Here is a 495,217-nt window from a genome sequence, read left to right as displayed (position 1 = left end):
TCTACAAGCGAGGAACTCAAACTATATTCTTGTTCTTCCTTTGTGTGGCAGTTATTCTGTCCGTGGTGTTTCTTTCTGTCCTTGTAAGATGTTATGTCTTTCTTTCCCCCGGTTGTCGCTGCTATCCGTCATTCCTTGGGCGGAGCTGATATCCCATCGTTGAGCATATTAGCCAATTAGTATAAGATGATACATTAATCTCTCGCAACTAAACACCTTTCCTTTTCACCAATCAGAAAACAGCACGTGAAATGGAATCCTGTTGTAGACTGTGAACAGCAAAGGCCGTTAAGCCTTTCAATAGCGTACAGAACTCAACATCACCGAAGTGCAAGCATTGATTACTGCCTAAGAAATCACCATTCTTGGCAGCTTTAACAATTGATCTTCGAGTGTGTTAATTTAATTCAATTAAAAAATACCGTCTTAATATTGACAGGACTGAGTGACTGTTTACATTGAAAGGGCGTGTGTGCTGTATACTTGACAGTGAGAAGAGATTAATTCAGTGTTGGTATTTCAAAGCATTGCTGATTTACATGTCTGTTTAGAAGTAGGTGCCATTGAGGTCAGTGGAGCACACTCCTGGGCGAATTGCTATAGGATTGTGGTCTTGTTGGTGCAGTTACATGAGAAGATTTACAGTTAGATATTTAGACTACCTTATTCACCTTGCCAACAAAGGTCCGTATAGTTAAAGCTATGGTTTTCCCAGTAGTGATCTATGGAAGTAAGAGCTGGACCATAAAGAAGGCTGATCGCCGAAGAATTGATGCTTTTGAATTATGGTGCTGGAGGAGACTCTTGAGAGTCCCATGGACTGCAAGAAGATCAAACCTATCCATTCTGAAGGAAATCAGCCCTGAGTGCTCACTGGAAGGACAGATCCTGAAGCTGAGGCTCCAATACTTTGGCCACCTCATGAGAAGAGAAGACTCCCTGGAAAAGACCCTGATGTTGGGAAAGATGGAGGGCACAAGGAGAAGGGGACGACAGAGGACGAGATGGTTGGGCAGGGTTCTCGAAGCTACCAGCATGAGTTTGACCAAACTGCGGGGGGCAGTGGAAGACAGGAGTGCCTGGCATGCAATGGTCCATGGGGTCACGAAGAGTCGGACACGACTAAATGACTAAACAACAACAATTCCAAAGTTTCAAGTGTGGCTGCTTGTACTGCACACACATCCTGCCCCCCCCCCGCCCCCAGAACATAGTTTTCCAGTTGCTCAGCATATGCAGAATGGAATGCAAGTGGAAATCCCCCTCCATTGTTGGCACTTAATTACACTGATAGTTTCGGCCTGGGACAGAGGTGAGGAACCTGTGAGCCTCCATATGCTGTTGTACTCAGTGTCATGTCAACCAGCATGGCCAACGGCCAAGGGTGATGGGATCAACATCTGAAGGGGTTCCCCACCCTTGGTATTTTACCACGAACTTGTAAGAAGCAATGAAGCATATTCTGTTATGTGAATAACAGAATTTCCTGCACTGTAAAAACAGATACAGGTGGTTATTCCTCAGCACCTAATCACAAAATGGCATCTGACTTGGCACATGTACATATGTGTTGTTATTCCAGCAAAGAAAAGGATGTAGCAAGGTGTGTTCAGACACTTTATATCCACGAGGCAATGCAATTTGAACAAAACTAACTTTGGGCATCCAGTTCTGGATTTTTCTGTAATTCTAAAAGTACCTCTACTAATAACACACTCCTTCCTTTTACTAATTTTTGAAATGCTTTTCCATTAAAAATGTAGCTGGAAACAGGTGGTTGCAGTGCGCTGATATGCACATGCAAATCCAAACGTACGTGTCCTTCAGCCAGTGAACACATTCCTTTTTTTTAACACATGTTCAGACTACTTCCTGATAGTATTTTCAGTATAGGGTATAATGTGCTTTTAAAATTATCTTCCCCATCAAAGGGTTGGGCTGCGAAGTTGCGATTTGCCACGTACCCTGTGTTTCATGTTCAAACAGGCATCTGAAACTGGGTGTTCCACAGGCAAACCAAACACTCCTTGCAGTGTGAAAGGTGATGACACCTACATACTGCTTAGGCAGCCCATGCCTATAGGTCAGCTTGCTCCCCATATAAGTAGCAAGGTAGCGTAGCTGGGAAAGAAGCCAGGGGAGAGAAGAGCTACATATAAATAAAAATTAGAAGGCTGTTGCATTCTCTCTTTCATGGTCCCCAATCACTGTCTTGCGAAATGGGATCCCCAGAGGGCACTTGCTTTTACAAGGTTATCTGCTCTGTCTTTACCAACAGGGAATTATCCATTTAGCAAAATGGTTGATACCTCTGATGCCGCTGTAGGTATTAAGAGGAGGAATGTGGAATTAAAGAATATTTCAGGACCATACGTCACTCAACGGTTTGATCTGCAGGTACAGATAATGTGAGGTTTTAATTTTTAAAAAAATCAAATTGGGTGTGAATGTTGCTTAAACTGCAGCTTTTCTTAGTGAAGTGTCAGCAGCAACTAATGTGAAAGGAGCATGGACTCCTCTAAAATTTACACCTTATAGGCATACAATATTCTGAAGATACATGCTAAGCAAGACATAGATAAAAGGTAAAGGTACCCCTGCCCGTACGGGCCAGTCTTGACAGACTCTGGGGTTGTGCGCCCATCTCACTTAAGAGGCCAGGGGCCAGCGCTGTCCGGAGACACTTCCGGGTCACGTGGCCAGCGTGACAAAGCTGCATCTGGTGAGCCAGCGCAGCACACGGAAACGCCGTTTACCTTCCCGCCAGTAAGCGGTCCCTATTTATCTACTTGCACCTGGGGGTGCTTTCGAACTGCTAGGTTGGCAGGCGCGGGGACCGAGCAACGGGAGCGCACCCCGCCGCGGGGATTCGAACCGCCGACCTTTCGATCGGCAAGCCCTAGGCGCTGAGGCTTTTACCCACAGCGCCACCCGCGTCCCTAGTAAGACATAGATACCCATGTACAAATTAAATGTTACTTGTGTAAGTTGTGAAAGGGATAGACAGGTTTAAAAGGTCACTTTTCTGGATAGAAGAAACAGAAACAGGGGCGCCACCATATCCCAATTGAACTTGTGTCTATTTTACCCAGGAAAGAAGGCAATAAATACATCTTTGTGCCAACGTACAATATGTCAGATGGCTTTAGAATAAAGGGAAAGGGTGGGAGAGGTGAGAAAATTAGGAACTCAAAAGCTTTTATAAACATAATTCTAGGAAACGGATGCTATAACAGATCTGAAAAGTAGGATTAGAATAGCAAAGCTATAGCACTTTTGCCAAAGGAAAGAAACCTCACTATTGTACAATTCAACCAGCAATATGTCTATTTTAAATGACTCCACTACAGTATCCTTTAATTACAGCCACACCATTAGTTTATCAACACTGGTGTTTCATAGCACAAGGTCACCTATAATAACCCTGGCAACCACCAGAAAGCTATTTTCCCCTTCCCTCAGTGAATAAGTGTTGCGGTGGTGCTATCATTGCTTCAAAAGAAATCGCGTTTCCGCCCAGTAACTCCAGTGGCATTTGATCTGCAATTGGATTGAAGTTAAAAATTAATTACTCTTCCAACATATTGATTACATGGCTATAAACATAAAAGACGGAGCCTAGAACAATGTACACTGACCCTCTGTTGAAACAGCATGTTTGTTTTCAAAAGGAAACTAATTAAAAGCTTCAAAAACTGATTTCCTTCAGGGATGAGGCAGAGGTGAAAATAAAACCAACACTGCCATCTAGAGTATCTGATGCCCTCTACTGAATGTACAGCATCTATCACAAATTGGCTCCCAACTCCAGCCTCTGCTTCCAAATATATATTTGATATTTAATTTGCAACCACATAAAATAGGAAGAGGGGTTGGGATATGGTGACTACAACCAATTTGTGTTAGATTTTTAAAATCTCTTCCATTAACAGCACATCAGCAGGTGTTTCTGTGAAGTCTACATAGCATGTGTATAGGATTATAAAAAGATCAGACAATGGGTCTGCACAGCTGGTGTGCCCCCAAAGGAAATGTGCAGTTTTATTTCCTTTTTTGCCACACTAGCCCCTATCCCGGTCTTCCTACATGCTGGACTCAAAGCAATTTTTTTTCTAAACTGAGACAAGCTATAGATGAACCATGCTAGGAAGGGAATGGCAAACGGCCACTCTGCTGAGAAAGGAAGGAAAAATGAAGCAAAATTCATTGTATTGGCCCATGGATCTGGTTTCCACATAGGTACATAAAGCAGGTGGCACTGTGGGTTAAACCACAGAGCCTAGGACTTGCCGATCAGAAGGTCGGCGGTTTGAATCCCCGCGACGGGGTGAGCTCCTGTTGCTCGGTCCCTGCTCCTGCCAACCTAGCAGTTCGAAAGCACGTCAAAGTGCAAGTAGATAAATAGGTACCGCTCCAGGGGGAAGGTAAACGGCGTTTCCGTGTGCTGCTCTGGTTCGCCAGAAGCGGCTTAGTCATGCTGGCCACATGACCTGGAAGCTGTACACCGGCTCCCTCAGCCAATAAAGCGAGATGAGTGCCGCAACCCAGAGTCGGCCACAACTGGACCTAATGGTCAGGGGTCCCTTTGTTGTTGTTTAGTCGTTTAGTCGTGTCCGACTCTTCGTGACCCCATGGACCAGAGCACGCCAGGCACCTCTGTCTTTCACTGCCTCCCGCAGTTTGGACAGACTACTGTTTGTAGCTTCGAGGACACTGTCCAACCATCTCGTCCTCTGTCGCCCCCTTCTCCTTGTGCCCTCCATCTTTCCCAGCATCAGTGTCTTCTCCAGGGAGTCTTCTCTTCTCATGAGGTGGCCAAAGTACTGGAGCCTCAGCTTCACGATCTGTCCTTCCAGTGAGCACTCAGGGCTGATTTCCTTAAGAATGGATGCGTTTGATCTTCTTGCAGTCCATGGGACTCTCAAGAGTCTTCTCCAGCACCATAATTCAAAAGCATCAATTCTTCGGCGATCAGCCTTCTTTATGGTCCAGCTCTCACTTCCATACATCACTACTGGGAAAACCATGGCTTTAACTATACGGACCTTTGTTGGCAAGGTGACGTCTCTACTTCTCAAGATGCTGTCTAGGCCTGTCATTGCCCTTCTCCCAAGAAGCAGGCGTCTTTTAATTTCGTGGCTGCTGTCACCATCTGCAGTGATCATGGAGCCCAAGAAAGTAAAATCTCTCACTGCCTCCATTTCTTCACCTTCTATTTGCCAGGAGGTGATGGGACCAGTGGCCATGATCTTCGTTTTTTTGATGTTGAGCCTCAGACCATATTTTACGCTCTCCTCTTTCACCCTCATTAAAAGGTTCTTTAATTCCTCCTCACTTTCTGCCATCAAGGTTGTGTCATCTGCATATCTGAGGTTGTTGATATTTCTTCCGGCAATCTTAATTCCAGCTTGGGATTCATCCAGCCCAGCCTTTCGCATGATGTATTCTGCATATAAATTAAATAAGCAGGGAGATAAAATACAGCCTTGTCGTACTCCTTTCCCAATTTTGAACCAATCAGTTGTTCCATATCCAGTTCTAACTGTAGCTTCTTGTCCCACATAGAGATTTCTCAGGAGACAGATGAGGTGATCAGGCACTCCCATTTCTTTAAGAACTTGCCATAGTTTGCTGTGGTCGACACAGTCAAAGGCTTTTGCATAGTCAATGAAGCAGAAGTAGATGTCTTTCTGGAACTCTCTAGCTTTCTCCATAATCCAGCGCATATTTGCAATTTGGTCTCTGGTTCCTCTGCCTCTTCTAAATCCAGCTTGCACTTCTGGGAGTTCTCGATCCACATACTGTTTGAGCCTTCCTTGTAGAATTTTAAGCATAACCTTGCTAGCGTGTGAAATGAGTGCAATTGTGCGGTAGTTGGAGCATTCTTTGGCACTGCCCTTCTTTGGGATTGGGATGTAGACTGATCTTCTCCAATCTTCTGGCCACTGCTGAGTTTTCCAAATTTGCTGGCATATTGAGTGTAGCACCTTAACAGCATCATCTTTTAAAATTTTAAATAGTTCAGCTGGAATACCGTCACTTCCACTGGCCTTGTTGTTTGCAATGCTTTCTAAGGCCCATTTGACTTCACTTTCCAGGATGTCTGGCTCAAGGTCAGCAACCACACTACCTGGGATGTACGAGACATCCATATCTTTCTGGTATAATTCCTCTGTGTATTCTTGCCACCTCTTCTTGATGTCTTCTGCTTCTGTTAGGTCATTACCACTTTTGTCCTTTATTATGGTAATCTTTGTACGGAATGTTCCTTTCATATCTCCAATTTTCTTGAACAGATCTCTGGTTCTTCCCATTCTGTTGTTTTCCTCTATTTGTTTGCATTGCTCGTTTAAGAAGGCCTTCTTGTCTCTCCTTGCTATTCTTTGGAAATCTGCATTCAATTTCCTGTATCTTTCACTATCTCCCTCACATTTTGCTTGCCTTCTCTCCTCCGTTATTTGTAAGGCCTCGTTGGACAGCCACTTTGCTTTCTTGCATTTCCTTTTCATTGGGATGGTTTTCGTTGCTGCCTCCTGTACGATGTTACGAGCCTCCATCCATAGTTCTTCAGGCACTCTGTCCACCAAATCTAAATCCTTAAACCTGTTCGTCACTTCCCTTTACCTTTTACCTTTACCTTTACATAAAGCTGAAAAAGGCACAGCTAAACCCCCATACTCTAATGTGTCTCTGCAGCTGCGGTTTTCCTGTGCCAGCTGCAATCTGATCCTGTTTTCCTTAAGACAGTTCAGTGGGGCAGCCAAGAACACTGCATAGGTTTGCAACCTTAGTGGCAGGCAAGGAGTGCTATTCCCTTTGAGATTAGAAATCTGCTTCTGCTCACCTTATTTGTATAGTCTCTCCTCCTTGGGACAATTGGTTGGTTGGCGTTTCATCTGGGGATATCCTCTGGTGTTTTGACAGTTCTGCAGTGATTTAAAGTGTTGCAGACAAATCTGTAGAAGATGCAGTCTTAGATATTGTGGGCGAGGTCCCAACTAACTTATGACAATTTAGCTTGTACGGTACAAGTCCTGATGCAAGTCCCATAGATTTCAACAGGAACTAAGCTAAACTAAGAGGCTGCAATCCTCTACATACTTAGCTGGGTAGAAGCACCATTGCATTCAACAGATCTTAGTTCTGAGTACAACAGCCAGGGATTATGGGAGTTGTCGTCCAAAACATCTGAAGAGTCCCACGTTGAAAGTCACTGCCCATGAAAAGCTAGCATGTAAGAAAAGCAGGTTCTAGCCTAGCCTCTCCATTGTGTGGCTGCATTCAGAAGACATGTTTACCATTTGAAGATCACAGCCCAAAGTCCCAGAGATGGCGACAACCAAATGTGGAAATCATCAGGAATCTATTTGTAGCAGCTGAATGAGTTTATATGTATTATAAAATCTTTGTTGAGGAAAACAAAACCTGTTGGTCTTTCAATTGGTTGTTGGACATGCTGCTGTTTCCATCTAATTATACTGAAAAGATAGGCAGCTTTTGCTCGTAACTAGATCAGACACAGAACCTTAACACAGCTAAAACATGGAGCATGGCTGTGGTGACTTCTTTTAGTATTCATTTGATTCCTTTGTCTGGCTGCTAAAGCTGGCAGAAGCAAAGTAAGCATCATTTGACCTTTCCACTTGGCACTGGCTTTTGTCCTAAGCTGCTCTTGTGAGCAAATGTCTCCATTCTTGCCATTGCTATAATTGGTTTATGGCAGTCCTCTTTCAATTCACTCGCATTCCGTTGAGGACTCTTGAGTTAGGGAAGACCACAATCACACAACAAAAGTTTTTGTGTGTTTTTTTTAACCAACTATTTTGCCAAGAAAACAAGACAGAAACATCATTGCGTTCTCCTTTTTCTTTATTATTGGGCATAATCCACCCAAAATTAAGCATCTCTTGGCTCACAGATTGTACTGCAAGAACTAAGCACTTGGAATTTAATGCTCACTACATTTTGGCTACCTTAACTCAAAGTGATTTATTTTTGTTTGTTTTTATTTATTTTAGAACTTTCTATGTCACCCTTCACCTGAGGATCACAGGGAGGTTTACTATATATATATAAATACATAACACAGTAACAAACGAAACCAATAAAAACCCCTCAATTTAAAAAGCCATATATTATTCCAATTAGCCAAAGGCCTGGGAGAAATGTCTTTGCCTGGTGCCTAAATATACATAATGAAGGAGACAGGCAGGCCTCCCTGGGGACAGCATTCTGCAGATAGGGAACCACCGCAGAAAAGGCCCATTCTTGTGCTGCCATTCTCCAAACTGTTAGTGGAGGAGGCACATGAAGAAGGGCCTCCAATCATAATCACAGGGTTTGGGTCAGTTCATATGGAAAGAGGTCCTTTAGGTACTGTGGTCCTAAGCCATTTAAGGCTTTTAAGGACAAAACCAGCACTTTGAATTGGGCCTAGAAACTAACTGGCAGCCAATGCAGTCGGGACAGAATTTGCATTATATGCTCAAAATACACATATTTATTGTCAGTGGTTTTGTAGATGCTCCCTCAGCCATGTAAAGTCACTTAGGTGAGCAGCTGTCTTGCCCACATATGGCCCAATCACATGGACAATGGTTCTTTCCAAAAGAGTTTTCACCAAAAATGTCTGGGTCAGCACCTATAAATGATAATAAATATATCTGGAAACACCATTTCCAAGGTATCTGCAGCAGGTTGATGAGCTATGGTGAGAATACGCATCTTTTCTTCATAATCTCCACACTAAAATGTAACTCATGAGTAGAAGGATTCAAAAAGGGTTTTGGTGGGCAGCTGGGCCACATTCTATGGTATGCAATTTTCCTTTTTATATTTTTAGCAAAATTATATTTTCTGTAGGATGCAAAATGCCACTTGGATAAAGTGTATGATCTGAAATACAATGGCAATACTTGCATTAGCACTGAACTAATCCACTAATGAAAACAAAAAGGAACTCTCATCAGAAACTTGCAGTTTCACAATCACCCTCCTCCATTGCCCTCTTTAAAGGAGGATAATCAATAGTGCACACCAGTAAATGATCAGGGCATCCAACATGAAATAGCTGTCAGTAGAGCATGAGGCGCTTAATCTATAATTCACAGCCTGAATCTCTAGAACTACCACATAGTTCTCCAACAGTTTCTGATGCTGATTCACAAGCCAGTGATCTGCTGAGATGAAGATACCAATGCTGTGTGACTCCTTGTTGAGCTACCTGGTAGACAGACCTTATTTTGTTTGCACAATCTAAAAAACACAGTGGAACACAGAAAGTCCATGTGGCTGTCTCCAAAATTTCAGACAGGGTCTCTCCCAAAGATCGTGGGTGTTGAACTTCAGATCTTCTGCATACAAGGCAGAAGCTATGACACCAAAATTCAAACCTAATTCATATCAGCTGTAGCATCCAAACATTGAGTTCTAACTGATAACCGTGGTTACCTGCAGTTTTAAACTCAACATTAGGCATTGCTATGTAGTATTTTGTGGTGTGTGTCATGATGAATTCAGAAGAACAGACCATCTGGATCAGATCAGAGGCCTATACATTTCTACAGATGCCTATAAAAAGCATCTTCCTCAAAATGCCAGAAATTTATTTCCCCGAGACAAGTTGTAGTCTTTCTCTTCTTGGGACTGATTTCTATCAAATACATACACCATGCTGCAGTGAAACAGTCTTGCAGGCTGAATAGTGCTACTTTGCATCTGTGTCATAAGAAAAGCTGTATCAGCAGTGGACAGCCAACCCCTTCATGAAGTCTTGGAACCAAGGAAAGAAGGCAAGAGTCCACTCCCTTTATTTGTCCTGCCAGGAACTGGCGTTACACAGGCAATAACTCTGAACCTAGGTTTTCCTTAGTTACCAACAGCCAATAGCTGTTGATAGACCTTTCCCCTTTCGAATTTCTCTGATCATTTAGCAGGCTTCTGCAACCTTTACAGTTGTCTACCCCTTTTGAGATGGGATAAACAAAACTCTGCTATATTCAGATTTATTGATTTAGGGCATGAGCCAAAGTAGCTCGTAAAACAAAAATGACACACACACAAAAGCTTAGTTGTGTGTTGCCTTAAGTACATTAAGAATAAAGCCAAAGACCCATCTACTTCTGCATCCTGTTCTCACAGTGGGCAGATGCCTGTGAGAAGTTCGCAACCAGGACATGAACACAACAACACACACACCCCTCGCCAGGGCTCCCCTGCTGCTGCTGCTGCTGCTGCTTCTTCTTTGGCGATCACTCGTAGCCAAGTAAGATTGTCTTCCATGAACACAGTTTTAACAGTGAGTCCGTAAGTGACTGTGGAGGCCAATTCTGGATCCACACGTCCTTCCACAGTCTTGAGTTAGCTCCAATTGTAGTGCTCGCAGGCCAGTGTTTCCCAGTTGTCGGCATAATGCTGGTGGTCACACAAAAGAGGTTTAAAGACTCTCTCAAGGCAAATCCAAAAAAAAAAGTAGTATAAACACCGACAACTGGGAAACACTGGCCTGTGAATGCTCCACTTGGTTCCCCAGCAACTGGTAGTCAGAGACATAATGACTCTGAATATAGTCATTATATATAGTCATCACACAGTTAATAGAAAAATTGTACAATGAGTTACATATCAGAAGTGTTCTTGTTTTGCTGACCACTGTAGCTTCCTTGTGGTGCACATAATGTTCCTATATAGAAATTAAGAAAAAAATTATGTGTGAAGCAACCTTCAACTTATTGCAAGTTTTCCAACTGACCCAAAGTTAATCGATATAGCAACTCAGTCTAGAGAGTAAGATGCACTTTGTAATCAAGTAGGGTTGGCAACCTTTTATTTTAAAAAAGAGTGAGATCCTACCTGGTTGGTGGGCTGCCAAAGCTAGCAGGTCAACACAAAGTTTACGTCTGGAATTCAACGGCTTTTCATACCCAGATACTGATTATTTGGCAAACATAGTCTTACTGACCAGACAAGTGAAATACTGGCTGCTTTACAACCCTATATTTAACTCCACACGAGTGAACACATCTCTCATGTTTCCCTCTTTAGTGGCCATAAATTATGCTGCTAATATAACAGAAACTAGTATTGTAACAAAACTATGTTTACTCAGAAATAAGCCCCATTCAGTTCAATGGGACTTGCTCGCTGATTATTGGGGTTAGGATTGCGGGTTTAGAGATTTAAGTGTATGGAAAACTGAAAATGCCCATGGATTGGCACTGAAGGTTTAAGGGAGGGTGTTGGTTAACTTTTTAAAAACAGAAACGAAAAGAATTGCCAGTTTAAAATCTGTGTCCATCTTATCAGCTAAACCCAGATATCACAGAAAATGTAGCATGTGTGTATGAAGAGGCAGATTTCGTTTTCCTGCCAAAAAGGTGTGGTGTAAGAACAAATGACTCCTGAGGGAGACTCTCCTCATCCCTTGAGGACAGTGTTCAAAATTAGCCATGCACCAGGTGCATTTTACACCTGGCTACCAGCCACTTGCAACAAAGCAAAGATGCCTGGGTTCCAGAATGGTGCCTGACATCTCCACCAACTGAAGGCGCATGCCTGCAGATCATTGGATCTGGACTGTTTTCACACACTAATACCACATCCTGTAGAATTCTATCAGTTATATTTTATCTACACAATCAGAACGTGTCCAGAGGAGGGCAACCAAAATGGTCAAAGGCCTGGAAACGATGCCTTATGAGGAATGGCTAAGAGAGCTGGGCATGTTTAGCCTGGAGAAGAGGAGGCTAAGGGGTGATATGATAGCCATGTTCAAATATATAAAAGGATGTCACATAGAGGAGGGAGAAAGGTTGTTTTCTGCTGCTCCAGAGAAGCGGACACGGAGCAATGGATCCAAACTACAAGAAAGAAGATTCCACCTAAACATTAGGAAGAACTTCCTGACAGTAAGAGCTGTTCGACAGTGGAATTTGCTGCCAAGGAGTGTGGTGGAGTCTCCTTCTTTGGAGGTCTTTAAGCAGAGGCTTGACAACCATATGTCAGGAGTGCTCTGATGGTGTTTCCTGCTTGGCAGGGGGTTGGACTTGATGGCCCTTGTGGTCTCTTCCAACTCTATGATTCTATGATTCTATGAAGTTCAGGAACCAAAATGCTTTTTCTGCACAGCCTGAGCAGGCAGGAGTGGTGAACAGCATTATAGTTAATTGTTGTAGCTTGTCTTCACTTAACCCATCCCCCTGCCCTGCTCACAATTGTGAAGAATATTGTTATGTTATGAACGGTCCATGTCACCATTAAGAAGGTAGGAATAGGCTAATATATATGTAGACTGTCCCTGGATAAAGTGGCTTTCCTTTTTTAAGTTCTCAAAGCTAGCTCAAGGTTGCCATCTGAACTAGCCAGATGTTTAACTAATAATCAATCACAGTCAGTTCATCATATGAAAAATAAGACTTTAGATCCATCTTGCCTCAAAATGGCAACTAGACATTCTGTTTTGGCAGCTGCAACCTTGGTTTAAAGAGCCAGTTGGGGCCCAGCTTATATATCTGACTTTCTAACACTGCTGGAGGAGAGGAAAAGCACCCTGCTGGAACAGACTACAAAGGCCCCAGAGCTCCAGCATCCTCTTCTCCTAGTGAGCCAGGGCCAGCCCACCCATGAGGCAAGGTGCAACGACTGCCTTAGGCCGCCAATTCAGTAGGGCAGCAGGTCCCGATGTTGATATTTATTCCCGCCTTGTTCCCAATGTCAAACTTTCTTCACCCATTCTTTCCTCGTGAAGAGGAACAATTTTGAGGTCCCAACAGCAACAGAACTCTCCAAGTGTCCCTATTTTCAGTCGCACATTTACAGAAGCTCTCCAGTCTCTGATTTGTCCCACTTTTCCTTAGCATGTCCCTATTTTTCAATGGAGAAATGTTGGAGGATATGGAATTACGCAATCCCCAAGTCAAGGAGCTAAGTAACTATACAACCTTTATAAGACATCTGAAGGCAGCCCTGTATAGGGAAGGTTTTTTTAAAAAATGTATTATTATGTTTTTATGCTATGTTGGAAGCTGCTCAGTGTGGCTGCGGCAATTCAGTCAGATTGCCAGGGGTATAAATAAAATACCACTACTACTAATAATAATTGCATACCCCCCAACATTTCTCCAATGAAAATAGGGACGTCCTAAGGAAAAGTGGGACATTCTGGGATCAAATCGGAAACGGTCCTTTAATGAGTAATGTTTTACAGTGGTACCTTAGTTCCCGAATGGCTTAGCTGTTGAACAAATCGGTTCACAAACGCCACAAATCTGTAAGTGTTCCGCTTTGTGAACATTTTTCAGAAGCCGAACGTCCGACGCAGTGTAGGAAGCTGCTACAACCAATCGGAAGCCATGCCTTGGTTTTCGAACGGTTTCATGAGTCAAGTGGACTCCCGGAATGGATTAAGTTTGAGAACCAAAGTACCACTGTACAGTGGTACTTCGGGTTAAGAACTTAATTCGTTCTGGAGGTCCGTTCTTAACCTGAAGCACCACTTTAGCTAATGGGGCCTCCCGCTGCACGATTTCTGTTCTCATCCTGAAGCAAAGTTCTTAACCTGAGATACTATTTCTGGGTTAGTGGAATCTGTAACCTGAAGCGTCTGTAACCCGAGGTACCACTGTATTATGTTTTTATATATGTTGGGAGCTGCCCAGAGAATAATTATAATAACAATAATAATAATAGAATTGTGTGTCTCTATTTTCATCTGAGAAATGTTGGAGGGTATGCAGCAACTCCTCCCTGTTTGGGGTTCCCAACCACCGAGAAAGAAGCGCCGAAAGAGCAAAAAATCAAAGGAATAATGAAAAACCCTGAAACTGCAAAAGGCTGATAACTTGGGGAGTTGTGTAGGAGGGGGAGTGAGGAATAGAAGCTACAGAGCCAGGAGGCTGGAGCGTTATCGAAGCCCTTTTACACCGTCCAACATTTCTCCAATGCAAATAGAGATGTCCAATTCATTCACGTATCATTATTATCATTATTATTACTACTACCCGCCCACCTAACTGGGCTTCCCCAGCGCCAGCTTCCAACATAGATAAAAACATAATTAAACGTGTTGTACGGATTGTGACTATCCCCTTGGTGGGGCGGGGTAGGGGCGGCAGCCCCGTTCTTTCTCCAGAGCAGAAGCGGCCGTACCCCTCCCGGCGAGGCCGCTCTGCGCATGCCTCCCTCTGCGCCCGCGCCTCCCCTCCCTCCCCCGCTTCTCTCGGGGACGCGCCCGGAGCCCCGCCCTTCCTGCTGAGCGAAGGGCGGAGGCGGGTAGAGCTGGGCCTTTGCTGCTGCCGCCGCCGCTCTTCCTCCTCTTGCCGCTGCTGCTGCGGATTCGGGTGCCGCCGCCGCCTTTCCCTCTCCCTCTCCTTCCTCCTCCTCCTTCTCGTGGCCGGACACGGGAGAAAACGAAGATGGCGGACCTGGAAGACCAGCTCTCTGAGGAGGAGAAGGTGAGGACGGTGTCGTCGCCCTGTTGGAGGGGGGGGAGCGGGGCTGCGTCGCGAGGGGCGGCGGTTGCTGCGCCTCAGCCTGAGGGGGGCTTCCTTCCTTCCTTTCCCCCGGCCCCGTGAAGAGGAAGGAAATGGGGCCCTTGTCAGCCGGTGGCCGGGCAGCGAGAGGAGGAAGGCGGCTCTCTTCTTTCTCCTCCTGCTGTCCGAGGGCCCTTCCCGCCGCTCCTTGTACGGTGCGAGCGCTGAAAATAGGCTCCCGGCGCCGGGCTGGGGCTGCGGCAGCAGAAGCGAGGCAGGCGGGGCAGATCCGGTGTCTGCTGGGCGAGACTCCCCTCCCCTCGGCTGCTTTCTGCTTTCTTCCTCCTCCTCCTCCTCCTCCTCCCGGCTTCCCCCCTCCCCCTTCTCTGAAGGCCCGAGCTGATGGGTGGAGGGGGCGGGAGGGCTAAGGGGTTTGCCTCCTCTTCCTCCGCGGCCGGCCTTTCCCCCGCCGCCCGGCTCTTCCGGGTGCGAGTTGGGCAGGGCAAATCCCGCCACCACGTCGAGGGCTTTTGGAGTGGGGAGGAAAAGAAATAATCATAGGGTGTTTCTCCTCCTCCGCCTCCTCCTCCTCCTCCTCCTCCTCTTCTTCTTCTTCTTCTTCTTCTTCTTCTTCTTCTTCTTCTTCTTCTTCTTCATGGAATTGAAGAGTTGGAAGGGAACCTGAGGATCATCTAGTCCAGTGGTTCCCAACCCCCCCTTTTTTTTTGGCCATGCCCCCACCTTGTTGTTTAGTCGTTTGGTCAAACTCATGCTGGTAGCTTCAAGAACACTGTCCAACCATCTCGTTCTCTGTCGTCCCCTTCTCCTTGTGCCCTCCATCTTTCCCAGCATCAGTGTCTTTTCCAGGGAGTCTTCTCTTCTCATGAGGTGGCCAAAGTATTGGAGCCTCAGCTTCACGATCTGTCCTTCCTGTGAGCACTCAGGGCTGATTTCTTTAAGAATGGATAGGTTTGATCTTCTTGCAGTCCATGGGACTCTCAAGAGTCTCCTCCAGCACCATAATTCAAAAGCATCAATTCTTCGGCGATCAGCCTTCTTTATGGTCCAGCTCTCACTTCCATGCATCACTACTGGGAAAACCATAGCTTTAACAATACGGACCCCACCTAAGCATCTCTAAAATCCTGATGCCCCTCCCCCCATGACATATAATTCTTATTATTCAAAAGGTGAACTATTCACGTGGAGGAAGCCTAAAAGGCCATTAACTTGGTCTAGACAAGCTTCCAAATTGTGCCCCACATTGGGAACCACGGATCTAGTCGCAGCACTTGGGGTAGGGGGTAGGGAGGAAGAAAAATAGTTATAGGGTGTTCCCCGCCCCCCTCCCCCCGCCCCGGAATTGTAGATTTGGAAGGGATCCTGAGGATCATCTAGTTGCAGCACTTGGGGTGGGAGGAAGAGAAATAATAGCAGCATCAGAGCAGATTGCACATGCAGGTTGCACGCTGTATTCAGTTGGAGCAGTATTTTTTATTATAAACGTGGGTCTTCTGCCTGTTCTCTTCCATGTTTAGTTCATGGGTAAATTCTGATGCATTTTATCTATAATCCCTGAGAAGGATGGGTTATTTCTGATTCATTAATGTGTGATCAATTAATTTATTTTCAAGTGTGTGGCATAAGAGCTCTGCTTGAAGAAAGGGCGCCGTCTGTCTCCCCTGTCTCACATTCTAGGGCCTGGTCCTGTTAAATCGGGTTTTGAGGAAGGGTTGGTTGGAGTGGTTTGTGCTTCTTTATCCCAAGCACTGAGTAGCTGAAGGATTTGAAGCATCTGATTCTTTCGTTGTTCATGGGTTTCATTCTTTCAGCCTTGCCCTACTTAAAGATGCTCTGTAGACTCTTAGATATGAGGGCTCAGTGAGACTTTGGGGAGGCGGAGTTCACATGTTACATAATACTAAACTAATGTTTGCCGCCAAGCATACTTGTGGATCAATCTTTCTGGCAAGTGTACTTGTAGCATGTGCACATGTTTACAACAGGTGTCTGTCACTTGCTTCTACTGTACTTTTAGATTTCCGTTTGAAGTTGCACCTTAAAATGGAAGTTCCTCCACAGTACAGTGGGCGCTCGGGTTGCGAACATGATCCGCGCGGGATGCATGTTTGCAACCCGCAGGGTTCGCAACCGGCGCGTGCGCGGGTTGCGATTCGGCACTTCTGCGCATGCGCAAAGTGCGATCTAGTGCTTCTGCGCATGCGCGACTACCAAAACCTGGAAGTAACCAGTTCCGGTACTTCCAGGTTTCAGCAGTCCACAACCCGAAAAAATGCAACCTGAAGCGGGCGCAACATGAGGTATGACTGTATCTGGAAAGGGTAATTGTGAGTGTACTTTGCAATTGTCATCTGTAAGAGGGGACTCCTTCATTTCTTTTAAAGGCATGATAATTACTATAAATGTCAATTCCTTATTATTGAATTCCACTGCCCTATAGTAGGGGTGTCCACCCAGTCAATCGCGATCTACCGGTCGATCGTGGGGTGTCCCTTGTTGATCCTGGTTGATCGTATGATCCTGATCAATCTTCAAAAACACACACACACAACTTTGGCTCATCCTCCCCTCAACAACTTTGGTCCAACCAATGGATAGATCACTGCCAGTTTGTTTATAGTGGGAGTAGATCGCAGTCTCTTGGAAGTTGGATGTCCCTGCCCTATAGTTTAAAAATGTGTACCTTTATTTTCAAGAGAAAGTGCCAGGCTGAGGAACAGCAACATATAAGTGGCTTGCTCACTTTCATCTCTCCATTTGAGCTCATATTAACTGCAGTTGAAAATGCAAGAGATTTTAGAGCTATTGGATAGTGGTCTAAATAACAAGACAATGATGCACTGTTTACATTGTCTTTAGGTATTACACTATCACTTTCCTATCATCAAGTTTTCAAGACAGAGCTAGCTACAGAAAAATGTGTAGGTGTTCATGAAAAGCTTTTTACAGCTTTGCATCTTAATACAAGAAAATTCTGGTGTGCAAGGAGAATTTTTTTAAAAAGAAACTAAAATAGCTTAAGTGACTCATTCTAGTTCCTGTGGGTAATTGTGTGCATACAGTTCAAATGAAATTTGTTGAGTCTTAAGTTCTGTTTTCAGGTCTTGTCAAGACATGCAAGGAGGTCTTCCCCCTTCTCTAACATGGTCTTCAGTGGCAATCCTATGCCACCATATACTTCAGAGTTAGCCTTATTGAACTCAGATCGACTCAGTATAAGATTTGGCTGTGTAAGGTATTCTTTCATGTTGCCTTAAATTTCTAATGATACAGTTGTGCTGTGTAGTTCTGTTTACATGCACCCCTGCCCTGAGTAAGGAGGCAGTGCAATGCAATGCAAATCACTTTCTTTCAATAATTATTAGCGAGACACTACCTTCTTATTAGGTTGAATAGAATAAAATAAAAGGAAGTTGCCTCATAATTTCTTGCTTAATGTAATAGATTTATCTCATGTTAAATCTGTTACATCTTTAAGTGCCACAAGGTTGTTCTTGTTACTATAGTAATGCTTCTTATTCTCTTCTCTTGTGTTCATTATCATGTTGGTAGCCAGTGTAGCACCTTTAAGACTTATTTAATACGATCCCTCCTTGGTGAACCAGTAAGGATTTTAGTGGCCACATTTTGCACTAGCTGTCATGTCTGGAGCACCTTAAAGGGTAGACCCTTGTAGAGTGCATTACAATAATATAACCAAAAGTCTGCCAGAGGGTGGATCACTGCCGGCAGGTCATTGCAGTCCATGAATGGCTATAGCTGGTGAACTAATTTATTGAAGGAAGGCACTGAAGTGACCTGAGCCTGCAGTGGAAATGCTGGAACCATGAATGCCCCCAAGCTATGTACCTGATCTTTAAAGGAGAGTGCACCCTGTCCAGAATAGGTAGTATTCCCTATTGCCAGGTACAATAACATTTCGCCCACAGCACCTCTAACCTGATTCAGCTTAATTTATTTAGCCCTCCAGCCCATCACTTACCCTAGACAACAGTCCAGCACTTGTACAGCCTCACCTGATTCTTAGAGCATGGATGTAGAGCTAGATGTCATTGTCATACCAATGGCAACTTCCCTCCTACAGCAGATTCATATATATGTTCAAAAGCGTGAGGGACCCCACATCAAAATTGCCAAAGGGTTGAGCAGAAGTCTCCCAGCTATCTCAAAATGGAAGGTAGGAGTGAATCACCACTGCACCATGCCTTCCACTCCCAAATCACTGAGTATCTTGAGGAGGATATCTCATTGATCGTATCAGAAGCCACCTGAGAGATGGAGAACCAACAGGGTCACACTCCCTTAGTCTCTCCCAACACAGGTCATCAATTGGTGCCAAAAGTGTGCCTGAAGCTAAACTCAGATGAGAATACAGTTCCTCAAAGCACATCTGAAGTTACATGGTAACCATCTCACGCATCTTGCCCCAAATGTACGTCACCAAGTAGAAAGTGCACCCCAGAACAACAGAATTATCTTGCATCTCTCTTGGCTCAATCTTGCTCTAGAAGATTGGACATTTGCTCTGTCATCACACGGTCCCTAGTGCCAACTAGTTTGCTTTGTTTTGTGTTTAGGGAAGTAGTACAAAAAAAACATTAATGAACATGACCAGTTAGTGATTGCTTATTAACCTAAGATTCCAGTATATAAATAAGCATGATGAGGTAAGTATGTATAAATAGAAACAAAGAAAACCCACAATAAACCCTGTATGGGTATTTTCTGTAGCCTTTTCAGAACTCCGGTAGATAAATGCATATGAGACAGAAGCTGCAGCTAGTGAGAGCCTTGGCAATTGTTTCAGCAATATATCAAGAATACTTACATTTTCATTTGGAAACTGAATTATAAATTTCTCTGCTTGGCTGAAATGGAAATAAGATGCTGATTAAGAGAAGCAGTATTTGACTTCTCTCCAAATTAGTAGAGATTTACATTGTACAGGATATTCTCTGAAAACTAGGCTATGATAGCACTCAAAAGCTATATTGCTTGCTCTGGAGAACCCAGCTCCTGGTACAAGGCAGTTTTCATTTGAGATATTGCTTTATTATGACTTTTCCTTTTCCTAGATCTAGGTTAGTTCGCTTGTTCTTTTGCCTGCTACAACAAAATATTAGTTCAGAATTTAAAGTTCAGTGTCTGAGACAGAAGTACACTATTGAGGAGGATTTGTCTTATCAGTGTAAGAATGTTGACTTAGATTCTAGGATAAGTGAACAAAAGAAAATAGAAGGTTTCTTACACCTTTCTTTGGCCTACCTGCATCCCACTGAAAAGTCTCTTGGGCGGGGGCGGTCTTGAACAATGCGGAATGAATGGGGCTCGGGAATGCTGAGGAAGTGGGGAGTTGACCAAAGCTGAACAGCTTTTCACTCTCCTCCCCCAGTAGAGTCTCTTCTTTGGGAAGGGCAGTAGATCAGCAGTAGAGCATCTGCTTTGCATTCAGAAAATCCCAGGTTCAGCTTCCAGTATCTCAAGTGCCGATGAGACCCCCAGTCTGAAACACTGGAGAGCCACTGTCACCTATTGAGCTAGGTAAACCAGTGCTCTGATTTGGTATAAGGCAGCTTCCTCTGTTTGTATGCCACATGGTTCTGGAAAGCCACTCCCATCACTCTCTGGGAGAGGCTTTTCAGGAGGATAAAGGCAGCTGCAGAGGCAAGGAGAGTGGAGACTTTTCTTCTGTGAACTTTTCTTCCATTCATTTACCTTAGAATACCATAAGCTGTCTTCACTGTACACTTCTTTAAAAGGGGAAATGCAGATGCATTGAGCAATAGTTAAGGGTGTGCTTGATGGAAAGAATTTGAGGAACTTCCTGTTTTTCCGAATTCGGGGCACCACTTTGATTGTATACTAATTTTTCCTGCCTCATCAGATTTCACTGGCTTGGGTCAGGCATAACCAAGATTTGTTTGGGAGGATCAGGAGCAAATCCTGTATACCTTCTCTCCACTTTCACGTTTGGCAAAATGAATAACTTCCTGGTTTTCAGAAACGATAGCTGTGATTACATCTGAACTGGAAGACCACATCTTGCTTACACCCTGTAAACCAGGATTAAATTGTGGAGGGCTTGTTTGTTTATTTGAGGGAATCAAAATAGTGCCCCTATAAATACTTTTCACGAAAGGGTTATTCACGCAGGCACTTTGATTACCGTCTCAGAGTTCCATTCATTGGGACTACCATGTAGAGGCTGTGCAAAATCCTTCTTGGAAGTCCATTGGTACCTTGGGTTACAAACGCTTCGGGTTACAAACTCCGCTAAGCCGGAAGTAGGTTGAGAACTTTGCCCCAGGATGAGAACGGAAATTGTGCGCCGGCAGCAGCGGGAGGCCCCACTAGCAAAAGCGCACCTCAGGTTAAGAACGGTTTGGGGTTAAGAAAGGACCTTAGGAATGAATTAAGTTCGTAACCCGAGGTACCACTGTATTTCTGTTCTTGAACACTTTTACACCTTAAATTTTAGAGTGCTCCTGAGTGAATCCAGTGCCAGCCACTTCAGAGCTTCCGAATGGATGGGATAACTACCAAAAGCAGCACATTTGGTGCCAAATTTAAATAGCGCTAAAGGGAAACCACGCTTATAAATCAGCAGGAGTGCACTCTAAGGCTTCTGATTGTTTATTTGTAGTCGTAGCTTTATGTGTCCCCCACTTGTCTTATGATGTCCCGTACCTGATGTCAGGCAATCAACAAGTGGGCATTGTGGAAGGAAAATGATTCTGCAGGCCAGATTGGAAGGCCTGGTGAGCCTAATTAGGTCTGTGGGCTGGATGTTCTCTGCTTGGGACTTCATGAGTTGTGCACCCTGTTGTAGGAAACTTGACAGTGGCCAAAATCAAGGTGAAACATGCATACCATGTTTTTACATGGTATGTTGCCAGTGCTATAGACTTAAAGATTCCTACACTTTGCAGATACCATATTGAGGAACCTTTGCATATCTTCCATCAGCATATCCACTCAAGGGATATGTAGGGAAGGATTGGTCATGACGGGCAAATTGCCTTCCATGAAATCTCATTTCCCATAAATGATCTTACTGAGGAATCCTGGGGTTTCTAGGAAATGGATATAGTTTGAAAAACACTGTGCTTATTCAAAGACTGCAACAATTACATTTTCACAAGATCTGTTCCAGGATTCCCAGGAATTTATAAGTGTCTGTCATAGAGCATTCTTCCTTTGGAAACACCATTACACATTTTCTTGCAAGCACTGCTATTTGATCCTTTCAGAATCCATTTCCAGATTGCTGACTGGAGCAAACTATTTGGTTACTAGGACAGGTAAAATTTCAAGTCTTCTGTGTTTCGGTTTAAAGTATTATCTGAATAAATGGAACATGGCAAGCATGGCAGGGGGAGGAGAAGTGCTATAAAAAGGGGGCTGATAGAGATAAATGGTTAACTATATTGCTGGTTCTACATTCAGGTACGTAGTCGTGTTGGTCTGACGCAGTCGAAATATATAAAAAAATAGTCCAGTAGCGCCTTAGAGACCAAATAAGTTTGTTCTTTGTATAAGCTTTCGGGTGCATGCACACTTCTTCAGATACAAAGAAGATTTATATTGCTGGTGTATTTGCTATGTAATGTTGTCATATTTAATGTGAGAAGGTCCGTGTGCTTTTAGGAAGGAAGAATTTCCACCACTGTAGCACTCCAGAGCTGTACTTGCTGAAATTCTGTGGAACTACAGCAAATGTAACTTACCTGTCCCATGTTGAATCTGACAATTGTATGAGCTTGGAAGATATATAGGGTAACATAACATAACTGAACAAACTGCAAATGTAAAATTTGAGTATAGTTTATTGTATCATTGACCCTCCAGTTCTTGACCATTGCTTTTGATTTTGTTGACGTATTTAATAATATCTTCCATCACAGATCTCAGGTCATGGTTCAGTAAAATTAAATTTAAAACAACAATACAATAAGGAAACTGAGCATCTAAAACAATTGCTATATTACACTGCAAATTGGATTTTTATTTAAGTCTGAGCTGACAAGAAAATAACCATGTTTTAACTTGACACCGAAACATAAAAATAGTTGGCACCACCAGTGATATCTCAGAGGGGACGACAGTCAGGGTACCACCACGGGGAAAGCCCTTTCCTGCATCCCCACAAAATGAGAGACTCCTAGAAGTGGGACACTAAGAAGAGCCTCACCAGAAGATCTTCAAACGGGTGGGGAACTTCCAGTCCACAGGCCAATCTTGACCTGTCAAACCATTTCCCCTCACATCGCACCCACATGTCAATCTGTTGGTGTAATTTATAATGGTGGGAGGCTGACATTTAATTCTGTGTTGGGTGTGCACGCCTTTTCCCAGCAGAGGAACAGCAGAATTTAACCCCAAGCGGGGTTAAATCCTGCTCAGTTTGGTTGTATGCTCCTGTTCCCATTTTTTGAAGGCATCTGCTGTGCGAGGGACTTCTCCTTTGCGCAGCCAGTGCTTGCAACATGCAGCCCCCCGCCAGCTGATGAGAAGGCAAGAAAGAAGCACTTCCTGGCCCTATGCTTCGTCCTTCTTAAAGCGCCATGGATATGGCTGGCAGTGCCACTTGCACTGTGGTTCCCAGGCTGGCTGGCATTTGGGAACACAGCACAAGGGATTTTGCCAGGTATGTGGGACAACCCACATGCCAATCATGTGATGTCATAACAGGGTGGTTGACCTCCAGAGCCAAAAAGTCTTAAAATCTGGGAAGGACAATATAGTGAGACATGCATCTTCATATATCTTGGTCTGAAGTATTTAAGAGCTTTGCAAGTCATTACTAACAGCTTGATCTCAGACCGGAAGTGTTGTGGCAGGGGTAAAAAATAGGTGTCTCATAGCTCTGACAAAAATGATTTTTCAAACAGTGCCTTTTTGCAATTATGAAATTCCCAGGAATTTATAAGTGTCTGTCATAGAGCATTTTTATTGGAAAATAACTTTAGTTCTGAAAGGCTACATTTTGAAAAGATTTCCAAACAAGTTAGCACAAACTAGGAGGATTACATTTTACTTTGTGTGACTTTTTGGGTTTTATTGTTACACGCAGTTCACGACCAAATCCAGGATTTCTTAGATACCGAAGGCTACAGTTCTTAGTATAGCCATATATAATGTAAGACATGGGCAAAAGATACAGCATTTCACACGTTTTGTAGCCAATCAGCTCAAGATTGAACTTCTTTCTTTGATGTAATCTGGCTGTTCTCCGAGCATATGACCAACCCACTTTTCTTTCTGATATGGCGTGAGTTGCTCAAGACAACTCAGTGAGCTTCAAGGCTGACTGTAAATTGTAAACCACCCACAAGTCAAATATTGTGTTTACTGCACTGCGTTGACTCTGGTGGCCTAGCTGTGTGTCATGAACTATATGATAGCATGCATTTCATGTTCAGTTGTAAAGCAGGGGATGGTTAGAATGCAGAGTGTAATGCAAAGAATCAGAAGGCAAGAAGAGGATGCAACTTTTCTCCTAGCAGAGCCTGCTTCTGGCTATGATCCTGGCCAGAGGAATAGCAGGCCGGGGCAGTGGGTTGGGGTACGTGGAAGTTCTACAGTTTGCATTATCCCCCACCCCATGTCCCAGTTTGTATCTGGCCAACCCCCGTGCTTGAAATTGTTCTATTTTGTTTATATCTTCCTGAGATCTTTTCTTGCAGTCTTTTGATAGTCATGTATTTTGTTGATTCTTATCTAAACTACTGTAGCTTGACTTCAAGAACTCAGAATGGTGCTGATGTGCACATTGTCATTGCCTTATATAGGCATGTACATGCCAGGTTTTTTTTGCCTTAAACCAAATCAATTTCCGTTGTGGTCATAGTCAGGAAGGCTAGTGGTAAGAAGAGCATTTCAGTTTATGTCATCTCACATATGCCTTGAAAACACACACACACACCCTACATGCCTGCTTTTAATATTCAAGAGGAGGTGGAATAGTACATTTGCGACAAAGTCCAGATATCATTCTTGAAGAAACAACACACGACTGACTTTTGGGTTTTTAGAAATGCCACCCCATTATCTTAACTATTTCTTTTTAAATGCAAAGTAATTACTATATATGAAATCGAGCAGTTTGAACATACTTGTTTTTAACGTTTTCTTAATTAAAGCCTTTTTATCATACATGTTAACATGTCTTCTCAAAAGTTTATTTCATTTAAATGAGAGGGACTTGTTTCCAAGTAATGCTGAGGATTGCAGCCTTGGTTGTATAAAGCTGAAATCAGTTGGGATTTTGACCTGTATAAATCCAAATCCAAATAAGTAACACCTTGTAATATCAATATACTATTATGCACTTGATGCATTTTTGCCCTTTTCTGAGGATCTCTGAAGCTCTAAGCTCAGTAGTTCAGACATTCAGTATGGAAGAGATGACTTAGGAGTGATAGCAGTGCAGGAAACCATCGGTTGAAGCAGCGAAAAGTCAGTCACAACTATAGACCTGCCCAGGCTAGCTCGTCCCTTAAGCCAGAGTTGGCCAAGATTGCGTCAGGAGACAGAGCTTCTCTACGTCTCAGCAGAATGCCAGTCTGCCTTGGAAGTTGCCGTAGAGAGATTTTTGAAATATTAAGCTGTGTACAAATACTTTTAAATAAATATGTTGATCATGCTTCTGGCAATTATTTAGGACATGCTTTTTAAACACTAATGTTGGTGAGACTTCACAGAACTACGTCGTGTTTCCTATTCCAGAAGATAGTCCTCCAGCTATGCCTCAGGGATTTTCATGCTCAGTGAAATTCAGATTGTTACATTTTCTATTACAATTCTGTCTTTAATAGTACCTTTGAGAATGTTTTGTGCTGGTTATTTTGTGTTGGAAATTCATTGGTCTGGTTTGACCGTAACAGGCAGTAGAAGTATTTCTTCATCTTGCAGAGCATCTTGCGCCACCTATTTTATGCTTCCTCTTCTAAATTAACTTAGTCAAACATCTCGCTTTAACAAAAGACTTTGCATTCTAAGGTGGTATTAGGATGTAATTTTGAGCTCAGTTATTTTCCAGTTAAACTTTTTAAGTTATTAAAGAATTAAATAGATTTCTCCCGTTTAAAACTATCCTATGATTACTGTATGATATATTTCTTGTTTCCATTTTAGGTGCGCATAGCAGCGAAATTTATCATCCATGCTCCCCCGGGGGAATTCAATGAAGTCTTTAACGGTGAGTTGTCATGCTACTTTCTAGCTCTCATGTTGATGGTTTCAGTTACCCTTTATGGAGAATTTTAAAAACAAACTTTTGAAAAAAACAAATCAAGATGACACTTAGGAACTTCACATTGCTTGCTCCCATGTTTCCTTTTCTGTGTCTATTAATATAATTTCAAGACTGTTAGAAGAGTGTTCCACTTCCTGTTTTAAAACTTATCAGCACTTTTTGCCTAACTTTTGCAAGGTGATCCCCCTGGCAAAAAGTAGCTCTAACATCACTTGCTACTGCTAGAAATCTTTGCCAATTCATTTGTTCTGTGGTTGGCATTGCAGAGTTACAGCCAGTTTGGGGAAAATTCCAGGAGCATTAAATGCCTACCAGTTTAATGCTAGGACCCAGGAAGTTGCTATTTTCCATCTCTGAACATGACTGGTACCCTAAAACTGACAGTATTTTTCCACGCTTTATCATGACTGGCGTACGTGGTGTCTTGTAATAGATTACTTCCTCTCAATGGAAAACATGTATTTTCCGATTAGCATTTTCACCGTGTACTAATGCTCAGTATTTTTCAGATGTTCGATTGCTGCTTAATAATGATAATCTTCTCAGGGAAGGAGCAGCTCAGTAAGTATCGCCACCATTTATTGCTTCTTTCAATGTGTTAATGCTGAACGGATGCATTTATGGGCAGCTTTTAATAGGTTGTGTGAGGATGGGATAGAACAGTCCCATCCCCCCCGCTTTTTCATTGTGTTCCTTGCTGATTGGTGCTTGCTCTGAAAGATTCAAAACAGCCTTCTCCCAGAAGTAAGACATATCTACTCAATATGGGAGGGCCAGTGATCCCAGCCCCTAGGCCAGCAGCAGCAGGACTTAAAAGGGCAATGTAATCACTGCTGCATCCATAACCCTGCGGCTCACACTGACAGGGGTAGATAAGGGTAGAGAGGCAGGAAAAGTATGTGCTTAGATTTTATTCTGCATATAATGTGTGAATGGAGTTAAAGATCACTGGGAATCCAAAGGTTTGTGCACATTATAAGATTTCTGCACCAATAATCAACCTATATCTATTAACCAAATAAAATTACCATATTTTTCGCCCTATAGGGCGCACTGGCCCATAGGGCGCACCTAGTGTTTTTTTTTGGGGGGGGAAATAAAGAACAAAATTTTTATCCCCCCCCCCCCCCAGGTACAGGGCTGGGGCAGGGGAAGCCCGAGCTTCCCCCGACCCCAGAACAGGCTGCTATCCACAAGCCTTGGGAGCCCGGTGGGAAGTCGCGCCAGTCTCCCCAGGCTTGCGGATATCTGCCCAAAGCCCGGGGCGTGCTGCTCAGCGCGCCCCAGGCTTCGGGGTGCAGACGGCTGTCTGCAAGCCTTGGGAGCCCGGCGGGAAGTCGCGCTGGGCTCCCAAGGCTTGCGGAGAGCTGCCCGAAGCCCGGGGTGTGCTCTGCTGTGCTCCCCAGATTTTGGGCTGCAGGCTGCTGTCCGCAATCCTTGGGAGCCCAGCAGGAAGTCGCGCCGGGCTCCCAAGGCTTGCAGAGAGCTGCCCGAAGCCCGGGGTGTGCTCCCCAGGTTTTGGGCTGCCTGCATTCGCCCCATAGGATGCACACACATTTCCCCTTCATTTTTGGAGGGGGAAAAGTGCGTCCTATGGGGCGAAAAATACGGTAACTTTGTCAAATCTTAGCACAAACTGGATTTATTTTAATAAAATTCATAGTTTTATTATACAGGAACACAAGCTCTGAGCCCCTTAACACAATTTGAAAATTTATTAAGCACAATGGGTAGAGGAGGCGGAAAGGATTAGTTTCTAAATTATACTCTATATTGCTTGATGTTTATTAATGTTGCAAAAAATATTTTACTTGAACCTTCCTATCTTTGTCTTTTTCAGTGCATTTGCACAGTATAACTTGGACCAGTTTACTCCAGTAAAACTAGAAGGCTATGATGAGCAGGTATGTCTATGGTTGAATTTAAGTTTGGTGTAATGGTGGGTGGCATGCTCAGTGCTCATTGGGCTGGGTTGGGGTTGGACTCTTTAGGGGGTTATTTTGTAATGTATACATGTACGTGTGTGTGTGTGTGTATCTACACACATACACATATATATGTGTGTACACACACACACACAGAGAGAGAGAGAGAGAGAGAGAGAGAGAGAGAGAGAGAGAATATGTATAGTTCACTTTATAGCCTCAAGAGGCTCTCAGAGTAGCTTATGAACGATTCTCAAAATAAAATCACACTCAAACCTAATGCTAGAACAGAAGTTACATGGTGTCTATATGAGATCAGTTCTTTGCTGGTGTCATTCCATGCAATAGCTCCCACCCAAATCCTTTGAGACAAGGGAGCGAGGTTGAGCAATTTTGCTTTTTTACTATTACTACTACTACTACTACAAATCTTGAGTTTCCCTCTAGCCAACTAATGCCTCCCTTTTTAAAAATATATATTTTTATTAAAGATTTCTTAGTTTACAAAAAATACCTGCATTGTCTCTTTTTTTCAAGTTGTGTTTTCTACAGATCAGTTTCATTTGTTGTGAGACATCAGTGTTACTAATACCTTCCTTTTGTGTGTGTGGTGCTATATTGGCTCATGAGGAGACACACTTACCTCTGAACTTCAGAGATAGAGAGAATGATTAAATATATTAGTTTACTCTTTCACAGTGCACTTTTGTAATGACAATCCCACAACTTTATCTTGGTTTTTAAAAGAACAATGTGTCTTTCTTTTCTAAAAGTACCACTTTATAAAATGAAATGTAGAATTTTTGAATAACAGTATTGAACTATTCTGGTTTCTCATAGAAACTAGGATTCCCAAACTAGAATTTGAAAACCAATGTAATGTATAGAGCTGCTTTGCCATGTCTTTAATTAAAAAGTACAGTGGTACAATGATTTTTCTAACGTTCCATTCTTTTATTTGATGGTGTTACCTGTGTTTTGTATAATCTTACAATTACCTTTAAACTCTTTGTGAAGGTTTTAATAACAGAACACGGTGACTTGGGCAACGGAAAATTTTTGGACCCGAAAAACAAGATCTCTTTTAAATTTGATCATTTAAGGAAGGAGGCTACTGATCCAAAGCCTCATGAAGTTGAAAATGCAATTGAGTCATGGAGAAACTCCATAGAAACAGCAATGAGAGCCTATGTGAAAGAACACTATCCAAGTGGTGTTTGCACAGTAAGTGTCGCAGGATCTAGAAATTGCTTGGGTGGGTTAAAACCATTATTTTGTCTGTTGGCTTGAATTCAGATATATGGGTGATATACAAACATAATAAATGAATGAATTTAGACCGTGGCATAACTGTCTTACATTTGTGTTACAAGGTGTATGGAAAAACAATTGATGGGCATCAAACAATTATTGCATGCATAGAAAGCCATCAGTTTCAAGCAAAAAACTTTTGGTAAGTATCATATCGGTCATCTGTAAATTGGTTTCTTTTCTATTTTGTTTTGTTCACCCCACTGAAAGTTATGTTGGACTTCTGTTTTCAGCATATTCAGTGTTTAGAACCTATACTCATGACACTAAAGCTATAGCAAGGGTTTGAAAACTCTGGTCTGCAGACAACCAACCAGTAGTCTACAAGCTTCATTCAGGTGGTCCACAGTATGCCTGCAAATATACGATCAGAAGTCATACAGCATTGAGCAAAAGTCATATAGCATTGCAATTGCTACAACAGTAGAGAAACTATTAAGTAGTTCACCATCAAGACCCTTGGCAATTTTCAAGTGATCTACAAGGGAAAAATGTTTTGGGAATTACGGAGCTATAGTATTCAGATTTCAACTTTTGAGCACAATTACGCTCTGTAAAAATGAAAATGGGAGTGTATTTGGAAAAATATTTTAGACAAACAGTGGGTTTGTGAAAAATGTCGTAAGATACGTTTCCAAAATACACAGGTATGGGAAACTATAAGTATTGCAAATTTGCAGTACTTATTTACTTAAATAGGAATACATTCCCAAAATGTATTTTCAACACGTTGGTTGGTTTTATGGATTTCATCTCATGTGCATGGAAATTGTGTTGCAACTTTCTGCATATTGTTTGCAAACTAAATTTTTCAGTTTACGCAATTTGCTTTCAATATCCCATCAAAGCATCCTTTTTCATAATAGCTTTTAAATCTAAAAGACGTGAAACTCAATATTTTGATCCCCCACAATGTTTGCTTACCTAAAGTTTTATTTCATTTAAGGAATGGTCGTTGGCGGTCAGAATGGAAGTTTACAATCACTCCTTCAACCACTCAGGTGGCTGGTATCTTGAAAATTCAGGTAGGCTGTCTCTAATTTACGGTTTCTGATTGATAAATCCCACGTAACTCTCAGAACACTTTCTTTTTTAATGTTTATATTCTTCATATCTACTGTTGATGGTATTCAACACAGCTTACAAATGTATAACATAAATCAAAGAAATGATTACACAATATCAAATCAAAATTATTAGTGACTTCCTGAGATGGAGTAACTAAGAGAAATTATCAAATACTAAAGCATATTGTGTCTGAGCTATACAGTAAAACACAGCAAAAGCAGCAGTAGATGCATTAGGAAACCACTAAGTGCTGTCCAGAACTAAAAATAAACAAACCCAGCTTACGCTCAGTCAACCAAATTTCCTTGGTGTCAGCCAAACTTTCTAGGGATGGATTTCTATAAATAGGGTACAACCATGGAAAATGTCCTCTTTGGTAGTCGTCCAATCCCTGCCAAAGGCTAGAGTGCCCATAGAGAACATATAAGAGGAGTGACTAAGTTGCGATGCTCCAGGTATTTGTGGGCTCTTGATCATTGGCCATGCTGGCTGGGGCTGATGTTTTTTGAAATATGAACAGCATCTGGAAGACCTGAAGTCAGATACCTCTGGCCTTCCGTGATAATTTCAGTAACCAGGCTAATTTATTTGGAAGAAGTTGTATTCTAATCCCAGTCTATTCAGGACTTTATGGTTGAGAACCAGTACTTTGAGTTCTGCTGAAACAAATTGTTACATAACCATTATATTGATGAATTATCATTGAAACACTATAGTCGTCCCTCACATTACAGATGCGCCAGGTTACAGACTCCGCTAACCCATAAATAGTACCTCGGGTTAAGAACTTTGCTTCAGGATGAGAACAGAAATTGCGCGGCGGCGGCAGGAGACCGCATTAGCTAAAGTGGTACCTCAGGTTAAGAACAGTTTCAGGTTAAGAATGGACCTCCAGAACGAATTAAGTTCTTAACCCAAGGTAACACTGTAATTAAAAGCCTACTGAGTTCTAAGCATTTATTCCATTATACAGTTGGCTAATCTACTTCTACATCAGTTGTTTATACTATATTCTTTTTAAGTATCTAAAGAAAGAAAGGCAAAATCAGTAATTGTGGATATTAGGTTTTTCAACGAAATCTTCCCTTTACACACCTTCTCTGTAAACTCTGAAAATATGTATTCTGGAGTTTCAAAACCCTCTCCTTACTTCCCTCCCCCCCTCCTCCCCCCAAGAAACGGAAAAAACTAGAAGTGAAACAAAATGGGGTGTAATATTGCTCACTCTTCCTATTATGCAGTGCCGTTTTCCCTATGTGGTAATCTTTATCCCGTTTAACTTTGTACGTAGGTTCATTATTATGAAGATGGAAATGTTCAGCTAGTGAGTCATAAAGACATACAGGATTCTCTAACAGTGACTGTGAGTATCTTTCTTTTGTAGGAAACATTTTTAATTAGTCACATAAGGTGGAATCCAGAGTTAAATGTATATGTGACAAGCCTAGTTTCCCCTGAAAATTTGCTCCCAGAGGTTGGGGCTCTGCTTGATAGGATATATAGTGGTGCAGGTTGAAGGGAGGGGTCCTCAAAAAAAACAGGTGATGGCACTTTCTATGTGCGCGAGTTATTCTTGTGCACCTCGTTTTCAAGGATTCCCCTCAGACCCCAATGCGATAATACAACTGGTTTTGAAAGCCCCATTTCTTAAAATAGGGGGGGGAACCTGATTGCCATGAAGAATGGGGTGCTCTGTTCGAGAAACGAAATGCAATGCCCACTTCAGGATGCGGAACTAGATATATTGGTGTTCTTTGGTTCGTACCTGCACGATCTATGGAATTCATGCTCGGGGAAATGAAATGGCTTTTTGGATGGCTTCATTTTGATGCAAAACTAGGCCAAGTAACAAGACTTTAGTCTATTAAGAATACTGTGAATTGAAGACACAAATCAAATCCATTTGATTTGGAAACATGGTGATTAGAGGAGCAACATTAGTGGAATTTACAGCTTCTAGACCAGACTTCCTCAACCTCGGCCCTCCAGATGTTTTGAGACTACAATTCCCATCATCCCTGACCACTGGTCCTGCTAGCTAGGGATCATGGGAGTTGCAGGCCACAAACATCTGGAGGGCCAAGGCTGAGGAAGCCTATTCTAGAGCCTTAGTATTGAGTTTAAGTCATAGCTGCTTCAGGAGCCTTGCTGGAAAACTGATCAAATCTCTCAAACAGAATGAGAGCTGTGCTAAAGTACCATGGTCAGCTGTGACACTTGTGTCAATGCTCTTTCTGTGTCTTTACTATTTTCCAGCTAGTGCATGGTCCTATGTTAGTGCAAAGTACATAATCCGGCTCTTGTTTGGGAGATCAAAGAGTAGAATCTCAATACACAATCTGCCTAAACCCAGCTCTAGCTTTCTATTTAATGTATTAATAGCCTTCTATTAAACATATGCATTCTAGTGCGTAATGCAGAAGGGGCAGTTGGCTCCTTGTTTATGAGCTCAAAAAAGGGCGCTTTAATGAGTGTTGGATTCCTGAAACCTCAATAAGAGAGTTGACAACCTGCATAGAGCTGTCCTCTGAGTGACAACAAGCTGGGGAACAGAAACCGTAGTTGACTTGAGCTTCCCTTCCCTTCTCTGACTTGTCTGAAAAAGATTCTTGACTCGCTTCCAGAAAGGAAGTTTAAAAACTGCAGAAAGTCCCGCAAGGTCCACTTCTGACAAGATGAGAAAGTATAGGAATTAGTACTGAGCTTGTAAGTTACCAGTAAAAAAAAAAACCTCATGACAAGCACCCCCATAGATGACACCTGTGTTTTGCAGATAATACTGACAGGTTACAGGCTTGTTGCAAAACACACAGAGAATGTGTAAGCCCTTGAATAGTGTGTGTGGGGGGAAACCTATGTAATTGTTTATATTCATTATAATGTCTGAAATGACTGTCTTCAGGAGATGATTGTTTCAGTGCAATATTTAAAAAAAACTTCCCCTTTACCCTAGAATGAAACCCAAACAGCGAAGGAATTTGTAAAGATCGTAGAGGCTGCAGAAAATGAATACCAGGTATGTAATAAGTCTGCAACATACAACGTAGTTACTTTCCTGAATCTTTTTGACAATGTTCTCACTACAATATGTGTTCAGGAGCAACCAGAAAATGGGTAGAAATATTCAGAATCTGAAATCCTTAGTGGAAGAGAAAGGGCAAAGCTTTGCTGGGTATGTACCTTTCTATACCCACTTAATAAACGGATATACACCCTCCTTCCGAGGATTTCAGAATGTGAGTTCAAATATACGATGCTCAAAAGGCCACTTCAAGTAATGGGCACTACTATGGGGCCTTACTACTTTTTAAAGCCTAACTCTGGGTAAGGTTGTTGCTGTTTTTAAATAAATATCTGTGGTTGTAGAAAATGCTTGTCTTAAATCAGTCCTCTGAACTGAAAACATTGTATAGTCTGCAACAAATTTCAAATTTTACTTTTTGGGCATACCCATTTAGAATACAGCTATTTTTGTTGATGGGAAATGAACCTGTTCAGCCCAGACATTGTGTTTTCTTTTCCTGGAATGGATTGAGGAGTTAAGAGTAAGGAATTGCTTGGTTCTGTTCTCTTCCCCCTCCTTCTTTTGTATGTGATGAAACCAATTCAGTTTAACACAGCAAGGGCATGTGTAATTAATTCATAAAAGCCAGTAAACAGATGTGCATTTTTTAGGGGAATATGCTCCCCTCTCTGTATTTTCTTTTGTGCCTTCCATAGTTGAAGGATGTCAAAAGTAAGATTTCTAGCTAATTATGTTATCCATATTTAAGTACACCATCTGAAGCACATGTGTTTCTTACATCAATGTCAAAATAAGTTCCTTCAGATGCAGGCTGGTTTTGTTTTTGCAGGTTAGTTCTTGTTATATCTGTTTTCACATCAAACTGTGTATTTCTATAATCTACATGTTCTACCTTTTCCGTGAACAGACTGCTATCAGTGAAAATTATCAAACTATGTCGGACACTACTTTCAAGGCCTTACGACGACAACTGCCAGTTACTCGCACAAAGATTGACTGGAACAAGATCCTTAGCTACAAGATTGGGAAAGAAATGCAGAATGCCTAAAATGAAGGTTGCAAAGCTGGATCCTTTTGGTGTCCTTGTATACAAAATTAAAGTGATTGCAAAGGTATTCGGAATTGTTAAAGTCACCCAGTCAGCATGGGCATTTGCCGTTGAAAATCACTGTACGTAGTTTGGTTAGAACACAGGCTTAGCTAATTGACCATTTTACTTTGTCCTTTTGTTTCTCCTTTAAAAGGTTACAAAAAATCAGTGTAGCTGAAAATGTTGAGAGCTTCTGATATATTTAGACTTTTTTTATAATGATGACATGCCTATAGTTTTCAGTTCAATTAAAAAAAGGTTGAGAAATGTTTTTTGCATCCGGTGATCACTTGTTGCTTCGCTTTCGTGCAAAAGGGCAGCTTCTAGAACACAGTTCCCTAGAACAAGTTGTTACTGGACATTGCCAGTTTCACATTCAACATGGATTTTAGCCATGTGTATTGTTGTAGGAATAATTATCCCTCCACCGTATGAAAGCCTGCAGAAAGCATTCTATATCCAAACCTTTTCAGTTACTTAGCTAGCTAGGTGTTAAGTTTTTTTGTTTTGTTTTTTTAAGAAAAAGGCCAAGGTCTAATGCTGTTTTTAAGGTGTTGAAATTAAACATTAGTGCTTATTTTGGAAATGCATTTAGTGCTCTGTTCCTGACAGCTGTTCAAATGAGATCGGATTCCATCAGTCCTCAAGTTAATTTTACCATGCAGCCACAATTGTATTATAACAACGCATATTGTAATATATATATAATCATGTACTCGTTACTGTGTCTGCCAGTTTTTTTCTCTTGGATTGAACTGTACTAAAATTCAATGTGACATTAAAAAATGCAAATTTTCTATTTACTTATGATTATTATTTCAAAACAAAAAGGGGCAGAAGATGAAAATAAATAAATCCTCAAATTTGGGGGAGGGGGCCTGTTGAAACAACAGTCTTGTGGCAATGATGAAAAATCATCAAGGTAGGATCCAGATGGATCTCCTGGGAATCCACTGCCCAATCTGGTGCCTTCCAGATGTTTTGTGATGTATCTGTCATCAGCCCTGGCTGGGGTTGATGAGCAACATTTATGATTTTATCAACTTGCTATTTAACTGTACATTTTTTACCCTCCTCCCTTAAAAGCACCTCAGTGTGAAAAATGGATAGGACCATTTTTTATTTTTCTTTCTTTGACGTATACATTTGGTCAGATACAGGGCATAATTTGGAAATGCCTTGGGAATTTCCAAAAGCGGGAGGGAGTGGAAAGGAGGAGTGAAGGAAAGTTGAAATGAGGTGCAAAGGTATTCTGGAGCTAGTATGACTGATTATCCCTCTTGGTCATCCACCTTCGGCAATATTTCCATATACAGTGGTACCTCGGATTACATACGCTTCAGGTTACATACGCTTCAGGTTACAGACTCTGTAGCCCAGAAATATTACCTTGGGTTAAGAACTTTGCTTCAGGATGAGAACAGAAATCATGCTCTGGCGGCGTGGCAGCAGCGGGAGGCCCCATTAGCTAAAGTGGTGCTTCAGGTTAAGAACAGTTTCAGGTTAAGAACAGACCTCCGGAACGAATTAAGTACATAACCAGAGGTACCACTGTATAAATAATGCCCAGGACTGAAATGTGCAGCAAGTTTTATGCACCAGTGGGAGATTCAGCCTTCTTTTAAATAATGATGTACTACATAGAAGCCTTTTTTGAAACACAATTTCTAAAACCTGTTTAGAATGTGTAGCATAGGATATAGTGTAGAAAAATTCCACCAGGTGTGTGTTTGAGTCCTTGGCTGAGCTCATGTAACGTAGCTCCAAGTTACCAGTGTCTAGGAATATGAACTTTTCAATCCACCACCCCCACCCTTTATTGCTGCACGATAAGTTAATATTGAACACATATGTTCCGAGGACAAGAGAATATAAGAGGCATGAGAATCTGTGTCTACATTTCCTCTCATCGTAGGTGACGTAAAACAAAGAAAACATTCCAATTTACAGATATTCCTAATACTGCATGGAAGACTAACCTGCTGTTAGGTAATTAAAATTTTAGAAGTGTTTCACAGAATCAACAGCAACACAGCCCTGTATAGCGTTTCTGATTATGAGTTGTCAAGTGTTAGCACACTACTGGCAAACAATGATCAGTAGTGAGTATGCCAGGTAGATTTTCTGCAGTTTTCGAGGAGGGGGTGAACACTTGTTTCTTTCTCATGCTTATTGTAGGGAGTCGGTTACCTAAACAGAAAGATAATAGAAGAGGAAATACTTCTCACAGTTGAGGTGAAGCAACCAATATCCACTAAGCTCATGTATGCTGCAGCCTTAGTTACTTCTGCTTTAGAACCTGTTCCTAGATTGACTCAGAATCTTTAGAATTATTGGAGAAGTTCATTCAGTTGTCCAGAAGCTTTGTTCAAACAGGAGGCAGTTACATCCTTCAGAGGTTTTTGCATGAATCCCTTTTGTCCAGGTCATGTTCACATTGCATTGAAGGTCCATCTGGCTGTGTTAGGAAACAGAAGGCAGGATATTGCATTAGTGATATTTTCTTGGGCTCTTCCTCGTCCCCTGACCTTTTTCTCCCATGCAAATTCCTTCATAGGAATACTGGTTTTTATTTCCAGTCCATGTAGTTAATGTACAAGAGGAAGAAGAAAAAAAGATGAGCTCTGGTTCGGTTTCAGAATGTGTTACTGCTGGGCACTACCTGTTATGAGAATCTCTCTCGCACTCTCAGTGGAGCAGCTCACACACTGCTGCTCCTAAAATGTTTTCGTCAGGTTTCCTTATATAGAGTTGCTTTGTAGATAATGTGGCAAAATAAAACAAAACCTTGGGACTCCCTGGTCCTGAATGGGGCAACTGTGCCCCTGAAGGACCAGGTGCACAGCCTGGGAGTAATTTTGGACTCAGCTGTCCATGGAGGCGCAGGTCAGTTTTGTGTCTAGGGCAGCTGTCTACCAGCTCCATCTGGTATGCAGGCTGAGACCCTACCTGCCTGCGGACTGTCTTGCTAGAGTGCTGCATGCTCTGGTAATCTCCCACTTGGACTACTGCAATGCGCTCTACATGGGGCTACCTTTGAAGGTGACTTGGAAACTACAATCCAGAATCCAGAATGCGGCAGCTAGATTGGTGACTGGGAGTGGCTGCTGAGACCATATAACAGTGGTCCTGAAAGACCTACGTTGGCTCCCAGTATGTTTCCGAGCACAATTCAAAGTGTTGGTGCTGACCTTTAAAGTCCTAAACAGCCTCGGCCCAGTATACCTGAAGGAGTGTCTCCACCCCCATCATTCAGCCTGGACACTGAGGTCCAGCGCTGAGAGCCTTCTGGCAGTTCCGTCACTGCAAGAATGAGGTTACGGAACCAGGGAGAGGGCCTTCTCAGTGGTGGCACCCACCCTGTGGAACGCCCTCCCATCAGATGTCCGAAACCTGGATCTTTCCATCCAGGGGATTCTCCTTTCTATATTTTATTTTTTCCTTGTCAACGACATAAAATTCTTAGCGCTTTGTTCTGATAATCAACTTCTCGTATAGCTTATCTTAAACTGTAGGGTGCAAGTTTGTGTATATTAGACCAAAAGTAAAGCCCGCAAAGCAAACACTAAGTACAGCTTTTTCAGTATAATTTATTCTTTATTGATTTTGGAAAGGATAGATATAACCTGAACACCAATAGATTTAAGAGTTTTTCTATTTTGGAATAGAAAATGGAACAGGAGATGTCAAGATTCAATCTGGTAATAAATTTATAAGGATTTCATTCATTCATTTCAAAACTGAGCTTATCTATCACAAAGCTGAGTACTTGGCATGTTCACCAATCAATGTTACTCAGTGTGCTCTGAGTATTTACACTAGAAGGGAGGATTATAAATGTTCAGTAAATAAACAAATGGAGAACTCTTCCCATTTCACTTGCTGACTTGTGCCACCTCAGCCCCAGTACGTACCTTTCTGCTTCCAATCTTGTGTTGCTCTTTCTGTCCGTATCTGTGAACCCCAGCCCCTCTGCAGCCTAACACTATTAGTGTATGTCATTTTCTCTAAAACAAATAAAACCATATAGGGGAAACAGAAAGTTGTACAGCTAGGAAGCCACTGCCTCCATAAATTTCCTCCAATTTGCAATGAAAGAAGACTGGGGCTAAAAGACAAATGCAGTGTGCATGTTTATAGTCTAAGCTGTGGTGTCCAAACTTTTTCCAAAGAGGGCCAGATTTGATGAAGTGAAGGGCCGTGAGGACCCACCAAAGTTAACCTTTAAGATTGAAGTTGTTGAGTTTTTTCTATGATTTTACCCCAAAGTTGTTGAGCTGCTTTAGGGTTGAACTAGTTGAGGGTTTTTTTAAAGGATTTTACCCTACCCCAGGAAATAAACTGCCACAGGGGCCAGATTAAACCAACTGGCTCCCAAACGGACTTTGGACATGCCTAGTCTAAGTTATATGTGAATACACTATGTTACTGATTGTTTTACTGGTACATCATGATGGAATGTAGACCAGGTGCCTTGTAATTTCTATGGGTTTTGGCCCATTAGCATGCTTATCAGCATCTCAACACTTATTTGAAATTCCTCTCTTCGTCTCTGAATTTCATTATAATATTTTCCCAAAGGAAATTATATGAACCATCTTTGGGATGTTAAAACTGCAAAGTTTACCTTCGCCAAGGCCCTAAAACTGCTTTCTTGCAAAGCAGTGACCATCTTTGCTGTGGGACAAAACAAAGGCGCTGTGCACGAGTTGCAATATTTGCCCTTCCCATTTAAAACAATGGCGAATGGGAAAGCAAATAACAGAGATGGAAAGGACAAGCAACCTGTGATTTCCTTGAATTTTTGTATGCATTAAAATGAGCAGAACAAACCAGAGGGAACTGTTTCTGAGGGAAATACATCTGCCATTACTATTTTATCTCTGCCATAGAAGTCATTAACTCTCAAAAAGGCAGTGACCTTAGCCTTATCTGAAGGAGTGTGCACGCACACGAAAGCTTATACCCAGAACAAACTTAGATGGTCTCTAAGGTGTTACTGGACAATTTTTTAATTTTATTTATTTATTTCGACTGCGTCCGACCAACACGGCTGCCTACCTGAATCTTAGCCTCACAAGTTCCTCTCCTGACATTATGTTACTTACTGAGATCTGTTTTACACGTTACGTGGCAGCAATTTGTGTTTGTCTGTGGGTGAACTCAAGACAACCAAGTAGCGTTAAGCCAGTGATCAATCTCCACACACGAGTTTTAAATTTTAAGGTTTTTAAATGCATCCTTTCAACTCTTTTACAATTGGATGCAGGCCTTGGAGGGTACTAAGAGGTAACATGAAATTAACGTTGAGGCTATTTCTTGTGCAAGACTACTCTTGCTACCACTTCCTTTCTGTCTTCAGCAGCCACTTCATAAGTTTATGCAACGGATGGCTTCTGGCTCCATGTACAGAGAAAAATATAGGGGAGCTACTAAATCTAAAGAACTGCTGGATTTTGTGTTTTCAGAAATGAGGTACCAGTCATGTGACTCTCTATCCCAGTACCCCTGGGTATAACCTGAAACCTATGTGAGCCTAGTCAGGGCAGAGGTGGTGAACCTCAGGCCTGGGGGCTGGATGCAGCCCTATTTGGCCCGCCAAACTATCCCTGTCCCTTACTGACCCTGTTTTGCACTCCAGATATTTTTGCATGGTTGGAATATCTGCCTGAGCTCTGCTCATGCCTCTTGCTTGTCTGGATGAAGGATCCAGAAGGATGTGTTATGTAGAAAAGATTCATCGCTCTGCCCACTTTTGCCTCTGGTCCTGCTCTCAGAAATGGCTCTCAGAAGCCTTCCCATAGCAGAATATGGCCCCAAGCTGAAAATAGTTCCCTGCCTCAGGCTAATCTGCTATATACTGCTCTCATAAGGCATGAGAATGCAGACTTTCGGACTTTAACAGTGAACCAGGATCTCCACACCCCCACACACACCCTATTTTGCTTAACCCTCAGAGTTATGGAGAACTGGAAAATCTGCAAACCCTCCAAGTGTCCCTATTTTCCAGGGACAGTCCTGGATTTACAGAAGCTGTCCCAGTTTCTGATTTGATCCCGAAATATCTTGCTTTTCCTTAAAGGTAAAGGGACCCCTGACCGTTAGGTCCAGTCACGGACGACTCTGGGGTTGCAGTGCTCATCTCGCTCTATAGGCCGAGGGAGCCGGTGTTTGTCCGCAGACAGCTTCCGGGTCATGTGGCCAGCATGACTAAGCCGCTTCTAGCGAACCAGAGCAGTGCATGGAAACTCCATTTACTTTCCCGCCGGAGCGGTACCTATTTATCTACTTGCACATGGCATGCTTTTGAACTGCTAGGTTGGCAGGAGCAGGGACCGAGCAACGGTAGCTCACACTGTCGTGGGGATTCGAACCGCCGACCTTCTGATCAGCACGTCCTAGGCTCTGTGGTTTAATCCAGTGCCACCCGCGTCCCTGTAACTGAATAGGGCTCCCTATGTTCATTGGAGAAATGCTGGGGAGCAGACCCTCCAAGTATGCCTATTTTCCAGGGACGTCCCTGATTTAGAGAAGTCATCCTGGTTTCTGATTTGACCCCAGAATGTCCCGCTTTTCCTTAGGACATCCCTATTTTCATGGGAGAAATGTTGGAGGGTATGGAGTGCTTTAACCCCGGGAGCCTTTTGAAGGCAATCTTGTACAGTGTAAGTAAGTCCCCGTCCCCCCCTTAAGCTCACTATTTTGAGACTATTTTTGCTTGGCCCACTAAAAGCTACTTGTGTTTTAAAAAAAACTAACCCACCACGGCTTCCCCCTACTCCCCCCCCCCATTCCGCGACTTAGGATTCAACCCACAACCAACCTTAGTCGCGTGTTGTGGTGCCTGCTGTGTGTTTGTTTACAACTTTAATTGGCGGCTTCTGCGGCCAGGAGACGCCTGCATGGAAACGGTGCGCGAGGGGGCAGAGGAGGTGGAGCAGGGCGGCGGAGGCGGGTGGGACGGGACGGGGGACGGAGAGAGAGAGAGAGAGACACGTTACTTCTTCGGGAGACATGAATCATCCCAGAAATAACACCGCGCGAGGTCGTGGCAGCAGAGAGCAAGGCCGGCGCTGGAGCGGCTGGGCGCGTTTGCTCGGTCTCTCTCTCTCTCTCCCTCTCCCTCGCGCGCCCTGCCTGCGAAAAGATGGCTGAAGCTGCTGGCGGCGGCGCCGGCTTTCTGGAGCAGCTCAAGTCGTGCGTCGTCTGGTCGTGGACGTATCTGTGGTCGCTGTGGTTCTTCCTCATGCTCTTCCTCGTCTACGTCCTGAGGGTGCCTCTGAAGATCAACGACAACTTGAGCACAGGTAGCGAGCGACGACGCGCTTTTTGCAAAAAGCAAAAAAAACCCCCCAAAACTTGCAACTTTGCTCAGGGGGGGGGAAAAAACAAGGGCGCGCGCCACGGCTGGGCGGGAAAAGGCGAAGGGGCAACGGGGAAAGAAGGCGTCGTGCTGCAAACTTTTCCTGCCTCTCCCGTTGCTCTTTCCCCCTCCTCCCCACAGACTGGAAAACAGTAACAGCTGCGACACCCTTTCCTCATATTTCTTCACATAGGCATGCTTGGTTTTGGGGGGAGGGTTGAGGATGAGGGTCCGCCTGCTGCCCCCCCCCCCAGTTTCCAAATCCACCCCCTTTTTTCAGTCTGATGCGCCCGCCCCCCTTCTTGCAACCGGGCGCTTTGAGGGCGGGTCGAGGACAAGGGACGTTTTTAGGGGAGTTTTAATTTCAACCGCCTTTCCTCCCCGCCGCAAAAATTGTTCAGCCCCGCTAATAAATGGTGGGTCGCTACAAAGAAGGGGGAAAGGAAGAAAGACGTTCAGTTGGAAGAAGCAGCGATGCCTTCCTGCTCCTCGTCAGGACTTGAGGTGGGGGGAACCTCACACGCAGAAGGCGGGAAGTAATTTGGGCAAAGGTATCTCCGCCCTCTTTCTCAATGGAAGATGCACGTTATAATGAGGCATCTCCACGGTCCCAGCTGTGAGGAGGTGCTGGCAGACCACCTTAAAAAGAAGAAGAAATAAGCATTGTATTTGCTGGGTCAGAACAGAAGGCTGGTCATCTATGGCTTCCCTCTGAAGACTCATGAGCAGAACGGGAAGGTGTGATGGTGAGATCCTGAACTCTCCTCTTCAGAAGTACCTGCAAGGTATACTGCCTTGCAGTTGTCGATAGGGCCACAGATTCCCCACCCCTGATAGCTCTATGTTGCTGGACCACAACTCTTCATTGCCCTTGGCTGTGGGTTAAGCTGACAAATGAAAAGTGAAATGAAAATGAAATGACTGGGGCTAATGGGAGCTGGAGTCCCGCAACATCAGAAGCACTTCAGGTTCCCCATCTCTGCTCTGTGGATTTCGCCTGTCCTTTCTGAATGCTTTTCTAGCCTAAAGGTCATAATTGTGAATTTAATCACTTTCCACCTCACCTGCTGTTTTGTTGCTTATTTGGCTCGGTGGTAGAGAGGCCCCTTCAGAGCTTTTGACAGCTTGTTTGGGATTTTAACACTCTGAATGATCTGGTGTCATTCACAAACTTGAGTCTTTCCCTAATCCATCCCAACTTCAAATAATGTATGACTGTTAAATTGCTCCAGTGCAGATTCACTCTTTGGTTTTTCCTTCTTTGGGAAATATTTTCAATTTTTTTTCTTTCTGCTTTCCTCTTTTTAGCCAATATTTGTTGTTTCATTACTTATTTTCTAGGTTAATTTATATGCTGCTCTCAGAACAGTTACCAGTCCATTATTGTAATTGGGCTTCTTCCCATATAGCCACTAAGTTTTCAGAAGAGCATTTGAAGAGAGATTTAGATTATTATGTTTTTGAAATTCCAAATATATTGTATTTTTTACATCTGCATGTTTATTGATTCAATTTTAAAAGATGGATTTAGCAAAAATTCCTTCTGCAGAAGCCACACTGGCTTTACCTCAGCGAAGCTTGTTGTTCTGTATGCTTGATAATTCTAGCCTTAATAATGTTTTCCACCAATTTAACTAGGAAAGGCTATTAGAAATCAGTGTTAAGTTTCCCCCTTCATCTGCTAGCAAGTTGGGTACTACTTTGTGTCGCAGGGAGAAGCTAGAGAATCTACTTTGCCATTTCAGGTTGTTAGCACAAGTGGCAATAAGAAATTAGCATGTTTGTATTTCCCAAATTCTTCAATTCTAATATAATACCAATAATATTTGCGGGTGAAGTTAATTTGTAGGGGCGAATCAATGGGTAAGACGTAGATTGCTAAACTGTAGCTTCGGACAGAATTACAGTGGCACCTCGGGTTAAGTACTTAATTCGCTCCAGAGGTCCGTTCTTAACCTGAAACTGTTCTTAACCTGAAGCACCACTTTAGCTAATGGGGCCTCCTGCTGCTGCCGCGCTGCCGGAGCACGATTTCTGTTCTCATCCTGAAGCAAAGTTCTTAACCTGAAGCACTATTTGTGGGTTAGCGGAGTCTGTAACCTGAAGCGTATGTAACCTGAGGTACCACTGTATGGCTCCTCACAAACCAAGAATTGAAGCTTCTAAGCTCCATTCTAATGTCCAGTGGAAAGAGAGGACAGAATGCAGAGGTTTTGAGGCTGCTCATATTTGTTGTAATGGCAAAGAATGTTTGCTGTTGGTATAGCTACTGTTTATATACGTGGCTTTTTGCATACTGTACTGGCCTTGCTGCTTCCCATTTTGGAGTGTTCACATTTCAAACTGATGTTGTTGGCCAACCATCAAAAGCTATGCAAGGTAGGAGAGAATTGTAAATGTTTTGGGAGGCACATTCAAACAGAATGGGCCTAGAGATTTGCAGAAAGGTTCGGCTTCTTTGGCTGTTATAAATGAGTATTTTAATTGGAGGAGGGGCATATTTGTGTTTGAAGAAACAACATGGGTGTATGCTGTGAGTGCTGATTTTGTATTATGCTTTATGATGTCGTCTTGAGTATTTTTCATGAAATATAGGCAAAGAAATGTGGATTTGTACTTGTAAGCTTTTGTATATAGAGATGGGAATGCTGAATGTAGTGCTTTGTAGCTCAAGGAAAAATACAACTAACCAATCCATAGTTTCTACAGAGATTCCCCTGTACTCAGCTATACAGCTGCAAATAAAACATTTTAACTGTGTTTTAAGTGCAATATACAATATGACACTAGATGCCGATAGTGATCCTTATGGAAAATTCAATGTATTTTTAAAAACATTTTTTAAAAGCATTTTCAGAACGTTTTTCATATGTGTGTAGATTCCATTGGGGGAGAATTTGAGGAACTGCTTTAAAATGGGTTTATCTAAGATTTTTTTATTAGATTATTCTGAAATTTGTGAAGGGCTCACCAGGTAGGTCCTCCGTTGGGTGTAGTGCAACAGCATTGGAGGGTCTAGCCCCTGATTTATAATATTGGGTGACTGTTTGGGCCTCCTCTCTTAGCTATGCAAGCACTATAACACTAACCACTAGTGTTGGGCTTTGGTTTTCAACAACAGCTGTGATTAGGTTTTGTTAGCTACTTGATTGCAGGCCAATCAGGCCCAGTTCTCACCAAGATGATTTATGAAGCAACATATCCGTCATGTAAGTCCCTGGTTTGCACTATGAAGCTTTCATTCAGAGACAGCTGTGCCATGTAGTGAAAATTACACCTTAGTTGCATCCATTTTATAAAGAGGATAACTATATCCTTTTCAGCAATTAAAAAAGGTAAAGGTAAAGGACCCCTGACAGTTAAGTCCAGTTGCAGACGACTCTGGGGTTGTGGCGCTCATCTTGCTTTATTGGTCGAGAGAGCCGGCGTACAGCTTCCAGCATGACTAAGCCGCTTCTGGCGAACCAGAGCAGCGCACGGAAATGCCATTTACCTTCCCGCCAGTGCGGTACCTATTTATCTACTTGCACTTTTTGGTGTGCTTTTGAACTGCTAGGTTGGCAGGAGCTGAGACCAAGCAACTGGTGCTCACCCTGTTGAGGGGATTTGAACCGCCAACTTTCTGATCGGCAAGCCCTAGGCTCTGGTTTAGATCACAGTCATCATCAAATGGGATCATGGTGGGATTGTCAAGAAGTTCTATTGCCAGTTTCCTCCACATACTTCCCTTACTTTCAGTTTTTAAAATCAGAGGTCAATTTTTACCAGTCTGGAAACTGTATTGCCCAGCTAAGCAATATCTGTAGTATCCTGTAGAAATAGTGATGGATAAGTGATGGTAAGCAGAGGAGCCTTAAATTTATAACTTATCGTAAATTTCCGTAATGCAAATATGATAATAAAATAGAAATTACAAAATGTATGATGCAGAATAAGCTTTGGAGTATTATAACTATTGCCAGCAAGGAAAGGAAAAACAGCACAGTCATTGTGTCAGGCAAGAAACTAAAATAATCACCCGAGATTAATGTGTTCTTGCCTTAGTCCAAAATAACCCAGCATATGTTCTTAGCCTTGATAATGTGCTATGAGGTACATATTTTTATTTTTTTTATAAAAAATCTGCTTAAATTCATCTTGGCCTTTTAAAACCCTGCTATTTTTTATCCTGGCCTTTTATTCAGTCTCATGTCTTCTTTTGTTTGCATGTAGTTAGAAATTAACAGAGCAATCCTAACCCTTAATCCGCACAGCTGGCGGGGTTTAAGATTCTGCAATGGTATCCCTCTGCTGAGTTGTGTGTGAACGGAGCGGTCCCACTGGCTATCATTGCAGTCAACAAAACTGCTGCTGCTGGCACAAGAACCTGAAATGTGTTTGAGAGTGCAGGCAGAACAAACCTATTTATGGAGCCAGTTGATCCAATGCCAGTCAGTTACCTTTAGCCCCTGTGCTGTGCCAGCCTGGAGCTGCTCCACACAACCTCCCACACTTACCTGGGAGTAAACCCCACTGAATTCTTTTTCTTTGAATTATTAGGACATACTTCAGAGTAGACATGTTTGGGTTTGTACTGTAAGAATGCGAACTTACTGACCACAGTTCAGTGCAGGATCCACTAGAAATCAACAAGCTGAAGCCCAATTGCTTTTGTGTTGGATTGTGGCCTTCCCTTCTTAAAGTCTATTAAAAATTTAAGGATGCAATTAGTCTTGCAGCAGAAAGGTTGTGAAAACCCAGACAAAGAGGCTCCTGAGAAGGTTTTGTTTCACAGGAAAGCTGATGAATCTAAAATGTGACTTCCCAAAAATAACCATGATGGTTTCAGTTGGTTTTGTTACTTCCCCTGTCCCCCCCCCCGACAATAGCACCTCCTTTCTCTCTTTTATGACTGTAAGTGAGATTGCATTCTGTGTTGTAGAATAACGAAGCTGCTTTTATTCAACATTTGTTTAGTACAGGGGTAGGCAACCTAAGGCCCGTGGGCCGGATGCGGCCCAGTCGCCTTCTCAATCCGGCCCGCGGATTGTCCGGGAATCAGCGTGTTTTTACATGAGTAGAATGTGTGCTTTTATTTAAAAAGCATCTCTGGGTTATTTGTGGGGCATAGGAATTCATTCATTCGCACCCCCCAAAAAAATATAGTCCGGCCCACCACATGGTCTGAGGGACAGTGAACCAACCCACGGCTGAAAAAGGTTGCTGACCCCTGGTTTAGTGCTAATTCAGTAGGTGCTGACCAGGAAAACAATGCAATGAAACAGACCGGGCACCTACATTAAGCAAGAAGGACCAGGGTGAATAGGAAATGGTTAGCCGGTAGGGGGGGAAATGGAGAAAATGTCAGACTGTGGTGGAAAACTTTGCTGTGGGAGTTTCTTCATGCATCTTTGGATTCATGTATGCAGCAGAATTGAGATTCCGACACCTGAGCTAGTGCAGAATAAAATTACATTGAATAGCAGGCGCCTTGTAATAAAGTACCCGTGAAAACAAACAAACAAACAAAACAAAAACAAGGAACTGGGGATATGAAAGTAGAGATATACGAATTCAAAAAAGTGGAGAGGACCAAGAATTAATTAAAGCACCTCCCCCCAAAATGGAGGTGACATCAGTTTTACCCCGAAATACAGAAGGTAGTTAGGTAGCTCCTAGATATTTTCCCCCTGAAGAAATACTTCCATGCATCACCCCCCCACACCCCTTTGTCTGGTCCAGAAATAGGAAACCTGATGAAGTGTTTGGATCTTGAGGACAGGGAGAATTTATATTATTTTAATTTATAGGCTGTCTCTTAGAGCAAATCTATCTTACAAGGCTGCTTACTTAAAACAACCATAAAGTACAGTCTCACATTTCAATAAAAACAACTGGCAGCCTAAAACAATTCACAGCTAGTAACACGTCATTATAATTAACTGAAACAACTTGAGCAGTTTCAGACTAACACCATATAATTCCTTTACAGAGACGTAACCTGAACTAAGTGGAGTTTTAAGGCCTGTTTAAAAGTCTGTACCAGTAGAGTCCATATGCATATCACAATAATATTCTCTGGCGATTGTGCATAGGATTGTTGACTTAGTGTATTTAAGTATACACTATACAACAGGGCAATAAGGAAAAATCTGATTGTTTATAAGTTATCATAATCAATACATTCATGTTCACAAACTTTCCGGAAATGAGCTTAGCTGCAAACCAGCCTCTAATGTTCTCTTGCTGTCTTTTGCAATGCAATTTATTTATTTGGTGAACGTTTAAGGCGCCCTGCGGTATAAAACAGCCAGTTTCAATCTCCAGCATCTTCCGTTAGGGCTAGGAGAGTCTGAAATCCTGGACAACCATTGCAAGTCAGTGTAGATGAACGACACTGTGCAGTTGGTAGAGCTTGATTCAAGGCAGTTTCCTATGTTACTAGCTTTTGGAATTATGTGATTATTTTCTTCAGGACTTTTTTTTTTTGCAATAAGAGGTTCTGAATGCATTCTGCTTCCCATAAATAAAGCACAATCTCTGTTGTGTTTCATGCTGAAGGCTAAAAAGTTCTTTATAAATAACACATCGGTCTAAGCTAAGGCCTTTCAGTTTGGCTTGATTGCAGAAGCTTTCAAGGTGAAATCAAGCTCTGCTGCATTTGTGTCATAATATTACTGTGATAATCCTAAAAACGAGAGGTTTACAGCATATTTTAATGCTGCTCCAAACTCCTGCTACAATACCTGCCCCCCGTCTCACCTTCCTCAGTTTTTTCAAATTCTTCCTCACGGCTCCCAATCCTTTCTTGACTGTTATAAAACTCCAGTTTTGCCATGGCTATGTTTTCTGCTGCCAGTTAACCCAAACTTCTCTTTTGTCAAATGCAGTCCTCTCCCTTTGTCTTTCACCAAGTAACACCATAAATAAGTCGTGTCGGAAAGTTAATTCCAGAAAGTGAAATCTTGGTGCTTTCAAAATACTATGTCTTTGTGTTGGTCATGGGTTTTAGGCTGAAGATTCAAAAATGCCTAAAGGCTGCATCTTTAGCACCGTATCTGTAAATCTTGTGTGCAGGGCCTGAGATTGATTCTCTTAGGTGCTATTTGGATATGAATGTGTAACGATAAAAGCAGCAGTTTTCCTCAGTATAACTGAGTATAAGCCATTGTTGTTGTTTAGTTGTTTAGTCGTGTCCGACTCTTCGCGACCCCATGGACCAGAGCATGCCAGGAGGCACTCCTGTCTTCCACTGCCTCCCGCAGCTTGGTCAAACTCACGTTTGTAGCTTCAAGAGCACTGTCCAACCACCTCGCCCTCTGTCGTTCCCATCTTCTTGTGCCCTCAATCTTTCCCAACATCAGGGTCTTTTCCAGGGAGTCTTCTCTTCTCATGAGGTGGCCAAAGTATTGGAGCCTCAGCTTCAGGATCTGTCCTTCCAGTGAGCACTCAGGGCTGATTTCCTTCAGAATGGATAGGTTTGATCTTCTTGCAGTCCATGGGACTCTCAAGAGTCTCCTCCAGCACCATAATTCAAAAGCATCAATTCTTTGGCGATCAGCCTTCTTTATGGTCCAGCTCTCACTTCCATACATCACTACTGGGAAAACCATAGCTTTAAGTAGATGGACCTTTGTTGGCAAGGTGATGTTTCTGCTTTTTAATAAGCCATTGGTATAAGCTAATCTGCCTCCACTACTGGAAAAGTTTCACCTGTGCACCCGGGCTTGTTATTTTTCAAGTTTTACCAGTGCCTCTCGGGGTGGGGAAGAGGAGAATGGTTACTGTGGAATTCGTTCCTTATTCATCTGTTTGGAAAGCCCTGGCTCTTGCAGTCAGGACAGGGACAGCAGGATGGGGGAAGACAAACAAACATGTAGGAAAATTCTGTGTATAGGAATGTCAACATCCCTTTCATTCTCTGCTATCTTCTCTTTGTCAGTCCGAATATGAGGTTAGGTTATCCTGTCTGCTTTCTACTGCATGTCTTGGCTGTTGGAACCATAAGAGATTCATCTGACCTCTGCTGGATTAAGGAGAGGAATTCCTTTCCCCCCCTAGCCAAACATACTGGCTGTGTTGCTTTTTCCAGATTCCATAAGTTAGGTATCCATCATCTCATTACATTATTATTTATTTAGATTCATTTCTTGCCATCTCTTGGGTTTCATTTCATTTTCATAGCAAACCCTGTGGAGTCAGTTGTTTTCGGGGAAGAGGAAAGGGGTACTCATAATTTCATAATTATTTAAATAAGTAATATGCTTACTGGTTTTATTTTTTACCAGTAATATGCTTACTGGTTTAGGGAAATTAGCCACATGGCTTCTCAAAATGGAGTTTGCTAGAACAAAGCTAAGCACACAAGTTACAAGTTTTATGCTCCATAGATCTCCTGGGTTCCCATGAAAGGATCATTACAGGGCAGTCATAAATTTTACTCCACACTGTGTGGTACTATGCAGCATTGCTATGTAGGCTGAAATGGTATGTTTTTTCAAGGTGTTTTAACTATCACTTTGGTATAGCTCAACTGCTTCAGTTTATAAGCATCGCTATCTTTCACAAGTTATGATTTTTCCAGTTTCAATACACCTCATGGCAGATGGTGTGAGACAAGACAGTCCTTAGATGTTGAGCCATTGTGGTCTGCTACTAGATGCCAGGTATGATCTGAAGATACATGAGACAAATTTACTACCTTGCAGAAGATGAACAGATCTAGGTGTGGTTAGTGACTAGACAGGAGACATCTGTATGCCATGCCTTGGGCTCCAGGAAGGAAGAAGAGTGGACAATAAATATAGGAAATAAATTAAATTAAATTAAATAGATGTTTCCATTGGGCCGGCTGCTAGCAGCACACAGCAATGGTTTTGTATACAAGTAAAGCATAATTGTTCATTTTTTCTTTTATACTGGTGTGTCAGATTCAGGGTAGATTTGATTTAAATCAAATCGATTTAAATCACTAGTCAGTAAGACTTGATTTAAATCACTAGTCAGTAAGACTTGATTTACGTAAATCACCCACTCCCCCGCCGCCCAGAAAAACTCATTCTTTGTGGTATAATCTTAATATTTACAATCAGATGAAGGTTTCATTTTTGGAATAATAAATTTTCAGAGTAGTTTTTACAGTTATATCAAAAATTACTGATTTGGTTATACTATTAGAAATACATTGACAGATAATTTGGAAATTGTTGTGAGGTTTAATAAGTTAACTGTTTATATTTGGAAAAGTTTTCTGCTGTACTTTATTGGAAGGAGAAAAAAAATCATTTCCTTAACAACAATTTAAACAATTTATTTAACTGAAACAATAACATCATAGCATATGTATCCATGTTTGTTAACTGATGTGGTTGTGGTTAAACAATTTTTTTTTAAAAAACACCTTAGACTGAATTTTAGCACACATAAAAAATTTAAAACAAATCCTTATTTCCTGATGAATAGCCTTTGGACTATAATGTAACTTAAATAGAAAACTATCTTTAGAAAGATTTTCCCTCCAAAAGCATTTTATTTTAAAAATCCAAATTATTTATTTTTTAAAAATCCGATTTAAAGGGGGGGGGGAATCCAATTTAAATAAAAAAAATTATCCACTCTGGTCAGATTATTATGTTGTAACTGAAATACTGTTTTCTGCTTCTGTGTTGGTGTATGTGCAAACCTGGCCTTTTAAAACTAATAAGCAAAATACTGAACGTGTTGAAGGTAGGGGATTCACAACCTGTTAAATGCATTCCATATAATTTAGAAATTTTAAAATCTTTCAAATGCTTTTGCCATCTCTAAAGTTCGTCCGTGCTAAGTTTTGCACTCCTTATGTTGCTCTCTATATACAGTCACTGTTTACTGACTGAAATTTTATACTCATCAGTGGTGTTTGGATTTAGGAGATCCATTTTATTATTTACATTATGAGAGGGGATGGATAAGAAATGTCATAGTAATGAGAGAGGAATGGCCAAGCCTTATACCAAACACTAGAGGTCAGCCTTCAAACACTATAAAATGCTATAAAATTCAACTTCACTGACCTCTGGAGCTCAGGAAAGGTAATTGACAGTGAAGGATTATGGGAGATGTAGTACAAAAATTGGCAGGGCATTTGTGTTTGAAGTAGAAAGTGGGGGGAAATCAATGGAAGCAGACATTTTTCTTTTAATTATCGTAGTATCTTAAATGGGGATCCCAGACAACTGTTTATCAGGCACTGACTGACCAGCCTATCGCCTGCTTCGTTTTAAGATTGCAGTAGTCTCATGTATCCTCAGGCTGTGCCATTCCATCTTGTCATAATCCTACAGAATACAGATATTGATGGTATAACTAAGCACTATAGTGACATTTCTCAATAAGGGAATGTCCAGACAGAAAATGGGGCAGGGGCAGGGAGGAGGATACCTGATGTTCTAACTGTCTACCAGGCCTGGACAGAGTTTATCCGAGGGCCCAGGATGGCAGTCTTGTTAGAACAAAAAAGCAGCCAGTCCCTGGCAGGACCCCCTGGCCAGTTTAGTCCTCTGAGACCTGGGGAAAGTGTAAGACCTCGGTCCAGTATACCTGAAGGAGCATCTCCACCCCCATCGTGGACACTGAGGTCCAGCGCCGAGGGCCTTCTGGCGGTTCCCTCACTGCGAGAAGCCAAGTTACAGGGAACCAGGCAGAGGGCCTTCTCTGTAGTGGCACCCGCCTTGTGGAATACCTTCCCACCCGATGTCAAAGGAAAAAACAACTACCAGACTTTTAGGAGACATCTGAAGGCAGCCTTGTTTAGGGAAGCTTTTAATATCTGAAGGACTATCGTATTTTTTTATTACTACTACTACTACTACTACTACTACCTGTATGCTCCTGGCCTGCTGGCAACACTCAGCAGCCACAAACATTGCCAGTTAGATCAGTTGGTTAAAGTGTGGTGCTGATAACACCAAGGTAGTGATCCCTGTATGAGGGCATATTCCTGCATTGCAGTGGGCTGGACTAGATGATCCCTGGAGTCCCTCCCAGCTCTATGATTCTAAAATATACTGAGAAGTGTCACTGTCTGTGCTGATTTGTTATTTCACATGTCTCTTAGTAGCATCAATACGGCTGGCATGGTCCAAGTCAGGAATTACCAACAGAATAGAAACTGATTGACTGTATGGGATTGGCAGAAATGACTGGCAGAATCCGTGACCAGGGAGAAGAGTCGGCAGAAGAAGATTGGAAAAAATTTAAGGACTACTTACAGAAATATTGTAAAATTAAGGAATGTTGAATGATGCTGGATCGAAATTGAGTGGTTTCTAGCTGTAATGGTATAAAGGAACATGAAAAAATGGTTGGATAGAAAATAAGGTGTTTTTATAAGCTGTAATGCTTTGAGTTAAGGATTTGCTGAACAAATAATTTGAAATGGAATACAAGAAGGGGAGGTATGAGGAGGTCAGAGAAATATGTTATTGAAAACTACGTATTATGAACTATATGTCTTTTTAATATTTTTTTTTGTTTTTTGTTTGCATAAAAAATTGAAAACTTTAATAAATATCTTTTTTAAAAAAAGGAATTACCAACAGAATAGTTAACAAAATTGCACACATCTTTAACTTCTTTCTGGTGCAGACTGCTTTGATGTTAAGTCATTCAATCAGTGGTGAGGGACTGGTCCTAAATCTAATTGGGATTAATATATTTGGACATTTGGAGTTGATGGGCATGCCTTCCTGTGCATGTCAGGATCTTTGAAATAGGCATAGCTAGATTTATGTTTTTATTTAGGCTCTTGAAGATGCTGCCGTTCTTTTCCGAAAGATTGCATGTAACTTCTGAGGGAAGAGTTTTCATAAGTGCTGACAGCTGCATACTCCCTCATGTTGTGTTCTGGTAATTGCATTACTGCATTGCATTACTCCATTAGAGCAAACCACCAAAAACCACTTGGTATTTGTTTTGTTCTTCATTCTTTGGATGAGTAAGAGTGTCAGTTTTGCGGTTACCACGACAAAGGTTTGTAGTGCAAAATAATTGCTCGTGGATTTGTAGGGTATTGGTAGCGATGTAAATGGGACACTAAAGAACAGTGGTCCAAAGTACACATCCTAATAGGTGGACTGCTAAAAAATAAATAATACAATTTATGGGGCAATTCTAGTTTATTTGGAAGACATACTCTCTGATGTGGAAGCATTTAGAGCCCAAACATACAAAGACTGGTTGGACTGATTAATTAGTAAACAAAAGGCACTTTGCAGACTGTTCCTGTTCTGTTACTTGTTCCCAGGATGAGTCTGCCTGGCACTGAGGACTGCTTGGGAGGCTCAGAAGCTCAATTATCAATCAGTAATTAGTTTCCCTGTGGTCTTCCAGATGACCATCAGCCAGGGATGATGGGAGTTGTAGCTCAACAACAAATGGAAATCCAAAGAAGGCTATGAGAAATGGTGGGCACTGGACACTGAAGGCTGGTTATGCATTAAATGATTGTTTGAGGTATGAATGCCTGGAAATCTTTGGACTCAGTTTGTTCCTAGTACCTTTCAGCCTTATATGCATTTTGTGTAAGGGAAGATAATAGAAGTACTTTAACGTGGGTAGTGATGCACTGAACAGCAGTCTTTCAGTAGCCTACAGGAAGCCTATGTCTTGCATTATACAGTGGTGCCCCGCAAGACGAATGCCTCGCAAAACGAAAAACGCGCAAGACGAAAGGGTTTTTCGGTTTTTGCGTCGCTTCGCAAGACGATTTTCCCTATGGGCTTGCTTCGCAAGACGAAAACGTCTTGCGAGTTCGTTCGCTTTTTTCCTAAAGCCGCTTGAAGAGGCGCAGTTGCGACGGACTGTGCTTCGCAAGACGAGAAACATTGCAAGACGAAAAGACTCGCGGAACGAATTAATTTCGTCTTGCGAGGCACCACTGTACTGTATTCTGGTTCCTAATAATTCCAATGTATGCCTACCTAGGCATCTTAGTTTTGTAGCTGTGAGAGATGAGAGCCCGCGACACAATGTGATCAGCCACAGGCATAACAGCATCCACATCCTACGTTAAATTCAGCAACTGAGAAAGCATGAAGTAAGATTAATTTTTATTGGGCCAGTGGGCTGCCCATGAAAATTATTATCATTGGGTTGTATCCAACTAATGTTCTCTGTTTGCACAACAGAACTTTCCCTCCTTTGCTGTCCACGTGCCTCTTAAATCTGGGCTGGGGTTCCCCCAATGCTCCAGAGCAGATATGGGGAGGGTGTAGTACAAAAAACAGCTGAATACAAGTGTTAAAACAATACAAAATGAACATTTAAAGCAGAGAGAGAACTTTTTATCCCACTGGATGAAATTTGTGACTTGGAGTTAGAAAAACAGAATCGGCAATGAATTGCCTATTTTAAATGAGCCTAGTAATTTAAATTTAGCCTAGTAATTGATAGATGTTTCTACAGCCTATTAATAACCGTCATAACGACTTACATCGCTATCAGTAGTGGCTGCATTACTGCAAGAATAATATTGTTATTAAACTTCACCGTCTTTTTAGGTGTCATTCCTTTATGGCTGAAATGATCAACATTTCAAATCAGTTTTGATTGTATGGGGGAGGAAAGCCAAAGCAAAGGCGAAAATATGTTTTGTTGGATTCATCTCATAGTTTCTGAGTCACTCTTCGTGTAGAAGAATTGATGAATGGCGGAAAGGATGACTAAGCAAGCCCATTGGTTTTGGAAATGGATCGTGCTGCATTCCCAGCCATTAAGTTTAAAAATGTATGTGCAGTGAAAAGTGCAAGGCATGTTTAATTTCCAGGCTAAAATCTGGAGGGGGGAAAGCTGCTACTTTAAACAGTTCTGAAAAGAGTTCCTAGGCAAAGAAAGGGAAAGGCTCAGAGATGTGAAGTCCATAGCCTGTTGTGCTTGAGTCCTTTGCAAAATACTGTACTTAATATGTGCAATGGCAACATTTAACTCTATCAGTATGTTGCAAAGTTAATGAGAAGTTGTTGGGTTGTTGTTGTTGGGTTGTTGGGTTTTTTTGCATGAATTAAACCAGTTTTACGATCCTGGGGAGGATAGGGGGGGAAGTCCTGTTGCACAAGCGTAAATCCTTGCACTGAGGGGAGAATGCAAGGCATTCAGCCAACATAACTGGTGCAGGATTGCTGTAATATGTTCTGACTCTTTGGCCCTGCAAGCATTCTTAATGCTGCTTTCTGTGCCAGTTCAAATTTCCAGGTTGGCTCCAAAGGCAGCATCCTGGCACAGAGAACGTAAGAAAATCAGATAGGTTTCCATGAAGGTACTGATGACTTGCTCCTAAGAATTAAACTATATAAGGGAAATGAAAGGTGTTTGTTTAACCAACTTATAGTGCTGCTAAGCTTACCCATAAGTCTTTTGTAGGTCTGGTATTTTTCACAGCTTTGACAAGATGCCCATCTGGTTTACTGTTGGGTATGGGAAGCTAACTCTGCCATGTCAGGGTTACTGTGCTAAGAGATGGATATTCACCTTCAGGTTTCTATGAGACAAACGATCCCAGGCTTGGTGATTGAGTCCAGAGATAAGATCAATATATGTTGCAAAACCTGTTCAGAATACACACATGGTGGTACTATTTTTGCTGAAGTTTCTTGGCTCTGTGGAAGCTCTGTGAGCAAACAGTACTGAATCTTCTTTGAATTGACAGCTGCCATGGACTGCCCAGGTAAAGATACCATTTCTAATATTTAGAGTAACAATTTGCTGGATATATTATTAAAGCGCATATCCAAGACTGTCCCTGAATAAGTTTGGCCCAACTCATAGCCGTGGACATGCCTTAGACTTGGTGTTCACCTCTATGGATGTTGGTGATCTGACACTAACTAAAAGCAAAACAAAAGAAGTGCCATGGTCAGATCACTTCCTGGTGCAACTGGACTTCTCCGCAACCCTTCCCCTCTGCAGGGAGGTGGGACCGATTCGGATGGTCCGCCCCCGCCACTTAATGGATCCAATTGGCTTCCAGAGAGTGGTAGGGGATGCTTTATCCCAAGTTGATGGCCTTTCAGCTGATTCCCTGGTGGCACGCTGGAATGCGGAGTTAACCAGGGCTATTGACTGTCTGGCTCCGAAGCGCCCTCTCCGATTGCATGGAGCCCGGACAGCCCCGTGGTTTTCCCCGGAGCTGAGGGTGATGAAACAATCGTTGAGACGGCTAGAGCGCCGGTGGCGGAAAACTCATTCTGAATCAGACCGGACACGGGTTAGAGCTCAACGTCGAGCCTACCAAGTGGCAATGGCGACGGCGAAGAGGGCCTTCTTCGCCGCCTCCATTGCATCTGCAGAAAACAGCAGCAGGAGACTTTTTCAGGTGGTTCGCAATCTATCGGAACCACCTGTACCACCGGGGCCTGGTAGGGACCCCAAGATCTCCTGCAATGCTTTTGCAAAGTTTTTTGCAGATAAAATCGCTCAGATTCAGAAGGAGGTAGACTCCACCGTGGGAGCAGGGCCAGGGCGGGAGAGTGCTAGAGTTCTGTCTGGTCCTGTTACATGGGATCAATTCCAATCTGTTACCTCCGAGGATGTGGACAGGCTGCTTGGACAAGTGAAACCGACCACCTGTCTCCTTGATCCTTGCCCATCCTGGCTGATAAAAGCGAGCCGGGAAGGGCTGGGCGATGGGCTCTGCGGGGTGGTGAATGCTTCCCTCTGTGAGGGAGCCTTCCCAGACCCGCTGAAAGAGGCGGTCATTAAACCGCTTCTTAAAAAAACATCTTTAGACCCGGCCAATTTGGCCAACTATCGCCCAGTCTCAAATCTGCCATTCTTGGGCAAGGTAATTGAGCGGGTGGTTGCTGAACAACTCCAAGCACGCCTGGAGGAAACGGACCATTTGGATCCCTTCCAATCGGGATTCAGGCCTCACCATGGGACTGAAACTGCCTTGGTCGCGCTGGTTGATGATCTCTGGCGGGCTAGGGAAAAGGTGAGAGCTGTTTCCTAGTTCTGCTGGATCTCTCAGCGGCCTTTGACACCATCAACCATAACATCCTTCTGGACCGTCTAGAGGGGCTGGGAGCTGGGGGCAGTGTCATACAGTGGTTCCGCTCCTTCCTCCTGGGCCGTGTCCAGAAAGTGGTGGGGGGGATGAGTGTTCAGACCCCTGGGCTCTCACTTGTGGGGTGCCTCAGGGTTCTGTCCTCTCCCCCATGCTTTTTAATATCTATATGAAGCCGCTGGGAGAGATCATCAGGGGGTTTGGACTGGGTGTTCATCAGTATGCAGATGACACCCAGCTCTACCTCTCCTTTAAAACAGAACCAGTGAAGGCGGTGAAGGTCCTGTGTGAGTGCCTGGAGGCGGTTGGAGGATGGATGGCGGCTAACAGATTGAGGTTGAATCCTGACAAGACAGAAGTACTGTTTTTGGGGGACAGGGAGCGGGTTGGTGTGGGGGATTCCCTGGTCTTGAATGGGGTAACTGTGCCCCTGAAGGACCAGGTGCGCAGCCTGGGAGTCATTTTGGACTCACAGCTGTCCATGGAGGCGCAGGTTAACTCTGTGTCCAGGGCAGCTGTCTACCAGCTCCACCTGGTACGCAGGCTAAGACCCTACCTGCCCGCGAACTGTCTCGCCAGAGTGGTGCATGCTCTAGTTATCTCACGCTTGGACTACTGCAACGCGCTCTACGTGGGGCTACCTTTGAAGGTGACCCGGAAACTAAAACTAATCCAGAATGCGGCAGCTAGACTGGTGACTGGGGGCGGCCGCCGAGACCATATAACACCGGTCATGAAAGACCTACATTGGCTCCCAGTACGTTTCCGAGCACAATTCAAAGTGTTGGTGCTGACCTTTAAAGCCCTAAACAGCCTCGGTCCAGTATACCTGAAGGAGCGTCTCCACCCCCATCATTCTGCCCGGACGCTGAGGTCCAGCTCCGAGGGCCTTCTGGCAGTTCCCTCATTGCGAGAAGCAAAGCTACAGGGAACCAGACAGAGGGCCTTCTCGGTAGTGGCGCCCGCCCTGTGGAACGCCCTCCCAGCAGATGTCAAAGCGATAAACAACTACCTGACATTCAGAAGACATCTTAAGGCAGCCCTGTTCAGGGAAGTTTTTAACGTGTGATATTTTACTGTATTTTTGGTTTCTATGGAAGCCGCCCAGAGTGGCTGGGGAGGCCCAGCCAGATGGGCGGGGTATAAATAATAAATTATTATTATTATTATTATTATTATTATTATTATTATCATATGAAAGCAATGTCCAACCATATGAACTTGGTGCCTTGCAAGTCCCTATTTAACAGCCCTGTTCAGGGAAGTTTTTAATATGTAACGCTGTACTGTTTTTAACACTGATTGGGAGCCGCCCAGAGTGGCTGGGGAAACTCTGCCAGATGGGCGGGGTAGAAATAATAAATTATTATTATTATTATTATTATTATTATTATTATTATTAATTTCAGAACAGAAGTGGAATTGATAACAGTCAATAATCAGTCATTCCCTTCCCATGGCTCCTGCTTTCTGCTGATTTGAAATGTGTATGTTTTATATGTCTTAGTAGTTAAGTCCTAGCTAATCTGTTGACCAAGGGACGTGGTTGGCGCTGTGGGTTAAACCACGGAGCCTAGGACTTGCCGATCAGAAGGTTGGTGGTTGGAATCCCCGTGACGGGGTGAGCTCCCGTTGTTCGGTCCCAGCTCCTGCCAACCTAGTAGTTCGAAAGCATGTCAAAGTGCAAGTAGATAAATAGGTACCGCTCCGGTGGGAAGGTAAACGGTGTTTCCGTGTGCTGCTCTGGTTCACCAGAAGCGGCTTAGTCATGCTGGCCACATGACCCGGAAGCTGTACGCAGGCTCCCTTGGCCAATAAAGCGAGATGAGCACCGCAACCCCAGAGTCGGCCACGACTGGACCTAATGGTCAGGGGTCCCTTTACCTAATCTGTTGACCTTTTGCTATTTGGAAAACTTCTGTGAGGAATCTGAGCTTCACTGAATATTACCCATAAAGAACGTAAGTTGTGCATGCCACCTAGCTCTCCTGCAGAGGAACAGTTTGGAGAGACAGTGAATGATATTTCTTTCATTTACACAGAGACTAGTACAAGTGCATTGTAAAGAAATATTGCAGTGCAACATAGCAAGGTTGGTCTGGAGGCAATTTTGTCCACCATTTAGAATGTTATCCTGACCATGAGGAATGTATTCAGAAATCCAGTTTGGGTTAGGGGATCTTATGCTGCTGAGCTATGCTGGAAAATTTTGTGGTGTGGCAGTGAAAGAGATGGCAGACTGTAATGGGACCTGCTAAGTTCATTAAAACGTTTCTAGAAACTTTCAGTGGAATGCTGGACTGGTGATACAATCATATACATGTCCACTCAGAAGTGAGCACCATTTACTTTAATGGGACTTATTCCAGATAAGTGTGCATAGACTCAAGACTAAATCTGACCTAAGCATAGACCTAGAAGAAAGGCAGAGAAAAGTGTTTGAAAAAATTGGGTTTCTGAATGCAGAGGGAGGAACAGAGTAGCAGGGGAACTTAGATAAGAAGTTTCTGGGAGACCTTTACCTGCACTAACATCTGATTGACTCTTCAGAAGCAGTTGATCTGAAGCACTTGTCTGTTGGAAAGAATGTGACTAGATCAAAAAGACCAGCTGCCCAGTTTTCAAATCTTAACTTTCATTTCTCCTTTATCTTGAAGGGAGATCCCTCACTCATTCCTTTTAGACCCTCCTGAAAAGCACTATTCATTCACATTACAATTCTGGAGATTAGTGAGATGAAAGGAATCTATTTTGAAGTCCTAAATTGCAGGGTTTCATCAACAAGCTTCCTAACACCTCCCTGTACTTAAATTCCTGTCCTCTGGGAGACCTGCCTCCCAAATGACATGAAAAGTTGCACATGCAGTGGAACTTAGATTATTTACAAAGTGGTGAAAGTTCCTAGACTGTTGGATGGATTGGTGAGAGCCATGTGACTGAACTGGAGCAACTAGCTTAAACCTCCTCACATGCTGAGATTCTCACAGGTAGATGTAGACAGGGTGTTGGTGGTGAACAATAGATTACCTATTTCCTCCCAAGGTAAGAGGAAGTGCCATAACTAAGCTTGGCAGGACAGCTTACTCTATGGCATTAACCTCTTCATGCATTAATTAGGCATATGGATGTTGGTTATATGAGGCTGATGATCCTGCAACATATACAAGCTCAGCCTGCACACCCACTACATCAGGGGTCAGCAACCTTTTTCAGCTTTGGGCCAGTCCACCGTCCTTCAGACCATGTGGTGGGCCGGACTGTATTTTGAAGGAAAAAAAACAAACAATTCCTATGCCCCACAAATAACCCAGAGATGCGTTTTAAATAAAAGCACACATTCTGCTCATGTAAAAACACCAGGCAGGCCCCACAAATAACCCAGAGATGCATTTTAAATAAAAGCACACATTCTACTCATGTGAAAACACGCTGATTCCTGTGTTTTTGAGAAGGCGATTGGGCTGCATCCGGCCCCTGGGCCTTAGGTTGCCTACCCCTGCACTACATGCTCAACAAGGATGGAAGGAATTATCATACTGCTGACAATTCAGGCAGAAGCTGGAGTCACAGTTCTGTTGCTCTCTTCCCTCCTCCTTCTGCAGCAAATCCAAAAGAACATCTTTCTGGATTCTAGATCTCTATTGCATTCCTTCCATTTCCAGTTCACCTGGCTGCTTAAAGCACGGCTGCTGCTGCTGCTGCTGTTCCTCTGAGGCAGGAGTACTTAAAAGTACTTAAAAGTAAAAAATGAAGAGCGATGAAAGACAGTGCTTGTCTTAATTACCATAGTGTTTCCCATTGCTCAGTTTTTCTTACAAAATGCTGTTTTGTGGAAAGTGGAAACAGTAAGCTAGAAAAACTACTGCACATGTACTACTATATTTCCGCATCAGGTACATGTGCCTAAGCTCTATTGATGACAACATATTTTAAAATGATATTTGTAGCAAAGACTAAGATATCTCCATAGCAAGTAGGAATGTGGAAATACTACTGTCTCTATTTTTTTTATTTTTAAAAAAGCTTGGTAAAGTTAGCTGTGCCCAACAAGGGGGGGCGGGGATCAGACAAAATCCTTTGCACCTTTGCCTATTATGAGAACCTTCCAATACGTTATATTATTTCTGGTCAAACATGCCCCGTTTTGTTAGCATTTTCTTATGTAGCCCTTATCAGCTATTAGGCCTACGACTGTTCTAACTGGAACTAAAATCCTTGTACCACAAATTGCAAGCCTCATGTTTTGCATCTGTCAAACCGTCTTTTTCTTCCTACACGTAGTCGTAGGATGCAAAAATATTCATCATGATAATGTTCAAAATGGCAGTGCTGTGATTCAAGATGATGGCACTGAATATCTTGTGTGGTTCAAGAGTTAGACATCCATTCCATTTGCACTAAATACAGGGGTCAGCAAACTTTTTCAGCAGGGAGCCGATCCACTGTCCCTCAGACCATGTGGTGGGCTGGACTAGACTTTGGAAAAAGAAACGAACCCACAAATATGCCCCACAAATAACCCAGAGATGCATTTTAAATAAAAGGACACATTCTACTCATGTAAAAACATGCTGATTCCTGGACTGTCTGTGGGCCGGATTTAGAAGGCAATTGGGCCGGATCCGGCCCCCGGGCCTTAGTTTGCCTATCCATGCACTAAATGAAGACACTGAAAAGTTTTCATTGACTCAGTGTGCCAGCATGCTAATATATCCAGATCCAGTTTAATTTGCATATTTTGCATATTTTGTTTGTTTATTGTTACATACAAGCCCCCTTGAGATCCAAGTGTGGGTTGTTTTTTATTTTCATTATGATCAAAACCACGAGCGCATGTTTTGCCACACCTTGATCGAATATTTTGCAGGGCCAAGAGACAAAATTGGCTTGGCTTGGGGTCATATTCACAGTCAATTCACAGTGCTTGGTCAGTGGTGCACAAACACACTTAGGAATATTCTCTCTCTCTCCCTCTTGTCAATTTATCAGAAAGGGTTTTGGAGTGAATCATAGACTCTGGGTTGCTCTTTGCTTGTTAAACAGCCATCTGCTCTAGGGCATACATTGAACATATGATAGCATATTGGGAGTAGATTTATTAATAATAATAATAATGTGGCTAATGCATGGTAAGGAAGGACTTGCTGCAGCCGAGGAAATGTATTTACCATTCACCCCAAGGACAATGTTGCTTGCTCCCCATCCTCTAGCGTGCAGAAGGTTCCTTCTGTTTTAATCAGCAGGGAGGGGAAATATGTGTGGTTCTTTGTCTTCTGCGTTTTTGTGACAAAAGAATTCCCATTTGAATTGCGGTGCTCTATTCAGGCTCCCTCTGAGCCTGTGGTTAACAGCAGTCAGTCTTTGCAGTGTTCTGACGTCATCCAGTGTATGCATAAGCTATGCTATTGTCTTACTGAGAGCAGGGGCTGTGAATTGCAGTATCTGGTGTCTGCTACCTATTTCTGCCTCACTGCATCAGCAGAAGAGACACTGGCCTTCCCTTTGCTGGATTTTTAAAAAATAAGTACTCCTGTTCCTTTGCTTTTTTTTTTTTAATTACAAAAAAAATTGCTTCTGCGAAGAAGGACCTGTTTTGCTTTAAGAGCTGCAGAGAGGCAATCTGCAGAGTGGAGCTTGGGGAGGAAGAGAGGAAAATCTGGAGGCTGGCTAGCTGTGGGGACTGCGCTGTCTGGCTTCATGACCCTTGCTGTGTAGAAGCCTCATCCCTTCTCTGACACATTCCCCGCAGCTCTCTTTCTTTTCCCTTTTAACCCCTCTTTTGAGATTTGAGCATCTGGAGCCAGCCATGTTTGGCACAGAGTCGTCATGTAAGTAAACGTGTTCTCTCACTTGCATTTTGTGTTGGTGGGCAGGTCTGGCTGGCCGGATTTGTTCCATGCCCGGTAACTTCATTCTGCCGTGTCGAAGGGTTCAGAATAAAATAGTAATAGTAATAATAAAATACGTGGTTCCAGCTTGCTTGGTAAAGATGCTAGGGGGGAGGTTTCGATCGTCTCTCCTTCTGCGTGTCTTTGACTCTGGCAGCCAGACAGCCAAGAGCTGTCAGTGATTCAGAATCCAGGCCGCTTAAAAGATCCAAAAGGAAATGTGGTTTTGCTTGAATATGTTCTTTGTGTGTGAGCAAGACTGAGAGAGCAGCGTGTGCATGTATACACACACACACACACACACACACACACACACACAATCTTGCTATTGCAGTTGCAGTAATTAAAGAGTTACCCATGTGATAATGAGAGTGTTTGAAGGATTGCTGCAGGATTATGTGCCGGGCAGCTAGAACCTATTTAACAATGGAGTGCCAGCTTGCTGCTATATAATAAAACACAATTTTGTTTAAAAGCTTCTAAAGTTTGGTTTGCTGGTGTGATAGACTGCAGCATTGGGGATATAGTGAAAGCAATAATAATAATAACCCCATATAATGTCAGTGGCTGGTTGTATATTGAAACTTACAAGCTGGGTCTGGTGCAAAGGAGACAGCATAGATGTATGGCAGGTTTGTTTTCCATTTTAAAAAAACCATTGGGAAGCTACCAAAGTGAGAGAGGATTGTGTATTGGACCTTAGTCCTGATAATATTAGCGATGACAGTGACACCACTGGGAATCAGTATTGCCCAGTAGGCTTATAAACAAAAAGGGAAATAAAAATAAGATGTTGTGCTGACTTACAAGGGTATGGTATAACATGCACCAAAATAATTTGTGATCTGATTTTTGTTCACGGTGGGAAGGGATTTATTCGCCACAGTGGATTAATCTAGGTTCCTGATTACAGAGGTCCCAGTTCTTTTAGATTGGTAATAGTGTGGGACAACAACTTCAGCCCTTAAAGGACTTGGATGTTTCCAAGGGTTAATTGGTTCTTTTGATTCGGCTTCCCACTCTTCATAACACAATGCCTGTTCAAGGTCAAGGGAGAATAAAACGCATCACCATCTGTGCATTGTTTTAGTTTTCTTCCCTTTCCCAAGAAATGTTGCATTATTGGCCTCGTCTCTTAACTTTGGGTTGGTTGGTTTTTTTTTTTTTTTGCATATACATATCCCATTAGCTGGTACTAAAAGTAGAATGTTGAACACTTTTTAGCCTGGCACTTGTGAATTACCTGGGGAATGCAACTTGCAAAGCGTCTACATGATCAAAAAGAAAAAGGAATGGCTGCTGTTGCTTCAACACTTTTACCCAAGGGTGTGCAGGGTAATAGCTAACGGCAAAAAGCCATCTATATAAATAGTCCTGAAAATAAAGGACTTCCTTATTGTCTGCCGAACAGTACTCTTTCATAGAGTTGCCAGTGTGGTAACTAACTGGCTTCCCTTCTGATAACAGCTGGGCAAGCTTTTGTTTCCATGACATCCTGATTAATGCAATTTCTGGTTTCTAAAAGGGTGTGTGGAATTGGGGCGGGGGGACACCCTGCTTATTTTATGAAATTTATTTTACTTCCTTTTCGTCAACAGCAAACTCCAAATGGTTATAAAGTTGAGAATTTCAGAGAATAACCTTAGCCAGGGCTTTGTGCAGCCCCACCCCAAGTCCAAGACAGGTTAACTGCTTTTGCAAGCTTGATGGCTAGCAGTGCTGCAGCCAATCAGAGAAAGTGTTACGAGGTGTGTGTTTCTTCTTCCCATTTTCCTCTTTGCAGAAGGCCATTATCTCTCCTTTGTCTTAGGGCGGCTTCAGATGTGCACTAACCATGCTGAAAGTGTGAGAGGTCTGCAGTAGGCAAGGTGATTCTTCACCTTGCATTCAGGCTTGCCTCTAGAACACCCATTTCTGGGAACAGGTTTAAAGGTAGCACACCACAGAACATCACCTCATTGATTCCTTTTAAAGGTATTCTAGACATGTGCAATTCGGATGCATAGCGAGGTGCACCGTGCATGCCTGAAACTCTGTGTTCCTGGCTTGTTTTAATGCACATAAGACCCAAGCCTTTTCCCCTTTGCCTATTTGATTCTGCCCCTAGCACTTAAGACTGCCCCCCCCGAAATGAGCTTTGGAGAGGCACATTATTATTTAATTTTCTCTATAAAGACATGTGGGTGGCATTCAGGTATTGAGGCATATAGAATATTGGCATGTGTTTTTAACCTCTTTTAATGATAGTTTCATTGTTCATTTTTGTAGACCACTCTGAGGTTTTATGACCGTCGAGCAGTATATAAATCGTACGAAATAAATAAACTTAGTTTTACTTAGACCAGACCCATTGAAATTAATGTGCCTAACTTTTCTAGTGGGTCTAGTAAAATTTAGTTGCATACCACCCATGGTATCTAGTTGGCCACTGTGAGAACAGGATTCTAGACTAGATGGTCCATTGGCCTGATGGTCCTTGTGTGCTTATGGTTGTTCATCCTATCCCTGAAGCAGTATTTTGCACACTTTTTGAGCTTGGTGGTCCCTCTTCTGAACCTCTTCTACCTTTGTGGCTCCTGCTCCACAACCCTACACCATTCAACAAGTGAGTATGGAGATTCTTATGCATCAGTGCATTCAGTATCTGAATTTGAGTTGGATTTGCCCAACGTTGGCATTAGAAGAGGAATAGAACAGGAGATTTGACTTCAGAAACCATACATAGAGAACTCTGGCCATCACTTTCTCTGCTTCCTTCATCACAAATCAGATGCGAGTCTGTGAAGGCTCCTTTACTGGAGGCATTCACCTATTTTTTTGTCTGATGTAGGAGAGAAGTGAAGGGAATTTTCTACCGGCCTCAGGACCATCTCCCTTCCTGAAATTTCACACTCCTTTGTGGTGCTCTAAAGCCCTTTCATGGTTTACAGAATGGAAGTTGCCTTTTTTGTTGTTAATGGTATTAACAGGAAGTTAAAATAACATTTACAAAATATTTTAAAGCTTTGTTTAGAATAGACAAGACACACACACAAACAAACAAACATCACACCACTTCCTAAAACCTGCAAGAGGTAGAGAAGTATGCCTGTTTTCTGTCCCCCACCCCCCCAGGAAAATAACCTTAGCACCATGATGTTTACGTTTCCTGATCATAAAAAAAGTCAACAGTTGAAAGGTTTGGTTTTCTGGATTCTGCTTTTATCCTGTTACCCGTTTTATTCTGTTTTATATTTTTCTGCTTTATGTTTCTATCTTTCTGTTTTTAATTTTTACTTGTAAACTGCCCAGAGAACCTTTGCTATTGGGCGGTATGCTTATATAGTCAGCCAGCTGATTTTATTGTTCATAGCCAGTGGACATCACAATACAGTATGAGCACAAATCACACAACTATAAAATGAAAAACATTACATGCACCAGACCAGGACAAATCTGCAATGGGCATATGAATATTGCAAATAAATAGCATTCTTGGCTGGCTCAGCCAGCAAAAGATGCACGTTATGCAGTTGCATAGGGTAGCATAATCACAAACTTGGGGATCCATGCTTTCGTATTGCCTTTGGCTTGGCTGTGGTGGAAAGATGCAGCAATCCAGAACCTTCTGTAGTGTTGCATGCGTGTCAAAGTTGGGAATAAACTTTTTAAGTATAGTTCCACCTGGAATGGCAGAAAATATTGTACCTGATAGCATGACAAGAGGTTTTTATCTATGTATTTTTTAATGTACTTGAAATGTTACCTCAAATTAGGGTGCCCTCAGAGAGGATTGTGTTGCTTTTAAAAGGCAAATAGCAGTGCATAATCGTGTGTGTGCGTACTCAGAAGTAAAGCGGTGGGATATAGAAAAGAAGTATTGAATTGTTCAGATCAAGTGATGTGTCAGGTTACCAGTAGCCACAGTTGTTATGGGAAAGGGTAAGTTCAAGAGATGCTGGTTTCAGTTTATACAGAGAAAGGAAACCCTCAAGGTCACCGTGTCCAAACTGCTTATGAGGGGAAGTACCAGATAAGGATGGTTGTAGTTACTAGCTTATCTAGACTTGATCGCCATCCGGTACAGATCAAATGACAGTGCAATGTGTTGTTCCTAAGGTGCAGCAAAGAACAGAAAACTGGACTTCCCAGCAGTCAGAGCCCCACGATGTTGGGAATCAGGACTCTGTATAATGTATAACCATAGTACTTTTCCTCCTGCAAGAAATTTTGTTTTGTTTTTTTTTAAAAAAAATACAACAACAACAAATACAACACTTCCCATATATAATATTGTGATTCTTACAGCGACCCATTTAAAGTAAAGGTAAAGGGACCCCTGACCATTAGGTCCAGTCGTGACCAACTCTGGGGTTTCGGCGCTCATCTTGCTTTACTGGCTGAGGGAGCCAGCGTACAGCTTCCGGGTCATGTGGCCAGCATGACTAAGCTGCTTCTGGTGAACCAGAGCAGCGCACGGAAACGCCGCTTACCTTCCCGCCAGAGCGGTACCTATTTATCTACTTGCACTTTGACGTGCTTTTGAACTGCTAGGTTGGCAGGAGCTGGGAGCGCACCCTGTCATGGGGATTCGAACCGCTGACCTTCTGATAAGCAAGTTCTAGGCTCTGTGATTTAACCCACAGCGCCACCCGCGTCCCTCATTTAAAGTAGGTCAGCATTATTACCCTCATATTGCAGGTTGCTGGACTGGTGCTGAGACAGATTTGCTTGGCAGGGCATACCCAAACCATGCACTGTAAACATATCCAAGAAACATTCTCCCGCCCCCCCCCCCCAAGAATTCTTGAAACTGTAGTTTCTTAAGGGCAACGGGCGGGGGAACTGCAGTTTTCACACACTAATACTACATCCTGTAGAATTCTGTCACTTACATCTTACCTGCACAATCAGAATGAAGTTCGGGAACCAAAGTGCTCTTTCTGCACAGCCTGAGCAGGAGCAGTGAACAATGTTATAGTTAATTGTTGTAGCTTGTCTTTACTTTAACCTACCCCACAGCCCTGCTCACAGTTGTGAAGAATATTCTTATGTTATGAGTGGTCCATGTCACTATTAACAAAAAGAGGTAGGAAAAGGCCAATATATTTGCAGACTATCCCTGGACAAAGTGACTTTTCTTCTTTAAATTCTCAAAGTTCTTAACCTGGCTCAAGGTTGAGATCTAAACTAGACAGATGTTTCACTGATAGTCAATCGCAGTCAGTGCATCATTTGAAAAAGAATACTTCAGAGCTGTCTTTCCCCCAAATGGCAGCTAGATGTTCCATTTTGGTGACTGTAACCTTGGTTTAAGGAGCCATTTGGCGCCTAGCTTATATATCTGAGTTTCTAACACTTGATAAAAAGGTGAGTTATCAACATAGTGAAATTGCAATGAAGGTAAACACCTTATTCGGTTCCCTTATTAGAGGGTTTACAGGTAACATGGCAGGTTCCTCTACTATTGTTACTGAAGCCTTCAGCTAAGTGGAATGTGCTTCGTTCCCATTACCGTGTTTCTATAATGATGACAGGATTTGATAACGTCTTTAAAATGCACTAAAGGAAAATAAAGATAGGCTGTCCTCCATGGACAAGATCTGTTTAAATGGACTGAAATGGCATGAGGTAAGATTTAGACTGGCCATCAGAAGATCTTCTGAAGTGTGAATGTGGTTGAGTGCAGAAGCAGGTTGTAGGTTGAGTTTTAGAGTTGATGTGCCTCTTTGCATGTTGATGAGAAACCAAGGCTACATGTGTGAATCTTAAGAGGTTAGCTGCAGAGGATGTGAAGGTGCCACTGAAGTGTTTTGATAGCCGCTAGCTTATGTGTGGGGAATCAAAATCAGTAGCCTTCCAACTAAGCCAATCGTCTAGTTTGGAAACCATAGTCTAGACCAGCCTTTCTCAACCTGTGGGTCCCCAGATGTTGTTGAACTACAACTCCCATCACCCCTAGCTAGCAAGGCCAGAGCTCAGGGATGATGGGAGTTGTAGTCCAACAACATCTGGGGGCCCACAGGTTGAAAATCACTGGTCTAGATCAAGGTTTGCCAAAATTGGGTCTACAGCTCTTGTAGGGATGATGGGAGATGTAGGCCAAAAACAGCTGGAGACTCAAGTAAACCCTAGTCTAGATGGTGATGTGGCCAGTCAGTTACTACAATCTGAGATTGCTCAGGCTCTTTGAAATGCTGAATGAAACAGACTTGCATTACTAAAACAGCAGGGAAAGAGCAGTCTTTGGGCACAGTCTAAGCAGGGAATTCTCCTGCACAATTCCCAGTGGAATAAATGAGTGTCGCTCAGGAATCTCTATATCTGAAAGCTTGCTACGGTGCTGCTGACGTTTATAGCAGTGTGCCCTGGCAATCCGACACCATTGTTTGTCCATGGGAACATGGAATACATTCTCTTCAGCACATGCCTATTAAGAGAAAAGGAGAGAGAAAAAACAGTGATGCATCTGCAGCTGAGGTTTGTTTGTCCTTTACATTTTGATCCAACCGCTGATCCAATTTGGTTTCCATGTTTTGTTGTTCTCCTCTGCCCGTTCCATGGCATTCATTTTCCCATTTTCCACTGGCCTTACGATCTTCAGGTGTCCTATTTACTTAACTGAAAGCCCCAATTACATATCCTAGCATATTCCTTTTCTTCCCAGATGGTCCCCTCGTTTCAAATTGGGAACAATCCTCTATTGGCAATCTGTTCAGGAAATGACTGGCATGAACCCAACACCATAGACTCTTGCACAATATGATCTGCATTGTATATTACTTCAGACTAAATTAGTATCTGAATTTAAAAGAGTGGAACTGCTGAATCAGGGGCAAAAAAAAAATAAGAACAATTGCTGGGTGATGTTTTGTCTTAGTCTGGTTGGCACTTAATACTGATAGCCATTCAGCTGGGGTAGTAGCTTAGAGCTTGAATACCAGCTGTGCTTCTCCATGTGCTGCTGTGCTATTCTCAGCCACTGTGAAAATGAGGCATTTCCATTTAATTTGCATCTCTCCCCCCCCCCCCCGACTAAACAAACAAACAAAAAAAGCAAACAAATGAGCCACAGCTATTGCATTTATTCCCATTAAACTCATTCAACTATATATACAGTAGGCTGTCTTTCACACCTTACTAGTGCTATTTAAAATAAAATAAAAATTTATACAGTTTAAGGAAGGGGAAACTAGTCACCCATTCTGTGGTGTGTGTGACTTTGCAGAATATTACTAGATTCTGATTTTGTCAACTACAACTGCAGATAATCTAGTTCCAAAATTTCTGATGGTTTCAAATCTATAATGATGATGTAATATAATATCGTTACCTCTTCATTTCAAAGCATGTAATATAGATATATGTATGTGTGTTAGAGAGAGAGAGAGAGAGAGAGAGAGAGAGAGAGCAACCTGAATTTGAGTGATCATGAATATAGGTAAAGGTAAAGGGACCCCTGACCGTTAGGTCCAGTCGTGGACAACTCTGGGGTTGCGGCGCTCATCTTGCTTTATTGGCCGAGGGAGCCGGCGTACAGCTTCCAGGTCATGTGGCCAGCATGACTAATCCTCTTTTGGAGAACCAGAGCAGTGCATGGAAACATCATTTACCTTCCCGCTGGAGCGGTACCTATTTATCTACTTGTACTTTGACGTGCTTTCGAACTGCTAGGTTGGCAGGAACAGAGACCGAACAACGGGAGCTCACCCCGTCGCGGGGAATTGAACCGCCAACCTTCCAATCAGCAAGCCCTATGCTCAGTGGTTTAACCCACAGCACCACCCATCTCCTGGTCATGGATATAGCTGGCAGCAATTCATACTAAGTGAAAACAGGTGTAACTTTTGTAAAACAGTGACATCTGTTTGGGAATGGCTTTGCCACATTCAATTCAGGGCAAGACAAGCTTGGAAGAAAAAGACCTGTTCTCTAGCTTTTTCAGAGGAATTAGTTTGGCGAAAAGTTGACTGATGAGTTGCTGTGATGTCACGTAGCTCCAACCTTTTCTTTCTTTCTTTCTTTCTTTCTTTCTTTCTTTCTTTCTTTTCTTAATTTTTTTTAAAAATAGTGATGGATGAACATATGAGTAGGTAAATAAATATACATGCACCACTTTAAGAACATAGAAAAATACAAAGCCGAGATTTGTGGGTGGGAGAAAACTATAATATTCACTAGGGGTGAAGATGTGAGATCAGCGGCCAGATCATTGTTCCATGTAGCTCAGTATGAATGACAGCTGCTCTCCATGGTTTGTCAGGGAACATTCCCATCCCCAGCTGAAGATAGCAGTGGTTATACTTTGAACCCTCTGCAGGTAAGCAGGTGCTCAACCACTGAGCTGTAGCAGTTCTCTGAAAAGAAACATGGGCAACCTGTCTGAATCTTGGGATGCAGAGGTACGACTGATGGCTTTACCCAGGATTTGATTCTTATATATTTAGTAGCTTAATTTCTTTGCTCTCCAATAACCAAAATTTGCTGGTGTGTCCACTCCAGGAGAAAGCCAGGCTTGTACCATAGGTAAAGAGCTGAATGCACCTCTTTCTCAGTGTTATCTCTGCAACAAGCACTACAAATCTAGGTGTTTTTTCTGTTGTTTTATTTCTTAATGTTTGCCTAAAGGTAAAGGTAAAGGGACCCCTGACCATTAGGTCCAGTCGTGACAGACTCTGGGGTTGCGGCGCTCATCTCGCTTTATTGGCCGAGGGAGCCGGCATACAGCTTCCGGGTCATGTGGCCAGCATGACCAAGCTGCTTCTGGCGAACCAGAGCAGCGCACGGAAACGCCGTTTACCTTCCCGCTGGAGCGGTACCTATTTATCTACTTGCACTTTGACGTGCTTTCGAACTGCTAGGTTGGCAGGAGCAGGGACCGAGCAACGGGAGCTCACCCCGTCGCGGGGATTCGAACCGCCAACCTTCTGATCGGCAAGTCCTAGGCTCTATGGTTTAACCCACAGCGCCACCCACATCCCAATAATGTTTGCCTAGTGCTACATAAATCAAGTTGAGAGGTCTGTCAGGGAGAAGTCTGGACAGACTGCTATCACAATGCTGTGTGATCCCCTATCTTAGAAGAGGATGTTTTAGTACTAGATTTCTCTTTCCCAGAAGTAAGACTGGAATCCTAACTTCACCTACTTTCAAGTAGGCCCCACTGCATTCAGCAGGACTTGTTTCTGAGTAGACATGCCCTGCAATTTCTCATTTGTTTTCAGGGCAATTTGTTGTGCAATGGTGAACTTGCACAAGTTAAGTTTAGAAATTAGTTTTGATTGCAGAATTCAACTTCCTTAGAATTTCAGCTTTGTTGGGGTGGGGGGCGCATCCTGGTGATGTCCCAAACAGGATGTCCAGGGGGGCTTAAGAGTATAAATAAGTGCTTTGAAGAACTCTGTTTGTCCTGTCCATCAGCTATTGGGAAATATGTAGCCTGGATTATCACATATGTATGCTACTTTCCTCCAGCTATGCTTCAGTCTTCTGAGCCCCAAGGGAAATATAAGTGTTGTGTTTTTTAAGGCTTTAATGACTTGGTTGTGTGGAAGCAAGCAGCTTATTTACAAGCCTCATTTGTCCAGGTATAGCAGAATCCAGTCTTTCTCTGTGCAGAATTTGGACTCTCTTTCTACTGAAACTTTGCTCTGTTTTGTCAGTTCAAAGAGTATGAAATCCTGACTAGATTTGAACCTGTAGAAAAAATGGAAGCGATATTCTGTATCAACTAGTTTGAGAACAAGTAATATGCGGTATGTGTGTGTGCTTTAACCAGACAGTAAAGAAATAGAAGTACCTTATGCTGTTTTACTTCTTACACAGACAATTGACATTTGTGGGGGATGTGATGGGATTAAAAATTATGGGAAAGAGGTAGCTATTTTTATAAGGCAAATGTCATCGTGCGTGACCTCACTTAAACCACAGTGGTACCTTGGGTTAAGAACTTAATTCATTCTGGAGGTCTGTTCTTAACCTGAAACTGTTCTTAACCTGAAGCACCACTTTAGCTAATGGGGCCTCCTGCTGCCGCTGCACCGCTGCACGATTTCTGTTCTCATCCTGAAGCAAAGTTCTTAACCCGAGGTAATATTTCTGGGTTAGCGGAGTCTGTAACCTGAAACATATGTAACCTGAAGTGTCTGTAACCTGAGGTACCACTGTAATTAGTTAGATACCTTTTTGGATTTGTTGCAGGTATCCTCCAAGAAAGAACTGTGAGATCGTATCTTTCATAAAACCCAGTTTTGAGACTGTGATTTACAGCCCAGATGGTCAGCACTACAATTATCTCTTGCTGTGATCTTTTGATATACCGTTCTAAAATAGGTACCCAGGGGGTGGGAGCTGCATCATGGAGATGGTTCCAGGTTCAGCCCTCAACATCTTCCATTAAAAGAACTTCAGGTAACAGGTGTTGAGAAAAGCTGGTCTTGCTGAGACTTTGAAGAACCACTTTAGGCCCAGGCAATACAGAACAACATGGGTAAATAGTCCAAGCTAAGATAAGGCAGCATCCTATGCACTATATGAGCCAAGGACTGTTTCTGAAATACAATATTACCCTTGTCAAACAGCTGAGCTAAGTGAAAGCCAATAGCGACTGAATAATATTAACATGAGTTAATTTTATAGCTTCCTTGAAAGCTGTTAATGATGCAAGAAATATCTGCCATGCTTTCAGCAGATCATCATTTTTTATTTAGTAACATTGGGAGTTTGCAGAGAAGTGGCTGCAAGGTATAATTCTGGCCATCGGTGCTCTGCAGCTTTGAATGTCAGTTCTACACATTGCTTCTACAAACCCTTTGCTTAGGACTTCACAGTTGTGTTGGATACAGATTGTGGGAAGCTCCATTAGATGAACATCTTTTTTTTAAAAAAGGTACTTAATATCAATGCAACAAGACATATTCTATTGTAAATTGTAGTGTAGCCCCACCCATGACCTAGGAATTCTGGTGTTAATCATAAACAGGCAAACTATGTAGACTTCTTTCTGAACCCAGGTTGGAAGCATGGGGAGACAGCGTTTTCTCTCTCCACCCACAAACATCTCCCTCCAACTCCCCATGAAACATCAGTGGGAAGGAAGTTAACTGCACCAGCTCTGATGTAGTTCTTCTTTTTTTTAATGATATTTATTAGAAGTTTAAAAATTACAGAGAAAAGAAGAAAAGAAAACAACAAAAAATTTAACAAAACATACATTACAATACAAAAAAGGTAAAAAAATACAACAATAACAATAAAAAAAAAACACATCCAATATTCCATATCTTTATCTTTCATTTACTTGTTTCATCGACCTCCTCACACCTCCCTTTTTGTATTCTAATTTAGTTATTTGTTTCAGCAAATTCTTTCCATCTTTCTCAATTTTTATTGGATAATTTATCTTAACAGTCTAACCTATTAATTAACTCAACAAATCCTTTCCATCTTTCACTATATTCTGTCATTCAGTTGACCTTAATTTATTTTAACCTTATCTTACCATAAAATACCTTAGAGCTTAAAACTTAATACTTATTTATACATAACTCCTTATATCATTTCTACTAAAGCCAAATAGTTTCATTCCAACATTTTTCCTAATACTCGTTAATTTTACACTAATTCCCAAAATAAGTTTTTAAAAACTTTCTTCCAATCCTCATCCAACGTCTCTTCTTCCTGGTCTCGGGTTATGTCAGTCCTTAATGTCCATTCCATCTAGTCCATCAACCTGGTAATCTTATGTCCGAGGCTCTTAAGTCTTTTCCATGTCCCTTCTGCAGATCTTCTTCTTGTTTATACCTGTACTTTACCTTGTCTTTTGTTGACATTGAGGAGTAGGTCTCGGGAAACTCCAACCCAAAGATATCTCCATCTCCCCTCAGCAGATCAGCCCATTCCCCACAGTCCCATTCCCCACAGTCAGCAGTGTAGTCCAGAAAGTATTTAAAAACATGTTTCAAAGTCCCTCTAAAATTAAGAGCCCCCACAACTCCAGACCCCCCCTGGCCCGCTCCAGATTCATTCTTCAAGAACAGCGGCTTGTGCTCCTGCAGGGCCTCGGATCTCTCCATTTGTATTACTTAAGGTTCAGCAGCAACCTCCTCCATTGTCTTCTGCATTTGCACTTGCCCTGTCAAAACAGGTTCCTGGGTTGGTTCCTGAATGGTTTCTATATAAGTATTCGCTGTTTGTCCAAAGTTTTTAACTGCAACAGTCATCAAATCCATCTTCTCATGTATCTGGTCCAACAAAGCACTTGTCTTGCAAAAAGCAAGCACCAAAACTTCTTCTAAACACATTTTTATTCAAGGTCTGGTCCCACGATCCTAATCTCCACAGCTGTGAAATCCCCAGATCGACTCCAGCAACAATTTAACAAGCTCCCTCTAGAGGAGACAATTTCCATTGTATCCATCTTTTAAAAGCAGGTCCAACAAAAGAAAGTAACTTTCATTTTTCAAATTTTTTGTTTCTTTTAAATGCAAAAGGCAACATTGGAATCAATTTGTTTCTCTTCTTTAGCTATCTGTCAAAAGACGTTGCATTCACAGTCAATGAACTTCCCCAGAAATTTCTGTCTCTGACACCCCGTTCCCAGGTTTGAGACAGTGGAAATTTATCTTTCTTTACTCTCTCTCCTGCAGGCTTGAACAATCAAAATTCCCCCTCTTTTCTCCTGCTTCCAAGAGGGGTTTTGGTGGTTAAAACTGAAGGAAATTTAGACCTTTATATACAACTTTCCAAACTTTAGTTTGCACAATTTTTGCTTCAGTCTATTTACAAAAGCGGAAGGCGGACTTCCTGTTTAGAGCCTTCCTGCTACAGTGCCAAATTAAAATGTTTCTTAATCCAATTTTCCGTTCTACTCACGGGTACTTGTTTAGAGTCCAATTGTCCACAGGAAAAAGTCAGCGCTCTCTGGCAACGGCTGTGCGGCTTCACTCCGTAAAAATAGCGGTCGATTCAAGACACCGCGCCGCTCACCCCACGTCGCTTCAGATCCCCGAAAAAGGGTTTCCCTGCGAGTAGGGGAGGCGCTCCTGGTGTCAGCCGAATCCCACGTTCCCAGGCTTCCTCCGCCTGGGATTTTTAAAGGGTCTCCGCCTTCGCTGCAGCGGCAAGACCCGATTTTCGCGGAGCGGGTTCCTCTCAGTCAGAGGAACTCCGCCATTGCCGATGGCGCTAACCCGGAAGTGCCAGCTCTGATGTAGTTCTTGGCCCTTTTGTTGCTATGTTGGGGCAGCGGAACAGGGGGATGTTGGGATCGTGTGGATTCAAGGCTGCTCCCTCTCTCCTTTACCACTCGCAGAACATCTACACCAGAGGAGCTTTCAATAAGTGTGGGTGCTGGCCTGCTGGCATACATCCCTTCCTTTCAGCATAAAACGTTCCACGGCTGCTCACTATAGCAGTGAATAAACAATACATTAAAACAAAAAGCAATTAAAGCAGCACTAAAGCCCGAAACAACAGTACTAAATGAAATAAAAGCACACATGTCACAAACAAACAAACAAACTGCTATTGAAAACCAACGGCACCCTGTTAGCAATAAAAACATCTGTTAAAGGCTCAGGATTTTTATCTGGCACCTAAAATATAGCAAAGTAAGTGCCATCTTGGTATCCCCATAAAGCAGGAGTTAGCAAACTTTTTCAGCAGGTCCACTGTCCCTCATAATGTGTGGGGGACCAGACTATATTTTGGGGGGGGGGGGAAATGAACAAATTCCTATGCCCCACAAATAACCCAGAAATGCATTTTAAATAAAAGGACACATTCTACTCATGTAAAAACATGCTGATTCCTGAACCGTCCGCGGGCCGGATTTAGAAGGCAGTTGGGCCGGATCTTGACTTAGTTTGCTTACCCATGCCATAAAGAGTGTTCCACAACTGGGGTCCAACCACCAAAAAGGGACTATTTCCTGTTGCCACCTCCAAATGTCTGAAGGTTTGGACCACTGAAGAAGGACCTCTTATAAAGACCTTAAAGGACAGGCTCATAAGGAAACAGGTGTTTGCCTTAATTGAGGCTGTGATGCATAAGAAGTGATGCCTTTAGAAGTAATGTTTCACTCGGTTCTTCAGATTCATATAATACTAAAGGAGGACTCTCCTTTGCTTTTGTTTTCCATCAAATATCCCAACATGGATTAAGCTTATCTCCTTCTTCCACCCACCCAGCCTATGAATTGTAACGATAAAGATTTTTAAATGGTGAATTTCTGAGTGTTTTGAAAAGTCTCTGATGATGGATACGATTTATTTGTTTAGAAAATGGCTGCCCCATATCTCCAGTGCATTTGCATCGCACAAGGTAGCATAAAACATGTAAATGGCTGTACTTAGCAGTGAGAGAGGCACTCAGCCTTCTGTTTTTTATAGATTTTTGTCCTGGCCATCTCATTCAAATTGGCTGTGGAACTAAGCCTTGGGAGATAGACTGGAGCTTCCTCTATTGTGAATAAAAGGCTAGCTAGAGAGAGAGATAATATTGCTATTGCTGCAAATGCGGGTGGGGGGAAGAGAAAGAGAGAATGCTGTTAGATGCTAATGCATGGGAGATCTTGGGTGAACAAAGGCTTAGCTATGCCATATGACAGCAGTATGGGTGCTAGGTTTCTTCACAGCAGATCTCTCATTGCGGTGAGTGGTGTGTGTACACCAGCTCACCACAGTCCTGTTCAGGTGCTGCTTCTTCACCCCCAATGTGTATACCAAAGATATGGATTTGGAAGCCAGACTGCACCCAATGGCCCCCACCCCACCTTTTGTGTGCTCCTTCCCATAATATTTGCACGTTAAGTGTAATGTCCGAAAGGGGTGCCATTGCACTGAATGGGAGGATGCTCCTGGGACCAGCAGTTGTGTGAAAGAATAGAAATAAAAGAATCCCCCACCGTGCCACTGCTGAGCTTTCCTCCCTTCCTTAAACAGCATCATGACCTTTCCTAAAAATCAGAGTTGTTTGTCTTGTACTGACCATCCAAAGAGGCTAGAAATACTTCCAGGAATCTATTTTTTGTTGTTACTTGCTGAACTTTCACATGATATATCTCTGCTAAAGTTAATATTTGACTTTTCCGGGTTGGTGATTTGCTTTGCAAATCCTTTTTCTCCTCCTGTTTGCATAGTTTCGAATTGCAGCAAGTCTGTAATAAATGCACGGAGCTTTAGCAAATACCAGTTTCACGCTCGCTATTCCCTACTGGCAAGGCGTGGGGGAGAACAGATTTGGTTTAGTAAGATAAGCACTTCTATAAATATGCTTGGAAAATCAGCATTTGCTCTTGAACTTAAGAGTTGGTTGTGCCATTAGAGTTTCAGATAGTGACTTGACGGAGAATCAATCATCTCTAGCAAAACCAGGGGCTCTTGGACCCTCCCCTTTTCATATTACAGGAGAGAAATAAAATTATTGTGTAAGTAATATCAGGGTTGCTTCCCCCCCCCCCCCGATTGGAGTTTATGGTTTTACAAAGATACACAGTGCCCTGCAAATGGCCTGTTAAAAATCAACAGGTGAGTGTGTCTGGAAGAAAAACTGATAATGCTGTGAAATCCTTTATTCATGTAGATAGGGACTAACTCAGGCCAAAGTTGACCTTACGTTACTGTTTTAAAAGTAAAAAGTGGCCATTTTCATTTTCAAGAGAAAGCAGCTGAAGAGCCCAAATTCAGAACGTACTGCTGCTGATCGGGACAGGAACCCAACGCAGCTTTCTTGCTGAAAATCACCCTGGTTGCTCCCAGAGGTGCCGAATGCAACAGGCAACACCTTTTAGAGGCAAACAATATTTGATAATGATAAATATTTGTTGCTCGTTGTGGGGAGAGCATGTTATGGTGGGAAATCAGTTCATGTTCCCAGTCTGGATCTCAGTTGTTAACTCTGTATTGCAGGCATGTCCAACAGGTAGATCGTGACGTCTGTGGTAGATCACTGGTAGATAACTGGCTCCCCTAAAAAAGCTCAACAGCTTTGACCTGAACCCCCCAAAATGGGGTAGATCACTGCCAGTTTTTAACTCTGTGAGTAGATCGCAGTCTCTTGGGAGTTGGCCACCCCTGCTATATTGTATTAAAAAATGTAGAAGAATTTCTGACCTCTGATCCATTTTGTAATGGGGGGGTAGGGGCAGGGTGACATCTGAGGCACCCTCCCAGTCTACAATTCCCAGGGCCCCCAGGATAGAGTCTCCTCCTCCGGTGGAGAGTGATATCTACCCACATAAACTTCCATCGTGAGCCCCCTTCTGCTTTTGATGTTCAGAATGGCACATGAGTGGGGGAAAGGTGGAATATCAAGGTAGTATCAGGGATGATTAAGGGTGGCCTTAGAGCTGCCATGGACTGGTTGTTTTGACCTGGGTGTTCCCCCTACCCAAATCACAATGATCTGTCCATAAGATGCGTAAGCAAGAATTCCCCCACTCACTTTAAAAAGAAATATGGAGTTTATAGGAAGAAAGTGGTACAACACAAGTATTCAAGCCCCCTTTATGTAGACTGAGCCATTTCAGTATCCATTTTTCCTGTGAAATTGAAAGTACTGGGGAGGGAAAGGTTAGAAGTTATTTAAAACAGACTCATGCTGAAATAGGTTGAATGCCATCATCCAAGCAAGGAGGGACTTGGTTGGCAGGCATTAGTAAATTCCATCTCCTCTCATGTGTTGCTATTTTTGTCTTGTGATCTTCGTATGAGAGATCTGCTTGCTCCAGTCCCAGGAAGCAAACAATGCATAATGTTTCCCATCAATATTTCACACAGCACAGTTTATCTTAAGAGGGGGGGAAATCACAGAATAACCCTGTGGTTAGCTTTTGAAAAACTGGATATTGTATTGAATATGTGAAACCTTTTTGCCAAACATGAGTAGCTTGGGTTCAGTATACCCAAGGGACTGTTCCCACTCCCAACATGATTGGCTATCTAAACTTCCAAGCTGCAAATCATGACTCAGAGTTTAAGGGCCAGTGGCAGAGGCCCAAATCCTGAAATGTTCTGTGATTGGATATCATGTATCAAATCAGAACACAGGGGCTCAGAATCCTTAGTCCACAGGGTGGATTTGATTTAAATCAAATCAATTTAAATCACTAGTCAGTAAGACTTGATTTAAATCATTTTTTTTACAGAAAGACTCATTCTTGCTGGTATAGTCTTAATATTTACAACCAGATGAAGGTTTCATTTTTGGAATACAGTAATAAATATTCAGAGTAGTTTTTACAGTTATATAAAAATCACTGATTTGGTTATACTGTTAGAAATACATAGATAATTATGAAATTATTGAGAGGTTTAATAAGGTAACTGGTTGTATTTGGAAAACTTTTCTGCTGTACTTTATTGGAAGGAGAAAAATAATCATTTCCTTAACAACAATTTAAACAATTTATTTAACTGAAACTATAACATTAGAGCATATGTATCCATGTTTGTTAACTGATGTGGTTAAACGATATTTTTTTAAAAACAAACAAACAAACCTTAGACTGAATTTTAGCACACATGAAAAACTTAAAACAAATCCTTATTTCCTGATGAATAGCCTTTGGACTATAATGTAACTTAAATACTTAAATAGAAAACTGTCTTTAGAAAGATTTTCCCTCCAAAAGCATTTTATTTTAAAAATCCGATTTAAATTTTAAAAATCTCATTTTATATATATATATATATATATATATATATATATATATATATATATATATATATAAAAATCATTGATTTTTAGCCACCCTGGTGCAGACTCAAGCTCAGGCAAACACAAACCACTGAATACATAACAACCACTTCCTCAACTAGTTCAAAGCTTGCTCCTACCATGTTTTTATCTTGGTTCAACAGCAGCAGCAGCAGCAGCAGCAGCACAATATCTAGCCCAAACATAATTCGGACTGGGATTGTGATGGTAATGTTTGCTGGGAGAGGCAAGATAGCCATGGTGCTGGTTCTTGGCTGTACCAGAGAGGAAGCACTCAGGTTTTAAAGAAGGGAACTGGAGTTGTATGAAAAAATGGAGACAACTTGGCCTTTAGTACCGCACGCCTCCACTGATAACAGTTCCATATTCAGCTGTTCTCAAGACAGAAGCTCTATTTAGTCAAGAGATACTGTAGGATGAGTGTGCAAGGAAGCGGGGAGGATCACACTTCGTGTCCCTACCACTGACCTCCATCCAGAATTTCTCCAGTTGTAGACTCTGGGATCTATCGGCTCTGCATGATCCTGATCTCCTTCATAAGGTTATTCTACACTGTGTTAGCAGAAGAGAGCTCAAAATCTCAGGGTTTGTTGCCATAGGAGGCAACAAGGCACAGTGGTACCTCTGATTAAGAACTTACCGTAATTCGTTCTGGAGGTCCATTCTTAACCTGAAACTGTTCTTAACCTGAAGCACCACTTTAGCTAATAGGGCCTCCTGCTGCCGCCACGCCACCGCTGCGCGATTTCTGTTCTCATCCTGAAGCAAAGTTCTTAACCCGAGGTACAATTTTTGGGTTAGCGGAGTCTGTAACCTGAAGCGTCTGTTACCTGAAGCATCTGTAACCTGAAGTACCACTGTATATGCAGATAAGAAGCCGAAAAAGACTTATCTTGCAATATGATTTAAGACATATCCTTTTAAACTCCCAAATAAGTCACGTTGATCATTTGTGTTTGGTTCACGACACAACACTGATGTCTGGGGGGGGGGGGAGCTGTGCTAATTACTCATCATCTTCATCAGTGATAGCAACAATGCTTTCCAGTGCTTTTTTTCTGGAAAGAAAGGTGGGGAAACTCCCCATGATGTTTCTTTGCTTAGTGTGGGCGCAGTCGCAGTCCCACCTCCCCCCTCCCCGCTGGGCAGTGGCTAAACATAAGATGTGATTGATAAACTCAAGCAGACTGATCTGGATTAGAAATAGACCGAACTTTATTGATTACAGATATAGGTGGGTTTTTGGCTCAGGCATTGTGTGTTCCAGCCCCCGCCCCATTTTTTAAAAAAATTATTTAATTTTTAAAAGGTAAGGGAACTGAGTTTCCCCGAGTACCTGCTTAAAAAAAACCAAAAACCCTGGTGCTTTCTGGTGTCTCTCTCTCCTCCCTTCTCCATATTTTGTACAATGTTCAAAATTGCAGTGACCTAGTTAATGTGTGCGTTGGGGGATGTGTGTGTGTGTGTGTGTGTGAGCGAATAAATAATCGTGTTTTCTTCGCTGACAACATAATTTATTTAAAACATTTTCATATCACCTTCCCTCAAAATTAATTTCAGGGCAGTTTGCAAGATATAAGAATGCAATGCAAAAACTTCTACTTAACACCTGAAAATAAAAGATAAGAGAAAGTAAGAGAGCAGTCAACACTACTTAAATTAAAAGCCCGAACAAATAAAATTATTTTTTGCCCGAGGCCTAAATGAAAACAGTGAGGGACGCAGGTGGCGCTGTGGGTTAAACCACAGAGCCTAGGACTTGCAGAAGGTCGGCGGTTTGAATCCCTGCGATGGGGTGAGCTCCCGTTGCTCGGTCCCAGCTCCTGCCAACCTAGCACGTCAAAAGCACGTCAAAGTGCTCCTGCCAACCTAGCACATCAAAGTGCAAGTAGATAAATAGGTACCACTCCAGTGGGAAGGTAAACGGCGTTTCCGTGTGCTGCTCTGGTTCGCCAGAAGTGGCTTAGTCATTCTGGCCACATGACCCAGAAGCTGTACGCCGGCTCCCTCGGCCAATAAAGCGAGATGAGCGCCACAACCCCAGAGTTGGTCACGACTGGACCTCATGGTCAGGGGTCCCTTTACCTTTGCCTAAATGAAAACAAGGTTGGCTTCCCTCAGCACCTCCTAGAGAAGGATGTCCCATGGTTTGGGTGCTACTGCTGGTAAAGGCCAGCTCTCTAGGTGCCAGCCACTTCACTTCTGGAAGGGGAAAATACAAAGAGTCAGGCATTGGCAGGTGACCTAAGGCTGCTTGAAATGCAGCTAGGCCATTATTTTGTGAAAGTGTGAGGGAGTGGACTGTTTTTATGATGACTTATTTTATTATTAGGCTGTCTGTCAGTATGTTCTTTATTATGTTTGTATCATTCTGTAATGTGTTTTTTATGTTGCACACCACCCTGGGATCTTCTGATAAAAGGTGGTATATAACAACAACAACAACAACAACAACAACAACAACAACAACAATTTATAATTACAATTTTTCTTATTTTGAATGGAAGCTGCCTTGCAGGAAAACAAATCAGAACAAACATTTTTTGTGTTAAACAATGAGATAGGCACTTTGTGCAACAAAAGCAGCTGACCTGATTAAAAACCTTGTATAGACTTGGGATTTAAAATGACAATAATCTTCCCCCACCTGCCTGTTCACTCCTTGCCTGCCATACACCCAAGAATTAGTGGAGGGCACCTAGCTCTGTGCCAATAGGACTGTCACAACTTCATCAATATCCCATCTATCTGCTCTGGGTCTTTCTCCAAGCAGACAATACCCAACAACCAACTACTACAGCCATTCCTTCCAAACCAAAAAAAAAGAGCAGCAGATGAATCAGGGACTAGTAAGGAGCAGGTGCTACAGCAGTGCTCTGTAAACAAGTCTGTGGGCCAGGTGTTTCAAATTGAGCACAGATGATTTTTAGCTCCACCCTGACTTGGTCAGCCACAAGAAGTGCCCAGGTCAACCTCTCCCCTTACTGCCCTGCAGCAATTAGACAGGTCAGTGTAGAACAGAATCTTCAAACTAGAAATATTTTCTATATGTGCATTGCCATTCCTTGAGAAACCTATGCAGAAATTGCACCATGTAGCAAATGTGTTAAGGGTCATTTACGAAATAGGGCTGCTTCAAATGCAATTGCCTGTGTTCATTTTATATTTTGATCCCACTTACCAGATATTGCCATTATTCAAAAGTCACGCTGATGGTGGTAGAAGTTTGTGTGAAGCCTTGTAAAAGTGGCCGAACTGGGTGCTTTTATGAAAGTTATGGGTATTGTTGCAATATCCACTCCAGTGAAGCTGGCAGCTTTTCGTTTTCACATGTTGTAGGAATGCTGCTTAAAGAAATAGAAATTGATCTTATTTATCTTTGAAGTTCAGTATATTTTCACTTTAAAAGAATTAGCAAAAGAATGCCAGTATATAGGAAGGTTTGTATAGAAATGGAGTGAATCTGGAAGATCTGTGATTTCAAAATACAGCAGTGTTTATTGGGTGTTTTTAAAAAGCACCCTGAAATATCTGAGTCTCGCTAACATAAGATTATAAAATGTAATTTTTACAAAGTATTTTGCAGCATTTCCTTGACTTGTAGCTTCCAGGTTAATTTACTGTTAATTTAATTGATATGGTTGGCACTGATTTTTCAGGAGCTCAAGCCTGTCCTATTTAAATATTTTTTCTTAATGTACTTATTCACTAGCTGTGTTTATTATACACAGCAGTTCTTAACTTCCATGTTCCTCTTAATGATCAGCCTTCTTGAAATTTCAGTGATTGAGTCTGTAATTGTGTGGGTGTGGGCGTGTGCAAACACACACACACACACACACACACACACACACAGTAAGCCTGCAGTGTACGCAGGGGTTACATTCAAGGGATTGTGGCTAAATCCCAATTGTCTATAGTCAAAATGCACTGGGTTCAGTGGTCGGTGGAACTGCCAAAGTCTTTCTTCCCAAAGCCTGCCCCCTTTCTATCCCCCACTCGTTATTTTTGCTAAGCTTGGAAACCTTGAATATGCACAAGTTAAACATGCATAGGTTGTGGAGTGAGATAGATAGATATATCTTATTAGTTGCTTTTTATTTTTTTATTTTAAAAAGTGGCTCATAGTGAATTACCACAATAATTAAAAAACAATTACATTTAAACCAGCATAAAACAAAACAGGGGGAAATCCAAAACACATAAATATTTTTTTAAATGCAGGTTTAAAACATCTCACCCACTAAAAGAGGATACAGATAATGAAAAGCCAAAGGCTTAGCAGAAAATAAATGTTTTTTCTTTGTGACTAAAGCAGGGGCAGAGGAAGGGGGCGGTGGGGGCGGTCTGAGGGGGGTGACAAAATGCCGGGGGGGCACTCGCTGAGTGGGAGGAGGCAGGCAGACTCCTCAGGTCCCGCAGAGCTTCCTGCCCCAGCTTTCTTTCTTACTGTCAGAAAGTCTTTCTGAATGTTTAGTCGGAATCTCCTTTCTTGCAACTTGAAGCCATTGGTTTGAGTCCTACCCTCCAGAGCAGGAGAAAACAAGCATGCTCCCTCCTTCATGTGACAACCTTTAAGATATTTGAAGACAGCTATCATTTCTCCTCTCTGTCCCCTCTTCCACGAGAGTATCATGGGGGACTTTGTCAAAAGCCTTACTGAGATCAAGATACACTATGTCCACAGCATTTCCCTGATCCACCAAGTTTGTAATTCCTTTAAAAAAAAGATAAAAGATTGGACTGGCATGACTTATTTTTGAGAAACCCATGCTGGGTCTTAGTAATCACAGCATTGTTTTCTAAATGCTCACAGACCGACTGCCGAATTATCTGTTCCAGGACCTTCTAGCTCACCGGTTGATAGTCACCTGGGTCTTCCCTTTTCCCATTTTTGAAATGGAGACAACACTTGCCCGCCTCCAGTCTGTAGGGACCTCACCTGTTCTCCAAGAATTCTTAAAGGCTGTAGAATTATATCCGCAAGCTCCTTTATGAGCTCCTTGGATGCAGCACATCAGGCCCTGGAGATCTGAATTCATTTAAAGTAGCTAGGTGTTCCCTTACTACCTCTTTTCCTATCTTGGGCTGCAGTTCCCTCCTTACATCATTCATTCTCTTATCACCAGGGCATTGGTTTCCTTTTGGGTGAAGACAGAGGCATAGTAGGTGTTGAGTAGTACCGCCTTTTCTCTGTCACCAATGCAGAGGACCTACCACAATGCTACTCCTCCTCCCTTCCTGTTTGGTCTGTTCCTTTTGAACAGTAGCATTGTATAAAAAACATGAATGAGTTGCATTTCTGTTTCCCCAGCTTCTGTTGTAATGCATAGAGAGCAGGGACTCTGAGATCTTGTTCCTGGAGAGAACATTTCACCCTCTACAGGCATCATTTGTAGCTTACAGTTCGTGTCGCAGCTGAGAGCCTCTGTTTTGCACATTGCAACAGAGGCAGGAAAAACAGAAGCAAAACACTTGGCAACTCTCCATGTGTAAAACTCCTGCAGCCTCTTCGCTGTTGCATGATTTTGTGGGTCTGACCTGCTCAAGGTGATGGCTCTAGTAGACTAAAGGGGCCGTGGCAAGGCAATCAGAAGCAGTCAGTTGTGTGTGACACTTAAGCTGGAACAAATTTAGAATGTTGCTTCGGCAACCAATAACAACAGACAAGGTTGCAACCTGTCCTCACAAGTTGTTTAAAGGGACTTGCACATTTCCACAACTTTAGATTCCTGTTGGACTAAAGTACTCTTGAGTCAGAGGACAGTAATGCGATCTCTTTTCCACTGAAGCACTTGAGGACCAACATTCTATCTGAAGCAAATAGAAGCTATCCTTCCATTTATTGAATTCTATACCACTTAATCATCACAAAACTCTTAAGCTATGTTAATTGTGCAGCCTCATCCCTAGGGGTGGCCTGCCTGGTTATAACGATCTTGCATGGCTAGGTAGCTTTCTCTTGACCTTTGATGGCTCCCCGGAAAAGGTGGCTTCCCCTTCTTCAGCCATGGGCCTTCCCCACCCATTTGCTAAACTATTTCCTGACAAAAGTAGTTAAAGGCAATGGATTGGTGTGTTTTTTTTGGAGGTGGCAACAAGACAAAAAGAGGTAATAAGAGATCATTCAGGCACCTTCACTGTACTCTTTTTGGCGCCTGCTAAAAATATTTCTGTTCAGACCAGCCTACCAGATGCTTTGGAAGTTGAGGTAATTTTCAATTTGTTGTAGTATTTTAACTTTGGTATGTTTTAAATTGTTTTTTTTAAAAAAATCTTGATTGTAAATCAAGTTGTAGATTTGTCTTGCTTTTACTGTTTTATCTTTTGTAAACCATTTTGAGGTAATGTATACAACTTTTCACCATCAAGGGTGGGGTACACATTTTATGAAGTAAATAAACCCAGTGCCATATTGACAGGTTATTGACCCCATTCTCAAAATCTCAAATTCTCTTAAGGTTTACCTGCTACCCACAGAGTCGTCTTCTGGATTTGCGGTTCAAATTAGCAACCAACATGAAATACTTATTTTTCATAGCTGCAGCATTCCAAGAGGAAACTTGGTTGTTGTTTTTTGTGTTTCCATATTCTTTCCCCGTCGCATCCCTTCCTCCCCGAGTAACAGTCGTTAGCAGCTCTGGACATGAATCAGAACAGTATATTTAAAATCACAGGCAGCAAGATCATAGCGACGCTAATCTCTGTTAGCCTTCTGGCTGGGATTTGCAGAGCAATCTCTGAAGGGTTTTCCTAGACAAGACTATTAAATTAACCCAAGGAAGCTCCCAGGTGAAAAGCCTGCTATCAGCCTACTTGAGGGAAGAGGTAATGACACTCTGGGGCTTAGCTAATAATTCTCAGCATGCGTCCAGCAGCGGCAGCAAGACTGAAATAACCTGCTGGTTTTGCTTTCCTAGTACTGTATTGTAACTCCACACTTTCAAAGGGGACGTTTGAGACAGGTCCTGCAGGAATCCCTGATTCATACAGCGTTTTGATAAAGCCTTCTGGAAATAAAACAAGGCACATTCCTTTCAGGCATGGGGGACCCCCTTTCCAGTCTTTAAGCCAGGGGTAGGCAACCTAAGGCCCGGGGGCCGGATGCAGCCCAATCCCCTTCTCAATCCGGCCTGCGGATGGTCCGGGAATCAGCGTGTTTTTACATGAGCAGAATGGGTGCTTTTATTTAAAATGCATCTCTGGGTTATTTGTGGGGCATAGGAATTTGTTCATTTCCCCCCAAAATATAGTCCAGCCCACCACATGGCCTGAGGGACAGTGGATCGGCCCACGACTGAAAAAGGTTGCTGACCCTGCTTTAAGCGACTGCAGTGGCTCTCAGTGAAGTTCCAGGCACGGTTCAAAGTGCTGGTGTTGATCTTTTAAATCCATACAGAGTTCATGACCAGGGTTCCTGGATGATCGAATTACTTCAATTCAGGTAGCTTGTGCATTGAGATTTTTAGGTAGCTTGTGCATTGAGATCAGTGTCTCACCTCTGGGTGCTTCTGCCAACTGAGGTATGGTGGGTGGCAACTTGGGATAGGATCGTTTTGATGGTGCTGCCCAGTTTGCAGGCTGTTTTCTCTCTCCAGAAAGGCTTTTTTACACTTTGGGGCATGTCCACTTGGACATGTAACACCCTCTCCCCCAGGGCTGAGCAAAGGTCAGAGCAAGCCTTGGCCCGTAATACGTTGGCCAAGAGCACTTAGCCTAGTATTGTCTCCTGCAACTGACAGCAGCTTTCAAAGGATTCATGTGGGGTCGTTCTGCTGTCTTGAAAGGGCTCCCTTGTAGCAAAGATTGCAAAAAACCAAACCAAATAATGTGTTCTGCCACTGAGTTACAGACTCTTTCTTGAACTACCTGGAAGTATATCTAGGATAGGCTTAAGAGAATTAACAGTGTTGATTATCTTTGGTGGCGAAGCCTGGAGAATGACGCTGCAAAATATGAAAAGGTCTTCATAATAATAAAAAATTAATTACACATTATTATTTGGAATACATGCATGAATAGCTTTTCTCTTCTTGTCCACAGGCACTTGATAAGCTTTTTTTTTTTTAAAACTCTTGTGTGACATTTTAATTTAATCATATATGTTATCAAAAGCAACCCTAACCTTGATGAGACATTTTACACTTTCAGCAGAGTGATGCATTTGCACAAAGCACCCCATAGGTTTTCAAGTTGCACTTTTTCTCTGCCTAGTACACATCCCGGAGGCGTTATCTCCATGTCTCATGCAATCTCTAAAATCTGTCCAAGGGCATAACCGTTCTTTAAATCATCAGTATGCCCAGTCTGTATGAAAGAGGTGAGAGAGATCTAGTGGAGTCTCTAGATCAGCCTTTCTCAACCTGTGGGTCCCCAGATGATGTTGGACTACAACTCCCATCACCCCTAGCTAGCAAGGCCAGAGCTCAAGGATGATGGGCGTTGTAGTCCAACAACATCTGGGGACCCACAGGCTGAGAACCGCTGCTCTAGACTGAGGAGAGAGAACACATTCCCCTGTTCTCCCCTGCAGCCTCCTGAACAAACTCCCACACTTACAGGAGGAGCTTTTCATGGGCTACTACAGAATTATGGAGAAGCTGTCTCTCCCTCTCACTCCATCTTCCTATGGGTGCAATGCTGCTCAGAAGAACTACGTGTCTAACCCAGTGGCTGCTCCTCACCTTTGGAACATCTGTTTCTTGACAGTTGCCAAAACCAAAATCTTTTAAGAAGCTGCTGCAAAACTTCACTATGTGGATCATCTTTCACTTACTGGCATTAAGCTGTCATCAGTGCTATTCCCTTAACTGCCTGTGATGTTTAATAATGTATACAGCCACTTCAGTTTCAGTGCCAAGTGCGCTCACTTGAAAACAAAACAGCCCCCTCCCAACAACTGTAAGTTTTATTTCCAAGCCTGTTTTCGTTTTGAGAAAGCTTTCCTTGGCTTTCAAACCAAACAACAGCAAAAGCTGAACTACTTTCCTATGTTGCAACATCTTTTTCTTGCAATAGCTTTGAAAGAGAGCTAATCCTGAAAATAACGTCTTCATGAATTATTACTTATTATTCCTAGAATCCCAACCAATCCCTCTTCCCAGGGAACTCTGGAAATTGTAGCTAAGGGTGGGGATGGGGTCTCTCCTAGCAACTCCCAACACCCTTAACAAACTACAGCTCCCAGAATTCCTAGGGGGGAAAGCCATGATTGTTTATCTTAGTGCTTTCAGTTAATGGTGTGGATGTGGCCTTGGAAATGTATACCTTAGTGAGTCTTGCACTATTTTAGCTTAGATGAGGGCTTATCCACACTTCCTAGTGCTGCATTTATAGACACAGGGCTGAGATTTCCAGGTTTGTGTCAGAGTGGGTTTTTTCTTCCTTCTGCCACTTTCCCCCAGGAAAATTTGTGTTTTACAGCTGAATCAGAGCAAACTAAAATTGGGGTTTCTGACTGCTGGCCTTGCTGGTTGTGGCTGATGGGAGTTGTAGTCAATCAACATCTTTATGTAATTTCTGCTACTGAGATATCGAAGCAATGCGTATCAGTACTTAAAGGCACTAAAATTTCCATTTAAGCTGTAGCTACTAAAAAAAAATAGGTCTTTCTGGACTTGGATTTGTACCCCCACTTCCCACATAGCTTACAAACAAACATCAAATATAATAAAACAGAAATCGTAACAGAGTTTCCTTTTTAACTTAACGATGTATAGTACCAACAAGAATTAGAACTCCCAACAGGGAAACCCAAGAACAAATGCTCGCTCCAGGATCCTGTAAAGTAAACCCTCTGCTCAGAAAACAGGCCCTGGGAAAAAGGGGGAAATTACACAGGGGGCAACGAAGTCAAGAAGACGTGAGAAACAGCAGCCAGCATGATGCATTTCAATTAATGCAAGTGCCATTTGGGTTGGACCCAGTCCCAACTTGAAAACGTTGCAGATTTAAGAAGCTCGGCTGCTTCTTCTTCTTTTTTACAAAATCACACCCTAGCTTTTGACGGCGAGCAGTCATGGCTTTGATGGTAATTCTGTTTGCCAGAACACATGACCGTTGAAGACACGTTTAACGGTTTTTAAAAGATCTAATGCAGCTTGAGCAGTCAAGCAGCTTGAAGTGTAAACCTCCTACTTGTCGATAATTATAGCCTTGGTCTCCATGGAGCTTTGGGTGTTTTTGAGTCTCATTTTCAGCATGCTGCCTTCTTGATTTGAGCTTTTCCTTTCTTTCTTTCCGAGATTCAAGAGTTATCTTTGAACTGTTTTCCTGACTTCTTACCTCCATGAGAGGAACTTGGTGTGGAGAGTGTAGCTGTGACACCATAGCAGGGTTTTTTCCCCCTTGCTCTTGGAAACCCTGAGAAGATTTCTCTCCATTTCTACAGCAGTGTCCCCCCTCTCCCCCACTGAGATGAAAACTGGACAGCTGAAGCTATCCAGGAGATTTCCCCGACCCCCTAAGTTATATGACTGTGTGCAAATTTACGCATTTTAGAACGTTTCAAAAAAAGTCTCTCTGGGCTGTGTCATCAGAATACATTCAAGAAAGCTAATTGTGGGAGGTCTACTATCAGACCCATTCCTTCATTCCCAGTGTGTGTGGGTAGACTGTAGTTGCTTAATGTAGAAGGGAAGTCACTCTGTACATGCTCAAGAGGTGTCTTTGTATCCCCATCATCATCATCATCTGCTTTTTAAAAGAAAGCAAATGGTCATAATGGGAGAGCTCAATGGGACAGAGGAAAACAGGGTGGAGCTAAAACTTAAACACTGAATTCAAATGTATGTTTTCTACTTAAGCCGTGGATACATATGGAAGGATGATTGTATTAGGATTCAGCCTTTAATCCAAGATTCTTCATGTGAGACATGGGGCGCTTCCTGACTTTTTGCTATTTTCGGGTGGGATACATACAGGCCAATTCAGATCATACCCTTACAGTTGGTTGGAAAGCCTTGTGCAATAAACTCGCTTCCCAAAAAGTCTGGTCTTTTTGCAGTATGTAAAGTGATGGGGAAATGCCCTGGAAAGTGTGGGATTTCATTTACTTTGATGTAACGTCCTCTAACCTCCCAGTAAAGAAAAATTAGAAATTCGATCATACCTTGGATCCTGAACACCCTGGAACTCGGATGTTTTGGCTCCTGAGCACCTTAAACCCGGAAGTGATTGTTGCAGTTTGCAAGCATTTTTTTGGAAGCCAAATGTTTGACAGGGCTTCTGCAGCTTCCGATTGGCTGCAGGAGCTTCCTGCAGCCAATCAGAAGCTGCGCCTTGGTTTCTGAACGTTTTGGAAGTCAAACAGACTTCTGGAACGGATTCCGTTTGACTTCTGAGGTACGACTGTAATTCTCAATAACTAACCAACAACTTCTAATCTCCCTGCAAACAAATCAGGACGAATACTCAATAAGTAAGTATTCTGGGAGAACCCTGAGGTGTCAAAATGAGGGAGATCTTGCAGCTGGCAAAGGTACTGTTTGCTGTCATTCTTCGGGCAAAGGAGTGTTTTTGCACTGACCATAGGTCAGCCACCTTTCTTGTAAACACTGAAAGCACATAGAATCAGTGCAGCTGGAGTTGCTCTGCTTTTCTCAAGAGAAGAGGGAAACCCTCTGTAGAAGAAGAAGAGAGAAATGTGCTGACCAGGTGTTTGCAAAGAACCAGAGCCATTAATCACATTAAATGACTCCCGATAATGGGTTTTAGCTTGTTGGCTTTGCTCTCAATAAAGCTTAACCTCATAAACCTTTGTGCCATGTAAACAGGATACCTACCCATAGTGAGGAACTACTATAACTCTCCCCCCCACACACGCACACACACACACAAACACACACACACATATACTCATTGACAAAGTGCTTTTGACTGAAATCAAATCTGTATGACAACCAGGAAAATAATAATCATATGTGCTTCCTTATGTATATTATTTAGATTATGGAAATATTGACAAAAAATAAATGTTGGAGAGGGATTTGTGGCATTTCTAGACAAATACAACTTTTGTCGTAACAGGATGCATATATTAAAATGGAGAAGAAGCCTGTTATCATAGTTAGCACTCCCCGCAAAGGTCTAGCAATTGAATGCTCCTCCTGGCTCGTTGAGACAGCCGCATATGCCAAGATACTGATCATTTTTATAGCTCTGTCAAATGTTTTATGGCAAGCAGCACTTATTTCCTTTGTTGCTCTCCATAGCACCGTCTCATCTAGTGAGCCTAATATGCAGTGAAATAAATTAGCGCAGCAGTTTAGAGATGTAGCATAATTGCAGCTGCCTGGCAAGGGCCTGTTTAGCAAGCATTTAGATTCATGTGGTGCATTGACTCTTCCGCAGCTGCATTTTATAGGAACTGGAGCCTGACGAACTGTGCATTTTCGTCCTACAAGTAAAAAAGGATGGTTGCTGCGCTTGAAACAAGGAAATGAGCATCGGGTGTAATACCTCAAAACAGGGACACCCAGTAACTCCAGAATGAATCAGGAATATTCAGCTAAAAATATTATTATACAATGGGGGGGGGGTGTTTTTTCTGTCGCACATAGAATCCCAGCCAAACCTTGCAGTTAGAAAACTAAAGAATTTGATAAAAGGTTTTTATTAAATACAGTCATACCTCGAGTTAAATATGCTTCAGGTTGAGCGCTTTCGGGTTGTGCTCTGTGGCGACCCGGAAGTAACGGAATGCGTTAATTCCGGGTTTTGCTGCTCGCGCATGCGCAGAGGGGCAAAATGATGTCACGTGCATGCGCGGAAGCGGCGAATCGCGACCCGCAGGCGCAGGTTATGTTCGCTTTGGGATGTGAACAGGGATCCGGATCGGATCCTGCTCGTATCCAGAGGTACCACTGTACACTCACAACATTGCCCCCCACCTTACTTTCACAACGTTCCTGTATTCGTACTGTGTGACAATAAATACAGTACAATCAATCAATCAGGTAGAAGGGGTTGTGTGGTCTTTGGATGAAGGAAATGATGGGAAGGGAACACGGTCTTGAGTAGATCGGCCATGCTAGTGTCTCTTGTTTAAAATGTGTGTGAAGATGCTGTTTGACCCCGATTCCTCCACTCTCCTGCGGGTTAAGAAAGATTTAAAATCCCAGAGTAAGATAAGAACTGGATTGCTGAGGAACCCAAAGGTTGAAGACAGACAAGTAACTCATGAGTTTACATAGATTATTCGTATTGGACTAGTTCTCCATGATGTGTCTCAGCTATACTGCTAGAACTCATACAGTTGAAGATTCCTTAAAAAAAAAAAGAAATGTGACAGGAGCGGGGGAATCATTCACATAAAAAAATACAGTGGTACCTTGGGTTACATACGCTTCAGGTTACATATGCTTCGGGTTACAGACTCCGCTAACCCAGAAATAGTACCTCGGGTTAAGAACTTTGCTTCAGGATGAGAACAGAAATCGTGCTCTGGCGGTGCGGCAGCAGCGAGAGGCCCCATTAGCTAAAGTGGTACCTCATGTTAAGAACAGTTTCAGGTTAAGAATGGACCTCCAGAATGAATTAAGTACTTAACCTGAGGTACCACTGTAGCACAGTTAGGCTAGAACACTTATTTTCGTAGCTTTGTTACTGAGAAGAAAATTTGGCCTTTTGAGCCCCACTTTACAATGTGCGTCAGTAAAGTGCAAACACGGGTTTACAATTGAGAGCGAGTCTCTTTAGGACCTGCCAAGGCTTGAACCCAGGAGCCTTTGATTTTGTGTGTCACTGCAGTAACTATTGCTGCTGCAACTTGAAGTATTCTCAAACCATGCACTCCTTCCCTCCGCAGGCCTTGGGGCCCACTTGAACTTCCATAAAGGGCCACAAAGAGCTTTGTATCTTGGGCTACGCAGCAGGGTCTTCCTGGCTCCGGCGTGTTTCTGTGCACACCTCAGCTCTGACACCTAGATCTTGCATCCCAGCCCTCCTTGGGCACCTGCTTATGCCTTGGCACTGGCAGTTTTTAAGCAGCGCTTGTGTGGCTCCCAGCCATCACCTTGGGAAGGGTCTGACTGGGGAGAGGAAGCTCCCTCAAAATGTTTTTAATATGCTGTCTGAAGCAGGTTGTGGTTTATGCTTAGTAAAAGAAAATTAGATCTTTTTAAAAAAAGCATAATAATAATAATTTTTAATTTATATCCTACCCATCAGGCTGATGAGTGTTTGTGTGTGAAAGCGTTATTATAGTCCTGGTGGAATAATAATAATACTAACAACAACAACAATTTAATATTTATACCCTGCCCATCTGGCTGGGTTTCCCCAGCCACTCTGGGCAGCTTCCAACAGAATATTGAAATACAATAATCTAGTAAACATTAAAAGCTTCCCTAAACAGGACTGCCTTCAGATGTCTTCTAAAAGTCAGATAGTTTATTTCATTGACATCTGTTGGGAGGGTGTTCCACAGGGCGGGCACCACTACCGAGAAGCCCCTCTGCCTGGTTCCCTGTAACCTCACTTCTTGCAGTGAGGGAACTGCCAGAAGGCCCTCGGAGCTGGACCTCAGTGTCCAGGCTGAATGATGGGGTGGAGATGCTCCTTCAGGTATACGGAAGCATTGGGGATGTACGTTTCTAAATGAGTAAACAATAAGAGAGTGAATCTTTGAGGAAGGGGCTGAAAAAAGCCATGGGACTGGTGACTAAGCCAACTTTCCCCTTTTGCTTGAAGTTGTTCTATTCCTGCTCAGGCAACAGAAGCAGACAGACAGTAAAGGGAGTCCAAGGTGGCATGGTGATTAGATTTGGGGGCTATTACTGGGAAAAACAAGTTCTAATTCCCATTTGGTCATGAGGCTTACGGGATGACCACCCCTATATTATGGTCTGCACTGCAAAATGTGGAAATTACTGGCATTGCATACAGGTGAACTGAAAAATGTTCTCCCAGAGGGTTTTTTGTTTTTTTGCTGTGTTGTTTTTAAATTCCAATTTATGCAATAATTTCCTTCCCTCCCCAAAGACATGCAACTAAGGGGGTGGGATTTTAAGGAACAGAAGCAAGGGTTGACAAAGGAGGTGAAGTCTAGAAAGATGTGCAGCAGGCAGCTTCAGTTGTTAAAACAAGACCCATCTTTCAGTTCAAATGGTTTCATGCACGGTAAATTCTTAAGAACCCTTGATTGTGCTGGCATAAAGAATTGTGCTCCAGTGACATATAGGAACAGTCACTCTCTGTAACGAAAGCGTTTCTGCATCACACTTGGCTCAGGCTTTGCTTTTGCCTTGCTATGACATCCTGTAGCTGCTTAGCTAACGCAAGGGATCTGAAAGGGAAGTATTGACATGAAATATTCCGTGCTTGCCCACTAGGTTTTGTTAACACTGTAATACAGAACAGTACTCAGGAGACAGGTTGAGCAAGATACTAGCATAACTTTGTTGGCTCGCATCTATATGCTGGCAGAAGGATGCTGAATGTATTTGGCAGTCAACGTTAGGTTTTTCGTTAATCTCTGTCTTTCATGTCATTTCCAGAAGGTAGATTAAAGCTGCCTAGATAGATTGCAGAAACTAAGGCTTGAGTGCCTTTATGTTGCTCTGCCCTCTCTAGTCCAGCTTTGTGCTGGATATAGGAAGCATTAAGGTTTCGCGGGTGGCGCTGTGGGTTAAACCACAGAGCCTAGGACTTGTCGATCAGAAGGTTGGCGGTTCGAATCCCCGCGACAGGGTGAGCTCCCGTTGCTTGGTCCCTGCTCCTGCCAACCTAGCAGTTTGAAAGCACACCAAAGTGCAAGTAGATAAATAGGTATCGCTCCGGTGGGAAGGTAAACAGCATTTTCGTGTGCTGCTCTGGTTCACCAGAAGCGGCTTAGTCATGCTGGCCACATGACCTGGAAGCTGTATGCCGGCTCCCACGGCCAGTAAAGCGAGATGAGCGCCGCAACCCCAGAGTCTGTCACGACTGGACCTTATGGTCAGGGGTCCCTTTACCTTTACCTTTAAGGTTTCATATAGAATGCAACATGCTCCGGTTTCTGATGTTTTCAAAAAGCAAGAAATTTACTTTTAACTTTATATGCAAATGTTGGAACTGCATAAGGTTAGAAAATGTCCTATACTAAGTGGTTTTCTTTTTCTCTTTTAGTGAGTATGTTTTTGAACACATTGACGCCCAAGTTCTACGTTGCTCTCACAGGAACTTCTTCATTAATATCGGGGCTTATTTTGGTGAGTAAAATTGTTGCATTTTACTAGTTCTGTAAAACGTTTGAACGTCAGATTCCACATGTAAAAAATAAATCAATCTGATCTTTCTTGCTATTTCTTCCCTACACACCTGCCTCCAACTTTGTGTCTCTGTGTACCTAAAAGAATTTGCATTTGTCATGGGCTGTGTAGTCTCTAGCATCTTCAAACCTAAAATTTCATTTTTGAAAGACAAAATTCTGGAACTGGGACAGATCGTGCCTTGCATACTTCCATTTTCAGCTGTAGAGAGCTTCACTTGCCAACCTGTTTCTGTCAATCTTCTCAAATTGGCCAATCCCATATTTTAAATCCCTAGCCAATAGGAACCACGAAAGCTTTTTCTGCAGCAGAGTTCAAAATCAGTACATTGTTTAAAATCCTATTTATATTGTGCCATGCTACCCCAGTCTCCAAGGGATTTCAGGGGTTGCTTTAGCCCACAGTCTGTGTCTTCTGTTGGGCAATGAGACACAGCGGAGACTGTGGTGTCTTTATGATATATGGTTTATTTACACAAATATACAACCCGGGTCTACCAATTGGAAGCCGCGTCGAACGTTTGAGTTCCAAAAGAACATTCACAAACAATCACTTCTGGGTTTGCGGCGTTCAGGAGTCAAAATGTCCGAGTTCAAGGGTGTTAAAGGTACAACTGTAGTGGGTTTTGGACCTCAATTCACTAAAGTTAACTCCACCCTGAGCATTATATTGGGTATCTTCCTGAGAAAGTTTTTTTAAAAAAAAGAAGGAAAAAAAAAGCTTAGTCACCTAAAACAGTCATCAGAAGAGCATCCTTATTGAGCTTGACTTCTGTCACTGGAACACTCTAGTAGACTGACAGCCAGCAGCTCTTCAGGGGTTCAAGAGGGGTTCAAGAGACCTACCTGGAGATGCCAAGGACTGGACCTGAGACTTTTTGCCTGCTTTGGAACTCATGCCTTCCACGTGTTCCAGTGCATGCAAACAATGTGTTCAGCAGAGCTGCAATCTCTCTTCAGCGCCTCTCGCTGCTACTTAAGGCTTATTCACAAAAGAAATCTCTGAAGAATAACAACATTTGCCAAAGGGTTTAGAGACCTTCCTTGCCTTGTTGTTTTCAAGCAAGAGGGAGATCATTACGGAATTAATTACTGTATCCTGAGTATTCCTTGAACAGATAGCACCTCAAGGCATATGGTTAGCCTTCAGAGAAATTAAAACTTCCCTTGTAGGTGTGAACAAAAGAGGCTTGGAGAGTAGATACTACAGGAAGAGGAGCTGTCTGTTGTTTTTTAAAGAGACCCAACAATTAGGACAGTAAGATGAAGGCTTTCAAAGCACAACTTGGCCATTTTTGCAGGAATTCACAAAGAGAAATTAGTGTTTGGCTGCCTTCCTTTTCATATGCAAATAACAATGATACTAATAACTTTAAACTGGAAGTGATTAAGAATATTCACGTTGTTTTAATTTATCAGCCGTTCATTACATTGCATTAAGAAAATTCAGTGGTGATGGGGAAGCAGTCCCTTACTATTTTATTTCTTGTACTGCTGGCTCAGGGATATTGGCAGTTATATTAATTTATATTTTTTATCATTTTGTTATGCCTTTTTTAGAAACAAAGTTGATAGATACTGAAATTGTTCAATTTTTTGTTTTAACCACGCTGAATAATTATTTAAGTAATAACTGTAAACTGCTTCAGTTGCTGCCAAGCCAGGACACAAGTATGAAGATGAGTGATAGTCCTGCACTCGATGGTGCTAAAAAGTTATGCTTGGCTGTAGTAGGTGGGCAGGATATGACAAGGGCATGTGATCTCTGAGGCATGTAACCCAACATATGGAGAAAGCAGCTGGCTTTCTGCATCCTTTGCAAACACAGTTTGGGCCAGAGGTCCAGTAAATGTAGGGAAAAGGGTCAGATGCTACTGCTGCATTAGTGCTACTGCTGTTTACACTACGGCATTACGATTTGCTTTGTGCTGTGATGTACGTTGTCATGTAAGGCTACTGAGAAGGGGTCGAGAAAGTGCCGAGGTCAATTTGGGCTCCCCTCACATTCTTCTTTCTTCTGCTGCTTCTTTAGCGATCACTTGTAGCCGAGTAAGATTGTCTTCCATAAACACAGTTTTAACAATGAGTCCGTAAGTGACTGTGGAGGCCAATTCTGGATCCACACGTCCTTCCACAGTGGGGACATTGGTTTCCTGGTGGGAGTTGATCATGGTGTGGATTTGCCAAGCTTGCCTTCCTCTTAGCACATTTCTCCCTTGCATCCTGAGTTCGAGTGTCTTCAAAGCCCATGGCACCTTTGGTAAAGGCTGTTCTCCAATTGGCAAGTGTTTTCCGATTGTTGGTGTTTATACTACATTTTTTAAGATTTGCCTTGAGACAGTCTTTAAACCTCTTTTGTTGACCACCGGCATTTATGCTTTCCATTTTTAAGTTCGGAATAGAGTAGTTGCTTTGGAAGACGATAATCAGACATCTGCACAACATGACCAGTCCAACGAAGTTGATGTTGAAGAATCACCTCAAACATATATTCAATTCATATAACTCACCGCAAACAGATATTCAATGCAGATCCTATTCAGGATACATAAAAGAGCACTGTATGCAAACATTCCCCTTTTAATTCTGCAACCTATTTGCGGACAGAGAAGTTTTAGGGGATGACATTTCACCAAATTTCTCCAGTTTCACAGGGGTGGGGCTTGTCAGCTGAAGTCACGGAGCTGTTTTCTCTCCCCTCGCCCCTTAAAGTTGTTGATGTTGCAACCCTGTTGAATAGCGTTTGTTTGCCAATGATAGGTGGCCACTTATGCATCACCAAAAGAAGAAATGTATCACTGAACAAGGGGACAAAAAGAGGTCACAGATTTGCATATAAGTTGCATATGCTAATTTATATTTATAGATGCAAATTCAGAAATAAATACCATAATTTAAATAGAAATGCAGTGCATCTCACCATAGCGGGGGGCAAGGAACTAGGTTCCTGCTCAGTCACCCAGAATCATAGGGTTGGAAGGGACCTGAGGGTCATCCAGTCCAACCCCGTGTAATGCACTAAAATGCAGCTGTCCCATACAGGGATCGAACCTGCAACCTTGGCATTATCAAACCCACGCTCTAACCAGCAGAGCTAAGCTGGGCTAACCAACTGAGCTAAGCTGTCCAGGTGCTAAATGTCATTGGGCAACTTTGAGGCCCCTGTTTTGTCTTCTCATCGTTTTGTGTCGTTAAATTGAATTTGGAATAGGCAGCCTTTCCAAATACTCTTTCAGTTTCCCCTCGTGTCTCTCCCGCACTCCCTGTTTTCCTTAAAGCCTGTTTTAGTATGTTGGTGGCTCTTGGTGTAGCACCCTATCAATCTCTGCAAGGTTATGATTTATAAAACAACACCTCATATACTAACGGCACTGTATACGGAATGAATAAGGATAACGATTCATCCAAAAAATACCTTTAAATATAGAATCAGAGCTTAAAAGAAAACACAAGTGGCCAGTGGGAATTACTTTGGAGTTAAGGAAAGCAAACTAATGAATGCACATATTCGCTTCTGTTTTTAGATATTTGAGTGGTGGTATTTTCGCAAGTATGGGACCTCGTTCATTGAGCAAGTCTCGGTGAGCCACTTGCGCCCTCTGCTGGGAGGGGTGGACAACAACTCGCCCAGCAACTCAAATACAAGCAACGGGGATTCGGATGCAAATCGGCAGAGTGTCTCAGGTAAGACAATTCCGCTTGTCCTGCGCAGATTGTTAACTATAATAGTATGTCCTTTTAAAATGCAAGAACGATCATGGGTTATGTTTATTACAAACCTGCAATGTCCTGGATTCTTTTGTTTTGTTTTGTTTTGTTTTGTTTTAAGTGTTCTATTATCGCTCATGTTCCAGCCTTCAGGTATGGCTGCTGATCTCAGAGGCATCTTGGGGTCCTTCAGCCAGTGGCTCCCTAGGGGAAGTGAGTTACTGCCTCCAATCTATTTGTAGCTTGTTTTGTTCTGGCAGAGGAAGTGGAACAAACTTTGCAAGAACTTGAATAGCATATCACTTCAGAAGCCACCTAGAGCAAACGATTAGCTGCATAATTTCTCACCTGCAAGCTTCCATCTTTGACTTTGAAATGGAACAGTGTTAGCACTTGACTTAAAAAGAAATTGAAACGTGAGTAGTTTTAGGAATGAATTTATTCACCAAGTCGACTTTTCCCCAGTTGAATCTGCTCCTAGTGTTACTTCATCCTGGTGTCAGGCTTTAGAATATATTTTAGCTAATAATATTAATAATAATAATAAAAATATTTATACCCTGCCCTCTCTGGCCAGAGCCAGGCTCAGGGCGGCTAACACCAGTAAAATTACAATAAAAATATAATGGGGAAAAAAACCCAATTTAAAATACAGGTTAAAATGCAATTTAAAATGCAGCCTCATTTTAAAAGTAGCCCATAGATCAAAACCGTAAGGGGAGGGAAACATAAGGGTTAGACTGAGTCCAAACCAAAGGCCAAGTGGAACAGCTCTGTCTTGCAGGCCCTGCGGAAAGATGTCAAGTCCCGCAGGGCCCTAGTCTCTTGTGACAGAGCGTTCCACCAAGTCAGGGCCAGTACTGAAAAGGCCCTGGCCCTAGTTGAGACCAATCTAACCACCTTGCGACCTGGGACCTCCAAAGTGTTGTCATTTGTGGACCTTAAGGTCCTCCACGGGGCATACCAGGAGAGGCAGTTCCATAGGTACGTATAATATGTATTCCTCATCCCCCCCCCAAAAAAGTGCCATCATAACAAAAGATCTCCATGCTTTTCCTACCAGTTCATTTGCAACAACAAATAAACTGCAACAGCACCAGTGGTGGGAGATCAGGTAAGTATTGCCCCCCTGCCACTGGCTATAGTGCCACATGTTTATATCTATAAGCCAGGAAAATCAATACGATACAAATCGCATCTACACATACATTGCTCCCCAAAGTCTTATTTAACTGCCATGAGTCCCAGTCAAAAACTCTGGGAACTCTTAATAAGCCCCCTCTACAACAATTCTCATGATTCTTGTAAATTAGCACGCTATTTAATTCACACACACTTTCTGCTAAAGGTGGATGAATTTCCAGCACCTGCTACTTCCCTCTTCTAGGTAATACTACTTGTACTGGGCGGGTTATTCAGACATACAAATCTATATGTCCCACAACATAGTCTTTGGTTTTTGGAACAGAATAATGCTGGCAACAACTAACTTCCGGGCCATTTTACAGTTAGAAATAGGAGGGCTGTGAACAATCTCTTTCTGAATTTTTTGGAGTACTGTGTTGCCATCAAAGCAGACAATGCAAGGACTGATGGAACAGTGGTCTGATTCAACATGCAAGCTTCATTTGTTCATATATGTACTAATAACTCATTGGCTCACAGAAGCACTCCAGATGTATATACTGTGGGCAAATCACAGGCCCCCCAATGGCACCCATCTGTTAGATTTGTTGTTGTTTAGTCGTGTCCGACTCTTCGTGACCCCATGGACCAGAGCACGCCAGGCACTGTCTTCCACTGCCTCCCGCAGTTTGGCCAGACTCAGGTTTGTAGCTTCGAGAACACTGTCCAACCATCTCGTCCTCTGTCGTCCCCTTCTCCTTGTGCCCTCCATCTTTCCCAACATCAGGGTCTTTTCCAGGGAGTCTTCTCTTCTCATGAGGTGGCCAAAGTATTGGAGCCTCAGCTTCAGGATCTGTCCTTCTAGTGAGCACTCAGGGCTGATTTCCTTCAGAATGGATAGGTTTGATCTTCTTGCAGTCCATGGGACTCTCAAGAGTCTCCTCCAGCACCATAATTCAAAAGCATCTGTTAGATACCACCTGTAAATTCTCCTGGTTTTCTTTTAGATGCTTGGAATGCACCTGGAATGACTTAATTTGAAGGCAATTCTGTTTTCAAATAAACAGTAGCATTAACTGGTAATTAGAAGGCGTATATATTTTTCCATTGTTACAGAATGCAAAGTCTGGCGAAATCCACTAAACCTGTTTAGAGGAGCTGAATATAACCGGTAAGTGCCGCACGGAATTGTCATTCAGGCACAGTAGCCACTTTTGAAAGTTATGTTTGAGCACTCATTCATTGTCACAGAAGAGCTTGGGGTCTTATCCGAGCAACACAGTGGACAGGTTTCACATATATTGTATTTTTAATCCTTCTTGGAAGCCACCCAGAGTGGCTGGAGAAACCCAGCCAGATGGGTGTGGTACAAATAATAAATTATTATGATTATGATTATTATATGCATTCAACTTAACACGAAACCATGGCTTAGTACAGGGCCAGAAACCTTTTTTTTTTTTTTTTAGCCTGAAAGCTGCAATTCTCCTAGGACAAGGATGGAGAGCCATGGGCCTAGTGGGTCAAAAGTGCAACTACTCCAGACTTCTTTATCACCCCCCACCCTCAGCTCTTTCCATAGCCACTCCCTGTTTTCCTAGGCCACACTCCTCACCCACCTTGCTACACATCAGGGGCAGACCTTGGTAATAATGGCGCGCTGTGCAAGGCAAGATTTGACACCACCCAGTCAAGTCCTCGCACCACCTTCCCAAACCCAGATAAGTGAGATGCTGGGCTTTGGGAAGGAGGCATATGAGGCTTCTGACAGGCTTCTAGAGGCTTCCCACCTCCTTCCCAAAGCACTAACTAGGCTTTGGAAGGAAGTGGGAGGACTTTAGGACCTTGTCAGAGGCCTCATCCCTTTGGGAAGGAGGCAGGAAAGCACCTGCTGAGCTGGGTGCCCTGTGCGGGGGTGGGGGGGCATTGCCCTAAATCCGCCTCCTTGAGTATTTTTTGCCTGTCTGGAATGCATCCTTGAATTCTGACAATGACTCTCACTTGCCTGGATAGAGGATATACAGGGCGTGTGTGAGTGTATGTAGAAACTAGCCTACTGTACAAAAGTTGAATTTATATTCACTGATTCACCCACTTTTGCTTCTGGCCCTACGCACCACAGGCATGTGACCCCTTCCTTCTGAAGGTTGCCCAGAAAGAAATGTAAAGATATTCATTCACACACACACACACACACAGAGAGAGAGAGAGAGAGAGAGAGAGAGAGAGAGAGAGAGAGAGAGAGATTCTCCATACAGGTAAACAGGAGGCAATATCTGTGGTTTAAGGACAAATTCCAGCCTAGATAGAGCCTTTGGGAGCAGGGCTGTGAGAAGCACGGGGAGAGGTCTGATGGGCCCCCATTTCGGTAGGATGAAGAGGGCTCGGTATATCCAGTAGGATGAAGATTTCTGAGAAGATTTCTGAGACTTTGGAATGGCCCATGGGGAAGATCTTCCGATTAATTTGCGATGGCGGCTTCTGCTATTTCTTGTACTCTTTTATACTCTCTCCAGGTATACCTGGGTGACAGGAAGGGAACCTCTGACATACTACGATATGAATCTTTCAGCGCAAGATCATCAGACGTTCTTCACGTGCGATACGGACCACTTAAGGCCTGCAGATGCCAGTAAGGAGTTTACTAATAAGTGTGCTTGGAAACGTATGACTTGGAGTGAATAGCAAAGTTTACTTCCAAGAAAATAGGAACAAGGTGTCTCGGATCACCTAGGATAGCGCTTCTTGTGTGGTGATTTCTTCTCACGTTCCTCTAGTGCAGGGTGTCCCAAACTTAGGTCTCCAGCTGTTTTTGGACTGTAATTCCCATCATCCCCGACCACTGGTCTTGCTAGCTAGGAGTGATGGGAGTTGTAGTCCAAAAACAGCTGGAGACACAAGTTTGGGAAACCCTGATGTAGTACAAGAGACGGGGGCTTGTGGTCTGCAGGCCAGATTTGGACCAGCACAGGTCCCGATTTGGCCTGCGAGGCCATTTCCCCCAAACCACACCCACTTTCCCCATATATCCAGCGTGACATCAGGAAGTGGAGATTTAGCTGGATCAGATGTGCGGCCTGAGCTCCTCCCTGTGGGGGGTGCTCAGCCACACAGCCAATCACTGCAGAAAGGAGATGAGCACAGGGCAAATCATTGTGCAAGGGACTTTGGCAGGTGGGCAGGGCACCCTACCTGCCCATCATCTGAGATAAGTTGATTGACAGATGGGTTGTCCTGCCCACTTGACAAATCTGGTTTGCATTGTTGATTTCTGAGCAAACCATTCTTGGCACGTTTTCCTGTAGTTTCCTCTAACATTGACTGCACAGATGTAAGGTTCCTCTTTTTCTGGACACGTTAAAAGAGTAAACCTGAGGTTTGGAGATAAGGTGCATCAAGACATTTGCCTGATAAAATGCCCCAACGGAATGCTTGACTACAGTTGCGTCCTGTCAAATCACCCCCTCTATTTTTATTTAATTTTAAATACCTTGCTCAACAGTAATGCAAAAAGCGTGGAGGGAGAGAAATCCGCAGGCCAGAATTTCTGCAGCACACGAAGCCTTAGAGCTAAATGAGTAAGTATCTCAACAGCCGTTTGAAAATGTTTTTGCTTGATCATGAACAGGGGTGGGAAACTTACAGCCTTGGGGACCAAATGTGGCCCTCCAAGCCTCTTATTTGGCCCCCAGAGCTCTCCCCAGCCATGCACTTCAATGGCCTGGTTCCACTCTCTCCTTGGGTACTCCTTGGGTGTCTTATTGAACTGTGGTACTGCCTCTTGTTTGTTGAGAAGGATGGAGGATAGTGTAGCAACCTCTGGCTTTTGTGAGTGGCTGTGATGCAGCCTACTGTAAAAAAAAAGCAACCCTCTTTTTGCCTCTGGCCTCAGCCTCCATGTGGCCCCCAGAAGATTCCCTAATGAGGAAACACTCATTCAGATTGAAAGATTATCCCCACCCCTGATCTAGACCGTTCATGCTAATTTCTTATCTTTGGGAGGGTGAGGTACAAAGTGAGGTAGTTCTCCAAATTTCCAAACTGTGGGCAATAGGGAAGGACGTATATTTTTCCCCCTTTTTTATCTATTGGTGCTAACTGCTGGTGCTTGCATGGCAAAGTAGCTTTTAGTAGAGAGATAAGAGCAGGAGAAATTCTGCTATTACTGAGGCCTATTTATTTATTTCAAACATGGACTTTGTTATTCCTTTAAAATAAAATACGCATTCAATTGTTTTTGATTTTCTGGGCTCCATTCCGAATGTTTCAAGTTAAAAATAGTGGCCTACTCTGATCCAGCCGATGTATTGCCAGTTATTTATTTGGAACACAATCCTGCACAGAATTTTGCTTTGCAGAACTTTGCATGTGCTGTGTGTCTGGACAGCGGGTCCTTGCCTCCTTACTGGGGCTTTGCATACCAGCCGCTCTGCACTGAGTGCCAATGGTCTGCTGAGTCACAGAACAAATGGAGCTTCAGGTAGACACTATTTTTGGCCGGGACCTATTGCAACGGATCTGACTGGCTACAACAGTTATTGCAAATGCTGCACAGCTTCCTGGACTGTGCCATATCCCAAGTCCCGGCTTTGTATGCCTGGGATTTCTGGCCTGGTGATAGTGTGGTTTGCATATTTACGGGACCGCCTCTCCTGGTATGCCCCACAGAGGACCTTAAGGTCCATGAATAACCATAATTTAGAGTTCCCGGCCCTAAGGAAGTCAGACTATCCTCCACCGGGCCAGGGCCTTTTCAGTGATGGCTCCGACCTGGTGGAATGCTCTGTCCCATGAGACTAGGGCCCTTCAGGATTTAACCTCTTTCCATCGGGCCTGTAAGACAGAGCTATTCCGCCTGGCCTTTAATTTGAATTCAGCCTGAACTTTTATTTCCCTTCTCTTCCCCCCCTCCCCTTTTATGAAGATTACCCGCTCTGAGACCCCACAGCTAATTCTCCCCTGGCCTCCTCGCTGGCCCAAGTAGGACTAATTCAGCCAGCTAGCCCTGGTGAATATCTAATGCTTATTAGATGGATTTCCCCCAAATTGATTTCTGAACTTTGAATTTTATTGTTATTCATGTTTTTATCCTGTATTTTATGCTGCTTTTACAATTAAGTGTTTTAAATTGGTTGTTAGCCGCCCTGAGACCGGTTTTCTGAACCGGGAAGGGCGGGGTATAAATAAAAAAATAGTATTTATTATAGCGTGGATCACATCCTTACTTGTGTCACATAGAACCTGCATTTCAGACAGCTACTTGTGGTAAGATCTCTATATGGGAGAAGAAGCAATAGGTCCAGGTCCTGCCCAGTTCAAATGAAACTTTCAGGCTGCAGTCTCCATTATCGGGAACAGGAGTCCCTTGTTTATGCAGAGGTCTGGGTTGCAGCCTGTTGCTGCTCCTGCCGTTGGCGGGGTGGCTTCACACATACCTTGCAGAATTGTTCTTCTCCAGTGAAGTGAATGGAGTAGCGCTAATAGACCGCAGCATAGCAGATGCTTCAGAGAGCCTCCATGAACACATCAAATTGCAGGCGTGTTTCCAATCACAGGTGGTGCTGTGGGTTAAACCACAGAGCCTAGGGCTTGCCAATCAGAAGGTCGGCGGTTCAAATCCCCGCGATGGGGTGAGCTCCCGTTGCTCGGTCCCTGCTCCTGCCAACCTAGCAGTTCGAAAGCACGTCAGAGTGCAAGTAAATAAATAGGTACCACTCTGGCAGGAAGGTAAACTGCGTTTCCGTGCACTGTTCTGGTTCGCCAGAAGCGGCTTAGTCATGCTGGCCACATGACCCGGAATCTGTATGCCGGCTCCCTCGGCCAATAAAGCAAGATGAGCGCCGCAACCCTAGAGTCGTCCGCAACTGGACCTAATGGTCAGGCGTCCCTTTACCTTCCTATCACAATAAGACAGGCAAAAGCTATGTGTTAATTGGATATAGCCTAGAAAATGCCTTTCCCTTTCCTAGTTTGTCTTACTAATGATTGCTTCTGCTGTTTCACTGACAGGTGTGCCACTGCCTATATTCTGTTGGCAGAAGAGGAAGCAACAACTATTGTGGAAGCAGAGAAGTTGTTCAAACAGGCTCTGAAGGCTGGCGAAGGCTGCTACAGGCGTAGCCAACAGCTGCAGCATCATGGTGCCCAGTACGAAGCTCAACACAGTAAGCTAGTCTCTCTTCTCTCTTCGACTAAAAGTCCCAAGACCTTTCAAGAGACAAATAGTTGCTAGTAGTGGGGTAGGAGAACTGAAAATAACGCCGATATATTTCACATCTGGCAACCGTTGCCTATGGAAGTGTATACTCAATTCTAGGAAGCTGTTTGGTCAGAGTCAAGTACAGTAGTACCTTGGTTCTCGAACGGCTTAGTTGTCGAACAAATCGGCTCCCGGATGCCGCAAACCCGGAAGTAAGTGTTCCAGTTTGCGAACGTTTTTCGGAAGCCAAACGTCCGATGCAGCTTCCGCTTGAGTGCAGGAAGCTCCTGCAGCCAATCAGAAGCTCCGTCTTGGTTTTCGAATGGTTTCGGGAGTCAAACGGACCCCCGGAATGGATTAAGTTCAAGAACCAAGGTACCACTGTATACACTTTCAGAGTGAATGCTAAATACATTACTTCAGGTAAATGAGCCACCATAGCCGCTAGAGGGCCGTGAAAATTTGTACCCTTGGCTTTTTAGGCTCCTCTACCCATGCACTATCTGAAACCAAAGAAGCGTATCGGTTTGCCACATGTGAAATATATCAGCATTTTTTTCAGCTCTCCTAACACACCTAGTTACCGTATTTTTCGCTCTATAGGACGCACCGGACCATAGGAGGGGGAGAACGGGGGGGGGGAATTCTCCCCCTCTCTGCTCAGCCCTTCAGCGAAGCAGCAGGAGAAACGGAGCCCCTTCCATTTCTCCTCCCGCTTCACTGAAGGGGTGCTGCGCAGAGAGGGAAAACTGTGCAACACCTCTCCAGCGAAGCGAAGCCTGGAGAGTAAGAGGGATGTGCACCAACCCCTCTCGCTCTCCAGGCTTCAGGCGGCTATCCGCAAGCCTTCGGAGCACAGCGGGAACTCCTGCTGCAGATAGCTGCTCGAAGCCCCCGGAGCGCAGCGGAAGTTCGCGGTGCGCTCTGAAGGCTTCGGTCTTCAGGCGGCTATCCGCAACCCTCTGAAGGCTTGCGGATAGGTGCCTGAAGCCCCTGGAGTGCAGCGGGGGAGCTCTCCCTCTGCGCTTCGCGTTGCTATTGCTGAAGCCAAGGAGCCTGCATTCGCTCTATAGGACGCACACACATTTCCCCTTAATTTTGGGAGGGGGGAAAGTGCATCCTATAGAGTGAAAAATATGGTACCCCTCTCAAACTTGCATTTCAGGTAAAAAATTTGCATGCCATTTGTACACCATTCCTCCTCCAGCGATTTCTGAGTGTTCTGTGGGGTCAGAGGACTATCGTCATTCTTACCAGGTGATGTTAGGGTTAGGTTTCTCAGTGAGTTCGATGACTAAGCAGTATTTCAATCCCAAATCTTCTTTATTTGTAAGTGGCGTGTTGGTTGCCGGATGTGAATTATTTTTATTTTTTAGGTCTCCTACCCCACTGTAGGCTAATAGCACTTTTTCACAGGGTTGTGTGTTATAATACCATGATTCTCCCCAGAAACAGCACTGGACATAGTATTCCTATTCTTGAGAACTTTAGCTTTAATTAAAAATAATTGAAAAGGTTTGTTTCTTGTCCTCCCTGATCAGAGGTTGTAGCAAACCCCTTTGAAGGTGCAGCAGTTATGACATCAGGTTATTCACAGGTGCGTGTGGTCCCACTCAGCTTTCAGAGTTGGCCAGCAGGGTGTGAGGGAGTTAGGGATCCATTTCCCCACTGTTGCGCTCCATAAATGTGAGGCATCTGCTATTGATGGAAATGCAGTTATTGGAATTAAACGGTGTAATAAATATTGAAGTGATGTAAGGTAGCAAAATGGAATTAGATGGATATATCAAAATATGCAGGAACGGAGGGGAAGTTAACTGAACCTTGGAAGGAGACAGAGGGAAGTCACATGTATGGTATAATAAAATATGTTTAATTTGTGTGTGTGTGCGTATACACACACGCACACACACATATGGAAATGCAGTTATTGGGAGTACAGTGGTACCTCAGGTTACATACTCTTCAGGTTGCATACACTTCAGGTTACAGACTCCACTAACCCAGAAATATTACCTCAGGTTAAGAACTTTGCTTCAGGATGAGAACAGAAATTGTGCTCCAGTGGCGCAGCGGCAACAGGAGGCCCCATTAGCTAAAGTGGTGCTTCAGGTTAAGAACAGTTTCAGGTTAAGTACAGACCTCCGGAACAAATTAAGTACTTAACCTGAGGTACCACTGTACTATGCACACAACCATATATTTGATGCACCTGACTTTCCCCATAGAATCGTGGGAACTGTAGGTCTGTGAAGGGTAAACTGCAGTTTTCAGGATTCTTTGGAGGAAATCAAATGTATGGTCTGTGCAAAGCAATTTATCTTGGGGTGGCCAAGAAGTACCAGGAAGCATTAGTACCATTGAACAAAGATGTGTGTGTCATCCAGTTGTGGCTATTTGTGTTCAAAAGGATACTTTTAAACAAGTGCAACAAGTTACCTGCAATAATCATTGCCAAATTTGGAAAGAAGCTGCAAGAGATCCGTTTATTAAACCTGCTGAACTTTAGGAAACACGAACCTGAAACATGGCAACAATTTCGAAGGTCACTTTTCCACTTAGTGTGGGAAAGAAGTGGGAAAGTTGCCCCCTCCCCAATAAGATTTGACGATTCTGAATTTCCATAAGCTGTTTGCCTAGCTAGCGTGTTCCAGGAAATGTTTATTCACGACATATTCCCCAAAATGAAATGTGTTTTTAGAGTGAGGAGCCTCCCATTGGGGCACATGGAAATAACAGTGTAGAGGATTGATTCAAGCGATCAGCAGTATGTTTATGAAACAGAATGCTCAAATTTCACAAAATGTGGGTGGTGACCCTATTGGGATCACTGATAAGGATGGCTTCTCATTTCAGGCACAGTGATCTCAGGCAGAAAATGAAATGGAATGTGTGTATTGAGTGCAGATGAAAAGCTTAGGAGTTGGAGAGGGAGAGAAGTTCTACAATGGGCCTGGCAGCCAGGCGAGTTTACGCCATGATAATTCCAGATATGTTGGGTGGTACAAAAGATCTTATCATGGAAGATTTTAGGATTTAAAAGTCCAGGAGACATCTGAGGGCCTCTTTGCATGTGGCATCTGTGAGGCAGAGAGAGAGAGAAATCTCTTCCCAATAGACATTTTAAACACAGCAAAACCCAGAAGTGATTGTCATGACAAATCTAGCCAGATGTTGGTAAAATTACTCTTGAACTGCTATTTGTTCCTTACCTGCTTTTGAGGCATTCAACAAACTAGATGATCTTCCTTAGATTATCAGCCCATTAAATAGATCCTGCAGAGGATCTTGTTTTAGAATATCCTTTTGACACCTCCCAACCTCATGTTTCTATCTATTCCATGCAAATTGTTCCTGATAACACAAAGACTGGCAGGGTGAAAGTGTTTGTAACTTGGCTTTCTTCAATTCAACCAAGGGAAATGATTTTGAATTCCAGAAAATGCTGAAAAGCCTCAGGTTCTGTAAATAACAGTGTAATCCTATTCATGTCTACTCAGACGTAAGTGCCATTGAATTCAGTGGGACCTACTCTCAAGTAAATGTAGATAGGATTACAGCCCAAGACCATTTTAGAATGTCTTGAATAGACGTTTTTATTGACTCTATGTTAACCATTCCTAGAGTCACTATAACACAGCTTGGAGGACAAACCAATCTAATTATGTTATATATAAAACCATGTTAAAAACAGATGTGGCTAATGAGCCCTTTATTAAATACTGGGAAACCATTCTAGAGATAAGTGGTTACTTAATATGAACTACAGCTGAAGGAATTCCCTCTCCTGCCTTATTTATTTTCTCTTTGAAAGTCAGACCTGTTGCTTAATCTGTCTGAAAAGTAAAATCATGGCTTTGGGATAATTTGTATGTATTCTGAATGCTTTTGGCTTATATCTTGTTGTGATTAGAAGAGACTTCAAAACGTGAGGACCATAATCTGCAAATACTTGGTTGACAAGTTGAATACGTAAGGCCAATGTATGGCAACACAACAAGTGTGTTGTCTTAATACTGTGACTCTGTAGATCATTATCTACATGAACATTTTCTGTTCGGTCCTTAAAAGAGGGCATATTACAACTAAAGAAAGGGTATGATGCCTCATTCTCAAACAAGTCTTTGAAAAGAGAAAAAAATCCTGATTTGTTCTTTGTTAAACGGTCAATGCTGAAATTTATTTCTATTAATGTTTGTGGATAACTACGATATCACAAGGAACTGTGTAAATTCAGTGTGAAGGAAGAGTTCAGCGTGTTTATATTCACACAACTCTACCAGAGGCAGAAAATCTTGCTGCTTGGTCTATATATATCGTGTGCTTGTGTGTGTGTAGGAATTTGACTTCCTTGACCTGCAGCAAGGAAAGGACTTTTCAGTTGCAGAGGCACCCTTTGGAGGCAGGCAGACCTGAACGCTGCACGCTGCACCTGGTCTACCAAGGCTGCAGAGTCCAATCTATACACCAAAGTTTTCATGGTTTCTCCACCCCTGCCCCTTTTCATCCTCTAGGCTGGCTGAAGGAGGATGGCTGGGATGGGGAAAGACCATAAGTTTCTCAGTACCCCCTGTGTAGTGTTGAATAACAAGTGTCTCTTTGTTAAGTCCCACGAGAAAAGACCTCACATCATGTCTATTGCTGATGCTCAAGCTGTGAGTGCTGTCAATCATGTAGCCATAACTCATTCATGTGTGTGGTATTGGCAGGCTTGGAGGGACCCCAAAGCTTGCAGAAATAATAATAATAATAATAATAATAATAATAATAATAATAATAATAAAAAAGCTATAATGTTTGCAAGAAAAACTGTACTGGGGACCCCCCTCTCCCCCCCAAAAAACCCCCAAATGAATGTTATCAATGACTATGGAATGTTGACCAACTTTGGGGATGGGAGATGGTCAACGGGAAAACCTGGAGGGGGCTGGAATGGAATAGTTGGGGTCCTGAGCAGCAGCAATCCTACTTGCATGTCCCATTCACCCTCCTCCTTCTTGAAGTCTTGTGCTACAAGCCAGCCCCATAGAGACATGAGGGGTTTTTTTTTGTTAAAATCATTTGTTGGTGTGGCCTTCTTATTTTATATTAGGCATTCACTGCATGGTTCATCCTTCAATGGGGTTTGTTCTCGTGGCCACGAGGTAGTGTGCTTTATGGCTGCAGGCCATCTGTTGTGATCATTGCACCCCTGTCTTGCTATAAGCCCCCTGTCTTGCAAGCTCTGGTGCTCACATAATCAGTATTTACATGCTACTGCTTCTGAAAGTGTGCAAAAAGAGAGAGAGAGGAGGGATTCTCTCCATGGTACTGAACAGACTCAGCTTGTGATGCATAGAACGCCATTGCACAGAAGGCAAATTCAGATTCAAATGGCTTTTCCAGTGCTGCTATGTATGGCTGAACTCTTAAGAGCGGCAATCAGCTGTTTACAGTGTACAAAGAATGCCCTGGAGGGATGGCTGACTTGAAACTGGTAGCTGAAAGCATCTCTCCTCTTACCAGAACTCTTTAAATTGCATGATAATGTTGAAAACCCTGGACTCCTTTGGGAGGAAGGGCAGCATAACAAATTCAATAAATAAATAAATTTGGATTCAGCTGTACAGAAAGCAACCTGCAAAAGCAATAGGGTCATTCACACTGCAATCATTTGTAGCTAAACTTCATCAGAAATGGAAACCTTTTCAGAGTCAGGACGATAAACACTTGCCTAAGTGAGGCAAGGTATAGAAGTTTGCATAATTTTGGCATGCATGTAAGTTCTTCTTGTATTGGTAATTAGAATTGTTAACAGTATACCGTAGAATTGAGGGCTAAAGAAAAACCCTCGCATTTTTTTTTAATAGGTGTACTTCTTGACTAATCCTACTGTTGACGGGCAGGTTCCAACTCTAGATCTTTGTAACTTAATACAGAGGGTTGTTGGTCTATGTACTTTTTATTGCTTCCTTCCACATATCTTTGGTATTCAGCAATAAGAATTCAAAGGAAAGGTTATACCTTACACTTTGAGGATGTTAAATGGAACCTTTGTTCTGTCTGTTTCTGCAAACACTCATCCTCTTAAAACCTCCCCCCTCCTTCTTTCTCTCTCTCTTTCCTTCTCTCTCCCTCTCTCTCCCCAGGACGGGACACTAATGTATTAGTCTACATTAAGAGGAGGCTGGCAATGTGTACAAGAAAGCTGGGGAGGACCAGGGAAGCTGTGAAAATGATGAGAGATGTGAGTTTGGATTTGTGTTCATATTTGTCTTATTACCATGCGCAGTCCAAAAAGCATAGATAGGATGCTCACTACGCCTGCCCTTTGAGCATAACCGTGACACTTAAAATACCTATTCCAGCATTGATTCTTTGTGCGGATCCTTCCCGACATTATCCCCAGCTTCATAATTCCCTGCATGATGAGAGTGGAAGACCTTCTTGAGCTCATGTGAAATGCATAAGGCCCCTAAGAAAATATCCCAACAATGCCTCTATTGGACTTGCTTTTTATTCCCTCTTCTCACTTTCTGCTCCTCTCCTACTGCCTCACTGCATGTAAGGGGTCTGACCTGGGAGATCACCAATCCCTTACCCTGAATATCGAAAGTTTTCTAGTGAGTTTGATACCTTGGTTTTTCAGTTTGGGCCTTGCCCGCAAAGATGGCTCCTTTACTCAAGACCTCTGGGTAAACGTTAGCCTTTAGTTCTTTCCCACTAATTGGAAGATGATCTCATGCCATGTCATTTGACAGCGCTGCATCTTCAAGACCACAATAGTGGCTTGTCAATTGGAAGGGATGACTCAGCTATGAGATGGCATGGTCACGCTTAGGTTTTGGAAATTTACAAATGGGGAGTCTTCTGATTGGCTAGGAAGACTTGGTTCAGCTGGTAGGCCATATTGTATGGAGTTACCCTCTTCCCTTGTCTGCTGCCGTACACTTTTTCCAACATCTGTGGGGTCCATTGATCCTTTGCTGTGTATTAGAACTCTGCTAAATGAGCTTGCTATTTTTCTTTCGTTTTGCAATTGTGTTCTCTTCCACTCTTAGCAATATTCTGCAATTGTATTTTTTCAGTGGCCTATGAGTTCTATTTTAATTCTGTTGAACAAATCTGCCTCTTCAATCTTCATGTGGTTTCTGGGGAAAGTCCTTGGTACTGGGTCCTGTTTCTTGGCCAAACTGCCACTGAGTAATTTTTGTGGGCATGAGTCTGGTTTCCAGCTCTTGTTCCTGTGAATCTCAAGGGGTATCTGGTAAGGTTCTGGGAGTCTCGTGGCCCAGACTGGTGGGACTATAACAGCGATGGCTGCTGTACTACCTTGCAGGTTTGGGTTTCAACTCTGGTCGTTTGGCGCCTGCTAGACCAACAAGGGATGGTTCCCAGGGTTTTGGGGACTTCAGTCCTCTTACACCCAGGGTAAGGGAGACCCTGCTTTCAAATAAGTGCAAGGTTTCCTGATTTGAATGTTGCCTTTTATTGTCAATGGGGAAGTAAGTACATAAGCCCCGTACTCCCAGATTTCACCGATACAAGGAAGGGAGGCATAACCACCAGACAAATGCTATTATTTATTTTAAAAGGATCAGCATGTAATGGGACGATTCCCTTATCAAGAGTAAATGTGGCAAAACCAGAAACTGATGCAATTACTTTATGACTTGGAAAGAGGCAAGTGCGGTGCTGGATGCAACAAAAATGGTATCATAATATATAGAAAGAGAGATTTTTAATTAGGAATCCTAAAACGAGCATTGTTCCCTATTGGGGGGGGGGGTTGGGGAGAGAGAGGCTATATTAGGCTGATGACATTGCTGATGCTTTGACCTCCCTTCCTGAGCTCATTCCCGCAATACAATGTTCTACTTATCTCAGTTGCTGCCAGCACTCTAGTTCATTTGCCAATACTTAGTACAGCATGTAAGTGCATGCATAGTAGCCCCAAGGGAAATATGCACCAGTAGTGAAACGGGCAGACCTTATCAGGAAATGGGCACCCCCTCTTTTCAGTCTAATTCCATTTTCCTGGATTTTACACGTATTTAGCTCACTACCAACATACGTGACAGCTTCACTTCCATCATTGTGAAGCTGTCAGACATTCCGCCGCTCTTGAGCTCTAGCTAAATGTAGCCGCATTCTTAGGACCACGAACTTGACAGATGGCCGTTAATGGGGAGGATTTCTCCATCTTGAGAAAGGATTTCTCCTTCTACACAAAGGAATCTTGGGGCAGCCATTTGAGCCTTCTAACTCCTTCAGCTGTTTGTTCCCACGGAGCCAAGTCAAGATTTTCTACTTTTGAAAAAAAAGATTAATTTTATCTTGCCAGTTCTGAATCCCAGGCATAGGTGGGAAGATGGAGCCCTCTCCCCCACAGTTCAATGAATAACCATTTTTGCAGCTTCCTTCCACATCACAGAATTGGGAGGAAGGGCAGAGGCTATGAGTTCGTTTGAAAGATTGGAGGAAGGTGTGCATGCACCCCCGCCAGAGCCAAGGCTATATCAGGAGAAGTGCTAACATGTGAATGCTGACATGTTCTGGGAAACAAAATAGGGATTCAGCAAGCAGCCTTCCAGTGCACTTCTCAAGATGGAGGGTGAGGGAACAGCTGCAGTTGCCTGTGGTTCCTGCGCAATGTTTGCCATCTTGCCAAAGGTTGCAGGCAGCTTTACCTGCAGCAATTGCATGTTGATTGCCCTCTTAAAAGACAAAGTCCAGCAACTGGAGGAACGTGTAGCTACGCTCCAAAGAATTAGAGAGCTGGAGCTCTTCTTGGAAGCAACAGAGCACACCGTCTCCACCAAGGAGGAGACAGGGGACTCCCCTGAGAAGGAGGCTAGTTCACCAACACAGGAGCCAGATATATGGAGAAACGTGACTCAAAGAAGTAGGAGGCCCAGGGTTCGCTCTGATTGTTTAGAAATACACAATCGCTTTGAGGTCCTCTCCCCTAGCATGGAAGACGAAGAGTACACTCCATTTGAGGATCTCTCCCTCATTACAGTCGATCAGGTATATGAAGACGAGCAGCAAAGTCAGCCCTCAGGGAATGTGCAGGCGACCTTGGAACGGACAGCTCACGGAAGAACCCCGACCAGACCTAAGAGGAGGCGTGTAGTGGTGATAGGGGATTCCCTACTGAGGGGAACAGAAGCAGTGATCTGTGGGCCTGACAAGATGTCTCGGGAAGTGTGCTGTCTCCCCGCGGCTAAGATCCAAGATGTAACTGAACGACTGCAAGGAATCATAAAACCCACTGACAAATACCCCTTCCTCTTGGTTCATGTGGGAACCAATGACACTGCAAGCAATAGCCTCCAGAAGATAAAAAGAGATTACGAGGCTCTGGGCAGGAAATTGAAGCAATTAAATGCACAAATTGTCATCTCATCTGTCCTCCCAGTTGAACGACGTGGCCCAGGGAGAGAGGGAAAAATAGTGGAAGTGAACAGCTGGTTTCGCAAATGGTGTAAACAGGAACGGTTTGGATTCTTAGATCACGGAATGCAGTTTCTTGAAGATGGACTTCTGGCAAGCGATGGGCTGCACCTCACAACGGTTGGGAGGAATGTTTTTGCAAAAAATCTCAGAAACCTCATCAGGAGGGCTTTAAACTAATGTGGGGGAGGGAGACAGTGCTCCTGAAGGTAGGAGTCTATCAATTGATGAAGATGATCATCCAAATGTCATAGACCGAATGGAGCAAACAGCACGCAGACCTAGTGGTGGGAGGAAAAAATCCTTAAATAAGAGACACGGGGGAATGATTAATGGACTTCAATGTCTGTATACTAATGCGCAAAGCATGGGAAATAAACAAGATGAGCTTGAGCTCTTGGTACAGCAAACTAAATATGACATAATAGGAATCACTGAAACCTGGTGGGATAAGTCCCACGATTGGAATGTAATAATGGAAGGATACAATCTATTTCAGAGAAACAGACCAGACAAGAAAGGAGGAGGAGTGGCGTTATATGTCAGGGATGTGTATACCTGTGAAGAGATCCAAGATTTAGAACCTCAAAGCCAAAGTGAGAGCATTTGGGTCAAAATTAAGGGAGAGAAGAATAACAGTGACCTCATTGTGGGAGTTTACTATAGATCCCCAAGCCAAACGGAGGACATAGATTATGCCTTCCTGGGACAGATGGCCAAGCATGCAAAAGGAAGGAAGATAGTAGTAATGGGGGACTTCAATTACCCGGATATTTGTTGGATGTCAAACTCAGCCAAGAGCATAAGGTCAAACAGATTCCTCACTGGCCTTGCAGACAACTTCATTGTCCAGAAAGTGGGAGAAGCAACAAGAGGAACAGCCATTTTAGATCTGGTCCTAATCAGTGTTGATGACCTGGTTAGTGGGGTAGAAGTGGAAGGATCATTAGGCGCGAGTGATCATGCTCTTCTGAAGTTTACTATACAGCGGAAAGGAGCAGCCAAGCATACTAGGACTTAATTTCATGACTTTAAGAAAGCCGACTTCATAAAACTTAGGGAAGTGCTGGGTGAGATCCCATGGACAGTAATACTAAAAGGAAAGGGAGTTCATGATGGCTGGGAGTTTGTTAAGAGGGAGATAGTAAAAGCACAACTTCAGGCAATACCAATGAGACGGAAACATGGAAGGTGCCTAAAGAAGCCAGGGTGGCTATCTAAAGAACTTTTAACGGAGTTAAGATTAAAAAAGGATGTGTACAAAAAATGGAAAAGGGGGGAAACCACCAAAGAGGAATTCAAACAAATAGCCAGCACGTGTAGACACAAAGTCAGAAAAGCTAAAGCACAGAATGAACTCAGGCTTGCTAGAGAGGTTAAAAGCAACAAAAAAGGCTTTTATGGGTATGTTCGTAGCAAAAGGAAGAACAAAGAAACAGTGGGGTCACTCAGAGGAGAAGATGGTGAAATGCAAACAGGGGACACAGAAAGGGCTGAACTCCTCAATGGCTTCTTTGCCTCAGTCTTCTCCGATAAAGAAAACAATGCCCGACCTGAAGAATTTGGAGCAAATGATTCAGCAGAGGAAACACGGCCCAGAATAACTAAGGAGATAGTACAAGAATACTTGGCTAGTCTAGATGTATTCAAGTCTCCAGGGCCAGATGAACTGCATCCAAGAGTATTAAAAGAACTGGCAGATGTGATTTCGGAACCACTGGCAGTCATCTTTGAGAATTCCTGGAAAACAGGCGAAGTCCCGGCAGACTGGAGGAGGGCAAATGTTGTCCCTATTTTCAAAAAGGGGAAAAGAGAGGACCCAAATAATTACCGCCCAGTCAGTCTGACATCAATCACACGGAAGATTCTGGAGCAGATCATTAAGCAAACAGTCTGTGAGCACCTAGAAAGGAATGCTGTGATCACCAATAGTCAGCATGGATTTCTGAAAAATAAGTCATGTCAGACTAACCTGATCTCGTTTTTTGACAGAATTACAAGCCTGGTAGATGAAGGGAATGCAGTGGATGTAGCCTACCTTGATTTCAGCAAGGCATTTGACAAGGTGCCCCGTGATATTCTTGTAAAGAAGCTGGTAAAATGTGGTCTTGACTATGCTACCACTCAGTGGATTTGTAACTGGCTGACTGACCGAACCCAAAGGGTGCTCATCAATGGTTCCTCTTCATCCTGGAGAAGAGTGACTAGTGGGGTGCCACAGGGTTCTGTCTTGGGCCCGGTCTTATTCAACATCTTTATCAACGACTTGGATGATGGAGTCAAGGGCATCCTGATCAAATTTGCAGATGACACCAAACTGGGAGGGGTGGCTAACACCCCAGAGGACAGGATCACACTTCAAAACGACCTTGACAGATTAGAGAACTGGGCCAAAACAAACAAGATGAATTTTAACAGGGAGAAATGTAAAGTATTGCACTTGGGCAAAAAAAATGAGAGGCACAAATACAAGATGGGTGACACCTGGCTTGAGAGCAGTACATGTGAAAAGGATCTAGGAGTCTTGGTTGACCACAAACTTGACATGAGCCAACAGTGTGATGTGGCAGCTAAAAAAGCCAATGCAATTCTGGGCTGCATCAATAGGAGTATAGCATCTAGATCAAGGGAAGTAATAGTGCCACTGTATTCTGCTCTGGTCAGACCTCACCTGGAGTACTGTGTCCAGTTCTGGGCACCACAGTTCAAGAAGGACACTGACAAACTGGAACGTGTCCAGAGGAGGGCAACCAAAATGGTCAAAGGCCTGGAAACGATGCCTTATGAGGAACGGCTAAGGGAGCTGGGCATGTTTAGCCTGGAGAAGAGGAGGTTAAGGGGTGATATGATAGCCATGTTCAAATATATAAAAGGATGTCACATAGAGGAGGGAGAAAGGTTGTTTTCTGCTGCTCCAGAGAAGCGGACACGGAGCAATGGATCCAAACTACAAGAAAGAAGATTCCACCTAAACATTAGGAAGAACTTCCTGACAGTAAGAGCTGTTTGACAGTGGAATTTGCTGCCAAGGAGTGTGGTGGAGTCTCCTTCTTTGGAGGTCTTTAAGCAGAGGCTTGACAACGATATGTCAGGAGTGCTCTGATGGTGTTTCCTGCTTGGCAGGGGGTTGGACTTGATGGCCCTTGTGGTCTCTTCCAACTCTATGATTCTATGATTCTTTCTGCACTTAAGATCTCAATGGTTAGTCTCATTTCCAGGCTTAAGGCAATATATAACAACCCTGAGATTAAGAGTCTTGTGCTCTACTGACTGAGCTAAGAACCACTGACTGTCTTGCCAGAGTGGTGCATGCTCTAGTTATCTCCCGCTCGGACTACAACACGCTCTACGTGGGGCTACCTTTGAAGGTGGCCCCTGAAACTACAACTAATCCAGAATGCTAGACTGGTGACTGGGAGCGGCCAAGACCACATAACACTGGTCTTCAAAGACCTACGTTGGCTGCCAGTATGTTTCCGAGCACAATTCAAAGTGTTGGTGCTGACCTTGAAAGCCCTAAACGGCCTTGGCCCAGTATACCTGAAGGAGTGTTTCCACCCCCATCATTCTGGACACTGAGGTCCAGTGCTGAGGGCCTTCTGACAGTTCCCTCACTGCAAGAAGCAAAGCTACAGGAAACCAGACAGAGGGCCTTCTCGGTAGTGGCGCCCACCCTGTGGAACGCTTTCCCACCAGATGTCAAAGAAAACTATCTGAAATTTAGAAGACATCTGAAGGCAGCCCTGTTTCGGGAAGTTTTTAATGACTGATGTTTTAATGTATTTTTAATCTTTTGTTGGAAACTGCCCAGAGTGGCTGGGGAAACCCAGCCAGATGGGTGGGGTATAAATAACAACAACAACAGTTAATTACTTTTGTGATACAAAACTGCAACAACCTCTTCCTTGTCAGACATTGCCCCATTTTGTCACAATGTGGCTACTCCTTAACGATATGTGACGTACTGTGCTGAAAAATGGAGGTATGGCAGTGTTTTTAAGCTAAGCGGCAACGAAATGGAGACAACAGCATTAGGAATTGTAGCATTGAGGCTTTGTTCATCGGCCTGGAAACATACTCTTAGTTGAGCTCTTTTGGGGAAATGAGTGATACTCAAACACACACTTCCTTGTTCTCTTGACAAAAAACCAGGACATTTTACCGATTCCACCCCGGACACTAATTCCGCCATTAAAATCCAAGACATGTCTGGAAAATTCTGGACGTATGGCAACCCTAATGAATGCACTTTCATTCTCTTACCTTTCTGCCTATATTGTGTCTAGAGGCGATGTAAAAACTATTGATCCAGTCCAGGCATCCTGGGGTTACTAATGGCCTTAATGAGACTGAATTATGTGTCCTGTTATAACTGTGTTGCTATCACTAGGTGCCTCCTGTTAACCTTAATGGATCCCATCAGAGGCGGTTGTAAGGTAGCAGGACAGGTGTAGCCGAATTGCAAGGGGCGCCACAACAGTGTTGCAGAATGGAGCACAAGAGATGGGAAGGGGCCCCTCAAATTTTAGCACTGCACATCTGCCCCTGGAATTTGAGAGCCCGAAGCCCGCCACCGGTCCCATTCAACAGGGAACATTGCAAAGAAGCTAGTGTTCAGCTTCTGCACTCTTGGCAACCCTGATATCAGTTTCTCAGGGCACCAGTTACACCTCTCCCCCTTTCATGGCTATGTACCCAAATTGCCCCACCCACAGTTTTATAATAATAATTTATTATTTATACCCCGCTCACCCAGCTGGGTTTCCGAATAGCAGCAGCATAGAGACCCTGGCAACAGGGTGAAGTTCCCCAACCAGGGTCCTCAGATGTTGTTGAATTACAATCCTCAGCATCCCCAGCCAGCCTGGCCATTGGTAGGTGTTGTGGTCCATCAATATTTGTATATCAAGACCGGGGCAGTGGAACACCTAGATCCCCAAGACCTGGAGTCCTAATTTTGCCCAGCGTATGGGTGAAAAATGATTACAATGCTAAAGCCCAAAGTAATTCCTCACCTTTCTATAAATGGCAAGGTAAATGGCACAGTAACATGTATATTCTCTTACGTTTTAAAGACAGAAATATAGTGAAGGAACTCATTATTGTGTCAATTTACAGAAGTGCTTGAGTTGCATTACCTTTCATCCTGTGCTAGCCTACCGTGTTTCTTTGTAATTTATTGCAAACATTTTGAAGGAGAATTCCACTTTGGAAGAGAAAATGCATTAGAGTTAACGTTTTGTTTGCCCACTTACTTTCACCTGATTGCATTTATTCGGAGAGCAGAGTGACGGCAGCTTTCACAGTCACAACCCAAAATGATTTAGCCGGAAGACTTTTCTGATGGGACTGCTGTTGATTTGCATTGTCTCGCAGCCCAGTCTCTCTGCTGTTGTCTGATGTCCAAGACTATCACCCCGAAACTGTGTTACAGGGGCGAGTGGAAATCATATTTGGTCAGAAAGCAAAAGCAAACAAAAAAAAAAACCCAGACTAGATAAATGTCAACATGTAATGTGTTTCTAATGTGTTGTCAGTCTTCTGTTTTATTTGTTGGCTTGGAAACAAATAGCCCAGTAGTAATTTATTTGCATGATGCTAGAGCGAACACTTATTTCCAACTTCATGTGTATGTGCTCTAGATTCAATTCCTGTTCTAATAGTGAACCACCTTATAGTGCAATGTTATATTAAGAGATGTAAAATGATTGCTAGGTAAAGTGTAATGAAAAATAAGTATGCACTTGCAAGCCAAGTTCTGCTGACTTGTTATCAAAGGTGTTTGCACCAAAAGTTAGCCCTTTAATTTGGGGGGGGGTGTAAATCATTTTATAAAACCGGTGTAATTTTGATAACCATCTAACTTGGTTATTTGGAGGAAATAATCACTGGACCATGATTAAGCTAGTTTATATGAAGCATGTTTCCTGTTCCAGCTTCTACACGGAGTGATTACATGCGTTTGCCTTAAAATGAAGTGCTAGAGAGAGAGGGAATGGACTCTCCTGAACTGAAAGCAGAAATTTTTCTTCCTTTCCCTGACAGTTGCTGCATCTGGAACAAAGCAATTTCTTTTCCTTTTATTTTTTTGAGGATGTTGGGGCATAGTTTGGTCTCGTCCCTCCCCCCTGGATTTTGGGAGGCTCCCTCTCACAGAATACGAACGTACACAAGAATTAAACACAAGGACATAAGGTGGTCCTCTGCGGTTCAAATTCACTACTCGTATCCACCAGGAATTGTACATTCAGTACGGTGGCTCTGTTTTATTGAAATCCCAGTTGAAATCAGCCGGGACCAGACGCTGGTGGATGTCTTGACACCTACTGCAGATTTGTTTTGTTATTTCAGTAAGCATTTTAAGTGCTTTTATGGTTTTAACTTACTTTTATCTTTATTGCACTGTTGAATTTGTTTTCCTTAGAGCAGTCGTTTACACTTGCTTTCACATCAGTGTTGCAGGATTCCGTGCTAAATCTTAGCCTATTCTCTTATTTTTTTAATATTATAGTTAATGAAGGAATTCCCTCTTCTCAGCATGTTCAACATCCACGAAAATTTGCTGGAAGCTCTGTTGGAGTTACAAGCATATGCAGATGTTCAGGCAGTTTTAGCAAAATATGATGGTAAGCAAAAGTATCTCTTTACATTTTGTGTGTGTGTGTGTGTGTGTGTGCAAATTGAGAGCAAGAGAGAGCAGCTTCCAGTGACAGAATCACTTTAAAGGGTGAAAATCCCAGCTTCTTTCAAATGCCGTCTTCTATAGTTCGAAACAATTCTACATAAGTTGAACCTTTCTTAAGCTTCTCCATCATTCCATGTGCTCCGGACCATTTATTTATTTCATAAAATTTATACATCGCTTGGTTGTCAAACAAACAAAATGGTTTACAAAAAGGTAAAATAGTGAAATCAAGAAAAAATTACAACCCTCCTTAAAGACATACAAAAGTTAAAAACTAAAACAGATTAAACTTTTTAAAATTTTTAATAGAAATCTTATTTACAACATAACCCCCCCACCCCAATACAGAAATCCACCCTCATTAAATGTGAATATAACATACAATACAAACAACCAAATAAAAGACTTCCTTTATCCTGTATCTGACCTCCTTATTTACTTCTTCTAAGCTGTTTCCTTTATGAATAATTATTAAGATTTTTCTAATTATAACTTAAATAGCCACAAAGTGACTTTGTGGATACTTTGTGGCTACCTCAACTTTCTAAGCATCTGTGTGGGCTTGTCTAACCCAGGGACAGCTGTGGGCAGGATTCCTGCAGCAGGTTGGACTAAATGACCCTCAGGGTCCCTTCTGTGATACATAGTGTCTCCTCTCCCTCATTATCCCATTTTCTTGCTGTTCAACAGTGTGATTGACTCTTGGGTGAACTCAGAGATGCAAAATATTCCCAGACAATGAATCATCTCGACTTCTCTGTATCTTGTGGCCTTACAGAAATATTGTCTTCTGGCACAATTAAGACATCTACGTAAAGTGCATTTTCTGCCTGTTTTGCTGTCAGCAGCAATGCTCCTACTAGAAGAGGGGCACCTAGAGGGGGCATGCAATTTCGGAGGGAGATCTTTCCCTCCCATTAGTAGAGGGTTATAGTGTTTGCAGCCCTGGAAAGCGCTCACCATGGAAACTGCAGGCAGGCAAAGAACAGAAAATGTTTCAAGCTTCTTCTGCCTCTTTACTTGTTTTAAGAGATGCTCCAGTATTATTCTCTTCCAATGTCTTAAACAGCAAATTCTTCCTCTCTGGCACAGTTTTTGTGAGGATTCTGTATGCAAGCTTGCTAAATAAAAAGATGTGCAAGAGGTTGGGGGTTAGGGTTGATGGCTTAACTGCTGCAGAATTCTGGGTTAAATATGAATCTGTTGTTGCTGCTGAATGGTTTTGCTCAGAAGAAATAAGCTATTTGCAGGATTCATAGCAAATGAAAACCTCCCTGACCCTCAGGCCATACTGCAATACTGGATTGTTTGCCATTAAAGCAGCTATTTTTAATGGCATTGAGAGCAAGTTATTCATTAACCTCAAAGGGGGAGTGTGTTCTGACAGTGAGTGCCATTAATTGACTTCTGACCTTAATAGCGCAGAGAAAATTGAAATATTAGGGAGGATTTTTGGCTTTTCAAATGATTCCTTTTTATTCAAAAAAATAGAGGGCATGTGTAACAGTTTCCTAGGGAACTGTTGATTAAACATTTTGGGTCATATGCAGTTGTGCCTCTATTTGAAGTCTTTGATATGATTGATGCCTCTTCTAATGGATTTTCTTTTTCTTTTAGCAGAGAGGGAGAGGTGATTTTTGCTAATTCGCTGTGCAGTCCCTCATAACAATATTCATGCTGTTTTGGAGGCTTCCACTATCTTCCAAACAGTCTGGGGGGGATATGGTGGAGATTGCTTCTCCGCCACTTTTGGAGGCATCTATCTGTCCTTTTGATCACAGTACAAGATTTCAGTTCTTGCTTTAATAGTACAGTAAAGCTGAGCAAGGGACGCGGGTGGTGCTGTGGTCTTAACCAGATCGGCTTGCCGATCAGAAGGTCAGCGGTTCGAATCCCCGCGACGGGGTGAGCTCCCGTTGCTCGGTCCCTGCTCCTGCCAACCTAGCAGTTCGAAAGCACGTCAAAGTGCAAGTAGATTAATAGGTACCGCTCCGGTGGAAAGGTAAATGGCGTTTCCGTGCGCTGCTCTGGCTCACCGGAAGTGGCTTAGTCATGCTGGCCACATGACCCGGTAGCTGTACGCCGGCTCCCTCGGCCAGTAAAGCGAGATGAGCACCGCAACCCCCGAGTCGGCCACAACTGGACCTAATGGTCAGGGGTCCCTTTACCTTTTAAAGCTGAACAAAGTGGACTAGCCCAAAGTTTCCCAAACTTGGTTCTCCAGCTGTTTTTGAACCAGTTCCCATCACAACTGACCTGCTAGCAAGGAATGATGGGAGTTGTAGTCCAAAAACAGCTGGAGACCCAAGTTTGGGAAATACTGGACTAGCCAGTGGAATACTGATCCATGTACACACTACCTGCAAGTAGCTTATCGGGTGAAAAGGTTCTCTCTCACCCTGCTGTGTTAGTTTTATGCTTGCAGGGAGTTTTGATGTAAGTGATAACCTTTACATGCCATGCACAGGTAAAAATGTGGCATGTGTTTGCCATGTGTATCTGACCTATTCTAGCTATGACAAGAAGCCAGACCTTCTCCAACGAAGACAGAAGGCTTTCATGTCTTCGGGGCAAGATCTCACAGACCACTTCCCTAAGGAGTGGACAGCCTTAAAGAGGGAAGCCTCTGGCTTAGCACTTCACATCTCTTTAATCTTCCCCTCTAGGCTCATTGCCTGTGCTGAAGGGTTGACATAGAAATTTGAGCTCTGGTGTGGAGGTTCCTTAGGGACTGCAGGTTCCACAAGTACATACTCTTAATTTCAGGAGTCCCTGGCTGAAGGATCCGAATGTGAATGGACTCTGGCTCAGACCTGTTTATAATGCCAGGAGCTGGGTCAGTTTCCAGCATCTCTACTTCCAGTACCACTAGTCTGGTGGATTGGGGCTCAGGAGTCCTGACCAGATCATATGCTTCTAAAGTTGAGAGCTGGTGGTAACTGTTAATCTCTGCTAATTATTTGAGAGTGGAACTCTTGCCACACTTACGTATTGTGTTTAGTATTAGAGACCCAAGTACTGAATTTGGCATCTGCTTGTTTCTCTCTAGCTATTGCCATGTTTTGTTCTTTTTCTCTGTATATCTGATTTTTAGCTAGGTTTTCCCTATTGCTTTAAGGGTCTTGATACTGTTAGTCATTTTACTTGGTTAGTTGCCCTGGGTTTGAGAAGGGCAGGATAACCATTGGTCAAATACATACAAACAGACCCATGGTCTAGGGTTCTGGAATTGGCCAAAGCAATCTACCATGTTTACATGTGGCAGTAAGCATATATTCATAACTGCGTAATGTGCAAAATGAATCTTTGTATGATTCAAAGACTAATTCTTCCAAGCATTAATGGTCTCTGTTTGGCTAAGCATATTCTATTTTGGTAAACCTGAGAAAAGGTCAGTCAATAGATCTCTCCCGTTTGGCTCTCTGGGGACAACACTTCAGACTTAAACCCATTTAACAGTAATTCTCTCCTGTTGAACTCCAAGGAACCTTGAGAATACTTTCTCCAGGAGACTAGCTAGGGATCTCTTGATTGGCACTTCACAGTATCCTCATGAGAATACAATTCCCAGGGCCATTAGAGCTGAGCAAGGAGAATATAGCTGCAAGTTTGTGGTGTAGCTTGGCTCTCTTTCTCCATGGCTTTGCATTTGAGCTGAAAGCAGTCTTGAGACACAGAACAAGGTTGATGCAATGGGGCAGCCATGCTCGTTTATTCAAGTGTTTCCCCCAGTCAACATGAGAGGGGCAAGAGTGTGTGGCTTCTTCTAACATGCCTGCATGAAGGAAGCAGAACTGTTACCCATGATACCTCTGCTTATTCTGTTGCTTCAGCCTGGCTTACCAATCCTCAGGGCATTGCTGGGACGCTGGACCACAAAGAGGGCACAAGAGAAAAGGAGGTTCAATTTCCCTCACTTGGGTGCCCCTTTAGCTATTAAAACTTGTTTTCATACATGTTTTAATATAGTTTATATGCTTTTAAATAAAATAGTATACATTTTGTATTTTTATTGTTGATGTTTTAAATTGACACTTATTGTTAATTGCTTTGGGGTGTCTCCCAGGAGGCAATTACGAAATGAAATAAAGTAGACCTTGACACTACTTCATACATGAATGTGACAGACACATGAATGAATATCAAACATGTTCATCAAAGCTGTATTAGCCTTAGTTAAGTTCAGGTACAGTCCTGGATGTTTCTTCCTTGCTTGGCATTATTGCCGTATTGCACGATCCTGTTTCCTAAAAATACTGCACATTAGTTGTGTTTAAAAACTCTTCCTCACTGCGCTGCCCCCCTCTCAGAGATGATTTGAGAGGTGCATCTCCCAAGCGGTAAATGTTTGTCAGAGGGTTAAAATCATTAACACTAAGAGATACAGCTTTGACTTTCTTCTACCAAGGGTTCCAATTTAGAGGAGATAATTGGTTCCAATCCTTCCTTAATGTGGTTCTAGATGGGTTTCCACGTTTCACAAAACGTATTGAAAATGTATTCATAGATTTCTGTTTTATCACCACCATTGCGGTTTTTAAACTTACAGGCTTTTTCATTTTTGTTTTCTTCCCTACAGATATAAGTTTGCCCAAATCAGCCACAATATGCTACACGGCTGCCCTGCTGAAAGCCAGAGCTGTCTCTGACAAGTAAGTCCAGAACACCTGTCCACCAGAATTCTACTCTGCAAACTTGGCTGACATTTAACATTTTTCATTACTGAAGGACCATTCATACTAGCAGGAAAATGTTATATCATGCCATGTGATGTTTATTTGATGTTGTATAATGGAGGCTGCTTGAACATCACATTTGTATACTGCATGGATAGCATCAACAATGGTTACCTACATATTACTGCTGTTTGTTTTTTAAAAAACAGCTATTCTCTTGGCCATCTTCTTGTATACAAAATGTGACAATTTTATAAACGTAATTTATCCTTACCAGCAGAATAATTGTGTGTGAGGCACATTATTTATTTGAAACAAGTATTGTGAATGTGTAAGTATTTCTGGCAGGCAAATAGTGGATTATCTCAGTCTGCAACATAAAAGCTTCCTTAGGAGTATCTTTCTAGGGTGCTTAGCAACTCACACTCTGCTTCTTCAGCTGCTATCGGAGATATTTGTCAGAGATGCAGGGATTCAGCCATTCGTAGGGGTGCTTGGCACCTTACTGGATGAGCTCCTAAGAGCCAGATTCTGCTCAGAGGTGGAAGCCCACAAATCCCGAGCAGAAGGCGTCACGTCCTGCACATGCTACCCGGGTTCAGAGCACAGCCCAAAGGGTGGGAAGGAAGCAGCATGGGAAAGACCACTTTCCTTCCTGCTCTTTTTTTATTTTTTGCAGAGACTTTGCGATTATAGTGTATTTGCACTTCAAGACCTAAGTAATTTTTTTCCCTTTCGTTCTTTTTTTTTTGTCCTGTAGATCGCCAGTACCATCTGCAACATCTTTCCTCCCTACACAGCGACTCCAGCTTGGGAGGGCAGGGCTAGGTTTGTCACAGCTTTCCCTGTGGTGTCTGCCTGCCAAGTTCAGCTATGGAGTTAGCCATGGGGTGTGAGGTGAGAAAGAGATTGCATGGTCTGGGTATTCCCCGCCCCCGCCTTCCATTCACTGGGGCAGATGATATTTGCCCACAGTATGGGCACACCACTAGGAACGGGTACAGCTAAAAGTAGATTACCTACTACTGTCGCTGTCCCAGTGGCTTCGAGAACTCGAAAGCCTTCCCAAAATGTATTTTTCAATTAAAAAGAGAGAAAAAAACCCTTTGGAACAATTTACTGGCATTTTTTTTTCTTTTTTCACCCCTCCCTTGAGGGGTTTTGGTCCTGCTTTTAAAAACAAGCACATGAAGCAAATTTAGATTAGCAGACAGAGAGAAAAGAAATTGGACTGCTTATACATTTGCCGCGATAAGTTGCAAACGTGCTTTTGACTTCTGCTGGGATTTTTAGTCAGTAGCCTCTGTGTCATTTGGTTGCTCAGCTTTTCCATTGGAGAGCGCTAAGGCCCCTGCTACATCGATGCTCCTCTGATGCTTTTCCGTGTGCTGAAGTTGACCTCCATGCTTCCTGTTTTCTTTGTTCCGTGTAGGTTTTCTCCAGAGGCAGCTTCAAGACGAGGGCTAAGTACGGCAGAGATGAATGCAGTAGAAGCTATTCACAGAGCGGTAGAATTTAATCCACATGTGCCAAAAGTGAGTTTATAATGAGTTACTGCGGCTGTTTGAAACAAAAGCCGAAATGAACTTGAATGGGAGGTGAACAAGGAAGGGTTGGGGATTTAATGTAGTGCAACAGGGCAGCCAGTTTTATGGGCAGGGTGTAGCCTTCTGCCTTTGTCACTGCTGCAACAAGTACAGTTGTCGAAACCTTGAAATCAACCTCTTTTTAAACCTCAGGATTTCTCCTTTTTTGATCTTGTATAAATAGTTCTCCAGTGTGTTTCATACTCTTGCTCTTTGAAGACCTTCTTTTGGAGTGTCTTCTTTAGCCATTTTCACAAGTGATGGGGTAAATTTCCTTTAGCATTTTGTACATTTACATCAGCTAGAATCAAGCTCTCGAGTTGAATAGTTCCCTTCCACTTTTACTTCTATGTTATCAAGTCAGAATTTCAGACTGAACATAGCTCTCAGCTTTGCTTGTGCAATTGTCCTTAACACTATTATTTTTAGCACACCTGTTTTTTGTGTGCTGCCCTTAGCCATTTTAAAACTGGGCTGCAGATATACAATGTAGAACAGCTCTGCAGTTCCTCACCTGTAGCATTTCATACTGCAGATAGTAGATTTCACATTTGCCTCTCACTACTTAATCTGGAGAGGAAAATTAAGCATACTGTGGTGGCTTGGTTAGAGCAATACTCTGATCTGCTCTTTTCCAAGAAATAGAGAGCTGTTTACAATGCAGGAGCAATCTAATATAGGATCCCACTTGCAGTCTCAAATGGTACACACCTGGAAGTGAGGTACCATTTTGTGTTTCAGTAGGGAATGCAGGATTTTACATCAAGTGCTTAAGACTCGTGCTTCAACATATCCAGGAAAATATTGCCCCACAAATAAGAAAAGGGGGAAGAGAGTTTATTTTTGAAGAACCTATGCTGAGGTTACATTTTAGCATCTCATTCGAACTGCAGCAATCTATTTTCCACATTGGACTTTGGCATGCATAGCTAATAGAAAAGTCTATTTAATTCTTTATAACAGTAGCTAAGGCTGCAATCCTTCCATGAGGGTTAGTCCCACTGCACTAAAGATATCTTCTGAATAGACATGTATAAGATTGCTCTGCCAGTTGTAGAACTGGCCCAGAGATAAAGTTGCTTCTGAAGAGTAAACCCATGTGGTCTCCATAACTCAGGAAATCAGCCTCTGCTGTCCTCCTTGTTTAAGTAATCGGTTTTCCACTAAGCTTGAGGTGCTCCTGCAATTAAAAAATCAATGTAGTCAAAATGCAGCTTAATTGGTTAATCAGAGCAGTATTCTTTCAGTGGATTTTCCCTGTGCATTTAGTTTCTCTGGAGCATGAGTTAATGAGTGCATGACCCTAGCCTGTGTTCCCAAGGCATTCCTTGTAATGTGTGATAGTTTTAATCATGTACACGCAACATGTTCATCAATATAGGCGCCCTAGGCTGTTCTGACATCTGTAAAGAGTGTACAGGCCTGGCCTTGGGCACACCCAGCGTGAGCACTATGCTCATACAAAAAGATTAGTATATCTCTTGAATAGTTTTAGGCTCCCCCTAGCTATAGGCAGTGAAGCAGTATCCTAAATTATTAAACCTCCCAGATAGGAATAGTACTTAAAATTCACATTTAAATGGCTATTCACTATTACAGCAGCATTAATTAACAATTACAACCATAATCAGAGAGTTACATCTATAATTTATGGTATCGTCAATTTGGTTTGGGATTCTGAAATGTAAGCAACTTATGTCTGTCTCTCTCTCTCTCTATTTATATACTGCCCTTCCCCAGAATTGGTTCCAGGATGGCTTGTCCATTACAGTAAAACAATAAAAGTGCTTGATGCAGAACTATAAATACAAACTTCAAAGACCACTATAAATTAGGATTTTTCCTTAAGATGTTACAAAACTTAAATGGATTACTAGAAATTGGCAGAATTGATATTCAGAATAGCATGATCCTGAAGAAGCAACTTGGTAGAAATTGATGTGTTTGAATTGTATTATAGTGGTACCTCAGGTTACAAACTTTCATTCCGAAGGTCCGTTCTTAACCCGAAACCGTTCTTAACCTGAGGCGCATGTTTGCTAATGGGGCCTCCTGCTACCACTGGTGCGCGATTTCAGTTCTCATCCTGGGGCAAAGTTCTCAACCCTAGGTACTACTTCAGGGTTAGTGGAGTTTGCAACCCGAGGTAGCACTGTACTTACGGTGCAGTCCTATAGAGGTGGGTGAAGCAAGTCTCACTACATTCAGTGGGTCTTACTCCCAGGTAAGTGTGCAGAAGGTGTCAGTCCTATACGGTTACCTGGAAGGAAGTTCCATTCAATTCAGTGAGGCTTACTTCTGCAAAAAAAAAAGGGGTAGGGAATTGCAGTCAGGACACTTATAGTGAGCCTTCCAACTATATCACTCTTTCATTATTAGAGCTACCCTAATTAGAGAATTACTTTTTTTTTTGCTGTTTTCATAGTTAGCATTTGTCTTTACAAGAGTAAGGTTTTACTTAATAGTTTTCTCCAGTTGGCAAGGGATGCTTCAGTATACTTGGCACGCTGAAGAACTTGGGATACTTCAGTAATGCATCATCAGGTGCAGTTGGTGGTGTCACATTTTGTGTCTTTAACTCCAAACAACCCCCTTTCTCCCTTCATTCTCTCTGTGTAGCATTCACACAGAGTTAATGAATCATGTGTAACTATGGAGATCAAATGTAGGCATTCTGTTCATTGGCTCGGCTGATACTCCAGTGATTGCCATGAGTTGACTGCAGTGCCCTATCCTGTTGTTTCTGATACATTGAATAAAAAATGTACCATGTTTCCTCAAAACTGTTATGGTTTGCTGTATTTTTAAGAGCCTCCAGTTGCTTAGTTTTCCCACAAGTGCAGCATTCCAGTTTTTTTGCCATACTATGTCTCCATTGTCAAATTAGCAACTGTCTTCCAATTTCGACCTAAACTTGTCTGGCAGCCACTACAAAAAGGGTTACTAATTCTTTAAACAACATGGCCTTTAAATGCTATATCACGTTTAATAAAACACCTGCAGTACCACACAGGAAGCAGGTGCATCCTGGCCCAGGGCAAAATTTCAGGTAGTGACTTTGTTCCTTTGCGACTGTGTGTTGTCTTTCTGTTGCAGTATCTCCTAGAAATGAAAAGCTTGATATTGCCTCCTGAACATATTTTGAAGAGAGGCGACAGTGAAGCAATAGCTTATGCTTTCTTTCACCTTCAGCACTGGAAAAGGGTCGAGGGGGCACTAAATCTCTTACATTGTACGTGGGAAGGCAGTAAGTAACTCACTTTCTTAGAAGCATCTGGCAGGTGAATGCCAAATGATGCAATAGCTCATTTGCTTTTGATATGCAAAGCCCTTGCAGGCTACAGAATATTGATTGATTCGTGCTAGTACCTGATCTAGCCGCCTTCTTGCAGAAATGGGGGCTTAAGTGCATTGAGTCTCTCTTATGTACATAAGGTTATCCTGCTTGCCAAAATACATAGGGAAGCATGTGCACAGGAGTTCTGTGGCAGAAGAGGAATGTAGTATTGTATCACATCTTTTTTTTTATTTGCATACTATGAATAGATTATCTTTTCAAAATGAGAGCAAGAGCATCAAATGATACTGAGAACAATCCTAGTTGTTTTTCACATGTTTTTATTCTGAAAAGTGTGGCCCAGAGAAACAAGTTTGAGAACCACTGCTATAGACACTTACTTGGGAGTAAGTCCCATTGAACTCAATAGGGCTTCCTTCTGAGATGTATAAATTGCACTGTTAATATTGATGATACAGCACCTCTGTATGCCTTCAAAGCAGTACTTGGCTGCTTTCATTTGCATCTCAACTCCTCCTAAAGTTGCAGGGATATTGAGGTTTTGAAATAAGCATACTGCTTTTGTGTTATATTTATTTGAATAGGAATATAATAGTAGATGCATGGAGAATTCAATAATTTGGCTAAGTGGCTGAAAACTATTTACATCAGGATTCATTGAGAGAAGGGATTATATGTATTGCAAATTTAAATAGCAAGCTTAACTTGATGTTTGCATGATTGTGTTTTATTATTGTGTGAGTCTGCATCAGAGGTTCCCAAACTGTGGTCTGTAAAGCACAAAGTGGTCTGCGAACTTCATTCAGGTGGCCCACGGCATGTCTGCAGTAAATACTCATATTAAGTTTAAATTGTATTTTTATTGCTCTTGTTGTATAACAATAAGATGAATACTATGGAAGACAAACTGTAATACAGTACAATAAAATATAAGAAATACAATAAAAAATAATATAGTCCCAAGAATAGTGCATTACAATTACTACAACAGGTATAAAAATCATCAAGCAGTCCACCAAGACCACCAGCAATTTTTGAGTGTGCATGTATGTGGGAAGTTTGGGAACCATTGCCCTACATGACTATTTTAGCAACTGAAAGGTTTATTGATCTTGTATCTAAAGTGCATTGCAATGTATGGCTCTGTCACCTTCAAACTGTGACTGTTCCTCCCTTTCCTTTATAGCTTTCAGAATGATCCCTTATCCTTTGGAAAAAGGGCACCTTTTCTACCCTTACCCCATCTGTACAGAAACAGCAGACAGAGAACTTCTTCCATGTAAGAGTGAAACTTTTTCCCCCTTGTTATATTTGTAAATAACTAAAAAACAGGCTATTTCTCCAAGTGCCCTTCCCATACAAAAAACTATCGAGGTTGGAAAATGCTTTACCCCACTGTTGTTATTCATAAGGAAATTTATACATAATTGAAAAATAAACAATGCTCCTAGCCATTATAATACGTAATCTTTTATGAGAGTTTTGACATGAAGATGGATGTTTGGTTTAGCTAGAGAAAGAAGAAAAGGAGGAACTAGAGGAGTGTGTTAGAGCAACAGAGGTCAAGCTCAAGAAACATGCTCTTTTGGTGAATATTTTAGGTGACCAAGTTTTAAAAAGGAACCTCCCCAGAATACTTAAGTGAACTGAGAGCCAGAATGTTTCAAATAATGCATTTTGCTTACCCTAGCTTGGTGTTTGTTCTTTCCTAATATTTTCCATGCAGCATTTCATGAAGTCTCAGTTTACCCCAAGAAAGAGCTTCCTTTCTTTATTCTCTTCACTGCCGGATTATGTTCCTTCACAGCTATGCTGGCACTTTTGACACATCAGTTCCCAGAGCTCATGGGAGTCTTCGCTAAAGCAGTGAGTAATATTTCCTCATGACCCTTTTCCGGGTGGATCAAGTGTGTGTGTGTGTGTTTGACTGGATAAATAAAATAGGACTGTATGAAATTTGGTGACAATTGTGTTCTGGCTCTACATTCAGTCTGAAGGGCTATGATTCTGAGGCTTCTGTAACTATATATTTTAAACGTTGTGCAGGAAAACAGACTTTAATAAGGTCTATTTTTGCAATACATTTATGTTTTACAGCCTGAGCTATTAGCGCGTCATAAAGGTACAAACCACGCACTCTTAAGTTTGTCCCTAAGCAAAGTGCATTAGCTGTCTAGTAAACTCTTGCCCCCTATGCTGCAGTTGGCCCTTGTTGTTGGGACCCCAGTATAATGTTGCCAATTAAGACTTGTCTATCCAACAGCATGATGGATCAGGACAAAGTTGTGGTAGATCCTTATAGTATGTTTACCACAACATTCATTCTAGGTTACATGTTGGCAACTTTATGAAAAATGGAGTGGAAGCTTCATTCCTTTTATCACGGAGCTGAGAACAAGCAAACACCATACAGCAGTGGTTTAATGGAATAAGTTCCTGTTTGATTTAACTATACTTTTCAGGGAAAGCTACGCTATGGAATATAAATGTGAGAGTTCTTTGTATTACAATGTACTAGAAGGAAGATTTGCATTTCATATTGCATGCCAAAATACAGTCACATTTATGGCAGTCATGTCTATTTCATGTGACATGTGTGGTAGCAGCAAACTATTACTTTTCTTAACATGATGCAAGCAGCCAGTCTTCCCTTAAACTGATATTGTAAGTTGTAGCTATTAGTATGATGACTTATGGCTGCTGCTGTTATGGGTCCCATTTGCCTTCTCAAACAAAAGTGCTGTATTTTTCGCTCCAAAAGATGCACCAGGGAGGAGGAAAACAAGAAAAAATTATTTTGAATCCCAGAAGCCAGAACAGCAAGAGGGATCTGGCTTCTGGGATAACCGCACAAAGCCTCTTCAGGGCAGCGGGATGAAGGCTCCCCCTGCCCGAAGAGGCTGCGCACGGATAAGGCAGAAGCCAGGACGGTGTGTCGCTGTGCAGTTCTCCCTCTCTGAGAGGGAGAACTGCTCAGCGCCCCTTCAGTGAAGCTGGAGAAGGAACAGAAGGAGTCCCGCTGCGCAGAGAGGGAGAGCTGTGCAGCGCCCCTTCAGCGAAGCAGGAGGAGGAACAGAAGGGGCTCCGTTCCTCTTCCAGCTTCGCTGAAGGGCCGCTGCGCGGCTCTCCCTCTCTGCGCAACGCCATTCGCTCCATAAGACGCACTCACATTTCCCCTTACTTTTTAGGAGGAAAAAAGTGTCTCTAATGGAGCGAAAAATACGGTAGTTATAAAGGGTAATGAGACATTTTTGACAGCCTTCCTGGTAAATAGTCCTGTCGATAGAATTAAGGGTCAGTTCAAAACATTTTTAGAATTCTGTATCTTAAACATGCTGACTCACTGGATTCTGATCATAAAGAATTACTGAGCAATAAAATCACAAAATTTACTAAAACCGGTACGGTGTTCAGATCGCAATATCTGTTTCAGACTTTTTGAGCTGCTGATACATCACAGGGAGGGAGGTGCGATGTATCAGCAGTTCAAAAATTCCACCTGTGCAAAGGCTGCACACCTGCCGCCTCTCAACATGGGGATGCTCCCTTAAACTGCTCTGCTGAGGGGTGGGCGGGAGGCTGCGTGCCACTCAGCAGATCAGTTTAAGGAAGCCACACACAAAACCAAGGCCTCTGGTTCAAGGGAGTTGGAGGTGTATGGAAGCGTTGATCAGCTAAGAGGCAGCGTGTGCGCAGGCCCTTCCTCCCGCCAAGTCACCATTGGAGCAACTGACCAGGAGGGAGAGGCAGCCTGCTCAAGTGGCTGCCTTCCCCTTTCCCTTCTGGCTTGCGGGACACTTCCCACTAGGTCTGGACGATGTCAGCTTTTCAACACTGTGATCTCGTGATACACCGTGATGTTGAAACAGAGGGAGGAAAAAGCTGCATTGGCCCCAGCCCCACGATGAGCTGGGCTGAAATCGCTGAACTCCCACTGAGGAAACTTGAGATGGTTTTACCCCCAGCACCTGCTGGGGCCGATGCAGCTTGTTCCTCTCACTGGGCATTGGGGAAATGAGCTGCTAGAGGGGTGGGCTTTGTCAAAGGTTCCTGCTTGCTTTTGCCTGAGCGGGCACACTGCCTCTTTACGCCTGGAGTGGCCAACCACCCCAGGAGAAAAGATGCAGCCCACCCTCTCAGGCGAAAGCACAGTGTCAGGCTTCATTCACTGGGCTACCTTTTTCTCCTGGAAGGAAGAGGTAGCCTGCCTGACCCCACCACCCTCCAAAGGCAGCAGATGAGAGGCGCATATGGGCCTGCCTCAGCCACTTTTTTTGGGGGGGGGTGTCAGGCAGGCTACCTTCCCCTTAGTGGAGAAGTCTAACAGAACCCACAGCTCATGAGGCCTGGACTTCGTTAGATTTCTCCGCTAAGGGGTCGGCAGCTGCGCGCCCCACGAGAAGTTTAAATGAGCTCCCTGCCCAGGCAGCCAAGGAAAGAACAAACTATTGGTCCCAGTTGTATGGTCCCATGATGGCAGTTTCACCCGGGGGGTATATTGGGAATGAAATCACTGCTGCTCCCAAGTCCCTCTACCACCAACGCCCAGTTGCAGCTTGTTTCTCCTTCAGCATGCTGGGTGCTGGTTGTAGAGGGACTCAGGAGCAGCGGCAGTTTCACATGCAATATATTAAGGTTACCAGATGTCCCCGGGACGGATTTACAAATCAGCCCCCATACAAAATCCATTGAAGTTGAAAAGCGTCCCCAGATTCATTGAAGAAAATCTGGTAACCTTACAATATACCCCCGAGCGAAGCCACTATTGCGCTCTGGCCCATGCATTGATACATCACCCAGGCCTACTTTCCACCCATTAGCTGAGTGGTTTAAGGGCCTCTCTGGCTTGTACAAGCCAGGGCAGGGGCCTTGATGTTGAGGCATGCAGAAAGCTGATCAAGCACTCTTGCTTGCACAGGCCAGAGCAGTATGGGGTTGGGCGATGTATCTTGCCTGCTTCTTCCTCACTTAAGGTGAGAAGGAAGCAGTGGCTGAGGTATATTTCAGACATCGTGCTACAGCAACAGATAAATATCACAAGGTTAAAAACCAGATACCAACTACTGTGACTTTCCCAGTACAAGACAAAGGCAAGAATGACTGAAATATAAAATATAGACACATAATTAAAATGTACGATGAAGCATGCCCGGTAAAGTAGCTTTCCAAGAAGTAGAGATTGGGATGAGAACAGTAAAGGGGCAGAAAGAGAGGGAAGTGAAGTCCATCAGTGTAAGTGAGACAACATAGCATGAACAGATGCTATGAAAATAGGAAAAAACCAGAATCTTGGGGAAACAATGAGAAATCAAACAAAAACCCAGGTTAGAACAAGGAACATCATCAAATTAGATGATGTTAGAACATCATCAAAACCAGCGACTAAATAAAAAGCAGACAAAAAGACATTTGCATACAAATCAGAAAGCTAATCTCTCTCATAGCCCACATAGTATTTAATACAAAAGTTGATGTGTATACGGACTATTTGCAAAAACAAGATGTGTATTAAGAAAACTACTTTATCTTCTCCCCAACAAATGATCACTCTTTTTTGCTTTGCAGTTTCTTAGCACTCTCTTTGCCCCCTTGAACTTTGTGATGGAAAAAGTGGAAAGCATCCTGCCCTCCAGTCTCTGGCATCAGCTGACAAGGATCTGAAGGAAAATAGTCCGAAATGACTGCCATGACATTTTCTGTGCCAACTTACTGTTGCTGACCAGAAAGCATGATTTTTTAAAAAAGGGAAGCAGTTTTCAGCTCTTCATGGGTTGTCTGTTATAATTTTTGTTGTTGTACAAAATACATTGATGTTTGGTTCTATTCTATTTTGCTTTCAGAAAACAAAAGGGGAAAAAACTTTGGGGGGGGGGAATAAAATTTTGTGTATTGCAGCAATATAGTCTTAATACTGTTTTGTTCACATTTCCCACCACTAAGCTCCTCGATGTGCTTCCATTTTAATCCTGAGTGGAACCCCCCCTTTTAATATTTTAAAGCACTATTAGGCTCCGTCGATGAGGAAGTGCTAATTAACCATATTGATTCAGTGCATTAGACCCCTGTGCTGCTAGTAATTACGGATATTTGTAAGCAGGGCAAAGGATCAATATTTGTACACCTGCATTACAGCTAATGGCAGCAATACTCTCTTCTATTGCAATGCCCAGGAAATATTAGTAAAAACTGTAATGAGGTAGTCAAGGTGGGTGGGGTGGGGAGGGGTCAAATAGTCTCATTCCACTTTTGGAAATAGCAGGCATAGTAGCATTGAGAGGAAAATGGCATGGGTGGAGAGGGTCCAACTCTGCTCCCACGTACTTACAATACTAATCCGTCTCAGCCCTTAGTGACAACTATTTCTGAAAAGGAAACAAGCCTTGTCAAGTGATTGATAGACAATCAATCACTTGGCAATTGCCATCTCAACTCCGCATTCAAAAGTGTTTTTGGAAATATGAATGAATTAGGCCTTTGTAAAGAATTTCTCACACCAGAACTCTTTACTTATTGCCTTATCTGCTTTTCTGAGCTGCTCCCATGCTGCTGAGATATTTAAATAACCTAAACTTGTGGCAGGGGCTGACCAGGCAAGTCCCAACTATGCCATTCCATTAAGGAGGGTAATTCTGCCCTTGTTGGCATAATTAGATCATGTAAATGCTACCTCAGGAGCAGAGGAGACACAGAAAAGTGGGTCCTGCCTGGTTAAGGGTATCCTTTTATTTAATCAATTTGTTTCTTAAGACATTTTTATACTGCTCTGTCATTTTAAAAAATCTAACCAGTTTACAGCAATAAAACACAAAACTGTACAATAAAAAAACACATGAAGCTAAAACTGGACACCAGTTAACCATTTACCAAACATAATTCTAAAATATTTTGGGTGTTTAGTGTGCATACTCACATACAAAATATTAATATGTGCATCAAGGGCCAATGTTTAGTCTGCATTTTTAAGGTGGCAATTCTGTACTCACTTACCTGGGAGCAAGTACCATTCAACTCCATGGAGCTAACTTCTGAGTAGACATGCATAAGGCTACACCGTACCTATGGGGATGGATTCAGACTGTTAGTTGCACTTCAGTCCTATTGATTTCTGGATCCAACCCACCATTTTCAAAGATAATTTGGACTTTAAAGTCTTGTTCCACATCTCTGCTAGCCGATGTTAAATTTGTTCTATGTAAATGTTAATATATCAAATCCCGTAACTTGAAAGGGCTTTCAGGGTGGGTGACAAAATAAAGTGTCTGCAAAATATTACAAATCTGCAACACGTTAAAAAGGAAAAAAGAAAACACCAAGTGCAGGACAAAGGTGCAGTTATTTAAATATCCACTGGCCCTGACCTCAAAATGGCTGCTGAAATAAGGGCACAACTATCTGAAAGATTATGAGCAGAGGAACTCTTGTCAGGCATCGCCGAGAAGGCCCTGCTACATGTCCTCCTTCATCACCCTGTAAAACTGTTTTAGGACAAAAGGCACGATACTGTGTTCTTACCTGCTTTCTGTTGTATTCCGTACGAGACCACATTCTAGTTGTCACTAGGCCCACTTTAGCCAGTAGGAGCTCTTCCATGAATTACATGGCTGAGGTCCACTGCTCCAGAGAGGGTATTCGGGAGCAACTGTGCAGGTAGCCTTCTTTATCTCACTGTTCCCCAGCAGGACCAGGGCTCCAAGACAAGCAGCAGCCACGTCAGTCAGAAGATCCCACATAGCATTAATTAATTCATCAGATTCCCTAAGTCCCAAGGGCTCAGTGAGTCCTATGTTGTTGCAGGTGGCACTGTCATCAGCATTTCAAACCTTGCTCATGGTCTGCCCATGACAGACAACAGGATATTTTCCACTACAACCTTCTACTGAACCATCAACCAGTTGAAAAAAGCAGATCTAAGGTATGACCTGATATGTGTGTTGGGCTCTGTGACTTCTGAGACTATCATGACAACCAGGAAATCCCAAGTAAGTCCAATCAAAGCAGCTTCTGTGTGGGAAATGACATCCCAAAGAAGGAATGTTCTGAGGTTTTCCATAGCATGATGGAGATTGCTTTCTCTGTGGCGGCACCAAGGTGGATGGGCTACCAGCAGAATCTCCACTGTCTCTCTGATCTAGCACCCAGTACAAACCTTCAGGTCCAAATAAGTATTTCAATAGTAGAAAAATGCTACTTATGAATCAGGATGTAGGGTGTGTATGTAGTATCATATCAAAGAGTTGGAAGGGACCCGGAGGATTACCAAGTCCAATTTAGGAATATGCAGTATTTTTTAATTAAAACCATGCTTTTACAAAAATAAAGTGAATCCAAATAGGCACATATAAGAACCAAGATTTATTTGACATAAAAATAAACTAAATTTACAAAGGACAGAAGCCAATTGGTTCTTGGTCAGCAAGACAGTGGAACAGAAAGAAGACAGCCAATTAAGCGGGGGAGGGGGGGAGAGAGAATTATGTCCTTTCTGGAGAGAAGGCACCTTCCAGGTTTGGGCTCTGCCTTCTAGAGAAGAGCCGGGTAGCTTTTCTGTTCCTGAGCTACTGCCTGGGAGCAGCTTATAGGTCTATAGGCTATTTTTTAAAAAGATAGTGATAGACCCTAATACTCTTTGGTTCTCTACTCTGCATGCCTCCTGCTAAAGGAATGGACATGAGACAGAGTAGCAAGGCTGCCTCTTTGAGCCCCTCACATGAAGCACCTTACTTTTGGCAGTCATTGAGGTGTTTCAGAGAAGGAAGAGACCATTTCTACCTTCCTGCCTACCATGTCTCTCCAGTTCCACTTTGGCCAACACTCAGGGAGAGTTCAGCACGCCACAGACATAGCCTTCTTCTCATGGCGGTCCATTTGCTAGTAAAACTGAATTACTGTGCTGCGAAATGATGCACGTCTAAAAAGTGTGTCACCATGAAAAGTTTGGAAAACTCTGCTGTACTCAGAAATTTACAACCCATAGTAATGGCAAAATTACAGCCTTGCCATTATGTAACAATTCAAAGTACAACTAAAAACGAATTAACAAAACTTCACAAACCATTTCACATGTTGCTACTTGATAACAAAACAATAAAACAAAATCACCTCCGAAAATTACAGCAAATTAAATAATTAATAACAGAGTCTGTTATAATGTCCCTCAGCAAGGGAAAACACAGAAATTGTGCATGGGAGTTCCAGCAACTCCACCCAACATAGCTGCAACCTCCTTTGGAGGGATCTCCTATAATGCCAGCCAGCACCCATGATATGGGGACCAGTTGGGAAACTCCCCCCTTTGAGAACTCCTCACTGAACTGGCTGCCTGGTGGCCAAAGCAACAACGGTCTCTCTCATCATTCACAAAATAGGAGGAGAAATATCAGTTGCTTGCAGCCAGCAGGTTATCTATCCCTGTTAAGGGAAGCCCTTGCCGCACATCTCTGGCTGTCCTGTGAAGGAGAATATGCTATAAACTGGCAATAAAGAAGAGCATAGTTTCCTGATTGGTATCTGAAAAGGAGACAGAAATTGAGCCAAGGAGAAGAGATTCTATAATTTAAAAAAAACAATGAAGCAAATATATGGAAATTACAATGCTTTTACTATTATAAAACTGACACTCCTGAAACCATGAAAGTTAATACAAATAACAGATTTAGCCATAATTCAAGATGTTGGAAAGTATATTTAAAAGTTGTTTTATGTATGACTCCCAGCTCAGCTCTTCCTTAAAGTTAACTTCATGATAAAGATGGCACAACCAGACCCAACCAACGTTACTGCTACTATTTGAACAAAAGGCTTCTTCCACCAGCGTTTTTCCACCCAAGGTTGTATTCGGCAAGGATCATCTTTCTGTCCATCATGCAGCTGATAAAATACATGGAGTTGGATGAAAAGAGAATGTTAGATGTCTACACCACAGTACACTATACTTTAAATTTAGATATTTATACTTCTAAGAATGTGGTTTAAACAATAGCAATGCATATATATGCAGAGGCTGCTCTCAAATCTAAACAATAACTTACTGCAACAAACCCAAGATGCAGTGAGCCTTGGGTTTGGGTGTTCCCCTCCCTTGAGCAGCCAGAAGATTACCCTTGACTTTTACTCTTGGGTCTCGCTTGCCCCACAGTTTGCTATGTTGTTTGGACCCAGAATTGTGGTTACAACCAATTCATTTTTGATTTGAATATTCTATTCCTACATTACTGTACTCCAGAGCTTTCCAAACTGTGTCACGACACATTAGTATGTCAGTTGCAGTGTGTAGGTGTGTCGCACGAACACTCCCCACGCTGCTCCCAGGGCTAGAAGGGTTAGTTTAACCTCCAATTTGCTAGTAAAACTGTGCTGCGAAATGATGCACGTCTAAAAAGTGTGTCACCAACATGAAAAGTTTGGAAAGCTCTGCTGTACTCAGAAATTTACAACCCGTAGTTACGGCAAAATTACAGCCTTGCCATTATGTAACAATTCAAAGTACAACTAAAAACGAATTAACAAAACTTCACAAACCATTTTCACATGTTGCTATTTGATAACAAAACAGTAAAACAAAATCACCTCCGATAATTATGGCAAATTAAATAATTACAAACAACCAAGAGAGAATAAGCAAACATACAATACACAAAATGCCAGAGTCCAGGCAAAAAGAACCACTCAGTAACCAGACTATTTCTTCCCTTCTTGTGGGATCTGTCCACTCATAGTGGGGCAGCCATGCCATCTAAACTACTATCATGCTAATGCAGTTCCATCTGCTCTTTAGATGGTTTTAAGTTCGCTCTGCAGATACTGGAGCCATAGGAACAACTTTCTCAGTCTCAATTCTCAAATGAAAAAACAAACAACCTGGCAGGTAAGAAGATGCACTTAGCTTCCAACTTCCACATGCTTCCACTTCTACCCACCTACACACCAACTTACTTCAGGAATCATGTTTTGGCTTGTTGGAAATTTGAGTTTAAACACTAATAGGCAATTTGTCACAACCAATAGCAGGACAAACCAAAATGAACTAAAACCGAAAGAGAAAGCTTCCAAAAGTCCGCCCTCCAAACAGCATTAAAATTTTGCTCATTAAACCCTCACGTAATTAACAATTTGTGCTTTAAGGGACCTATCAAATATAAACCAAATTATCAATTCAAGGCACACAACAGGAACTATACAATAATGGACTTTTGCTATGAGCAGCCCTCCAGCAATTCAGAGCACAGGTTTGTGAAACTTCCAGATTTCAAAATAAGCCGATTATATTTAATAATGACCCTCATGTCTACCCCTTTCCACTATTCCCCCCCCCATATTGATGATTGGGATTGACAAACATTTAATCTACAATTCAAATATACTATTCAAGGGCAATCTTATGGTTTATCACACTGCGTGAATCAACATGTACTAGAAAAGTTGCCCATATTTTGGTAATGGTTTTGAATGCATTATGTGTCTTACAACATGCATACCTTTTCCATGAGGCTTTTCAGTTTGGTAGCTTCTCCAGTCAGATCCTCAGCACTGGAAACAAGCTTTCCACAAACATTAGCAAGCTTCTGAGGTGGACTCCATTCAAGAACCAACTAACAAGAAATATAACATTACTTATCTGAAATGTAGTTTATACACAACTAGAGCAGCATTTTTACAACACCACTAAACTCAATTCTGATCAGCTACACAAAGCATGTTTTTTGTTAGTTGGTTTTCGGGGGGGGGCGTTTACTGGTATCGTTGCGAACATATCTTAATACCATCTGTCTGTTATAATGGCAAAACAGTAAATCAACAATTATTTGAACAAATATGGAATGGAAAATTGGTTGTGCCCTACAAGAGTTCTCTGATGTGTACAGAGGTATTCCAGCAATGACTTAGTATGGATTAATATATTTGCACTGGCTCAGGAAAACAAGGAATCAAGTGACCCTCAAAAGAAGTCTAATGCTGCAAACTGCAATGGGTAAATCAATGCTGGCCCTATGAATGTGTTAAAAATAGTGCCAGGTTAGGCCCAATACCAGTGTCGTGTTTTGTTTATATCAGCCACTGAGAACATAGACTAATCTTGGATACTTCCATATGTCAAACCAGAAAGAACCATCTTGGTGAGTAGCCAATGCTCCATTCTATGTTTGTCATAGGAGATATTAAACATTTGGTTGATTCCTAGCTGCATTCTAAGGGGGAAGCAGCTGAATTAGGAAGTTGGGAGAACATGCTGGAGCACTCTCCTCCCAAAGTCTGCTATGGTGTAGTCTACAGTATTTTGTATTGCTCACTAAATGTACTAGCTGTGAACCACTGTGGTGGGCTGACATACCTCTGACAGAGGTGATTGCGGAAAGAGCTGCAGATGTCCCTGTTGCTCTGGAGAAGTGAGCTATGATATGTAGCAGTGTTGGCAGGTGTTATGTATGGGCAACTCTTTTCTCTTAGGGATTTGGGGTGAAAATATGTAAGGTTGCAGTATCTGAAACAAACAATACGTTTAATACGCCCTCTATACAAGTCTAGCCTGCTCAGAGGGATGGGAAGACTTGGAACAGGAGCTTAACTTATGAAATAGGGCCTTTATCTAGGACAGGCATCCCCAACCTTCGGCCCTCCAGATGTTTTGGACTACAATTCCCACCATCCCAGACCACTGCTCCTGTTAGCTAGGGATCATGGGAGTTGTAGGCCAAAACATCTAGAGGGCCGCAGGTTGGGGATGCCTGATCTAGGAGATAAAAGAAGAAGAGTTCAGTCGCATAGCTGGGAAAGGTGAATTCCAATACCCTTCTGGCTGATTTGATGGCCACCAGGAACCCTATCTTTAGGGATATGAGTCTCAGTATTAGAGTCCTCAGCTGTTCAAATGACTATGCAGATTCCAGTAAGGGAAAGCTGTTATATGGGTTGGTTTAGCATGCTGGCTCCTCTAAGGAATAATTTAAAGTGAGAATGGAAGTCAAGCAGTAGGTGAAGCTCTTTAACTAGGATGAGTCAAGTACAGTAAGTGTGCTGCTCCAACGAGCGCTGCGACTCTTGGAGTTAAGTATTAGAACTTTGTATTATGGGCTAGATGAAAGGGCATTGACTCACTGCGGGATACCTCCAACACCAAACATAGAAAGAAAAAGTTGCTTCTCTAACTGTGTTTCATTGCTTTAAACAGAAGAGGGCTTGTTTAAAGAGGACTATAATTATGTCAGGTTTAAATCTAAAGTGGACCTTCAATATATTATAGACCCATTTTGGTCACATATACTGTAAGCATATGTTTGCTATTTTATATAAAAAAAATATTAACAGTACCATATGCTCACCTTGTGAGCATCTGTAGGGAACTGATTAACCGCACTTTGCACAGCAGCTGTAAGGTGCATACACTGTTTGTTTAGCTTCACAAGGAAAGAAAGAAACTCGTCACCACTGTAAAAATGAAGTGAGACAATAGTTACATACTCAGTTATACAGAAACAGTTAATACTCTATTTCAGGGGTGGGGAACACTTTTTAGCCCAAGGACTACACTCCCTCATAGGTGCCTCTAGGGGGCCACATGCCGGCAGTGGGTATAGCCAGAGGCAAAAAGTGGGCAGAACTCTTACCCTCTGTACAGTAGGTTATATTTTAGCCACACAAGCCAGAGGTTTCCATACACATAAAAACCCTCTGCATCCTAAACCCACACATCTCTCACAGTTCAAGGATGCATTCTAGCCAGCCAAAAAGCACATGAGGTGTTTGTAATGATAGAAAAGAAAATCAATAAAAACTTATTTTTAAAAAAGCACATGAGGTGGGATCACAGCAAGGCTGGTTAGGGACATGGCCTGAGCAAAGGGAAGGTAACCAGATGGGCACAGCCTCTTCCCAAAGAGAGAATCCTGAGGGCTGGACAGAGTTGCTGGGCCTGAGGCTCCTCAACCCTGCTCTAACACGTAGTAATTTTAAAAACGGAAGTAAGGTGAAGCAGATATGCAAACAGTAGACTTGCTCTTAAAATGAGGAATAAATATATAACCAAACTCATCATTCTATGGCTGCCGCTGGGGAACTTTACAACTGCACAAATCTGGGGGGCTGTCATATTACATTTCCCACACCCACAGCAGGGATTCTGATATGTTTCCACCCACCTATATTTCGCTCACCTTGTGTCTGTCCCAGCAGGAGACAGTAGTTATTTCCACTCACCACTCATCTGTAGTTATTTCTCCCAGCAGTATGTTTTGTAATGGCCATGGTGCCACAGACAAATAAAACCAATCAACTACAGGCACACACACACCCGTGTGTGTGACTGAACATATACGCAGTGCTGGGAAAGAATTAAATAATGTAATCCACACCAAGAAATGGAGGGAGAGAGCTAAAGATGGCTTGCAAGGAGACCCTCTCCAGAGTCTGAAGAGGACTTCAGTGAGGGCAGAGAAGAGACTGGAGGCGCAGTGAGGCTTTGTTTATGCTGCGCAGCCTCCCCAATAACAGCTGGTGCTTGGGGTATCACAGCAGCAGCAACTGCTTTCCCGTATGTCCTCCAGCCTCCTGCTGGCCCCCGAGCTTCAATTCAATATTTGTTATCTGAATTGGAGAGAATGCTACACAGAGGGCATTTAAAGGGTGTTCAGAGAGTGCTCCCCACTTACGCAATTTTCACTTATGTGAGCAGGGTTTTGGAACACAACACACGCTTGTCGCCTGTACTACTACGAAAGAGTGTGCATGTTTGTATTTCCATCAAACTGCTTTACCTGAGTTCCAAATTCACCACACTGGACAACTCTTCCAACTTTATTTTTTCTATCTGCACTTCTTTAACAGCACCTAAGATTTTCTGCTGATCTCTGGCATTTGTAATTCCAAGCTAAAACAAAACAAAAAAAATCAAAACATCTAAACAGAGAAATTTAGAATAAAACAGGATTTTAAAAACTCAAAAAGCTTGGTATTAAGTCCATGAAGGCTACATCATGGAAGAACAAGTTTCAGCATCTTAGGGCTGAGCATCCTCTAACTGTACTACAATCTCACCAAGCTAGGTTCAATAAATATTATACATATAGGGCAAATCCATATCTTCCAATGTATTTATTTGTAATTTAAAGCTGTAAGTTAAAACTTCAACTAATTTCCAACTACTACACAAAACAGGAAGCATCTGCTTGGTCTTTTGATGAAGTGATTTGATTGGGGGGGGGATCTTTTCGTAAAAGGCACTGCAATCCAAACCCTCTTTGTGCCTGGTTGGTGGATTTGGCTGGCCGGAGACAGGACCAATACACCTGCAGCCCTGCTGTGTCCAGAGGCCATAGTGAGTAGGTGGGCATGCCTGCGGCTGGTACAGCATTCGGGCCCACATTAGCCCTGATGAAGTCACACGTTGTAACAGCAGGACTGGTCTAGCCACCCCCCCCTGGAACACCCTATGTGGGGGCTTTCTACTGCTGAGTATCCTACCTACAGCATTTCTACCCCCTTGTACGTTTGGCAGGCAGAAGGCGAGCTCTGCATTTGCAGTGACATTAGTGTCTGACTAATTCAACCACTCCACACCAAACTTGTCAATGGTGGGCTGGAGTGCTCCATAAGCCTCTTTTCCTGAAATTCCTTGATTGAATTCATATTCACCATTCAGCTCATATTATTTCCAAACAATTAACAGAGAGCTTTATAACCTTGTAGTTATAAAATTGTTTAAAAATGAACACTTAAGCACATGATTATGCGCTAATACAATGGTACCTCGGGTTAAGTACTTAATTCGTTCCGGAGGTCCGTTCTTAACCTGAAACTGTTCTTAACCTGAAGCACCACTTTAGCTAATGGGGCCTCCTGCTGCTGCCACGCTGCCAGAGCACAATTTCTGTTCTCATCCTGAAGCAAAGTTCTTAACCCAAGGTAATATTTCAGGGTTAGCGGAGTCTGTAACCTGAAGCGTATGTAACCTGAAGCGTATGTAACCTGAAGCGTATGTAACCCGAGGTACCACTGTACTGATTTATGTTACACCATGTAGAGAAGATGATCTCTTCCCTGAAGGGAACACCAAAAAAGAATTCAAAGTACCTCCTTGCACAAATGCCATCACATTTGATGTTGGCATCCATCTGCCCCGAGAGACAATGGAAGGGGTGAGGTCAAACGGCTGCCTTAGCAGCACTGAAGTGACCTCCCTGGGGTGCAAGCCTAGGCAGTGTGTATGGAGGTCCTGGGCTACCCAGGCAATGACCTTCCTACTAGCCTCGCTGATGTGGTCCAAAGGAAAGCACCAGCTTGGCTGCAGGAGTTGCCGGAAAGAAGCATACAAGACACCATCCAACCTTCTTAGGGACTCCACTACAGATTTGGGTAGGGTTTACTCCTTAGTCTTTTTCTAAACCCAAAGGTATCACACAAGACAGCGGAGGTTTAGGATCAGAGTTTTCCTTCTCCTGGATGGGCTACCTTCCCAGGTTGACAAGCCTCATATGCCCCCGCTTCCCTTGGGGTGTATGGGGTATAAGGGGAAGGGTAGTACCTCTAGTGGGGGGACCACATCGTTCTCCTTCTGGGGTAGCTTTGGTCCCTACCCTGCACTCAGCTCTCACCTGTGGCTCCTACAAGCTGTCAACATGCGACAGCAGCCACACCCCTGAAGTGGCTTCGACTGGCCAGCTAAACCAGAGGAGGGAAGCTGATGGATCTCAAACCCTAGGTGAGTTAGGAATTCCTGCTACATGAGAAGACAGGCTCCGGCAGATTGTGTAGATGAGACCAATAGTGGGCCCACCAGACAAGAAAGCAGTTTCTGCACCATCACTATTCTAACGAATTAAAATGGACATCAATATTAAAAATGTTGTGTGGTGTGAAAAATTAGAAACATCTGCATTAAGCCAACCTGTGTAAAGTCCTCGTTTCCCATGGTCAAAAGCTCCCTTAAACCAATCTCTCCCTCCTGTATGAAACAAAAATATTTTATTAGAGGAAACACTGTAAATCAGAATATAATAATCCACCCTCATCAATAAACCCAACAAAATATCAAAACCTTTTAAGGATATTTACAGTGGATAAAACATAAAGCACAAATCTAGGTTAATATTATGCACAATCCTACAACGTATCTTTTCAGACATAAGTTCAATGTGCCTCAAGTGAGTGTAGTACTGAAGCCTAAATGCACATTCTCCAAAATAGGACAACAGAGAGGAAGACTTTTTTGGCCATTTCTTTCTCCTCTTGCAACCTCTCACTCTCCCCCACCCCAAACCTGCTCTGAAGAGGGAGCAAGTGGGTGGGGAAAATAGCCAAAAATTGCCTCCTTTTTCATTCTGTTGACTGGTACCTTCTGTCAGGGAGACACAACCCAACTGGACACCACCCCATATCTCATTGCTTTAATAAAATGCAAGAAACTACCCTGAGTAGAAGTAGGAAGAATGAGAGCTAAAGTTAACGTGACTGCTTTGGTCAAGCAGGAGCAAAAATCTAATAGCCCATTTTCCTTGCTCCTGCCTCACAATCAAACTGGAATCAGTACCCAATCCAGTGGCCCCGTGACGCCATTAGATCCAAGGCCATTACCCATATATGTTTTCACAGCTTTCAAAGCTTACCTTCAGGACCTCTGTTAAATGTTCAAGCTCAAGGCCTTGTAAAAACACCTCCAGGTCGCCAAAGGCTGAATAAGAACTATAAATATATTGGTTGATTATTATAAAAGTATAAATAACTGGAGCAAATCTAAGAAATAAAATGACACATATTCTGTTGCTGCCTTTCAAATATTGATTAAAAATATTGATTTAAATTCAGTTCCAGTATAATAATGCAGAGGCAAAAAACCCCCTTATCAACAGCTAATTTGCGCATCCTTCATGCAATGGGTCTTTTTAATTGCACCAGAAGTTTTAAAAGGCAAATACATGTTATTATTTATATCTCTGCTAAAAGAATAAAACTACTTTCCTGATCAGCTGGTTTTTATAGCTGCTTAGAGGCAAAGGAATGAGTGAACTGTAAGTACAATACACAAATACCTTACTGAAGTTCAACTAGCAGAGCACTCTTGAGGAGGACAGAGGAAGAAACAAAATCCATGGTGGCAATCTATGCCCTGCCAGTTCAAAGCAGCTAGGGTGGTTTCCCATCACCTACATTCTAATTTCCCGCCACGTTTCCCTCCCAATTGACAACCGTTATGCAGTTTCCAACGATTTTCGTTCTTTTGAGAGGGGAAGGTGTTGGAGGAATGAAGGGGCCTTGGATCTTGCAGAGCCAAGCTTGCCCTTGAATCAATCATTCCTCTCCCCGCCCAAGACACCCATCCCACCAACAGTGTACATCTCTGACCCTGAAACATTTTATGGGCATACAAATGGCTATGCAACTGCTGGAACTTCTCTCTAACCACAGAGCAGCTCTAAGAGACTGCAGCTTGAATTTTAGTATCCGTTTTAAATGGAAGTGCTTTTAAAGGGAACAGAATTAAGTGTTTAAACGGTGTACTGTACTGTGTTTAAACTGTCCAATGGACAAAGTTTTCATTGCAGAATACTTTCAAAGTTAAATACATTAGTATTCACTATTTTTTACCTGGTTTTCTGGCTTTTAAATGTATTGGGAACTGCTTTCAGAAGTTTGTGAATAGCCTCTTCTTTAGTCAGGTTGTTGAATCTTTCTTGGAAAGGGTGTTTACTCAATGAAAGTAAGCTAAAAAGCTAAGAGAATAATTAAAAATAAATTGTTAATATTATATCAAAGGACAGATTGTTTTTCATGTTTACTAATAGGTCTAAACAAAACAAAACAAAACAACACAAATAAAAAAATTCCTTCCAGTAGCACCTTAGAGACCAACTAAGTTAGTTATTGGTATGAGCTTTTGTGTGCATGCACACTTCTTCAGATACGAAAGCTCTTTAAAATTTGCTGCATGTAACTGTCGTAACATTCTAGAGTGCACTGCAGAATGTTGAGTGTGAAGTGATGTGCACATATAACTGAGAAAAGGTTTTGAAAATAATCCCGTTGCATAGATACAGAAGCATCAAGAAAAGGTGCAATTTTGGCAGTGTGGAGGTGATGAACATATTGAATCTGAACAGGTAGGAATTAATTCATTGCTTACATGTCAGTGCATTTGTAGGCCAATGTCACTCCTCCCTCTGCCCCGAAAAGGTAATCACAAGGACTTACACAGAACATCAAGGCAGACAACTGAGCTCACAAACATGAGCCCTCACATTTTTTCTGTTGTTTAGTGGTGTTGGGAAAGTGCAATGTGAAGCAAACAAAAGTTGTGTGCTGGAAGAGGCTGTTTAACCCTTCCACTTGACAATTCTTTTCAATTGCAATACCATAGCACCCAGCATATTTTATCACCCAGCATCTCAGGTTACAAAGCAACCCTAGATTTCTTGCAGAATGCCCAGTGGTAGAAATCTCTTCATGTTGCAGTTCCAAATTCAGAATAGCAAACAAAATGCAGGATCATGGCGGGGTGGGAAATTTTTGTTAGCCCCAGGCACCCCATGGTCCCCATCTGGAATGGGGTCTGAAAGACCAGGAAAATGTGTGGATCCAGAGAGAGCAAGGTGTAAGCAACCACAATGTACAATATTGCATAATATTGTTGCTGATCTCAGAGCACACATGTTAAGGCATCAGCCTTGGTTTCCAACTTCCTGGCTTTGTGGTGCATGAACCAGCATGAATAGCTTTAACTCTTCGCAGACTAGAAGGCTTTTTATCACTGAATTATTATACCAGCTCTAATGTTTACTATGCCTCTAATGTAGCTAAGCAACCTATGAATACAATAATAATAATAATAATAATAATTTATTATTTGTACCCCGCCCATCTGGCTGGGTTTCCCCAGCCACTCTGGGCGGCTTCCATAGAAACCAAAAATACACTAAAATATCACAGATTAAAAACTTCCCTGAACAGGGCTGCCTTAAGATGTCTTCTGAATGTCAGGTAGTTATTTATCGCTTTGACATCTGATGGGAGGGCGTTCCACAGGGCAGGCGCCACTACCGAGAAGGCCCTCTGCCTGGTTCCCTGTAGCTTTGCTTCTCGCAATGAGGGAACCGCCAGAAGGCCCTCGGCGCTGGACCTCAGCATCCGGGCAGAACAATGGGGGTGGAGACGCTCCTTCAGGTATACTGGGCCGAGGCCGTTTAGGGCTTTAAAGGTCAACACCAGCACTTTGAATTGTGCTCGGAAACGTACTGGGAGCCAATGTAGGTCTTTCAAGACCGGTGTTATATGGTCTCGGCGGCCGCCCCCAGTCACCAGTCTAGCTGCCGCATTCTGGATTAGTTGTAGTTTCCGAGTCACCTTCAAAGGTAGCCCCACGTAGAGCGCATTGCAGTAGTCCAAGCGGGAGATAACCAGAGCATGCACCACTCTGGCGAGACAGTCCGCGGGCAGGTAGGGTCTCAGCCTGCGTACCAGGTGGAGTTGGTAGACAGCTGCCCTGGACACAGAATTGACCTGCGCCTCCATGGACAGCTGTGAGTCCAAAATGACTCCCAGGCTGCGCACCTGGTCCTTCAGGGGCACAGTTACCCCATTCAGGACCAGGGAGTCCTCCACACCAGCCCGCCCCCTGTCCCCCAAAAACAGTACTTCTGTCTTGTCAGGATTCAACCTCAATCCATTAGCCGCCATCCATCCTCCAACTGCCTCCAGGCACTCACACAGGACCTTCACCGCCTTCACTGGTTCTGATTTGAAAGAGAGGTAGAGCTGGGTATCATCTGCATATTGATGGACACCCAGTCCAAACCCCCTGATGATCTCTCCCAGTGGCTTCATATAGATGTTAAAAAGCATGGGGGAGAGGACGGAACCCTGAGGCACCCCGCAAGTGAGGGCCCAGGGGTCTGAACACTCATCCCCCACCACCACTTTCTGAACACGGCCCAGGAGGAAGGAGCGAAACCACTGCATAACAGTGCCCCCAGCTCCCAGCCCCTCTAGACGGTCCAGACAAGCATTTCAACTCAAGTCTTGACACCATAGACAAAATAGTACCTCTGAATGCTTGTTGCTCTTTGCAATCTCTCCTGCTGTCAGTCCATCTTTGGTCTGTATTGATTTGTCAGCTCCCAATTCGAGCAACTTGAAGACTACTTTTTTATGACCTTGGCGTGCTGCCCACGTTAATGCCTGTAACAAGGCATTAAGTTGTCTTTATTAGGTAGTATGTACTTTAAAACTGGATAAGGAAAGCAATTGCAACATAAATTACCACTGAATCAATGTCTCATTCGGTTCAATCCTGCCTGCTATTCAAGCTTAACATACTGTTTGTTTGTTTGTTCTCTTCTACTCTTTCAAATATATAAGTGAAAGCTCTGTGGCTTGAATCTAGAGTTGTCCTGTACAAGTTCTTAGTCAAACATGACTGATTCCCCCTTCCAGCTACAGTCCCTTGTACCACACCTCAAGCTACTCTGGAGGGTCTCCAATCCTTGAAATGGGGTGGATTTTCAGGAGCCATAGGAAACTGGCAGGAAGGGAGATGAGAAAGTCCAACCATGAGCAGAGCTGCGATTGCAAAAGTTAACATTCACACCAGTATGTGTTCTTCCTTACATGGAATTCAGCTAGATTAGCTGAATTTTACTATACTGTTCTTCAGTTAGATTATATCATTCACCCGGATCCAGCATCAGCATAATGAAACTGTTTTAATTCCTGAAATCAATAGACTACTTCAGAGTAAGGTGGGAAAAAATCATGCATCAATCAACCATTTGTGTCAGCATGGAGTTTCCAGGGCTGAAGAGAAAGCCAGGGTCCAATTAAAAAAACAAAAAAAAAAGCTTATTACTTCAGAAAAAGAAAAAAACATAAGCAAATCTATTTTATATGTGGTTTCTGTTGTATATCCCTTCTTTGGATCCTGGCTACACGTGAACTCTTCATAACTGAGAAAAAACTTAAATGTATGTGAAATAATCTGATTGTGTCAGGGGCACCCCCTCATTTTAGTAAAGTATTTTTCCTTCTCTCCTCCAAAAGCAAATGAAAAAACGGGGGGGGGGGAGAAAATCTGTGAATGATGCAAGATTAAGCACATTTCAGAAATAATTAAAGTCTGTCTTGTTGCTTAGAATAAAGCTCACTTACTGTGTAACCACGTTCATCCTGGGCATTTATTTCTGATCCATGAGCAGCAAGAAGAGTTACAACTTGAGGGTGGCCATCACGGGCTGCATACATTAATGGAGTCATTTTCTTCCTAAGGAAAAATCCATTAAATATCCATTAAAGCAGCTATTGTGTTCTTAATCCAAACACTATTTATTCTGTTAATATTTCATATAATGTTTCTCATGTGCAAAAACCTTAGTAAAACTTATTCAGTAATACTGTAAATGGTGAACCACCAACACATTAGGCCTTGAAACAACAATGGAAACAATGCTGAAAGCACAACTAAAGAAACAAACTTTGCTTGTTGCATTTCACTGTAGACTCTTGGCTTTGCAGAGGACAAAGGGTTAATATTTGGAATGCCTCAACACATGCTAAAGTATACACAGTGTGCTGGTTGGCATAGCTGTCCTGCTTGAAGAAAACCCTATGGGTAATTCCATAGTGACCAATGTAACATCTGTAAGCTTCTTTACCTAATATTTTGTAACATTTGTAAGCTTCTTTACCTAATATTTTGTGTTTCAGCTAATATTAGTTGTAAGTCCAATTAACATTAAAACATTTGTGTGTTAACCAGCTTGATCTTCCCTACAAATAAAATCAAGAAATATACAAATGGTAGTTTAAATGTTTTCTTTTTATTGCATTTTAAAATATGTTACTAATGTAACAGTTTTGCAACCTCAAGAATTTATCTGTAACTTGGATAAGTGTTTTCTCTAAAAGTATGAATGTTTTAAAAATCCACCTGCAGCAATATAGACAAAGAGCTAATGTTTCATGGGCAAGTGTCAAACTTATGGTTATGTTTACTGTAAACTGAATGGGAAAGTTTTCTGGGAAATGACCTGTGATCAAAGTACATCATCAAAGTATATTGTGACAATTCATTGATAGACACCCACAAACAAATGCCACCAAAACAAGACCCTGTGCACATAACACTTTACTATGCATTCACAAGTTGCAGGTCAGCATCAAGTCCACGTGGGAAGTTGTAAAGTTCAAAGCAAGTTTAGCTGTAGCAACACTCTGATTTGTTTATTTTCAATTCAACTTTTATCACCATTTGCAGGGAAGACAAATGTCACAGAAGCCCTTTTTATGAAAAGGATTTCACACTGTTAAATATCTTACTGCATTACCAACAAATTTTCTTTTCTATTTCTCAATCTCAAACTCAACAATAACCAAGTTGCCAACTGACTTTCAGGGGCTGTTACTGCTTCTGCATTTTATTTCAGAATAATCGCATTTCCCATAGGGACATTATTTTCTGTGTTTGTGGCACTCATTTTAAATTTTGTTAAAAGGTCATTTACACTTCACCCTTTTACATGGTTATACTGTTCCCTGAGGTGAGGCAAGAGACCAGCTCCTGAGGGGAATTTTTGTGTCTCTAGAACAGTCGCTCCCAACTTTTTTTGGTCATGCCCCACCTAGACATCTCTAAAATCCTGATTCCCCCCCCGCCCATGACATATAATTCTTATTATTCAAAAAGCAAACTCCTATTCACATGGAGCTAGTCCAAAAGGTCATTTCATTCTCAAATTGCTCCCCTTAAAAATCAAATTGCCCCCCTGTGAGGCATGTACCCCATTTTAGGAACCACAGCTCTAGAGTAAGAGAGGGGAACCTCTAGCTCAGTGCTGGCGAAGCTACCACACGCGTGCCAGAGAAGGCACTCTGTGGGCATGCGTGCTGTCGCCCCAGCAGGGTTGTAGTTTTTGTGCCAGGGGTGGGGAGGAGGAGAGGAGAGCTCTTTCGCCATCCAAAGCCTGCAGCACCAGGGCCTGGTGAGCAAGGGGCTGAGCAGGCATTGACTTTTGATACGCCAGGGCCTCCTGCCAGCCTGTTTTTCCTACTTGGGAGTAAGCTGCCTTGAGTTCAGCAGGGCTTAACTCCCAGGTCAGTAAGCATATAAAGACAGCAACCTAAGAAGAGGCTGCTGGCTTTACATGTTCGCTGGGCTTTCCTGTGGAAGCCAACCAAGAAATTCATTCTGTGGAGGCTGCAATCAAACAGCAGCCAAAGAAACAGCTAATAATAATAATAATAATATATTATTTATACCCTGTCCATCTGGCTAGGTTTATTTATTTATTTATATTTACAGTCATACCTTGGGTTAAGGTAGCTTCAGGTTGAGCATTTTCAGGTTGGATTCCGCGGCGACCCGGAAGTAACGGAATGGGTTACTTCTGGGTTTCGCTGCTCTCACATGTGCAGATGCTCAAAATGAGGTCACACACATGCACAGAAGCGGCAAATCGCGACCCGCGCACGTGGGTTGCGTTCTGCTCAGGATGCAAACGGGGCTCCAGAACAGATCCCGTTCGCATCCAGAGGTACCGCTGTATTTGTATGTGCGCACGCAATCACTATTATCGCATATTAAAAATTGGGAGGGTAGCTCTTAGTACAACTCTCCAGCGTACACTAGTGGCCAGAATTGTGTAACCTTCTGGAAAAAATGTATTTCCGAGGTTTGATGGCTCATAACACCAATTTGTTTTGGAGTAATACCAGTGCTTTTTTTCTGTGGGGATGCGGGGGTACGCATACTCCTAAACATTTTGTGAATTTAACAGGAGAAGAAATTAACTGTATTTATTTTCCCTGATTTGAACTGTATTTCCGCCCCCCCCCCCCGGTGATTTTCTTGAGTCAAAATGAGAATACCCCTAAACTTTTTTTATAAAAAGAAGCTGTTATACCATAAAATTATTTATCAATGGAAAGATAATTTAATGAAGAATGTAATGCAATAACTTTTATGAAGGATTATTTATTACAACAGCAGTCATAAAGAAGAAACGTGAAACACGCAGAAAAAATGAGATATACAGGTTAAATGGCCGAGTTGGCACTTTGTGATAAAAAAGTGAGTTTTGGGTTGCAGGGTGGGCACTCTGTCTCTAAAAGGTTCGCCATCACTGCTCTAGCCCATGGGCCAATCTTGGCCTACCAGGCATCCACATTTGTCCTGTGAAGCCAGGGTTACCCACTCAACACCTGATACCATGCAAGTAAGAGCAGGGCTTGACCAAAACTGTTTTGGGCAGCTACAAAAGCACACAACAACCAGCTGGTTGTCAGGAGCCTTTGAAGCACTGCACAAAACAGGGACCCCGTGCTAAACAATCGATCCTCACCCCACATATGCTGATATTATGCAAGTTGCACATTGCAGTGTTACAATGATCACAATAAATGTTGCATGCAAAACACATATAAAGTAACATATCATCACGTTTTCTTAATGTTAAGATCATCAAAAAGGAGAATAAACTTAAAACATATAGAGTTTTTCTTTTCATTTGTGTGGGAAGGGGAGTATGTGTTTTTGTGACCAATGTAATACATTTGAGTTTTATTATCCTAAGCTCATCTGCTTTTGTTCCTAATGTAAAATTTCTTGTCAATACAATAAAGGTCATTAACCTATTGTCTATTTTCTTGGAAAGGTCTTTAATTGAACTTTTTTTGGGGGGGAGAAATTATGGGTCATATTGTGTGCCATGCTTTTGTTTGGTTTTATTGTGTGTAAAATGCTATTTTGGAAGACTGTTGCCAGGTAATGAAATTACGGGAAATTATATTTAAAATAATATAGAATAGGTTAACTATATATGACAATGAAAAATGGGTCTGTAGATTAACATTTTCATGGAATTACATATAAAAAAAACACAGCATGGCTTGTTAACCATCCTACAAACCACTAGAGGGACCCCATAAAACACATGATGAAAGGCTGCACTTCTTTCAAAAATGCTAGCAAATGGACTTGCTCAAGTCTTCATTTCCAGGTATGATTTATAAGAGAAAATGGGGAAAAGGTCACAGTCCTATTCTTGATTTATCAAAACATGTACCATAGAAAAAGAAAGCACTTATCCACAGAAGAGCAAATAGTTGAACCATATCATTGGTTGTAAGAATCCAAAATGACACCTCATCAGTTACAATGATATCATCTCATTGTTAAAAATAAATAGGATTACACCAATGTAAGTTTGGATCTTGGTTGGATCAAATGTACCCTCAAGAACATTTGAAATGCACAAATGCTATGAGAAAATGTCCATTTCCTAAGTTCATTAACAAATGAATGCATGGGTTGTCATTTCAAATGATGCATTATGAAAGTTTGGCCATTTCAAAATTTTATCTTTGTTAACTAAATAGAAGGAAGATGAATATGATAAATTAGATGACTCTCAAGAGCAACTTAAGAACACTGCACAAGAAAATGTTCTGCAAAATTTTCCAGTTCAAAAATCTCCACAAAATCCACATCACCACACATATTGCAAGGCACTTAAAAACTGTCTAGCCCAAGTATGGTGGACCTTCAGTTCGCAGGCCAAATCAGGTCCAGTGAAGGTCCCAATTTCGTCCACAAGGTTGTTTCCCCCAAACCTTTCCCACATGCCCCACACCTAACGGCCCATGCGAGACGCATCACTCCTAAGGTATAATTATGAGCCTTAAGGTGTACTTTGGATTGTGCACTGGCAAGAAAGGCTTGCTGTCACCACCAATCAGTTGGTATCAGTTCCCCAGGGGATTCTGTAGCGTTGCCAAGTTCAGCAGAATGTGGGGCTTGAAGGTACTGCCTGTCACCTGATAGGCGCTAACCAAGGTCACTGGAGAACTCAGCAGTACAGCCAACCCCTGCGAAACCGGAGCCTGACGTCAGTACTGATCAACAGTAACCACTTGGCTGGGCTTGAAGCTTCCTTTCTAATTACAAAGGAAAAGTGAATCACCTAGATAGCTACAAAGGGGGAAAAATGGGACACAGTTTCAACTCACTTGTCAAAATGACCTGCTGAGCATGGGTGAACAGCTAGATCCAGTACCCCACCCCTAATCCACTCCAGTCACCACCAGTTCCCCAAAGTACAAAACAATATTAATGTCACCTCCCTAAGATTATTTGCCTTAGGAAAGAAGGAAAACATTGCACCAACTCTAGGACTGGGTGATATCTGGTTCTCAGCATCGTGATATATCACCAGCTAAACACTGTGATTTGGTGATCTATCATGATGTCTGAAACATGAAACAATGTAGGATGGAGACAAAGGAGCAGTCATTGGAGATTGAGTCATAATGAATCCCACCTTTATCATCTACTATTCTAGCCACTTGATTACGCTCGCCTTTCTAGCCATAAGCCTAGAAAACTTATTTCCAAACTCATGATACACTCTACTTGTTCAGGACATAGCAGTGCAAATTTATTCTAAATCTAATGCTTGGTACCTACTTACGCAACAGATATTTATACACTTGTGGGCTTCTTACGTTTTTATGTTTTCATTCCAACACAACCACTTCCTGATTCAGTTTTGTTTTATCTCGCCCCTATTGATGTTTTAAATGACAGCTTCCTTCCTACAATGCCCTCAGGAGTGGCATTTGTATTAAACGAACAATAATTTTCAGACTGTAGTTTTTCTTTGAGTTTTTGTCTCTGCAATAACCCCATATGTAGCCACCAAGTTGGTATTGATGATCTTTTTATATATATCAACAATTCCAATAATGCTGTGGCATGATCTCAACCCAAAATGATCCCTATTTGATTCTGGAGTACCAACACATTTGTGGTCTTATGTTGGCTTCGAACATTCAGCTGTACTATATTATGTAAAACCTTTCACAATATTAGAGATTGCATGGATTTGGCATACAAAGTGTGGTATTGCTTATGTTTTTCTTTGTCAAAAATGCTGCACATGTCAGAGGCCGCACATATGTTGACAGTGAACAAATGGGAAGGTGCCTGTACATTAGTAAATACAGAGCTAGGTGGGAGAGTGAGTTGTCTGACTTAGTCTAAGGCAGATTTGTACAGTCAGCATACAAAGTACTTTTTCATGCAAGCATACAAACACCTTATGGAATTCACTGCCATATGATGTAGAGGGAAACAGGGTTAAATTGCTTTAAAATAAGATTAGCCAAGTCATGAAAAATAGGTTTCCCATAAATATGGCTAATGTGGCTAACCACTAAAGAAAACAGGATGTTATGTACTGATAAAACCTTTAGTCTGATCCAGCAGGTTTTATGCTCTTAGTAAGCCTTTTAAGCTGCTGCAATATACTTGAGACGTCAGCTACTAACAATAAAATGAAGCTGAACAATAAACAATAGGAACTGTTACGCATAGGAATGACTCACCATCCCAACAGTGGGATGTAATACTAGTCTGCTTGAAGATAGTATAAAACGTCATCTGATAAGGCATTGTATCACTTGTTGGTACCATAGTCAGAGGAAGAGAATTTTGAAGCGACTCAAAGGAACTGTGTACAAAGAAAACCAATGCAAACTATGAGCTTTCAAATATTAACTAGAATATCAAGAAAGATGGAACACAACCATCCATGTATCCACCAAACGTTGGTAAGGGACAATGGCCTCGAAAGGCAAGCAGATTTAGGTCAAGCACTGGGGAGCGGTGCATTTTTTTACCCTCAGAATATTTTCATTCTGTAGAGAGTTAAGAGTTCCACCACAAGATGGCAACAGATGCTAGACAAGTATGGTAGCAAATTTTGCACAATGTTCTGCAACTTTTCATCTTGCACATTTGGGACGATCTCTAAAATGTATTCCTGAACCTAAGTAATTTAGTAGATCACTGCAGGACTTTTCAGTCTAGCAACCAGGTAACTATTACAAATGGAAGTTTGTAATAAGTAAGTTTGCACTTCACCTGGAAGACACACAAACCAAATGGAGCAGGGAGGTCCCATTCAAGTCTACTCAGAAATTTCATGGGCCTCCTTTTAAAAACAATCCAACTCAAGTTTAGTTTGTGAGTAGGTTCCACTGACTTCCCTGTTTTGTTTGAATTTTAATGAGAGTTTCCTGGGTGACTTGCAAATTGACATACACATGATTTGGCTTCTGCATTACATCTGAACCAGGGTTTGTGATTTTCTTGCTCCAGACAAATCATGAACTATTTTGTTCTTGGCTTATTGATTGTGGTTTGTCTGGGTTCATATGTAGCAATACACCAATGCATGGCTTAGCTCTGGATAGTGTGCCAGAAGCAAGACTAGGGGAGGAATGAAGCAGTCACATTTTTTGTTGTGAGAACCTGCACACTTGTGTGTTCATACTTAGCCGTGGTTTGACTTATTTTTACATACTAACTGGGTCATTGATCTTAAAAACTAAGGAAAAAAAGTTATGAGCGACAAGATTTCAATCTCAAATTTAGGTAGCTATTCATGGATTGATTAGGGGTCCTCAGGAATGAAGATAATGTATTAAATGTCTATTGTTATTACAATAGAATTTACACATCTATGATAAATGTTTTACTGCTAGGTAAAATTTATCTCACATCACAGATGATTTCCATGTTGACAAAAAAAAGAAACCTCTTCTTTTCAACTTTGAAGTCATCAAGTATTATGCCTGGGATGTCTCTCAGTGCAGACCCCATTTACTGTATGTTCAAGAAAGGTGAAAAATAACTGTACAGTAGAACAGCTTTCAAAGTTACAAAGCAGCAATTTAAAGGAAAATATTTAATTGACACTTAACTGCAAACAAACACACAAGAATTTCTTTTAGGCTCAATTAAGACAACAAGCCACATATCACTATACCACATACTTTGTAGTTTGTCTGTCTGTCTGTCTGTCTCCCTTTCCCCTTTGAATTGCTTTTGCATGTGAAGTAGATGCACAATCTGAAAGCGAAGAAGAAAGGGAGCTCCCTTTTTGGAGAACTTGTAACCTATAACCCAAGAGGATTAACACTCTTTCAAGTTCAATACTAAGCCCAAAGGTTCCAACAGTTAAGTGTTATTGGCTCAGCTCCAGTGATAAAAGAGTTCAGCATTATCAATAAAGCAATGGAAACTACACAAAAAGAAATGTTTCCTTTGCGAACTCAAAAGAACTAAGATGGCACAAGAGATCCCTGCAAATAATGTACCAAGTTTCATTGATATCAATAGCCATTGTTTTATAGTACTGCCACTCAGATATGTGCTGTGCTCTGCCTGTTCTCTATGAATTCATTCTGACTCAAAGTACTATACTGTATAGAGGAGGGCTCCTATCAGGTGCTGTAATGTAGCTTTATGAAGGCTGAGTCTGATGAGCATCTAAGTTAAGCATTAAGGAAACAATATTGGGGGCCCAATCAGGGTGTGGCATTAGCCAGTGAGGATCCTTGCAGAATCTGTCTGCAAAGCATTTTTATTTTGCAATTTGTTGTTGTTTAGTCGTGTCCGACTCTTCGTGACCCCATGGAACAGAGCATGCCAGGCACTCCTGTCTTCCACTGCCTCCCGCAGCTCGGTCAAACTCATGTTCGTAGCTTCGAGAACACTGTCCAACCATCTCGTCCTCTGTTGTCCCCTTCTCCTTGTGCCTTCCATCTTTCCCAACATCAGGGTCTTTTCCAGGGAGTCTTCTCTTCTCATGAGGTGGCCAAAGTATTAGAGCCTCAGCTTCACGATCTGTCCTTCCCATGAGCACTCAGGGCTGATTTCCTTCAGAATGGATAGGTTTGATCTTCTTGCAGCCCATGGGACTCTCAAGAGTCTCCTCCAGCACAATAATTCAAAAGCATCAATTCTTTGGCAATCAGCCTTCTTTATGGTCCAGCTCTCACTTCCATACATCACTACTGGGAAAACCATAGCTTTTACTATACGGATCTTTGTTGGCAAGGTATATGCACTTTTCCCAGGCTATGTCTCTGCTTTTTAAGATGCTGTCTAGGTTTGTCACTGCTTTTCTCCCAAGAAGCAGGCGTCTTTTAATTTCGTGACTGCTGTCACCATCTGCAGTGATCATGGAGCCCAAGAAAGTAAAATCTCTCACTGCCTCAATTTCTTCCCCTTCTATTTGCCAGGAGGGGACTAATTCTGCAATTAGTCACCCTCTAAAAGGGGGGTTGACTCTTGAGTAATATGGGTTGACTCAAGTTCAATAGGGAGGGAGAACACGTTAGAATTCTCTCCCACATGACTTATGTACATCGAATGGATTTAAGAATTTATGTATTAAATTGATTCCAGAGGTTACGTCTCATGAATAAGGAACACTAAAAAGGTAACAAGATTAAATACATGTAGTATTGTTTAAACCCTTCAAACTTATGGCTGATATTTTTCTTCTAGGGAGCAGATTAAAGACGTATACTATGATAACTGTTCTGTATCTCTGCTTAGGTGTCATTGATAGTAGGATTTATTACCTAAAAGATAAATGCAACACTTTTCCCAGGCTATATAGATGTAGTTAGATGTGTCATTAAACAAAGTTAACTATCATATAATAAAACCAAGGCCACTGAAATAACACAGTAGAGCTGGCATGATACTATCAGCAACAATAAATATATTCTGTTAAATTTTAATGTGTTAAGTAACTAGATAAAAATCTCAAACATTAACCAAGCTATCAACAACAACAAAAAGCCATACACTGTCCCCATTACCCATTTACTTGAAATTTGCACTGAAAATACAGAGTACTGCTAGGTTGGCAGGAGCAGGGACCGAACAATGCCTGTTTTCTGGTCATGGGAGTGAAGTTGGAAAGGGTGGAGCACACTTTGGGGCTCCCCAGATGCATCTTGGATGGTGTACCTGAGCAATGAGAAATGGTGCTAAGGCCAGACAACAGCTACTATATTGGCCCAAATATAAGCAGCACCCGCAAATAAGCCGCACCTTTAAAATTCAGGGGGGGGGGAGAGAGAAAATACAATACCTGAAGACGCTCCCTTAAAATTCCGCAGGCAATCACATCGGTAAATGGCAAATGTAGAAGAAAATCCTATGGGTACTAAAGAGGACCCGCAGTATGTCCCTCGGGTAGGACGGGTGCCGCTTCACCACGCTCCTGGCTGCATGCTGGGCAGGGGGAGCCACGCAGCATTGCTGGTGGTTTTCCCCCTTCCCAACCTGGACAGAGAGGACTAGGGACTGCGTGCAGGGCGGGCGCCGCTTCCCCACGCTCCTGGCAGTTTGCCCACAACCCCGGCTGCATTCTGGGCGGGGGGGGGGGCGCTGCATCGCTGGTGGCTTCCTCCTTCCTGGCCTTGGGGGAGAGGATGGAAGACTATACATGGGGCAAGCACCGCTTTCCCATGCTCCTAGTGTATTTGTCTTGTGCTCCTGGCTGCATACTGGGCGGGGGGGGGAGCCTTCCCCCTTCCTCCCTTTCCCAGCCGAAGGGGGAAGGGCAGGGAAGCTGAGGGCAGGGGCTGCTTCCCTGCATTCCTGGCAGCATCACGGGCCGAGGGGAACCGTGCCACGATGCCGGCGGTCTTCCCCCTCCCCCACGTTCTTTCCTAACCAGCTTTGGGGGAGGCTGGGGGAGCTGTGGACGAGATGGGACGGGAGCGATATCGTAAAAGCCCATTTTTATCAGGTCATGAATTTAAGCCGCACTTTAACTTTTCATGGTCAGAATTTGGGGGAAAAGGTGTGGCTTATATTCAGACCAATACAGTATCTACAATGCCAAAGATGCCCTAAGTAAAACAGCTACTACTTGAGGCTCTTTCAGGGGAAAATGAAGACAGAGACTCTGAGTGCATGTTCCTCAAGTTCAAAGAGGAGAGAACAACGGTGGGAAGGCAAGTTAGGCCTCGATACCCAAACCGTCCATGACAGGTTACCAAACCTACTGCTTACAGAGAATCTTACCAGCAACAAAAAGGAGCTCTTGAGGAGGTCTGGCAATACTAATATTAGAGAAATATGTTCAATGAGTCCAGGTGGTGAGGGGTGGCCATCAAAGGTCTCAGTGGGCTGGGGTACTTTTTCCCAAAGGAAATCTATCTCTGCACAGAAGCCACTGAACAGCCAACACAATAAGCCTCTGTGGTTTGTGGGATTGGAGCGAACAAAGAGCATTTAACAAAAGGTAACTGTTTACTACAGTAAGCACATAACCACATGGTCCCCTGTACTGTCCATCCAGAGTAGAAAGAATTTTACCATTCCCTTGCTCCCCTGGATTTCTGATTGTGTAAAGTTCTCCTCAGTAGTGGGTAGATAATAAAACAGTGTTACAGATAATCAACTACAGTGGTACCTCTGGTTAAGAACTTAATTCGTTCCAGAGGTCCGTTCTTAACCTGAAACTGTTCTTAACCTGAGGTACCAGTTTAGCTAATGGGGCCTCCCGCTGCTGCTGCGCTGCGATTTCTGTTCTCATCCTGAAGTAAAGTTCTTAACCCAATGTACTACTTCCAGGTTAGCGGAGTCTGTAAACTGAAGCGTTTGTAACCCGAAACGTTTGTAACCCAAGGTACCATTGTACCAGTGTGGGTCAGTGTGAATGAGGGCTTGTTAACACCAGGAACTAGTCAATTGCCTGGTAAGCTGTGATAAGGAGGCATCACCGTCATGAAAGTAGGCATGGAAATATTTATAAATTGGAAGTGAACAAATTGTCTCTCCACCTTCCTCACTTCTGATTCACTGCAAATGACAGTATATGTGTACATGTGGGCACGAAGGTTAGTGCAATTTTGAAGTCTCGTGGACTTTCTAGCAAATTGGCTGTGTCCAGCAAGAGATAAGCTCTGAACAGATGGGAGATTTCCATAGCAAACAAATACGCTAATATTTATATCCTGCCTAACAACAGTTTCCAAGATGGCTGAAAACTAGTGGAAATTAATACAGAAAATGTAAGATTCTTTTAAAAATACAGTGGTGAGTCATGGAAGGCTTTAAAACAGGGGTGGCTCTCCAGATGTTGCTGGACTCCAATCCCCATCAGCCAGCATGTCCAGCAGTCAAGGATGAGGGGAGTTTTGGTAATAACAACACCTGGAGGGCTATTTCTCCTTTAATGGAACAGTTACAGAAAATGTTCACTCTTCAGGTCTAAGATATTATCACTGCCAATGTTATAGCTATTTAGCTTAGGAAAATAGTTTACTTTTCAAGAGGAGTGGAAAATTTAACAAGATAGTGTTTTTATAGTATTTGAGAAACTAGAAAGCAGCAGCTCTGAAAGAAGTATCCTCCACACAACGAACATTGTAAGTGGATGTAACATTCAAAATGCATTGAGCTTCTAGTCCTCAATCAAACCTGTTCTTCTACAGCAAAACACTGCATGCTGAAAAATTAGTTTGCTTACTGGATCAACAGCAAAGTTTAGCCAATATAATGAAGTAAGTTCAAATCTTTTATCGAGTTTCTCAATGGCAAATGGTTAACAAATATTACAAAACCATTTGGAGGGCTACTTCAGAAGAGGACAAAAGGTTTAGGAGAAAACAGTACCCACATAAGGCACAGTCAGCAAACAGAAACATTGGTAGTACATATCAGAGAGTGAAGGCCAAAGACCTACTCAAAAGTTATCTATTGGTAGTACACACGACAGAACAAGTTCAATTAAGAATGACTGTAAGTCAGAAATTTGGAGATAATGTTGTTTGCTTACCTACAAGCAGCATTAGGGTTAGCATTTCTTGAGAGAAGCAGTTCTACACACTTTAAAATCTGCTCTTCTGAAGTATGTGCTGTACATGCAGCCATCAATACTGTATATTGATCTAAATGAAAATTATACAAATAACCAATGATTCCTATAATAAAACACAATAACCAGACATCATAAAAAATAAGTGTGCAAAGACCAATGCTCGTTACAAGCACAATACACAGAAAGCACCAACTGCATTTAATTGGAAATGGAGAATTCATAACATTAAATTTGTTTAAATTTCAAGGGAAATTTCCTACTGGTCTCAATTTGAAATTTAAAGTGTAAACTTTAAATGCATATTTAAACTCAACTACAGGTTGCTAGATTTAATACTTATTTAAAACTATGTTCTTTTATTGTACCTGAACAACCATAAATATGTTAAAATACTCCATATGGTTTTTTTGTCCTTGTGTTTACAACCAGTTTTGCATAAAATCAGATTTATAGCTTAGCGGGTACTCCATTATATGGCACTTGTTAGATATGCAGGTAGCATCAGTGTCAAGAGGTGCCTCTTTCCAGCTTTGGCTGGTTTTTCAACACCCCTTCCTAATGAAATGAAATGCTGCCATAGTCATTAACGCCCTAGTGACCTCAAGCTAGAAGACATGGCTGTTTAAAATGACCTTCAGCTGAATACTTCCTGTTATTTTAAGCTTAGATTCTAATGGCTGTTTGATAATTATTGTGATCCTGGTTTTTATACTAATATTTGGATTGAAAATTTAGCTGCCAATTGCTAATAATTAAACTGTTGTATCCAGAGACTACACTGTCCCTTTGGCTCTCTGCGTTCCACCAGGTTTCCATTGTGCCTACTATATCCATGCTCTCCTTTACAACCAAGCACTCAAACTTTCCCATCTCAGTTCAGAGGTTTATAGTATTACCATATAAAACCTATACACTTGTGTCTTTTTCCAAATATTTCTGATATGTGTGTTTTTAACTTACAGCACTCCAGACTCCTTGAACTGCTGTCATTTTCAGTACTTACTTCTGCCCCTTCCCCATTTCGGCAATCAAACTTTTTCACCCACATCCCATATTGGAACTAGATTCCCTCCTTCCCTGAAATATAATACAATTTTATTATTTGTACCCCGCTCATCTGACTGGGTTTCCAGTTTCATTCACCATGACAGTGGAGGAAGTGTCAACCATGGGAGTGGGATATCACTATCATGTCTCTGAAGGCCTCATCCACCAACCTCTCTGCCTTTGGCCTCAAAAGAACAAAAAATGAGGCTCTCATTGTACCGAGCACACACCCAGAGTTTCTGTCCGGCAGACAGATAGTCATAAATGTAACATTCTGTACAATACACTGGATAGCCCCCACACTCCTGCTGGATTTCCACCTGCATACCTGAAGTCCTAAAACAAATGTTTATAAGAATAGCTGGTTTACTAAGGCTTACCCTTATCAAAGCTTGCATTTGAACCTCTGTTCAGAAGGATTTGCATGAGTTCCACATTTGAGACACTTGCAGCATACATCAGAGGAGTCCATCCAAACTTAAAAGTAGAATCCACACTTACACCTGCAATGATTTTATATATGCAAGTGTATACACAGTTAATAAAACAGAGACTCATACATTGTACTACTCTCTTCAGAGACTTTAGATACAAATTCCAAATTCTTGAGAATACAGACATTTTGGATTTAGAAGGTTTTAACAACGTTTTTGGGTGGCATGCCTATCTGTGGTACGACAAGGTTAAAGCACACAAAGCATTTAAAAACCATATTGTCAGGAAAGCATTGTTTAATGTTTGGATTAGATATAAGGATTTATTGGAAAATAAAACCCCAAGGTGGTTGTCACCAATGGAGGCTAAGGCTCAGAAAAAACTCAATATGGAGGCCAAATGGCCAAAATATTGGGAAATTTTGGAGCAAGAAGGGGACAGACTGAAATTGCAGAGTTTTGAGAAATTAAAAGATAAAGTGCGAGACTGGCTTCACTATTAACAGATAATGGAGGCTTATAATTTGGATAAGAAAGTTGGTTTCCAGGTGGAAAAATCCAAATTGGAAACAGAACTGTTAGAACCCAAAACTAAGACTTTGTCAAAAATGTATAACTTGCTGTTGAAATGGAATACTCAGGATGAGACGGTTAAATCTGTAATGATTAAATGGGCACAAGACGTTGGACATAATATTATGTTTGCTGACTGGAAACAGTTATGGACCACAGGTATGAAGTTTACGGCATGTAATGCCTTAAGAGAGAATATTATGAAAATGATATACAGGTGGTACATGACCCCAGTCAAGCTTGCAAAAATCTATCATTTGCCCGATAATAAATGTTGGAAATGTAAGGAAAATGAAGGTACATTCTTTCACCTTTGGTGGACGTGCCCTAGGATTAAGGCTTTCTGGGAAATGATATATAATGAATTGAAAAAGGTATTTAAATATACCTTCTTGAAGAAACCAGAGGCCTTTCTCTTGGGCATGGTCGGCCAATTGGTGTTAAAGAAGGACAGAACGTTTTTTATGTATGCCACAACAGCAGCAAGAATACTCATTACAAAGTATTGGAAGACGCAAGATTTACCCACTCTGGAAGAATGGCAGATGGTTGATTGACTGTATGGGATTGGCAGAAATGACTGGCAGAATCCGTGACCAGGGAGAAGAGTCGGCAGAAGAAGATTGGAAAAAATTTAAGGACTATTTACAGAAGTATTGTAAAATTAAGGAATGTTGAATGATGTTGGATTGAAATTAAGTGGTTTCTAGCTGTAATGGTATAAAGGAATACGAAAAAATGGGTTTTTATAAGTAAAAATTTAAGGTTATAATAATTTAAGATGTTGTATAGAAAATAAGGTGTTTTTATAAGCTGTAATGCTTTGAGATAAGGATTTGCTTAACAAATAATTAGAATTGGACTACAAGAAGGGGAGGTATGAGGTGGTCAGGGAAATATGTCATTGAAAATTAAGTATCGTGAACTATATGTGTTTTTAAATTTTTTTTGTTTGTTCTTTGTTTGTATAAAAATTGAAAATTTTAATAAATATCTTTTTTTAAAAAATAGATACAAATTCCAAAGCTCAGCAAAATTATCTAGCCATTCAGTATGCAGTCTTTAGCTGCAGAGATCAATGGCAGTAGAGGTGGTTGAAATACCTGTTGGAGCAGGGAAAGTACTCTGAAGAATATCTGGCCCCAATATTTTGCCTTTCCTAATACTATTATCAAGAAGGCTGGGGAAAAGGCTTTATGTATTAGAACCTGTGCCCTCTCTCACATTTTGCTGGACTACAACTCTCTTCAACCCTGACCACTAGCAATGCTGGCTAGGGTTGGTGGGACCTGGAGAACAACAAATGGAGGGCTACAGGTTCCCCATCCCTGTTATGCATCTTTATCTACTCCACTGTCTCAGAACTCTACCCTTTGCCCAGAGCAATAGCAGCAAGAACACCTGACAAAAGCTCAGGATCTGACCTTACCAATCTCTGCTATTGCAAGTATGAAAACAAAGTCACATTTTTATATCACTGGCAGCACTTGGTATTCTAGATCTCTCAAGGTGTTATTAAAATTCAACTCATCAGATTACATTGCCTGGCACAATAGAATTTGAGACATTGTCTGGATTCTGCCACCAGCCAGGTGATCTGGGCAGCACATCCTGTCTCCTATGAAGATCACCATGGTAAGGGGAAGATCACTCTGGCCGCACCAATCAGCTAATGTAGAAGAACCTGCTCCAATGCTAGCTTTCTTCCATCCATTACTTTTTGTATTGTGCATTTACACTGTGACTGTGGAAGCAGACACTCTCTTATTTTTTATTTACTCATTTATAATCACTTAGAAAATTACAGATACTTTATAAATGTTAAATACTAATTACCTGCAGGAACCAGCAAAAATAACACTTTAGCCACATGGAATCCTCCACATGCAACTTAACAAATAATCTTTCAATCACTTTTACTAAGGGGTTTAGGTACAGAGATCTACAGCTATTTTCTCTAGATCATCCTTGTATCTCTATTCTAATTCCATGAAGGTGAGCACAAGGGGCAGCAGGTGACAGACCCTGTCTCTCCTCATCAAACCTCCCTGGTTTCCAGGATGACCATGCCAGAAGCGATATGCCCGCCTCCATGGCTAGCACAGAAATGAAGCAGACCAGCAGAGGCAAAACTCTTTTGTCCCTCATCCATTGGCCCGCTTAGTAGAACGCAATTGGATAGATAGACAGACAGACAGACAGATAGATAAGACAGATAACCATGGAAGCAACTTTTCTAGTTTGATACAAGGTGATTCTAAACCAGCTTTCTTCAATCTTTGGTTCCCAGATGTTGTTAGACTACAATTCCCATCAACCCTGACCATTGTTGCTCAGCCAGTTGGGAATAACGGGCATTGTTCTTTGACAACATCTGAGGGCCAACAGCTGAAGAACTTCAGCTTTTTCAGACCAGAGACTCACCTGTAACCCAATGTGCATTTGGGGATTTGTTTGGTGGCAGTGCTACTTCTGTGATTCACATTAGGTCAGGCTAAGGCCCAGTACTGGGTCTTGACCCACTAGTTGAGGACTAGTGCCCTAGGCCACTTGCACATAGTCATATACACTCATATTTCACAATTATCTGGACAATCACTAGAAAGCTGCTGAGCTCCTTGAGAACCTTTGCTCTCTTCCTGTTATTTCTACAAGCTAGTAGAAATAATAGTTGTGTTCCAAAATGTACCAGCATCTTTTGTTTGACTAGCTAGGCTTTGACGCTATGAAGAAAATGGTCCACAAATAAAGCTTGAAGTCAGCATAGAAGAGGAGAAAGTTACGTAATCATTTTATCTTCTCTTATTGGACTAAGAGTATTTATTGGCTGAGAAGTCATTACTTACAGGAAAACTGCTATTTTTATGGATAGAAAGCTCTCAAGTTGAAAAGGTGAAGTAATACCTTAGGAGATTAAGATAAAGTTCTATGAAAAAACTCTTATCTTCGAACATTTCAACATTTTTGACACTTGGGAAGAAGTATGATAACAGGTTAATACATCATTCCTAACTTATGTTGCAATACCCCAGAATTACTGGATTCAGTCATTAGGAATTCAGAACTATGAAGACTTCTCAGCATTTGCTGGTGTGTTCATTTCTACAATGTAATCTTGATTCACAATAAATAAAACTCACATTGCCATATCAACAGCAATCATGCCCCAGTATTTTTTAAATTTCTGTGGGGCTTTTTCTTCAAAAACTTGGTAAAATCAGTACTTGATACTTTTACAGCCCAGTCCTATACATATCTATTCAGAAGTAAGTTCCAGATAAGCAGGCATAGACTGCAGCCTATTCAAGACAGAGGAGGAGATAAAAGAGAAAGCAAGAAACTGACTACATTTTGAAAATGTATTTAAATATATGAGTAGCAGTAATAACATTTTTGGAAATTCTATAAATCTATCTAACCATCTTTACTACAGTTTCTCATAATTCTAGTTTGTGTAAAGTAGTGTCCCAGAGATGGAACACCACTTGGCTATCACATTTATGCAGAAAACTGCATGTACCCTGCTAGATCAATAAGTATGTATGTCTATTTCACCACACATAATGGAAATCCTTTGCCACCTGTAGCTTACTAATGTGCGTGTCCATGGCACATAGACAAAGCACTCAGCACTTGAAACACATTCAGTAATGTCAAATGACTTTTTTAAAAAAAGTATTTCCTGAAGGTAGGTTATTTCAACAGGACAGATATTTCAATTCCACACACATGGGCCAGAATTGATGAGTAGAATTGCCCACCTGCCAGTCACCAGACATCACAGTGATGCCAGGTGGCCCTTTTCTGCCTGCACAATTTGAAACTAAACTGTGCAGAAGATGTACCAACTGTCAGCTGATAGGCAGGCCTTGTGGAACACTTTGCAAATGATTGCCAGGTGCTTCCAAAATACCTTTAATCAAGTCTTTACCCGCCTCACACCTGACATCATATATAATGGACAGGTGGGCATAGCTTGACCAAAATGGCCTCATGGCTCGAATAAAGAGGCCTGGTGAGCTTAAGGCTAGAGGTTCCCCACCCATTTTACAGCTTCCATTCCCACTATAATATCTGGACTTCATATCTCAAAATCTCTGTTAATTAAAAAGCTAAGTCTAGATTTTTCAAATCATTTGCTTTCAAAGCATTTTCTAAAGTGCTGTATTATGAACATAGCTGGAACCTTCAACATGTAAACACCAAATCCAATAACATTCAGCCATTGGTCAAGAAATTTGTTCTAGTTCCAATCCATAAAACATCTGGTGAGCTACATGTGCAGCGAAAAGTTTCCACATTCCTGCTTTTGACAGCAGTCTGCCATGATGGCCTACCAATAAAACTCAAGAGACTATGAGAAGCAGCAGAACTCAAGAGGAATTGCTCTTGGTTAAAAGAAAGGCGAGCAACTCCAGTGCACATTTGCAAGACCTTACATTTGCTCAAAGGAGCTCATAAGATTCCTCTATGTACCTATGTGAAGAATAAAGATTTACCTTATAGTAAAAACAACTTCTCAGAAAACCTTTCAAAATCTAGTTTATATACACACATCAAATTAAAACAGACAATCCATTAATCTTACCTGAATTTAAAAGCTCTTCAACAGCAGGCAAGTTTCCAGCCAGCAATGCTTTCTTCAATGCTTCATCTTTGCCATTTGACTGCAATATGTCATCCAGTTGCTAAACAGGAAAATTACTACATTGGTTTAGTGATTAAATATTTAGTTATTTTACACTTATATTCAACCTTTTTTCCAAAGTTCTCCCTACAAGCAGTTCAAGGCTGCACACAATATTAATTAAATTTCTATACAGTGGATACTCAGGTTGCAAACATGATCAGTGAAGGATGCACATTCGCAACCCGCAGCGTTCACAACCCAGTGGTGTGTCTGCGCATGCGCAACCACTGAAACTCGGAAGTAACCTGTTCCAGTACTTTTGGGTTTTGCAGGTGCGTAACCCGAGAAAATGCAACCTGAAGCGGCTGTAACCTGAGGTATGACTGTACTGCCTTCATCTGAGGATAACAGGGCGGTTTACAATATAATACATTCTCCCTACTACTACCATTTTATTCTCAGTCCACCTTGGAGGCTTATTAAATGGAATTACGTGACACATCAGAAGCAAATAAACGTGAAAAATGTAAAGTGCACCCACCCTTTTGAATTGTGTCACAGCATCCATTCCCACTTTTCTTGCCAACTGTACAGTCATACCTCAGGTTGAAGTTGCTTCAGATTGAGTGTTTTCGGGTTGCGCTCCACGGCGACTCGGAAGTAACGGAACACGTTACTTCCGGGTTTTGCCGCTTGCACATACGCTCAAAATGACGTTGCACGCATGCGCGGTGAATTGCAACCCGCGCATGCGCGGGTGGTGTTGGCTTCAGGATGCAAACGGGGCTCCGGAACGGATCCCATTTGCATCCAGAGGTACCACTGTACTATATTCTGTGACTTGGTTTACAATTCCTCTATTCTTATAATTTGAAAATCCAATAAAAATGACTTTTTTCTTTCTCTTTTGTAAAGCACACCTGGCTCTACTCCAAATTTCAAAGAGCAGCACACTACACCCTTGGAGGCTTATTAAATGGAATTGCATCGACACAACTGAAGCAAATAAATGAGAAATATAAAGGGCACCCTGTTGATTGTGTTGTGGCACCCATTTCCCCACTTTTCTCGACAGCTGTATTCTGTATCTCTTGCTTTATGATTCCTCTATTGTAGCCCATGGGCGTAGCTAGGATTTGGGGGGGCAGCGGCAAAAAGTTTAAGTTTTTTTGGAAGGTCACAGACGTTTCCTTTAATATGTAAAACAAAAAATCAAAGACTTTGGTTGGGGCGGGGCAGGCTTTATTATTTCATTATTATATATTTATTGAATTTATACACTGCCCTATACCTGGAAGTCTCTGCTGAGGGGACAGGGACAGAACCTCAGCTTGTTAAGTGTTTCCATTGCTTTTTAATACTTTTGGAGGATTTAAGGGGCGACGCCCATGTTCTAGCCTCTGTTACTTATATTTTGAAAATCCAATAAAAACAATTTTTTAAAAAATGTAATATCCACCTGGCCCTATCTACTCCGAATTGCAACTGCTTGTGACCCCCCGCCCCCCCCCCCAAAATAACACCGTGGCAAACTCTGGGCACTCAAAATAGATGCCCTCGGCTGTGAAATTCTCCACACAACCTACCTCACAGGGCTGTTGTGCGAGTTACAAAGGGGGGCAAAAGAAAAGGGCTCTGCCTCAAGCGCTTCAGGTCACAAAAGACCTGAATATAATAAAATGACTGTAACAGGGACGAAAGGGAACCGACCCCAAAGGGCCTTTTGAGTTGGAAATTGTGCCCCCTGGAAGCGCCTCAGGCCCAGGCCTTCCTTACGTGCTTCTGAGGCGTCGCCTCGACGGACCCGACGACCCAGCCGTCGTCGTCGCTCTCGCTGCTCTCTTCTCCGGCTGGCACCGCGAGGGAGAAAGCGCCGCTAGCCATCCTTCCTCCGCCGCCTCCTCTCACTCGACGGCGACCGCGCCGTTAAAAAATAATGCGGGTTTCTGTTTTTCAAATCCCCACGCCAACCTCTAACGCGCAGGCGCAGAAGGACGGGGACGCAGGGCAGCAACTGCATATGAAAGCGGGAAAGTTGAAACGCCCAGAGAGCACGAGGGACGGTTGGCGCAGTCCATCTTCGAAGAGAGGTGGGGGGGGATTTGCCTCCTGTTGAAATGGTGAATTTATTCTAGTATGTTAAGTACTAAACGCCCCTGGGCGTTCAAGTGGTACATCGGGATTTGTTTTTTTTTGCGGGGGTGGGGAGGGGCTAGAACCCAGCACCAGGTTTTTGTGGTAAAATTATTATTATTATTATTTATTTGGTTTTACCCCGAAATGAGCTTGAAATATCGGGATTTGAAGATGGAAAAAATACTGGTTTATGTGGTTGGATTTTAAGGAATGAATATTACATGTAGCTGCAGGACAGAGGAATGGAAGCCCTTTTATCCCTTTTTATCTTTAGTTTTTTCTTTTTCTTTCTTTCTCTTTCTTTGGGTCTCCCCCTTTCTTGTCTTTTCTGCTTTCTGAATTTGTTCTTTTTTAGGCTAAATTGTTGTTTTAGTATATTATAAAAATATACTTTGTCATGGGTATGTATTTTATATATCTATGAATAAGTACCAATAAATAAGGTAATGAAAATTAGCTAGGATTGCCTGCAGTTCCTTCTTATTTCTGTGCGGCTTAAATGGCAATCCTATACATGTTTACTCAGTAGGTCCTTAAATGAAGTTTTAAAGCACACACACATAGATACCCCCCAAAGCAGTTTTACAGAGCCCCCCTGACCCGCCACCGGCTCACAGAAGCCAGTGGCAGGATGGGGGCTGTGTTAAAGTGCTTCCTCTTCCCCAGCCGAGAGAGTCCTGCACCCGCTCCTGCTTGCACAAGAGTAGGAGCAGGAGCAGAGCTGCTCAGCTGGGAAGCCGAAGCCCTTTCTTCCCAGCTGAAACCCCACAGGTAGGGGCATGCAAATAGGAGCGGGATTGGGGCCGCTCAGCTGTCCCAAGTCTTGTTCTCAGTTCAGCTTTATCTGCAAGACTTCATATTGGCCAGTAATATGGGGGGGTGGGGAGATGAAATGCACTGCCTTGATAAATGGCTACGGTTCTTGTGCATTCAAAGCGTACCATAGCATATTTCAAAATGTTCAGCTCGCTACTCTTAACATGGATAGAAGGGGAAAGATGCATATTGGGTGTAGTATGCAAGATGAATTCATCTTGTCTATTTGCAAAGTGGCATTAAAATATTTGCATTATTTTCTTGTTTCTGAAAGAAAACTATCAGCTCTGCTGTTCCCTATCCTTGTGCTGTTCATAATGAGCCCTGCAGTGATTTTGACCCCTGGATAGTAGCAACTAATTTAGAACATGCTAATAGGTATGAACAGTTCCAATTGTTCCTTTAGCACTTGCAGAAGAAGATGTAAATAAACATTAAAAACAAAACACCAAACAGCTTCTAGTGCTAGTTAGATCCAAAGCAGGAATTCACCTTGAAGGTACAAATGACATTTTTATCCTTTCAGAGCATTTCTGCCAGGTGCAGAAATAGAATCATAGAACTGTAGAGCTGGAAGGGACCACAAGGATCATTTAGTCCAGCCCCCTGCAATGCAGGAATATTTTGTCCAGCGTGTGATTGTACGGTTAAGACACTGTTCTGAAATTTAAAAAGCATATGCAGGATAGCCAGTATTAACTCTTTACCCCAATCTGCATCTGTAATGTAACTATTTTAACTCGTTCTATGTGGAATTGTTTTAAATCGTTTTATATATGGATCTGTTTCTGATTGCGGTTTTTTAATGCTTTTCTTGTTTAATGGTTTCAGGTGTTTTATTTGTTTTGTAAATATGTGCTTTATTGCTATAATCTGCCCTGGGACCTTAGGGTAAATGGCAGGTAAGAAATCTAAAAAACTGAAGGAAATAATAATACCTGCATCTTCAGGAACTTGTGACCTATCCTAGCCCACGTGTTGCTTTACACAGGGTCTCCCAAGGCTTCGTGACTAGAAAAAGGTGGTTGTGGCATTGGGAATACTGTCATTTATATACACATCTACAGAGAGAGCGAGAGATTGAGAGATTTTGCAAGGTATTACAAGCCATACCCATCATCGCCCACGTTTGCAAAACTCTAGCTTCTTGTCTGATTAACAGAGGTATGTGCACATCAGGGGAACTTAGCTTCAAGTTGCTGCTGGGTCAGGGATCTGTCCAAACACCGCATGAAAATGGGCTTATAGAGGGAAAACTTAATTGTTACAAGGTTGTGCAGGCCCAATACATTTTGTTGTCTGAAGTGGAGCTCAAGCAGTGCTACCTGTCCATTGCCCAGTCAGGGCAGGAAAACATAGGATTGTATAACTCCCTGCAATGCAAGAATATTTTGCCCAATGTGGGGCTCAAACCCATGACCTCAAGTACACCATTCAGACATCCATTTTTCTGTCTTTACCCCGTACTCTCACACAGTGCTGCCTGGCACCATCAGTCCACCCAATAACTTTCTATAACATCAGTGTCTCTCCCTTTGTTGTGGTTGATCTGTTATGTTTCTTGTTGCAATGCACCTGCTCTTTGCTTTTGTGGGGGGGTGCTCTGTGATCCAGGTATTTTATTTTATATTGCCTACTGACAGGGAGTGGAATTAATTGGCCTGTTGGGTCTCCTCATAGCCTATGATTCCACACCATTGTGGTACCTCTGGTTAGGAACTTAATTTGTTCTGGAGGTCCATTCTTAACCTGCAACTGTTCTTAACCTGAGGTACTACTTTAGCTAATGGGGCTTCCCGCTGCCGCCGCAGCACCACCACACGATTTCTGTTCTCATCCTGAGGTAAAGTTCTTAACCGAGGTACTGCTTCCGGGTTAGCAGAGTCTGTAACCCAAAGTGTTTGTAACCCGAGGTACCACTGTATAATCAGTTGCTGAAATCTGATCATGAAATCATGGCCGTGCATATTCCTCAAGCAGAGGATTACTATTTCAGCCAGTGGCCTGAAGCTCAGTAGGCAAGTTGTCTCAGAAAGGAATTTTTAGGGCACAGAATCAGGCCCTGTACACACCAACACTTCCTTGCTTTTTACCTGTATTAATCACTCAGTGCTGTGAATTTCTACAATGGTATAGATATTATATTACTATTTACAGTCTTTCTTAAGTACAGAGATGCCAATCTATATATTGACCCAAAAAGAGATTGTATTCTTTAAGAACTTTTAAAACGGTCTACAAATAATTAAACTCTCTTTCTTACTGCTTGATACTCTTTGTTGCTCAACTGTGTGGGACAGCATGCATGTGCCTTTTGTTCAGTCACAAGAGATACCAGTCTTGGATTTTTGCCCTTCCAGCCTCAATAATGTTATTGTTCTAGGATTATTAAATGACACTATGAGATGGAAGAAGTTAAATAAAACTGCCTTTAGAAACATAAACCTTATGAGCTGGCTAGAGGAAGATTCACACACTTTCTACTCCTCCTACCTTTACTTTGGCCCTGAAAGAGGATTGAAAGTCACTCAGAAATCTTTGCTATCCGGTCAAAACAACAATGGCCTTCTGCAGAGCCAGGCACCCATGGCTACATTAAGCTGGCCCAAACGGTTGTGGTGTTTGACAAATGTATGCTAACATTTCGGCTACGGACACTTTTGTCTTAGGTCAGTTACCATCTGCCAGACCCATATGTTACCCATATACAAAATGATGGCCTGCTTGTGCAGTTATTGAGGGGATAATAGAATATAGTTTATGCATTGATTCAGCTAGCAGCAGATTCTTAGGCGCCTTTGTGGATATGGAGCTCTCTCACTCACACAAACACACTGTTCACTTTAACTGCCCAGACAACAAAGGCAGTCCAAAACACTTTGCAGCCTGAGACACAGCACCACCCCAGCAATCAATGTGCATAGCGTCGAAGGGCAGCCAAGTTATTTTGGCTTATGAGAAAGAAGACCTCACAACCATCTCTCCTATCTACTCTCTAACAATAAAAAAGTACAATAAAAATAAAAATAATAAACCACTTGCTGCCTTTTCATGACATCCATCATGATCTGTTTGAGGTAGGTGCATCTCTCTGCCTAATGGTAGATGGTTAGGACCACTGAAACAGATCTAGATCTGTGCTCCAACCATTGGAGTAAACAGAGGAGCCAGCTTGCAGCATAATCACCTTTGCAAACTTGACTACAAAATATTCCTTTCATATTACACTTGCATTTGCAACATCTTTTATTTCCAGATGTTAAGACTAGGGAGGTAGTGTAGGCAGATGTCAATCCATGTTCTTCATTAGTGGCATTGCTTATGTTGGCTAGGAAATAGAGACTTACCATACTTCTCAACATTTCACATTGCGAAAACCAGTCTTAGGTTAGCCCTTAGCAAGGGACGCAGCCTCAGGCAGAGATAGCGTCAGGTGGATTCTACAAAAACAGATGTCAATCAAACGGTGAGCAGGTGGCTCAGCTGGCCCTGCAATAAACTGGAAAATAAACCACCTATCCAGCAGCCAGCCAGCATCTCAGTCCATCTGCATTGAACACACATATCACAAAATTGGCACTCCGGATTCTCTGTACTGAGCCAATCTGGAACGAATTGTATAATGCATGAATGCACCCTATATCTGCCGATTAATTTGCACATGTGACAATAGCACAGCTTTCCACTGCTATTAGCAGAGACACAACCAATAATCATTGTATGCAGAGGCATATTTTCCAGTTTTGAACAAATAAATCTTATGTTTTGGTTGGATCTCCCTAGAATTCTCAAGTGCTGGTTTTATTTTGTTTTTAAGAATTTGACCAAAAAATGTCGTGTGGAATTACCCTATCAGTTTTATTTTTGCTGATGGGAGCTATTATCACAGTCCTGTGGTAAAGTGTACCATTCCAGATGAAAGATAGTGGCCCATGAACTAGCAGTATGTTTTGACTGCTGTATGTTATAGTTGGTACCAACTAATAATCAGGGCTTCAGAGTTATGATGACATTCGTTTGGTCTACACATTGCACACAAAACCTAAGGATGGGTATAAATACTTAACCTATGGAATATTTATACGTCTGTTGTTGTTGTTTTAAAAGGCAGGGACTGTAAAATGAAACAGGAAGTGGGATACATGAGGCCACAACACTTCTTTTCATTTAAATTTATTTTTAATAACACTTGCTTAAAAATAATTGTTTAAGTTACCTCTATATCTTGATTGATTTGCTTTCATTTGTGAGTGAACAAGGTAAAATCTATACCAGGTTTTATTTTATTTTATTTTTTGAGATTTGTGAATGGATCTCACAACCTTTGCCTAAAAGCAGCTGTATGCCTACTTCGGAGTAAAGCCCACTGAATACAGTAGGATTTACTTCTGAACAAACATGGATCAATGCTGCAGAGAGTTAGCCAGTGATTATATGCTTGCTATCTACATAATCACACTCTTTTATTCTGGGTAATTGACTGGACATTATCATTAAGCATCCTATGCCTTTGTACCTATAATCAGCAACAGATGTAAAACACCATACCATGCCTTAAATTGCATGTTAAAAATCAATTTGAAATTATTAGTTATCTCTCATTGCTGTTTAACTGTCTTTTTCTCTCTCAAAATGAAAGTAATAAAAGTAGGGGAAATTGGTAACATCTGTTTAACGTACGTCCATGGGAATGCTACTTCATTCTTATATCAAGACATGTGTCTCATTTCAAATGAACCTGGTCAGTTTTCCTAGAAAATGTAGATTGTCTTGCTTACATTTTCGTGCAGATGAAATTTACATGAGCTCCAGTCTTACTCAGGTAGGCTGCTAATACTCCATTGACTTCAGTGATATTTAAACAGTCATGGTGGTGACATGTGGCCTAACCATTTGATCATTTCTTTACTTGCTACATTTATATCCCACATGGGTGCCCCTGCCAGAATATTTCTGGTCCCTTCGCCAATTTGTTTTCGTCAATGAAATAAAAATAATAAAGTCTGTAGCCTGCTTATACTGTAAACAAGTCTGCAGTATCACCAAACCTAAATTGGAGTGCATATGGTATTTGGAAGCATGGAACAAATGAGTGCAGCCTTTTACTATGTTTTAAATCAGGGTTTCCGAAACTTGGGTCTCCAGCTGTTTTTGGACTGCAACTCCCATCATCCCTAGCTAGCAGAACCAGCGGTCAGGGATGATGGGAGATGCAGTCCAAAAACAGCTGGAGACCCAAGTTTGGAAAACCCAAACCCTGTTTTAAGTAATATGCTGTTGTGATCAAGTGGGTAGTTAAAATGGTTTAAGGGAGATGCAATCTACTGTAGGTTAAGGGACCTTTGCAAACCCCTGTTGCTAGAATGTTAATAAAGGAATCCCTCGTACTATAACAGGTTTAAATCAGTATGTTTTCTAAAAGATAGAAAAGAGATTAAGTAGCATCAGCTTGGAAGGATGGGGTGGGGTGGGGGTCCTAATAAATCTCACAGCAGACATGGACGGGAAATTCAGCTGTTTCTTTCTTGACAGAGCTCTTACAGAAAATTCCTCTTCTGCAGCTGATAGCTGCTTTGGGAGGAATCCGTAATTGGTGCCAATGGAGACATGGGTATAGTGGGGGAGGGGCAGGACAGCAGCTGCTCCCCCATCAATAAAAATCAATAAGAATACATAGCAAACTGAGGTTGTGCCCCCCCCCAACAAAAATCCTGGCTACACCCATGAATGGATAATTTCCTCCCAACAGAATAGCACACTCAGAATAGTTGGCTCTTGATTGCAGCTGGGAGGGAAAGAGTTACCAGGTACATCCTACTAGTTGCCTGCTGTAATAATGATCCTGATAATTATCAGCCCTCCCAGCTGATGCTGTTTGTATTTTTTAAAACCAGCATCTTCAATGCAAAGACACATTTAATGTCACGTCTAGTTTGGCCCTGAGCTACACTAGGAGGCATATATATGCGCCTCTCTGCAGGCTAGGGAGCTACATGCTGAGGAACTAGAACTGCAAATATGTAAAACTAGTTATCCTATTATCCTTTATATGGAGGGCAGGTATGTAAAATTGGTTCTTTGCAACCTGTCTGTCATCTTTCATAGCCTCAGGAAAGGCTTGGCCTGAAGTTCTTTGATGTCATCTGGAATCTTTCCATTTTAAATTAACTTTGGATCACGACCAAAACGAACGCTGTTCTTGCTGGACTCTTTGAAGGTTTCTTCATAAGCATAGAAAGATGTGGAATTTATCCCAGTGACAACTATAAAGGGAGCCCTTGTAATACACTATACAATAAACCTGTTTGCCCTGTTTCTGTATGGTGACCTTGTTCAAGATTTGGTAGTAAATGTTTTATTCCTAGTTACAGAAGCATGCATAAAAAAGTGCAGAGGCCTCAGAGGTGTCCATGAACTTAATAATTAAATCTAGGCCTTTACATTTTCAGAATGTGACTATTAACACCTCCGAGTTCACATTAAAAGCAACAACATTTAGGGCACAATGGGTGACATTCTGTTCTTGCTTACAATCCAAAGAACCGTGTGACTTAACTCCCAATGAGACTTTGGACTTGTGTTTCTTGAACACCCCAATGCTGAATATAAAGTATGCGTGTGTGTGAGAGACAGAGAGAGAGAGAATGAGAAATTATGTGTACACCTGAATCTCGGGATTTTGCCAAGAATCTAGACCAGAGATCTACTTTACTGAGTTCAAGGACTTTATATTGGCATTATATAATATTTTTTTATGCAGACCTTTGCACAAACACACTGTTATTGAATGCTTTTAATCATAACTTTTTGCCCTTCCTCATGGAGGAATTATACTCTGTGTTCAGTGGTACCTCAAGTTACAAACACCTCAGGTTACAAGCACTTCGGGTTACAGACTCCGCTAACCCGGAAGGTTACCTCAGGTTAAGAACTTTACCTCAGGATGAGAACAGAAATTGCGTGCCGGCAGCAGCAGGAGGCCCCATTAGCTAAAGTGGTACCTCAGGTTAAGAATGGTTTCAAGTTAAGAACGGACCTCCTGAACGAATTAAGTATGTAACCAGAGGTACCACCGTATGTTTGAGTGAGGGAAAGACATTTAAAATCGGACAATAAAATAAATTAACACCTGATATTATTTATACACACACACACACACACATATATATTAGGACAAGTGATCTTGACTTTAATGGGACATAGTTCCATATAGGATAGATTTTGACATTAGCTATCAATGACGTGCACTCACTTATTTCAAAGTTGTGGGTTCAACCCCCACGTTGGGCAAAAGATTCCTGCATTTCAGGGGGTTGTACAAGATTACCCTTGTGGTCCCTTCCAGATCTACAATTATATGAAATGCTTTCAGTGGTAAGCCCCACTTTCCACATCAACTCTAAATTGGAAGGGTCTCCCTTCATTGCTTTTCCAAGCATCTAGTGCAAGGTAAGAGATATCCGATTGCTCTAAACCTCTCTGAAGTCAGTATGATGTACTGGAGAACGACCACTCTTCTACAAGTTCTGAAGAAGGATGGGGGAACCTAATAATAATAATAATAATAATAATAATAATAATAATAATAATTTTAAGTGCTTGCCAGTGGCAAGCCAGAAGTGAATTTATATTTCTGGATTCTTGTCTGATAACATATAGACTCTGGTAATAAACCATTCATCCCGGTGAAAGCATGGACGGAGCCCTGTACATTCCAAGGGTGCGCAAAGCTACAAAGCATTTTAAAGATCTAGATCTTTAAACTTTTGATTCAGCTGTTAAACAAATGACAGTTGTGTCTCCCATATCCATGAATCCTGATGATCACTTATATAAACAATGTCAAGTGGCAGTAGCAAATATATTTCTAAGCAAATGTGACTTTGGTTTCCAGGATGAGTGTTGATAGTTGTGTACCACCATCAATTATCTTAATCTTGTAATTTCAAAGTAAACATATCTGCTATAGAAAACCTAAAGCCTTGAGATAGAAAAAACTTCAGGCTCCTTATGTCTGTTGATCTCCTGTTCTCCAATGTCTCTGTGTGCTTTTAGCAAATCCCCTGGTTTTGACACAAGGTGTGCAGAGCACTTTAGAAGGTGAGACAGGATTAGTTATTTTAATTCATGTCGTAGTTGATCTTTGATGTTCTGTATCTCCCCAAATTGCCACAGTTTACATTTTCTCTTCGTTAAACTCCATTGGTATTCTGCTAATTTATCAGAAAAGGTCAGCCCTGCATTTCCTGTGAAGTAATTAAGAGTTTTTGCACTGGCTTAAAGATTTTGCTAGTTTGTTGTTGTTGTTGTTTAGTCGTTTAGTCGTGTCCGACTCTTCGTGACCCCATGGACCAGAGCACGCCAGGCACCTCTGTCCTCCACTACCTCCCGCAGTTTGGTCAGACTCATGTTTGTGGCTTCGAGAACACTATCCAACCATCTCATCCTCTGTCGCCCCCTTCTCCTTGTGCCCTCCATCTTTCCCAGCATCAGTGTCTTCTCCAGGGAGTCTTCTCTTCTCATGAGGTGGCCAAAGTACTGGAGCCTCAGCTTCACGATCTGTCCTTCCAGTGAGCACTCAGGGCTGATTTCATTAAGAATGGATGCGTTTGATCTTCTTGCAGTCCATGGGACTCTCAAGAGTCTTCTCCAGCACCATAATTCAAAAGCATCAATTCTTCGGCGATCAGCCTTCTTTATGGTCCAGCTCTCACTTCCATACATCACTACTGGGAAAACCATGGCTTTAACTATACGGACCTTTGTTGGCAAGGTGACGTCTCTACTTCTCAAGATGCTGTCTAGGCCTGTCATTGCCCTTCTCCCAAGAAGCAGGCGTCTTTTAATTTCGTGGCTGCTGTCACCATCTGCAGTGATCATGGAGCCCAAGAAAGTAAAATCTCTCACTGCCTCCATTTCTTCCCCTTCTATTTGCCAGGAGGTGATGGGACCAGTGGCCATGATCTTCGTTTTTTTGATGTTGAGCCTCAGACCATATTTTGCGCTCTCCTCTTTCACCCTCATTAAAAGGTTCTTTAATTCCTCCTCACTTTCTGCCATCAAGGTTGTGTCATCTGCATATCTGAGGTTGTTGATATTTCTTCCGGCAATCTTAATTCCAGTTTGGGATTCATCCAGCCCAGCCTTTCGCATGATGTATTCTGCGTATAAATTAAATAAGCAGGGAGACAAAATACAGCCTTGTCGTACGCCTTTCCCAATTTTGAACCAATCAGTTGTTCCATATCCAGTTCTAACTGTAGCTTCTTGTCCCACATAGAGATTTCTCAGGAGACAGATGAGGTGATCAGGCACTCCCATTTCTTTAAGAACTTGCCATAGTTTGCTGTGGTCGACACAGTCAAAGGCTTTTGCATAGTCGATGAAGCAGAAGTAGATGTCTTTCTGGAACTCTCTAGCTTTCTCCATAATCCAGCGCATGTTTGCAATTTGGTCTCTGGTTCCTCTGCCTCTTCTAAATCCAGCTTGCACTTCTGGGAGTTCTCGATCCACATAGTGTTTGAGCCTTCCTTGTAGAATTTTAAGCATAACCTTGCTAGCGTGTGAAATGAGTGCAATTGTGCGGTAGTTGGAGCATTCTTTGGCACTGCCCTTCTTTGGGATTGGGATGTAGACTGATCTTCTCCAATCTTCTGGCCACTGCTGAGTTTTCCAAATTTGCTGGCATATTGAGTGTATCACCTTAACAGCATCATCTTTTAAAATTTTAAATAGTTCAGCTGGAATACCATCACTTCCACTGGCCTTGTTATTTGCAATGCTTTCTAAGGCCCATTTGACTTCACTTTCCAGGATGTCTGGCTCAAGGTCAGCAACCCCTTCATGGATCACTGCCTTGCCGTGGCGAAGGGGCTTGAAGAACTCAGAGAAGCTATGAACTACGCCGAGCAGGGCACACAAGATGAACAGGTCATAGTGGAGAGTTTTGACCAAACGTGATCCACCTGGAGGAGGAACCGGCAAGCCACTCCAGTATCCTTGCCAAGAAAACTCCATGGACAAAGACAACAGGCATATAAAAGTTATGACGCTGGAAGATGAGCCCCTCAGGTCGGAAGGCGTCCAACATGCTACTGGGGAAGAGCGGAGGGCAAGTACAAGTAGATCCAGAGCTGATGAAGCGGCTGGGCCAAAGCCGAAAGGACGCTCAGTTGCGGATATGCTTGGAAGCGAAAGGAAAGTCCAATGCTGTAAAGAAAAATATTGCATAGGAACCTGGAATGTAAGAACCATGAACCTGGGTAAGTTGGAGGTGGTCAAAAATGAGATGGCAAGAATAAATATTGACATCCTGGGCATCAGTGAACTAAAATGGACGGGAATGGGCGAATTCAGTTCAGATGACCATCACATCTACTACTGTGGGCAAGAAACCCGTAAAAGAAATGGAGTGGCCCTCATAGTCAACAAAAGAGTGGCGAAAGCTGTACTGGGATGCAATCTCAAAAATGATAGAATGATCTCGATACGAATCCAAGGCAGACCTTTTAACATCACAGTAATCCAAGTTTATGCACCAACCACTGGTGCTGAAGAAACTGAAATAGACCAATTCTATGAAGACTTACAAGACCTTATAGAAGTGACACCAAAGAAGGATGTTCTTCTCATTATAGGGGATTGGAATGCTAAAGTAGGGAATCAAGAGATAAAAGGTACAACTGGCAAGTTTGGCCTTGGAGATCAAAACGAAGCAGGGCAAAGGCTAATAGAGTTCTGTCAAGAGAACAAGCTGGTCATCACAAACACGCTTTTCCAACAACACAAGAGACGACTCTACACATGGACATCACCAGATGGGCAGTATCGAAATCAGATTGATTATATTCTCTGCAGCCAAAGATGGAGAATCTCTATACAGTCAGCAAAAATAAGACCTGGAGCTGACTGTAGCTCAGATCATCAGCTTCTTATAGCAAAATTCAAGCTTAAACTGAAGAAAGTAGGAAAAATCACTGGGCCGGTAAGATACAATCTAAGTCAAATCCCTTATGAATACACAGTGGAAGTGACGAACAGGTTTAAGGATTTAGATTTGGTGGACAGAGTGCCTGAAGAACTATGGATGGAGGCTCGTAACATTGTACAGGAGGCAGCAACGAAAACCATCCCAATGAAAAGGAAATGCAAGAAAGCAAAGTGGCTGTCCAACGAGGCCTTACAAATAGCGGAGGAGAGAAGGCAAGCAAAATGCGAGGGAGATAGTGAAAGATACAGGAAATTGAATGCAGATTTCCAAAGAATAGCAAGGAGAGACAAGAAGGCCTTCTTAAACGAGCAATGCAAACAAATAGAGGAAAACAACAGAATAGGAAGAACCAGAGATCTGTTCAAGAAAATTGGAGATATGAAAGGAACATTTCGTACAAAGATTACCATAATAAAGGACAAAAGTGGTAAGGACCTAACAGAAGCAGAAGACATCAAGAAGAGGTGGCAAGAATACACAGAGGAATTATACCAGAAAGATATGGATGTCTCGTACACCCCAGGTAGTGAGCTAGTTTATCATTTATCAAACCACTCAGATTAGGGATTTGTATGAAGTAAAAGTGGCCAATCAGTGACTAAAGTAAATTGTCAATGGAGAAAAGATGCCTGATATCATTTGGAGAAAAAACTTGTCACTTTGGGGTAACTAATCCTATAAAATTACTTTTTTTTCTTTCGTATCACATACCAGGTAGACAGAGCACAACACTCTATCCTGGATTTCAGGAGCCCTTGGGGCTCTCTCTCCAGACCATACCCCTCCCTAGTCTTGCTTCATATCTGAGTGTTTTTGCCTGCCTCGAATGTTTCCCTGAACTATGATAAATGACTCTTCTTGCTAGCCTCTATGGAAGACACAGAAGGGTAGAAACTAGCCTACTGCACAAGGGTAAAATACTGTTGTACACCACCTCAGTCTCTGAGCAGTGCGAGATCCCAGGGCTTCAAGGTGCTTGCCCAGGGTTTGCGTTTTCTTCTGGACAATGAAGCACAGTGGAGACTGTGGTGTCTTTATGATATATGGTTTATTTACACATATATACAACCCTGAGCCTACAGTGGAGGGGTTCACCTTAGCCATAGCCTTGGATTCAAGCAGAAATCAAACACCTCTCTTGCTTCCCAGTCTGCAGCTTCTCTTCCAGCTTCTAGCTCACACAACTCAACTCTCCGCTCTCAACTCTTCCTTTGTCCTTCTAACTATTTGCGAGTTGAACGAGGGGGCCCTACCCATTTGCTGTCTTGCACAGAGCTCCTACCTTTGTTCCCCCTTAATGGCTCATCCCCCAGGCTATCACTACACCAGGAAGCTAGCTTGACTATTCCAAGAATTAGAAGGGCACCCATGCATTGAGCCTAACCACCCCCCACAAAAAACCCCTCATAGCAATATATACATTTCTCTTCCCACTTTTGCCCTGCCTACCGCTAGCATGCCTGCACCCAACTCCAGAGGGTTGTGCAGAAGATAATGTGACGCTTGGGCTGCAAAAGGTTCCCCACCTGTTATATTGTGGCTCCTCTCCCCTGCATGCTCAATATGTGAGGTTCACCTACATGGAGGCTAGACAGTCTTCAGAGTTGCAGTTATTATCTGCTCTCTTTTTATTACAAGGTTTTACTTCCTGTTCTTCAGGATAGAAATAGCTCTGCAGTAGCTTATAAGGAACATTAAACTACTTTTTTTTAAAAAAACAACACAAGAGACAGTAGGAGGTAAGATGTGTTATCAGTTAAAAGGAAGGAACAGGCTGCCCCTGACAACTTGCTCAGCCTATAAATTCCTTTTCAGTATCAGACATGAGTTCACAGTCCTTTCATACAGACAAAAATCTGCCCCTGGTTTTTGCCCAACCTTTTTGTTTCAGCAGCCTAATGTGGAAAAAAAAAGAAAAGGCCTCTTTTTATTTTTTTGCTTTTGCTATTGTTAAACAATTGGTAGCTGAAATCCTTGCCACCAGTAGATCCCGGATCTATGGTCTGCCAATCCCCTCCCCCACACTAATAGTTGTCATTCACCACCTGTACTAATAATGGAGAAGATCCAACATGTTCTTTCAGTCTTTCTTTCTCAGTGTGCCATTATTCTGGGATCTGAGGTAAGAGTTTATTTTCCTCCCCTTTTGCAATTAATTATTTCAAGCTCTTAAGGTTCAAGGGAGATTTATAATCTGCATTAAATACCCCCCCCCCATTTTAAAAAGAAATTTTGGTGTGCATCATAAAAAAGGAAACCATATTAATTGCCTGGGTATTAGAAATTGATATAGCATGGCGATAGAAAAAATACTCTTCAAATTGAAGGAACAGAATATGATATAATATAACACTGGTTATTGTAATACTACAGTGGTACCTTGGGTTACATATGCTTCAGGTTACATACGCTTCAGGTTACAGACTCTGCACCCAGAAATAGTGCTTCAGGTTAAGAACTTTGCTTCAGGATGAGAACAAAAATCGTGCTCCAGCGGCACAGCGGCAGCAGGAGGCCCCATTAGCTAAAGTGGTGCTTCAGGTTAAGAACAGTTTCAGGTTAAGAACGGACCTCCGGAACAAATTAAGTACTTAACCTGAGGTACCACTGTATTTGGATATGCTAATGTCCCAATCCACATACCAATAACAATATAGTTTTAAGCTTTAAACTGATTTAATCTCATTGATATGTCCACCTGGACAGGGTGGAATAAACATATAATAATAGGGATATATGAGATTTAAGTATTCAATTCTAAGCAACCTTGCGTACATAGAATTAATTGAATTTCTAGATGGAAGCCAACTAGTCAAATCACGATGTCTGGGATTGACAAGAGCATGAAATCATTCAAGAATCAAACCTTGCTGTTGATCACATTCCCCCATACCCTCTTATTTATTTTCTAAATTTAATTGATGCCTAATAATAGTTATCACGCTGTGGGCATCAAAAAAGAAAACAGCAAAACAAGGAAAAAAATCACAAAACTACAACAGCATGCAATATAAAAGCAGCATTAAACAATAATAAAAACATCTTTAAAAACCCATAAAGGTCTAGGAGAACAAAAAAGGTTTTTGCTAAAAATACATTCAGTGTTAGTTGAGTCTTTCCAGGGATAGCAAAGGCAAAGGGACCCCTGACCATTAGGTCCAGTCGTGACTGACTCTGGAGTTGCAGTGTACAGTTTCCAGGTCATGTGGCCAGCATGACTAAGCCGCTTCTGGCAAACCAGAGCAGTGCACGGAAACACTGTTTACCTTCCCACCGGAGTGGTACCTATTTATCTACTTGCACTTTGATGTGCTTTCGAACTGCTAGGTTGGCAGGAGCAGGGACCAAGCAATGGGAGCTCACCCCGTCGCGGGGATTCGAACCGCCGACCTTCTGATCGGCAAGTCCTAGGCTCTGTGGTTTAACTCACAGCGCCACCCGCGATAGTGTTCCATAAATGAGGGCCCACTGCTAAGGGGGCACTTCCTCTTATAGCTACCCACTGTATATTAGCTGTAGAGGCACTTGTTGAAAGGTTTCAATTGATTACCACAGGGTATGGGCAGGTGGGCACAGGAAGAGGTAATCCTTCAGATACGGTGGTCCCAAGCTCAGATAGCTCAGTTGTAGAGCATGTAACTCTTAATCTCAGTGTCGTGGGTTCAAGATGACTCTTGTGGTCCCTTACAACTCTACAAGTCTATGATTCTAAGTCCTGAAGAGCTTTAAGGCTCAAAACTTGCACTTTGAATTTGGCCCAAGTAATGGACTGGGAGCCAGTGAAATTGAAAACCACTAGCATAACATGCTCTTATTGCTTAACCTTTCGGCCATATTCTGTTCCAACTGCAGTTTCCAGACCATTTCTGAAGGCAACTCCACATATACAACAGAGCTCTGCAATACGTATATACAGGAGGTTACTAGGGGCATGTACTACATGCCATCTAACCATGCCATCTAAACAGGGTCATAGCAAATGTAGCCATGCCATCTAAACAGGGTCATAGCAAATGTACCAGCCTAAGTTGGTAGGTGGTACTCAGAGGCACAGTGGATAGCTGTGTCTCTAGTGGCAAAGACTGATCAACAGGAATCCCCAAACTATGCACCTGGTCCTTAAGGGGAGTGCAATTCCATTCAGAACAGGTTACCAGTAAGTATCACTCGCCTTAAAAGGATGAGCCACCACCAACATGATCTCTATCTCACCTGGATTGAACTTCAGTTTGTTAGCCCTCATCTGTTACCGTGATGAGGTATCCATTTTGCACAGCCATAGCCTTGCTTGTTCATGAACATCTGAAAATGCCTTAATTAGCAATTAGCAAGAAGAGAGAGAGAGAGAAAATTAAATAGCTTTTTCAGTACAGTAGTTTATAAGTAGTTCAGTACAGTAGTTTATAAGAGATCAATTGTGATGTGCAGATCTATGTGGGGGAATTTTATGTCAAAAAGGGGCAACTAATTGTAATAAAATTATTTTTAAAAATCTATTTATCTAGGGATTTTCCCTGCTGCATTTGTATCATCCGTGTCAATAATATGAACATAACCAATGTCCTCCTCCTATCTGTGACATACTAAAATCTGGAATGGGTTTTAAGCATTTAGCTCTTTTGTTGCCATATTCCCATTTAGAAATTCACACATACCTTTATTTCACCCCCAAACTTCTCTTCCACGCTATCCTACGGCTCATTCCACCTACCTGTCACCCCCCGACTCCTTTGTCCCATGTGTTTCTACTGCATTTTGGGAAACCTTGGTACAGATTTTGGCCAAACTGCCCATTAGGTCATTGCTAACCAAATAAACCTGGGAGGGAAAAAATGGATCATATGTGATCATCTCTAGATGCATTACCAAGGTCCCTTAAGCTGGACTGGTTGCCACATCTTAGAACCTTGTCTATTTCAGCATGATGGCTAGGTCTACAGGTGCGACAGAAAAGGCGGTAGCAGGCAGCAGAGCCCTGAGTAGGTAGAATGAACTATCATTTCACACTTTCAGTAGAAGAGGCTCAATTTGCAACATTATCCCAGACAAAACAAAGAAATGCAAACTCCCTGCACTCAGAAAACTAACATATCAGGGAGTGCGCTGCTATAGAAGTGTTTTCCCAAATGTGCTACATGGAAGAGCATTGAAATCTAGGATCCCTGAAGTGGTACCATCCACCTGACCACTTCAGGATGCTGTCAGGCCCAGGAGTGGGAGGAAAGATAGATAGATGATCCCTCCTTTCTTTGATACAGGCTAAAGTTAACTTCAGAAATTAATGTATTGGGGGGCTCAGGTATAAGGTTCTATTAGTTAAATTAGCAGTTACCTTGGCAAAGATATTTTTCTGCCCGAAGCAAGGACAAACTGATACTGTCTTTGTCCTCCAGTCAAGATAGAGAAGGCAGCCTTTATGACAGTATCTGGTAATCTGGCACCGATGTGTGCATGGCTATAGTTAAAGCACATTTAGGAGACAGTTAATAAAACCTAGGTATAAGCCCATGGTTCCCAACATGGGCGGCAATTTGATTTTTAAGGGGGGCAATTTGGAAGCTTGTTTAGACCAAGTTTTAGGCTTCCTCCATGTAAATAGGAGTTCACTTTTTGAATAATAAGAATTATATGTCATGGAGGGGGGCGTCAGGATTTTAGAGATGCTTAGGGAGCGCATGGCCTAAAAAAGGTTGGGAACCACTGGTATAAGCCATGTTTAGTGGTGAAAGTTCCTTGATGCAGATAGTGTGTCTAAAGCCTTGATTCTTTCATCTCACTTTCCTCACAGGGCATGGGGGGGAGGGCAGCTGCCCCCCTAAATAAAGTCAATAAATAAAAATATTTAACGTAAAGTAGAAAGATTTTGACAGACTTTTCTGAGCACTTGGGAGTCAAAAGAAAGTAATTTAACTGTCCCCGAGACATTCCTTTCTGAATATGCTAAACAGAGGATGGTGGCACAGGCGTCCTACCCCCCCCATTAAATAATGGCTTCGCTCATGTCCGCGCTGCGACCTCTTTTTAATGCTGGTTCTCGGGTTCAGTCCACACGTTCCGATGGGAGCCGTAGGGCGCTGACGCTTAATCGAAGGAGCTGTGAGGAGTAGCTCTTTGAAGGCGGCGGGAAGCCCATAATCATTAGCAAGGCTCCGTCAGGGAGGCGAGGTTGCTATTTCAGGACCGTGGCGACCGCTAACAAGGTTGGCTCGGCAGGGAGCGAGGCTGGGCTGCGGAGGGGTGTGTGTGTGGCGGGAACCACGACTCGCCTCAGAGGCTTCTTCCCCGGGACTGGAGAGCGCGCGCTCGCTCTGCCCGGAGAGGCACCTGGCGCGGGGCGCTTCTCTTGGCGCGCGCCAGTTTTTTTTTTTTTTGTTAAGGAGCGATTGCTTTGGGAGGATGTTGCTCCGCGCGAGGAGGAGTACGGGGCGGGAAGGCGAGGGCAGGCTTATGAAGCCGAGCGGGCGCGCAGAGGCGGGGAGAGGGGCAGGAGAAAGAGGGAGGCGGTGACCTAAGGGAGGATAAGGTGGGAGAGCGCAGGGCCAACAGCGAGGACGACTTCGCTTCTCTTTTCCCCCTCCCCCTTTCCCAATTCGGAGGCAAGAGTATAAACGGCGCGGTTCCTCGAGAGGCCGAAATCTCCCCCCCTCCCCTCACCGGCCCCGCCGCGCCCACCCTCTTCCTTTGGTGTCCGCTGCGCACAGCAGCCTGGACGGTGAAAGACCATGCAGAGGTCGCCTCTGGAGAAGGCGAACGTCTTCTCCAAACTTTTCTTCAGGTGAGTGGCCGCCGCCTGAGCGGGCACGTGCTGCTGGCGGGGTGGGCGAGAGCGAGGAAGGGAGGAAGGAAGAGCGCGCGCCGGCGAAGCTGAGGGGACCAGATGGAGAGGCAGATTAGCGCTCGCGCGGGAAACCGGGGGCGCCGCTCGCTGTACCGGGTCGCGCGCGCCCACCGGGTGGGTGGGGGGTGGGTGGGGGAGTGAGGCGCGCGCGCCCACCGGGGGGGTGGAGTTTCCCCTTTCTAACCCTTTCCACGCAGCGACGAAACCCCGGGGACGACAGCTGCTCGGTTTCCACGGGGACAATTGACTGTTGTCATTGCTCGCCTTCGCCCTGTCAAAGCCTGAAACGGTTAAGGGCTGGCATGCCGAGCTATCTCCTATCTCCCCCTGCTTCAGCAGGCAGGGGAGCACAGCGAGCCTTTCGACTTGGCAAATACCATCGCGCTGCCTGAGATGCCAGTAATGAGGCTTGAAAACAGTTGGCAAAGGGAGAGGGAAATAAGGGTTTGTTCCAGGAGGAGGAGGAGGAAGAGGACCCCCTCTCTCCGCCTTCGTCCTTTGTGCGCTGAGCTTTTCCTTTTGACCTGAAGCCAGATATTACAGACCCATTTAGCATAGAACGGATCATCACCCGAGTAACTTTGGGCAGTTCGGTGGCTTTTTGCTCGCCTGCGGGATCTGCTTGTTGCGCATTCTGGGACTGGCCGACGTAATTCTGAGGACGAATCGGCCCGCAAGCAGAGATTTGCCTGGCAACAGGGACCGGGCTGTCCTACCTACTGGTGCTGCAAAGTGTTCCCAGCTCTCAGGTGTGAGGCTCCTAAAGGTCGACCTGAAATCCATACAGGCTGATGCTGTGCGTGCTCATTCCGAAACGGCTGGCGCCGAACTCACCCCCCCCCAAAGTGACTGAACTTGCAGTCTGATCTCCAAACCATTACATTGTACAGTAATAATTAAGAGCTCAGTCCTAAACTAAATGTGTTATTCGTTTCATAGGAGCCAACTCCTAGGGGCCAAGGTCCTTTCGCCCCCCCAAAAAAACATTTTAGGGCCCCCAAATTGATTGGCATTTCCCTCCCATCAGATGTCAAGGAAATAAACAACTAACTTGACTTTCAGAAGACATCTGAAGGCAGCCCTGTATAGGGAAGTTTTTAATGTTTGATGTCTTACTGTATTGTGTTTTAATTTGTTGGAAGCCGCCCAGAGTGGCTGGGGTAACCTAGTCAGGTTGGTGGCATATAAATAATAAATTATTATTATTATTAGTGTGTACAGAATGTCATGTGATTATGTGGGGCAGAGCTTAACCTGGGCCCCCAATATTTTATTCAAGTTGGCACCCCATATCTGTTGACACCCCATCAATCTTTTCCCCACTGAGCTCATGACTCACATGCATGAGGTTCCTGCCTGATCTCCCATCCCAGCACTGACCAGATCAAAATTTGCTTAGCTTCAGCAAGGTGGCTTCATCCTGTGCCTTCAGGTGGAGGATGAGTCTATCAATGGCTAGTAAGGAGGCATTATTCTTCTGAATACCAGTTACCAGAAAGTGCAGGAGGACACCTTAAGCTCCTGTGCTCAAGGTGCTGCTTGTGGGTTTTCTAGAGGCATCTGCTTGGTCACTGTGAGAGCAGGATGCTGGACCAGATGGGCCATTGGCCTGATCCAGCAGCACTCTTCATATGTTCAGATCATGGTCACAAATCTTATGTGATCCTTAGGGTGAGTTCCCTGATTCCATCCTACATATTTTTTCGGTTGCTTTAAAGCCAAGACACACTGGGCAGACCATATCTGATGATGAGGAGAGGCTACTTGACTCTTTTCTTTGCACTTTGTGGAAAATGAGTTTAATACTAAGATGGTGGCCATCCAAGGAAATTGATTTACACTTGGTATAGGGCAGACAAAAGAGAGTAGTACTGTATGCAATTAATTTATGGAATTTGCTGCCGCAAGATGTGGCATTATATCACTCAATAGTTCCTGGATAGCAACTGTGATAGGGGGTTGTTGTCTTCAAGAGTAAGGTAAAGGTAAAGGGACCCCTGACCATTAGGTCCAGTCGCGACTGACGCTGGGGTTGCGGCGCTCATCTTGCTTTATTGGCCGAGGGAGCCGGCGTACAGCTTCTGGGTCATGTGGCCAGCATGACTAAGCCGCTTCTGGTGAACCAGAGCAGCGCACGGAAACGCCGTTTACCTTCCTGCCGGAGCGGTACCTATTTATCTACTTGCACTTTGACGTGCTTTCGAACAGCTAGGTTGGCAGGAGGTCTTCAAGAGTACTGTTGGGCTTTTGAGGGATCTGGCTATCTTCTGTGGAAAGCAGAATATTGGACTAGATGGACATATTGTTTGAAACAGCTGGATCTTTCTTGTGTTCTTACGTTCCCCACTTGTTTTCCAGCTCAGAATCACCCTTCCCAGGGAGGTTTCTTTCCCCCCACTTGGGTGTGCATTGAGAGGATATGGGGAAGAGAGGGAACGTGGTCATTTGATTCATTTGAATCTGATGACATAATGAATGGCTGGTCTGTCTATATAATATGCCTGGTTAAAAGGTGGCGACCTTGGGTAGGAATAATGCCAAGGTACGGGATGTGATTTAAGGGCACATTTATATGATAACAATCCTTTATTAACTCAAAACAGCTATCATCCCCAGTTCTGTCTGACAAAACTAATGATTTCCTGTCACTTGGCAACTCTAGCTCATACTTTATCATACCTGTCTTTAGAATTATAAGTTTAAGTACGTAATCCTATGGCATTTACATGTACGTAAACCACAGGGACAAATGGGCCTTGTTTTGATTATATATACCCATAGAAGTGGACTTTCATCCCTTCATTTTCAAAAGCTGTAAGACAAACTATCAAATGCTATTTCCTTTTTAAAAAACAACAACAACAGTACCCTAACATGCAAGCCTTATTGTTGAAAGTCAGGTATCCAAAATATGACGTAGATTAATTTTCTGTTTTTATAGGCAGGCTGTACCTCCTCTTTTCTTGACTTCTTATTTTTAGCATGCCTACCAATGAACAATAACATGTAAACATTAAAACAATACAAACAATGAATTTACATAATAAACATTACACTGCAAGACATCAAAACTGCACTTGTGTGTCTAGATTGTTTTCATATATACACCTCTATTTTCTCCATTCTAAAAATAGCAAAATGATGTAAAACATACTAAATGTTTTTGGTTTTTTTAAAAAAGTCCCATCTCTTTAATTGTCCTTTGCCATTTCAATGATAGCATTGGCCGCAAGTAGTATTTGAAGGCAAGTTTTCCACTTGGTTTCTTTGATTCAGAGCTTGAGCATGTGAAGATTGGGTGAAGAAGTACTCTACCCAGATTTCCGAATCTCTCTTCAACCTTTTTGGTTTACATGAAACAAGGGGTTTTTTTTGCCCATCACTGATGAGTTGTGAGTTTGGACTGGATACAACTAACCTGATGTATGAGAGGCCAAGTCTGTGTAAAGCTCTGGCTGTATAAGAGAGAACAGAGCTGTTAATTGGAGTGTGTCCTCCTATACAATATTCCAAATCCCTGTATTTGGAATATCTACATTTGTAAAGGCAAAATAATAGGAGAGCCCTTTGACTCCAAATTGCTATTTGCAGGAGCTTTCCCCAACTTCTTGCATAATTCATACTCAAATTAAAAGTTAAAGAAAACAACTCATTTCAAAATGTATTAAGAGTCACTATTGGTAATTCACAAATTGATAAGCATTCATTGTAAATTAATTTGCTTTTGTATTCAAAGCATCACATAGCATTGTAACATTACTAGTTCTACCTTTTCACTGCTTTTGTCACTCATACCCCAGCTCTGCCATACTATCATCAGTATTTTACTGATACCAAGACCTTTGACTGATACCAAGAACCTTTTTTTGGTGGGGGGGGGGAGGCAGATCTACTCTTGAATCAAATCCAATGGGCTTCGTTTCTGGGAGAAGAAGAATCAGTAATCTTACAGTAATCTTACATAAAACATTGATTATTAGTTTCCTGCTATTCACAATTATTCATGTTACTGCAGTAGAACTCTTAACTGGAATGAACATGCCAAGGTTTGGTATGTTGGATCAAAATAATTAATGAAAAGATAGTTTCTGCAATTAATATTACTATTAGGAACTTGACAGTTTCAGAGGAACAACAAACGAGGAAACTACAAAAAAGAAAACTCTTGCTCAAGATAGTTACCACATCTTAACACACCCTGAACTGGCTTTAGTCAGATAAAGCAACAAAGAGGGATGAGATTGATGTTTTGCTTGATGACAGTTATGTGCATTTGCCTGATGACTGGTAACACATATGTGAAACTTCAGGCTTCAACTGCAGTGGCTCACCTTTTGAATAAAGTAGTGTGAAAGAAAATGCTATTTTAAAAAAAAGCAATTACAGCAGTTCCTGCTCAGATGTTCTTCCTGTCCTATGACCAATGCAGACTTGTTTTAATTGTGAAGAATTAGATTTGCAGAGTGCCAATCTCAATACAGTAAAACGTGCTGAAGCTCATTGAGGGACTGCTTGAAATAATTGTGCCAAAATTTCTAGGTAAGTTGCAAAGCTAAGTATCTCTAGCAAGCAAGCAAGCAAGCAAGAATCCAGCAATACACATATTTGTCATCATTATGCTTTTCAGCTAGCTAATGGCAGTAAAATTCTTTGCTTACAGATCTGAAGACAGAATTCTTTGCTTATAAAGTACACAAGCATAAACATAATTTTCACGAAAGCCAAATGAGTCCTCTGATGTTCAACCACAAACTCTATTGTCTATGATTATTTGCCATTATTGCTGAGTTTGATGGGGTTATAGTCCAACCGCATCTGGACTTCGCCAATATAATATTGGCAGTAGCTCCCCAAAGCCTCTGCTATCTGAAATCCTCTAACTGGAAATACCAGGGATTTTGAATCCACGACCAATATACTTGCAAAGCATGTGTACCACTACAGAGTTACGGATCCTCCTTTTTTGTAACCAACAAGCAATATGAATTTTTAAATACTGTATACACGCTCTGCTTGAAAATGATCAAGGATACAAGCAAAAGAAACAAACTTACTTTTAAAGCTACTTTAGCCCTGAAATGTAACTATGGAGGTTAGAAATGTTTTATGTAGGTAATTAGATAAGCAGAACTGTGGCATTCTACCAAAAGTGTTGTACCTTTCCTATAACACTTTAAATAATGATAACTACTTGGAGGTAAAAAGTCATTAAATGCTATGGAACTTTCATGTGTACGCCAGTTCTATGAAAGTTTATAGGCTGCCATTCCTCTATCTTGTTTAGCATTTTTTTATGGAGAGAGATCAAGTAAATATTACAATATTTTGAAATATCCATTTCATTTAGCTTATGAAATCAGGGGTTTCTTTCATGTTGGGTTCTTCATTACTACTGAGAAATAAGCATTTGTCTGAAGAGACTGAAATGCTAACATAGCAATATGTTTAGATTCTCTAGACCAGGCACCCCCAAACTTGGCCCTCCAGATGTTTTGGGACTACAACTCCCATCATCCCTAGCTAACAGAACCAGTGGTCAGAGATGATGGGAACTGTAGTCCCAAAACATCTGGAGGGCCGCTTTTGGGGGTGCCTGCTCTAGACACTAACCAAAATAAAAATAACTATAAAAGATGTCTAGTCTTTTCTGCTGAATGACTCTTATTAAGATTAGGGTCCTTGTGTTTCAAACTGAACACTGAATATTGCTCCATGAAAACACATACCAGTAGTTATTTTTATTATTATAGCTAAAGATTTTCATTTTCAAATAACGCTTGAGAGCTGGCACAGCTTTGGAGAGAGAGAACCAAGAGATAACAAATGATGCATATTTGCATTTATTCTAGCATCTTTTCACTGGCCTATTACTCAAAGGTTTTGCCTTACGAGCACTTTGGTGTTAAATTTAATCGCCACTATGAAACACAACATTGGTTTTGAGAATCTGAATGAAACTAGTGCTCAAGAAAGAGTGAGGGTGCTGGCAGTCACGATGCAGAGTAAGAGCGTCTGTTCTCCTAAACAGAAATAGTTATCTCGTCTATCCATTTCATAGAATCTTACAGCTGGAAACAACCAAAATGCCATCTAGTTCAATCCGTCGCTGGCCACCCACCCAGAATCCTCTCCTGGAACATCCTGTTCCACTCCGGCCCATAATGTGCCACAAGCAGGGCTTTCAGGAAGCAGTCATAGACCATATAGTCTGCAGGTGACTTATGTAAATGAACAGCTTTTTCCTTAATCCCTTGTCCGTGGCAGAGAAATATGGGACAATCACAATATGGTTTGTGAATAAGAAGCAGATTTCAGCAAAACACAAGAGAGGCAACATTCCAATAGTAAGAGCTGTTCAGCAGTTGAACAAGCTGCCTCAGGATCTAGTGGCCTCTCCTTTTCTGGAAGTTTAAGCAGAGGTTGGGCGGCCATCTTTCAGGGATACTGTTTGCACTGAACTGACTGATTTTCTTGACTATCAAGGTCGCTGCCTAAAGTTATATGGTGGTATTCAACTAAATGCTTGTGCTAGTGCAATGATTAACACAAACACAACAGTATTTTACCCCTCTTTTTCCACCCCCGTCACTTCTCGCAGTGAGGGAACCGCCAGAAGGCTCTTGCAGCTGGGTCTGTGTCCAGACTGAATGATGGGGGTGGAGATACGGAGCCAAGGTCAGCACCAAAACTTTCTGCTGTGCTCGGAAATGTACTGGGAGACAGTGAAGATCTTTTAGGACCAGTGTTATATGGTCCTGGGCCCACTCCCAGTCAGCAGTCCAGATGCTGTATTCTGGATTGATTGTAGTTTCCGAGTCACCTTCAAAGGTAGCCCCATGTAGAGTGCACTGCAGTAGTCCAAGCAGGAGATAACCAGAGCATGTACCACTCTGGCGAGACAGTGCGCAGGCTCTGTGTGAGGAGTTTGTTGGCTCTCCTTACCTTGATAGGCAGGGAAGCATCACCACAGTAGCTTGAGGAAGGGCCAGAACTAGTGCTGATTAGTTTCCTTGCAGACAGATGTTTAAAAAGGTAAGAAGGGCAGAAAATGCTGTGCAAGGAAGTAGAAAACCTTTCTCTTTCTCCCTCCCCCACTTCAGGTTTAGAGCACAGATTGTAATTTCCTCAAAAAGTCCAAAGGTTGTTGCAATTACTCAGCATATCTCTGAAATTACCAGTGAGAGACACTGCCTAGGAACACCTTGTAGCATTTGCCAAGGATCAAGTTCCATAATCAAGATGGGCCACAATAATGTTCTTGCCATGCCAATTTCTATAGCAGGCACCTTCATCTACCTGAAAAAGAGGGAAGCCGGAAGGCTGGCTATACTACCTGTTGGATGACTCATTATTCACATGCTGGCATAGTTCTCTGGCAGCTATTTATGTCAAGTATGTGAAGTTTCTTAGCAGTGATTATTGGAAGACTGGGCATTTAAATGTGGGGAGAGGGATTGTACTTGCTGTGATGGGATAGTTGCAAAAGCCGTGATTAAACCCTATAGGAGCAGGAAAGATCTGCATGTAAAATAAGTTTCCCTTTGCTCATGTAGAAGTATAATGCAGGAGGCTGAACAGACTTAAAACCAACAACTCCAAAGACAGCGGCAAAGAGAGGAAATGCTTTTAAAGGGAGAAAAAACCACACACCCTTGCAGCTATTAAACAAATCAAATCAAAGTAAAGACAATATCCCATGTACGTGAGAGCCTTGTATCATTCTTGTGAGGTGTATTTTGTTACCAGGCATTGAAAAGAAGAGGTGGAACTTGTTTTCCTTCTTTTACCTATATAACACCCTTGTTCCCTGCTGAGCTCTCTTGAGTATGTGCCTGTAATAACATCCGTCGTGACTGGCAAGACTATGACAGCTCTAAAGGCTCCTCCAGGAAAGGGTTCCTTTAAATGTCAGTCAGTAACACAGAAGCATGGGCTAATTTAGTGCATTTTTTACTTGTTTAAAAATTAGATTTACCCATGGTACAGGAGCAGAGAGCCTCTTGATATTATTGCATTTATATCCTCTCCATCCTTCACAAGGAGCCAAGGACTATCAAGTTATAAAAATTGGAAATTTATAAAATGATATTGAGCTGGTTTTGATCTATGCCACCAGGGCTCGCCACCAAATCTCCTTATTTAATTATGCTGCAAACTAGGTTTATAACTGACTTACACCACCACATTACAAAACGCTCAAGGATGCTGAACATCTGGAGATCACTGAGGCTGTCAGGAGCCACTAGAGAACCTCCCATACCACCAGGCTCTAAAGGTCCAGAGCCAAGGTTCTCACCAGCATCTTCTCCTGAGGATCCCAATTCCTCTCACAGTATCTCACTGGCCACCAGGCAGCAGGTTATGGAATGGAGAAATGCCCATCTTCAGGCAAGAGGGTTGTCCTTTAAAAACCTCAAGTTCTTCAGAAGGAGGTGGCTCCTACAAGAGGAAGTCTGAAGGAGTCTATAAGAGGTAGTCTGGAGACAGATATTGGAAAGGCCTCCTTCTGCTCTGGAAACTCTGTTGGAACAAGTTGTTCTCATGGAGCTATCCATGGTCCTGCAACCCCTGACCTGGCTTGCTGCTGGGCTTTGGCGCCAGACCAGCATACAACAAACAGAGGGGAGCACCACAAAGTGTTACAACTTGCTTGTAATGCTTAATGTTTATATTGGGTGGTTAACCTATGGCCATTCAAATGTTGGATTCCAACTTCCATCAGTCCTGGACAGCTTCTGGTGGTCAGGGATGATGTCCAGCAACATCTGCCATGACACCTGATTTATATGGTGTTTTTCTGCATGTTTGGAAACACTTCATATTTGTTGTAGTATATCCTCAACCTCTGGAGCAGGAGCAGATTACTATGCCTGGGAGGACAACCTTTTGCTTTGCTATCTTTTGTGAAATATCCCTTTGCTATGATGTGTATAGAGTACTGCAGGCTCAACATCAGGACCTGGCCAGTAGATTGGAATCTATTGGTACATCTCTGGATGATTTGCAGTAGATTAATAAGGGTTTCTGACTTCCAATTATTTAACATTAGTAACAATGAAATGACTCACCTGTTAAATTAGACTGCTGAGATTAAGAAAGCTTGAGGTAACCAGAAAAATATTTGTGGGTTCAGCTCAATACTAGTTCTAATATATATATATATATATATCCTGGTGTTCAGCTGGTGCGAAGGGTACCATGTTCTATAATGGATACCCTTTGCCATTAGTGTCCTAGAAAAATGTAATAGATCTTATAAACTTAAAGTCTGCTCTCCTCTGCTATAGGTTGTTAGGGACTCAAGCAGATCAGTTTCCTCTCTCTTAATCCATATACTCTTCCCACCAGATTTAGCTGGCAGCTTGAATATTCTGTGGTTCAATGGTCCTCATTCACAGACTTATTTGCTAGGCTCGTATACGCCCCTCCCCCCCCAGTCAAAGTTTGTGAATAGTAAGAAAATCCAAAGACCTGCAAAATGGCACCTGACCTGGACCAGAAGTATAGAATTGGAAACATCTGTGAAAGTAACATTTACACCTAAAAGCCCAGCAATGTTAAAAACTCAGATTTATAAACTGGGTGTCAAATGGCTCCTTAAACCAGGGTTACAGTCGCTAAAACAGAATGCCTAGTTGCCATTTTGGGGCCAGTTGTATTTTCTAAATGACTTGTTGGTTCCTGAAATTCAATCGGATTGTGCAGATAAAATATAATGGCTAGAATTCTACAGGATGTGTTGCTGGTCTGCGAAAACAGTCAAGATCCAGGGATGCACCTCCAGATGGTGGAGATGTCAGGTGCCATTCTGGTATCTGGGCATCTTCACTTGGTCACAAGTGACCAATAGCCAGGTGAAAATGTGCCTGGCGAATTTCGGATGCTGAAGCCCAGATAGAATCTGTAACCAAACTACAAACTACCAAACGACATAAGCTTCAGGTGGCCCCTCAAAAGTCACTTCCATTGTGGAAGAAGGCATTTAGCCACAATTTGCAAGCATAAAATGTCATAAATACTTCTTCGGCTCATAGATATGCCTTTGTAAAGGCAAGATTCAACACCTTCCCATCGAACGTGCTGAGAAATAGATTCTCCAATGGACAGATATCGCTCTTATGTGATTGTAATTGTGGGGCACCGGAATCGTTGCATCACATAATTCTTGATTGTGCTTTTCACTCATCGGCCAGGAGCAAGTTTCTTGCTCAGTATCTAAAGGGAATTGCCGATGATATGAATGAAGCCAAACTGAGATATCTATTAAATGATGATGACCCCCTAAGATCACTCATGGTTGCCAGATTCTTGATCAGCGTCCTATCTCTAAAGAAGAGAAACGGACTCCTGTGCGGCTCGGATAATCTCTTTAAACTATGATCTATGTTTTAGGATGTAATTAGGTGATATCACCATTGATGTCTTCTACTAATTTATGAGTAGAGGGCGATGTTTATGTTACAAATTCATTGTAATGTATGATGTTGGTCTTTTGTTTTTGTTTTGCTTTGGTTCTTGTCTGTTTTTTGTAAGTTTTGGCGGTTTTAAATTTGGAGGTTTAAGTACATTATGTTGGTATGGGAAACTGTCGTGTGATGGGCCAATGGCCGTAATAAAGATCAATACAATACATATATATTCAGAAGTGGGAGACTGCTATCAGAAAACATAAGGCAGGTTCCTGAAAATGGGAAAACACAAGGTAAAGAAAACACACACTATGCGGGGGAAAATAAGGAAGCTACCATGATGATGAAGAAGAGGCAGAGAAGCTTATCTAAAAAGTGAATTATGAAATGGAAAAAGTGGACTCTTATGAGGAAACTGTATAGTTAAATTATCAACTTGTATACATAGAGATAATGGATATGTGGGAAGTCAGTGGAGATTATCTGTACAGGGACTGTATACAGAAGCATTCCAAATTGTTCAAATCCTCAGTCCCTGGTCCATTTTGATCCCAAGGTGGAAGAAGAATGAATCTTTTCCTGTCTGGAACAGGAGTGGCTCAGTTTCTGTCCAATGTTATTTCAGCAACAAACGGCTTATTTTGCTAGCGTGCAAATAACACAATTATGAGTTTTATATAGTAGCATGTTGCTGTACAAAAATAAAAATGGAAACCTGCTTCACTTTAATCAAATGGAATTTGGCATAGAACACCACCAGCTACTCCTGCCCAAACCAGTTGGGATATCATAATGGGACAGTGCAGTGTGGGTGGATATTTTAGCGCAGAGCCTGCAGGTTACTTTGGTTTGCAGTTCTTCATCAGTCTGCATGTGCAAATGCAGCCTTGGGTGAAAGGGCGCTGCAGTTGATTCTTGAATGCCCTTTTGGGTTTCACACAGTACTTTCCCATCCTAGGTTGAAGCAAGAGCCTCTCAGCACATCAGTCATTCTAATTTCTTCTTCAAACTGGCACAATGCCTAGTTACATTCTGATGAAAAGGAAAACAAAAGTATAGGCAGTAACAACTCACCAGAGACTGTTTCCCCAAAATATACACGGTATGAAATAGGCAAACATGATTTATGACATTTCCAGCATGTTGTTGAAAGTTTATATGATATTCAGTTACCAAACAATCAGGATCATGGAGGTCCATGTCTTTAATTCGAAAGTCAAATATTTCTGCATGTTGCACTATTTGCAGAAACCTTTAATGCGTTCTTTTTAATTTAGCTGTTTTGTAAATGCCAAATGCTGCGAATGTAGTTTTTGATGTGAAACAAGAAATCGTTTCCATTTATGGAGAAGGGCCACACCCACAACATAATACATAATAAAACATCAAACATCAATTTGCTTTAAAGATGTTTGTTCTCATGAATTTATTCATTTGAGTCTTCTCTTCTCATGAGGTGGCCAAAGTATTGGAGCCTCAGCTTCATGATCTGTCCTTCCAGTGAGCACTCAGGGCTGATTTCCTTAAGAAAGGATAGGTTTGATCTTCTTGCAGTCCATGGGACTCTCAAGAGTCTCCTCCAGCACCAGAATTCAAAAGCGTCAATTCTTCTTTTGAATTATGGTGCTGGAGGAGACTCTTGAGAGTCCCATGGACTGCAAGAAGATCAAACCTATCCATTCTTAAGGAAATCAGCCCTGAGTGCTCACTGGAAGGACAGCTCGTGAAGCTGAAGCTCCAATACTTTGGCCACCTCATGAGAAGAGAAGACTTCCTGGAAAAGACCCTGATGTTGGGAAAGATGGAGGGCACAAGGAGAAGGGGACGACAGAGGACGAGATGGTTGGATAGTGTCTTCAAAGCTACAAACATGAGTCTGACCAAACTGCGGGAGGCAGTGGAAGACAAAAGTGCCTGGCGTGCTCTGGTCCATGGGGTCACGAAGAGTTGGACACGACTAAATGACTAAACAACATACAACATTTCATACCTGTGGTGCATGGAATTCTAGTTCTGTAAGGGGTAAACTAAACTTCCAGGGATTCTTTTTTGGGGGGGTCTAAGGTGATTTATAGGGACGTGGGTGGTGCTGTGGGTTAAACTGCAAAGCCTAGGACTTGCTGATCAGAAGGTTGGCGGTTCGAATCCCCGCGACGGAGTGAGCTCCCGTTGCTCGGTCCCTGCTCCTGCCAACCTAGCAGTTCAAAAGCACGTCAAAGTGTAAGTAGATAAATAGGTACCGTTCCGGCGGGAAGGTAAACAGTGTTTCCGTACGCTGCTCTGGTTCGCCAGAAGCAGCTTAGTCATGCTGGCCACATGACCCGGAAGCTGTACGCCGGCTCCCTTGGCCAATAAAGCGAGATGAGCGCCACAACCCCAGAGTCGGTCACGACTGGACCTAATGGTCCCTTTACCTTTACCTTTAAGGTGATTTATGGTGTGTACATCGAAAGCATACTTCTAGAAAACTAGATATAGAACTGTAGCCTGTTTAACTTGGAACACATAAAATGTTGTTGAGCTCTGATATTTCAAAGAACAGAAAATGCACAGCAAGCTTGAACACAGAGAGAATATGTGCATTGTGAAAGTACTGGATGTTTTTTCTCCATAGAGGTGGTTAAGATGACTACTTGGTGTCCTGTACTCAAATACTGTATGAATGGGACACACACACACACACACACACACACACACACGCACATGAATGAGCGGAAACTTACTGCATGTACTGTTTTTTTTCTGGAATATTTTTGTTCAAAGGTCTACTATTAAAATTACTTATATTTACAGCGTACTTTTGGATCAATCTAAAATGTGTTCAGTAGCTCTTGAGTGACCATTTGAAAAGGATGATTGGTAAAATGGCATAACTGGTGACATTGTACAAACTGCACTAATTCCCACACCAAACATTTAAAACACATTTAAAGCACCTGGCTCCCCCCCCCAAACAATTCTTCGAACTGTAGTTTCCCCCTCAGGGTTGGCATCCGTCTGTCTCAGGAGACAATGGAGGAGAATGTCTTTTGGGGGTGAAGTTCCAGGCTCAGAAGGCTTGGGGCTGATCTACATTATGTTGGATTTTGGGTCAATCCCTGCAGCTCTTTACATTTTTGTTACTATCTTAAAAAGTGAGGCTTCTTATCCTTGTAGTTCCATCTATGCATGAAATGGAGCAAAGCCTGATCGTTACGTTTAAAATCTGTCCCTTTATGGTCTGCATTAACGTAGAGAAGTTTTAAAAGCTTCAGTTTCTAATTCTTCTGAAAAAGAGTATACCATGTTAAGAAGACAACATAGTGTAGAACTTCTCTGGGTATGTGAATGTACTTTGTACCTTGTTTAACGGGAAATGGGCATAAACCCAAAGAACCATGCGACCATTTTGACTATGGGAGAAGCAAGAACTCTTGGGGTGTTAATGCTGTGAACCCCTCCATTGTAGGTTCAAGTTGTACATATGTGTAAACAAACCACATATTATAGAGACACCACAGTCTCCACTGTTCCTCATTCCAAGGAAACAAAAACCCGAGTAAGCACCTGGAACTTCTGGAATCTTTGGGGTGGCATGCAAAACTATCATATTATATATTATGCTTTAAAATAAATTATGGCCAGCATCCAAATAATAGTTTTTGAGTGACCACAGCTTGTGCTTGGGTATATCCAGTTAGACTTTTACTTTTCATTGGTTGAAGAATAAACCCCACCATACCATGTCAAATTCTGTTTTTGAAAATCTCGGTTTCAAAAGTGGTTTGTCAAATGGCTTGAGAAAGCCTAAGGTCCCTTGGACACTTGGAACTAGATGTTGGTGTGTGTTTTTTATTTCAGGTGTATGTGTTTTATATACCTCAATATTAATCTGAGAAAAACATTATTATCTATTAGGTGGACAAAACCGATTTTGAGAAAGGGTTACAGACAACGCCTGGAATTATCAGACATTTATCAAATCCCTGCCACAGATTCTGCAGATAATCTTTCTGAGAAATTGGAAAGGTATGTATTAAAATTATTCTAATTTTTTATAAGGCAAACAATAGAATTTCATGTTTTGTTCTTATGTTCTGATAAATGAATGATAAAAGTACTTTAGCAGAAGATGTGTAGTAATCTTCTTTATCTAGCATTCTTTATCTAGGCTTTAGATCTGCCTAGTAATCAATACTAATTATATTAGTCCTTACTAATCTGGATATTAGTTTATCATTGTGAAAAATTGCCTCATTGTTCTCTGTTAATTTCTCAAGTTGTAGTAGAGTTCTTCAATGTTTAAGTGTTCAGTGTCTAGCTTGAAGATATTCATATCATGGAGGTGATTTCTATGCAATTTCTCCAAATGATCTTCACACAAGCAAAAAAATTATTGTGATGCACAAGATCTTGAAATCTAAACAGAACAGAAACATATGAAGGTGCCTTATACTAAATCAGGCCTGACTGCAACCAATATATTAAATTTCTCTCAAAAGAAAAGTTACCTCTGAAAACTCTTTAATAACTTGTGCCAGTGGTGTTTTATTTAGAGTCCATCCGTTCTAGTATTTATTCCCAGAAATTCATACTTGTTTGGGTATTAACTTGTTTGGGTATTAACTTTGTTGTATCAACCCAAAGTAAAGCTTTGCAAGGTACTGAAAATAAAGCTTGTTCCAATTAAAAACAAAGTGCAACTTTCCTGAGAGGCTCACGCTTTAAGCCAATATATTTATGCAGCTTCATAATGCTGTATTGAAATATTGCTGTACTATAGATGAAGCAATACTATATGCAAGCCCCTCTTCAGAAAGGAGTTTCTGTGTAGCGGATAATTTCACACTATGATGCTTTCCAGCCAGAGTCACTCAAACATTTTATTCCATTTCCCCCCCTCAATTCATCCTAGCAGCTACTCTGGGCTGGTGTTACAAGAAACACATTATTGAATCCATAATCTAAAATCTCTCCCTACGTTAAATGTTTCCAACACTCTAAATATAGTCATAGAAGATCATTCTACCCAACTGAAAGCTATCACCGTCTCAAAATAATAGGACTTCTGTTGAAGTCTTAATAATCTTAGAATGATCTATAATATCATTTGCTTTTTGCTTATTTCTCATTAGATTCCTATGCTTGATAGATTCAAATAGAACTGTTTACAATGTCATTCAATAAAGATATGGGATGATAAGACTCCATTTCAGCATAATTAAAATGTCACTGGCTTCATTTGGAGATTTTGTTTTGTTTCCCACATAGTAATTAAACAATCTGGTACCAAAGAATGGTTCCAGGTCTTCATATATTTCAGCTATCTGACACTGGTACTTTGTGTGTGGGGGGGGTTAATTGGGTTTACTAAATCCTGAGGAAAAATAGTCATTCTTCATTTTAGCTTGTCTTCTAATGAAAACTTAGGAACTTGTAAATTATTTAAATGATGTAAATGTAATCATTTACATAATGTAAATTAAATTATTTAAGAAAGGGGAAAGCTCTTAGATATACAACCTGAGCATAGGGTGGAAGGGCTGATGTCATGAATACACCTACAGACCTTGCTTCTCATTTAGGTTTTTAGGAGAAGTTGGAGTCAAGTCTCTCTGTCCAGCTTCCATAATCAACCAAAAAGAAGTTCAGAGATACAGTGGTACCTCGGGTTACATATGCTTCAGGTTACATACGTTTCAGGTTACAGACTCTGCTAACCCAGAAATGTTGGCTTTTTGCAGTTTGGTAGCGCTGCAGAGAGCTTGCTGAGGAGGTACCCCCTGCCCGTACGGGCCAGTCTTGACAGACTCTAGGGTTGTGCGCCCATCTCACTCAAGAGGCCGGGGGCCAGCGCTGTCCGGAGACACTTCCGGGTCACGTGGCCAGCGTGACATCGCTGCTCTGGCGAGCCAGAGCCGCACACGGAAACACCGTTTACCTTCCCGCTAGTAAGCGGTCCCTATTTATCTACTTGCACCCAGGAGTGCTTTCGGACTGCTAGGTTGGCAGGCGCTGGGACCGAGCAATGGGAGCGCACCCCGCCGCGGGGATTCGAACCGCCGACCTTTCGATCGGCAAGCCCTAGGCACTGAGGCTTTTACCCACAGCGCCACCCACGTCATAATTTAATGCTGAGGAGACCATGCATTAAAAAGGGACTCAAAAATAACTTAAACAAGGTTTTAATTGCAAAAACAAAAACTCCTTTTACACTAAATACATTAACAAACAAACATGACCCAACCACCAACCCATCCCCCAGGGTAATGGGAGAGCTAGGTGCTGCTCCTTATATACTACACCCAATTGCTGACACAGCTTAATCAGTACAACTCAGCAGCACCTGCTATGTTTCACAGCTATAAAGCTGGGTCTCGTTATTTTGCTCTGGCCCCTTAAAGACATACACATCGGGTGGAACAATGATGAACCTTTACATTTAAAGAAACCATTCAACAAGAAATAGTACCTCGGGTTAAGAACTTTGCTTTAGGATGAGAACAGAAATCGTGCTCCGGTGGCGCAGCAGCAGCAGGAGGAGGCCCCATTAGCTAAAGTGGTGCTTCAGGTTAAGAACAGTTTCAGGTTAAGTATGGACCTCCAGAACGAATTAAGTACTTAACCCGAGGTACCACTGTACTTGGCTTTTGTTCTCCATCCTAGGCGGAGTCAGTGACAGCAGAAAGATGGCTGAGGGTAGTAGCGAGTGGTGTCATGATAGGATAAAGGAAGGAAGTATGGTTTCATAGGTCCTAGCAGGTCTGTGCAGGGTTTGTCTGAGGACTGATGTGGGAGTCTTGCCAGAGTAAAGTTATAAACTTAAACAAACAAACCACAGCTGGTCCCTGGCAGTTCCCTCCTACCAACTTAACCCCCTGAGGCCTAGGATGCAGCTGCCCTGCCCTCTGCGCAGGCCTGGCTCCAAGGGTTCCATGGCAGTGGGGAGAAAGGGGAATTACTTAGATAGAGTTATGGGAACAGATCCAGCAAGTATGGGAGTATTGGCACCTCAGGGCAGAGATAGATGGTTGAGTTGCAGCTGAGTTTTTGAGTGATGATTGAAGTTGGAACTGGGTTGTTGGATCTCAAATGTTTCCTTATACTGGACAAAACCTGGTACAGTTCTCCCATCCAAGGTTATTTATTTCAGTGAGATGATCTTCACTGTGCTCAAGTTTGCAGCCAAAGCTAAATCTTTTTGGGGCATTTCCTCTGACTACTGGATAGTTAAATTATACTATCAAAAAGTCTGTTCAGCAGTAGCTGACATGCTTTATTTTCTAGTACATTGAAAAAGTCACAAAATAGAATACTTTAGAATAGTTTGTCTTTGTTTTTTTTTACTTCTGGAGACTGGAAGGGATTCAAAGCCTTTATTTGCCTATTATTTGTGTATCGGTCTCGAGGAGTACAACAGGTTTCTTTAAAACATACAACGTGACCTTTTTAATGAATTAACTCCCTGCAGAATGATGTATAGCTAGGTATTTAGATCTGCCAAATATGTGGCTGAACTACACTTGAACTTTTATTGAGCTATCAAGTAATTGAGGATCAGATCTTTGGGGTCTTTGCAAAGCCTTCATTTCATCAGTCACCTAGCTAAATCTCCTTGGATATACTTGAGTGAGCTGAAGTATGCTAGAGTCACAGAGCTGTGTATTTGGTCACACAACTTAATGGTGTTTTCTCCCCACCAGAGAATGGGACAGAGAGCTGGCTTCAAAGAAAAAACCCAGACTCATCAATGCTCTCAGAAGATGTTTTTTCTGGAAATTTATGTTCTATGGAATAATACTATATTTAGGGGTAAGAATTTACCTTATTCCAGTTTGCTGGTTGGGTTGCAATCCTACATCATTTTATCCTGTGCCTGGGACATTCTAAAGAGCAAGGAAATAATGCCTTTAGTTTCATTTTTTTAAAATCCTACAGGAATCATGGTTGATTGAATTGGAGCCAATTTAAATAAAACACTGGAACCTATATATTACCCTGTTAAAACTTGGTTAGCATGCATTTCCTACTGCTAACCAGTGTGTTAGCATGCATTTCCTAAGTAACACGCATTCTAAATAAGACAAAAACAGCAGGAATGGGAAACGACATTAATAATACATTTATTTATTTCACTAAAGAGGCCAAATCAGAAAGTTCTTTTTTAAAAAAAATGTAAGAAATATAAAGCCACATTTAACATTCCTAAGCCAGTCAGAGAATTTTTTTTTAAAAAAAGTAAAGAATGGTAATTAAGGCAGAAGTGAGAGCTTTACAGTCACTTCAACTTTATGATTCAACCCATGATTAGCACAATTGCACACCATGGCTGCTAGAGTATCATTTTAAGATAAATGGGTGAGATCTAGTGATTCAGCATTTTCACTGGTGTGTCTGGTTATGCTCCCGGTCTTTACTCACGGAAGAATTATGCTATTCCTACGCCCAGTGGAATGGAATATTAACACCAGTGCTGGGTTATCCAAAAGCTGAGAAATGTTTTTCGAAGAAAAATGACATTTGATATTTCAAAAAGCATCAAAGTAGTCATCATGGTAAAAATCAGAACTTTCCTAGACTTCCTTACAGACTCTTGAACCATTTTCCTGTTGCCTTTTTATTACTTATTCTCACCTAGACCAGGTAGCATTCTACTAACATAAAATAATGTGAGGGAATCAGATCTTGTCATGTGTTGCAATCAAATCTATGATTTATTATTGATGTATCCTCCTGAGCTATATGCACATATACACACAATAGTTTTGTCTCATTTAAAAAAAATGAAATTTTATTTTATGAGTTAGGATCATTTTTATTTTGAATTACATATGCGGGGCCTCTAAAGGTCTTAATACCTGACCTTGATTAACACTATCCCAGAACACAGAGTTACATTGTGCAATTACTTATTGAAAACAGTGGGGTGCTATTCAACAGAATAGTTCTGCCAGTGCAAGAACCTCTGGCTGAGAATGGAGCTTTCCATACTGCTCCTCTCCCGAAGGACCCTACTAAATATTTTCTGGGGTTTCCCCAGTCCAAGGAACAGATTGGGGCAGGGGGCAGGGGACACATTTGGAATAAGAGAGGGACGGGAAGTTCCATTGCATAAGCAAAAATTATTGTACTAGTGGAAGTACTTTGTTGGATTTTAAATAGGAGTTATCGTCTTTGGCTTGCACCTGTTATTTGACTATAAAAATCATTTGTTTCAATGAAATTATAGATAATAGTCTGTTTTGGGTCCTAAACGATCAGAATCAATACATCTTGGCAGAGACAGAAAACATGATCTTTCTCCCCCGTCACATATAGGGAGAAGGTAGAGATCTATGGCTTTGTTTCTGGACTGACAAAGAAACAGAGGAACTAGATTTCACTTTATTTATGCTTCTTTTCTGGAGTTACCTCTAGAGTAACAGCTGCTCTAATACTCCAGAGGCCTTTGAACCAGAGATTCGGAAAGGTTCCAGATTTGAGAACGTCACGGTGCAGTTGTCGGTAGTTGTGTACGACGATTTCACGTGTGTAAAATACTCTGCTATGAAATGTAATTTTAAATGGAGGGAAAAAATCCTATGTTGGGGCCATAAAAAGGTGATTGCAGTCATTATGTGTTTACTTGCGACACTGCTATTTGCTTAAGAAATCATGGTATATCAAATAAAACAAGGTGTGTGAATCAGCGTTATGCAACATGATACTCCAATACTATGCAGTGCTCATGACAAGCGTAAAAGAGGAAACTTAGTGCTGGAAACTGGTGTTTAATCCACTTCCCGCCCCTGTTTTGCTCTGCTGAAATATGTGGAAGTTCCCTGTCATTCACTTCAGAAAGCGCAGGAAAGAAACATTTGGCCTCCCCGCTCCTTTTAAAATGTTCTTGCACCCTTTCTTTGGTCTGTTCATTCTTGCTGTTTTCCCTATGCTTTCCTTGTAATTTTTCACGCTGCACGCAACAGCTTGGGTAAAACATGTTTCCTAATTTGCTGTGGTTTCATTTCATGAGTTTTCTTGTAAAGACGTAACACATCAATGCCACTGTCTTCTGAATAGCATGATCTGTTGCATCAATAATGAGGCTATGTTTAAATGAGAAATGGGAAATCTTCTTCAACCTGGGGGTCACATTCTGGACCCTTCTGGACCATCGACCAAGGACCATCGACCAAGGATCAGATGGCATTGGTGGGTGGAGCCAAAGGCAAAAGTGGGCTATAAAGAGCTCTTTAGCTTCCATCTATACAAGCACGGGTGGCGCTGTGGGTTAAACCACAGAGCCTAGGACTTGCCGATCAGAAGGTCGGCGGTTCGAATCCCCATGACGGGGTGAGCTCCCGTTGTTCGGTCCCTGCTCCTGCCAACCTAGCAGTTCGAAAGCACATCAAAGTGCAAGTAGATAAATAGGTACCGCTCCAGCGGGAAGGTAAACGGTGTTTCCGTGCGCTGCTCTGGTTCGCCAGAAGCGGCTTAGTCATGCTGGCCACATGACCTGGAAGCTGTACGCCAGCTCCCTCGGCCAATAAAGCGAAATGAGCGCCGCAACCTCAGAGTTGGCCACGACTGGACCTAATGGTCCATTATGCAAGCAAAAAGTGGTATTGGATTTCAAGGACACATGGCAGCAGGGCTGTTGAGGGATATGGTTTAAATGAATGAAGAATACCAAATATAACAGTTTTTGAAGGAGTGTGTGAAAACAGGCAATATGCATTTTATGTACAGACTCTGTACCTTTACAAATAATGCCTAAATACACTGGGTTAGAAACTTGCCCGACTGTAGCATCGCCATCTAACTTGCCTGCCTGCTCACATTCTCACACTATGGAGATTCTTCTTGCCAAAATATAAATTGAACAAGGAAGTTGTTGTACCTGTGGTTCTATTTTGAATCACTCCCATGACACCCACTCACCCTTTAGGGTCAGCAAGCAAAGTTATATATTGCCAGTAGTCACTCCTTGTATATTCCTGTAAGTGCTATAAATCACTTTGGTACAATAATCTGAAAACATATTTGCTATCTCTATATGGTATATACACAACAAACATTAGCAAATAGTATCATTCCCACTGCTGCACAAATGGTATGATTTGTAAATACCAGACCACGACAGACGTTTCTTGGATCTCAAGATATATGAAATACTACTGTGATATTCTTGCCCTTGAATCTTACCTACACACATATAAAAACAGCTGTCATCATTATTTTTGGTGCTTGATCCTAGAATTATATGGACTCAAACACACCTGCCCAAGCCTCTTTTTAATTGTTCTTTTATAAATATTACTCTTTGTATACTAAAAACACTGCTGTGTTGGTCCAACACAAGTCTGTTGTGTATCTTTTTTTGTAAAATTATATGTGATCATGTAAAAGGATGTGAGTACTTAAAACATGAGCTATATAATTCAGTGTGTAAGTTTTAGACCATTTCTGAAAACACCGTATGAATAGCAGCTCTGCCAATTGATCTGTTTGGAAGTGATTACACAAAATAATGAGAAATCGATGCATACCACTGGCCTCAGGTCATTTAAAGGACAGAATACAAAAGGACACTTATGATCTGATAGGTCTCAAGGAAACTCCAAGGTTTCAAGGCAAACTCTTAGCTTTAATTTTGGAAGGGAGACTGGGTGCCCCATGCAGATTTGCCCTTCAGCACTCCCTCCAGCACCCACCACCTGAGGCAAGTTCTGCCCCACAACCAACAACCCACATATGCAGCAAAGAAAGATGAACGAGAAAGAACTGCAAACCACAAGAAGATGAAAACCAACAACCGTATAACTGTGGTAGAATTAACTGACAAATTGTTGCCTTTGTTAAAAGATTTGGCAGGGTGTGATTTGGGGCAGGGATTCATTTGCCAATCAGAAGCAAGGCTTTGCATACAGTGTAATCCCAATGTACCAAGTACAAGCTATATTGGATGAGAACCTTAGTTTAGTTATACAAATATTAACATTAAGACTGCCAGCGGGTTTTCAAGTTTTATTGACATCGATGTTTCGCCCCCCCCCCCCCTTTCCGCAGGAAGTAACGAAATCTGTGCAGCCTCTTTTGCTGGGGAGAATTATTGCTTCCTATGATCCGTCCAATTCACACGAACGATCAATAGCTTACTATTTAGCCATAGGACTCTGCCTTCTCTTCGTTGCGCGGATGTTGCTTCTTCACCCAGCTATATTTGGCCTCCACCACATCGGGATGCAAATAAGGATAGCAATGTTCAGCTTAATCTACAAAAAGGTAGGACTTGTCTTTTATTTACATGAGCTGTAAGTACAATTAAATCCATGGGAGACTTGGATCCTAATAGTTGGCTCGCATTGCAATTGTGGAAACAGTCCAGTGGCACAAAGAGACACCTTTTCAGATGCTGTTTATAACATTTCTGTTCAATGTGGATATAGTGTTGTGCAATGTGGATATAGTGTTTTTTATGATTCAATTTTTTGTTTTTAATATGCTTCCTTGTTGTTTGTTTCTTGATGTTATTTTTTTATTATTATTATTTATTGCGCAGCAGTTTGTGGACCTTGATTGGAAAAGAGATACACACATTTAACTAACTAAATAAACCATGCACTGAGTTCATACTAGAAGTGATTATTTTATCTGGAAACCAACCTTACATTAACAGAACATTCTTTTTTAAAAATCTGTTGTACCAGATTTTAGTTTCAGACTAGTTTCATATTTTATTGCATCTGTGATGAATTTCAGTGTGTTATAACCAGCGAAATTCTGCTGAATGGTTCATGCTGTACCAGCAATGGTCTGGCCATCCATAGGTACACACACTCCCTGCTCTCCTTGGATGCGCCGATTTCCTCCCTGGCTCTGCTCCTGCTTCAACCAGGAGCCTTGCATAATACCTGGTGTTGCGGGAGGAATGGCTGCTTCTGATGTTGTTTACCAAATGCTACCTTTGATATAAGTGTTCCCTAGTTGCACGTTGACAGGGCTGGGAAGGGATTTTATCTGCAACCCTCCTTGGCTAGTTGAATGATGAGAATTCTAGACAAACACTGGTTTCAACAAGGCCTAAGGTGAGAGTCAAGCCAAGGGGCAGGCCAAGGTCCAGGTCAGCAGATGTTCAGGCAGGTGAAAGGCTGGTCAAGGGACAGGCCAAATTTTAGGTCCATGTAAGCTGACAATCAGGCCCAGGTATGACCTGGTATCAAGACATTGTTTCAGCAGCATTCCAGCCTCCCATTGAGACTTTTTAGCCACCAGAACTCCACCCTGGACTCAGCCACTGTTGAATTAAGAGTAACGAAAATGCAGCTAGGAAGCTCAAATCATACATATGGCTGACACCCTTTTTTTGGAAATTAAACCAATGTGCAGACTTTAATATTCAAAAACTTTAACACTGCAGAAAATTATTGACGAATTAAAACATGATATTTACAGTCACACGCTTCTCCAAGCATGGGCTCACAGTCTCTTCCTCAAACTCCCAAACAACTATATTTTCCTCTCTTTCCAAAGCTCAGCACTTAGCCTTCTGTATCTCAATTAGGCTATGCCTTGCAGCTGCCATGAGAGTCTTCCACTTTTACCTTCTCCTGCAGCTTCGCTCCCTTTCTTACAAGCAGAGAAAGAAGCGTTCCAACACCCTATTCAACTTAGCAGTGTTCACAGTGGATTCTAAGTCATCTTGCTTCACATAAAATGGAGTTTCTCCTTCACTAGATACCTCAAATGTGACCAATGTCAGCCAATCACATGAAAACTACTTCTCTGGAATTCAGTTGCGTGTGTAGGTCCCCAGGCCACCCCTCAAATAACTTCACACATAACACGTAATTTTAGTTTTGGTTTTTGGGCACTATTTTGGCCACAACTTTATTAAAATACAAAATCAGTGAGTGGTTGTTCAGACATTGGTTATGACTATCTGTACCTCCACCTGGGACAGAACTGACATCCTGAGGTCCGATCGGTAGCCAGTAGAAGGGAAAGTCAAACTTGGGGGTCATTTGAGCTAAGCGTCGGACCCACGCCGCTCACCCCAGCAGCTCCCCGAAAGCTTGCCGGCCCTGGTCCCATGACAGGGATTCCCATGACAGGGATTGGGCGGCCCTGGTCCCATGACAGGGATTGGACGAAATCGTGGCAAGCCCCAGGATTCCTTTAACGGAATTCCCTTCAGCGCAATAGGAGGGGCAGGCACAGCCTATCCTGACCCCTCCACCACCAGCATATTATAACCAATGCCTAACCGCAACCTTACAAGTTGTGACGAATTGCTGAGTAGTAGGCAAAAACCAAATGGCACAGCCAATCACCAAATGGCAAAATTCCTACTAGGCCCCTGCTCCAAAGCAGATGACCCCATGACAGGCAAAGCAAGGTCAACCGGAAAAGAGGGTGGGCGGGCGGGTGATCCGATGCACTCTGCAAAGAGAAAGAGAAACCAGAGTGCACCAATATTTAAAGACTATGGTCCCACCCACCCAATTTGCAACATACAATTTGCCCCAGCAACCCGGTTACCCAATCATGATGCCAGGCAACAACTCTTAACCTGCCTGGCAACAAGAGGCCTAGCCCGGCGGCCCACACCGCAACACGTGCTCTCATTTATTGGAGAACACGCTTTACCAACCAATCAAATATAAACACATAGTAATGCATACAACCATTTACAATTTTGGTGACTTAAGTTACTATACTTAACAGCCACAACCTCTTCTTAGTTTCTGCAGAGAGTACTCTTGATGAGAAGAGTCCTACCCTTGAGTGCCCTTAACTCACAAGGAGTCCTCTTCAGAATCTAAACATTCCTCCTGACTGTGAGGATGTTTGCCTGTCTTGAGGCAATGTTGCCTTCTGTGGGCACGGGAGTAATTCTGCCTGTTATTCAAAAGCCAAGCTCCCTTTCTGTGTGGAGGGACCCTTGCCCGTCCCCGCTTCTCCTTGGCTGTTGTTCTGGGGTGTTCCTGAGTTTCTGGTGGCTCTAGATAATCTTCCACCAGATCCTCAGAAGTGGATTTATATTGTAGGGGCATAACAACCACTGAATTACAGCCCCTCCACAAATATACTTCCCAGTGGTTATGCCAGAGGTACCAAGGCAGCAGGTGATCTGCTATAGTGTTTGATTCCTTGTCCCCAAATGTTTTTATTACATTGGAAACAGCAATGTAATTGCATGCCTTCCAAACCAGAATTGGAAACAATGGCTTGAAGTGGGTTTCCAGTTTTGGGAGAAAAATGCGTAAGTGTCTAAGGCTCAGACCTGACAGCCGAAACAGGGCCTGGCTGTTGTACCTGAATCAGCTCAGTATGAGTGAATAATACAGTATATTGCCTTATGTAAATACAATTAGAAATGGCAGTAGATGCATTGAAGAAAAGGTCAGTATTTGCATGCTGATCATATCAGAATATATTAGAGTGTGATAGATAAAATAAGCTTAGACTGAAATCATAAAACACTTAACAGGAAACCGCATTTCAATACTGTGGGACTTAGTTTTAAATAAACAAGCTTAGGCTCACACATTAATGCTTTCCTGTGTAGGAAGTAATATTCCGTTGGCATTTACTAACATCTAGTTGATAATAGCTGTGTAATATGGTATTTGTGCTGCTTCATCTAATTATTTGATGGTTGTTGTTGTTGTTTTTTTAAAAAAATCATTTGTTTTGTTTTGTTTTTCAGACCTTAAAATTATCAAGCAGAGTCCTTGACAATATAAGCACTGGACAACTTGTTAGCCTCCTTTCAAACAATCTGAACAAATTTGATGAAGTATGTTGGTGCTAATATAATCATGTTTACTGTATTGCATTTCTTTGCAAGAGGAATGGGTATTTCTAGATTCCAGGCCATTCTAAAGTGCTTTGAATCACTGGAGCTGAAGTTAACGGGGTGTGGTGAATAGTTTTAGTGAATTGTGTGGCTTGAGCTAATTACAAAAAGAAGATGATAAATGTCACTGTATTAGGTATGCTAGCACAGAGATATTACTCACAAGCTGCTTCATTTGCGTCTCAGCTCTTCTAGATCTAGGTGGTTCATTTATTTGTTTAAAATACTTATATTCCACCTCTCACCCCTGCTACCTGATGTGTCTTATAAAACAAAATACAGAGAAATATATGTGATTGCCAGTTCCCAGCCAGTTATCTTCTTTGGCATACTCTGTCGTCAACATTCCTTCACACTCCGGTCTGACTAAGGGTGTGCCTGGCAGTGTACTGCTGATTTACTGCTCGAACAACCACTATATGTGCTTGCTTCACTGTAAATTTCGTACTTGACTAGTGGTGGATAATTACCGCTCAAGGCCATAACAGTTCTTCACTGCTATTTCCCTCAGGATGTTTGACAGACACAGTAAAAACTACTCAGGAGTGCAGTGTACCTAATTCTGCCCCCATGGGCAGAAATAATTGGATACAGGGCTAGTCCTATCGTCAGACAAAGTGAGGTAAACTGCCTTGGGAGCAAAACTATGTATGTTACACAGCACGTCCTGATCCACCTAAACAAGGCTGTTGCTTCAGGTATACTGTATCAGTGTTTTATTAAGGTTTTATTGCCAGTCCAGCTGGTTTCTGTATATGGAACCAGGAGGTGCACACCATCTTGTCATTTGCCTCAGGCAGCAAAATGCCTTAGGCCAGCCCTGACAGAGTATGAGTTTAAAGGCAGAATCCACCATTGTGCCTTGCTTATTGCATAGGGTTACGGGATGACTGCTGTTCTTTTCATACTAAGGGAAAACAGCAAGAGCATGTTAGTGTGGGTGGTGTGGCACTATGCTTGCAAGGATAGGGTGGAGCATGGCAGTAGCGAGGTCAGGGCAACTCCAGCCAGAGCTCCCTCAACACAAGATGTAATACGTGAATGAAATTATGAATACATTTATTCGGAGAGAGCCAGACCAAGATAGGGTGACTTGGGAACTGTGTGGGAAGGACTCCTTACCTCCTTCTCAAAGAATGGATATGTTCAGTACAGGGGAACAGAGAGTAGGCCCAGATTTGGAAAAAATAAACCTGGGTCCAACCTCTTGTCCTGCCTGAGGGAATCAGCTCAGTGATGGACATGAGGTTGGAGAATGGGGATGGAGACTCAGGAGAATGTGGGGAGGAACTAAGGAAAAGCCTTGAACTCTCCACCCCTCTTGCCTATTTTCTTTCCTGTGACTATCTTTGCATACTACCAGTGAGCAATGCTGTGATTTTCCTCCCCAGGGTTTAGCTTTAGCTCATTTTGTGTGGATTGCACCTTTACAAGTCTTGCTGCTGATGGGACTTCTCTGCGAGATGCTGCAGGCCTCGGCGTTTTGTGGACTTGGTTTCCTAATTCTTGTTGCCTTTTTCCAAGCCTGGCTAGGGCGAATGATGATGAAATACAGGTGACAAAGCAATTGCGGGTATTTCTTTCAAATATTAAGGGTTTTAAAAGCTTGCTAATGACAGATTCTGAATAAATCCTGCCAACAATTTGCTATTAACAGGGCTCTCATATTGTATGTGTTTATACCATATATTGGATCTTACATTTCCATATATTGGATCTTACATTTGGAGGGAATATATTTAATACTTGTAAACTGGGGAATAATCCAAAGCTAGGCATGGACATACTTCCAGTTTTTAGAGGAACCAAAGTTTTCATAGGCATTAATGATTGTTAATTCACTCGGCTATTAATTTACACCTTTTCATATGATCCTTCTGTTAATGAAACCAATGTTGGTTTACAACATACAATGACTTAAGATATTTATTTGTTAGGTTTTTATATTGCTCTTAATCTGAAGGTCACAGGGCAGTTTACAATATAAAGACACAAAAATATATAGCATAATAACAAATACAAATGACACCCAGTTTAAAAGGCCATAGATTGTTTAATTAGGCAAAGGCCTGGAATAAGAGGAATGTCTAGAATGGGCTATGCTGTTCAAGTCATTCAAGGTTGAGTCATTAAGCTGGATCTGTTGAAACAAGCTTGAACACCAGTGTCTTTCCACAGTCTCCTGATCACTCCAGCAAGTTCTGCTGCTATAAAGCCTTCATCTGTTGATCCAGCCAGAACAGAGTCGTCAAGCATCATCAGCTCTGCCAAAATCTATCAAAAACTCCTGTCACTGAGGGCTGGATCACAGTATCAGGAATGGAGGGCAGATTTTGCACAAACCACAACTTTACCCATGATTATATTGCCTTACTTTTCTCCACAATGGCAATAATAATCTACATATATATGGAGGGGGGGGAACTACAGAGGTGCATAGATGGAATGTTGGGGGTTGCGTTTTATATGTACAAGATACACACACGCGCGTGTGTACACACACACACACACATGACCAATAGCTACTACAAGCAGAAACAGGTGTGAATTATTATTTTCCAAAGAACATATGTACTCTCAGTTCTTGCTGCAAATCAACCCAGGTGCTTGATCTGTGAGATGGGGTTTATCTATATGCCAGAGAAAGTTTACTGACACAGGTAGCTATTCTAGGGAAAAAAGGAACAGGGAGAGAAGAGGAAAAGATGCAAATTCAACGGCTATTATATAATGTTCCATAATGAACTTGCACAGTGACCAGGTGAAATGGCCATTGCAGAATGAGACATACGGGAGGTTGGTCCTGGTGAGAGAGGGGGTGCTATGAACCTCCCCCACCCTGATGCAGTCAAACTATTGGTGATGGAGACAGTTATGGAGTGGAAAAGTCAAATGACCATCTGAGCTATAGAAGCTTAGAACACCTTTTGATTCAACCTGGTGGACTTTGAAAAGAAAAGAAATAGCATTGAATGTGAATCTGTTGAAGAATAAAAAATTGCTCTAAAATTTGGAGAGCGTCTCCTTGTTCCTATGAAGCAATTCTGAGTTTTTTTGGATTTATCTCATTTCTAAAGGAAGCAAACGTGCCAAGTCTATCTTTTTACCTTAACTTGGAAGATTGTTATAATTTAGGTTTATTATTATGCACAAATTATAAAAGCTGCAGGCCAGTAGCCATTTAATTGCCTGGTTAGTTCAAACTGGTGATGAGTTGGGTCCTGATGGCAATTATACTCCTCCAACTGATGTATTTTCTGAAGAAATAGCTTCATTTTCCCCCAGACTATGTCATGTTTCCAATGGTATCAAGAATATACAGATAGGTACTAAACATAACTGGGTTGATCTGTTTTACAGAGATCAGAGAGCAGGAAAGATCAATGAGAGACTTGTACTCACTGCAGAAATGATTGAGAATATACAATCAGTCAAAGCTTACTGTTGGGAGAATGCAATGGAAAACATGATTGAAAGTGTGCGTCAGTAAGTATTTGCCCCTCAATATTGTCCATGTAATCTTTATTCCTGTGGGTTTATTTGGTAGTTTCATTAGACAGGACATTTTTGCTCTCCACTAAAGTTTTAATCCCCTGCAAATGAGATAAATTATTTTAGCCCTATTAATCCTATAATGAAATGTATTGGGCCATTTTGGGTTACGCATTTAAGCTGCCGGTCCAGCTATTGTGTTGCGCATTTTACAAATTTAAATAGGAGAAATGTGATTCTTTTGGGTGGCTGTGTAGCAAAGGTTTTACCTCTAGAAGATAGAGCTGAGTTTATAAGGTAAATCGGGGGAAATGTGGAAATTTAAACCAGTAATGATCTCAACCCCTGTTTTTCTGCGGCACTCAGGCTGTTTTGGAGGACTGAAACTAAAGCTCTGGAAAATATGTGATGGCCAAGGTTAATCTTTAAAATGAAAGTTTGCATTTTGGTGTGCTTATCGGGGTGGAGAACTTGTAGCCCTCCAGATATTGTTGGCCATCCACTCCAGCCAGCATGGCCAAATGTCAGGGATGGAAGGAGCTGGAGAACCACATTTTTGGCCATCTCTGGCCTACAGTATCTGACAGAACAGGAAAAATATTTCAAATTCCAAGACGCTAGTCCTCCAGAGAAATGAATAATGCAGATTATTCAGCATTCTAGTTTCACATTCCAACCCTGCACAAAGCTAAAAAAACCCATATCAGTCCTCGATGCCAACACTAAATGTTTAAATACTGGATAATCAGGTAACTGAATTGTTTTGTAGCTCTTTCATCTTGGTCTATTGCATACGGAACTTAGGCAATTTGTTTCCTTAACTATTTATTATATGGTTACTATGTGTTTTCCTTTTAAAAAAATATTCCTCCTCCCCTTGTTTGATATACAGAACTGATTGTGGTACTGGGTGTGTCCCTTCTCTGTTTTAGAAGAAAAACCAGCCTGTAGCCTTAACGCCTGGCACACTGTGTACGAGTGTTAAATATGAGTAGCAGCAGTATTCAGCATTGCAGCATTTCAGTTAGAATTAGCAGGGGCTCAAAATGTTTAGAAACCAGAAAGAGTTGTACTATGTTAGAGCCAACTTAAAGAAAGGGAGTGAAGAAAGTTCAGCCCAAGCCTAGGATCCGGTGTTCCTTGAAATTATAATTTTTAGGTACAAAATGCAAGAATATGGTAGGGAAGGAGTAAGAAGAAACAGCACATTCGCTTTCATTAATCAATCATCAGTGTAACAATCCGTATTGGATGCTTACCTTCAAAAGATGTAACGGGGGGAAAAGAGAGTAGCTGATTGATCTTTATCAATTTCAGATTTTGCTATAGTTTGGGACACCTTGCTTGTGAAAGTGTATCTTTTGACCATTTAAAAATTATTTCCCGTTAATTCTCTGGCCGATTTCATTTTGTATTTTGAGAAACTCTGTTTGACTTCCCTGTTTTTGCTTCTCAAAATTATTCATCAACATATACTTTTGCTGTTTCACCAGCTAGTAGATTTCCACCTCAGCTTTAAGCATGCCTAGATGGAAGCACGTTCCACTGATTTCACGTGCTCCCCAAACATGTGTGCCATTTCTGACTGGGACCTGTTCATTCTGACTCTAACCATTAACCATATATAGGCTGTAATCTGCATAGCGTCTCCTCCTTTTGGAATCCTATCAAAGTCATGATTTGGGCTGTAAACTGGAGACAAAGAGTTGTCCTTTCCCCACCCCAGTGTGCATTAGGTTCCAGCTGCCAAGACTCACTTTGGTTTGCTGTCTTATTGGCCATGCAATGAATTCTACATTTCCACAGTCTGGTTTAGTGTTGGAGATCTCTTCCATTCCCATGCCAAGCAATGTACAGGCCAGGGGCTCTCTGGGAACTGAATCCCAATGCAGCCCTGATGATGTATGTGTTCACTGAATGATTAACCTCTTATTGCTACAGTGCTGCATTGGGGTAAAGGGTGCTCCAAAGCTCAACCCACGGCTGTCATTTTATTGCACTATTGTACAATACAGAGATTTCTGTGGGTCTGGAGTATAATAAGCTGATAAAGAGCTTCATAATTTCCCAAAGTGCTGCAGATTTTGATGAAGCAGTTTATCCAAGCATGTAGAGCTACGCAGCTGTTCCTTTTCCTTATTAACATCTGCATCGGGACTTTTTTTGCTTTTAAAAATTTCATTGTGAATGCAGTTCCCCCCACACATACTTTTATTTAGAATTGCATATTTGTGCTTCTTTGCTGACCTACCCAACAGAAGCAAACCAAGAAGATAACTAATAAAAATTCTCAGCTTATTTGGACAATAGTTAGTCTGTCGTCTCTAGGTCTAGAATCTCTTCAAAATTGCATGCTTTTGCAGATGCAGTATAATCACTTGCAAGAAAAAGAAACAGAAGAACAGGGAAATGAAGCCACTTTCATCCTAGTCACATTGTGTAAAGACATACCCGGATTTTTGCAGAAAATGTCACATTTGCCCTATCCACAAACTCTTTGGGCTATGATATTTTCTGAAATCTCTAGCAATTTGTTGGCAGAATACATTGCTGTCATAGTTTGCTATCACCTAGATGGTTGCTACTAGAAGCCAACTAGTTTTAGAGATTTCCCTTGTCTCCGAATGTGCAGCTCTGATTTAACACACCTTTTAGTTGAAGTGTTGACCTGAGCAAAATGTGGTGTGAATGTTAGAGTTTTGGATATAGGTTCAAATTCCTATCCAAATTCTTGGATGTAGGTTCAAATTCCTAAGCTCACTAGGCAATCCTGGGCCAGTCACTGTTTCACAGCTCAACCTACACCACGGGGGTACCTTATACCGAAGGATTGGTTGTTGCACTTTTGTGCCACCCTCATTCACATTCTGAGCTACAGCTGTTTTCCAAGCATTTATTTGCAGCCCCAGCTGCTTCTGCTTTTAGGGTGGCATACCTTTCCCCAGGTATAATGACTTCCACATTTTGCTTTTCTCTTTGACAGACCTGAACTGAAGCTGACCCAAAAAGCTGCTTATGTGAGATATTTCAATAGCTCAGCATTCTTCTTCTCTGGATTTTTTGTGGTGTTCTTGGCTGTGCTTCCGTACGCACTGATCTACGGAATTATTCTCAGGAAAATATTTACCACCATCTCATTTTGCATTGTTCTTCGAATGGCAGTCACTAGGCAGTTTCCTTGGGCTGTGCAGACATGGTATGATTCTCTTGGAGCAATAAACAAAATACAGGTACAATACATAAACCTAGTTCCCTACAGGAATAGAAGCTAATCCTTTGTAGTATATTATCTTGCCAATTTATCACTGAAAGTACATTGCAATATTTTATTGCACTTCATTAAATGCTATTCGTAGAAGCCGTTTTGATGTATTTCTCCACTGTAGTTATGAGGAAAATGTCAATTGACTGAGGTCATTGCTGACTTCAGCTGAAGTTCTCCAAATGTTTGCTCAGGCAGCCTGTTGAGAGTCAATGGGATTTACTTTTTTTTTCAAGTTTATAGAAGATTGCAGCCTGTATCTGATGCATGTAGAGCACATTGAGTTCAATGAGGCTTACTTCCAGGTAAGTATGTATAGGACTGCAGCATGAACCAGTTTGTTTGGGGCAAGAAAAAGTCCTCAGTGCTACTTTGTAGGAAAAATCCCTTTCATCAAAGTGGAAAAACAGTCTACAGTGGTTTCAATTGGAAAGTCAAGTTAACTGCTAGATCTCTTTAGTCCTATTGCCTCATCTCTTTAGATCAGAGGTTTTCAACCTTTTTGAGTCCACGGCTCCCTTGACCCACTACATTCTTTCCATGGCACCTCTATGGGGCTCAGGAGCCCAGTTATGTCACCCCGTGTCTGCAAAGCTGGCAGCCTCTCACCCTTTTTCGAACATCTTCCTTTGTGGAGTATTGCCTCAGCCTCCTCTCCTTGGCAGTCTTGCTGCCGCCCCTGCTCCAAAGAGAGGTGCCTTTCAGTGGCACCATTCACCTGCAGAACTTATTGCCAGGGCTTCTGCAATAAACAGCTGTTCAAGCCTTTGGGAGGCAGAGACGCGAGAGGGAGGGAGGGAAAGAGAGACAGACAGAGGCCAGTGTTGCTCACGGTACCCCTGGCTATCATTCAAGGCACCCCAGGGTGCTATGGCACAATGGTTGAAAACCACTGTCTTTAGATGGTCAGGTGTATTACTTCCATAGAGAAGCGAAACACACAATGGATGTGTCTAAGCCCTCATCCACTTAATTCTTTGTATCTGTGGCTACATTCCTACATCCACACAAGCTACCTCAACTCTTGATGTAGAAGCAGTATCTGCTAAAGTCTCTTCAATCGCTACCTCGCAAGCAGTCTTAACTCTTGACCTTATAGTCACAGGAGTGCTTGGTCTTACAGGAAAGTATAGCTATATTGTACATAGCAGAAACCTGGGGAAATGGAGAGTGCCATGGGGACGCTGTCATCTCCATAAGAAGGACAGGCGAGGGTGTATTGGAGATGGTGTCACTCTGTATGTCAAAGAGAGTCCAACAAGCTAGAAATCCCAAAAGGGTCAGACTCCTCAACAGAATCACTGAGTGGTAATACCATCCACTGTGATAACCAGATGCTGAACTCGATGATCCAGCAGGGCTTTACTTATGTATATATTTTACTATATTTTGTTGGGAGCTACCCAACAACCCAGTCAGATGGGTGGTATTATAGGGTGGCGCTGTGGTCCAAACCACTGAGCCTCTTGAGCTTCCAACTGGAAGATCATTAGTTCGAATCCCCGTGACAGCATGAGCTCCCATTGCTCTGTCCCAGCTCCTGCCAACCTAGCAGTTCAAAAGCATGCCGCTGCAGTTGGATAAATAAATACCACTGCAATGGGAAGGTAAATGGCGTTTCCATGTGCTCTGGTTTCCGTCACAGTGTCTTGTTGCGCCAGAAGTGGTTTAGTCCTGCTGGCCACATGACCTGGAAAGCTGTCTGTGGACAAACGCCATCTCCCTTGGCCTGAAAGCGAGATGAGCGCCGCAACCTCACAGTTGCCTTTGACTGGATGTAACCATCCAGGGGTCCTTTACCTTACCTTTTACCTTTTACTTATGTTGACTATCTAGCCTCCAAGAACTTCTTTTTGCTTTTGAATATTCTCATCATGATATCTGACTAATTTCCTTTTTTGCAACTATGCATCATGATGTTTATGAATGCACCTGTGGAATAAGTAAAATGTACCAAGGTGGGAAGGATAGCTCAATTTTTCTTCACCTCGACCAGCATCAAGCCTCTGCCTCTCCCCTCCAGTGCCCATTGTCTCCTGAGTACAGTGACAGCCTGTGCATGACTGAAACTCACCCTACCTCATCTCACCCTACCACATCCAACGACAAAAATATATGGTATAACTGGATCCTGTGCATATTTACACAGAAATTAATCCTGCTGTGTTCAACAGATCTTATTCCAAAGTGTGTGCACATAAGATTATAACAACACACACACACACCCTCCTAGCTCTCATAGACCAAAAAAGGTGGCAGGTTAGAGAGAAACGAAAACGCAGAATGTCAGGGAGGTGAGCATTGGCCCATTCTACCCGTTCAAAGCATAAAGGCAGAGAGTGGGTTTGCTGCTGCCCTCCAGATGTTAGAACAAAAAACCCCAAGCAAACAAGAAAACAGTTTGCCAACCCTAATAAAATAAAAATAAATGAATGCTTGGAGTACGTGCAATTTTGCATTTTAAGCTCTCTTAAGGCAATATGGTGCATTATGATGGTATTGCAAGCAGTGACACAAATGTTTAGAACCATTGGGAAGTGAGTTGCGTCCCCACTGAGGGTCCCAGAATCCATGGCTAATATTGCCACTTGTTTAATTTTTGGCTGGCCTGTGTCCACAGTAAACTTTCCTGCCCTACGTAACCTTGGCTTGCCCTGTAACCCCTGGAAGTGACCATTTTCTTTGTGGTGTGACCTGCAGAATGAGAAGCCACTGAGTCATTTAACAATTATATGCTCCAACTCTGTTTTGGAAACGGTGCTTCAAAGTTAAAGTGTTTTTATTTCATTAAAGGAAAACATAATTGTCAAGATCATTTTTGTTTAAATAGCCGTGCCCAAAGGCATCTGAGGACAGGCATGCGACAACCAGATATTAGAAGGTGGTTTTCTAGATCCAGGTTCAATATTTATTTCAGAATTAAGCGAAGATAAAATGATGGGGAAAATGTGGAATGTGTAATGGCGCCATCTCTGTGCATTCTAAGCATTTACAGGCCGAAACACCTAGTTTGAAGATTTGACTGAAATACTTTATTACTGCAAATATGTGTTGAATAGTTAATACCCAACTGCTGTTATCTGTGCTACACATATGCTCAGATATGCTGTTAAGAGGATACAAACATGAACCTTAAGGCTGATTACAAGCGTGCAAGGAGCCATCTGAGTGCACCTTCATGGGTTTGCAGTTTGCACCCCCTTCAGAGTATATGTAAACTGATCACTTGACAGCAAATAAACTGAAGCCTAATCCAAATAAGACAGACACTTTTAGGCTGGATGGATGGGCGGTTGCTTGCTGTTGAAAGGGTTGCACTTCCTCTGAAGGTGTGGGTACTCAGATGGTTGAACTTCTGGATCTCCGCTGTTTCTCAGGGCTCAGGTGGCCTTGGTAACCTCTAGGTTAGATTACTGCAACATGTTATACATGGGGCTGCCTCTGAGGATGGTTTGGAAACTTCAGCTGGTGTTGAATTCAGCGGCCAGGTTGCTCACTGGGCCAAGACAGTTTGAGCATAGAACACCAATTAGTTTCTGGGCCCAATTCAAAGTGCTTTTATATTGCCTTTGTGTTGCCCCTTTGCATGAGTAATACATGACAGGACCTCTTTCTACATGCAGGGCTCAGCTACATTAGTAAAGAAACAATGGTTTGGATGAACTATAAACATGCAACACCAGATGGCGGCAGAGAGCAGGAAATTTTAAAACGTGATTTTCCATAGAGACTTTTCCTTTTGTTAAAACGATCTAATTTCTGACTTATTTATAGTGATTTTTTTCCTGTGTTTAGACCCGCAGTTATACTCAAGTGCAAAAGCGTAAGGTTAAATTCTTATTGGTGGTCTTTAAGTTGATAGGTGGAGAGGGGGAGATAGCGTTAAGGAACCGAAAACAAAGGGTGACATAGCCGGTTCATATGTGCAGTTATGATGATCTTGTCATCTCACTTGCATATTATGTTGGGAGTCTCCATCTGAAGATGAATATTCACTGGCGTGGACAGAATTTGCCCATTAACAACTGTCTTCTTTTTAATTAAAAGTAATTCGTGCTGGAACAAGAGAATGTTTTAAAAGACATGTTCTGTGATCAGAATTTAGCATGCTGCATTACATGTATTTGTGCCTGAAAAACTTTAAATTAAATTTACAGGATTTCTTGCAAAAAGAAGAATACAAAACTCTGGAATATAATTTAACAACCACAGGCCTTGAGCTGGATAAAGTAACAGCCTTCTGGGATGAGGTAAATCTGAAATTTTGATCATTTTTGTTGAGTTTTTAGAGTTTCTTTTAAAAGACTTGCCCCTTATTAGATTAACTGTTTCATGTGCCTTTAATAACTACAAGACAAGCTGATGTTCAGCAGGTGAAGACTGCGCTGTTATTCTATGTCCATGCTGCGTAAAGCTTCATCTGATGAATTTCTGCATCAGATATAGTTTCAGAAGGTACAAGTGCCCAGCCACAAACAACCATGGCAAACCTAATGCATTAATTAGTTCAATATGAATGAATGAAAGCTTACTGGGGGGGGGGAGGTTGCAAAAATTCCAGGATATATTGCTGTTCATGTTTTACCATTTAGCTTGTGTGTTCTGTGCAAAACAACAACAAAAAATCCTTAAAACCATCTGGTGTCTTAATTAATTTTGTCCCACCATTCCTCCAATAAGCTCAAGTTGGCATACGTGGTTCCCTCCCCCTTGAGATGCCATCCTTTATCCTCACAACAATCATGTCAAGGAGGTTAGGCTGAGATATAGCTACTGGCCCAACTAAGACCACCCAGGTAGCTGAATTGCCATGTGAGGAACACTCTCAACACTACACCATACAACTAACATGGTATATAAATATTGACTGGTGTTGCAATATAGGTGCATCTTCTAATACATGCCAGTGTCTCATTACCAAGGCAGATGGTGGGAAAAAGGGAAGAGAAGTTGCCTCCTCATCTCTCCCTTTATCCAAGCTTTCCAAGAAAAACACTCATTTTTCTAGACTCCACCCAATAATGGACTATAATAACAATTTTTTTAAAAAAAGTTTGATTCACCTTTGCATACCAATTTGAGGGATTGGGGTGGGTTTTGATATAGAGTATGAAATTGCTTGATTAATATCAGAACATATATCCGGCTAACTGTGGATATTCAATACATCTACACCAAGGTTAGCTGTTAACATCAAGTTAAGCCAGATTTTCTTCCAACTCAGAATCCATTTCCAGTTATGATTTCCAGATGATATGTGAAATCTGGTAAACCTTAACCATAGTTGGCAACCATGCTGCGATATTGCTTAAATGCAGGTGATGTGACAGGGTGGGAATTCAATGCAAGGAAGAAGAGAAGTTCGTCTTTGGGTGGGTGGGTGTGTTTGTACAAAGAGCACAAAGAAGCGGCTTGATGAATATACAATAAATATACAGTGGTACCTCGGGTTACATACACTTCACGTTACAGACGCTTCAGGTCACAGACTCCGCTAACCCAGAAACAGTACCTCAGGTTAAGAACTTTGCTTCAGGATGAGAACAGAAATTGTGCTCTGGCGGCGCGGTGGCAGCAGGAGGCCCCATTAGCTAAAGTGGTGCTTCAGGTTAAGAACAGTTTCAGGTTAAGAACGGACCTCCAGAACGAATTAAGTACTTAACCCAAGATACCACTGTACTTATTTACCTGGGCACATGTCGCACATGTACTACAGTTTTTAAATTAGGGTCCATCTCCAAAATGTTCACATTCAAAATAGCAAACATCAGAACATATGGAATTATTTTAATGCAATAATAGTGCAGATACATAATATGAAAGCATTTTCTTTAGAAAACTCATTTATACATGCACAGAGACCTCCTTGTTGCTGCTCTATAATTTTGAGTGTTTGCTTTTCCTCTTTGCAGGGATCTGCGGAGTTCTTTGCAAAAGCACAGCAGGAAAATGGCAACAGGAAAATATCCACTGCTAGTGATGGTCTCTTCTTCAGCAACTTCCAACTTCATTTTACTCCTGTCCTTAAGGACATCAACTTCAGAATTGAAAAGGGAGAGATGCTGGCTGTTGCAGGGTCTACTGGAGCAGGAAAGGTACCGATGGCAGACTGCTGAAATATTTGCATGTCAAGGCTCCCAAGCCACCCCCCAGGAGAATTAAGACACAAGGACACAGATTTTAGGTTAATGTTAATGGGCAAAATTGAGGCCACAACTTTATTGGTTACAGAATGTGAGCAGTATTGGCTTGGGCATTGGCAACAACAGACTAACTTGTAGAGCTCCCCCAACCAATGACAGCTAGAGACCTGCCAGTTGCGTAAAGGATCTGTAGGCCAATAGCTCTGTCAAATACTATTGTTGTCTAAGCTACAATTTAAATATTTCCATAAACTTGTATTGATAAAAGCACTTGTTTGATCCTAAGTACTACCTCACATAAGGGACACGGGTGGTGCTGTGATCTAAGCCACAGAGCCTAGGGCTTGCTGATTGGAAGGTCGCCGGTTTGAATCCCCGCGATGGGGTGAGCTCCCGTTGTTCGGTCCCTGCTCCTGCCAACCTAGCAGTTCCAAAGCACATCAAAGTGCAAGTAGATAAATAGGTACCGCTCCGGTGGGAAGGTAAATGGCGTTTCCGTGCGCTGCTCTGGTTCGCCAGAAGCAGCTTAGTCATGCTGGCCACAGGACCCGGACTCCCTCGCCAGTAAACCAAGATGAGCGCCACAAACCCAGAGTTGTTCGCGACTGGACCTAATGGTCAGAGGTCCCTTTACCTTTACATTTTTTACACAATATTTAAAAGGGCAGGAAGGTTTTTAATCTTTAAAGGGTATTTTGTTCGCTTTTGCATCTTGCTATGCTAGCACCAGCCCTGACTCCAGTTATTCTCGATAACTAACTCATCAAGTCACAGCTTAGCTGCAGTGCCTAAGACAGTGGTTCTCAAACCCTTTTTCTCTGGGCCACACTTTCAGAATAAAAATTTGAGAACCGCTGTCCTAAGTTCTCAAGTTGTGTCACAGGAAGCCTACCTCTGTTGGAGATGCAGAAGTTTAAAAATAGAGTTTTATGACTGCTTTACTAACTAAAGGCATTCTGTGACAAGTAGACCCCCTTTAGAAATTAGCTTTCACAGCATTCAAAGAAAAAATGAAGGGAATGCATGGAGGCTAATTTCTGAAAGCGGCTTGCATTTAGAGTACCTTTGATAACATGTATCATATTTCCTCATATTTCTCACCACTTTGATGTGCACTAAGTGCCACAAGGTTACTATTAGCTACTAATTAACTCAGAAACCATGGCAAGTGTATTCTGAAGTAGTGATCAATAGCTTCCTGAAGGGCTTTCAAGCTACAATGAATCACTAGCTGTGCTATTGTCCTGTTTTACAGAGAAGTATTGCAGGAAATGTCACACCAAGCCAAATCATTAATAGGATCAATTAAAAAGTTACACAAATTAATTATGCTTTTTCAAGGTTGCACAAATAAGTCATATCTCTGGGTTTATGATTAATTTACACCTAATGCTTTGCCTGACTCATCAAAGATTCACAGGGGCATTGAGGTTTACTCTGTAAATGTGAAAGACTTCTATGATTGACAGGCTATTTTCTGAGCTTGCAAGGATGATTTTCAGATTTTTCATCCTTTTGCATTTTGAATTGTATTGGAATGAATCTGCCAAACCATGCACATAAGACCCCATCATTTCAGATTTATTGATATAAACATATTGTACAAAGTTGCAAACTTAGAATAGTCATGGCTGCTAGATCTTGTTGTAAGGTAAAGTTAAGGGACCCCTGACCATTAGGTCCAGTCATGACCGACTCTGGGGTTGCGGCGCTCATCTCGCTTTATTGGCCGAGGGAGCCGGCGTACAGCTTCCGGGTCATGTGGCCAGCAGGACTAAGCTGCTTCTGGCGAACCAGAGCAGCGCACGGAAACGCCGTTTACCTTCCCGCCTATTTATCTACTTGCACTTTGACGTGCTTTCAAACTGCTAGTTTGGCAGGAGCAGGGACCGAGCAACGGGAACTCACTCCGTCGTGGGGATTTGAACCGCCAACCTTCTGATCAGCAAGTCCTAGGCTCTGTGGTTTAACCCACAGCACCACCCGTGTCCCTTAGATCTTGTTGTACACACCTCTTTATTAAAGAATGAATGTTAATTATTATAAATCTCAACAACAGACTTCTCTCCTGATGATGATCATGGGAGAGCTGGAGCCTTTGGAAGGTAAAATTAAACACAGTGGAAGGATTTCCTTTTGCCCTCAAGTATCATGGATCATGCCTGGAACAATTAAAGAAAACATCATCTTTGGGGTTTCCTATGATGAATTCCGATACAAGAGTGTCATCAAAGCCTGTCAGTTAGAAGAGGTCAGTCTTTAATATTTTCTTCTTGCTTGTAGTACGTGATTGTGGTTAAAAGCTGCAGGGGTACATATAGCTAATGGCAGTACTGTATAAGAAGTGCTGAATAAGATTTTTAAAATTCAAAGAAGCACTTATAATTTATTAGTACTGTTCTGTATTCAGTATTTTCCTCATTCAGCACAAGGCTATATGAACCCTAATGCTTTAATTTCCCTGTTCAGGGTACAGTCCTCTTCTGCTTAGATCTCATTGCACAGCCTTGACTGGTGAATGATTTAAAATGTGTCCAAATCGTAAACCAACCTGTATTCATAATTAAAATGAAAATTTCAAAACAACACTGGGCTTACAATTTAGTTAAGGTCAATATGGGCATCAAATGCATGTATATATAGACAGAGAGAGAGAGAGAGAGAGAGAGAGAGAAATATAGTTGTTGACACATCTAATCGAAGCATGGTAAAATAAATGAGAATGGGATAGCGAGACAATATTTTCCTGAGATGTGTCATACTCTTGTGGAATCCGTCATCAGCTGCAAGATTGATTTCAATTACATTGTAGAGAAATAACCCTCTGAATTTTTAAGTATAATAAGGTATAGCTGTCCCAAAACTAGGACAGTAAATCAAAGAATCAAATATTATGCATTCTGTTAAGAGGAAACAGCCATAATAATGTTATAGTAAAATTTATACTAGTGTATATGCATGTCTGTTATCTCTTTGGCCGAATCTTGAAATTTTGAAATGGCTGTTGAAATTGTAGAAATCCAATTCTTTCTTGAGGTTGCTGTACTTCCAAAGTCTATCTGTTCATTAAAGTCAGGCTTTGCCAACAAAACAATTAAAGCAGAAATTTTTGTGATGGATAGGTTGTGTTGCATAACCTGCAAATGGCTCAGCCAGGTAAGCTATAAATCTTCTGGGTCTGAATAGAAGGAAAAGAATAGGGATGAGACAGAAGATGTAGAGCTAGTAACAGCGCTTAAAATATTTTTATCAGAAGTGTCTATTAACTAGCATTTGCAAAAGTGCATGTATCACATTGCTATACTAAGCAAGTAATATGGAATGCTGAACAGCTTGCTCATCTCATCTCATCTCATACCTGTGTGTCATAGTTCATATATTACCTTTCTGATGGGATGCAGGTGGTGCTGTGGTCTAAAAGTACACCAGTGCAAGTAGATAAATAGGTACTGCTGCGGCAGGAAGGTAAATGACATTTCCATGCATTCTGGTTTCCGTCACGGTGTTCTGTTGCGCCGGAAGTGCTTTAGACCTGCTGGCCACATGACCCAGAAAGCTGTCTGTGGACAAACATCAGCTCCCTCAGCCTGAAAGTGATATGAGCGCCGCAACCCCATAGTTGCCTTTGACTGGACTTAAACTGTCATGGGGTCCTTTACCTTTTTACCTTTTGCCTATATTACCTTTCTCATGTATGTATATTTGAAGCAGCAAACTACTTGGTGCAGGTAAAGTGAAAGGTCAGACTATCACTCCCCCATTCGTACCTCGATTAGTTTTCATGTCAGGAAACCCAATCATTAATAGCCCCTATCTCCTTTGACCGGTGTGCAATCCGTTCCAAAGAATGTACCATCAAATTTCACTTGAAGGATTGAAGGAGATGTGCGAAGTAGCTTTATCAAATACAATTATGCATAGATGGAAGAGAAAGCAAATAGCTTGCATAACTTTCTGGGTTTTGAGATAGGAGAAAAAAAATTCCTTTTAGGATACATTGAAGCACATTCTGCAGGGTGGAACATTTTACTTATTGTACTCTGAATTAGTGTTTGCAGTGTTGAAAGACCTCATTAGTAGTACTTTTCAATCCAAAAATATTTGAGATGGAACCAGAAATCCGTCAAGGTTTGTGGTATTGCCCTCAGAAAAGGACCTATATTTCTATTTATTAAAACAAATGCAGGATTTTACCAGGGATGCTGAACGCATTATGTCTGGCACCGAGTATAGTATTTAAGAACAGTCCTTCACAATCTTAAAATTGTACTCAAGGCTGGTGGGAAGGGAGCAAGTAAAACTTTAAAGAAACATGATTGGCTTGAGATCTTAAGGAGAAGTAGACTCCAATGCAGTTTTCTCCCTCAGAACTATACAGTGGACGTTGAGAAGGCCTCTATGAACTTTGATAAAGGTCTCAGAAAATCTGGCAAATCATGATACTCACAGACAAGTTAGGAAATATCTCAAGAAAATTGTTTCACAATCTTACTTTTCCCATTAAGAACATAGGAAGAGAACCATTTAGTTCAACCATCTATTCTCAGAGTGGCCTGCCGGTCTTCTGCTTGCCTGCCAATCTAAACTTCCCCCTCATTTTTATATGTTCCTTAATTAGCCTTAGACTGCATATAGGTAAAGGACCCTGGATGATTAAGTCCAGTCAAAGGTAGCTATGGGGTTGCAGTGCTCATCTTGCTTTCAGGCCGAGGGAGCTGGCATTTGTCCACAAACAGCTTTCTGGGTCATCTGGCCAGCATGACTAAACTGCTTCTGGTGCAATGGGACACCGTGATGGAAACCGGAGCGCACGGAAATGCCGTTTACCTTCCCGCTACAGCGGTACCTATTTATCTACCTGCACTGGCATGCTTTCAAACTCCTAGGTTGGCAGGAGCTGGGACAGAGCAATGGGAGCTCACACCATTATGTGGATTCGAACTGCTGACCTGATTGGCAAGTCCAAGAGACTTAGTGGTTTGGACCACAGCTCCACCTGCGTCCCTGTTAGACTTCATATATCGAGTCCCAGTGAACATAAGAAGGCCTTCTTTCTTCTGATTGGGATTGAGATTCTGATTTGGATGCTAACAGGATTCTCCTTTTGTATATGACTCTCACTGTCGATGATCAGAGGAAACATGAAACTTGCTTTTGTTCCTATGGAAACCTTATAGTTAAGTTTGTCAGATACGCAGGTTATCTTCAAAAGAGTCCCAGCAGCCTACAAAACAGACTAGACTACTGTCTCCAGCTTAAGTACCCACAGTGAAATTAATGCTGAAACCGTGGAGGGGAAAAAACATTCAGAAAATAACCAAAGCAATGTTTAGAGAATCAGGAAAGAGAAAAACTGAAGGAAGCCGAGGGTTATTATGTTTATTTACAAAGCAAACCAGAGTTTAAATTGCTGGTAGCATATTTGTCTTAGTCGCTGACCACCTAATCAAATCCAGCAGAGCATAATGAGCCCAAAGACTGAAAGATGAAACTAAAACAAATGTAGGGCAGGAAAAGGGGATAAACGTCTTACAGAACAATTAGCCTTAGATCATGGGTAGGCAAACTAAGGCCCGGGGGCCGGATCCGGCCCAATCGCCTTCTAAATCCAGCCTGCAGACGGTCCGGGAATAAGCGTGTTTTTACATGAGTAGAATGTGCCCTTTTATTTAAAATGCATCTCTGGGTTATTTGTGGGGCATAGGAATTTGTTCATCCCCCCCCAAAAAAAATATAGTCTGGCCCCCCACAAGGTCTGAGGGACAGTGGACCGGCCCCCTGCTAAACAAGTTTGCTGACCCCTGCTTTAGATAATTTACTCAAAAGTGCAATGGATTTTTTCTGCAGCAGAGGGAATTCCTAAAGGTACGAGGGTTGTCTCATGGTCTAGAGCTGGTAAGAGCTGTAGCATTGTGCATGTGGTCCTCTCTGCTCTACTGCAGATGTGCAGCCTTTCCCAAGAAAGAAAGCAAAGCAACATGTGCTGTTATCTACCCCAGAGGAAACACAATATGGACAGTGCTTGTTTGTCTGCTATTAGTCTGTGCATGATGATCTCCTATTACTCTGGTGCGAACATCGCAACCTATTTTACCCTAAATGTTTGGGGGGGGGAGTATTTAAAATTTTGGAAGTCTTATCCCAAATGAAGTACAGATCCTCACCCAAGAATGTACATTAAAAATAATACCAGTCAAATAGAGATTGCAATAATTTCTAGGGCTTAATTAAAAGCAACCAGCCACCAGGATGGAAGCTGGTGAGTTCTTAAAGACCACCATGTGTGCTTGCTAAGAAACTGTGTCCCATGCCACTAAATGAATGACTGGGAAATTACATTTTCTGCATTATATCAAATGTCTGCTATGTCCATCACAAAAGGCTACCGCATAAACTAAGCTTAATGGGAGAAGAGGAATGCTCATCTAATGGATTAGTTGCTTGCCAAATAACAAAAAAAATAGGCTAGAAACAATTAAGCAATGAAGGGAGACTGGAGCCAATTGGCATCTGTATAAGTTATGGGTAGCTGGGGTGAGCTGTAAAGTGGCCAAATCCTGTGTATGATTAGATTAGTCAGGATTCTGAAGAGCCCATTGGGTTGCAAAGAGCTCTAAAGAGAGATTGCTCCCGACCAGATCTGGCTAAAATGGCAAATAAATTGTGTGAATTTGCCCTCAGTTGCTCATTGTTATGACTTAGAATTGCTCCATATAATATAAATTTAGAAGCTGTAGTGTAATCTGGGAAAAAAAAACTTTTATAAAATGTTTCAACAGGACATTTCAAAGTTTCCAGAAAAAGATGATACCGTTTTGGGAGAAGGTGGAATCACTCTCAGTGGTGGTCAGCGAGCCAGGATCTCTCTTGCCAGGTGAATTGAAATAATTGTATGATGTTTTTAATAAATACAGCCCATACTTGTTTTGTTATCAGCATGCAATTTCTCATGTTTAATGGAAGTCTCACATTCAAATGCAAGGTAAGGATTTGGTTTTATAAATTCAGAACCTTGTTCCTTTCTTACAACTAATTGAAAAACTTCTGGTGCCTAAAATTGCTGCTAAATTTTTAATGTTTTCAAATACAGCTTTCTAGTTCCATGGTATGAAAATCTAGCCTTTTCCAAAGTTCTGGCATTTAAAGGGAGGCATCAGAAATAATCCTACACTCCATTTTCTTCCCCTGTTGTAACTAGCAGTTTCCACTTTGCAAGAACTAATGCATTCAGGTTCCCATTGTTATAATGTTTGAAATCATCCCTGCCTCTGAAAACGGGTGCAATGTTTGCCCAAGGTTTTCAGCATTGCATTATTCACTAGTGCAACTACTCCCATTGCAAGCTCAGTCAGGCATTTCCTTAGCACTTATGGGAAGCACACGGGAGGTAGTGGTTTTAGCACAGAGTTGTTGCGAGCAACACAGTCCTTATTTAAACTAGAATTGTTGGTGATGCTCCCATTTCAACTGAAGTAATACACTATAGGAATAGGTGGCAGCTTTCAGATGAGGGTTATATGACTTAAACTAAGAGAACTGGAATAGAATAAGAGAATTGTAGAGCTGGAATAGTCAGATCCTTCCCCTGTATAACATGTAAGTAAAGGGAAAGGGACCCCTGACCATTAGGTCCAGTCGTGACCAACTCTGGGGTTGCGGCGCTCATCTCGCTTTATTGGCCAAGGGAGCCAGCATACAGCTTCCGGGTCATGTGGTCAGCATGACTAAGCCACTTCTGGTGAACCAGAGCAGCGGACGGAAACACCATTTACCTTACTGCCAGAGTGGTACCAATTTATCTACTTGCACTTTGACGTGCTTTCAAACTGCTAGGTTGGCAGGAGCAGGGACTGAGCAACAGGAGTTCACCCCGTGGCGGGGATTCGAACTGCCGACCTTCTGATCAGCAAGTCCTAGGCTCTGTGGTTTAACCCACAGCACCACCCGCGTCCAGTATAACATGTAGATACCATTTATATGGGACCTCTTTAATCACATAGATAGAAAATATGTCTACAACACCTTCATGGGCTTAATTGACCTCTTGTTTACATTTTGAGCTTATTCTGGAGAAACATGATTGCCACAGTGTTCACCAACAATGGCAAAATTCAAATTTAATCACTGGGGATTTAAGATCCAAGCAAAGCACCATGCTTTTATGTGGCCTAACAATGGATAAGTGCTTGGTATCGGTTGTTGCTGGCATCTGTCTGTTTTGGGAGACAACAGAAGAATGCGTCATTGGGGGAGAAATTAAACTGTTGGAAGGTTGTTACAGTGCCTGCTGTGGCTGTAGAAACCAATATGCAAGAAACATATTTTGTTGCCAGTGGGGCAGATGAAGGCAGGTCCTTTGGTGCTGCAGCAGAGGCGCCATGGCGTTCGAAATTTAGGTTGTAATTGTTTCCTGAAATTAAATGTTAATATGGTGGATTATAAAGCCTACGTGATCACAATACCGGATTCCCTGAGTGATGTTTATATTGCATATAATAATAGAAAAATATTCTGATCAAACATTCCAAATATAAGTTAAATGTTAGCATTTACTTTTAATGGAAGCTAATTTCATTTTTATGTCCTTTATTTAGAGCAGTATATAAAGATGCTGATTTATATCTCTTGGATTCCCCTTTTGGTTATCTAGACATGTTAACAGAGAAAGAAATATTTGAAAGGTATAGTATATTTTGACATAGTTGCTTATTTAATAAATAAATTTTATCAAATAACAATTTAATAGATTTAATAAATAAAAATTGCTTATTTAATAAATAAATTAAATAAGCATAGTTGCTTATTTAATAAATAAATACACAGGGTATTATGCCAACATAATGCAAAAGAATTTGTGCAAAGCAGAACTCAAACCCAAAAAACAGATTTTCTAATGTATAATTTGATTTTGTGCAAATGCTTAGGAGTAGGTTTAGGTAGGTTCAGAACATCATGAAATGCACATTATTCTATGGATGTTGTAACTAATTGGATTGCAGTAAAGCCTCATGATCATTCCAAGCTTCTTAGTGTGAATTTCAGTAGTTCTGTAGATCATCCCAGGATGTGCTATTTTTGTTGGTTTGCTGACCTCACCTTAGCTGTTATCAGCCACTTAATGACATTTAAAAGAACACACGTCTCATCTAGGTTTGTGTGCAAATAATAGTTTAACTGAGCCTTAAAAAAACAAACAAACAGGCAGGGGCTGGAGCACATGGAGGGTGCCCGGGGGTGGTAGGGGATGTCAACCCCCTCAATATTGGGGGTGAGTGGGCCCCCTGATTCAAAATATTGAGGGGGCTAGAGCTCCCGGTGCCCCATATACCCAGTGCTGGTGGCTATGATATTCAGATACCTAGCCAGAGTCCTCAGTGCACAATTACTTGAGTGGCATACTTCCTTTTGCTCTTCAAATTGTATCTTGGCTAAATGAATCTGGGTTGTTGCTTTTAAGTTGGAAAGCACTCAAAGAAGATCAGCAAAATTGGACAGAAAATGAGCAATGATTACCCTCCTTGAAATCTCTAATTGTTTCCCCCCCTCCTCTTTTTGTGAAGCTGTGTTTGCAAACTTATTGTCAATAAAACTAGAATACTTGTTACATCGAAGCTGGAACATTTGAAAATAGCAGACAAGATACTGATTTTACATGAAGGAACTTGTTATTTCTACGGGACATTTTCTGAACTTCAGGGTCAGAGACCCAACTTTAGCTCTGAGCTGATGGGATTTGATGGTTTTGATCAGTTCAGCACAGATCGAAGGAACTCCATTCTAAGTGAAACGCTGAGGAGACTTTCTATCGGTAGCGACGGCATGGGTGCACCAAACGAAATAAAGAGAACGTCTTTTAAACAGACCTCAAACTTTGTGGAAAAAAGGAAGAACTCGGTCATGAATGCGCTGAATTCTAGCAGGAAGTTCTCCTTTATGCAAAAAACTCCACTGCAGGTCAATGGTATAGAAGAAGGCCTTGGGAAACCCGTAGAAAGAAGGTTTTCGTTGGTACCAGACTCTGAACAAGGAGAGGCAATTCTGCCACGCAGCAATGTGATCAATGCAGGACCCACGTTTAGAGAACATAGAAGACAGTCTGTGCTTAACTTGATGACCCGAACATCAGTTCACCAACGTCAGAGTTTTTACAAAAAGGGCAACGTATCCATACGTAAAATGTCAGTAGCCCACCCGTCTAGCGAGACAGATATCTATGCCAGGCGCTTGTCTATGGACAGTGTGGCAGAAATAAGCGAGGAGCTTAATGAAGAGGATTTAAAGGTACGTGGTTCAAATTACTGTTGGCGGATGTGCATTTATATACCATCCACCTCATAAAATGTAGTCCATGAAAGCTTATCCCATAATAGCCCGGCTACTCTTTTACATTGCTGAAAGACTATTTTATCAGCAAACATACTAACATGGCTGCTCTTCTGGAAGATTGTTGTTAGATATGCTTCAGTTCCCAGTTTCTATGTCAGGGGTCAGCAAACTTTTTCAGCAGGGGGCCGGTCCACTGTCCCTCAGACCTTGTGGGGGGCCGGACTATATTTTTTTGTGGGGGAGAATGAATTCCTATGCCCCACAAATAACCCAGAGATGCATCGTAAATAAAAGCACACATTCTGCTCATGTAAAAACACCACCACAAATAACCCAGAGATGCATTTTAAATAAAAGGACACATTCTACTCATGTAAAAACACTCTGATTCCCAGACTGTCTGGGGGCCGGATTTAGAAGGTGATTGGGCCAGATCCAGCCCCTGGGTCTTAGTTTGCCTACCCATGATCTACGTAACATGGTCCTCTATGACTGAACACCCAGTAGAGCATTCTTGTATCACGTACCCCTTTGATTTCATATTTGAAAATGTAATAATTGATCTCAGGGAGATTCTTCTCATGGTAATAGTCCTACTCAGGTGTTGGATTTACTCACATTCAAAGAACACATGAAGGGCTGCAGGTCTATGTGTACTGTCCCCAACAACCCTGCCCCTGGAAAAATTCAGAGTGGAGTGTGCAAGGTCCTAGGAGCTCGGATGGTATGTGTGGCTCCACTCCCCACAACCATGCATTGTTTGAACGCGAGTAGACCCAACACTTGAGTAGTACTTGAGCAGCCAGTGTGGTGTAGTGGTTAAGAGTGGTAGACTTGTAATCTGGTGAACTGGGTTCGATTCCCCGCTCCTCCACATGCAGCTGCTGGGTGACCCTGGGCCAGTCACACTTCTCTGAAGTCTCTCAGCCCCACTCACCTCACAGAGTGTTTGTTGTGGGGAAGGAAGGGAAAGAAGATTGTTAGCCGCTTTGAGACTCCTTAGGATAGTGATAAAGCAGGATATCAAATCCAAACTCTACTACTGTTGAATCAAAGCACAAAGATTGCATTTGGGCTGTGCTTCAGGGAGCACAGAGTGCTTTGTTTATTGTGTACTATGCAATTATAAATGATTACAACAAAGTTTCCAGGTGGTGAACATAACACATCCTTAAAATAGTAAAAAAATACTTATCCAACATCTGTACAATAACCAGCGGTTGCCAGATATTGTCAAAATCTTCTCCTTCATTGCAGCTCCTCAATGATTTTTTTTAAATAAACAAGTTAGAAGTATGAATGCAAAGAAATAGATTGGGCAAATATTCTTAAGCATCTTATTGTGTGAGCATCATATTGTAGGGTTGCCATATTTCAGAAAAGTTAAATTCCTGGCATACGCAAAATCGCTGAGCTTTTTAGAAATTGTTCACCTTTTGGGGGGCGGAACCTCCCAAAATACTGATTTTTAAGCTTTTGGAGCTGCTTTTTCTATCGTGTTCCCATACATCCAGGGTTTCCCTGAAAAAAATCCCCCTGAAAACAATGAGATGTCAGGGATTTTCAATTATATCATATTGTTTAGAAGACAGCTAGAAATTTAAAAAGTTTTATACCCATCTCAACAATAGTCAGCTCTCATTCCTTTGAATAAGGTGCCAACGAAAGATTATGTTATTCAGATAGTTCTAATTGGTGCTTTTTTCAGGGGGCACTCAAGGGTAAGTAGTAACAGCACCTCTATTTGTTGTTAAAAAGTGTGGCTCTTACTGTAGCAACTTCATGGTGAGTACCAGCACCTATTTTCCAGAAAGAAAGCACTGATTCTCATTGTGTTCTTGTCCATTATTTTCCCAGGAATATTTTTGTGAGGATTCAGAGACCTTGAGTGCTGTTACTACATGGAATACATACTTCAGATATATTACTGTCCACAAAAAGTTGATTATTGTGTTAATTATATGTGTAGTTATTTTTCTAATTGAGGTAAGTATATTAACTATATTTTAACTTAACTCTGCTTAAGCTACTATAAATGAAAGCAGTGTTAGTATAATTCTTTTCATAGTGATAGCAGCAGAAGGGAGCCGCTGCCACTCCTAACTCAGAGGCACTGGCGGAGGAAGAGAAGTGCAGGGGGGCACTTGCGGCTGCCGCCCCCGCGCTGGGTGCCATGCCCCCAGGATGCACATCACGCCCCTGTGGGCGGCGCGCCACGCCCCCGGGATGCGTGCCATGCCCGCCCCCACCTGCTCTCCGCCACTGCTCACAAGGAAACTACACTCTTGGCTGATATTGATCAGTTACATTACCATGTCATCTCTAAGAATTTTCATCATATCAAGTACCTGCAAGAGACATAACAGAACATGCTCACAGTATTCCATGCGTGTTCAGGCATTGTGAGTTGAGCAATCAGGCTGTAGCATGGCTCATTAGAAAACAAAATAACCCACTTCAACCATTTAGGGGAAGATACCAATTAATTCTAAAATTTAAGGTGGAGGAGGGAAACCTTTTCTATTCTAGATTAAATATGTTCTAGTCTGGCCCATAGTTTACTTAAAAAAAACCAAAACCTGTTAGTGTGTGTGAAATGAACGGTGTGATCCTACTAACAATTACCTTTCTGCACGCTCTGTTTAACACAGTGTATCTTCTAAGACATTGGTAGCATTGCACTGTAAACTAAGGAAGAAAACAGAGGGTAAAAATAAGGTTGATAAAATATAAACTGGTAAACTTTAAAAGGGAAAAGAAAATTAACACATACACAAAGGAATTAGATAAAAATAGGAAGTTGCTTTAAACATGTGCTACTATTTTATTTAGATTCCTTTCATACCCAGTGTTTCCCAAAATTCCCTAGACAGATGGTTGTCCACTATAAGAACAGGTTTCTGGGCTAGATGGGCTGTTGGATTAATCCAGCAGGGCTCTTGTTATGTTTTTAACATGTATGCCATCTTGGACTTCTTGGAAAAAGAGCAAGATAAGAACAGGAAATGATGATGACAGACAATTAACTATGTGTTTCTTATTTGCAGGTGGCTGCTTCTCTTGCTGGTGTATTGATTATCAATAAGTGAGTGTTTATTGTATTATATTATTTTAAGTATATAAAATATACTTGACATCTTTCCACAGGGCCTGCAAGACAGAGCTATTCCACCTGGCCTTTGATTTGGACTCAGTCTGACCCTTATGTTTCCCTCCCCTTATGGTTTTGACTTTTAAAATGAGGCTGCATTTTAAATTGCATTTTAACCTGTATTTTAATTAGTTTTTTTCTTTCTCTTTTTTTCTTATTTATGTTTTTACTGAAATTTTATTGATGTTAGCGTCCCTGAGCCTGGCTCTGGCGGGGTTTAAATAAAATTATTATTATTATTATTATTATTAGTAGTAGTAGTAGTAGTAGTTATTAGTTGTTTACTATAGAGGGGGAGTTGTGTCTGCAATCTGGGAAGGTAGCCCAACTAGGAGAGAACTCTGATCCTAAACTTCTGCTGCCTTGCAGCTCTACTCATTTGTGAGAAAGGCTTTGGGAATAAACCCAGAGGGGAAAAAACAATTTTGCCTGCCTCTCAGGACATCCTTGGAAGAAGGAGCAAACCCTACACTCTGGTGTGGAGTCCCTAAGACAGTGGGATAGTGTCTTGCACTCCTCCTTCCAGCAACTCCTGCAGCCAAGCTGGTGCCAAACATATCTCTCTGCTTTCCTTTGGACAGCAACTGCAAGGCCAAGAGTGGGTGGGAGGTCCTGTTGTCTGGGTAGCCCAGGCCCTCCATACATAATGTCCAGGCTTGCGCCTCAGAGAGATTACTTCAGTGCTGCTAACACCACGAAAACAATACAGGAGGCAGCAGTTCCAAGTTACTTGCCTCTGCAGCCTCAGCAAGCACTGTGATTCTCCAGCAGCTTACCGGTAATTTCACCCCCAGAGGTGCACTCCATTGTCTCTTGAGACAGATGGATGCCAACAAATATTTACTATAGTTCTAACATTGATCAACATTTTTTGATGTACCTGCATTTTTAGCAAATGCTTAGGTAAAGGTAAAGGGACCCCTGACCATTAGGTCCAGTTGTGACCGACTCTGGGGTTGCGGTGCTCATCTCGCTTTATTGGCTGAGGGAGCCAGCGTACAGCTTCTGGCAAACCAGAGCAACGCACGGAAATGCCGTTTACCTTCCCGCCGGAGTGGTACCTATTTATCTACTTGCACTTTGATGTGCTTTCGAACTGCTAGGTTGGCAGGAATAGGACTGAGCAACGGGAGCTCACCCCGTCATGGGGATTTGAACTGCCGACCTTCTGATCGGCAAGTCCTAAGCTCTGTGGTTTAACCCACAGCGCCACCCGTGTCCCTTAGCAAATGTTTATCAATAAGCTAGTTTTCTGAACCAGCAGTGTGCAAGGCAATCATTTTCAAAGCACCCTTGACTTAAATGAAATTCATTATCATGTCCAATCTTTTTTTTCCTGTGAAGATTTGTAGACCCAGGGAAATATCAGTTGGGAGTCACAGCAAATGATTGGCAGAGCCAAAGGTGTGTGGGGCTTGCAACACTGCATACCTTTTTATTGATACCCAATCCCTTCTCTGCTTTTCACACACAGAGGCAAGTGAGAATGAATATACTTTGCCATGGTGAAAACTTAAAACACTTTCCTTTGAAATCGGCATTCTCCTCACCACTATTGCAAATTACAGGGAAGTTAGGCTGGCCTCAACCAGAGCCAGGGCTTTTTCGATTGTGGCCCCGATCTGGTGGAACGCTCTGTCACAAGAGACTAGGGCCTTGTGGGACTTGACATCTTTCTGCAGGACCTGCAAGACAGAGCTGTTCCACCAGGCATTTGGCCAAGGCACAGTCTGACCCCCTCTCTCCTGCTGTAGTCCTCACAGAACTCTAGCCCAATGGTTGCCATTAATTTGATTCTGAATTGATTTAGAATGTATTTCAATTAATTGACTGTGATTTTATGTAAATTGTGCTATTTTTACTGTTGTTAGTTGTTCTGAGCCCGGCTTTGGCTGGGGAGGGTGGGATATAAAGAAATATTATTATTATTATTACTACTAGTTTTACCGAATATTCATTTTCCATTTTCTGTAGATCAGAAGTTCCGATTTCTGCCCCCAACTTGACTTTTCTTTTAGAACAAAGAATTAACTCAGATCTGTATTGATCATACTTTGTTTTGTTTTTAATAGGTTGTCTGTTTCAGATAGCTCAAATGCAACAAGAAATGCTTCCTCCCAAGACGCGGAGGGCTATGCAGTCATCATTACAGAGACTAGCGGCTATTACATCTTCTACATTTATGTGGGAGTGGCTGATACCTTACTTGCCTTGGGCCTCTTTCGAGGCCTACCCCTGGTGCATACTCTCATCTCGGTTTCTAAAACCCTTCACCGCAAGATGCTGCATGCCATCCTTCAGGCACCCATGTCTTCCTTCAACACATTGAAAGCAGGTATAGACCATCTCACTCCCTTTGTGGCACATGTCACCTCGCCCATCAGCTTCCTCTCAGTTACTCTAGATTACAGGGGTCAGCAAAGTCTTTCAGCAGGGGGCGGTCCACTGTCCCTCAGACCTTGTGGGGGGCCGGACTATATTTTGGGGGAAAAACAAAAAACAAACCAATTCCTATGCCCCACAAATAACCTAGAGATGCATTTTAAATACAGAGGTACCTCGGGTTACATACGCTTCAGGTTACAGACTCCGCTAACCCAGAAATATTACCTCGGGTTAAGAACTTTGCTTCAGGATGAGAACAGAAATCGTCCACTATTAGGGTAGCAACTTTTACATTAGGGCAGCCAGTGTTAAAAGGATAAGACTTTTAACACATGTACTGGGCAGAAGGACATCTCCACCTCATCCGAGCCCCCTCTAGTGTGGCAAACCTGGGATTTGGATTGTGCCTTACCAAACCAGTCACTTTTCTCTCCAGTTACTCCTTTTATGCCAGGGTGGGGGAACTATGCTTCCCCCGTATTTTATTACCGTATATGGTAATAAGCACCGTATTTTTCTGTGTATAAGGCTAGGTTTTTTAACCAAAAAATTAGGTTTAAAATTGGGGCTCGTCTTATACACAGGTAGTGCTGAGGGATGTTTTCTTAATTTGGAGTCTCCCCAAATAGTCTTATACATTGGGGCATCTTATACACGGGAAAATACGATAGTTATTTATGCTCCATTACTCCAGCTGCCTTATTTTACTTTGTTTTTGCTTATGCGATCATGTTCCCCTATACAAACAGTGCATTTTCTTAATGTTATGCTGAGTGGACAGTAATGCATTGGGCTACAGGCCTGCATGCCTCTTTACCAACATGTATATGATATAATGTGACATAGGCAGTCCTTTGTAAAATTTTACTTATACTGTAGATCATTCAGGCCAGTCTCCTTGTGCCAAAGTTCTGCTGTCTATATGAAAACAAATGTCTTTTAATGGTAGGTTTCAGTTCAGTGCTAAATTTTCTCCAAAACTTCACACAATGTACTCAGAAATTATTACTACTAAGAAGGTTATATGTACAGTTAATATATTAATAAACTTTGCTCATATTAGGAATAATCTTCTCCTCCTATATCATTTCGTTCTCTTCAACCTGTAGGTGGAATACTTAACAGATTCTCAAAGGACATAGCAATATTGGATGACCTGCTACCACTTACAATATTTGACTTCATCCAGGTTTGTAAAAATAAATATATATTTTGCAGGGTGGGTGACAGTGTTTTGTTTTCAGGTTTTCTGGCCATCACTTACGAAGATCAGAAAATAAAAAGAGACTAATGAATAATAAGAAGCAACAAGAATAAATGAGTGCTCATAATGTTTGTGTACATAAAGCTTATTTTCAATGTTTTGCCACCCAATCTGTGCCTTTATGACTCTTCTTTTCTCCCATTTATGTTTCTTTGCTCTTTCCTTCTTGTGCATGAGGCTCTTAGCTCAGCTGCTTACTCCATCCTCCTCCTTCCTTGTTGGCATCTCAAGAGACAATGGAGTGTGTCTCTGGGGGTGAAGTCAAACCGCTGTTTAGCAAAACCAATGTGACCTTCCTGGGGTGCAAGTCTGGGCAGTGTGTATGGAAGTCTTGGACTGCCTAGATGACAATACTCCCCTCTTGGCCTCGCTGATGGGGTCCAAAACAGAGCAGTACATTTGCCTCCAGCTTGGCTGCAGGAGTTGCTGGAAGAAGGTGTACAAGGCCTTCTGATGATGCCAAGGTTGCAGGTCCGATCCCCGTATGGGACAGCTGCATATTCCTGCATTGCAGGGGGTTGGACTAGATGATCCTCAGGGTCCCTTCCAAATCTATATAACCCTACAATTCTGTGATATGTGTGTGCATGCACACCCAGAGAGAGACTTGGGTTGAAAAAGCCAATTAAACTGAGTGGTGGCAAATTCAGGATAGGCCAAATAAAATCCTTATTTACATAATACGTAATCAGTGTGCAGGGTTTATCTGACCCGAGATGTGGCAATGACCAGTACATCAGATGGCCTTAAAAGGGGAATTCTGTGACAGTCGTGATAGCTATATGCAATCTATGCCACTGAACAGCAGTTGTTGGGGCAACAGGGAGGGAGGACCTCACTGTATTGGTACTGGGCTTCCTAGAAGCATCTGTTTGTACTCAGGATGGTAGATTAGATGGTGTGATTCAGTAGGGTTCTTCCCATGTTCATGAAGATGCATATTTTAGCTGAATCAAACATTCCTTTCTTAAATTCTTAGTTAAAACTGTGATGACCATTCAACCCTGCATTATGATTTCCATACTCTTTCTCCTCCTTCTTCACTGCCTAGCTAGCTTAACACAGTTCATAAAATAATATCCAGCCAGGAACACTTCACATGACAATAATGGATATTGAGCTATCCAATATATGGATAGGACATACATTTTTTTACAGATTTTTGTTCCACAATGGCTTTATTTTCATAAACTGAGTGGGCCACCAGCCACCTAGAAAAAACCGGTGTTAAACAAAAAATGTATCTAATGAGCATTCATCTTGGATGAAATAAATTCATATATTAATTTGGCATTTGCAAAAGTGATGCTAAGCCCTATGACTTTGACAGGTGAGTCCATTTCCTTCCAAGGCATAAAATGCAAATTCTGTTTCCATGGCTTGTCAAGCTTTTGGCCTCCAAATTGCGGCATTTCAGGAGATACAATGTGTGGTTGAGGCTGATCCATTTCATAAATGGAAGAGCTTTCAGTCACCCAACGTTGGTGACCATGTTAAGATTTCCCAGTAAACCAACTTGGTGATAAACATTAGCGGATGGTGTGTTGGGTCTACATCTGACCTCTGTGTGGCTGAGTCACTGCAGCTTACCAGCACAGAGGGGTCCAGTGGTGGTGGTGGTGAGGTTGGCATGGTGCAAACACAATGGCAGAGCCATTCTGGCATTCCTGCCATCATGTTTGCACTACACCACACTGTCACGACATTCCTTCTTCTCTCTATCCTGGGGTGCTGCGGTGGCTGAAGTGGATCGAGGTCAGGTGAGCAGTGCAGGCCCACCATGCCATCCGCTGTTGGTGATAAAACTTGAAACCTTCAAGTAATCATTGAATTACTCACTGTGATGGATCCGCAGTAAGCATCAACTCCTTACTTGGAGGCTTTTTAGTACAGGTCGTATGGCCATCTGTCATGGATGCTTTAGCTGGGATTCCTGCCAATTCAGGGGGTTGGACAATGACCGTTGGGGTCCCTTCCAATTTTACAGTCCTATGATTCCATGGTAGCTTTAGCTTTATTAGAATCGTTTCTGCCTTTTTTGACCAAGTTGTAATAAGATATCAAGTCCTTTGCTGATGAGCCTTGAGGCAGTTTTTTCTCTTCAATTATTACATTATTAATAATGATTAATTTCCTATACTGCCCTTCATCCGAGGATCACAGAACGATTTACAATATAAAAACACAGAAATACATACCATAGTAACAAACAAAAATAATAGCCCCCCATTGTTTAAAGGTCCTTAGATTGTTTAATTAGACAAAGAGAAGAGGAGTGTTTTTGCCTGAAGGTATGTAATGGCAGCGCCAGGCAAGCTTCCCTAATGAGAGTATTCCACAAGTGGGGAGCTACCTCAGAGAAGGCCCGTTCTCATGGACCTCTGGACCTCTCATGGAGGAGGCACACAAAGAAGGGCCTCAGATGATTGTGATTACCCTGAGTAATGTTCTGATGTTATGTGTTCCTGATAAAGACAAATATCCATGGGGTGACGCAGAATAAATAGTTCCACCAGAAAGCAAAATCCATGATTCATAAAGGACAATCTAGAGCCTTGTTCATGATAATATTATGCAAAAAAGACATGCATTTTGCATCGTCATAGAACAATTTTCATATTTATATTCATGAATTGACATAGCGTTCCATGATAATTGTACGAAAGAATCTGCATCTTATTTTGATAATTGTACAGGTGTGCATTTGAAAAACACTGTGATGTCTTCCAGACCACTGTTAAATGAGTGCTTGATTTAGCGAATCATGAAACCACTTATTAATTTCCAAGACCTTTAGCTCCAAATACTATCAGTTTCTTTTTGTTCTCAGATGCAAACCCTTGTTGGGAAGACACTGCTGGGATGTTTGAAATATATATGCTAATACCTCCTCTGGGGAAATTAAATCACCAATTTGGAATTTGTAACGTAGAGGGGACGTTTACTGTGTCAATAGCATTTTTCTTTCATCCTGCAGTTAATGCTCATTGTGATTGGTGCTATAGCAGTAGTATCAGTCATACAACCCTACATCTTCCTGGCATCTGTGCCTGTGATAGGAGCCTTTGTTATGTTAAGAGCATACTTCCTGCACACTTCTCAGCAGCTGAAACAACTGGAATCTGAAGGTATGGCTGGCAAAAATTGATAGATTCCTAAAAGATACAAAAATAAACTGAATAGAGATTTACCATTTCACTTTTCCTCCAGCTCCCTCTAATTTCCCAATGCAAGATTCCAAAGTCTGAGGACAGAATGCACCCCTGTAAAGACATTCAGCGAAAGCTCGGGATTAATAAAGTGTGCTCTGCTTTGCAGAGGGGGAAATGTTATGAGCATAACTGCAGCACAACAGAGTGTTACGAGATTTGGCATATGGAATGGATATGTATCGAGAGACAACTTACTTTTTATTAGGGAGGCAAGCTGGTTAGGAACGTTCAACATCCTTACCATTTTATTAAATCCAAAATTCCTTAAATTTGTCCATTTAGTAGCTTTTGGATTTATTCACAATTTGTGCATTCACAATTTGTGCATTGTTATTGGTAGGGTTTTGCTGCTCCTTACTATTGTGACCTAAGTCCAGTGCCTTTGAGATGTCTTATGCATCTCAAAAAGCAGTGTGTAGTATGGAGATGGGAAGTTGTTGCTCTGCAGATCTTTCTGAGCTACCATTTTCATAATCTTTTAAGTCTAAAAACTTCTAGAAAGCCATAGGTACCCCAACCCTGCCCTAGTAGGAGAACTGTGCCCAGAGAGGCAGATTCTGAAGGGCAGAGGTTTTTCTTGAAGCCTGGGGGCATATCTGTGTATAAGAGGTTATCCTGAGAAGGAGGCCTGCAGGAAAAAGAAGAGCCTGGCATTGTGTTGAGCAGTTGACAAATAAGACATCTGTTGTTTCATAAAAGGGGTCACTTTCTTTTATGGAAAACAAACTGTTGGAGAGGTTAACTCTACATAACACTATCTTACTATTTTTCTTGCATAGAAGCAAACTTTGAAGGATGCTTCTAAAAGCTTTGGAGATTCAAACGGATCAGTTGAGCTCCTTGAATTTGGTTTCAAGAAACTCACTTTTACTCACGGCAGCCAAAATCACGTGGTCAGCATTTAAGCCCATTGATCCAATTGAGCCTTTAAAGGGCACAGGGCTAGGTGAAAGATGGCAGATGGCATCAAGATCCTAGGAACCCTCGAAGAATAAGCAAGTTAGATATGCAGATTTTTCTTTTGTTCGACATGCAACCACACAACTTGTAGCAGTTGCAGATATATACAGACTGATATCAAAGAATGGAGAGTAGATATTCGCAATCTGTGAAATGCTGTTCTGAATGTTCTTTGACATGATGTAGTGCTATAAAAGAAGGCAAGAATATGTCTAATGGAAAATGTATTTGTTATCTTTGTGTTGTTGTTGTTTTTTTTAAAAAAGATCCAGTTCATTTCTGGAAAGTACTAAAACTCTTATTATTTTCAATTTGCATTGTTTATAGCAAGAAGTCCAATTTTCACACATCTTGTTACAAGCTTAAAGGGGCTTTGGACACTCAGAGCTTTCGGACGGCAACCTTATTTTGAGACGTTATTTCATAAAGCCCTGAACTTGCACACGGCGAACTGGTTCCTTTATCTGTCTACATTACGTTGGTTCCAGATGAGGATAGAAATGATTTTTGTTGTCTTCTTCACCATTGTGACCTTTGTTTCTATTTTAACTACAGGTACGTAGCTTTGCTTTCTATACTAAAATGAGGTTAAAAAAGAAGAAGTTTTGCTGCATATTCAGACCTTAAATAGGTTGCATCCAGTACTTCTTCCAGGCTCTATAATACTGTCCGCATGTCCTAAAGGCCTTTTAACATCTGATGTGCCAGGGTCAAGAGACAGAAGTGGGCTTGACCAATGGAAATGATTTTCACCTTTGTACAGCAGGCCACATTCCAGCAGTGTGAAATTATTTTTCTACTCCGTTTCCACCCATGCAAGCAAGAGGCATTATCACAGTACAGGGTCACATTCACAAAAGAATTAGAAAGTGGTGTGGAGCAGAACCAGTGAGTTGTGTGTCTTGGGAAGAGACAAAGCTTGGAAAAAACCCTGAAGTCCAGACAGAACATTAGGCTCCTCGGTCTGAGTTTCCACAGCCTTGGCCCAGTGCATTGCCCACAGACAGCTAAAGTAGGTTGGCATCTGTGCTGGGGATGCTCAAGGAAACTGGTTTGGTCTTCATTCCAAAGTGAACTTGCCAAATTTGTCACCCACCAATTAATGTGCAGGTTGGACAAGGTTTACTTCGGGATTCAAACTCCATTTGAATTCCATAAGGTCATTCAAGGGCTGCCTTTCCTTTCATTTCCTTATACAGTGGTACCTTGGTAGTTGAACGGTTTGGCACGTGAACACCGCAAAGCTGGAAGTGAATGTTCCGGTTTGCAAATTTTTTTTGGAAGCCAAATGTCCAACGCGGCTTCCGATTGAGTGCAGGAAGCTCCTGCAGCCAACTGGAAACTGCGCTTTGGTTTTTGAACCGTTTTGGGAGTCGAACAGACTCCTGGAATGGATTAAGTTCAACAAGCAAGGTACCACTTTAAATTCCAACAGCTTGGAACTGCTGGAAAGCCAGATGACCTGCAGACAGGGCTGCAAAACCCCCTGGAAGGTCTGAATGTTTCTAGAGGTCTTTCTTTTTTAAAAAGTGCATACAGTGGCACTTTGGGTTACAGATGCTTCAGGTTACAGACGCTTCAGGTTACAGACTCCGCTAACCCAGAAATAGTACCTGGGGTTAAGAACTTTGCTTCAGGATGAGAACAGAAATCGCACCGCAGTGGCAGCAGGAGGCCCCATTAGCTAAAGTGGTACCTCAGGTTAAGAACAGTTTCAGGTTAAGAATGGACCTCCAGAATGAATTAAGTTCTTAGCCCAAGGTATCACTGTACTGTACTTAAAAAAAAATAATGTCCTGAGATCTGGAACAGACTATCTATCTACTGGTTGCATGTGCAGTTGTTGTGAACCAAATTTAGACTGGTTCATCCATCCCTTATCAGTGCCTCATACTGTACTATAGTGCATTTTGGCTCAGCTTGTTTCTCCTTACAGTACTAATCTGTGCATTTCTCACCTTTTGTATTTGGGCATGGATCTATTATTGCATCACTTATGTAACTGCCCCTCTACATACAGGTTTTTAAAATGTGTCTTCGTACTTGCAGGTAACGGGGAAGCAACAGTTGGCATTATTCTTACACTAGCCATGAATATTATGGGAACCTTGCAGTGGGCCGTGAACTCAAGTATAGATGTAGACAGTCTGGTAAGAACCATGAGAATTAATTGAAAATGAGATTTCATTTTGATTTTTACATGTTCATAAAATGTATTACTTTGGCTGTAGAGTGTACAGTTATAAATATGCTTGTACTTGTAAATATTTGCTAATAATTCACCCATAATTCAGTTATCATTAGGTATAGTTCTTCTAGAGGCCCAATCTTGGGCTGTCAAGCTCTTTCAATGGCTCTCCATTATTTTCTCTCTCTTTTTGTTATGGCAAACATTTACTTAACCCTTCTTTTTTTGTCAGTTTAGTACACACTTTCCATTGTTCAGCCCTCATAATTTTGGCTTCAGCCAACACTCTTGCTGTTTATTTATTTTATGTTTCCACTTATCTCCTTCAGAAATCTTTATAACATTACAGCTGCGTATTTTGCAGATCTGTATTGCATAATGATATGTTCTATTTCATAGCTTTGCCCCAATAATTCTGATGACAACATTTTTTCCACTGTTACTTTCCTCCCCACCTACCACCCCTTTCCAAGCATCTGTTGCATTAGCATTTTCTTCCTTTCCGTGTTTTTCAAATTGCCACCCTAGCATTGCAATTGCTACTTGCTTCTGGCACTCCTAGATTGCATGCCAGCAGGGAGACTTCTCAAATTGCAGACTCAAATGGTGTTCAGAAAGAGGACTATCACATTGGCTGAAGGGTACTGAATATTAATACAGAACACTAAATATTAATTTCAGGAAAAATCTACTAGAAGTGCATAATATGCTACAGCCTTTGTCATCAAATTACTCCTCTGTTGCTGTCTATCTCATTTAATGGTGTTGGCCATTCACAGATCTACATAGCTTCTGGGGAGAAAAAAAGGAATTAATTATTTCCCCCATGAACATTTTCATTTGGATTTTTGCTTTCAAATTCCATGAGCTCATGAGGAAGTATCTAAATGCCCTGTAAAATCTTATGCATGTCTTTTTTTACATAGGACATCCTCTCAGCCTCTGCAGTTAATTGCTCAAATGATATTTTCAGGTGTGATGATTAGTCCTTACAAAGAATTTGTTAAAAGTGCTGCATAATTTCAAGCAAGAATAAAGAAAAAAATGCATAATATGTGGGCTATATTGGATTCCTCATCAATTACAAAATGTTAGGCTGATGAACTGGAAATATAGCGTTGTAGTAAAAAACGGTTGATGCAAAATTTGTTGCAAAGGATTTGGAGCTAGGCAGATGTTTCCATGCCACAGAGATATACATATGTTGTGTACATTGTCTTTGTACTTCGAATGTTATAATTATTCCCTCAATTTTAAAAACACACACCACTCATTCAAACCTGCTGCCCATTCCTCTCGCTTGGTCTCAGCTGACCTCTGCTAAATCAATGACCTTTCTCCATCAGTTTTTAAGGGCAGTTTTGGTGTGCATACTTTTGCTTTGGGACATTGCTTCCCCCCTCTGCATCATCACACAAGGAGTTACATATGCAGAGCAGGACTCCAGTAAACACCATGTCAGAGTATAGCACAAGAAATACAAGACAGATGAGAAACTCCTGTCCCCCAAGCTACATATTGTTGTTGTTGTTTAGACGTGTCCGACTCTTCATGACCCCATGGACCAGAGCACGCCAGGCACGCCTGTCCTCCACTGCCTCCCACAGTTTGTTCAAACTCATGTTAGTAGCTTCGAGAACACTGTCCAACCATCTCGTCCTCTGTCGTCCCCTTCTCCTTGTGCCCTCCATCTTTCCCAGCATCAGGGTCTTTTCCAGGGAGTCTTCTCTTCTCATGAGGTGTATTGGAGCCTCAGCTTGAGGATCTGTCCTTCCAGTGAGCACTCAGGGCTGATTTCCTTCAGAATGGATAGGTTTGATCTTCTTTCAGTCCATGGGACTCTCAAGAGTCTCCTCCAGCACCAGAATTCAAAAGCATCAATTCTTCGGCGATCAGCCTTCTTTATGGTCCGGCTCTCACTTCCATACATCACTACTGGGAAAACCATGGCTTTAAGTATACGGACCTTTGTTGGCAAGGTGGTGTGTCTGCTTTTTAAGATGCTGTCTAGGTTTATCATTGCTTTTCTCCCAAGGTACATATACAAACTAGATTATCTTTTCCCTTATAATTCTGTGAGATAACTCTGACAGAAGCCTGAGGCTTACTGAAGTTTATTCTTTTCATAATAAACTGGTTTTGCATGATAGACCAGTGACTTTAATTGCTTACTTTAGAAATGTGTTTGCAAATGCATTTCTGCTATTATTTGTCATATTTTATATCATGCCTTTGCTTTTTGGATATTGGATGAACATGGATCTTGCTTCAGCTTTCTTTTCTTTTCAGCAGTAATGTTACTGTTCTCCCCTGTGACTTCAGATGTGTCTCTTTCAGGGGGGAAACGAAGCACTTTCTTGAACTCCTTTCCCTTTTAAATTCGATTCACATTAGTTATTTCTTGCCACTCCCCTAGCTCCATTAAATCAGCTTTTTTTTTAATAGAAAGGGAACAAGGCTTCTTCCCTTTCTTGCCTTCTTCAGAGTCACAATTTCAGTCATCACATGATTGGTTTTGTTCCGGCTACATTCTATCTTTTCATTTACCAGTTAGTGGTAGTTAATGAGCAAGCCATTCACAGCTCATTTATTTGAATGAAGTTTTTCTTTTATTCTTTTTGCTTGCAACAACTCAGTAGTAGTATGAGCAACATATGGATAACTGAGTGGCCTTTCTTTGAACTTTCTGACCAAAGTAAATGAATCAAAAGTGCCAATCAGGACTTAGGAACAGTGTTTTCCGAAGTTTGACGGCATGACAGCCACACAAGCAGAAAAACAACCAGTTAACCACAAAGACTTGTAGTACTTTCCCACCATTAACGCACAAAGATTCTTTATCATGAAGTTTGCTTTCCCATGGTGAACAAGTCCCATTGTTGTCCTAAGAGCTGAAAGGTCAGGATAAACTAATAACTGTCTTTCAGAAACTCTTTTTAAGAATAGCCCTGCTAAAGAATTAACTGTGGCAGAAGCAGGCTACCGCTGCTCATCTTAACACTATCACATACAATTAATAGGGAATATATATATGTGTTAGTGTGTGTGTGTGTGTGTGTGTGTGTGTGTATCAGAGAACCAAGTATTTTGTCCTCACAATTTACACACTACAAAGTAAAGATTGATTTGTTGACATCAAACTCAGTAGGGTGAAGTTTGTCTGCTTCTATGCCAAGCTATGCGTGGGGGGGGGGGAGATGTTTCAAAAAATGACTTCACTGGTTCTTGGTCTGGTTTTCAGATGCGGTCAGTGAGCCGAGTATTTAAGTTTATTGATATGCCAACAGAAGAATCCAAAACTGCACCATCTTTGAAAAATGGAGAGCTTTCACGCACCCTCATAATTGAGAATAGGCATGCAAAGGAAAAGACTGTCTGGCCATCTGGTGGGCAAATGACAGTGAAGAATCTCACGGCCAAGTACATAGATGGAGGACTGGCCATACTCGAAAATATTTCCTTTTCAATAAGTCCAGGACAAAGGGTAAGAGTGTTTTCAATTAAACTCATTTTAGCTAATCCGCTGTCAAGCAAGTGCCACCACTATTCCTAAAAGAAAAGTAATACTTGATTACTAACCTGAAGCATGTCACAATAAATATTCAAGTTATTTTAATATGCAGTAAATCATGTAGGAACATTTCACAATAATTATTCACATTATTTTAATATGCAGTGAGTTGTGTAGGAACAGAGGGAAAGCCCATTTGCTGGGTATTTGGAAAAGGAACCCACAGTTTCTAGAAATGCTGGGCATAGATAGAGCAGAGAGTTAATGAGAATTTGCTGTAAAAGCATGGAGGATGGGTAAAATATCCAGAAAATAAATTTTATTTCCTATTTCTGCACATTTACCTGATTTCACTGTCTCTTTGTTTCGCTGCTTGTCTGGTGGGAAGGCTTGCTAATAAATATGTAAGTTTGTACATAGAAAAGAAAAATATAGGGTAGTGTGCTAGTAACACAATATCAAATTGAAATTGAAAACATTGTAGGTGAGATACAATATCACACCTGCAGATGCAATGGGGTCTCTTGCCTGCCCTCCCCCCTGCTGTCCCTCAACCCTCTATAGCATATTTGGGGGCATACAGGGGACTGAAGGAGGAAGAGGAGACAGGGGAAGTCCTGTTTGTGTAAGCAGAAGTCTGAGTGAGACACCCCTACTGGATATTCTCCTATGACACTAATAATAATAATAATAATAATAATAATAATAATAATAATAATAAAAAATTTTATTTATACCTTGCCCTCCCCAGCCAAGACCGTGCTCAGGGCGGCTAACAACCAATAATAAAAACAAGTTGATTAAAATACAATTTAAAAAACAAGATTAAAATACAACATTAAAACATTAGGATGCAGAAAGGAGAAAGAAAGAGGGGGAGGGAATCAAACTGATTCTAAGCCAAAGGCCAGGTGGAACAACTCTGTCTTACAGGCCCTGTGGAAAGAAATCAGATCCCGCAGGGCCCTGGTCTCATGAGACAGAGCGTTCCACCAGGTCGGAGCCAGTGTTGAGAAGGCCCTGGCTCTGGTTGAGGCTAATCTAACTTCTTTAGGGCCTGGGACCTCTAGGGTGTTGCTATTTACGGACCTTGAGGCTCTCCGTGGGGCATATCGGGAGAGGCGGTCCTGTAGGTACGAGGGTCCTAGGCCGTGAAGGGCTTTAAGGGTCAAAACCAGCACCTTAAATCTGACCCTGTACTCCACCGGGAGCCAGTGCAGAATGATTTTATTGGAAATCAATAACTTATATAGAAACATCGTTTAGATAGATAAACTTTGGTGCCAGAATAACATACAATATTTGCAGAAATGAGTTTCAAAAATAAAAATAAAATAAAATAAAATAAATGAGTTTCCAGTTTTGGTTGGAAGCAGGGTTTTTTTTTTCCAGCCGGAACTCACCAGAACTCAGTTCCGGCACCTCTCAGGTGGGCACCATTGCCATTATAAGAGAAAAAGGGAGGTGTTCATGGTGAGTTCTGGCTCTTCTTTCTCTAGTAAAATAGCACTGGTCTGAACTATGAACTATGAATGAACTGTGGTTCATATGACTAGACGTTTGCCCAATTTTGATGCCAAGGGGAAGGTAGCAAAACTAGGGCAAAAATATGTTCTTGTTATAAGGACAGATTCTACCATATCATCAGAAGCTGTGCACATTCCTGCTGTTACATTAATATTTATGGTTTCAAGCCCATCTCAACACAAAACATTCTTCTCTGAACTGCTCTTCTGTTAATTTCTAGCACGCAAATGATTAATTTATGAGAGCGGTTTCTTCATTAATTTATGTTTATAAATATTGCAGGTGGGTCTTTTAGGAAGAACTGGCTCAGGGAAAAGTACGCTGCTCTTTGCTTTTTTAAGACTCTTGACCACAGAAGGAGATATTCAAATTGATGATGTCTCCTGGAACACCGTCTCTGTGCAGCAGTGGAGAAAAGCGTTTGGAGTAATACCTCAGGTAAATTTACACTAGCCTGTAAAATAAGTTTTTACATAAATCAATCTGCCCCAAATTGTACTTTGTTGATGCACAAAACTTCAAATTGATTTAAAGTTAGAAAAGTGGAAAAGAAATAAAACCAGACCAGATAGATAGATATAAGACTTAAGAGTAGGACAGAAAGTGTATGCATTCTTGTCTTCCCTGTTTGCAGGGCCTTCTCTGTAGTGGCACCCTAGTGATGGAATTCCCTCCCCCTGGACGCAAGGATAACCCTCACAATATTGGGCTTCTGTCATGAAGTAAAAATGTATCTGTTTACCCAAGACCTTGGTGGAATTATGTTAAAAGATTAGCAACTTCATAGCTGAATTTTGTAAGAACTCTTGAGTGGATGCTATTGGGACCCAGCAATGTGTTAGCTTTTAGCTTGTCAGACAGGCCCACACCTTAATTTCCTATCACCGCTATTTCCCTCAGTTCCTTATACGCCTTTCTTAAGAAAGTTAATCAGGTTCAAATATCAATGAAATTGTAATAAAGGATTAATTCAGCAATTGCCTTTTCCTTCTTTAGCACATCTCCCTTGTCATTCCAAGGTCTGTCTGCCTCCATGGCCTGTTTCCTGCTTCAAATGTATTTAATGTTCAAGTATTGTTCTTAATGCTTTTATCATGATTATTTTTTGCAACCCTTATTGTCTGCTTGCATTCCTTTTGCCCAAGTTTGTGTTCCTTATATGGGCAAGTATTCCATTTTCTGAAGGAAGTCTTCTTGCTTCTGTTAGCTCCTTAATAGCTGGTACAGTATCTTCTTGGCCTGGGTGGTACCTCTCCTGGTCTGCATTCCAGTTAAGCTGCTATTATTGTGGTTTTGAATACCCACCCTCAATCATTCTGGGGAGATTTCACCATCTTGACTTTCCTATTCAACTTCCTTTTTACCAATCCCTTCCTTTTTTTTAACTCCTCTTTGGAAGCCAAGTGTGACTGTGGTAGACTTTCTTGGCAATTGTCCACTTACTACTTACATATCTCTTGAATTTACTAGTGCTGAGGTCATTGTTTCTAAATGGTTCAAGAACACCACAGGTCTCAGGGGCCACTTAAGTCCAGAGTCCGGTCATTTCCATGACAAACTTTTTGTGTGGAACACTGCGCTTGAACCCACTCTTCGATAAAAATACTGAAGTGTTTGCTCTGTGCGCAGGCTAACATACCTGTTCACATAGGCGCCGACTCCATGGGGCTTGAGGGGGCCCGAGCCCCCTCAAAAATTCGTTTGGGGGGGCTCCGCCCCCCCAATAATCTCCGGCGCCCCTCCAGCAGAGCGCCATCGCCGCCCCTCCCCCAGCCCAAAATGCACAGGGGGGGCGGGCTGCATGCCTCCTGCCCTCCCTCCCGAGCAAAAGCTCCACCCAATTTCCTTTGGAGCTGATTAATAGGCGCAGCACGCTCTCCCCTATTCGCTCACGAGGAGGCGGCGCCACTTTATTTGCATATTCATGAGCTTATTTATTATTCATGAGCTTTCCCGGGCCCCCCCAATATTTTTTATAAGTCCGCGTCGCTGCCTGTTCATTTCTTACTAATGGTAACTGGCTTAACATTCAACACTTGCCAATAAATTTAAAGTAATTCCTCCAGGGTTCTCAATTACTGATAAATTGGTGTGTCTACCTACCTCCCCTGCTGCACTTTTAAAAGTAAGCAACAGAACAAAGAAAGCCTTTTGTGTCCCAGCTTCTAACCAGCTTTTAATATTTGTTTGCTCTTTCCCTGTTCCCTGGAAGAGATGCAAATTTATTGTTAAAACTCTGGAGGTTATGTTCAAGTGTAACATCCTGTCCCCCAGTTCACTATTTCATTCTTAAAAATAATAAGTTTTTCCTTGCTTACTCTCAGTGGTTTCTTTCCTTCACGGAGCTTTCTTACACTGGATCATGAAGGTGGTTGAATTCGTTAGGTGACCTGCCTCTAACTCCTGCTGTTAATTGCAGCGGTCAACCATTCAGGAAGGTTTTCAAGAAACCTCACTAGGCTCTCCCAGGAAATTACTTCCACATAACATAAATTTCTTCTCAGTGGCAGGCATTAGCTCTCCAACACTTCAAGGCATTAGAGTTCAGTCAGTGTGTCTAAAAAGAACTTGGAACTGGCAATATTGTGTGCCTCAGAATTGTTCTGACTTTCCTGGAACCACAGTCTACTCATATCACTTAAATGAACTTCATACCTGTCTACTTTCAATATGTAAAAAATGGAGTACAGTTGCAATTTAGTGGCCCTCTTGTGTTACTGCCTGTAAAAGACACAAAATCCTTGTCAGGAAGGAAAAAGGAGTCTCATGGCAACACGAAGCATTGTTCTTAGTGGTCCATCTTCCTCCTATTAGAAAATAATGGGAAGCGGAGAAAGGGAAACTTTGAGAAGAGCAAGCGGCAAGACAATGCTTACTCCATTTGGATACAATGCTAAGCATCAAAGAATGCAGTTTAGGGTATGTGTGGCTTTCTAGCATTAGCAAGAAGTTGAACTTGCAGTGCCTTCTACTCTGCATTACTAAACCCCTTTGCTCCAACCTGTTTTTAAAATGGGTTACCCAAGTTAAATTTTTGTATTCCAGTTTTGCTAGCTGAGCAATCACCCCATGTTCTTTCCCTTTTCATCATCATCATCAAAAAATTATACCGCCCTCCACCTGTAGATCTCAGGGCAGTTTACAGCAATAATAATAATAATAATAATAATAATAATAATAATATGAGAATATCAAAACAAAACAATTAATTCCCCTCCCACAATCACATTTAAAAGGGTATAGGATGTCAATCAGCCAAAGGCCTGGTTGAAGAGGAATGCTTTTGCCTGGGACTTAAAGGAGTATAATGAAGTTGTCAGCTGAACCTCCCTGGGGAAGGCATTCCACAAAGGAGGAGTCCCTGCAGAAAAGGCCCATTCTTATGTTGTCACTCCCAGGAGCTCCTGTGGGCACGAAGAAGGGCTGCAGATTATGACCATAGTATCTGGATTGGTTCATATGGAATGAGGCAGTCCTTGAGGTATTTTTAAGGCTGTTTAAGGCTTTATAGGTCAAAACCAGCACTTTGATTTGGGCCCAGTGTTATGTACTGAAGTTCTCACCCTGGGCCAGCAGGGGGATACTGTAGATAGTTTTCACTCAGGTCCACGTCAGTTATTTTAGGCGGGAAACCCTGGGTTGTTGTTGCTACAATGTTGACAGCCGGCTGCCTATAAAAGCAGGCAGGCTGAGCTGTTTGCTGTTCAGTTCTGTCCAGCTTACAAGTAAAGAGCTGCTCTGGAGAAATCGCTGTGTCGTCTGCTATGTTCGCCCACAACTTAACACCCAGAAATGAATTGGCAGCCAGTGCAGTCGAGCCAAGATTGGTGTTGTATGCGAGCAACCTGGCCATCTCGCCTATGACACTTGGGCTGCCTCTTCTTACTCTCCTCCCTCTCATTAGGTTGTAAATTTATGTATGTTAAGATGGGAACTAAATGAGACCTGGATAAACATATGTAGGTTCAGGCCACATTCATGTACAGTGGTACCTCAGGGTACATACGCTTCAGGTTACAGACTCTGCTAACCCAGAAATAATACCTCGGGTTAAGAACTTCGCTTCAGGATGAGAACAGAAATCGTTCTCCGGCGGCGCGGCGGCAGCAGGAGGCCCCATTAGCTAAAGTGGTGCTTCAGGTTAAGAACAGTTTCAGGTTAAGAACAGACCTCCGGAACGAATTAGGTACTTAACCCGAGGTACCACTGTATTACTTTACAGAGGTCATAAGTAAGGTTGAAATGAAGTATAGTTTTTTAAAATTTATTAAACAGGGTAGTTCGCAAAGTAAAAATGCAAGATAAAAAACACAAAATACATAATAAAAACAAGAACAAAACCCGCCCGCAAACCAAGAACTCCCTCCCTATAGACAGTTGCTGCTTTTAATTACAGTTGCATGGTATTCATATATCCTGTGACAAGAACAGTTGCAATGTAGGAAATCCAGCAGGAAACAAGACAGCAGCAAAAAGTCAGCATTACAATGAGCTGAACCATCTGCTGACCTGTACCCATGAGCAGAACTCCTAGGGAGATCAATAACAACTCTAAATCTTGGGCAAGGGACCAGTATTTAGATTTGCTTCCTGTAAGGCATCAATCCTGCAATATACTTCTTGGCTTATGCTTTCATCGATGCCCATAGGAGTCAGTGTGTCCAAGGGATGTTTGGTCTATGTTGAGATCAGATCCCTGTAATTTCCAGTTATGTAGTGTTCCTGTTCACTGTTCTCCATATTTGACAGCTAAATGACAGTATCCACTGATGACTCTGTGAGACCTATGTATGTTGCATTCAGGAGGCTGCAACAACACTGAAAAGGGATGAGAGAAGTCATTTGGACTGCCAGATTCATCTAGAGATCTTTAAAAGCTCTGACCACAGGAAAAGCACACACAGATTTGATTTCCACTCAAATGCTAGTATATTAAAATCAAATATCCTGTTCCCACAATGAATGTATACAATGGATGCTATGACAGGGGAGAGTTGCTCATAGTGTCTGAATAGGATGGAAGTGACAGCAGCTATATTAACCCAACAGGAGTTGTATCCTGTTCCATATTTGCAGTTTCCTTATGCAATATATAGAAAAATAGGGAGATTTTGGGATTTCACAAGCTTTTGTCTGTTTGCATGTAAAGTTTCCAGTTTCCTCATTTTTCCCCCCTTCCTTGTATCTCATTAATGGATTTTGATCTGAAAGGTGTGATGTCAGTTAAATGTTTGGCCGGATTAGGAAACTAAAGGAAATTAATTCTGAAAATTACTTTACAAAAAGAAGCAGCATTCCTAGGAAAGTCAGCTGAATTGGCACGTGAAAACCTAGTGTGGGCAGCATTTTGTTTAGAAGTATCACCTGTGCCATGAAGGTACCTTTCTCTTCTGAAAACTGGTTTGTTCACTTCTGTTTTCTTTGCCACCACAGGAGTTCAAAATATTTAAATTCCTTATTGTAATATGCAGCAAACCAAGTGTAAACAGAGGTATGCCAGACATAGCTTCGTCTCTTGCCTTTGTGCCACCACACCCCGTAATCTTAAATAAGCTAATCCCAAGTCAGATAACACCGCCATCTTTAAGAAACCACTGCCCCACATAAGAAAACAAAAGCCGAAATGTACATTCCCTGCCTTAGGGAAGTTATTTTTCTCATCCCAGGGAAAAATATACCTGCTGAAAGACAGAGAAAGAACCTGATATAGTTATTGCTAACTAAACAACACACAGTACCTTCTGTAGTTTCCAGATTTCTAAGCATGTTCTCCAGAATAGTTCTGGTGGAGTAAACTGGGACTTACTCCCAGGTAACTCCTAAATTGATAGCGGTTCTGGAGCACTGGTCTAAGGCTGCAATCCCATGCAGGCTAACTGGAGAATAAGGCCTTCTGAACTCTGTAAACACGCTTAGGGTTGGATGATAAGTGTGTTGCTGCAAACAAGCCCATATGTACTTGATATGTTTGATAATGACCATGAGACATGCCAAAAATGACACGTTTGGGTATGGCAAGTACAATTGTGAATCTGCCCTTAGTCAGATTCACAATTTAATTTTTTAATCTTTTATATTTATGTATATGCTTATTTATACAGAGTACGAACTACGAACTTAATTTGTTCTGGAGGTCCCTTCTTAAGCTGAAACCGTTCTTATCCTGAGACGCACTTTCGCTAATGGGGCCTCCTGTTGCGCAAGCGCCTCCGGCACACAATTTCTGTTTTCATCCTGGGGCAAAGTTCTCAACCAGGAGCAGCTACTTCCGGGTTAGCGGAGCTCATAACCTGAAGCATTCGTAACCATAAGCGTTCGTAACCAGAGGTACCACTGTATGCTGCTTCTTGGGCCTAGAAAGGGCCCACAAAGCAACTTACAATAAAAACAATTCAAATACAATACAAATAGTTTAAATACAATAAAACAGTGATATTGAATAAAATCAAGAAAAGAGTATAACAGCTGCAGCTTAATCAATGGGGGAGACAAAAGGCTTCAAATCAAAATAAAAGCTAGATTGGAAAATATGGTGCTCTCAAACTCCATAAAGTTGAGAGAGAGAGGAGACCAACTAAATGTATTTAGGGATGGAGTTTCACAACCTAGTGTCACAGAACAGAAGGCCCTGCCTTGCTTCTCATCTACCAAGCCATGGAGGGTTATGGGGTGGTAAGAATGCCTCATATATTTAGTCCAGTGGGTGAAGGGGATTATTTCAAAGGACCTTTGGATATCCCAGTCCCAAACTATTGGTTTTCACATGCACAAGCAGAGCCAAGAATCTCATCGTAATAATCCCTGCACGAATTATCCGAAGGAGTCAGCTATGCCGTCATTCACATGACCTAACTTCTTCCATTTTTAGTCACATAGCCAAACTCATTGGATCATCAATTGCATTGTATGGAAATACAAAGCATAAGCGAGCTTTTACATTACAGATAAGAGGTCACTCACTTTGGGGGGGGGGCTGTCCACACATTTGCAAAGTGGAGAAGCTTTTGTGGGCTCCACAAAACCCCACAACCCAGAACACTCTGGGTTAGTTACAATAAAATGCTGCTTTCAAGCCTAATTTCAGGCAGGGTCCCGTGGGTGTCAAGGAAGGCCTTTGTGGGCACATGTGTGTTTGAAGGCACCAGGTTGGTGACCCCTGTTCTAGATGGTTGTAGCTGTTATGTCCAGGCCAGTTCCTATACGAACTGAAATAGTCTTTGTTACTTGTTTTATTAGTAATGTAAAAGGGATGAGGAAGAGGGGAAACGATCGCCTTTCAGGCTTTCCAATAGGCAGTGTTTATTCAGCGGGCACAATGGAGGGGAAGTCGCAGCAAAAGCCACTTTCTCTGAGAGAAAAATCTGCCAAGGGCCTTCAGTGACGCAGAAAGTGTCACATTCTCCTCACCTTCTCAGAGCAGTTGTGAAAGAGTTACTGTCATCTGAAGTGGAATAAATCAATCCTGGCAAGAGTGATACAAAGTCTCTCACACTGCTTAAAGAGATTAAGCAAATATTGAATTTGGACTGTGTCGTTCTCCGCCCCCAAGACACAGTTTCCTGTGTGTGACTAAGAGGTGTCCATTTCTCACCATGGGAGAAGCAGGGAAACAGCTTTAGCTTCATTGACAGACAACAATCTCACTGGCTTCAGTAGGAATTAGGAGCAGGTTGTGGGAAGATAAAGCATAACGTGAGAATATAAAAATGCATCTCCTCTACTTCCTTACCTACTGTGACAGGAAACAGAAAGCAGCAAACAGAAAAATGCATGCCATAACTTCAGTTGTGCAAGACTCCTGCACTAATGGATTATTGTTACCACTTTCCTCACAGAAAGCCTATCACATTCTTGCTATTATGCAGGAGTTTTGTTTCACTTATTTCAGGGGCAGGGACTCGTCGCCTTCCAGATGTAGCCAAACACCAGGTCCCATCATTACTGACTGTTGGCCTTCCTGGCTGGGACTGATGGGAGCTGAATTCTGACAATATCCGGAGCCACAGTTTCCGCTCCCTGTATTATGGAACAAGATAGTTTGGGGCAATTTTGAGCAGTACTTGCTGTTTGGATGGGGTCCTGGAGAACAGCAAAGGCAAAAATATCAGGGAAAGTAAATAGAGCCAAGGATACGATTTGGTGCAATGAAGTGGTTTCCTCATTGCGAGAGGTGAAGTTACAGGGAACCAGGCAGAGGGTCTTTTCGGTAGTGGCACCCGCCCTGTGGAACACCCTCCCAGCAGATGTCAGACAGATAAACAGCTATCTGAATTCTAAAAGACAGCTGAAGGGGAGGTTTTTAGTGTTTGATGCATTTTTACTATATTTTACTATATTTTGGTGGGAGCTACCCAACAACCCAGCCAGGTGGGTGGTGTAATAGGGTGGCGATGTGGTCTAAACCACTGAGCCTCTTGGGCTTCCGATCGGAAGGTTGGCGGTTCGAATCCCCGCGACAGGGTGAGCTCCCGTTGCTCTGTCCCAGCTCCTGCCAACCTAGCAGTTCAAAAGCATGCCAGTGCAAGTAGATAAATAGGTACAGCTGTGGTGGGAAGGTAAATGGCATTTCTGTGTGATCTGGCTTCCTTCATGGTGTTCTGTTGTGCCAGAAGCAGTTTAGTCATGCTAGCCACATGACCCGGAAAGCTGTCTGTGGACAAACGCTGGTTTCCTCGGCCTGAAAGCGAGAAGAGAGCTGCGACCCCATACCCGTCCCCCACCTGCTCCCACTAACACATTTAAAAGGGAATAGGATGTTAATCAGCCAAAGTCATGTTTGAAGAGGAACAGAAAATGGCTGTTTTATCAGCTATAGCCTTAGCTCTTCCACATAAATTCTGCTAACAGGTTTTTTAAAAAATTGTTTTGTTCTACTTCCACAGAAAGTGTTCATATTTTCTGGATCTTTTCGAAAGAACTTGGACCCTTATGGACAGTGGACTGATGAAGAACTTTGGAAAGTTGCTGAGGAGGTAGGAATGCCCATCTTTGTTAGTTATGTTTTCAGGGAGAGCAATATAATTCCCAAGTGGTCAAGGCATGACAAGGGACTCAGCTACATTGGCAAAGAAAAAGCGCTTTATATGTGTTGAATATGCATTATAACACTGTGACACCAGGTGGCGCTGTGGAGTTTTGTTTTTGCCAACCCGATTTCTCATACAAAGTTTACGCGTTTAACTGAAACATTTTTTTGATGTGTCTAGATCCAGCCAAAATGGCCCAATAACTTTGTTACTCCCCTCTGATAAGATGTTGCGGATCAGACTTTTTCCTTCTCCTAGATAAATTGCTGTCTCATTAAGGAAAGTGTGGTGTGGACAACTGCAAAAATTTGTTGCTCATTTAGTATGTCTGCCTTGTGCATTTTAAAAACTACTTTAAACTTTGTAATCATATGTAATTCAATTCATTTGCTGATCAGGTAAGGAAGCAGAAATATATGCATTTATTTACTTGCTTGCTATATTTATATAGCTACCCAGTAACAGAAGATGTCTGGGCAACTCACAAGACAATAAAATAAAATAGCACAACATTAAAATACAATATAAACCATCATAAAAACCAGTAAAAATTGTTGTTGTTTTTTTTAAAAAAACCCTGAAACACAGTATAAAACTCAGCTTAAAACTAACATAAATTATGAAACAAAATAATTGTATTTGCCTGGTACTGAAAAAATTATAAAAATGGAGCCAAGTGAACATTTCCAAAAAGTCTATTCCATAACCAGAATGCTACCCGCCCCCCCGAATGCCTAGTGGTTATCCAGTTTATTTCATTTGGCTGAGTACTAGTGTATCAGTAGGTTGTAATTACAAGACTTAGATTAGAGAGTGGCCAGTGGTCCTCCCATTCACCCCAAAATGGGTCTAGCCTTTCTGAAGTGCTCCAGTTGAGGACTTGAAAGAGTTCCTTGTGTTAGAATTCCTGCTCCGTGATTTCAGTCATGGGATTGTTGTCTTTCACATGACGGTGTATGTTTTGACTCCATAAAGTGGGAAGTGACGGAGACAGGATGTTTGTGTTACTGTGTTCCGTGAAGTGGGACTATTGTCCTTTGTTCTTTCTCTTTGCTGTCTGATGCTAGAGAGAGAGGGAGCCATGTTGCAGTGCTCTCTGTGTATTTATATGTAAATAAAGTAGATTAGCCAAAATGCTGAGTTGCTGAGGTCTGTTACGCAAGCTGCGAAGTTCGGGCTGAAGAAAGCTTTTGAAGCTCCTGAACGATCGACCAGGAGGGAGAGAACATGCCAGTCAGGCATGTGTCTCTACCAGGGTCCTACTCAGGTGTAGGACAAGCTCCTGACACCTTGTAGCATCTGCTTGAAAGCAGGTTCAAGGCTGTGCCTTCCTCAGTTCTGTCCTAAGGTTTTTCCAAGGCCACATACATTTGGCACTCCTACCCAGTGGGAGCTTACTTGAAGTTGCCTTCATGGGGAGCTGACCAGGGTCCTGATTTTCTGTACTAGACCCCTTCCTTGCAAAGTCTCACTAACACTCCTACAGGATCCTACCACATACAAGGTAAGCAGCAGTAGGAGATTGTGGAGTAGATTCTCCCAACTGGGACACAGAATATGCCCCAGAATCCCTTTGACGTAAGGCCATTTCTCTCTCAGTGGAAGGAAAATAGAGAATGCCAACTACAGGGTTGGCATACTCTTCTCTGTGGTTTGCAGATGTGTTGGCAAACTGGGAAGGCTATGGATCATCTGAATCCATTCCTTCCCTGACTCTGGCAGTTGGCCCACTCCTTTTCAGAGCTCAGATATTGGGAAAGCAAATTCTCTGGAAGTTTCCAGGGTGGCAGTTGGACCTTTCGCTCCATCTTTAGAGAGGGAGATCCAATGCGTCACTGAACCACCTCTCAGGGATAATAGATCACAGATCCCATTGTTTAAAGAGGATGATTGAACTATTATAAAAAAGTTATTTCACAATAACTCTTTGATTTAAATTACAGTGGTGCCCCGCAAGACGAATGCCTCGCAAGACGGAAAACCCGCTAGACGAAAGGGTTTTCCGTTTTGGAGGTGCTTCGCAAAACGAATTTCCTATGGGCTTGCTTCGCAAGACGAAAATGTCTTGCGAATTCCTGCGGGGTTTTCCCCCTCCCCCCCCTTTTCCCAAGCCGCTAAGCCGCTTATCAGCTGATCCGCTAAGCCGCTAAGCCGCTTAACAGCTGATCGCTAAGCCGCTTATCAGCTGATCCGCTAAGCCGCTTATCAGCTGATCCGCTAAGCCCGCTAAGCCGCTAATAGTGCTAATCCGCTAAGCCGCTAATGGGCTTGCTTCGCAAGACGAAAAAACCGCAAGACGAAGAGACTCGCGGAACGGATTCTTTTCGTCTTGCGAGGCACCACTGTAGATCGGGCCATGTCTTCCATCGTTGTTTTGCCCCCTCTTATATTTGTGTGTGTGTTTTGCTTCCATAACTGTTCATGCCGCATCTTCTTAGTATTACCTTATAGCCTTCATTTGCAGTTTCACAACATTTTTTCTTTGCCTTTTCAAGCTCATTCAACATCTGCACAAACACTTCTTTTTGCCAAAGCATCTAGTTGGGTGCCTGCTGTTAAGATGTTGTAGCACAGCACTGCTTTTAAATATGTTTTAATATATGATTGAAAATGTGGGTCACCACTCACAAATAAAGTGAGGCAAACCTCAAAAGAAGATAGAAAATCTATTTACTGAAGCAATTATGAAGATATGCTTCACACACAGAGAGAGGGAGAGAAGCAGCTGAATTATCTTCCTCAGGAATATATAAATCAGATAGTGAATCACTGTATTTAAAATATTAACAGGTTGTTGTTTTTTAAAAAAAACATAATTCCTATAATCTTAAGGAGTACAAAAGAATATGCAATAAATCTAACCTACGAACCTTTAAAGATTTGTCTTGATTGGTTGGTTTATTTTTGAAATTTGGGCTTCTTTTCTGTCAACCATTTATAGGGGTGTCCTGGGCAGGGGAAGTTTTGGTGGAGGAGGAGAGTATTTAGTAACACAGAGATCAGATATACCTACTGGAAGAGAAGAGCGTAGCACTATTTATTTAGAGTGCAGCGCTGTTAATAAATGGCACTATCCCAATCTTTGTGCCTGTTTTGAAAATAGATTACAAGCATGAAGAATCCCTGTAAGTATAGCTGTCACTGAGACAGAGCGCATGATGTAATACAAATACTACAAGCTAAGTATCTTAGGAAGAGGAGTGGATAACATGAAAAATTGTCAGTGTGGACATCTTAGATTAAATCCAATTAAATGGCCCCTGTTATCCAACTGTGAATTTGGCTGTCAAGTATGCTAATATGTGCAGTCTACGCAAGGTGTCTGTTCCTACTAATTTTATTTATAAATCGCTTAGCAAAATAAATCTCCCCTTTGTGTACCTGAAATAATTCACAGATAACACCAGAAAATATTAAAAGCAGCTATACATAGCTAAATTATGTGTCTGGATAGACTTGCTGAAACAAAGGTTTTAGCGGGTGCCGAAAACAGTATAAGCAAGAATGCCTGCTGAATGTGAATGTTCTTTTTAAAGAAGAGAAGCTTGGCTATTAATTGAAGCTCATAAAATGTGTGTCCCTATAGTACGTCAAAAGATACTTTTTACTAACCTATAAATTTGTGCTGCTCTCAGTTACATGGTGTAATCCCCTTTGTGTCTAATTGAAATTCTGGTAAGCCCCACTGACCACAGTAGACATTTAAAAATGGCGACCATTTGTTCCAGATGACCAGTTATGGGAAATGGATGACACATACATTTAGAGGTTTTATCTAGTGTAAGTGTGGTTAATTGGCTGAATCCAGTGCTGTGCCATGCCTACCTTGACTGTTAAAGCAGGTTCCAAATTATAGTCAATGTTTCCTATTAAGAAGGAACAATCGTTGTGATGATATAAATTATGTGATGGTGTATATATCATTACTATTACTCACAGATTAAATAGATTTCAACATAAGCTCACCGTTTCTGATGGATCTCTAGGCCTTAAGTATATATTACTGTTTATTCTGAACTGAACCTATTAAACTATCAAAGGGAGGAGTGCAGGGCACTCCTTTGTTTTCTGAGCATTCCTGAGATGGCATCTCTGTGTTCTGTTTCTGTGGCTATAATCTGTAGCATTTGTAACCTAGAAGTCATTGTTTAGGAGATGTCCCTAAGCCAGGCAACCTGGCTAACACATCAAACTTTTCAAAGTCCATTTCCAAAATCATCTTATTGTGTGACACAGCATTCATTTGAGAATGAAATTGTCTGCACCCTTCATCATGTGGGTCTAGATGCCTAGCGCTGTGGATTAAGGCCAAATAGTCATAACTTTTGCAAGAAAGAAAACCAATTTGTGTGAAACAGAATGCTTATCTCCCGCCGCCTCCCAACCCTATTCTTATCTCCTTCAGGTTGGACTGAAATCTGTAATAGAGCAATTTCCAGGCAAGCTTGATTTTGTCCTTTTGGACGGTGGCTGTGTCCTCAGCCATGGACATAAACAATTAATGTGTCTTGCCAGATCAATTCTCAGCAAAGCAAAAATTCTTCTGCTGGATGAACCAAGTGCTCATCTTGATCCTAAGTAAGTACGAGACAAATATTTTGTCCAGTTGTTTTCATACTGGAATAGAATAAAACATTATCATGTTAATAATAATAATTCTCCTTGTTTTACGTTTGCCATCTGACTTCTGCTGAAATACTTCCAGTGAAAGTGAACTTGTCACCTTTTGAGGCAGTCTATTCCACTTTTAAATGGCCTGTTCCATTGGGTAGATTCTCCTAACATTTAGCTGAAAACTGTTTCCCAGGCATTTTCACCCATTGGTTCTAGTCCCTCCCTTTAGACCAACAGAGAAAGCTCCACTCCCATTTTTTATGTTTATGTTGTTGTTGTTGTGTTGTTGTTATTTTATTTTATTTGTAGCCCACTCATCTGACTGGCTTCTCCCAGCCACTCTGGAAGCTTCCAACAAATATGAAAGCATAATAGCACATCAAACATTTAAACAATTTCCCTATACAGGGCTGCCTTCAGATGTCTTCTACAAGTTGTATGGTTATTTATCTCCTTGACATCTGATGGGAGGGCGTTCCACAGGGCAGATGCCACTACCGAGAAGGCCCTCTGCCTGGTTCCCTGTCATTTCACTTCTTGCAGCGAGGAAAGTGTTGCAGTTCTCTGAAGGCAGCAATCGTGTCTCTTCTCCAGAATAAACAGCCCTACCTCTTTTAACCATTCCTTATAGGAACCCCTCACCATCCTGGTCATTCTTAGGGTTGCCTTGGGAGAGGAAATCACTATCAAGGTGGTTTAACTCTGCAATGTCATCATACCCCTTTATGGTTTCCTACAGCAGATATTTGACCTTTCTCCTACCCTGTCTGGTCAAGGCAAGAAGCGAATGAAAACAGTTACTTCAGAACAAAATACTGAGCAACTACTTCAGTAGTCGCATTGCAGGAGCAGTCACTGTAGCAACTACTGCTACAGTGACATTTCATCTGAACTGAAATTTCCCTATTGCAACGCTGTAAAAAGCCTAGCGAATACTGTAAAAGTGTCAACTGCATGTAACCAAAAGTTTATATTTCATTCTTCTGCATATTAAAACTCGTTTACCTTTCAGGACTTTCCAAGTCATTAAAAAGACTCTCAAGCAGGCTTTTGCAAACTGTACAGTAATACTCTCAGAACACAGGCTAGAAGCACTAATGGAATGCCAGCGATATTTGGTGAGTGCCTGTCAAGAATTAGGCGCTATGTCCAAGGTAGATCCAAATAGCTGCTTTTAGGCATGAGTAAGGGCTTGGAGCATGTCCAGTGGGGGTTGTTCTGGACTTCTTTCATTTGAATAGCAGGCCCTGCAATATCACAAGCTGTGTTTGTATGCTCTGGTCCAAAGACACCATGGACATGTGTGAACTTTATATCCCAACCAACATGATGTTCTAACAGGTGTAAATTATATGTGCTCAATTAATTTTTTTTTTTGCATGAAATGGCTGTTTACAACACTGCTAGTCACACTTCCTAAAATATGGTGCACCTTTGGAGCCAGAAGTCTAGTTTTTGAGCTTAATCCAGAAATACACATTTTTCAGAAGAATTCTTTGATAGCACAATGTTTGCATTCTGTGCTATCCCATAAGACTTACTTATGGAGATGGACAATGTACTGTAGGTATTCCCCTCCACCCCCAAATAATCAATACAATCATGCCAAAGGGCAAATAGTTAGAGTATTTCAAACAAGATGCTTATTGACACTTGAGTTGCTGTTACTAGTTTTGTTGCTCATAATTGTTTTATTGCCTGGTTTAAACTGTATTTTGGGATTTTCATTTATATTGTTTTGATTGCTCTATGTAAACTGCTTAGGTCACCTTGTGGCAGGAGGTGAACTATAAAAGCATTAAATAAATATAGACAATAGTTGGAGAGCAAAGTATGCTATGCTAAGGTATTTTCTCCTTTCTTATAAAGCAGAGGAGAATTTTTCAAGAACCTAGCAAGTTATGTTAGGAACTGTGTTTCTGGAGTCTCAGAAGGAAACTGATCATCACTTCGAATGCCAATAGTAGCTGGCTTGATACTGCTCATCTTCCAAATTCTTTCACTTCTATAAAAGGGAGATATGAAGAAGGAAATGCCAAGTTCTGTATCAAAGTACTAACTGTCCTGGACACAACTGTCTAATACATGATTTACAGTTTCACTTCTCAGTTCTGATAGCGAGAACACATAAGTCAACAACAGCACAAACTGTTTCATGCAACATTTTTCACAGCTGCATTTTCTCTCTTACTCATGCACACTAGGTAGATAGAATAGCTTCCCAGGCAGACACATTTTTTAAATGGTAAACGTTTTCCAAGTTCCAGTGCTTTCCCCCCATTATTGCCCCTCATTTCTTGCGCACACAGACGTGAACTTTTTGGGGGAGGAAGGAAGGAAGGGTGCAAAAATTACTCTTTTCATATTCTAATTTCTTCTCTGAGCAGCTGCACAAGGCAGTCTACCTAGTGAAATACAAATAAATGGAATGCCTTATATCATGCAATGGATCTGTTAATGAACAGAGCGGAACAATATAAATACTGGGTGTTATCCAACGCATTGCTTGTGCAGTGGAATTCTCCCTCCCCACATGTGCTCTGTGCCCATCCCAAATGTGCTCTGGAGGGCTGTGGAAACTCCTGGAACAGATTAAGGTTGGGGGTGGGAGAGGGGAGAGAAGGACGAGGTTTTATTGTGCATACAATGGACACTTACCCCTTCCACTGGGTGGGCAGTTGTTGCAGATCCTTGCTCTCAGTCACCATCCCCAGGCAGTGAAAACAGGACGCACATGGCCAAGTGGTCATTGAGGGAATTCCCCTTGGCCGCCTGGGTAGCTGGCTCAAGTTCCTGCTAGCTGCTGCGATTCAAATTGGCTGAAAAGGCATTGGCTGCACATATATATGGGCAGCCAGCGAGGTATAATGGCCAGCAGCGCCTTCCTACCACAGTGCATACAAAAGTTATTGTGCTGACAGAACAAGTTAGTGGAATGCTGCCCACTGTGTTGGGCCCATGGAAATATCCTGAAGTAACTGTACCAGTGCTATTTTTCTAGAAAAAGGGGTGGCGCAACTCACCATGAACACCTTCTTCATTTTCTTAGAATGGCAATGGCGCCCAGTTGAGAAGTGCCGGAACTAAGTTCCTAGGAGGTCTCCCTGAAAAAAACAACCCCTGACTATGGCTGTATCTACTCTCACCTATTAAAAATATCATTCTTAAACATCACAACAGGGAAAAGTCCCATTTGGTTTCTCTATCACTTCCTTTCCACAAGGTCTACCTTGTGTCTAGAAGGGGGTTGCTCTGCACCACCCTCTGGTGTCACATTTTAATGACGCACGTTGGAAAAAAAGAACATATGGCAATATGGTTATCAGAACCATTCCCTTTTAGCGTTAAAAACCATGAGTGTAGATCTGCCCTATATCTGAATTTAAGATGATTTGGCTCTGGGCAATGTCTAAATGCAAGATTTCCTGGGAACAGAAAGGGTGGAATGTAAATGGAGTAGCTATTTCAATTACTAACCATAATTCACTCCTGTAATTATGTTATTGGCTTAAAAATAACCATTCACAAGCCAAGCATTGCTCTTTTATAACTGTATTGTACCCAACCTCTTCTTAACTAGGTGATAGAAGAGAACAAAGTCACGCAATACGAATCCATCCAGAAGCTGCTCAGCGAAAAGAATTCTTTCCGTCAAGCCATCAGCCATTCAGATCGTGTCAGACTCTTCCCGGTGCATCCCAGGAACTCAAGCAAACGGATGTCCAGGCCTAAAATTACTGCCTTGCAAGAAGAAACCGAAGAAGAAGTACAAGAAACCCGATTGTGAAAATTTATCGAGGTGCTGTCTCGTTACAATTTAACAGGAAGCATTCTGGGAAAATGTCAGAACAGGGCATTGTTGAAAATTGCCACTAAAAGAAGTGCAAAAGCAAGCACACGAATATGTATATATCTGTGCAAAAAAACTTCATTCCAAGGGCCAGTTTGGTTATGAAGGATTGGTGCATTAGGCAGTATCCCCGCCCCCCGAAGCTGCCCCCATCTCTTCTGCTTCTTGTGCACATAGGAAGATCTTTTATCAAGATGGATAATCAAAATTTCCAAACATTTCAGTTGTATTAGCTGCCTCTTTAAAAATAATGTGAATGTCATAACAAGCACATCAAAGTCTACACTCGTCTTTTCAAACTGAATCCATAGCTCACTACAAAACACAGTGAAAAGCCTGCTTTTCTCTGTAAAAAACAACAACAATCCAGCGTTTTAAAAAATGCATTTTGGGGTGGTTTGAGGTCAAGAGTTACAAATGCAGGTCATGAATTATATTTATTATTACACAAATTATAAATATTTAGGCTGTCAACTAAACAGCAGAGACATTTATTTTCTGTGTCATGGAGAACACAGCAATTACCATGCTTTTGTTCTTGAAAGTGCTGGGCTTTTCAAGTCAGTGATAGTTGGTGTGCAAAACTGCTATATTTGTGGGAGAATGAGAGCACCAAACAGGAATAATTTCACAGTAGTGGAAAAGACATGGAAACATGGCCAGACGTTTGGGTTCATTCTTTTACACGGTACAGAAGTTCTATTCAGTTGCAAACAAATTACTTTTTATAAAATCCATGCTTGTTCAGAACATACATGAATTAGAAAGTTGAATCAAAATCAGTTACTTAAGTTGTATTTATTTGAATCAAGCCACTCTAGTGAAAATCAGTGGGCATTTTGTCAGTTGCATTAAGTAGAATTATAATATTGCCCTAGACGAATGTAGACACCTTTAGACCAAGTAGATTTCAGTACATTTGCAAGCATTTATGAACCTGACATTGCATGTAAGTAGGTGAGGGGATTATGCATTTTTTAAAAGGAAAAAAGAATCTCATTTATATTAGACTCACTATATGCAATAGCAGTTGACTCCCTTAGATCTAAAGTCAGCGGAAGCTAAGCACACGAACTGTAGGTTCAAGTGTAAACAACGGTCTGTCCTTATGCTGAGCACTTTCTGAAATAAAAAGTCAAGGAAAAGCAATATTCTAGAGAATTGTTGCATTTCGGTGAGTGAGAAAAGGGGAAAGCCAGAGTTCAGAATATGCAGATCATGATGAACACAGCTGGTTAGGACACAAAATGTTTAGGTAAAGATGACAATGGGAGTTTTTACACTTCAAATGAAATCTTCCAAACTTATTCTAGCAATCTTATTGAGGTTGATGGGGGGGGAGTGGACATTTTTTCAACTAGTATTTTTAAAAATGAAAATAGCAGTTCATCTGCATGGATGAAAGAGGAATTGACTTTTGTGATGATCTTCTTTTATACAGTTCCATTTTGCAGTTGACGGGACCTTCCTTGGAATATTTATTTAATATCTTTATTCAGAGATGGGAGAGATTCGCTTATTAAGAAAATCCTGTATTTTAAGAGGAATCGCATATCATGAAGACTATATTTGTATACAAATAATTGTTATATATTTGAACAACAACAAAAATATTTTTTAGCTCGAATTTACTATGTATTTTAGAAAAAAAACTGGAGTATGGGCAGTATCCCCACAAATGTATCAACTGCTGCTTTGCTTTCTTGTTGTTGTCTTAATTTTGATATACAATGTGAACATTGTATTGAAGAGAATGTGAGGCTCTAACCTTGTCAGAGCTTTTTCCTCCTACGGTCGGTTTAGATCCAGTCCTGTTGCAGTAGGTGGAACATATGTAATGTAGGAGATGTGGAGCTTTTGTTTCATAGCAGATCAGACCTAGTTCCAGGTCTTGAAGGACCCTGGATAAGCTACTCTCAGCGAGTCCTGGAAGAAGCAGGCAGACCCTGGAAGATGCTGGCATTGCCCCTGTTGTAGGGTGAAAACCCTGCTTGTTTCAAAACCAAGGAGATTTGAACTGCGTTGCTAAAGAAGGCTAACGTGTTCTGTTTAATTAAAATAGTTTTTAAGAATTAGTAACATGATCCTTACATGGCAGGGCTTAGGCAGGGGGATAGTTTTGCACTACTATTTTGTTGTATCTTCTCTTGACGTTGACACTGGTCAATGGGCGTTTCCAATTGCTGTACATACATCTTTCTTATAGGAGCAGGAATCAATTTCCCAGGTATAGCTTGAATCCAGATTGAAGATGTACTAAAAAAAAATGCATGTGTGCCAGGGAACGATGGTGCTATTTTACACTGCCAACCGTACAGAAATTATCTCCATGCACGGCTTCAGTTGTATGGAAGCCCTATGGAAGGCAATGCATTATCCATTTTGGTTCCATTTATTTCAGTAGTACTTAAGAGCAAATCTGCACGTCAGGCCTGTATGTGTGAACTAGGTGTGTCCCCCTACACTGAAAGCGCAACATAGATGCAAGTGTGCTGTGAACTGTTAGACTAAAGGAAGTACAGTGGTACCTCGGGTTAAGTACTTAATTCGTTCCGGAGGTCTGTTCTTAACCTGAAACTGTTCTTAACCTGAAGCACCACTTTAGTTAATGGGGCCTCCCACTGCTGCTGTGCCGCCGGAGCACAATTTCTGTTCTCATCCCGAAGCAAAGTTCTTAACCCGAGTTACTATTTCTGGGTTAGCGGAGTCTGTAACCTGAAGCGTATGCAACCCGAGGTACCACTATACTTCTTTATGTAATGCACTTAATCTGTGGAGCTCACTGATGCAAGGCATGGTGGCTTTCTAAGGGGATGGGACAAATTCACGGAGGAGGCTATGGAATTATATTAGTCATTATCACTATATGGAACCTCTAGGTCCATTGCCAGTCTGCTATTGAATGCCAGTGGACGATCAATAGTTGAAGAGGGTCTTGCTTATGTCTTGCTTATGGACTTCACAAAGCCCAGTGTTGGAAACAGGACATTGGACTCATATCACACTTTACATTCTGTGTGCTATGCATTTGTGGGTGTGTGGACACAGGTACATGTGACTCACTTGCCCAACTCAAGTGTGGTTACATTATATACACAGGGGCCTGTGTGCAAAGCAGTCCATAGCTGTGATTAGCATTTGCTGGATTGTTGCCATTGTATGTATTTGTAGAACTAGAAAACTGAACCCACACTTTGTATGTAACAAGCTACAACACCTGCCATTCAGGTTGCCATCAGGTAATACAAAAAGGTACTAAGGTCTGGAAAAAATAAATAGAAAGTGAATTTAATTGCAAGCAAGTTTCATGATGCTATTGTGTGCAATATGTCAATAAAACAAATATGTTGTGTACTGTCTCTCTGGCATATGATAACACAAATTATATCCAGGGATGTTTGGGTGAACAAGCCGAATGCATATTCTGTTGTTGGACCATTGAAGCAAACAGAATTGATCCTGTTCGGCACACAAATATCCAATATATCAACAACTCTGAATCCTTGTGTATTCTGAAGAAATGTTCTTCAGAAAGTGTCTGCTTATAACTTTTTTGCTTTCTTGTCACTAGATGGTGCTGCAGAACAGATACACTTTTCTTGTGCTGTGTTGCCTCCAGAGGGAGAAACGCAGAATCTACACAGCTGCAAAAACGCAGTGCCTTTTTATTGGATCAATTTTTTTGTAGGCAAATATAGATGCCGGTTATTTTAGGCTACACAAAATTCAGTTTCATTCAGTAGCCTTGCTAAAAATAAGCTACTTTCCCACTTGACAAAGCAGATTAAGTCTGTGCAACTCAAATTGCCCACATACATTGACTGAAACACCTGGTGCAATGAATAGTGTCACTTTAAACATCTTGGAATAAATTGTAACGATATATGTCTATTTGTAAAGTTTCCAAGAATAGAAAACAGGAATTTTTATTTTTATTTTTGCGCATTTTGAAAGGGGGGGGGAAGAACATTCACAGGATCAGTCGGCTGATGACGCAATGGAGTTACCAAAAAGTGCTGCTATTGATTCTGATGGTGTTTGGTAACTCCAAAATTCTGAGGGTTTTTTTTCCCCAGAAGGGAGGGGGAAATTAGCACCCTCATTTCAATAAATAGCTTCAATAAGTAAATAATAAATATTTCAATAAATAAAATAAATAGCTTCAATAAATAAATACAACCACTGGATCATCAACAGCTGGGTTGGGTATGTGCAGCTGTGGTTGGATGAATCCCAAATGAAAACTTGGCAAAGTTTCCCCTAGAAACTGATTTTTACTCCAAACATTTCCCATGCAACCCTAGCTACCGAGCAAGTTGTGTAATCTAGAAGTGGGAGAAGGCAGGGGAGTCAAAGCAAAGTCAGGGAGCATTTTAATGAATCAAATGTAAGATTAGACAAATTGCACCCAAAAGGGGATGGGCAGGAATCAATAACACAGCTGACTTAATAAGCGTGAAGCTCCTCATGAAGGCATTTGGTGAAAATTTGCCTTGTGACTCATATTTGAAACAAACAAAAAATGTAGTTTTAGAAAATAAGGACACAGAACTAATAGGAAGGGAAAGTAAGTGTCTAATAATTACATTATGCTGCTCTCAGGTATATTTGGATTTCTAAAGTTTGGGAGTTTCCCTACAAGAGTGTGTTTCCGGACTTGAAGCATCTACAGATTCTGCTCTCTCAGTTAGTTCCTTTAAATGTATTGTCTTGAACAACCCTTGGATATCACAACCAAACCACATGGGTACCAGAGCTTATTGGAATTAAAATGTGCATTCAAAACCTGGCAATGCACATAGGGTCAGTCTACACTGTAGATTGGAGACTGTGTCAGTGTCGTGTTTAGTTGCTTATGAATAGAGTACTGTGGAGCAATTCTTAGCTGGAGAGTACTGCTAAGCGGCAGGAATTTAATGGGCACTTGCTCTTCTGTCAATAGCACTGCCGAGGACAAGATAAGAACATGTGAAAACTGCCTTTATTCTGTCCAATAACTGAAACAAATAGAATTGCAGAGTTGGAAGGGACCCTGACGTGCTCCTCTTGAACACTGCTGGTTAGCATTCAGCCTTGCACACACACAAAAGCAGCTCATATACTCGAGTATGAAGTTTGTATATGTTGAATTTTTATTGGGATGAGGACTTAAGGTTGAGACTTTTGCTTTTGGCTGAATGACACTAATGAGTTTTGACAAATATTGGCATTTCATTAGATTTAATTTAGGTATCAATTAAATTTAGCTGTATTTACACCTTCCCCCGTTTTAACACTTTGTTTTCCTGTTGTAATCATGCACCACTCTGTTACTGAACTGCTCAAACGCAAGTTGCAGCCAGTTGTTCTAGTCCGTAATTTGATATCATTATCGGTTCATTCATATGCTCAAGGAAAATGTGACTTCTTTCAAAATGTAATATTCTATCCAGAGAGGAAATAGTTGTGTTTTGAAATAGCCACAGATAAATTTCTACTTTCCTCATTGAAGGAAGGTAAAGGTAAAGAGACCCCTGACCATTAAGTCCAGTCGCGGATGACTCTGCGGTTGCTGCGCTCATCTCACTTTACTGGACGAGGGAGCCGGCATACAGCTTCCGGGTTATGTGGCCAGCATGACTAAGCCGCTTCTAGCAAACCAGAGCAGCGCACGGAAATGCCGTTTACCTTCCCGCCAGAGCGGTACCTATTTATCTATTTGCACTTTGATGTGCTTGTGAACTGCTAGGTTGGCAGGAGCAGGGAGCTCACCCTATCACGGGGATTCGAATTGCCGGCCTTCTGATCGGCAAGCCCTAGGCTCAGTCAAAATTATTTGTTAAGATTGCATATTTACAGTACATCTTAGGGCATATGTATGGAGCATTCTCTTAGAATGAGCTGTAGCCCTGTATGCACTTAATCAGGGTGGACTCCCATTGAATTCAATGGGACTGATATCTGACCAAGAAAATCATAGAGCTGGATTCCATGACTGGTTTCTGGGAAATCTTCGATTATTTAATGCTCAACATTTAAAAAGCAATAACAAACATTTAAGAACTTCAAGGCTGCAATGCTACATACACACTAACTTGAGAGTTAGTTCCACTGCAGATTTGTGAAGTAGACTTGCAAAAAAGAAAGAAAGAAAAAGATTGCACTGTTAGTGGCTGAATAATTCCTTAAAATTCACACAGTTAATGATCACGCTGTGTTAAGTTGCTAATAACTTTTGAATCCCATTCTCACCTCAGTGTTGAGTTGAACAAAATACTAATGTTTGCAAAAAAAACACAAAACATACACGTTTTCTCCCTATTCTAATTCTGTATTTGTCTTGTGCCAAGATTTTAGTAACAGAATTTAAAAGACAAGTGAGAAGTGGGGGAAACCAAAAAACCAAGAATAAGAGGCCCTGTTATGGGAAGGCAATGGGAGCATGGGTATAGTTTGTGGGAAACAGAATGGGAATTCCATTGGGAATGTTGGCTAAGACCCGGGTCCTGGTTATCTTAAAGATGTGATGTAAAGCATGGAAGCAGTAGTAGGTAGGAAACAAAGTTCCAGGTTCCAGTTTTTGCAGCACATGCACACAGATAATACACATAAAACTACAAACACACACACACACACACACACACACACACGTGTAAGACAGAAACAAACATATTTGCAGAAATTGCAGTACAAAAGGGTTTTATTGGCATGACAGATGAAATTCCAGGAGAACATTTAAGGTAACTGCTGACTTTACTTTTACAAACTCTCTTGCAGAGATGTTGGATTGCACATCTTCATAGCACTCTCACAGCAAGTGCCTAGCAATTCACCAGCTGGCTATGTAGCCTGTTTTTCTTAAGTAATCTGTACCGATTCATTTACTGAAAGTGTCATCTCAAGACAGGGTCTTGGAACTATGCCTAGTGTGAACACTGAAAGGGTACAGTCTTCTGTGAGTGAAAAGGATGTACGATGGAGGAAATAGCAGTTAAAACATTATTTTAGACAGGATAGACAAATGGGTCACATCGCCCAATTTATTGCTGTTGCTTTTTCTCCTGACGACTACTGCGTGCTAATCAAGTGCTGTCCTTTTAAGAAAAATGATCTTTGAATGTAAAATGCCCTAAATTTCTAGCATGTGTCAAAAATGAGAAAAGTAGAGGGGGACAGGAGTTTTTATAGCGTAGGCATATATAATAATAATTTACGTAATTAAATGCTTTCTTTCTTTAGTGATAAAAAGCAGCATGAGACAAATGACAACAGACTGCTTATTATGATGGCTTTGGAGTTCTTGTTTTGAACAGAAAAAACAAAGTCTGCACAAATCATCAGTCATACAGGAGCGGGAATGCAAAAGAGAAGTGACAAAGGAGTTTGAGACAAGAAATAAACCAAACTACCCAATAATATGGGCAATCGAAATATTTAATGCAGTTTATAACTGAAAGAAACTGGGGAGTATTCCCAATTCTTCCCATTATTGCCACATTCCATTCACTTTTCAGAAAGTGAACTTTTTTTCTTTTTTGCCTTGAAAACACATGTATATTATTAGCTTTAAGCCAGTGCTGTACAGAATTGTGCAACCCAATGTATGAAATAGAACACAGGAAACTTCAGTATATATAACTATATATAAAGGTTACCATCCATATCCAATGATCCTGTTCTACAGGCAGTAGGGATATTACACACAGAATAGCATTTTAAGGTAACCCCCTGTAGGATCCCGGTATACACAGGAAACAAAAGCAGATCCACTGCTTAGTTTTTCACATAGGATCCTGTTGCATGGGAATCCCACTGCATACTAGCAGAGTGGAACTCCAGGAGAGTCTCTGATTGCAAGTGATGAGTAAACAGCAAAAGCCACACTGACTTTGCTGTACAGATAGTCAGTCAATCCTTCTGAATTTGCTACCTGCATCTTAATGCAATGGAGAACACATCTCTCCACCAAGACATCACACGTGGTACTAGCTCTTTTGTACACAGATATCTCTGGATGAAGTCTCTCATTCATATATATATATATATATATATGTGTGTGTGTGTGTGTGTGTGTGTGTGTGTGTATGCATGTATTATTTACACTCCTTGTAGTGATACCCCTGAATATAATTAAACAATAAAACGTTTTCAGATTAGAAAATCATCTGTGAAGCTCTCTCACTTTCTAAAGTTCAATTTAATATAATCTAATATTTTTTCCATTATAAACAGCTTATTTACACAGAAATTAAACTGTGGTCCCATAGATACAACCGAGAAAACATATTTAAAAATTATTTACACTCGTAAATAAATTTGTTCTCCAAAGGTAACTAAGATTACACAAAGGCCGAAGGGGGGAAAATGAATGGCAGACTGGTAGATTTATTCGCATTTCTCAAGTTGTATTTTTGTGTGCATGTTCCAAATTTCTTCTTTCGAGTCATTGACTGCCTCTATTTGCCTTGTATTGCTGCTGCTGCTGCTGCTACTGCTGCTTCATTTAGTGTTCTGAGAAGACTGGCTGACTTTATTTCTGGGCACAGGAAGAAAAGATTTCACTCTGGAAACACCACTCTTGAAAGATTCAGTTTTTGACTTTGTGTTGCTGCATTGCACAGTTGGACCGCTGCTGAGAGGACACATCCCAGAATTCCCATCCTGCCAACAGAACAACATTATATATCATGAGTGATTTCACTCCTGACTGAAGCAAAAAGAATAAAGAACAAAGAGGCAAAAATGGTCTGGGATCAAGAACCCTGAGCTTACACCAAGCTTCTGCTGCCAGCAATTACAGATACATTAAGGGGGTGAATGCACTGTGCTGACTATCACAGCAGCTCTGCTTTGTGGTATGCAAGCAATGTTTTTGGATTCCAGCACCGGCCTTCCTCTGTTATTGTGCGGGGCGACCCTAGGCATTTTTATTTCGAAGTGAGGCCCTGTGTGTTCCATAGGGCTGACATCCTAACAAGTACAGTCGTACCTTGGAAGTCGAACGGGATCCGTTCTGGAAGTCCGTTCGACTTCCAAAACGGTTCAGGAACCAAGGAGCTGTGGTGGATGTTCAGGTTTCCACCCCCATCATTCAGCCCGGACACTGAGGTCCAGTGCCAAGGGCCTTCTGGCAGTTCCCTCATTGTGAGAAGTGAGGTTACAAGGAACCAGGCAGAGGGCCTTCTTGATAGTGGCGCCCGCCCTGTGGAATGCCCTCCAATCAGATGTCAAGGAAATAAGCTTGACATCTTTAAAAGACATCTGAAGGCAGCCCTGTTTAGGGAAGTTTTTAATATTTAATGCTGTATTGTTTTTAACACTCGATTGGGAGCTGCCCAGAGTGGCTGGGGAAACTCAGCCAGATGGGTGGGGTATAAAAAAATTATTATTATTATTATTATTAAAGAACGTTCGCAGACTGGAACAATCACTTCCAGGTTTGCGGCGTTTGGCACCCAAAACGTTCGACTCACAAGTCGTTCGAGATCCAAGGTACAACTGTATGTTCAGAATTTAAGAGGAGCCCTCCTGATTGGTCCATTTAGTTCAACATACTGTTTTCCCATAAACCTCTCCTGTTGCTGCTCCATAGCAGCGGCATACCTGCTCTGAACCAGAGGTTTCATCTAGCCATCAAAGGAGGGCTTTCCTCAGTTTAACATGCCCGGGTTACATCCATATGAGGCTAGTGCGACATGCGCAACATGGGCCTGGCATAAGAAACCATTTGGAAACATCAACTGCTCCATCTATCATTTTAGAACATGGGTAGGGAAACTAAGGCCCGGGGGCCGGATCCGGCGCAATCGCCTTCTAAATCCGGCCCACAGATGTTCTGGGAATCAGCATGCTTTTACATGAGTAGAATGTGTGCTTTAATTTAAAATGCATCTCTGGGTTAATTGTGGGGCATGGGAATTTGTTCATTATTATTTTTCAAAATATAGTCCGGCCCCCCACAAGGTCTGAGGGACACTGGACCGGCCCCCTGCTGAAAAAGTTTGCTGACCCCTGATTTAGAATGTGTAATACCAGATTGCATTGTTACCAAATTGTTCCTGGGCTAAATTCGAAGTGCTAGTCTTGATCTAAATGGTTTGAGACCACATCATTTCCAGGACAGGGTCAGTCCAAGACATTTTGGCACCTGAGATGTACCACAGAATGCTCCTCCTGCCTCCCCACTGCTGTGATGTGAAACGGGGAGGAACACGGAAGCTTTAAGGTGTGAGACAAGTTGGGTTACCTATTATGCACTGAGTTACAGCAACCTGCGTCAGAAATGGCACCACTTTTACAGTGCTACTTGAGTTTATTTAGCTAGTCAGAATAATTATTTGCTCCGGTGTTAATTCTGCACAGCCAAAAGTGTGTCGAAACAGCATGAAATTGTGCTTGATTTGTAAATAAAATTGACAATGAAATATTTCTCCTTCACGATGAATCACTATGTACACAAAATTCGACCCACCTCCTTTGTTCCCCCACTTTCCCTTCTCAAAATATATACCAGCTCCTACCACTTTATGTATGAAAACAACCCTGAAAATTTCCACCGTCCAACTGTTGAGAAAGCAAACGTTTTGCATATTAAATAGTTTCCTGTGTAGAGGCTTATACGAGATTATTTTCCTCGGGCCTCAAAACGGTATGGCTGGTGGCATTTGCAGTGTGTATTTTTGGATGAAAAGAAGAGAGCCTGTGATTACAGAATGCAGCTGCCTACATGCCTTTTAAGACTAAATAGATTCTATGCCCACCACCATATCTGGACGTTTTTTCTATTTCTACAATATCCCTGTTTCTATTTTTAAATGCATGTCTTGTCTTCTCCTATTTTCTGCTTCCCTCCCTTCCCCCACCGCATCTTACGATTCCAGAAGCTACACCAAGCAGCAAGAAGAAAGAGCCGTAGGCATATCTGGGTACAGACACCTGCTTTCTGCAAGCCTGGTGGGTTCTAATCTGGATAACATAAAACCTGCTGATAAATGCATGACCTCTGCAGAGGAGATTGAAACCATCTAAATGCTGCAGAGATTTCTATGCACACTTCTGGACAAAGTAAAATCTATCTTCCACCCCCCCCCCCCAAATGGGGGGAAACAATGCTAAAGGGAAGGCAGGACACAACATCTCACCCTATTTCATACAATTGTAGATTTGGAAGGGACCCTAAGGGTCATCTAGTCCAACCCCCTGCAATGCCGTAACATTCAGTTGTCCCATACAGGGATCAAACCTGCAGCCTTGGCGTTATCAGCACCATGCTCTGACCAACTATTCTTTTTTCACTTCAATACTACCTTGTATCTAAATCAGTAAAAATCTCTACTGCAGTAGTTACCGTATTTTTCGCTCTATAACACGCACCCGACCATAACACGCACATAGTTTTTAGAGGAGGAAAATCCGTAGGCATGCCACCCGTAGGAATTCCCTCCATAACACGCAGAGACATTTCCCCTTACTTTCTAGGAGGAAAAAAGTGAGTGTTATGGTGCAAAAAATACGGTATATATTTGCCACAAACCATATTATAATAAGACGAGTTAACAAATGTAAGTTGGAAGGCTGATCTGTACACAATACACACCCTGTTTGTTCCCTGCTACAGGGTTGCTTTTTATAACCAGCATCTGCTGGCAACTATACCACAAAGATGGAACTGATCAAACCACTGCGTTCATTTGATTCTGTTTTTCACTCATGAATTCATCAAAATATACTTGCCACTGGAAATGAGTCCCCTCCCTCAAACTGAGTTTCATAGGAAAGAAATAAAAAACGTTGTCTTTTTCTGACTTAATCAAGGTGCATGGGGCTATATACAGTCATACCTCATGTTATGTTTGCTTCACGATACGTTTTTTCAGGTTGCGTCCCGCGGCGACCCAAAAGTACCGGAAAGGGTTACTTCTGGGTTTCACCACTCGCGCATGCGCAGACGCGCAAAATGACATCACACACATGCGCAGAAGCGGCAAATCGCAACCCGCACGTGTGCAGACACACTACTGCGGGTTGTGTTCTATTCATGTTGCGAACGGGCCTCCGGAATGGATCCCATTCGCAACCAGAGGTACCACTGTATATAGCAAGCTTCAACTTTCCAAGCATTGTGGAGGCACCTAAATGTTATATATATATATATATATATATATATATATATATATATATTCCCCAACAGTGACTGACTGAATCAGTAGGGTCCAATAAAACTTATGCCGACCTAAAGGCACATATATGCATAGACCTGTGAATTATTATTATTTTTAAACTGAATTGCAAACATTGTTTTGGACACACGTATAGAGCTAGTTGGAAGGGCCTTTGGCGATCATCCACCCTACACCCTTGCTGTGCAGTGCAGCTACAGCTTTGTGGACAGATCATAATTTTGGAAGGGACTGCGAGGGTCATCTAGTCCTCACCCAACGTGGGGCAAGAAGCCACGACCCTGAGGTGAAGAGTCTCATGCTCTACTGTCATTTGGTCTGCTTAAATATCTAACTCCCACCCTCTCCAGGTAGCTGCCACTTTCCTACTGGGAGAAAGCATACAGGCTGCTGTACAAACTCATCACAAGTGATGTTCCTGGACAGGCCTCCATGTGATTATCTGTGTATACATTCTGAGATGCTTTGCAGACCTTCTTTCCTCTTTCCTATTTCACATGCTAAGAAGGCAACAGCCTCTACCAACTCAGAGGAAGGGGGGGGGGAATTCTTTTAAGCAACTGAACATTTCTAATTGTCACTTCCAAGCAACCCTCCCCCCTGGGTACCATTTTAGTCAGCCACTACCTCTGTGTTTTTGAGTTTCCATGGTAACGGCAAACCATCTGGAGGGTTCATGGTCTCTGGGCCCGCTCATGAATGGCTAAAGCCAAATGCTCTCTCATCCTAGTGCTGGCTAGTCTGAGTTTCTCAATTATTTTTCCTCAGAGTGGGCTGTGTTTTGTGTGGGTGTCACAATTTTTTTTTTAAAGAAAAAAAAATCTTCTAGGGCATGGGGCTCATTTCAAATGCAAGTGAAAGTACTTCATTCTGATTATTATACCACTGAAAGGCAAGTCACAAATCAGTATGGGATAGCAACACACAAACAAGTACACACAATCCCCAGTGCTAAAAGTACACAGCAATAGGGGTGAAGAATGCCACATTTGTCGAGGGAGGTTTCACTCGCGTTAATAGCTCAGCAATTCACTCAGCCCACCCACCAATTCAATACAGCCCACCCACTCCCTAGGCCTCTGTTCATATCCTGCTGAAAATGTGGCAATGGGGGAAAAGTCAAAAAGATTTATACAGTGCTGTGTTGTGCTCTTCAAATTTTTCTGTCTGCACGAGCATTCCAGGTTGCCAGAGAGATTGATTCCCGCTCTCCCTGCCCTGTGTGCTGTTCTGGGGGTTTTATGACCACTTACCCCAAGTCAATTGGGTGGTGCATGGGGCAGTGTAGAGATGGATTTAAGCACCATGGTGCAAATGGAAGTCCTTGCAAGGGGCTTCCCCTGATGATGTAAATCCCAACCCCCAATAACATGCAAGTACAGCTGTATCTTCATTTTGGAACAGCTTAATTCCCAAATGTTTTGGTTCTGGAATGCCACAAACCCAGAAGTGACTGTTCCAGTTTGCGAACATTTTTTGGAAGCCAAACATCCGACGGGGCTTCTGCAGCTTCTGATTGGCTACAGGAGCTTCCTGCATCCAATCAGAAGCCGCGCTTTGGTTTCCGAACGTTCCGGAAATCCGTTTGACTTCCAAGGTACAGCTGTACAAGAATAGATTTTAAAATATCAGTCATATGACCACTTCCACTGTAATCTGATATGGTATAGTCCAGACACAATTCCCCCCCTGGCCTCCTCAGCGTGAACCAGGCCTCCAGCTGGTCACCAAGTATCTCTTATGGCATCCCTTTTGCTATAAGTAATAATAATAATTTTATTATTTATACTCTGCCCACCTGGCTGGGTACTTCTTTTTTATTCTGCCACTACAGTGGTGCCCCGCAAGACGAATGCCTCGCAAGATGGAAAACCCGCTAGACGAAAGGGTTTTCCGTTTTGGAGGTGCTTCGCAAAACGAATTTCCTATGGGCTTGCTTCGCAAGACGAAAATGTCTTGCGAGTTCCTGCAGGGTTTTTTTTCTCCCCCCCCTTTTTCCCAAGCCGCTAAGTCGCTAAGCCGCTTATCAGCTGATCCGCTAAGCCGCTTAACAGCTGATCCGCTAAGCCCGCTAAGCCGCTAATAGCACTAATCCGCTAAGCCGCTAATGGGCTTGCTTCGCAAGACGAAAAAACCGCAAGACGAAGAGACTCGCGGAACGGATTCTTTTCGTCTTGCGAGGCACCACTGTAAATGGTAATCCTTTGTACCACTTTACTGTGGGGAAATCTTCCATTAGACCGACTGAGCACTTTACCCCCTTAGAATTCCTGTTCAGATACAACAGGCACACGCTGTCTGTATGTTCAAGAAGGGATGGAAGACATTTTTGTTTAAACACGCTTTTCCACCTGAAGGAAAAGGTTAAATAAACCTATCTTTTGTCGGGTTTCCGTATGGCAAGCTGTGTTACGGCACGTTTGCGAATAGCCTTGAGACTCGTGTGAAATAATATTCATAAATTAGGAAAATAAAACAAATAAATATGCTCTTTCAATGCCCCCAACCTGGTTGCCAGACGTTTAAGAAACTTTGCCCCTCATCCATGATACTGAGCATCAACAGGCTGGGAAACCACAAAGATTTTCAAATTGCGCAGAGGGGAGTAAGCAACAATTTTGGGGGTTTTTCCACGATGTGTCTTTGATAGCTTACCACTTCTGTTTGTGCACTGTAGGAGAACAACAGTATGAACCTGTACACAGAAGAAAGCCCAACTGGCTTCCACGGTTCTTAAATAAGTAAATATGGGATTGCAACCTAAAACGCTTAACTGGAGACAGCACGTCCGACTGGGGCAAGGATCTATTCTTGCTGGGTCCTTTGGGCGACACGTCCCATTTGCAGGGCTCAATTTTTAATTTTTCTCCTTACTTCGGAGGATGTTTATATGAATAAAGCAAGAGACTTTGAAATCCTGTGCACACTGGAAGTTCTTCATAAATGATAAATAGCCACAGTAAAAAGTTGTATAATTCTATCAAGCTGCACAGCAGAGAGAGAGAGGGGGGGATGAAGCAAGGCTGTTGCCTCCGTTGAGATGCCAGCTGCCTTTGGTTCTCCCTAGCAGCAGCCATTTCATTAGTCATCTGGAACTATTCTCATCCCACATAGTCATTGATATATGTTTTAACTGTCTGAGCTTGCCATTCTCCTCCTCCTCCCTTGCCATCCCCTTTTCCAAGTGTGTGGTGTTTTTATCATCCTGAAGACAAGGACTATCTTCTCTCTGATCTTGTAAGATGCTCTGAGAGCCTTATTTGCTGAAGAGCAGGGTAAAAACGCTTTAAATAAATGCATAAGTATGTATTCACTACTTCTGTAAATGACCAGGTAGCTCAACAAAAATAAAACTGTAACGCAAATGCAAAAGCAAAGTAGAATTTCTGGACAATGGAGTTGTCAAACACAACACCTCTTCTGATTTTTGTTTTCAAAAATCTAAAATATTTTAACATCTTCCCATGGCAACCAGTGGTCCATAGGATAATGTCTAGCCTGCATATCTGATTCATTCTCTCTCTCTCTCTCTCTCTCCCCCCACCTTTGTGCTCATATTTCATGCGCATTAGTCTCCCTTGCCCATCTTGTGCCTGTCTCTGTCGTTCTCTGCCTTCTCTCATGGTGAAACTTCACTTCCACAAGGACAACACAATATCAAGAGCCTTGGCAACCATGCAGTGATTGTGCTCAGTATGCCCTGAATCTAACAAACAACTCTAGGCTTAGGTTACGGACATACGAAGACATCATTATGCCACGTTATCACAACTCGTCACAAACCTGCTGTGATGCTGAAGTTTTGGCCTTTGCTGAAAATACAGGATCCTTCTGAGAAGCATTAATCATCATCACCAGCTCATCCTTTGAATCTACTATCTGTATAAGGTTTGGTGAGGAAGGAGGGATGGAAAAAGTCAAGTGTTAGAAGTCAAAATAGGGACACGCCTATACCCCTCGTTAAGTCTACACTAGCTTCCCATGATCAACAGACTGATAGCGACAACAGAGATAAGATTATGAAGTCAGAGGGAAATCTCCCTCGCATATACAAAAACTGATATATGTTTTTAAGAAATGCTCTGTGTAACATTGTTAATCTGCTTTGGTAAACCTCTTAAACCTTGGTAATACACTCTGTAAACATATTATAAAGGTTTTCAGAGTTGAAAAGAGTGTTGCCAAGCTGCAGTCTACACACTATGTCTTCTGTGATTAGATACAACTTATGCAGCACCACGGTACATCCAATAATGTCTACATGACACCAACTGGACATTATTGGAGGCGGCAAGGTAACTTTCCATATGATGATGGAACTTCTACATAATGAGTTACTCCACTATGAAATAGTGGTCTATAAATATCTGTACAAATAAATAAGGGCATGCACCAAAAACTTCATGGAAAATGTGAGTTTCAAGGAGAGAGAGAGGCAACAACTTGCAGCCATTTTTGAAAACAAGTTTCGGACATAAGGGACAGGGTGAGAAAGGGAAAGGGAAGGAGATGTTCAGACAGATGATGGACCTGAACACCAGCAGGAGTATTGGGATGCACCAGGATAAGAGGATGCAAAGCCACAGGGAACTTTGAAAGTACAGATGAGGATTTTGTGATGGATCCCAGGCTGAAAGACGGTGTAGGAATTAAGGACAGCTGTCAGGTGGTCTGAGCAATAAAACAGATGACTTGTTTGGTGGTAGAGCATTGGTATAGGGTGGGTGTAGGAAGAGGGGAGAGAAGGTTGCAGCTTTCAGAATGGGAGATGACAAGACCACAAATCAGAATATTTGCTGACAAAGCAGAAAAGAAAGGCTGCATTTTTACAATGTTAAAACAGGTGAAATTGAATTGACTGGGTGGCAGTGTGGAAGAGAGGTGGCTATCCACTGAGGAAGGTGGTGATATTCTCAATGGACACAGAGATGCAAACCTCTAATACAGAGTATATGAGGAAAGGAAACAAAGGAATGAGTTTGAGAAGGCGATGGAACATATAAGCAGCAATGTCAGAGAAGTACTTAAGAACTGAGGAATGAATGGAGGGGGATCTTGGTCTGGGATAGGGAGACAAAACTGGGTACCAGCATATAGGCAATATGAAAACCATGGGATCTGACGGAATAACCTAGGATTGGGAACAACAATATATCACTGAGACAGATTCTTATGGAAACAGGGAACCGAGAAATGAGAGATTGGTCAGGCAGGAAGAGATCCAGTTGAGGACAGAAACTAGGGCAAGAAGGGAATCTGGCAAGATAGGACAGAGACCCCTGAATTTGCCCATGAGGAAATCATCTGCTGAGGGCACTTTAAATAGAGAGCAGGAGAGGAGTTGGAGGAGAAAGAAGTGAGAATAAGCCATTTTGCAGACATTTTGAAATTGTAATTCTGCCGGTGTTCTATTTAAACCCAGACTTATTTTTTATTTATGTAATTATAAGCATTTTAAAATTTTGAAATGGAATAAATAAATGAAAAGTGGGAGTAAGCAGTCGACTGAAGGAGTTTGGAGACAACAGAAACAGAAAAGGAAGGCACTTAGAGAGATGGATAAGTCTATGAATGTTTTCCTGAGAATGGGAGAAAACTGTGACGTGCTGGAATGAAGCATGGATGGAACCAGAGGAAACGGACAGGCTGATTACATTGTGAAGAGATGTCGACTGCAGTTACCTTGCTTATGTCTGATTCTGATTTGCTTAAACATATGCTCTGAAGCTCCTGCACAAGGTCTACTTCATCATCAGAACCAACTGATAGCCTCTGCTCCAGGTTTAACACACTTAGTGGGTCATCTTCTAGACGTCTAAGAAAACAAAACAAAAGCCAATTTAATTTATTCTACAAGTTCATTAAAAAAAAATCATTCTTGACACTGTTGCCTAGGAAAGGTGAGATTTCAAAATTGAGAGTTTAGGGTCTACTCAAAATATATCTGGATTGAATATTACTTCTATGAGTGGTTTAATTAACCTTCCCTGCTACATGGGCATTTCCTTACTAATCTACAAGGGAGAAATGGCCTTTTCTAGTATAACGTGCGAGCAAGTTCACACATGCAACATTAAACGATGGCAACCATTAAACACTGCAGACAGACCTTTCATATCATCAAACATAAATGCAAGCACAATATTTTTTTAACAGAGGCATTTCAAACATTTACATAGGAGTGAGTCACAATCTGTTGAAACAACAGATAATGTATATATGTAAAGTGTTCTCCCAAAGCTGCAAATCCTCTGGAGAAGTAAAACTAAACTTGACTTGAGTCTCATTCAGTTAATCTGTGCCTTTGACCATTTGCTCAACAGTATATAGAATGGACAGCAGAATTTTTAGAAAGTATCACACTGTTTTAAGGACTGCCATTCTGCAAACTAAAACAGATGGGAATTCATTCCTGTGAACTATTCGAAAGCAAGTGGGTAGGCTGTTCTGTTTCGTATAAGCCAGGAACGTCATAGAATGTTCCTGAAGACCAGGCATGTGTCCAATAGCACTCACATGCACATTGCCAGGATCAGCTCAAGACATTTTGATACCTGAGGCACCTCCCTCCCATTCAGGAAAAATGGGGTGATGGATGATCAGGAACATCAGGAACAAGGGAGAAAGATTGACATTGGGATCTGCTGCCCTGGTGGACCCTTGCGACCTGAAGCAGTTGCCTCACCTTGCCTCATGGGTGCACCAACCCTGCACATTGCTCTCAACCACTTTTATCTTTTTAACAAAACATGTTGAGGCTGTGACAACCGGCAGCAAAGAACCTGCAGTTCTTCAGGACTTGTGCTTTCCAACCTTTGTGGCATTTTGGCAGGTTGTGAATTGGCAGCTTTGTGTTTGCCATCTGCACGTGGTTTGATATTTTGGCTACGGCATCCAGCCAGAGTAATTTAAGGTGAATATTATTGTCTGCATATTGTCCCATTTCCTTTGTAGTTGGGGGAGGGGAGGGCAATGATGCTCTCCTCATCTCACACGACAGGCTTACTGACCCCAGGGCAAACAATTATCTAAAATTTCCTAGAAAACAGACCGGGACAAAGCCATATAAAAATGTACAGTACTAGATTATTACAGAATTTGGTTATTTAGTTTTATCATTGCCTAATAATTTTCCAGTCCCCCTCCAAAAGCAACTTACTTTTTTGTTAGAGAAGCCATTTTGTTCCCATTTTCCTGCAATATGTTCTTTGACTTGACACCTACACAAGACGAAGGATGAGAAGCATTGACACACACATACAGTCGGTGGGAGTAATCCATGAAGCACCAATGGTGCCAATCCTGTACAGTGGTACCTCAGGTTAAGAACTGAATTTGTTTCGGAGATCCGTTCTTAACCTGAAACTGTTCTTAACCTGAGGTACAACTTTAGCTAATGGGGCCTCCCGCTGCTGCCGCCACGCGATTTGTGTTCTCATCCTGAAGCAAAGTTCTTAACCTGAGGTACTATTTCTGGGTTATCGGAGTCTGTAACCTAAAGCATCTGTAACCCGAGGTACCACTGTACAGTCATACCTCAGGTTACAGCCGCTTCAGGTTGCGTTTTTTTGTGTTACGTACCACCGAAACACGGAAGTACTAGAACGGGTTACTTCCGGGTTTCGGGGGTCGTGCATGCGCAGAAGCGCCGAATCGCAACCCGCGTGTGTGCAGACGTGCTGCTGCAGGTTGTGAACGCTGTGGGTTGCGAACATGCATCCTGCACAGATCACATTTGCAACCTGAGCGTCCACTGTATCTGTTTTAGCAGGGTTAAAGAGAAGTTGCTCTTCAGCAGTGGTGAGTGGATTATGCATATCGTTGGTAAAGAACAACAACAACAACAACAACAACAACTCAGAAATGAAAGAGCCTTGACTGAACAGTTAAAGGACAGAACGTTCACATTAAACAGAATTTCCTGGCCCATCTCTGCAGTTCCTATGAGGTCTATTATTCCCAGGGCCTTTCATTCCCATTAGCCATTACCTTCTGCATTCTCCTCTTTCCTACTCCAGGACTGGGCTGACAAGTGGCCTGATTTCTTACGAGGACTGGTGCTCACTTTTCTCCAAGCGATGCTTTCTCCTCTTTTCTTGGGGCAATTCTTGTAGTTTGACACCATAGAGAGGGGGAAGTTTCCTCCTTTGAAATCAGCAATGTACCGATCCAGCTCTGAAATATTGAGAACAAAATAAGCCGTGGTGATAATTCAAGACCTGAAATATTATAATGTGATGCCGAATGCAGAGCTTTTTTTAAAAAAACCACCATGGTTTTATGGAACTGGAAGATTTGCTGTGATTGCAAGGATGAATAAAGAGGTCGAACAATGAAATATTATAGGTTTTTGAGACTTAACTGATTGGTTTTGTGGGCTCAGCAGTAAGCACTAGATCTCTTACAATCGTGGGCTACCTAATTGCTCAACCAGAAATAAATCACGGGCCCCAATGTAAAAATGAACTACCTTTGGTTTCACAAAGAAACACACAAGCAAATGACACAGGAAGCACCAGGGGCAGAAACCGTGTGTGTGATGATTGCATGAGAGAGAAAGAGAAGAGATGAATGCAAAAATAGAGATTCAGGCCCTCGTAGCCAGAAAGGAGAAAGCTGCAGTGCCTGGACCAATAAAGGGAACTATGAGCAATATACTCAAACACTTGGCCACAACAAAAATAAGAAAAAAATTGAGAATTTATCTACATCTGTGAACACGTCAGACTCCTTGCAAAATAAAAATATCTAGTGCTCAAACTCCATGGGAAAGACCCATGCAATTGACCACACCTATGTGGCTGTAGCTAATAATAATAATAATAATAATAATAATAATAATAATAATATAAATATATACCACTCTTCATCTGTAGACCTCAGGGCAGTTCACAACATAACAGTGCCGAGAGATGAACTCATGGAGAAATGTCTCCCTCAACTTTAGTTTAACATTACATGATCAGTGATCTTCATAGTTTTGTGGTCAAGAATGAATTTTCCCCAAATCAGACAGGCAAGCAAGAGCAGTTTGCTTTTGACTTGCTTAAGATATTCTGATCACTCCAAAACATGTTTCTTGAAACCATGCCTGAGATGCAGTAGTTAGTGGGTGCTATCAATGTCTTCTAGGATTGCTGGGTTATAGCCTTCAGTTTCCTTCCTGGACTTTTAAGTCTAGCAATCAACCCGTTTACTATTTCCCACCTGCTCTGGGAAGAGGACATCCATGCAGAACAGCTTTATTTAAGAGGATGCTGAGCGCAGCTTTCACCACAGCCTGTTGCCCTTGGCTCGGACTTTTCTTGACTGCCATCTGTCCCAGTGTGGATGGTCTTTTCAGAGAAGCTCTGGAGAGAATTGCTTCTTGAACCCGGGGAGCAATGACAGAATTCCATAACTTGGACATCCACCTTTGAGTACAGAGGGAAAAGAAATAGCACTAAGGCATGAACATTGTAGCTACAGCTTTTTTCATCCTAGCATGAGAAGCTGTTGAAATTCCCTCTTCTGGTATGGGGCAATAGCTTAGAGGCAGAATGCATGCTTTGAGTTCAGAAGATCCTATATTCAGTCCCTTGCATGTTGGTAAAAAAAAATCAGGTGATATAAAATAGCTGTTCCTGAGACCACAGAGAGCTCCTACAAATCCTGAGAAAGACACCTGGACAGCAAACCATTGCTGTCTTATACAGTCGTACCTTGGTTGTTGAACTTAATCCATTCTGGGAATCCGTTTGACTCCCAAAACGGTTTGAAAACCAAGGCGCGGCTTCCGATTGGCTGCAGGAGCTTCCTGCACTCAATTGGAAGCCATGGGAGCCACGTTGGATGTCTGGCTTCCGAAAAACATTTGCAAACTGGAACACTCACTTCCAGGTTTACAGCGTTTGGGAGCCAAAACGTCCGAGAACCAAGGCGTTCGAGAACCAAGGTACAATTGTACTTGGGCTGTACAAGCACTTCCAAGAACTTGAACCTCCCTTTCTATGTGGCAAGTGTGTCATGCAATCATAATCAAAGACATAAAATGTAATTTTAGCCCCTGGATTTAATAGTCTAATGGAGGCCCAGTGTGTATTACTGCAGTTGTGAAGCACACAATTACTTTCCCCTACTACTGCCATTGCATGCTTTGCAACTCCTTATATATTCCTGATATGTTATATCAAAAAACTAACTAACCAAAGAGTTTGCCAGCTTTAATAAAAAAAGTGAGAAAATACCCATGAGCATTTAAGGAACTCATTTACATCATAGCACCATCATGATTGTCGGAATGAAATAATAAGTATAAGAATAATAAATACAGCATCTGTAACCAAGTACATGTCTACACAGTGGTACTGCAACTATTTTTTTTAAAAAAAGAAAGAAGTTATTCTGCTGTGTGTTGTACATGAATGTAATTAAGCAGTACATCAGGGCTTGCCAACCTTTTTGAAGCAGCAGGTACATTTTGAATTTTGAGAAAGAGCTGTGGGTGCCAGTCGCAAAATGGCTGCCGAGAAGGCACGGTGTAACACAAAATTAGAAAGAGTATAGCCATGGGAGAAAGATTGGGAAACTCTATAAATTTGAATTAGTGGTGCTAGGACAGATTACAGTGATGTACTGGAGAAGTAAGTATTTTAAGGATGTCACTGCTGCACTGTATCATGAATGAAGATTAAACGACAAGACTTACTTCACTGTTGTGTGGCTGTGACCAGGCACCACCGGACAAGACAGAAAATGCTTCGGTCCAACAAGTGCTTCAGGTGCACCAAGCCGTGATAAACATGAATTGAGTTGGTGCCAGACTGCGAGAATCCAATCTATGATCTTGCACACTGGATCACACGGAGGAGGCATTTTTCCTTTGAACTGGAGAGAGAGCAGATGATTGGTTTTGGACCTCTTTGAAGAAGGAAAGCAACTTCACAACGCAACATGCTGTACCTAAGCAGTAGGTTTCACTAAAACGAACACCTGCATGCTCATTCCTTGATAACCGCAGCATCAAGCAGTCACTGCTCGTGTGAAAAACCCACCATGGATCAAATACCACCAATACACCTGTCCTTCTCACTTCTCATCACCATAAATACAAGTGCTTTTCAATGGTGCTTTCATGGCTGAAAGTCATAGTGTTGAGTGACCAAGCAATAAGATATCAAATGGTGTACAGGCATGTGTGAATTATTTCCAAACTCGGAAAGATGAAAACATTTGAGTTCTTTTACTAAAAACTTTTACTAAAAAACCGGAGGCATTTCTATTAAGTATTATAGATAAAGAGATCCCAAAAAATCTAAGAGAGGTATTCTTGTATGCAACCGCAGCGGCCAAGGGATGGAAAGATCACGAGGCTCCAAAAATAACAGATTGGCAAATCAAATTACAGGAATTGGTGGAGACAGCTCATTTGACTAGTAAACTCAGAGGAAACTCAAAGCAAAAATTTGTGGGAAAATGGGATGGTTATAGAAGATATGTTCAAAAATACAATAATAGTTTTGACTCCATGCTAGCATTCGAGTGATAAAGGAACTAAAAGGAGGTGGATAACAATTAAGGATTTATTATGTTTTCAGAATGTATTAGAAAAATTATATAGAAAGGTTTATTGTTTTGTGTACATTCAAATGTAAGATAAAATATATGCAAAGGGATTTGACAGGAAGTCAAAGTTGAAGAAAAGATTTTGGAAGATAAAAGGGGAAAAAATATTTACTTTCATTATTATCATTTTGTGTGTGGGTGTGGGTGTGTGGGTGTCTGCACATATATGTGTTGTTGTATGCAATGTTTGGGAGGAAATAAGATGGGGGAAAAGAAAGTCATTGTGTTGAGTGACCAAGCAATAAGATATCAAATGGTGTACAGGCATGTGTGAATTATTTCCAAACTCGGAAAGATGAAAACATTTGAGTTCTTTTGAAACAACACAGGCAATGGCCAGAAACTCCAAAGCACATCTAAATGTAAACTAGAAGATGAAAAGTCAGTAGGATGCTCCAGCTTCTAATATGAACCAAAATTTTAATATTTGAAACTATGGAGGGTTTTATTTCGCCCTTCCAGTGGTAGTAACATCAACTGATTTCTTGAACAAACCCTATAATAACGGACAAGGGTTGTACACTTGTACATTTTAATGGGGCTTTTTTTTAAAGAAGAACATCCCAATAGATGAATAAAGCCTAATTCTATACGAAGCATTCACACTTAAGTCCCAGTAGAAGCATTCCAGAGATATTGGCTATGCACTCTGCCTTCAACTGGCATATCATCACCACCTCAAGAGGGAACAAGGCATAACATTACATATAGCAAGAACAAGGCATAACATTACATATAGCAGTGTTGCCAGCAGTGTGCAGATGCTCTTGCTTAAGCCATCTTGCCAGGACAAGCTTGGGGAATATGACTGCTGCACATCTAATGTTACAAAGGAACAAATGAAGCCTCTGGGACTGTAACTTTTCTCCCAATTAACATTTAATGCTACCTGGGCACAAGTTCCGACCGGCACATTGGTGGTGAAAAGTCTCGATCTGGGAAGGCGAAAATGCATCAGTCCTGTCAGCAGTGCTTTAAGTCTATTCATCATTTCAATTTCCCACAATGCCATTGTGGTAGCATTGCTAAGGGGCCCTAGATGCAGACATTGGGCACTATTTCACCACCAAATGAGCCCATTACGGTCTACTGATGGAGAACTCATTCACTGGATCATCACCTTGTCATGGTGAGTGGGCTTGCACGTTCCTATGACCCTTGTGAGCAAAGCCATCAGGAATCTCATGCTCCCAGCAGGGTCACCCAAGGCGGTAAGGTCAAAGGGGAGGAGCTAGACAAAGGATGATCCAAAAAGTTCTCAATGGCAGAACAGGCGGGCAATAAGCGGTATGTTACAACAGCTATGAAGGCTGCAGCTGATAAGAATCTACCGGTCATTGTGATACTCATGCTATCGGAAAGGAGTCTTACTGTGAAGACTGTGCATTGGTCAGTATGCACTGATCTACACACAAAAAACAAATTCACGCACAGGTGTCTTCCAAAACCACTGTTAAAACTACGTTTATGGAAGACAATCTTACTTGGCTACAAGTGATCGCCAAAGAAGACAGATAGTTGGACTTGTCCCAAGTGAAAGCATACTGGGATATGATTTATAATGAACTTAAGAAAGTGTTTAAGAACACTTTTCATAAGAAAACAGAAGCTTTCTTGCTAGGTATTCTGGGAGAAGAGATTCCCAAGAAAGACTATACTCTATTTTTATACGCTACAACAGCAGCACGGATTCTTTTAGCCTGGAAATGGAAGCAGCAAGAAATTCCGACAGTAGAGGAATGGCAAAATAAGATGATTGAATATGTAGAACTGGCAAAACGGTCCAGGAAAATCTGAGACCAGTGAGACCAACGGTTTGAAAAAGACTGGAGTAAATTTATTACGTATTTGAAAGAGCATTGTAAACATTTAACAACACTAACAGGACTGATTTAAAGGTTTGCTAGTCAAAAGTAGAAGCTTGTTTACAATTAAAAGGAATATGAAAGCAAAAAGAAAAGCAGATAGGGGAAATGAGAAATGTGGATGAAATTATGATTGGAAGCTAGAAAGTCAGTTTAGAGGGATGGGGGTAAGTTGACAACTCAAGAGAGTCAAAATATAGGTGATGATAAGAAATGTAAAAATTGTATGGCGTTCGTTGAAAATGAAAATGCTAATAAATATTATTATAAAAAAAGAAAAAACATGCACCCAGAGTTTTGTTTTGTTTCCGTGTAAATAATCTTGCACCTCTCACAAAAAAGAGGGCTCTCTTGTTTTATAACAACTGTATAAAGAAAGGGCCAAGTACTATGGCTCTCTCGCACAGCGGAGGCCTACTGCTATCAATGACTTCAAATTTCAAATTATTCCTTCAGTTCTCATTGTGCTGGTTTGCTCATTTGCTGAAGCTATTTCGGCGCATTTATGCCCTTGCTTCCATTTTGCTCGTTTTCAATTAAAAAACACTTGTAGACAACGGGGAGCACTCCAGGCATTTAACAAAGATAGAGGCAGAGATCTGGAAATGACAGAAGAACCATACACAAGTATTCAGTTAAGGGATAATGCCTTGTTTTGAGGCAAGAGCTAAAAAGGAAATCCTTTCATAAGAAATAACTCATGTTCTTCCTAATCTCATTAGAAGCAGGGCTTTCTGGTGTGCAGTCAGACCAGCTGTGGAAAGATACCATTTTGTTTTGTTTTTTACAGCGCTGCTTTCATAGTCCTGTTGTGGACATTTAATTGAAATTAATTTTAAAAGGGAATATCACGATGAGGGTTGTGTATATATTAGTATAAAATGCACAGACTTCTGTACCAAGGTAACCCTAATTCACCACCCTGTATACATTATTGGCTCATTTTGAATAATGTAAATCTGCAATCCTATACCTACTTATCTGGGAGAAAATCCCATCGAACTCAACGAGACTTGCTTCTGCATAGACATATAAGATTCCACTATATATTCATCTTGCTCTCACCACAGGGAAATGTTTTGCACTTCCAAACCAACATTGAATACTACCACAATACTTTGCTGTTTCAGTTCATATGTGGAGTGGCAGCTATTACGGGTGATGAGTGCTCTCTGGAAGTTCATCACAGAAAGCACACCTTTCATGAGCTTTCTCCAAAAATCCCAAGATAAAACTTGGCTCCAATATGAACCTTTTCTAGGAATGCACTAAAAGCCCCAGAACTCCCCTTCCCTCCCTGTTGTTTTTTACATGGTTGCTGCTGTTTCATAAGCACCAAGTGGGAGGGAGGAATTTCATCATGATTACCTGATACCTTATGAATCTCTTGCTTGGTTCATTATTCGACCTATCTCCCGCTGGAACAGCAGAAGAAGGTAGTTTAGGGAAGAGGAAGGAAAGGGAAGAGGAGGCTGGAAGAGAACTGGGTTGATGTGTGGGGTGGAAGAAGCTGAGATCTTTTTTAGCTCAAATAAAAATCCAAGCCCAAGAAGAATTATAACACTGCAATGTTCATCTTCTATTGAGACAGACATTATGAGTCCTGGATGTTGTACAGTCGTACCTTGGATCCCAAACGCCCTGGAACTCGGATGTTTTGGCTCCTGAATGGCACAAACCTGGAAGTGACTGTTCCAGTTTGCAAACGTTCTTTTGGAACCCAAATGTCCGATGGGGCTTCCATGACTTCTGATTGGCTGCAGGAGCATCCTGCAGCCGATCAGAAGCTGCAATTTGGTTTTTGAACGTTTTGGAAGTTGAACGGATTTCCGGAATGGATTCCATTCGACTTCCAAGGTACGACTGTATTTTTGAGAGTCAAAATACAAAAATTTCAGTGACCTCACTAACTACTGTGCAACTATAGCTCTATAGACTACAGTATACCTTATACAAATATTACTGTGATGATGTATGTGGTGTGCCTTGAACGTGGAAAGAACACAACAAACCCAACATATCTAAATATCAAAGCAGCAATGTATAGCTTGCTTTCATTTACAATGGGCTCACATCCTTGAGGTTTCAATCTCTTAATCCAAGTTGGCTTCTGGGTCTCCTAGAAGAACTGTCAAAGAACTGTCTCTCAGGTGCTGCTTGCGGAAGAAGTCACACCTGCTAAATTTCTCTCTGCCATATATTCTCGAGATCAGCTCTCCGCCACCACGGGCTCAAGAAAAATCACTTAAAGCTAGCTCCTGACAAACACCAGTTTCACTAAGCAGCAATGATTTATGACTTCATTTCAAAGGGAGTAGGATGATAAACCATCCATTGCTAACTAGGATTTGAAGCTCTCCATGCTGCCAGGAGACCTACAATCAGAGGAGGAGGAGGAGGAGGAGGAGGAGAAGGAGAAGGAGAAGAAGAAGAAGGAGGAGGAGGAGGAGGAGGAGGAGGAGGAGGAGGCTTCAGGTTTTTTGCGGAATGAAAATTTAAGAATCTTCTTAATTTCATTATATATGATATCCGAAAATTTTCTTATTCTTTTACACTCCAACCACAGCGGCTAGGATTCTAATTCTAATTTGAAAAGTGACAACATCCCCACCAAAACAGACTGGCAAATGAGAATGATTGAAGATCTACAACTCGCAAAGATGAAAGGAAGAATAAGAAGAAACTCAATACAAAAAGTTAATAAAGATTGAATAACTTTTGAAGAATATAATAGAAATTACTGTGATAATGCTAACCTCTGGGCAGACGAAGAATGAATCATGAAATATAAAGAAAGTATATAATAAAACCAATTGGAAGAAATGGAAATTAATAATAATGAAATGTGTATAGGTTAACAAATGTAAAATAGCACAATGAAAAGAATCAGAAGTTAGTGTCAAGGGTGTGTTTGGTGTGTTTATGTTGTAATATGTGTAGTGTGTAGAGGTGTCACTGCTTTTAAAAACCGACCTGAAGTGGTTTCCATCCCTTATGTGTCTGTGACAAACCTGAAGGGTAAGAGCTTATAACCAGGCAACAACTCAACACTGCTGCAGTACAGCTGGGTGGATTTTCTTTTTTCTTTTTTAATTATACATCAATTAAGATCAGTTTACGTATTACTAATAACATTTAACTTAAATAATACATAAAACACATCCAATACACACTACACCTCTATTGAAGTCTTAAATGGTAGCAGTTACAGCAGACAGAAAATGCCTCCGTCACACGTATTGGTGATGTAATTGACTACCAATAAGCCAAGACCTCTCAAAAGCAATTCTGCAATTTGATTTAAGAAAGGCTTATGCATGAAAGTTACTGGTTTGTTGCTGGTACGTAGGAATGATGATGAAGTTCCATCTGTGTATTTATAAATATATACAGTCAAACCTCGGCTCCCGAATGGCTCTGTTTTCAATCTTTTCAGCACCCAAATGCCAAAAACCTGGAAGTAAATGCTCCGGTTTTCGAATGTTTTTTGGAAGCTGAACATCTGACGTGGCTTCCGCTTGAGTGCAGGAAACTCTTGCAACCAACTGGAAGCCGTGCCTCGGTTGTTGAATATTTCGGAACGGACTTCCGGAACGAATTACATTCAACAACAGAGGTTTAACTGCATCTCAATTCATAAACTAAATCGCAGAACTTATTGAGCGGTATACAAACGCTCACTTCTTTGTCCTCCAAAATGGAAGAGCTTTAGTTCTCTTATTAATTTATTTGGTTCTAGTAACGCCGAACACCTTTTGTAGTGAACAGTGACCTGAAACTCACGCAGGCATGCTCCTACCTTGCTTAAAACCTTCCTTCTTAAGAACCTTTGCAGGAGGCCATGGATTGGTTCTCCGTCCCATCTTAGCTGAACCCAGAGGAAATGTTGCTGAACCATCAGGTCAGAGCCTTGAAGCCGAGATTTTGCAATGGTCCCCATAAGAAAACAATTCTCGTGGAAGTAATAAGCTTCAGATGCACCATTGGCTAAACAAAACAAAAACAAAACAACCAAAAGAGAAGAAAAACTCAAAATAAAACATCCAGGTGACAGAGTCCAAATGAAAGCTCATTTAAATGGATTACATATCACTGTGGCAGGGTTTGTATGCGACTCCCCTGTCATTCTGTACTGAGCTAAGCCTCAAACCATACCATGAACCTTGCTTATAGCTTGTGGTTTGTCTGGAGAGAGCTAATCCATGAGCCTGGGTTCAGGTGCCCTGCTAAGGCTATGGCTTAGCTCAGTGCAATGCACTGCAGAGAGATCAGCGAGGAGTCAGGTGCAGGCTGGGATGTTTGTGAGTTTGTGCTAAGCCTGTGTCAAGGGCAAACTTCCAAAGAAAACTCTGCTCTTTAAAACAAAATAAAGAAAATTCCTTCCAGTAGCACCTTAGAGACCAACTAAGTTTGTTATTGGTATGAGCTTTCGTGTGCATGCACACGTCTTCAGATACTTTAAAAGTATGTTTTCCATAATAGTGAACCCTAGAGAAACAAAAAAACATTTCTGTACCTTTCTTCATAGTGTAGGGGTTCTCAGAGCCACGGTTTTCAAGGGGTTGGAGAAACTCCCCCAGTAATTCCAATAATGTCGCTTTTTCCAAATTCTCTAAAATTACAATGGTTCTGTTGTTTACAGAAGGCTGTTTCACGGGGAGCAGGCAACCTGTGGATACAAAGAGCTTATTGTGGCTGGCAGAGAGAGGCCTCCCTCTCTCGATTTACAACATGCATTTTTCATAATAAGAACATATCTAGAGCATGTAGGAACTTTGATGCTGCTTTTGTCCACACCCCCTTTGCCCCCCAAATATCTCATGGAAGGGGTGACTAACCTTCCTTGGCTCAAGGGCCACATTCCCTGTTGGCTATCTCTCCAAGGGCCACATGCTAGCAGTTGGGGGGTCTAACCAAAAGTGAGAATAGTGCCCCCTCTCTCTCACACACAGAAGCACACAGCCCCTCCCTACGCAGATCAGCAGAGGGGAGGTTATCGGTTTTTCTCTGCTTACCAAATGATTGTTCGATTGACCGAGAAGGGGGCAACGTGCATCTCCACCAGGATACTGGGTTCTGCCCACCTCGGATTGATGGGAACTGATGCCTCTGCTAGACTCCTCTCAACTCTCTTAACTAAATAAATATGTTTTCTCTCTCCAGCCTTTGTGTCTGGCAAAACAGATGCACACTTTTGACAACTTTGCTTATAGTCAGGGACGGTACTGAGGGGGGCCACAATGAGGAGCCATGGTGGGTGCCGCCTCCTCCCCCTGACCCTGAATCTCACCAGGAGCAGGAGGGCAGTATAGATTTAGAACAGTGGTTTGCAGAGGGGCATAGATCAGAAGGGAAAAGCTGGGAAATACCGGATGAAGAGCAGCTAGGAGAAGAAACACACTGGAAGAGAGAGGGTTAACAGATTCACAGTCGCTGGACAGCATCCCCCTTCCCCCCTCCCCATGTTCTAGGAGAGCTGAAAAGGTTGCTGAACAGAAAGCAAAGCAACTTCAAGCTCAGGGAGGTGATATGGACATGGAGGTGATATGGATTGAGAAGGATGGGTGGGGAGGTATGTAGCCTTAATTGGAAACACTGCCATTCTTAAAGGGAGACGTTCGTTATCCCTTGCTGTGATTATTAAAGAATTCTAACTGGTAAGAAGACTCCGTTCAGTTTGTTCTGCTTATCTACTGCCGGAAGGGTGGGGGGAGGAAGCCGATTCCTTGAAACCTGACACTTATAAACCTAACTTTTAAACTGCAACAGCTAACTTAGTTATTTTGAAAAAGTTTCACTTGTTTGTTAAAGACAAATTAGACTGTTAGACCAGCCCAATCAAAATAGTCAGCGATGAACTTGGTGGGGGTCACGTCATCATCATTTGTTCTTTATTTCATTTTGCTAGACCAGGCTTTCTCAAACTCAGCCCTCCAGATGTTTTGGGACTACAACTCCCACCATCCCTAGCTAACAGGACCAGTGGTCAGGCATGATGGGAATTGTAGTCTCAAAACATCTGGAGGCTCAAGTTTGCCTTTGCCTGTGTGCTAGACAGACGTATGAGATGCCTGTAAATCTCTTGGGAGTGTTATTCCTATAATCATTGGTGAAGAATGATTTAGAGGTGGAAACACTCTGGGTGAATCCTGAGATGTAGACGCATGAGGTTCAGTATGGGAATGAAATATTGAGAGAATTCTGCCTATCCCTTATAATACCTATAAAACAACTTTAATTTACCTTCATTTCATTTCATTTTATGCTATTCATATGAATTAAATATTTCCAAATCATGTATAATAATTCTATTTTTTAGGGGGGGGGAGCATTTTTAAATCCCAGACCTATCCTCACATCTGTCAGGAGAGATATAAAATAAAACTATTCAAAGCTTGGTATTAAATTTTGTCTTTAGTTTAGGCTCTGTCTCTTTTTCACAACATCAATTTTTGTCTCTGGAGTTTCTGAAAAGTTAGATTAAAAATATGCCACAGGGTGCACAAAGTGCTTTGGTGTACTATTTCCTTTGTAAACATCATTCAAAGTAAGCCTTCTTGTTTTTAATCCCAGCCTCCGCTGATTTATTAAAATCATCTTACCGCTGTTGATGAATAATTCTGCAAGTTGCTCCTTAGAGAAATCAGAATCTATCTTCACTTTGACAATTTCACAGCTGAATCCTGCAGCCAGTTGCTTGTGCTGTGTTAAAAGTTCACAAATTCAGCAAAGGTGAGTAATAGGCTCTTTCTACCCACCCTCCATGCCCCCTGCCAAAATGTTGTATAGTTTTATCTTCTTACCTTCATACAGAGGGCTATTTGGTAGGCCACATAATCTTGCAAGCTTCCTTCCGGACCATGGAAGATAATATTGCGGTACTGTTCCACCTATAGATAAACACAGTAATATTTATATGTACTTTCACAGGCCTGTTTTAAAATGAATGAAAAGAGGTGTTTATTGTTCTTTAGACATTTCTTATAGTGCAATCGCATAGATGTCTACTCAAAAGCAAGTCCCACTGAATTAAAAGGGACTTTGCTCCCAAGAACCTGGTATGTAGGATTGCAGCCTTACAGATTTTGAAAAATGTAATTAGAACACGTGTGGCCACCTGGTACCCATTTCAATGCGGGGAAAAAATGTTCACAGCCAGCAGCTTATAAAATGATAACAGTTAATTGCTCTGTTTCTATTCAGGTTTCATAAAAGCATTAAGGACCATTCTACCATCCCTACATCACAAGTCTGGAAGGATGAGTGCCCCTATAATGATGCTTTTGATTCTTAGTACAGTGGTACCTCGGGTTAAGAACTTAACTCGTTCCGGAGGTCCATTCTTAACCTGAGGTACCACTTTAGCTAATGGTGCCTCCCGCTGCCGCTGCGCCACTGCCACGCGATTTCTGTTCTCATCCTGAGGTAAAGTTCTTAACCAGAGGTACTACTTCTGGGTTATCGGAGTCTGTAACCTGAGGCGTCTGTAACCTGAAGCATCTGTACCCTGAGGTACAGTCATACCGCAGTCCGTTCTTAAACTGAAACCATCCTTAAACCGAGGCACGCTTTCCCTAATGAGGCCCCCGCTGCCGGTGCCCTTCCACCGTTCAGCTTCCGTTCGCAGACCGAGGTAAAGTTCGCGAACCGGGACACTACTTCCGGTTTTGCGGAGTTTGTAAACCGAATCGTTCGTAAACAGGGCTGTTCTTAAACCAGGGTACCACTGTACTGTATAATGTATTAACTGGAGTGAATGTTAACAAAGACACCAGTCAGTTATTACCCCTGAAACAGAAAATGCCAATTAATATCAAATGCCATGATGTAAAGTGCTACTTTGGGTGCATCCAAGGTCTTCGTCATGCTCAGCAGAGTTTTTGTACTTTCTCCCCTTTAACCAGTAGATCCCTGTGACGTTTTACCAAGTGTCAAAAGCAATGGCGCACAGTCCTGCTATTTGAGAATCCCCTTGGCTGCACAGAATGAACCGTGCAATTCTTTGGACTCTGAGCACGATTTGGTGTGTTTTTTTAAAAAAAATCTATGTATCTGGATAGAATAACTACAGAGGAGGGCTTTTCAAGTATTCTGCGTTTCCTGTGCTGCTATTCCCAGAACGAAATCTAACGCTCGTGTCTCAGTTTCCTAGCAACGTAACTACCTGTAAAGGGTTCTGAAGATAAGTTTACAAATTGAATTCCAAGAGGACTAAATTAGCTCTCTGCCACTGTAATAGCCATGTCCTTTGAAGGCTAACTTGCCACTCCTGAGAATTTTGCTTCCTTGCTTTTAAGTGGAAACGGCTAGTAAAAGGAACTTTATAGTAAGTGAACTCGGTGTACGAAACTTTAGTGAAACTTTATAGCTGGGAAGGGTTAGCTGTATGCAGGCTGAGGTCTGCATTTCCTCAAGGACAACCTGTCAGTGATAGGTGGGGAATTAGAGGTGAAAGTGGAGAGAGAGAGAGAGCAACAAATGCAACTCACAATGTTATAATGTGACTCGTTCCAGCCTGGCAAAAGCATGTGAAGGGCTGATGAAGGAGGCAATGGCATGGTGCAGTCCAGGGGGCCAGAAACCTAGCACTTGGGTCTGAGAATTAGTTACCCATCTAATTATTATTATTATTATTATTATTATTATTATTATTATTATTATTTATACCCCGCCCATCTGGCTGGGCTTCCCCAGCCACTCTGGGCGGCTTCCCAAAAAATATTAAAATACTGTAATACATCAAACATCAAAAGCTTCCCTAAACATGGCTGCCTTCAGATGTCTTCTAAAAGTCTGGTAGTTGTTGTTCTCTTTGACATCTGGTGGGAGGGCGTTCCACAGGGAGGGTGCCACTACCAAGAAGGCCCTCTGCCTAACCTGTAACTTAGCTTCTCGCAGTGAGGGAACTGCCAGAAGGTGCTGGACCTCAATGTCCGGGTAGAACAATGGGCGTGGAGACGCTCCTTCAGATATACTGGACCGAGGCTGTTTAGGGCTTTAAAGGTCAGTACCAACACTTTGAATTGTGCTCGGAAACATACTAGGAGCCAATGTAGGTCTTTCAAGACCGGTGTTACATGACAGTTCTGTTGCCCTGATAGTTAAATGCAGCACCCATGTTCAGAGGCAGTGCTCCTCTGAATCACATTTGCTGGTATGGGAGGGCTGGTTGCCATCACAGCTCGTCTGTGGACTTTGTACCCGGGCAACTTTTTGGTAGCAGGGTGCCGGATCAAAGTGGACCTTGGAACTGATCCAGCAAGTCTCTCTATATAGCATTAAGAAAGCAACAGCATTCTGGCACAGGTAGAGAAAACCAACAAGACAATAAGAGTTAAGACTTGCATTCTTCAAAGCCCAAAGACCGGGAGAAAATATTCTGTGTCAACACTGTTTTGTGCCTTTCTAGAGTGGCTGCTTCGCTAATTCATTTTTCAGAGCAGCAGAATGGAACCACTTGTCATAGTGGGGACATAGCCATAAAAGATTCCAATTGCTCAAAAGCAACCAGGATCCAATGACAGTGGTACCTCTGGTTACGTACTTAATTCGTTCTGGAGGTCCGTTCTTAACCTGAAACTGTTCTTAACCTGAAGCACCACTTTAGCTAATGGGACCTCCCGCTGCCACCGCACCACCGCCGCATGATTTCTGTTCTCACCCTGCAGCAAAGTTCTTAACCTGAGGTAATACTTCTGGGTTAGCGGAGTCTGCAACCTGAAGCGTATGTAACCTGAAGCGTATGTAACCCAAGGTACCACTGTACTTTAAAAGATCTCAAGAGGAGGACTGAGGGTGCAGTCACACAACTATTTTACTCCCACTTCAACATGGGTTTTGTCATCATGGTCAGATCCATGAAAAACTTGGTTATCTGAATCAATCCATAACATATTTGGCTCTTGACAGAGAAGACAAATGAGGAAAAAAATATTTATGTTGCAGAGGCTAGAGAACTGGCTCCCTTCTAGAAGGGCAGAGCTCAGGAGACTGTCCGCCAAACAGTTAGAAAAAACAAGAAGTTTGTTAATTTTTACAAAATGATTGCGGTGGAGAGAGATGAACGTTGCTAAGGCAGAACTAAGCTGATCCTTACCAGCCTGAGGTAATTCTGCAGCGTCTGAAGATGGATCATAGATGTATAAGTCACACTGTGCAGACAGCCTTCTTGAGGACCTTTAAAGGAAAGGATACAAATGAAAACAACCCTAAGCTCTGTGGGGGGTTAAGCTGCACGGAGCCAGAGCTGTGATAAATGAGCAAGTTTTTTGGACACCAGACTATAGGGATCCCTGCAGTCCTAAAGAGGTTCTGCTTTCCCCAGCTTGCTGCACTTTCCTTCCCTGCTTCTGTCTCATTTTCTTGCCCTTGGAATCTCTGCAATTTGCCCTTTCTTTCATCCTGCCAACCATGAAGAATCTTTCCTGTGGTTGTACTCCCCAGATCAGGTACTCCCGAGAAGCTATTTTCTGAAATTACTGCCACACAATAAATACAAGCGGGGACGTTCAAGATGCAGCCAGATGCAAATTGTGCAGACTTTACAAAGAGGCACAGACATTTAATTTTGCTGTGGTTTTTGCACATTTCTACTCAGAGGTAAATATATTTGTGCTTAATGGAGCCTAGTCCCAGGTTAAGTGGCACACAATGCCAGCTGGAGCAATAAGGAAACAAAATGACTTTGTGCTTTTTTCTTAAGTGCTGTGGGTTAAACCACAGAGCCTAGGACTTGCCGATCAGAAGGTCGGTGGTTCGAATCCTCGTGACGGGGTGAGCTCCCGTTGCTTGGTCCCAGTTCCTGCCAACCTAGCAGTTCAAAAGCACGTCAAAGTGCAAGTAGATTAATAGGTACCACTCCAGCAGGAAGGTAAATGGCGTTTCTGTGTGCTGCTCTGGTTCGCCAGAAGCGGCTTAGTCATGCTGGCCACATGACCCGGAAGCTGTACGCTGGCTCCCTTGGCCAATAAAGCGAGATGAGCGCCACAACCCCAGAGTCGGCTACGACTGGACCTAATGGTCAGGGGTCCCTTTACCTTTTTAATGGCAAAAATGGTGAACTACAAAAGCAACACCATTTTAAAAACGAAAGCCGATCACTCTGCTTTCCACAGTGGTTAGAGGCCTAAATTAACTCCTTTTTGGAATTAATCCACTGTGCATACTAACCTGGGATTAAGCTCGATTGAGCATAAGTAGGACTTATTCAGACCACAATATGACTAGTTGAAGACTTGAAGCTATGCTAATTTGCATATTGGGGTGGGGAGGGAAAGGCACGGCCTCTTATAATACAAAGATGAATCAGTCTGGTTAAACGACCCAAAATTTAATGCCTATGATACAGGCTCTAAGTCTCCTTTTGCAGCCATTTTATGCCTCGTTCTATATATTCACAGTAGCCATGTGATAGGGCAAGAGTAACCAAAGTCAGGAAGTGAGCAAAAACAATGTGAAACTGCACATGCTCAGAGTATTTGCTTTTTGTTTTTCCAGGCTGGCTAATAATAATAATAATAATAATAATAATAATAATAATAATAATGTGTGCATGTTTTGCTGAGAACTGTGAAACTGCATATTGTGAAGGGCCTTTTTTAAAACATGGATCACAAATATTGTTCTAATATTTTCACTAGACAATACTATTTTGTGGCTATAAACTTCCCTGCTTTCCTTGTTGTTCAAGGTTTTCCCTTTTGAACATATTGAAGAAAAGCTTCTTTATTCGTTGAACTTCAAAGCTTAATAAGAATCTCGCATGTAATTACTTAAGATGACAACTATCAGCAAACCATTGGCTATCCATCATAGTAAACATTTACGTAAATATGTGAAGCCAAAGCAGGAGCAGACATACTTACCAAGCAAAAATATGATTATATGTTCCACCTGATTCCTTTTCAAAAATTCCCAAGGTGGTTGAGGAAACGCCTGACCTATTGACCACGAAACATTGCCTGTTAAGAAGAACATGAAATCGGTCATGCTTATGTACACAAACACACAACACATCTATATTTGAAAACACTTTTACTGTATACCGGTATACCATGTCACATGAATTTAAATTTGGTTAGTTTTAACGAATATTTAATGGAAATATAAACCGTTTTAAAAAGCTTTACATAGTGCCCCAGAGTGCTTTGGGCAACACAGTCAGATGGATGGGGTACAAAAATAATAAAGTTATCATCATTATTATTAAAGAATAATGTAATGTCTACTCTTTTTTTTAAAAGGAATTTGCAATTCGTTTGGATTCCTGGAAATGTCGTATCTCAAACTAAGGACACGAGTTTCACCCCACTTCTGGCTTTACCTACCAAGGTTGCATAATATGGCACCTTTCTTATTCTGTAATGTTTAAAAGCTACCATGACATAGGGGACTAAGAAAAATAAGCTTATACTGAAAGTCTAGAGTTGGCTCCAGAGTGTGGCCAATTTGCCAGGGACGAACATCAACAGAAGGTCCACTGCCCTTTTCTACGTTGCGCAGAGTATCCAAACAGATCAGATGCAGCCTAAGGGAATTCTTGGTTTACATGCCCCACTTGTTTCTTTATTTAAAGCATTTATACTCGGGGTGGCGCTGTGGATTAAACCACAGAGCCTAGGACTTGCCGATCAGAAGGTTGACGGTTCGAATCCCCGCGACGGTGTGAGCTCCCATTGCTCAGTCCCTGCTCCTGCCAACCTAGCAGTTCGAAAGCACGTCAAAGTGCAAGTAGATAAATAGGTACCACTCCGGCGGGAAGGTAAACGGCGTTTCTGTGCACTGCTCTGGTTCACCAGAAGCGGCTTAGTCATGCTGGCCACATGACCCGGAAGCTGTACGCTGGCTCCCTTGGCCAATAAAGCGAGATGAGCGCCACAACCCCAGAGTCGGCCACGACTGGACCTAATAGTCAGGGGTCCCTTTACCTTTACTATACTCTGTCATCACAGGGTGATGAGGAATTGTGCTGGATGCAGAAGGGAATGGGATGGGATGATGGCCATCGTGTGGTCTGAGTGACAGGAGAGGTGCATAATTTTGGCACTGGGAGTTTGGACTGAGGTGCAAACCCAGCCAAAGAGAGGTACCGTATACAATGTAGTTTTATAGAAGGCAACAAATAAGGCTTCCAGAATTGTCGGCTAGCCTCATACCATTTCAAAAGATGTATGAAACACTTCCCTACTCACTCAGTCCCCCAGCACACCACATGAAAAGGTATGCTAAGTGCTCTGACTGAAATTGTGAGTCACCTTGGGAGCACTTTGTCCTGAAAAGTGGCATATTAATATCATAATGAAACATCTGGAGGGCACAAAGTTAATGTATTGGCATCTACTCATTTAATCATGGCTCGATTTTGGCCTTTGGGTAAGTATATACAGAGAACAAATGGGTTTCTTTATATTCCATCAGTCCATTGCAGAAGGTAAAAAAGAACAGGTAAAGGACCCCTGAATGTTTATGTCCAGTCAAAGGCAACTATGGGGTGCGGCGCTCATCTCGCTTTCAGGCTGAGGGAGCTGGCGTTTGTCCACAGACAGCTTTCTGGGTCATGTGGCCAGCATGACTAAGCTGCTTCTGGTGCAACGGGACACCGTGACGGAAACCAGAGCGCACGGAAACGGCGTTTACCTTCCCACCACAGCAATACCTATTTATCTACTTGCACTGGTGTGCTTTCAAACTGCTAGGTTGGCAGGAGCTGGGACAGAGCAACGGGAGCTCACCCTGTTGCGGGGATTTGAACCTCCGACTTTCTGATTGGCAAGCCCAAGAGACTCAGTGGTCTAGATCACAGCGCCACCCGCATCCCCTCAATTGCATAATACAACGCTCTTAGCCAAGATACTTGTTGCATACCATGTAACCCAAAACTTAGAGGAATTTTCTTTTTCTACAAAGCTAAGAGTGCTAATAGATACCAAGTTTGATGGATAATATACTGCTTGCAGTGAGGCCGATGGTAGATTCTGTGGTGTTATTAAGTGTCAAGTCTTCTAGGCTCTTCCATCCATCAGAAGTGATTGCTTGGAAATGGTTTGCCACTGCCTGGCTCACTGCTTTTGAAAAATCATCCCATGCTGTCTGCTTGCGGATGTTTAACACGCATATAGTGTTTTCCATTTCGAGATCATCTGTACCACAATGGGCTGGCTCCACCTGGCTAAGTGCAATCCATAAAGGTATCTTCAGAGCATCTGTTTAAATAGAATGGGAGAACGTGAATGTAGCAAAATCTAGATGCAATGACACAGTTACAATAAATAAAAGGAAAATATGAGTATTCATCCATACATCTCAAAAGCAACATGCAATCCCTGGGTACAGTTGGTAGATCCATCAGACAGAAGAGAATATAAATCCAAGTTTGTTTCCTGTATAGCCAATTTTTTTTAATTATTTGATCTAGCTGTAGGGAAAACTCCAAAAATGACACTTCAAATGTGATAGAATCAATACATCACACACACAAAAGGCTTTGATGTACGAAAGTTTGTGGCTTGCATAATGACCATCATGTGTGACAACAGAACAATTGTGTCCACCTTTTGATTTCCATGAGGTCTGAACTACTCCAAAGTAACCATAGGGAGTATTTAGCCTTTCCCACAGCACTTCAGAATGCCTGTTATTGAGTATATTTCATGCTGATCTCATTTTAAATTTGATTGATGGTACAGGTAGATTCAGATTCTGTTTGATATGGTGTTATGACTGCAAATTAATGGACTTGCGTTTGAACTGCTGGTACTGGGCTCCCTTCCTGCACATGTGGTTTTCCCAATTCAGAAAGGTGATGCAGTCCGTAACGTTGCTGTTAGCATGGTTGTCATGGAGACAGATGGCATTTAAATAACTATTTCTGCACCACCTGTGGAAATGCCAACAACTTATAAAGGGACCACCTGGGCATGACTGCTCTAACTGCCAGTTCAAACACATCATACCCCTGTACCTAAATAACTCCGAACAACCTTCCTGAAGAGTAATGCCTCAGTTAAAAAAACCTCGAATGATTCCACAATCACTTATTCAACTTCTGAAACTGCTAGGACTGTTTTTCTAACATTTAATTAAAAACCTGTCTGTGAATTCCACTAGTTCTTGGCTTTGTTTCCATATGTGGGGAGAAAGATCCCCACTTCTGACGCCCTCTTACGCATTTTGAGAGCCGTTAACATGTCCAGCCCTGCTTTCATCTTTTGCCAGTTCTTTACCTATTCTTTCTACCTTCTTTCATATTCTTTGTATTCTGGGCATTCATCATCTTTACAACATGGAAAGCAGGGAAGCGGTCTCTCTTCTGTGCTGTGTTTTAGCCCACATACAACTATACTAGAGCTGAGCTGAAATTTCTCATAAGTCATCGTTGGAGGAAAATGCTAAGGTTTTTCTTTTTCTCGCCCTTCTACAAAAAAAGCCATTTTGAAAAATGTTCTTTAGGTTTTCTACCATTTTACACACACACGCGCGCGCGCGCGCACGAATGAGGCAAGGTGGACAAGTTGCCAATGCAGCAAAGACATGAAAACACACACACACACACCACCATCAAAACTGGATGCCTTCATCTACCTCACCTGCAATAAAATATACAGTATCTCTCCCACGGCGGCCTCTACAGCCACAGCAGGTGCTGTAACCCTCCAACAGTTTGAGTTTACCCCTCTTCCATCGCCTTACGAGATGCGAAAAATAAGAAATATATAAGGAAAAGCTGTGCTAATGAGCCCCAAACCTCAATAAACTGTTTGGATACTTCTCCCTCTCTCTGGAGAGATTTGCTGAAAAGCTCTTCTCGGTTTCTTTGACCACAAATAGGGTGGACAATTTTGAGAAGCCATTTGCGGGTGGCTCTAGCTTATAATTATGTTATACTCTGGCCAAATCGCAGGTTCAACATTCTGAATGGCTTGATTATAATGCCAAATTTGCCTAAGTACTAGTTATACATGCAGTAAGGTAGAAATATGATGTGTCCCTTTGTGCTGTTCTGATCTCAATGCTATAGTTATTATGAAGTTTAAAAAGGCACCCGGTATTCACAACAAAATAGTATTAAAATATATTGCTGGTTTGCATTTTATCTTCTGTGATTCCAAGAGTAGGATTTTGCACACTACTGAACTTTGTGTTCTCCAAACAGTGCTGAAATCTCTTTTCCATACTGAAATCTGAAGGGTCTCCTGTGAACTGTACTCAAGAGACTGAAGTGCAGATGTTTTAAAAAATGTTGTTTTCTAATTGGGACCACACAGGAAGAAGTACGTTTTCATAGTTGCTAAAGAATAACTAAAGGTATACTATAAGTTACATAACAATTGCAAAAGTTCTTTTTACATGGAACCAGAAGGCAAGCTTTAAATTTTGTTTCCTTCATTTCAGAGTTATTATGTCAAATAAAATAATGGCTTTTTTTGTTGTTGTTGTTACTTCTTACTATGCTGGCCAGGAAACTACAACTAATCCAGGATGCGGCAGCTAGACTGGTGGCTGGGAGTGGCCGCCGAGACCACATAACACCAGTGTTGAAAGACCTACACTGGCTTCCAGAACGTTTCTGAGCACAATTCAAAGTGTTGGTGCCCCCTTTAAAGCCCTAAACAGCCTCGGCCCAGTATACCTGAAGGAGCGTCTCCACCCCCATCGTTCAGCCCAGACACTGAGGTCCAGCTCCAAGGGCCTTCTGGTGGTTCCCTCACTGCGAGAAGTGAGGTTACAGGGAACCATGTAGAGGGCCTTCTTGGCAGTGGCACCTGCCCTGTGGAACGCCCTCCCATCAGATGTCAAGGAAATAAACAACTATCTGATGTTTAGAAGGCATCTGAAGGCAGCCCTGTTTAGGGAAGTTTTTAATGACTGATGTTTTAATGTATTTTTAACCTTTTGTTGAAAGCCGCCCAGAGTGGCTGGGGAAACCCAGCCAGATAGGTGTGGTATAAATAAATAAATGGTGGCAAAAACCAATACAAAAGTGGCAGAAACAAAAACAAAGGAACAAAAGGGGAAATTGATTCACACCTCTAATGGTAATACAGTATTACTATTTTGTTTCCCAAATCTTGCAGTGCTGTGAAGTGGGATGGGATGCCTTCGGTTTAAAACAGGAAGATGGAAAGCCTATCAGAGAAAAAGCTCCCTTAAGCGATCTTCTCCAGCACAGATCCCTGTGTTGCAAAATCCACTCTTCTTCCTGCTTCAGTGGCGGAAAACAATCTACTTCCATGCTCCTCAATTGATGTTAAAGGGTACAACTCTATTAACACTTCCATTTAAAGTTCCATGTGAGATCCAACCCCGGGGACACATCCATGTAGCTGCTAATTTAGGGCTCCAGATAAGCTGCCTCAGCATATCCAATCTCCACGGCATAAATATGGCACAGAAATTCTCTCTGGTGCACAGCCAAACCACACAGCTGACAGGGACCAAAGCAGGACTCCTATATACATAATGGGCTTTCGCTTTCAACATAAGGGAGCCCCCTGGTGGAGGGAGAAGGGCATGCCTTTTCCAGAGAGATGTCACATGCTCGCAGTGAAGTTTATCATGGGGCGGGGTGGGGGGGAGAGAATGATATGCTACAACAGAAGCAAGAATATTAATTGCCAGAAACTGGAAAGCAGAATTTGTACCAACACAAGAGGAATGGCAGGATAAATTATCTGAATATCTCGAACTGGCAAAAATGTTGGAGACAATTAGGAGACAGCCAAACCGAAAGTTAAAAAAGGAGTGGGAAATTTATAAAGAATATATTTTTTTTAAAACAAACAAACAAACAAACAAACAGTGCCCTCAAGTTAAAACCTGGACATGCTTTGATCAATTTTCGCAAACCACAATATGGATTATAAGTACAGTATTCAGATAACAGAAGAAATGGCGAAATGATTAAAGAAGCAGTTTATTAAACAGATAATAAGACAGACCCGCTTTGAGGAAGATGGAAGTCTAATGGGGAAGATAAGGAATTGGGAATTAAGAACATGGTGGCATAAGTTCTTTTGTAAGAATGTATGGATACATGGATGTTTTTTGGTTATTATTTTATCATTTTTGTTAATTTCTTGTGTGTGTTTGTTAAGTAAGAAAACTAATAAAAAGCATATATATATATAAAGTTAAGTGTTAGCAGTACAAACTGAATGGAAGACACCAGGCAGAATTGCCCTAGCGATCCAGTTCAGTGGATAACACTGGAAAAGTTTACTTTGGATTCCAGCTTCAGTGTGACCTCAGTGGGAGGCCTTGCGCAAAGGACTATGAGCTGCTGTTAACTCTGTGCTGTAGAATCCCATTGGGTCATTTTAGCAATGAAATAGGTATGGCAGCTGGCTTGGCTCTGCCGTTGCATTCCACCAAGCCAACATCCCCACCACCTTTGCACTTTCCCAAAAGGTGGTGTAGTCAGTGGTTCAGTTCCACCTGGTGAGCTGCTTCTGAATATATGACAAATGAAATAATAAAGGTGTTTTATGCGACCACTCACTCTCAAGCCAATGGGATTTAATGGTGACACACGATTTAATGGACATAACAGCGGCATGCTGAACCAAATGTAGAGAATGGTCAAAAGTGGTAAATAATAGCAATAACAGCAACAATTAAAAAATGTTAGCCTGCACTATATTTGCCTAAAAGTGGTGCAAAGGTAACACTGTAAAACTTTGACAAGGCAGATTCCTTCTGCATTATGCGGGACCCAATCAAAAGAGCCATGTGGTGATTTCCAAAACATGCAGTAGGGAATTTTAGCTCCCATTTACAAAGGCAGACTCCATTTTGCCTGTCTGTTTAGGAGCAGTCTCCAATTCAGACTTAATCTCCATGGCAGTAAATTGATATTCTGCCATGGTTACATCTCTCTGTCACATACATACCTCAGTATACCTGAGAATCAACAACATACAACTACGCAACAATATGCAATTTACAGCAATGGGCTTTTCGGCAATGCTTGGCCGCTGCACAGAATCTGCCGCTTTTCCAAAAATTTCCACATATTCATGACTTAGCTGTTACTCACTCAGATTCTCTAGAAGCTGCTTGCAGTCATCAGTGGCAACATCGTGCAGGGTCTGGTTGCATTTATCTTCCCTCTCAGCCTCTAGTTCCCCGTGGCTACACAAGACTTCTAGGCAACTCTGGGAAGATAAGAGCAGGAAGGTTTCAAGGAATTAGCTTGAGCTGAAACTAAGTTATTACCTGAATCCAGCTTTTATAGTGTCCTCATTTCAGCCCTTAAAATATATACCTCCAAACACTGAGAAATTATCTATTAAGAGGTTCAGTTTTCTGACAGGGAGAACTTTGACCACGAGAGCCCCTCATTTAATGTTTTCCTAGTCTGAATATGTAAACCTGAATTGGGAGTAGCTGTGGAAACTCTGGACCAGTGGTGGGCTGGATGAGGGCCGATAAACTGAGTTTAAACGCTGACAGGACAGAGACTCTCTGGGTGAATGGTTCACATGTCCAGGATATAGTTAGCTGTTCTGGATAGGATTGCACTCCCTCTGGAGGAGCAAGGATGAAGTGTGGGGGTGTTTTGTGTCTGGAGGTGCAGGTGGTCTCGGTGGCTAGGAATGCCTTTTACCAGCTTCAGTTGAGAAGATAGCTTAGGCTTTTCCTGGCCCAAGAGAGCTTGGCTACTATTGGCATTGACAACCTCAAGACTGGATTACTGCAATACGCTCTATATCAGACTTCCACTGAGTTTCAACTGGAAGCTGCAACTGGTGCAAAATGCAGCTAGGTTGTTGGCGGAGGTATCCCATCAACATCATATAAAACATCTGCTGAGGGAGTTTGCACTGGCTGCTAAAATGCTCCTGGATGCAGCTCAAGTTGAGCATTTAAAGGTAAACCGGGTAGCCTAAGGGACTGCCTTGCCCTTATAAAATTTGTGCCTTGCAACTGTAATCTTCCGACGGGGCATGGCTGAAATGGCTAATGCACCCAGCCATGTTTTTGGTACTATGGAAGTCCCCCTCCTCAGCCACACCCTCACCTGCCTTGCTGTGCACCCTTCCTAGAATGTTTTTGCCTGGCCAGAATGTGCCGCTGAACTCTTATAAAGCTTCTTGCTCACCTGGAGGGAGGATAGAGAGCCATGTGAAGAAATGAGCCTATTGCTTTGCCCACTTCTGCTTCTGCCCTGCCCATCACAGGCATGTGGCCCCTGGGAGGTTCTCAAGAAGGGGATGTGGCCCTCAGGCTGAAAAAGATTCCACCAGCTCTATGTGGATGTCTCCTAAGTGTGAATGATGGGGTTCCCTACACATGTTTCTCCTTTCCAAGTGCTTAGTGCCTATAATTGAATTAGCCACTTAATGAAAGCCAGTTCATGGTTATAAATCTGATCTAAATTTATTAACTTAAAGCATAGCTAGAAGCTTCCCACTGGCCACAAGAACTGTGCCATCTGCTGCAAACTGTACAATCTGCAAAATCGCCTTCTGTTATCAGGTGTCTTTCCCCCCAAGGATATCACGTGATGCCAGCTGTAGTGGACAGCTAAAAACAACGCTAAATCAGCTAAATCATATCCAAAGGTCAAGATAATCTAGAGTTTTGTTTCCAACAGCGTTCACCTAAGAACGTTCTCCTGATAGGCATGTGAAGTTAAGCACCAAGGCATGGAGGTGGTGATAATCCGATTATTTAATTCCAGCATCTGAGACCCAGACATTCTCTCTGTGTGTGTGTGTGTGACATTTTTGCTTCTTATGGTTAAGAGCTATCAATAGCCATTGATATATCTTCCATAAAGTTGTTGCTATCTTCCTTGGGTTTGTGTAAACTTTTCCAAAATCACCCAAGGTCCAATCCATATGTTACCTTTGCAGCATAGATTTCACAATCTGTGATGGTCACTGCCCTCACAGGGCCCTTTTTTTAGTGGGGACTCACTGGAACTCAGTTCCGGCACCTCTCAGGTAGTCACCACTACCACTCTAAGATAATGAGGGAGGCGCTCATGGTGAGTTCTGGCACGTCTTGTCTAGAAAAATAGCACTGACTGCCATCAACCCTAATGGAGGAGACATCTTGACATGAAGGTTCTCGCATGATGTAGAATATCTGTACCGATCAGTGCTGGATTACCAAATAAACAGAGGAGGCACTGATGTCAGGGGCCCGATGTCAGGGGCTAGACAGAGGAGGAATGGTGGGGATTGCCTCCTTTTCCTGAACCTTTCTGAGAACAGAACAGTATAGATTTAGAACAGTGGTTTGCAGAAGGGCACAGTTCAGAGGCTGCAGAGAGCAGAAGCTGGGAAATACTGGAAGAGGAACAGCAAGAAGAAGAAGCACCAGAGGAGAGACAGCTGACAGACTCAGTGTTTTTGGAAGCCCCCCCCCCAGGACCACGCGTTCATTGAGGGTAGTAGAACACAGAGCTCAGCGGAAGAGCTCAGATTAGCTGACGCAGGGGTGACATAGAATAGGGGAGGCGTAGGGGGTGGGACTTTACTTGGAGTAACACCATTATTTAGGGAAGGCTGCATTGCTTGTCGCTCTCCGTGAATATTGAATAAATTGCTTGGTAATAATTTTTATCGTTTCTCTGATTCTTGGCTGCCACCATGGGAGGGATCAGATTCCTCAAAGCCTGACACCCTGCAGCAACGGATCTAAATAATATTGATCTGATCCTGAGAGAAATTTACAAAAACGTATTGGAGGTAATTTGCGACCACCAGCCCCTGAGATTTCAACTGCCTAGGGGCCTCCACAGGGTTTAATCTGGCACTGGTACCAATGCAACAAATGGAGCCAGCCATGAGAGTGTAGTTTTACAATGGCCTCAATGAGAACATCTGGTCTGGGTCAATTCTCGTGGGCCATAACCATCTCCTGTGACAATGACTTTCATATGTTAATCATGTAATGTAAGAAAAAAGAACTTCTATTTGCTTGTCCTGAAACTTTTGGCAAACAATCTAATGGAATGATCTCAACTGCTTTCAGTTTATTGTCTATTAATCTTTCCAGTGCTCGTATTCTAGGAACATCTATCATATCTTCCTCACCTGCTATGCAGTCTATTAAAAAAAAAAAAGCTTTATCAGCCCTTTCCTCATTGTTTTATAAACTCCTTGACGAATGTGAAAAACACAGTATTGACTGTATCAGTCGCGCACATACAGCCAGTGGAACAGTGACTTAATCTTGATACCACATGGCACTTAACAATCTATTAGGCAGACTGACTGACCTTAAAGCCTTTTGACGCTGCTATGTGGGCTGCAGTCCAGCCGTCTTTGTCAGCGTGGTTGATGAGATCTGCAGAAACAATGGGCTTTGCTTTACGGTTACAGCTGTCAACCCCACACTCCAAGTCAAAGAGGCACGAATTAGCATCTGCTCCATTCACAAAGTTTCCATCTTCCGGCTTTCCATAGTACATAAGAAATCTTAGGCAGTCAACATTATCAGCATTGACAGCAGCATGGAAGGGTGTCCAGCCATCCTGCAGAAACAAAAAACCGGGAAGGGGGGGAGAGCTCAGAAACAACTTCAGCCTGCCGAATGGATATTTACGAAATTTATGTGTTTTGTAAAACCTGCTGTCTGCTAACTATCTGAAGCAGTCAATAGTGTCTGGCTGTAAATGTTTTGACAAAGGCAGCCCATCTGTTATATCCTCAGACAACTGTATGTACTGGTACATAATGAAAAAAGGGGTGTGAAGTACTTCAGCTCTTCCTCTGAACAGTGCTGGTGGATGTTCCTGCTTCTAGACTGAGAGGGTTCACAAATGGGGGTCTAAAGAAGTGGGGTCAATCCTTTCCAAAGGATGCTTTTAGCTGTATGATACCAAAACATAAAAGGACCCTGGCAGAGAAGGCTGATGTAACTGTTACTGGAGTTTTCTCAGACGTCTTATCCCTTTCTTAGCAAATCTGTACAGTTTTATATAAGCACACCTCTTTAGCTCTGTGCGGTATTAAGTCTTTCCTACATTAGCATAACAAAGCGAGCACAGCTGCTCTGCAAAAGCATTTTCAGTCCTTAATTTCTTTTGATGCATTTATTTGGAATCACCAACATCCAAACTTGTATCTTTTTCTTATTATTATTTCCCCCTCTAATTTATCATTACAGTTGAGCTCATTATACAGTGTCCCCTCCACCACCGCTTCATTTAACTGCAGAACAAATTGTAAGCATGTGCCTTACTTCCAATATTCCTTATTTTGAAAGAAAGTATATATAGTACTAGTTCTCTCCCCAGCCCCTACTTAGGTCAATGAGAATATCATTTTGCTAATGCATTTCCCTGCCTTTAGGGAACCCAATTCTAAACACAGAAGAAAGTAGTAAAAAAATTCATATATCTATATCTACATCTATACTCTTTCAGACCTACTCCTTACAGCCTTGTGGGTCTTGGTTTCAAACAAAAGTAAGTAGTAATGGGTTCAATTGTTCACTGCCCCATTTGACCAAACTTTAATGAAAGGAAAACACATCACTCTCATTCCTTTCTGCCATCCTTTACAGCATGGGTAGGCAAACAAAGGCCCGGGGGCCGGATACAGCCCAATAGCCTTCTGAATCCAGCCCGCGGACAGTCCAGGATTCAGTGTGTTTTTACAGGAGTAGAATGTGTGCTTTTATTTAAAATGCATCTCTGGGTTATTTGTGGGGCATAGGAATTGGTTAATCCCCCCCCAAATATAGTCCGGCCCCCCACAATGTCTGAGGGACAGTGGACCGGCCCCCTGCTGAAAAGGTTTGCTGACCCCTGCTTTACAGCAAGGCTAGCCCAAGAAATTTTACAGGGGACCAAATGGTGCAGACACAGTATTCGAAACTGAGATATGAAAGCTAGGAGCTAAATAGCACCTTAAACCTAGGTTATGGGCGCAACAACAGAATGTCTAGCGCTTTTTTAAAAAAAAATAACAAGTATACAAAGCTGAAAATGAATGAACTGCAGCTAAAATATTCTGTCCTTCCCTTCCCTACTCCCCTAATATTCTTAAGAGGGTCTCTTCTCTAGTCTTCAAAGGGCAGCTGGAAGTGGGGAGGCAGAAAAAGGTCACCCTTTCCTTCCACTCTGCAGTTTTAATCTGAAACCTTAGGCTCAGTACTGCGCCCAGAGCTCAGAAACTGCTGGTGCTAATGAAATTCCCTGTCACAAAACGCACCTAGAACAATGAGGGTTTCGAACTCTGTGCAGACACCTCACCCCCACCAAACCATGGTGCATAGTACTTAAGGCTTGCCAATGTATTTTGGCATCTGTGGCAGAGAACTCTGCAAAAGCCTCTCCCACCCTCTGGCAGTAAAAAAAATAATCAATAATAATAAATTAAATAACGAGCAGTATGCTGTCCTTACATGACAGCCAGAATCAACTGCCTGAGGCGGAAGCTTCCCTCTTTCTAATGGCAGGAGTAGCCCTGGCATATGGCCACGAAATCCTGCCTGTGGAAATTGGTCTGCATTCTGGCAAGACGTATATTTTGTGTAAATAAGTGTCGCGTCACAGGCGATTTCACATAAAGCAAAGCAAGGATCTGTCAGGGGGTCGTGAGCAGGGGCGACACACCAGTTAAGAAATCAGCAGTCTGAAAGAGAAGAGTGGAACTGGACTATTTAGAGAGAGGGCAGCCTGGGTTGTTATCAACTGCACGACACCTCCTTGGATCAGAGATTTCTGAGAGCTCTTTCTGAGGCATTGCTTCTAAACAGATCACCTTCCAAGGCCTGCAGCTTAGAACGTATTGATCCATGGTTCGAGAAATGAACTACCGACCCACAATCAATTTAACTTGGACACAGATTGAAATTATGACATTAATTTAACACGGATGACTTAACCCCTGTAACATACGTCAGTCAAATTCCCTAGGCAGCAAACTCAAGAGTATAATCCCACACATGCTTACTCAGAAGTATTCCTACCAGTTGTTCAACTGAAACAAACATGAACAGGAAAACAGGTACAGGGCTGCAGTGTCAGAGTGTTTGTTGCAAAGATCCTCATACGTATAAAATGAAACACAATTACAGTGGTACCTCAGGTTACATACGCTTCAGGTTACATGCGCTTCAGGTTACAGACTCCGCTAACCCAGAAATAGTACCTCAGGTTAAGAACTTTGCTTCAGGATAAGAACAGAAATTGTGCTCCGGCGGCGCAGTGGCAGCAGGAAGCCCCATTAGCTAAAGTGGTGCTTCAGGTTAAGAACAGTTTCAGGTTAAGAACGGACGTCCGGAACAAATTAAGTACTTAACCTGAGGTACCACTGTATTCAGGCTTACTAGGTAAAGGAAAAGGGGACCCCTGACCATTAGGTCCAGTCGTGACCGACTCTGGGGTTGCGCGCTCATCTCGCTCTATAGGCTGAGGGAGCCAGCGTTTGTCCGCAGACAGCTTCCGGGTCATGTGGTCAGCATGACTAAGCCGCTTCTGGCGAACCAGAGCAGCGCACGGAAACGCCGTTTACCTTCCCGCATTTCCCGTATTTATCTACTTGCACTTTGATGTGCTTTCGAACTGCTAGGTTGGCAGGAGCTGGGACCAAACAACGGGAGCTCACCCCATTGCGGGGATTCGAACCGCCGACCTTCTGATCAGCAAGTCCTAGGCTCTGTGGTTTAACCCACAGCACCACCCGTGTCCATTCAGGCTTACTAGAACCCCTCTATAATATTTTCAACATCCTGTTTTATCCCAGCTCTCCAGAAAACAGCACTGCTGCTTACCCAATACAGTGGTACCTCAGGTTAAGTACTTAATTCATTCCGGAGGTCTGTTCTTAACCTGAAACTGTTCTTAACCTGAAGCACCACTTTAGCTAATGGGGCCTCCTGCTGCTGCCGCGCCGCCGGAGCACAATTTCTGTTCTTATCCTGAAGCAAAGTTCTTAACCTGAGGTACTATTTCTGGGTTAGCGGAGTCTGTAACCTGAAGCGCATGTAACCTGAAGCGTATGTAACCCAAGGTACCACTGTATATGAAAAAGACCAACTTTTGTAGCCCACCTAGGATCGCACAGATGTAGGAATGGACACAGAGGACCACATGGGACTTCAGACATGGGGATTATTGCATTAGTTTTCCTGGTTATAATGCTAGCGCGTCTCTCCCAGTATCTAATGTTCCTTTTGCACTGCATGACCTGCTGTGTTATGGAACTGGGCCTTTTTGATGGATCTACTACCAGGTTGAGCTAAAATTTATAGACACCAGAGAACATCGTTGGATTTGTCATCCTGAAACCACAACCCCCTGCCGCCATATGCACATGGGCACTTCTCTTCCCCATGAAAACAACAGGGAAGAACTGTATGCTGGGATACTGCCCCAAATTTCATCATGTGAGCAGCAGTGTTGAGATTCATGAATACTGGGGAAATGCAAAACTTCTGTGATTTTCTAGATTACTGTGATTGCAAACAGATTCTTCTCTGGAAGCAATTAACATATGATTCTCTGGAAGCAATTAACATATGAGAGCTAAACGTCCACGAGATTCCCCTAGTTTTCCAGAAGTGGCTGTTACGACATGTGAAAGATCACATAAAGCCTAAAAATATCAGGTGAGGAAACAGAATAAAGTGCTCTCTGAAGGCAGCCCTAAGGCTGGCATGTATAAACATCTTTGAACCACCTGTTCCACAGATCATTTCCAAACCGGCCATAGCTATCTTGTTAAGCAAGGCATGTCTAGGGACCTTTGCTTATTAAATGGCACAATGAGTGATAGATACGTTTCTGAACCATTTCTGGATGAAATCGTTCACAAAATTAACAAGGACTCTGATAAAAGCTGCATTTACAAACCAGAGATCTTCAGCCTTATGCAATTGAATCAGAGGCCACGATGCAGAACCTGTTCTGCTTCTGTTCCATTTCACATTTCTATTTCTCTCTCTGATTTCTGTTGTGATCTTCTACCACGTCTCTGAGTGGAAACAAATGCTTCACTCAATACAGGTAAATGTAAAGGGACCCCTGACCATTAGGTCCAGTCGTGGCCAACTCTGGGGTTGCAGCGCTCATCTCGTTTTATTGGCTGAGGGAGCCGGTGTACAGCTTCCAGGTCATGTGGCCAGCATGACTAAGCCGCTTCTGGCAAACCAGAGCAGCGCATGGAAACGCCATTTACCTTCCTGCTAGAGCAGTACCTATTTATCTACTTGCACTTTGACGTGCTTTCGAACTGCAAGGTTGGCAGGAGCAGGGACTGAGCAACGGGAGCTCACCCCATCGCAGGGATTCGAACCGCCAACCTTCTGATCGGCAAGTCCTAGGCTCTCTTCTCTCAGTACACTCTTCACGTCCCTCTTCACTCAATAGACAAAGATACTTATATTGACAGAGCAACAATCCATCCAACCTAACACTGGACAGTTCAGTCAGTACTGAGAGACACATTGGAAATATTACCCCAAATTTTACGTACAATATGAATATAGTATGCTCCATTGAATGTAATGGGCTAATAATAATAATAATTTATACCCTGCCCATCTCGCTGGGCTTCTCCAGCCACTCTGGGCTGCTTCCAATAAAAGATTGAAGATACATTAAATATAATTTGAACAAGCATAGTAAGTTGTCACATCAGCAGCAACAAGAGTAATTTATGTGCCTCTAACTTTGAATTTCAAACTGTGTTATGGGAAACTTAGCAAATGTTCCTTGATAGAATAAGGATAATGGTAGACTAACTTCTTGGGAGATAAAGGCCACATGATACACCCCAAGCTTGTGTGCCCCCACGCCCCAGCCTCCTCTGTAGCAATCCAGAAGTTTGTGCTTCTGTTTTGATTAATCACAGCTTGCCATTTCATCAGAGCCCTGCAAACTGTTGTTTACAAAGCTGGCTTCTTTCAATAAACCATAGGTAAGATTTGCCACAGTTTAAGGTTTATATTGCTAAACTGTGGTTAATCCAAACTGGAAGTGAAGGCTCCCAATCTCCTTTTTGTGGTTGCACTAGAGGAGAAGAGGCAATGGGGGAGGCTAGAATTTTTCCTGTCATAATACACCAAAAGGAACTCTTATGTCCAAATGCTGCCAACACGTCCACCACTCCCCCAGAAGCACATAAATAGTACTGGACATGTTTTAAGATATCTGCCTAGTTTTCAGGGGATGATAGGTAAGGACGATATGAAGCAAGAGTACATCCTGAACTCTCCAGCAAAATTTGTAGGAGTTGTGCAACAAACACCGTAACAATACAGTGTTTAAAAACCACTGCTTTATAATATTCATGTACTGAAATAGTTACTTTAAAAACATATGAATGAGTCCTTAGCAGGAAACGTAATTTGATATATGGATATAGGAATGGCGGGTGGTAATAAATTGGGATGATTTATCTGCTTCTTTGTTATTAGGAACAAAATATTTCTGCTCCTATATTTTTAACATATTTCTGCATCTTCCAAAGTCCAAACAACAGTGAGATGTCAGTTTCTTAATATTCATTTGTTGTATGTTAATTTCAAAGATAGAATAAGAATCTTCCTTATTTAGTCTGATCTATTACTCTCTCAGACGTTCCTTTTTTAAAAACCCCAAAAGAATCCTCAGTTTTTTTACCACCCCTTTGTAGACTGTTTCCTCTGCAGGAAGAACAAAAGCAATCTTCTCCTAAGCAAGGTGTCCAGGCTTTTGAATTAGAGACAAGAAAAATCTCTATTGAAGTTGACATCATGGAAAACAAGAGCTTATAGGAGCAGGATGTGAGTAACAACTGCTTCAAATTTCAAGTCTGTGAGGCAGGATGACAGGAAAGATAATTATTTCAGAAATCTTATGGGGAAATAAATAATTGAATGCAGTTGAAGGCATTTTACAATGGCACACAACCATATAAATGTGAAACCTTCCATTAATTCCAAAGGATTTCATGCACTACAGCAGTTAAGATTATGAACAAATGCCTCAACAGAAGCCATTTTGACACACAGCAATGCAGCCGTTAGGGTTATTAATATATGCCTCAACCGAAACCATTCTGAAGCAGCTCATTCCTGCTCTTCTTGAAATGTTGACTTTGAAAAATGGGCTTTTAAGACTTACACAGGTTTCTGCACTTCGGTCTGCTCCAGCTTCCAACAAGAGTTTGACACATTCATTATTTCCATTTCTACAGGCCAAGTAGAGAGGTGTCTCTCCCTTTTCAGCAGCGTGATTAATGTCAGCATGATACATGATTAATAATTCTGCACATCTAGGGACAGAAGCATTGGATATGTTAGAAGAATACCTGACCTGGAAAAGACATGACCTTTAAAATGCCATTCAGCTACAATACCTTCTCCAAACATAGATTCGATTATACTGCATCAACAAAGGTAATTGCCTTAAAACCATTATGATCAGGGACACATATTAAATTCAAAATCGATGCCTGGATACTGAAAATAGGCAAATTCTCTCATCCAGTTATTTGTGGAGACTTCAGCTAATGAAGTTTGAGGAATATGTTGCAGAATATTTGAATTATAACAAGCAAACTGGTCAATTTGTGTTCACACATGTCTCCTTAGCTTATTAATATGGCATTACTTATTTCTTTTATTTATTTAAATAGATTTCACGAAGCCCTGCCTTTTTAGGGTGTTCACTCTTCCAAGCAATTAGCACGTGTTATGGTTACAAGCAATCAAAACAATAAAAACAGGAAACAACAACATTAAATTAGCAGCAGTAGAATGGACCACAGCGCTGTAAAACCAGGATGCATTTTTTGTTGATAGAAATAAAATAAGGTCTCTTCTAAAGGCCAACAGAGAGGAATCTATGCATATTTCTCTGTGAAGGGAATTCCACAGATAAGTGACCACTATACCCGACACTAGTATTCATGCATCTAATAGCTCTCTGAGTGGATCAGGGAGCAAGGCACCAGATGCCAGTTGTAAATCTTGGGCAGCTGCATATGGGCAAGTACCAATGTAAGGAAAATTCAAGGGCAGGAAGCAAGGGTGCCAATAAAATATTGTGGGGGAGCAGGTAAGCTCTGCCCCACATAATCAATCATATGATGCAATGCGCACACACCATTTGAATAGGAATGCCCATAACTTTGTGGGGGCCTGGCCCCCTAAAATATTTTACTGAGGAGGGGCAAAGCCCCCATGGCCCCTACAAGTTGGCACCTATGACAGGAAGCATGTTTCTGGTCCCAGCAAGTAACAGAAGCACAAACTCCAGATATCAAATTGAGAACTGGATTTCCAAAGAGATGCAATGAGGCCTGGCTAAACAGGAAGGCCTTTGAGATGGTGGCCATGTGTGCTCAAGAGTCTGTGAAGTGTGCAAGTCTGCGTGTGACAGGGTTCAACATGGCAGCTTCTTCCATGAACCTTGTATAGTCGGGATGTGTGGAATGTTAAAAGCTTTTGGTACAAGCATCTGATGATCAAAGCAATAAAAGCACAGGTTACAGGGTCAAAATCATGTCTCCCCAATGGAAATTCCACTCACACTAGCCAACACCTGGTTTTGGTTGCAACCCAACTCCCTCATCTTCTGACCCTGAACTGGTCACAGCCGGATAGAATTCAGATTACCTATATAATAAATGCATCCACTCCTGCCTTTGCTCCTTCTGGATTCTAGGAAAACATTTTATGGAATTTTATACTTCAGGTAATTAGAAACCTTTGTTTAAGAACAGCACATTTGGCACTGTTCATTCTGGTAGCCAGCAATCTCCTTAAATCTAAACGGCTTCACTGCAATATAAGATACAGTGGTACCTCGGGTTAAGTACTTAATTCGTTCCGGAGGTCCGTTCTTAACCTGAAACTGTTCTTAACCTGAAGCACCACTTTAGCTAATGGGGCCTCCCATTGCCGCTGTACCGCCGGAGCATGATTTCTGTTCTCATCCTGAAGCAAAGTTCTTAACCTGAGGTACTATTTCTGGGTTAGCCGAGTCTGTAATCTGAAGTGTATGTAACCTGAAGCGAATGTAACCCGAGGTACCACTGTACAGGTAATTCACAGGGGTTATGTTCTGGAGATTGCACACAAAGCTGAAATCGTGTATAGTCAAAACAATCCTGGAACTGTCCCTGTGTGAGCATCCCTACCTTTCTGAAGCTGGTGTGTTGAGCAGGACTTGCCTTCACAAAGCAGAGAGCTTAAGCACTCTTTCTGCAGCAGGGAAACCTGGTGCAGAAAGAGCTTTTAAGCTCCCCACCTTGTGTGCATTTAGTTTGTGTGATTTCAGCTGGCTAGTAGGTAAAGCACTTAAAGCTGAAATTGTGCAAGTTAAAAGTACATATGTTGCGAGTTACCTGTATATGTAGAATGCATCTTATTCCTTTTTAAGACCTCATTTTTTGATAGAGACTGAGGGCAGGGGGGAGAACTAGGCGTTTGCAAAACTGGGGTGCCCAAAACTGGGGTGTCAGGACAAGCAGAACAGATATGCAACAAGAGAGGTACGGTAAGAAAATATTTAGGCAAGGAGAGGAGGAAAACAAGAGGCAAAGTGTTAGGAAAATTAAGAGGGACTGATAAATAGGAGGGAAAATGAGAAGCATCAAAACATTTAAAGAACAGAAGCATAAGAATCCTTCAGACTGGTGGGAGGGAGAGCAGGAGGAAATAAGGACAGGGCTGTCTGAGATTAAAAGGAAATGAAGATGAGAGCAAAAGCTGCAGAAAGAATTGAAATGTATGTAAATGAGCAGGGGTTATAGGTACAAGTTTATGGTCACAAGAGAGCACATTGCTCTCCAAATGGCAGGAAGTTGAGATCAATTCCAAGTCTCTTCTCAACTGAGTGCTGAACTCTGGGGCAAAATCTGACAAGCCACCAAACGAGATGGCAGAAGTGACACTTTCCACTGAAAGGATGTTATCTGTAACTGGAATAACAGGGTTGCCTCAGGTCAGGAATCAGTCTGATTGACAGCCCCACAGGAAAACCTGCACCACACCTGTCTGAACTATGTGGAGTTCTAGCCAATATAAATAGCATCTCAGTCATTTAAATGCCAGATTTCTGGGGCGGCAACAGTATCGGCTAGGGTGGCAAGGAAAAACAGGGCTGCCATATGTCTGAATCTGAAAGCTGGAACTGACATCCAGGGGGAATTTACGAAAGGCGGCACTTTGTCCTAGATCATAGGACAATCGCAAAATTGTGATTTTGTTAAACAAAAGCTCGACAACTTTCGGGGTACCCTGGTTTTTACTTTTTTGGCAACCCTAGGAAAACAGAACAGCAAAATTTGCAGGAGATACCATCCATAAGATTGAATGCACTCATAGACACAATCAAATCATCAGTAAAATATGGATCTCTGCAGTACTATTAGAATTAATCCTATTCAAGTCCAGAGAGGATGGATGGATACAAGATTACCTGAAAAGGGCTGATATCAGCTCTGTTTTTCTACAATCTTTCATATAATAGTGAAAGAGTTTCATTTAGCAAGAAATGTAAAGTATTCAGCAGCTATGAAAAGCATATCTTGCTGCTCTCACAACAACATTCATACTTGTCCCATTATACTATCCCACATTCTTACTGCTCAGAGCCTTCAAAATGAAAAGGGATATATACATAAAACAATCGAATTATTGCTGCAAAGGCTCCGGTAGTACAAACGGAACAAATAAAAATTAGTATCAGCTTATTTGCATTTGTTGTTTAGTCGTTTAGTCGTGTCCGACTCTTTGTAACCCCATGGACTCCAGGTCCATGCTTTTGCATGCGATTGATGCAATCAACAAACCACAAGCATCTTCAACATTCTTTTATCAAAAAAAATGTAATGTGGGAAGGATATTCATGTCAGACTTGGGTATGCCCAATAATGAGTACATGATTTGGCATTCACATTATCTTTCTTGAAGGCCAAAGTAACCCACCCAATGCACACGAACTATTTTTTTATATAGAGGAGGGTCTTGAGTGTAAGCTCCCAGGATAGGAAATGGCACTAAACCCAGAATAAAATGCCGAAAGGCATGTTTTCTTAGAGCTAACTAATGAGACTTACTTTCAAGTAAGAAGTAGTAAGGCTCTGAGTTTTATTTTATTTTTTTGGTGAGGGGGAGGATATCAGATCACTAGTTTGCAGAGAAGAAGGAGGAGGAGAAGAAGAAGAAGAAGGAAACATGAATTCAGCAAATCTCTTTAAGCAGACTGTTAAAGGAAGGTCTCTTACCCCTTTTTCAATTATAAGTGTGAAAGCTCTGAGTTAGGCTCACATTAGAGAATCTAGCTCACAATACTATACTACTCCTATTTCTGGGGCTATTTAAATAGTTTCTCACACCTTGATACAGTGAGGAACTGACGTTTTTTAAATCTGATTTGCGGATAACTTCAGCTTCCTCACCTTACCAGCCAATCCCAACCGACCCCCCCCCCCACAAATTATATCCTTCCATGGTTAAATATAGTACACAGATATTTCTCACAAGAAAGCAGCTTTTCAAAATTGTAATGTATTGCTTCAGTCAGTTACCATCAAAGTCCTACAAAAGTGTGCCTTTATTCCGTTTCCTCAGGCACTGCGTTAAATGAAACATCCTTGCTCTTTGACATATTATACCCCAACTGAGGGGGCTTTTTCTGTAGGCTGACCACTTTTTGAAGGATCAAAGGCAAAATATCAATGAACGCTATTTCCCCATCAGCTGCCAGCACATGCTTTTCATTTAATTTTTGTGCTCAAAGAAATGGCTGATAAGGCTTTCAGTAAAAGCTTGACCATAAATCCGTCCAGAGCTCCCGTTAAGAGATGCATTTTTAGAAGGCAAGACCCATTTTTCCCATTTGAAAGAACACTATTATTTATTAAATTTATAGGCTGCCCTTCATCTGAAGACCACAGGAAGGTTTACAACATAAAAATACAAATATGTAACTTAAAATGCTTGCAGCATGTGCTTCCACAGAAGTATGAAAGTGAAACCTTTTTTGCAGCATGGCTTTATTGTAAATCATAGAAACTCGAGAGCTTTTTAAAAATCCCCAAACATCCCTACTTCTAACAGAAAATCTCATAATAATATTACAACTAAGGATTATAGGCAGGAATAAGTCTTTAATTGAGTACGTTTTTCTCTCGCAGCTTGTGCACCCCAATACTTAAAAGATTACAAGGAATTCTGTGTCTGGAGAAACACATAATTGCCACGTTACTTACTTGCAATGTCCCTGAGCAACTGCTGAACACAAGGGTGTAAAGCCATTTTTATCAACAGGATCAACTTGAGCTTCTGAAGTCAGCAGCAATCTTACACAATCTAGGAGTTGGAAAACACAAAGGCATATTGATATATAAGAGGGAAGTGGTGGGGAGAGATAAGGGTCCGAAAACCAGAGAGCATTCCTCAGAAACCGCGCATCTACAGTATGTAACCATAAAAGTTCCTGTGGATATCTGGTTGTCTAACTGTTGAAACAGAGTGCTGGACTAGATGGGTCTTCGTATTGCCTTTATCTACGAAAGGCAATATTCTGTATTGTGATGCCAGCTTGCTAGGACACCTGGGCAAGGCAAACTTATCTCTCATACATAGAGAGAGCAAATTAACAAAGTCTTCCCATTCACCAAGTTCTTTTTTTATTTTTATTTTATTTATTAGTTTTATATAACACCCTTCTTCATAAGATCTCAGGGAGGTTCACAGAATAAAATACAGGATAAAAGAAAGTAAAATATTAAAACAAAACAGCAAAACAATAACCCCCTCTTCCCACAGACACATTTAAAAGGCCCCAGAATATTATTCAGCCCAAGGCCTGGTTGAAAAGAAACGTTTTCACCTAGAAATACGTAATGAAGGCACCAGGTGAACTTCCCTGGAGAGAACACTCCACAGACAGGGAGCCAATACAGAAAGAAAAACCTTTCTGAGCCTTTTAATGCTTTAGAATACACTGGAAATTTTCCAACTTTGGATTTTGCTGTCACAAGATTTGGTGATGGCCGCTAGCTTAAGATGACTTAGTACGTGGATAAGAAAAATCGACAGAGGAGATGTCTATTGCTACAAGTCATGATGGCTACATTCACGCTCCCCATTCGGAGGCAGAATGTCATTTGCCAAGAAGAATCGATGGGAGAGGTCTACTACCTTCATGTCTAGCTTGTGGGAGACTTGGGACTGGCCACACTGAGAAACTGGCAACTGAAATGTTGGTCTAATCCAAAAGGATTCTTCTTATGTACCTCCAAGATTCCCTTGCAACCACTGCCTTCCTTACTGTACCGCCACCCCAACGGCTTTCTATGCTACCTCTTGCTCAAATCTGATGAAGTGCTTATAAGATTCTGAGGCTGTAAGTGTCCCATCCTGACCCAAATGTAGACACATTTATGTCTACAGGGGAAGGAGTCGAGTGTAGAAGGGCTGAAATCAGACCCCAGAGCTTATGTGAGGGGCGTATTGCTCCCCTGTGACTATACCGAAATATTAGTGTCTCACACCAGGAGCTAATCTTAGGGCTGCAAGATCAAGTTGTTCAGGATCTGCACTGGTTCATGGTTTGATCCTGCCATTTCTCTCTGGAATACAGAGCAACAGTTCAGCTTTCCAACAACTTTGCTAAGCAGAGGGACAACAGCTGGCCCAAGGTCACTCAGTGAATTTTAATGGCCAATCACAGAGCAGAACCTGGATTTCTCTGCAACCACCCCTCTTCGCTGTCATAAATAAAATATTAAACTTGGTACTGATATATTTCCTCATTCTGAAAACAAATCCAAATTGTTATCGTCGTGACAGCCCACTGAAACCCCCAGCTTTTCTACCTCATTGTGTGTTCCCCCTGTGATCGATTTCATTATTTGTTTTAGGCAGAAGAAACACAGCCATCAAGTTTCCGTCCAAATTGTACCAGTTTCTCAGTGGGCTGTTTTGCCTTCCTTCCAACATATACAAGTCTTGAATATTCACCAGGAGTGATAAAAATTATTTGACCATAAAAGCTTTCCATTTGCTTAAACTGTGTTGAAATGTCTCAGCAATACTTTGATGTTAATACTGTTTTCTCCATATATTTTCAGAATGAAAGATCAAGGGCATGCCGCCAATAACAGTGGAATCCCAAATTCTCCAAGTGTCCCTATTTTCCAGGGACAGTCCTGGATCTACAGAAACTGTCCTGGTTTCTGATTTGATCATGGAATGTCATGGTTTCCCTTACGACGGCCCTATTTTCAGTGGAGAAATGTTGGAGGGTATGGCAGGATGCCCCTATTTTCATCAGAGAAATGTTGGAGCGTGTGGAGTTATGTGACCCCCCAAGCCAAGGAAATACGTAACTATACAACCTTCAAAAGACATCTAAAGGCAGCCCTGTATAGGGATTTTTTAAAAAAATGTTTAATGTTTTATTATGTTTTTATATATGTTGGAAGCTGCCCAGAGCTGCCGGAGTAACCTAGTCAGATGGGTGGGGTATAAATAATAAAATTATTATTTATTGTTATGGAAAAGGGTGTCCCTATTTTCATCGGAGAAATGTTGGAGCGTATGGAATCCTATAAAAAGGTAAAGGGACCCCTGACCATTAGGTCCAGTCATGACTGACTCCGGGGTTGTGGCACTCATCTCGCTTTATTGGCCGAGGGAGCTGGCGTACAGCTTCCGGGTCATGTGGCCAGCATGACTAAGCCGCTTCTGGCGAACCAGAGCAGTGCATGGAAACACTGTTTACCTTCCCGCTGGAGCAGTACCTATTTATCTACTTGCACTTTGATGTGCTTTCAAACTGCTAGGTTGGCAGGGGCAGGGACCGAGCAACGGGAGCTCACCCCGTCACGGGGATTCGAACCGCCGACCTTCTGATTAGCAAGTCCTAGGCTCTGTGGTTTAACTATACATGTCTACTAAAAAGCCTGGCTCCCTGCAACAGTCCAGTGAGACAAACCCCTAGGCAAGTGTGCATAGGAGGTGTGGGAAATTTTGCCTCGCAAGCCAAATTTGACCCTGGTTCCAGTTGGCCATTTGCCCCCAAGCAAATCCACCTGCTCCACACCTGACATTATATGTGTGTGATACTGCTTTGAAATCCTGACAATCATCACCTGATGTCACGGTGGCATCAGGCGATTAACCGTCCACCTGTCCAAAATTTGGCCAAGAGGTAGGCCCACCGACCTGACCAGTTTCCTCACCCCTGGTGTCTAGTGCTGCAACCTTAGGCAACCCTGCCCTCGTCTGCATGGGAATAAACCCCACTGAAATCAAGGGGACTTGCTTCTCCATAGCCACGTTTAGGATGTCACTGTTAAGTACACAGGGTGGGATTCAATTAATGAGTCCTATCGGTGGAAGTCCTGTACGAGGACTTCTGGTTGTGCAACAGGGGTTTCCCCCCAAAATGGGCTTAGGGGCCTGTTAGGAGAAGCCTAGAGAAAAGAGGGGACACGGGTGGCACTGTGGGCTAAACCACTGAGCCTAGGGCTTGCCAATAAGAAGGTTGGCGGTTCGAATCCCCGCAACGGGGTGAGCTCCTGTTGCTCGGTCCCTGCTCCTGCCAACCTAGCAGTTCAAAAGCACATCAAAGTGCAAGTAGATAAATAGGTACCGCTCCGGCGGGAAGGTAAACGGCATTTCTGTGCGCTGCTCTGGTTTTCCAGAAGCGGCTCAGTCATGCTGGCCACATGACCCAGAAGCTGTACGCCGGCTCCCTCGGCCAATAAAGCGAGATGAGCGCCACAACCCCAGAGTCGGTCACAAGTGGACCTAATGCTCAGGGGTCCCTTTACCTAGAGAAAGGAGAGAGGAGATTGTTCTCTCTGGGAAGCCAAAATGCTTGCCCTGGTGGAACAATCACCTTAGCGCACTGTGGAATTCCTCCCCTGAACTAGAAAAGCACATATAAACACAGCAGATAGTAAAGTCAGGGCACGGACAAAATCCATACCTGTATGTCCATTCATAGCAGCAGAATACAAGGCAGAATAGCCATCTTCACAGGAGTCATTAATGTCCAGACCTTCTTCATTAAGCAGCATTGACAATAAAGTTACATTTCCCTGGGCAGCAGCTTGGTGAAGAAGGGTGGGCCTGCCACCCAGGGGGACAGGACCACCACTCATTAATAAAGGGGTTAGGGAGGGAGACCAGCCTGCGAGTTAAAAGCAACATCAATTAGAGAGAACACACATGAAGAAGTTAAAGCTGCACACTTTGAAAGCTATTTCAAAAGTTCTACAAACGAAAACAGATACTGCCCTTTCAGCACATATAAAAAAATTAGCACAACTTTTTAAAAAATAAAAATAAATCCTGGATCCAAAGATAGCTTCAAATCACACACATGCTAACTGAAACAATTTATTATTTAGGTAAGCTCAAGGAAACACTCTATCCACTTTTGGTACAGTGCCATTGCCTAGATTTTGGTTTTTGGTGTTTTTTTTTAAAAAAAGATTATGTTTTAGTTGAAAAGCTAGCTCAAGTTATTTTGGTTTAAATTTAGCAAAAAAAAATTAAAAAGAGGATTGAGATAAAATTTGCATAGGTTTAAAGTAACATATGATTTTAAAGAGTCATTTTTATCAGTATTCTCTTAAGAAAATCTGCTTAAATCTATGCAAAATATGACAGGCATTTTAGTTGAAAGTACATTTAAATCTCACACCGGTGCCTACTGTCTAAGCCTGCTTGTTACTCAGCTGGTCTAAACACTGCATAGATTCATCTCAAACGTGGCAGCAGCACCGCAACTTCCTTTGTGTTTTACAGTAAGGACTAAAGAGCAGCAATTAATTAATTATATCAAAATGACTGGCAAAAGCTTCCACATCGTCCAGTAAGAAACGCAAGCGACAGAACAGAATTTTAGGAAATTATAGGAGTTATCTTGGATAGACATTCCAGGTATCAGGCGTTAGCAGCTTTAGAGGAGAGTTTATTAAGGGCATGAAGTCTGCTGTATAGGGTGCGGAAGACTTTGTGAACTCTTCCTTGATCAAAAGGCTGCAAAAGGAAATAGAAAAGGGGGTTGAAAATAGATATCGCTTCTTGCAACTGTGGATTGCCGATCGACAAAGGAGAAATTCCAAAGGGATTTCCAGCTTTTATTGAGGTTCGGGTTATAATCAGGTTATAACAACTGCCCACACTATAAGCCAGGCATGAGGAATTTGGGCCTCTCCAAATGTTGTTGAATTACATCTCCGACCATTGGCCATGCTGGCCAGGACTAACTGGAATTAGAATCCAATGATATCTGGAAGGTCACAGGTTCCCCATCCTTGCTATAAGTTGGAAGGATCATGAATTTTAAACACCAGGCTTGGTAATATTTGTATTGTAAAATATACTGTATTTTTCGCTCTATAAGACGCACCAGACCACAAGACACACCTAGTTTTTGGAGGAGGAAAACAAGAAAAAAAATATTCTGAATCTCAGAAGCCAGAACAGTAAGAGGGATCAGTGAAAGAAGCAATCCCTCTTGTTGTTCTGGCTTCTGGGATAGTTGCGCAGCCTACATTCGCTCCATAAGACGCACACACATTTCCCCTTACTTTTTAGGAGGAAAAAAGTGAGTCTTATAGAGCAAAAAATACAGTAATTTCTATGGCCTCCTTGATGTAGAAAGTATTCTGCTCTTGTTTTTCTCAACTTAACAGCCATTCATTAAATTATCTATTTCCAACTACTGTAGGGTTTGGTTATCTCCAAAGTTTTAAAAAGCTGCCATGTCTTTAATGAAGTATAAGCCAACCGACTTATAAACGTTACACGTCTCAATAAAGATGGTGTTTAAAAGAGGAGAGATTTTTCTCGTAACAGAAAACAATCGTTTATGCCATGGAAAATAATCATAAATGTATTAACTGAATTTAAAAGAAAAATACAGAAAATGGGCCATAGTAGAACTGCAATGGGTCTCATTGGTCATGGACACTATATTAAGCTACTGGGCAGGAACCAATGAGAAGGTTAATGGAAGGCACTAACAGACTGGGGGACAAAGCTAAGTAATGGCAGAAGATGATGGACCAAAGGAAGGGAGTCAGAGGATTGGGTGGGCGCAAAGGATAAGTGCAGGCAATAGGCAATAGAATAACAGCTCTGCTTATCTCCTTGGAGGTACTTACCTTGGGGTTATTCTGTTGCCACTAATGACAACATCAATTTCCCCCCTCCTTGACCAATACCACTTTGCCACTAAACAGTTCAGGGGTGGACAGCACAGAAGGGGTGGACAGGATGGAAGTAGGGAAAAAACTCTCTCTAGGAAACTCTCAATAGAGTTTCACGGTCAGCCTCTCTTATTAGAGATGTCCCCACTATCACCCCTAGCCCAGCAGGCAAAAGGAGCCAAACTTAGAATTCTTGGTAGCCCAAGGAAGTTGCTTAGTTGCTTGCAGCACCAATGATCAACTGCAATAGATCCTTAACAGAAAGGTTGGCTTTGATTAAACATAAACACATGGTGTTGTTATATATTGTTGTTGTTTAGTGATGTCCGACTCTTCATGACCCCATGGACCAGAGCACGCCAGGCACTTCTGTCTTCCACTGCCTCCCGCAGTTTGGTCAAACTCATGTTCATAGCTTCGAGAACACTGTCCAACCATCTCGTCCTCTGTCGTCCCCTTCTCCTTGTGCCCTCCATCTTTCCCAACATCAGGGTCTTTTCCAGGGAGTCTTCTCTTCTCATGAGGTGGCCAAAGTACTGGAGCCTCAGCTTCAGGATCTGTCCTTCCAGTGAGCACTCAGGGCTGATTTCCTTAAGAATGGATAGGTTTGATCTTCTTGCAGTCCATGAGACTCTCAAGAGTCTCCTCCAGCACCATAATTCAAAAGCATTAGTGTTTGTGTGTGTGTTTGTGTGTGTTTGTGTGTGTGATGCATGGCAGGCTATTATAGGAAGTTGTAAATGTTCAATAAAGGAAAGGAAGAAATAGAAAAAAGGGAAGACTGAGAGAAAAGAAAAGAGTTTTTTATATAGTTTTAATGATTTCCTTTCTATTTAAAGAACTACAAGTCATCACAAAAAGTTGGGAATATCATCTAAACTTTGCCAAAGAAAGAAAGAAAGAAAGAAAGACCTAACAGAAAAAATGGATAAAATCTAGATGAAAGGAACCTTTATATTTTAACTAGATTGCTTCCACGTTACAGTCCTTTAACATTGCTGTGGCTTTGCTTTTCCCCAATTAGCTGGAAGAATAAAAATGGGCATTCCAGACAAGCAAAAACAGCATAGGTTTCCAGCAATTTTAATTAAGTTTCTTCACTGGAGGCCAACCCATTTTATTCTTCCTTGACGGACAATGGGTGCAGGAATGGTGATGAAAAGCCTCTTAATTGCCCCTTGAATTTCTCACAGCACAATCCTATGCATGTCTACTCAGAAGTAAAATCCACTGAGTTCAAGGGGACTTATTCTCAGCTAAACATGTATAGAACTGCAGCCTTAATGCCTTTTTTGGTTCCCATTGATGAGAGAAGGGTTAATTACTGCTTTTCTCTCAAACTAGAAAATAGTGTGTTCTCACTATATAAAATATGAAAAGAAAAATAATTAGCACAAACCAGTAATTCTTTTTCTGGCCCATTTGCAAGACTAGAAGGGATACTGGGACAATTAAAGAGAGGCTATTCATGGTGAATTTAAGAGGTTATTCATCACTAACTACCAGGGCCATTAAAAGCCTCAATGGTGTTTTGCTTATTCACACTGGACAGGTTGGTTTTGCAGTTGTATTTGTTTACACCCCCCCCCAAATCACCACAAAACCCATTGGGGGAGGGAACATTAAAACTGCTGGAATAAAATGGGCTGACTATGACATTACTCTTTAGAAGTGAACAATGAATGGGGAATTCCTGCTAGTATGGAAGCAAACCTTATCAGTGTATGTTTATAATGTTAAGCTAACCAGGTCTTGAGAGTTCTTGAGAGTCCCATGGACTGCAAGAAGATCAAACCTATCCATTCTTAAGGAAATCAGCCCCAAGTGTTAACTGGAAGGACAGATCCTGAAGCTGAGGCTCCAATACTTTGGCCATCTCATGAGAAGAGAAGATTCCCTGGAAAAGACCCTGATGTTGGGAAAGATGGAGGGCACAAGGAGAAGGGGACGACAGAGGACGAGATGGTTGGACAGTGTTCTCGAAACTACTAACATGAGATTGACCAAGCTGCGGGAGGCAGTGGAAGACAGGAGTGCCTGGCGTGCTCTGGTCCATGGGGTCACAAAGAGTCGGACACAACTAAATGACTAAACAACAACAACAACCAGGTCCAGCAGCACTGGCAGGAAGATGCACCCTGTCGCAGGCCTAATTCAAGGAGCCCTTTTACTGAACCTGTTAGACAATCATGGTTATCTGGTTTATTTTCCTTTGGGTGTCGGGCTGGTAGAGAAAGAGAGTGGAGGAACAAAATGGAGCTTCCAGCAATAAGTACTTGATTTAGCACTTATTTAGGAATGGTAGCAATCAAATGTTGGGATGCCATTTGTAACTGTTGTTCAGATGTGGGTAGAGAGGGAAGGTTAAAGAGATTTTTGGCCATGGCTACAAACACAGATGAAAGCCATTTTCAGAAAAAGCTTTTGAATTCCATCTTAGCTTTTTAAACGAGTGCAATATCTTTTCAGTCATATAGATATTATATAAAGTAGGTTTACTGTGCACTATAGCAGATCTGGATATTATTAATATTGCATTCACCTTCCCGGCAGAGCTTAAATTTTATCTTCTTGGTGAACTGCTTTACAAATTAACAGGGTCCCAGCATGGAAAGCAATTCCAGGCAAGAGCCTGAAACACACATGAAGATTCCTGCATGCAGCAATCTCACACACACACACACACACACACACACACCACTACATGTATGAGTATTGGAAGAGGAGGTCCATGTAGGATTAACATATGAAGCAGGAGCATGAGAAAGCCTTCCAAAACATAGCATATACAAACTAAGCAATAATAACTGCATTGCATATTTCGTATGCAAATCCCACTGTTAACATAACATTGAATCGGCACCGATTTCTAAGAGTTGGCAAGGAAGAAGAACCACAGGTTTGTATTCATTCAGGAAAATGCATAACAAAATTCGGAGACATGAGTAAGCTTTGTGGTTTCATATGCAAGAAGTTAGCAAATACGAAGCATCTGGGAAAGCGTGCTGGACATGCAGTGATGGGAGAATGAAAGGAACAGGGGGGGAAAAAACAGCTTCTGGCATCAGCTTCAGATTGTGGAGATGATTAATTTCAGAGTCTATTACCAACCTCTCCTGCACCCCATTCACTTTATGAGCAAACCACATCACAAAAAGATGAATCAGATCTGAATGAACCAAATAAAAACAACGTTGATTGAAAAGTGATTTTAAAAAATAAATAAATAAGAGCAAATCTAAAAAGAATGGATAATCCCAAGGGCATGGGAAATTCAATTGCTTAGAGCCATTTTAATATTTATGCTTCCCCCCGCAAGTCTGAATTGTAAACTCAATTGATATTCATTGGCAAAATAATGAAGGCTATTCATTGGCCTTAAGAGAGCTGAGTCATGAATACTTACAGAGATCTTTCAAGTAAGAAAGTGACCCACAGCTAATAGGGACTCAGTTGACATTTCATACTTGACAAAAGTATGAAGACGCACAAGAGACCTGCACTGACATATAGAATGAATTTGGTAATGATAAGGTGGCCAGGCAGCAGATATAACCAGTCTTGCCTAATTCCATGTATACTTTTTAAGATATCTCTATGATGTGAATCATGCTAAATGTAGCTGGTCACGTTCATCAGGCACAAAGAGCAAAGGCAGCAACACCCAACTTGGTAGTGACCCTCAGTTCTGGTAGGCTACGTCTGCTGCCATCTTAAATAGGATTGCACAGCCTCACTTAAAACACCTATGGAACAAGCTCAGTTGTACTCAAGTGACAACTGGCAGGCTCCCTGAATGATCACAACTTGGATAAGCTCATGGCGAGATACTTGGATTGGATCTAGGAATCTTCAACATGGGACTCTAGATATTTAGAAAAATCTTTGGATTGATTGCACAGCACTTTTCATGATAAATACACCTGAAACTCAGACCTGGCTGTACTGCACAAACCTGCTGTGTGACAGCGGCATGTTAAAACTTCCGTTTGAATTGCATGGTAAAAACACTCAGGCCTGTTTACACACGTGCAGTGGCGTTGCGTGGGGACAGGGCGCAAAATTGTTAGCAGCACAAAATTTCAACACCCAGCGCTACCTCAATATAGCTGTGTGCTTCCGTCGCTGGGGTCCATTGAAAACATCTTATCCACGGGAAACCAGGAAGTGAAATTTCTAGACAATGGAACAACTATTCTTTTCTTATCTCTGCAGCTATGATCTCCTGGGTGACGCAGGTGCCATTAGGCAGCTAAATGCACATGTGTTCTCTGTCCGTTTTCCTCCCATCCACCCCACCCGAGAACTGGCAACCCAAGCTATGCCACTGCACATGTGGCAACGTTTTTGCATTCTTTCCTGATGACTGTCCTTGAGCTTGGTCCTGTCTATCTGTGACCATACATAATTCTCACGTTAACCAGAATTACATGAATACACAGCAATTGTGCTGATGTTGGCACACTCGTACCTTTTGGGAAGTCACAGGCTACAACCCTCACTGTAATCCTTATTCACTGTAGCTCTATCTTATCCCATAGCCATATATACTTGTGCTTCTACTTCACACAAGAGTATGGGAGGTGCCACAGCTCAATGATAGAGCACATTCTTTGCATGTGGATGGTCTCCTGTTCAAACTCTGGCATATCCTGCTAAAATGATCTGGAAGCAGGTAACTTGGCAGACAGCTTCCAGAGTCCCAGCCAGGTGATCAGAGCAGATGATATTTGGCTAGATGGACAAAAGGTATGACATGTTTTAAGGTAGCTTCCCATGGTCTTTGCTCATACCACAAGCACATGGAGAAAGGGATCATATGAAGGGGATTCTATGTTGATGCTACTGCAAGGATGACATGCTTCTTAGAGGCAGCCAAGATGCAAGCTATGTTACTTTAATGTAGGTTGCCTACAGAAAAGTATCCTAGAGATTTATTGCCAATTGAATTACAGAAGCAACAGTAACATGTCTCTTAGAATGAAGAGAAAAAAGGGTAACAGTAATTTAAAAGCAAATGTGTTGCCAAGTTGATCCAATAGGATGTATGATAGGTGCTCCTTAAGCATTTTAATCTCTTTTTATTGCCATTATAATAATTAGTCTTTTGTGGAATGAGACTACATCATTACAGGAAAGGATGATATGTTACTAGGACAATAAAACATTGCTACCCCATAATACCAATCCCTAGTTTATGGGTTAACCATTTTATTATTGATTGAAAAAGAAGAACAGTTAGGTTACTGTCTCCAAGTTATATCCAACCAAAGCAAACTTAAAGCTGCCTTGAGTTTGATTTTATCATCAAAAAGTGGGAGGTGAATTCCCAGATAAATACCTTTTGCATTCACTGTCTGTTATGAAATGTGAAAAGCCTACTGCAACCAGAATCCAAATCAATTTTTGAACAGCTTTCTAATACACCCGGTGGTTCTTTTCAACATGATTAACAAATGTATATTCAATCGACCAGCACTTGGCATTTAATTAAACGTTAGGAACTGCATGCTGAGTTTCAATGAACAATTTGGAATTGAATTGTCAAGTCTTGCCATTTGGGACTGAAATACAGTACTAATTGCACTTTGCCGAAGGTAAGCCTGCTATTATTTCTAATAACTGGCCCACTAGCCAGAATTTTTCAGATACCTGAATACTGTGGTGAGCAGTGTTTCCCCAGAATATAGTACACTTAACAAAAAAAGAAAAAAAGGAAGGAACAGGAATACAATGAGCAAGGTGATTAACTACATCCCTTAGAACACTTCTCTGTGTACCCTATGTACCTCACTTCCGTTATAATAGGTTGTAAACCATAAATATCATTTTGATTTGGATTTTTTTGCACAATATTGTCACTCAGGGACTCTTCATGCCACCTATCTCAATCTCCAAAGGGCCAGGCAGTTCTAATAAAGCATGACGTTATTTATTTGAATGTATAGCATGTTTCCTCCTTAAAGGAAACATATAAACAATACTTAGGAAGTTGTCTTGTGCCCAATCAAGACCATTGGTTCATCTAGGTCAGCACTGTTTAACCAGTCTGGCAATAGCTCCCCAGGGTTTCAGACAGGAGTCTCCCCCAGTCCTACTTAGATAAATTCAGGGATTGAATCTGGGATCTTCTACATGCAAGGCATGTATTTGACTATTAGTCCTACAAAAATAAAAAATATAAAAATAAACATATAAAATATTTTTTAAATCCCACAAATTTTGTTTAAAAAAACAACAAGCAAAACTGCTTACCAAATGCTGAAAAATAAAATCCTTCAACAGCTCAAATCCAATGTCCAAAATCCAGTCCATACAGAAATGTCTTACAATACTTCTAAAATGGTGGCAAGGTTTAATTACATGTGGTCCTGAGTGATTTTAGAGATTGCAAGGCACTCTGGGTAGCTCAGTCGGTAGAGCATGAGACTCTTAATCTCAGGGTTGTGGGTTTGAGCCCTGTGTTGGGTGAAAGATCCCTGCATTTTGGGGTGCCTTCTAACTCTATGTTTCTATGGACAAAGGCTTATCTTCTAAGCAGAGGTGGTACATGTGGTGTTATGGAGCTTCAGAGTCAAGCTGGAAAGCAAGTTGTTCCTGGATGGGGCTAGTGAGGTTGAAGTCACATGAGTGCACTGTCTGGACCACTGGATCAGCTGGTGGTAGCCCTGCTGGCGCAAACATGTCGCCCTATTGACACCCTACCCAAGCGTGAAGCAGCAATACCAGTGCTGGGAGGGCAACTCCACAACACTCACCTCTACTGCCTTTAAGCATGTCTGAGACTCCAGGCACTCTTCCCCATATCCTTCATGGACCACTGTTCTCCCCAAGCCCTAGATTCTTACCCTCAGTGCTCAAAATCTCCTTGCTATTCTTAAGCAGAGAAAGTACATTTTGGATCCCTGAATGCCTATCGCTTTGGCACCCCAAATATCAGAAGATGCATGTGAAGTGAGGATAAACCTTGGAAGCTTTATGTATATGATGCAATCCACTTAGACTAATTTTTTCCTAATGCATCACCACGCTATTGACATGCTATAAGAAAGGCCTACTTCCTCAGTGTCTTAGCGTAAGTTGTTTTTTCTGGGAATGTGCTGTCCTTTTCAGGATGAGAACCTACATTCACAGCTAAGATGGGCACAGTCAGTGTTAAGGGAGACCCAAACCCAACTCTCTGTTCAAAGAGAGGACAGGCTTTGTGGCATGGCCACTATCATTAAATATGGAGGCACAGAATTCTACTAAGGCCTTGCCCAAATTGTGAAGCAGAATTCAATGTAAAGCCCATTTGAAGGAAATTAAAACTTCAGATGTCCTCAGTGTCTTTCAAGAATGCTTCAGGCAGTAAGGACACCTGTGCTGAACATGAACTAAGCCTTGGCGCTTCTAGCGCAAAACCTTGCTGTTGACCTATACCCAACTGGGCTGTGGAACACACACACACACACACACAAACCAAATCCAGTGGCGCTAGAGGGGCGGGGAGAAAACCCTCCACAAATAAAGCCAATAAAATATATCCAGTCATATAAAAAAGCTAAAACTGGGCCAATCGTTTTTTTTTAAAAAAAATGAGCTCCAGACCTTTGGTTTCACAAGAGAGGCATTGGGAAGTCACTCCTGGAGTGCTCTCAAAAGCTGAGTGGCCAAAACCCCTAAAGGAATGTGACACAGAAGCAGTTCTTAAATAGTTCACTGAGATTTTCAAGGTAATTGAATATCCTCGTTCCTAGATCAGCTCGAGGCTGCAGCCTCTCACCCGTGGCTGTGCGTGCAAAACTACACATCATGTCTAGTTCCTGAAGTCTTTTCTCTGAAGGCTCTTTTATTATCAGGTAAAACCTCTGATAAAAGGTGGAACATGGGACTGGTATGGGGAAGGGGTGGGGGGAGGGCTGTTTAACTCTTTCTTTCCCAGACATGGATTTAAAAAGTACAGAGGCCTGTGCCTTTTATATCTTTGGGGAGAAAAGTAGTTTGGGGGAGAGCAACTTTGAGTGAACAAGCAGCCGGGAAGTAAATGGTTAAACAAACATGAACACCCATCTTCTGCTTTACCTGATTAAAAAGGGACAGAAGGGAGGGGAGAGGAGTCATGAAACTACATATAACATAAAGTTCACCCTTAAAAATTATTCTAGACTTTAGGGTTTCCATCTTGGAAGGAAATACACAAATTTCTTGTGTGGGGAAAACTATGTTATGGCCCCATGAAATGGATTTCCCATATCCCTGAAACTTAAAAGAAACTGCACATGGAAATTTCAAGAAGCAAAAAAAGTGAAAGAAGAGGCTTAGGGAAAAGGAAAGCTATGGAAAAAAATATGGCAAAGTAGCAACAAGTTTAGGAGTATATTGACAATCCCTTTACCTGATGCTGTTACCAGTAGGCTGTCTGAATCACATGGTCTACAGGATGAAGCACTAACAGGGTTTATGGAGGAGCTACAGGCAATGGTGGTGGGAATGACAAAGGAACTTTCTGAACATGCAGGTTGGTTCAGTCCAGGGGATTGGGGAGGCCAGGCACCCACCTGAGACGTGGCCATGGCTGGTATGGCACAGCCTGCAGGTGCCACAGATATATCTAGTGTTGGTTTTGGTGGCAGCTGAGGTGAGGACTTAGAAATGACCTCCTCATTTATTACCCTGATTCCTTGAGGTGAACTGGAAGGAGGTGAGACTAGGGTTTTGCTGTCAGTTTTGGCACCTATATTAGGGGAGCGACCACTATCCATAAGGACTTTAAGCTGTGGGTGCGGTGGAGATGGAGTCTGTGAAAGGCCTGGCTTTTTGGGAGGAATGGGTGGAGGGTTTCCTCTGTCAATCCTCGACACACTGGGAGTCTTTAAACCCATTCTACCGACTGGGGGAGGATACGTGCCAACGTCTATCGAATGTGACATTCCCGGCCGTCCAGGCAGAGCGCCCTGAGGACTCGTGAATCTTGACAGGACCTGGGTGACGGTATTCCGAGCTAGCTGCTTGGCAACTAGGTTGTCTCGACTCGTGGGCGACACGTCTCTCGACGGAGGGCTTTGGGTAGTGTTTCCGTTTTGGTCTTGGTCGTTAGCATTGGTTTGAAATCTAAACCTAGCTGCCTGGACGCGTGGATTCAGACCTTGATGCCCGGTACTGCCGGCGGATGGAGAATGCAGAGAGTGCATAGACGACGCTTGCAGGTAGCTCTGAGGTGCTATACTGGGTGCTGGAGAGGGTGCAATGTTATTTGGGAAGGGGGAAGGTAGATTGGTTAAGTCAGGCGTTGCATTTGGTCCGTTCTCCTCAATTCTGCTTTGGCCTTGAGTCAGAATGGGAGTTGAGGGGGACAGGAGCAGGTCATTGCAAGAAGAATGCCTGTCCATGACTGGCTTCACAAAGCCTGCATTGGAGCATACATTCATCTTTGTGTGGCCAGAGAGCAAAGGGTTGACAGCCGAAGGCTTTACCGGAACAGTTAAAGGCAACTTCCTAACACTTTCGGTTCCACCATCTAGCAACGCCGCGTCTGTCTGGCAGGCAAGCGTTCTCAAAGCCGGTCCCTCTGTTCCGACAGATACAGAAGCGAAACCTCTATCTTTGTTCTTACGCGGGAGGGAAAGGTGCAACTTACTGTCGTTCTCCTTTTTCAGCTGCTCAATCATTTTTCTCATCCTCTCCCTCTCTTCTCGGAGGTCATAGGTGTGCGCTTCCTCTCTGCCAAGCCTGGCATGCAGTTGCTCCCTTTCGGTGTCGAAGTCAGAAAGCTGCTTTTCCATTTGGGCTTCCATCTGCGCACTCCGCTGCTTCTCAACAGCAAGAGATTCTTCCAATTCGCCGGCTTTCTTCTTTTCTTCCTCGAATTTTGCCATGACATCTTCCAGCTTCTGGGCCTCTTCGACTATTCGACTGGAGAGCTGTTTACATTCTTTCACTAACATCAATACAACTTGTTTATTCTTGCCACGCTCCTCCTCAAGACGAGCACAGAGTTTCTTATGTTCCATTTCGAGCTCTTGCAACTGCGATTTCTCCATTTCCAGCTACAAAGAAATGCAGAACAATATTCTCATTACCATCAGGGTTGGGCTTTCCTTTTTTTTTTTTTAGTCTCAAGTAACAGAAATCAGTTGTATTTTATGTTGTTAAAACAATAAAAAACTATCTTTAAGGGGACCTGAATTAGACATTTTCTGGGCTAAGTTATTTGAGCCAAAATGTTGCTGTGTCTCTGTTTTCCAAACAGGTTAAATGAAAACTAAACTCATATTTCGTTGTCTTGAAAATGCAAACTGCTCACTTTTTTTGTTTATTGTTAATGGGAACAACTACTTTGTTTCGGCAAATATCAGAACTATGCTTTTCGCAACTGACACAGTGTCAATGGACTCATCTGCAGTACAGTGGTACCTCAGGTTACATACACTTCAGGTTACATACGCTTCAGGTTACAGACTCCGCTAACCCAGAAATAGTGCTTCAGGTTAAGAACTTTGCTTCAGGATGAGAACAGAAATTGTGCTCCAGCGGTGCAGCAGCAGCAGGAGGCCCCATTAGCTAAAGTGGTGCTTCAGGTTAAGAACAGTTTCAGGTTAAGTACGGACCTCCAGAACAAATTAAGTACTTAACCTGAGGTACCACTGTATACACATCCAAAGCAATATTATGTAACTTCAAACAGTCATGGCTTCCCTCAAAGAATACTAAAAAGTCTAGCTTGTGTAGTAGTAAGGGAGCTGACCCTATTTCTCCTCACAAAGCTACTATTTCCAGAGTTCCCTGGGAAAAGGGATTGACTATTAAACCTATATGTGTGATTTGTAGCTGCCAGTCATCAGAGTGTTGTTCACTTGAGTATTTTATTAAAGGGTACCATTATTTCAACAAAATCATCTGTATCAGACATCCCGCAAAAGAGGCATCAAATTAAAACTATTTTATGGTAATCAAGAATTTTCTCTATTTGCAAGAATCAAAAGCATCAAGCACAGGTGGCTCAATGGATTTGTGCATCTGGCTGTTAACCAAAAGGTTGGTGGTTCCCACCTCAGGGACAAGATAACCGCACTGCAGGGGGTTGGACTAGATGATGCTTGGGTCCAACTCAACAATTCTATGAGAAGTCATCTGTGAACAAAAAAAATGAGGGCAAGTGTATGTGTATTGGGAAACGGCCATGCTGAAAGGAATGAGTGGGACTAGAGAATGCTAGCACCTCATCAAGATGGCTATAGGGTGCCAAATAACATCACCAGCATGCTGAACATGGATCAGCAACTACGGTGTACCAGAAACTCTGATGCTCAATATACCGATCAGCAAGCTTGGAATTCTGAAATAGGTAGGACAGAATGTTCCTTCTATTTCCATGCTTGTAGTGCCAAAATTTATTCCCTCTTAGAAGGAGAAAAATACCTGTTTCCTGCCCGGTAGCTATTTCAGAACTGGATGTCCGTGAAACTAAAAAGGCTCAAGCTTTTGACTCTTGACTGAGAATCATTATACAGTGGTCCCTCCTTAATTTGTTCTGGAGGTCCATTCTTAACCTGAAACTGTTCTTAACCTGAAGCACCACTTTAGCTAATGGGGCCTCCCGCTGCTGCCGTGCCACCAAAGCACAATTTCTGTTCTCATCCTGAAGCAAAGTTCTTAACCCAAGGTACTATTTCTGGGTAAGTGGAGTCTGTAACCTGAAGCGTATGTAACCCAAGGTACCACTGTACAATTCAAGAACATGTAAGGGGAAGGGCTTAGTTGCATGTAATAATCAGTGTAATGATATGTGATCTTCATTCTGACCACAGGCGTCCCCTCTCCCCCACCCCACCCCCTTATAAAATAATTGCACACAGGGTTAGTCTGTAAGCTGATAAGAGAAAGCAGATAAAATGGTTGCAGTCCAGCATTTGTGATTACTACAGAGGCGGGGAGGGTTTTACATTCCTCTAGATGCTAAAATCATACTAATTTCAGAGTTGTAAGAAGATACTGTATGGTGAGTATATTTCATGTACGCTGTAATCTGGGGAACCAGATGGCCCAGAGGATTGGTAACAGGAGATGGAGCATTTCATCTCTAGGTCAGTGGTTCAATTTTGGCTTTGGTTGCTAGCGAAAGGAAAGTCATTACGAACTGGTGACTTCTGAGTGGCCTGCCGTTCACCAATAGGATTCTGTGTCCTCCCTCCAGCAGGGAGGAAAACTGATAGTCTGTTGGACAGCTCCTCCAAAGAATGTTGTTGTTATTTGCCTGCACTCCCTTTTTCTAATAAGACAGCTTCTGCTTTGTTTCTTCGAAAAATTTATAAACAAGGAATTAACAGCAGCTTTGCTGTCCTCCCCACCCACTCTGAATAATACATCTTTTATGCTTAGCATAAGTAAAACAGGAATCACTCTGAAAGTGAAGCAACAAGAGAATAATATTGCATATCCAAAAAATAAAAGCTAACTCTACAGACTGCCTGGTGCTTGGATGTGCTTGAAAAACGAGAAAACATTTGCTAAAATTCCAGGGATTTATACTTCAAGTCAATAAAAGTTAGCTATAACGATGGCATGTTGGATCTGCAATCTTAAAACTCTTCATTTACCGTATTTTTTGCTCTATAAGACTCACTTTTTCCCTCCTAAAAAGTAAGGGGAAATGTGTGTGCGTCTTATGGAGCGAATGCAGGCTGTGCAGCTATCACAGAAGCCAGAACAGCAAGAGGGATTGCTGCTTTCACTGCGCAGCGATCCCTCTTGCTGTTCTGGCTTCTGAGATTCAGAATATATTTTTTCTTGTTTTCGTCCTCCAAAAACTAGGTGCGTCATGTGGTCTGGTGTGTCTTACAGAGTGAAAAATACGTTGTTTTCTAAGATCTGGGAGGAGAATGGTGTTGCAGGATAAATATTGGAAGAGGATATTTCTGCTGTATATCAAGCAAAACACATCCCCCAGAGTCACTGAATTACAGCGTTGATCACTAAATTGTCTTGAATTAGCGACTGGAAAGAGCTAATAGCAAAATACTTTGGATAATGAAGGACAAGAGAGCATGTGAAGCAGCATCATGGCGGTTATCTCAAGCGCACGTTCTTGACTAGGCCTCAAAATATGAGCCAAGTAACTGATTCAGATATGATGCAATATAATGAGAAACGAGATGGGGTTTAGAACCATGTGGATTATCTGCTTTAGGAAACAAGGGGTGCTTTTCAGGGGAAGAACTCTGACTAGCTGGAACTGTTCCACACATCCACAACAGTAGTCAAGTAACAGTCCCAGGTTATGCATTCATTTGTTGTATTTCTGCTCCCACATTCCTCAGGGTGGTTTCCCAAAACGAACAATTCTAATTGCAATCAAATCACAGCAACAACAACAACAACAATAATAAACTCCTCCATGCAAATTGGAATGCATTTGCACTGTCAGGATATTTTCCAGAACCGCAGAAGAACCCAGCCTTCTTTTAAACATTAATTACCGGTAAGTAAGGTAAACGGTGTTTCCATGTGCGGCTCTGGCTCGCCAGAGCAGCGATGTCACGCTGGCCATGTGACCCGGAAGTGTCTCCGGACAGCGCTGGCCCCTGGCCTATAGAGTGAGATGGGCGCACAACCCCAGAGTCTGTCAAGACTGGCCCATACGGGCAGGGGTACCTTTACCTTTACCTTTATAATGCTGGGTGATGGAAAACACATTTGCCCCTTTTCCAAGAGTGGCAAAAAAATATATATGTTTCTACCTTGGGTATGCTAATCCATGTTAAGCATATACAATTTTCACATTATAATTCCTTCCACAGATTGTTAAATTGAGAAAGTAGTGACTGGGAGGGAAGCAGGGGTGATAAAAACAGAGCAGGTAGCTTTTTATTTTTAGTGTTATTTTGATTTGTTTACAAAATAAAGTTAAGATGGGTGAAAGGGGCAGGGAGGCCTTTGCAGTGGTGGGCTAGATAGGCAGTATGGTTTTATCTTGTCTATAACTTTAACTGACTTTTTCAGCTGCCTTTTTATTGTATCGTTATTTAAGATTTTATTTTATTTAAAAAAATATATGGATTAGTGGCATTTTTATACCACTAATGGTATAAATGGTTTTGTCAGCTTCCCTAAGGATAAGCTGCTCTTTTTTTCATTGGAGAGGAAAAGTAGACTACATGTTTTGAAAGATAAATAAAACAGATAATGTATGTGGAACTGTTTGGTTTTATGATGCATTTCTTTTGCTTTATTGTCCCGTTTTCTGTGCACTGTTTTTATGTACACCACTCAGAAATGCAAATAAATAAATAAATAAATAAAACAAGCTAAATGGTTCGTTATCTCCCTTCAACCTCTCCCTACTGTGAATATATTCAAATTCAAAATGATTCCAGATGTGTACATCTGAGATTATGCCATCCGCTCCTTATAGCAGATTCTGCTAAAGGAAGCAGGATGCGTCGTTCCCTCACATTGCATATGTGCTTTATAAGATGTTTGTTTTCTAGATGAGTCAACCTGACTAAGCTACCTGCCTTTCCACTTCTTTGCCCCAATACTCTTATGGAACCTGCTCCCAATTTTTTCCTTCATGTCCCAGATTTTCATGTCCATCTAGGCCGCTAGATCCCATCTTGCCTACACATACCTTCTGATTTTCTTGTACTGCCTATCCATGCTTTCTGTCAACACTGAATCCTATCCCAACATCAAACCGTTTGCCAAACCCAGCCTTAGTTCTCTTAAGGTAGCCTCTCATGGTCACCTGAGACTCAGAGGTGCTGCCTTCAGCTCCTGCAAAACTAGACAAAAACTATATGAGTATAGTCTCTCTCTGATCAGAAGAAACTCATCAGAGCATTGGTACCCAGCATAATATCCTCTGGATGTTGTTGGACTTCAGCTCCCATCATCTGCTAAGCATTAACCATGCTTAAAAGGTAAAGGTAAAGGTACCCCTGCCTGTACGGCCAGTTGTGACCGACTCTGGGGTTGCGTGCTCATCTCGCTTAAGAGGCTGGGAGCCAGCGCTGTCCAAAGACACTTCCCGGTCACGTGGCCAGCGTGACGAAGCTGCTCCGGCGAGCCAGCACTAGCGCAGCGCACGGAAACGCTGTTTACCTTCCCGCTATAAAGCGGTACCTATTTATCTAATTGCACTTAGGGGTGCTTTCGAACTGCTAGGTGGGCAGGAGCTGGGACCGAACGACGGGAGCTCACCCCGCCACGGGGATTCGAACCGCCGACCATACGATCAGCAAGTCCTAGGCACTGAGGTTTTACCCACAGCGCCACCCGCATCCCATTAACCATGCTTGCTGGGTCTTAATAGGAGTCCAAAACCATCCAAACAGCACCATGTTTGGCTACCCCTGTATCATAGGGTTAAAAAAGAAGTCAAGCCACTTGACCTCCTAGTAATACTGTAATGCATCTGTCTCCAAGAGTATGAATCACTGTACGAAGCATGTTTATCTTTAATTACTTGGCAAAATGTATGTAAATAAAGTCCAAAGGAGGGTTGGGTTTCAGGTGTCATGCAGTTGATCCAATTACGTCGAGTTGTCAGCCAGCAGCGGCTATATTGGAGATACTGAGCTATTGTTAGTTCTTAGCTTATAGTAAAGGTATACTCTCAGCCACGTCTGGGAAACTAGCAACTTTGCCCCACATTCAGATCTTATTCTGTTGGGTTGCCATCTGATCAGAGAAACTGCAATTGAGTAATCTTTTGAGTTTTTAGTCAGTTCATCTACCTGTTGGGCAAAAATATTATTTTTGCAGTAAAAATAAAGGTTTATTTGGTTTAGATTTAGACACCCACACACGTCAAAATCAGACATAATCTTAACACAGCCACTCCCTGCTGGGTGCAAGTGAAGGGAGAACGTCTCTTTTAATGATGGCACTTGCCCTTTGATTTAAAGAAATTTTTTTTTACATCTGCTACCCAATTAACTGGGTGCACCATTTCAGCTGATTAAATACATCTAATTGCTAAGCGGCCTGCAAGCAACTCCCACGGCCGGTTTCCAGGAACTTACAAAGACAAGGAAAAGTTTCTTACCATCCACTTTTTATTCAATATTCACAGAGGCAGGCTTTGGAAGACAGCCTCTTGGATAATGACGTTGTCCTGAGCTAATCTCCACCCCCCCTTTCCCTCCCACGTCTGGGAGATGGTGGGTCTGGAATGCTTTCTTAGTGATGTGTCAGCAAGTTGGTGCTCCACTTCTGCCTCTTGCTCCTTTCCCATTATTTCCTAACTTTCCCCCGCATCTGCCTCTGAGCTGTGACCTCCCTCAAACCCCTGTTGTAATTCTGAACTCTCTTCCTCTTCTCTGGACGGGTCAAGCTGGGGAGGTGATCTCTAATAATAATAATAATAATAATAATAATAATAATAATAATAATAATTTATTTATATCCCGCCCTCCCCAGCCAAAGCTGGGCTCAGAGAGGCTAACAACAATAAAATAATACAATATTCTAAAATCATTTCATTATAAAATCAACCATTGGCAACCATTGGGCTAGAGTTCTGTGAGGATTGCCAAAGGAGGGGGTCAGGCCAAAGGACTGGTGGAACAGCTCTGTCTTGCAGGCCCTGAGAAAAGATGTCACATCCTGCAGGGCCCTAGTCTCTTGTGACAGAGCATTCCACCAGATTGGAGCTACAGCCAAAAAAGCCCTGGCTCTGGTTGAGGCCAGCCTAACCTCCCTGTGGCCCGGGACCTCCAAGATGTTTTTGTTTGAAGACCGTAAGGTCCTCTGTGGGACATACCAAGAGAGGCGGTCCCGTAGGTATGAGGGTCCTAGGCCGTATAGGGCTTTCTACCATTCCTCCTCTGCCCAGTCCCTGACACTAATCAATTGATCTAAAACAGGAGTACCCTACATAGTGCCCTCCAACTCTCCTTTTTCCTGATCATTGGCCATGTAGGCCGGGGCTGATGTGAGCTGTAGTCCACCCAACATTGGGAAGGCACCACATCTGCTACCCATGATCTAACCAATTGATCAAATGAATGCTGCAGCCCTAGCTGAAGTTTTGCATTTCTTCAGAATGGACATTCTTTAGCCTCAGGACTGTATCCAATTGTCATGCTGGGCCTGTGGATGATGAGGACCTGGTTCTTCTGATGACCAAAGACACAAGTAAGCTGACAGAGCCCATGACATCCCTGGTGTTCTGGGAAGGACATTCCAAAACTGACAAGGGATGCTCTTATTACAGTGGTACCTCGGGTTACAGGGACGCGGGTGGCGCTGTGGGTAAAACCTCAGTGCCTAGGACTTGCCGATCGCATGGTCGGCGGTTCAAATCCCCGCGGCAGGGTGAGCTCCCGTCGTTCGGTCCCAGCTCCTGCCCACCTAGCAGTTCGAAAGCACCCTTAAGTGCAAGTAGATAAATAGGTACCGCTTTATATAGCGGGAAGGTAAACGGCGTTTCCGTGTGCTGCTCTGGTGCCGGTTCGCTAGAGCAGCTTCGTCACGCTGGCCACGTGACCCGGAAGTGTCTGCGGACAGCGCTGGCTTCCGGCCTCTAGAGTAAGATGAGCGCACAACCCTAGAGTCTGTCAAGACTGGCCCGTACGGGCAGGGGTACCTTTACCTTTACCTTTTTACCTTGGGTTACATACACTTCAGGTTACATACGCTTCAGGTTACAGACTCCGCTAACCCAGAAATAGTGCTTCAGGTTAAGAACTTTGCTTCAGGATAAGAACAGAAATCGTGCTCCAGCGGCGTGGTGGCAGCAGGAGGCCCCATTAGCTAAAGTGGTGCTTCAGGTTAAGAACAGTTTCAGGTTAAGAACAGTTTCAGGTTAAGAACAGACCTCTGGAACGAATTAAGTACTTAACCCGAGGTACCACTGTATTATGTAAAGAGGAATATTCTTCCATTGTAATAATTGAAAACTATCCACCAGAAATGTGTCACTAATGTTTTAAGTCATAAAAATGAGAGGGAATACATTCTTTTGGAGATGTGGTGAGCAATTAAAAAAAGAGGAAAGAGCAAGTCAAAGGGGGGGGGGAAGAGTTGGTGTGGTACCTTCTTTTGTCTGTTTTCAGCAGCAACCAACTGAGCTGCCATTCTCTCTTGCATTTTTCTGCAGTGAGCCATAACAGCTTCTAAGATGGTGAGTGGGTTGGTACAAATGGACTTCTTGTCTTTATCACCAGCACCTGACTCATAGTCTCGCTGCAGAGCCAGAAATGGGTCACTAAGATTAAATCTCCCATACCGCTCCTGGATGAAGACCTCCTTCCTCCGTGCCTAAACAGAGAGATAAACAAAATGAATCACTAGAGAACAGTTAAATGAAATGTTAACACACAAATCAGCGCTATACGTAGAACATCTGGGAAATAAACAGTCACACGTTCAGCAGATTACTTCAGTATTTTTAACAATGCATAAGCCAGTGCATTTTGAGAATAGCCATGTTTTATGCCAGCAATCTAAATTAAATCTTATTTCCAAGTAACACCACAAAATAAATAATATATATATGGCCTTTATATATGCCTGAGAGAAATCAATTATTTAACATTTAGGTTTATTAAGTGCAGTTAATAAGATGTGGCCATTTTAGCTTTCTTCCCATCTCCCAGAGTCCTCTCTTTGCTGCTGCTACACACAACTATAAAGGTTATGTAGATGTTTTGTTGCTTGTTACCAAACCTATCATCAGAAACGTGGGAAAAGAACATCATTTGAGAAAGTCAACACAAACAGTTATCATAAGACTGTTAAGTTCAAAAATAAAGAATGCTGTGTGTTTTGGTTTTTACTCCCCTTCCTTTTAAGTAGTCACAAACCCCGTCAAAGTGCTGCAAGTTCCTGAAGGCAATGCTTGCAAAAAGCCTGATTGCTTTGGAGGGAAATGGTCACCTGTCACTTTGTTGTTGTTTAGTCGTTTAGTCGTGTCTAACTCTTTGTGACCCCATGGACCAGAGCACGCCAGGCACTCCTGTCTTCCACTGCCTCCTGCAGTTTGGTCAAACTCATGCTGGTAGCTTCGAGAACACTGTCCAACCATCTCGTCCTCTGTCATCCCCTTCTCCTTGTGCCCTCCATCTTTCCCAACATCAGGGTCTTTTCCAGGGAGTCTTCTCTTCTCATGAGGTGGCCAAAGTATTGGAGTCTCAGCTTCAGGATCTGTCTTTCCAGTGAGCACTCAGGGCTGATTTCCTTCAGAATGGAGAGGTTTGATCTTCTTGCAGTCCATGGGACTCTCAAGAGTCTCCTCCAGCACCATAACTCAAAAGCATCAATTCTTCGGCGATCAGCCTTCTTAATTTAGGGCTGGCACAAGATATTGCACTGCTGAAACCCCTTTTTTGCATCTCCCTTGTCTCTGCTGTGCCTCTTCTCTTCATTGTGATGGTGCTTTACCAACAGCAGCAGGAGTCAAGCCCCGCCTCCACCTCCCTGTCTCACTCTAGAAAGGACCTTGGGAGGCGGAGGTCCTTCGCGAGTGAAGCATTCTGGGTGCGGAAGTCATGAAAGCACCAGTAGCTTCCTGCGGCAGCTGATAATCCCTAATATTGGGGGCGGGTGAAAGTTACAGTAACTTTAAAACCCTCCCCCTAGAGTTGGGCGGCATCTAACTGAAGAATGAATCATGGCTCAAAAATAGAAACGCAGCTTTAAAAAGAAGCCAAATGCTATCATAAATAGCCTCAAAAACTGAAGGTAAGAGTGATGATTAAGCGTGAACTCCAAAAGATATTATGGGAAGTGGAAAAGAAGCATTAATTATTTTTGCCTTCTCTCAAGATACCAAGGCCTGAAAAGCAGGTGGCTTCAAAAACAGGCCAAATGATGAGAAACTCATCGTTTTAGAAATGTCATCATGAAGGAAAGGCAGTGCTAAGAGGAAGCAGGCCATTCCATAGTAAATTGAGTTCTATTCAGGCATTATCCGACATCAACAACAAGGGTTCCAGCAGTGGCTTCCAACCATTGGCCCCATCCCTACCATCATGTCTCTGTCGAACATCTGTAGAGCACATCTGTAGAGAGAAGCAAAATCTACGGTTGTAGGTTCCTCTGCTATTTCGAACCCTGTTTGAGCTATAATATGAGACTCCACACGGAGCTCCACTTCTTCAAATTTCTTGTAACTTCTCTTGAGAGACGCAGCTCTGGTAAAGAGCCATTGATCTACTTCAGGATATTAGAACTCAAGTGAAATCCCATGCACACTTGCATGGAAATAAATCCAATGGAAGACCTTGGGACTCTTTTGCGATAATTATATTTTATATTCTTTATTGAAAAATTAAAAATTACAAAATACAAGTGCACAGAATAAGACACCAAAAAGAAGAAACAAGAAGTAGCAACTATGTAGGGGGGAAAGGAGATGTTGTGTATATTACAAAAAAGGTACTTAACTGCTGAGTAAATATGCATAGGATTATGCTTGGGACTTTGTAGGATAAACTCTTGCTAGCCCTGAGAATTCCCCCAGAGCTTGTGGTATCCAGTATTCACTAGGACTTACTAGCATCCAAGACCTACAGCCTGTTGCTAGTCATCCTCTGCTACAGACTGCTTCCCACCAGATCTTACCTAGAACCCTACAGGCTATTAGTAGGACAAGAAAAATGGAGGTTGTACACCCTATAGCAACTTTTGGAGTAACCTGGGCAATAAAGAAATCCATCTTTCCTGAAAAGCATCTCACATTCACAGCTGGGTGCTACAGTGATAAACCAGAAGCTCAGGAAGTTCTTAATGACCTTAAAGGGAAAATCATGCACTGCTGGCATCTGCGTATAGAAACGAAACTAACACATTTTTACAGCACTCTGCAGATTTCATCACTTAACATATGGTAAAGAGTGTAACATTTCCTTGATTCTTTTTTAAAGTCACAAGCAAAAAGCATGTTACATTTTTTAAAAAAATAATTAACAGAGCTCTGGACCACTGCCTTGCCGACGTGGGGATCCAGGGCACAGTCCTTCAATGGCTGCGCTCGTTTCTCTCTGGTCGGGGACAGAGGGTGGCGCTTGGGGGGGAATTGTCATCGCGCCACTCCTTGGTGTGTGGAGTACCTCAGGGTGCGATACTCTCCCCAATGCTTTTCAACATCTTTATGCGCCCCCTCGCCCAGCTTGTCCGGAGTTTTGGGCTGGGTTGCCATCAGTATGCCGATGACACCCAACTCTATCTGTTGATGGATGGCCATCCTGACTCGGCCCCAGACACACTGACCAGATGTCTGGAAGCTGTGGCTGGATGGTTACGTGGGAGCCGGTTGAAGCTAAATCCTTCGAAGACAGAGGTCCTGTGGCTGGGACGGGACGATATGGGATTGGGGGGGCAACTCCCATCTCTTGCGGGGGCGCAGTTAGTGCCAGCACCGTCCGTTAAGAGTCTGGGTGTAATCTTCGACACCTCCCTTTCCATGGAGGCGCAGATTGCAGCTATAACAAAGGCGGCATTTTTCCATCTCCGCCAAGCTAAGCAGTTGGCTCCTTACCTCTCTCGCCCTGACCTAGCCACTGTGATCCACGCGACGGTCACCTCCAGACTGGATTATTGTAACTCGCTCTACGTGGGGCTGCCCTTAAGACTGACCCAGAAACTCCAGCGGGTGCAGAATGCTGCAGCGAGACTCCTTACGGGGTCTTCGCTGCGAGATCACATTCATCCGGTGCTATATCAACTGCACTGGCTCCCGGTGGAGTACAGGATCAGGTTTAAGGTGCTGGTTTTAACCTTTAAAGCCCTATACGGCCTAGGACCCTCGTACCTACGGGACCGCCTCTCCTGGTATGCCCCACAGAGAAACTTACGGTCTTCAAATAAAAATATCTTGAAGGTCCCAGGCCACAGAGAAGTTAGGCTGGCCTCAACTAGAGCCAGGGCATTTTCGGCTGTGGCTCCGACCTGGTGGAACACTCTGTCACAAGAGACTAGGGCCCTGCGGGACTTGACATCTTTCCGCAGGGCCTGCAAGACAGAGCTGTTCCGCCAGGCCTTTGGCCAGGGCACAGCCTGACTCCCTCCCTCGGCAATCTTCGCGGAGCTCTGGCCCAATGGTGGCCAGTGGCTTGAATTTAATTAATTTTATAATGAATGATTTTAGAGTGTTGTTTGTGTTGTACTTTTGTATTGTTTTATTGTTGTTAGCCGCCCTGAGCCCAGCTTCGGCTGGGGAGGGCGGGATATAAATAAAATTTATTATTATTATTATTATTTTGCATGGAGAGAGAAAAGTACATTCTCCTTTTAAAACGACTCAAACATTCCTCTTTTTTTTTAATGCCAAGATCCAGACACAGTATTTCCCTTTGACGCCAACAGACAAGTTTAGAAGAAGCCAGTGGAAGTTTCCTTAAACGTCACCACTACAAATAGCCAAAGGAACATTTTCTAGTGAAAACATGTTGATTTTGTCTTTTTATAGCAATGATACCTTTGGCTGGGCTCTAGAGAAAGCCAGTTTTATATGACTCACAGACACCTGGCGTTTCTAAAATCCAAAACTTTCCTCACCACCCAAGCATGCCAATCCGATCCCCAACATACTTGCTGCCAAGGGCACTGTATGGGAGTGTGACCAGCAGTACAGTATGTCAAAAGGTCATGACATTTATAAGTGCACATGTGCATATTTAGTCTGTATGGACAAACACACACACCGCTGGGCATTTGAGAAGTATTTCAGACAGGGGCTAAAATATGTATGATTTGGCAACATAAAAGAGAAGCAAAGATCAGCCAAACATAGCACATTTTTCTTAATTATGTTCCTTGACTCAAGGTGTAAACTTCTCACTTCACTCATAATCATAACTGTTTCCTGACCAAGAAGGACTGGCCTAAGGCATATTGCTCCCTGAGATGGAGGACAATTGGAACCCGCTAGTCCATATATAGTATCCAACCAGACTGGAGACTGAACACACTCAGCGGTGTGTGGCCAGTGGATTTGGGGAACTAGGCTAGTGCCCTAAATGTTCCCCTGGCACCTGCTTCCCAAAGCCCAGGAAGCTTCTGCCCAGCTTAGGGATAGAGTCACGATGCTCACATGTGCAACGTTGGAACGTCCCCTTCCTCCACTCTGGCCCTTATGAAACTGTTCCCTTATGAAAAATTTCACTGCGTGCCACTGAACACACTGGTCATGGGATAGTATTCTCTACTGGACCTGGGGGCAACAGAAGAGCTTAGACAGGATGGGGAATGTTGTCAGCCCCCTGTCTCAAGGCATTTGCTACATGCTGCTGCTGCCTTACTCTGCCTGATATGGGGCAAGCCCTTGAGACTATGGCAAGGAGTAAGGTAAAGGTAAAGGGACCCCTGACCATTAGGTCCAGTCATGGCCGACTCTGGGGTTGTGGCGCTAATCTCGCTTTATTGGCCGAGGGAGCCGGGGTACAGCTTCCGAGTCATGTGGCCAGCATGACTAAGCCGCTTCTGGCAAACCAGAGCACCGCACAGAAACGCCATTTACCTTCCGACTGGAGCGGTGGTACCTATTTATCTACTTGCGCTTTGATGTGCTTTCGAACTGCTAGGTTGGCAGTAGCAGGGACCGAGGAACGGGAGCTCACCCTGTCACAGGGATTTGAACCACCAACCTTCTGATTGGCAAGTCCTAGGCTCTGTGGTTTAACCCACAGCACCACCCATGTCCCAGGAGTAAGGTAAGATGTCTTAATTCCCTCAGAAGCTGTCTGTTTCATGGCAGACTTCCCCAATACAGTGCCCTCCATTGGTTTGGGAGAATTCCCACCTTCCACATACAGCATCACCAATGAAGAGGGTTGATAGGAATTATAGTGTGGCAACTTCTGGTGGGTACCAGGTTAAGGAGTTGGGCTTGTCTCCTCTTCCCTCAGTCCAACACATAGACATTCAAAGCACTCAGCTCTGAAGATCAGAAATTGCTGTGTTGCTGTGTTTTTTTTTTAATAAGTTCCCTCCTCACTCCCACATTTTAAAGTCTGCTCATATAAATAAAAGTTATATGAGCTGAGCAGAGTCTTTGCATATTAAACTGATAATGCAGACACCCATCTGAAAAACATTATGTCAGAATAGAACATCGCCTTTTGCCATAAGGATTTACAAGCTGGAGATGGGAATCCTTCCTGTTCACAGATCTTTCCAATAAAATTTGTGCAGATTTTGCATTCCTATCTGGAGTTTTGATTCATAGAAGTTGAAACGTTCCCCAAATACATTGGCCAAAAAGATCTGGCGGCGCGCGCAGTTTGATCCATCTTTCAGATTTAGGGGAGCTAGTCTCAAACGTTTGTTGGGGGAGACCTAGGTTTTTTTGAGGGAGGAGTTATTTGTCCTGTCTTCACGCTTTTTATGATGGAGGACCGCTGTAGCCACCCCCAACGACACGTTCTCAAGATGGAGGGTGAGGGAACAGCTGCAGTCGCCTGCGGTTCGTGCACAATGATTGCCATCTTGCCAAAGGTTGCAGGCAGCTTTACCTGCAGCAATTGCATGTTGATTGCCCTCTTAAAAGACAAAGTCCAGCAACTGGAGGAACGTGTAGCTACGCTCCAAAGAATTAGAGAGCTGGAGCTCTTCTTGGAAGCAACAGAGCACACCGTCTCCACCAAGGAGGAGACGGAGGCCAAGGAGGAGAAGGAGGCTAGTTCACCATCACAAGAGCCAGATATATGGAGAAATGTGACTCAAAGAAGTAGGAGGCCCAGGGTTCGCTCTGATTGTTTAGAAATACACAATCGCTTTGAGGTCCTCTCCCCTAGCATGGAAGACGAAGAGCAGACTCCATTTGAGGATCTCTCCCTCATTACAGTCGATCAGGTATATGAAGGCGAACAGCAAAGTCAATCCTCAGGGAATGTGCAGGCGACCTTGGAACGGACAGCTCACGGAAGAACCCCGACCAAACCTAAGAGGAGGCGTCTAGTGGTGATAGGGGATTCCCTACTGAGGGGAACAGAAGCAGTAATCTGTGGGCCTGACAAGATGTCTCGGGAAGTGTGCTGTCTCCCCGGGGCTAAGATCCAAGATGTAACTGAACGACTGCAAGGAATCATAAAACCCACTGACAAATACCCCTTCCTCTTGGTTCATGTGGGAACCAATGACACTGCAAGCAATAGCCTCCAGAAGATCAAAAGAGACTACGAGGCTCTGGGCAGGAAATTGAAGCAATTAAATGCACAAATTGTCATCTCATCTGTCCTCCCAGTTGAACGACGTGGCCCAGGGAGAGAGGAAAAAATAGTGGAAGTGAACAGCTGGCTTCGCAAATGGTGTAAACAGGAACGGTTTGGATTCTTAGATCACAGACTGCAGTTTCTTGAAGATGGACTTCTGGCAAGCGATGGGCTGCACCTCACAATGGTTGGGAGGAATGTTTTTGCCAAAAATCTCAGAAGCCTCATCAGGAGGGCTTTAAACTGACTAATGAGGGGGAGGGAGACAGTGCTCCTGAAGGTAGGAGTCTATCAGTTGATGAAGATGATCATCCAAATGTCATAGACCAAATGGAGCAAACAGCACGCAGACCTAGTGGTGGGAGGAAAAAATCCTTAAATAAGAGACACGGGGGAATGATTAATGGACTTCAATGTCTGTACACTAATGCGCAAAGCATGGGAAATAAACAAGATGAGCTTGAGCTCTTGGTACAGCAAACTAAATATGACATAATAGGCATCACTGAAACCTGGTGGGATAAGTCCCACGATTGGAATGTAATAATGGAGGGATACGACCTATTTCAGAGAAACAGACCAGACAAGAAAGGAGGAGGAGTGGCATTATATGTCAGGGATGTGTATACCTGTGAAGAGATCCAAGATTTAGAACCTCAAAGCCAAAGTGAGAGCATTTGGGTCAAAATTAAGGGAGAGAAGAATAACAGAGACCTCATTGTGGGAGTTTACTATAGATCCCCAAGCCAAACGGAGGACATAGATGATGCCTTCCTGGAACAGATGGCCAAGCATGCAAAAGGAAGGGAGATAGTAGTAATGGGGGACTTCAATTACCCGGATATTTGTTGGATGTCAAACTCAGCCAAGAGCATAAGGTCAAACAGATTCCTCACTGGCCTTGCAGACAACTTCATTGTCCAGAAAGTGGGAGAAGCAACAAGAGGAACAGCCATTTTAGATCTGGTCCTAACCAATGTTGATGACCTGGTTAGTGGGGTAGAAGTGGAAGAATCATTAGGCGCGAGTGATCATGCTCTTCTGAAGTTTACTATACAGCGGAAAGGAGCAGCCAAGCATACTAGGACTCAATTTCTCGACTTTAAGAAAGCCGACTTCATAAAACTTAGGGAAGTGCTGGGTGAGATCCCATGGACAGTAATACTAAAAGGAAAGGGAGTTCATGATGGCTGGGAGTTTGTTAAGAGGGAGATAGTAAAAGCACAACTTCAGGTAATACCAATGAGACGGAAACATGGAAGGTACCTAAAGAAGCCAGGGTGGCTATCTAAAGAACTTTTAACGGAGTTAAGATTAAAAAAGGATGTGTACAAAAAATGGAAAAGGGGGGAAACCACCAAAGAGGAATTCAAACAAATAGCCAGCACGTGTAGACACAAAGTCAGAAAAGCTAAAGCACAGAATGAACTCAGGCTTGCTAGAGAGGTTAAAAGCAACAAAAAAGGCTTTTATGGGTATGTTCGTAGCAAAAGGAAGAACAAAGAAACAGTGGGGTCACTCAGAGGAGAAGATGGTGAAATGCAAACAGGGGACACAGAAAGGGCTGAACTCCTCAATGCCTTCTTTGCCTCAGTCTTCTCCGATAAAGAGAAAAATGCCCGACCTTAAGAATTTGGAGTAAATGATTCAGCAGAGGAAACACAGCCCAGAATAACTAAGGAGATAGTACAAGAATACTTGGCTAGTTTAGATGTATTCAAGTCTCCAGGGCCAGATGAACTGCATCCAAGAGTATTAAAAGAACTGGCAGATGTGATTTCAGAACCACTGGCAGTCATCTTTGAGAATTCCTGGAGAACAGGCGAAGTCCTGGCAGACTGGAGGAGGGCAAATGTTGTCCCTATTTTCAAAAAGGGGAAAAGAGAGGACCCAAATAATTACCGCCCAGTCAGTCTGACATCAATACCAGGGAAGATTCTGGAGCAGATCATTAAGCAAACAGTCTGTGAGCACCTAGACAGGAATGCTGTGATCACCAATAGTCAGCATGGATTTCTGAAAAATAAGTCATGTCAGACTAACCTGATCTCGTTTTTTGACAGAATTACAAGCCTGGTAGATGAAGGGAACGCAGTGGATGTAGCCTACCTTGATTTCAGCAAGGCATTTGACAAGGTGCCCCATGATATTCTTGTAAAGAAGCTGGTAAAATGCGGTCTTGACTATGCTACCACTCAGTGGATTTGTAACTGGCTGACTGACCAAACCCAAAGGGTGCTCATCAATGGTTCCTCTTCATCCTGGAGAAGAGTGACTAGTGGGGTGCCACAGGGTTCTGTCTTGGGCCCGGTCTTATTCAACATCTTTATCAATGACTTGGATGATGGACTCAAGGGCATCCTGATCAAATTTGCAGATGACACCAAACTGGGAGGGGTGGCTAACACCCCAGAGGACAGGATCACACTTCAAAACGACCTTGACAGATTAGAGAACTGGGCCAAAACAAACAAGATGAATTTTAACAGGGAGAAATGTAAAGTATTGCACTTGGGCAAAAAAAAAATGAGAGGCACAAATACAAGATGGGTGACACCTGGCTTGAGAGCACTACATGTGAAAAGGATCTAGGAGTCTTGGTTGACCACAAACTTGACATGAGCCAACAGTGTGACGCGGCAGCTAAAAAAGCCAATGCAATTCTGGGCTGCATCAATAGGAGTATAGCATCTAGATCAAGGGAAGTAATAGTGCCACTGTATTCTGCTCTGGTCAGACCTCACCTGGAGTACTGTGTCCAGTTCTGGGCGCCACAGTTCAAGAAGGACACTGACAAACTGGAACGTGTCCAGAGGAGGGCAACCAAAATGGTCAAAGGCCTGGAAACGATGCCTTATGAGGAACGGCTAAGGGAGCTGGGCATGTTTAGCCTGGAGAAGAGGAGGTTAAGGGGTGATATGATAGTCATGTTCAAATATATAAAAGGATGTCACATAGAGGAGGGAGAAAGGTTGTTTTCTGCTGCTCCAGAGAAGTGGACAAGGAACAATGGATCCAAACTGCAGGAAAGAAGATTCCACCTAACATTAGGAAGAACTTCCTGACAGTAAGAGCTGTTCGACAGTGGAATTTGCTGCCAAGGAGTGTGGTGGAGTCTCCTTCTTTGGAGGTCTTTAAGCAGAGGCTTGACAACCATATGTCAGGAGTGCTCTGATGGTGTTTCCTGCTTGGCAGGGGGTGGGACTCGATGGCCCTTGTGGTCTCTTCCAACTCTATGATTCTATGATTCTATCTCAAAACAGGCAAGCGCATCTAGAGCCCATGGTTTTAGGGAATCTGGAAGAAGCTGTGGTAAGCTTCAAGCTCTCGTATTTCATCTTTCCTCACCCAATTCTTTTATGCATGAGGGGAGTAAAATTTTCTTATTTCACTTTAAGACAAAAGAGAGCTCCACTTTATGTCCAAACCTAGAGAACGGTGGCTTGCTTCAATTAAAGTTAGTTGAAGCCAATAAGGAACGATAAGGGAGAGTGCATGAGCAACTTGCCCGCAACTTCTCCTTAATCACCTAAATCCATGGTTTAGTTTTAAGTCAGGGTTCCCCAAACTTGGGTCTCCAGCTGCTTTTGGACTACAATTACCATCATCCCTGACCCCTGTTCTTGCTAGCTAAGGATGATGGGAGTTGTAGTCTGAAAAACAGCTGGAGACCCCAGTTTGGGAAACCCTGTTTTAACTGATTGTCTGAACTAGGCCTTTAGATTCAGGTAGGTAGCAGCGTTGGTCTGGCACAGTCAAAATAAATAAAAAAAATTGTCCAGTAGCACCTTAGAGACCAACGAAGTTTGTTCTGAGTATAAGCTTTCATGTGCATGCACACGAAAGAAGTGTATCTGAAGAAGTGTGCATGCACCTGAAAGCTTATACCCAAAACAAACTTAGTTGGTCTCTAAGGTGCTACTGGACAATTTTTTAATTTATTTGAACTAGGCCTTGTACTGTTATTTCAAAACATTTTCTCCAGATGAGGCTAAGTCAACAAACTTTTACAGATGGAAGCAATGGATTGAAGCTGGCTTTTTTGTTGTTGAAGAAAATATCTCTCTAAGATAGCCAGCCAAAGATTTCAACTAGGTTGCAGTTTTCCCGTTGCAATTGAAACACTAACTCAATTGATTAATATATTTCATTTTAAAATGTATGTTCCTTAAGGGAAGAGCTCCCCCCCCAAAAAAAATTCAAGCCCTGAGACTTTAAGTTCCTCTATCAAGATCCACAAATGAATGTTTTAACAAAATGATTTCCATAGCAACAAACTGTTGCTACAAACAGGCAATCACGACAACTGGCAAATTGAGGTTGCCAAAGAAAAATATTCTGTTCCATCATGTGGTGTTGTTGTTGTTTAAGTAGAAGGATTAATAACAATAATCAGACATTTGCTCTTGTTTTGTTTTTCTGTGAGATCTTTTGTAATATAATAATTATTAAGTAATAAGTTATTATCATAAGGAATGTAATACTTTTGCCTTCTGTGGTAGGCTTAAACTCACTGGCCCAATGACCTCATAGGCTCACGGCATGTTAGACTTCAGTCACCATCCAAAATCCTGCCAGGGCCTGACAAATTGTAGATTGCAGCTGTGGAGTTCTGGGTAAACAGGAGCTGCTTCATTGATTCCAACGACAGATTGCTCTGTGTGCGTAATCTACATGCAATACTCTCTAATACTGAAATGAGAGAAGAACCCAAACTCTGCATGTGCCCTGGAGCATCTCAACTAGCCAAAGTCCCATATTATAGGTCAGGAGTCAGCAAACTTTTTCAGCAGGGGGCCAGTCCACTGTCCCTCAGACGTTGTGGGTCTATATTTTTTTGGGGGGGGGGATTGAACGAATTCCTATGCCCCACAAATAACCCAGAGATGCATTTTAAATAAAAGGACACGTTCTACTCATGTAAAAACATGCTGATTCCCAGACCGTCCATGGGCCGGATTGAGAAGGCGATTGGGCCAGATCCAGCCCCTGGGCCTTAGTTTGCTTACCCATGGTGTAGGTATTAATATAACCTGGCATGGATACAAAGTCTGTAAAAGATGTTAGACTCTTTATAACAAAGAGTCACAAACCATAAGCATTCTAAAGCATCACACGCACACACACAGTTTGGTTGACCACAATCAAGCAGCATTATTTAAATTACATATGGGAGATTGTATGCAAATAGCTCTCCTGCCCTTCAGGGTCAAGATGCAACATAGATCAGTCTGAGCTGTGCTGAGGAAAGTATTGAGGGAAGACACTGGAGTATGATGGAATAAATAAGAAACAAAAAATATTTCACAGGTCTAAGTTATTTAGTGGGATTCCAGATGGTGAGCAAGAACACAGGGGAGTGAAAGACTGACTTTCTCAAGCACTAATTACTAAACAGAAGGTAGTCCTTCCATTGAGAGTCATGAAGAGCTAATTCAGTGAATAATGCCACATAAAAAAAAATACATTGTCACATTCTAATGAATCCATAATGATCACTACCTACTTGGTTTAAATTGACTATTGCCATTGCAAGTTTAAAACCAGCTAATCACCTGGTCATCTAAGGTATGAATGGCTTCCTGGGCGAACAGAGATTAATTTTTTGCAAAAGTTGGGTGTCTTCTTTGTTTTAGGCAGTGGTGGTGAATATGGGTAAGTGAGCTAACAAATATCATGGGAAATATTTGCAAGAAATGTCCTCCCGCTGTCTTTAATAGCAAAATCAGGTGATGAGTACCAATAGAAATGAAGGCAAAATGAGACCATTGAGAAGGAAATGAAAGCATCAGCGTGCTCAGGGGAACCCCAGGATTTGCAGAAATACAAAGAAAATCTGGAAAAAGCAAAACCATTGAGGAAAATAAAAATGGAAAAGGGGGTAGTGATTTGAGTATGGAATGGCTTGCTGAAGGAGGACGTGGATGGCTGGAACCATGAACAAGAATACTCCAATATAAGGAGGTGGAAATAATACATCACAACATTTTGTTGCAGGTCTCATTCGTCTTTACTTATCAGCAGGATCTCAACCATTATGCAGGCATTCATTATGGCAAGGATTTTATGGATTGGAAGCTGATGCTAATTTGAAAAAGCTAATGTATAATAAGTGACTATGGTCGTGGCCCCACTGTTCAAGCCAAAACCGGGGCTTGACTTTGTGGTTTCAAGCAATCCATCTTTGTTCAGATAAAAGAAATGCCAAGAGAATGAAGCCATTAGAAATAAAGAGGCAACTTCACTTGATTCGTTTGCTTGGATTACCAAAAACTCTCTTTTTAAAAAAAGCTTTATTGCATTGCTTTGTATGTTAAAAGGCTTTTGCAAAGTGGTTTGAAACAGGGAAATAAAAATATGCCCTTGATTTTTGTTGTAACCCTAATTCCCCCCTCTTCTCCTAAAGGGGTGGAATGATCAACAGTTGAAACATGGACTGGGATAAGTGGAAGGAGGCACACGCACTGGCAACTGCTCAATGAGTTGGAGAGCCTTGTTAACCACAGGACTTGGCAAGGACTTGCAAAGTCTTGGCAGCAGAGCCCACTGCAACCCCTGAAGGTCAATTAAAAGTGAACCTACTTATTGTCTGCAACCTGAATAGAATTTAAAGTCATCAAGTCTTGCCCCGGGGAGCCAAGTACTTGTGACTACTATACTCAACTCTACTGTTCTAACAGAGACTGCAGGCAGCAGAGTAAGAAGTTTACCTAAGGTGCTATTATGAGGCCGCCTGCTACCTAAATACTAGTTACTGTGAAAAGCTACGTTCATGGAGAATGGTGTGAGCTTCTATCTCCCCCTTGCAGGGTAAGTTATTGCAGTAAGGATCTGCTTCTGACATGATGTTTCCCTGCCTTGCTTGCATTATAAGAACACAGCCTGAAAATGGCTGCAGACACTCATGTTTCCTGATCTGCCCCAAGACTCCCAAAAGCAAGTATCTGGAGGCATATTGTTCTCTTACCCTCTGAATAAAGCATGGCTTAGACTAAAGCAGCTGCCGTGGTCTTACTGACACCAGTCTCCAAACAGCAAAATAAAAATAAAAATGATGCATGAAGAGGATAAACTAAGAGCCAACTCTTGACAGCCAAGCTATGCCTGCTTGGGCGTTGCTCTTTTGTAACTGGGGGTGGGGGGAGCCCTGCGCCTCCTGGAAGTCTGTATTTTGCTTTGAATGCCTTCTCTACCAGTTTTTCTGCTCGCTTGCTCTGCCTATTCTGACATCCTAAACCTGATTCTCCAAAGACAGTCCAACACTTCTCAGCAGACTACTGTACTGTATATACTAATCTTAAATTATCTCCACATTATCTCTGCTATGTAAGGAAGACTTGGCAAAGGTGATCCAGTGAGGTTCACAAGTCTTGTCCAGATTAACTCTAAGCCAGGCATAGACAAACTCGGCCCTCCAGATGTTTTGGGACTACAATTCCCATCATACCTGACCACTGGTCCTGTTAGCTAGGGATCATGGGAGCTGTAGGCCAAAAACATCTGGAGGGCCGAGTTTGCCTATGTCTGCTCTGGGCCATTCCAACCTTAGCCACTAGGATTGCAACTAATAGGGTTTCTGTTTCCCCATCACTGCTTCTCCATGCCAAGAAAAGCTACACCTGCTGAAAATCTACTTGACAAAATGGTACTAAGAGCACAAGTAAGAAAACCAAAGCAGTGGTGATCTGCTGTTCACCACACCACATGCACCTCACTGCTTAAAATGTCAGCAGTTCCATTTTTTTTATTATTTAGAGCACTTATGAGTCTGGCACTCAACAGTGAGGTGCATTCAGATACTGAAATTACATTGTTCTTCCTGAGATAGTAAACCTTAAAGCAATACTTATGAGTTGCTCTCCTGATATGTTTTCTTGGGAAGCAATTTCGACCTGCACTGCAGAGAGCACTGAAGATAAACACTGACTAATTTATCTGTACAGTATTCATCTGAAGTGGAAAGGTTTGCATGTGTGCCTGACATTTCAGGAGAAGAATTGCCAACGTTCTCTCAACCCACTATAAAGTGTACATATAAAACCTCATGACACTAAACTGAGTATATGTTACTTACTGCCTTAGGTTGGTTGCTGTGGCAAACTACACAGTCTGTAGTTCTGTATTCCAGAGGGGGAAGATACAACAGGAAAGACATAAAACACCAATCCTGGTACAACTGTACTGGCTGCCGATTAGTTTCCAGGCCCACTTGAAAGTGCTGGTGATGGCCTAGAAAGCTTTACATGGCTCAGGACCTCAATACCTTAAGGATTAAGGTAAAGGTACCCCTGCCCGTACGGGCCAGTCTTGCCAGACTCTGGGGTTGTGCGCCCATCTCACTCTATAGGCCGGGGGCCAGCGCTGTCCGCAGACACTTCCGGGTCACGTGGCCAGCGTGACATCGCTGCTCTGGCGAGCCAGAGCCGCACACAGAAACGCCGTTTACCTTCCCGCTAGTAAGCGGTCCCTATTTATCTACTTGCACCCGAGGTGCTTTCGAACTGCTAGGTTGGCAGGCGCTGGGACCGAGCAACGGGAGCGCACCCCGCCGCGGGGATTCGAACCGCCGACCTTTCGATCGGCAAGCCCTAGGCGCTGAGGCTTTTACCCACAGCGCCACCCGCGTCCCTACCTTAAGGATTGCCTCTCCCCAAATGAACCGCCCCAGACCCTGCTCTTATCATTTGAGGCCCTTCTCTATGTTGCCCATCCTGTAGAGGTTCAGAGGCTGGCAACAAGAGAGCAGGCTCCCCGATTGTGGAATGCTCTCCAGACAAAAACATTCCTCTTTACCCAGGCCTATGGTTATTAAATAATAACCTGTGAAAGTGTGGGCAAGAGGAGTGCTATTATGATGACTATTTTATTATTAGGCTGCCTGTCAGTATGCGTTTTATTATGTTTTTATCATTGATATGTTTTTAATATTGTACACCATCCTGGGATCTTTTGATAAAGGGTAGTATACAAATTATGGGGACGCGGGTGGCGCTGTGGGTAAAAGCCTCAGCGCCTAGGGCTTGCCGATTGAAAGGTCGGCGGTTCGAATCCCCGCGGTGGGGTGCGCTCCCGTCGTTCGGTCCCAGCGCCTGCCAACCTAGCAGTTCGAAAGCACCCTCGGGTGCAAGTAGATAAATAGGGACCGCTTACTGGTGGGTAGGTAAACGGCGTTTCCGTGTGCTGCGCTGGCTCGCCAGATGCAGCTTCGTCACGCTGGCCACGTGACCCGGAAGTGTCTCCAGACAGCGCTGGCCCCCGGCCTCTTAAGTGAGATGGGCACACAACCCTAGAGTCTGTCAAGACTGGCCCGTACGGCAGGGGTACCTTTACCTTTACCTTTAGTATACAAATTGTAATAATAATAATAATAATAATAATAATAATAATAATAATAATAATGCAATACAGTGGTACCTCAGGTTACAGACTCCGCTAACCCAGAAATAGTATCTCGGGTTAAGAACTTTGCTTCAGGATGAGAACGGAAATCGTGCGGCGGCAGCGGGAGGCCTCATTAGCTAAAGTGGTACCTCAGGTTAAGAACAGTTTCAGGTTAAGAATGGACCTCCAGAACGAATTAAGTTCTTAACCCACTGTAGTTCTGTATTCTTTTAATGGTGAGAGAGTTATCATTCCCACAAGCAGATGCTGAAAAGCAGTAGTACCTACTCGTCATCCCAGACACATTGGGTACGCTGCATTTGTCCAGCTGGAACACACTGGGAGTTCACATAAGACAGGGGTAAGAAACACAGTATGCTCCAGATGTTGTTGGATTCCACCACTCATCGTGTGCAGCCAAGATGGCCAACAGTCAGAAATTATGGGAGCTGGAGTCCAATAACACCAGGAGGGAACCACATTGGTTACCTCTGACTTAGTCCAACAACTGGGTCAGCCAGAGGCTTCTGGGAAGCAGAGCATGAAGACAACAGTGCTCCCTTGCTAACTGACCACCCAGAAACTGGAATTCATAAGTCTACTGTCTCTGAACCTGCAAGTTCCACCCTGCTGTCATGGCCAGAAGCCAGCGGTAGACCTGAGCTCCACAATTCCACCCCCTCTCCAGCAGCTAAGTCACTATCAACACATCTTATGGCAGAAAATTCCACCAATCAAACGTGCTTTGTGTAAGGAAGTGCATAAAAAGTACAAACCTTGGAACTTCTACCGATCAATTTTAGTGGACGACCCTAAGTTCTGGCACTGTACCAGAAAAATGTCTATTTATATCATGCCGCTTTATAAACCTAAATTATATTCCCATTCTTTTATTCTAAGTTAAATAGCCACAGATATTTTCACTCAGAGAAAAGACATTCATGTCCATTTTGGTCACCTTTCCCTGTACCTTTCCAAGGTCTACAAATTCCTTTGGGGGATGAAGCCAAAACTATATATACAACATTCATGGCAGCATGGATAAGGGCCTTATTATGTTAACCATACTCTTCAGCATGGAATCTGCATCCTCATTACGCACTGACTGGGCAATTCTATGCATGTCTACTCAGAAGAAAGCCCCACTTAGTTCGGTGGTACATACTCCCAGGTATAGGATTGCAACCTGTTTTCGCTTAGCCATCATGGCCTGAAGGTCTTTTCCCCAGTCAGTCGCTACCAGTTTAGGGATAATGCTACAAACTATAGGTTGGATCTAGACTTACAGCACAAGCCTAACCATGTCTACTCAGAAGAACGTCCTATTGAATTCAATAGGGATTACTCCTAGCTAAGTGTGGTTAGGTTGAAGTACAACTAACGTAGGCTGCCATCCTAACATAGGGTGGTATTCAATTAAATTTTACTCAGCACAGACCCACTGAAATTAATGGGCCTTAGTCATGTTCATTTATTTCAATGGGTATACTCTGAGTAAATCTTAGCTGACTACTGCCCCCAGAGTCTAGAATTTACCTCTGGTCAAATAATATTGCTGGCATAAAGTGAGAGACAGATAGCAACATTGAGAAAAAATGTTTAATATGTATATATGTGTGAAGTTCCACATTTTGACTGCACAACCTTTTTCATTCACTGTGTAGTTTCCTCTGTCAAAGGGCAAAAGTGAGTTGTGGTGTGGGGCAAAGGCAAAGTTCATACTGGCAAAAAGGCAGATTATACTACAGCAGGTGTCTTACAAACTTTGCTATAGAAAGTATGGCTTTATACTTGGGACATAGCATGTGGACGGTTTTCATGAAAGCTTTGTAAGACCTACAGGCACATTTCCTTGCCTAAAACACCACTCAGATTAGTTAAATGAAACTATGCCACTATATATGGCAAGTGTGGAAAGACTCAAAGTTCTCCCACCATTCTCTGTTCCAGAAAAAAAATAAAAACTTGCTCCTGGAAGACTTTCACCCAAGGAAATAAAGTTGTGCCTTTTTACACTCACCGATTTTAAGTGCTTCTCCGTGCAAAACAAGGTTAAACACCCACAGCTGTGAAATGAACATAAATGTGTAGCAGAGGGCATCCTCTGGATGCATAAGGCCTAGGTTCAACCTCCTGCGTCTCTAGACAGGCCTGCAAAAGATTGTCAGTACAGACCAGAGGTGGGGAACCTGTGGCTTTTCCTGTGGTTGTTTGCCTCCAACTCCCATCAATCTCTGCCAGCATGGGCTATGGTAAGAGATTATACTTCAGCAACATCTGAATGGCTCTAAGTTAACTGCCTTAGGTAGACAACAGTGGCTGAGACAGCTTTTAAGGTTGGTGACGCTGAGCCAGGAAATGACGCTTTCTTTCTCCGACAGCTGTCTCGGTCTCATCGCAACGGACTGGCCAAGACAAAGGGGGGAAAAACCTGTTTGGAAATCTAGGTGACCTTGAGATGTTCTTCTGTGCCTGAGGAGCTTTTTCATAAAAGCAATTACCAACTGCAGTGAAAGCAGTTGCTTTAATATATTCATGGAGCCTGGAGCTATCCTATCAGAGAGGTTACAAATGCCCACTGCAAAGGTTCCTAGGAAAGGGAGAAAGTTTCCAAGATACAACGGTCCACACAACAATACATATTTATTTATTGTGACATTTGCATCCCTCCTTACCTCCAAGAACCTTAAGATGGTTTAAATCCGGGGTAGGCAACCTAAGGCCCGGGGGCCGGGTGCGGCCCAATCACCTTCTCAATCTGGTCCGCCGACTGTCTGGAAATCAGCGTGTTTTTACATGAGTAAAATGTGTCCTTTTTATTTAAAATGCATCTCTGGGTTATTTGTGGGGCATAGGAATTCATTCATTCCCACCCCTCAAAAAAAATATAGTCTGGCCCACCAAACTATATGGGTGGTGGACCGGCCCACGGCTGAAAAAGGTTGCTGACCCCTGGTGTACATAACCCTCTGTGTCTGACAGATTGTGACAGGTTTGAAGTTTCCCAGTGAGCTTCATGGCTGCGTGGAGATATGAACTCTAGTTTCCCACATCCTAGTCCAACCATCTAACCACTACGTCATATTGACTCTCCTTTGAGAGCTCCTATAGCTCCCGGAGGCAAGGATTTGCTTGGTGCCATTCTACCGAACTACATTAGAATTCATGCACAGGTTTTCTTTGCAAATCTCTCTTGTTTTCAAACAAGCCTATCTGCATAGGGAGCCATCAGACTTTCTCTTTATTGCTGGTTCGATTTCTAGCTACTAAATAAGCTGAACCAAGGTCAATGTACTCAAATGCACAGGCAACAGGACACTTCTCAGGTGAGAGCTTTCAATTTTAGAAATCGAACAAAAAAATTGCCAAGTAATTTCCCTTGGTGGTTGCTGTAACCTTTTTAGAACTCAATTCTACCTTTGAGCCGTTTCCTGAGAGATTGCTTTTCAGTTTGAGTTTTGGCAGAAATCTGTTCTGTGCACACGCCATGCATTTTAACAACTTAGGCCTCGTTCAAAAAACAACTGAAGCAGGCTTAATTGCAATTAACAACAAATCCACCTGCTGTGGGAAAACGTGGCCAAAGTTGTCTAACATCTTTGGTATCTTTAAGGGAGAAGGGCAAATTAAGATGCAATATTATGGGCCAATGGTATTGCTCCAGTGATCACGTGTGTGGTATACTTTGATACGAAGAATGGGGGTCAATTCTGGCAATGCACTTTCTACTCTCATCCATGCGCCTGACAATTTTCACAGTTGCTCAAATATAGCATGTTAGCCAGAAGATTGTGGCTGCAGTTTGCAGCAGCTCCATGGTAATGGATGCATATTTTCCAGCCTCTATGATTACCTAAATTGTCACTGGTTAAGACTGGCAAGGGAACAATCAGTGCCAGTGTGGTGTTGTGGCTAGTGTCAGACTAGGACCTCGTAGACCAGGCTTCAAATGCCTGCTTGCTCAATGGATGACTTTGGGCCAGTCATTGCCTCTTAGCCTAACCTATCTGACAGGGATGTTGTGGGGATTAAATGACATGAGGGAGAACCATGCACACCACCTTGAGCTCATTGGAGGAAAATGTGAGTTGCGCCTCAAGGCCCCCAGGACCCACCCTGAAAAGAACTTCACTCGGACACATATTTTAGTTTTAAGGTTTTGGGCAAATTTTTGGCCACAGCTTCATTGAATTATAATTTCATGAGCGGTATTGGCTTAGGCATTGTCTCCCGACTATAACTGACTCCACCTCTCTGGGTGGCAGCCAAAAGGGTAAACCAAACGAAGGAGCAACGTCAATGTGGACCAACCGAAGCTCACCCTGGGGTTCCTGTGGTCCTGGCATGGCCCTAGCCCTTCAAGCGGGCTTTGGACGAGATCCAGGACCCCCAGCTTCCTTTAACAGAATGCCCCGTTCCTAGAGGGGCAGGTGATGGCCACACCTCCCCTCCCCACAATCCAACTGAGCCAGTGCCTAACCACCACTTTACAGGTTGTGACAATTGCTAAGGGGTAGGCAAAAACCAAGTGGCTAGAGCCAATTTGCCAATTGGAAAAAAATTCCTACCCAGCCCCTGTTCCAAAACAGGTGACCCAAACCAAAGCAAGGCCAGATGAAACTACCTAACTCTAGGGAGGGAGGGCAGGTGTTCGGCAGCATGACACAAGTGCCCCTACATCCGTCACACAGCCGCTTTTAAAGCCCTTTGGATCATGCCTGGCGTGACCCAGGGGCTGTGGCCAGGGCTTTTGCTACTTCCCCCCACCCATTCTACCCCTATGGGGTAAGTCCCAGGCGCCCAGGCGCAACCAGGACCTTCCAATAGGAGGATCCCATATATAAATGCAATGAAAAGTTCTTTCCAGCTAAGGCAAGACTTGTTTCTGTGACTGCATTCTGGTTCACAAACTATGGTTTGTAGGAAACCCGCATTATCAGTACTGGACAAACTTCTGGATATAATTATGGTGTTAAAAATTAAAATGTATGCCTTTACCCTCCCAAGGTAGGGCTGTCTCTGTGGATCATTTTCATGCATGCACCCTAAACTGCTATGATGTGGTCAATATCATTTCAGGACTACCCAGAGATTCTGCAGCAGTGCTGACCTACAAGCTTCTTAGTTCTGATAAAGCGTGGTCTCTGTTATCTCTGTTTATGATATTAGATTCTGCTTTGTTATGCAAGGCAAACCCTGATCATGCTGTGGATGAACCTAGATACCAATATTATGGACAGAAGGCATATGATGAAAAACTAACCTAAACAAAGATAACATGAAAACTTAATTCAATAGTCCCATTATTTGTACCACTACAGACATAAAACATTTTTTTTCCTGCCAAATCTCTTTCTACCAGTTCTATCAACAATTTTCTAGTTCATATGGCGCTTAAAACTAAACATAATGCAAGCTAGTTGTAAAACACAGAGCATACCATATACAGAGAGAGCATATTGTATACACACAATGTCTTATGTATACAGTCCGTTTTTCACTTACAGATCCCTAGTTCACTCTGAAAGTTATACACATGTCACATCAGAGAAACATAGCCAAATATGGAACACACTGCATTTGTTAAAGACCATCTTTATCCTTCTGTACAAAGCTGAATCAGCACTGTAACAGTTCAGAATAATTTTTAACAGTTGTTTGTCTTTTTAAGGCTATATTCTCAGCAAGAGATCCTCCTGCCGACTTTTATAGCCTCTGAACCTGCAATTCTGATTCGGATCTCTAAACAGTCAAAAGGCTTGGTTTTAATATCTCCTCAGCTACTTCAGATCTGATCTTCAGAAGTCTTTATTTCCCAGTATCTTAACTCACAGCTTGCGTGCATTTTTTTAAAAAAGCGTTATCATTCACATCCAGTTATCTTGACTGGTTTCCAGTCTGTTCCAATTCAAGACAGTAACTTTTATTAGAGAATCTAGTGTAAGGGGGGGGGGATCTAGGGTCCAAAAAAGGAGATTCTTGACACATACACACAATGCCATAATTCAGATGGCAAGATGGAAGCACAACTGTGAATAAAACATGGATTTGCGTACAAATCTACACATGCATTTGAATCCTCACTTGGGCTCCACTAGATCGGCTGGATACACTTTTTGATGCAAATATGAAAGCACATCCCCATCTGGAACCATAAGCTATTGAGCATGACTAACGCTGAATTGGAGCCATGAAGATTTAAACTTCTTTGTCTTTCTTGTTTATGAACGGCTTTATTATTTTTCTCCTCAGCACTACGTGTTACCTTCTAAAAATCAGATTCTCATTTCCATAAGGCAATAGACACCGAAGTCTGCTTTTAAACACTCCCCTGGTGTTAACTTTGCAATAAATATCAAATCAGGTGACTTCCTAGAACTTGAAATGAATTATTCTAAGCTCAAGTGCTTCCATATATTAAAAAAGTATCCAGAGCAATCTTTCTCCTCTATTTCTAATTATCTGCATGGCAGAGCATGAGGTGAAATCTAAATTTATTTTCGTAGGCAAATACTCGTTTACCACCTGCAGTGTTTTAAAAAGGGAGAAGAGAAATTGGAAATGAAAAAGCAACAACCTAAACAAACAGTCCGAGCTAAAATGGATATTAAAAACCTAAGCAGCTAATGACTTAGATAAACATCAAAACAAAGGGCTTGATCTAGTCCCATAAGCAAACAGCACTTCTTTGTGGAGGGATCCCATAGAGAACAGCAGAGTCCAGGATATACACATCATTTTGGGGTCTTCCTAAAAATCTAGGTGTCTTCCCAGCCTATTGATACTCAGTACCATGGGCTTGGCTTCTGTAATACGCTACTGCAGGGGTGTGACCCCAGATATTGTTGGGACTACAACCCCCATTATCCCTCTGGATTGGCCATGATGGCCAGAGCTTGTAGGAGTTGCAGTCCAACATCTGGACCGCCTATCTCTACTGTACAGGGATTATTCTGTGAACAGCTGCTGAGACCACAGTGAACTTGATCAAGCTTTCAAAATGTTACTGCATGTGAACATCTACCAATATGAAAGACGTATGTTTAAATCTTCACATAGACAGAAGGTGGAAGCTAATGAATTAAATGTCATGGCAACAAGTTCTCCAAACATCTTTGAATCTTTGGACTGATGGGAGGACTGTACGGGACTGAAGGACCACTCTGTAATGTTAATACCCAATCCAGGACTTGGCATTGTTAGAAACGGGTCCTGAACTAATCACAGCTGGTTAATAATATAGTTGAACATTTAATAACATCTAATTGCAACATGGTTTGTAAACGTTTGAATAAACAACAATGCATTCGTTCGTATTGCTATAAAAGGTGGGATATAAGAATTAATCACAATAATAAAATATGTAACAAGTATACTATGCACTGCTGTCGCCAATAAAAACCACATTTCGCACGTTTTCAAATGTGATTTGGAAAATGTCTTATTGGTGCATGTGTCTTTCCCCACCGAAATAAACTCCACACAATCCCTACAAACTTTGATGCTTGTAATTTTTGATTTTTTAAAAAAACTTTAGATCTAAAGTTCACAGAATACAGGAGAGGGATCCTGACATGTACAAGCATTTGTTAGGAGTTGTATGTACAAGCTGCTCTCTGCCCCCATTACATCCACAGTAGATACGATCCATGTGAGAGAGAGAGAAAAAATGGGCAAAAAGGAATTGAAGGGCTGGGGAAATCTAGCATATTATTTTTACTATCTAATTCTATTTTCATCTCACCTTTCCTCACAGGCACTTAAGGCTGCATGCATGGCTCTTCTCCCACTCATTTTATCCTCAAAACACCTTGTGAGGTAGATTAGGCTGAGCTATATAGGTGTCTGGCCCAAGGTGATCAAACAAACTTTATGGGCTGAGTGAGGATTTGAATTCGAGATTTGGTTTGACAATCTACCCTCGATACCATATCACACTGGCTTCTGGTCGAGCTTTGCTTGACATAACCATGCTAGTAAATCCTCAAAGTTCATCAGTGTGCAAAAATATTTACTAGCCCAGCTGATCTAAACATACCGGTACCTGTCTTAGTCACTTGTGGAACAATATTGATCCAAGGAAAAACAAAAACCATCCATCCCACAGTCCATTTCACCTGGTCGCATTTAGGCAACGTTTTACTTCTCATCTGCTACCATCAGAGAATTGCTGCCATGAATAACAAACTGTGATGGATCAATATTTTAACGCTACTCATTTTATACAAACTGCCAGGCTCAGTAGCTTTGGCTGGGTTCATGCACTTAATTTTGAGTAAAAACAACTACAAGTCTTGTGGTGTCTTAAAAGACTAACAAATTTAGAATGACATTGCTGTCTCTCTTTAGAGTTCTTTAGCTTCAGGAGGGCCATTTTAAAGTAATTTGCAGTGTGTCCTAGATGGTTCTCCCACTGGCTTTTGAATATTGCCATTTCTGATGTCAGATTGGTGTCTATTTATTCTTCTGCACATAGACAAGCCTGCTTGTGCTATGTAGAATTCAGCAGGGCATTGCTGGCAGATGATGGCATATATCACATTGGAAGATGAATGAACCCCATACCACGAATGGCATTATTAGGTCTTCTAATACTTGTTGCCAATGTAGTTACGTGGACAGAGCTGGCATCTAGATCTATCACAGGAGCTGCCCCTGTGTCCATAACATTGTTATATGCCCTGCTGTTACTGGTGAGTAGCTATTTAAGGTGTGAGATCTGTCAGTAAGGAAGTACAAGGCCTACTATTCAAGGCCTGTGACATGGAAATGCCATTGTTCAGAATGGACTATAGAGCATAGATTATAAGTTTGAGTAGTTTCCACTGGGAACTTTAAGTGACAAGTGGTGTCCGGTCATTTTATTCTTCTAGGTGTGTCCTGTAGCAGATTATTACTAAGTAGTAGTCTGACCTGGTTGATTTGCTTTTGTATCTGGCATGTAGACTATAGTGCACCAAAGTTAATGCAATAAAAATCTATAACTCTTTACGAGTGCCACTAGACTCTGTTATTTTTGCTGCAAAAGGCTAATATGGCTGGACTTTGGGGGAGTAATTCTGAGTAATTCCTTTCTTGGAATCAAAGCTTAGGGACACTGGATTTTTCATTCTTCGATGCTCTTTATTCACAGCGTTCAGAACTACAAAATCTGTCTAGTCTGCTTATGGCAAGTGTAACATTATATAGCCTGTAAAGGAGGATAGGCGAATCCTAGCAATGTAGACAGAGAGAGAGAAACGACTACGTGTCATATTGGGTGGTTTCCCCCTCCATTATTTTCTTCTTAAATTAACACGAAGTGTGTGGGAGGGAACTCTAACAGGATTTGCAATCTCTCAGTCTTTCAAACCAGTAACAGTGCAAAACATATAGGGACTTAAGGCTAAATATTTTACAGCAACAAAGTGCAAGATTCCCTAGGAAGTGACGTATTAGAAAGAAACACATCTCTTCTGGTATCTAAGCATTGATATTCTCTTTGAGAACATTCTTTTGTGAAAGAAAGTTCATGTGGCTGCATTGTGTGACTCCTCACATAAGTTTATGAAGCAAGAGCTGCTTATAAATACCTTTATTTCCCTGCAGTTACAGAAAATTAGCTTAAATATAGACCAGCCCAGTTGTGAAGTTGCAGGAATAAGCATGTTATCCAACTCCAGTTATCTACTATGATTATCTTAGTATTGGGTGAACTTCTTCACATTACTGTTTTTTCCACTATGTATGACTTTTCAAAGTTGGTACTAGCATGCTACTGATTTGTTTTATTTAAATATGCATACTGTGTGTGTGTGTGTGTGTGAGATAGATTTTCCTCCTACTTTTTAGGAGAATCTCCTTTGAACGTGGCAAAAATATCATATACAATAGTACCTTGGAAGTCAAACGGAATCTGTTCTGTAAGTCCATTCGACTTCTAAAACGTTTGAAAACCAAAGCACAGCTTCTGATTGGCTGCAGGAAGCTCCAATCAGAAGGCACGGAAGCCCCGTTGGATGTTCGGCTTCCAAAAATAGTTTGCAAACCGGAACAGTCACTTCTGGGTTTGCAGTGTTTGGGAGCCAAAACGTTCAAGAACTAAGCTGTTTGGAAACCAATGTACGACTGTAGTAACAAAACAAACACAATTTGGAATTGTCTCCTAAGGTGGCTTTGTTACATCTTTAGACACCAGGCAAAAACATTCCATTTTTCTCAGGCTTTTGGCTAATTAAACCATCTATGGCCTTTGAAACTGTGGGGTTTGTTTGTTTGTTAATATATTACGTATCCTTGGATGAAGAGCAGTATAGAAATAGTAATAATAATAATAATAATAATAATAATAATAATAATTTTATTTTTCTTTACAGATGTAAAAGTTCTATATATTTAACAACAGGAACATACCCTTAAAGCTTCAATCACAAGATCTCGTGCTTCCAACTCCCCTTCTAGAACACTCAAGAGCATCCGCAGTTCTGATTTGCTGAGATTGTCCACATCAAACTCTCTTTTCTGCAAAATGAGGGAAAACCAATGATTGAAACAATGTACACAAAGTCACCTAATGCAGCAGGAAAGTAAAAAAATAAATAAATGTGCCCATAGTTCTTTAATTTTAGTTTAAAGGCTTGATGCTTCCCAATAGCATAGGAACAAATGTGTTTGCATCATGGCCAATAAGCACCAACACCAGCAGCCATGTGTTTGCCAGCATGGTCTGTATTAGGGCTGGGTATCAGTTTCATAGCTTTTGACCTGGCAATATATCGCAAATCATGATGTATGTTTGTGTGCTATGCAAAAATCACAGTGTGAGGAAAACCATGAAGCCAGCCAATGCCTCTACATAGCTCCATCCTTATTTCAGACATTATGATATCAGTACATTGCGATGTTTAGCTGGTGCTGTGTCGCAATGTTTAAAAGCAGAAAATGCAGTTGTACTTTGGAAGTCGAACACCTTGCGACTTGAACGTTTTGGCTCCCAAACGCTGCAAACCCAGAAGTACCGTATTTTTCGCCCCATAGGACGCACCGGCCCATAGGACGCACCTAGTTTTTTGGGGGGGAAATAAAGAAAAAAAAATTATTTCCCCCCCCCAGGTGCGGGGCTGGGTCGGGGGAAGCCCGAGCTTCCCCCGACCCCAGCCCCCAGAACAGGCTGCTATCCGCTAGCCGTGGGAGAGCCGTGCGACTTCGCGCAGCTCTCCCACGGCTAGCGGAGTTCTGCCCGAAGCTTGGGGCCTGCTGAGCTCAGTGCAGCCCAAGCTTCTGGGTGCAGGCAAGCTCTCCGCTAGCCGTGGGAGAGCTGCGTCTCCCACGGCTAGCGGATAGCCTCCTGAAGCCTGGAGAGCGAGAGGGGTTGGTGCGCATTCGCCCCATAGGACGCACACACATTTCCCCTTCATTTTTGGAGGGGGAAAAGTGCATCCTATAGGGCGAAAAATATGGTAAGTGTTCCAGTTTCCGAACATTCTTTGGAACCTGAACGTCCGACATGGGTTCCATGTCCGGAACTTCCTGCAGCCAATCAGAAGCCATGTCTTAGTTTCTGAATGTTTTGGAAGTCGAATGGACTTCCAGACAGGATTCTGTTCGACTTCCGAGGTACAACTCTATTGAAAACCCACCCCTACCTGAACAGTAAAAGCAAGCTTAATTAGCCGACAGTAACTTGCTTCAAACACATGGAAGCAAAATTGACAGACTAGTAAGTTAAGGGAGTTTTTAACCACTTTATTTGTGAATTTTGAAACATAAAAAATTTGGCAACATTTCAAATTTAACAATCAATCAATCAATCAATCCACCTGCAACTTCCCCTCCCTCCCTCAATGGTTCTGCCAAAATTTCAATTTATGCTGCATATTATGGTTACTCTATACCTTTGTCTTATCACAAAAGAAAAAAAAACTTCCCTGCCCACTGCTGTTCTTACTCAAATCCTATTTGCGTTTAAAAATATTTACACTGAGTTTCTAAATATTCCGCAAACATTTTCCAGTGCTATTTAATGTCAATCTTTTTTTTTATCTCTAATTTTTACAAGTCAAACTTGCCATTTCTACATACTCCATCAATTTCAGCTGCCAATTTTCTTTGGTAGGTACTGTCTCATCATGCCATTTTTGTGCATATAATATTCATGTGGCTGTAAAGAAATAGATTTATCTGTGGGTTTTTTTGGGGGGGGATATCTATTCATTATCTCCAGTAAAAAGGCTTCCAGTCTTTTGGGGAGAGTTACCTTAAATCTCTTTTTTATCTCATTGTAAATCATCTCCCAAAAGTCCTTAGCCACTCTGCATGTCCACCACATATGGTAAAAGAAGCCTTCTACTTCTTTACATTTCCAACAAAAAATTGACGTTGATTTGCTAATTGTAAGTTGAGAGGATTTAAAACTGGGGTCAGGAAAGAATTTAAAAAACAATCAAATCAGAGCAGATGAATGGCAAACAGAGCCTTTCACAAAAAGTTATTTGACTAAATAAATTATAGCTGCACAAGTGCCATTGATAGTCATTTTGCCTGAATAAATTAAGAGTTATCCTGCTTTAACAACAGGGAGAAAATACTCTCTGTAACCAACCCCTTTAGCCATTAGAACAATAGAACAAAATAACAATACCCAGAAGAAAAACATATCTTTCTCTGCCTGCCACCATGTTCCTTGCTAGTAACTCCCCCGCAACCTGATGGGCAATAACAGCCAGGTAAAATATTTCCAGTTCAGCACCAAGTGTAGTACAGCTATTCCATTCTACTGGGTTTTATGACCTACACGCAAGGAAATGTTGCTCTAGGGTGACATCTGGCATGCAAAACTTAAACATGGGAGATTTTATTTAAACTTTAAAGAGCCTGCTTTGTTGTTGCATGAGAGTAGACAACAAAAGAATTCAAAATACAATTTCTCAGTTGATTTTTTGTTCCTGCAGCTATCAAATTCGTGAGCTCGGTATAATTTAATACCCAGTTGCACATAAGTGGTAGTTGCTGCGTGTCATTTGAAAGTAAGGGAGCAGGAAATATTATTGCATTGAAACATGCTTGTTACTTGATTCAAAGAACCGTGCACAAAAAAGCCATTTATAAAATGTCTAGGACTCCTGCTACTGGAGAGAAGCCTGAAATCTTGCTTCAAAGTATCACGGCCTTCTTGTGCTAACAGTACTGTACAGAAACAGGAATTAGCATTGTTGTGCCAATTCCCTCCTATAGTTTTCCCTGTATGGTGACGACACATCTCTTCAACCTGACCTTCAACATCGAAATGTATATTCTTAGGACTCGTCCTATTCTTGTGCTTGCAATTTGTTTTAAACTGCTTGAATGTGTTTTGAACTGTTGTGACCTCCCTTGGGATCTTAAAGTGAAGGATGGCCAATAAATTAAAATACCAACAGTGACAACACTAACAGTTGCCCAGACAATAATGTTTCACTAACGATTTCACTAGCAACTGCCCAGACAGCAGTGCTTATCTGAGGAATGATGGTAACAAATTCAGTCTGGGATGAATGCAGTCAGAACTAGGGAATCTCTCACCAAAATGTTGGAGAGGCTGCACCTCCACAGGCACATACCTTCACATGTGGCAGGAATGCCCTAAAATCCAACCCTTCTGGATAGCAGTCCTACAAGGGATATGCAAAAGAACTAAAGAGGTATTGGAACTCACCCCAGAACTAGCCCCACTGAACATCTTCCAAGATCATAATGACCACTCACATTATACAGGGCTTATAACCCACCTACTCTCAGCAGCCAGAAGCTAGACACTGGAGGGACCTGTCAGGAGTAAACATGGACCAATGGTATCCAATTGTTTGGGAAACAGCCTTACTAGAAAAACTAACCAATAAACTGAAACTGACATGGGGACATTGGCTCTAGTACGTTTCCGAGCACAATTCAAACTGTTGGTACTGACCTTTAAAGCCCTAAATGGCCTCAGTCCTGTATACCTGAAGGAGCGTCTCCTCCCCCATCGTTCTGCCCGGACACTGAGATCCAGCGCCGAGGGCCTTCTGGCGGTTCCCTCATTGCGAGAAGCCAAGTTACAGGGAACCAGGCAGAGGGCCTTCTCGGCAGTGGCGCCCGCCCTGTGGAACGCCCTCCCACCAGATGTCAAGGAAATAAGCAGCTATCTTATCTTTAAAAGACATCTGAAGGCAGCCCTGTTTAGGGAAGTTTTTAATATTTAATGCTGTATTGTTTTTAACACTCGATTGGGAGCCGCTCAGAGTGGCTGGGGAAACTCAGCCAGATGGGCGGGGTATAAATAATAAATTATTATTATTATTATTATTATTAATAATAATAGAAGAGGACGCCTTCACCCCGGCATGGCTCCCCTTTATTACATACACAGCCCAACAAGACAACAACAAAAATCCACCAACAACATACGAATCAGTCTGGCTTACCTGACCCAGCAAGCTCTCTTCCCCCTCACAAATACAAACAAACCCCACTGCAGACAACCACACACAACCAACCAACCACACCCTGCCCCCCAATACCTCTCACTACCAAGGAAATGTAATAAAGAAATAGAAAGATAACCTACCCAGCTGACACTGACCTAAACCCCACATATACGCTATACAAAAGAACATAAGCCTCATCACCCCACCCTTCTTCTCCCCATTCTCCTTCCCCAACCTTAAACTGTACTCAATGCTAATGTCTCACAACGGATGTAACTGATTTGTAAGAAAGACTGTACAACCTGAAAAAAGAGAAAAGGCGTGTACTTTTTTCAACCAAGGAAATCTTTAATAAAAATATTTTTTTTTAAAAAAAAAGACCTAGGGAATCTCCTGAACCCATTCTCTCCTCCACCCACTTCAACTGGAAACTCATCAAATTTCTATCCACTCCCCTCATGGACAGTCTGTGCTGTCTTCAACTTCCCTCTCCCATTTATCTTCATACTCCAAGCTTTTGCTCCCCACCCTCATCTAAACCGAAAGACTTTGGGGTAGAGATGAGCAAATCAGTCTATCTCTGGTCCCTGCCACTATTGCAGGTATACACCCCTAAGTCCATTCAGGACCACAGCCATAGTCATCTGTGGCTATCAAAAGAATTTCCACATGAAAAAGGTGCATTTAAACATGTCTTATAGAAGACACTTCACACTTCTAAATGTGTTTCGCTAAGTTTTTTTTAGTTGTATGGGAACATTTGTGTGACGCAAAAACCATTGGATAACTAACTTCTAATCTGCACATTAGCCCAGGAAGTGCAGATCAGAAGAGAATTTGCAGAGATTGAATTTTGCAAGCAAATCTACTTCCAGGGAGGCTTAAGCCAATATACTAGTTAAATCAGGCATCCCCAGCCTTCGGCCCTCCAGATGTTTTGGACTACAATTCCCATCATCCCTGACCACTGGTCCTATTAGCTAGCGATCATGGGAGTTGTAGGCCAAAACATCTGGAGGGCGGCAGGTTGGGGGTGCCTGAGTTAAATGAAGAACTACATCAAACTCGTGCACCTGAATGTAATTTCATCAATCAGCATCTTCATGCCATGCTCTCTAAAGATGCCATAGCTAAATCCTACAGCAGACACACACAGGCACACATGAGCTGTTTATTTTTAATACAACACCCCCCCAAAAAATGTGGCAGTTAGGCTTGTCCATGCTCTGCAATGAATATGTCACTCAGAGTTGGAGGGGAAATAATTAAGCCGATATATTCTAATAAGCTTTCAAAGTTGTCCAACAGTGCAGTTTTGTGCATTTTTACTCAGAAACAAATTCTACTGTATTCAGTCAACTTTACCTCAGTGTAAGTGTGTGCAGCGGGGGGGGGGCGTGCGTGTCCCTCTAGAGCAGTGTTTCCCAAACTTGGGTCTCCAGCTGTTTTTGGACTACAATTCCCATCATCCCTGACCACTGGTCCTGCTTTGCTAGGGATGATGGGAGTTGTACTCCAAAAACAGCTGGAGACCCAAGTGCTCTAGAGGATGCTGGACTACAACTCCAATCATCACTAGCCAGGTCTGATAGGAGCGGGAGTCCTGCAACATCTGGCTGGCCGCGGGTTCGTACGACTGGTGGGCAGGACTGCATTTCTCAACTTGTTCAAGCTTCGAAGAAGGATGCACCAATTACAAATTGTAAGCACGGCTCATCCATTAATGAATTAATCCATTAATGAAACCATTAATAAATTACAAATTCAACCAAACTAGAGTGACTGAAAATGTGCCCTTTTTGTGGCTACTGCAAATGCATATTTTTGTGGGAAACCTGCACACTTTGAAATGGTTGTGGAAAAGCTCTGGATCCTCCAGATGTTGCTGGACTCCGACTCCCATTATCCATAACCATTGGGCTTGCTGGTTGGGGCTGATGAGAGCCGGAGTCCAACAACAGCTGGAGGGACATGCATAGGCTTCCTATCCCTCTTTTAAAATCTCCAATGTAAGCGATATGTCATCTACATAATTGCCGATGTAGAACAGCAGGTATGTTCTGAAAAATCATATAGGACCCCATCAGGAAAAGGAAAAGCAAAGCAAAGCAAAGCAAACCCTTCTGGTTTCTAATTAGATACTTTTCACAGTTCTTAGTATCCTTCTAACCAAACATTTTGCATCAAGTGTCTTTGGCAGTTTTTTTCCTGGACAAACTATGGGGTTTCAAGGGGGGGGCAAGCTGCTTGCATGGTGCCAAAAATATGCATTAGCAAAGGTACTTGAAAAGGAAAGTAGATACATTTATAACAGCTCTTAATTCCTATGGGAGTGTCTGTGCTCTGCTCTTAAAAAGCTTGCTCTCTGATATTTCTTTTTTACAAAAATATGCTTGCAGCAAGTACTGGGAAGATATAACATAAGGACAACATCTGAGCCAGTAAGTAAGGCTGCCTAGAGAGTCCCAAACCTGTTAAAATTCCATTGGTAGAAGACCTCAGGAAGAAATCTGAGAACCATATATTCAGAGCAGGTAAACTTCAGACAAAAAAAGAAAAGCAGGTTGAAAGGTCCATTAAGAAAGCTTTGTCCTCCAGCTAGTTCTACTTAACGCCATAAAAACGAAAGTCCTATTAGTAAGAGTGCTGTTGAGATGCACACACAAGATCATTTAACACTAAGGTTTGGCCATTAACAAATCATTGCTACCCTGCTGTATTCACAATGAAGTGAGAAAAGAGGGCTTTCCCCACCTTTTAGGTATCTAGGAAGCAGCATACTGAGTCAACCAACAGATTGGTAGCACTTTCCTAGGACTTCAGATATGGGCCATTTCCATCCCTACTGGAAGATGCTGTGGATTGAACCTGGAATCTTTTAAATGCAATACCATTGCTCTCTACAACTGAGCAACAACAGTTCCCAAATGAATTTCAAGGCATGCTTACTGTGCATGGTGGATTCTAATCTGCTCTAATTATGACCAATTAATTAGGAAACAAGTTTTCACTGGTTTGATGCGGCATGTGTGGATACAAGGATAAGTATTGAATATGTTTTATAAGAACACATTTGTGCAATGGTAACAGCACAAATGCGGGTGGCGCTGTGGGTTAAACCACAGAGCCTAGGATTTGCTGATCAGAAGGTCGGCGGTTCGAATCCCCACAAGGGGGTGAGCTCCCATTGCTCGGTCCCAGCTCCTGCCAACCTAGCAGTTCGAAAGCACAAAGTGCAAGTAGATAAATAGGTACTGCTCCGGCGGGAAGGTAAACGACGTTTCCATGTGCTGCTCTGGTTCGCCAGAAGCGGCTTAGTCATGCTGGCCACATGACCCGGAAGCTGTACGCCAGCTCCCTCGGCCAATAAAGCGAGATGAGCGCCGCAACCCCAGAGTTGGTCACGACTGGACCTAATGGTCAGGGGTCCCTTTACCTTTAACAGCACAAATGTCTTTCAACGAGCAACAAAAGCCAATCACAGCACAATGTTATGTGTGCCTACTCAAATTAAATCAGGATGAGTTCAGAGGGACTTAATCCCAGATAAATTGTGTATAGATTAGTAGCCTGAACCTAGGATTTCAGGTACAGAATGCATAGTTTAAGATGTTGTTGTTAATTACTTGTACCCTAACACATTTGACAGGTTCACCCCAGCCGCTCTAGGATTCCACAGATGCTGTTTCTTTGTAAGTTTAGAAATCTCTCCCTTCACTGGTTAAAGGAGATACCAGAATCTACCTTCCGTGATGCAAAATGTTAACAGATACCAAGTCTGCTTCAGGCAGCTTTTGCATGAAATGTCTTTAAATAATGATTTTGTGTTATGCTACCCATCTGTCAAGTCCACCTTTTGCAAAACGGAGACATGCATCTTCAGTATATATCGTGTAAAAATCCTAGTACATTTTGTCATTCAACACCATTCCATAACCAGTCCATTGGCACTGATACAGGCCTCAATCACATGATCACCACCCATTTCTTACTTTTTTTAAAAAACCCTCAACAAGACAGAATCAAAGCCTGTGCTTTCTACTAAATTAGGTTGACTGCTATACTGTTGCTTTCCCTGTGGCCCATGACTAAGGGCCAGCACACTAATTGCCAAGGCTCCCTTTGCAGAAGGAAGTGGGTTTTACTTGGGTGGGTAGTGCATTGTGGAAGTTTTCAAATGGCGTGTACAAATGAATCTTGGAAGCTTATCAGGAGTTCCTCAGCGGAACAGGGTGCTTCGTGAAAAGAAGCTTGCTCGCCACTTGTCATTTTCTCCTGTACAGCTGTAGGAGAACACTTAGTGTGTTGCAGGTTATACTCCCAGTTTAACCTATGTGGCAACAGTGTGGTTCAATAGCCCATAGCCCCCTGCTCCAGATGAACTATGGGTGCACCCTAGAATATATACAGAATTCCTTGCAATGCCCTGGGGCTTCATGGCAATTGAGCACAGGTTGAGCTGGTGTAGATAGAGGTTTGTGAAAGGCAAAAAGTCTGAATGGATCTCAACTGCTACTTCCTCCACAGCTTGTGATGTCTGTAATGCTCCTTAATACAGTGGTACCTCGGGTTAAGAACTTAATTTGTTCTGGAGGTCCGTTCTTAACCTGAAACTGTTCTTAACCTGAGGTACCACTTTAGCTAATGGGGCTTCCCGCTGCCACTGGTGTGCAATTTCTGTTCTCATCCTGAAGCAAAGTTCTTAACCTGAGGTACTATTTCTGGATTAGGGGAGTCTGTAACCTGAAGCGTCTGTAACCCGAGGTACCACTGTAAATGTACTTTATATATCAGGAGTTTCTGTCAAATGGTACTGTTCCCTCAGGGGAAATATGTTAGAGGCCGCACACCTGCAGCGGGCAGGACTCAAATCCAAAACTGGGTGATGAATCCCTCTCTCTCTCTCTCTGTCTCTCTCTCTTCTCCCTCACTTTTTCTTTCCCACACTCTTTCCCCACCCTTCACCCCTGCTCACATGAAATGAGGCCAGAATTGTCCCCCACTATTGTAAACAATAGATGTTAGCGCACTTGGAACCCATAAGCATTTACATCAGATAGATCACATGAACAGACCACACCTGGGAGCCCAGAAATCAGCCAGCACAAATTGAAACAGCCTTTAGGACCATGAGGTCCTTAAGGCCAGTCTTATTAAGGTACAACACAAGGCACAGGGAAGCCCTTCTGTGCTATGAGCATCATGTTGAAAGGCTTGGTACCACGTACAGCACACCATCTTTAGCATTTGCATGCCAACATTGCTGGCACCAATAAAGAGCATGAAATACCAATGCTATGCATTCTGGGAGCCACTGACCACTGGCAATATGGGCTGGTGCTAATGGGAGCTGGAGTTCAGCCATATCTGGAGAGTGCAAGGTTGGGAACAGCTGGTCTGATTCAGTGGAAAGTCTCATGGAAACAGTAAATTGGCAAAAATGTATAAATCTAAATCAGATAAGTGTTGGAAATGTAAAGAGAAAGAAGGTTATCTTTATCATATGTGGTGGTCTTGTAGTAAGGTTAAAGTTAACTGGGAAATGATATATAATGAATTGGAAAAGATGTTTAAAATAATGTTTGTAAAAACAAAACAAAATCCAGAAGCTTTCCTTTTTGGGAATTATAGGGACAGACCTACCCAAACTGTACAGAAACTGATTCATGTATGCTACTACAACGGCAAGAATGTTACTTGCCCCCAAATGGAAAGAATCAGAAGTCCCAGCAAAGGAAGAATGGATACAAAAACTGGTGGAATATGCAGAAATTGCAAAATTTAACCCCCCAAAAAAGGAAATCAAGATAACAAACTTTTTATAAAAGAATGGAAATGGTTTATTGAATATTTACAGACAAATTGTAAACAAATAAGAACATTGGCAGGATTACTGTAACAACCTGCCATTTCATAAGCGTATATATTTAAAGTAGATGAATAAATGAACAAATTAAGTTAATTGGGATATGCAACCCAGCTCAAGGTTGTCATCTGAACTAGGTATAATAATAATATTATAATAATTTATTATTTATACCCTGCCCATCTGGCTGAGTTTCCCCAGCCACTCTGGGCGGCTCCCAATCGAGTGTTAAAAACAATACAGCATTAAATTTTAAAAACTTCCCTAAACAGGGCTGCCTTCAGATGTCTTCTAAAAATAAGATAGCTGCTTATTTCCTTGACATCTGATGGGAGGGCGTTCCACAGGGCAGGCGCCACTACCGAGAAGGCCCTCTGCCTGGTTCCCTATAACCTCACTTCTCGCAATGAGGGAACTGCCAGAAGGCCCTCAGTGTCCAGGCTGAACGATGGGGGTGGGGACGCTCCTTCAGGTATACAGGACTGAGGCCGTTTAGGGCTTTAAAGGTTGGTCCATCGTTTGAAAAATAAGACTTTGGAGCCGTCTTGTCCCAAAATGGCAACTAGACATTCCGTTATGGCAGCTGTAACCTTGGTTTAAGGAGCTATTTGGTGCCCAACTGATATATCTGAATTTCTAACACTGGTGGGGAGCGAGCCCAAAATGTGCTGCTCGCTCCCAGCCTGCCTTCGAGCTGCCTTCCCAAAGCTGGCTAAGTGAGGCACTGAGGAGCTAGGCTCTGGCAGGCCCTAGATCATTCCCACCTACTTCCCAAAGCTGGAAAATAGCAACCAGGCTTCGTGAAGGAGGAGAGATGACTTGGATCACCCTGGTCTACACCAACTAGCTGCAGTCGCTTTCCAGAGTTTCAGACAGACATTCTCTCCCAGCCCTGTCTGGAGACGTCAGACATGGAACCTGTGACTTTTTGCACGCTTGGCAGCTGCTCTGAGCTAGGCCCTTCTGCATCATGAAGGATGCCTTTCACACAGACTTCGCTGGCTATGTGTTCTTCAGCTTCATGTAGGTGTGAGGGGTGAATCACACCAACTGCCTTCAAGTTTCCCCTCATCCCGATTACCATGGCAACAAAGCAGATACTCAGGTTTGCATCCCCCACATACCAACTGCTACGCTTAGTTCAGGAAAGCTGAGAATGGGAAGAATCTTGGCTTCCTTCCCAAATATGGCCATTAAAGAAGTCTCTTCTTTTTTCAGTCATAAATTTCTTGCTGACATTAAAAGGCAGGCTTATTTTTTTCCATAGTATTCTGTGCATTTTTTTGTCTTCCTGCAGAAGCCTGCCAGTATTGCTGCTAAAAGTTACTTGGTCCCCCACTCCCTGCCTCCACTTTCATAAGATGTCCTGGAAACAGCAGCTAGCATAAAATACCTCAAGGCAGTTGTGCTTAAAATGGCAGCCATATGCTGAAAGTTAAATAACATTAGAACTCTGCTCTATAACCACTGTTGTTCCTTTTAAATTGTTTATTGGGCTATCTATACTTTGAGGGCTGGAAAAACTAAGCTGCATGGCTTACATTCAGCTGAAAGCACTCTGCTGGAAATCTTACTGAACTTCCAAGTTACAAATTAATCTGGGCAAAAATCCAAAATCTATCTCTTAGTAAAGATACTAGCTTTTCTTCTTTATTCAGAAGAAAAACCAATAATGTTGTTTTAGTAGCCTAGTTACTTCAACACCATGTTCTCCTGGCTTCAGTGGAATTTACTCCCTGGTAAGTGTACCCCACACTGCAACTCTAATGTACCTTTTTCTAAAATGCCCTAACTGTTTGGAAAAATAAGCCCATCTCATTCCCTCTTTTAAGTTAAGTTAGGGAATAAATTCAGTATTTATGGGGGGGAAACTAGGCAGCTTGAAAAGTCTTTCGTATCAACCTCAAAGTAACAACTTTTTAATAGGGTAGCTGCTTATAAATAGCCTTCTGACTCCCTATATAGAAATAAGTGACCTGGTTTTCAAAAATACTAAGCATAAAACCAGTCACATACAGGCTTCCTGCGTGTATGACTGACAGGTTCATTTAAAATATCTCTCTGAGTTGTATTACCAATGGCTATAGCTATAAAAGATTTAATTTACTCTTCAATAATTAGCATGTTTACTTTAGGAATCTCTCATATCTAAACAATAAAAACCAACTGATTCAACTGCTTGCCTTTTCAAGACCTTTAAGCAGATTAGTTCCAACCAGTTTGAATGGGAGTTTAATAAAGTGTTTGTACTATACAACTGAAAAATCCATTAAGTCACATAGAATGCTTAAATTCAGGACTCTATGTTGAGTAGCTCCAGGTCTTGTTAAACATCAGAGCCATGCATGCAGATGTTTTACAACACATGTATACATATTTATTACATCCACACATTACGAGTTTGCTATAGGAAACATTGGCATAACAGTCGCAATGTGTGGTGCTGCCTTAAGTGCCAGTTTGGACCCATTTCACAGAATGTCCTTTAGAATAGATTTCCTTCTGATAGGCTAGGTTGTTGCCAGAAAGTCCTCCCTGCCCCCCAAAAATCAAATTTTATGGCAGTTTCCTAAAATTTTGTTGTTGTTACTCAAAAAATAAGTGTTTTGAACATATAAAAAAATGATGACACTACAGATCAGTCTGCATGGACTACAGCAGAGAGACAGGAAAATGTATTATAGAGTCAGACCATTGGTCAATCTAGTATTGGCAGTAGCTCTCCAGGGTTCCAGACAAGAGTCTTTCAGCTGAAAGTAGGACTTTCTGCATGTGCTCTGCTACTTAGGTTAGGGTCCTTTGCCTGGCCTCATTTTGGGCCAGCCCCCTCCCCAAAATGCTGAGCAAGCAAAGCAGAGGAGGGGTGACATCTTGATCTTATGTGCAAACAACTGCATGCTGCTTCAAGTGACAAGAGAATTTTGATTGGCAACTTCAATCAAAGCATGGATTTTTCCATGCCTTTCCACTTGCCACCCAATTAAATCAGAAAAGCAAGTGGCCTAGAAATTGACCTATGAATCAGAAAACAAAAGGGCACATCCGTGACAACTGTGGTTGGGCGGTAGGGGAGTCTAGCTAGGAAAGGCTGTCAAACAGCCTGTCAGGAGAAGGTGCAAACCCTAAAATCGGTCTGTACTTGGGGAAAATTTAAACAGCTCTTGCACTCGCGTGAGAGAAAGCCTCCAGCAACGATAGCAAAAAAAGAGAACAAGATAGATCTTTCCTGTTCCACCACTTGGATGCAGAAGAAGAACAACAGAGGATTAAAATAGGCTTATTGTTCTCGGGGGGGGGGACCACCTGATCTTCAACGCCCACCCGCATCCCAAACATTTCCCAGTTTAAGTGACCCAGCTATGTTTCTAATATAAAGTCTTCAACAGAGGTAGGAATCCAAACGAGACCATCAGCACCCTTCCCAACCCCCCGATAATGCTTCTGGCCATGTCCCACGCTTGTTATTCGGGGGCTTGGCGGGGCGGGGGAGGGAGCGCATATGGAAGGGGAGGGAAGGGAATTAATTCCAGGGCGACGAGCCCCCCCCCCGCCTTGGAAATGGTTGCGGGCGATCTGTGGCTGTCAATGCTCTGTGACGCGCCGCCAGCCCACCAGGGCTGTTGGGGGGGGACCCTTGTGTTTCACCCGTCCCGCAAGCGAGGAGAAAAGCCCGCGTTCCTACAGCCCAATACACATACACACGAAAACAAAAGGGAGCCGCCTCCTGGAAAAAGAAGGGGATCTTCTCCCTCTACAAAGACCTCCTCGAAAGATCCCCAGATCGAGGGGAGGGGCGTCGGAGGGGCGGCCAATGTCCACCATCCCCGCCATGGGCGCACGATCAGAGCAGCGGGACCTCCCATGGTCGCCTCTCCAGTCGTCTCCAGGGTCCCTCCGGCTTCCCCTCCCCGATCTCTCTCTCCGTCAGGCTGCGATCGAGGCAGGAGAGATCCCCGGGGACTGCAGGTCTGCCTGCGCCCGAGCTCCCAGCCCTCCAGCTCCCATTTCTCCGGGGGCGCAGACGGCAAGACACCCTCCTTTTCTCTGCGTAAAGACCTATACCCAAGGCGCGCTTTCCCCCCATAAGGCACGCCGGGCCCGCGCTCGCTCGGCGCGCTCCGCTCTCCAGCCTCGAGAGGTGCGCCTTCTCCCGCTTGGGCGCAAAGCACCAGCCCGAGGGCGAGCGAGCGCGGAGCTCAGCCCGGCGGCGGCGGATAAGGGAGCCGCCTCCTCCAGCCCCGCGCAGCACGCCGCAAGCCCCGCACTTCGCCTACCGCTGCCTCCGGATCGCCCCGGTTGCCAGAGCCGGGCTCCCCGCTCGCTCCTTCCGTCGCCATCTTCCCACTGGCAGAGCGATCCCCGACTCTCAGCAGAACAGAGCCGAGCCGAGCCGAGCCGAGCGGCGGCCTCCGCACAACCCAGCTTCTTAACCCCCTCGGCGCCGGCAAGGATGGCCCTCCGAGCGGCAGCTTCGCCCCTCCGCCTGCCCGCCTCCCTCCTTCCCAGAGCGGGGCGGGCGCGGTAACGCAGGCGGGGAGGTGGAGCCAGGGAACCTCAAGAGCCGCGCGCCTGCCATTCCGTTTGCCTGCAGTCGGCGCTTCCACGGGGAAGGCGATCTGGCCGGGGCTCCAAGAGCGAGGGATGCTCTGGTCTCGGCCCATGCGACCATATGTGTGTTTTTTTTATCTTCTTCTCCTCGGACAAGGGACTCTAGTTGCGCTCCCCAGATTTTTCTGGACCAAGTCTTCTCTGAAGCATCCTAGGATTCTTCTTTTAGGCATCATGTGCGCGCCCGCCAGAAGGGCCCAGAACAGAGCAGCTGGCATTCAACAATAATATTCCCCTTCCCCTTCATTCATAGAATTGTAGAGTTGGAAGGGACACTGAGGATCATCCAGTCTACCTGCAATGCAGGAATTTTCAGCTGTCCCATACGGGGATCGAACCTGCAACCTTGGCATTATCAGCAACATGCTTCTTAGGTTTAAGCTCTACAACCATAGTTTGACAGAGCACAAAACTGCACTTTCCCACCTCAGAGCCACCATGACCTCAGCAGAAAATACAGCAACTTATCCATGTTGCTCCTCTATGAACAGGAAAAACCGTATTTTAGGTGCAGACAGTATCACCCATCCTTCCATTTGGATATCTGACCTTATACTTTGTCCAGTTAGTTTCAGTTTCACTTAACATGGAACAAAACCACGGTCACTTTATTGAAGAGCTGAGCTTTCCAAAACACTCTGCTACCAGTCAGGCCTTTTACTAAGGGACAAGCTAGACATGGAGTTGAAGATACCTTGCATTTAAACATGCACACTTTTTGAAAAAGGAAATAAAATTGATGGGAGGTGATTGTTATAAGGCTTGCAGCAGATGGAGATGAGGAAATTAACCCTCTTTCTGCTGTGGACCTGAGAAAAATATCCCCTCTGATGCTTTGTCTGAAATCACCTATTAGCACAATGAACATAGAACTCGCAGCAAATTCCCAAGCAGAGCGCAACCATGCTTCTCTCTCAGCTGATATGACAGGTGTCATTACTGGCAAAATGAATGATGACTCATGCAGTCACAATCTTGCCCATATCCCCAGGCTTTAAGTGTGCTGTCCACTCTTAATACTTTAAAAGTGCCACATGAACATTCCTTTTTCATTCATTCATTCATTTGCCACTTGATTGCTATTATTTTAGCTGGATCTTTCATATTTTAAAGAACATTGCTATTGTCACTGTAATCTGGTTATATGTGTATTAATTGCTCAGTTACTTGCATAATCCCTGTTGTGCCTCTCTTACAGTATTATAGTTACTGCTCACCAAATACATTGTAGTTCAGAGAATGATATGACAAGTCTTACTATGGCACCATCCTATGTATATACGGTAACTACTTAGAAAGCCCCGTTGAATCCAATGGCGCTTACTCCCCAGGTATGTGGGTATAGGATTGCACTCACAATTATGATTTGTTGTTGTTGTTTAGTCATTTAGTTGTGTCCGACTCTTCGTGACCCCATGGACCAGAGCATGCCAGGCACTTCTGTCTTCCACTGCCTCCCGCAGTTTGGTCAGACTCATGTTTGTAGCTTCGAGAACACTGTCCATCCATCTCGTCCTCTGTTGTCCCCTTCTCCTTGTGCCCTCCATCTTTCCCAACATCAGGGTCTTTTCCAGGGCGTCTTCTCTTCTCATGAGGTGGCCAAAGTATTGGAGCCTCAGCTTCATGATCTGTCCTTCCAGTGAGCACTCGGGGCTGATTTCCTTCAGAATGGATAGGTTTGATCTTCTTGCAGTCCATGGGACTCTCAACAGTAAATTATGATTTACTGCATGACAATATCATAATCCAGAATGAATGTTGGATTAGCCTCCCTACTTACCAGTCAGCTTCTAAATATTCATTCCCTCTTCCAACCAAAAGACAAATTTAGAAATAATTTCTGTTAGGGTAGGAGGCACTTTTTTCAAATCTCCGCTAAAGTAGCTTTAAAGGACTAGGCAAACCAGCAGGACTTCAGCTAAAATCCACTCCCAGGGAACTTGCTTCAAATGCATCATTGAAATGCTGGAAGTAGTTTATTATGTTGTTGTGACAGATATAATCAAAGGCGCTCTCATTCAGAAGTGGAGAAGATAAGCATTCTCATGCCAATACATTCGCTAGTATAGCTTTTCCTACTTTTTAATGGTGATCCTTCCTTAAATCCTCTCCTCTGCAAGTTCACTTAGAAACAAGCCCCAAGAAGTTCAGTTAGCCATCCATCAGACTGTGGCTCCATCTACGAAAAAGGTCCAGGAAGGAAGCTGAGGCAGTGATACAGTTTGCAAATTTTAGGCTCTGAAATTAATGGTCATATGAGCAGGACCCCTCTCTTTACATGGTAATGTGTAGCATTTCACTTACCTTTAGAACAGGATAAGCCAAACCTGCTGCATTTGGGAGCAGGGGTGTCCTCCTGCTCATTGTGTTGAATGGGGTTCTGGTCTTCTGCCCCAAAATTCCACTCTTGACAGCACCACTGAGCAGAATAATAGAGCCAGGAAACCCCCAACTACAGATGCTTTAGTTTGATTACATATTAACTTGGCAAATAAATTTATCCATTTCTGATCTTCAGGCCATGAGTGCCACACGATGTTGTCAGAAAGGCACACAAGGTATCAACAAGCTAGAGGAAACCCCAGGGTTTGCTGAAGAACAAATAATAACCATGGAAAAAATGGTAACGCCCCCCCCCCCGAAAAAAGCCTGATAAGCACTGAGCATGTGCTGTACTGGGAGGGTAGGAAACTATTGAGTAGGGGGAATGGAATGTCCTCACAGAATGCTAAACTGGCATGTATGTGCTCAGTTATGGCAGGATACTAGATTAATGTAACATACTGTTTATGTCATTTAGTTCCATGTTAGAGCAGCTAATTTCAGGGTATGGGGAGGTGGGGAGGAGGAAAACTCCATTGTACAAGCAATGCTTGTTCAGTGCACCCCACTCCTAGAATTGCCCATGTGTCCGACTTCACAGGGAACAGCCTGCTGCTTGATGGTCTGTCCAGTCCATGTCTGCTTTAAAGATTTTTTAAAAATGCAAACGAGAACAAGTTGCTCATCAACAGCATCTTGACATGATGAGATATGTTGTATTTCAATTTAAATTAAAGTAACTATTTCTAAATTGACATCTATACATATAAATCCGCATACACAGATTTTATGCAGATCTGTGCCCTCTTTCGTCATCTCTCTTTTGGCGATGTGTAAGTGGGTGGCGCTGTGGGTTAAACCACAGAGCCTAGGGCTTGCCGATCAGAAGGTCGGCAGTTCGAATCCCTGCGACGGGGTGAGTTCCCATTGCTTGGTCCCTGCTCCTGCCCACCAAGTAGTTCGAATGCAAGTAGATAAATAGGTACCGCTCCAGCGGGAAGGTAAACGGCATTTCCGTGCGCTGCTCTGGTTTGCCAGAAGTGGCTTAGTCATGCTGGCCACGTGACCCAGAAGCTGTACGCCGGCTCCCTCAGCCAGTAAACCGAGATGAGCGCCGCAACCCCAGAGTCGTCCGTGACTGGACCTAACAGTTGGGAGTCCCTTTACCTTTACCTAAGTGGCCACCTTATCTTCATTGTTACATTTCTTACTACAAAATTGAATAACTGACCTGCCTACCTACTAGCTTGAAACCATGGCATTAGCCAAAGACAGAAAAAACTGCCATCCTTTTTTCCTCAAGGCCCATTTTTTAAAAACGATACTTAAGGCAGGAAGTGAACCAATCACTGAAGTATTCAGAGAACTATTTTGTCATGCAATGGAGCTGCATCTTCCTTATAAAAACTGTATTGCAACAATGTTAATTCCATTACCAAGAAAAATAATACATCCAGGGGAGTTAATCTATTTAACTGTCAAGAGAGCTCTTTAACAGTGAAGAGTTAACTCCCTCAGGTCCAGGTTTAAACCTCTCTGCTAGGGAACTGGTAATGAAACACTATATAGAAATGCTTCACCAGGGAGAGGTTTACTTCCTAATGAAACTATTTTGCTAGGTTGTTAACTCCATCACAGAACCATGAGACAAGGGAATGGTCCTTTTTTCCAGCACAGCATAGACTGGAAAGCAAAAGCCATCATGGATCAATTCAATTTTTGACATGAAGCACTGTACTGAATCTCTGAAAGCTATGACCAGGTCCCAGCAGACATGAAACACAATTGCTTCTCTGTTGATGACAATATGCAACATATTTGCCTGCCTAGAGGGATGCGTTTGTTTCTTTGTTTGTTTGTTTTGTTGTATTAATATCATGGCTTTGTTTCTCTATCCCCCCCCCCCCAATTTTTAAAATTAATTTTCACAAAATGATAAACAAACAAGACAAACAAACACAAATCATAATCTTATTAGAAATTATACTCATTAACATTGTTAAGTGACTTCCTCGCTTCCCCTTGGTTGAATTTCCATGCATATCCATTTAACGGTTTTCCAAATCACAGTTCTCATAAAATTTACCTTTAGCTTTAACATCTTTCAATCTTTACCTTTTGAAATTATACAAATTGATTCATCACTTAACTTATATAAAATCCTAAGCCTATTAGTTATCTGCAAGTTATTTCCAACTAATTTAACTTAACACATTTAATTAAATAATCATTAATTTTTTTCCATTCTTCCTGGTACTCCTCCTCCTTCTGGTCGCGGACTCTTCCAGTTAGGTTGGCTAACTCCAAAAAATCCATCATCTTCATCTGCCATTCTTCTATCGTTGGTAATTCTTGGGTTTTCCACTTTTTAGCTAATAAAATACGAGCAGCAGTTGTAGCATACAAAAATAATTTAACATCTTTCTTGGGCACTTCCATGGCTTTGTTTCTCTAAATGAACATTTAAAATTTGTTTTATTTATTGCTTATATTCCAGTTTTCCTAACCAAAGGAAGCCCAACGTGGCTAACAGTAAAACAGAAAACATTGACTCAATTAACACAAAGTATCAGAATGAAAGTCAATGTAACACAACATGGTAACAGATCAAAATATAAAACAAGTGAAAACGAAATGTGTGTGAAAACAGTTTCAGTGGTAGCCCCCTAGGTTGTGGAATGCTGTCTTCTCCAAGGAGCCCTTTGTGCCAACATTGTACAGCAACCTTTGCCAACCTGGTGCCTCCCAGATGTTTTGAGCTAAAACATATGGAAGGCACCAGGTTGGCAAAGGTTGTTGTACAATGTTGGCACAAAGGGCTTCTTTTGTTATTGGGAGTCATAGTCCAAAACATCGGGCGGGTACTAGATAGATAAAGACTGTTGTTTAGCTTTCAACAACAGGTCAAGGTGCATTCTTTGTCCAGGCTTTTGGAGGAGTGGGGTGAGATGGTATTTTAGTCAGTGCCACTCCTTCTACTCTGCTGGTTTGCATTTGCTTCCGCTGTAATTCGTACTGGGATTTCAACTATTGCATTTTGTAGTTTTATCTTTTGATGTAACCTGCCCTGGAGTCTTTAGGTAATAAATATAATCAATCAATGAACAATGCAATCAATCAATCAATCAATCAATCAATCAATCGGATCTATAATAATTAATTCAACAACAAAGGTCCCCCTTCCCATCCCATGAGCTTATACTTGGCCTCTTTTGTACAATGGTGGTGTGATCTTACGAACCAAGAACAGCAAAGCACCAAACACCAAATAAAACACAACCATAAAACCATTACAGCCTTCATACCATGTGGTGTGGTAAAATGAGGTGTAGAGGCCATATTAGACTTCGATAGCAAGATAACCTGCCATATTTCATTACCAGATTTCTGAGGCAATGGCACAAATGGGTCATCCTAAATGGGTAATTGCTTGTTCTGACCTTCATGGCCTAATCAACTCAAATCATGATCAGGGCATGAACAAGGATCTTTTGCACCTAAGTATGTTAAAATTGTATCCAAAGAAGAAAAAGAAGAGGAGGAGGAGTTTGGACTTGATACACCTCCTTTCACTCCCCTTAAGGAGTCTCAAAGCGGCTAACATTCTCCTTTCCCTTCCTCCCCAGAACAAACACTCTGTGAGGTGAGTGAGGTTGAGAGACTTCAGAGAAGTGTGACTGGCCCAAGGTCACCCAGCAGCTGCATGTGGAGGAGTGGGGAAGCAAACCCGGTTCACCAGATTACGAGTCCACTGCTCTTAACCACTACACCACACTGGCTCTCCTTAATCTTGTGCATCTAACACTTTGGGCTCAGTACTTTTGAACATGTGAAGAGGGTCTACCTTTCTACTACATTTCTATAGGTTTCAGGCTGACTACACACCACTATCTTAGATTCTCTCTCTCTCTCTCTCTCTCTCTCTCTCTCTCTCTCTCTCTCTCTCTCTTTCTCTCCCCTCTCTCCTTTTCTCTTGCCCACCCACCTCTACCTATAGATTTATTGTACGAAGAGAAGGAGTTGAAGATTGAAACAGCGACTTAAGGAAGGCTTAAAATTTTGCCTGGGGAAACAAAAACCTTGGTTCAGTCCTCCTTCTGACCATGATTTAGGGTCTGGCAAAGTAAGCCAGAGCATACAGTATCCCAGTCCAGGGGCAGAAAGGACTGCAGCTCAGTGAGGCAGGAAGTCTGCCTATATAGCTGTTTTCTTTGATGGCATCATGTTCTAGAGCTCCTTGGCTCTGGCACCAATAACTTTTTAAATAAATCTTTAAAATAAAATTGCATGTTCGTTTCTACCCAAATGATGAAACTGCAGTATCTCAATTGTTAGCTTGTACAACAGAGCTCCGGAACAAGATTTTGAGTTGAGCAACATTTGAATGTTTATGGAGAAGTCAATCACAGTGTGCATAAGAAGGCATACAGCCACAAACACAAGAAACAGTGGCTACAACCTAGGATCTATTTACTACAGAAGAATAATAGAAACATAGAATTGTAGAGTCGGAAGGGACCCTGTGTTTCAAAATAAATTAGTCTGATAATTTTGGTTTGTGCATTGGAACCTAACATACTTCTCGGGGCCACGAAAATCAGAGGGAGGAATATGCACTCAGAAGGAGGTCTACATCACCAATCCATCATGGCAGCTTTTGAAACAGAAAATACATTCTATTATGTATGTGCATGGATATCTATACATCAGTTCTATGTATGCATCTAAATGTTTGTGAACCTCATTCTAATAAATAATAATAATAATAATAATAATAATAATAATAATAATATTTTTTTATTTATATCCCGCCCTTTTAAATACAGTAAAAACATTAAAAAACCAAATAAAACAAAACAAACAGTTGATAAAAATATAAGTTAGAATACAGTTTAAAATGCAGCTTAAAATGCAGCCTCGTTTTAGTGGTAGCCTATAGATCAAACCCATAAGGGGAGAAAACGTCAAATATTCACCAGGGCCAACTATCCATGCTGGTCCTACATGGGCCAGCAAAAAGGGCCAAGGGAAAATTTATGCAGTGGTACCTTGGGTTACATACGCTTCAGGTTACAGACGCTTCAGGTTACAGACTCCGCTAACCCAGAAATAGTACCTCGGGTTAAGAACTTTGCTTCAGGATGAGAACAGAAATCGTGCTCCGGCGGCACGGCGGCGCAGCAGCAGTAGAAGGCCCCATTAGCTAAAGTGGTGCTTCAGGTTAAGAACGGACCTCTGGAACGAATTAAGTACTTAACCCAAGGTACCACTGTATACAAAATCCCATTTAAGGGGTTCCATCAAAAAAATAAATGAGAGGGGGGTTAGACTGAGTCCAGCCCAAAGGCCAGGCGGAACAGCTCCGTCTTGCAGGCCCTGCGGAAAGATCTCAAGATGCTGGGGGCTTCTACTAGTGTTCTCTTGAATGAGCACTTTGCACAATTTGGGGCTCTGCTTTATCGGGGTCCCCAGTCAACACAATGATGGTTGGGAACTGAACAGGCAGCGTGGCATTCATGGGGTATTGGAGGCAGAGCTTGCATGAGTGCCACTGCTCCCAACTGCGTTGTTCACAAGAGCCTGAACACATCTATAGTTGGAGAAAGAAAAAATAGAGTATGAAGAGCTAAATGGTTTTATGAGCTTGAAAAGGCCACATTTCAGGAATAATTGTACCCTTTCACATCCTCTGTCTTGCTTAGTGCCATTAAACCACAACAAAAGAAATCAATACACTTTTTATCACTTAAATCCATGATCTTAACTCATGAGTTAAGAACAGTTCCAGCCTTGGGCAGAGAATGTCAATCCTATTTTTAAAAGGAAGGGAGCCTTAAAAAAAGAGAAAGACTGCAATATTACAATAAGATAACCACACTATCACTGCTGGATTTCTGGCCAAAGCTACATTTTGTAGAAGAAGAAGAAAGCCTTTTTGTTTAATTCAGCTATAGGTTTTCAGGTTTCCCCACACCGTTTAATTTTCTTTTTCCATGCCACAAACCAGGGCTAGGGCTCCAGAGGGATCTCATATAGGGAAAAAGTCCAGTTAGAAAACAAAAGGGGGAAGCTAGTTTGAGGGGCAGAGGGGAATAGTGCCTCACTCTTTCCTTTCTTTTATTAGTGCCTCTTTCTTTTATTGCACACTGGCAGGCCTGTGATATGTCAGTTGCTATGCAACGACAGAAGCAGCAGCATTTAAACACCATTAGGTATTAATTATCATCATGGGTCCTTTTTTTCTGTTGCAACTTCTGAAAATGCTGCCATTGAAGTCAGGCACCTTCTAAGATATAGCTTTAAGCACTTTGTTGAATCTTAGGAATTGCTGCACATAGCAGCAGGGATCCTTCTGAAACCTCTATTTGTCTAGCATAATCTTGATATTTTTTATTATTTTCATTTGTTCGTTTTTGACAACCGGCTAGGAAAACCATTATGAATATATCAAAGTGTTTACAGAATTCAGGGGTAATGAAACATATTGTGCATATCAGGTATCTGATAAGAAGCTCAATGGACTTTTTAAAGGAGATGTCCTGGTCTCTGCTGATTCAGTGTAGCATATATTCTTACAGATAAAAGCCTATGAGACATGGTTTTACGTTGTCTTCACAAGGGAAGAAACTATTTATCATTACTTGAGGTGAAAGGGCAGGCCATTAGAGTTAGGAATGGATATAATTTTGGTCCTGTGATTAAATACCTCCGTTTCAATGAAACATAAGGTAAAACTATCTGATTAGGACTCAAACCTCTGTGACGGTTACCAAGTGTGCAAGCAAGAATGGTAACAGAAGCCTTGGTTACAGTTGCTAAGGAAGGAAACGCCTTTTGCAGCTCACGGTACTGAAAGTGAATGTCCTGGATATTTATACTCAGTAGGAACATCTAACATACCCTCCAACATTTCTCCGATGAAAATAGGGACATCCTATTCAACAACAACAACAACAGCCCTGCCCATCTGACTGGGTTGCCCCAGTCACTCTGGGCAGCTTCCAACATATATAAAAAACACCATTAAACATTTAAAAACTTCCCTATACAGGGTTGCCTTCAGATATCTTCTAAAGGTTGTATAGTTACTTATCTCCTTGGTTTGGGGGGGTGGCATAACCCCCTCCAACATTTCTCCAATGAAAATAGGGATGTCCTAAGGAAGAACAGGACCTTCCAGGATCAAATCAGAAACTGGGTTGGCTTCTGTAAATCTGGGACTGTCTCTGGAAAATAGGGACACTTGGAAGGTCTGGTCCAATTGGTATTCCAAGGTTCAGTATAAAATGACTGGCAGGGATGCGGGTGGCACTGTGGTCTAAACTACTGAGCCTCTTGGGCTTGCTGATTGGAAGGTCAGCGGTTCAAATCCCCGCAACAGAGTGAGCTCCCGTTGCTCTGTCTCAGCTCCTGCCAACCTAGCAGTTCAAAAGCATGCCAGTGCAAGTAGATAAATAGGTACCACTGCGATTGGAAGGTAAATGGCATTTCCGCAGCTCTGGTTTCAGTCACAGTGTCCCGTTGTCCCAGAAGCGGTTTAGTCATGCTGGCCACATGACCCAGAAAGCTGTCTGTGGACAAATGGCGGCTCCCTTGGCCTGAAAGCAAGATGAGCGTCACAATCCCATAGTTGCCTTTGACTGGACTTAACCATCCAGAGGTCCTTTGCCTTTGCCTTTACCCATAAAATAACTCCAATGGGCCGTTAGATAAGGACCAATAAAAGGACATCCTGGGAAGTGGCCACAAAAAATTAAAGGATAGATCAAACAGTGGAGGGATAGAATTAAGAGCTCAAAGGCATAGAAGAACATGAGAAAGGTAGACAGAAAATTGAAGAAGAGCTAGAGCTAAAAGATAGAGTTGAGGAATCATAGAACTGGACACAGTACTCCAGGTGAGGTCTGACCAGAGCAGAATACAGTGGCACTATTACTTCCCTTGATCTAGATGCTATACTCCTATTGATGCAGCCCAGAATTGCATTGGCTTTTTTAGCTGCCGCGTCACACTGTTGGCTCATGTCAAGTTTGTGGTCAACCAAGACTCCTAGATCCTTTTCACATGTACTGCTCTCAAGCCAGGTGTCACCCATCTTGTATTTGTGCCTCTCATTTTTTTTGCCCAAGTGCAATACTTTACATTTCTCCCTGTTAAAATTCATCTTGTTTGTTTTGGCCCAGTTCTCCAATCTGTCAAGGTCGTTTTGAAGTGTGATCCTGTCCTCTGGGGTGTTAGCCACATTGGAGGAGTCCAATAGGTGGCTGAGCCTCAGCAGAAGACTTGTGGCCTGAAGAAAGAAGGGATAGGGGTACAAGATAACAGCAAGTGACCAGAGGATACCAGAAGCGTTGTGCTTAGGAAAGCAGAGATGCTCCAGCAAGCAGACAACTGGGAACCTGAAGCATAGTATTCAGGAAGGTGGTCCTGACTAAAGCGAAAACTTCTTCAGAAAGATGTTGTGGGGCCAAACATCCAACAGGCCAACGTGAAGCACTAGCGGCTGGGCCAGAGAAAACTTCATTCTAGAAACCATACCTGCTCTAAGGGTGCTGACTGGGGTCAAAGAAGACAGAAGAATTACCTTAGGTCCTACATTTAAACAGAGGGTTAATGAAGCAAATGACTGCCACATTCCTTAACAATACCAAGTTTATATAAGGCATAACATCTAAAGTTGTAGCATTTTATATTAGGCCAATATATTATCCTGCAATCTTCAAATTTGTGCATTTATGGATCCCTAAAATAAACATTATTTTTTGTTCCTGTTTAAGTTTTTTCAGTTATGGGTCAAGCTCACAGCTATATGATCTTAACTAGGCAACTATTTAAAAGCATGAATTTAAGAAGGTGTTTATTTAAAATGCTTATTGTGGTAGTGGGGGTTTATTAGCAGGTTTAAGCTACGTTAGACTTGAACTTGGAGGTTCAAATACATATGAGGCAGGTGGGCAGGCAGAACAGGGGCTTTTTTTTTTGTCACTTCATCCCCCTCCCCTGTAAAGTAAGCAAGCTACTGTTCAGCTTTACATCTTGTACTATTTGAAAGATGAGCTCATTAATGCACAGATTCAGAAGCCGACAGAAATATTGAATTCCAGATCAGCTGCAAAGAGAGATATTCATTCTGATGTTACAAAATGTACACTTTTCCAACATGGAAATTGGTCTCCTCATTAGGGAAAGAAATCTATGACGCTGCCATGATTTGATAGAGCTTGCTCTTATTTTACAAGCTGAAGCACCAGTTAGCCAGTGGAAACAAAAAAAGGACTATTTGATGCTGTAGGAAACAAAAGCCAAACCACTGCAGCAAATTTGCAATGGTAATACTGAATGCTAATAAACATTGAACCCAGAAAATTTCTCTCCTACTGCTTGAATTGAATTACAAGAAAATGATAGACAGCCTGTAGTGCTATGCCGCTGAGAGCTAGCACATATCATAAAAGACCCCACTGATTTCTTGCCAATGCATATGAAATAATAGGAGTAGAAACTAAATGACTAACAGCACAATCCTATACATTGAATTGAATGAAACTTGCACCCAGCTAAGTGAGTTCACACTGAAATTCTAAAGCCTTAGATCTTAGTAGGATATCTGATTAAACACACATAGGGTTGCATTACAAGGCATTACTGGGAAAAGACTATTGGTGATTGCTTTTCTACTTCTTCAGTATGTGTTGCATGGATACAATCCAAGCATGCTTAGCAGGGAGTAAGCCCCACTAAACTCAGTGGGACTTCTCCAGAGTAAACATGCATAAGATTGGCTTTATGATTGCCTTATAGTGCAGTCTTAGTATTTGACTATTGGATGACTGAAGGTAAGAAATGTCTCTTGAGTGCTTGCTTTTGATTACCCATATTGACTTACAAAATCTTTGCACTTATTTAAATCTGCAAAAACTAGCGACTTTAGAGTTACACATTACTAAATCAAAATGAGAGTTGTTTCATCCGTTTTGCATATACATAAACAGAAAAGACATGAGAGGATGCATCGAATGTATTCTCCTCCTCCATACAAACCTTCCCCGTAACCTGTACATGATGAAACCATAGAAGACTTCCACAGACTGGATTAGTTGATGCATTGCAGAAAATGTCTCCCCCTCTCTGTCAACTCTGCAATATCTTTCTGCCTGAGCAGCTTCAATGTTATTTGGCAGTGACAGCTGCTGAAAGTTAAGGGCAGTGAAAGGAACAATTCACACATTTCCTACAGCATGAAAGAAGTGGCAGCTCCTCTTGTCCATATACTTACAATTGCATGCAGAAAATGTGAAGCAGGCTGCACGTGACAAGTAATTCCAATTGTTGCGGCAGCTTTGTGCTGCCACAAAAGCAGAAATTATTTCCAGCTGCATCTGTGCCCACACAGATTTACATTACCCATGTGATTACAGCAGCTTTCCCCAGCCTGATGCTCTCTAGATGCTTTGGACTACAACTCCCATCAGTCTCACTCAACATGGCTGTGGTGGCAGAGGCTGATGGGAGTTGTGGTCCAATACAGCAGGAGCACCAGACTGGAGAAGGATGGATTACAGGAATGTGTGGGGCTGATATGATTGCCTGTAGGGGTAGGGGAAAGAAACATGTAGCCCTTCAGAGTCATTGGACTACATCACTACAACTTGCGTTATCCCTGACTACTGACTATGCTGACTGGGACAAGAAAATCTGGAAAGCCACAGTTTCCCTCATTCCTGCTATAGGGGAAACTTTGGGTGTTCTTTTTGCAAATAAAAAACAAAACTTGTTAACCCTAAATCTGCTACCTAAACAGGAAATGCTATGAAGCTAGAATCTAGATGTCTATCTCACTGGACTTTCTTGTAGTACAATTGTAGCTTGTTTTCTAATAATTGCACACTTCACACCTTTCTCCCAAAGAAATGTGCGTGCTAAAATGTGCCATTTCTACAGCAGATGAGTGAGAATGGAGCTGTTAAGGAGCTATTTGTGTATGTGAGAAAGTGAAGTGAAAAAGATGGCTCCTTTGGCCATTTTTGGCAGTGCAGAATACGATTCCTCAGTTGATAAGATCACCTGGAAATGCTTGACTGTCTTATTAACACTTGAACTTCATAGAGAAGATAGATTGGACAATCCCCTTTGTTATTTGCAGAATCAACACACGAAGGCAGAACAAGCGATACTTCCCATAACAAGTCAATGAAAAATTGAACAATTCTACTTTTACCATAACTCTGCACTGCAACACAAGGTAACAAAAGAACAGTCTGCGAAACATAAGAGCATGACAAACAACCATATAAAATATGGATGACTGAAAAGAAATATACCAATCTTAACCGTGTCAAAATCCATGCAACTCATTTGTCCAGGACTTTGAAAAGGTATATTGCTTTATGTATACATTTGTGGACCTGTTTAAATATGATGCCACAAAATTCATAGATGTTTTCAAGAACTTAATTCTGTGCTTAATGTTTGCACTGAATGGTGCATTCGGTTAAATAATTCTTAGAGGACTCTATTGCTTTGCTTTTATTCTTGAACAAATCGTAGAATTGTAATGAACCACAAGAGTCATCTACTCCAACCTCATGCAATGCAAGACTCTTTTTGCCCAACAAGGGACTCGAACCCCCAGCCTTGAGATTAAGAGTCTCATGCTCTACCAACTCTTCACTTACATTAATCCTCAATCAAGATTATAATCATTCTTAGCAGCTCTTAAAAGGTACAAAGCCTTCTGTTTCTAGCAAGTTATTGAACCTATTATAAGCAAGTAATCAAAGTGTTACAAACTTCCATCCTTGTAATTCTGTAATTCATCAAGGAAATATGATTATAATATGTTAGGTAAAGATAAAGGGACCCCTGACTGTTATGTCCAGTCGCGGATGACTCTGGGGTTGTGGCGCTCATCTTGCTTTAATGGCCGAGGGAGCCGGTGTTTGTCCGCAGACAGCTTCCGGGTCATGTGGCCAGCATGACGAAGCCACTTCTGGCGAACCAGAGCAGTGCACAGAAACGCCGTTTACCTTCCTGCCAGAGCGGTACCTATTTATCTACTTGCACTTTGACATGCTTTCAAACTGCTAGGTGGGGAGGAGCTGGGACTGAGCAACAGGAGCTCACCCATCACAGGGATTCAAACCACCGACCTTCTGATCAGCAAGCCCTAGGCTCTGTGGTTTAGACCACAGTTCCACCAGCGTCCCTAGAATATGTTAGGAGTTACTTAATTATGTACTTAATTATGTACCTGCATTACTGTCACTATTCTTTGGTGCAGTTAGTTGTTGCAATAGCTCACGTGTGATTTCTTGGACTTCTGTTCACAGATTCATTCCAGATTTGTATTGTCTTCGGTAGCTAGGCAACTTGTACTTTTGGTTTCCTGTTTCACAGAGGTGTTTCTCTAAGCCTGCTTTTTGCACATGTAGCTGAAGAGGCTGTGTATGTAAGTGCGAAATTGCAACATAACACCCAGTGTTCGAGGGGCAGCCATTCACATGTGACACCTGGAAGAATATTGTTCTGCGTCCTTGAAGAACTGTTAGCAAAAAGTGTGTTACACAAATAACCATATAACACTTCATGCTGTACCAGTCTGCCTACAAAGAAATGCTTCTCAATAGACTGAAAGCAGAGTGCTTGTTCACATTTTATGGGACTAGGTGCAATATCACTTTGGAAATAGGTTACAATGTGAATCATTTTCACTTACTTTTGCAGCTGGAAATGTAAAAAATCGCTAGCTTATTTTAGGTGTTGTTTTTCTCATATTAAGCATGTGAGAGTTTATAGCTAACACATTGTTCTCTGCCTCTTTGCAAAGACACTAGAGTTAACTCATTACTTACCAACTAAATACATACCAGCCTTCTGCTGAATGTTAATTACAGAAAGCTAAACATGTGTGCTAATCCTCCTTGGGGAGGAAGGGAGGGATATGAATTTAATAAATGAATAACATACTTCAAAATAGCAGTGCTATTATACACATCTTTACATTGAAGTCCTATTGAATTTAGTGGTGCTTACTCCCAGGTAAACATGAACAGGATTTCCAGCCTTAATCACTTTTGTTCTGAGATGGCAGATGGCCAATGAGCAAAAATTCAATGCCCAAAGACACTGTCTACTCTGGCAGCACTATTGCAGGACCTAATAATATTATCTACAACATCAAGGGTTCATTTAATTGCTCATCTTCCAAAGAAGATATCTGTCATCATCTGACAGTAATGCAGTTTGCATTCTACCTAGGAAAAAACAGGTCAATCTCTACGTAGAAAAATAAATCAACACAAATCTAAAATCAGAAATGGCAATATGAAATGCGGGGTGGGGTGAGGTGAACTGTGGAGGAACATTTCAACCTTCCACTCTGTACCCAATCTTAAAGTGGCCTTTCTTGAACAAAGAAAGATACTACAATGTGAAACAGTGGAATTACAAATCACCAAGAGGTTCAGCTATACTACCTGCAGCTTGAATTGGGATGAAGGTCCTTTTTGACCCCATTACAGTGGTACCTCAAGTTACAAACACCTCGGGTTACAAACACTTTGGGTTACAGACTCCGCTAACCCGGAAGTAGTACCTCGGGTTAAGAACTTTACCTCAGGATGAGAACAGAAATGGTGCGCCGGCAGCAGCGGGAGGCCCCATTAGCTAAAGTGGTGCTTCAGGTCAAGAACAGTTTCAGGTTAAGAACGGACCTCTGGAATGAATTAAGTTCATAACGAGAGGTACCATTGTACATTTGATAAGTAGCGTATCAATGCCAGGGTGTCTATGTTATCACTGGCAACCATTTTGTGTCAATGGCAACTGTAAATAACATAATGATTGCTGTTTGTAAGTTTTGAATTTCATTTCCCTCTGGCTTCACCGCTAACAATTCTTCCTGCCCATGTTTACTGTATATAACTGCCACTGAGAATGATACTCCGTGCACCTGAATAAGCAATCTGCATACCCTCCAAAGTTCCTCAGATAAAAATAGGGACATTTCTCACTTCCCTCGAACTGATCCTCCCCCCCCCATTTTTTCCTCACCCCCAAGCATTTCCTATCAAAAAAAGAGCAGGTTGGCACCAGTGCTCCAACAGGACACAGGACCTACACCAGCCACCATCCTAAAAAAAACCCTTAATCCTGATTTTATTATATGTTATTGTATTCTTTGGTAGATTGCCAAAATGAAAAGCACTGCTGGGGTTGCCATATTTTGGACAGCAAAAAAAGAGGACACATTTGCCAACTCCTATTTTTAACTATGGATCACTATGACGACATGAAAAAGAGGAGGTGTCCTGCAAAAAGAGGACATATGGCAACCCTATTATAGCAGGTCATATCTAGGTGCTCCAGCACTGAGCTATGATCCTTTTCTGGAACTGATAATGGAATAACATCAGATGTTACATCTGGGCTCTGTGCATGCAGCTCAGCTGAGCCTTCCATAGCACTTTCCATAAAAGTATCAGTCCAAACCACATATATTATTATTATTCAGAATGAACACATGACACCATCCTTTTCTCAGTTCTTAGGGTGTTATTACCTCTACCATTCTGCTGTTTTTGTGAGGTGTTTTCATTGTCTGCATTTAAGAGGCATCCTGATGCTTCTTAAATTCTAGTTCTGCAAATCAGAATGTTCCTGGGTTGGAAATGTATTGTGTTAAGAAAGAAAGCATCTTCATCAAAGCTGCAACAGCAAAGAATATATTTTAGCATCAGTACTGAGAATCTTATAGTCTCTCTTGCTCTGCCATCGTCCTTGCCTTGCCCCAAAACTCAGCTGCTTTTCACTTGTTGTAAAGTAGTGCAGACACCAGTAATCAAAATGACCACAAAACTCCATAGGTTCAAATATTGCAAAATCTTTGAGGGTGCCTCGCATTTGTAAATAATAGTAATAGCTACAGCTGAGCAAGAATTCTTTTGATCTTTTCAAAAGTATTACTCATTTGCTTGTGGTAGGACTTCACCCAAAGTCTTGCTTCACGTAACATGCCAAACCACACAAGAGATTTTTCACTGTTGTGATGTATAACACAGCTACAGCGTGTGCATGTGTGTGTGAATACCAAAGCCCCATAAATTATGCCTGTCAGTACAATACTCTCTCTCCACTCGTGTGATTGGATTTGCAATACTCTCTCTTTCATACATACACAGATGTGTGAGATACCACTACAAAGAATTATCTTATTAAGTGACTCGGTAGAATCTTAGAATTACAGAAATGTAGAGTGGCAAGGGAGTTTGAAGATCATCAAAGTCCAACCCCCTGTAATGCAGGAATATGCAGCAGTCTCGTATGGGGATCGAACCTGTAACCTTGGCGTTATCAGCACTACACTCTAACCAACTGAGCTATGTGTATGTTAGGAGCCAAACTACATGAAAATAAGTGTTTTAAATATCAGTTTAAAACATATCTGTTCCTTCTGGATTTTAGGGACTAGGTGACAAATTCTGCTAAAATCTTTACTGTGCTTATTAATGGTTTTAATGCCAATGTTTTGCTATGTTGCATTTTATTGTGACATTTCACTTAGGCAAACTTTTGACTGAAAGGCTTAATTCGTTCTGGAGGTCTGTTCTTAACCTGAAACTGTTCTTAACCTGAAGCACCACTTTAGCTAATGGGGCCTTCTGCTGCCGCCGTGCCGCCGGAGCATGATTTCTGTTCTCATCCTCAAGCAAAGTTCTTAACCTGAGGTACTATTTCTGGGTTAGCGGAGTCTGTATCCTGAAGCATATGTAACCTGAAGCGTATTTAAGCTGAGGTACCACTGTAATGTCAGCAACAATTTATTCATGTTTGTTTTTGTGAAGGATAAGCAGCTTCAGGAAGGTGTGATTTTATTTTTTTAACAGAGAAGCAGTGAGGAGGAGTGCTTAACCCCCTTTCCACACCCACTTTTCTGCTGTATTCCCCCCCCCCCCCACCTCCCACCTGCTTTTCTCATTACAAGGCTTCAGACAACGTGCCTGCAAATGTAAGCATGCATTTGGAACACTGTAGGAGGAATGGAATACTGTGGCTGAGGGGGAAATGTCGTTACAGCAGGAAAACAGAAAGCAGGAAAAGGGTTAAGCACCTCCACACCATCCCTGACCCACAGAGCCACTTTGCTGAAAACTGTCCCACCCACAAACTCTTGGTGTTAAATATTCACATTTGCATATAAGGTTGTAATTAGGCCTCAAAAGTCCCATGTCAGAACGAGAGAGAGAAATGTAACAATCCCAATTGACTCAGACGTGTTTATTTTTACTTCAACTGCACTTTGCACTTTCTAGCTGCTGGATTTGGATGGGAAGGGGATGTAGTGCAAAATTCTAGATCTTACTACATACTGATGTGCCTTCTCCCATTCCCTTCTATACTTCTTCTACCCAGTTTTTTGGAAAGAGGCGTTAATAGGAAATGTCCCAGGTATGCTCTTGCAGCAGGTTCACCAACAGTTACAGCATGAATTGCCCTTATTTGGCTAAGCAGGGTTAAGCTGTGTGCTTGTAGAAGGAGAGTTATGATAATCCCATTTTGCATGATTTTCATATATGCATATGCGACTGATTTACAATAGCATAAATAAAATAGACAATTTGCACAGCCTTTTAATCTTAAATGGAAATACTTGATTTGGCGTCATAAATTATTCTCCTCAAAGTTTTTTTCCCTTTTTGAATAAATATTTTAGTGTGTGTGTTTTCATTTTCCACTGTTTCCCCCTCATTGCTTCCTGTCAATATTCACTTTTATAAAATACAAAAAGATGTCAGGAACTGTGCTGCTGAATTTCAGTCTTTTGCTCTTACAGAATTTTCTCAGAAGCATCAGTGTCCCTGACATGTCGCTTCTTAACTTGTTCATTCCTGTCCATCTTCAGGCAGCTCTGCATGTTGTAACTTGCTTACAGTACGTGTGCTGATCTTTGTCACAGAAGGCCAACGTTTTCACACAACCGGCTGAGCACACCTCTGCACAGTGGCAAGTTGGGCGTGGCTTGCCAAATTCATAAAGAAGGAAGCAGAGATTGCTAATAAATCCTGAAGTGCTGCCAAAATAAGCAGATGTGTTTACACTTCAAATTAAGGAAAAGTGCAAATTATAGCACGCGCTCTCATAGGAGGTAGTGATGATCACCAACCTAAATGGCTTTGAAAGAGGGCTAGACAAATTCACAGCAAATAAGGCTATCAGTGTCCAAGACGTCTTATGCTCTGCATACTATCTGGTGGAAACTGCAGGCAAGGAAAGTGCTCTTGTGCCCAGGTTCTGCTTTCAGGTTTCGCACAGACATCTAGTTGACCAACGTGAGAACAGGATACTGGATGTGCTGGGCCTGGGGGTAACCTGTGAAATGCGGTCCAGGACTGGTCCAGAATCCGAAGGTTCCACTGGGAGTCAGTCCGACAGAGCCAAGGCAGGACATGAGGCCGGGAACCAGGCAAAGACAGGTACAGGATCTCAGGCAGGATCTAGCCTACAGCAATGTTGCTCCTGCAACTGGGGGGAGGGTCCAACAGCCTTTTATCTTTGTCGGGGTAGTGGCCGGTCCTGATCCCCTAGCAACTCACTTCTCTGTTTTGTCCGAAGGCGAGCACTCGTCCTGTGAGTACTCAGGTCTCTCTTTTTCTCAGACCTTAGTCTCTGCAGCTCAGGAGACGTAGGTGGGGTATTAGATGCAGGGGCCGCCTCAGCCTCGCCTGACCAAACCGGTAGTGGAGCAGCTGTAAGTGATGGCCCAGCTGAAGGCAACGAGGTAATCCCTGCATCTGGAGCCAGGGCAGGCTCAGGCCCAGCTGGTGTTTGTTGCAGGGGAACCTGTGCAGACTGGGACTCTTCAGGATCAGGCTTGGTTCAGATGATGCCTGAGGCAAAGGATCCAGTGCAGACTGAGCCTCCTCTGGTTCCAAGTCCGAGTCCCAGGCCATCACACTGGACCTGATCCAGCAGGTCTCTTCTTATGTTCTTGTGATTGATCTGTGTGGCCCTGTAGCTGAGTCTGCTGCCTTGAAGTGCAGTAGAGGATGATGTTTCATTTCAGGGTAAAAGTAAAATCCAGCTATCAATCTCGTCAGCTTCTATACATGGAATGCAGTGATACCATCTCATCCTTTGCCTCAAAGAGCAGAATGTCTTGGGGCAGACCTGATGAAAAACAATGACACCCTGTACTTTTGCCATCCACTTATTATGACTGATGAAAAGGTCCGGACTCAGTTTTCTGCTACATAGAGTAGCAGGAACTAAAAGTATGTGCAAGCAGGTAACTCCAGGACTTTATCCCAATATAGGGTGTATTGCATAGTGCAGGATACTGAAGAGGTTTGCTGAGCTCTCCACCAGCACTTCCAAGGAAAATATATTTAGGACGTGAGAATGAATGCAACATTTGCAGTGAAACAGATGGATATGAATTACACAATAGCCAGAAATGCAAAATAGACCCAAAGAGAATTAACTGCTACTGTGAAAGAAATTGAAGATTTTTTTCCTCTTGAGGAAATAAGAAACAATTCTGCTTAGAATGGCACACAGGGGGGAATCCATCGCATTAGAACAAGGCATTTAAAGGATAAAAAGATACAAGCCTCCACAACAGAATTAATTTTAGAAGTGCAGATGTGATTGCTAATTTAATTCCAAAAGCAGGATATCCTGTTTAGGAGGCAACTGCTTCATTACTTAAGAGTCTCCTCCAGCACCATAATTCAAAAGCATCAATTCTTCGGCGATCAGCCTTCTTTATGGTCCAGCTCTCACTTCCATACATCACTACTGGGAAAACCATAGCTTTAACTATACGGACCTTTGTCGGCAATGTGATGTCATAGGGTATGGTGCATGTGCTCCTTTCCTGTCATGCCCATGCTTCTGCATCATTTCAGTCATCCTACTGGTGTATCTGAATGGCAGAATGGCTTCAGAGTCTCTGGGATGTTCTGGCATGTCTATCATGGTGGTATATGTGGGATAACCAGCTTCATATAACCAACATGCTTAAGTCTAATTAACGCATGAAGGGGTTAAGACCATAGAGTAAGTTGTCCTGCCAGGCTCAGCTCACCTTGAAAACGGCTAGGTAATCAGGCCTATTGTTCACTTCTATTCTATCTGAGAAGCTCAATTTGTGAGGAGGTCTGACCTGGTTGCTCCAAGCTCAGACCGATGGCTCTTGACTTCTTGTGCCAATAATTTAGGAACTTTAACCACTCTGGAACAAAACTAAGTTTTACTGCCTGTGCAACCTTTCTGACTGATGTATGAAAATGCACATGAACCTGACCTTTTGAGGGTTTGTAAGTAAACCATTTTTAACTTACTGAACATGTGGTCTTTTCCTATGCTGGGGGATGAGGGGACTATTTTGAAACTTACTTGGAAATACATATTTTAAAGGTCTAACAGCCTATCTTTCCATGCTTTACTTTGCTGCATATTTTGTGATTTCAGATCTCTGCTGGGATTCTTTCACCCAAAAGTACTTGCCCTGAAACTTGGATTTGAGATCTTTAAGATTTCTTGGATGGATACCCTCCATTTCTCAGGCTCCTGTCCTGAAAAAGTTTGTTCTACATCTTCTACAGTGAAATCAGACAAAAATAATTTATTCAGCTTTTCTGCAATCTCTTTATCTTATTTGGCACACATTTCACTCCCTTGTTATCCCTACTCAGTTTTCCTACTTCTGATATATTTGAAGATTTTTTTAAATGGTGTGTTAATATCTTAAGATTTTTAGTGTTGTGTGTTCTTTTCTCTTTTTTGCATCCTTTATTGTTCACATCCTTTTCTTTTATACAGGTTTGCAATCCTCTTTGCATCAAAAAGACTTCCATTTTCTGTAGGAAGCCAGTATATAAATAGACAAGCAAATGAACAAATGTATGATGCTCCAAATGTATGTTTTTCACTTTGTGATAGGCAACAGAATGACAGAGTATTGTTGATTGGGGAAAAACAGCTACCTGCACACAGAGGTCACAATTTAGTTTGCTTAAGTCACAAAGGCATTGAAGAAAAGAACATTTAATCCTTATCTCCAGCTGATATCCAGCAATCTGACTTCAAGTGTATCCTTCAATTAGAGCGAAGTGGCAATATAATGCTTGGAATGTAAGTAATTTGCTATGATTATAACAATAGCTACCCCCTGACTCCTACCCCCACACAAAGGTGAAGATCTCTGATAAAATAAGACTATTCTGTCTGACTTGCACATATTTTTCAAAGCAGCTTATATCCTTCTCTTTTAATAACTACTCCAAGCAGCACTTTTGCTCGGTGCAACATCTTTGTTACCATCTGGGTTGCATCAGTCTTTGTTTGGCACTAGGTCTATTAAAGGAAGGTTTCTGACACTTAAACATGCTGTTATTCCACAGTGGCCTCTTTCATTATTTCTGTCAGTTCATCCTCCCAAAGTCACGGAGGGGTGGGTGGGTAGGTGGGTGGGTTTGCTAGCAAATGTTCCTGGTGTACAGAAACCATTGCTGTAAAAGAATAATTTTCTAATAGACTTCATTCCAGCTGGCTGCCATAGATACACCTTCACATTTCAGCAACTAACTGTTGATGAACACTAAGGTGAACAACTAGGTAAAGGTAAAGGGACCCCTGACCATTAGGTCCAGTCGTGACCGACCCCGGGGTTGCGGCGCTCATCTCGCTTTATTGGCAGAGGAAGCCGGCGTACAGCTTCCGGGTCATGTGGCCAGCATGAATAAGCCGCTTCTGGTGAACCAGAGCAGTGCACAGAAACGCCGTTTACCTTCCCGCCGGAGTGGTACCTATTTATCTACTTGCACTTTGACGTGCTTTCGAACTGCTAGGTTGGCAGGAGCAGGGACCGAGCAACAGAAGCTCACCTCGTCGTGGGGATTCGAACCGCCGACCTTCTGATCAGTAAGTGCTAGGCTCTGTGGTTTAACCCACAGCGCCACCCGCGTCCCTATTTATACGCAAAAGACTGGTTAAGGTAGTGCAGGCAGTTTCCCCGCACAGGGTGCCGAGCCAAGGGTGTGCAAAATTTAGAAGGTCCACTGGGAGACACCAAATTTTGGCCTTGCATAGTGCGCCATATTACGAAAGAGTTCCTAAGTTCGCCTCTGTTAACTCATACAGAGTTAAAAGCAAAGGAGGATGGAGAAGCAATTTTTTTAAAAAAGAAAACAGAACACCCCCAAAAGCAAGTAACTTAAAAATATTCAAATAGAACTTTAGAATTTTAGTCAAAACATTTCTTCGCACCAAACATACAAGTCTGACGTATCCATTTCCACAATGAACACAGTGACCTACACACAGATGAATGGCATAAACATTGACGCAATGAGAAGCTAAGTTGATATTGTGTGTAATTAAGAATAATGAGGTATAATTAAGGGGAATTCAGTCTGATCACCATGAAATTAGATCTATTACAGTATGCAGTACACCGTTTCATTTAGGGAAAACCAATTATTGACATAAATGATATCCCCCCCCCCATTTGTAATTTCTGTGATCTCTAGGATGCTGGATATAGTAAAAGGAAAAATGAAAAGGAGTTTTTACTTTTGAATATAATTTATGTCAATTAATCATTATTTTGTATCTTACTTTTAAATCAACTTGATTGTTTGCCATTGCGACATTCTATTCTCTCCAGTAACCATCTGCATGGGGGAAGTTCTCCATCTCATCCTTGCTGTCAGCTGCAGGTTTAATTTAGGTTTAAAACCATAATTGGAGCCCTAATCAGGACCACTGAATCGGGCAAGATCCAATTTTGGGGGTGTCTTGCAGATCCCTTTCATACAGGGCCAGTCCTACCATTAGATAGAATGAGAAAGGGTCTCTTGGGCAGCTGATTTTGGGAGTCATGGAACAGCAACAAACGGTTCGCTCTTGGGTATATTGTTATTTGTTTTTTTACTACCAGGGACGGGAGAGAGGGACTTATAAGATTTTTTGCCTCACGTTTTAATATAACTTAGTGTTATGTATTGAGCTGAATCCTAGAACAATAGGATCCAGAATGCAGCAGTCTGATTGGTCCACAGGAGCCACCCAATCCAGCTCCAGGTGGAAGTGAATCAGTGACCTGATTGGCCTGCAGGAGCAGCCAATCAGGCTTTTGGAGGAGGTGAATCCGCAACCTGATTGGCCTACAGGAGCAGCCCAGAATTAGCCAATCACGTGGGGCCCATTGTGTATATAATGTATATAAAGCTAGACGTTTTGGGGTAAGTTTCATTCATTGCTACTATGAGCTGAATAAAGAGCATGAAATTCACACTCGACTCGGAGTATATTTCACTTAGTTAGTTATCATAGAGTTGGAAGAGACCCTGAGGATCATCTAGTCCAGCCCCCTACAATGCTGGAATATGCAGCTGTCCCATATGGGGATCAAACCTGCAACCTTGGCATTATCAGCACTATGCTCTACTCAACCGAGCTTGTGCCATTTGTTTACTTTGCCTCGGGCAATAAAACCTACTGAGCCAGATTTCGTAACACATCTGGCACAGACAGCATAAATGTTGCAGGCTTTGTTCCGAAAGAAGTTTGATTTGGCTTCTGCTGTGCTCCATGATGCCTTCCTAAGCTACTATCATGGAGCCTGTGATTAACGGAAGCTGTTCCGCTGAACAGGGAATTGCTATTTTCCTCACAGTCATTTCTGTTCTTGTAACGCAGGAGTCCCTTTATCAGTATATATGATTAAGCTCCTCATGTATAGTTTTGTGCCTTGCCATTTAGCTGTTCAGTAATAAGACTGACTTACTGTATCATCCAAGGGATGGTAACTGACTCGCATATTCTTAGTACCTGCACAAGCAATGTATATGAATTGATTTCAGAAAAAGAACAGCAACGTCCTATGGGTTCCTTTTCCCAAGCTTGTGAATAGGGCTTGAATAGAAAGGTGGAAGAAGGGACTTCTTTAGGATATTCTTATAAACAAACTTCTCCTACTTCCCCCCTGTGGTTTCCTTTTTGACCTAACCTCTAAGCAGTTTAATGCATACCAAGTGGTAAAGGTCTGCAACAGTTCTTCTAGCACAGGTTAGTGAGAGCAAAGAAGTCGCATTGGACTCCTCATACCAGGCGAACAAAGATCTTGGGTCATCAACAATGGTTCCCTTAAAGGGCTTCCCCTGGTGTCTCTGATGCCTCTCAAACTGGGACCCCTCACTGCCACCTTTGTCATGAGGTTGTGCAGCCAGTTACCTTTCCGCACTTTGAAAATTAAAGGTAAAGATAAAGGGACCCCTGACCACTAGGTCCAGTTGTGGCCAACTCTGGGGTTGCGGCGCTCACCTCGCTTTATTGGCCGAGGGAGCTTCTGGGTCATGTGGCCAGCATGACTAAGCCGCTTCTGGCAAACCAGAGCAGTGCATGGAAACGCCGTTTACCTTCCAGCCAGAGTGGTACCTATTTATCTACTTGCATTTTGATGTGCTTTCAAACTGCTAGGTTGGCAGGAGCAGGGACCGAGGAACGGGAGCTCACCTCATCGCGGGGATTTGAACCGCCGACCTTCTGATTGGCAAGTCCTAGGCTCTGTGGTTTAACCCACAGTGTCACCTGCGTCGCCTTTGAAAATTACATAGAGCTAAAAGACGAAAACAGAAGAGCGACACTTCCTCTTTCAGTGCTGTGCACTTTTCAAGGCTCAGATCAACACCTGAGCTGCAAATAGAGCGACTAGAAAGGGTAGGAGGGAAAAGGGAGACTGGGAAGAGGGACAACAGAGCAGCCAAGGAAGAGGAGGTGTAGTGTCAAAGACAGAGCAAAGGGAACAGCACCTGTGCGCACGCACGCACGCACGTACACACACACATATCAGTCCAGTAAATGGATTGTCTTGAAACTGTATAATTCTTTCATAGGTTTTCAACCCACAAACCATCAAATCACGCCGTTGAATTCCAAATCTCTCCATTGATTGAACTGCAAAACAACAACAACCAACTACATATAAATCAAGTACTTTCTAGTGTTGCCATGGAGCAAAAACATGTAACAAAGATATGGATCCTTATAATTGTTAACCTCTGGTTTCACAAATGCATTCTGGTGATTGGTTGTACTTTTTGTTGTCATTCAATGTAAAAAACTTAATGGTCCAGGAGGAGTTGTGCTTTGGATAAATCCTTTTTTCCATCACCACAATCCTGCACTTCTATACATGCCCTCAAATGGTAACATTTTCCCTTGCTGGAGAATCACTGCAGCTATCGTTATGAAATCTGTCAGGTTTCAACCCCCTCAGGAGGGGTGACCTTACCTGGCAGAAAATAAAAAGAGACTTCTTTTTTTAAATATAAACACAAAACCCTGCACAAACCCCCCTGTATATAACAACCTACAATTTGACAGACTTTATCCACTCTGGAGCAGCTCCCATGGCTATAAACTTCATCTGCTTCTATGAACAGGAAAAAGAAGTTGTAGTTATTTTTTTGATTCCCCCATTATAATGAAGGGGTGAGGGAGATGGCGACTGAACTTCATTTTTAATAGATCAAATTTTGCAAAGACACGGATTGACTCCTAAACAGATTGGGTACAACTAGACTTATAGCTATAAGAATAAAAGCTATAGGTACAGACAGATACAAAATATTGTGGCTGGTGCACACTCCCAGTATATATCATGGTTTTAGCAAAACTTTAACAGAGATTTTGCACTGAGCTGCCTATCAGCTTAGCATTATCCTTTTAAAAAGTGAATTTCCTGAAACTAAAACAACGACCACCAGTTTGTCACAGTGTATAAAACAGGTCTGCAGAATTTATGAAAGGTTTGCATCAGTCCAACCAGAGCCCACCAGAAGCCCACAAGAGACGTGATAAATCTCCCATTTATGCTCCTTGCTTGGGACTGTACAAACATAGGGGCTGTCAAGCATCAACCATGCTTCCATATGCAGACAGGCTACTTTCAGCTTGGTGGGTCACGAGTTCTGCCATCTGGTGTAAAGCGACAAAGCACTATTTGTTCCACTGAAAGTAAGCTTAGCTGCTACTTTTAATCTTCATGTGTGCGCACACAATGATGGCTCTTGTTGTTTTCCTTTCTCCTTACGCAGGATCTTCCAACTGCGAAAATGTTCTCTCCTCCTATCAGCGTCTGAGTGTCACACATCCTGCCTGGCACTGTGTTCGGCCAGAAACGTTGAGATGTCATCAGTGACAGCGTGCCTAAAGAGCTATACAGGAAAGACTTTGCGTGTGTGGGAGCTTTGTCTATGTGCCAGAAATCCCTGGATCATTCTCGTTGTAATTGTGCTGGTAGTTGCTAACCAGAGCACAAATATGAGAGTGCAACATTTGTGGTTCTTGGGGAAGAAGAAGAGTTTGGATTTGATATCCCGCTTTATCACTACCTGAAGGAGTCTCAAAGTCTAACAATCTCCTTTTCCCTTCATCCCCCACAACAAACACTCTGTGAGGTGAGTGGGGCTGAGAGACTTCAGAGAAGTGTGACTGGCTCAAGGTCACCCAGCAGCTGCATGTGGAGGAGCGGGGAATCGAACCCGGTTCACCAGATTATGAGTCCACCGCTTAACCATTACACCACACTGGCTCGAAATGACCTTGAGTGTGACCCTGAGAATCTCCTTGCATGGTTCAGTTGGTTTGGGTGTATAGTTTCTCCTAAGTACTCAGGAAGCTTTTTTTCATGGAAGATTATGACATTACCACATTATGCCATGTGGGTCAAAGCTTCTGGAAATTTCCTGAAGACGTGCCATTCATTTTGGATGGGATAGTGCTATTGGGTGAGGTGGGTGGGTGGGTGGGGAAAACCACAGAATTGGCCCTCCCAACATGCATGCCTAAATTTTATTATCTCTCCTTCCCTCCCAACCCCTCTCCCCACCCCCACCCACAGAAATGGCATAGGACTGTTGGAAAGCAGCTGCTGTGCATGAGAGAGGAATAACTAACTATGCCTGTGGGAGGCAGTGGAAGACAGGAGTGCCTGGCGTGCTCTGGTCCATGGGGTCACAAAGAGTCAGACACGACTAAACAACAACAACAACAAAAACCTGATACAGAGCATAGATTGGTGTGTTTTTCTCCTTCCCTTCAGTGTGCCGTTTCCTGAGCAGGGAGCTTCAATTGGTTAAATTTGCCTGTATTTTATTTGTTTGTTTCACAACATATGTATACTGCTTGATTGTAATAAAACCTCTAAGCAGTTTAATTCTTTGAACAATTAAGTACTGTTTGTGACATAAACTTGAGCTCTGCCTGAACTTAGGTTCCATTAAAGAGGACTTAAGTCCGAAACAAACGAACTTTTGTTGGATTGTTCACACTTAAGATTTTTTTTAAACAACAACAATACACAAACACACCCTTGTAAATGGTTACCAACAGTTTCTGTGGGGGAAGGATATAAAATGCCGCAGGGATTCATTTTAGCAGTTAATGATGGGCTGTTGTCTTTAGATGAAAGGCTCACCACTTGCTGCTACAAGAACATTTCCTAGAGTTTTACATTGTAGAGGCTACAATTACATCTGCAGATACAGTTGCCCACAGAGACTTTAGGCACCACACAGAGATAAGTATTCAGGATATGTAAATTTGCAGGCATGACATTTTTATGTGTATATTATATGTGTCGTGGGGAAACAGAAAAGGGAAGCATTACTGTAAACCAATATTAAACATAAGGGCTTACTCAAAGTTGTTTAATGCTATTATCTATTATCTTTGTGATCACTTCTGAGTCCCATCCGAAAAGTATAATTTCACTAGATTTTTACAGTCCCACTCTCTATACACACCAAACACTCAAGTGATAAGCTTAATAGAAACACAGCAAGGTTTAGTATTGTTTGGGTGCTCTCTCATGCCTGCATTAACTTTCCAAAGTGTTGTGACAAAACATCAATAATGTAATGTAATAACTAATCAGGCAATGCTCAGCCACCCAGACAGTCTGATGAAATGAAGCTGCCAATATCATTTTCAAGACCACATGCTAAATTAAGAAATGTCCTTTCACTGACTCCAAGCTTCTGTGCACTCAGAATGCAGGATAAAATTGGACGAGCAATGGATAATTGTTTAAAGAGGCTTTAAAAACATGAAGAATTGATGGCCTGATTCACTGCTAAAGCTGCAATGGGCACAATACTAGAAGTGCTCAAATGGAGGAGTTCATCCAACACATGGAGGGATAAGCAGGACTCCCACCGACCCCACGCCCATTGCATGCCCCACTGAGCTGCCTCCAAACAGTGTATATTCAGGATGACATCTGAAAGGAGGTAGAGCTGTATGTACATTGGATGTCCACCCTTGTGAGAGAACACCATTCATACAGAGATCCCCCTTCAAATGTCACACTGAACGCACAGACATGGGAGGCAGGGCCAGCAGGGTGCACAACACCTGGGGCAGGACACGCATCAGATGTACACATAAAAAGGAGCACTTGAACACCTTTGTCTATTCACAATAGTCAGGGGATACAACAGTCAGGAGAGCACTACCAAGCCCCCCGCGCTATGTATGGGCCAGTGGCGTAGCGTGGGTTGTCAGCACCTGGGGCAAGGCAAGTAATTTGCGCCCCCTAACCCGTGGATTTGCGCCCCCTAACCCTAACCCCCAGATGTTGCGCCCGGTGCGGCCGGCCCCCCCTGCACCCCCCACGCTACGCCACTGGTATGGGCTGAGGTCTCTTAATTTTTTGAAGCTTCGGTGGTAAAAGAGAGGAGGGGTACACTGTATGATCACAATGAGAAAATAATAATAATAATAATAATAATAATAATAATAATAATAATAATTTATTATTTATATCCTGTCCATTTGTCTGGGTTTCCCCAGCCACTCTGGGCGGCTCCTAACAGGATATTTAAAACATGATAAATCATCAAACCTTAAAAACTTCCCTAAACAGGGCTGCTTTCAGATATCTTCTAAAAGTCAGATAGTTGCTTATTTCCTTGACATCTGATGGGAGGGCATTCCACAAGGCGGATGCCACTACCAAGAAGGCCCTCTGCCTGGTACCCTTTAACCTCACTTCTCATAGTAAGGGAACTGCCAGAAGGCGCTCAGAGCTGGACCTCAGTGTCCAGGCAGAACGATGGGGATGGAGACGCTCCTTCAGGTATACTGGGCAAAGGCCATTTAGGGCTTTAAAGGTCAGCACCAACACTTTGAATTGTGTTCCTAAATGTTGAGCAAGAAGAGTTGTTTGTGTTGGTTGCTGATATCACTGATCTTATCATCCCTCAGTTGTCGGTCAGCAGGTTGCCCCTCCTTCTGATCAGCTGTTATACAATTTGAATTGCATTAGTGGAAACACCTGGCTAGGACTTTTATCTGGTTCCTTTTCCCATTTTATTTTTTTCTACTACTCTTCCTCCACAATCATTATAACTATAAAAAAGGCTCAAAGATCAAAATGATTTTGAAGCATGTGTGAAATATGGCTCAGAGTTTATTTTTAATTAAAGGATATCTATTAGCTACATTGCTTTCTTCAATCTAATCTCCCTTTTGTTTACCACATACATCCTTGTCACATTAACTAATTATAAATAGTATAAATGACCGGTCTTCAATTAGGAGAGGCGGAGGAAAATCAGTCAGGCATGAACTGTAAGTTAATGTAGAACAGGGTGTAAATCACTCAAGCCAGCATTCAGCAGATTGCATTCTTTTCCTCGGGCCTTGCTATGGAAAGACATAATAAAAACAAACCAACATATCATGCATGTATATTTATATTTAATTAACAAAAAAACAATGGGGGGAAATCCACTAAATAAATCAGAGAAGTGCTGAAGCAAGTCGATCCAATGGCTCTAGTGCAGTAGGAACACATAAATGGCCTACAGCAGAATGTATTATGTCTACTAAGTACCAAGTTCCATTGAGTTTAGGTTGGCTTACTCCCAGTTCAGTGGGGCTAGAATAACAGCCCCAATCCTAGAACTTTCCTCAACCCTTCTCCACAATTTGGAAAACAGAACAATGTCTTCAGCTCTAAATCTCTGGGTTGTGGCTTCAAGCCCAACAATGGGCAAAAAAATTCCTGCATTGCAAGGGGTTGGACAAGATGCCATAATAATAATAATAATAATAATAATAATTATACCCCGCTCACCTGGCTGGGTTTCCCGACAGAATATAAAAAATAGAATCAAAAATTAAAAACTTCCCTAAACAGGGCTGCCTTCAGATATTTTCTAAAAGTCAGGTAGTTGTTAATTTCCTTGACATCTGATGGGAGGGCGTTCCACAGGGTGGGCACCACTACCAAGAAGGCCTTCTGCCTGGTTCCCTGTAACCTCACTTCTCGCAGTGGTCCCTTCCAACTCTACAATTTGATGACTTTATGACTCTGTGACATATATTTACATACAGGCAACAACCATTTTGTATGTGTTCAAAGCAGCCGTGAAATGTACCATCTACGTATTTTGGGGTTGTGCGGCTCTTTTTACAGCAATTTTTAGATTTTGCGTTAGGGAACCTAGATTCTATATGTGGTCTGAATCCTAAACACATTTGAATATGTGCTGTCAATAATGGCAATGAGCCAAGATCCCGGCAGACACATAAAAGAAAACTGCTGTTGTTATTGGTTTTGTGATTTGTAAATATATTTGTAGACCTTACCAACTGGGAATATGGTTCTGAGTTAAGTCCAACCTATGCCATTCATATATACACACAAAAACACACAACCTACTGTGAGTGTACTCACAGTTGCCATTCATTTCAATGGGGATTGTGCCAAAGGAATATAAAACTGGTGCTCTCCATGGTGCTGCTGTTTTTATAACAGTCAATTGGGCTTATTTGAATGACAGGGCCAGGTCAACCTAACAATAGTTTTTTTTGCTGTGTTATTTGGCAAAACAGCAATGCTAATCACCCTTGAAATTCAACACCTTTTATTTACTGTGATAACTGGGAACTTATATTTTAGTAAGAAGAGTTCTATCTGAATTCATCATTGTTGTTGTTGTTTAGTCGTTTAGTCATGTCCAACTCTTCATGACCCCATGGACCAGAGCATGCCAGGTACTCTTGTCTTCCACTGCCTCCCACAGTTTGGTCAAACTCATGTTGGTAGCTTCGAGAACACTGCCCAACCATCTTGTCCTCTGTCGTCCCCTTTTCCTTGTGCCCTCCATCTTTCCCAACATCAGGGTCTTATCCAGGGAGTCTTCTCTTCTCATGAGGTGGCCAAAGTATTGGAGCCTCAGCTTCAGGATCTGTCCTTCCAGTGAGCACTCAGGGCTGATTTCCTTCAGAATGGATAGGTTTGATCTTCTTGCAGTCCATGGGACTCTCAAGAGTCTCCTCCAACACCATAATTCAAAAGCATCAATTCTTCAGTGATCAGCCTTCTTTATACTGTACATCAAAATCTGGATCCATTTATCTAAAACTACCGTATATCCTCCAGGAAGTCCTCAATGATCCAAAGGACCTTGAATATCTGTTACTAGGTTCCATCAACTGTCATGGTTTGATTGATAACGAAGAATTTGAAATATGGATAGAGCCATATCTATGGTTCTAGAATGCTGATCTGGGACTGTACATGTCTTAGCCAGCACTAGTCAACAACTGGAGGTGCAGGGAGAAATCATGCAGACTCCCTTCTCTTAAACAGATGCCTGGTGTTGTCAAAAGCTAATCATGCCATCCAGTGCTGTGTTTGTGTATCTACAGACTGGGGTTGTCTTACTCTTTTAGCGTATGGAGGCAAAAGACAGGGGAGCGGAAGGGAATCGCTGCAATTGATTCTGTGGGTTGTTGTCATGAGACAAGCTAACAAGCCTTCCATTTGTTTCAGTCAAGGGTATTTGGTCACAAGCAAGCATGTTTGTTGGGAATAAACATCCACCTTTGCTTGTTGTTTGTCCAGCTCTAAATGCAAAAACCATTTCACATGGATGTATTCTAACTCATAAACTAACACTGTGTTTTTCTATCGTGCAGAATTTGCAAGAAAAACACAACCAACTAAGAATCTCTAAATCTCATAGCATGATTAGTTCTGCACTCAAGAGAGGACATCCTGCTGATATAGATAAAAGGGAACAGTGAACTCCACACAGGGAATGGCAAAGCAAGAGATCACAAGACTATTAATGAACAGCTGCCTCCGTATTCAAGGGCATCATTTCCAACAAGTGCTTGAAGCAATTAACATTAGGCTCATACAATGGATCTTTGACAGTTCAAGAAAACTTGTTATCGTCACATCTTCATGGCTTATTTTTAGATTGGTTTGAATTCGATCTGGATCAGTTAATATTATTTTGCTGCTGCATTTCTGCCTCTGTACCACAACCCCGTATGGGATGCAGGTGGCGCTGTAGGTTAAACCACAGAGCCTAGGACTTGCTGATCAGAAGGTTGGCAGTTCGAATCCCCGTGACGGGGTGAGCTTCCGTTGCTCAATCCCTGCTGCTGCCAACCTAGCAGTTCAAAAGCACGTCAAAGTGCAAGTAGATAAATAGGTACCACTCCGGCGGGAAGGTAAACAGCGTTTCCGTGCGCTGCTCTGGTTCTCCAGAAGCAGCTTAGTCATGCTGGCCACATGACCTGGAAGCTGTCTGCGGACAAACGCTGGCTCCCTCGGCAAATAAAGCGAGATGAGCGCCACAACCCCAGAGTCGGTCACGACTGGACCTAAAGGTCAGGGGTCCCTTTACCTTTACTTACCACAACCCCGTAGTTTAGCAACAAACATCTAATTTACAGGCAGTGCAGATGTTACTTGCTGCCATTTTGCCCAGGTAAATAGATATCCTTACATCACAGATGAGGAGCCACAATGTTCCTCAGATCCTGTTACCTTAGGCTACTCTGCTCACATGAGCAGACTCCTCACAGAAGCAGATGCTTGCATAGGAAGTTTGCCCCGGTTCCAATAACTTCTCCACTGGCTTTCAGTCTTGAAGCATGGTTAGGCCCAGAGCTGGATCTGGCATGTAGCAAACTGATGGAGGCAGGAATTGGTATATGAATGGTGCAGCTGGCCCTAGAAAGTGGGAGTGGGAGAAAGCACCATTTGGATTCCATTTTAAGCAGCAAAATGTCTAGTGCCAGCACTGGATGTGTATATGTGTGGTACACTACGATCCCAAACTGAAATGTGGCATAGCTTGAGTAAGATCTGGCTAAAGTTGTACTAGCAGAAGTTCATCCATCTGGGTACCAGGATCAGATTTCTTGTTGTTTTGAAGTTCATGTTGAAAGGCTGAGCTCAGTCTCCCCACCACCCTAAAACAATGCGGTGATTTTTTTTAGAATAAGGAGATTCACATAATCTCTTGCTCTTGATGCTAAGCACCGTATTTTTCGCTCTATAAGACGCACCAGACCACAAGACGCACCTAGTTTTTGGAGGAGGAAAACAAGAAAAAATATATTCTGGATCACAGAAGCCAGAACAGCAAGAGGGATCGCTGCGCAGTGCAAGCAGCAATCCCTCTTGCTGTTCTGGCTTCTGGGATAGCTGCGCAGCCTGCATTCACTGCATAAGATGCACACACATTTCCCCTTACTTTTTAGGAGGGAAAAGTTGAGTCATATAGAGCAAAAAATATGGTAAATGCTAACACAAACAAACAGCAACAACAATGACATAATCTTGTAGCCATCTCATGTTGGAATATTGTAGAAGAAACTTGCAAATGGCCTTGAACGAGTTGCTAGGCAATGGAGAATTTCCCCAGCAACAGGTGTCCTTATCAGGGTGTGCAATCAGCTAAGTCTGGGTCAGTCTAAATGAGTATGTGAATGAGTCAGCATTAGGTCTCTGGCTGGATGGCTAAATAGAGAAAAAGATTATGTTGCTTTATTTGTTTTGTTTCCTTTATTAATAGCCAGTGTAAAGTTTTTGTAAATAAAGACTCTGAGAAAGAGAACCAAATGGTGTTTATTCCTGTAATGAGAATTTCACTAAGAGATAGCTGGAATGCTGCTATTGCTGTTGCTGTAAATAAGTAAAATAAGCAGGAAAACTTCTCTGTAAAAGGAACTCTGCTGCAGAAAAAAATGAAAACCCAAGAGTAGATGCTCACACACCAACATCTCAGTGTGATTCAGTGGAGTCAAAATGGATTGAAACCCAGGGTCTTATATTGTTTTAAATTGCTTGGATTTTCATTAGAAAATCCAATAATGTCAGCAGTGATTGGAACCTCAAGGAGATAATAGTGTTGCTTATACAAAAGAAGGCAAACACTGAATAGAACAGAGGGATTATACAAACTGTTGATAGGTTAACATCTAAGTAAACAAAACGGAAAAGGGGGCAAAAACCCACAATAGCGCAGGTGAAAGATTTTAATTAAAGGATACCGGAGTATTTCTACTCAGATAAATGACTAAAAAATTATCAGTCACCACCAACGTCAGTTCCCTATGAAAATGAAGTTGGTAGTAATTAATATTGTTTAAAGTTATACCCCATAGCTTCTTCTCCTTACACACTGGAATGTTTTCATTAAGGCTTTTCTCTTGCACTGTTTTGGATTTTATCAATGAAGTTCTCCACTCCACAGGAGGAACCTCCAACCTCCATCCCCAGCTCCCACAATTCACTCTCCCTTCTGATTCCTCCTCTTCATCTTTAATAGTCTGAGACTGCCAATCCATGCCTGCTCCAGATGGGGCCATGGGGCTCATGACAGTAAAGGACTTAACCCCATGACAATTAGGAAATGGGAAAGTCAATACAGTGGTACCTTGGTTCTCAACAGTTTAGTTGTCGAACAAATCGGTTCCCAAATGCTGCAAACCCGGAAGTAAGTGTTCTGGTTTGCCAATGTTTTATGGAAGCCAAACATCCAACACGGCTTCCGATTGAGTGCAGGAAGCTCCTGCAGCTGTGCCTTGTTTTTTGAATGGTTTCGGGAGTCAAATGGACTCCCAGAATGGATTAAGTTTGAGAACAAAGGTAGCACTGTATGTGGTGGTCAGCCAATCATTCCTTTTGTTGGGGAGATTGTCAACTATCTCCCAAACTTCTCCTAGCCTCATGAACCAACTACTCTGGGCTGTTGATCAGCAATCTCTCCCATCCTTCTGTTTGAATGAGATACCCATCAGAACTTAGGGAAGTGCGCTCTCTCTCTCTTTCTCTCTCTCTCTCTCTCTCTCTCTCTCTCTCTCTCTCTCTCTCTCTCTCACACACACACACACACACACACACACACACACACACACACTGGAGGGGATAGTTTGTGTAAGAGCAGCCTGAAGTTTGGAACAGGCAGAGATATTATGCTGTACTTTTGTATGGAATCAAAGTAGTGAGGGTTCCACCATTCTAGAGGTGTTCAAATAAAGGCTGGCTAGCCATCCGTTGAGGATGTCTAGCTCTGGATTTCCTGCATCAAGTAGGACATGGTAATCTAATTAGACTGGATGGTCCAGTCTATGATTTGAGTAGTATGTATTTGTAAGCAATTACAAATATTTTTAAAAAGCTGTTAAGTCACCATTGCTCTCTCTCCTATTCCTGGAATCTGTCATCACTCGAGAAGATCGGCACAAGCAACAATATTTTTGCCTTGTCATTAGAGGTACACAAACTAACATGACAGTCATTTGGCAACCATTTAGTTAATCCTCTGTTACAAAGCATGCAAACTTCTCAACTCAGCCTCAACTTTGGAGAAGCTTTCAGAAAACCTTTGGATCGTGGAAGTTACAGACGGCAGTGGTGGAACCCAGTTTCTTACCACTATCACAATTCAAATCTCCAAAACTGAGAATGATCTTAGAAAGGCTGTTAGGAAATAACATGTCTCCTACGCCCTAAGCCAGTGATCAGGAAATTCTTCATCTTGTAGTTGAGTTTTGAAACCCCAACGCTGGCATGCAGGCAATGCTTTCAAAGGGTAGCTTTCCCCTCCCCCCTTCCCAATTACGGAGGAGAGCAAAAAAGCTACCATTTGCCACACTTCTCCCCTTTTGCACAGGGCTCTCAGATATTCCACACACAAACTAATTAGTATTTTGGCACAGGAATCCCTGCTTTGGGTAATCCTGAGGCTGGGGGGGGGGGAATGTCCCATTAGAATGATTTAAATCTAGATGTTTCTTTAAGCTCCTTTAACTTGCAGAGTTAACCAGTGTTTCTTACAGGACTGCTGTGATCTATCAGAGCCACAGACAGTTCTTTCAGATCAGAAAGAACCTTGACATCCAAATGAGAGGTTTTTCCCCCCAAATGCTAATATTTAACTTGAGCTTTTAGGTCACATTGAGCTTGAGCAAGATTATAATGTGCAGTAGCCTGTGTCATTAAACTTTCCCTTATTCACATGAGACTAATAAATCTTCCCAATCCCTTCTGGTCTGAGTCGAATGATTGTCATGTCAAAGTTGGGACACAGGAACTCAAGGGAGAACAGGCACCAATAAATGTCCAAAGCAGATTACTGCTCTGAGAGCACACACAAAAAACACCTGTACTCTTAAAGTGGGGAAACTTGTCAACCTCTGAACAGAAACACAAAACATGTTGGCAAAGCTACTTTATATGCTATGATGTCACTTAGGCAGTCGGTTGGCAAAGTTCAAGGCATAATGGTGAGATACTAAGTGGGAAGAAAACAATCTACAGCCATGTTCATCATGCACCTCAGGAATAAAAATGCCACTTCGGATCTTAACTTCCAAGACTTGCATAGTGATTAGCTGGTCCCTCAACTCAAGATGGTGGAAAGGGGACAGTGGCAAGGGACATCCCCCAGCCCTGGGTGGAGAAGTCAAGGACTGCAAATAAAACCAATTTTTACAAACCACCTTAAGTCTCCAGTGATCCTTCCATTCAAAGAAAAATGACTCTGCCCACCTTAGCTGCCCACTTTTTCATTGCTTGGGAAAGTGGGCATATGCAATGATATAATTCCCAGGCACAATCTCATTGTTGCAGTTTGGCAGGCCAGATCTCACAAATGTCAGTAATAGAATTCAGATCTCTTGCTTAGTTAGAGGAATGTGGAGGGGTTTTTTTTGGGGGGGGAGTATCTATCTTTCCCCATGTCTCACTCGATGAAACATAGGAGACATATGACTGCATATGTCCCAATGTAGTCTTCAGATTCGACTAGTCTTAGGCTTGAAGGGTTGTTCAGAAAGTAACATTCATGAACAGGAATGGCCTGATTTAGGATTCTGCAATCTGGAAACCTAAATACACCAGGCAAATTATTATTTTATTTGCAGGTCTCTACCACTGCATAGGTTGTCCTGTGAAATTTCATTTCACATTCCTGCTGCACCCATGGGGCAAGAATCTATATCATTAGCTTCTAGTCTGTTGTCCATAACTGGGAGATAATAACAGGTCCATTCCCCAAGGTGTATACAAGTACCATTCCCCAGCTTGATACTGTTTTCCGTGTGGATTTTCTTTCAGGCGAAGTAAATGGCTAGGGCCTGGCTTAGAAAACTGCCTGAGGCATGAAGCCACTCAGCGAATAAGGCACACTGCAACTATAAGCTGTGCAAGGATCAGCATAAATTGGAGCTAACATGTGGTCACCCTTCTGTGTGCAAAGGAGGATGTTCTCTCAAAGTAATTAGGCTCCCACCACCCTCCTCCAAAAGTTCTTTTTTCATGCTTGCACACAGAAGGCTGAGCACCTGTTAATCTCTGTAGAATCTTATTTAACCTGAATTGCCTCAATGTACTCTAGGTTGTCCTCTCACGGCTTTTAGAGGAAAGTAAGTTTATTTTTTCTCTCCAAAAGTCATTGCACTCTTGCTTAAATATTCTTACGGTGGCACCTTGTGAGACAATCGCTGAGAAAATAGCCTGCTTATTAATCTGCCTGATTACAGTCTCCTATCTCCTGTACTCTCTAATAAAATAAATTGTTAAAAGAGGCAATCAAAGAATGTGCATATTTATTTTCAACTTCAATTTGATTCGCGATCTCATGGTTTTTTTATTCTTTTCCTTTTCACCTTGTTGTTAGTTAAGAGTTTCAGGGTTGTAAGATTGCAACTTTTAGAAGAAGAAGAAGAAGAAGAAGAAGAAGAAGAAGAAGAAGAAGAAGAAGAAGAGTTTGAATTTGATATCCTCAGTGGCGTAGCGTTGGTTGTCAGCACCCGGGGCAAGGCAAGTAATTTGCGCCCCCTAACCTGTCCCTCCCCCAGATAGTCCCTCGCTCTCTCTCTGCACCGCACCGCACACCTGGCACCCCCCCCTCCACAGTGGGCGGCGACCCGGCGGCTCGGATCGGATTCGCACAGCCAGCACTGCAGTGAAAGAGAGTGAGTGAGCCAGGTAGGGGCAGAGAGCTGTGAGTGCGAGCGCCCCCCCAGATGTTGCGCCCGGTGCGGCCGGCCCCCCTGCACCCCCACGCTACGCCACTGGATATCCTGCCTTTCACTCCCTTTAAGGAGTCTCAAAGCGGCTAACATTCTCCTTTCCCTTCCTCCCCCACAACAAACACTCTGTGAGGTGAGTGGGGCTGAGAGACTTCAGAGAAGTGTGACTAGCCCAAGGTCACCCAGCAGCTGCATGTGGAGGAGCGGGGAAGCGAACCCGGTTCCCCAGATTACGAGACTACCGCTCTTAACCACTACACCACACTGGCTCTTTTACAGACCTTTGTGGCATTTTCTAAACTTTAGGAATATGGCATGGAGTGCACATAAAGAGTTCAGAAGACTAGCTGATTAGCTAGTAAAGTATTTAGTGTTTATGACTAATGAATGAAAATATATGACTGAACTGTCTTGATCTTTGCAAATGCCTTCAGGACAGATGTCCTGAAAGGCAGATGCATCAGTATTTGACATCCTGTAACCTTTTTCTGTGTTCACATCTGGCCTTTAAGCTTTGCATTGTTAACTTGAAGTGGTTAACAAAGCTGAAATTTCCACCTAAGCTCATGTACAAAGTAATGTTCCCAGATTGTTGTGTTCTTGATTGTGAGCTATTCAGAACAGAACTGCTGAATTCTTTTGGAATGGAGGGAAGTGCTTATTTCATCCTGATCATTAAGGATATTTGTTTTACCAGCTCTGAGTACTTCGCCTGGCTGGTGGCACAGTGAGATACCGTATTTTTTGCACCATAACACTCACTTTTTTCCTCCTAGAAAGTAAGGGGAAATGTCTGTGCGTGTTATGGAGGGAATGCCTACGGGTGGCATGGCTACGGATTTTCCTCCTCTAAAAACTACGTGCGTGTTATGGTCGGGTGCGTGTTATAGAGCGAAAAATACGGTAAATATTTCATAATCTCATGTGTCATCTAGGCAGGACTTAAACAAATTGCAGTCATCTAATTTACTTTCCTCCTACTAGTTTTAAGACCGTTTGAAAGCAAATTCCACATCTCAGATTTTAAAAAATCTATTTTGTAGGATAGGATAGCATTTCGGTCAGTATCTGCTATATTTTGCTGTGTCCTTGTTTCTATACAACTAGGCTGACTAAAACTTTGTACTTGCTAGCAGGTTGGTGCTATTAGCATGTGATGAGAAATGGTTATTTCCAGGTAATTATTGGGTGTCAAGGAACTACTAGTTTATGGTCCATATCATTCCCCAAGAAATGGCTATAAGCTTTTTGCTCTATAAAGTAATTGTGTTGCCTGAATTGAAGCAAGCCTTTTGCATAAGCAGAAGAATATATGTGCCAATAACTTGATCTGAATTATACTCCTTTTGCGGTTTCCAAGGCAAGGTGTTACACAAAAGAACAAAGAGTGTATAGTCTTTGCCTGAAGTCTTTAGCAGACGTGGGTGTTGTACAAAAACTCCTTGGTGAAAGCTGGATTTAGAACAAAAATCCCCTTGGGTTAAGAGAATAAAGACAACTAATTCATGAGAACGCTCCTGTTGTGTAGCTTGTTACAGCATCACACGGCAAATGGTAATGGTCTGATGAAGTCACGACTGCCCTCTCTTCTTATGGAGAATTAAGGTCCCTTGGGGAGACAGAATTCAGCCCTCTCCTCTTGCTCTGCTCCAAATGCATGCTTATCTCATGTGCACATGCTTAACTCTGAAACAAAAGAAAGCTGGACGGACACAAATCCGTTTGCCACCACAAGCAGCTGCAGTGTGCGATTTGACTTGTGAGATCTTCAGCATTCCCACAAGACAGTTACCGCTGCTAGATGAGCTCCTCCTCAGTTTGATTTGAAAGTGGTTTGCTACTTCTGAACTTTCTCAGGCACCGGAACTTTCTATGAGTACTTTCCTGAGTCATTATGCTGATGCATGGATGCTGATGGTGCCACACACATGCGCATTATCGCATTACTATTTGGGAATTGTAACTTGGTTTCAGCTGAACTGCACCCACCTCTGAGCACCAGCCACATGGAGGTTCGACTTTCTCCTTTATCATACAAACCTGGGAACGAATGGGGATTTCATACCTAGGCTGCAGATAACCATCAAGTAAAATATTGGCAAGAAACAAATCAAGGAAATGGACCTATATCCACTTCTAGCTAGCACTGAATAACAAAGCAATTCTCCTGGGGGTCCTGGTTTGCTGAACACAGATGATGTATGAGCAAGAGCTCATTTTACATTTTGAGCCAGAGTAACTTCCCTGGGGAATGGTTGAGACACAACCAAGAAGTAGAAGTTGGAAAGATGTTCGAACTATGGAACCAGGTAATTAGGAAGATCAGCATTATCGCTATAGAAAATCTTCTGGGATCAAGAGCACCAAGTTTCCAGAGCTACTATGCGAGTCCAGAGATGCTGTAGAAAAGGAGTGACTAGCATTTTTGGGTGCAAGGATTGCATTCACCTTTGGCCAACATACCAGGTGGCCAAAAGTGGGGATGAACAAAAAATGCAAAAAAAGGTGAGCATCTAAAATGAACCCCAAACAAAGGAGATTGACTCAGCTATAAAGCTGCAAATAAAACGTTTTAAGTGTGTTTTAAGTGCAATATACAATGCGACACTAGGTGGTGATGGTGAGCCTTATGGAAAATTCAATTTTTTAAATATAAATGCTTTTAAAAAAAGCATTTTCAGACTGGTTTTTATATGCAGGTAGATTCCACCGATATTTCAAGATGCTGACAAAAGGAGGTTGGTTTTTTCTTCTCAAAACAGCCCCATTATGAAAATAAACTTCTAATTTTGTTTTCTTCAGCCACGAAGTTCACTGGCATGGGCAATAAGCGGTTTTTCAGCTAAACCCACCTCTCATAGTTGTTGCAAAGATAAAATGCAAGGGATGGAGGAACCATATAGGCAACCAGGAACTCCTTTGTGGAAGGACAGGCAAAAAAATCAATGCACACAAAGTTAAAATGGTCAGTGTGGCAGTCTGTTGGACTTGAGCTAGGGAGATTTGGTTTTATGCTCAGTCATGAAAACCATTAGTTGACTTTGGACCAGTCACACTCAACCTCACCTATCTCATGGTTTTGTTCCAAAAGTACAGCTGGGCAAAACCTGACACACGCTTCCCTGAGCTGTGTAGAAAAAGGAAGAACACATATGTGATAAGTCAGCACTCTTATAATACTAAGCATTGTTTCCCAAGTGTTGCTTATTTTAAAAATACAAGTTTATGTTATACTTGCTTGAATCAAGCCCTACTACAGAGAGAAAGGGGGGGGAGGTAAACGCTTCATTTCCATGGAAACTGATCTTGTAAAAGAAATGTAATATTCAGTGTTTAGTGTTCCTTTGCCTTGTTTCTAGGCAATGACATCTTAATATCAGGCTACAAATATGCAGTGAACATCCTGGGAAAGGTGTTAGCATCTATCTGTCTCAAGAGACAATGGGAGAATGCATCATTGGGGGTAAAGTCAAACCGTTTGAGAGTCACAGTGCCTGCTGTGGCTGTAGAGACCAATACCAGAGAGACATGGTTTATTGCAGCTGGGGCTGCAAAGGTGCATCTTGTAAAGATGGTGTGATAGCTGCTGACAGGCCATCCTTTGTAAAGCGGATTGCTTGCTAATAAAGATGCTTGGGTGAAATTCTCTCAATGGGAGCCAATGGACAGGATATAGTTTATTGAATGGTAGTTCATTTGCACAGTTGGGGTGCGAAACTAGCGCTCTGCAGGACAGCAGGGTGTATCTTTGCGTGCAAGAGAAACAAATGGCAAGTCTGAAAAGCAAATAGGATTGATACAACTTGTATTAATATGCCTCCTGCATCTGTCCCTCCCCTCACCCCACAGGAAAAATACTACCAGTATATCCAGAAGGGTGACCATTTTGGCCTGTTGGAGAGTTTTGTGGCAGCTTAAAGACTAATACATTTATTGTGGCATAAACTTTCATGGACTGCAGTTCACTTCAGATGTTTAAATCGTTTTTTCTGAGGGAAAATTGCAAACAGTGAGAATAGAGGGACATGAAATATCAAAAGTACAGGTAGTTATGTTATCAACAGTGGTCATTCACAAAGCAGTTGTTTTGTGGAATATAAGCCTGTTCCTCAGAATATCACGAGGTTTCTTGTGCTCCCCAAGATCTTGCCAGATCTCATCAGGAAGTGGCCCTGCTTCTGTGCTTGCGACAGAGGCGGTGGCTCAAGTGGGGCACCCACCCAAGTGTGGTTTCATCTTGCCTCAAGGGAGGGCCAGAACTTCTTCATGAATCACAGTTCAGTGGCTTCACACTGCAGCCTCCTTTTGAAGTTTCTTGGTTCAAGAAGATCGGTTACAGAGCATCCCGGGAAGATCAGATATTCCCTCCACTGGATTTTAAATATTGTGATTTCTGATGTCAGATTTGTGCCCTTTTTCCTTTTCACACAGACACTGACATTTTTGCTCCATGTAGAATGCATATGTCACATTCGAAGATGAGCCGGTGAACGGGCAGCTGATGTTGTGGATGACATACCAAAGAATAGCTATTGATTTTGCTGCCTTTTCATGGCATCCAAAATCAGCTGCCTGAGATGACTGTTTTGATCTGCCTAATGGTCGGTCCAGCCCTCTTGCAAATACAGTGGTGCCCTGCAAGACGAATGCCTCGCAAGACGAAAAACCTGCTAGATGAAAGGGTTTTCCGTTTTTGAGTTGCTTCGCAAGACGATTTTCCCTATGGGCTTGCTTCACAAGACGAAAACGTCTTGCGAGTCTTGCAATTTTTTTCGCTCCCCCCCCCCTTTTCTAAGCCGCTAAGCCACTAATAGCCTTTTAGCCGCTAAGCCACTAAGCCTTTAATAGCCGCTAAGCCGCTAAACCGCTAATAGCGCTAATCCGCTAAGCTGCTAATAGGGTTGCTTCGCAAGATGAAAAAACCGCTAGACGAAGAGACTCGCGGAACGGATTATTTTCGTCTTGCGAGGCACCACTGTATTTACCAAAAGTCTTCTGTGCACTCTCATTCAAAGGAAACAAAACTCTAAAGGGCTTCCTCCATGAGGACATAAACCCCCAATTGATGTCTGTATGCCTATACATGTTTAGGCCCCTAATTCCACACCAGCCAGGAGGTGCGACCAACACATAAATCCAGGCTTAGAGGCAGGACCAGCCAGGGCCATTTTAGAGAACCCCTTTATGCATTCAGAAATCACAGGTACTGAACTGGGTTTCAGTATTAATCATTTGCAATCAGAGTCACAGGGCTGGGTGGACTGTTCTTCTAAATGGGATGCATGATAGCTGCTGCTTTGAAAAGCCCATGCTTTCGAGACTGGCTGTTTTAGTTTATTTAAAATCTATTACAATACAGTTAAATTCAGTACAGTTAAATTTGCCCTACTATTCTATAAAGGTAAAGGTATCCCTGCCCGTACGGGCCAGTCGTGTCCGACTCTGGGGTTGCGCGCCCATCTCGCTTAAGAGGTCGGGGGCCAGCGCTGTCCGGAGACACTTCCGGGTCACATGGCCAGCGTGACAAGCTGCACCTGGCGAGCCAGCGCAGCGCACGGAAACGCTGTTTACCTTCCCGCTAGTAAGCGGTCCCTATTTATCTACTTGCACCCGACGGTGCTTTCGAACTGCTAGGTTGGCAGGAGCTGGGACCGAGCAGCGGGAGCGCATCCCGCCGCGGGGATTCGAACCGCCGACCTGACGATCGGCCAGTCCTAGGCGCTGAGGTTTTACCCACAGCGCCACCTGACAATTCATATTTTATCTCCTGATACAGGCAAGTGCTTCTAGGGTGTCTCTCTGCAAAAAAATCTCCCAAATGATAGCGTTCCCTACACATTGCAACACATCCCTGGTCTGGTTCTACATTGATGTACTCTGAAAATGCTGAATTGGCTGTAATGATAAAGAAGAGCCTTTCTTGCTGTTTAGCCTTCCCAAGGGGGGGGATCTTTGTACGCTAAGCAAGGCAAAGATTCATTTCAACAGGTTATTATAATAAATATACTCTCAGCAAACTTCACCCTCAGCAATTCATTTTCTACTCATCAGTGATGTCAAGTTAATATGCTTGTAGATTCTTCAGTAAATGCACAGGCCTTTTATTGAATATTAAGAGCCATATTTTCATACTTGTGCTCCTCCAGCCTCTTCTCGACTGAGCATAAAAACCCTGAGTGATTGCTATTGATCTTCTAAGCTTTCTCCCCCCTTTTAAATCTATTTTTATCTCAGATACCTCTGCCACAAATTTCTTTATATTAAGTTCTGCAGATAGTGGTTTACATTGCCAAGTTCAATATTTCCAGTTCCATCATAACTCCACATACAAAACTCGCAAAATTGTTCAATTGTTATTCTTTCTATTCATTTATTTCTTATTCATATCCCTGCAAAGGTAATCACACTTGCAGCCTCTCCATGTAAATCACAGTTGCAAAACAATGTGGGTTTTGTAGTTTCACAAAAGGCTTCTGATCCAGATTTCTCTTTCCCCTGCAGAAGGCAATAGCCCGACACCGGTCCCAAATTAGGCCAGCACCTGAATAAGGTAAACAAATCTCCACACCCCGGGGACTTTTCACTTAGTAGCATTACGGTTCATGCCCGAGAAAGACCTCCCAGGCCTTCTTGCTGTATTTGCTGCGCCTTGTAGGACTTTTTCACTTCTCCTTAGTAGGCAGGACCCTGACTGACTCCAGCTACAAAAGCTGAGGTGGTTGAACCCTTGGGTTTGGGTATTGTTTGGCAGGCTTAGTTGAGAGAGGCTGCTAGTTCAGTCTCTCTTTTTCATTCTCTTCCAGAGGAAATAATTGTAGAAGATACAGAATGAGCTTTCGGGAACTTACGGCAGAGCCACGGCCATTGAAAGAAGGAACGGATGACATTAGAAAACACTGATCTCTTGGACTTAGAGGGCCACGATAATAGGTACAGGTGGCCTTCGTACCTGTGGTACGACAAAGTAAAAGTACACAAAGGTTTTTTAAACCGTGTGATTAGAAGGTCGATATATGAAGTATGGGAAAGGAATAAAAATTTATTGGATTTATTTAGGGGTAAACATCTTCAGAGACAGACCATTCATTTATTATAAAAAACAGAAAAATTAATGCATCAAGGCATCATAAAGGAGTTGCCAGAAGAGCTTTCAGAACTGCAAAATCACACAGCACAGCACTGAAGTGGACACAATGGAGAGAAAGCATTACTGTTTTGTTGGGTTGGAATAACGACAGACAAGTAGTGAGTGTCATGTGGGTGGCACCTCTCGAGCAAGTCTCGGGGAGTCCCTTTTATTGCATATTACAACATTGCCACAGGTGCGCTTGTTGCTGATTGGTTAACACAAGTGCGCTTGTTGCTGATTGGTTAACACAAGTACAAAGTAATTTGTTGCTGATTGGTTAACACAAGTACAATGATTACATATAGGCATTAATCACTAATAGATTAAAGGCTGGGAAAGGGAGCACAGAACTAGACAAGCATGAAAACCTCCTAATTAAAGTATAACCAATGATTAATATATTAAGACTTAAACAATTACATTCCAATAAATGTGGTCAGCTAAGCATTAAGAACAGGTCAAAGAAGTGGACTGAACATTCTGGGATGATGAGGGAATGTCTCAATATTGGAACGGTGAGGGAGTGTCGGTGTGTGTAGCATCATGTGCAGAACCAGAAACAAAGCTTGGCAGCGAGGCTTTCCCATCATGCCACAGTCATGTGCAGAAGCAAATGTGTAGAGGCAAATGTGTAGAGGCAAATATTCCTATACTGTTTGCTGGTTAAGATGCTTAGGAAAAGTTACCAATCCAACACCCATTCTTCTCTTACACATTTTTGCAGCCCTCCCAAACTCTGTAAAGCAAGGAATAGTAACTTTCATTTTACAACTGGCAAAGTGAAAGGCAGAGATGAGCAAATGATGTGCTGACTTTCTTATCCCTGATCTATCATCTATCTATCTATCATCTATCTATCTATCTACCATCTATCATCTATCTATCTATATCTATCTATCTATCTATCTATCTATCATCTATCTATCTATCATCTATCTATCTTATTGCTTATTTGTCTATCTGCACACCAAATAAGGCAAATCATCAGTTGCTTCTTCAAGGCCACCCTGTGAAGTGGTGGCTGGGACAGTATTATGACAGGCCCAAGATCATAATAGGAAGCATCAAATAATTCTCAACAGTACAGCTGCGAAGTGAATGAGATCCTGTCTTGTCTGAGTTTGGAAGATCTTGGTTGCCTAAGTTAGGTGTGTCTGTTATGATGCACAAAGCTGGACCTGTTTTCCTGCTAGGCCACCCCTCCTGTGCTAGTGAGCACGGTTGTGATAGCTAATGCACTCCATGATACCCTGATAATTCTGACCATGGATTTGGGCTGACTGCCCCCTCAAATCTTCTTTCTTGAAAAATAATGCACGGGTGAGAAAAGTTCCCTTTGTGGTATCAAAATTAAACTTCACTGAAATGTTGACTCGATCAAAAGCTATGCACTTACCTGTTCCAGTTGTAAACCTCACTTATTCTGGTGGGGTAGTTTCTCAGAAAGGGCATCAAAACAAGTTCACTTGGGAGTCCTAACTTCTCAAAGTACTTCTCAAAGTACGTATTTGGAACTCAAAATAATTTGGTGACAAGTACATTCAACTAGTTTGGCAATAAGAAGTCTCATCACATTCTTTGTCTGTATCAACTCTCTTTGCAAGTTGGAGAAGCTCAGATGACAGGGTTATAAATAAATAAATAAATCTCCGCCTAAGACTTAGGAGTCTGTGTAGTAGCCAGTGCTTTTTTAGATGAGTCATTTGTTTTACTCAGCATAAGGTAGCTCCTTTTGTTTTTATATTTAGAAGTTTGGGAGTTATGCGAGCAATAAAAACATCTATAACTAGCCATTATATACCACCATTTCCCCCTCATGGGCATAAGGTGTTGAGCCATAAAACCAAGGCAGCAATTTAGTAGCATTATATCTCAGTTTGAAACAGCAATAATTCAATCAGCTGTGTTAAAGAAACAGGCTGTACTGCATTGGACTTTCCTACGATTTCCCTTTCAGATCCTTTCATACAGTGCTCAAATTACCGGGGTAGTATGATAGACAGAAGAGCCCTTCCAGGTCTCTTACCTTTTGTGGCGTTTGAACCTGAAATTACAGAGATTCATGCAGCAATCTTATTTATGTACTTTAATGTCAGGCATTAGAAATGATTGCAGATTGGAGCCTTACGGTGGGCTGCAAAGAACTGCACATAGTTTTCAGCATGCCCAAGGAACTTGTATTTTGTAATTTGTTGCCCCCGCAATCTTGCACAGCAAACCACTTTTGAGGTAAGTTGATTATCAAAAGGTGGTGTGTGTGTGTGTGTGTGTATGTGTGTGTGTATCATTCAAATAAAAATAAAAAACCCTACCAGGCATGCTCAAATTAGTCCTCAGCATCTCAGTTGTTAGTTCCCAACTAGACTGCCTTTAAAATAAGTACATTGATTCAATGTACAGTACCTCTAAAAACCTATCTTGCCCTAGGAAGAACATAAAGGTAAAGGTAAAGGGACCCCTGACCATTAGGTCCAGTCGTGGCCGACTCTGGGGTTGTGGCGCTCATCTCACATTATTGGCCAAGGGAGCCAGCATACAGCTTCCGGATCTTGTGATCAGCATGACGAAGCCGCTTCTGGTGAACCAGAGCAGCGCACAGAAACACCGTTTACCCTCCCGCCGGAGCGGTACCTATTTATCTGCTTGCACTTTGACATGCTTTCGAACTGCTAGGTTGGCAGGAGCAGGGACCGAACAACGGGAGGTCACCCTGATGCGGGGATTCGAACCACCAACCTTCTGATTGGCAAGCCTTAGGCTCTGTGGTTTAACCTACAGCGCCATCCACGTCCCTCAGGAAGAACATAGTATGCTCCAATAAGCCATTTCTAAAAGTTATTGCATCTCTGAAAACCCTAGCAGGGTACTCAATTTTTATTTTCCTTAATGAGAAACAGACTGGACAGATAGCTGGAAAAAGAAGCAGCAAGAGTCCACATGACTTTCAGAGGGATTGATGCCATTATGGATGTCAGTTATCAGGCTCAAAATACTCTTCTGTTGCCATGGTGTTCAGATCTATTGATTCTTTTTTCTTTGGTAAAAGTTGCTGAAAATGCTATTTATTTCACAGTTCTCTCTCAGCTATCCTATCTAATTTAGAAAAACGAGCTCTCCATGTAAATCACAGTTGCAAAACTGGTTTTAAGGTCATTCGAATGTATTTCTGAGATTTTGATCGCAGATATTTTATCTGAGAGATCTGAAACAGTGCAAAAGGCTCAGTGGGATTTAAAGATCTGGATGTAGGAATTACCTGGCAAAGAAGAAAAGGAAAGGAGGAAGGCAGCTTATCCTGTCACTTCTCATATGTGGCCCTCAGGAAATACCAGTACCTCAGGCCTATACATCTGCATGGCTAAATCCTGACCCTCCCAAAGGAACACCTATACATCTGCTTTGTTTGCCTGCATGCCCTATAGATTTATAAAACTAATCTTAATATTCATTTCGGCTCTAACACACCCGCAGAGCACACAATTTTTTTATTTTTGAAAGGCCTAGAATACAGTGGTACCTCGGGTTAAGTACTTAATTCGCTCTGGAGGTCTGTTCTTAACCTGAAACTGTTCTTAACCTGAAGCACCACTTTAGGTAATGGAGCCTCCCGCTGCTGCCGCACCGCCAGAGCGTGATTTCTGTTCTCATCCTGAAGCAAAGTTCTTAACCTGAAGCACTATTTCTGGGTTAGCGGAGTCTGTAACCTGAAGCGTATGTAACCCGAGGTACCACTGTATTTGTACTGGCCCATTGGCAAGGCACTGCGCATGCCCCAGGGTGAGGGACGCATCAGAACCAGGCAGGCAAGCAGAGCAGTGAGGAGATGTGTGGAAAGTCCTCACCCAGCTAACTGAATGCAGTGAAGGCAAACCGTTGTTTTAACAGTAGCACTTTTATGTTGCTTCTGAAGTTCACTGGATCAAGCTGACTGAAAATGTTATTGGGTTATAGGCACAAAATGAGATTCTTAGCAAGTTTAGTGGACATTGGGACTGAACTAACACTTAAACCATAATAATAATAATAATAATAATAATAATAATAATAATAATAATAACGAATTAAGTACTTAACCCGAGGTACCACTGTATAGGATAGAGAGAGATGTGTTGTGCAGTCTTGGAAAGTACAAAAACTTGGAGTCAGCCCACTCCGCAGTTTTGGAGCCCTTGAAATAAAAACGAAAAGGAGGTAGTCCAAGTCATTTGTTTCAACACAATCGAAGTTGCTCTTAAACTAAAAACGGGTCTTCCCAAATGTCGAGGGAAGCGCTTCGATGCACACTTACTTGGAAAAAAGTTCAGCTGAACACAGTGGGACTTCTAAGTGATCACTGCCAGTGAAACAGGCAATCGTTATATATCTATTGCCGATCAATACTTCCTCTCATAATAGTGGCTGCTTCCCATTTACTAAAACACAAACGCTACAACAAAGTCAAATAAGACGAGGCTATATAAACCCTTCTGAAAACAGAGGTTATACCTCAGACATAAAAGAGAGATGGCTTGAGTTTCCAGTGTGCTTTAAACCAATCAGGAGCAAAGCGTCTAGAATTATTAAGTGTCCAACGGGCTGTCAAGTGATTGCAATCCTTGTTGTTTTCCATGATGGACAGGTGACTGCAATTCTTCCAGAAGTGATGTGTTATTCAAGGAGCACAGGAAAAAGACCTTTCCATTAATGTTTGAATTATTCGTGCTTTGGAGACTAAACATGAACGTAACATTATAGTGGGGTGTGATTTGAATACCAAGTAGGTTGTCTGCACTAACCTGCTTGCATGTCAAAGAACATTGTATTTAGTCACCTACTAGGAGCATGGGTTAGATTTACAAATATACTGAAATCAAGCAAACATTCAGTTTATGCTGACATAAAACTAAAGTTGTTATGATTTGCATCTGTGGAAATGCTTAACATGTAAAATACATATGTATCATAGAAAAACAACCAGACAAACTAGAACACAGAAAATTTTCATATTCTGCTACTTTTTACCTTCTCACTGACAAAATTTAGATTGTGGGGCTTCTCAGACTAGAGTCCTTCTTCTTATGATACTCCTGGGGTTAAAGGGAAGAAAGATTGTTTTAACATTGTTTTGAAATAAACTTTGGAAACAATTTTTCTAACAATCCTGTTCACAATTACTAGTAATGTTAGTTTTGCTTATCCATATTTTATTGCACACAATTAACTGCTGATTAGAGGGGTATGTTACCTGTGAAATTATTTTAGTAGGAATCATCGCAGTAACATTTCTTAATGCACATATACACAAGGTGCAGGAATCCTGATTGTTGATATTCCCCATGGGCCTTCTTTCAATATCTGCATTTGTCCCTGTAGCCCATCACAACACACTATAACATACATTATTATTATTAATTTATTGAATTTATGTACCGCCCTATATCCTGAGATCTCAGGGCAGTTCACAGAACAAAATCAAAATATAAAACCACAAAATATATAATCAAAATAAAAACAACAACCCAATAACCCCCCCACCCTTTACACAGCAAAAAAAAAAAAAATTACCAGTAGATTTTTAAAATAGCAACAACAAACCAAAATGTTGCGATTGCTTTCCATCACCAGGTGCACAAGTTGACTGTGTGTAACACCAATTCTGCTTTAGTTCTGAACAGTTTTCATAATCTTGGTCTGAATTATAATTGGTAACACGAGCCACAAAACACTCGGCCAAGTGGAAAGTGAGGGAAGAGTGGAAAGACTGAGAAGTGTGTGAACAAATGTTTGGAAGGCACTTAAAAAGCAACTCCATGCCAATGGCCAAGTTCCAGCTGCTCAGACTTTGAGCTTTTTGAAGAACTGAGTGAGAAAACTGTTGTAATAGAGAACAGAGAAGAGGAAGTCCACTCTTCAGTTCCTTTTGCCTTTAGATCTGCTGATAGAAAGATGATATGATGATTCCATGAAATTAGGTGAGCGTAAGTATAATAACAGGGACGTGGGTGGCACTGTGGTGTAAACCACTGAGCCTTGGGCTTGCTGGTCAGAAGGTCGGCGGTTCGAATCCCCATGACGGGGTGAGCTCCCATTGTTTGGTCCCTGCTCCTGCCAACCTAGCAGTTCAAAAGCATGTCAAAGTGCAAGTAGATAAATTGGCGGGAAGGTAAACGGTGTTTCTGTGCGCTGCTCTAGTTTTGCCAGAAGCGGCTTAGTCATGCTGGCCACATGACCTGGAAAAACTATCTGCAGACAAACGTCGGCTCCCTTGGCCAGTAAAGCGAGATGAGCTCCGTAACCCCAGAGTCGTTCGTGACTGGACTTAACTGTCAGGGGTCCTTTATTTTTTTAAGTATAATAACACACCCATTTTTCCAGTGACAATAAAATGCCAAGCTCTGCAAAACGAGTCTAAAACTACAAAAACCATATGTGAATGGTCCCCAGATAAGTGAAGAGAAAAGCAAGTAGGATATCAGCCCAGAACAGACAGTGCAAAATGTTCCATACTTCCACTTTAATGGAAGCAACAGCATGGAGGAACATTTGACTTGGCGCAACCATGCTAACAGGTGCTGCTTCCTGGCAGCAATTTTCTGGAAGGTTGTGGCATCTGACAACATGCGGATGGCACACAGCTCTACTTCTTTACATCTGCGGCTGTGACAGGGGATGTGCTGAATGAGAGCCAGTGAATTGAAGCTCAATCCAGATTAAGACAGAGGTGCTGTTAGTGGGTGGTTCCCCGGATGTGATCGTTGCCTGCTCTTGATGGGTCTACACTCCCTCTGAAGGAGCGGATACATAGCTTGGGGGTACTCCTGAATCCTTTGCTGTCAACTAAGGCTCAAGTGGCCTTGATGGCACTGAGTGCCTTCCATCAGCTTCAGCTGGTGTGCACCGAATTAGACAGGGATAGCCTAACTTCTGTTTTCTATGTTATACATAGGGCTTCCACTGAAGGTTTGGAAACTGCAGCCGGGTTGCTCTCTGGAGCAAGACTGAACTCCAATCCTGGTCTGGCTACACTGACTATTAATCAGCCTCTAAGCCCAATTCAAAGTGCTGGTATTGACCTATAAAGTCTTATGCAGCTAAAGACTGTTATATCTCAAAGACCACATCTCCGCTTATGAACTGACTTGGACCCTGTGATCACCGCCTGAGCTTTTCTTTATGTGCTGCCTCCCCAGGAGGTCTGGATGGGGGCAGTATTTTTAAAGGGCCTTTTCAGTGGTGGCTCTGCAGATCCTTCCTTCGCAATACAGTGGTACCTCTGGTTACGAACTTAATTCGTTCTGGAGGTCCGTTCTTAACCTGAGGTACCACTTTAGCTAATGGGGCCTCCTGCTGCTGCCACGTAATTTCTGTTCTCATCCTGAGGTAAAGTTCTTAACCCAAGGTACTACTTCCAGGTTAGTGGAGTCTGTAACCCGAAATGTTTGTAACCTGAGGTACCACTGTACATGGAAAGCAGGGAAGCCAGAAACCAGGACATGATGGAAGGGGCAGACCCAAAGAACTTGCTCCTGCTGTCTCCTTCAGTCCTGTGAAGCTTGAGCACATAAGAGGGCCAGGGCTACTGTCGTACATCAGAGTGCTCCCAGAGGGTGGTTGTTTTTTTTTTAAAAAAATGCATTGGTGTCATCAAACCCTACATACATTAATCAAAATAAAAACATCGCCACCCGACCCCACCCCTCCACCCCTTTTCTTCCTAATGTCTCAACAAATGAAACTGATTTGTAAAAATGTTACATGGAAAAAATACGAGAGACATTACACATACTTCTGTAAAACAAGAAAATCTTTAATAAAAATAAATAATAATAATAATAAATGCATTGGGCCATGAAATCTTTATTCTTATTCACCCTTGAGATTCTCTTCCTCCTCCCCGCACTACCCTGTAGCTCAGCCTTTGCCTCTTTCATGAGACCATGCGTGTAGGGATGGTTGGGGCAGAGGATTTTGCAGTTTTAACCAGGCCAGAATTCTTGTAATGAGCAGGCATCTCTGAACATTAATTTCTCAGGAATGTGTTCTGTTAGCTTCTAACCATTCTGATTTAAAAAGAAAAGCAATATACAGCTCATTAATCACGAGGAAACAAAATTAGCCAATTGGGAAGGAGGAGGCAAAGATTGAAAAGCCAGTGAAGGTTGGACTTTAAGCCTTAGAGGGGAGAAAGTCAGGACTACAGAGATCTAGGTCAGGTTTCAGAGCCATAAAATTCAGATTATGGGTAACCAGCTTCTGTTGGGGGTATACTTAGATCCAGAAAGCATGTAGGAGCTAAGTAGTGGCAGATAATCATTCTAAATTTCAGCCGAATTTCAAATCCCTCATTCAGCTTCCTCAGGCTAAATTATCCCAAGATCCAGAACGATCTTTCTTAATGTGTTGCTTTTAATGTAATTGATGCTCTGAATACCAACCGATAAAATGCTGGTAGCTACAATACATTCCTTTGTAATTGTAGCTTGTTCTCCTTATAAATGAATACGTACTTTTCCCCCATTAGAGTTATTTTATATAAAAGATGACAGTAAGTGAAATTAATCATAAGAAAATAGCTAATGTCAAAAATGCAGTGTTTCATCATTAGTCATTCCACTAACTTCTGGACATTTCTTCTTATTGCCTGAGAAAAATAAGAGAGTTGGCATGGCTAAGATTAATTCTGTGATGCCCCTGTAAGTTCTTAAACTTGCTTTCAAAAACAGCCAAATCAAGCAGATGGACAGTGTGACATATCCCCAGAGAGTCCATACCCCTCTCCTTTAATCTGACACCATTGAGGGTCACTAGATAAGCCAACATAAATGGGTTTTGGGTTTCCCCAGGTTTACCCCAGGACAAAACCTACCTAATATCCCTGAAAATTATTAGCTATCACCACATACTCAATATATACAGCTATAAGACTCTCAAGTATCAGGATTTGCAGAGAGGGGATTTGAATATCCTGAGAATCATCACTTTGTCGTTTCCCAACCTCTGTCCCACCAACAACTCAAAGAGTTAACATATACGCATTCAGCAGCTTGGCTTAAAAGCTCTCAAGGAAACAACACAGGAATTGATCTTAACCAGATCTGAACACATTAGATTACTCTAACCTAAAAAGTAGTTTTATTAACATTGCAATATAAATATTGCAGTCAATTAAATCAACAAGCAAAATGTTGGTTCTAGCTTCTAAGGTCTATAACCTCTGCTTATAGGAAATTAACACCACGGCAAGACCTAAATCAGGATATTAGGTAGGCTGAAACAAAGGTCCGCATTTATTTTTGCCCCCAAAGGGAGGGAAAAGGGAACACTGGAATCTGGATGTAACAAAAATGCCAGATACACAAGTGTGTGTGTGTGTGTGTGTGTGTGTGTGTGTGTATTTCAGGGATGTGGAACTTGTGGCCCTCCAGATGTTGCTGGATTGCAACTCCCATGATCCTTGACCATTGGCCATGCTGGCTGGAGTTGATGGGCGTTGGAGTCTGAGAACATTTGCAGAGCTACAGGTTCCACATCCCTGAGTTGGCTCCTCTCTTCCTAACCCTTATGCTAGATACTGAAGTGCCATTCAAAGGCCAGAACAGAGCTGGGATCTGGTGAGCCAATTGGCACGGGACTATGATTTTGAGGGGGGCTACTCCAAGCCCTCCTGATAGAGGCAAAGGCGGACCCTTTGGTATACATTATTGAGATGGGGTCTACCTTTCCCACCTGGCCTGGACCTCTTCCCAGCTTTGCACAGCCCTGGCCATTCAGGCAGAGTTCTTGGAGGAGGGTTAGACCACTGTTTTGAGTTACATCCGCTGTGCAGGATCCCAAAACGGTAAGTGTGAGAGAAGTGTTGAATTCCAGTGTTCAATAGGTTCTGTAAACATTGCACATGAATGCAGCCGACACATAGCAGTGTGTTTGATATGCCAATCACGCCCTGCTCAAAATGAAAGGTAGATTCACCCAGGTCTAACCAACCACTGTCATAGATATGTTACTATGGAAGGGGGGTGGCTGGGGAGAGAAATTTTTCTGATTTAGCAGACTGTTAGCAGAACTTTTTCAGTTCTACTGCTGTTGCTGCAAGAGTGACTTGGAAAAGCTTCACTTGCAGAGCACTCAGGGCTCCAAGAAGGACTACACCTGACTGCTAAAATACCCAGCAAAGTGTCCTTTAGTAGCTCTCGGTTGGATTCAGTCTTTGCAAGAGATGCCCCAAGTATGCGAGGTCATCGTCATGTTGGATTAAGGAAGGCTTCTACTGAGACAGTCCAGTGTGTCTTGACTTACAGCCTTCCCATTTTCATAGAATCATAGTATTGTAGAGTTGGAAGGGACCCTGAAGACCATCTAGTCCAAACTCCTGGGATGCAGGAATATGCAGCTGTTCCATATGGGGATTGTTATGTACTAAGCTTGGATCCTAGAACAATAGGCAGGTAGGATCCTAGAATGCAACAACCGATTGGCTTGCAGGAGAAGACCAATCAGGCTCCAGGAGGCAGTGAATCAGCCTATTAGGCTGGTAGGATTGTAGAATGCAACAACTGATTGGCCTGCAGGAGAGGACCAATCAGGCTCCAGGAGGGAAGCAGAATCAGCCAATCAGATGGGACTCATTGTGTAAATAATGTACATAAAGGCCTGAGGTTTGGGGGTCAATTCAATCACTGTTTTACAAGCTGCAATAAAGAACATGAAATCACTGCAGGACTCCGAGTATATTTCAGGGATCAAACCTGCAACATTGGCATTACCACCACCATGATCTAACCAGCGGAGCTATCCAGTTGGTTATTTTGATGAATTGCTGTATTTCCCTTTTCTCTGCAAATGGCTATGGTTTCTAGGCTATCCTGATGGGACTTCTCATCTGGTGAAATTTGCTACATTGGCAGTTATAGTGATTTTTCCTGCTAGATAATAGTCAGGTCTGGGGACAGAGGGAATTCTGTATACGGCTAGTTTGCTTTTTTTAACTCCACTAATGAAAAGTCTTCCAATGAAAAAGTGCAGGCCAGCAGCCTTCTTAGATTACTCTGACCCATATCTAGAAGAATCGGCTTCTAATCCTTATCAAGACTTGCAACTAAAACCAAGATTCAAATATGTATAATAAATCTCTACTTGTCCGTATGTTGCTGTTAGCTTCGGAAGGACTATTTTATATTTAAGCAAGGATTTGCCTTGTAAATTTAGTAGCCTTCACATAAAGACTGTGTGGATTCCCCCACCTCACCCCGCTTTTTTTCTCCAGTTTTTCCCAAACACAACTTGAAGGTGTTTTCTCATTTTCATCAGTGCACAGTCTTCACTTGGTAATTCTAACAGCCGCAAAACACTGGATGGCCTCATCTTGTGCCTGCTGCACACAAACACTGGATTACTCTAATCCAATCTAATTTCATAGGATATAGAGTCCAGTCTCTTAAGACATATGTCTGACCTAGAAGTGCAAGTATATTATTGCAAAGCACTTTTACAGCTAGAGGCACACACACAAAAGATTGCAAAGATATAACAATGGATAGTGTATGATTATTCATTTCGTCATCCTCTTTCAGTGGAGAAAACTAGTTTTAATTAATATACAACCCACATTAGCAGACAAACAACACTCCTTTATAGATACCTACCATACTTCAGCTAGGGAAGGAATCTACAGGAGAGATGTTGAATACAGTGGTACCTCGGGTTACATACGCTTCAGGTTACAGACTCCACTAACCCAGAAATAGTACCTCGGGTTAAGAACTTTGCTTCAGGATAACAACAGAAATCGTGCAGCAGCGGTGCAGCGGTGGCAGCAGGAGGCCCCATTAGCTAAAGTGGTGCTTCAGGTTAAGAACAGTTTCAGGTTAAGAACGGACCTCCGGAATGAATTAAGTACTTAACCCGAGGTACCACTGTACAATACTTGGCTGCGGAGAAACACAAAGGGAAAGGAGGTCTACATTTAGAGTTTTAAAAGCGAGAACCAACCCCTTATGCTTAGGCCTGGAAATGAATGGGTGGCGAGGGGTGAAAAGCGTTCTAGGATTCTTCTAAGCTAAACTTTTCCTGCTGCTCATTGATGATAAAACCATGTTACAAGTGGCCTGTTTAGCTGGTTGATGTTCCAATGTGGGTGTATCGCCTTTCCTGGAAGCAGCAATTTTGCAACAGACTGCTGTTCCAGAAGTCTTCATATTTAGCACAAAAATCTTCTTACTTGGACAGGTTTTCTTTTCAGGTTGCTTGGCAATTGCAAGAGTGTGGGCGTCTGACTCTCCAGCACATCTCGCTTAGATTTTATTGTGTTCTTTCTCTCTTTTATTCCATATTTACAGAAGAGAGTTGATCTCTCTGTGCGTGTTTGATTTAACCCCTGTTATTATGGACTTATAGGCACATGTATGCATATGTCTGAAAACCCTTGTAGAACAGCAGACACTAGCAATTCAAAAGCTGCAGTATGGTAATAACTTTACTAGAAATGTCACAATATTCTAATAATTGCTACGGTTCTTCAGGCATGACAATACAATGGCCCTTCAGCATACTTTAAAAGCATTTGTTATGGTTACTTCTTAACTCTTACAATGGTGCAGTTCTGTAATTTTAGACTTTGAAATGGTCTTATGGGGAATCCACCTTTAGAAAAATAACATATATTAATTCAAAATGTAGAAAGACAACCCTCAGACCCTCCCCAAGTGTCCCCATTTTCCAAGGACAGTCACGGATTTACAGAAGCCGTCCCAGTTTCTGATTTGATCCCTGAATGTCCTGCTTTTTCCCTATGGTAGGACGTTCCTATTTTCAACGGAGAAATGTTGAAGGGTGTGCAATTTTGTGGCTCCCCCAAACCAAGGAGATAACTATACAACCTTCAGAAAACATCTGAATGGGGAAGGTTTTTTAATGTTTATTTTTTTTATAAATATTTATTGAAATTTTCAAAAAACAAAGAAAAAACAAAAAAACAATTAAAAACACATAAAATTTACATTCCTTACTATCAATAACCAATTTCCTTGACTTCCCCACACCTCCCCTTCTTGTATTCCAGTTCCAATTTTTAGCTCAGCAAGTTCTTGTCCCCAAACTTTACCTTATTTTCTTTAATTCATTTTAGTTAACCAATTTTAACTTATAAACCTCAGTCTTTATACATCAGTACTTATTCTTAAAAATCTTTTTCTAAGGTCGACCCCAATTCCCTTCCACAAATTCCCCATTTTTATATTAGTAGCAAAACAAAATTAAAAGAAACAGAATATAATTGTACACCCTTTGAATTCCCAAAGCCCCACCCCCCCTTTCCCGGTTTCGAACCCCAGCAAATGTCCATCAGTCTATCTGCTGTCAGCCTGGCGACCTCATGTCCGAGGCTCTTAATTCTCTCTCAATTCCTCTCTGCCGGTTTTTTTGATAGTCCTTTATATTGAACACCAAATCTCGAAGAAGCTCTGTCCCAATAAGGTCCATGTTTCTTCCAGCCAGGCCTCCATATTTAAAAGTGGAGCCAAAATCTTGTTTCTTACTTCTCTTAAGTCCAAATGTCCCAAAAGCTCCAGTTTCCACTTTAGCCAGGTTTGTAATCCATAGGTCTTCAGATCTCCACATAAGGAGATCTCTCCATTCTCCATTCTTCAATTCAAACCAAATTTTCATCATCCTGATCTTATTTTCCTTTGTATCCATCTTAACCGGCCTCTGGCTCTCCTTAATCATCTGTGGCATTATAGCTCCTCCTTCCTTTTCCTTCAAATCATCATGTATCTCTTTCCTCACATTCTCAAATTTCTCAGATTTCTTTTCTTGTTCAGCTGCAGAGATTTTTAGTTCAGCTGCAAAACCTTTTTGTTCAGCTGCAAAGACTTGAGTCAAGTCCCTTCCAGGCTCAGTAGTTTTATTTACTGCTCCATTCAATATTGTAACATTTGTAGCCAAAACATCACTTTGTTCTTGTAACTTTCCCAAGAGAAAAAAAGTTCTCTCCAGTTCAGCCAGTGTTTTTCCACTTACAGCCATTCTTGTAATGTCCTGAACCCCCTCTAGAGGGGTTCTGGTTTCTTAGTATCTTCCAGTTCCAACCCAAAAGTCAAATTAGCCTTTTCTTCTTTATTTTTAACAATTTATTACCAAATTGTAACAAATATAACCAGCAAAGACAACAGAAACAAAGTTCTCCTTTTTTCCCAACTTTGACAGCTAGTTTGACAGCTGTCAAAGTCTTCTGTATCTCTTCAGCAGGCTCTCTCACCGATCGCTCCCTGGTCCTGGGGGAGGGGTGACAATTCCGCTCTCATTATTAGCTCTTATCCTCCAGCACAATCACTTATATTGCCAAAACGTGGAGTTAATTGCTTTTATCCACAAAAGAGAAAGGTGTTCTCTAAACCTTAGTTATAAAATCCTTGCTTTAAGATGTTTACAAGGCGGGTAGGCGGACTTCCTCTTTGCACCTTACCCGGTCGTGCCTAATTCCCAAGAAAAATTTCCCTTTTTAAGTCCAATTTCCGTATTACTCACGGGTTGTTACTTTTAGTCCAAATGTTCAGAGAAAGAAGTCAGCGCTCTCCGTCCATGGCATGCGGCTTCACTCAGTAGGGGAAGCAGTCGACTCTCAGCACCGCACCGCTCTCCGTCCCCCGTTCCGAAGCCTTTAAAAAGGCTCCTTCGCGGGTCGAGGGGGCGCAAATGGTGCCCGCCGAGTCACCAGGTCCACAGGCTTCAGCGCCTGTGGTTTCTGAGGGTCCCCGCGTCGCTGCCGCGGCAGAACCCGACCCCTACTAAGCCGATTCCCTCCGGAGCTCGGAGGGAATCCGCCATTAGACGATGGCGCTAACCCGGAAGTCGGTTTTTTAATGTTTAATGGGTGGCATTTAAATAATAATAAATCTTATTATTACTATTATTATGGAATAGGATGTCCCTGTTTTCATCAGAGAGATGATGGAGGATATGAACCCTGCTGCATTTGGGAAGGCTGCTGCTTATTCTGCTGAGTGAGGTCCTAGACTTCTACCCCAAGGTCTTACCCTGATTTCACCACTGCACACAGTAGGTAAAGGTGAAGGGACCCCTGACCATTAGGTCCAGTCGTGACCGACTCTGGGGTTGTGGCGCTCATCTCGCTTTATTGGCCGAGGGAGCCGGCGTACAGCTTCCAGGTCATGTGGCCAGCATGACTAAGCTGCTTCTGGCGAACCAGAGCAGTGCATGGAAATGCCGTTTACCTTCCCACTGGAGCAGTACCTATTTATCTACTTGCACTTTGTGCTTTTGAACTGCTAGGTTGGCAGGAGCAGGGGCCGAGCAACGGGAGCTCACCCCATCACAGGGATTTGAACCACCAACCTTCTGATCGGCAAGTCCTAGGCTCCGTGGTTTAACCCACAGCGCCACCCGCGTCCCTTACTGCATACAGTGGTTCAAGTCAATTAAGTAAAGACAGTCTTTTATAAGCAGCTTTTCCTTCCCATTTGTTGTTGTTGCTGGATCCAGCCATGCAAAGCAGAGCACCTGGAACAAGCAGTATGGAAGGATGAAGCGAGGGGAAGGAAGGAATGAGACGTCTGTCTCAAAAGGTCGCAACGAAAAGAGCCCTTTAAGTGCACTTTTAAAAAAACTGCTATTTAGATAAAATTAGCCGAAGCAGATTAGCTTCTTTCTCTTATAATGCCACAAATTACGTAAGCACTAAGACATTCCATCACAAAATTAAAGATTATGATTTCTGAAATCTAGTTTGAAGAAAATCTACACTAGGAAATAAAGCTCTCCTTCATGTATTAATTAACAGCAAGGGAAATTAGATGAACATTGGTTCTCTCTATTAATACCTTCTTTCAGATTAGTCCCAGTAGGAAACTGAATAATTTCCTCAGGAGAATTAAAGCCCTTCTATTTGTACTAATCACCCCGTCATTTATAGGATATAGGATATTATTAAATTATGTGGAGCAGCAAAGAGGCAAGCAAAACTAATGAGGAAAAACAGGTAGCAATTATGAAATATATGGTGACTTCGTAAGCATTGTTTAGTTTCTTTATGTTAAGACTTGGAGGCCTGCTGCATCTTGATCTGTACTTATGTAAGGTCTACATGTGCATAAGCAGGAACTCTGGCATGACCAAAGTTTCCAATCATGCGTACAACTGTAGCATCCATTACTCACCTTTGGCCAAGTGAGTTGAGAATTGTTGGGTGAACGGATGAATGGAATAACAGCTGGATTATTTCTAAAGGTGCTACTGAGAAGGTGGGTTCTAACTTTAGCAGGTCAGTATTAACATTTATAACATTTATTACGAAGGATTCAAATGCAATACAAGCATAGATAAAGCAACGTAGTATCATCAAATACATCCGCCTTCATTATGTTAGTTCAACACAGTCATAAAGCATCATTTCAGTATCACTAATCAACTAGAAATTTATTATTATTATTAAAAAGGTAAAGGGACCCCTGACCATTAGGTCCAGTTGTGGCTGACTCTGGGGTTGTGATGCTCATCTCGCTTTATTGGCTGAGGGAGCCGGCGTACAGCTTCCGGGTCATTTGGCCAGCATGACTAAGCCACTTCTGGTGAACCAGAGCAGCACATGGAAATGCCGTTTTTTAATTATTTTAATTTTAATTTTAATTAATTAATTAACATTTAATTATTTTAATTCTAATTTTTAATTATTATTATTACTAATTAAATTTGCATACTGCCCTTCACCCCTAGATCTCAGGACGGTTCACAAGGTAAAAAAACACAAAATAAATAATAAAAACAAGAACAAATACGAAGCAAACCAATAACCCCCATTATACCTTTTGACACACACAGTTAGTCCCCTTTGTTGCTACCCTATTTTATACTATTAGCTATGCTTAAGTGCTTAATCTCTTTGAGGCTTCTACAGAATGAATTGTTGCATTTTCCATCTCCCGATGTTTCCAAATTGTTTTCTTATCCATAACACAGCTTGCTTATCCCTTTCAGTCACCTCAAATATGGCATTGTTTTCTTTCCATCGAGCAATCTTTCTTCAAAGACAACTTAACCCAACGATTTAACTGTTTTGGTCCCTACAAAAGGCACGCCTTGCCCTGGGTGTTGCTATTTATTCTAGAACCAGCCCTGTTTGCTGCTCTGCCTCAGGCAGCAAAATATATTGGGCCAGCCCTGTGAACCAGAGAAAACAGTGTTGCTGGTGAGTCTATTGAATGGATTTTATGAAAATTCCTTAGCAGCAAAAAGGGAAGACAGAACGTACAAAGGAAACACACACTCCCATACACACACGTCGGCCAATTGTACAACTGGATGTAAGGGGGCAGGAATTGCATGTTCCTGCAGAGGGACTCCCTTTGAATATGACAGTACTCCAAATTCAAGTCTAATATAATTAACGTCACAAATGACAATCCAAAACCTTTGTCAAAGTTATAGAATGTATAAATTTCTTAATATTTGGAGTATATAAATAAACAGCCTGTTTTTTATTTTTTAAAAACCTTAAATTTTCTGTTTAGATTCTAAGCAAGCACAGCTGCTTATGGTAGATTTGAGGAAACTGCACTGTACTCATTGTCTACATACATTTTGAAAGGGTGGATCATGCCTAGAGTAAATCTTAAGTCAGAATGTTTTCTTTTTTAAAGTCCAGGATGTCAAAATACAAAACACCAATGGCTGAGTGTGTGAATATACAGATCTACATACCAAATAAGCTACACATTTAAAGACTCTCCCCCTCTCCCTATTGCATCAAAGCAACATATATGACCGACATCTGGGGAGGATCAAGTTCAAAGAGATTTCAAAGATTTGTATTGTCAAGGAAAAGGATTTGATACTGCAAGAGTTTGTTGTAGGCTTCACCCAACACAGAAAGATCCTATGAACCATGACCCTTGATTTAATGCACATAGAGCAGGAAAACTCCAATTCAGACCTCGTTAGATCATATTTGTGGCATTAGGGGTCGTTGACCAACTTAATTGAAAACAGGCATGTAATAGCTGAAGCTTAAATGAAATACACCTTGCTTTGAAGATATGATGATGATAATCCTAATCGTAATAAATGACTTCCACACACTCTGCAAGTGCTAGTTATCTGGAAAGGCCTTTCATTCTTGCAAGAATTTTGGAAATTTCCTACACTCAGAAGTTTCATTTGCTGGCTCTGAGTTGATTTATGATTGGATTTATTGCACTTCCTTGAAACTTTCCATTCAAGTGAATTCCAAAGTGGCTTTCAAACAATATATTTAATCAACAGCAATATTTTTTAAAAATCACAGTTAAAGCACAAAACATCACAGTTACAATGCCCGAGCCATTTAAAAGCTGAGCATACCAATTCATATAATAACATTAAGAAATCAAGAATAAAACAACTACATATAAGTTTATACATTCTACAGAATGACATGGTTGCTGACATGTAGAACTTAGCAAGGAGGAGGATGGGGACAAAACCAGAATTAGTTGGATCTGCCTGTCATGGGCTCTGGTTTCACCTACTGTTGACCTCCTTGCCTCCCAATCCCAGTGGGCGCCAACCATCTGCCATCACCTGCAGACCAGAAGCCTGTTTTTAACTAGCTAGACCAGCATAGGTATCCTGTTGTGCAGGAGTTGTGTACAGGAAGGTATAAGCAGGCTCTCCTAGACTACCCCACCTCTTACATTGACAACAACCACATTACAACAGCATTAACCAGATGAATACATCAAAAAGCATAAAAGAAAACAGCTTGTGTGGAAGCAAGCTAAGCTGAATTATGTGCAACAACCTTCCCTTCCCATGGCACCTCTGTTTCCATCTCCTGTTTTGGATGGAATGACTTATTACATTCCAGCTATGATTAATCTATACATTTTAATTAGTATTGACAGAGTATTATTATTGTGAATGCCAGCATGCAATGTTTTTATTTTATACTATTTCCTTTTGTTATATTTTCAATCAATATTTTAAAAAAATAATTTAAAAACAGTGTGTGGGCTGAGTTGTGCTTCTTGCCCTAAATTACCCAAGCACATTTCGCTGCTCTGAGTATTCCAGAGAACATTCTTGCAGTGCAAAGTTAAGGGCCAAAGCCTGTGTTGACAGATGTAAGCCTCTAGCTTTTTAACTCAATTGAACTTTGGACTTAACTCTTGGATCACTTACAGCAATCTAAGAGGTTGCTGGCTTGAAGCCTGATTCTACACATCTTTGCTTAGAAGTAAGTGCTGTTGCGCTCCAAGAGATTCTAGGCAACAGTGAATCAGATTGTACCGTTAAGTAACGTAATTGTGCAAACTGGCCACCAGAGCTCAACTTGCGAGAACCTGGGAGAGGGGATATCACAATTTCAGTGATTAGAGAAATAAGACCCAAGAGATCCAAAACGTTGAGCTCTGTAATACAGTTTGACTCTTGCATAACACACTGCGAATGATAATCTTGAGCACCACAAGTAATCATGAGGATGGATCAAACCATTTTAATGGCGTACTCACCAAAAGAATTTGATGTATGATGAGACATCGGTCACTACATGTGCTTCATGAGGAATTAAACAACAACAACTCAGAAGTCGCATCTGTAGAAAAGAGGAAATGCTTTGTAGATATCTAAAGACATCACCCTGGATTTATAGGGCTCAGCTGAACTATAAATCCATGGGATAATAGTATAATAATAATAATTTATTATTTATACCCCGCCCATCTGGCTGGGTTTCCCCAGCCACTCTAGGCAGCTTCCAACAAAACACTAAAATATAATAACCTATTAAACATTAAAAGCTTCCCTAAACAGGGATGCCTTTAGATGTCTTCTAAAAGTTTGGTAGTTATTTTTCTCTTTGACATCTGGTGGGAGGGCATTCCACAGGGCGGGTGCCACTACTGAGAAGCCCCTCTGCCTGGTTCCCTGTAACTTGGCTTCTCACAGTGAGGGAACCGCCAGAAGGCCCTCGGCACTGGACCTCAGTGTCTGGACAGAATGATGGAGGTGGAGACGCTCCTTTAGGTATACTGGGCCGAGGCCGTTTAGGGCTTTAAAGGTCAGCACCAACACTTTGAATTGTGCTCGGAAACGTACTGGGAGCCAGTGTAGGTCTTTCAAGACTGGTGTTTTATGGTCTCGGCGGCCGCTCCCAGTCACCAGTCTAGCTGCCGTATTCTGGATTAGTTGTAGTTTCCGGGTCACCTTCAAAGGTAGCCCGACATAGAGCGCATTGCAGTAGTCCAAGAGAGAGATAACCAGAGCATGTACCACTCTGGCGAGACACTCTGGCAGGTAGGGTCTCAGCCTGCGTACCAGGTGGAGCTGATAAACAGCTGCCCTGGACACAGAATGGACCTGTGCCTCCATGGACAGCTATGAGTCCAGAATGACTCCCAGGCTGCGCACCTGGTCCTTCAGGGGCACCGTTACCCCATTCAGGACCAGGGAGTCTTCCACACCCGCCCGCCTCCTGTCCCCCAAAAACAGTACTTCTGTCTTGTCAGGATTCAACCTCAATCTATTTACTTTCCAATCTGATTTTTTGGATAACCGTCTGTAATAATGGGTAATGTTACATCCACTTTCAGAGGCATTGTGCCTCTGAATACCAGTTGCTGGAATCACTAGTGGGCAGAGTACTGTTGCTCTCACATCCTGCTTGCAGGTTTTCCCAAAACATATGACTGGCCACTGTGAGACTAGATGAACCATGTTGGACCAAAAGGACCATTGGCCTGATCCAGCAGGCTTGTCTCATGTTCTTACATTCTTAACGAAAGAAGATAACTAGAATAATAGAATCTTAGAGTTGGAAGGGACCCAAGGGTTATCGAGTCCAACCCCCTGCAAGGCAAGAATCTCAGCTAAAGCATCCATGACAGATGGCCGTCCAACCTCTGTTTAAAAACCTCCAAGGAAGGAGAGTCCACCTCACGTGGGAATCTGTTCCACTGCCGAACAGCTCCGACTATCAGAATGTTTTTTCAAATGTTTAGTCAGAATCTTCTTTCTTGTAAACTTGAAGCCATTGGTTTGATTCCTACCCTCCAGAACAGGAGAAAACAAGCATGCTCCCTCAGTCTCCTCTTTTCCAGGCTAAACATACACAGCTCCTTCAAATGCTTCTCATAAGGCTTAGCTTCCAGACCCTTGATCATCTTGGTTGCCCACCTCTGCACACATTCCAGCTTGTCAACATCCTTCTTAAATTGTGGTGCCCAGAACGGGACACTGTATTCCAGGTGTGGTCTGACCAAGGCAGAATAGAGTGGTACTATTACTTCCCTTGATCTGGACACTATATTTCTGTTGTTGCAGCCTAGAATAGCGTTAGCTTTTTTTGCTGCTGCATCACACTGTTGACTCATGTTAAGCTTGCGGTCCACCAAGACTCCGAGATCCTTTTCACATGTACTGCCAGGTGTCCCCCATCCTATATTTGTGCATCTTGTTCTTCCTGCCTAAGTGCAGAACGTTACATTTGTCCCTATTGAAATTCGTTTTGTTTGCTAGTTCCTTTTATCCTTAGGAAATATATTCTAAGCAGGGATATACTCACTAGAAAAATCGACATCAAATAACTTCTGAAATTAAAGTCTGAACCATATAATTGTCAAAGTTATCTACCACCAAGCCTACAAAACCAAGAGAATCAATTTCAGAAAAGAAAAAAAAAAGTTTTACAAAACCAGTAATATGACAGAGGAAACACTAGCCCTTCAGGGACACGGAACATGTTTCTCTCCAGATGTTGTGCAGACCACCCCGGCTGGTGGAGGTTATGTGTTCATCAACATCTGAAGGGCCACAGGTTAATTATTTCTGATTTACACCAAAATCTACCTTTACAAGGCCTAAGAACAAGTTGAGGGAAAGACAAAGGTCTGATATAAAGCAAATCAAGCGTCTGACTTTTTTTCTTAAAGAAAGGAGAGAATTCCTACTTTCACATCACCTCATTTTATTAGTATCGCCAAGGCAGACACCAGAATTAATTTCCCAAGAAACCAGAAAGCATGATGTTAAACCAAGAATCTTAGATTGCATCCACAGTACAGTGGCAAGGAATGCAGCTAATAATGGATGCATATAATAATGGATGCAATCAGCAACACTGAGAATAAATGAATTAATATAGTCCTGAGATATAAGGCATATAAATAAGGTTTTAATCATCATTCACATATACTGCACAAACATGACAAGATCCAGAGGCAGATCCAAACATTTAATTTTTAACAATATTTCAAATGTGACATTTCTTTTGTTTATTGTTGTGCTGGCTAAGTTACTGCAATGTATCTTTTACACATTATTATCTTACTCAGTCTTGCCTTTGCCCATTTGCTAATAGCTGTTCTTGATGGCCAGTTAGTAACCTTTTCCAAGAAACCTGAAGAGAAGGCATAGGCAAACTTGGCCCTCCAGATGTTTTGGAACTACAATTCCCATCACCCCTAGCTAACAGTGGTCAGGGATGATGGGAATCGTAGTCCCAAAACATCTGGAGGGCCGGAGTTTGCCTATGCCTGCTCAAGAGACTAAGCTGCCTGTTTCCACAAGGAAAGGACAAATAGAAGAGAGGTGATGAGTTACGTGGGATAGGTTCAATCTCTGGCATCCCCAGTTAGAAAGAAAGGCATTAGGTAGTATGCCTAAGAAAGACTTCTGCCTGGAGAGCAGCTGCAAGTCAGTGTAGACAATATTGGGTTGGGTGGACTCATATGAAGTTGCTTTGCATTATCATTCATCAGGCTTGAGCACTTTTATTCTTGACTATTTGTAGCCTGAATCCTGACAAGACAGAAGTACTGTTTTTGGGGGACAGGGGGTGGGCTGCTGTGGAGGACTCCCTGGTCCTGAATGGGGTAACTGTGCCCCTGAAGGACCAGGTGCGCAGCCTGGGAGTCATTTTGGACTCACAGCTGTCCATGGAGGCGCAGGTCCATTCTGTATCCAGGGCAGCTGTCTACCAACTCCACCTGGTACGCAGGCTGAGACCCTACCTGCCCGCGGACTGTCTCGCCAGAGTGGTGCATGCTCTAGTTCTCTCCCGCTTGGACTATTGCAATGCGCTCGACGTGGGGCTACCTTTGAAGGTGACCCGGAAACTACAACTAATCCAGAATGCGGCAGCTAGACTGGTGACTGGGGGCGGCTGCCGAGACCACATAACACCTACATTGAAAGACCTACACTGGCTCCCAGTACGTTTCCGAGCACAATTCAAAGTGTTGGTGTTGACCTTTAAAGCCCTAAACGGCCTCGGCCCAGTATACCTGAAGGAGCATCTCCACCACCATTGTTCTGCCCGGATGCTGAGGTCCAGCGCCGAGGGCCTTCTGGCGGTTCCCTCATTGCAAGAAGCAAAGCTACAGGGAACCAGGCAGAGGGCCTTCTCGGTAGTGGCACCCGCCCTGTGGAATGCCCTCCCATCAGATGTCAAAGCGATAAACAACTACCTGACATTCAGAAGACATCTTAAGGCAGCCCTGTTCAGGGAAGTTTTTAATGCGTGATATTTTAGTGTATTTTTTGTTTCTGTGGAAGCCACCCAGAGTGGCTGGGAAAACCCAGCCAGATGGGCGGGGTACAAATAATAAATTATTATTATTATTATTATTATTATTATTATTATTATTAGCCCACTAGAGCACAATTTTGCAGCCTCTCTAATTACTGAGGCATGCCAGGGCTGCCTTGAAAAATGCAATGCTGTATTTGATGTTAAAGCAGCTAGGCTTTCCATTATTTCAATGGATTTAAGAGGCCAATGGTCCCAACACGGAAAAAGAATGCTGTTTTGACAAACATGAAACATTTGCTTTTGACTTCTATAGCCCCGTCTGTACAAGAAACAATGCATGGATATTTATTACAAATGCCACAAAAATGGATGAAGCTATAGCAGAGAGAGGGGGAAATATTTAAACTTAGCAGTGTACATAATCGCAGAGATTGACACAATCATGAATCACATTCAGTTATGCCCTGTGTTGAACTAGAGTTGGGAAATTGGTACTATTGGTTTCAGTATGCTGTGCATGAATGTAGAAAACAGTACTTTATGCTGAATTACAAGTTTTGAGCCAGTGGTTTTGATGCATGTATATGGTTTTGCTTGAGCATATAGCCCTTCTAAGACATCTGGGGCATGTACAAAGCTATGTTCAGCACGAGACCGAGGAAAGTATGTGCATGTCAGAGATCCTTTGTACTCTGCACCATGGCTTAAGGATCTGACTTTGGCCCCATCTGCTCTACACATTTAAAACAGTACAATACCACTTTTAAACAGTTGTTGTTGTTGTTTAGTCGTGTCCGACTCTTCGTGACCCCATGGACCAGAGCACGTCTTCCACTGCCTCCCGCAGTTTGGTCAAACTCATGCTGGTAGCTTTGAGAACACTGTCCAGCCATCTCGTCCTCTGTCGTCCCCTTCTCCTTGTGCCCTCCATCTTTCCCAACATCAGGGTCTTTTCCAGGGAGTCTTCTCTTCTCATGAGGTGGCCAAAGTATTGGAGCCTCAGCTTCAGGATCTGTCCTTCCAGTGAGCACTCAGGGCTGATTTCCTTAAGAATGGATCGGTTTGATCTTCTTGCAGTCCATGGGACTTTCAAGAGTCTCCTCCAGACCATAATTCAAAAGCATCAAGTCTTCGGCGATCAGCCTTCTTTATGGTCCAGCTCTCACTTCCATACATCACTACTGGGCAGCAAGTCATAGACGTTGCCTATCCCTCCGGAATTATTTCTGCAGACACTTCTGTATCTTGGTCTTCAGCAGTTCCAGGAATAATAAGAATAAGAATAAGAAGAATTTGTTATTTGTACCCCACCCATTTGGCTGGGTCTCCCCAGCCACTCTGGCCAGCTTCCAACAAAGATTATAAATACATTAAAGGAAGAAGTCAATTCAGTAGGCTCTTCAGTAGGCGAGACCAACCTCACAAGGTTGGTCCAACAACTCTGTGGGGTAGCTCTTTGTCTAGTGAGTTGCAGAGCATCTTCCTTGCCTGTCTGGGTGAGTTGGATTGGACATAGTGTTAAGTATGTCAGAGAGAAGCCTGAGAAGTAGCTTGAACAGCATGAGTAGCAATTAGAAATCAGGAAACAACAGGAACGAGGTAAGCCTGCTGCTTACAGCGCTGTTTAAAAATAGCTGTATTTACCAAAGTGAAGACAAGGTCTTGCCCCCACCCAACCCCATGATGAACCTTGATAATACATTAGCATTTCATTTGCACCTAAAGTACTCGGTACAGTGCATGTTGGGAGCACATTGTGTGCCAAACACAAAGAAAGGCTTCACAACCAAAATCTGAAGGCCTACCTAATATGAATAATAGGCAGAGTTTGTTGAAAAGACAGAAAACTTGCAAAAGCATTCAGAAGAAACAGCAGGCTACAGTGTCAGGAAGATGATACAGAAGGCTCTTCAATCCAGATGCCACTTTTAGAATTCCAACCTGGTGTTCAGGGTGTCCTGCCATATTGTGGTGCAGAGCTTGAAATCAAGCTGCTCTCTTTCCACTGCTCAGTGTCTTTTTGTAGGGACGTGGGTGCGCTGTGGTCTAAACCACTGAGCCGCTTGGGCTTGCCAATCAGAAGGTCGGTGGTTCGAATCCCCGCGATGGGGTGAGCTCCCTTTGCTGTGTCCCAGCTCCTGCCAACCTAGCAGTTTGAAAGCACACCAGTGCAAGTAGATAAATAGGTACCGCTGCAGCAGGAAGGTAAACGGCGTTTACATGCGCTCTGGTTTCTGTCAGTGTTCCATTGTGGCAGAAGTGGTTTACAGTGGTACCTCGGGTTAAGTACTTAATTCGTTCTGGAAGTCCGTTCTTAAACTGAAACTGTCCTTAACCTGAAGACCACTTTAGCTAATGGGGCCTCCTGCTGCCACTGCTGTACAATTTCTGTTCTCATCCTGAGGTAAAGTTCTTAACCTGAGGTACTATTTCTGGGTTAGCGGAGTCTGTAACCTGAAGCATCTATAACCTGAAGCATCTGTAAACCAAGGTTGTGCCTGTGACATATTGTAAAGCATTGCAGCAGCTGGACTGATACTCTGGGATCATCAAAACAAATGAAAAGAAGAAAAGGAGGAGCAACGATTTTAGGACACTGCTTCTCCCCATCTTATCTTGAGCTTTCTGACAAGCCTGCGCAGAGAAATGATTTTTTTTTTTTAAAAAATGGAACAAGGCTCAGGATGCTAATTTCTGCTCTCCAGTATGATTTATGGCAAGTCATCTTCTCCTCCTCCTCTGTAGCAAGGTAGCCTTTGTTTTTGCAAGTTCAGATGTTAATTGGATTAAAAATAACACAGGAGGCCGAAACGAGATTTTATGCGCTAAATTGATTCTTAAGCTATTTTTCATGAGTAATCCCCAGAAGATGGTCGCTAACTGGGTTGAAGGAATGTAGAACAGAAAAAGCTCTCCCCCCCCGCCCCCCGTTTCATTTTAACTAATAATTGTGAAAAGCCTTGGGGAGATGTAGCCAGGACAGCATGTACTGAGGAAAGAACAAGGGAAAAAGAAACCCGAAGCCTTAGATGCTGAACTGACATGTGAATCTATGTCCGCATCTCTGGGCTAAACCCTCTCAGTGCTGAAACTGCTCAGGCCTTTCAAACACAAAAGAATGAAAAGACCCATTGCGTGGGGATATAGAAATGTCAGAGTGCTTATCAGCCAGTGACACATCGTATCAAGCATATTTTAACTTAAACTCTGCAGAATATTCAATAACCACAAAGACAACCTCCGCTGCTGCAGCTGTGGTGAAATAACAATATATTTGCGGGCACTTTTAAACACCATATTGGTTTCTTAAACGGCAATTTATACCTCTGCAAAGACCAGCAGGGATGGGTGGAGGTGGTAATGGAAATTAATTTGATTTCCCACCCCACCCCGCTTCATTTGTGTATAGCAATATGAGCACTCGGCTATAAGGCATTTATTCCAGCATGTTTTTTGGCAAGGGAAAGCATTCAGGTTGTTATGACAATAGCAAAGGAGCATTGAGTTCTTGCCCCCCCCATGTTTCTTCTATAGGTGTTTTCCTCACGCAGCGCTATTTTGAGTGGGTTCCCTTTGCATGTATTCACCGAGTTTCTGTGAGGGGGAATGTTCTCATTAAAATGTCACCTAGTGAGTGAAGGCCTGGCTCGAAAAGGGATTTGTGCAGTTTGGGCCTATTTCATGATGACTCACCAGCTATCAGATTCATAAAAGCCTCTAATTTGGTCGGGATAGATTCAGCAGGCAGCTTAAATAACAATTATGTGAGAAGGCATGTTTTTCTTGTTACCATTAAAAAGAAACGCTTCTCAAGCGATCTATAAATAAGCTGGAAATACAGTAAGCGACTCTTCTTGCGACTCCTGTAAGGTTGAGGGACACTGAAGTCAGGGGCGATATTATAAAGGATTAAAGACTTATTACAGGGAATTAGGAACCAACCAAGGTATGACCCTGTGAAGATATATTACGCTGAATCCCTTCAGGCCACAAGAATGCTTGAGAACAGTATTAAATATTTGCTGGTAATGACAGCACCTTGCTTTGGAAATCAACCATGAAATGGTGGGGTCCAACTGATCTGCTTTTGGAGGCATATGGTTAGTAGATAACTTGTTTATCCTGCCTTTTGGGGGAAGCTACAGCTGTGATGTATGGAAGTGAGAGCTGGAACATAAAGAAGGCTGATTGCCAAAGAATTGATGCTTTTGAATTATGGTCTGGAGGAGACTCTTGAAAGTCCCATGGACTGCAAGAAGATCAAACCCATCCATTCTTAAGGAAATCAGCCCTGAGTGCTCACTGGAAGGACAGATCCTGAAGCTGAGGCTTCAATACTTTGCCCACCTCATGAGAAGAGAAGACTCCCTGGAAAAGACCCTGATGTTGGGAAAGATGGAGGGCACAAGGAGAAGGGGACGACAGAGGACGAGATGGTTGGATAGTGTTTTCGAGGTTACCAGCATGAGTTTGACCAAACTGCGGGAGGCAGTGGAAGACAGAAGTGCCTGGCGTGCTCTGGTCCATGGGGTCACGAAGAGTCGGACACGACTAAACAACAACAACATGACTTGCTGCTACAGGTTGTTGACTATTTGCAGTCTTCTTATGACTGAATCCCATTTCCTATTACGTGGTTCTGAAGCAAAGCAGTGAGAACCAATGGTGAGCTGTGCCTATTGGTGATATACTATATTGTATGGGATTTTACATTTCAGATTGAATTGATAACAAATCTCTTCTCTTGTCCATTTAACAATAACAGAATACTGTAAGACGCTTTGAAATACAGCTTCAGTTTGTCCACTGAACAACAATACTATAGGCCTCTAAACCAAATGTGAAAACTTTTAAAGGCTGGATTTCACATATTTCCCCCAAAATCTGCTTTAGTTTTAGTGAATGCCAGATATAAAGGCTAAAAAGATCAGACCTTTTTGTTAATGCTTGTCTGTCCTTAACCTAAAGAAAAATACAATCGTTATTTAAACTGGAGTTTTGAGGTCTTGGCCAAACCAGACAATAACCTTTTTTTCAGTTTCTTCTTGGGACAGGTCTTCAACTTTTCTCTATGGACACTCTGCAAATGTAAGTCACACAACTGATCTTCACTCATTGTCAAACAGCCATGTCTTCACCCTGCACAAAGTGCTAAAGGATCATTCCATTGTCCATGTTGTAACTGGGAGGGCAAGTGCTACAAGGATAGCCTTACCCTCCAACATTTCTCTGATGAAAATAGGAACGTCCTACTATAGGGAAAAAGCAGGACATTCTGGAATCAAATCAGAAACCAGGATGGCTTCTGTAAATCCGGGACTGTCCCTGGCAAATACTTGGAGGTTCCGAGTTTGATGTGATCTAATAGTTCAGTAAAACCCATGTTGCATATGTCACACTGTGATGGATGTATTTCTTTGGTATGTCTCCCATGAATACACAGTAATTGTCACTTTCAGCTGCACCTTTGTGCAAAACTGAAGATATTTCATCACAGTGACACCTCATTGCTCATTGCTTTGGTTCCATGTTGCATGTACCACACTTGACATATTAATTTTCCATCACTTTCCCTAGTCTGCTTCCATACCCAATTGACACTGTTCATTTAAAACTAAACAGAAAAACATTATCAGAAGGGACCTACACATATAACCCTGAATCATGAGTGAAATTTGACATTAATGCTAGAGCTACAATGCTATTTTGGACACATACTTTGTCCCATTGACCTCAGAGGAATTCATTTTTTTAAAAAATGCTTAGGCCAGGACTGTCAATGTGGAAACTCCAGAAGGAAACATTGCAACTGTTCAAATACTGAGCTTTATTTTGATTATGAAATACAAACCAAAGTTCTAAGGGGCCTGATGAGATGAAATCCAGGCTGCCTGCTTTGGTATGAATTAACATGCAGGTCTTTAGGTAGTGTGAGTGAACAAATAAGCAGTTCAATCATGTTGTGTTTCAGTGGGGCTTACTCTCTACTGAATATGTCTAGAATTGTTGCCAAATAATGCCAAGCAGAATTTTTTAAATGTCTCTATAATAGCTTGCATTCTCTGATGACATGGAGCATGATATTGCACATTTATAATAGGCCAAGACTATTTTATATTGAAAGCATCAAGCTAGATTTGGAATAGATGACCCTCTGAGTCCCTTCCAACTCTAGAATTCTAGTATGTTTGAAAACTAATTGCTTCTTAGATAGAAGTTGTAACCGCTAAAGTATATATCGAATTCCTCTTTAATAAACATTGATGCAGAGATGAAAGATCATTCACATTAGTACTGTGGCACCTTGGTTTTCAAATGCCTTGGAACTCAAAATGCCTTGGTTCTCAAACGCCGGAAACCTGGAAGTAAGTGTTCCGGTTTTCAAACGTTTTCCGGGAGCCAAACATCCAATGTCAGCTATTGTTTCTGGGGTGCCTGCACCAATCAGAAGCTGCGCCTTGGTTTTCAAACATTTCGGAAGTCAAACGGACTCCCGGAACAGATTAAGTTTGGCACTTTTGTTTTTGCTATTTAGTTTGCATTTTTGTTTTTGAGGCTTTTTCGGTTAATTTGTTTTTGTGACTGTGTGGAACACAGTTCAGCTACTTGATTGATTGATAGTGGGACTGCAGAAATGGATAAAAGCCCACCATCCAAACAATGACTATCATCAGTGCAGGTAAGGGGGGAAAATTACTGTTAATTTTTATCATCTACAATACTGTCTTATTTATTTTATAGTACAGTACATTAATTATTGCTTTCATTTTATGGCTCAATGGTCTCGTTAGATGGTAAAATTCATGTTAAATTGCTGTTTTAGGGTTTTTTTTAAAAAGTCTGGAACAGATTAATCTGTTTTGCATTAGCGCGCTTTGGTTTTCAAATGCTTTGGTTTTGGAACGGACTTCCGGAACGGATTAAGTTTGAGAACCAAGGTACCACTGTATAAGAATTATAGTATGGTAGTTAAGCTATTTCAGGAACGAAAAGTTTTAAGAGCTCCCTAAAGTTAAAGACAGCATCTTGTGTGCAAGCTGAGTTGCTATGGAGACATCGCTTAGCACTTGCCTCACTAAATACTACATTATGGTACTATTTCCTCCCCCCCCCACCCTCCTTAAATCTGTTGCACTTTGTGAAATTGTTGCAGACAAATGGCAATGAGACCCAAAGATGTTCAGTATTCTCCTAGAAATATTTCCCAGGGACAAAGATAAAGAGTGAATGTGCAAGTCTGACATAAACTTGGTGCAATGAAAGCTTCTGTTGCCTTAGGACCACTCTTAGAACAGTGCACAGTTCAATGAACTAATACTGTAAATTATATGCACCAGTGTGGGCCCTTCCAGACATCTTTTTTTTATTGTGCATGCAAGATGATTTGTGCTCATGTTGCATTCAGGGTGGTCATACACAATCCTGCTTTCAATCCTATTCATGCCTGGAAAAATTAAAAAATTAAAATAGGGACGGGCATACAGCTTCACTTCCAATCAGCTCATATCCTGTAACCTTCTGCTTTCATATCCCAAATGTTTGGGGGTGGGGCGTTTGGTGTATGTGCGACTCATTTATTGCGCTAGCAGTAATGTGGTAGCATTGCAGAATGACTAATAAAGCGGGGGGGGGGAATCCACCAGTAAGGCACTATTAATTGTGTTGATAATATGTTGCAGAATGCACCCACAATAACACAGCAGTCTGGTGGAGGTCTTTGTTTCTCTCTATGGAGCTCTATATTTGTGGTGGCTATACAATACCTTTAAAGCCCATTCAAAACAAATCCCTGCTCCCTGCCCAAGAATCTGGAGCACTGCAGGTTGTTAAGAGTGCTGAGAATTTTAAGTCTTTGAGGGATAAACTACAATGCCCAGAATTCTTTGAGGGGGGGAAATGAGCTTTGAATGTTCTTCAAATGTGTGTGCGCGTGTGTGTGTCATTTTAAAAATGAACAGCATAGCTGATCCAAATAGACCACACACAGTTATTAGACATGTTTGCAAGTGGTTCTCTGATGATATGCAACATGGCCGCCCAGTCATTAGATCAAGGAACATGTAGTGTGACATTTGGCTGCAATGTACTCCCTTGCTCCCAAAATGAAATTTCCACCACCTGAGAATTTCAGGAGATGAGGGAAGTGGAGCTCAAAGGTAAGCAGTCGGAAGGTTGCAGCAGACCCTCCAAGCATCCCCATTTTCCAGGGACGTCTCTGATTTAGAGAAGCCGTCCCGGTTTCTGATCTGATCCGAAAATGTCCTGCTTTTCCTTAGGATGCCCCTATTTTCATTGGAGAAATGCTGGAGGGTATGGAGTTATCTGAACGCCAAGCCGTCTGAAGGCAATCCTGTATAGGAAAGGCTTTTTTAAATGTTTAATGCTTTGTTATGTTTTTATATACAGTCATACCTCATGTTACATTTGCTTCATGTTACGTTATTTCAGGTTACGTCCCGCGGTGACCAGGAAGTACCAGAAAGGGTTACTTCCGGGTTTCGCTGCTCGCGCATGCGCAGAAGCTCAAAATGACGTCACACACATGTGCAGAAGCGCCGAATCGCAACCCACGCGTGCACAGATGCGCACAGATGTTGCGAGTGGGCCTCCGGAACGGATCCCGTTCGCAACCAGAGGTACCACTGTACTGTATGTTGGAAGCTGCCCAGAGTGGTTGAGGCAACCTAGTAAGATGTGTGGGGTATAGATAGAAAAATTATCATTATGGAATGGGACGTTCCTATTTCCTTCGGAGAAATGTTGGAGGGTATGTCCTAAAATGGGCAGCATCCAGGTCTGTCACTCCTTCAGCCATTTGGCAGGGAAGTCATGTGCTATATGTTATGTGCTATATAGAACAGTAACACAATCATGAGCTCTTCCTAGAGGCTTATGATTTAAAGGCACATTATTATAGGAGAAAGGAGGAAAGGAAGGAAGCAGAGCCTGAATCAGGGAAAGCCTGAGAGGAAGTCAAGACATTTTTTTGAAACTAACGGAGGAAGCTAGAGCTCAGCCTCAGGTCAACGCAGATTCCAAAAGTATTGCTGTTAGCTGCTGGCTGACTCCCCCCTTTGTTAGGCTAATAGTTCAAAATGGTCACTGAAACGGACTCATGGCAGAAATGGTTCCTTGGGTGGGGTACAGCTGTTGCTCTGTCTCCCCAGTTGGTGGGTTGCTGTTGCTTACTGGGAGGGAGTGCGGCAAGGCAGCAAAGAACTTGATGTGGTGCAAATGCACAGGCAGAGTCAAACCAGCCAAGATTCTCTCAAGGCCAATCTAAAAAAATGTAGTATAAACACAAACAACTGGGAAACACTGGCCTGCGAGCGCTCCAATGGGAGAACGGCCTTTACCAAAGGTGTCATGGGTTTTGAAGACGCTCAAACTCAGGATGAAAGAGAGAAACGAGCTTAGAGGAAGGCACGCTTGGCAAACCCTCACCGTGATCAACTCCTGCCTGGAAACCTATATCCCCACTGTGGAAGGACGTGTAGATCTACAATTGGCCTCCACAGCCACTTACGGACCCACTGTTAAAGCTCTGTTTATGGAAGACAATCTTACTCAGCTACGAGTGATTGCCAAAGAAGAAGAAAGAAGAAAGAGGCACTTGCACTGCATTGAGTTCCCCATCATCTTCCCCTTCCCCAGAAGCAATTGTGATCCACCTGCTGGGAAGGTCTACCCACCTGGCAAGCTGAGATCACTACCAGAGCTTGGAAAATGTGACAATCCTACAGCTGTGGTGGAAGAGGCAGATATAAGTAGGGGCGCTGCTAAGGCTGGGTCATGGGGACCCCGGGAACTCCTAAACAGCAGCCTGAAGTCCCCGTAACTCACTTTCTTTTTATCATAACATTTAGAGTAAGCGTATTGGTGCAATTGGAGAAAAGCTCCAGATAGTTGGGCCTGCCATCTTTAAAGGGCACTCTCGACTTCCAAGAGTGAAAGGGTAAAAGGTAAATCTGAGAAACTACACCAAGAAGGTTAGGAAAACAGCATAGGAGGTGGGACAGATGACTGAAAAGGGAATTGATGAAAATTACCGTCCTCTTCTTCAATTCATATTTACCATATAAAGTATTTGTGGCTGGTGGGGCGGGGGAGATAGATGATTGAGCTATCAAAGGATGAAGAAAGTAAATTCCATAAATTTCTTTTAACTAAAAAGACATGCATACATTTGAATGTGAACTACCAAGGATCTAGTTTCCAAAGCAACAGTTACTAGGTAGTGTAGAAACCCAATAATTTTTGCCAAGGTTTCACAGTTGCAAAAATAAGCACAAAGCCAGAAATTCTTTTGCACATGCAATATATGGAGTATATAGCATGCTCAGAGTAAGCCTGTTGACTTCAGTGAGATTATACAATAATAGGTTACCAATTCTTTTGCACTTTACTCAGTGTAATCCTGAGTTTGGTAGGGTGACAATCTCTAGTTTAGCAGCCAAAGTAACCAAGCTAACTTTGTAGCAGTGGCTATTAAAATGGGAAATGTATGTAGCTATTGTACAATATTCTTCAAGTGAACTAAATTGATTTACGTATGCTGGATATTCTATTACGTGGTGCATGCCGGGATGAGATTTGTCATCAGTTCCTCATTGCTTATCCAACCTGAACTTGGATAATCTAGGTTAATAGCCAGCTTCTTCATTAGTACTCCTGCAATGGTGATGAACATATTTAGGTTTAGTAGTCCATTACACCTAGTTCCAATAAATATGCCTGAGAAGTGTTTTTGAGTTCTCATAAGTTTTTGAGTTCCCAAACTGCATTGCAACAAATCTGTGGGTGATGGGAAAAGGCTCTTCATCTGGAGGTTCACAACCAAGAGTAGCAGAATAAACTCTGTACATGAATGACGAGAAAGTGAGAACATCATGTCACCAGCAATGGATAATTTAAACTATGTCCCATAGATAATGGAGGGAGAGGAGGACAACATGACAACATGATAGCAGAAGTGTCCTGTAATTTACAAAAGTGTTACTGCTGCATACACCATTGCATAAAATGCATATACTGTGTTTGTGGGGAAGTTCAGGTGCTTCTATAGGTTAGAAATAGAATTCAATAGTAGTCTCATATCAAGCATTGATTGGGAATTCTAATAATACCCCCCAATCACCATAGTTTTGATGTCAGTGGTTAAAATCAGTGCAGTTTTGAAAGATTGAGTCCACTATCTTGATTAAAAATGGCACCCAATAGTATCCAAATGCAGACAGAACTTATTGATCTCAGAAACCATCATGCAAAATATGGTTATGATGTCTTAAGAACTGTCCAAATACATTATGAACAAACAACTTTCCAAAATATATAGTAGATTCGTTCATGCGAAGAAAACCTACAAAAATGGCCAGTCACTTCTCCCTACTTTTCTCAGTTATTTCCCTTAGATTCCCTCCTTAAATTGAATCATTCATTCCCTCTTTCTCATTCACGCACACACACAAAAGCAGCAGGAGTTTGAAGTATAAAGGCTTATTTGAAAACAAAACCCCTAAGTTCAACATCCACATTCCAGGAACAAGCAAAACATTGAAGAGGGTATTTGTGACAACAGAAAATTCAGTGGCCAATAGGACATAGTTCATTTTTGGTACCCATCTTTGAAAATGAAAGCTTCGTTGCAGGCAGATAGATGCTCTGTAGGACACTGGCCCTGCAACTTGATTCTGTCCGAGATATGTTACATCCAGATTCTTTCTACACTTGGAGGCTCCTAATTCAAGTACAGTGGTACCTCAGGTTACAGACGCTTCAGGTTACAGACTCCGCTAATCCAGAAATAGTACCTCGGGTTAAGAACTTTGCTTCAGGATAAGAACAGAAATCGTGCAGCAGCGGTGCAGCGGTGGCAGCAGGAGGCCCCATTAGCTAAAGTGGTGCTTCAGGTTAAGAACAGTTTCAGGTTAAGAACGGACCTCCGGAACGAATTAAGGTCTTAACCCAAGGTACCACTGTACTGGCTAGAACCAACCAAGCTTTGCTTATAGTAACTGACATCCTTGCAGCCTGGAGCTGTACAACCACAGTTTCTCTGTTGGTCAGAAAATCAGCTCCAGGAACCAAAGCAGCAAGATCAGGAGCGACCCATTTGTACGGCAAACATGACTACATCTTTATCACCAAGCTAGACATTTTATTTATTTTGGATGTGCATATATACCACTTTTCAAGTGGACCTGAAAATATTATGCAAAAGATTTTCTGTAATCATTGCTATATTTTCAAGACTCGTTTCAGTTTAAGAGACAGAGATAGGAGAGTTCCAAGTCATGCTAAAAGGCAATGACATTCAATCACTGATAGAGCTAGGCAAACCATTATCTGGAATGAGTGTGCATAATAGAAGTCTGGTTTTTACCCATCAACAGTGATAGGATCAAAGTTACTATGGCCTGATTCTGCACCAATAAAGTCAGTGGAATTTTCTTCATTTCATTTAACTGAATAAGCAAACAGACATTTTAAAGTTCAACAGGAACAGTTGCTTTAGCACCCTCTTGTGGCAAATTGCTCCTTAAATCCAGGAAGTGTAAACCAGCACCGAATATTTTAGAAAATCTGTGGCAAATGGGTGAGGGTAGATCAGGATTCTAATAGGTAGTGTTGTTTTCAGTTACTGAGAATCAGCATCAAAGGAGACTATGTAACAAAATGGAGCTTAAGAAGTTGGATCAAATGCATGTAAATCAAATGTACATAAAGCTGTGTAGTGAAATGGTAGATTTCACTAATAAACAAGGTCTATCTTGACAGTAAAGGCTGGTGTGATGGGAGCTGCAGAGAGAGAGAGAGAGAGAGAGAGAGAGAGAGAGAGAGAGAGAGAGAGAGAGAGAGGAAAACACAGATTCATGCTACAAAAGCCAGCAAGACAAAGGTAAGCATGCTGTCCTGTAACTGCAACTTTGCATAGTGTGGTCACTCTCCATATGTATTGCACTGCTCAGTTCAAGCTGCCATTCTGAGCATCCTAAATCAGATGCCTGGATGCCAGCTCCAGGGGGTTGAGCCGTTTTGCCCACCCCATATTTTGGGGGTAGGTTCTGGGTCCCTCTGTGATAGGAATTTTGAGGTCTTAGATATATGTTATATGTTCATAAGTGTACCAACCAAGCATGTATATAGTTCAGCACAGGAAGACCGACCTGAAACCATTTTGATTCCCAAACTGAGCAAATGTTTTCTCTGCAAGGTCAAAGGAAAATGGAAAAGCCTCCCCATTGTCTTTTCCTTCACAAATCCTGTCTTAAGGGCACATTTAAGATATGAATAGGATGTGAGCCTGTGACCTGACCCAGGAACTAAGTATTTATCATTATAAAAGACTGGCCAGGCTCCCCAGGCAATCCAATCAAGTAAGCAGGGTATCCAATCAAGTAACCTGCCAGACAGGAGATAAACAACAACAGGAGAAAAACAACATTCAAATTTCTGAGACCGCCTTTTCTGTGATGTATCTGGGGGTGGTCTTGATCTACAGGGTGGCAATTTCAAAAGACTATATAAGGCCTTGCGCGCCATTGTTCTGGGTTCCTCCTCCCTCCTGCATTATGGTGAGTGAGGACCCTGTTGCAACATATCAATAAAGACCAGGCTTACTAGCTGCTTTGCTTCTCAATATTCTCTGGTTGGCCTCTGTTATTTTCTCCTACCAATAGGGAACCTATGTAAGGACTCTATACGGGCTCTTGGATACCCCATAAGGGAAAAGTTGCAGATTTTTTGTTTACAACACCTCCAATGTCCAAAGAGCACAGAGGCAAAGTATGGAGCTAACTGCACAACTGCTCCAGTAGTAAGCTCATTCTCCTTCTGCTATGGAAGGGAAGAAGGGTTGAGGCAGCCTCCTGCTGGCGGCAGCACCAAGTGGTGGAGGACAAGGAGCCACCGGCCATTGAAACCCCATGGCTGCTGCATTTGGCTCCGCCCCTGGCTCCTCCCAACATCCTATCTTCGCATATCGGGTTCGGGAACTCACACGTTTGACGTTGCCCTTCCCTATTAACCTCACAAGCTGGTGCCTCTGATCAGACAATAAATGTCATTACCGTATTTTTTGCACCATAACAATCACTTTTTTCCTCCTAGAAAGTAAGGGGAAATGTCTGTGCGTGTTATGGAGCGAATGCCTACGGATGGCGGGGAGATCGGCTGCAGTTGTGAGCAGAGGATCCATGGTTCCCCTTCCTTCCCTCCTCCATGGCTCGCTTTGAAACAGCAAAGCGGGAGAAGAGCCGCTGAGTGGGGAGGAGAGAGGAACAGAGAGCCTGCTTGCTTTAAAGGAGCAAAGCGGGAGAGGAGAGGAGCCGCTTACACGGGTCACCCCAAATTCACCAGCAGATCACATAGCATGTCCATGGCTACAGCTTGCACCAAAAAAATCATGCACCCACTGTTGCCTGGGGCTGCAGTGGTGCAAAACCGTGGTTACAAAGCATGGATCCACATGGATCCTCAGGATTTTTGCATTGGGCTACCCCAAACTCACCGTCAGATCACATGTCTGTGGTCACAGCATGAACCACAAAAATCATACATCCACTGTTTCGTTTAGAATTTTTTTTTCTTGTTTTCCTCCTCTAAAAACTATGTGCGTGTTATGGTCGGGTGCGTGTTATTGAGCGAAAAATACGGTATTTCATGCTGAGATGCATATTTGGTGGGAGGGGGGCATACTGAGCAATCACTTAAAACTACAAAGGGGAATCCAAGATATTGTTACTCAGAACTGACACTTAGCAAAGTATAGTTTACTATTGTATTTCGTGCAAAAAAAACCCCCACTGGTAATCACAAAAAAGGTTTCTCAAACACCAGTCATTCATAGAAATCCTAAGCTTACCCATATCATGCAGAATCTTTAAGAAGATTATCTCTTTCGCAAGTATGTAAGACAAAACAATTTTGGTCTAATCCCGTTCCATGGACTATACTTTCATATACATATACACTTGTCTTTATCCGATAGTAAATAACAAACCAAGTCATTTCCAGCCAAAACTCTACCTAGAAATCCAGACAGGTACCTTTTCCTAGGAGTCATATATAATAACACATAACGCACACTATTATACAACATTCAACAACATTATTCAATAGCCTTTTAGGCACAACGCCCACACATTGATTTTTCCAGAATCATCAAGTATCTTTTCTCCTGAACTGATAGGCTGATGATAGCGTTTTAATGCAGAAGACATTAAAGGCCTTTCTGTTGTTCTGGTTGGGGAGAGGGATGCTACATTGTACCAATGAGAGTTCCCTAACAAATTCCAATTTTAAGAATCGGCACCAATAAGAGAATTGCATAACCCTTGAATGCAGAACTGACTGGTGTCTGCACAAAAAGTGCCACTCCCACTAGGTTAAGGGTGGGGAACTTGTAGCCATCCAGAAGTTGCTGGAATACCACTCCCAATAACTAGAAGTAATGATCAGCTAACATCTTAACTGTCCATACCATTGGCAAGAGTGACCTGGGCCCCGTCTAACAAAATCTGGAAGGCCCCATGATCCTGTTAGGATATTTCCGTTCCACCTTAAAAGGGAGCAGGCTTTGTGAGTCACAGAGTCTGCGTATTTCCTGTTCACAGGATGTTTATGTTTTCAGTTGCTTTTGTTTGTTTTCGTTGCCTGAGCATACCGATGCAGGCGGTCATGGTTTCTTTGTTCTGACCAACGCTGAATAAACTGTAAATATGCTCTCCTGCTGTGCATCTTTTGCTGTGTGAATTCTGCTGATAGAGTGTGCACCAGCCTAAGAATGTGGCAATCTATTTCTGAGGCTTTGTGTCGCTAATTGCTGATACTGCGTGTCTACGGGAGATCGATGGATCGTCCGGCAGCCGGCTTGGGGGCTCAGATGGACTCTGTCTCCCTGGCAGTATCCTAACAGATCCTCACCTCTGAACAAGACCTTACCTGCTCTTCCCACCCAAAGATTCTTCTACCATTTTCACTCTTAGCTTGGCATCTTAGGGTTCACTCTTTTAGGAGGTGGAGCTTAATTTTTGCAAATTTATTCAGTGAGGGGTCTTAAAAATTTGGTTTTGGGTGTGAGGACTTTCATCCCAGTGAGGGATGAAATTTAGAGCAGTGACTCATCCAAATGTGTCAAAAAATTGGGTATGTGTTCTTATGACAGAAAGGGTACCATAAATTTAAAGGAATAAGGGTTCCCCCATCTGATAATCCATTTATGACATATACAAGAGGGAGAGAGCTGCCCTGCCCTTGTTGAACCCTGCAATTATAATTTATCCCATGAATTTGAACACCTTTGTGTACCAACTCTGCTGTGTTATGTCACATGTAAGGCATCTGGTTTTGTTTTTGAAATCTCAGGTTTCAAGATCTCAATTCAACTTTATAAACTGGGGAGATTTTTGTTCATTTTATATTCTAAAACAATTCCACATCTTTACAAGCTTTCCCCTCTTATACATTGATGTTACAGTCAAAGAATTAATATATTTCCATTATACTCCTTGGGCATGTGTTATTTCAAATGCAATTCAAAAGGGATTTGTCATAAGTGTTGATTCATATGCTCAAAAATATATTTGAGTAGGAGGAATAGGCACCTAAATCACTCTAGTAATATGATCCATGACTATCTGTTCTTTGAAACTATCAATACACTGGAAATGTCTACCATATGCCAAGACTGAAGGTTCCCCCCCCAGCCACCGACTCTGCCTAATTTACAGTCTCCTAGAAGGTTATGGTTTGAATATACGGCACAGTGCATTCTAAACGTCAGTGAAGGAATTTAAGTTTACAAAGCCACCAGCATGTAAGGAACCTACTGATGGTGACAAACATAAGGTAGGGTGTCCTAAAATGTCATTTGGCTAGACTTTTTAAATTTTATTTTAAGTATTAGCCTCCAAAAATGCTTAAGTACTAAAGGAACAAATGCCAAGAGCTGGGTTCTTCACTGTGAGTCTTCAGGTGCATTTATGAATCATCCTGATGATGGATAAACCACAGTTAGAGCCAACAGGAGGAAAACTTTCAAAGAACTGGGAGAAGGGTCCATCATATAATCGTCAGTGGGGTGCATGGACCCCCTCCTCCCATCTGTGACCTCTGGATCGGGTCAATTTAAAAGCATAGGTGGGAAGGGGTGAGCACTCTGAACAGCATTCCCCGAGCATCACCCTCTGGAAATGACCATCCAAGTAGGACTGGGACCACCATAAAGCAGTGTTACCCACCCCTAACTCGAACAGCCACTCCAGAAGTATGCCATGGTGAAAGAAAATTGAGAAGTCGAGGAGAATTAACAAGGACATATTTCCCTTCTCTCTCTCCTGACAGAGGATATCATACAGGGCGAAAGTTCAAAAAGATGTGAAATCATTCTAATAGGCTGTCTATCCCTGTTATCCAGTTGTATCAGCTTAACTCCAAATTATGTGGGCAAGACCGCCCCATGTCTTTACGTAGCTAATTATACTCGGTAGTTGTTAACATTCGTCAACAGGTTTACCACACCTATCAGCCAACCACCCTTCTGAGTAATACCCCTCCCCACCCTCTCACTATATATAAGGGTCTGGTGACTTCTGTTTCAGTGTATCTGAAGAAGTGTGCATGCAGATGAAAGCTCATACCAGTAACTTAGTTGGTCTCTAAGGTGCTACTGGAAGGAATTTTCTTATTTTGTTTATACTCGGTATAGGTTAGGATGTTGCAAGACTTGAAGCAGAGAGAAAACAGATAATTTTTGTTGCCAAATGTGATTGCTTCCCATACCGATACAGTGATCTATGAAAGTGTTGCTCATACAGCAAAGAGACCCTAGAACAGTGGTAGACAACATGATATCTCCTATTGTTCAACTCCAATTCTTATCATCCCTGACCACTGGCTATGCTGGTTGGGGCTGACGGAAATTGGCATTCAACAATATATTGGCGCCCTGGGTACCATGTTGAGTATTCTTGCCTTGGAACAACCTAAGGAAACTGAAGATGGCAGAAGTGACCTGCCTCTTTCATACGTGGACAGATCCTCGTTATCTGAAATTCTGCCATCTGCTGACTTTGATTAATCCTTACTTCTCAGCATGAAGTGTTGTGAGGACAAACAAGATCACGAAAGAATTGCTATACTCCTATTGTTTAGCTGCCATAATAAGACAGAAGACTCCTTCTGGCACATCATATAGCGGCTACTTAAATGCTTCACAGATCATGGTAATTGAAAAACTGGGATCGGTACTCCACTGAAGAATTACCACCTTAAAAAGTGAATTTATATTAAACTCATTTTTTGTCAGAGCACAGGAGTTGGTAGCATCGTTAAAACAGTTTGGGGTTGTGTAGGAGTTCCACCTCTTAATATTGAGCCAATT

At 42.3% G+C, this 495,217-nt stretch overlaps 5 protein-coding genes and 1 long non-coding RNA gene across 13 annotated transcripts; 3 read left to right on the top strand and 3 right to left on the bottom strand.

Moving 5' to 3' along the window:
• The first annotated feature begins 14,240 nt into the window (after window positions 1-14,240).
• Window positions 14,241-34,968, top strand: CAPZA2 (capping actin protein of muscle Z-line subunit alpha 2). Its single transcript, XM_053405914.1, has 10 exons — window positions 14,241-14,450; window positions 25,626-25,689; window positions 26,256-26,307; window positions 27,587-27,650; window positions 28,689-28,895; window positions 29,045-29,124; window positions 29,929-30,007; window positions 31,342-31,413; window positions 33,004-33,066; window positions 33,983-34,968. The coding sequence occupies exons 1-10, from the start codon at window positions 14,412-14,414 to the stop codon at window positions 34,121-34,123; spliced, it is 861 nt and encodes a 286-aa protein (XP_053261889.1). The 5' UTR covers window positions 14,241-14,411; the 3' UTR covers window positions 34,124-34,968.
• Window positions 34,969-41,131: 6,163 nt separating this feature from the next.
• ST7 (suppression of tumorigenicity 7) lies at window positions 41,132-139,990 on the top strand. Of its 4 annotated transcripts, none has more exons than XM_053405907.1 (15): window positions 41,132-41,472; window positions 97,239-97,321; window positions 100,905-101,064; window positions 103,330-103,384; window positions 104,730-104,845; window positions 105,716-105,791; window positions 108,223-108,377; window positions 114,541-114,638; window positions 124,359-124,473; window positions 129,112-129,184; window positions 130,641-130,743; window positions 133,891-134,041; window positions 135,279-135,371; window positions 135,819-135,958; window positions 139,658-139,990. In XM_053405907.1, exons 1-15 carry the CDS (start codon window positions 41,313-41,315, stop codon window positions 139,751-139,753), a joined length of 1,674 nt encoding a protein of 557 aa, XP_053261882.1. In that variant the 5' UTR covers window positions 41,132-41,312; the 3' UTR covers window positions 139,754-139,990. The 4 variants fall into 4 exon arrangements, with proteins under 4 accessions (XP_053261882.1, XP_053261883.1, XP_053261884.1 ...); XM_053405908.1 differs by having other exon boundaries at window positions 41,159-41,472; window positions 133,891-134,026; XM_053405909.1 differs by lacking the exon at window positions 41,132-41,472 and adding an exon at window positions 41,962-42,274.
• On the bottom strand, window positions 131,615-134,930 carry LOC128422204 (uncharacterized). The gene is made up of 2 exons (XR_008332449.1): window positions 134,164-134,930; window positions 131,615-131,974 (listed from the first exon to the last, which is right to left on the bottom strand). It is a non-coding gene; the product is annotated as an uncharacterized LOC128422204 (long non-coding RNA).
• Window positions 139,991-143,669: 3,679 nt separating the features above from the next.
• Window positions 143,670-177,507, bottom strand: ASZ1 (ankyrin repeat, SAM and basic leucine zipper domain containing 1). Of its 3 annotated transcripts, none has more exons than XM_053405911.1 (13): window positions 177,217-177,504; window positions 175,399-175,498; window positions 170,184-170,306; window positions 168,715-168,826; window positions 156,218-156,329; window positions 155,117-155,251; window positions 152,666-152,790; window positions 151,687-151,762; window positions 150,969-151,025; window positions 148,840-148,952; window positions 147,409-147,514; window positions 145,567-145,680; window positions 143,670-143,959 (listed from the first exon to the last, which is right to left on the bottom strand). In XM_053405911.1, exons 1-13 carry the CDS (start codon window positions 177,322-177,324, stop codon window positions 143,807-143,809), a joined length of 1,434 nt encoding a protein of 477 aa, XP_053261886.1. In that variant the 5' UTR covers window positions 177,325-177,504; the 3' UTR covers window positions 143,670-143,806. The 3 variants fall into 3 exon arrangements, with proteins under 3 accessions (XP_053261886.1, XP_053261887.1, XP_053261888.1); XM_053405912.1 differs by lacking the exon at window positions 177,217-177,504 and adding an exon at window positions 175,982-176,023; XM_053405913.1 differs by having other exon boundaries at window positions 143,853-143,959; window positions 147,398-147,514; window positions 177,217-177,507.
• Window positions 177,508-195,800: 18,293 nt separating this feature from the next.
• CFTR (CF transmembrane conductance regulator) lies at window positions 195,801-281,989 on the top strand. Its single transcript, XM_053405905.1, has 27 exons — window positions 195,801-196,157; window positions 210,527-210,637; window positions 214,312-214,420; window positions 218,657-218,872; window positions 222,300-222,389; window positions 223,841-224,004; window positions 225,810-225,935; window positions 228,925-229,171; window positions 233,361-233,453; window positions 235,116-235,298; window positions 237,406-237,597; window positions 242,126-242,220; window positions 243,941-244,027; window positions 244,907-245,627; window positions 247,530-247,658; window positions 248,720-248,757; window positions 250,896-251,158; window positions 252,318-252,397; window positions 255,450-255,600; window positions 256,972-257,199; window positions 258,694-258,794; window positions 262,074-262,316; window positions 264,153-264,308; window positions 272,753-272,842; window positions 277,302-277,474; window positions 278,523-278,628; window positions 281,091-281,989. Exons 1-27 carry the CDS (start codon window positions 196,105-196,107, stop codon window positions 281,295-281,297), a joined length of 4,452 nt encoding a protein of 1,483 aa, XP_053261880.1. The 5' UTR covers window positions 195,801-196,104; the 3' UTR covers window positions 281,298-281,989.
• Window positions 281,990-288,021: 6,032 nt separating this feature from the next.
• On the bottom strand, window positions 288,022-406,417 carry CTTNBP2 (cortactin binding protein 2). 3 transcript variants are annotated; one of them, XM_053405901.1, is made up of 23 exons: window positions 406,195-406,415; window positions 392,024-392,131; window positions 365,133-365,357; window positions 355,492-357,142; window positions 344,882-345,085; window positions 341,151-341,250; window positions 336,053-336,203; window positions 329,216-329,470; window positions 326,021-326,138; window positions 320,913-321,188; window positions 318,852-318,947; window positions 317,084-317,163; window positions 313,791-313,877; window positions 313,590-313,689; window positions 311,504-311,656; window positions 310,787-310,974; window positions 304,206-304,384; window positions 302,726-302,931; window positions 301,508-301,693; window positions 300,678-300,738; window positions 299,201-299,333; window positions 297,302-297,397; window positions 288,022-290,000 (listed from the first exon to the last, which is right to left on the bottom strand). In XM_053405901.1, exons 1-23 carry the CDS (start codon window positions 406,255-406,257, stop codon window positions 289,839-289,841), a joined length of 4,878 nt encoding a protein of 1,625 aa, XP_053261876.1. In that variant the 5' UTR covers window positions 406,258-406,415; the 3' UTR covers window positions 288,022-289,838. The 3 variants fall into 3 exon arrangements, with proteins under 3 accessions (XP_053261876.1, XP_053261877.1, XP_053261878.1); XM_053405902.1 differs by lacking the exons at window positions 288,022-290,000; window positions 297,302-297,397; window positions 300,678-300,738 and having other exon boundaries at window positions 299,227-299,333; window positions 406,195-406,416; XM_053405903.1 differs by lacking the exons at window positions 288,022-290,000; window positions 297,302-297,397; window positions 299,201-299,333; window positions 300,678-300,738; window positions 302,726-302,931 and having other exon boundaries at window positions 301,556-301,693; window positions 406,195-406,417.
• Between the last annotated feature and the right edge of the window lie 88,800 nt (window positions 406,418-495,217).

This window comes from Podarcis raffonei, chromosome 10, assembly GCF_027172205.1.
Source record: "Podarcis raffonei isolate rPodRaf1 chromosome 10, rPodRaf1.pri, whole genome shotgun sequence".
Lineage (NCBI taxonomy): Eukaryota > Metazoa > Chordata > Lepidosauria > Squamata > Lacertidae > Podarcis > Podarcis raffonei.
The sequence above is the reverse complement of the archived record's forward strand: the minus strand, read 5'-3'. Positions and strand labels throughout refer to the sequence as shown.

Excerpts from the sequence above, each read along its gene's own strand:
- ASZ1 (XM_053405911.1), bottom strand. The coding sequence starts at position 177,324 with ATGGCTAGCGGCGCTTTCTCCCTCGCGGTGCCAGCCGGAGAAGAGAGC. Across the intron at positions 152,791-155,116 it reads AGAGCAACAAGCATTCAGAG|CTTTTTAGCTTACTTTCATT; the intron begins GTACTATTTTGT and ends TTATTCTCTTAG. Across the intron at positions 147,515-148,839 it reads GTGGTGAATTTGGAACTCAG|TGGTGACGAGTTTCTTTCTT; the intron begins GTAAAGCAGTTT and ends TCATTTTTACAG.
- CTTNBP2 (XM_053405901.1), bottom strand. The coding sequence starts at position 406,257 with ATGGCGACGGAAGGAGCGAGCGGGGAGCCCGGCTCTGGCAACCGGGGC. Across the intron at positions 341,251-344,881 it reads TGCTATGAATGGACATACAG|ATTGTGTAAGATTGCTGCTG; the intron begins GTATGGATTTTG and ends TCCAACTCCTAG. Across the intron at positions 313,690-313,790 it reads AAATAGCCCTCTGTATGAAG|CACAAGCAACTGGCTGCAGG; the intron begins GTAAGAAGATAA and ends CTTTTAACACAG.
- ST7 (XM_053405907.1), top strand. The coding sequence starts at position 41,313 with ATGGCTGAAGCTGCTGGCGGCGGCGCCGGCTTTCTGGAGCAGCTCAAG. Across the intron at positions 104,846-105,715 it reads CTTAAGGCCTGCAGATGCCA|TAATGCAAAAAGCGTGGAGG; the intron begins GTAAGGAGTTTA and ends CTTGCTCAACAG. Across the intron at positions 108,378-114,540 it reads CCAGTACGAAGCTCAACACA|GACGGGACACTAATGTATTA; the intron begins GTAAGCTAGTCT and ends CTCTCTCCCCAG.
- CFTR (XM_053405905.1), top strand. The coding sequence starts at position 196,105 with ATGCAGAGGTCGCCTCTGGAGAAGGCGAACGTCTTCTCCAAACTTTTC. Across the intron at positions 225,936-228,924 it reads ATGATTGAAAGTGTGCGTCA|ACCTGAACTGAAGCTGACCC; the intron begins GTAAGTATTTGC and ends TCTCTTTGACAG. Across the intron at positions 262,317-264,152 it reads CAATAAGTCCAGGACAAAGG|GTGGGTCTTTTAGGAAGAAC; the intron begins GTAAGAGTGTTT and ends TAAATATTGCAG.
- CAPZA2 (XM_053405914.1), top strand. The coding sequence starts at position 14,412 with ATGGCGGACCTGGAAGACCAGCTCTCTGAGGAGGAGAAG. Across the intron at positions 14,451-25,625 it reads AGCTCTCTGAGGAGGAGAAG|GTGCGCATAGCAGCGAAATT; the intron begins GTGAGGACGGTG and ends TTTCCATTTTAG. Across the intron at positions 25,690-26,255 it reads ATTCAATGAAGTCTTTAACG|ATGTTCGATTGCTGCTTAAT; the intron begins GTGAGTTGTCAT and ends AGTATTTTTCAG.